The sequence below is a fragment of the Camelus bactrianus genome, chromosome 5 (genome assembly GCF_048773025.1).
Source record: "Camelus bactrianus isolate YW-2024 breed Bactrian camel chromosome 5, ASM4877302v1, whole genome shotgun sequence".
In the NCBI taxonomy this organism is placed as follows: domain Eukaryota; kingdom Metazoa; phylum Chordata; class Mammalia; order Artiodactyla; family Camelidae; genus Camelus; species Camelus bactrianus.
The window spans coordinates 9,485,362-9,980,946 of record NC_133543.1 but is presented as its reverse complement, the minus strand read 5'-3'; the positions used below and the strand labels follow the sequence as shown (position 1 = coordinate 9,980,946).

At 43.7% G+C, this 495,585-nt stretch overlaps 2 protein-coding genes, 1 non-coding gene and 1 pseudogene across 14 annotated transcripts; 2 read left to right on the top strand and 2 right to left on the bottom strand.

Moving 5' to 3' along the window:
* Positions 1-25,818: 25,818 nt before the first annotated feature.
* On the top strand, positions 25,819-202,224 carry HERC2 (HECT and RLD domain containing E3 ubiquitin protein ligase 2). 7 transcript variants are annotated; one of them, XM_074363390.1, is made up of 93 exons: positions 25,820-26,082; positions 26,525-26,627; positions 37,599-37,713; positions 52,980-53,117; positions 62,293-62,512; positions 66,191-66,291; positions 66,785-66,941; positions 68,226-68,336; positions 68,891-69,062; positions 70,691-70,864; positions 72,533-72,721; positions 73,299-73,450; positions 75,445-75,602; positions 75,692-75,805; positions 76,865-77,116; positions 81,372-81,565; positions 86,369-86,569; positions 90,560-90,788; positions 90,915-91,039; positions 94,706-94,884; positions 97,437-97,621; positions 99,820-99,975; positions 100,655-100,840; positions 104,650-104,820; positions 105,211-105,314; positions 106,443-106,593; positions 108,694-108,908; positions 109,187-109,319; positions 109,418-109,545; positions 109,633-109,828; positions 111,962-112,095; positions 112,700-112,873; positions 112,954-113,090; positions 113,210-113,361; positions 114,029-114,220; positions 119,363-119,550; positions 120,719-120,911; positions 122,198-122,380; positions 123,770-123,951; positions 124,490-124,637; positions 124,721-124,917; positions 125,325-125,555; positions 126,354-126,492; positions 128,638-128,781; positions 130,991-131,133; positions 133,932-134,199; positions 134,343-134,479; positions 135,152-135,250; positions 139,008-139,176; positions 139,267-139,392; positions 140,635-140,743; positions 140,862-141,001; positions 145,344-145,534; positions 146,263-146,368; positions 146,457-146,548; positions 147,614-147,789; positions 150,786-150,897; positions 152,343-152,424; positions 152,529-152,672; positions 154,150-154,240; positions 154,552-154,729; positions 154,915-154,996; positions 155,084-155,255; positions 155,994-156,138; positions 156,785-157,010; positions 162,992-163,163; positions 164,008-164,197; positions 164,897-165,037; positions 168,853-169,044; positions 171,576-171,729; positions 174,635-174,742; positions 176,167-176,298; positions 176,815-176,973; positions 177,057-177,175; positions 177,692-177,817; positions 178,232-178,387; positions 178,980-179,095; positions 179,179-179,377; positions 183,231-183,445; positions 185,864-186,041; positions 186,667-186,828; positions 188,889-188,980; positions 189,195-189,334; positions 189,999-190,186; positions 190,677-190,874; positions 193,388-193,471; positions 197,021-197,162; positions 197,270-197,464; positions 198,107-198,219; positions 198,781-198,971; positions 199,822-199,927; positions 200,223-200,435; positions 201,573-202,224. In XM_074363390.1, exons 2-93 carry the CDS (start codon positions 26,556-26,558, stop codon positions 201,843-201,845), a joined length of 14,514 nt encoding a protein of 4,837 aa, XP_074219491.1. In that variant the 5' UTR covers positions 25,820-26,082; positions 26,525-26,555; the 3' UTR covers positions 201,846-202,224. The 7 variants fall into 7 exon arrangements, with proteins under 7 accessions (XP_074219496.1, XP_074219491.1, XP_074219494.1 ...); XM_074363393.1 differs by having other exon boundaries at positions 25,820-26,159; positions 104,665-104,820; XM_074363392.1 differs by having other exon boundaries at positions 25,820-26,159; positions 122,201-122,380.
* TRNAG-GCC (transfer RNA glycine (anticodon GCC)) lies at positions 178,712-178,783 on the bottom strand. The gene has a single exon. It is a non-coding gene; the product is annotated as a tRNA-Gly (tRNA).
* A 6,740-nt stretch (positions 202,225-208,964) lies between the features above and the next one.
* OCA2 (OCA2 melanosomal transmembrane protein) lies at positions 208,965-486,993 on the top strand. 6 transcript variants are annotated; one of them, XM_074363382.1, is made up of 35 exons: positions 208,967-209,124; positions 225,326-225,619; positions 242,796-242,894; positions 243,875-244,054; positions 246,884-246,941; positions 248,843-248,915; positions 254,760-254,920; positions 256,616-256,698; positions 257,388-257,541; positions 278,368-278,439; positions 279,689-279,754; positions 282,724-282,780; positions 283,866-283,990; positions 287,110-287,248; positions 292,416-292,548; positions 296,654-296,801; positions 299,645-299,702; positions 302,681-302,789; positions 329,205-329,332; positions 359,109-359,168; positions 359,797-359,901; positions 365,977-366,070; positions 375,329-375,392; positions 384,745-384,855; positions 408,750-408,836; positions 440,285-440,413; positions 464,472-464,554; positions 469,877-470,006; positions 471,164-471,297; positions 472,504-472,640; positions 476,988-477,274; positions 477,951-478,065; positions 478,228-478,401; positions 484,648-484,754; positions 486,056-486,993. In XM_074363382.1, exons 2-24 carry the CDS (start codon positions 225,372-225,374, stop codon positions 384,827-384,829), a joined length of 2,499 nt encoding a protein of 832 aa, XP_074219483.1. In that variant the 5' UTR covers positions 208,967-209,124; positions 225,326-225,371; the 3' UTR covers positions 384,830-384,855; positions 408,750-408,836; positions 440,285-440,413; positions 464,472-464,554; positions 469,877-470,006; positions 471,164-471,297; positions 472,504-472,640; positions 476,988-477,274; positions 477,951-478,065; positions 478,228-478,401; positions 484,648-484,754; positions 486,056-486,993. The 6 variants fall into 6 exon arrangements, with proteins under 6 accessions (XP_074219485.1, XP_074219483.1, XP_074219484.1 ...); XM_074363381.1 differs by having other exon boundaries at positions 208,969-209,124; positions 225,350-225,619; positions 375,329-375,422; XM_074363380.1 differs by having other exon boundaries at positions 208,969-209,124; positions 375,329-375,422.
* LOC105081103 (small ribosomal subunit protein uS12-like) lies at positions 347,716-348,194 on the bottom strand (annotated as a pseudogene).
* Positions 486,994-495,585: the final 8,592 nt, after the last annotated feature.

Here is a 495,585-nt window from a genome sequence, read left to right as displayed (position 1 = left end):
AATATATCAAAAATACAGAAAACATGGGGAAGTATTTTGAAATTAGTTAATCCCACAAGCCTAGGCTAATAGTTATTATTTTAAGTGTTTTCTCACCTAAAGTACAATTCCAATTACAATATACAAAGTATCCTTTTAATTTAGTATATCATAATCATTTTTTACGTTGCTACGTAACGATAATTTAATGACGATATAATTTACTATGAAGTTAATTACCATAATTTGTCTAACTGTTCAGCTGCTGTTGGTGGTTAGGTTGCTACCAGTTTTTTTTCTATTATAAATGATGCCATAATAAATGTCTTCGTAAATTTTCAAACTTCTAAAGAGCATAAACCAATACCTATACACAGCACTATTAGTTTATGAAGCAATATGAAATCATATACTATTTCTGTATGAAAACTTTTATACGGGAATGAATCCAGTCCGTTGCTTATTTTTTTGTTGCTGTTATGGTAACATATATATAGAACATGAAACTTGCCATTTTAACCATTTTCTAATGTACAGTTCAGTGGCATTAATTACATTAACAATGTTGTGCAAACTCACTACTATGTATTTCCAAAATTTTTTCATCACTCCAAACAGAAACTCTAACCATAAGCAGTCATCTCCCATTTCTCTTTCCCCCTAGTCCCTGCTAACTTCTAATCTAATCTACTTTCTGTCTCTAGATATTTCATGTAAGTGGAATCACACAACATCTGTTCTTTTGTGACTGCCTTAGTTCACTTAGTATAATGGTTTCAAGGTCCATCTGTGTTATAGCATGTGTCATTGCTTATTATGGCTGAGTAATATTCCATTGTATGTATATATGGTAGTTCCCCTTATGCAAAGTTTCACTTTCGTTGGTTTCAGTTACCTGAAGTCAGCCGGGGTCCAAAAATGTTACATAGAAAATTCTAGAAATAAACAATTCATAAACTTTAAATTGCACGCCATTCCAAGTAGTGTGATGAAATCTTATGCCTCCTGCGTGGCACGAGAATCGTCCTTTTGCCCAGTGTATCTCATCCACTTACTCCAAGCGTCTTGGTTATCATATCGTCTACTAGGTGTCACAGTGCTTTTGCTCAAGTAACCCTTATTTTACTTAAATTGGCCCCAAAGTGCAGGAGTAGTGATGCAGGCAATTTGAATATGCCAAAGGGAAGCTGTGAAGTGCTTCCTTAAAGTGAAAAGGTGAAAGTTCTTGATTTAATAAGGAAAGAAAACAAAAATCATATTCTGAGGTCAGTAAGATCTACGGTTAGAAGGAATCTTCTATCCATGAAATTATGAAGGAGAAGGAAAAAGAAATTGATGCTAGTTTTGCTGTCACACTTCAAACTGCAACAGTTATGGCCACAGTGCATCTGAAGTGCTTGATTAAGATGAAAAAGGCATTAAATTTGTGCAATAGGATATTCTGAGAGAGAGACCGTATTCACTTTTATTCCAGTATATTGTTATAATTGGTTTACTTTATTATTGTTGTTGTAAATCTCTTACTGTGCCTAATTTACAAATTAAACTTTATCATAGTTATGTATATATGTATGTATAGGAAAAAACAGTCTATCTAGAGTTCAGTACTATCTGAGGTTCCAGGCATCTGGGGGTTTGGAGCGTATCACCTACAGGTAAAGGGGGATTACTGTACAACAACATTTTATCTCTTCATCAAAGTGTTGATGGACACTTGGGTTGTTTCCACCTTTTGGCTGTTGTGACATTGCAATTACCATTGGCGTGAAAGTATCTCTTTGACTCTCTGACTTAAATTCTTTGGGGTATATATCTAAGGGTGGATATATATCTAAGTGGAATTGCTGAGTCATACGGTAAATTCTGTGTTAGCTTTTTGAGAAACTGCCAAAATTTCCATAGCCACTGCTGTATTTTATGTTCCCACCAGTAATACACAAGGTTTCCAATTTCTCCACATTCTCACCAATACTTACTGTTTTCCCATTTCTGGTTTTTTTTCTTAAATCCTGGTGGGTATGAAACGCTGTCTGCCAGGAAAGCTTGCCTGATCCTAGGAGGCCAGAGGTTTTATATGTGGTCAGTCACACACCAAAAATTTAAGGAAATCAAGTGTTTGGCATAAACCATGTTGTTTGTACAATTTAGACACAATGAACCACTGATTTTTTAAACACCTTTATTGTGATATGATTCTTGCATAGTAAACTACACCTATTTCAGATGTACAATTTGATGAATTTTGATAGATGTATATACCCATGAAACTACCACCGCAATCAAGATAGCTGACATTTCCATCAGTCCCCAAGAGGGGCAAATTTCGAATTTCCAGTTTATCCCTTCCCACCTGCTTTACCCCTGGTAAACGTAAGTTTGTTCTCTATGTCTGTGAGTCTGTTTCTGTTTTGCAGATAAGTTCTTTTCTGTCCTTTTTTTAGATTCCACATATAAGCGATATCATATGGTATTTTTCTTTCTCTTTCTGGCTTGTTTCACTTAAAGTGACGATCTCCAGGTCCATCCAAGTTGCTGCAGATGGCATTATTTTATTCTTTTTTATGGCTGAGTAGCATTCATATATATATGAATGTATATATTCTTCTTTATCCAGTCTCTATCCATGGGCATTTGGGTTGTTTCCATGTCTTGGCTGTTGTAAATAGTGCTGCTATGAACATTGGGGTGCATGTGTCTTTTCAAATTATATTTTTCTCCAGATATATGCCCAAGAGTGGGACTGCTGGATCATATGGTAAGTTTATTTTTAGTTTTTTAAGGACCCTCCATACTGTCCTCCGTAGCGGCTGCATCAATTTACATTCCTACCAAGAGTATAGGAGAGTTCCCTTTTCTCCACACCCTTTCCAGCATTTCTTGTTTGTGGACTTTTAAATGATGGCCATTCTGACTGGTATGAGGTGACACCTCTTTGTAGTTTTGATTTGCATTTCTCTAATGAAACTCTCTTATCAGTTAGGGAAATAGATAATGATGGAGTTGTGGGAGGCCTAACTAAATCCACGTCCCAGACACCAGCCAGTGGAAAACTTTGCAAGCAGACCTCTCTCAGGACAGTAGTCTCAGTCCTTCTATGCTAGCTCTTCTGAGCAGCATCTTACAGTAAAATTCTTATCATGGAGTTTTCTCTTGTTCACTGGGTAACATTACCTTCCAGACTGGTTTCTTTATCTATCTATCTATCTATCTATCCATCTATCTATCCATCTATCTTCTGTATCTATCTATGTATCTATGTATCTATGTATCTGTCTATCTATCTATCTACATCTGTCTTTTTCTTTTCTTTGTTTTTCCCTTTTTGCTGTTGTATGTTTGCAATAATCACCTCCTCTATACCAGAAATCAACTAAAGACAGGGAAGTATGCTCAAAAAAGTTATTAGACTAGATAAACTAGAGATTACAAAGCCAACAGACTTATTCTATTCATTTTAAAAGCAGGAGAAATTCAATTCTCACTCAGAAATACTACTTTTATTTTACACACAGAACTAGCAAGCTGTAAATTTGATCAGAACTGCCTAAAGTATTGTCTGGTGGAAAATGTTATTAGATAGGCTATGAACAACTGGGTGACCATACAGAAAACATTAGCTTGGATCTATTTCTTATAATTTATAGCCAAATAAATTCCAAGTAGATGAGTTTTTTTTAATGCTGAAGAGTCTCAGTCCACATCTTGATTTCAGCCTTGTGAGACCCTAAGCAAAGGATTCAATTAAGCCACACAGAGTCCTTACCCACAGACGCTGGGATAATAAATACTTTTTAAGCCTCTCAATTTGTTGTCATTTGTTTTAACTAATGTGGTCTGCTAGCTTCTTTGTGGTATAATTTTATTTTTTTACTCTATCTTCCATATTACCTATAAACTGGATGCTACTTCTACATATCTGATTAGACTCCAGTTCTACTTTTTAATATGAAAAATAGGACATAGATGGTGCTAGTGGTTTTATTTCTATGGCACCAAATCTGGAGGCACCCATGTGTGTATAGACTATTCCATTAAGTGAATACAACATGATTTATCCATTCCCTTATTGATGGACATTTAGGTTGTATCCACTTGGAGACTATTATGAATAAAAATGGCTATGCACATTCTTACACGAGTCTCGTTGTGGACATGTGCATTCATTTCTCTTGTGTACACCCCTAGGAGTGGAGTTCTGGAGAGAAGGCGTATGCTTAGCTTTAGTAGAAACTGCAAAACAGCTTTCCAATGTGATTGTAGCGCTCTGTACTCCCACCATGGTTTGACATTTCTGGTACCACATCTTTACCAACACTTGGTATAACACAGCATTTAACTTTTTTTTTAACAGCAACCTTATTTATAATTGCCAAGTTATGGAAGCATCCTAAGTGCACATCAATAGTTGAATAGATAGTGGAGATGCAGCATGTATATATATATATATATATGTAATGGAATACAGCCCACCCATAAAAAAGAAGGATATTTTGCCATTTGCAGCCCTTCATTCACTTTTTTTTTCACTTCAAAAACCAGAATTGTATAACTGGCAGGGACATTTCCATTACATCAAAAACAACAAAATACCTAGAAATAAACTTAACCAAGGAGGTTTCCTAAACTTTGAAAACCAAAATGACACAAAGGAATGGAAAGATTTCTTGTGCTCTTGGATTGGAAGAATCAACACTATCAAAATGGTCACATTACCCAAAGCAACCCACAGATCCAACACAAACCCTATCAAAGTACTCATGACATTCCTCACAGAACTAGAACAAACAATTCCAAAATTTATAAGGAGCCACAAAAGACCCCAAACAGCCTAAGCAGTCTTTTGCAGGTCTCTCTCTTTTTTTCTCTTTCTTCTTCTTGTTCTCTTTTCTTATGGTTTGATGACTAGAGAAGGTCCTTTAACATTAGTTGTAAAGACATAGCATTTAACTTTTAACAGATATTAAACAGTGGAAAGATCCAAGGTGGTATGCCTGTTCCCGAGGAATACCCAGTGAAGTACCAATTTTGTTCATCTAATTCTTGTACTAAAAAGCACGATGCAGGCAAGTTGGAGAAGGAAGCCTGGCAGAACCATCCCAGTGAGACACATGTCCCATACACTCAAGTCCCAGAAGGAAGAGAAGTTGAAGGGGTTCCTTCTGGGCACGCTGGTCTCTTGTGGCCTTTCTTGCTTGGAGGCGGTGGGGGGAGTGGGTGACCAGAAAGCAGTGTCTCCTGCCCCACCCTCCACTGAGGGGCCAGCGCCTTGACTTCTCTTTCAGGATTTATGAAATCCATAGGTCCTTGGTATTTATTCATTATTGGTATTTATTCATTAAACATGGTTGAAAGCAAGGTCTTCCCAGCTCTGTTGGGTGATAGGTCCCCATGAAAAGAGCTGGGGCTGACAAGGGGTCCTTTCCTGGAGGAGGCAGCCCTCTGGTCAGAGTCTTTGGGCCTCCAGGTCTGGTGACCGAGGTGAGGCTCCCAATGGAAAGCCTTCTTGCCTGGGAGAGGGAGCCTGTCAGGGTGACCCCAGCAGGCCCCAGGGCCTGTCATGGGGCCAAGTGGCCTTGAGAAGTCAGTGTTTGGCCCCATCGTAAAGGGCACCCAGGCTTTGAGGGTATGTAACTCTAGGCCAAGTCAGGCAGCTCTGAGCAGGGCTGAGGCAAGTAGAGGGAGGCCTGATGGCTCTGACCTTGAAAGAGGCAGAGGCCTCCCAGGCACAGGTCTAGGCAAGTCTTGGGCACCTGCTGTATGATATCTAACCACACCCAGGAATACTGACCCCCACACCAGTAATAGGTTTCTAGAGCTGAAAGGGTCACCTATTCTAAATCAACCCACCCATTTTATACAAACTGGAGGCACCGTGGGGTCAGCAGCAGCCTGTTGGGAGCCATGGCAAATGGACTGGATTTCACTAAGTGCAGTGGTAGTCTCTGAGGAAAGCTTTGGTTTTGGAAAAGAGAGGATAAATATATTTTAAGGTGATATGGGTAGTTCAAAATGAGGTTTCGAGCTAGACCCACTAAAATGTTTTTATGTGTGAAGAATTTCCCACCTCCAAAACTCTCCCAGCATTTCTACTGAGGTTAACTACCCAGGTAAAGAGAAGGAAGAATCCTTTGTGGGGAGTGAAATTTATTATTTTATTTAAAAAAAACACTTTTATTATATGATTCCTGTATAGTAAACTACACGTATTTCAGATGTACAATTTGATGAATTTTGATAAATGTGTACACCCATGAAACCACCAGCACAATCAAGATAGCTGACACTTCCACCGGGGAGTGAAATTTAAATGCCTTTGATTGTACATAGCGATCTGTCCTTTTTGTTTTTGTGGTTTATTTATTGTGAAATGTAACACATATAGAAAAGTACCTTGAACAAATGCACAGTGAATTAAAGTATTATCAAGTCAGTTCCCAGCTAACCACCTCCCAGACCAAGACCTAGATTGTTGGCAGCAGCCCAGAAGCACCTGCCTCCTTCCGCTTCAGAGCCACCTCCTCCCAGGCTGGAGGGGACTACTCTCCCGCTTTTCTCTAGGGTTTATATCCTAAGGGTAGTGCAGGGCTCAGAAAAGTATGGCCTCTGGACCCAGCTGGTTTTAATATATAGTCAGCTCTCGGTATCCACGGGTTCCACATCTGTGTCTCTGATGCGGGAAAACAGATGTGGGGCGTGAGGAGGGCCATGTTCCAGGTCTTGGTGGAGCCCCTGGGACAGGCCCCGCCAAGGGTGGGTCCTTGGCTTCGCGCAGGAAAGAATTCAAGAGCGAGCCACAGTTGAGTGAAGGTAGATTTATTCAGAGAGATACATTGAAATGCAAGAGAAAGGCCACGAGGTGTGGGGGTTGGGTGCTCAGATTAAAAGTAGGTACACACTCCACAGACAGAGTGTGGGCTGTCTCTGAAGGGGGAGGGAGGACAGCCGCGAGGCGCCGTGTTGCTGGTTTTTATGGGCTTGGTGGCATCATATGCTAATAAGTGGAAGGACCAGTCTAAGGGGGAAGGGCTTGGATTTCCAGGAAGTTGGCCATTTCCCACCCTTTGACCTTTTGTGGCTAGCCTTGGGACTGCCAAGGTGCCTGTGGGCATGTTATTCACCAGGTTAATATATTACAATGAGCGTGTAATGACGCTCAAGATCTACTAGAAGTTAAATCTCTCACCATCCTGAGCCTCAAGGCCTACTAGGGGTTGAATCTTTCACCATTTTGATGTTAATTGCTGTGGCCTTCCTTGAATAGCTGTGCCCTGCCCCCTTCCATCCTGTCTCAGATTCAATCAACCATAGATAGGAAATATTTGGGGAAAAAATTCCAGAAAGTTCCAAAGAGCAAAACAATTTTGGCTCACTGGCAACTATTTACAAAGCATTTATATTGTATTTACAACTATTTACATAGCATTTACCTTGTATTAGGTATTATAAGTAATCTAGAGATGATGTAAAGGGCACAGAGGAGAATGAGCCTAGGTTCTATGCAAATACTATGTCATTTTATATAAGAGACTTGAGCATCTGTGGATTTTGGTATTGAAATGGGTCATGGTGAGGGACAACTGTAGAGTTTCAGTGGAATACAATCACACCCATTTCTTTAAGTACTGTCTATGGCTACTTCCATGCCACGAGAGCAGAGTTGAGTGGTTGCTATAGAGACCTGGGTGGCTTGCTAAGCCTAAAATATTTCCTGTCTGGTTCTTTTCAGAAACAAAAAAGCTGCCCCCTTGTGTAGTATGTAATCTACCAGGCTGGTAGTTTGCTTCCCCCTGGTGGAGTGAATGCTCTACCAAGCTGCTGGGAGGACTGGCTGCTGTGGGCTCTCACTTCTCTGGCAATTTCTCTTGGTTGTACAGGGAAAACCTAGCCAGAGGGTCCCTTGGTGCAACCCACAGTCCATTGATGCTATTACAAACGAATGTCAAAAAAAAAAAAAAGGAATTATCCTTTAATTTCATTCTTGAATTTGTTGATAGCTAATCTATAGAAATAGATTTTTAAATCTTGCTTGCTGAACACATTTATTAGCTCTAAGAGATATTTAGTAGGCTCTTCAAGATTTTCTATATAAAGCTTATGTCATCTGAAAATAATTTTACTGCTTCCTTTCCAATCAGGTTGCCTTTTATTTCTTTTTCATGCTTAATTGCTTCTGCTTGTTAAATAGGAGTAGCAAGAGCAGACATCATTGTCTTACCCCTGAACTGAAGGGGAAAGCTTTCGGTCTTTCAACATTAACTATGATGTTGGTTGTGAGGCTTGTGTTTGTTTGTTTTTCATTTTGTTTTGTCTGTAGATGCCCTTTGTCAGATTGAAGAAGTTTCCTCTTATTTCTAGTCTGTTGAGAAATTAAAAAAAAATCATGAATGGATGTTAGATTTTGTCAAATGATTTTTCTGACTTTACTGAGATGGTCATGTGTTTCCTTCTTTTCCTATTAATCTGGTGTTTTACATTGATTGGTTTTCATATGTTGAAACAACTTTGCATAGCTGGATAAATCCCACTTGATCACTGTGTATGAACTTTTTTATATGCAGCTGGACTTCATTTGCTGACATTTTGTTGATATTTTTGCTTCTGCATTCATAAGGGATAGGTTTGTAGGTTTTTTGTGATGTCTTTGCTAGTTTTGGTATCAGAATAATACTAGATTCAGAATGGGTTGGTAAGTGTTCCCTCCTCTTCTATTTTTTTGAAAGACTTTGTGAAGGATTGGTGTTAATTCTTCTTTAAATGCTGGTAGAATTCACCAATGAAGCCATCTGGTCCTGAACTTTTCTCTGTGGGAAGTTTTTTGAATACTAAATCATACTTTTTACTTTCTATAGGTCTATTCAGATTTTCCATTTCTTCTTAAGTCAGTTTCAGTTTTCATGTCTTTCTAGGAAGTTCTCCATTCCATCTAGGTTATCTAATTTTTGTTCATGTATATATTTTTATTGAAGTATAGTCAGTTTACAATGTTGTGTCAATTTCTGGTGTACAGCACAATAGTTCAGTCATATAGGAACATACATGTATTTGTTTTCATATTCCCTTTCACCATAAGTTACTACAAGATATTGAATATAGTTCCCTGTGCTATACAGTATAAACTTATGTTTTGTGAGAATCTTCCTGTATTTTGAAACGAGAGACACTCTGCCAGAGTTCAGCAGGTGTTCTGTGCGATTCAGTGAGTTTGTAGATGTAATTCTTGGTGTATTTCCAGGAGAGGGCAAGCTGTGAGTCTCTCTACTCTGCCATCTTGGCTCAACCTCCTAATTTGTTGATATATGATTTTTCATAGATTTCCCTTATAATTCCTTTTATTTCTGTGAGGTTGATAGTAATGTCCCCTCTTTCATTCCTGATTTTAGTAAGTCGTGTTGTCTTTTTTTCTCTTGGTCAGTCTAGAAAAGACTTGCCAATCTTGTTGGTCCTTTCAAAGACCGAACTTTTGGTTTTGTGAGTTTTCTGCTGTTTTTCTAGTGTCTGTTTCATATTTCCTCTCTAATCTTTATTATTCAATCCTTCTGTTTGCTTCGGGTTTATTGTGGTCTTCTTTAGTTAGCTCTTTTTCTAGTTTCTAAGTTGGAAGCTTAGATTATTTTTCTGAGAGCCTTCTTTTTAAATATAGGCATTCACAACTCTAAATTTCTCTCTAAGCATTGGTTTTTCTTAATGCCATAAACTTTGGTACTTTGTGTTTTCATTTTCATTAATCTTGAAAGTGTATTATAATCTCTCTTTTGATTTCTTCTTTGGTCTGTTTATTGAGTATGTTTTTAAATTTTCACATATTTGAGAAGTTACCAAATTTCCTTCTATTATTGATTTACAGTTTCAATGGCATTAAAATTTATTTGTTTAATCTCAATCCTTTTCAATTTATCTCTCTTTTTTTGGGGGGGGGTAATTAGGTTTATTTATTTATTTATTCTTAGAAGTACTGGGGATTGAACCCGGGACCTCTTGCATGCTAAGAACCATTCTACTGCTTGAGTTATATCCTCCCCTCAACAATCCTTTCAACTTATCAATGCTTGTTTTATGACCTAACATACGGATTACCCTGAGAAATGGGCCATGTGTGCTTAGGAAGAATATGTGTTCTGCTGTTGTTGGGTGAATTGTTCTACAGATGTCTGGTAAGTCTGTTTGGCTATGATCCTATTAAAATCACAGATTTCTTTGTTGAACTTCTGCCTAGTTCTATCTATTATTGAAAATGAGGTATCAAAGTCTCCAACTACTACTTTAAATTGTCTATTCTCCCTTCAATTTTGTCAGTTTCTGCTTCATGTATTTTGATGGTCTGTTATTAGGAATATATAATGTCCTTCTTTATCTCTTAGAAAAGTTTTATTTGAAGTTTATTATGTCTGATATTAGTATAGCCACTTTGACTCTTTTTGGTTACTGTTTGCAGGTTTATCTTCTTGCATCCTTTTACTTTCAACCGATTTTTGTCTTAGAATCTGAAGTGCGTCTCTTACTGATAGCATATTGCTGGATCATGTTTTCTTTTTTCCTTTTTGAATCCATTCAGTCACTCTCCACCTTTAGATTGGAGAGTTCAATGCATTTCTATTTCATGTAAATACTGGTAAGTAAGAGCTATGTCTTTGATTTTGCTCTTTTTCAATATGTCATGTCCTTTTTGTTATCCTGTTCCTCAGTTACTGTCATTTTATGCTCAGTGAATATTGCCTAGTGTACTGTCATGAATTCCTTTCCATTTTTTGAACTACATAATTTTCAGTTGTTTCCTTAATTAATACCCTGGTGGTCATAGTTAACATTTTAATTTACAGCAATATAATTTGGATTAATACCAACATAATTTCAATATTATGCAAAAAAGCTTTGCTTCTATACAGCCCTGTTCCTCCCTACTCTTGTGCACCATTGTCATTTACATTCTTACACTTTGTTTGCCCATCGACATACATGCATAACGACTACTTTATGCAGTTGTCTTTCAAATTAGATGGGGAAATAAAGGTACAAAATATATATTTTACTTTCTTTTATATTTACTTACGTAGTTATCTTAATAAGTGTTCTTTATTTCTTCATTTAACTCCACCTACTGTCTAGTGTGATTTTATTTCAGCCTGAGAGATTCCTATCAGTATTTCTTATAAGGTAGGTCTATTACTCACACATTCTCTCAGTTTTTGTTTATCTAGAAATGTTTTAATGTCTTATTCATTTTTGAAGGATAGTTTTACTGGATACAGACTCTTGGCTGACTATTTTTCTCTTAGTGCTTTAAATACATCAGCCTTCTTGCCTCCATGATTTCTAATGAGAAAAGAGCTGTTAGTCTAAATAAGGATGTGTTGTATGTGATAAGCTGTTTCTCTCTTCTTATTGCTTTCAAAATTTTTTCTTTGTGTTTTGGTTTTAAGAATTTAGCTGTAATGTATCTTGGTGTGGATCTCTTCATTTCTCCTCTTGAGAGTTCGTTGAGCTTCATTGATGTATGTCTTCATGCCTTTCCTCAGATTTGGGAAGTTTTTGGCCTTTATTCAAATATTTTTCAGCCCCTTTCTCTCTCTCCTCTTCTGTAACTCCCATTATGTGAATATTTGTACACTTGATTTGTACAGATCTCTGAGACTTTGTTCATTTTTCCCTTTGTTCTTTTTTCATTTTTTCCTCAGACTAGATAATTTCAATTGACCTGCCTTCAAGTTCCTGATATTTTTTTCTTTTTCCTGCTTGAATCTGCTGTTCTGCCCCTCCAGTGAAATCTTCATTTCAGTTATTACACTTTTCAACACCAGAATTTCTATTTGGCTCATTTTTATAATTTGTGTCTCTTAACTAATGTTCTCTATTTGATAAGATACTGTTCTTAACGTTTCCTGTAAACATGGTATTCTTTAGGTCTTTGAATATATTAAAATAGCTGATTTTACATATTTGTCTAATGGAAGCAACCTAAATGTCTATTGACAGATGACTGGATACAGCAGATGTGGCATATTTATACAGTGTAATACTATTCAGCCATAAAAAATGACAACATAACGCCATTTGCAGCAATGTGGATGTCCCTGGAGAATGTCATTCTAAGTGAAGCAAGCCAGAAAGAGAAAGAAAAATACCATATATGCAATCTAAAAAAGAAAAGAAAAGAAAAGACAAATGAACATAAATACAAAACAGAAACAGATTCATAGACATAGAATACAAACTCGTGGTTGCCAGGGGTGAGGCGGGTGGGAAGGGACAGACTGAGAGTTCGAAATTTGTAGATACTTACAGGTATATATAGAATACAAAAACAAGATTATACTGTATAGCACAGGGAAATACATACAAGATCTTGCGGTAGCTCACAGTGAAAAAAATGTGACAGTGAATATATGTATGTTTGTGTATAACTGAAAAATTGTGCTCTACGCTGGAAATTGACACAACATTGTAAACTGACTATAACTCCATAAAATAAAATAAGTAGTTGTGGTATATTTATACAATGGAATACTAGTCAGTCATAAAAAAGAATAAAATAATGTAATTTGCAGCAACGTGATTGACCTAGAGATTGTCATTCTAAGTAAAGTAAGCCAGAAGGAGAAAAAAAATACCATATGATATCACTCATATGTGGAATCTAAAAAAAAGGAAAAAAGAGGATGCTAATGAACTCATCTATAAAACAGAAACATACTCACAGACATAGTAAACAATCTTACCATTACCAGGGGAAAGGGGGTGGGAATGGATAAATGTAGGAGTTTGAGATTTGCAAATGTTAGCCACTATATATAAAAACAGATTTAAAAAACAAGTTTCTTTTGTATAGCACAGGGAAGAACTATATTTAATATCTTATAATAACCTTTAATAAAAAAGAATATGAAAATGGATATATGTATGTATATACATGTCTGGGACATTGTGCTGTACACCAGAAATTGACAGATTGTAACTGACTGTACGTCAATTAAAAAAAAAATAAAATCATGGAAAAAATCTTTGTCTAGTAAGTCCAACATCTGGGCTTCCTTGGGGATAGTTTCTATTGACTGCCTCCTGCTGCCTGGTTTATAGGCCATGTTTCTTTAAATGTCTCATATTTTTTGCTGAAAAGTAGACATTTGAAATAATATAAGAGGCAACTCTATAAACCAAATTCTTTCCCTTCTCCAGGGTTGCTGCTACTTGTTTTTGTCTAGTGAACTTCCCAAACTAATTCTATAAAGTGTATATTCTTTGTCATGTGTGGCCACTGAAGTCTCTGTTCTGCTCACTTAGTACTCAGTTAATGATTGAACAGAGATTTCCTTAGATGCCTGGAACCAAAACCTCTTCCAATCTTTGCCAAGGAACTCTGTGTGCAAGCTAGGGCATGCTTTCAACACTAAGGCAGTTGACAGTTCTGCTTTAGCCTTCACTTCCTGCTTGCACAGAGCCTCATGGTCATCCACAGGTGAAATGTTAGGTCCTCCTCTGGTATTTTCTGAGCATGCACACAGCCTGCACATGCATGTGGCCTTCTAGATTCCTAGGGATATATTGGAACTTTTCAAAGCCCCTATGGACATCTCCTTTTTGACGTGTTAAATTTTTTTGTCTATTGTTTGCCCCAAATGTTAATTCACTGCCTCAGGCAGCTGCAAAGTTAAATATTTGCCTGTAATTTTTAAAAATGAACACCTTCAGGGAGAAAACTTTTTGCCCTGGAAGAGGTACAAATCATTTCAAATACACCCTTGCAAATGGAGTCTTTGAGTGAATCACCAGACAGGTAAAATAGTGACAGTTCTTTGGAAATGAAACTTTGAAAGAGCTCCAGCCCCACTGTTCCGCCAGTGCCTGCCAAACTGCTTGATCGCACATTTAAACAAAAATTTTTAGTGGAGGTACTGGGGATTGAACCCAGGACCTCATGCATGCTAAGCATGGGCTCTATCACTGAGCTATACCCCCTCCCCACAAAAATTGCTTTTTAAAAGTTTCCTGATGTTTGTTACTGAGGTGCATCTTGCAATCATAATGACAGCTACAAGGGCTGCTCCAGCCACGACACTGGCCCCCATCCTCATCATCAGGGAAATATCCACAGGGATGCCACAACCAGTGTGGGCTCCGGTGAGTGCCCTAGGCATTCCCAGCTAATAGCATCACTACAGGTATGCTGAGACCGACAAAATAAGATGTCAAAGTTTCAAGTATGAGTGCCTATACTTACTGGACCCAAAGTCTCCAGGTTCAAAAGATAGAGAACTGCTCACTGGGTGTCCAGGGCTGACCTCCTCTTATTGGCATCAAAGTCTAGGTCCACAGTAGAGGGACAAACCAGAATACACAAAAGTTGGGCACCTCTGCTTGTGGGCTCTCATGCCTCTAGGTTACAAGTATTGGCAACTATTCTGAGACTAAGGACTTGTTTGTTCTTCTTGGGAAGCAGGACTTTAGGTTCCTAATATGGGCTACTTCTCTCAGCTCAGCAAAGCCCATTCTGTTCTGCTTGTTGATCTCTGGTGTCTGGGAACCAGCTATGAGCAACAAGCCCTTGTGTCCTCTGTCAACACAGAGATTCAGTATCTTAGGGCTCTACTCAAGTTTGGAAGAATAATCCCAAAGCAGCAAGACCTGGTCAAATCCCCGTGTTAAAATGAGCCTCTAGTTTCTGAGTATGATCCACTACTCCTCAAGCATCAAAATTTCTTTTCTTTCTTTTTTTAAACACCTTTATTGTGGTGTGGTTCCTGTACAGTAAACTACACATATTTCAGATGCACAATTTAATGAATTTTGATAGATGTATACAGCCACGAAACCACCGCCACAATCAAGATAGCTAACATCTCCATCAGTCCCCAAGAGGTTCAATTTTCAAATCCCCAATTTAATAACAGAAACGGACTCATCACAGACACAGAGAACAAACTTATGGTTACCTGGGGTTAAAGTGAGTGGGAAGAGATAAGTTGGAAAAACTTTTTCTGCTTGTGGAATCCAAAATCTCTAGGGTTTGAGTAAGACAATCGACTTCCAAAGCACTGTTTTCTTCCGCTTCTTGAATCTCAGGTCTCAAGTTCTTGATTTGGGCAGCTGCTGTAAGGACACCATATCTTGTCTCCTCACCTTACTACATCCCAGGTAACTACGTTCTGAGTATCACAACTACACTCAGGGCATCCGTGTCTCATCCCATTTGTTGGATAGATCCCAGATCTCCATGTTCTGAGTATGGGCACATAACTTCGGGGTCACCAAGACCACATCTCTTCTATTTGTTGGATCTCATATCTTTAAGTTCTGAATATGGGTAAATCATCTCCAGACACAGAAGCACAGGCTCCCCTCCTAGTTGGGATCCAGGTCTCTAAGTTCTGGGAATGAGCCTCAACTCTCTGGGCAACAAGGCCACTATTCCTTTCCTTCCTATCCTGGTAGATCCCAGACTTCTAAGTTCTGAACATGGATAATTTCCCTAGAGTAAACAGCCTCATCTCCCCTGCTTGTTGGTCCCAGACTCAGAGCCCAGTATGAACACTTACTCCTGGGAATTTAAGCCTTGTCTCTCAGACTTGGGATCCCCAGGTGTCTAGGTTCCAAGTATGGGCAACTACTTTCATGTCACAGGGCTTTCTCACTCTATCATTGCTTTAGCTCTCAGTTTCTATTTGCATTTGACCCTAGAGATAGTCTTGAAGTTTTTTAACTTGCTTATATTTAGACTGTAATGTTGCAGGAGAATAGGGGGAGAGAGAGGATGGTCATGTCCCAGGTCTTGAGGGAGTCCCTGGGATGCATCACCAACTGAGGGTCCTTGGCTTCAAGCATGAAAGCATTCAAGAGCGAGCCATGGAAAGTTGAAAGTGAGCTTAGTTAGAGAGGTACACGTTCCACAGGCAGAGAAGAATGTGGACCGTCTCAGAAGGTGAAAGCGGCCACAGGGTACAAGGGTGGTCAGTTTTATGGGTGGGGTAATTTCATAGGCCAACAGGTGGGAGGATTATTCCAATTATTTTGGGGAAGGGGGCAGGAATTTCCAGGAATTGGGCCACTGCTCACTTTTTGGCCTTTTATGACCAGCCTCAGAACTGTCATGGTAACTGTGGGTGTGTCATTTAGCAGCTAATATATTGCAATGAGCCTACAATGAGGCCCAAGGTCTACTGGAAGTTGAACCTTCTGCCATCTTGGGCCTAGTTGGTTCTAACCAGCATTTGTCCTACCTTCAATGGCTGTGTTATTCTTTTAATGGTTGTGCCCTGTCTCCTTCCTTCCTGCTCAGTGATACCATTTCCAATATATCTAGGTGTTTTTAAGTGGCAGGGTTCTTTTTTTTTTCCCAGAAAATCTACTCTATTACTCCACACAAAAACTAATAGAGCTGATAAATGAATTCAACAAGGTTGCAAGGTACAAGATTAACATACAGAAATCTGTTGCATTTCTTTACACTAACAATGAAATATCAGAAAAGGAAAGTAAAGAATTAATACCTTTTAAAATCACATAAAAAATACTTAAGAATAAACCTAATCAAGGAGGTGAAAGACTTACATGTGAAGAACTACAAACATTGATTAATGAAATTAAAGATGATTTAAAGAAATAGGAAGATATCCCATGATCTTGAATTGGAAGAATTAATATTGTTAAAATGACCATACTACTCAAAGCAATCTACAGATTTAATGCAATCCCTATCAAATTACCCAGAATATTTTTTTCACAGAACTGAAACAAATAAGCCTAAAATTTATATGGAATCACAAAAGACCCAGAATTGCCAAAACAATACTGAAGAAAAAGAATGAAGCAGGAGGCATAACCCTCCTTGACTTCAAACAATACTGCAGAGCTACAGGAATCAAAATAGTATAGTACACACCTATATCAATTAATGATCAACAAAGGAGGCAGGAATATACAATGGAGAAAACACAGTCTTTTCGACAAGTGGTGTTGGGAAAGCTGGACAGCTGTATTTACATCAATGAAGTTAGAACACTCCCTCACACCATACACAAAAGTAAACTTGACAGGGCTTAAAGATTTAAACATAAGACAAGACACCATTAGCCTCCTAGAAGAGAACACAGGCAAAACATTCTCTGATATAAATTGTAGCAATGTTCTCCTAGGGCAGTCTACCAAGGCAATAGAAATAAAAGCAAAAATAAACAAATGGAACCTAATTGAACTTATAAGCTTTTGCACAGCAAAGGAAACTATAAGCAAAGTGAAAAGACAACCTATGGAATGGAAGAACATTTTTGCAAATAATGCAACTGACAATGGCTTAATTTCCAAAATATACAAACAGCTCATACAGCTCAATAACAAAAAAACAAACAATCCAATCCAAATATGGGCAGAAGACCTAAACGAGCATTTCTCCAATTAAGACATACAAATGGCCAATAGGCACATGAACAAACGCTCAGTATTGCTAGTTATCAGAGAAATGCAAATCAAAACTACAATGAGGTATCACCTCACACCAGTCAGAATGGCCATCTTTCAAAAGTCCACAAGCAATAAATGCTGGAGAGGGTGTGGAGAAAAGGGAACCCTCCTACACTGTTGGTGGAGAAATGTAGTTTGGTGGAGCCATTATGGAAAATAGTATGGAGATACATTAAAAAACTAAAAATAGACTTACCACATGATCCAGCAATCCCACTCCTGGGCATAATCTGGAGGGAACTCTAACTCAAAAAGATACGTGCACCCCAATGTTCATAGCAGCACTATTTACAACAGCCAAGACATGGAAACAACCTAAATGTCCATCGACAGATGATTAGATATAGAAGCTGTGGTATATAGACACAATGAAATACTGCTCAACCATATGAAAGAATGAAATAATGCCACTTGCAGCAAAATCAATGGATCTGGAGATCGTCATACTAAGTGAAGTAAGCTAGAAAGAGAAAGAAAAATATCATATGATTTCATGTATATGTGGAATCTAAAAAAATGACACAAATGAGTTTATGTACAAAACAGAAACAGACTCACAGACACAGAAAACAAGCTTATGGTCACCCGTGGGGAGTGGGGTTGGGAAGGGATAATTTGGGAGTTCAGGATTTGCGGATAGTAACCACTATATATAAAACTGATTAAAAAAAACCCAAGGTCCTACTTTATAGTACAGGGAATAATATTCAATACTTTATAATAGCCTATAATGAAAAAGAATATGCAAAGGGATATATATATATATGTATGTACAACTGAATCACTATGCTGTACACCAGAAAGTCACACAACATTATAAATCAACTCTACTTCAATTAAAAAAAAGAAAATCTATTCTATCATATTTCCAGAAATCAAAATTTGCTAAATTTTTAACTAAATGTTTACACTTCACTTTTTTGTAGTAAAGTCTTATTTATTTTTAAGAATATAATTTAATCTTAATATGCTTAAAAAATTAGAACATACAGATGAGCATAACTAAGTAAATAATAAAAAATTTTCCCACTGTCCAAAGTTTATCTGTATTAACCCCTTACAACATACATTTGCAGACCTTTTTCTATGTGTGCACACACACATACACGTAGTTTTGCTAAAACGTTTCTGTCCTGTACTTGCTTTCAACTTGTTTTTTCCTTACCAATGATATCTACCTTTTAAATATCAGTATAAAGTCACATAATTTAAAACCCAACTCTTACTCAGATTTTTTTCTACTTTCCTCCAAATGGTTTTTAAATGGAAATTGTCAAAAGTATACAACCCAGGACTCTGCATTTATATTTGGTCTCTTAAGTCCCTTATGTGTCTCTTAATTCTCTTTTTGTCTAATTCAGACTCTTTCACACCATTGACTTGTTGATGAGACTAGGTCGGATTATTTTCTTGTGATGAGTTTAGCTTGTTCCTCTAATTCCTATGTTTCTTATAATTCAAAACATATGAGCCTAAAGACTTGATAGATTTAACGAAAACACTAAAAAAATACTAGAATGTGTCATGGGTAATATTGTGCATTTCATACTGTGTCAGAAGACTCAAAATATCTAGTTGACCTTTCAGAAGTGGCATTAAGAGTGGCCACTGGGTTAGGATGATGTTAGTTGAGATAATTAAGGTTTTCCCCTTGTGACTAGAAAGCCATCTGGTTAGTGTTGCTGTAGGAATGCCCAGTTCCCCATCAACCACTGAATTCATCATGAGTTGCCTGAGTCAATGTCATTAGGAATTGCAAAACAATCCTTCCCTATAAGGCATTACTTTTACATTTACTATCTGGCTTATTCTTAAAAGAGTATCATCAGAATAGGTGGAGATATGCTGCAGAAACAACTGGTGAATCCCAATGACTAAAAAAACCCACAAAAGTTTGTTTCTTGGTCAAGCTACATGTCATACATGTGTTGATGGTGGGACCTCTGGTTTCACAATCACTTAACGGACTCAGACTGATGGAGGTTCAAATTCAACACCTGCTCCTACAATTGTCATGCAGAGAAAAAGAATGCTAGAGGGTCTCCCATCAGCAACTTAATGTTCTAGTCTGGAAGTGACACACGCCACTACTACCCATGACTCACTGACATGACACTGCCTCACTTCAAGAGGAAATATGATCTTTCCCTGTGCCTGGCAAGGAAGAGGAATTGTTGCTGGTGCTACTGCTAGTTGCTGAGCACTTACGAGTTGCCTGACATCTCATATACATTGTCTCCCACTGGCTGAACATTCCAAGAGGTGGGTAGTGATACCCCCACACCAGAGATAAAGAAACTGAGGTAAAAGAATTTCTGCAAGATCATATAGAAGGTAGCTAACTCAGAACTCAAGGCCAGGTCTCTCTGACTCTACAGCACACAGAGGAACCTTTTAGTGGGATGAAAGTGTCTTTCTGTTTTCTTCGTCTTTTCTTTAGGGATGAGTGTTTGGCCTTTGGGGTCTCCTTGGGCTCTGGATAACTAATCGGAGCTAGAGTGAGGCCAAGGGGAATGAGAATGATGCTGACGATGGCTAACAAAAGTTAAGATCTTACTTGGCACTCCACCAAGTGCATTGCATCAATTACCTCAGTCCTCAAAGTAACTCTATGAGATGAATACTTCATTATCCTCATTTTAGAATGAGACTAAATAACTCACAAAAAGTCAGATAGCTAGTAAGTGGCAGAAACAAGATTTGACACAGGCAGTCTGACTGCAAAGCCCTTCCCCTAAATCATTGCAAACCTGACTAATCAGAGAGGTAAAGACATTGTTAAGAGACATGTTACAAGCGCTTACCCAACTCATGCATCTTATCTGAAAATGCAGGAACCTATAGTTTCTGCTGAAGGACTGGGTCTGAGTAGGTGTTTTGTACTTCATGACTCTCCTCCTGGCTCAGATGATTGACCCAAGTGTGGACATCTGCTTCCAGAGAGAGAGACCCTCTCTGTGGCCTGGGAATAGTCAAGGGGTGTCCTCTCTTGGAAATTGGGAGTTGGGATGAGGGGTCAGACAGATATTGGTGGGTCTTTGAGCCATGTATAAACAGATGAAACCCAGACAAATTTCTGAGGAAAGATCTTTACAAGCAGAGAAGATAGCAAGTGCAAAGGCCCTGGCGCAGAAACATGTTTGGCATGTTGGAGAAATAGCAAGAAGACCATTGTACTTGGAGTGAAGTGGGTAAAGAGGAAAGTGGAAGAAAGAAGGGACAGAGGAGTCAGGAATAAATCAAGTATGGCTTATAGGCATTATAATGATCTTGGATTTTACTCAAAGTATGATGAGAAGCCATTGGAGGGTTTTGGTCAGGGAGAGAGGTAATCTAAAGCGTATTTGAAAAGCATCACATGTTTGCTAGGTGGAGATCAGATGACGGGACACAAAAATGGAAGCAGGGGAGCAGTTAGGAGGCTCTCGCATAGATCCAGGTGAGAGATGGAAGTGTTCTGGGTCACATTATTGTGGAGGTGATGGGAAGTGGTCTGATTCAAGACAGAGCCAATTGGATTTCTTCTTGGATTGGATGTTGGGCGTGAGAGAAAGAGAGAACTTGTGGATGATTCCAAAAGTTTTGGCCTAAGCAACTGGGGTGATGGTGGTCTATTTACTTAGAGGAATAGGAGTTGGGGAGGGGAGATCCTATGTTCATCTTTGGACATGTTATAGTTGTGATACATATTATTTTGCAAGTGGGTCACTGGATGTAGGACTATGGAATTTAGAACCGGATATCTATACATCTTAATTCCTCAGTTCTGAGGTACACATTTGCCATAGATTAATATCCCTGAAATCAGGATACATCCTGTTATCAATGGCTGTCATATAAGCAGAAGTTGTGACTTGGTTATGACATCTTCTTGGACACCTTTTAGTAAGATCAAGAAAATAATGGCATTGATGTATCTCAGATTTAATGAAAGATGTCACACCTGGGAGTTATTAGCATATTGAAAGCCACAGGAATAGATCACATTTAAAGCAGAGAGCTAGGGAATAAGCTTGGGTCATTCCAACATAGCAAGGACAGGACAAGAGGAGCCTGATAAGGAAGTTCCAGTCACATAGGAAGAAACCTAGGAAAATGTTAAGAAAAGGTTTCTATGATGAAGACATGAGCAACGGTGAACATACTCCTGGGAACTCACATATGGTGAGGACTGATGACTGCCATGCGACCTGGCCAAATGAAGGTCTTTGGTAACCTCTTCAAGAGTGTTCTGGTGAAGTGGTGGGAATAAAGCCTGCTTGGTGTGGTTCATGGTGGGATGGAGAAGTCAAGGTGGAAAGTAGAGACCACTTGAAAAAGATTTGCTATTAGAAAAAAAAAAGAGAGAGCGAGAAATGAAGTAGCTTCTGGAGGGATATGTGCTGTTCAAAGGAAGGTCTTTAAAGCTAGGATCCTGGGCATATTTATAAGTTGAATGAACAGATGCAGCAGGGAGGGAAGGATGGAGGAGAGGCAAGGAAAGGACTAATGACCTGAGTGGAGTCATGGATAGGTGAGCGGGTGGATCCAGAGCACTAGGAGGGGGACTGTCTACCTGTGAGATATGGGAAGCTTTATCCACAGTAATAGAGAAGAGAAAGAAACCACAATAGGCATGGTTATGATGGTACTTTTCATGGTGAGAAATTTCATTAGTTAGGGTGCTTCTGGCAGCACTAATATCTGGTTGTTAATTACTTCTAACCTCAGTAAGTCTTGGGGTGAATTGGCTCAAGACTGGGTGAGGGGTACATCTCCTATCTTCCATCCCTCCGCTCTGCTGCCCCCAGCTGGCTGGCTTTTCTTCCGCAGGCCTGTTGTACCCTGGGTAACAGGTAATCATGAAGGACTGGAGAATGGAAAGAGTTAAGAAGCAGATGTTCAACAGTGTGCCTCTAGGAGTTCAGCTACATTCCAAGTGAGTGGAGTGGACTCACCTAGGGTTAGGTTTGCCAGGTAAGTACAAGTAAGGAGGGAGAGAGGAACAAGCGATCAGAGATAATGGGCAAGCAATATGGTAGGCCGAAAAATCTAACTTGGCAAAAGAGACAAGTGAGGATGTAAGTCAGGACTCCTAGAGGGGTTGAAGACCATTGGCATAGTTACTAGAGGTTACTAGAGGAAGTGAACTAGAAAAATAAGATGTGGTAACTGAAGAGTCAGAAGCTGACGATGGTGATCTTCAAGGTGATTTGGTGAATGGAACTCATCAGGGTGGTAAGTGGCTCAGGTGGAGCAGGAAGCAGAATGTTTAAAAGTGAAGCCCTAGGCAGGAGAGTTAGAGCACATGCTCAGCAAGCACGAGGGCCTGGGCTCAATCCCCGGTACTGCCATTAAAAAAAAAAAAGAATAAATAAACCTAATTACTTCCCTCCCAAGGAGGGAAAAAGCGATTTCCTGATGAACTGAGAGGTGAGGGCACCGGGTGGGCGACTCTTGTGCTAGGAAAGCCCTTGAGAATGGATCCAATGGTAGTAGTGGGAAAAAGGTCATGAGCTGAGTGCTTAACTCTTTAGTGAACATGAGCAAAGAAGTGAGGAAAAGAAGTGTGGATTATTGCAATCAGGGGCAGAGGGTGGTATAATATGATAGCGTGTGTTTCAAAGAAGTTCAGTTTTGTGTTTTGTTTTGTTTTCTTAACTGAAGCGGGAGGAATAATGGTGTAAGTAGCAGGGAATCACGTCATGCTCTAAGATGTACGGATGTGGGATAATAAAAAGCCATTGTTGTCCACAGGAAACAACAGGTTTTTCATTAGAATAGCAATATGCTGAGAATATTACAAAATAAATTAAAGATGCTGCTGAAGACAGTCTGTAAGTCCCACAGTGTTTAGGGGTAGAGATGGGGGAAATAGATGAGAAGTAGGAACCTAAATAAGATTAGGGAAATACAAACTTTAAATTTATTCAACTTCCCTATTTTTGTTATTGTAGTTGCCTGTGCTTTTGGTGTTATGTTTAAAAAATCATTACTAAGTCCAATGTCATGAACTGAAGCGTTCCCCCATGTGTTCTTCTAAGAGTTTTATAGTTTTAGTTCTTATTTTTAGGTTTGATGAGTTAATTTTTATATATGGTGTAAGGTAAGGGTCCAGTGTCTTTCTTTTGCATATGGATATCCAGTTTTCCCAGAACCATTTATTGAAAAAGCTCTCCTTTCATCACTGAATGATCTTGGCACCCTTGTCGGAAGTCAATTGATCAGATATAGGAGCATTTATTCTGGGTTCTGTATTCTATTTCATTGATCTATATGTTTATCCTTTTGGAATTATCACACTGTTTTGTTTACTGTGGTTTTGTAGTAAATTTTCTTATCAGGAAGTGTGAGTCCTCCAACTTTGTTCTTTCAAGACTGTTTTGGCTTGTAATGTAGGTTTTCATAAATGCCCATTACCAGGTTGAGGAGTTCTCTTCTCTTTCCAGTTTGTTGATAGTTTTTATGATGAGATGTTGGATTTTGTCAAAAGCATTATCTGTATCTGTTGAGATGATCTCATGGTGAATTATGCTTAGCTTTGAATGTTATATCAATCTTGAATTCTTGGGATGAACAGTTATCATGTATTATTCTTTCTGTATATTGTTGGAATCTACTTGCAAAAAGTTGACTAAAATTTTTTACATCTATGTTTATGAGGTATATTGGTCTTAAGTTTTCCTGTAATGTCTGTTCTTGGTTTTGTTATCAGGGTGATGCAGGGCTTACAGAATGAAAATGTTCACTCCTCTTCAATTTTCTGGAAGAGTTGTATATAATTGCTGTTTCTGGGCCTGGAAATTTCTTTCTTTGGAAGGTTGTTAACTATGAATTTAATTTCTTTAATAGGTATAGTCCTGTTCTATTTCTTTTTGAGTGCGTTTTGGCAGTGTGCAACTTTTATGGAATCAGTCTGATATAAATTGTCAAATCTGTATGCATAGAATTGTTCCTAGTACAGGTGTCCCTTGCTTTTCACAAGTTCACTTTAAGCCATTTTGCTTTTATGAAAAGATCTACATTACTACCTGCTTTCGCTAACCAAAAGAAATCCCAAAAGAATTTTTGTTTTTATGAAAAAAGGCAAAAAATGAAAATAGTGTTCAGTGTTTGTTTTGCAGCGAGCTGTTGTAGAGGTAGCCTGCACCCCCAGAAGTGAGAGTGGCACCACGAAGCTCCTTCCCTAGGAACTACCCGCAGCATCTCAGCATCAAGCCACCATAACTTTGAACTGTGTCTGTGATTGAGATTTATCTCGATTTATTTTGTGCATCCCTTGGCAAGATGTGTCCCTAAGGCAAATGTTTCTTTGCTTTATGCCATTTCTGCTGCCAAGGTTTCATAGGAATTTTCTACTTTCAGATAGTGAAGGAAACCTGTATTTCGCTGTCTTTTTGAAGTCTTTAGTGATAACTTTTCTTGCATTCCTGATACTGGTAACTTGTGTTTTCTTTTTTTGGCGGGCCTATCATATCTTACTATCTTTTCAAAGGTCCGGCTTTTATTTTCACTAATTTTCTCTATAGTTTTTCTGGTTTTCAATTTCATTTCTTTCTGCTCCTCTATCATTTTCTGTCTTTTGTTTTAGGGTATGTTGCTCTTCTTTTTCTGGTTTCTTAAAACGTAAGCTTAGATTGTTTACTTAGGGCCTTTCTTATTTTCTAAAATATGCAGTTAATGTTATATATTTCACTTTAGTGAGTACTTTAGTTGCATACCACAAATTCTTGTTTTAACTTTTGTTCAATTCAAAATAGTACTGTTTCCTTTGAGATTTCTTTAACCCACGGATTATCTAGCGGTGTACTGTTCAATGTCCAAGTGTTTGGAGATTGTCCTTAACTCTTACTCATTTGAAGTTAATTCTATTATGACCAGAGAACATACTTTGTATGACTTCAATCGTTTAAAATTTCTTAAGAATTGTTCTATGGGTACTGGTTCAGTGGAACTAAAAGCTCTCATTTCCTCCTCCGATCCCCCGCTACCAGCTCCTCCACGCATTCCGCTCAGGGTTGCAGTTAACATTCAGTGAGACAGACAAGAGGAGGCTCTAGCAGCCCGCCGCCAGCCACACCTCTAGCGCCAGCGCCCACCCACGCCGCCCAGCCCTGCAGCACTAGGGTCTTGGACTCGTGGAGCACCAGCGCGCCGGCCGCCGTGCGAAGTCCAGGAGCGGAGCGTGTGCGTGCGTGCGTGCGTGCGTGCGGCGGAAATCCCGCCTCCTGGCGTCTGCGGCTGGCCCTGACCGAAAGGGGGGAGCTCAAGGAAAAAGAGTAGCGGGATTGAAGGAAACAGGAGATTTGGGAGGAGGGGCGATAAATCTTCTCTTTCCCATTGGCTGGGCCCGGGGAGACGCCTCGCTGCGATTGGCTGAGCAGCGGGGGCGGTAGCCCACTTCGGCCCGCCCCTCCGGCCGCGGGAGGCGCCGGGATCGCGAGCGCCGGGGGAGCCAGCATCGGCTGGGGCTGTGTCCTCACGCGCCGGAGCCAGGCGGCCGGGCCTCTGCCGTCGGGTCTTCGTCCCCGGAGGACGGCGAGGGTGGCCGGCCGCGGGGGCGGTGCGGGCCGTGGCCGGGCCGAGCCAGGGAAGGCGGGCGTTGGCGCATCCGAGGGACCAGGGCCTGCGCCGACCGCCCGCGGCGCGCGTCCTGGGCTGTCTTTTCATTTCCAAGTGATTATTGTTTTAGATTTTTTTCTGCAGTCGTGAATTTTGATTAATTTACTTCACGCAGCAGCCGCTAGTTTGAGGTAAAGCGGCGTTGCATGCCGGTGTCATTTGTCGTTGAGATGTGGGCTCCCCGCAGCCTGTGTGTTTACCTTTTGGATTTAAGGGAAGGGGATGACATTGTGATTTGGTCTCTGCTCGTCCATTCTCAAGGTCTCGCCGACACGGCACAGAACCGGGTGAATCCCCGTGAGACTCTTACATGGACTGGAAATAGCCCTTTTCCTTCCTCGCTCCATCTTTCTCTTTCCGTCTCTCCTTTCACTCCCTTCCCCCAGCGCTTCTCTCCTTCCTTCTGTTCTGTCTTTTGCCGCATTAAAGCTTGCGGGAGGGTCTTTGTAACATTCTGAAAAGCTTTAGATCTTCAACATTTCTGTTTTCCTCGCAGGTTTGACGACCGCTAGGAAACCGGAGGAAAGATGCCTTCTGATTCTTTCTGTTTGGCTGCCCAGGCTCGACTTGACTCCAAATGGTTGAAAACAGATATACAGGTGAGGTTTTGACATACCTTTTTCTTGGTGTTTTCCTGCGTCTATAGTTAAATTTCTGGTTAAGGCTTTCTTTATGATATGTAAGGGGTTGCAAATTGGATCTTGCCATGTTAGAGAAGCAGGTTTACTTTCTATAACTTAAAATGTACCTTTATTGTACCAGTTTTTATTGCTGTTTTTATAGAGTGTGTGGCTACATTTTAATAGTGTGAGGAACTTGAGATATAGTTATGCAAAAATTTTTCTTAACTATTATTTTTAAGAAGTCTGTTTCATTCTTAGCCATATCTTGGTGACTGTTTAGTGATACTTTTTGAGATGTTCAGTTAATTATACTGGGGAGAAGTGACGTACAGTTTTATCATGTCCTGCAGAAACTCACTTGTTTTTACGGAATTCTATGTTTGTGTTTCTGGAGAGAGAGTCCAGTTGAGCAGTTTTGTATTTGTGAGTGGTCTTATTGAGAGGAGTGCTCGGATATTCGCATTGGAAACAAAATGCTGGTGTTAGACTCTCGGTAATTGCAGGGTTTTCCAAAAATTATCAAATAAATAATAACGGTAATATTTCAGTAGACTAGTCTTTACCCCAAGTTAGTTTTGTTGCAGATGGTTTGGAAAAACTGCTTTTGTGACTCTCTATTACCTTCAGAAAGAAGTGTCTGAAATTCTTTGTGATAAATATGTGTTGTTTTTCTCTTCCCTGAGGTTAACCATTTAAAGTATTTCTCAGGTAATCTTACCTTTTTAAAGTACAGTCTGACGTACTGCATGGAGGTTTATCAAGTCATGTATTCTGTAAGCAGTTGGTCATAGCTACTTGTAGTGCAGCATTATTGCCTTTCCTAAATTTTTTTTTTTTTTTTAACAGTCTTGAGTCCAGGTTGGTATGAGAGCCACCTGTTAGGAACTGTGCTGTGGATGATGGGATTGTTGTTCATGGTGTGATGTTAGATAAGAAAAACAGGAAGAATTAGGTCCAGAACCTGGCATAGTAGTGACTCTTGGTTTGTTTTTGTTTCAACATTGCCTTTTATGTAGCAATTCCTCTCTGTTTACCTTTGTCTTTTTTTTTTTAAGCTGTGTTGGGGGAGGTGAGAAATGAATAATTTCTTATTTCTGAAATCTTGAGATTCAGGCAAACCAATTTTAAGAATTGTTTTTAAAACGACAGTTTCTTTTTATTTATTTATTAAGGGGGAGGGTAATTAGGCTTATTTATTTATTTATTTTAATAGAGGGACTGGGGATTGAACCCAGCAGCTTGTGCATGCTAAGCAGGTACTCTACCACTGAGCTATACCCTCCCCACCGAAGAATTATTTTATATTCATGTTTATGTGTTATGGTATTTGTTGAAGTAAATGACTTAATGAAGTTTTTTTCCCTTAGTAATCATAATTGAATAACTGCTAAATACGAGTTTTGGCATCTTGATCTAAAGCCAGTTTAATGCTGAACTGAGGGCTAATGATGAGTCCGACAGATACACATAAAAGTGAAACACCACTTAAATGCCTTAGGGTGCTTACCATTTTACTTTTGACTTATTTAATGTAGTGCATAGTGCTTTACCCTTCTAGATATTTGAATATCATTCAGAACCCTTCCGGACTCCCGGGAATGAGTGAAGAGACCTTTTTGGGTAGTGCATCCGGGGAAAAAATGTAGTGTGGATGTTGAAGCTGTGAAAAAAGTGATTGCTGACCTGGGCTTTGTACAACTGCTCCAGCATTGCTTGTTAAATGTGAGGAATGAACGTTGTTTCACCCTGAGGAATGACTTAGATGTTGTTTGACTTGTTGGAATCCTTCCTGAAGGCACCTGTCATGGGTGCAGGCCTTACACTGACAAGTTTTCTCCTTACCTTGTGAGGCATGTCTCTCTGTCTGGAGTAGGAAGTGTCCCATCCCTCGGTTGGGGCTTTTGTTTTGGGAATAGGATTGACACCTGCTTAATAAACAGTATATAGGGTAGAAACACATTTCTTAACCATAGGATTTAGCTAATCTATTTTCTATGGCTCTTTTTGTTTGAAATGCCCTTACAGTTTTTAGTGACATTAGAAAGGAACAAATTTTGGAGATTGTGAAAAGTTTTATTATATGCGTATTTTAAAAAATATAGACGCTAATCCTAGACTTTCTTGACTGGAGACATTTAGATGCCTCAGGCCTGGGACCTTGCAACTAACTACCTCTAATGGGGTGTCCATTATGTGGCAGGCATATATCTGGTAATATGTCTGGTTTTTTACATATGTAATGCTTTTTACCTCTTCTGTACTCTTTGCTGATTGTTGCATGGAGTCTCTCAAATCCCCAGGTTCTCCTTCACAACTTTATTGAAGATGCAATAAAATACAGAGCTAAGAAGTGTTACCTACATAGTCATCACCATTACTGTTTTTATTTACAGTAAAAGTCCTTCTGTTTGATGTTATTGGTGGTTTTTCCTAATGAACCAAAAAGTTAGTTAATCAAAGGAACTAGAAAACATAGTACATGATACCTTAAAAGCTTTTTATTCTTTAGACATATATGCATACTTGTTTGCTAGTTTTGATGTAAAGCTAAAGGTGTCTGAGCATGGGTCCAGGAATGGCGTTTTCCTGTTCTTCTTTGCATAAGCTGTACTCAGATGAATCTCCTACAGTTTCTATTTTTGGGTTCTTTGAAGTGGAACATGAAATTAGATATGTATGAAGCAATTTTTTAAACTTTTTATTTTTAAATAATAATAGACTCACAGGAAGTTGCAGAGAAAGTAGAGAGGTCACTGTGTACTCTTCACCCAGACTCCCCCTGGGTTACGTCTTATGTAACTGTAGTGCAATAGTAAAACCAGGAAATTGACATCAGTATGGTGTGTGCATAGTTCTATGTTGTGTTACCAGACTTGTCTATCCATGTACCCACCACCGCAGTTAAGATCCAGAACTGTTCCAAATGCCAAATGACATCTTTTATATGAGGAACCTAAAAAATAACAACAGTAATAATAAGGGCACAAATGAACTAATTATTATTTTGATTTCTTGAATATGTGTAAGCACATCTGACTGTCCTTTATGATTGGATTACTGCATTCTGTTGATTCTTGTTTTGCAGTTGGCTTTATTCCTTTGATAACTATGTAAGTTTAAAAAGCTAAAGATCTAATCTGTTCTTAGAAACAATAATTAGTACATATATACAAACTTAAAAAAATTGCAGTATAGTGTATATACGTATTTACATGCAATATAACGTGTATGTGCAGTCAAACTGTAATAATTCTACATTCTACCTAATAAAACTGAAAAAGGAAAAATTTTAAATACCGAAAGATTAAAATACATAAATAAATTAAAAAATAAAAGGGAGAGTCAGTCTGAATAAATAAAGAAGACCCAACTATTAAAAAAAAAATCCAGAACTGTTCCATCGCCACAAAGATCCCTCTCCTGCTGTCCTTCTGTGGTCACAGTCTCCTTCCTCTGTGTCTCTGACCCCTGGTAATCACTAATCTGTCCTCCAGCTCTATAATTTTGCCTTTTTGAGACTGTCATCTGGTATGTGACCTTTTAAAATTGGCTTTGTTCACTTGGCATAATGCCTTTGCCCATCGAAGTTGTTGAGTATGTCAGTAATTCAACTCGGATTGAGTTCGTCTCCTTCTGATCATTGATTTGAGATGATTAAGCATAAAAGTGAGCTTTTAAACTTAAAGTTGTTAAATGTATATATTGTCACTTTATACTTAGAAATATCAATAGATTAAAAAATGTAAACATGAACTTAGTAAGTTCTATTCTTGGGTTTTTCCAGTTGGTAGGTGATTCATAGAAATAAAAGAATTTTGTAAATAGAGGTAACTTACTTGATTTTCATAATGACTTCTTGTGATTACTTTTTTGTCTGTGGAATAGGTAACATTGCTCACTTTTATTCATGATTTTGGTTATTTGTATCTTCTCTATATTTTGTATCTGTCTTGTCAGGGGTTTATATATTTTGTTAGTCTTTTTTTTTAACAGAGGTACTGGGGTTTGATCCCAGGACGTCATGCATGCTAGGCGTGCACTCTACCCCTGTTAGTCTTTTGAAGAACTTCTAGCTTTGATTCTTGGAAAAGACTAATAATAGTTATAAGGGAAAGAAAATGAGTTTACCATCAGACTTTGACAACAAGGGCTTACGTAGAAGAAAACTGAGTAACGTATTTAAGGCACTCAAGAAAATAAAATACGAGCCAAGGATTTTATGTTCTAAGAAAACTGACTTTTCAGGTAAAAAGGATACAAACTTATCAATGAGCAGGAACTCAGAAAATACTGTTTCCATGAGCCCTTCCTGAGGAATTGAGCAGAGAAAGGTCTTCAGATGACTGAATGACTGTAGATTGACGTGAAGACTGGCGGTGGGCATTAAACCTGTAGTTATGGGTAGACCGCAAAGTAAACGAGTTTTAAAAGGGAGAGAGCAAAGCACGTTACAGCCGTAACTGCTCCGCAGTGTCTCATCTGGTAATCCTGTGCGTTAAAAGTTTTCACTTTAGATGTTGTATTTTTCATCTCTAGAGGGTCTCTTCCAGTCTTTTTTGTATCTTCCGTTTCATTTGTCACCATGTTCATATCGTTCTCTCTGTGAGTATATAGAGCATGCCTATAATAGAGTTTTTAATGTTCTTCGTTGCTAATTCCATCATCTCCATCATTTCTGGTTTTATATCAGTCAATTGATTCTATCATTTCTATTGATTTATTGCTGTGGTTATGGGGCATGTTTGCATGCCTGGTCATTTTTTATTGGATGTTGGACATTGTAAATAGTAATGTTATTCTGTGCTGTATTTTGTTTTATTCCTTCAAAGAGCGTTAGTTTTGTCTGGCTTGCATGTCAGTTACTTGGGATTAATTTGGCCTTTTTAAAGCTTGCTCCTAGGTTTGTTTGGGCTGACCTAGTACAGCCTTTAATCTTGGGCTAATTTATCTGCCTTATTAAGGCAGTCTCCTCCTTAGGGCTCTGTCTAATGCTTGATGTTTTGGGAGGTCCTTCTCTTCTGGTTGGTAGAAACACAAGCTTTCCCTAGACTGAATCATGGGAGTTCCACCTGCTCCTTTTCAGTGCTGCTTTCCCCAGCTTTGGTGGTTTTCTCAACCCATGCCCTGTACCCAGCCAGAGTCTCAAGGGGTCCCCTCTGCCCATCTCCAGAGATCACTCTCTCTGTAGCTAATCTCTGCTGGATTCTTGCCATTTTCACCTACTTACAGCCTATCTGTCTCCTCAATTCAGCAAGACCTCTGGGCTCTATTTGGGTTCCCTTTTCCTGTGTTACAGCCTGGAAGCTGCTTCTAGGCATTACATGTGGGCAGTTTGTAGCCCTTACTTCATTAATTGCCCTTTTCAGGGGTCACAGTTCTGGGTTGTCTGTTTGAAAACAGCTGTTTGATACATTCTGTCTGATTTTCTACCAGGGAGGTAATTGCTAAAGAAATTAATCCTTCGCAGGTGAAAACACAGGCCTTCCCAGTCTGCTTTCAGTCTCATTCATTGAGTTCTTAATTTTAGATATTGTCCTTTTTGGTTTGAGAATTTCCACAATTTTATTTGAATGAATTTTATTGAAGTATATTTAGTAAAATGCTTCTACTTTTAATGTTTAGTTTGAGGTGTTTTGGGGCAGTTTGCTTAACTTGCCACAGTAGGTACATTTCTGTAGTTTCTGTTGAAATTTTCAATCTGATCTTTTAATTGCTTGAACATCAAACCTTGTGCAGCCTTTTTAATTCCTCGACTGTGTCTCCCCTTCCCTTCGGGTTGATGTCCCAGCATGCTTGTGGGCCGCCCTTCTACTTCCTGGTCTTGGATGTAATGCCACGCAGGAAGGCTATTTTAAGATTATGGCCTCCCAACCGCCTACCATGGAATTGTAGGTGACATAGTCTGGAAGTTGCGGGGAGAGCAGGAGCTAGGTTTCCATGGGGTGAACTTTACCATTTGGCAAGGAGAGATAAAGGAACTGGGTATTTTGCCCCCGCCTTTGGACTATTCTGTGGTTTCTTCTTGCAGACTCTGTGGAAGAGCCCCACAGGCCTAGTGAGATGACCTGCTGTATCTGCAGCCCAGGAGTGGGGGCCAGTGCAGTAACGCGGGAGTCAGGATAGTAAATACTTCTGTGGGCAGTATGTTCTCTGTGGCGACTGCTCACCTCTGCTGTGCTCATGTGAAAGCAGCCACAGATGGTACAGAAAACAAGCATGTGTTGCTGGGTTCCAGTAAATGTTACGGATACTAAAGTTTGAATGTCATAGTTTGCATAGATCATGAAATATCTTCCTTCTCTTGACTATTTTTCAACCACTGAAAAATATAAAAATCACCCTTAGATTGTGGGCCATATAAAATCGGATCATGGGCCAGATTTGGCCCCTGGGCGGGGACTTAATTTGCTGACCCCTGTAGTAACTTGCTGTGCCCCGGGCTTCCTGTGCTGCTTTGTCCTGCCTGCCCCTCTGCCCTTCCCTCACTGCCCTGTGCTGGCATCTGCTAGGGAAAGTGTCACTCAGCACTTTAATCAGTTGCTCGGAGTTGCCTTTTTAGGGCGAAGTCTCTGTGTCTTTGTTTGTTTCCTGGATCTACTCTCGGTCTGTTTATGCTGTCTTCCATTTTTTTCATTTTTCAATCATGTGGTCTTATCTTACGTATTATTTTTGTTTTGAGTTCAAGGCGTTGCATATGAAAAATCTGAGTAAGGGTATTCTCCAGAGAGGGTCTTCCAGACTGGTAGCATGGTGCGCAGGGTCACTGCAGAGCAGTGGGGAACTGGGATGACTCAGACCTGGGTCCTACTGCCCAGCTTGCACCTCACCTGTATTTCTGGGGTGTGGCCCATCGAGGTTCTGCTTGAAGCATGGCTTGTTGACCAGGCCTGTCCCCTGTGAGACCAGCCTCTCTCTCCACAGCTCCACTGAGCTCTGCTTGGTCTCAGCCCTCAGGTGCTTCTCAGGGAGGCAGCTTTCAGCTCTTCTGCGCTGTTTTTTGTTTGTTTGTTTTTTTAAATACTTCTTTCTTTCTTTCGTTTGTTTGAGGGGGGAGATAATTAGATTTCTTTACTTACTTATTTATTCCAGTGGAGGCACTGGGGATTGAACCCAGGATCTCGTGCATGCTGAGCATGCGCTCTACCCCTGAGCTACACCCTCCCCCCTTGAACAAGTGCTCTCAAACTGACAAGTTGAAGTGGTTTTTGTTGCTTGTGCAGGCTGTTCTTCCAGGGCCTTGATTATTTCCCAGTTTTCCCAGCTGCTTTCTCCTTGGGATCCTGGGCTTCCATCCCAGTGCCTTGGAAACTGCTCTCCCCAGGGCTTCATCTCTGCTTTCCACAGACTTGATCTTTTACCCCCTCCTCCCAGGGAAGCTTGCTTTGCTGCCTTAGCAGTGTTCGTCCTTCCTCGAATCCTTTCAGATGCCCGAAATGTTGCAGTGTGAGTGGTGGTTACTCAAGTCCCCATATGCAGTGATTATTTCCCAGTTTTCCCAACGTGACCCAAGTGATGAAAGCATGGGCGGTAGCAATAGTTTGTTTCCACGTCAGCTGGGCTGCTTCCTTGGCTTCTTCTTTTTTTTAAAAAAATGTATTTATTTATTACAGTATTATTTTAATTCTTTTTTTGGGGGGGAGGAGGTAATTAGATTTATTTATTTTTGGAGGGGGTACTGGGGATTGAACCCAGGACCTTGTGCATGCTAAGCATGCACTCTACCACTTGAGCTATACCCTCCCCCGCTCCTTGGCTTATTCTTTGTAAATATTTCATCCCCAACCTCCCTGGGGCTATCCTGGTGAGCAGTCGGGGCTGAGGATGTTGGTCCACCTTTTTTCCTTGGGTGTGGGCATCTCCTCTGGTCTATGGCCTCTTTGCTGATACCTCGTAGATTTAAACCTCTAGCCCCGAACACTCTACTAAGATCTGAATTTGTATTTGCAGTATGTGTCTGTGTGAGCGTGTGAAGGTGTGTACCTGTGGGTGTGCGCCCATGGGGAGACGGTCTCCACGTTGATGTTCAGTAGTTGGTGCAAATCTCAGTGGTTAAAACTGAGCTAGTTCACTCTCATTCTGATTCTGTTCCCTCACTCTCTTTTCCCCCTTTCACATCTGATCTGTCCCCTTTGATCTAAAACGTCTTAGATACTCTTCTTCCCTTGTCTCTTCTTAGGCTGTCATCCTTTTTTGGGGAACTCTTGGTAAAGGCCTCCTTTTCTCTGTTTCTAGTTTCTTCCTCTGTCTCCGTACACTGCAGTGACACTGAGTTATGACTTGCGGCATGACCATTTAGTCTCTGGTGCCCCTAAAGGTGGCGTGGGACTGCTGGAACATGGCCCACAAAGGGCTATTTAGTCTGGGCACTGTTTGCCCCCTAGGCCTTGTGGGGCCGTGTGGAGACTGGACTGAACCCAGCGGCAGGTCTTAGCTGCCCTCTTACCTGAATCAGCAGGTAGGCCAAGGCTTTCCATTCCCTCATTAAAACCTCAGAGGCCCTGAATGTGCATGGCTCACTTTTTAGAAAGGAATTACTTCTTCCTCTACAAGTTAATACTTTGGCCAATAGTCATATGTTTTGGTCTCAAGTATATTTATGGCAGTTACCTTATTAGTGATGTGAACAGATGAATTATGTGTGCTGAAAGAAAGTTGTGGCTACCATGAAAACTGAGTTGGTTGCCGAATTGGTTTTCTGTTGCTATGTTGTTACAAGTCACTGACTGCAAATTGAGCAGCTTTAAGCAACTCACGTGTACTCTCTCCCCCTTTCTGTGAGTCCATAGTCTGGCCATGGCTTAACTGGGTCTGCTTCAGGACTCACAGGCTGCACTCAGGGTGCTGGCCACTCTGACTCCTCATCTGGAGTCTCATTGAGGTCCTTGTTGGCAGAATTCAGTTGTTAGGGTTGTGGGACTGAGTCGTGGGCCCCCAGGAGATGCCCCTCTCCACAGGCAGCTCATGGCACTTCGCTCTTCTGGCTGGGGAGAGTGTCTTTTCTGGAGGGCCCCCTCCTCTTAAGGGCTGTCACCTGACAGGACCCTGGGACAATCTTCCTCTTGACTAACTAGAAATCAGCTGATGTGAGACCTCAGTTATATATGAGAAATTCCTTCACCTTTTGCCACAGAAGGAAACAAAACCTCATCACGGGTGTGATGTCCCAGCCTATTCACAGGTCCCGCCTACACTCAGAGAAGGGATTCCACAGCGTGTGTGTGCACTGGGGGCAAGGATCTTGAGGGCCGTCTTATATGTGCCTACTACACATTGCTTGGATAAAAGTGAGATGCTAAAAAAAATGCCTTGTACAGGTTAGGTAAGAGAGAACTGTGAAGGACGGGGTGGGGGGAAGTCTTGAAAGTCTAGGAGAATTCCGTACTAAGACTGCTCACCAAGTGCCCTTCAGTCTTGCTCCATTTAAAGAAACAGACTGGAGGTAGTGGATGCTTCATGAGAGTGGTGAATGCTGGAATGGTGACAAGGCATGGAGTAGTGGACTTGTGAACAAAGAAAAGGCCCTGGCCTTCCATTAAAAGATGGGCAAACAGATGTGTCTGTTTTAGTGTCAAGTGTCTTGTCTGTCTGATCGGAGGGCTGCTGTTGCACCTGCAGTTTTCAGAAGGGCCGCCTGCTCTGGGTGTGCACCACGCCCCCGCCCTTCACCTGCTGCCTGCTCTGGGAACCTTTTCTGACTCCCTAAAACTGACAACCAACAAGAGCATTTTTGTTTTGTTGTTGAGTATCACTGTGGACTTGTGTTTTTATTTGCTTTTTTAAGTTCAGTATAGTTGTTACGTATTTTGATGTTCAGTTTTGTCCTAAATTTGCCCAGTGGAGTCCCCTTCAGGCTTTGAGCAGCCTTTTTGGTGCAAACCTAAGATATTCTAGGCTCATCTTTCTGCCTTGGCCCTTAATTCAGCCTTTTTTTCCCCCAGAGTCTGGGTTTCACTCAGTGGGAAGTGGTACTTGGAAACCAGTATCTTAGTGCTTGGTACACTCATTGCTGCCAGAGTGCCATTGATTTTACGTCTTTTCCAAACAGAGCAAGCAGATATACAAACGTAAATTCATAGTGAGGTTTCCAGTTCAAATTGTTCATAAAAATTTCCTTGATTTTATCTTCTAGTAATTCTAACATACTTTACTATAAACATACATTGTATGACATTAACATTGCTTTATCATACAATATACATGAAGTAGTTTTAAAATTTAATGTCATTATCATGATTATGAATAAGATCAATTAGTAAAGTTTAAGTTCTTTTTCCTTTAAAGTGTATGCAACTAAAGATGTATAGTTCAGAAGGCCCTTGATACACAGTTGACCCTGAACAACGCAGGTTTGGACTGCGTGGATCCACTTTTCCGCGGGTGTTTTGCAGTTGGTTGAGTCTATGGGTGTGGAGGGCCGATGGATACGGAGGGCCGACTGTAAGTTCTGTTTGGGTTAACCCCCGAGTTGTTCAAGGGTCACCTGTACCCTTCTTTTTATAGAAGCACAGGTTAATTTGCTTGTTACCAGCTCTCAGTTTTGCTTTTTTATGATTTAATTGTAATTTTTGAAGATGAAAACCATTTCTATGTTTTAGAAGTAAATATAAGGTATTTTCTCAGACTCGGAACCTTACTTTGATTCGCCTCTGCTACCTTCCATCCATACCCCTCTTCCCATCTCCCCGTAGGTAATCATGTTGTGTCTGGTTTACCTTTCCAGAGCACGTGTGCACGTGTATCTTTTTCCTTCTATCTTCAGCAAAACTTAGCATAGTATATAAACTGTTATGCACTGTCCCTTTTTCACTTAGTTATATTTCTTGGGATGATTTTCATTAAATGTTGAATGATTGAATACTAAGTGGGAATGAAATTTTTTTCATGTTATTGCTTAAAAATTGCATTGTACGATCACTTTGTTAAGTTTGTTTTATTTTTCATTGCCAGCTTGCATTCACAAGAGATGGGCTCTGTGGTCTGTGGAATGAAATGGTTAAAGATGGAGAAATTGTGTATACTGGGACAGAATTAACACAGAATGGAGAGCTTCCTCCTAGAAAAGGTAAGGGCCTTTTACTAGTATTTTTCAGTTTGTGAAGACCTTTATGAATTGCATTTCATACAGATTTTAGAATGTGGTGTAGGAATAGGAGCGTATCTGATCTTAACTCTTAAGTTCTGTTTCACGTGATGTCTAAATGATAGTTAATATTACGAGCTGCCTGGATTTCATTGTTCTCTGTGAATTAAAGGCTTTTTTTTTTTGTAAAACCACCTTTCTGTGGTGTCCTTCTCTGATGTCTTGTTGGCAGCTTATACGAACTCCAGTTAATGTTTTAAAATGTTGGCTAACTCTAAATCGTGGTTATTATAAGGTTGAGTGGAAATAATTAGTATTCCTGAAATTTTTCCCAAATGCTTCTCCTGTGGGAGTGTATAAAACACTCTTTGGAAGTCTTTGGCCTGTGGACTGGACTTGGCTCTTTCATTTTATTGTACATTGTTGTCTATGCAGGGAAATACCAGTGAACATTCTTACTTAGGCCTGTAGCTCAACGAATTCTGTCATTTAGTTGTTCTTGACTTTGTGAATCAGAATCATTGTTCGGGCTTTAAAAAGGAATGGATGCCTGTCCTCACCTCAAACCTATAGAATCTGAAAGGCCCCACTTGAGACTCACTGCTGAAGTTTTAGTCCTGCTGTTTGAAAATCATCAAAACGGATAAAAGTACTGTTTTAGAAGGTAGTTATTTTTCTCTTTGGGGAATGAATTGGGATAGCGTCCACTTGAAAATACATCGGAAAGACATTGATATGTCTTTTCAGTTACAATGTCTAGCAGAATTAGCTTTGTTTTGTTGCTATTTGATTGTGAAAATTTCCACACACCTGGAACAATGAAAGGTCTACGCAGCGAGCAGCCGCACATTCTTGCCCCGTATCCTGCCAGTCTCCATCCTCCTGTCCATTGGTGCGTCTCACCTGGCTCCCTCAGACACCACATGCGTGTTATTAGCTAGGTCAAGTTCAGTGTAGCCTTTTGTCTTTAAGGTAAAACGTTTGCATAATGAAATACATATGTTTTAAGTTTACTGTACCACCAGTTTTGACAGCTATAATCTGTGTAATCTAAACCCCAACATTATGCTCACTTAGAAAGTTCTCTCTCCCCCCACCCCGGCTCAGAGGCAACTGCTCGTCTGATCTTTCTCTGACATGGATTAGTTTTGCCTTTTCCAGACCTTCATGTACATAAAATTGTGTAATCATGTGTGCTATTTTGTGTCTGGCTTCTTTCACTCTGTAATGTTTTAGTAGTTTAGTAGTTTCTGTATATATTCAAAAAATATTTTATTTATTATTGTATTATTTTATTTTGGCAGGGGGAGGTAATTAGATTTATTTATTTTTAGAGGAGGTGCTGTGGACCGAACCCAGGACCTCGTACATGCTAAGCATGCGCTCTCCCACTTTATACCCTCCCCGTTTCTGTATATTTTTGAAGATTTCGTAGCTCTTCTTTCCCAGCCCTCCAGTATTGGTTAGTGTATGAAAACAGTGTTTCCCAAAGTGTTTTTTTTGTGAAATATCAGTTCTAAAAGATGCTCTGAGAAAAACTACTTACATGGAAAAATTCAGAGTGTGTTTCTTACTCATTACAGTCAATGAATATTTTTTGTTCTTTGTTCTTTTAAAAGTCACATGGTTAGAAAGCAAAGCATAATTGTTCTTTATGTGGGTCCCAACTGAATAGTTTTTCCGCGTTCAGTAAAAATTTCTATTTTGAATATGGCATGGTATGTGCTTTTTAGTATCAGAAAATCCTTTTTTCACAGATAGGCTTAGATGTGCCAGATTTCACCTTTAAGACTATGTACACTACCTGTGGTTGTATTGTAGTTGATTGTAAGGAGAATAGAGACTAGAGGAGAAGTTCCGTCAACACTCAGATTTCTTTGCTGTTTTCCCTGGGGATCTATGACTTTCTTCCGCACACACCCATCCTGGGTTGGGCTCTTAACTATTGTCAAGCTTGATCATGGTTTATTTCTGTGAAGTAGTGGCTTCTAATGACTTGCACTTCCCTTGGGGTAAAATTACCTTTCTTTCTTTCACAGTCACTTCTAGAACTTTCTGGTTCTACTGATGAGGACAGAAAGCTACCTCCCAGGTAGCAGTAAGCTTTGAATACAGAAGCTTACTTCCGGGGGGGCCTGCCCTACAAAAGATAGGCTAGATGGCTTACGCTTTTTTTTCAAGTGAACATTTCTTATTGACATCCTATTTAGGATGGTTTGTGTTTATTATTTTGAAGGAAAGTAGAGGATGGAATAGAATGTAAAGAAAGGAAAGCTAGGAGGATACTAAAAGATGTGCTAAAAGTATTTTTTAATTTTTGTCTGGCGCTGGCCTTGTGAAGAACTTAAGTATCAGGAATTGCTTCCTTTATTGTAAACCTTTCTCATTATTCCATTGAGTCCTTGGCTCTGCCAAGAAATGGAGGCCACAGTTGGCACAAATAACAGGGCGAAGCTAGAAACTGAAGCCAGACCCTCTTGAAAGAGTTTCATTGCTCTTTCTGTTATGCTACAAATGTAATTTATTGACATCAGGACTACCTTTCTGTAGTTCCATGGAACTGCAAAATTATTTTTGTTTTTTTCTGGCTTCATATTGTACATAGGTGTGTTAATTGTTTTGAGGATTTAAAAAAATTTTTTTTCTTGGTCTAGTCAGTACTCTTTCGGTATGTGTTCCAATTTTAAGAGCTTAGAGATGAGTTTTTGATTGACTGATTTATTTTTTAGACCGTGAACAACTTTTCTGCTGATTTGAATAGTTTTTCTGTGGAGGAGGTAACAAAAAAACATTAAATGTGGCCTTTCCCCCCAGATAACTCATGAGTATTTGGGCCAAAAAGACATTGACATACCAAAGTATGTAACAAGATGGTGAAGACACCATGATGCCACCCACACCCGGGGCTGGGGGAGGTCTGGGGTGGAGTGTTTCCTGCGGGTTAGTCAGGGAGACCTGGCCTGGGTTCAAGGATGGTGGTGTGTGGGGTCCCCAGGGAGAAGGGAGCACAGGCCTCCAGGTGGAGGACTGAACAGCGGGGGTGAGGAGGACCGGGAGCAGTAGAAGTGGGTGGGCCAGGCCGGAGGGAAGTGGACTTTTTTGAGTGCCTAGCTGCATCTAAATCCAGGAGGGCACACCTGCTGATGCAGTGGCCATGCTTCCTGGGGGACACATTTATACACTGAAGTTTAGAAGCCACCGTGCAAAGGGCCATGAGTGTTAGGAAGTGTAGTCAGGACCTGTCCTCCTAGCAGTGGGGGCTCAGAGAATCCTGATTCCATAGCCCAAGGGTTCTCAAGCTTTGTGGTTAATCAGGATCACCTTGAGGGCTGGGGCAGACCCCCAGGGCTAGCCCCACCCTTAGAGTTTCTGATTCCCTGGAGTTGGGATGGTGTCTGGGAGTTTGCGATTCTAGCATGTTTCCAGGTCCCACTTATGATGCTTGAAAGAGCTTCCTCGTGTACTCCTTATAAAAGAGATTAAACAATAACAGCAAATGACCACAGTTAGGTTTCCCTCGTCAATTTATTCTGTCCTTCATAATGAATTCTTATTGCTTTGAAGCTTGGGTCCTTTATGGAAAGCTTACCCCACTCCTGGGAGCCTGCCTGGTGTCTACTGGAAGCAGTGATGTCAGCTCCTGCTGGAGTCTGTTCCCTACGGGGTTGGTGCTATTGTTTTTGTGTGTTGAGGACCCAGTTTCCGGTCTTTAGCTTTGGAAAGAAGCAGATATGAGACTTGAGGCTCTGGTTGACAGATCATGCTTAGCAACACTGTCAGAATAGACAGGAGTACCATCCTTCGCAGGGTGGGTTTCATGGCTGTTGTGTGAGGATTTGGTCCTTGTCCACCCTGGGGGTTAGAACACAGCAAAAGTAGCGAGGCATGGAAAGCATCCCTAGGGCCTCCCACCCTCCTGGGAACTGCATTGTGTTTGTTTAAGTAACCTTCTGCTTGTCCAAGGTTAATCAAGGGAACAGTAGTTTTCTCCTTTTGATTTGTCAACTCTCCCCATACTGTGGCCCTGAAGCACAGGGATGCTCTAATGATAGCAGCGAGCGCATGGGGAAATAAGGAGCATCCCAGCTCTACCTGACTTTATTCCCAGCCTTCCCCTGCATGTGACTGTTGCATCATGAACTCCGTGACGTGGAAGCCAGCGTTTGTTACGCTGGTCACCTAGGAAGAGCCTGAGGCCATCTGGTTGTAAAAACACCTCTACAGTTTTATAGTTCAGAATTTAGGCTATGATCCTGGGAAGATGGCACCAAACAGCTTTGGGAGGAGGCTGGTCTGGGCTCGAGAGAGGACGGCTGTGCTGTGGTCACAGAGAGGAAGCCTAGGACTCATACCTTTGTTCATTGATCACCTTTGTCAATCCTGATGTATTTTTGTGGGTTTTGTTAACTAAGGCAGTTAAAATTCGCTTTCCCTCAATCTTCTGCAATTTACTATATCTGCTCAATTATCTCTTAGCATCTCCTTTCCTGTTCTGGCTTAACTGGACATTTTCCTTTAAGACAGAAGTTACTGTCTTTCTTCCTTGATAGAAACATTTATCATCTTGCATATATATTTCCATTTCTGTGCCACCATTCTTTCTAGTTTAATCTCAGCCATCAATATTAACTACAAATTTTATCCAAGTTAAACAGCTTCTAATTCAGATAGTGGTTTCACACCAATTCTGTGATTCTCCAGCACCAGCTGGGTGTCTAATAATTCAGTCCAGTTCTGACACTTAACTACTGGACTTACCTCAGGCCCTGCAGATTAACGGCTCAGTCCGATAAGACTGCCTCCACTTAAGATGCCAGTCACAAATGGAGTTCCCAGAGTGCTCCCACTTCTGCCTGGCTGACTACAAATTTGGAAGTTTCCATGACTGCCTCAGGTTCAAGAATTCACCAGAATGACTCAGAATGCAGGAAAACTCTTTGTTTTTTGGTTTAGTCAGTCTGTCTGTCTGTCTATCTATCTATCATGTATTTTTTTATTGAAGGATAGTCAGTTATAGTGTGTCGATCTCTTGTACACAGCATAATGTCCCAGTCATACATATACATACATATATTCATTTTCATACTCTTTTTCATAAAAGGTTATTACAAGATATTGAATATGGTTCCCTGTTACTGGTTTATTTTAAAGAGTACAACTCAGAAGCAGCCAAATGGAAGAGATGCAGAGGGCAAGGTGTGGGGCAGGAGCTTGGAGCTCCCATGGAGCGCCCATGCCTTCTCGTGACCCTCTACCCTCCTGGCACATCTACGTTTTCACCAGCCTGGAGTCTCCCCAGTCTCGTTGTTCAAGAGATTGAATAATTTAATCTCCAGCTCCCCTCTCTCTGGAGATCGGTGGATGGGGCTGATAGTTCTCACCCTCTGATCACTATTTATTTTTTTGGTGTCAAGCCCACACCATAAAACATTCTAGAGGCCCCGCCCTGCACTAGCTCATTAGCATGAGCCCAGGTGTAGTGAAAAGGGGCTGGTGATGAACAGCAAAAGACACTCCTATCCTCAGTAAGTTCGAAGGGTTTTAGGAGCTCTGTGCCAGGAGCCTGGGGCAAAGACCAAATGTATATTTTTATTATACTACAGATAAAAAAAATGGGAAGTAGGTGTTAGAGCATTTTAGCAGAGCTCTGGAGTCCACATCATAAGAGCCCCATTTTGCATGTTCAGTGAGCACGAAGAATGTGCTCAAGTTAGAGCTGCAAAGGTGTTTTTGCATCCTGCCATTGCAGTAGCAATAAGAGGCAAAGGATGTGTGCATTTTTGTTTTGTTTGTTTTAAATTTATTGATAGTTTCTATTTATTTTTCTATTTTTTAGTTTGTATTGAGGCACAGTCAGTTTACAGTGTTGTGTCAACTTCTGGTGTACAGCACAGTGCCCCAGCCACACATGAACATACATATATTTATTTTCACATCTTGCATTTATTTATTAACCTTTGTTTGGTGACTTCTAGCTTTTGTGTAGAGGTTCACACATTAGCTGTTGATGAAATCAATTCAATCTTGGGCCAGCATCTTTAAGTTGATGAAAGACTTGAACATTCCTTTTAAGTGAATACACTACGGGACAGTGCTTTTTTTTTTATTGATATAAAAATTTTTGTCAGAATTTTAGAATTAGAGTGAGTCTTATATTTTCACAATCTTACATGTGGAAGTCATGTCAACTTCCTGATGAATAAAACTCAAGTAGGAAGTCAGAAAATTCAGAAGAACTAGGCTCTCTTTGTGTGAACAAGCCCAAGGCTAAGAAAACGTGCACTGTGTCGTAATCCACACTGTTGGCGCATCAGGGAAGGGACATAGAGGCGTTTTAAACCAGTTATCAAGTCAGTCTGCTTTATCCAAGGGTTCACCTAGATAATGTGAATTTAGATTCTAAATGTAAAAGTGCTCCTGAGTTAGAGGTTTCTGAGAAATGTTTCTTCCTCCAGCACTGTTGAGCTGTAATTGACATGTAATATCTTGTGTCAGTTGAAGGTATATAGCGTGATGATTTGATATGCGTATCAAATGAAAAGATTACCACTATAGGGTTAGTTAATACTTCCGTCACTTCATATAATTACCACTTTCTGGAGTGTGGTAAGAATATTTTAAGATTTACTGTCAGCAACTTTCAAGTATACAAGACACTGTTGTTAAGTACAGTGACCACATTGGATGGACCCTAGCTCCCAAGAACTTACTTTTCTCATCTCCTCATTGCTGACATCTCCCCATTCCCCCTCCCCCACAGCCCCTGGCACCCACCAGTCTACTCTCTATGATTCGGCTTTTTTAGATTCCACATGTAAGTGAGTCATATCATGTGTCCGACTTTAGTAACGTCCTAATCACCCATGGTGTTGTAAATGACAGGATTTTCTTCTTTTTTTAATGACCAAATAATATTCTTGTGTGTGTGCGTGGTTGCGCGTGTATATGTGTGCGTTTTCTTTATCCATTCATCTCTTGATGGGTACGTAGGGTGTTTCCACGTCTCAGCTATTGTGAATAATACTGCACCGAATGTGGGAATATAGATATCTATTTGAGATAGTGATTTCATTTTCTTTGGATGTTTATCCAGGAGTGGGATTGCTGAATCATATGGTAGGTCTGTTTTTAATTTTTTTTGAGGAGCCTCCATTCTGTTTTCCACAGGGTCTGTGCCAACTTGCATTCCCACCAACAGTACACCAGAGTTCCATTTCTGAGAGACGTTTCCCCACCTCCCCCCAAAAGGCTGACCACTCTTTAAAGTATCAGAAGCTGCTTCTTTTTCTGGGGATTCTTGATTTCCATTTCTTTGGGTTATGTGTTTTATTCTCTGTAAACTAATCAGAGTAGCAATACCACTAGATTTAATAGACTTCGAAGTTAACAATTCGTTGCAGAGGTAAGGAAATACACATATGCAGTGAAGGGTACTTCCAGTGGTACTGGATATCACGGACCTGCTGGCTAAGTAAGGTTTTCTGTTGAATGAATCTGAATTATTTTTAATCACCCAAATTTCCACCATAGTCTTCTCCACCCCAAAACAAGTCTGGTCCGCATTTTGGTATCTGGTCTTGCACTTGGCTATGGGATAGTAAGGTTCACAGACCCTGGGGCCACAGAGGGGTAGCTCTCCTTACCAGCCCAAGACTCGGTGAAATAAACACTCCGAGTGCTATCTGGGTGGTAAGAAATGCATTTCAGCAAGACTGAGATGCCTTAGTAGTAAGATGTGCTATTATTTATCACCAGGAGAGTCTGCGCTGCCCGTGAATATGATGCATCTCAATTTGACATGCTGAAATTTGCAGAAGGTGCATCTCTGGACTGATGAAACACTTACTTCATGGGGTTACTGGATTGATTAATGAGTAGAGTATGATTTATGACATGTGCAGACTAGTACCTGGCTCCCAGTCTGTGCTATTTAAGGGTTTGTGGTTCTCACAGCGGTGGTTTAAGTGCAGGCAGAAGTGTCAGTGTCCCGTCCCGATGAGTCCCCGGTGCTGAGCACAGTGCCTGGCACATAGGAGATGCCAGTCCTGGGATGAATGATGTTCGTGTTCCTGTGTTAAATCATCTTGTGATGGGACATGCCTGCCTGAGCGACTGGAATGCCTGGTTTTGATTAGAGGAGCTGCAGCAGAGATAAATTCAAATCTTTTATATCACACACTTATTTTAAAATTCAGTGTTAGAACTTTTTAATAATTTTACCTCATTAAAAAGTACTTATATTGCATGTCCAGGTTATAGCATTAAGAGCTAATGCAGTTTTCAGTAAAAAGTGAGTTCCTTCCAAATCCTGTTCTCCAGATACCTTTCTTTCCTTCTCAGGAGTATTACTAGGTTTAGTTTCTTTTGCAGGGGTAATATACGGGCATGTAAGTATATGTATGAAACACGCACTTTATTTTAAATAAAAATTAAAGCCCTCTATGATGTGAGGTACACCAGAATTTAGGAGAAGTATATAAAAAGGTGTAACAGTACAACATTTAGACTTTGACCCTCAGCCTCTGGCTGGACTTTATCCTTCTTTGAAATCAGTAAATTGACCCCTCCTGGGCCCAACTGCACTGAGTTAAAGAGAGACCAGTTGACCTCTCCTGGGCCCAGCTGCCTTGAGTCAAGGAGAGACCAGTGAGTGCGTGGGAAGCACGGCCCAGACTGCAGCTTCCCTGCAGACTGCAGGTGGGCTGCTTGGGGCCATGGGTCATTATGGGCTGTACCACGAAATCAGAGCTTCCTCCTTGCTCCCCGTATCAGCCCTTCCAGATCCTTCTCCACACTGTGGTCCCAGGGACTTCTCTGAAATGCACTCTTCCCTAGGGGGACTCAGTGAATTGTGCAGTGTGTGGGTTATTCCTTCATTCACTCTTTGGTTCACGGACTCTTCTGGCTGTTGGTGAGATTGGTTGTAAGCACTGGGATGTGGTGGTGAATGAGCCAGGCATTGCCCCAGCTTTCCTGGTGCTTACATCCTGACTAAGACAACTGGTAAAAAACAGATAAATTGGCAGTGGGAAGAAAACAGGTACGAAGAAAACAACAGGTTGGTGATGCAAGAAGCTGCCAGGGAGGGCCCCTGAGATGAGGAGCCAAGGCCCCCTGAATTCACACTCAACGCTCTTCACCCTGCCTGTAAGGACTCTGTATCTGCCCTGACTTGTGAGGGCAGGCTCTGTCCTTTTCACCCTGGTACCCACGGCACCTGGCAGAGAACTGGCACACAGGAGGGATACAGTCAGAATTTGTCATGAGTTAGTGAGTTGTCTCTTGACTTGTCATGGCTTTACGCTAGGGCTGTACCAGTTCCCCAGAGGAGGAGGGGGCACTGAAGATGAGTGCCTCTTTCTGTGTCACTCAAGTGGCTACTTTGAACTTTTTTGCTCTGTTCACGCCTGCTGAGTAGTCTTCCTTAACTTTGTCTATCTTTTAAAATCCCATTATTGATTTGATGGATCACTTTTATTTTTCATATGAGAATTAAATTTTCCTGTTAAGTGAAATAGGCATCTTCTTTCCTTAACCTGCTCATAAAATCTTTGAATTGTTTGTGAGGTTGCCATGTAATCAGTACTATATTTGTAATAAAATGAGCTAGACGTTGTAAATATTGCACTGTATCTTTATCATGCAGTGGAGACAAGGGAAATTTGAATGTTTACTTCTGAGTTTGTGTTCCATTAGAAAGTTTTCACACCTAAAATCTCTGAAAATTGTTCTTGTGCTTTGTAAATAGAAAAAAATATTTCAATGTCATACAAAAACATATACTGTATCTCTTTTTAGCCCATCTTTAATTATTTGGTACCTTAACTAAGCCGTGGTGCCCAGATATTTATTTGGTCAAATACTATTCTGGATGTGCCTGTGCAGGTGATTTTTAGACGAGATTCACATTTAAATCCATGGATTTTGAGTAAAGCAGATTACTCTTCGTAATACAGGTGGGCCGCATCCAATCAGTTGAAGAGCCTGACTAGAGAAAAGACTGACCTCCCTCTAACAAGAAGGAATTCTGCCTCCAGATTGCCTTTGGACTCAAACTATAACATCAGCTATTCTCTGGGTCTCCAGCCTGCTGGCTTGCCCTGCAAATTTTGGACTTGAATGTCCACAGTTGTGGAAGCCAGTTCCTTAAACTATATCAGTCTTTCTCCCTCTCACAGTGCACCCCTCCCACTCCCACCAGCACACCCACACCTGTTGTTTCGGTTTTTGTGGAGAACCCTCACTAAGACACTTAGTATTTTATCACTTTAATTGGAATGTAGAAACCTTACCTTGTCCCCCTTTGTCAGGGTTCTATTATATGTTACATCCACATGCTTTGAGAACCTTATTAGACAATGTTTGCATTTTTACTTTCAATCATCAAACTTAAAGAAGCCAAGAGAAGTGGAATTTATTATATTTACTCAGGTGTATGCCATTGCTGTTGCTCATTCTTCATTCTGGCTGTTCCAGATTTCCTTCTGGTATCGTTTCCCTTGTTTTTAAGATCTTCCTTCAGTAATTATATTAAAACAGGTCTACTGACTACAAATTCTAATTTTCTTCATTTAAGACTGATGCATATTTTTTGCTAAATATAGAATTCTAGTTGATAGTTGTTACGTTTCAGTACTAAATTTAAAAAAAAAGTAGAACCTTACTCTCAGGCCTTGTACCACAGTTGGCCTTTTGATGCCATGACATCAGTTTCAGCCTTGGTGATGACTGTGACTTTTCGGGAGTAGGAGACTTGCCCCCTAGGAAGTGAGACAAGGATAAGGCAGTTGAGGCCTCGTGTTGTGCCCTTAGTGTATGTAGAGACATATCGCCTTGAGTTATATTTTGGTATATATAAATTTGGTATTTATATTTCTATTTGGCTATATTACAGTTTGGTAGATTCCTAGGGTCCTTTAGCCCAAAAAGAGCAACTCTAAGGTTTTGGCCAAGGGTTTGTAGAAATACGCACATGGGGCCATTTGTTGGCCAGGACATCCAGTGCTAAGACAACTGCTTGAAATGAAGTTTGGCCATTTGTGGGTTCCATCCTTATTGGGGACACCCTGGCTAAGGGCTGGAGGCAGCAGCAGCCCACTGTGTTCTACCACATATGGTGGCGGTGATGCTGTGTGTCAGTGTGTGGACTCCCTGCACTGTTCAGTCAGTTGATCTCACGGGCTCTGCCAGTAGCTCTGAAGTCTGGAGAAGGGTGACTTCCAGCACTGTGGCATCTGGCAAGGGACTGAGGACAGGGAAGACCACCCATCCTGCAGGCGCAGTATGCTGGGGCCCCGGGTTTGGTTTGATGCTGTAACTGAGCTGAGCTTGTGGAGTGCTGCTTCCATGACCCAAAGCACAGTGGGGAGCTGGGTGTGAAGGGCCACGGACTCAGGGCCGTTGGGAGCCTCAGCATATGGCTGGCAGTTTCCACGCTAGTGAGGTGTATATATGGTGTCGGGCTGAGAAGGGCTGGTTCTTGCATCTGAAGCCTCAGGCCAACATGTAGTCATCATATGTGGTCCAGAGACGCCAGGGAGTGTGAGAGGAGGCTGCTGAAGCCTTTTCTGTGAAGGGGTGTCTGACAACACTAAGGGAGAGTGTCTGTTAATTTCCTGGGGCTGCTGTGACACAGTACCACTGCCTGGTGGTGTAAACAACAGAACTGTATTGTCTCACAGCTTTGGAAGCTGCAAGTTGAAATCAAGGTGCTGGCAGGGTTATTTCCTTCGGAGGATGGTGAGAGAAATCTCTGTCCCAGGTCCTTTTCCTTGGCTTGTAGGTGGTCATGTTCTCCCTGTGTGTTTATATTGTCGTTCCTCTGTGCATGTCTGTCTGTGTTCAGATTTCCTCTTTTGGTAAGGACACCAGGCATGTTGTATTAGAGCCCACCTCGTGACCTCATCTTAATTTGATTATCTGCAAAGACCCTATTAACAAATACGGCCACATTCACACATACTGGAGGCTAGGACTTAAACATCTTTGCGGGGGAACCCAGTTCAGCCCATAGCAGGCCCCATATATGTCAAGCCAATTTGTAATTGCTTAAACACTTGGTTTAATTTTAATTTATTACTCGTTGTGTCAGAGTGTCCATGCCCGCTATGGGATATTTTGGGGCAGTGGGTTCTGTGACCATGGGGAATTTCGGCAAAGCCCTGGGCTTACATTGGGCTTGAATTAACCCCTTTACTGGGCCCACTGCTACCCTGGGTGTTTTCCCCACAACCTTGGGGATCAGGAGCTTTGTTTTGACAGAGCCGTGGGCAGCGGAGTGGTGCTGTGGGAGGGTGCTGGGCTCCCAACCCAGAGGTGGATGCATGGAAACCATCCCCGGCTGCAGCCTCGCCTTTCCCCACAGTGCACGCCCCCTTCTCCCTGCCCCTCCTCACACTCTACGTTTCCCTAGTAGTTTAGATTTCAAGCTGAGTAAACCTGGGCTGTGGGTTCCTGTCTCTGTACATTCACTGGTAGTGAGGATCTTCTGTGTGGTTATGGGGAAGATTTGGGGTCCTGGGGACCTGTCTCTTCTTCTTGGGAGAGCCCCCGGGGTTGGGATCCACATCCAATAAGGTCATTTTTTTCTTTACCCTGATGAGGGTCAAATGGAGGAATGCAGGAGCTGGCCCCACGTCCCCCACACAGATGCAGGTACTCCCCTGTCACAGAGCGGGCTGGAGGTGGGCTTCTGAGCTTTTACTGAGGATGGAACCAAAGCTGAGAGACGGTAACTGACCTCAAGCCTTGTTGCTTGTACAGATTAAATTCCAACAATCAGGTTTCCAGTCCAGGGTGCTTCTCTCACACTTGGGAAAAAACCAAAAATGAACAAATCTCTGTCCTTAATCACAAAGTCAGTAATGACTATTTCATTTTTCAATTTTTAGTGAAAAGTAGTATGTGAAAAACACAAGTGCCAAAGTTATTTGGCCTTTCTCTCTCTTGTCTTATTTTTTAAAAAGTTTTAATTCTGCACGGCCTTAATTTGTTACAGTGACAGTGGCTGTGGTATCTAAAATAACCATTGTTGTTTGGTCAGTTGCATTTGCGTTGCCCTATTGTAAAAGTTTTGCCTTCTAGCCAGTGTTTTTCAGTCTTGACTGAATATTAGAAACACTCGGGAACTTAAAAATGCTGGTTCTCAGGCCATACTCCAGATTACCTGAATCAGAATCTCAGGTGATGGGACTCAGGCTTGACGTGTGTACGTGTGCACATGTGAGCGCGTGCGTGTGTGTGTGTGTCTGTCTGTGTATCCCCCTCACCCCCTGCTTCTGATGTACCGTAAGAGTTGAGAACCTGATTCCAAGCCTGACTTTTACTAATGACTGAAGCAAATCTGTTGTGCTTAATTTAGAGGTTCTATGTGGTTTTATATTTGTAATGAATAAAACTGTACACATTACCAAAAATCTGTATTTAATGCCCAAGAGGTTGTTGGATATTTCTAAATAGATAAGAGAGGTACTGTTAACCGTAACTGTGGCAGGAGGTTGAAAGAAAGACATTTGAAGTGTACTAGTGACAAGGGCCCTTTCTTGGGCCTCAGGGGCAGAGGGTTGAGTTAATGACACTCTTCAGTTCCTGGAACAACATTTCTAAGTCCGTATTTTTAAACGTTTTTCTGTTGAATCTGTTTGTTTTTATGCCATTATAAGACACTCTGGTGTCTAATGTGCATGCATTGTAAATTTGTGTAAATGAACTATGTGGTTCCTTGGCCTGGGTTTGTTCCCTTTGCCAGGCCAGTTGTGTCTGGGGAGCAGTGGCCGCTGCGGGTCTTCACCCTCCACATCCTCCTGACCACCGGTCGGGGTGAGAGCTCTGTGGGCATAGCCCTTGGGGGACCTGGAGGACCTTCCATGTAACTCAGCCACCCTAGAGTGCTCTGCAGGCTGACTGCGGGGTCCGCCCTCCCTCCAGCTGCGTGTGAAGATTTGTGCCTCTGGACCCAGAGTTCTGCTGACACGTGGCATTATTTCGTTATTGAACTTAGCATTGAGGGCTTACTCCCTGGTATGCATTGTAAGCACTTGGGGTCTAGCAGAGAGCAAAACCAGATGAAAAAGGAAAAAAAAAAAATTCTACCTTGGAGTTTATATTTTGACTTTCTAACAAGTGCCAATTTGTTGAGTGTAAAGTAATATTTCATTGTTTTAATTTTTTTTCTAAATATGAATTTGAGTATCTCTTAATAGCATTAGCTAGTTGGGGTTCCTTCTATTGGATATCTGATATTTTTCTTACAGAATGTGGGAGTTTCTTGACTATTTGCCCCTTGTTGGTTTTATATATTTTTAGATACTCCTCACTGTTTGGGATATGATATACCCTCTTTTACAGATTTAGATGTAGAGTTGACCCCAACAACACAGGTTTGAACTACGTGGGTCCACTTATAAGCAGATTTTTTTTCAGTAGTTAATTCTGCGGCGCTGCATGATCCTTGATGGCTTGAATTGTTGGATATGATAGAACTGTGGATATGGAGGGCCAACTGTAAGTTACATGCAGATTTTTGACTGCATATGTTGTTCAAAGATCAACCGTATATTTCTAATTATGTCATATAGCAAGTAGTTCATTTAGGAAGGGCCTTCTAGGATAGGACACATTTACACCTCAAGGTTAAGATTAGTTCTCTCTTAACATGCTGTGTAAGGAGTTTCCATGACGTTTGTTCTTGACTAAAACTTGTCATTAGCCTCAAGTCAGGGTTCTCAGTTTTCTCCTGTGTGCCAGTGCTCTTGAATTATGCTCGTGTCAGAAGTCATGGCCCTGTGTAGCCCTGGTTCTCCGTTGGTGGTAGCCAGGAAATGTATAGAGTTGAAAATAATTTTAAAATCATATTCCCATTCTCCATCCTCCCTTCCCGTGGACACACAGCATCTGGAAATCACTGGATAAAAGCAATTAATGTACACATCAAAGATTAAGTTTCTTAGTTGTGAAATGTGGTAAGAAATTGATGGCATATTTTGGAGGACATGCTTCAAAGAAGAATTTGAGTGATACATTGATTTCTTTATTAAAAAGGTCACTGGACCATTTATTACTTCATAAATCACCCTGTAGCTGATGAGTCATGTAATTTTTTTCCCCCCAATCACCAAGTGGTCAGCTAGTGATGTGTGTTGTTACCTAACCTTTTCATTTCTGGGGCGACCTTTGCAAAGAGACGGGCAAGTGGATGATAACGTTTTAAAAGGCAAGTTATACACTTAAATTTTTTTTTAATTTTCCAGATGATGGTATTGATACTCAGATTGGAACCAAGAAAGAAGATCTGAATGACAAAGAGAAAAAAGATGAGGAGGAAACTCCTGCACCTGCATATAGGGCCAAGTCAATCCTAGAGAGCTGGGTATGGGGCAAGCAACCAGGTATTATGATCTGAGATGCTGGTATTTTGAAAGCTTGATCTGGTACTCATTTTCTAGATACTGTAGATGGGGTGGGGTTTTTTTTTGTTTGTTTGTTTGTTTGTTTGTTTTTTTGGCTCAGGAAATTTTATTTAACTGAACTAGAGTTGATTTGTAATGTTATGTTAGTTTTTGCTGCATGATGTTAGTAATTCAGTTTATATACATATGTGCCTTTTCATATTCTTTTTCATTGTAGTTTATTAAAAGATGTTGAATATAGTTCCCTGTGCTATACAGTAGGACCTTGTTATTTGTCTGTTTTATATATAGTAGTTAGTATCTGCAAATCCCAAACTCCCAATTTATCCTTCCCCACACCCTTTCCCCTCTGGTAACCATTAGTTTGTTTTCTGTGTCTGTGAGTCTGTTTTGTAAATAAGTTCACTTGTGTCATTTTTGTTAAGATTCCACATATAAGTGATATCATATGGTATTTTTCTTTCTCTTTCTGGCTTCGCTTAGTATGACCATCTCCAGGTCCATCCATGTTGCTGCAAATGGCATTACTTTATTCTTTTTTACGGCTAAGTAGTGTTCCATTGTGTAAATATACCACAACTTCTTTATCCAGTTATCTGTCAGTAGACATTGAGGTTGCTTCCATGTCTTGTCTGTTGTAAATAGTGCTGCTGTGAACATTGGGGTATGTGTATCTTTTCGAATTAGAATTTCCCCAGATATATACCCAGGGGTGTGATTGCTGGATTGTATGGTAAGTCTGTTTTTAGTTTTTTAAGGAATCTCCATACTGTTCTCTATAATGGCTGCACCAAACTACATTCCCACCAGCAGTGTAGGAGGGTTCTCTTTTCTCCACAACTTCTCCAGCATTTATTGTTTATGGACTTTTGAATGATGGCCATTCTGACTGATGTGAATTGAAGCCCTTTTGTAGTTTTGATTTGCATTTCTCTGATAATTAGTGATACTGAGCACTTTTTTCATATGCCTATTGGCCATTTGTAAATCTTGATTGGAGAAATATTTGTTTAGGTCTTCTGCCCATTTTTTGATTGGATGTTTGTTATTTTTTGCTGTTGAGTTGTATGAGCTGTTTGCATATGGGTCATGGAATTTTAAAAAATTGAACTTAAAATTTTTTTATATTGTGGTGGACCATACATAACATATACATTTTACCATTTCAGTCAGTTTTAAACGTACAGTTCAGGGACATTAAATACATAACATACTGTTGTGCAGTTAACGACCACCATCCATTGCCAGAGCCTCTTCATCTTCCTAAACTGAAACTTTTGTTCTTTTGTACTTAAATGATAGCTCCCTTTTCTTCCCTACCCCCAGCCCCTGGAAACCACTGTTCTACTTCATGTTTTCAGTGTTTTGACTAGTCTAGTTACTTTGTATAAGTAGAATTATATAATATTTGTCCATTTATATCTGGCTTGTTACTTTATTTAGCATAATGTCTTCAAGATTCATCCATGTTGTAGCATGTGTCAGAATCTCCTTCCTCTTTAGGGCTGAACAGTAGTCTGTTGTATGTATATACCACATTTTGTTCATCCATGGATGGGCATTTGGATTGCTTCTACCTTTTGGCTGTTGTGAATAGTGCTGCTAGAAACATAAGTGTACACAAGTTTCAGTGTCTGCTTTCAATTCATTGTGTTCATACCTAGGGTCATGTGGAAATGCTGGATTGTGTGGTAATTCTGTTTAGCTTTTTCTTCCTTCCAGTTTTATTGAGAGTGATTGACATACAGCACTGTATAAGTTTAAGGTGTACAGTATCAATGATTTGACATATATGTATGTGTCATGAAATGATGACCACAGAAAGTTTAGTGAACCCCATCATCTTATATGGATACAAAATTGAAGAAATGGGAAAAAAATTTTCCTTGTGATGAGAAATCTTAGGGTTTACTCTCTCAACAACTTTCCTACATAATAGACAGCACTGTTAATTAACATTTATCATGTTTCACGTTACATCCCTGGTACTCATTTATCCTATAGCTAGAAATTTGTACCTTTTGACCTTCCTCATCCCATTCTCACACATCTCCACCCCCTGCCTCTGATAACCACAAATCTGATCTCTTTTCCTATGGGTTTGTGTTTGAAGTATAACTTACTTTACTATGTTAGTCCGTGTTACACAACCTGATATTTCTGTACATTTCAAAATGATCACCACAGTGAATCTAGTTACGATGTTACCTAATTAATGACTGTATTCCCTACCCTGTACATTTCACACCCGTGACTCATTTCTTTTGCAGCTAGTTATCTGTACGTCCTAATCTCCCTCACCTATCTCTCCACCCATCCCCAACTCCTCTCCCTTCTGGCAACTACCTGTTTGTTCTCTGTATCTGTGACTGTTCATGTCTAGTTATGTTTATTTACTTGTTTTACTCTTTAGATTCCACATGTAAGTGAAATCATATAGTATTTGTCTTTCTCTGACTTACTTCATTTGGCATAATACCTTCTAGGTCCATCTGTGTTGTCACAAATGGCAAGATTTCATTCTTTTTTATTGCTAAGTAATATTCTGTGTGTGTGCATGTCTACATCTCTATCTGTATCTATCACATCTTCTTTATCCATTCATTTATTGATGGGCATTTAGGTTGCTTCCATATCTTGGCAACTGTAAATAATGCTCCTATGAACATAGGAGAACTTAAATCTTTTTTAATTAGTGTTTTTGTTCTCTTCGTATAAATACCCAGAAGTGGAATTGCTGGATCATGTGGTAGTTCTGTTTTTAATTGTTTTGAGACATCTCTGTACTATTTTCCATAGTGGCTGTACCAGTTCACAGTCCTACCAGGGTTCCCTTTTTTCCAGTTCCTCGCCATTTTAGGCCAGTGTTTCCTTATTGGTTTCCTCTATGGATGATCTGTCCATTGATGTAAGTGAGGTGTTTAAGCCCCCTACTGTTACTCTGTTACTGTTAATTTCTTCCTTTATGGTTGCTGTTATTTGCTTTATGTATGAGGTGGTCCTATGTTGGGTGCATATATATTTACAATTGTTATGTCTTCTTAGATTGATCCTTTGATCATTACATAATGTCCTTCTTTTTCTCTTGTAATAGTGTTTGTCTATTTTGTCTGGTATAAGTATTGCTACCCTATCTTTTATTTTCAGCTGGAGTAGCATAGAATACCATTTTCCATCCTCTCACTTTCAGTCTGTGTATGTTTATAGATCTGAAGTGAGTCTCTTGTAGGCAGCTTATTTATGGGGTTTGTCTTTTTTGTCTATATTCAGCCACTCTATATCTTGTGAATGGAACATTTAGTCTTTTTACATTTAAAGTAATTATTGACAAATGTATATTTATGCCATTTTGTTAATTGTTCTGGGGTTGTTTTTGTAGTCCTGTGCTGTTCCTGTCATCATCTTCTACTCTCTTGCCTTGTGACTTGTTGACTGTCTTTGGTATTATGTTTGATTTACCTATTCTTTTTGTGTGTGTGTGTGTGTATTTATCACAGATTTTTGGTTCGTACTTACCATGTGGTTTGTATATGGTAATTATTTTCAGTTACTGACTTCTTAAGATGAAATGCAAATCTAAACAAGGGCCTTGCTGGGTAGAGAATTCTTGATTGTAGGTTTTCCTCTTTCATCGCTTTAAATATATTGTCCATTCCCATCCGGCCTGCAGAGTTTCTGCCGAAAAGTCGGCTGTTAGCCTTGTGGGAATTTACTTGTACACACTTGCTGCTTTTCCCTTGTTGTTTTTAATATTCTCTTTAACTTTAATTTTCGCCATTTTAATTGCGGTGTATCTTGGCATGTCCTCTTCGGGTTCATCCTGTGTGGAAGTCTCTTTGTTTCCAGGATCTTGACGTCTGTTTCCTTCCCCAGGTTAGGGGAGTTTTTAACAACTATGTATTCAAGTAAGTTCTCTGCCCTTTATCTCTCTCTTTTCGGAGACCCTTATAATGCAAATATTTGAACATTTGATGTTGTCCCAGAGGCCTATTAAACTGTCCACATTTTCAAAAATTATTTTTTCTGCTCAGCTCAATTGATTTCCAGTACTCTGTCTTCCTGTTTGCCTATCCTTTCCTCTTCGTTAAAATTCTCACTGTGTTTATCCATTCTTCTCCCAAGTTACTTGAACATCTTTTTGATCATAACTTGAGCTCTTTATTGGGTAGATTGGTAATCTCCAATTCACTTAGTTCTTCTGGGGATTTATCTTGTTCCTTCCTGTTAGGAACATGTTCCTCTGTCACTTCATTTTGCCTAATTCACTGTTTTTATTTGAATTTGATAGGTTCATTTCCTGATCTTGGAGAAAGTGGCCTTTTGCAGGGCACATCCAGTGCATCTCAGAAGCATATTCCCTTCTTGTCACTAGAGCTATATGCTGGGGTGCCCCTTATGTGTGTTGTGTAGGACCTTCGATTTTAGTGGGCTGGGCTTGGTCTGGTAGGCAGGCCCAGATCCCGGCACGGCTGACTGAGAGACGTCCCAAGATGTTCTGGAGCTGGTGTTGGCCCACTGGTGGGTGTAATGGTGCCCAGGGAGTCCCTGGATTGGTGCTGGCCTGCTGAAGGCAAGGCCAGGGCCTGGAGCTAGTGCTGGCTCACTGCTGGAGGTAGGGTCTTTGTTCGCAGAGCCTGGGGTTCCCAGAGCTGGTGTCTGCCACCTGGTGGGTGAGGCTGGTTCCAGAACTAGTACTGGCTCACTGGTGTGTGGAGCTGGGTCTTAGGATCTCTTGCTATAGGGACCTAAGGTCCAGAATTGGTGTTGGCTCGCATATGAGTGGGCTGCATCCTGGGCTCTCTGGTGGACGTGGTTGTATCTAGGGCAACTGGGGTTCAGGGGATCCAAGACAGTTGGCCAGTTGATCAGTGGGTCTGTGTCCTCGTCCAGTTAGTTGCTTGATCTGGGGAGTCCAGTACTGGTGTTGACAGGCTGGTTGACGGAGCTGGATCCTGGCACTCATGAGCTAGAAGGAGGATTTCAAGATGGTGTTTGCCAGCTCCAGTGTCCTCGTGGTAGAAAAAGCTCTGAAAAATGGCTCTGCCAGCGTCTGTGTCCCCAGGGTGAGCTCCACTTGCCTCTTGTCTTCCCAGGAGACTCTTAAGATCAGCAAATGGGTCTGAGCGAGACTCTTTTCAAATTACTGCTTCTGCCCTGGGTCTCAGAGTGTGTGAGATTTTTGTGTGCATCCTTTAAGATGGAGTCTCTTATTTCCCACAGCCCTCTGGGTCTCTCAAAAGTGAGCCCTGCTGGCTTTCAAAGCCAAACATTCTGGGGGCTCGTATTCCCAGTATATCACCCCCCCCCCCGCCATGCTGGGGTGCCTGATGTAGGGCTCAGACCTCTCTCTCCTTGGGGAGAGCTTTTGCAATTGTGATTAACCTCCCATTTGTGGGTCGCCCACCTGAGGGTATGGGTCTTGACTGTACCGCATCTCCATCCTTCCTCCTCATCTTGGGGTTCCTTCTTTATATCTTTATGTGTAGAAGATCTTTTTTGCCAGTCTGCAGGTTTTTCTCATCAATATATGTTCTGAAATTGTTGTAATTTTGATGTGCCCTTGGGAGGAGGTGAGCTCAGTTTCTTCCTACTCCACCATCTTGGCCACTCCCTCCTGTGGGAATGCTTTTAAAAATATTTGGTAGCATTCTCCAGTGAAGCCATCTGGGCTGTTAAGATCTGCTGCATATTTAGTCACTCCTACGCTGGGTGCATAAGTATTTACAAATGTTATATCCTCTTGTTGGACTCACATCTTTGCCATTATGTAATGCTCTTCTTTGTCTTTTATTACAGTTTTGTTTTAAAATCTGTTTATCTGATACAAGTATAGGTACCCTAGCTTTCCTTTAGTTTTCGTTTGCTTGGAATATCTTTTTCCACCCCTTCACTTTCAGTCTGTGTGTTGTGTCCTTATGCCTGAAGTGAGTCTCTTGTAGGAGTCTTTTTTTTTTTTTTTTAATTTTTATCGAGATGTAGTTGATTTACATACTCTGTGTCTTTTTATTGGCAGATTTACTCCATTTACATTTAGAGTATTATTGGCATGTTTGTTTTTATTGCCATTATGCCAATTGTTTTGTTAAGTTTCTCTTCCTCTGTGATTTTATGGCTCTCTTTAATGGCATTCTCATTATCTTTTGTGTATCTAGTACAGTTTTTTGTTTTGTGGCTACCTTGCGGCATACGTGTGACAGCTTGTTATTGCAGTCTACTTATAACAACCTAATTTTGAGCACATTTTAAGCTTTACATTTTTATCCTCCCTCCCATGTTTTATGTATTTGATGTCATAATTTACAACTTTGTATCTTGTGTGTCCCTTAAGTATTTTAGTTGCAGTTATTTTTACTGCTTTTGTCTTGTAGCTTTTATACTCAGCTTATAAATTATTAATCAACTATTTTATTATGTGTTTACTTTTACCAGTGAGACTTATACCTTCAATTGTTTTCTTGTTACTAACTAATCCCTTTTCTTTTCAGCTTAAAAGACTCTTTTTACCATTTCTAAAAAGGCTGCTTTAATTATAATGTGTTTTGTCGTGGGTGTCTTTAGGTTCCTGTTTTTTGGAACTCTCTGGACTTCCTGTATCTCAATGTTCGTTTCCTTCCCCAAGTTAGGGAATTTTTCAGTTATATTACTTCAGATAGATTTTCTGCCCCTTCCTCTGCCTTGTCTCCTTCTGGGATCCTGATAGTGGACTCTTAGTCCACTTGATACTGTATTGTATATCCCTTAAGCTATTTTCACATTTTTAAACTGTTTTTTCTTTTTGTTGCTCCAAGTGGGTGAATTGCAGTGCTTTGTCTTGGAGTTCGCTGATCCTGCTGCTTCACGTAGTGTGCTGTTGAACCCCTCTAGTGTATTTTTCAGTTCCACGCAGTTTTATTTTGCAAGGGTATTTTCTCTCTTTATTCAGATTAGGCAACTTCTGTCTTCTAATTTAGTGATTTATCTTTTTTTCTCATTGTACTGTTGAGTCTGTTCACCAGATTTATAATTTTGGTTATTAAAATTTTCATTTCCAATTTTCCATTTGGTTCTTTTTTTTTTAATAATAAATCTCCTTTTTTTTGGTCTTAGGTTTTCTATTTTTTCATGTTTCAAGCATGTTTACTGTTGCTTTTTGAAGCATTTTTATCGTGGCCACTTTAAAATCTTTGTCAGAATATTCTAACATCTCTGTCATCTTGGTATTTCCATCCGTTGATAGTCTTTTTTTTTTTTTTAAATCTTTTTAATTTTGAGATAACCAAGATTTAGATACAGCTATTAAAAAAAAACAGAGATACTGATTGTCTTTTTAAAATTCATTGTGAGATTTTCCTGGGTCTTGGTGTGATGAGTGAGTTTCTGTTGAAACATGGACCTCTTCATGTAATGTTCTGAGCCTCTGTTTTGTTGGCTTTCTGTGATGGTGTTCTGGCTGGGCAAGAGTGTGATGTACCTTGTTACTGCCAGGTGGGGGTGGCAGTTCTACTGGCTCCCCACATGGTCCCATGATTTGTTTGTTTCTTTCTTTATTCACCCACTTGTTTCAAAGTGTCCTACGATGAATGACTGGCTGGCTAGGCATTCAGGCTTGGGCAAGGCAGACACAGGTCAGACACCAGGGAGAGGAGCGTGCAGGTGCTCAAAGGCCTGAGTGCTCACTTTGAGCTTCATGGTTGTTTCTGGGCTTTGCAGCTAAAGAGAGGAGAGTCATGTTATTATTTAAAAGTAGAAAAACAAACAAATAAAAAAAAAAAGAAAAGGAAAAAACGAAGAGAAAGAAATAAAAAGGAAGAAAAATTTTTTAAAGTAGGAAACTGACTATTGAGAAAGGTGAAGCTTTTTCTAGAGCTGATTTCTGGAAGAAATTCTGCACAGGGGATGTGTAGATGACCTGTCCTTGCAGGGCTGTCTCAGTGAAGCCCCACATGTGTCTGCAGGAACCCAGGCAGCTCTCCGTGCTCCGTGTGAAGGGTAGGGATGGTACCTCATGTGTAAATCTTTCTGCTGCTTCATCTTGAGCCCGATGTGGAATTTAAAGTGTTTTTTTTTTTTTTTTCATCTAGTTTTCTGTTAAGTGCTAACTTTCTTAAGTAGTGGAGCTTTCCAGACCTAGCATCCAACCCCTGGTGTCTGGATGTGCATTTCTGTGCCAGAGCGACTGGGTAGAGAGAGAAGCTTTGTCCTGGTGGCCTCCCTAGAGAGTGGTGAGGTGTGTCCATTCGATGCCTGCTGTGATCTCCTTTCCCATAGGAAATACATGTTCAGGTCATGGGTAGGCAAAAAACCAGCGTCTTCCATATAGGAGTCTTTAGGGGTGTGATTGTTGTCTTGTAGAATATGAGACTGCCAGACTGATGACTGTTTTTGCTTCATGGCTGATAAATGTCAGAGACAGAAGACAAGCACAGGACACATCCCCTGCTGTCACCACCACTGGGTGCTCTACTGGTGTAGGGAGTTGGCGGAATGCAACTTAATTTACAGTTTAACTTAAGGCAGCTTTGTGGTTAATTGCAAGACTAGACTCTGAATTATTTTCATTTATGTAATTTTCTTCTAGGGACTTAAAAATAAGTCCTTAATTGTAGAAGTTTTCAAACATACACAGTAGAGAGAATAGTATAATGAAATACCACTTACCAGTAGTACATTCTAACAAGTTATTTTATTGTCCTTTGAAATAATCCCCTAAATGTTACCTTTCATGAGCCAAGTATGCTGGGAAATTTGTTGAAATTTTGTTTTTATTTTGCATTTTGTTTCATAACATGAAAATGGTGTAGAGTTTTCCTCTCTGTCTCGGAAATGTGTTGCTTGGTAAGTATTGACTTTGTAATTTTGTGTTAAAAAATTTTATACCGTGTTAACAGGAGGCAGTATACTATGGTGGATGAGAGTGGTCTGTCCCGTGTGCCATGCCCACCTGGGTGACCTTGGGCAAGCTCTCTAGGCCTCAGTCTCTCCTCCATGGAATGCATGCACGCTGCTACCTCTCGATGGTGCCTGTGAGGGTTACCTAATGTGTGTAAAGTGCTCAATACCGCTTGCCGCACGTGTCAAGCACTGAAGTGTTACCCGTTATTGTTACCCATTTGATCAGCATTGCAGTAAACTGCCCATGACGTTGAGAGGTTGGATGTTTTCTCTCGTTTTCTAGATGTGAATGAACTGAAGGAATGTCTTTCTGTGTTGGTCAAAGAGCAGCAAGCTCTGGCCGTGCAGTCAGCCACCACCACCCTTTCAGCCCTGAGACTCAAGCAGAGGCTTGTCATTTTGGAACGCTATTTCATTGCCTTGAATAGAACTGTTTTCCAGGAGAATGTCAAAGTTAAATGGAAAAGCAGCAGCGCTTCTTTGCCTCCTGTGGACAAAAAAAGGTAATAATATAATGAAGAAAGAATCCTGATACCAGCTAAATATAAAACTCAGACTGTTTTATTTGGGAAAGTTTAATTAATGCTCTCAGCGTAGCCTCTTCTTTCATGTCATCCTTGCGTTCCCTTTTTTCATGTTCCGTATAATCTGAAGAATGATTTTCCTGTTTGCTCATAAAGCAACAGGGTATGAGCAGTGCTATCTGTACCATCATTTTAAAATAGAAGACCCTTTTCTATCAGTAACTGTAGAAGCCAGTCAGAAGTTTAAACCAGCATGTCCAGATTCGAAAATGGGATCTGAGTAGTACATCCTTTTTATTTTGACTTGTTTGGGTGCTGGGTAGGAAGTTGTCAGACTGCCGTGGTGCTCAGCTGGTCTAGCTGGGGCATTCTCTTCTTAAAGAGATGCTTTCAGGCACATGACCTTCAATATATTGGCATACATCAGCAGGTCTCCTTTGAAGCATTAACTAGTAGCCACTAGAATGCTCAAGATTTGTGTAAAATTGTACTTTTCCAAAATACAGCAGTCTACCAGACTTTTGTTCCCCGAAGTCTAGACTAGATTTCCAGATAGAACTCATTTTATGTAGTTAAGTGAGTTGATGTTCTTTGATTGTAATACTGACTTTCACTCGCTATAAAGTGCATGGGAAGTACAGGAGGTGGAAAGAAACAGGTGGAAAAAACCGTATTTTTCCATCCAGAGACATAAAGTGCTATGGGTAGCACGTTTCCTTGGTTTTTTCCTTGAATCTGGTTGAATTCACATTACGTGTCATGTATTTGATCGTAGTTTTAAGATAAACCAGGTGACAGAGGGTTCCTGCCCGTGTGGTGATAGCCAGTGGCACAGTTCTTTCGTTCCTTCTTTTTTTTTTTTTAGTGTTTTTTTCTTTTAATGAGGGGAGATAATTTGGTTTATTTATGTATTTGTTTTTGTAATGGAGGTTCTGGGACCTGGGGCCTCATGCATGCTAGGCATGCACTCTACTACTGAGCTATACCCCTCCCCTCCTCTTCGTTCCTTCTTGAGTGGAAGGTGGGCAGCCGCCTGCGATGGTGATGCCCAGGGAGGGTCTGTGTATGTGGGGGGTGGTTTCTAAGAGTCTCTGAGCACTTCCGTTGAGTCAGCCTGCACTTCCTAAGATGCAGGAGTGGCTGAAAGCCCAGCTGACTCCCTCTGTGCTCTTTCCTTTGTGGTGATGTAAGAGCTGATGGATTTGTCGAACTCTTTCTTTCATTAAATGGAGGAAATTTCTACAATTAAAAAACTTTTTTTTTATTTTGACATAATTTGTGAATTCACATGCAGTTGTAAGAAATAATACAAAGAGATTCCTTACACCTTTCACCCAGTTTCCGCAGTGGTAGCCACTTGCAAAATTAGTACAAAATCATCATAACTAGGATATCAACTTTGATACATTTTACCTGTCTTCCTCTGATTTCCCATTTTATGTGCCCTCAATTCTGTGTGTGTGCATGTTTCCATGTGGTTTTATCACAGGTGTAGATTTCTGTCAGCACTGCCACAGGCAGGGTACGGGACAAGGATTCTTTTTTATAGCTGCACCCATTAAAGCTGTTCTCCATATCTATTTGTAACCTTTGAGGTTGACTCTTCCACTCGGCATTATTCCCTTAAGATTCTGTCCATTAGGAGGTGCACGTGTCGTCACTGGGGAGCAGGATTCCATGGATGGAGGTCCCACAGCTTGACCCCTCACACGCTCACTTATTTATAATTTTTGAGTATTATGAGTCAAGCTCCTATGAATATTTGTGCACAGGTGTTTGTGGGAGCCCAAGTTCATCTCTCTGGAATAAATGCCTTAGGGTGCAGTTGCTGGGCCTACGTTTAGGTTTGTGAGACATTGCCATTCTGTTTCCAGAGTAGCCGTGCCATTTCACAGTCTCACCAGCCATGTCTGAGAGGTCCAGTTGCTCCATACCCTCATCAGCACTTGGTGTTATCAGTTACTTACTTTAGCCACTGTCGTAGATGTGTAGTGTTATCTCCTAAATTTGTATGGCTTTCTTTCCCTGATTTCTCCACTTGTTGGGTAGTAGTGGGTTTTACCTTTTTTGTGGAACTAGCTATGGATTGGATAGTTGATTGGTGTGGATGGGGGTGGGTCCAAGCTATTTCTATTTGTTTTCTTAAGTATCTATAAAAGAGAGAGCCGCTTGTTGAAGATTTAGCAATTTTTATACTGTCCAGATTTAGGACTGTTGGGCTCTTTCTTCAGGGACAGGGTCATGGTTGGTGAGGGGGCTGCAGCTTCATGCTTCTCCTGGGGTGGCTTTCTCAGAGGGAGCCCTGTGCCGACTGCTCCTCCCACCTCTGAATTGACTCAGCTTGTGTACTTCCTGGATTTAGACCACATATGTTATTGTACGTCAGTGTCTTGTAAAGCTTGTAATTCTCATTCAGTCTAAGCTTCTTTATTCCTTTAAGATAAAAGATACTCCTTTAAGATAATTGTTTTAAGATTTTCCTGTCTCCCAGGCACCCAGTCCCCTTGTAGGAGGCAGCGACTGGGTAGTTTCTTGTGTTTCCTGATAGAACTCGCCAAGCACACACCCTACGCTATTCAGCATTCACAGACGTAGCATTCCAGCTGCCTCTGTTGGGTCCACGTTCCATACTGCTAGTTTGACTTGATATTGTGTCTTGAGGAGATCATTCCATATCAGTACCCATCTTTTTTTTTTTTAATTAAGGTGTAGTCAGTTTACAATATTGTGTCAATTTCTGGTATACAGCACAGAGCTTCAGTCATACATGGATATACTCAGTACCCATCTCTAATAGCCTTTGCCCCAAAAGCAAATTATAATAAACTCGAGGAATAGAGTATATTGTAGAAATACTCAGCAGTACAGAGTTGAAAATAAAATCGCTTATGACCATGCATGATTGAGTTTCCATTGTCCACACATTTTTGTATTCTAGTTTTTTTTTTTAAGATGATTTTTATGGTATACCATTATATAACTTCTTAAAACATGCAAAATGAAACCATCTTGTTAAATTAACATATATAAGTAGTAAAAAGCCTAAAAAGGTACCTGAGAATGATCAGCACTAAATTCAGGAGAGGATAACCTCAGCAAGGGGCGGGGGCGGGGGCGGGGGCCGGGTGAAGGAAAACAGCACAAAAAAGGGGCCTGCAAGCCAGGCGGTCACAGAGGCCTGAACAGGGGGAGAAGCGGCGCAGATCCCACAGGCCTGGGTGTGAGTCTCGGGCACTTATCCTGTTGTGCTTGGGGTGCTCCCCACCCCTCATCTGCTTTTTCTTTACTTCATGAGGTATGAGGTTTAACCCCCCCTTTTATGCATTTATCTGTTTATTTTCTGTTTACCATCTCTCTCTCCTCAACTACTAATATTAGCTAGCTTCCTGAGATTTTTTCATGACCATTCTCACAAGTCATTTAACATTCTTTGTAAATACCTTTTTTTTCCCCTCTCAAAGAGAAAACTTTTTGTTTACAAAGGATGTTTGATAACAGTTTTTAAAGCGTGAAACTTGAAGTCATTTGTGATCCTATCTCATGAAACCCATTGATCAGATTTTGGGAGAAAGCCTTCCGTATTATTTATTGTATTTTAGTAATTGCACATGCCTCTGACTGACCAGTTCTCACAGTCCACGTGTATGTTGTCCGCAGTTCCCGGCCCACGGGCAAAGGTGTGGAAGGCCTCGCGAGAGTTGGATCCCGAGCCGCTCTCTCCTTTGCCTTTGCGTTCTTGCGCAGAGCCTGGCGGTCAGGTACGTGTGCCAGTGTGTTCTGTTTTCTGCCACATCAGTATTTGTGGGTTCTCTTCTCACTTCTGCCACCACATGCCCCTGGGTTGATCCCAGGTGCTCTCTGTGCCTCATTTTCCTTTGTAAAATGAGAGGCTTCAAAGCCTGTTTGACTTTTCAGGTCTGTGTTACTTGAACAAAAAAAAAAGTAGGGGTGGTTTGTATGCACACATATCCCAGGTAAACCACTGCAGTGCCTTAGTGCAGATTTATTTTCTAGGAGAGCCAGAAATTAGCATTGCTCACAGGAGAGTCATAAAAGAAAGAATTGACCTTGAGATAACTGTTATATTTTGGTCTCTGAGTTCTTGGAGTAGCCAAGAGGAAAATGAGATTGAAAATGTGGCAGTGGCATTCTCTCCCTCTGGGGGAAGGAGATCCGCCTTGGGGAGTGGGGCGAGCCCTGCCCATGTTGCTACTGGGGATGGGCGGCCTCATCTGCCGTGTGTGTGCCCAGGGGAGGACGCAGACCTCTGCAGCGAGCTGTTGCAGGAGTCCCTGGATGCCCTGAGAGCCCTGCCCGAGGCCTCGCTCTTCGATGAGAGCACAGTGTCTTCCGTGTGGCTGGAGGTGGTAGAAAGAGCAACCCGGTTCCTTCGGTCTGTTGTGACGGGGTAAGTCACATCTCACTGTGTGAATGGTTCTGGCATGTTTCAGCTTGTCTCACCTTCTCCTTAGAGCTAAGAAACCTAGTAGGTTGGTTCCTGGTGTGTGTTTGCAGCACATCCTCAGCAGTAGGATTCCAGGTCTTGGTTCTCAGCTTTTTGAACGTGTGCCTCTCGATATTCTGATTGGATCTAGCAATCTGTCACATTGAATGGGATGGGAAATGGAGAATGCTTTTGCGATTTATTTTTCTCAGATGTTTTATGATAATGAGCTCCTGCTGTGTCCCCCTTAGCGCACGTGCAGGTGCCGCCATTTTGAGTGGCAGATGTTGTCTCAGGACAATATGGGGTTAAACAGTTGCTCAAATTCGAAATCTTCAAACCTGCAGCCAGTCTTCTTAGTGTAAAAAAATTTGAATGTGGATCGTTTTTCTGTAAGGAAAACCATGAACTCTGGTTTTGGGTGCTATGTATTTTGGTTAAAGGTTTTTAAGTTTGAAGAAAATGTATATACTCAGTACAGAATTCAGCAACAAAGAGGAAAAGGGAGTCTTCTCATTCCCTTCACCAGATGCCACTGCTGTGTCCCTTCCAGCAAGCGGGGACATCAGTGGTCTCTGTGCGTTGGCTGTGACTTTGGCTCCCTGGAGTGCTTTCGTGAAGGCATTGCCATGGGGTTTGGGGGTGAGTTCCCTGAAAAAGGCTTGGAATTGATTTTAAAAATTCAGCTGTAATAGTGGTTTTGGAAGAGCCTCCCTCCTCCTTCTTGGGTTAAGAAGACTTATTATTTATTACTGGGGAACAAGGCACAGTTAAAATTATTTCTTTGATCAGAGATAAAAATAAGCATAGATGTTTTATCTGGAATCTTAGATGGTTTTAGAAATTGATTCTTCTCCAGTTCTACAGAAGAATGTTGATACTCTAATAGCCTCACATGTCACTGAAACTAGAAACATGTCTAAACATTTTTCCACTTGTGTTTTGGATGATGTTATAGGTAGTCTTATGCTGCAGCAACTTGGAGTATGTCTTTTAACATAATCATCTTATAGTATCTGAATTAACACTTCTAATAAAAGCATATCCTTACAAGTTAGTCGCACACTTTAGAATCTCTGATTAAATTTGAGTAAGCAAGTCTTGGAGACTTGATTCTAAATATTAAAAATGTATTTCTCCATGGAAGAGTGAATATAATTAATTTAACATTAATGACATGCTCATTTTAACATGCTGTCTTTAAGCTCTGTTGTTCCTTTGGCCCTGCATCCTCCGCTGTCATTTCAGGGATGTTCATGGAACGCCTGGTACCAAAGGGCCGGGAAGCATACCCCTGCAGGACCAGCACCTGGCCCTGGCCATCCTGTTAGAGCTGGCTGTGCAGAGAGGCACACTGAGGTGAGGGGAGCCACAGGCCCGGAGTACTGTAGGGAGACGCCCTGTGTCTGAGCAGCTGTTGCATTTTATCTGCATTTCATATTTGTGATTGTAACAAATGTGTGATGTTGTGTGATCAGAGAAACGTGTCCTAGGAAGGGCCCCCTTCTTCCAGACCTGGGCACACTTAAAGTTTTCTTCACTTCTTTTTTTATGTTCAACTTTCTAGTAGTCAAAGAACTGTCCTTTTTTTGTTTGTTTCTTAATTTTCTTTAAATAGTTATTTGTATTCTATTAATTTAAGGTCCTAGAAATTCCCTGTTAGAAAGTGCTATTTGAGCTTCTTAACTGATTGTACATTTCTTATCCACAGAAGATGGGTGTCTTGTGCTAAAATCTTGGCATTTGTTTATAGTGATTTTAATGCCAAGAATTGTTTTCATGGCTTTGTTTTAGTTTCCCGTCAAATCTAAAGTATTTCTTCAATTTCATTTAGCCGTCTGCTTTTACTTTTGACAGACTGTGGGAAAAAAGTTACTCTTTTTTCTAGAGAGTAAAGATATTTTCTCTCTTAGCCAAATGTTATCTGCCATACTGTTGCTGCTCCAGTTGTGGGACAGTGGGACTCAGGAAACTGACAATGAGCGGTCTGCCCAGGGCACCAGCGCCCCCCTCCTCCCTCTGCTGCAGAGGTTCCAGAGCATCACCTGCAGTAAAGACGCCCCTCATACAGAGGCTGACGCTCACGTAGGTGTCATCGCGAGACTCGGCGCTTACGTAACTTTCTTTGTTTCAGTTACGTTGTAAAGGAGTTAGTCTTTTACAAACAAGACCGGATCACACGTCTGTGGTGTAGTTGCCCCAGGGGGAGTGTGTATTTGGCAGTTGCAACAGCGAGTCAGGTGTGGAGCAGGTGTGGGAGGTCACGGGGCAGAACATCCCAGGAGCACAGTCAGATTCTGTGCAGCAGCTGAGGGGTGGCCACAGCCAGCTGCGTCCTGCAGACCCCAGGCCCTCTGTTTGTTCTGGAGTGTGTGTTTAGCAGGAGGAGTGTGTCTCTTATCACACAGCAACTTATGCTTTCAGGGAGACCCACCTGCTGCCTTGCTGGCCACGCAGTCTGTGCGGGACTGGAGTCGTCGAGCCCTTTGTGTTTGTGGGTTTGGTGCTTGTTTGCTCCCAGCAGCCACATGCATTGTCCTCTGGCTGTGATGGGGCTGTGGAAGACAAAAGAAGGCACTCTCCCCTCCACGTGGGAGCAAGTTAGTAGAGGCAGGAAGATGGGTAAAAATCCTGACAGTATTTCAGGAACAAAGCGTGAAAGTCAAGTGCGTCCTTAGGGGACTTGCAGTGATGACCTGGGGAGGCGGCGCGGGTAGGGGAGGGGAGGCCGTGGTGGGGAGGTGCATGTGTCTGGTCCAGGGGTGGTGCTCCACCATGAGGCCTCACTCTGTCTGCGCTGAGAGTGCACACGGGTCGCCTGCTGGTTACTTCGGATTGATTTTGTCCTGGCCTGAGGAGCCAGAGAAGTCTTCTATTCCCTCTCCACACCCCTCCGTGTGCCATTTCCGGGGAGCACCTCCAATCAGCGAGCAGCAGCTCTACTGGTGTCACAGAGCCGAGTCTGGAGTGCACACTTAAAAACAAGTATTAGAAAAAGAGCATTGGAAGTAGTGGCTCACCATGACGGCCCTTCCTGGGCGCAGGGCACCACAGGAGGTGTGTTATCGAAGCCATCACTGTGTTTAGTCCCAGGATGTTGAGGCTGGTGGCCGAGCAGGGCCTACCTGGGCCTAAACCCCTGAGACCGCTGCTTTTTAGAGGTACAGGTTTGATCTTGCAGGTCTTTTCTGGAAAGACTTAGCCATCCTGTTTCAGCCTAATTATTCTATTACTTTGCAGTCATTGATGGTGATAAGGCTCTTCTGCCTTTAGAAGAAGTAGAATTAGTCCTTCATGTGCAAATAAACTTAGGTTTTCTGATGAGCAGGCAGCATGTAGATTAAAGTAAGTGGGTTTTGTTTGCAGTTTTCAAAGCTATGTTGAGGTACAGGGCTGTGTTCCCAGGAAGCTTGCTCTGTGTTCTTTGAAGGGCCCTAGGGGTGGGGAGCCTGCAGGGTGGCTGGGATGTGTCCCTTAGCTGTGTGAAGTCAGCGCACAGGGGACGGATGTGTAGACATGGGGGCGGTGCCAGGTGCAGTAGGTGTATAGATGTCAGCGCATCGGCTGCACTTTTTATTTGAGAGTCAGAAAGCAGCAGATTTATAAAGAATGTCTAACTGTGAATACCCAGGAGTGGTTAAAGGCTAATGGTGGTACTTAAATTTTCTCCACCGTTTCGTTTCTGAAGATGCTTCTTTACATTTCTTCTCTAGCTTCTATCTGGCCCTCTGAGCCCCAATGAGAGTTTCCTGAGGTACCTTACTCTTCCTCAAGACAACGAGCTTGCCATAGACTTACGACAAACTGCCGTGGTTGTCATGGCCCACTTGGACCGCCTGGCCACCCCCTGCATGCCGCCTCTGTGCAGCTCCCCGACATCTCACAAGGTATGTGTGGAAGCCGTGTTGATTCCCTGTGCTTGTGCTCCTGAGTTCTCATTCTGTACCTGGGTCTGGAACTGGGGTGGAGCTGGCTTTCAGCTCATAAACATGTGCACACTTAAAGGTGTTGCTAGTGATGAGCGATGAGCAGGCCGAGGCGCACAGGGTCCCCCCGGGACCCAGGTTCCAGATGCAGGTGGCGCAGCCCCAGAACCCCCTGTGTTCACACAGCCACGTGCTGTGCTGCCTTCCTCTGATGTGTCTGACACTAATCTACGTGGGGGGGGGGGGCGCCTGCCACAACCACCGAGTGTCGCACACGGTCACATCTGGTCATCACGCCACCGCCCCGTTGTGCGGAGAAGGAGGCTGCCATTGGGAGTGGGGGTGAGCTTTACCAGGGTCACACAGAAGAATCCTGGCTTTGAAACCAGGTTTTTCAAGTTTTAGTTTTTAATATGAAGAGTATTTATTGCATTTTGCTGTTACTTATTTTTTCCAAATAAGTAATACATTCACGTGGTTCCAAAATAAAAACTAAATGCAAAACCACAGTCAGTTCCTCCCCCCCACCTCCCTTCACCCAAGTTTCCGTCTGTGGCTTCTCACCTTTCCCATCTCTTACGCATCCCGTCAGCCTTCTCCGGAATGACTGTCAGTGCCAGCACGCTGCATCACTTCTGTGGCTGGTTTTCTCACTGAGCAGTGATACTGAGGAGCTCTCTGTAAGCAGGGCTTCTCTGTTTATCTTTAAAAGCAGCCCGGTGGCCCATGAGTGACTGTATCGTGACTTTAAGATCAGCCTCCTATCGGTGGACGCTTGTGTTACTGGAGGTTTGCTGCTCAGCTGCTGCTGTGATGGCTGCCCCGCACCTCTGCTCCCCTGTGTGCGCGTGCGCAGCGCCGACACACCTGCTGTGCCGGACACGTGAGCTGAGTGTCCCCACATTGCTCTGCTGTGGCTTGATCCCTCTCAGCTCCACCAGCAGCGGGACACTTGTCTCCCAGGCTGTGCTTAGGCCTTCGGGTCCCTGCCTGTAATAGTACAGAATGGTAACCTGATGTGGTTTGAGCATTTCAAAATATGTTTAAGGTCTCCTTGTTCTCCTTTTTACTGGACTCTGTTGAAGTGAAATGCTGTGGAAACATTTTCGATCACTTCATCTTACACTAACTTGAGGCAGTGTGTAATGATCTGAGTTATTTCGATTTTTAAAAAAAATATTTTTATTGAAGTATAGTCATTTTACAATGTTGCATCAGTTTCTGGTGTCCAGAACAACACTTCAGTCATATAAGAACATACGTATATTAGTTTTCATATTCTTTTTTACCATAAGTTACTACAAGATAATGACTATAGTTTCCTGTGTTATACAGTAGAAGCTTGTTTTTATCTATTGTATATATAGTGGTTAGTATCTGCAAACCTCGAAGTCCCAGTTTATCTCTCCCCACCTGCTTCCCCCACCGACCGCCCCGGTAACCATAAGTTTGTTTTCTATGTCTGTGAGTCTGTATTTTGATATTTTGAATCAGCTTCTTTCTTTTCTTGCTTTGTTTTGATCTTACTGTATCTCAGTGTTACTCCTTGCACAAATTATTCTTTCTTTTGACTCAGAAAGAACTTTTCTGGCTGCCGTAAAGAAAATATTTTCTTACTTTATCTGACAGGGATCATTGCAGGAAGTCATAGGATGGGGGTTAATTGGATGGAAATACTATGCCAACGTGATTGGTCCAATTCAGTGCGAAGGCCTTGCCAGCCTGGGGGTCACGCAGATCGCCTGTGCGGAGAAGCGCTTCCTGATCTTGTCCAGGAATGGCCGGGTGTACACGCAGACCTACAACAGTGACACGCTGGTGGGTGCTGGGCTCACTTCCCCTGGGGGTCTCTCTGCTATGGATGCTGCAGAGTTCTTGTCTTTCTTTATGCCGATTGATTTCTGAAGATTTATAAGCAAAATCATTATATATTATTAGTCGTGTTTAAAAATCTTAATCGCAATCATTATTGTCAGGATTTGGGGGCAGAGTTTCTTAGTTGTTAGGCTCCGAAACTCCTTCTGGTGCCAATTATAGCCAGCCATTGTTCTCGTTAGACTGTGGGGGCCAGGAAGTGACAGTAAGGACCCATGGGGACAGTGGCAGATTGGGACGTGTGTCCAGCTAAAGGAGGGTGCCCTTCACCTCTGGCTGCAAAGTTCCCTCCTGCGGGGGCGGCTCACTCCTGCTGCCGAGCACGTGCAGGCCGCCTGGCCCCTGTCGTTCTGTTGGTGCTGGGCAGGGCGGCTGGACAACCGACTGGCAATGACCCGAGGTTCATGTTTTTCAGTTCAGGAGGGGTTTGTTCAAGTAAGGTACCTAGTTGAGGCGAGTCGTGCTGTTTCCTTTGACCTGGGAGTGCTTACTAATTTTCTTCCTGTTTTTACCCTTTCAGGCCCCACAGCTGGTCCAGGGTCTTGCCTCCAGAAACATTGTAAAAATTGCTGCCCATTCCGATGGTCACCACTACCTGGCCTTGGCAGCCACTGGAGAGGTGTACTCCTGGGGCTGTGGGGACGGTGGACGGCTGGGCCACGGGGACACTGTGTACGTATGGCTGGTTCCTGTAACCAACACTCTATCCTTTTGTGTTGCCGTATCCAAAGGGGTGGCACAGAAAAGTGTGTGAGGTGTTTTCCATCTGCTTGGACATGTAGGGCCAGGATGGAGAGACTGCCAGGATGGATCAGCCCCCCGGCGACATGGTGGGAGTCCTGCCCTCAGTACCGAGGGTGACTTCACTCGGCCTTTGTGCCCCTCCCCCCAGCTTTGGCTACACCAGTTTTAGCCACATCTGCCACACCGCCACGGTGGAGTTTTCTAAAGCGAACCCCACATTCCTCCTCCTTCATTCACGGCTTGAGCATATCTCTATCAGAGGAGGTCCCCTCTCCTTAAGCCATACTGTCATTTTCACAGCTACAAAAATCAGCAGTTTCTTAATATCTTATTTTGTGGAAACTTTCGATTATTGTAAGGGACCAGAAATAAAACAAAAGGGTTGTTCTAAATGCAAGGCTGTGAAAATAGAATTCCAGTGGCTGCCTGAGAATCACAGGGACCCTTTCATACGTTGTTGTGACTGGAGCCTGTTGGAGAAGACACTGGCCTGAGGCTGAAATCGAAGGTGCAGCCCCACCTCCAGCGGGGCAGAGCCATGAGCAGGGGGTGGGCAGCAGCAGAGTCAAGAGGAGACTGTGGAGTGAAGACGGGCGTCCACCAGGAAGGATTCCAAACTGTGAAAAGAGCAGAGTCACGCGTCCTGGGAGCTAGCATTCAGCAGACCTTATATGCCAAACCTGACTATGTAGGGGATTCAGACAGATGTGGTAAAAAGAGAGTGGAAAAGAAGGAGTGATAAGCACAGAACTTAGAATATTGTGACTCTCAGGTTGGCAGTGGGATGGGATCAGCATAGGGTGCACAGGGCTCGAAAGGCTTGAGATGCAGGATGGAGGCATGAGTCTCCTCACTTCCCTTATGTTGTTTATCATTTAGGATGCATAAAATATTTTGTAATAGAATAGTACCCAGTTGAGGTTAAGTACTCAGTTGAGTATCTTGTCCTTTGCTCAAGGAGTTGAGGAAAGGAAAGGCGATCAGTGCCAGTGGTACACGTTGCAGAGAAACTTTGGGGCGGTTGAAACTTGAGCTGAACGGAAGAAAGGGAGATGGTTTTGGAGTAGAGTCACATGTCTCCCTCTCTGCATGTGCCCCCGCCTGTGTGCATTTATTTTGCAGGAAAATGGGTCACAGACAGTAAAGCGTGTCTTTGGAGAGGCTGGAGGAGATGTTTCCAGTCACAAAAGGCATATTCCAGGTTATAAGCATAGGACGCTTTACTAATTTTGAAAGTGAGGAATCAACTAGTGAGACTTTTCTACCCAATTAATCCTTACTTTTCATTTGTAAAGTCTGGATTGAAGTGTGATTAGCAAACCTTGCTCCATCATTCCTTTTTCATTTAACAGATATGTGTAAATTTCAACCATCTTTACAAGGTTTACAGGTTTATCAGTTTTCCGTGTACAGTTTGGTAGGCTTCTCAGATGCATGCAGTCAGGAACCACCATAACCGAGATACAGAGTGTTTCCATTACACACACCACCAACCCCCCCAGCCCAGCTTTATTTGGACCCTTTTGCTGCCAACCCCTGCTCCCTACATCCAGCTCCTGGTGACCCCTGACCTGCCCTCTACCCCTTGGGGGCATTCTGTTTCTGGCTCTGTCACTTGGCACAATTCCCGAACTTCATCTTCCCCTGCTGCTGAGCGCTGTCTGTGGGTAGGCCACCGTTCAGACCACCGTGACCAATGCTGCTGTGGACGTGACCACCCGCATCTGTGGCAGACACCTTTGTGGTATTTCTGCTGGATGCCACGCTTGGCACTGGGTGCCCTCTTAATGCGGAGGTGTTAGGTGTTTGAATTCTATATTCTTTAATTATTTCATAAGACACCTGAAAGGTGACACTGTCGTGATGCTCTGAGAGTTTATTCCTGGGAGTGTCACTAATAGGAAAGGCTTTTCTCTCCACAGGCCTCTTGAGGAGCCCAAGGTGATCTCCGCTTTCTCGGGGAAGCAGGCGGGGAAGCACGTGGTGCACATCGCTTGTGGAAGCACGTACAGCGCGGCCATCACTGCCGAGGGGGAGCTGTACACCTGGGGCCGGGGGAACTACGGCCGGCTGGGCCACGGTATGTCTGCTCGGAGCCCGCGGGGGTGTGCAGCGTGAGGCTGTCTCTCCTGAGGGACTTGTAGTAATGTTAGTTCTCACTTCTTGAAGGCTCCAGTGAAGATGAAGCCATCCCGATGCTGGTAGCTGGGCTCAAAGGACTGAAGGTCATCGACGTGGCATGTGGGAGTGGGGATGCTCAAACCCTGGCCGTGACGGAGAACGGTACGTGGGGCTCGTGCTGGCCTAGGCAGGCTCTCCGGCGGAGCAGGGCCGCTTTCACAGAGTGGGAGAGCGTCAGAATCTTTACATGGGCCTTGCTGGGTGTCCTCAGCAGAGGGACAGGACTTGCAGGACGTGTGACTTTCATTGCCCAGGGCGAGAGCTGCCATCCTTCCTACTTGGGTGTTTTATTTGCTAACAAAAAATGAAAGTTAAAATGGAATAACTGACGTTCTAAATCATTTCTGGTTATTACGATTCCATTTCTTAACGTTCAGCCACCCTCTATTGATTCCCTGCGGTACGTCCTGCTCAGTCTTTGTGTGTTCTGCAGAGTGATGCTGTATTGTCTGCAGTTTTTAATTTCAGTTTTATTTTTGTGTTCATAGTGAGATTGTACTCACTGAACACTTTTTAAGGGCGTATTTATCAGTTTTTATGATTAGAATCCTGTTAATTTTTTAAACTGTATTTTTCCATCAGTATTATAGGGAGTCTGTCCTTAGAATTGTGGGATCTGTCAGGATCAACCTGGAAACTCTGAGACTTGCTCTGCCACAGAGAGCAATTTTATTTTGTCCCTTTATGTAACCTTTAATTAAATGACACTAACCAGTTTTGTTGGGAATAAATACAATCACGCGGGTGACTCGAGGTAAGCATGGGAAGAACTGCGTGCAGGCGGACCCGAGAGTGCTGTGCCGTGTGCCGTGTGCCGCGGGCCCAGCGACGGTGCTTTCTGGAGGCCTTGGAGCTTATGATCTCTGTTCAGCACTTAGCTGAAGCAGCAGCTTTGAGCCCAGGCTAATAAGGGTTAGGATTTTATTATGCATTTTGTTAAAACAAAAAGGAGAAGCTTTCCATTTCTTAATTGCTTTTATATCAACCTGAATTAAAAACTACATTTCATTTGGTCAGTAACCACCTGTGTAGGTAATGTCAACTGTATACATTCGTGGTCTAGGTTTTTGTGTGTTATAGGTGATACTGATTCTTTTTAGCCATTTACAAGTTCTCTTAAGATGTGCAGTCATGTTTACTCAAATACTTTGTGCTTTTTAGGTCAAGTGTGGTCTTGGGGAGATGGTGACTATGGGAAATTGGGTAGAGGTGGTAGTGATGGCTGCAAAACACCAAAGCTGATTGAAAAGCTTCAAGACTTGGATGTTGTCAAAGTCCGATGCGGAAGTCAGTTTTCTATTGCTTTGACGAAAGATGGCCAAGTTTACTCATGGGGCAAAGGGGACAATCAGAGACTCGGACATGGAACAGAGGAGCATGTTCGTTACCCCAAGCTCTTGGAAGGCTTGCAAGGTGAGTACACATGTAAACTTTTAAGACCATTTGAGGCAGTTTTCTTTAGTAGTCTTTCAAAGTTTGCAGATATTTCTTTACCTCACATTCCATGAATGACCCATCATTAGAAGCTTCTGCCCACATTTTGATAGTATCTATCAATACAGATAATAAATGGAAAGTGACTTAGAATTATTCTCACTAAATTTAATTTGAAACACATTGAATTTTACTAATATTGGCGAGTTCTTTATGTGGCAAGCAGCCATTCATTACTCATTAAGATCTCAGTGAGATTAACTTCTGTTTGGTGAGATCACCTGTAATTATGCTATAGACTTTTTCTTTTTTTTTTTAGTTGAAGATACTGGGGATTGAACCCGGGACCTTGTACATGCTAAGCATGTGCTCTACCCCTGAGCTATACCCGCTTCCTGTAGACCTGCTAAGACTCTGGATATGCAGGGTGTTATGGGAGTACAGAGGGAGATAAGGTTGGGTCTGCCTAGAGTGGTCTCATTTGGACTTATCCTTGATGGATGAATCCTCTTGTTTGGTTTCAAGGGTGTGCAGCATGCATTCTCCATAGAGGAGATGCATGGGAGCCACGCTATGTAGCTGTGCTTTGCAGGTGCCTTCTGATATGTGGAGAGGTTGGTGATAAGTGTATCAGGTGGGCCCTGTTAGTGTCTTCTCTCTGCACTACAGGGGGTGGGCAGCATTTTTTTTCTATAGGGCCGGGCTCTGAGTATTCTTAGATTTGAGGACCTTAAACTGCCCGTCCTGACTACTCAGTTCTGCTGTTGTAGCCCCAAAGCAGCCACAGACAATATGAAACCAATGGGCCTATGTTCTAATACATCTCTATTCACAGAAACAGGCCATGGGATGCATTTGGCACAAAGAATGATGTTTGTTGGATCGCTGAGCCTGGATTCTCTTTTTGTTTTTGCTTTTTTGTCAAAGGAGTTTGGAAGTGAGAAACTTTTAAGTGGGACTTGCCAGTTTTTTTCCCTTCATTTTCATTTCAAAGCATGTTATTTGATGTTTAGAAGTTTCGTGTGCTTGTATGGTGTTTCTTATTTTGTAAGCTGCTGAGACAAGTTCTAGAGTAATACAGTTGGTTGTATGTTATAGAGCTGTATTTGAACTTCATTTGCCTTCTTGTTTATAGTCCCTTCAGTTAGTAAAGGAACTCAGCTTCCTCAGCTACATTAATTAGATGGAGATAGCTTACTGTGAGAGTATTTAAGTGATTGTTGAGATCATCATTTTGGTGGTTGTTCTTAACTTATATAGGCTCTTAGGATAGAGTTGTGCCTTTTACTATAGTAAAGTTTTTGCAGCTGAATTATTTTATATGTTGACATGTCTGAAAACACCTCTTGTGTTGTTATGTTAGATATACTAATGAGCAAAAATGTAATACTTTGCTAACACTATTTAAATAGAAAATTTTTTTTTATTTATATCATGTGACTTTGGAGAAAAGTAGATATTGTTTTAGAAAACTTTCTCAATGAAGAGAATCCTTTAATGTTCACCAAGAATAGGCCACATGATCTGATTAAAAAATGGGCAGAGGATCTGAATAGTCCTTTTTCCAAAGACATACAGATGGCCAATGTAAAAAGATCTTCAGCATCGCTAGTCATTAGTAAAATACATACCAAAACATATATGAGATAACACTTCATACCTCTTAGAATGTCTGTTATCAAAAAGACAAGAAATAACAAGAGTTTGTAAGGATGTGGAGAAAAGGGAACTTGTGTGCACTTTGGTGGGAATGTAAATTGGTGGAGCCACTCTGGAAAACAGTATGGAGGTTCCACAAGAAATAAAAATAGAACTACCATGTGATCCAGAGATTACATTTCTGGGTATCTAAAACACTAACTGGAAAAAATATATGTATCCTACAAGTTCATTCACAATAACCAAGAGACGGAAACAACCATTGTGTCAATGGACACATTAGTGTATAAAGAAAATATATATATTTAGTTATTTAGACATGTATGAGAGGCTGGTTCAACATTAAAAAAAATCAGTTAATGTAATCCATGAAATCAACAGACGGAAGAAGAAAAATCACATAATCATATTAATAGATACAGAAAAAAATTTTTTTTGACGAAACCTAACACCTATTCATGATTAAAAACTCTCAGTAAACTAGGAATAGAGGAAATTTTTTCTCAACTTGAATATGTACAAAAAAAATCTACAAAAATCCTACAGCAAACATGGTTTTCAATGGTGGGAAACTCAAAGCCTTACCACTAAGATCGGGTATAAGGAAAGGATTTCTCATCTCATGAGTCCTTTTCCAAGTTATACTGAAAGTCCTAACTAATGCAATAAAATAAGAAAAGGAAATAAAAGGTATACAGATTTAGAAGGAAGAAATAAACTGTCTTTGTTCACATATGACGTGATTGTCTATGTATAACCTGAAAGAATTGACCAAAAAACTAGTAAGTGATTATAGCAAGGTTGCAGGATACAAGGTTAATGTGCCAAAGTTAATTGCTTTCTTATATACAAGCAACAAACAAGTGACATTTGAAATTAAATGCATGATACCATTTGCATTAGCATCCAAAGTATGAAATACACAGGTATAAATCTAACAAAGTATAAGATCTCTATGAGGAAAACTACAAAACTGATGAATGAAATCAAAGAACTATATAAATGGAAAGATATTCTATGTTCATGGACAGGAAGACTGAATATTGTCAAGATTTCACTTCTTTCCAACTCAATCTGTAGATTCAGTGCAATCCCAGCAAGTTATTTTATGGGTACCAACATTTGACTCTAAAGTTTGTGTGAAGAGGCAAAGGACCCAGAATAGCCAACACAATAGTAAAGGAGAAGACTGAGTTGAAAGACTGAGACTGCCCAACTTAAAGATAAATGCTGGAGAGAGTGTGGAGAAAAGGGAAACCTCCTACACTGCTGGTGGGAATGCAAACAGTTTGGAGAGTCCTCAGAAGACTAAACATGGACTTAGCATATGACCCAGCAATCCCACTCCTGGGCATATATCCAGAGGGAACCTTAATTCAAAGACACATGGACCCATGTTCATAGCAGCACTGTTTACAGTAGCTGAGACATGGAAGCAACCTAAATGTCCATCAGCAGATGACTGGATAAAGAAGTTGTGATATATTTATACAATGAAATACTGCTTAGCCATAAAAAAGAATAAAATACCATTTGCAGTAACATGGATGGACCTGAAGAATGTCATTCTAAGTGAAGTAAGCCAGAAAGAGGAAGAAAAATACTAAGATCACTTATAGGTAGAATCTAAAAAAAAAAAAAAAGACAAACTTATTTACAGAACAGAAACAGACTCACAGACAGAGAAAACAAACATGGTTACTAGTGGGGGAAGGGAGTGGGAAGGGATAAATTGGGAGTTCTAGATTTGCAGATACTAATATACGTGAAGTAGATAAACAACAAGTTTATACTGTACAGCACAGGGAAATATATTCAATATCTTGTAGTAACTTATGAAGAAGAATATGAAAACAAATATATGTATGTTCCTATATGACTGAAGTATTGTGATGTATGCCAGAAATTGACGCAACATTGTAAACTGACTACAATAAAAATACATATTAAAAAAACAATACAAATCTACAGTGATCAAGACAGTATGTTATTGGCTAAAATACAGACAGATGATTGGAATAGAAGAGAGGTCAGAAATAGACCCACATAAATACAGTTAACTGATCTTTGACAGAGGAGTAAGGCTGTACAGTGGAGTAAAGATTGTCATTTCAGCAAGTGATGTTGGAACAGCTGGACATCTGTGTGTAAAAAGTGAACAGCTGACAGTGGCAGGAAGCTAAGCATGTGTTGGGGTAGGGAGTATATGGGGAATCTCTGTGCCTTCTCAGTTTTGCTGTGAGCCTAAAACTGCTCTAAAATGTTGAAGTTTTTTGAAAAAAGTGTATTTTGCATGATTATACATTGAGACAGGAGAATACGAATAGTTAATTGAACATAAACGTCTTTTTCTGAATGAAAATCTGAGTAATGAACAGACCTTTTCATACCCTAGAACTGTTCTGTTTGCGGGCTGTGGGTCTCAATACATTGTAGCTAGTAAAACACAGCAGGGGTTTTAGTAACCCCAAGTTGACGTTGAATGCCTTCTGACCCGAGTGGCCTAGAGTGAATGTTTCTGTTGCACCAGAAGTCACAGCCGTGAAGCTGTATCTGCATCTCTCTGTCCTCCTAGGGAAGAAAGTGATTGACGTGGCCGCAGGCTCCACCCACTGCCTGGCCCTGACTGAGGACAGTGAGGTCCACAGCTGGGGGAGCAATGACCAGTGCCAGCACTTTGACACCTTGCGTGTGACCAAGCCAGAACCCACTGCGCTGCCAGGGCTGGATACCAAGCACATAGTCGGGATTGCCTGCGGACCTGCCCAGGTACTGAGCAGACAGCTTGGTTGGGTATCTTGTAGAGTTTTGGTTTCCCATCGTCATTCATTGCTAGTGTGTAGAAATACCATTGACTTGTGTGTGTGTTCCTTGTATCCTGTAGTGGTACTAACCTCACTTATTAGTTCTAAGAGCTTCATTATGATTCCTTGGGATTTTCTTCAGAAACAGTTCTGCTGTCTGTATATAGAGAGTTTCATTTCTTATTTTCCAATATGTATGTGTTTTATTTCTTTCCCTTGCCTTATTACACTGGCTAGGGCTTCAGTATGATACTGAGTGAGAGTGGGGAGAGGGTGCATCCTTGCCTTGTTCTTGATCCTGGGCAGAAAGCATTCATCTTTCGTCATTAACTATGATGTTAACTATCGGTTTGTTTGTTTGTTTTTGGTAGATGCCTTATTAAATTAAGGAAGTTTCCTTTAACTCCTACTTTTTAGAGCGTTTTTTTTTTTTTTTAATCCTGAATGACTTAAGACTTGGTCAAATGCTTTTTCTTCTCTAATGGTATGATTGTTTTTCTTCTTTAGTCTGTTTATATAGTGGAATAATACAATGATTGGTTTTCACATATTGACCAAACCTTGCTTTACTGTGATAACCCCCACTTGGCCATGGTGTATTATTCTTTTTATACATTACTGGATTTATTTGCTAATACATTGGTGAAGATTTTTCTGTCATTGCTCTTCAGAGATATTAGTTTGTGGGTTTTTAAATACTGCCCTGTCTGACTTTTTTTTATCAGGGTAAAACTGGCCTCATAAAAAGTTTTGGGAAGTTGTTTCTTCCTCTTCTGTTTTCTAGAAGGGGTTGTATAGAATTAGTGTCATTTCTTCCATAAATGTTCTTCTGTGAATCCACTTGAGCCTGGAGATTCTCAAAAGTTTTTTAACCACAAATTCAGTTTCTTTAATATAGAATCATTCAGAGTATTTCTTCTTGGGGTGAGGGGGTGTCCTGATATGTGGCACTCAAGAAATTATTCCATTTCTTCTAAGTTGTCTAATTTTTGTGTATGAAGTTTTCCTTATTGGTGCTCTCTTGCTGACTTTTTGAAGTCTTTGTGTCTGCAGTGATACCCTTCCTCTCATTCCTGAAATTGGTAATTTGTGTCTTTTTTTCTTTCCCAGTTTTACTAGAGGTTTGTTGATCTTTTCAGAGAACTAGCTTTTAGTTCCATTAATTTTCCCCTTGTTCTTTTGCTTTCAATTTCACATGTTTCTCTTGTCTGTTTTTTTTTCCCCCTCCCCTGCAACTTCCTTTGGGTTCACTTTATTCTTTTCTTAGTTTCTTCAGGAGGAAGCTTCGGTTGTTGATTTTAGACATTTCTTCTTTTGTAATATATAAGCCCTTGATGCTATAAATTTTTCTCTAATGAGTGCTTTAATTGCATCCACAAATCTCGATATGTTTTCATTTTTGTTCAGTTCAAAATATTTTCTAATTTCTAATTTCTCTTGACAATTACTCTTTGACTTACGAATTGTTAAGTGTTTAATTTGAAAGTGTTTGGAGATCATTCTGTTACATTTCTGTTACTAATTTCTAGTTTAATTTCATTGTGGTTAGAGAATGAACTGTATATGGTTTCAGTTCTCATAGATTTGATAAATATGTTTTATGTCTCGTGATGCGTTTGTTCTTAGCGTTCTGTGTATGTGCTTAAAAAGAGTATGTATTTTTCTGTTGATATATTTTGCCATTGTTGAGTGATGTGTGCTATAAATGTTACTTAGATCTAGTTCACTGATGGTATTATTCAGTTGTTCTAGATCCTTGCTGATTTTCTGTCTTTTGCTTCTATCTTTGTACTGAAATTGCTGGATCATTGTGTTTTAATCTTTAACGTTTAAATCTTTGAGGGACCGCCTTAACTGTTTTTTCCTTAATAACTGCTTGATTTTTACATTTCCACCAGATAAGCACAAGGGTTTAAAATTCTCCACATTCTTGTCAACATTTATTATTCCCCCTCCACTTTTTTTTAAAGCCATACAACTGAGTGTGAAGTGGTATCACATTGTGGTTTTTATTTGCTCTTCTGTAATGGAAAGATGATGAACATCTTTTAATGTGCTTATTGACCATTTGTATTTCTTCTTTGGAGAAATGTATTCAAGTCCTTTGCCCATTTTTGAATTAGATTTTTTTTTTTTAAATCAGGTATATGATTTACAAATGTTTTCCCCCATTCTCTGGTCTTCTTTTCATTCTGTTCATAGTATTCTTTGATGCACAAAAGTTTCCATTTTTCTTCTGTTATCTCTGCTTTTGGTGTTATACATATTCAAGAAATCCATCATCATGTAGTAGATTTCCCACAGTCTTGTCTTCTAATAGTTTTATAGTTTTAGCTCTTAGGTTTAGGTCTTTGATCCATTTTGAATTAATTGTTATATATGTTATAAGGTAAGGGTCCAACTTGATTCTTCTGCCGTTTTTCCAGCACTGTTTATAGAAAGGTTGTTCTTTCCCTATTGGATGGTTTTGGCACTTGTCGAAAATCATTTGACCATAAAGACAAGTGTTTATTTCTGGGCCATCTGTTCTATTTCATTGGTCTATAAGTTTGTCTTTATGCCAGTACCATACTGTTTTGATTTCTATAGCTTTGTAGTATGTTTTGAAGTAAGGATTGTGAGTCTTCCAACCTTGTTCTTCCTTTCCAAGATTACTTTGATTATTTGGGGTATTTTGAGTTTCCATATGAATTTTAGGATGGGTCTGTCAATTTTTTGTTTTATGTATTTTGAAGCTCTTTTGTTAAGAGCATACACATTTTGGACCCTCCAGTTGTTATTCAGTGTCCCCCTTTATCCTTGTTTTTCCTTGCTCTGAATCTCTTTTGTCTGATTTTAACGCAGGTACTTGTTTTATTTTCATTTAATTAATACTTGCATACTATAACTTTTCCATCCTTTTACTTGAAAAAATTGTAAGAATTCTATTATCTTGTCCTTTGGACTTTTCATTAAAATTTAGAATAATCTTGTCTACATTTGCAAAAATATCTTGTGTGGACTTTGATATGAATTATGTTCAATCTGTTATCAGTTTGTGGAGAATTGACATTTTTGCTATATCAAGTCTTCTAATCCATGAAAATGGTTTGTCTAAACATTTATTTGCATCTTCTTTGATTTCATTTATCAGTGTTTTTTCATCATACAAGTCTTGTCCATGTTTTGTTAAATTTATGTCTTTAACTTTTATCTTGCCTGTCTCATGTATAATGAGTTTTTTGGATGTTATGTATAGTAGCGTCTTTATTTTTTTTTAAATCCTTGTCAAATCTGTGTTTTAATTGGTATATTTAGGTCATTACACTTACTGTAATTATTAACATGTATAGATTTAGGTCTTCCATTTTAGTATTTGGCTTTTGTCTGTTTTCTGTTGTTTGTTTTTCTGTTTTCTTTCTCTTGTGTTTTTGGGGGATATATGAACTCTTTTTTTAGTATTCCATTCAACTTTATGTATTTGCTGTAGGAGTTATCCTATACTCCCGATCTTTGCAGTCTATTTAGAATCATATTGAATTTATTGAAGTAGAGCTGATTTACACTGTTTCAGGTGTATAGCAAAATGATTCAGTTATACATATATATGTTTATTTTTTTTCAGATTCTTTCCCATTATAGGTTATTACAAGATCCTGAATAAAGTTCCCTGTGCTGTACAGTAGGTCCTTGTTAGAATCAATATTTTACTACCTGAAATATTGGAATATAGAAACCTGTTGTTTAATTTCCAGGTGCTTGGAGATATTTCCAGTTTTTTACATTTACTTTTGTTTTTATTGATTTCTAGTTTCTGTTATTGGTTTCTAACTTAATTTTATTATGTTCTGAGAACATTACATGACTTCAAGTATTTTAAATAGTTAAGAATTATTTTATGACTCAGAATATGGTTTATCATGGTGAATGTTCTTGCAGCCTTGAAAATAATGTGTATTCTGCTGTTTGGGTGAAGTGTTCTGTAAATGTCAACTTGATCTTGTTCGTTGAGGGTTTTGTTCATTTCTTTTAAATCTTCATTTTTGTCTACTATTCTGTTATTAGGAGGGTAGTTTTGATATTTTCAACTATGTTTGTAGATTTATCTGTTTCTCTTTTATTTCTATCATGTTTTACTTCCATGTGTTTTGTAGTTCTGTTGTTAGGGGCATTGATTATTCTGCTTTCTTTGTGAATTGACACTTTCATCATTATATGATGTCCCTTTTTAGACCTGGTAATGTCCTTCTTCCGAAGTCTACTTTGTCCAATATTAATATATCCACTTTCCATCCTTTACTAAGCCTTTTTTTTACGTTTATATTTAAGGTAGATTTCTTGTAGATAGTATATAATTAAGTTCTGTTTTTCTTGCGTTCTAGTGACCTCTGTCTATGTTATGTTTAGGCCCATTTAAATGTAATGTCTACCATTGTTTTTTGCTTGCTCTCTTCCTTTATTGTTTCCTAACTTTGGGTTTATTTGGATAGTTTTTAGTATTCCATTTTAACTTACTGAATTGTTTAATTTTGATAGTGAAAAGATTTTTAAATAACTTTTTACCTATTGGTGGCAAAACGAGATGGGGTAGTGAAATAAGAGAGAAAATCAAAAGCGGTTAGTATGCGAGTTAGATCACTGTGAAAGTGCTTGTGCATTTGGGACAATTAGAGGTGAATAAGTAGTAATTCAAGGCATCTTTGTCCTTCATAATGGTGACTCTCTCCTGTGGAACAGACTGATAGCTGGATGTGTAGATTCATTTTAGGTTTTTATGTTTCTCCCGTAGAGTTTTGCTTGGTCTTCTTGTTCTGAGTGGTCCATTGGCCTCCGTGTGCCTTTCGTGGTGGACATATGCTCGATGACTTTTGAGCAGTTGGACCTCCTGCTGCGGCAAGTGAGTGAGGGGATGGATGGCACTGCCGACTGGCCCCCACCCCAAGAGAAAGAGTGTATGGCTGTGGCAACGCTGAATCTTCTACGACTTCAGGTATTGATGTTTCCCTTTCTCTCCTTATAAGTGTCTTAGGTATTTGTAATCATGTTTATGCATATTAAAGGGTACGAGTTTTAGCCTGTTGAAATGAACTGCTAATGAAAAATTTAAAGTAAGATTATAATGAAATGTAATGTGTCGGAGGCTTAAAAAAAATCAATCTAATTATCTTCTGTTAATCCTGGGAGTCAGTCTCTGCATGCAGGTAAGTGTGTGTATGGATTGTGTTATTACTGCTATAATCAGTTTGTTGGCATTCATCAGGGAGTCAGTCTTGAATTTACTGTCACTGTGTGTGAAGTGACTGGGTGAGACAGTAGGTGACGGAGAGACCAGCTAGATGTGGTAGTCAGTCTCTCCTCTGGACTGAGAGGACAGCTTCACTCAGGAAACTCCACTTCCTCGCAGGAAAGGTTAAGGTTAAAGGTCAAAGAAAAGCTGCAACATTGTTTTCCTTTTCCTTTTTTTTTTTTAAATAAAACTGTAGCAGAAATCTTTGATCATCATGTTTTTCTTTATGATAAAACCCTATGATTTAATGTCAAGAGAACAGTTTTTCTCAGCAAGGTCATTTTCCCCCTTTATAATGCAAGGGTTTCTGTGTGACCCATCATGTCCTCCTTTTTGGCCTTGGCTTCCAAAAAGCGCAGAGCTCAATGTAATGTTCATTTGCAAAATGAAACTGGCAGAAGTTTGGAGAGTCCCTCCCTTCCCCAGAGGTTTTCTGCAGGAGCTCATTCAACAGGACACAGGGGTGTAGTGTCCGTGCCATGGGTCCGCTCAGCTGTTTGTCGCTTCCCGTGGCTTTGTAGAGACATTGCTGTTGGGCTTGGTGCTGTGGGGACCTTGTGTATGTCCTAGGCTCCATTCCATCCGGTCCATATTTGTCTGATGCTGTATGTTTTTCCGTTGCTTTATTCTGTCTTCCTAGGTCTCTGTTTTAGTTGTGTCTTTCAGTTTTCTGTAAAGCTCAATTCTTAAAAAGAATCCAATCTGAGAGTCTTTATTCTGTATGTGAATTTAATCTTTTACAATTATTGTGACTACTAATATATTTGAATTTAGTTTTAAGTTTGTTCATTATTTTATTTGTTTCTCTTTTAATCAAGTTTCTAGTTTTTTTTCCTTTCAAGTCCCTTTAATTATTCTTAAATTTTAAAGTGTAATTTCTGGACATAAATCATGTCATAAAAAATTAAATTTGTTAATTCCACGAAGTGTTAAGTTAATTAGTACTTCTCTTCCTGAAAAATATAAGGGTTATAGGATGTATTAAACTTTTAACTCCCCTTTCACCTTCAGTGCTTTAATTATTCAGTAGGCTTATTACATTAGATCCAAGGCACTCTATTTTTTGGTGTGTGTCTTTTTAAAAGAAAAATGCTACCAATTGCAATGTATGTGATACATCCTGATTTTGGAGTTAAGACATGAAAAAATGCCTCTTAGGATTGGTAAAATATATTAATAATTTTCAAACTTTCCTTCAGTTAATTATTATCATAATCATTATTTCTTAAGAGACCATACTCACTCAGATACATAGTCTTTTTTTTTTTTTTTTTTTTTTTTTTATTAAACCAGTTTGTTTTGTCATTGCTACTTATATCCCCTCCCTCCTGGGTACCTCCTTCAGTAAGTTTCTTCGTTAAGACCTGTGAGTTTCATCTGGAAACTCTGTTTGCTTCAACACTACTTAAGATAATTTAATGGACTTAGCTTTTTAGGGTAAATGTTATTTATTTATTTATTTTTTTATTGAGGTACGGTTAGTTTACAATGTTGTGTCAGTTTCTGGTGTGCAGCACAATTCTTCAGTCATACATGAATATACATAAATTTATTTTCGTATTCTTTTTCACCATAAGCTACTACAGGATCTTGTATATATTTCCCTGTGCTATACAGTATAAACTTGTTTATCTATTTTATATAAATCAGTCAGTATCTGCAAGGGTACATGTTACTTTATCAGCACTTTGTCTACAGACAGATGTTCTGTTGTCTTCTGACCTTTATTGTTGACAATGAGAAATATTAGTGCAATTATGTTTCTTTATAGCTAATTTGTCTTTCTCTTTGGTAGCCTTTCAGATTTTTGTCTTTGTTTTATAATTTTCATTCATTACGTCTAGCTCAGGATTTACTTTTGTATGAATAACTTGAGATTATGACCCTCACTCAATCTGAGATTACGTGTCTGTTTTGAAAAATCTTCATTATTCACCATTCAGATTGCTCTCTCCTTTTCTTTCTACTTTTCCCCTTGGAAAAGTCCTACTAAATGTATGTTGAACTTTCTCATTTTATTTTCCCAAATATCACAACTTACTTGGTATTTTAAAATCTCTTTATCTTTTTTACTGCTCATTTTTTTTATTCTTTCTGTTCTGCCTTCTGGGTGGATGACTCAGTGCTCTCCTCAATTCACAAATCCTTCCTTTAGCTAAATGTTCCATGTTTTTGAATTGTCCATTTAACACACTTCTGTGATCACTGCTTCACACATACTGACTCATCAGATCCCTGGACCAGCCCTCTGGGGGCGGAGCTTCCATCATACTGCACAGATGAGGGCACAGAGTTTAGAAACATCACCCAGGTCGGGTGCCAAGTACCCAGGGTTTAGGGCTGGAACTTGGGGCCCAGGCTCTTCACACCTCTGCCTTGAGGTTTTTATTCCTGTAGTTGTTTTTTTTCATTGTCAGAATTTATGTTTTTGGTGTTTTCCAAGGCTTTCATTTTGCTCATTATAGTCTTATCTTTTGGGTTTTTTCCTTGATCTCTAAGAACGTTTACTTATTTTGTGGGTTCATTCCAAGTTTTTTTATTGCGGACATCTTTTGGGGCATGTGTTTTGCCTCTTAATCTGTCTGGACCTCTTCCACGTGGTGACCTAGTGTGGCTTGTTCTGACCATGAGGCCACTTTCAGGAGAAGGTTTGTGGAATATCCTTTTGCTCTTGACTGTGGAGATGTCCTTAGAGGGCAGTTTATATTTGTGTCCCTGAGGTTCCATGAGTACCTTGGCCTCTAGATGAGTTTTATTGTTCAGTTCTTTTTCTTTTTTTAACTTTAAAAAAATTTTAGTTTATTGAGTTATAGTCAGTTTACAATGTTGTGTCAATTTCCAGTGTACAATTTTTCAGGTACACATGAACATAACACATATTCATTGTTGCATTCTTCTTCACCGTGATATTGTTCAGCTCTTGACTTGTGATATCCATACCTGGATGATTGGTATACTTTTTTTTTTTTAACTGGAGGTACTGGGGAGTGACCCAGGACCTTGCACTCCACCACCCCACCCCCCTAGGTGGTATAAATTTGATTTCACACCTGCTCACAAGGCAGGCCGGGTCTCTGATTTCCTGTGGGGTCTCTTTGTGCCCAGAGCCTTGTGTGGGCAGTGGTGTTGGCCTCAGGCCTGGTGGCTGACAGGCAGGTGGCCTCCCCGCCTTCTGCAGGACGCTCAGGTTCAGTGGGCTGTCTTGGCATTTTGTGTCCCAAAAGGCTTTCATCTGCTCTCAGAGCCCAGAACCCCTGGGCTCCCGCTGTGTGGGTGAGCTCTGGTCTGGCCTTTGAGGCATTTCCTTGTGTACCCTCAGCCTGGCTATATAATTTTAAAGCAGCTCTTTGGTTACATTGTAGTCACTGTTTCTGTGTTTGGTGCAGATGGTTGGGGGGCGGGTGGAGGTTGCTGTTTCCACGTGGTTTAACGTCTTTGTTGATCTTGGAGCTTTTCCATGTGTGTACTTATTGTTGGGTTTACAAAATCCCTCTTACAAAATACCTTACCATGGATTCTTAATTACTGTGGGTAAACATGTTTTAATCTAGTTAAAAATAATACATATTCTAGGAGTTCTTTTCCCTTATTATTTGAATAAAACTCAATTTGAGGTACTATTTCATCTTTAGTAAGATTTGCAAAGCACTGGTTTTTAGGGCTTCTAAGTGAAAACTGTTTTTCTCCTTTCAGTTGCATGCTGCCATTAGTCACCAGGTTGACCCGGAATTCCTTGGTTTAGGTCTGGGCAGCGTCCTCCTCAACAGCCTGAAGCAGACGGTGGTGGCCCTGGCCAGCAGTGCGGGTGTACTGGCCACTGTGCAGGCGGCTGCCCAGGCTGTGCTGCAGAGCGGCTGGTCGGTGCTGCTACCCACCGCCGAGGAGCGGGCCCGGGCGCTCTCTGCCCTGCTGCCCTGCGCAGGTGGGCTTGGGCTTGGAGCAGGGGCATGGTGGGCTGGGCTGGGCTGGAAAGGTGGGCACAGGAGGGGCTACCAGGGAGGGGAGGGGGCTTACCTCACATTGGCAAACATCACTTTCCGTTTTCCAGTATCTGGCAATGAAGTTAACATCAGTCCAGGGCGGCGATTCATGATCGATCTTCTCGTGGGCAGCCTGATGGCTGATGGAGGCTTAGAGTCTGCCTTAAATGCAGCCATCACTGCAGAAATCCAGGTACGTGAGCCGACGGAGGTGATCTTACCTGCCAGTGAGCTGAGATGGAGACACTGTGCGCTGTATTCGTACTCGTGAAGAAATAACAGCCTTTTGCCAGAATTATTAAAAACTGAAACACCAGCAAGACTTTTAGTAACATCCAAATATTCCTGTAATTAAAACTCTTTTATCTTAAATGGCTTCAAAAATATTGTTACTAATTTGAAAAAATGCACCCACTTCAACTGTCTGTTTAAATGAATTTGATAGATACCCTAAGCGTAATATGAGCTCTTTCGGGTCTCCCCAGAAAGTGCCTTTGTGCCCCCTTGCGTTTGAAACCAGGACACTGTCCTGCCTCCCTCAGTTGGTGTCAGTTTTGCCAGTTCCGAATGTCATGTAAATGCAATCATACAGTATATACTCGTTCATGTCAACTTTATTTTGCCTTGATAATGACTTTCAGATTCATCTATGTTGGGTGTATTGGTTCTGCGGCTGAGCAGTGTTCCACTGTATGGTTATAGCACTGCTGGTCTGTCCATTCTCCTGCTGATAGACATTTGATGATTTTGACTCCGTGAAATTGCTAATGATCATGCTGTGTATTTTGCATATGCAAGTTTTTCTATTGGGTAAATACTTTGAATTAGAACTTGCCGGATCCTAGGGTGAGCATGTGGTTACAGTTTCCCAAAGTGGTTGTGCCGTTTACATTGGAACCAGCCTTTGTGAGCGTTCCAGCCCTCGACCTCATCAACATTAGGCATCTTCTTAGCTTTAGCTACTCCGGGGCCAGGGTGGCGTGTTAGTTTGTATTTGCATGTGCTAATTGGCCACCATAGCTTCTTTTGTTACTCTGCGTGTTGTAATAGTTTTCGATTTAAAACCTTACACTGCTAAAATTAGATGGAGTGAGTATATTAGAAATATTTTTGAAAATATACTTTGATTAAATTGAAAAACAATCAGAGGAAATCATATACGTAATGATGTTGGTAGCAACAGTCATTCTTTGTGCACCTTGTTATTTTCAGGGACCTGTGCTGGGTACTTTACTTTTTTTCTCTTCTAACCTAGTCCACTGTGTCGAGTGGGAAAAGCTGTCTTAAAATTCCATTTTGTAGATGTGGACAGGAGCACCACAGATTTGCTGAGGTGTCCTGACTAGTGAGTGGCAGGTTTGCTGACTCCAAGCCTCTGCCATCTCCCTGTGCCCCACATGGCTCTGTGTGACAGCTCGCCTGATGGGGCAGTGACTGCAAACGGGCAGAGGCGGTCCACACGTGGGCCGGATGGTAACCTTGACATGACCCAAGCAGTATTTTTAGAACCTGTTAATTTAGTTAGCACTTATGTTTATTCTGTGCTTCCTGCTGGAGAGCGGGACTCGGGAGCGGGAGGAAGGCTATAGAGATATGTGATCCCTCTGATCATAATAAAGGTGCCTAAAAAATAGCCAAAAGGCCATTTACTTGAAACTGAACATGTTTGGAAGCTACAGAAAGGCATAAACACAACCCCTCATCATTTAGGAATAATCATTGTTAATATTTTTGGTGTACCGTCTTCCAGACTTTCAAAAGTGCAGATGTTTGCTAATGATACTGCCTGTGGTGCCAGAGCTGGTCCCAGTGACCTGCATCCTTTTCACCCATCAGGTTGCCGTGTCTTGTATGTTGAATATTCTACTGCTATGTCCATTTGTTCTGTTGCTTTGGGGAAGTCTGTCGTATGGAAAGGGAGCCACTTTTTAAAAAAAAATAATTTTCTATTGATCATTTAGGTTTTAGATATTTTTACTACCATAAATTTTAACTGTATTCATGTAGATTATAACTCATTGAGTATAAGAATGATTATTAGGAAAAAGTTCTAGAAATGAAATTGGGTCAAAAGCACACGCATTTTAAAACTGTGATCCGTGTTGCCTTTTTATCCTTTAGAGTGGGTGGCACAGTTCCAGTCCTGGAATCAGTCACGGTCTGCATGCCCATGCCCCTCAGGGTGGGGAGGGCTGTCTGTATTTAGACAGTTCTGACTTGTTGTTGAAGTATAGTCGGCTTACAGTGTTGTGTCAATTTCTGGTGTCCAGCACAATGCTTCAGTCATACATGAACATACATAGATTTGTTTTCATATTCTTTTCACCATAGGTTACTGTAAGATATTGAATATAGTTCCCAGTGCTATATACAGCATGAACTTGTTGTTTATCTATTTTATGCATAGTAGTTACTATCTGCAAATCTCCAACTCCCAATTTATCCCTTCCCACCCCCTTCTCCCTCTGGTAGCCATAAATTTGTTTTCTATCAAACTGTTCTGGCTTTTGCCATTAGGAAATAAAGCCCAGAAGGAAAGAACTTGTTTGCTTTTTCAGAGTAAATTTTATAACTAGAACAATACTTGGTAGGTCCTCAGGAATATTGATTGCATTGATTGGCAACAGATACCTCCTTTACATTTTTAAAAAAACAATAGCTTTATCAAGATATAATTCACCTACTATAAAGTTCTGTCTTTTAAAGTGTATGAGTTAGTGATTTCTTTATATAGTCACAAAGTCATGTAACCATCATCACCACTGTCTAATTTCAGAATGTTTTCATCACTCCTAAAAGAAACTCTGTGCCCTTTAACAGTCAATCCCCATTCCCACTCCTCCAAGCCACTGGCAACCACCAGTCTACTTTCTCCCTGTTCTGGACATTTCATATAAGTGGATTTGTACTGTATGTGGCCCTTTGTGTTTTCAAAGTTCGGCCAGGTTGTAGCATCCGTGTTGTACTTCATTTTGTTAAAATTCCTAAGCAATGTTCCATTGTATGGATATAGCACTTTTGTTATCCATTCATCAGCTGATGGACATGTGGGCTGGTCCCTCTTTTGTTATGAATAATGCAGCTGTGAACATTCAGGTACAGGTTTTTGTGTGGATGTATGTTTTTATTTCTTATGGGCATATGCCTAGGAGTGGAGTTGCCGAGTTTTATGGTGACTCTATGTTTAACATTTCGAGGAATGGCCAGACTGTTTTCTTAAGTGGCTGTACCATTTCACATTCCCAGTAGCATTGTGTGAGGGTTCCAGCTTCTCTGCATCCTTGCCAATGCTTGCTGCTGTTCATCTGTTTTTTAATGATAGCTGTCCTAGCAGACGTGGTTTCCTTGATGACTAGTGGTGTTTAGCATCTCTTCGTGTGCTTGTTAGCCATTTGCATGTCTTCTTTGATGATATATCTATTCAAGTTTTTTTTTGCTTGTTTTTAAATTGGGTTATTTTACCTTTCAGTTGTCAAGTTGTAAGAATTCTTTCTGTATTTTGGACGTCTTGTATCAGATACCTGGCTTAGGCATATATCCCCTTATTTTGAGGGTTATTGCTTCATGTTTACAAAACAGATAGACCCTGCCTAGGTGATCACAGCAGGGGTAAAGAGTTAAGGAACTTCACTGAAGGAGGCTGGAGACCATCAGCACTGGCCGCTTGGACACTGGGTTCGTAGGACAAATTGTTTAGAAACTGAGCAGTGTGATTTCTGACAGGTGGATGTGGGCCAGTGTCACCAGTGGTGGGAGTCAGAGCACAAGCAGGCTGTGGGATTAGGGCTCAGTGCAGGATTCACACCTGCTGCTGAGATAACTGGTAACCAGTTTCTGTTTTCTGTTTCACGAATTACAGGATATTGAAGCCAAAAAAGAAGCGCAGAAGGAAAAAGAAATTGATGAACAGGAAGCGAATGCCTCGACATTTCACAGAAGTAGGACTCCACTGGATAAAGATCTTATTAATACGGGGATCTATGAATCTTCTGGAAAACAGTGTTTGCCTCTGGTTCAACTCATACAACAGCTTCTTAGGTAAATAGCAGGAGGTACATTTTAATGGGAGGATGATTGGTTTTCATATTAAGGTAGATGTAATGCTGGGATCTTCTCAAAAATGTGTGTGGTTGTTGAGAAAATACTCTAAAAGTTACCTAGGGTAGGCTTTAGGGGAGAGAGCAGGCTCCTAAATACAGGTGAGAGCGGAGGTTAGCGTATGTGAGGTAGAACTGGAGGTTCTGAAGGTTTTCACACCAGAGAAAAGTGTGTGGTAAACAGAGAAGGATTCCTGCCCTCATTAGTAAGCATATAGATAGAAATGGAAATCACCATGGTAAGTTCATTTTGTTTTAAACTGGTCACGTCATTGCCTCATTCTGTAGATCATAGATATATATTTGTAAGACAGCTTTTACAAGTGGAAGTAAACAAAAGAATGGTGAGGGTTATTTTTGAAGGGACTGATCAGGAGGAGGTAAGCGTCCCAGTCAAGAGTGTAAACAGACGCCGACCTAGACAAGGGCTGAAGTGGTCAGACCTCGTCCACAAAGAGTGAAAATGCAAGGTGGTTTCCGAGAGGCATTTGTTAGACACTGAAAAATGATTGCTCCTTTGTGTAACACAGCTCTGCTGTTTGTGAACTTGGCTCCTGGTTTATTTTTCACACAGGGAGGAAAGAGAGCCCTGGAGGGTTGGCTCAGACACCCAAGTCCAGAGCAGTGGCGAGTAATATACTGGCATGGGGCAGCCTGCCCCCCACAACTGGGGACAGTAGAATCTACTGGGCACACAGTGAATTTTTAAAAGAGGAAGCTTTAGAGCTAGTTCCTTGCGTAGCTTTTTAGTACATGCTGATTTAAAAAGCCCTTTTTCCTATTTTTTCCCCTCTAATCTGATGATGATTGGGTTTTTTTGATTGATAATCACACATTCTGATCTTCAGTATAATGATTTGAAATAAAGTGAATTAATTCAGTGCAGTTGGTGGTAGTGAAGAGAGCTTGGGAATTGCTTCTAGACAATGTCAGTTGTGACCGTTTGTATAAAGCCGGCAGCTGAAACTCTGCCCAGTTTGGCAACTGGGAGTAGTAACAAGCAGTGTTCATGTTGCAGAGTTAATTAAGGATCAAGTGAAAAAATGGACATTGAGTGCTTTGGAATTGAAAGGTAAAAGTTCTAAAGCAAAAAAAGCATGTATTTCAAAGAAGTGCTTTCCTGAGGTCAGCTGCCCCTTCTTTCTCCAAGGAGGCAGTGTCCAGGCCCTCTGGCATCACTGGCAGAGAGAGAATGCTGGGTTCCCTGTCCTTGGTTCTGTAACAAGTTACTGTTCTCATGAGGGGCCAGCTCTCCTGCTCCTCTGCTTATTCTGTTCCCTGGGTGTGTAGAGACATCTGATCATCTTACCTGCCCGCACCTGGAAACCACTTGCCACGTTGGCCTGATGAACACTTGAAATGTGTCTAGTGTAGCTGAGACACTGAGTTTTTACTTCGAGTAGTTAAAATTCAGATTTGAAAACTGGGACCTAATTCAGCTATTAGAAAACTTACATGTTGGAAGAAGTTGGCCATATGAATTTACCTTTTCAGCTCTGCCTTTTTTATGAGTCTTGAGTGTACATCACGTTACTTTCAGTGAAAATTTAGTTGCCCAAATTGAGTTGTGCTATCTGTACGAAACGACAGTGGCTTTTGAAGACTGTGTATGGGAAGACTAATATAAACACTTAAGTACTTTTTAAATTGGTTTTATGTTGAAGTGATAATATTTTCACTACACTGGAGTAAATACAATATTAGTACTGATTTTTTCATGTTCTTTTCATCTTAATGTATGTGACTGGTCGAACATTTTAAATTACACAGGTGACTCCCTGGCAGCACTTTCCTGTTGGACAGCACTCTCTAGACCCGCCTCACACACTGTCTTCTGAACTTTCCTCTTTACTTTCGGTCCCTCTGGCCCACAGGGAGGAGCTGGCTCCAAAGCAGGTGTATAATGAAGATGTACTTCTTTGGAAAACACAAAACAAAAACTGAAATATGGAGGGACACAGCACCTTAAACACTTTTGGAAAATAGAGAACACGTCCGCAGCTTTCTGACTAACAGGATGCTATGATCCAGGCGCTTTTCATAGTGTAGATAATGTGCCCCATCCTTTGGTCAGCTTTACCATTTACTCCTTACCTTAAGGGTTTGTGGCTGAAGGAGACTCAGTGTGTTGACTTAGCTGATGCAGTTGTTGAAAAATAGTCTAAAGATGTAAGAGATTTTGGAGACATTTCGTGTACTCTATTCATTGGGAAATCAGGTTGGAGAAACTGCAGCTCTTAGAAGCACATTTGTAGAGCAGAGGGTATCCTCCTGTCTTTTGTGTCTTCTGAGCTCCACTGCTTAGTTTTGGCTGAGGTGTGCTCATTGCAGGCACACCTGGCACACGTTTGGAGAGGGAAGCCAGCTGTAGGTCACCTGGGTGTATGAGCTTTATTTCTGATTTGAGTTTATGTTGTGATTTTTAAATACCCTCCCCCTTTTTTTAAACAGACATAACTTGTTTAACTTTGCATTCCTCTCTCCCCTGCATAGAAACATTGCTTCTCAGACAGTCGCCAGATTGAAAGATGTTGCCCGTCGGATATCCTCATGTCTAGACTTTGAGCAGCACAGTCGTGAAAGGTCTGCGTCACTGGATTTGCTGCTGCGTTTTCAGCGCTTACTTATCAGTAAACTTTATCCGGGAGGAAGTGTTGGTCAGACTTCAGATATTTCTAGTAAGTTACTTAAGTTTTCTTTTTTCTTTCTTTTTTTGGGGAGGGGCTAGCGTAATTAGGTTTATTTATTTGATGGCGGTCCTGGGGATTGAACCCAGGACCATGTGCATGCTAAGCATGCCTTCTACCACTGAGCTATATAGCCTCCCCTCTCGTGAGTTACTTAAAATGTTAAAGTGTCTTGTGTGTATTTCTGGCTTTTTCATTTAGGCTTTTTGACATGCCTGTTCTGCATGGCCCAGATGTGTAGTTCTTAACACTGTTAGATGCACCAATTTTGGGAGACTTCATTTTGCATCCACTTTTTTTTGGACAAACGTTCCTGTATTAGATGCATTAATATTTTTTATTTTATTGTGTTAACATTTAAATTCTTTATTTTTTTATGGGGGGATAATTAGGTTTACTTACTTTTTTCATTTAATGGAGGTACTGGGGATTGAACCCATGACCTCATGCATGCTAAGCATGCACTCTACCTCTGAGCTACACCCTCCCCCCAGCATTTAAATTCTTTAACCATCACAGACAGCAACTTGTATGTTCAAGTTGGTCTTATAGAAGATTTATCAAACTTATTCCAGATGTTAGTTAGGGACTGTTGGAGGTGGACATAATGTGATAATGAAATAGTGACAGACTATTTGTATGTCACCCTGGGAAGCTAGCTGAGTGTAGCAGGAGGAAGGCATCACCGCTGGAGGAAGGCATCACCTCTGGAGGAAGACTGAGTGAATCTCAGATACAGCCCTGGTTTATTAGCTGCTGGACACAGGGCTGAGTCTTCTGGGGGCTGTAGGCAGCTCACCTGTGGAGCTGGGATGATACCTGATGGTGCCTGCGGGGATTCACATAGGATGATGTGCAAGTGCTCAGTTCTGGGTGTGAAGGGGAGGGTACTTCCCACAAGCCCTGAAGGTGGTGGCTGGCTCTCTCTGTCAGGGATGGAGAGGTCTGCTGCTCTTAGTATTTTTGTAGCTGGTCTATTCTAAAACAACTTAGTTACTTCCTGAAAATAGTTAGGTACTTGTAGCTGATGGAAAATTTCAGGTTGAAATAGGTAAACTTACAGTCTAAAAGAGAGGACCATCTCAGAGCCGTAAAGTCACAAGGACTAAACAGCTATTAAGAGCCATGTAGGGGGAAAAGTTGTAGATTTTATGAGACTGAAAAATGCCTAACTTTGTTCACTGGAAGTAATTTACAGGCATTAAGACATGGACTTAGAAAACATTTGTATGTGGCTATAAGGTATTAAAACTTTTTTTTATTGAGGTATGGTCAGTTTACAATGTTGTGTCCATTTCTGGTGTACAGCAGAATTCTTCAGTCATGCATGAATATACATATATTCATTTTCATATTCTTTTTCACTGTAAGCTACTACAAGTTACTGAATATATTTCCCTGCTATATATTGCTATACAGTAGAAACTTGTTTATCTATTTTAAATATACCAGTCAGTATCTGCAAATCTTGAACTCCTAGTTTATCGCTTCCCACCCCCTGCCCCCCTGGCAACCACAAGTCTGTATTCTACCTCTGTGAGTCTATTTCTGTTTTATGTATGTTCATTTGTCTTTTTTTTTCCCCTAAGATTCCACATATGAATGATATCATACGGTATTTTTCTTTCTCTTTCTGGCTTACTTCACTTAGAATGACATTTTCCAGGGACATCCATGTTGCTGCAAATGGCATTCTTTTGTCATTTTTATGGCTGAGTAATATTCCATTGTATAAATATACCACAACTTCTTTATCCAGTCATCTATTGGTGGACATTTGTGTTGTTTCCATGTCTTGGCTATTGTAAATAGTGCTGCTATGAACATTGGGGTGCAGGTGTCTTTTTGAATTAGGGTTCCCTCTGGATATATGCCCAGGAGTGGGATTACTGGGTCATATGGTAGGTCTGTTAAAACTCTTAAGTTATGACTTCAGTGTGGTATTGTTACCCAAAGTTTTTAGGTGCTATGTAGTGCTGTGTATGAAAATCAACATAACCAAATTCACTGTTTCTCAAATTATGTAATATAGAAGGAGTCAAAGACCAAGTAAGGGTTAATAGCTTCTGTTCGAGGAAATTGTCATGGGCAAAAGATGTATAGATGAAAGCAGAACAGCAGAACAGTTAAGTCTGTCTACAAAGTAATTTCAACAGTGAGAATGAAATTGTCTCAACTCTTTCCTCAAGGTCCTGAACTAATGGGGGTCGGTTCCTTGCTGAAGAAGTACACAGCCCTTTTGTGCACACACATCGGCGATATACTGCCCGTGGCAGCCAGCATTGCTTCCACCAGCTGGCGGCACTTCGCAGAGGTGGCCTGCATTGTGGAAGGGGACTTCACGGGTACCTATCTTGTTTCCTGCCTGTGGACATGTATTTACTCTTAGAGGTTGATGTGATGTAAAATTTATCATCTCCTGATAAAACTGCATGCCTTTACTCCATGCATTGTCTAGTCCTGTTGCCCTTCCTCCTTCGGTTTAGTTACTGACAGTTCTGTAGTTAAGCAGCCTAGTATGGGAGTCATATCAGTGTAAATACAGTTAATGATTTAGAGTCATACCACCATTATTAACCCTTGAATAGTGAGGTTAATGGTAATATTTTATTTCAGCAGCATAAGAATTATTTGCAGCTTTTAGGACCTTAATAAACCCCCAATGTTTTTTCAAGTTAATTCTGTGACAGTAGAATATTATTATTGAGTGCTTTTATCTGATAAATGTAGTTGAAAATGGTTTTCTGAATTGAAGACTAGCTAATACTTTTGTATTGAAACACAGTGTTTTTGAAAAGTATTCTTGTAACTCAAGTGGTTCTGTTTGATACCTATATTTGTTTCCTTCAAAATGAAAGATAAAATAACCCTGTAGAAATACCAAAGGACAAGCATTTCTTATTTTGTGATTGATCAGAATTTAAATGTAGCACAAGCTTATAAAGTGGTTCTATAGAATAGACACTTTTGTTTGAGTCTTAAAATGTTTTTTGTTTTGTTTTGTTTTTTTCTTTTTAAATGTAGGTATTCTCCTTCCAGAACTAGTAGTTTCTATAGTGCTTCTGCTAAGTAAAAATGCTGGTCTCATGCAGGAGGCTGGAGCGGTCCCTCTGCTTGGTGGCCTGTTGGAACACCTGGATCGGTTCAACCACCTGGCACCAGGAAAGGAAAGGGACGACCACGAAGAGCTGGCCTGGCCCGGCATCATGGGTATGGCATCTTAAAGGACTTTCACTGAGGAAAACTTTGTCCTAGTCTAACTTCTTCTTGCCTTTCCATTTGTAAGAATATTTGGCAAAAGAAGACCAGTTACTTGCCATTTTTCACTGATGGCCGTGTAAGTGGAAACTGAAGATAATCCAAATCAGAAGAGATTTGGGTTATATTTAAGGAAATTTTTTCTTTTAGTAATACTGGTTGTTACATCCCAAATTGGATTATTTTAGAAAGTTCTGGAAAACTTTCTTGAGAGGTGTCTCCCAGAAGGTACTGTGGAGGTGGTTAGATATGGTCCACCTCTGGAGGCAGACAGTGGTGTGGGAGGACTTTGTGAACTCACTGGCGTTTGTCACAGTAATGAGCTATGGAATCCCCACAGTCAGCTGAGCACTTCCCACCCGCATTGCCAGTAGTGCTTACCAAATGGGAATGAACCTTGTCTTCTCAAAGTTCTGAACTTTGAATCTAAGTAACCATGCTCTGTATGTGTGGTTATGACTTCTTTGGCTCACAGAATTAATTGAAGTTGTGGTTCAACTCTCATTTTGTAGGAAAGCTCTAGCAAGGTGGACTTCTTCTTTTACCATTTTTTATGACATAGGAGCTTAAAACAAGAAGTGGCAGTTGTCCTGAGGAAAATAACCTTAAGATATTGAGCATAGTTTTTTTTAAAAATCTTTTAGTACAGCTAATATTTTCAGCATCATTCATCTACTTCTGAGAACTTAAATGATCATTTGTTACTTTGGTCTGTACACTATATATATGTTTGAGGGCATATAACTCGATCAGCAGTTCAGATGTACTCACTGTAAAACGTTTTTCGTTGTGAAGTGTAACACATTTGCAGAAGTACTGAAAGCTACTCTGTGACCCATCACAGGGGAAACCGTTCAAGCAGAGTCCTCCCGAACACCGTCTCTTGTGTCCCTGCAAGGTTCCCTTCTCCAGGCTTGTGTGTTTGCCATGCTTCTCGGATAGTCACGTGCCCCACGACAACTTCATCATCCTAAACCGTCTCATGTCTGTTTCCTGGTGGTCTGTAGGGCATGCTTCCCTACAGAAGGCCAGGTTTGCACAGTGACGGCACTGGTCTCCATCTCCACAGACAGGTCTCACTGTTCCACCTTCAAGGCCAAGAGGTCACATGCCATTATTTTTCACTTTTTGTCCCTTTGGGTTCAAGGGCTGTCTTGGTCTCCCGTCTGGAGTGCCAGCTTTGTCTCAGTCAGGTGGCTCCCGTTGCCTGCATCTGTTTCCACCTTTTGGCTGTTGTGACAACTGCTGCTGTGAACATGGCTGTGTAGATAGCTGAGTCCCAGCTTGCACTTCTTTTGGGTACATAGCCAAAAGTGGGATTGCTGGGTCAGGTGATAATCCCATGCTTAATTTCTTAGGGAATTGCCAAACTGTTCTTCACAGCAGGTGTGCCATTTTATATTCCTGTAGGCAAGGCACAAGGAAGGGTTTTAATTTCTCCATCTGCTTGGCAACACTCGTTTTTTTTGTTTCTGTTTTTGTAATAGCTGTCCTGTTAGGATGAAGTGGTGTTATACTGTAGTTTTGATTTGATTTTTCCCTAGTGGTTAGTGATGCTGTGCATCTCCATATGTGCTTATTGGGCATTTGCATATCCTTGAAGAAAAGTCTTTTTAAGTCTTTTTCCTATTTTTGAATTAGGTTTTTTGTTGTTATTGTTGAGTTGTAGGAGATTATTATGTATTCTGGATATATATAATATGCAAATATTTTTTTCCCCTTCTGTGGGTTGCCTTGTCACTCTGTTGATAGTGTCCTTTGATGTTTATTTTTGACAAAGTCCAACCCATCTGTTTTCCTTATTTTTGCCTGTGCTTTTGTTGTATTGTCCAAGAAATGATTGCCAAATCCAATGTCATGAAGCTTTCTCCCATGTTTTCTTCTAGGAGTTTTATGCTGCATAGTTTTAGCTCTTACCTTTAGGTCTTTGATCTATTTTGAGTGAATTTTTGTATATGGTGAAAGGTAAGGGTCCAACTTGATTCATCTACAATTGAATATTCAGTTTTCCCAGCACCATTTGTTGGAAAGACTGTCTTTTCTCTATTGAATGTTCTTGGCACTCTTATCAAAAATCATGTGATAAATATTTTGAGGATGTTTCTGAGCTTTCTGTTCTATTCTGTTGCTCTAAATGTCTGTCATTCTGCTGGTCCCATTCTGTTATTTATTTTTTCTTTTCTTTTTTTGGGTTTAATCGGATATTTTTTAAACTCTTTGAGATAAGATGCTTGTTAGTATACTTATATTTTTGTAGTATGTTTATTGTGAAAAATTTCTAACAAACATAAAAGTAGAGAGAATAATACAATGAACGTGGATTAACAAGTATTCACATTCTCCAAGTGCTCCCACATTTTTCTCTCTGATTGATTGAATTATTTTGAAGCATATTTCTGTCTTTAAAACATCTTAGCACACTTTACCTATTAATGATAAGAACTCTTTTGGGGGAATCAAGCCACAATATCATTATCCTGTCTAAGATTATCAGTGATTTCTTAAACTAACAGATAGTTCATGTTCAATTTTCCATGATAATCTAAAAATTCATTTTTATTAGTCGTTACTTTGAATCAGGTTCTAAACAAGTTCTGCATGTTGTAGTTGGGTGATTAATGCTTCTAGTCTCGTTTTCTCCCCTAACAACATCTCTCTAGGCTGTCCTCTCCCTTTCTTTGGTTGTCCTGTTTATTTTTCAAAGAAGTAGGACGTTTATTTTGGAGAATTTCACATTTTTTGAACTTGGTTAATTGCATTCTCTTCTTCTAGTCTTAACGTCTTGTGTTAGTTACATTTTCTCTAAACTGCTGATTATATGTATAGGCTTGACGAGACTTGGGTTCACTTTTGGTGGGTCAGAGTGTGTCCAGGGTCGTGCTGGGTGCTTTCTGTTTCATCATCTCAGAGGCCTGTGATGCTGGTGATCCCACCTTCAGCTCTGTTCAGATGGACCGCAGAGTTCATGTATAGTGTAGCCTCTGTACAGTCCCCCAGCCACCTTGCCCTCAGCTGTTGGGTAGCACAAGGTACAGTTTGCACAGGAGGGATATGATCCTAGCTTGCTTCGTACCCCCACCCCTACTTCAACCATTTTTCATAATGTTGAGTTTGTGTCTTACTACTTCCAAAGCTGATTAATGAGGTTTTCTTTTTTTGAGTATCCTAAGAAACTCATTGCACTTTATTGATTTTTATATTTATTAACTTTTTTTTAGCTTTTTTCCCTAATACGTACATTTTAAAGTATATGCCCTCAAACATACACTGAGCTTTGTGTCACAAGTGTTTATATGTAGTGTTTTCAGTATTATTCATTTCATTGGATTTTCTAATTTCCATAGTCATTTTTCTCTGGGAATTTGGGGTGACTTATAAATATATTTCATGATTTTCAAATATGTAGAGATTTTTATTTTATATTTTTTGTTACCTATTTCTAATTTAACTACATTGTAGTCAGCGTACATGTTCTATAACTTAACTTTGAAATTTTTGAGGTTTGCTGTAATGCTTGGTATACGGCCAGACTCATTGTTCATGCTGCTTGTGTGGTGTTTTTGTTTTTGTTTTTGTTTTTAAATCATTCAGTACCCTTGCTGATTGCTCGTTTGTGGTGTTAGTTACAGTAAGAGGCATGTTAATTTCCCATTGTGATCGTGGATTTGTCTGTTTCCCCCCGTAGTTCTTTCACATGATTTGTTCTAGTCATTTTATCTATTGATCTATTGATTCATTGATTTTGATTTCTCTATACACAGAGTCATTTTTTACAGGTCAAAACTGTAGAAATAATGAGGAAGTGACACTTATACGCAAAGCTGATTTGGAGAACCACAATAAAGATGGAGGCTTCTGGACTGTGATCGATGGGAAAGTGTATGACATAAAGGACTTCCAGACCCAGTCATTGACAGGAAATAGTATTCTTGGTAAGGCCTCGCTTTTTACTTAATGGTTAGAAGTTGTAGCATGTGTCATTTCAAGCACAGCATTTGGCTTTTAAATGAGCAGTACAGCACTGCTCCAGCCCACATACCTTTTAATCTGTCTGTGACCTTGGTGTCTGTCCCATCACACCAAATTCAGGCACATTTGAAGAATTTCTCACCATTGTGCATTTCTTGTTCCAACACTGATTGGAACTCGTCCCAAGTTCTGAGTTGGCCCAGGGATCCCTGGGAGAGGGGGAGAGATTGTTTTAGTTTGGTAACCCTCACTTTGAAGTTAATTTGACTAGTCTGTTTCCTACTTACCATTTCTACAATTAATGAGTAGGGAAATGTACTGAAGTCATGTCGCTTCTGTCTCTTTTGTTTCAGCTCAGTTTGTAGGGGAAGACCCAGTGGTAGCTTTGGAAGCTGCCCTGCAGTTTGAAGACACACGGGAGTCAATGCATGCCTTCTGTGTTGGCCAGTATCTGGAGGTGAGGCCATGTGCAGTGAGCACCAAGGTGGCCATCAGTGGAGACCCTCTCTGGAAATTTGTGATAAATGGTTTTCACCCTGAACTGTTGTTAGCTGGGCCTTTGCAGGAGAGTCATTAAGTGATAAATAGGAAGATATTTTAGAGGTTTTTCCAAAAGTCAGTTTACATTTATCGTGCTAAGATTTATGATGTGCTGGCCTTGAAATTTTTATTTTTAAATTGGAGGTACTAGGGATTGAACCTAAGACTTTGTGCATGCTAAGTATGTGCTTTACCACTGAGCTACCCACCCCCTGAAAAATTATTTAAAAATTTTTAATTTGTAAGAGATGTAGACTGTTTCCCACTCACACACACACACACACTGAGGTTAACCTTTTGTCTTTATGATTTTATTGCAATCTTGTGTAGAAATTTGGAAGAGCTTACCATCTTGGGATGTTTATTGTGGGGGAACAACTTGAGATGTTTATTGTGTAATTTTCTAGAATAGCAATATGTCCTTCCTACATATTCATGAGCATTGGGATTTATATATTGGTGTTGGCTTTCCAGATACGAATACAGAGGTAATAAAACTTAAGAAATTCCACAAAGGTCAGGCTTAAAGCATTTTATGAAGAGAGGAATTTGCCAGTCGCATTAGACAATTTATAAGTAAAATTTAAGATTATTTTCATTTGAACTCTGTTTTCTAACTGGGCTTACTCTTTGTTTGAATACATTTATTTCTTCCACATGTGTGGTCACAGTGTGCTGACTCACAGCAGTACTTGTCATCTCATACTTTTTGTTTCTTTTTGGTTTCTTATACCTGTAACAATTGAGTGTATTTTCTGTAGCATTGTATACAATTACTCTGGAAATTTCTGTTTAATTCCTAAGGAATTTTCTAGCTAGGTCATTTATCCATGCTTTGGATTTTCTGCCAATAGACCTGTGCCTTCACTGACTACTTTGCAGGGTGTGTGTGGTTCATATATTTTGTTATTTTGGTGGCAGCCTGAGCTGTTACAGGATATAGTCTTTATTGTGGCAGAATGTCTTGTTTAGGATAAACACCATTGTTTTATATTTTTAATTAGCCCTGTTTTCTCATACTGATGATGAAATTTATGTTCCCCAGCCTGACCAAGAAGTCGTTACCATACCAGATTTGGGAAGTCTGTCCTCACCTCTGATAGACACTGAACGGAACCTGGGCCTGCTCCTTGGGCTGCATGCGTCCTATTTAGCTATGAGCACGCCGCTGTCTCCTGTGGAGGTCGAGTGCGCCAGTAAGGAAAATTCTGTTCCCTGCTGAAAGATGGGCAGGTTATATCAGCTGAGCCACAAGTGCCATTAAGAGCAGAAGAGGAAGAATCAAAACAGTTGTTGATGAGGGAAAACAAGGACAGAGAGACGACACTGGTCAGTTAGAAGCAGCTGGGAGCGGCTCGTGCTCGTGCCTGTGGCAGCAGAGGGAGCTGACGGGCGCGCAGACAGGCCGGTCCTGCGCGTGGTCTCACTTTCACGTCCTGTAACAGATGGGCTCGTCTCCCTGCGTGCCCAGAAATCCACGTGACGTGGCTCGGCTGTTCTTCTTGGCAACAGTGGTCTATTTGCGGGATTGTGTTTTTACCAGACTCAAATCAAATACATTGGGGGACGGCAGCCTTTGTAATCACCTAGAGTATTAAAATTTCTCTGTATTACATAAGATAGGTTTAAATATTTCTTTACATATTTGTACATCTCTCCGTTTGTCGTCCCGCTGACCATCCCACAAGCATCTGTGGACTAATTACTCGTGTGGCTTATGGTGTCTGGCACTCAGGATGTAGTAGGCACAGAATTAGACACACCCCTGCCCTCAAGTGATCCTTGGGTGGTGATGAGCCAGACATGAAGCAGGTCAGGCTGCACGGTGGTAGAGGATAAAATGCAGATGTTCATAAGTGTTTTGGGAGGTAGGGCAGGGGTGGTGGAGAGAAAGCCTTGATGGAGGTGGAGCCACCCTGAGACTGGAGTCCCAGTAGACTGGGTGTGTGAGGACACTACTGAGAAAGCCAGTTTCACGCTGCTCGTGTCCCTGTGTGGAGGGTCAGGGGGTAGGTCTAGTGGGCAGTGGTGGCCGTGGTGCTGGTCAGCCAGCCTTCCAAAGCGAACCCTTGGTGTGTGTGCGGGGTGCCCCGCTCCTGCAGAGTCTCTGCGAGGGTGGGCTGTCCTCTTCTTCCAAGGACCTGTAGACTCTCAGCTTGCAGGTAGGCTTCCTCGTCAGCAAGAGCCTGGGAAGTGTCAGAGCAGAGGGGAGCGGAAGATGCTGTGGGCCCCCGCATGTGGGGGTCTGTCCCCTCTGGGACAGATAGAGCCACTAGAGATAGAGGGAGTCCTAAATGGAGAGAGCCAGGGAGCGTCTGATCACATTTGTGTTTTAGAGGAATTAACGTGGCACTTTGGAGAATGCACGTGGGTGCTCTAAAATCTAAATTGCCAGTGAAAGCACATTGAGTGCATCCCAGATTTGATAGCTTGGGTTTTGGAGGAATATTCTGATAGCCCAAATTATTGGGAAAAAAATCTCTAGTTACATACAAACTGATGCTTTGTTTTTTGGTGACTCCACTCCAGTTATCACCGCAGTGATGATGAGTATCCGCACGTGCCCTGATGGGTGGTGTGTTCTCGTGGAGCCTGGCCTGTTCCTCACACAGGCCTCCTCTGTGGTCTGTTGGGCGTCAGGTCTCCAAGTACCCAGCCCTGATTTAAGATCCTGTGTAGTATGTTGAGTAGTTCTCATTATTCTTCCTTGATTAATGCTCTAGGGGATGTGGCTTCCCTGAGCATGTTTTTCTTCCTAGAACCCTTCACACGTGCTGCTCCTCACCCTGGATGCTCAGTGTGTTTGTCTTCACCCAGATCGCAGCAAGTTCCTTACCGTCCCTCCCAATAGTGGGGAGCTTGCTGCTGCAGACTCATACTTCCTGTAGTTCTTTGCAGCATGTGGTTTTCCCATCTGAGATTGAGTGATCACTCGTGTGAATGGGGCCTCAGTGCTATTCTCCCTGTTAGAAGGCAAAGTCCCCGTCTTCAAGTGGTACCTGTGGATCCAGGCAGCTCCATGCTTGAGCAGGTATCCAGTAAATGTTGGACTGCAACTATTATACTGGGTTCTGATACCGTACTTAAGATTGAATAACCAGAAAATGTCACCTTTTTTCACACTCATAGAGGAATTATAAGCAAGTCATTAGATGCGGCTTTCATATGAATGATGCTGAATTTCACCTCCTAAATCAAGCACTTAGTTCTTTATCTTTTTTGTGTGTGTTTATATTTATTTCTGAATGGTGCACTCAGGTTTCTTATTGTGTAATGTTTGCATATGCACTTTGCAGAGTGGCTTCAGTCTTCCATCTTCTCCGGGGGCCTGCAGACCAGCCAAATCCACTACAGCTACAACGAGGAGAAAGACGAAGACCACTGTAGCTCTCCCGGCGGCACCCCTGCCAGCAAATCCCGGCTCTGCTCCCACAGACGGGCCCTGGGCGACCACTCCCAGGCCTTCCTGCAAGCAATTGCCGACAATAACATTCAGGATCACAATGTGAAGGTGGGCGAGGCCTTCCCACACTCAGGGTCCCTCAGTTTACCTTCGGACTTTGGTGTGTGAACATCTTCATGCTCTTTGGTTAGCTTAGCACGGACTTTGTTTACATATTATTTAGAGGGCTGGTTTTGAGGTGAGAGGCTGGTTCAGTTCAATATGCCAGGGAGGTTTCAGAAGGATCACAGATCGCAGGTGCATCAGAAGCTGTGGCACCTGCTTTGGAATTCCTGGCAATGTTGCGAGGGTGGCTCTGAAGTCACCTCCAGCTGTTTCTGTTGCAGGACTTTCTGTGTCAGATAGAAAGGTACTGTCGGCAGTGCCACTTGACCACACCGATCACCTTTCCCCCCGAGCATCCCGTGGAGGAGGTCGGCCGCTTGCTGTTATGTTGCCTCTTAAAGCATGAAGATTTAGGTATGAAGCCCACTGTTTTAGCTGTACTATAGATCTTTCAGTTGACGTGTAATGCACGTTCGTTCCTACCCTCCCTTTCTTCTCAATGTCTTTTACAGGTCACGTGGCATTATCTTTAGTTCACGCAGGCACGCTTGGCATTGAGCAAGGAAAGCACAGAGCATTGCCTAAGTCAGTAGTGGATGTGTGTAGAGTTGTCTACCAAGCAAAGTGCTCGCTCATTAAGGTAAGTAGGTTGGGATCCTCCCTGTTCTGTGCCTTGTGGCCGGCTGGTAGGGTTATTTGTTAAGGTTTTTTGTATTTAACTTTGTAGACACATCAAGAACAGGGCCGTTCTTACAAGGAAGTGTGTGCCCCAGTCATTGAACGTTTGAGGTTCCTCTTCAATGAACTGAGACCTGCAGTTTGTAATGACCTCTCTATCATGTCCAAATTTAAACTGTTAAGTTCTTTGCCCCGTTGGAGGAGGATAGCTCAGAAGATAATTCGAGAACGAAGGAAGAAGAGAGGTAAGAAGGGAAAAAGCAGGAAGATGCTGTCAGCCTGTGTCCCCACGTGGCTGGCTGTGGTTTGAGTGAAGCTGTTGGCTGCTGCTCACCTCACGTGGCATTTTCAGAACCACCACAGTGCTTGTTACTGTGTATTTATGGTCAAGTGTACAAATCCTGCTTATTTTTCCAAGACAATCAGGTAATGATGCAGCTTTGGGATTGAGTGTGTTATGATTTAGTAACTGATACATTGATCCTGAATATATTATAAACTTTATTAAATTGATGGGAGAAAGGAAGTGTTCTTTTAAATCACTTGTCCTGGTAATAAGATATGTGGAAATGTTTGATTGTTCAATTAATCTTAACCATTCTTGTGAAGAAATGTTTTTCTTGGGAAATGCTGAGTATCCTGATACATGGAAGATAGTTGTAAAAGAAATCAGAGGAGTTACTACCATCTTCAGACAGCAGCTCTGTAGGGATATGGAGAAGAATGTTTTGTATTAATCAAAATTTGAGTGAAAATACATAAAATACTTTGTAATTTGATCACTTGTGATTTTAAACAAGTCTACAGAAATTTCTGATTATATTCTTATGAATTATTCCCAGGTCAGCTTATTCAGCAATATTAATTACTGAGGTTTTAATGGACATTACAAACAATAATGTCAAGAAAGACTAACTTGTTTTGGAAGCCACCCTGAATTGGTTGTTTCTGGGCAAACCGTTAAACCGCAGCTTATCTGAATCCTGGAGATGCTCTGGCTCAGGAAATGTGGCAAGAACACCTCCAAGATCCCTTTAGCCCAGGCAGCCGTGAAACCCGGGAGATGGGCATCGCAGCTGGAGGGAGGACGGTCCCCTTCCCAGCTGGCCACAGCCTCCCTGGACTCTGAGCTCACATCGTCACCTAAAAGCTTCTTGTTGTGGGTTTATATATTTAATTGTAACGTGTAAATAATTACTATTTATTACTGGTGCTGTGTTAAATATGATGACTTGGTAGGGCTCCACAAGATTCAGAAGAGCTGTTACACTCATGGTCACCATTTATTACAGTGAAAGGGTACAGAGTAAAATTAGCAAAAGGAAAGGCGCATGGAGGGAATTCCAGTGGAGACCAGGCCTGGGCTTCCAGTGTTCCCTCCAGTGAGTCACACAGAATCATGCTTGGTTTTCTCAGCAGTGACATGTAACATGTGAGGAGGGTTGCTCACCTGAGCCCTGGTGTCCAGGGTGGTTGTTGGGGGTCAGTCATGTGGCCATGCATGGCCAGCATGATTGCTCTCAGCTACCCAGGCTCTTCCCAGAGCAGAAAGAGCCAGTCACTATAAGTCACACTGTTAGCATGAACTGCCTGGTCACACTGGCCAGTGTGATCCTGCACCCCAGGCACAGAGAAACACTCTTCTCAGGCAGGGCATGCCAGGGGCTCGGAGCTCAGTTCTCCAGAGCTGGCCAAGGGCAGTGCTGATGGGATATCATCATGTCATATCACTTCACAAATTTAATAGAAATTTCCCTAATTAAAAAGGCTAACATAGCAAAAACCATCCAGTTGACTCACTGGCACACTGGTGACAGAACCACTGCACTAGTCTGGGGGGGACAAGCTGAGGTCTGGGGACAAATGCCACCTGCCACTTGCTATGTCCTGCCCATGAGCTTAGACTGGGCTTTGCATTTTTTAATTATTAACAAAAATCAAAAGAGGAATAATTGTTTGACACATGAACATTGTATAAAGTTTAAATTGCAGCAGCCATAAATAAAGTGAGCTACTTTTCATGCAGCAGACCAAACGGCGTGCAAAGACTAAAATATTCACTGTCTGGCCCTTTGTGAAAAGGTTTGCCGACCCCTGGGCTCCCCCTTTAGGGCTTCTTAGGGCTTCTCCCCCTCATAGCACTGTCACTGTCTTTCAGTCCCTGACATGGAGTGGCAGAGTGGTATCACTGGATGTCACTGGGGAATAATTACGATAGTTTTTTACTTTTGTAGTTTGAGCATTTGACAATAATATTTATGTTTCTTGAAGTAAAATATTCATATCCTTTACCTTCATGCATATTTAAATGTTTCTTATTTTAAATTATATTTAATGATTTTTTTTTTTTTTACAACGAATGATGTTTTTAAACATAGTTCCTAAGAAGCCAGAATCTACCGATGATGAAGAAAAAATTGGAAATGGAGAGAGTGATTTAGAAGAAGCTTGCATTTTGCCTCACAGTCCTATAAATGTGGACAAAAGACCCATTGCAATTAAATCACCCAAGGTGAAGTTACGTATTGTGATTCTAAGACTGAATAGAAACACAACACATTGAAAAGGAATCCACGTGTATTGTCCCTTTGTTCTTGAACATCTGCAGAGAGTATGGTGGGTCATTAGAAGCAGGAGTGACTGCTGCAGTGACGCTTAATGATGCTTAATGCACTTGACTTACGCTGCCCTGGTCGACCCATAGCCATAGAAGTGTTTCCTTCTACTGTTAGTAGTACATTGTGTCATTACTTGTTCACCATTCATTCATTCATTTATTCACTCATTCATTGAATGTATTTTTAGCTTCAGAAACTGTCTTTGTCCCTGAAACTATTAAAATGGATGATAATTTAACTGTAAGCCAGGTTAGCCTGTTCCAATATAAAAGTATATATATGTATTAGCCTGTTTTATGTAAGTATAGAGATCATAAATTCACTTATAAGCCTATTTATGACATAGTTATTTTTACCATAAATTAGTTATTAAATTTAAAATATTTTACCGGTTTAAACCTACTGGCATGCATTTATCTTTCACTTGAGTAATTGTTTTAGAGCAGACGTTAATGTAAATAGGGTTAACTAATGGTGACGGTGGTTTTCCTCTGTCAGGATAAGTGGCAGCCACTGCTGAGTACTGTCACCGGTGTTCACAAATACAAATGGTTGAAGCAGAACGTTCAGGGTCTGTATCCGCAGTCCGCACTCCTCAGCACAATCGCTGAATTTGCCCTCAAAGAAGAGCCAGTGGATGTGGAAAAAATGCGAAAGTGCCTACTAAAGCAGGTAAATTTGCTAAGAACATTCTTCCCTGCATTGGATAATACGTACCACACCTAATGGTGGCATGCATTGATGTTTTGCAGTTGGAGAGAGCAGAGGTTCGCCTGGAAGGGATAGATACAATTTTAAAACTGGCAGCCAAAAATTTCTTACTTCCATCTGTGCAATATGCTATGTTCTGTGGATGGCAAAGACTTATTCCTGAGGGGATTGATATAGGGTAAAACTTTATAACATTTTTTTCTTGATTAAAGGGAGCTGTGGCAACAAAGCATTGTTCTATTTTAAGTTGAAAATCTGGCAGTATTCTAAGTAAAATTCTTCATCTTTATTTGAAAGGGAACCCCTTACTGATTGTTTAAAGGATGTTGATTTGATCCCACCTTTTAATCGGATGCTGCTTGAAGTAACTTTTGGCAAGCTGTATGCTTGGGCTGTTCAGAATATTCGAAATGTTTTGATGGATGCAAATGCCAAATTTAAAGAGCTTGGTGAGTTAAAAATCTGATGGTTAAAAGGCTATATTAAAATTGCTTTTGGAGCAATGTCTGCGATCACATCATCATTGTTCATAGTTTGGCTCTTAATTATATGTTCTGGAAACTTGCAAGTGCTGATTTTTGCTTTGAAGACTTTAACAACTTTGGATATTAGAATGATCATCTAAACTGCTTTAAGCTTTTTCAAATTCTAAACAAAACCTTCCAAAATTTGGCAGAAGATGCAATCTTGTAGTACCCTAATACAAAGCATTTACATTTTAACATTTTTGTCTGTATTACTTACACCATATATCCTAAAACGTGTATCCTGTATTAATACTTAATTTCCTGGACAGTTGGAGCATCTACAGAGAAGTGGTAGGATTGGTTTTGTGGAAGAGAAGTGAAATTTATCTCTTATATTGGACATGAAATGAGTAAGGCACCAGGGCTGTTTGGAGGAGCAGTGTGAGTTTTGTAGGCAGATGGAGACAGATGTATGTTGGAGTGATGGTGGTACAATTATCACAAAGCACTGCAGAGCGGCCCGATGTCCACACTCTATGGAAATCCACTGAAAAAGACAGAATTTTTTAAAAATTGCTAATACTTTCTGCATCATGTATGTTCTTATATCCACGCATAAGAAATTTATGTAGGTACCAATGCTTTTTAGGTATCCAGCCTGTCCCCCTGCAAACCATTACCCATGAGAACCCATCAGGACCAAGCCTGGGAACCACCCCGCAAGCTCGCTTTCTCCTGGTGATGCTCAGCATGCTCACCCTGCGGCACGGCGCCCACAACCTGAGCCTCCTGCTGAACTCCGGCATGCTCGCCCTCACTCAGACCGCGCTCCGGCTCATCGGTGGGTTGGCAATCCCTAAGTCCTTCTTGGAAACGCTAAGGTTTTGCCTCAATGTCTTTCTTTTTTTTTAATAAACTTTTAAAAAATTGTGGTAAAACACAAATAACATGAATTTACCATTTTAGCCACTTGAAGTTTATAGTTTGTTGTCAGTAAGCACATCCACAGCCTGGTGCAAGCATTACTGCTGTCTGGTTTTGTTACTTTCTCATCACCTGAGATGCAAACCCTTATCCGTCTAGCAGTGACTCCTGAGTTCCCACTCCCCCAGCTGTTGGCAACAACAAACCTGCTTTGTGTCTCTGTGGACTTGCCTGTTCTGTCCGTATCGATGAAATCGTAAGGTTTTAGCCTTTTGTATCATACTGGCTTACTTCATTTAGCGTGTATCAGTATTTCATTTCTTTTGATGGCTAAAAAATATTTTATTGTATGAATATACTACATCTTATTTATCCATTCATCCACTGATGGACATTTGGCTTTTATCTGCCTCTTGGCCATGGTGGGTAGTGTTGCTAGGAACACTTATGTACAAGTTTTTGCTTGCACACCTGTGTCCAGTTCTTTCATTACATACCTAAGCCTGGAGTTGCAGGCTCACGTGGTGATGTGTTCGGCTTGCTGAGGAACAGCCAGACTGTGCCACAGCCCTGCAGCACGTCACATTCCTGCCGGGAGTGGACCAGGGCGTCTAGCTTTCCTGTGTCCTTGCCGACACTAGTTACTACCTGTCTTGTTTTGGTTTGGGGTTAAGGCCACCCTAGTTGGTGTGAAGTGTACTTCAGTGTGGTTTGTTCCGCACTCGCTGATGCTGAGCGATGCTGAGCCTCTTTACACATGCTCGTTGGCCATTTGTATGTCTGTCTATTCAAGTCCTTTGCCCATTTTTAAATTGGGTTGTTTGTGTTGCTGAGTTATAGGGACCTTTTACATATTCTGGACACTAGACTGTTACCAGTTGTATGATTTGAAGATATTTTCTCCCACTCTGGGTTTCATTTTACTTTGATCCATAGAAGGTTTAAATTTTGATTAAGTCCAATTTATCTATTTTTCTTTGTTTTTGGGGGGTGTATTATTTTTATTTTTTATTTAATAGAGGTACTGGGGATTGAACCCATGACCTCGTGCATGCTAAGCATGTGCTCCACCGCTGAGCTGTGTACCCTCCCCCACTATGTCTTTCTTTTGTTGCTAGTGCTTTTGATGCCATGTCCAAGAAACCATTGCCAAATCCAAGGTCTTGAGGATTACCCATAATGTTTTCTCCTTTAAGTCTTAAATTCATGTCTTTGATCCCTTTTAAGGAAAAGTTTTTTTAATATGGTGTGAGATAAGGGTTCCCTTTATTTCTTTTGGCTATCCAGTTGTTCCAATACCATTTGTTGAAAAGCCTCTTATTTTCTCAAGTTCTTAACACCTTTGTCAAAAAATCATTTGACTGTAGATGTTTAAGTTTATTTCTGGACTCTCAGTTCTGTTCTCTTGGTCTGTGTGTCTGTCATTATGCCAGTACCACATTGTTTTGAACACTGTTGCTTTGTGGTGAGTTTTGAAATCAGTAAGTGAATCCTTCAACTTTGTTTCTCTTTCTCAAGATTATTTCGGTTATTTTGGGTCCCTTACATTTCCATATGAATTTCAGGGCTGGTTCTCACATGTCTGCAAAAAAGGCTACTGGGATTTTCTAGGGATTGTGTTCAATCTATAGATCATGTTGGGGAATATTGCCGTTTTAACAATATTGTCTTTCATTCCATGAACATGGGATAGCTTTATAACTGTTTAGGTCTTCTTTCATTTCTTTGAGCAGTGTTATACAGTTTTATTGTTATCAAGGTAATGCAGGCCTCATGGAGTGAGTTAGGAAGTTGTTCCCTCATGTCTTTGGAAAAGTTAGAGAATTGGTGTTAATTCTTCTTTAAATGTTGGGTAGAATTCACCAGTTAAGCCATCTGGTCCTGGGGAGGGGTGGTGGTGGTGGTGGTGGTGGTGGTGGTTGTTGTTGTTGTTGAGGGTTTTTTGATTGCTGATTCAGTCTTTTTACTTAAAGGTCTATTCACATTTTCTCTGTTCTTGAGTCAGTTCAGGTAATTTGTGTGTTTCTAGGAATTTATCCGTTTCATCCGGGTTAGCTAATTTGTTGGTGTTCATAGTGCTCTCATAATTCTTTTTTTTTTCCTATAGAACCAGTAGCAGTGTCTCCAGTTTTCATTTCTGGTTTTAGTTATTTGCATCTTTTTTCTTAGTTAATCTACCTAAAAGTTTGTCAATTTTGCTGATATTTTTCAAAGACCAACTTTTGGTTTTATTGATTCTATTTTTCTATTTTCTATTTATCTCTGCTCTAATTGTTATGTCCTTCTTTCTGCTAACTTGGGTTTACTTTTTTCTTACTTTTCTAGTTCTTCCAGGTGTAAAGTTTCTGATTTGAGATCTTCTTTTTTTAATGTACACTTCTGTAGATAGAAATTTCCCCCTTAGCACTGCTTTTGCTGCATCTCATGAGTTTGAGTATGTTGTGTTTTTGTTTTCATTTGTCTCAAAGTATTCATTTCTCTTGTGATTTTTCTTTCTTTAGCTGATTGTGTGTGGGGTTAATTTCCACATACTGTGAATTTTCCAGTTTTCCTTCTGTTATTAATTTCTAGTTTCATTTCACTGTGATTGGAGAAGATAATTTGTATGATCTTATTCTGTGTGATTTATTGAGACTTGTTTTGTGGCCCAGCATACAGTCTTTCCTAGAGAGTGTTCCCTGTGTCTTTGAGAAGAGTGGGTGTTCTCTTTTTGCATAGTGTGTCTCTACATGTCTGTTAGATCTGATTGGTTTATAATGTTGTTCTTTGCCTGAAATTTTGAGGTACTGCAGGGCCAGCGTTCCAAGTCCAAATCAGAGAGCAAGACTTTCCTAAGCGCTTCAATTTTATCAGTCTTTGTGCCCACATGACCCCTTCAGAAATATGCATCAGCCTCTGTGAGTTAGCAACTAAACTCATTAGCAACTAAAAATGGCTTTAAAAAGTCTTAAAAGTATATTTCCTTCTAGGAAATGAGTTTCTTTTTATGTTGTCTCTCTTTTTTCCAGAGGCTCCAATAGGTAGAAATTATAGCACACATCATTGATTATGGGGGCTTCCTCTGTTAATGGTACTCAAGAGTTTAAATTCCAACCCGCCTACTGGCTGCAAAAAGCAAGAGAGTTGTGTCCAGTGAATACATGTATTTGTCATTTTCCCTGATATACAAAAGAGATATCATCTCTTTTGTATAAGAGATGATAAGCACATAATATTTTATATTGATTTTTATGTATACATCCACATATAATAGCCACAAAATACAAAGCCACTTAAATAAAGGATCCTTCTTTTTTCTTATTGTAGAATGTGTTCAAACCCTTAGCAGGAGACTCAGCAGTTTCAGGGTTAACAGTACAGCTGCCACCCATCCCTGTCCTGGGGCCTCACAGGGACACTGCCAGGCTGAAGAAAAGATTGTTTTCCTCCAGTTTATCTAAAGCTTTACTCCAGCCCTGGGATTTTTTAAAATGTAATTTGTTTACTTTTTAATGGAGGTACTGGGGATTGAACCCAGGACCTCCTGCACACGCTCTACCACTGAGCTGTACCCTCCCCCGCCAGCCCTGGGAATTGAATAACCTTTTTTTCTCCCTCTTGGAGGAGAGAGGAACACAAACTTTTTACATTTCTGACCCACCCAGGTCCATCTTTGGGAATGTTGGGGCGCTTTTCCTCCCACCTGGTGGGAGAAGGAAGACCACGGGGTCACCAGGGATGGGCTTTCCCCTCACTTAGGCCAGCAGGCCAACTCATGGGGTTGAATTTACTGCTTTCAAATATATTGGCAAATTTTACTTCTCACAACTGACAGCTTAGCTTCCGTTTTACACTGTGGGTGTTGCGTGGCCACCAGGGACCAGATTCATCATGTCCCATCCCTTCATTCTTCCTTTTGCTGAACAATGCTTTTGCGATACTTGACTGAGTCAGGGCTATTCTAGAGAACCCGAGCGCTGCCCTCCCTGTTCCTGAGAGCGCTCCCAGGTCCAGTGATCTGCTAACAACTCTCACAGTCATCCTCAGAGCTAAGATTTATTACAGTGAATGAAGACAGGAAAATCAGCAAAGTGCAAAGGCTTGGGGAAGCCAGATGGAAGTCCTCTCCCAGTGGAGACATACAGGATGCCCTTTGTTCCCCCAGCAAGGTGCTGTGAGCACACATGTGAAGTGTTGTCTTCACATGCAAAGTGTGGAGACTCGGTGCCCTGGGCTTTCCCTGAGGCAAGTCATGTAGGTACGTCTGCCTGGCACTCAGGTAAGTTCCAGGCCCCGGAAGGAAGCAGGTTTCAGCAGACACCATGTGGTCTGTGCAGACAGTCGAGGCCCAGGGACGCATTCTTGGTGGTTAGGGGATGGTGGGAGCCCTGGCAAAATCCAGGTTCTCAGAGGCCAACCGAGGGCAGCCTTGCAAGCAGGCCTTTCTGAGGACAGCAGCCTCGGGCCTGCTCTGTTAGCTTGTCTGTTTCCAATACTATAATTAAAGCTGGTTCATGTCTCACCGTTTGACAGCTAGATGGTTATCTTTTGTTTTTTCTATTGTAATAAAAATATGTGATGCATGTTTTTCTTTTTTTTAATATTTATGTGTGTATTTATTTATTATTTTTTGCAAGGAGGAGGTAATTAGGTTTATTTATTTCTTTATTTTAATGGAGGTACCAGGGGTTGAGCCCATTACCTCCTGTTCGCTAAGTGCACACTCTGCCACTGAGCTACACCCTCCCCTCTAATGCATGCGTTTCTAATTTAAATCATTTTGCTTTTTGGAGCAGGGCATAATCCCTAGAAGAGAGTAAATGCTTTTCTGAGTATTTTTATATCTTTTACATCTTCTGATAATGTATTTAGATATTTAGGTATTTTGTCCTCCCCTTGCCTTTTCCAAAATTCTGATCATCAGTTTTTTATAGTATTTGTTGTACTGATTTAAAAAATACACTATGGATTCTTTAAAGTTATTATCTTCATTAATACTTAATAATTACTTAAAAATATATTAAGAGTAGGAAACTGTGACTCCTGATTGGCTCACCTGCTGTGTTTCGTGCTCCGATAGGCCCCAGCTGTGATAATGTTGAAGAAGCGATGAATGCGTCTGCCCGAGGGGCTTCCGCTACAGTACTGGAAGAGACTCGGAAGGAAACAGCCCCGGTGCAGCTCCCAGTTTCCGGCCCGGAGCTGGCTGCTATGATGAAGATCGGAACCAGGGTCATGAGAGGCGTGGACTGGAAATGGGGCGATCAGGTGCTTAGAGATTTGACCTAAACACATTAGCCGCACATTAGTCACATTCTGTGCATCCTGGCTGGGTGGAACCTGGGTCAGTACCTACCTTCTCTCAGGACACGTGTGACTGACCCATGACAAAGTACCGATTCCCAGGCAGGTGACTAGAGGCTCAAAACAAGGAGGGAGTAGCAGCGGCCGGTTGTGGGGCCCCGATCAGGATCAGGTCTGTGAGGGGTGGGGACTGTTTTCAGAAGACTCCTGGCGTGGGCTCAACTAGGGTTGAAGCCTGAAACGGGAGAGTGAACAGGAGAGAGTACACTTCATCTGAATAATGGGGTCGAGAGAGCTCTGGCGCGGTCTCTGCGAGCTGATGGCCACGTGCCTGTTAGCATTCTGACCCGGCAGCCGCAGGCCCACCTTTTGTCTTCTCCCCCGAGCTCCTTCCTCCTGCGACTCTGTGGAGTTTCCCCGGGTGGAGGTCAGGGGCCGGGCCCTGCACCACTGCCCTGGCCACTGGCTCAGGACCGCGTTCACCCTCCTGTGATGTGGAGCCACCTTCTCATGTCCTGGTGTTCTCAGCCTCACTCTTAAGCACACACCTACTGAGAATCATCTCAAAATCAGTGTCCAGAACAGGCAGGAGCATCCTAAAAACAGCTCTTACTCATAGAAATAGGAGGTGGAGGTTCACTCTAGGGTCAGAGAAAACCTGAAGAATGAGCAGGAATGAGGCAGTTCTGGTGCTTGTTTGAGGTTCTGACCTCGTGAAGCCCCAGGAGGGATCGAGGGGCCAAGGAGCAGGGTGGCAGGACCAGGCTGGAAAGTCTCATCTCTGCATTGGCTTAGAGAGGATGCCGACTGAGGTGACACCCTCCCCAGCTACCTCTTCGGTAAAGGAGCGCGGGCGGGTTAGCCCCGGTGTTCACTGTGTGGTGATGGTGTGAGCTGTGTGGTGATGGCGTGAGCTGCGTGGTGACGGCGTTCACTGTGCGGTGACGGTGTTCGCTGTGCAGTGATTGTGTGAGCTGCACGGTGACGGCAAGAGCCGTGCATGTTGTAGCGGGTCTGGAGCCCTCTGTAGACGTGCAGCCTGTGCCTGGTGCTGCAGCCACCCTTACAGCTCGTGTTCATGTGACAGACCGGCCCGCACCCTCTTAACCAGTCTCTGTTTCGGCTTCCCCAGGACGGACCTCCTCCTGGCCTCGGCCGTGTGATCGGTGAACTTGGAGAGGACGGGTGGATCAGGGTCCAGTGGGACACGGGCAGCACCAACTCGTACAGGATGGGGAAGGAGGGGAAGTATGACCTGAAGCTGGCGGAGCTGCCGGCCTCCACGCAGCCCTCCGCAGAGGACTCGGACACAGAGGACGACTCCGGTGGGTGCCGGGGGGCTGGCCTGGCAAGCTGTGGGCACATGTTGGCTGGCCATCCTTTCATCTGGGAGTGAGAGCAGCTGTGTAGGCCAGGCTTCCCCGGAAGGTCAGGTTTAAACAGGCCCCAGGTGATTCTGCTGGACTTGACCCCTGTTTTCCTTGGAGACAGTGCGGTGGGAAAGAGAGGGCAGGGCTGGCTGGGTCCTCGCCACTGGTGGGCTTTCTCGGGGCCCTGAGCTGGTGTCTGAAGTAGTGAGCCGGTGCCTGGAGGAGTGGGTGTTACCTTGCCATGCCAGAGCACTGTTGCTTCCTTCTGTCACCTTCCCCCCGATGTCCTGCTCTCAGGCACGTAGTGTGGAGTAGTTAGTCTGTACTTTGCTGCCTTAGGGAAAGCGGAGGTGGGAATTCAGAGTGACCTCAGAAGGTTAAGGAGATGCAGGTTGTGGGAGGAGGGCTTCATGACTTTTTCAGACCTTGGGATGTTGAGATCTTGGTGAGACCGTCCAGGAGGGCAACAGTTTTTCTTGGGGCTCCAGTGTCAGCTGTATGCACAGCACAGGCAGGTTTCTGGAATCACTTTTATCATTAGGAGAGGAAACCCAAGAGGCTGAGCTCATCAGAGAAAGAGTGGTGTGGAAGGTGTCAGAGGCAGTGCTCCGTGCCCGCCCCATGTGCGTGTTACTCCACGCATCAGATGTACACGGATGACGTCTGCCTGGGGCGGGTTAGGAGTAGTGTGTGCGACGCCACGTGGCCCCGCCTGGGTGGTCAGTGCTGGTTATGTTATCATTGCATCTGACAGTGTCCTGGTCAAGTGCGCCTCCTCCCAGCTCTGCCAGGGAGCTTCACTCAGGAAGTCAGGGCCTGAGCAGGGCTGGAAGGTGGCCTGCACATGTGCGCCCCTAGCTCCCCGTCCACGGAGGCAGCCACTTTATCTTCGTCCAGTGCACAGCCAGCTCGTTAGCAACCAGCTTTCAACATTTGATAAGTTGTTTTTCTGAGAGGTGAGTCTTTGTAATCATTTTAGTTCTTTGAGCTGTATGCTGAGATTGCTTTTAAAAAAAAACACTTAACATAATTTAAAAGGCTTGTTTCCTTTGAAGAAGGTAGGGATGGAGCTGATTAGGGTGTTTATTTAGTGGGCCTTGAATTCCATCTTTAAATGTAAAGAGCTGCTTCCCTGTCCAAAGTAAGAACAGAAGAATGTGATATTAAATCCCGTAAGTTACACGTGGAGACACTCCCATTTATTTGGGAGTATAGTTTCTAATTCTGATTGTTCTTTTCAGAAGCTGAACAAATTGAAAGGAATATTCACCCCACTGCAATGATGCTCACCAGCACTGTTAATTTACTGCAAACTCTCTGTCTGTCTGCTGGAGTCCATGCTGAAGTCATGCAGAGTGAAGCCACCAAGACTCTGTGCGGACTGCTGCGCATGTTGGTGGAGAGTGGAACGACAGACAAGACATGTATGCGGGGAGTACTGTGGGCCACTGAGTCAGAACCAGGCTGTGAGGCTGTCATGTGTGAGTGGGTGCGTGTGTCCGTGTCCTCCCAGGCTTCCCTGGCTTGTGACCACAGCATTCCAGTCTCTGCCTCATCTTTGCTTGGATTCCTCCTCTGTCCTTTTCTGCCTCTTCTAAGGGCTTTCATTGGATTTAGGGTTCATCCTAATGCAGTATAATGTCATCTCAGTCCTTACCTTCGTTATACATGTGAAGAGTTCATTTCCAAAAAAGGTCACAGCTGAGGTTCTGGGTGAACATGACTTTTGGGGGGATACAGTTCAACCCACTAAAGTGTTTGAGTATGTGGATATGAGGGTGATAAGCGTGGAGAGGTTGAAGTGAGGGCAGCGAGTGTGTGTGTATGTATGTGTGCAGGCTTGAGGGCATGTGTGAGTTTGTGCACGTGAGTGTGAGTTTGTGAGAGTGAGACTGCGTATGGGTGTGTGAAGTGAACAAGTGAATGTGAATGAGCAGGTATATTTGTGATTGTGCTGGGGTGTGAGTGTCCCCAGCACGTGAGGGTTAGAGTGAGCATGGGTCTGAAGGGCAGTGTCCCTGGAAGTCAGGAGAGCAGGAGGGCTGTTCCCTGGGAGCTGGGGAAGAGGAGCTGGTCCAGGGGTCTGAGCAGGTCATGGGATGCCGCCCCGCTGCAGGGCTGCTGCCAGCCAGGAGAGAGCAGAAGCCCCAGGTACCCGAGTGGGGACCCAGGAGGAGCAGACAGGGTCATGGTCAGGTCAGAGTCAAATTGGATAAACCTCATGAAAACCTCTTACTCTCATTCTGCTATTGCAGACTTCTTAAACTTGGGCTGGGAATTTAGGACATAGATTAAATATAAATGAGCTCATGGTGGGTGTTTAAAATATGTGAGATTTAAAAAAAAAATAGGCTGTTCCCTCACAGAGAGCTGCTGTTGGAATTGTGAGTTGTTTTCCTACTGCCCAGGGAGGGTGAGTGGATGAAATTCCTTAAGGAGTTTGAGTTGCTACACATGCTTTAGATTTTTAACATGTAAAGTGTCCCTTGAGTGGGGAGGGTATAGCTCAGTGGTAGAGTGGGTGCCTAGCATGCACAAAGTTCTGGGTTCAATCCCCAGTACCTCCATTAAAAAATATATATGTAAATAAATCAACATAATTACTTCCTTTCACCAAAAAGAGAAGACAAGAAAAGTCCCTTGAGCTAACTCGACAGTCTCCTGTTCCTCTCCCACTGAGTCAGTGAAATTGTAATGTATCTGTGAAGTAGTTTCTCCTTGGTAACGTGATGGAGGTCAATTAAAAGTAAAGGTTGTACCGAGTGCTTCTTTATAGAAAGTGGGTGCCAAGCGGCTCTGTCTGGCTCCGGCAGGCTCCCCCAGCAGGCTGGTGTGCCGGGAGCAGCACCGGAGCTGGTGCACCCTGGGCTTCGTGCGCAGCATCGCGCTCACCCCGCACATGTGCGCCGCCCTCAGCTCCCCGCCCTGGATCGCGCTGCTCACCAAGGTCGTGGAGGGACACGCGCCTTTCACTGCCGCCTCGCTGCAGCGGCAGGTAACCGTGCTCACCCCTGCTCCGTGTGCGTGTGCGGGCCCCGGGTCGCTGTAAGAGGTGGTGGCAAGTCCCCCATAGTAATTCGGTGCTTGCGTTCAGCTAGGAGTGCAGAGAACTACACAGACCAGCTTCTCCAGAGGCCAGAGGCTGTGTGCCTTGATGATGTTATACTGATATAGTAGTTAAACTTTAGTTGACTTGCGTTTCTGTGAAGTAAGTTCTGCCATCTGCTCTGATCTGCTTCACAGGAGTTGTAGGATAATTGTCTTAAGAATGAAACTAAAAGGAATTAGTTTTAACTGAATGGGTAACTGCCTGTGTAATGTAGGTATTTTTAACCTACATTTTTTTTTGTTTTTAACCTCTGATAATCCATGTTATTCATCAAATTGGATATAATTATCTGGCTGTAAAATAAAGAATATTAGAATGATTAATTGCATTACAGGGACAGCAACAACAAAAATACAGAGAAAAATAGATCTTTTCTCTCTCAATCTCTGAGGTTATGATTTTCTTTAACACTCGCCTCAATCAGATCTTAGCTGTCCGGTTACTGCAAGCGGTCCTCCCGTCGTGGGACAGGACGGAGAGGGCAAGGGACATGGAGTGCCTGGTGGAGAAGCTGTTTGGTTTCCTGGGCAGCTTGCTCACTACCTGCTCTTCGGACGTCCCGTTCCTCAGAGGTGGGCGGCCCTCCCCCTCACCCACATCCGGGGGTCAGCGAGCTGGGCGCCACGCGGCTCCTCCTTTGTGTCTTTCCCCACAGAGTCCACCCTGCGGAGGCGGAGGGCCCGGCCGCAGGCCTCGCTGACGGCCACGCATAGCAGCACGCTGGCGGAGGAGGTGGTGGCGCTGCTGCGCACGCTGCACTCCCTGGGCCAGTGGACTGGCCTCGTCAACAAGTACATCAACTCGCAGCTCCACGCCGTGTCCCACCGCTGCACTGGGAAGCCAGCCGAAGGGGTGGGTGTCGCGTGCCTTTGCTCCTCTGCTTGGGTTTTTCTGTAGGATGTTGATCTCCCTTTGAAATTCCCTTTTTAAAGGTTCTGCATTTTAATTTTTTGCAGTGGGGAGGTAATTAGATTTAGTTAGTTAGTTAGTTAGTTAGTTAGTTAGTTAGTTTTCCAGTGGAAGTACTGGGGATTGAACCCAGGACCTTGTGCACGCTAAGCATGTGCTCTACTACTTGAGCTGTACCCTCCCCCCTTAAACGCTGTGCATTTTATTCAAAGATCTAGTTTTAAATACTTTGTTCCTGGAAAAAAAGACTGAAGAAATTAACCTAGAAATGAATTCAGCTTAATTGTAAGTGTAAGAAATGGGCGGCACCCTGGACTCCGCTCCCCAAGTTTGCTGTCTGTCTGCGCTAGGCCCTGTTGGAGGACTACTTTCCTGACTCCGAGAACCCAGAGGTAGGGGGCCTCATGGCGGTCCTGGCTGTGATCGGAGGCATTGATGGTCGGTTGCGCCTGGGAGGACAAGTCATGCACGAGGAGTTTGGAGAAGGCACTGTGACTCGCATCACCCCGAAGGGCAAGATCACCGTGCAGCTCTGTGATATGCGCGCCTGTCGTGTGTGCCCCCTGAATCAGCTGAAGCCAGTAGGTGAACTTGTGTTCAGTTCCTGGGTGAAGTGGGAAGAACTTGATTCTGGCCGTATGTCTGCCTTCTAGGACGCTATCCAAATTCAGGAAGCCCGTCTGCCTTTCTTCCTTTGCATCCTGAAGTCCTGTGGTGAATATGACCTATCTCACAGGATTACATAGATTAGCTCATGTGTCTTATTTCATGAAATAAGGGCATTAGCAACTTAGAAGGTACTGGGAAAATATAAGTTAGTTTTAATTATTTTTAAACTGAATTTATGAAATTTATTTTTATCGAACAGCTCAACTTTAAAAAAAAAGGCCTAAAAATGATTCCCTTGAAAAATGATCTTTCTTCATGTACAAAATCCATAATAATTGTATTGAGTGACATGATTTATGTGGCAGCTAATTTCATCTTGAACCTGTGAATTAGGGATACATAGAGAAAGTGATTTATATTACTTTGACATAACCCAAGTGTGATCTGACTATATCTTTCAATAAAATACTGTTTTTGATTATTATAGGAATATATGCATGTTGTAGAAAATTTGAAATGTGTAGAAATGTGTGATGTCATGATTGCTGACATGTTGGTAAAGAAAAAATTCACTTAGTTTCTATTTACTATACGTGTAAGTCTTTATCTTGCCTCCAGTGTCATCTTTTAAAATTATTTTCAGATGTAAAAAGACTTAACAGATATGTGTGGTATTTCAGAATTAAGACTCATAGTTAAGGTAGCTTTCAGAACATTCATTTGCTCTTCTCACTGGACACACGTTGAAGGTTTCTGTGCTCCCTCTTCAGCTCCCCGCCATGGCGTTCAGCGTCACCAACTTGCCCTTCACGGAGCCCATGCTCTCCGTCTGGGCTCAGCTGGTGAACCTCGCTGGCAGCAAATTGGAAAAGCACAAAATAAAGAAATCACCTAAGCAGGGTTTTGCAGGTCAGTACACGCCACGCGCTTCTTGATGAAAGAGCTGCATCTTAACTAGTATTATTTGAACAACGTCTTGTTTTGTCAGAGCAGGTCTGTCACTGCCGAAGTCTTTGGGTTCAGATGGACTGACCACTGGTTGAGTGACAGCGGGCGTGGTGATGAGTGTGTGTGACACCAAGAATGATGCCATGGTGGGGGTGGCACCCAGAGAACCCCCAGGCCTCCCCACCTCCCAGTGCCAGCGTTTATTCTGAACACGCTTTTTGAAGAAGTCTGTGTTCTCTCCCTGCACATTGACCCCCCAGCCGAGGCCCCCCAGCCTAGTTGCCCTTCGGGAGCTTTGCTCCAGGTCTCATCACAGCCAGACCCGGCAGGGCCTGTGCTTCTGGACCTGCCTCGCTTTGTGTCTGTGGACCATGGCTGCCTGTCCGAGGCCGAGGCCGGCCCTGCTCCGGCCCCGCCTTTGGTCTGGGGCGCTGCTCTCCAGTTCCCTGACGTTGCCCCTCACGTGTCCTTTCAGAATTCTTCTCCCTGACTGTTGTTTGCATGTTAGAAATCCTTGTGGTTGCGTCCGTAACTTCTGGCTCATTCTGCCCACTCTTCTTGAGTTTTCTCACCCATTTCTCCCCAATCCTGTAATTCCTGCTGCAGCATTTTACAATGGATCTCTAGTTCACATCTCTGGCTGGAGGGCCAGGTACATGTAAACCACAGCATGTCCACAGTTCAACTAGCCTTGTCCCTTAGCCAGCATTTCCTGTCACGTTGAATAAACCTGTCTGCTGGGTGTTTGAGCTCAGTGCCCCAGAGGCACCTCTGGCTCCTCCCATGCCCTCCCGTCCTCATGTCCCCATGTCCCCACGTCCCCATGTCCCCATGCTGCCTTCTGTGGCCTCCAACATGTCCTGCTTTGGAATGCTGCTGCTGTGGCTAGTCTGGCTCTCCTAGTGGTCTGGCTGCATCTTTGTGGCGGCTTCCCTAGTCTGTTCCTCCGTTGGCCTGTGGACATCACCGCAGTCATTTGATTAGATAAGATCCTGTTGCCAGTAGATGTAACTGGTGTTCAGGTTCTTGAACCATCCCAGAGAGAATTCAGGTGAGACACGGAGGTTAAAGAAAGTACAGTGAGGATTTATTCAGGCATAGATAGGGCACTCTCAGGGGAAGAGCGGGCAGGCTCAGGTGAGCGGCTGTGCTGAGTTTCTTTGGCAAGTTGGTTACATAGAGTGTAAAAATGAATGGGCAGAATATTCATTAGCAAGTGAATATTCATTAGAAACGGGCAGAATATTCATTAGGAAGTATATCCTGGTTTTCATCCCAGCTTCACCTTCCAGAGGGGGAGGAGGGTTTTTGTCCTTATTTAGTCTGGATCGAAAATGTCATGGCCTCGATGCATGATGGGTACTTCTAATCTGCAAGGCTAATTTTGTTGAAGTGAGCGTATAATGAGTAAAAGGTTATATTGGGACACTGGGGATTCCTGCCTTTTCCCACCTTTCTTTGTCAGCCTCCAGGGCACTTGTCACCCCAAAATGTGTGATCACTTATCAGCCCAGAGGTTCCTGCCTTTCTTTTCTACCCAGGGACTCCTGGTGCTTACATGATGTAGGGTTTCCTGCATTTGGCCCCATGCCCCTCATTTCTGCTCAGTTCCTGCCATTTGGCCTGTGTCCCCCTTTCTCTGCTCATGTCTAGCTGTGTGCCTGCTCTAACAATCCTACAGAGTGCCATGATCTTTATGAGTTAGAGAACTGTATGTTGTGAGTATCTGACAAAATTATGTTGTAGGAGTCTTGGCAAGAAAAGGTGAAAGTATTTTATTTATGACGTAGGGATCTGGTTGAAATTTCAGCAACTTGGGAAACATTTAATTATACTAGCAGTAGCTAACATGGCCCTAATTGTGCTAAACCATTGCATCCTCACCCCGACCCGAGGCAGCACATGGGGAGCAGGGAAAGGGGAGACCTCAGGGCGGAGGAGGATGCTCACCCACAGCCCGGGGGAAGCCAAGCCCTTCGTCACTGCCAGGCTTTGGCAAGGTCAGATGGGTCCCTCAGGGCAGCGCCCTCCCCAAGGCTGGACTGCTACTAAGGGTGAGAGCCCAAGCAGCCCGCGCCCTTCCTGCTGAGGCCTTTTCTCCCCCAGGACAAGTAGACCTGGACCTGCTAAGGTGCCAGCAGCTGAAGCTGTACATCCTGAAGGCGGGCCGCGCGCTGCTTTCCCACCAGGACCAGCTCAGGCAGATCCTGTCTCAGCCAGCTGTTCAGGACGCGGCAGCTGCTCACGCAGGTGACTTTCTAGGAGCCTTATAGACCTGTAAGAAAGGCAGGCAAGGAACATGTACGGGTTGCCCATAAAAGGGGGACTACAGATGGCTTCTGCGTGCACAAGGAAGATGTGCCACCAGGCCAGTAACTGATGAAACACAGACCACGAGTGAGAAAGACAAAGCCCGAGGGGAGGGAGGGAAACAGTGCTCTGCTGCCTCGATGGTCAAAGTGCGGCCCCAGGACCAGCAGTGACGGTGGCACATAGGAGCTTGTTAGAGGTGTGGGCCCTCGGGCCGCATCCCAGACCTAAGAAGTCAGGATCCGCATTTTTAATAAGGCTCTCGGTGCACGTGAAGTGGGGCTCCTCTGACACTTTGCTGGGGGGGTTAAGTTGGTACAGCCGTCTGCTGGGCATCTGAGGACATGCTAGACTTTAAAATGCATGTGCACACGTATCTATATCTGTACATCCACTGATCAGCAGGTCGTCTTGTGGGAATTGATCACATGGAAAGGCACGAAGAAATGTGTTTATAGATGCTCATTGTGGCTTTTTTGGTCGGTCTTGTGTTTATGCTGAAAACTGGAGACGCCTCAATGCCCATCATTAGGTGGTGTACCGGAACGGTAGTACACCGAGGTGCTATTCACAGTGATGGTACCTGTGTATGCCCCTTACCATCGAAATATGAAAATGATTTTAAAAAACACATTGCTGTGTATGTATATCTGTTTGTAGATTTTCCATAGAGAGTGACAGTAGAATTTCAGCTGACTTTATTTTCTTAGTACTTTTCTGTGTGGCTTTAGTGTTCTAAAATGAGCTCATATCATTTTGAATAGGAAAAAACCCAAAGCTATGAAAAAATTTTGGACTATCTACTGTTGAAAGACATTGTGCTAAATATTACGGGCAACCAGACAGTCCTCGTTTATGGTTTTTTTTTTACTCTTTGGAGTCAGGGTTGGGAGAGAAAATGAAGGCAGGTAGCTCTATCCAAGGTACATGCTCGTGTGCTGTGAGATGTCTGAACACAGTTCCACACATGTCCCAGTGATGCTGGCGGCGGAGGGCTGGGCGCCTTTGAGGGGTGAGGCAGGCCCTGGTTGTAGGGTGATGAGGAGTCCCTGTCCTGGGGGAGGAGACGGCAGGAGCACAGGCATGATCAGTGAGTATTTAGGTACTGAGCTTGGCAAGGAGCTCAGGGTTTATCAGTGGTCATAGGGCTAAAGCTGGAGAGGTCAGTTAAGTCATGCCCAGGGATTGGGTTGGCTGTTCTGTGGTCACCCTGGTGAGTAGCTGTGGCAGCGTTGAGTCAGGGTTACCATCCCATACTCAGGGCAGAGCGGGAGCTCCAGATGTAGCTGTCCAGCACAGGGCTTGACAGACGACCACAGCCACCTGTTTTATCAAGCTTTATAGAAACACAGCCATCCCTTCCTGTTTACATGTCAGCTCTGGCCACTTTCACACTTCAGTGGCCGAGTTGGAGTGGCTGTGACAGACCCTGTGGTCAGTAAGCCTACACTGTTTACTCTCTCGTGCTTCAAAAAGATTTACAACCCCTGGTCTAGAGGGTTAGTTGAAATTGTATCATTTGGGCCCAGGGCAAAGGAGAAGTGCCAGACACCTCACCCAGAGCTGCTCAGATGAAGACAGTAGACATCACTCTGAGCACATGACACATTCGGAATTGATGTCAGTTTATGGTGTGAACAAGGGAAAAGAGAACAGTCCCTGGGGCCATGGTGCAAACTTGGGAGTGTTCAGAAGCAGTGAGTGCTCACCAAGGCAGAGAAGAGACCAGAATTGGACCAAGGGCTGAAGTCTGGGAGATCGCTTTGGTTGGCTCTAAAGAGACAGACAGAAGAACTAAAGAAGGACAGAGGCCAGAAAGCAGGGAGTGGAAAAAGCCTTGAAGATTTTGGTTGGTGAAGTAGAAATCATATCTGGTTTAACATTCTCAATGCAGTGTTTAAAAAAAAAAAACGGATTTCTTCTGTATAACACAGGGAGCTATATTCAATATCTCGTAATAACCTTTAATGAAGAAGAATGTGAAAACGAATGTATGTATTGATACACATGACTGGGACGTTGTGCTGTACACCAGAAATTGACAAATTGTAACTGACTATACTTCAATTTAAAAAAAAAAAGATAAAATAGTAAAGAGGTGTTTGTGGTTGAAAATGGAGTGTCATTCGTATTTTGTTTTTAAATTCAGATGATGGAGCAGCTGCGTCCCCTGACCTTGGTGACATGTCTCCTGAAGGCCCGCAGCCCCCAATGATCCTCTTACAGCAGTTACTGGCCTCAGCCACCCAGCCGTCTCCGGTGAAGGCCATATTTGACAAACAGGAGCTTGAGGTACAGTCAGTAGTAGCCTTGGCAGTTTTTATCCAGCACACTAGATTGTCAGCATTTTTTTTTTTGGTAGATGTGTAGGTAGATTTCCTTAAGGATATAGTCTGAATTTTAAATGATACGTCAAAATAATTCTTATGACTAGGTAGGTTTTAAGCATGTTTGTCATAGAACGTTACAATACTGGTTAAAGAATGAGTTAAAGATTAATCTGATTTTGAATTTCTGTGAATTATTTGAAAAAATCAGCTGGATTCAGCATGCGTTCATTGCTCACGTGTTCTCGGAGGAATCTCTTCCCAGGAAACAGTGTCGTTGAAAGAGCCCCGTGAAGCCTAGGAAGATGGCTCTTGCTGGTTTGTCTCACTCACACCAGAGCCTTTCCCGAGCGTGCTCTGTTGAAGCCAGGCTCTCCGTCTACACCCTGTTTCCAAGCACATGGTGCACTGTGTACTCGGGGGTGGACTTGGGCATCTTCCCGCTGAAGAGAGGACATCTGACCAGGTCTAAGCATGATGGGGACTTCCATGGCCCACCACATGGAGGACTAGATTTTTTTTTTTAAATCCTTCTTGCTGGGCAGTCCATCAGAAATTCTGGACAAAGTATCAAAGACAAAAATAAAACCTTGAGAGCTCAATTTGGCAGGCAGAAAACACCCTAGTAGAGATCCACAGAGACCAAGACCCTGCATGGAGCCAGGATCCAGAGCGAGGAAGCGACGGGTGCAGAGGGAGAAGGCGGGAAATGTTGGGCACAGGGGCAGCTGGGGAGGAGGGTGCAGGGCCTTCTGTGACCCCCACCGAGTGCCAGCTGCTCCTTAGGTCTGAACACCTGAGGTGAGAGGCCAGGTTAAAGTCGCCCAAGCCCCTGCCAGGTGTTTTTTCCTGTCCTGCCCTCTTGTTCTTTTCTGAGGCTGCTGCTGTCATCTGGGGATTCCTAGTGAGTTTCTATTTGAGTCTCTTGGCTCACTGTACGGAACTGTTTTAAAGGTCAGGTGTGCAGCTTCACTGGGTCTGATCTGCTGTAAACCGTCCAGGAAATCCTTTACACTTTCAGATCTCATGTTTCCATATGTTTCTTGTGTTACAGTTTTTCAGGTCTCCTGACAGTTCTCATCTCTTCACCATTTCTATCTGTCACTTAAAACACATTTCACCCTTGATACCGGTACATTTGAAAACATATTTCTGATTATTACATTAAATTTCTTACTTGCTAATTCTGACACTTGGGCCACTCATCGGTCTGCTACTAATCGGTTTCCCCTCCTGGTTATAGTCAGTTACTGGTTCTACGTCTCCACATGTCTGAACAATGTTACTGTGTCCTGCATGGTTTGGATGTTACGCTGTGTGGACTCTAGTTCTGTCACCGTCCTCTGAAGAATGTGTAATGTTATTTTTGCAGACAGTTCAGTGCCTGGCAGTTTTCCTCAGTCCTTTGGAGGCTTGATTCTAGACTTTCTAGTGACACTTTATTTTTGTTTTGCCCTCAGTCCTGGTTCCTGGTCTCTAATTCCACGGGATTTACAATGTCTTCTGAGGTTTCAGTGGAAACCTCTACATCATGACCACTGCGCTCAAACGTGGTTGGACTGGGACCTCGTGCCGTCTCCCTAGCCCTGGGCCTGCCCGCAGTTCCTTTGTGCTGGGCTCAGCTTTGCGGTCAGCCAAGGAGTCGCGGGTAGTCTGCGTGTGCACTTTGTGGTCCTCCCGCACCCTGCTTGCTCCAGCAGGCCCCTGGCTGCGGTCCAGGAGCACCGCCCCTGTCACGGCTTGCCCCGCGCCTCCCTGTGGTCAGGGTCACACTGTCCCTGTTTTCTCCAGGGCCTGCCTTCAAATGTTTTTTAAAAATACTCTGTTGGGAATTCACAATTATTATCAGCAGAGGCTTAGTCTAGTCCACTTCTTACTACCAGATCCAGAACTCCTAGCTCAATCTGGTTCTGAATTACAAGCTTTTAGGATGAAGCCTGTCACTTCTGAGTTGTTCAGACTTCACAGCAAAACCCTAGGATTTTGATACTGCCTAAGCCCTGGAAGGCTCACTGGTGTCTTCTGTTTCTTCCTAATTCCTTCCTCACGTGGTCAGTTTAAAACAAACAGCGAGTCTCAGCTCCATGAGAAGAGGAGCAGATGAGCAGGGAGTTTCACGTGGTTCAGGGAGGGGCGAGGCGTCCAGAGGCAGGCAGTCCCCAGCTGCAGGCCCCAGTGATGCGTGGATTCATCGACTCATTGCAATTTGCTTCCCAGTATTCTTTAGTCCCCTTATTTTTTTGTACTATGTTTAACCCCCAGAGAGGTTCTGTTACTCCTCAGTAGTTGGGGGTTGATTTGGGGGCACATGGGATGGCTCTGTGCTGTCTGTGGCCTGTCCTACAGATGGAAGAGAGCGGGAGACTGTGGGCACAGCCTGGTCACGGGGAAGGGAGGGGTCCCTTTCTCCTGCCTCCTCAAGCCCCTCACTCTGCATTCACTCCCTCAGCTTGTTGCCACTCGAGCTCAGATTTCAGGGCTGTGAAATTTCCTTAACGGACTTCGATATTTGGCTAATTCACTAGGTAGGTTCTGTGTGTGCCGAAGCTTTTTAACCATCACATTTTTCCTCTGCATTAAATTAGGAGAGTTGGTTCTATCCTTGTTAACATGTTTTATCCATACATTTAAGAATACCCAGTAGGCCTGGGTAAAGAAATATACTTTGCATTGCAGTTCAGAGTGGTCGTCTGTAATTTCCGTTTTCCTAGACTCCCTGCTCCCCCTGACTGATGGCTCCCGGCTCCGCTCTCGTTTGCCCAGGCCGCTGCGCTGGCTGTGTGTCAGTGTTTGGCTGTGGAGTCCACGCACCCAGCGAGCCCCGTGTTTGAAGACTGCAGCTCCAGTGGGGCCACCACGCCTGTCCCCGTGCCGCACGTCCGCCCCATCAGAGCGAAGAAGCACAAGCCGTCGCCTGGTCCTGCTCTGCCCATTGTGGTCCAGCTCATGGAAATGGGATTCCCTAGAAGGAACATAGAGTTTGCACTCAAGTCACTCACGGGCGCCTCTGGGAATGCTGCGGGCTTGCCAGGTACTGCGTTTTCCTCGGGGGTGTTCGACTTCACGTGCCCACCCATTTGTTCGTAGGCCTCCTGGAAAATGCGGCCGTCAGAGGCCCGTGCGCAGCTGGGCGTGTGGTCCTCACCGCGGGGCGCCGTGTGTGCTTGCTCCTAGGTGTGGAGGCCTTGGTTGGGTGGCTGCTGGACCACGCTGACGTGCAGGTCACGGATCTCTCAGATGCAGACACGGGGTCTGAAGAGTGTTCAGACGAGGAGGTGGTGGAGGACGTGGATGACACGGGCTACGCTGTGGTCAGTGCCTCCCTCGTGCCATCTGTCCTGAGCTCTGGTTTCCTCTGCGCCGCCCCACGGGGCCCTTCTGGTTCTGCCAGGCACATGGGGAGGCTCCTAATTGGTACCTGGGTTTTCTGTGCCTTTATTACTTTTAGCTTTGAAACAGACCCTTGTTCTAACATCAAATGATGGGTAGCCATGAGAGGAGATGTTATTAAAAAAAATTTTTTTTTTAAATAGAGGTACTGGGGATTGAACCCAGGACCTTGTACATGCTAAGCACACACTCTACCTCTGAGCTATACCCTCCCCCTTGAAAAAAATCATTATTTATATGACACATTGACTTCTGACTTGAGTAAGTTGTTTCACAGGATTCATTTGGAAATGCCTCAGAAATTTTTTGTACTTTGAGCTTTTGAGGTTATGTCTGCTTACTATGCTGTTGCTATTAATCTTTTTTTACTATGCTGTTGCTATTAATCTTTTTTTTTAGCCTTTTTTATTGAGTTGTAGTCATTTTACAATGTTGTGTCAAATTGCTATTATCTTTTTAAAATGAAGACTTTTACAGTGAAAACATAGCATAATATTTCACACTTTCTTTTTTAATATTAGAGGTTTCACACACTTCTTTTTAAGTAGTTTTAGCTGGTTCACCATTTTAAAAAATGTGTTTCTCTTTTGTAGTCGACTGGTGCTGTTGTAACCGAGAGCCAGACTTACAAAAAACGAGCTGATTTCCTGAGTAACGATGATTATGCAGTGTATGTGAGAGAGAATATTCAGGTGAGTAATTGCCTCAGGCTGGAGCCTGGCTTAGGTTTTCATTCAACAAGTGTGTGAGCATCTCAGAAAGTCCAAGACCTGGCAGCGGAGGGCATGGCAGCCAGCAGGAGGCCTCTGTGGCTGGGGAGAGGACAGAGGAGCAGCAGATGAGCAGGGGGGGTGGCCAGCGCCACAGAACGAAAGGGGGCTTGTCCGCAGTGACGTGGGACAGAGACCTGTGCTTCTCGGTCATCCCCTTTTGTACACCTTTACAGCCTATTTTTGCTTTTTTGAGGGAAGGGGAGAGGGAGGTAATTAGGTTTATTTATTTATTTTATTTAATGGAGACACTGGGATTGAACCCAGGACCTTGTGCATGTTAAGCACACACTCTACCACTGAGCTATACCTTCCCCGTCTTTTGTAAAACATCATTCTGCCATCTAATTTTAAAAGTTTAGTTATGTTTTTTCAACCTTAAATCCTTCCTTTTCCTACTTTAATTCTTTTGTTCTGGTTGGTATAGTTCAGAGAAAATCCCAGAAATCATCTCATTTTACCTGTAAATATGTCAATATGTATCCCATATAGATAAGGATTTTGTTTTTAACATAATTACCTTAAACAGGTACCTAACGTTCCTGACAAAGTAAACAGTGATTCCTCACTATCATCTCGTAACTAATGCTTGCTCAGATTTTCCCAGTGTTCTCAGAAAATGGCTTTTTACAGTAATTCCTTTGAATTTAGCTACTAACAAGATCATATACCTTACATTTGAGTGATAGGTCCCTGGTGTGTTTTTTAACCTAGCGCATTTCCCCCTCCTTTTTTCCTTTTCATGTCATTCATTTGTGCTAAAACTACGTTGGCCCACGGTCTTCCTCCCTCTCCTCGGCATCTTCTGTACAGTCGGAGTGAGGGCTGCAGGGTGGTAGGGCTCAGGCTGCCCCTTAGCAGGAATGTATCATAGGGACCAGCACACAGCGTCACTGGTCGTCGCTGTCTGTTCTCTGTTAATGTCATTCTTGTCGCCTTCTAGACCTGTCACAAACTTTGTCATCCCTCCCAGATTTATTAGCTGGAGTTGTGTTCTTTAAAGAAAACTTTCTTATGAACTCTGGTCACTATAATACAGTTCATATAGGAAAGGCAGAATAGATGGCTGTTTTTTGTTTGCTTGTTTGCTTGCGTTACCAATTTTCAGAATGATGAATTGGTGCCCTTGTACTTAGAAAGGTGACCTAGAACCTTTGTTTTGTCTATTATCATTATTATGAATTTATTGGCCATTATGGATTCGATGTATTTTAGCCATTTTTCCTCTTGGTCATGTTACAGGAAACCACTGATCTTTTTTTTTCTTTTTTAATTGAAGTATAGTTAGTTTACAGTGCTGTGCATTGGTGTACAGCACAATGCTTCAGTCATCCATGTACTTGCATATATTCCTTTTCATATTCTTTTCCTTAATAGGTTAGTACAATATATTGAATATAGTTCCCTGAGCTATACAGTAGGACCTTGTTTATCTATTTTATGTATATTAGTTAGTATCTGGAAACCTTGACTCCCAGTTTATCCCACCCCACCCCCCCTTGCTCCTCTGGTAACCAATAAGTTTGTTTTCTATGTTTGTTGAGTCTGTTTTGAAAATAAGTTCATTAGTGTCTTTTTTTTTTTTTTAAGATTCCACATATAAGTTGTATATGATCTTTTTCTTGCTCTTCTGGCTTACTTCTCTTAGTATGACCTACTCCAGATCCATCCATGTTGCTGCAAATGGCATTATTTTATTCTTTTTTATGGCTGAGTAGTATTCCATTATAGAAATATACTACAACTTCTTTATCCAGTCATCTGTCGATGGACATGTAGATTGTTTCCATGTCTCGCTGTTGTAAATAGTGCTGCTGTGAACATTAGGGTGTGTGTTTCTTTTCAAATTAGAGCTTTCTCCATATATATGCCCAGGATTGGGATTGCTGGATCATAGGGTAAGTCTATTTTTAGTTTTTTGAAGAATCTCCATACTGTTTTCCACAGTAGCTGCACCAAACTACATTCCCACCAGCAGTGTAGGAGGGTTCCCTTTTCTCCACAGCCTCTCCAGCATTTATTGTCTGTGGACTTTTTAATAATGGCCATTCTGACTGGTACGAGGTGATACCTTATTGTAGTTTTTTTTTTTTTAATTTTTTATGTTGTTGAGTTATAGTCAGTTTACAATGTTGTGTCAATTTCCAGTGTAGAGCACAATTTTTCAGTTATACATGAACATACATCCATTGTCACATTCTTTTTCACTGTGAGCTACCACAAGATCTTGTATATATTTCCTTATTGTAATTTTGATTTGCATTTCTCTAATAATTAGTGATATTGAGCATTTTTTCACGTGCCTATTGGCCATTTGTATGTCTTCATTGGAGAAATGCGTGTTTAGGTCTTCTGCCCATTTTTGGATTGGGTTGTTTGGTTTTTTTGTTATTAAGTCATATGAGCTGTTTGTATATTCTAGAAATTAAGCCCTTGTCAGGTGCATCATTTGCAGGAATTTTCTCCCATTCCATAGGTTGTCTTTTTGTCTTCTTTATAGTTTACTTAATGTACAAAAGCTTATAAGTTTGATTAGGTTCCATTTGTTTATATTTGCTTTTATTTGTATTGCTTTGGGAGACTGACATAGCAAAACGTTGCTACAGTTTACATCAGACAATGTTTTACCTATATTCTCTTCTAGGAGTTTTATGGTGTCATGTCTTATATTTAAGTCTTGAAGCCATTTTGAGTTTATTTTTGTCTATGGTGTGAGGGAGTGTCTAACTTCATTGATTTACATGCTGCTGTCCAGTTTTCCTAACATCACTTGCTGAAGAGACTGTCTTTTCTCCATTGTGTATTCTTGCTTCCTTTGTCAAAGATGAATTGACTGTAGGTCTGTTGATTCATTTCTGGGCTCTCTGTTCTGTTCCATTGATCCATGTCTGTTTCTGTACCAATACCATGCTGTTTTGATTGTAGCTCTGTAGTGTCTGAAGTCTGGGAGGGTTATCCTGCAACTTCGTTCTTTTTCTTCAGTATTGCCTTGGCAATTCTGGGTCTTTTGTGATTCCATATAAAATTTAGGATTATTTGTTCTAGATCTGTGAAAAATGTCCTGGGTAATTTCATAGGGATCACATTAAATCTGTAGATTGCTTTGGGTAGTATGGCCATTTTAACAATATTAATTCGTCCAAGCCAAGAGCATAGGATATCTTTCCATATCTTTAAATCATCTTTAATTGCCTAAATCAATGTGTTGTAGTTCTCCGTGTGTAAGTCTTTCACCTCCTTGGTCAGGTTTATTCCTAAGTTTTTTTTGTTTTTGTTTTTGATGTGATTTTTAAAGGGATTTTTAAATTTTACTTTCCTTTTCTGGTATTTCATTGTTAGTATAAAGAAATGCAACTGGTTTCTATATGTTAATCTTGCATCCTGCTACCTTGCCAAATTCATTTATCAGCTCTAGTAGTTTTTGTGTGGAGCCATTAGTTTTTGAGTGCTCCCTTGCTTTATGGCACATGTTGACCTAGGTTCAGCTTACGTATTTCCTGCCCCAGACATCAAGACAGGCAATTTTCTAAAGAGCCCTGGTTGCATTTATTGTGAAATGATTTTGAGATCATACTGGGTGCTAGAGGAAATCTTTTCTTAGGAATAGAATAATGCTACTTAAAATTGATCTCTCATCTATATACTGAACTGGACTTTTTAAATTTAATTTGAATTTTAGGTGGGAATGATGGTTAGATGCTGTCGAACATATGAAGAAGTTTGTGAAGGAGATGTGGGCAAAGTTATCAAGTTGGATAGAGATGGATTACATGACCTCAATGTGCAGTGTGATTGGCAGCAGAAAGGAGGCACTTACTGGGTTAGGTACATTCATGTGGAACTTATAGGTAAGAAAATTCTTCATTTGCCTCTTAATTAGATTTAGAATTCCCAGAAATGAATGCTAATTGTAGTTCATTTTTTATTGGAATCTCTAGGCTATCCTCCACCAAGTTCTCCTTCTCACATCAAGATTGGTGATAAAGTTCGTGTCAAAGCCTCAGTCACAACACCGAAATACAAGTGGGGGTCCGTGACTCATCAAAGTGTGGGGGTTGTGAAAGGTAATGTTACCTAGGCAGGAAAGCTCTGGGTGTTGGCTTTTCATCAACTAATGTAAGTAAAGTAGGGCAAGAAAACAAGTATAAAGCAAACTTTACGATATAAAAATAGTGTCCTTCTGCTTGTCAGTGCCCTCACGACCAGGAGCACACCTGCTGTTGTACAGAGTCAGGTGTATTAACTCCCTGCAACTTGGAAGAATGAATACCGTGGAGAATGTGTGGCAAAGTCTGATGGGTTTGCATTGGGTATTTTGGGGAGAGTTCAAGGAGTTGGGGTAATTCTAAGAATGAATGTGTTAATAAACATTACCTAGAAGGCAGAAATATTGGAGTCAGGATGAGGTCATGATTGGCAGGGAAGCAGTCATTCATACCGCCAGGAGGGGATTGTGGTTTGGATTCAGTTGGATGTGACCAGATGTGTTAGAGTGGTTTTGTTTTTATCTCGATCTGTCACAGTCTCAGGCTGCCCTTGTTTCATGTTGGGGTTCTTGTTCCATCAGTCCTTCTGCCAAATGGCCAAATGGTGGCTGCACCATTTAACATTTCTTTCAGCAATATATGAGGGTTCCAGTTTCTCCACACCTTCAGCAACATTTGTTTCTTTTCTTTTCTCTTTTTTCTTTTCTTTCTTCCCTCCCTTCCTCCCTTTCTCTCTTCCCTCTCTCTCTCTCTCGGTGTTTTTCTCTCTTTTTATTAAATCTGTATAAAAATGTAGGACTGAATTTAAGAAATGGAAATGTGGAAATGATGGGTGTTAAGAACTGGAAACGCAAAATTCTCAGTTTATGTTTAATGTGATACTGTTGAGATTTCAAGTCACATGGCATACTATGCCCATTTTAACAGTTGCATGAAAAATAATTAAATATATGCGTAGTTTTATTTTGTCTTTGAATTCTTTCAGTGCCATTTTTGCTTTATTTTGTTTCAGCCTTGTGGAAAGCCATCTTTCTGCCAGATAGCTTAGATTAGAAATGGCCGCAGTGGTGGGGCTTCCCCAGTGGGCAGGGATGTTAGAGTTTCTTAAGTTACTTAAGAACAGATGGCTTATTTAACATTTTATTTTGGTTTGGCATTTTTCTTCACTTATGAGATTCTTAAAAGCTTTACAAATCAAAACAAAGATAAATTTCAAAAATAACTGTAATATAATATCACATGGTTAGGTATAGTTTTAATTTTAATTTTCAGTTTTTATTGGTGAAAGAGATGTTCCAGGCAATTTCTGTTGTGTCCTAGCTTTCAGTGCCAACGGGAAAGACGTTATTGTCGACTTCCCTCAGCAGTCTCACTGGACTGGGCTCTTATCAGAAATGGAGTTGGTACCCAGTGTCCATCCTGGCGTCACGTGAGTTTTTATTTTTGTATTGCTAGATTCTTTTGGGAGGAATGACTTTCTTTGGAATCAAGTTTAACAAATGACCTCATCTTTTTCTTATCAACTCAATGGCTTATTTTAAAAATAGGTGTGATGGCTGTCAGATGTTTCCTATCAATGGATCTCGATTCAAATGCAGAAACTGTGATGACTTTGATTTTTGTGAAACGTGTTTCAAAACCAGGAAACACAACACCAGGCATACATTTGGCAGAATAAATGAACCAGGTATGGTAGAATGGTAACGTTCTCTTTCCTCAAAATTTATTAGTGAGATAATTACTGTGGAAACAAAGGTACTTAATTTTGATCTTTAAAGCTCACACTTACATGGTGAGCACTGTACTATGTGCACAGTGAAACAGGAAAGATGGTCCTACCCATCTGTGAATTGCTATTTTTTTTCCAAGCAACGAGGGGGTCACTGGAACTAGAGGAACAGAGTTTGTTTGCTTGTATTTCCATAAAAAACCGTAAAAGGATCTCAAGAAACTAATAAATGTTTTGTTGGATGGGATGTGGAATTGGAGAGGTGGAGGGTGAGTCTTTTTATTTGTATGTCTTTTATTACATATTTCTTCACTATGTCAGAATATATACAACATAAAACTTGCCAGTTTAATCACTTTGAAGTGTACAATTAAGGGAATTTGCACACTAACCACACTATTTCTAAACCTTTTTCACCACTCCAAATTAGGAAGGTATCCATTAAGGAATAACTCTCCATTCTTCCCTCTTAACAACCCCTGGCAACCTCTCATCTGCTTTCCGTCTCTGTGAATTTGACAACACTAGGTACCTCTTATAAGTGAAACCACAAAATATGATTTTCTGTGTGTCTGACTTATTTCCCTTTGCATTGTGTTTCCAGGGTTCATCCATGTTGTAGCATGTGTCAGAACTTCATTTCTTTTTGTGGTTGAGTAATAGTTCATTGTATGTATATACCACGTTCTGTTTATCCAGTCATCTGTTACGGACATTTGGGTGGTTTGTACCTTTCCACTCTTGTGAATAACGTTGCTGTCAACACTGATGTACAAACCTGTTTGAGTCCCTGTCTTCAAAACTAGGAGAGGAATTGCAGGGTCATTAGGTAGTTCTTTAAGTTTAGGGAGGACTGCTAATGTGTTTTTTATAGTGGCTGCACCATTTAACATTTCTTTCAGCAATATATGAGGGTTCCAGTTTCTCCACACCTTCAGCAACATTTGTTTCTTTTCTTTTCTCTTTTTTCTTTTCTTTCTTCCATCCCTTCCTCCCTTTCTCTCTTCCCTCTCTCTCTCTCTCCTTCCCTCTTTTTTCCTTCCCTCCCTCCCTCAATGACATCAAGCCTTTTTTCTTGTGCTTTCTGCCATTTGTATCTCTTTTTTGAGGACATGTCAATTTGCCCATTTGCCCAAGTCCTTTGCCCATTTTAAAACTGTTAATACTGAGTTATAGGATGTCTTTATGTATTGTAGACAGTAAACTTTTATCAGGTATGTGACTTGCAAATATTTTATCCTATTCTGTGGGTTGTCTTTTCGCTTTCTTGTTAGGATTCTGTGATGCATAAAAGTTTTAAATTTTAATGAAGTTTAATTTATGTATTGTTTCTTTTGTTGTTTGTGCATTTGGTGTCATACCTACTTCTGGTAAGAAACTATTACTAAGTCCAGAGTCATGAAGATAAGACCCTATGTTTCTTTCTAAGAGGTTTATAGTTTTAACTCTTCAGTTTAGGTCTTTGAATGACTTTGAGTTAATTTCTGTACACGGTATAATGTGAGGAAAAATGTATAATTTCATTCTTTTACATGTGTACCCAGTTTTCCCAACACTCTTTATTGAAAAGATTGTCCTTTCACCATTGAATGGTCTTGGCACCTTTTTTGAAAATCAACTGACCGTAAATGGAAGAGCTTTTCTCCTGGGCTTTCCTTTCCATCCTGTTGGTCACCTGCCTGTCTGTACGCCAGCACCTCACCACACACTGTGATTATGATAGCTTTTGTAGGGGACCATGTGACTCCTCCAGAGTCACTCTTTTTCACGGTTGTTTTGACTGTTTGTTGTCTGTTGGAAGCAAATATGAATTTTGGGATGAGTTTTTCTACTTCTGTAGAAACAGTATTTTGACAGGAATTGCATTGAATCTGTATATCACTAAAATTGTCAAGGGATGGCTTTCCATTTACTTAGATCTTTAATTTCTTTCAGCAGTTTTTTGTGATTTTCAGTGTATAAGTCTTGTGCCTTCTTGGTTAAATTTATCCCTAAGTGTCTATTTTTCATGCTTTATTAAATTAAATTATTTAAAAAATTTTCTTTTTGGAATGTTTGTTGCTAGTGTGTAGGAATATACACTGTATATATACACTATGTATTTTCAGCACATTTTGTGTGTAGAATTTGTATCCAGCAACTTTGCTAAATTATTTAACTAGCTCTGACAGGTTTTCTTTTGGTGGAGTCTTTAGGGTTTTCTCCATGTAGGATCATTTGTCTGTGAACTGAGAGTTTTACTTCTTCCTTTCCACTTGGATGCCTTACATTTCTTTTTCCTGCCTTACTGCTTCAGCTAGGTCTCCCAGCACTAGGGTGAACATAAGTGGCAAAGGTGGTCGTCCTTGTCTTGTTCCTAAATTTAGGAGGGAAGCTTTCAGCCTTTCAAGCATTGAGTATAATGTTAGCTGTGGGTTTTCGTAGATAGCCTTCATCATTTTGAGGACATTCTTTTCTAGTCCTAATTCGTAATATTCTCTTATCTCATGTAGGAGATCTGTGGGATCTGCAGAGCTCTCTCCTTTTCTGGGCTAACACCTTTAACACCTGTACTTTATATTTTTTGATCAGCCTGCCATGGGTTTATCAATTTTTTCAGTCTTTTCAACCTACCAGCTTTTGGTTCTGAATTGCTGTCTCTCGTATCATTATCCATTCCTTTCTTTTTCTAATGGAATTTAGATCTAGATCGACCCTCTCACCCTCCTCCCCCCCTTGAATTATTGTTAGTTCATTAATGTCTCACTTTTAGCTTTTCTAACATATGAACTTAAATTTTTAAATTTATCTACAAGCAAAGCTTAAGCTGTATCCTGCAATACTGATATGTGGTGGTATCTCATTATCGTGCATTTGAAAGTATTTTAGAAATTCCAGTGGTATTATTTTCTTGCATTCATTCATTTTTAAGTTTTCAGAGTTGTCGGCATTTTCTACCTATCTTTTTACTGGTTTCTGCATTGCATTCAGATTATGTACCCTGACTGATCCTTGACTTTTTTTTTTTGAAACTTGTGTATGACTAAGACTCAGCGTATGATGGGGTTTTATACGTGTTGTATGCGTGTCTAAAAGAATGCCTCCTGCAGTTCTGTGGCAAAGTTAGTGTGCTTATTGTATCTTTTCCTAGCCTTTTACCCTCACTCTTTCTGTAATCTTGTATTTTAGTTACATTTCTGCTGGGAGGTTGTAAATAGTTTTGTTTTGTTTTTTTAATTCCAGTGTGATGATCTTTGTCTTTTATTTGGATCTTTTAGATATTTACATTTAAGGTAATTTCTGAAATATTTTAATTTAAATTGATCAACTTCTCAGTAATCTATTTTCTGTTCTCCCTTCTCTAGTCCATCTTCCTTTGAACTGATAAGTTCATCATTATCTAGCAGCCCCTCACGTCACACACTTACTGGCTTAGAAGTCACACATTTTTAGTGTATGTTTATACACTGTATGAGTAGTGTATGTTATATACATTTTTAGTGTTGTTGGTCAAGATACTATATTATCCATTTTTGACATATCAAAATCTAATATTACTTAGTATTTTTATCCTCCTAAGCAATGTAAGGATGTTAGATCCTCTTAACATCATTTATCCTGATTCTGATTATCATGTTTAAAAATTTTACAGACATGTTTTTAACAATACAAGTGATTGCTATTTTATGTAATCAGTATTTGTTTAGATTTTTTTCACATCCTTAATATTGTAGTTTTTCTCTGTTCCTTTCTCTATCTTTCACTTCTCATCTCTCATCATTTTTCTCCTGCCCAAAGAACAGCTCTTAATATTTTCTTTAATGTGTCTCTATGGTTATGAATTCTGATTTTGTGTGTCTTCATTTCTGAAAAATATTTTTGCTGGACCTTTTTCTCAGCACTTGAAAAATACTATACTGTGCCATTGTAATTCGGCTTATGTTGTTTTTGCTGAAGTCAGCTGGACGTGTGCTTATTGTTCCATTAGCTCTTCAGTCTTTGTGTTTCCCCTCAGTCTGCTTTTGAGCTATTCTTTTGTTTTATCTTATACGCATTTCATATGCATAAATATGTTTCCTTACATTTATCTTTCTTGGGGTTATTAGAGCTTTTAATTAATTAATTTTCCAGCTTTTTTTGAGGTGTAATTGACACATGATATTATGTAAGTTTAAGTGATGTGATGCTTGAAAAGTGGTGTGATTATTTGTTACACGTATAATTGCAAAATGATTGTCACAGTAAGGTTAATATTCTTTATTTCTTGGTTGTAAAGATTCTGTCCCACACCTATTAACACGGTTTGACCACCATTTAATAGGACAATCTGCAATATTCTGTGGCCGCTCTGGAAAACAGTTGAAGCGTTGTCACAACAGTCAGCCAGGGATGCTGCTGGACAGCTGGTCGCGGATGGTGAAGAGCCTAAACGTGTCGTCATCTGTGAACCAGGCTTCTCGTCTTATTGACCTCAGGGAGCCCTGCTGGCAGTCCTCCGGCTCACAAGGAAAGGTGCGTGCCCTGAGGCCCTTCTACACACACTCTGATTTGGATGACTTTACCTTTTAGAGTTTCAACATGAACTTTGAAGAACTAAGTTATACTCTGATGGTACCTGTCAGTTCTCACTTAATATTTTAGTTCATAATTATTTTAAAGTTACAGAGCAATATGCCCTCCAGTTTTTATTGTTAGAAATTTTAAACAATACAGATAAGGAATTTTATCTAATTGGCAAGTGATAGAGGGTATAATAGAGTGTTTTGTTTTATATTGTTTCACTCCTCCATGTGAAATGTACAAGTTCAGATTTGGCTTCTGTTTAGAAGTTTTTCTAATATACCCTGACAAATGTGTGATGATCTTTGGAAGGCTGTCGGAATTGCATTTACTTATGGGTGTACGTCATCCAGACACGCAGGGTGGACTTGGGGAAAGGGGCTTTTTCTCCACCATGACTCTCCTGTTTTCTATAACCCACTCTTTGATGGGTATAAAGGAACCACGGTAGATCAGGAGTCTGTAAACACGTCATTTCTGGGGCTTAGAGGGAAACTTCCTTCTAATGAGCAAGTAATGGAATAGAGTACTCTTGTTTCTGCCAGCTTAAAGGCAGAGTCTTAAGTCTCAAGCCAAATGATGTATTTTAAAAATCTTACTTAGATTTAAGCTTTAGTGATACTATCTTGTTAGCTAAAATATAGCTGAATTTTACTGAGAATGCTTTTTTTTTTTTTAAGCATTGGATTCGTTTGGAGATTTTCCCCGACGTTCTTGTTCATAGATTAAAAATGATAGTAGATCCTGCTGACAGTAGCTACATGCCTTCTCTGGTGGTTGTGTCAGGTAATTGAATTAGCTTACCCAAAAAGTATCTTCTAGCCTATAATAAAAACCCCTTTGTCTGATTCCTTTGTCCTCCCTTTTTTTCTAGGTGGAAATTCCCTAAATAACCTAATTGAATTAAAGACAATCAACATTAACCCCTCCGACACCACAGTGTCCCTCCTGAACGACTGCACAGAGGTAGGTATGTTAGATAGCGTTCCTGTCTAACGTTAGATGGTTTGCAAGTGACAGTGGAGACGACTTGTTCTTTTTAGTTGAGGTATAGTGAGTTTACAATGTTGTGTCAGTTTCTGGTGCACAGCACAATCCTTCAGTCATACATGAATATACATATATTCGTTTTCATATTCTTTTTCACTGTAAGCTACTACAAGATAGAGACGACTTTCTTTGATCATTTCTATACTAACATCGAGCCCGTTTTCCCCTGTAATTAAATAATTGTATTTATTTTAAAATTTGACAGGTACACAACTTGAATTTACTGCTTATCAGATCGGCTTGAAAAGAAAACAAAACAAATTTCTTCCTCACTATCTTTAGTAAGAAGCGGGGGTAAAAATTTCATGGCAAAAGTCATTCCACGGTCAGAAAATTTGATCATTGCTAGCAGTTAGATGATATAAAAAATAATTGTTTTAAAAAATAATAATTGTTTCAGCTATCATAACGGTACTGTGGGCATATTTTTTAAGTGCCCATATTTCAGTGATAATATGCTGAAAGTTTGAGACAACATGTTGCCTGGAAGTTTCTTAGGACAATCCATATGTGAGCAATATGGGTCATACGTTGATAGTTGTCGAACTAGTTGACGGGGTTATGGGACCCTTTGTACTATTTTCCCTGATTTGTCTGTAATCAGATATTTTTATTATGTTTTATTATGTATGAAGGCTCTGTGGCTACCTGACATCTAATCTCTTTCTTAATACATCTTGGTTTAAGAAACCTTTGAGAAAGGTTTGCGGTCATTCAGTAAGGCTGTCACACTGTTTCACATTAGTAAGAGAATCACCGCGAGTCCCATGCCTTGGAGGGACATCCTTGGTGAATCAGTGACTTCTTTTGGAGGCAGACCCCACTCACATGGCTGCATCAACCCTGCTTAGGATTTCCAGCACTTAAGAAAAGGAGCTCTAACTTACCGCACGTTCCGTGTCTCACACGTCCTGCTCTCCAGCTTAGGCATCTGGTGTTTGTTGCTCTGAAAAGCCTGCAGCTCACTCCGTTTGTGTCTAGTATCACAGGTATATTGAAATTGCGATAAAGCAGTGCAGGAGCTCAGGAATTGATTGTAAAATCCATGGCCTCATCCTGCTGGGACGGATCCGTGCAGAGGAGGAAGATTTGGCTGCCGTTCCTTTCTTAGCTTCAGATAATGAAGAGGAAGAAGACGAAAAAGGCAGCAGTGGGAGGTGAGAGCTGTTGCTGTTGGTGATGCCAGGCCAGAGCTCTTCCTTTCAAAAGCCAGTGTTGAATTAGCTTGTATCTCATAATGAGAATAGATTTATGCCCACAGGACTATTTGGTAAATATTGAGGGTTCAAAATTTATAACTTAATTTAGGAAAATATTTAATGTAGAAGCACATTGTATTCAGAAAAATATCATTTAAAAGGAAGAATAAAGATGTTTAATTTTTCTATCTGTAATGTCACTGTTAGTATTTTGATATACATCCTTGTACTTTACATTTGTCCCTAATTGTGTTTTCCTATGGAGGTGGTATGGTATGTATTTTACAGTCTTTTGTGCTAAGTATTTATTATTGGTTTTTAAACAAAAAATTTTCATTGTAATAAAATATACATAAAATTTACCATCATGACCATTTTTATGAGTGTAGTTCAATGGCGTTAAGTATGTTTACATCATTGTGCAATTTTGGCCAACACCCGTCTTCAGAATGCCCGTACCATCAGTCTTCTGTTGTATAATTTTACTGAGTGCCGGATTTCATCTTATGATTATGTTCTTGTCTACTCATTCAGGTCCTTAGTTTGTATGAGGCCTGTGGTGACAGCTGTTCCTGAATTTACCCACCATGTATCTAGTGAAGGCTGATTGTAGGCTGAGCTCTGTTCTCTGTCCTGCAGATGCTGTCATGATCATGCAGGATAAAATTAGCCAAGCCCACAAACATCAGAGAGGCCTCTTGGCTGTGGGAAGTGCACGGGGGAGACGTGCCTGGTGCTCTGAGAGGCTTCAGAGGCGCCCTAAGCTGTCAGGAGAATAAGGAGGGCTCTCCTCCTCAAGGCAGAGTGGGCAGGGAAGAGTGTTGGCAGGGGAGCAGCACGTACCACGGGTGAAGTCGGGTCTGCCAGGTCTGCACACATTTGCTGCTTATTCCCAGACCCTGCGGTTGGGTCCTTGCAGGTGTGCACCAGAGGTAGGTCCCAGTGCTGGTCACTGCCCTGAGCACTGATTGCTTTCTAGGGTGTAACGTCAGGGATCTGTCTCTTTGACACAAAGGCGCTTGTCCCTGCAGTGCTATGAAGCACGTACTCTTAGTTGTGAATGGGTGGCCACTGCGGTCATTCCAGCTCAGTCCAGGTATCTTAGGTTTGGATCGTGTCTTGTTTTATTTTGGAAGCTTTGCAAAGAAGTTGAAAGGAAAATAGTATTTATAACACTGCCTTATCTAGAATATACGTTATATCACGTTATAGTTCAAACCGATAGTGTCTTCATGCATTAATTTAATTACTGAGACCTCCAGTTCATGTCAATAAGTCATAGGGATTTTTAAGAGAAAGGATTACAGATTCACATTTTTTTATTCAGTAGCAACTAAGATGAACTGGGCAAGTAAAATTAATACATATGTGTATGGAAAATAACCAGAAAAGTTTGAGTTTACTCATAGATGAAATTTTTATGTGGTTGAGTAGATTCACAGAAGAAATTCTGGATATTTGAGTGTAATTTTCCTTTCCCTGTCAGGTATCAGTAATCAGCTAATAACCACTGAGTGGCCAGGCAGCCTCCACAGGGCAGGCCCCCAGCCGGGGGGGGGGGCCCACACGGACCCCCGCAGGCCCTCCTTCCCACGGCTCATGCGTACGTGGTACCAGTCGTCACACGTCTTGACACTGGTGGTGTCCCCTGCATATTTTTGACTAACACTGTTAAAAAGTATTTCAAGTCGTTACGAAGTATTTCAAATAGGTCTTCTGTGTCTGATATCAACGAGAGAGTTTTCCTATATTTTTATCCCCAAGCCATGAAATTTTGATCCTTTATTCATTAGGATACAACATGTTAAAAAAAATCTTACCTCATCTCTGGAGTCTTCGGTTGTCCATCCTAGCTTATAAAAATAGAACAAAAGCAGACGAAAAGCCAAAACCTCAAACACACAGCAAGCAGCAGCTTCTTACCACCTCAGCCAAGAACACTTAACCCTGTTCCAGGCACTTGGTGGTCTCATCAGGTTCAGTAACCAGAGCATCTTGTTGATCAGACTTACAGCCCGTCAAGGGCAGGTCAGGAGATAGGATGACGGAGGTGGCAGGAGCCAGCTGCCAGAACCTCGGGGTGCAGGCAGGTCTCCCAGGTTGGGTGGAGGTGGGGACTCCTGCCCAGCTGGCCGGCAGAGTGGGTGGAGGGTGTAAAAGAAGGAAATCTCATTTGGCCTTGGAGCTTGTGTCTGTCAGAGCACCTCAGAGCTCACAGGCCTGCGTCTATTTTATTTTTTTTTCCAAATTAAAAATATTTTTGTTGGTTACTTTTTCATATTCTTTGTTTTCTTGAAGTCTTTCTTTAAAATTTACTTATTTTTGATTTTTTGGGGAGGGGAAGTAATTAGGTTTATTTGTTTATTTTCAGTGGAGGTACTGGGGGTTGATCCCACGACCTCCTGCATGCTAGGCACGCACTCTACCTGAGTTATACCCTCGTGCCCCCCCCCCATTTTATTATTTCTTTTGAGGAAGAATATGACCAGACAGATAACTGGGTTTAGGGACATGGCATGGCCACAAAGCCAGCCCCAGTGGTGACTCTTGGGGCCATTTAACCAGTGTTCTCTCCAGCTACATCTGTAGTAGCTGTGTGTTGAGGTGATGGGCAGAATTGCTCTGAGTCAGTAAAAGCTGTCACGTTCAACTTGGTATATAGGAAGAAAACTGTGGTCTTACAGGAAGATCAGCACCAAATGAAAAAGCTAAAACTAAATTTTAGTTTTAAAAAGTTGCATGCTGGTATCTAGAAATGTGACCCTCTGGAATACTAACCCCTGTGTGTACTTCAGGAGATTACATTTTGAATTTTTTTGTTGAATTAAAACTTTAAGAGTTTCTGATAGTAACCAGCAAACTGTGTGTGCTTGAGGTTGCTTTCCTTTTTATGAAAAAAAAATACTGTTTTTCATTCTGAATCACCTCTATCTCTGTATTTTTCCTTTGGTTAGCCTCATAAGAAAGAAGGCTGCGGGTCTGGAGTCGGCAGCTACGATAAGAACCAAAGTGTTTGTGTGGGGCCTGAACGACAAGGACCAGTTGGGCGGCCTCAAGGGCTCCAAGGTACCCCCACCCGCCGCCCCGGCCCACGCCCCGCCCTCGCCCCGCCCCACCCCGCCAGCCCACGCGGGCCCAGCCACTGCCAGGCCTCCTGTGATGCTTGTACCTTCTCCATGTGGTTCTTCAAAATTGACTTTTCTAAAGTCCTTCCTGACATGAATCACAGACATTCTCAAGTTTAGTTTCCGAGAAGCCTCTGTCCTTGGAAAACAGTGCAGTTTAGATATGGTTGCGTTATTGCTGTTTTGTAAACTAAAGAGTATACTTTTGAAAAGATTTGACAAGCACGGGGTGAAAATCGTCGAGGATAGTTGTATCTATCTTGCCTTCAATACAGTAAACGTTTCTGCTTACCATGAATAAAATAATGTGTAAAAAAGTGCCGTAGTCTTAGTACAGGATGAGCGAGATGTGATTTGAAGAGTAGATACAACAAATGATGCATCTGAACTGGAGTTGATTCAGTGTGGCTCCCAACTGAGAGGCTGCAGAACAGATTTCTCCCAGGGTTCGTGCCTGGAAACAGTTTCTTCTCAGATGAGCATCTCTGCTGCTTTGTGTTCTGGCAGACTTGGCCCATTATCAGATCCCTTAGTACCTGCATTGTTGAGAAGCTGAAAAGGAAAGTTAGACCTCATTCATTTTAAGTCTTTCTGTTCTAGTGCAACAAAAGTTATCTTATGCAGTTCAGCAGCCATGAATTATATTTGATTTTGAGGTCCCTGCACCGCATTTGGAGGGGCATGGGGGCCAGAAGCTCTGGGAGCCTCGGTCAGGAGGGTGCAGGCTGTCAAGGGGGTCCTGAGGGCATGTGGTCCTTGTGGGGTTTGCATGTGAAGGTGGGTTGGCTCTTCGGGGTTGTGATACACATCCTTTCTCCCACGCTGGTGGTGACTGATAGTTTCTGATGCATGGAAATCATAAAGGGTTTCTTAGATGGGGGCTTTAATAATTTTACACTAAATCACACCCATCTCCAATGGGAAATTTAAGCGTATAACTTCTTAGAAAAGACAGAATCAACAGGAATGAGCAGGGCATGACCTGAAATAAAATGTAGTACACCAAATGTTTATGTCCTTACATTATGTGTATTTTATTTTTCACCTTTTATTATGAGATGTTCAGGTGTACCCAGGTAGGAAGAATAGGGACCCGAGTCCTCTGGTTCCTGTACCAGCTTCAGCAGTTACCGGTAGATGGTGTCATTTCTGTCTTTATTTTCTATACCCCCTGACCCCTATTTATTTTAAAGTAAATCTTACTATATCCTTTCATGCTTAAAGTACTTTACTTTGTATCTCTAAGAGAAAAAAACATTTTTGGTTAATAGAACCATGTAAATTAATAGCAATTCTTTGTACCTTCTAATAAGATTACTTGTAATTTTAAAAGTGTATAAAATTATCTTTTTTTCTCTTTTGTTTTTTTAAAAAATCCCATTTTAGATAAAAGTTCCTTCATTCTCTGAGACACTGTCTGCTTTGAATGTAGTACAGGTGGCTGGTGGTTCTAAAAGTTTATTTGCAGGTATGACTTTTCTAATGTTAAACATTTTTAAAAATTATGCTTGGCACTGAAAGCATAGTTTTGTTGTAAAAACTGAATGCTCTGCTCACTCTTGTTCCTGGCAGTGACCGTGGAAGGGAAGGTGTATGCCTGTGGGGAAGCCACCAACGGCCGGCTGGGGCTGGGCCTCTCCAGCGGGACTGTGCCCATCCCTCGGCAGATCACAGCCCTCAGCAGTTACGTGGTCAAGAAGGTGGCCGTTCACTCAGGTACAGGGCCAGGGTTGGCACTTGTGTGCAGACAAGCCTGTTGCTCATGCTCTGTAATTAACTCAAGTCCTTAAGTAATTTTCCCTAAAGTACCACTACATTCTTTTTCAAGTTTTACTTAATTATTAGGAATAAAAATGGAATAATGTACAGCTCCAGGTGGTGCAGAGTTGAATTACTGTTGCTCCACAAGGCTTTTGGGGACCAGTGGTTGTTGGAATCCCAGGCATGTGGGACGTACCCCTCCAAGGAGGGGGTTTTCAGTCTTGGAGCTGTGGCCTCGGGTTTATAGAATCTTTGAAATCATCGCCTTCAGTGCTTAAATATGTCTTATTTTTCTGGGGAAAGAGCCTGTAACTTTCACGAGATTCCCAGTGTCTGTGAATCCTGGTGATGAGAAAGAACCATTTAAAAAAGTCATACCCCTTCAGTTCAGGAAACTTACTATTCTTTCCAAGCATGATGTGAGGCCTCTGAGGAACGGAGCTGAATTAGATACAACAAACTCAGTTCGTTTCTGTACTGAATAGGGTTAGATTTCACCCCTTATAACAGAAAAATCCAAACAGTAGCAACTTGAGCAAGATAGCATTTAACTCTGGGCTGCTGTAAAAGCCTGGAGGTGGGGTCCGGAGCCAGGGCGGCAGCTCAAGTGCCCCTGGGGAGCGCTGGCCTGCTGTCCGCCCTCGTTGAGAGACGTCCCTGCAGCTGCAGGTGAGCACATGAGACAGACGCTTCCTCAGGCCCACTTGGCCTGTCCGAGAGCTTTTCTGGAAGCCTCACTCACTTCTGTTGCGTCTCTGTCACTGTGCTCTCTGGGCAGGGGAGCCCGGGAAGCGTGAGTTTTAGCAGAGTACATGGCCCTCGATCACGTGGGCTCTGGCGGTGGTGGGATGAGTGTTGGGAGCTGGGAACCTAGGAGCTGGCAGTCACTACTCACAGAGGGAACAGTCCTCAGTCCTGAGCGGGGTGGATGGCCTGGGAGGTGGATGGCCTGGGAGGACGGTCCATGCTGGGGGAGGAGCGTGAGCAGGTTGCTTTGGGGAGAGTGAGCGTAGTGCCTTAATTGCAATCAATGGTACTTTTGCTTAAATAATCCCACTGTGGAGGTGCGTTTCCTGAAAAGCCTAATTGCCTCTGCATTTGACAATTTGTCTGATCCCGAAGGTACTTATTTTTACTTTTTCCATCGGAATTTTGATTTTTTTCTGTATTTAACATAGCAGCAACTCTGTCAATAAATAACATTATTTTGCTGCTTCTTTGCAAGTAAAATTCTTTCTGGGGTTTCCAATTTGTAGTTTAATAATCATTCACTTAGTTTATGTATTTGTCGCCCTGAAATGGTGATGCTCTTTACTCATTTATTCAGCACAGATTCGTTGAGTCCGTACTGGCTGCCAGGCACAGTGGGTAGTTATGCCATTAACTTATGGTAAACCAGCTCGGGCAGCCCCTGTCTGTGTAAATGTTGCAGGTGGACGGCATGCTACGGCCTTAACCGTCGATGGGAAAGTGTTTTCTTGGGGTGAAGGTGATGATGGCAAACTTGGACACTTCAGCAGAATGTAAGAATATTTTCTTATCTTTACGTGCTAATAAGAAACTGTTACTGATAATGAGAGTGAAGGCCCTTCGAAAGTTATTTTGTAGAAAATTGAATAGAAGAGGTTACTTATGAAAACAGAACTGAAAAATACATTTAAAAAATCTCCATGAATGTGATTTGGCCTCATGTGTTCTGTTTTAAGGTTTGATAGTTCAGCTAATCCATGGCTGTTGTTTTGACTAAATGTGGGTCCATGTAGATGTCCTTTTTTTTTAAGTTCTTTCCAGAAGGCTGAATTGATTATAGGAGTATTACTCGATCTTGCTCTAGGAACTGTGACAAGCCCCGGCTGATAGAGGCCCTGAAAACCAAGCGGATCCGGGACATTGCCTGCGGGAGCTCGCACAGCGCAGCCCTGACGTCCAGCGGTGAACTGTACACCTGGGGCCTGGGAGAGTATGGCCGCTTGGGACACGGGGACAATACAACACAGCTGAAACCCAAGATGGTGATTATACACATTTTTGTTGCTTTCAGAAAGCTTCCCATCTGCTGATTTCCAGAGGAGATGAGCTCCGAGTCTCGAGCAGGTCATAACGACCTGTGCGGTATTGGCTCTCAGTCTGTAGGAAAGAATCCCCTGCTGTCTCAGTGCCTGTGCTTGACTCTGTTTTTACGTTTGTACTTGAGTAGGTGAAAGTCCTTCTTGGTCACAGAGTGATCCAGGTGGCGTGTGGAAGCAGAGATGCCCAGACCCTGGCTCTGACCGATGAAGGTGAGTCCTGTCCTGACCCCACTTTGCCAGGGGGGTTGGGGGCCCCATAATGAGGCACTGGACTAAAGTGTATATTTTTAAACCTAGGTTTGGTATTTTCCTGGGGTGATGGTGACTTTGGCAAATTGGGCCGGGGAGGAAGTGAAGGCTGTAACATCCCCCAGAACATTGAGAGGCTGAACGGGCAGGGGGTGTGTCAGATCGAGTGCGGAGCGCAGTTCTCCCTGGCCCTCACCAAGTCAGGAGTGGTGTGGACGTGGTACGTAAACGCCTGTCTCCCGCCGGCATGTCTGCGCGGGGGGCCTCCAGGGAGGGGGAAACCTTCAAGTTCTTACCCATCCAGGCATCTCTGTCCTTTTATTTATGTCGAGTTGGGGTTAGCGACAATATTATCAGAAGAAATTTCCTGTTACAACTGGGGCATTTACGGAAGAACGCTGGAGAAATGTAGCTTGTCTTTCTTGTTCAGGTGAGGTGTGTGTAAAGGGTTTCTCCTGCTTTCTTGCCATGCAAGAAGCTTAGTGGTCAAATGTGCGGGAGACAGATTTCTGATTTCTTTGATCCCTGAAAGAGTTCAGGTTTGTTTTGAGTAAAGGGTTATTTTATTAAGTCAGAAAGGAGTGGACTGTCCAGCTGACTGTGGGCAGTGTAATGACCTTAGCTTGAGTGTCGTGAGCCAGAAGCAGGTCGAGAAAGAATTAGAGCAGAGAGGTGTTTTAAGAGCCGTTTGAGGCTGAACGTCATATTTTCAATCTGTTTGTGTGAAACCTCCATCAGGAGCTTCAATATTGTGAAACACACATTCAGGATCTTGCTAGCAGAATTAATGAACTAATCTCAATGAATGGTATCCTATTTTGTACTGTGATTTCAAAGACCTTGGGTATTGTATGTGACGTTGTCAGTAAGCTGGCTCCAGCACTGTAGCAATGAGTGTCTTCTGGTGGTGCATCACCAGACCACAGCCATCTATTAAAATCTGTTGACCTCCTTGCAGGGGGAAGGGGGATTACTTCAGGCTGGGCCACGGCTCTGATGTGCACGTGAGGAAGCCGCAGGTGGTGGAAGGGCTGAGGGGAAAGAAGATCGTGCATGTGGCCGTCGGGGCCCTGCACTGCCTGGCGGTCACTGATGCAGGGCAGGTAAGTGAAATCTTGGCAAGTCTTTGTTGTTTCAGAAGTGCAGCTTGTGAGGAAAGGAGGTGAGTCCTGGTCCTTGAAGAACCAGGAGGGTGGGCTTGGCCCATTGTGTTCCTGTGCGTATCTGCCCAGGAGCCAGCGTGAGTGGGGCACCCGGGAAGGAGGTGCTGACTGACGCAGGTCCCACTCGAGTGTCTGATGGGGAGATGTATGTACTTCATTTCAGAAGTAAAGTTATCCCCAACAGGTGTTCCTCATTCTTCCGCCATGGGAGGCTGTCAGCTGACAGGCTTATAGGTGATACACTCTGGAATTCATTTCTGACAACGAATCAGCACACTGTGCTTCAGTCAGAATGAATTAAAAATGAATATACTTTCTAATTCTGTAAAGCCAAGAGGTACATTACTTGAAAAGTGAGCATATTGTTTTTGATCATTTTTCTTTGCAAAATAAAGGAAAAAATAAGTTACTGCATTTAGTTGAAGAGGAAAACCTCCCTACTTCCTGTAACAGAATGAAATAGATGAATGAGTTCAGTGGGTTGATATTAAGTAAATACTCATCTGTAGTTATTTGCAAGAATTTTGAAATAAATTTAAAGAAAATGTTCTGAAATGTTGAAAATTTCTGTCCCCCTCCCCAACAGGTATATGCTTGGGGTGACAATGACCATGGCCAACAGGGCAATGGTACGACCACGGTTAATAGAAAGCCCACACTCGTGCAAGGCTTAGAAGGCCAGAAGATCACACGAGTGGCCTGCGGGTCTTCGCACAGCGTGGCGTGGACGACAGTCGATGTGGCAACACCCTCAGTCCACGAGCCCGTCCTCTTCCAGACTGCGAGGGACCCCCTAGGTGCTTCCTATTTAGGTAACACAGACCTGTGTTTTATATGAGACCCTTCCATACGCGGCACCAGCATCACAGAACATTTAACAGCACTCCTGGGTTAGAGGCTTCAGCGCTGTGTGAGCTGCACGCTGAACCAAAGCCTCGGACTTGTCAGGGTGCACTGTGCTGGGACTCCGGCTGGGATGTAAACTCGAGAAGGAGCTAGAATGCGGGTTCTTGTGTTATGATCAGGCCGGCTGTGGCCATGCTGTGCATGTTGGGCAGCAGAGGAGCCTTTACAATAACCCCTTGGTGCAGGCACCGTGCTGGGCTGCGTGGTGTTTTCAGCAGCTCTGTTCAGGTATAATCAACACGCAATAAACCACACTTATTGAAAGTGTCAATTGCCACCAGCTGTGACACGTGTGCACCTGTGAGGGCGGCGCCACGGTCAAGATGATGAACAGACACACACGCTACCTTGAGCTTCCTTGTGCGGCTTCAGGCCCATTCCTGCCTCCCACAGCCACTGACTGCCTTCCTGTCACTATAGATCAACCGGCCTTTTTAGAATTGTACGTAAATGGAATTATACAGTGTGTACTTTTTTCTTTTTTTTTTAACATTTTTTATTGAGTTATAGTCATTTTACAGTGTGCTCTTTTTCTTAATCTCACCTTTTTCAGTCACTGTAAGTATTTTGAGGTTTATCCACATTGCATCAAAATTCCATTCTTTTCAGTTGTTGAATACTATTTATTTATGGGTGCACTGCGGTCTGTTCCCCCATTTGCCAGTTGGCGGACTCTTGGGTTGTTCCCAATTTGGGGGCTGTACAAACAAAATTGCTGGGAACGTTTGTGCACAGGTCTTACAGGGACCTGCACTTGCGCTCCTCTAGGGTAAGGGCCTGGAGAGGAATGCCTGGATCACATGGTAGATGCATGTTTACCTTCTTAAGACACCTACAAACTGCTTTGCAAAGGGCTTGTTCCAAAGCTCCTCCATATTTTCATCTGTACTTGGTATGGCCAATCTTTAATTTTAGCCATTCTTGTGGATATGTAGTGGTATCTCATTGTGGTTTTACTTTGCATTTCCCTCATGACTAATGAAGCTGAGCATCTTGTTTATTTACCATCCAAATACGTTTTCTGTTGAAGTGTCTGTTCATATCTTTTGCCTGTATTTAAACCTATGTTGTTTTATTATTACTGAGTTTTGAACATTCTTTATGTATTCTGGGTACAAGTCTTTCATCAGATATATGATTTGCACGTATTTTCTCCCAGTGTGGCTTGTCTTTTCATTCTCTGAGGTGAATTTTAAAGGGCAGAAAATTTTAATTTTGGTGCAATCCAATTGATCCATTTTTATCTTTTATGGATCATACTTTGGGTGTTGTGTCTAACAACCTTTGCCTAACTCAAGATCATAAAGACACTTTTCCTGTGTTTTCCTATGAAAGTTCTATAATTTTTTATATTTAGGCATATGCTTGAACTTGAGTTAAATTTCATACATGGTGTGAGGTATGGGTTGAATTTTATTTATTTATTTTTGGTGTAGGGATATTCAGTTGTTTCAGTTGCATTTGCTGACCAAAATCATTGCTTCTCTATTGAAAGAATTTGCACTTTTGTCAAAAATCAGTTGTCATGTATGTGTGGATCTGTTTCTGGATTCTCAGTTCTGTTCCACTGATTTATTTTTGTATTTTGGTGCCAATACCACAGGGTCTTGATTACTGCAGCTTTATAAAAGACTGAATTCGGGCTTTGCTAATTCTTTAGCTTTGTTCTTTTTAAAATATGTTTTGGGTATTCTAGGCCCTTAGCATTTTGCATATAACTTTTAGAATCAGCTTGTCAATTTTTATAAAGTAGCCTACTTGGGATTTTGATTGCATTGAATATAGATCAGTTTGGGACAACTTCACAGTATTGAATCTTCAAACCCATGAAAGTAGTGTTTCTTCCCATTTGTTGAAATCTTTACTGTTTCTCAGTAGTATTTTGCAGTGTCAGGGTACAAATCTTGCATATCTTTTGTTATATTTATTCCTAAGTATTTCACATTGTTTATCCTGTTATAAATGATATTTTAAAAATTTATTCTTTTCTATTATCTAGAAATATTCAAGTTGCTCCTAACTAATGTGTAGAAATAGAATTGCTATTTTTAAGGACATTTAGATTATTTCTAGTTTTTGGCTACTACAAATAAAACCTGCTATGGATATTCATGTACAGCATTTTGAGTCAGTCTTCCATATTTTGAATAAATCCCACTTGGTTATGCTGCTTTTTGTTTCTTTGATTTTTCTGTTGTTTATCTGTTTTCAGTTTATTGGTTTATAGTCTCATCTTTATCCTTGCTTTATGTTTATTTCCTATTCTTTTTCTAGTTTTTTGAGGTGAGAGTTTCGGTCATTGATCTGAGACCTATTTTCTAACAGAAACATTCAGTACTAAGAATTTCCCTCTCACCACTGCTTTAGCTACATGTCTCCAATTTTGGTATATTGTATTTTCTTTTTCATTCAGTTTTATGTATTTTTAAAATTTCTTTTCAGACTTTAATTTTGACCTATGGGTTATTGTTTTGTACATTGTATTCAGTTTGCTAAAAAAAAAATTAGGTTAAGAACTTTTACCTCTTTGTTCATGATAGGTATTAGTCTGTAACTTCCTATTAATATTCTCTGGCTGGCCTCATAGAATAAAGTGGTGAATGTTCCCTTTTCAGTTTTCCTTTTTAATTTGTATAGAATTGGTGTTATTTCAGTAGAATTCACCAGTGAAGCCATCTGGGACTAGAGATTTCTTTTTATGGTTTTGTTTTTTTTTTTTAAACCACAAATTTAATTCCTTTAAATAGCTTCAGGGTTATCTGTTTCTTTTCTATTAAGTTATTTCTTTGATAAATGTTGAAGTTATTAGCATCAGGTTAGCCTCAATATTTGCTTATTTTTCTTTTAACATTTGCAGACTGTAGTAATGTCAGCACTCATTCTTTACATTGGTAATTGTGTCTTCTCTTCCCAGTTTGTCTAGAGGTTGATCAATTTTATTAAATTTTTTCAAAGAACAAGCGTATGGTTTCTGTGATTTTCTCCATTGTTTTTCTGTTTTCTATCTCACTGATCTCTGCTCTAATCTTTATTAATTTTTTGTTTCTAAAAGCTTAGGTCATTGGCTTAGGCTCTTCCTACTTTTCTAAGTATACATTTACTTTTATTTTCTTGATTAATTAACTGCTGTCATTATGACAGATAATCCTCTTTATCCTGATACTGCTTTGAAATTTTTTGCTTTAAAATCAGATCTGTTTGATATTAATGTAGATAATATGATATAATAACTTTTCTTTTGATCAATGCTATATAGTATTTAAACCATGTTATTCCATATACCATGATGAACTATGGTACGTCTTTTCTATTCTTTTACTTTGAACCTATTTGTCTCTTTACATTAAAAGAAGCTTCCTTGTAGCCAACATATAGTTGGATTTTGGTTTTTAATTTTTTTCTCTGACAGTCTCTAATTGGGGTTTTTATTCCACTTACATTTAATATGGTTATTGATGTATTTGTTTTCTATCAATATCCTGCTCTTTGTTTTCTATTAGTTCTAGCTGTTCATTGTTCTCTTCCGTCTCTTTTTCTGCCTTTCGTTGAATTAATTGTTCTTTATGATTTTATTTTTTCTTCTTTGTTTTCTTTGAGCTCTAACTAATGTTATTTTAGTGATTGCTTTAGGATGTGTATCATGCGCATGTAACTTATCATAGTCTACCTTCAGGTGATATTACACTATTTCATGTGTAGTAAATGAGTCATACATTAGTATATTTCTATTTCTTCTCTTCCTGCCTTTGTGCTATTGTTATAAATTTCTGTGTATGTTGTAAACTTGGTAGTATTTTTTATTAATTTTTTTACACATTAGGTTATCTCTTTAAATGGAGTAAATAATAAGAATGTCTCTGTATTTGCTCATGTGGTTACTTTTTCCAGTGCTCTTCATTCCTCTGTGGAGACCCAGGCTTCCATCTGGCACCATTTTCCCTCTCCCTGAAGGACTTCCTTTATTATGTCTTGTAGCTCGGATCTGGGGTTCATCCTTTCAGCTTTTTATGTCTGAACTCGTCATTGTTTTGCTGTGTTCACAGTATATTTTAGCTGGGTGTGAAATTGGGGGTTGACATTGTTTTCACTGAGAATTTGCTGTCATTCTTATCTTTGCTCTTCTGTACCTAACACGTCTTTTATCTCAGACTACTTTCAGGATTTTCTCTTGATTTTCCTGGTTTTTATCTTCATGGTTTGTGTACCTGTAGTTCAGTGTGCTTCTTGGATCTTTGGGTTTATAATTTTCATCAAATTTGGAAAATTTTCAGTCATTGCTTCTTCAAAAAATTTTTGCTGTACCTTTCTCTCTCCTCTTTTTTGGGAGGTCTAGTTTCACGTATATTAGGTCTCTTGAAGTTATCCCACAGATAACTGACACTTTGTTCATTTTTTAACTTTTTTTTCTGTATTTCATTTTGGATAGTTTCTATGCTATATCTTCAAATAAACTAATCTTTTCTTCATTTTCTAGTATGCTGTTAATGTTACCAAACTATTTTGATCTTAGACCTTGTAGCTTCCTCTCTAGAATTATTTTTTTAAGAAACTCAGTCACCTATTAACTCTTTGTTTTAATTGAAGTTTAGTCAAAAATTATTATTTTTAAAGTGTGTTTTTTTTTTATTTTTATTCTTTACAGTGAAGGTACTGGGAATTGAACCTGGGACCCCATGCCTGCTAAGCATGCACTCTACCACAAGCTACACCCACCCACCCCCCCATCCTCCCTTAGAAATTTGATTTGGGTATTTTTCTATCTTCCATGTCTCTGGTTCTCTTCTTGAACATATGTAATACAGATATAGTAAGTGTTTTAACTTTCCTGCTGAGTGTAACATCTGTGTCAGTTCTGGATTGTTCAGATCTATTGATTTTTCTTCTTTCTGAATCACAGATATTTTCTTGCCTTTCTGCCCACCTGGTAACTTTTAGTTAAATGCTGAACATTGTAAATTTTACTCTGAATGTTTCTGGAGATCTTTGTATGTCTATAAACTTTCTTGAGCTTAGACATAATTAAGTTACTCTGAAGTAGTTTGATCCCTTTGGGTCTTGGCTTTGGATTTGTTAAGTGAATTCAGACCTGATGTTAGTCTCAGGCTAGTTGTTCCGCACCACTGGGTGTTCTGCTCAGTGCCTGGTGAACGGTGAGGTCTTCCCGCCTGGCTGATGGGAGCAGGCACCATGCCGGGCCCTCTGTGCCCTCCCAGCCGGCGTGCCCCAGCACAGTCCTTTTCTGCAGTTCTTTTCTGGCTTTGGGCAGTGCCCTCTCATGTAGGCGCCCATCAGCTTCTGCTGCATCCTCAGGTGGGTTGGGGAGGGGGGCACCTGCACGTCTCCAGGGGGCTCTGTGGGCAGCTCTCTCCTCTTGCATCCAGTCCTGTGAGCTTTGGCCACATTGGACTCCCTGGCTCTGAGCTCTGCCTCCTGTGCCCTGAGAGACCACTGGGCTCCACCTGGTTCCTTCCCTCTGCTGAGGTCTGGGAACCCTGAGGGCAGTGAGCTGAAACATGTGCCCAAGACTGCATATTGTGAAATCATGTCTTTTCACTATTGTTTTGGATTATTTTTTGTCTTGCATTTCAATGACGGTAAACACGCAGAGTTACTGTAGCAGTGTTTTCATAGCTGACGTATGTACAGCTAAATTGCTGTAAGTGCATTCTGCAGGATTTACATCTTTTTGCAATTGTAGTGAACCTTTGCTGAAAGTAGAGAAGTATAATTTTTTCAAACTCTGAAAGACAATAATGAACCTGATACTTAATCTGTGAAAAAGGAAAATGCATACTGCAGTGCATTTTACAAATTACAGGTCGAATTACAGAAATAGAGCAAACTGTAATCTTAAGAATTGAACCCAAACTTTATTTTTCTTTTTCAGGTGTGCCTTCAGATGCTGATTCTTCTGCTGCCAGTAATAAAATCAGTGGTGCAAATAATTCTAAAGCAAATCGCCCTTCTCTTGCCAAGATTCTCCTCTCATTAGATGGAAATCTGGCCAAACAGCAGGCTTTGTCTCATATACTGACGGCCCTGCAAATCATGTATGCCAGGTAGGCTGACTTTTGAAATCACACAATTATGTAAGCATTGGGTTTTTGTAATTTTTTGATTGATCAAATGTCTAGGAGATTGTTAGGTTATCATCTCTAAATATTGTGAATTTTAGGTCATATACCCTTTGGTGAATGATGGTATCTTTGTGCTTTCTTGAATGAAGTTGAAATGTGAATTAAAAAATCAAGTTAAAGAACATTTTCATTATTCCTTATGGCCAGTAACCTCTAAACACATTTGGGGGTGTGGTGAGAGGAAGAATCAGTTGATACTAGTACTCAGTAAGGTTTCAGGCCCTTGTCCTCCCCTTCAGTCTTGATGGGGCAGAGTTTGGCCAGTGTTACCTTTTCCGTCCTTCCTCTCCTGTTTTCTCACAGCCTGAGGAAGTGGCCCACCTGTCCGTGCATCCTGGTTACGGGCCTGATGAATAGAAAGAAAGACTTGCACAGGAGCTTGACTCAGTCACTGAGAGGACGCTAGTCCTTGCTGCCTCGCATGAGGCACCCTTGGTGGTCAGCTTTCACTAAACACAAAATTACCCTCAACCTCCACCAACCCAGGGAGATTTCACAGGGACAGTCAGAGGCTTTTCCTGCTTGGGTTTTTATGTTGGCAGTTTCTCCCCTGTCATCACTGTGGCCATTTAATAAGTAACATCAGGACTGAATATTTTAGCTTTTAGCCAGGGAATACATACTAATAACATTCAGGTTTTTTCTAAAACTCTTTTATACTTATCCTATAAATTGAGTGCTCTGTTGAGTGCTTGTCCTGCCCCGACCCTGCTGCCCCGCGGTGGTGACGGGCAGCTTCCCCAGGCCTGGCTTTCTCTCCTGACAGAGACGCCGTGGTCGGGGCCCTGATGCCGGCCGGCATGGTCGCCCCGGTGGAGTGTCCCTCGTTCTCTTCCTCGGCACCCCCTTCCGATGTGTCTGCCATGGCCAGTCCCATGAATGGAGAGGAATGTGTGCTGGCTGTGGATATTGAAGACAGGCTGAGTCCAAATCCATGGCAGGAAAAGAGAGGAGAGGTAAAAGTGCACGGGAGAGCGGTGACGCAGCCTTAGGTCAGGACGGAGGAGGCCGCTGCTTCACGTCTAGTGACGTGTACTTTGTTCTCTCCCTTAATTCAGAGTGTTTTTCTGCCTGCTGCTATGATTTTTGGCTTGAATGAGAAAATACTCTATTTAAAAAGGAGGCTTTTTTAGTGCTTAAATAGAAATAGATTATTCTTTAAAAAAGCTGCTAAATGCTAAGTCCACAGCCCTTTTTTTTTAAATGTATTTTGGGGGGGGGATTAGGTAATTAGGTTTATTTGTTTATTTTTAACGAACACTGAAGCCAGGACCTCGTGCGTGCTAAGCATGCGCTCTGCCACTTGAGCTATACCCTCCCCTCAAGTCCACAGTCCTTTATCTGGAGCTCTGAACCCTGAAAGCTCTGAAAGCTAAAAGTTTTTGTAACTTAGTTTGGAGGAAGAGATGTGAGCTCATTTTAGTCATCTTCATGTGACCTGTTTTGAATATTAATAGGTTTTCCTGATACATGAATGTGCTTGGCTTTGCAGAGCTGTCCCAGATCTCATTGAAGGTGGTGGACTGGTGGTGTAAATGCCTTGTTAAGTCTGTAAAGTCTGGAATATGCCAGCTGGCCCTTTTAGAAAAGGCTTTTGGAGGTGGGTGGGAAGTGTGCCGTGCTGCTGAGTCTCTCCTCTTCTGTTTCTGAACTAGATTGTCTCTTCTGAGGATGCTGTGACCCCCTCTGCAGTGACCCCGTCTGCTTCCTCAGCTTCTTCTCGGCCATTTATCCCGGTGACAGATGACCCAGGAGCTGCCAGCATCATTGCAGAAACCATGACCAAAACCAAAGAGGTCAAAGGGCTTTCTTCTTTACCATTTTATTTTGAAATAATTTTAAATGTACTCACAAGTTGTAGAAGTAGGGTGTAGAAATAGAGCACCGTACACTCCTGTGTGCCGTCCACCTACGTTCTCTAACTGTACTCAGGTTTTGCTCGCTGTCCCATTAGCATCCTTTATCAGTAGGACCCAGCCCAGGGCTGAGTGTGGTCTCTTTGGTCTTCAGTATGCAACACTTTTTCAGTCCTTCCTTTTATCAGAAACACCACAGGAATGATGCAGAGTGCTTTCCGCTGCATCCCAGTGGGTGTGTGATGTGCTGCGTAACTTGGGGTGTGAAGTCTTACCACTTGGTCAGGAGTATCTGCCAGGTGTCCCCGCTGGAAGTTAGGAGAAGAGTGGTAATAAGTATTCATGGGGAAGCACTTTGAGCCTGTGCGGATATCTTGTCCCTCATCGTATTTTCATCTACCAGTTTGTAGTACCTGTGATGATTCTAGCCGAGTCCATTATCGCTCTGGTGGTTGTTCTGTGGTCGTTGTTCAGAGTTCATAGTTCTTTTTGGACTGTCGTTGTTCCTCTGTAAGGGAGAGCTTTCCCTTCTCGTCTCCTCTGTCTACGTTGGTAAAGATTCATGGGATCCTGTTTTACTCAAATAATGACATGCATCGCTCTCATCATTTGACACCCAAATTGTCCCAGACTTGGCCGTTGGGAGCCCGTTTCTGCTGCTTTGTCCTTCTGACGTCTCCCCATAATTCTTTGAGCATTTCGTTACTTTCTGGCACAATAGTGTGTTCCAGACTCATCTTTCACCTGCCCTGGCCTTGCCCCAGAATCAACCATTTCTCCAAGGAGCCCTGGTTCCTTTTGGTTGATCATAGAATTTAGAAACAAGATCTGGAAGCTTGGTAAGCTGATTCCTCCTGGGTGTCCTGGGTTTAGGCCCTCTCAGCAAACAGACACACATGCACGCCCGCTTATGCCAAGTCTCTCCCTTGACATCACCTATATAGTGAAAAGCATGAGTGGTTCAAACCAGTACTTTCAATTTCAGTCCAACGCCACAGGATTTATCCTTGCTCTCTCCCTTTCTGTATTTTAGGTGTATAATCCTGTTATATGTTGCTGGGTTGCTTTGCTGTTTTGCTGGTTTTTGTGCCTGTGTTCATAAGGCTCACTGAGCTGCAGTTTTCTTATGATGTCTTTGCCTGGTTTGGGTAACAGTGTAACTAACACTGGTCTTCTAGAGTGAGTTAGGCAGTGTTCCTTCTTCTTCTGTTTTTTAGAAGAGTTTGTGAAGGATTGATGTTAATACTTTTTAAAATATTTGGTAGAATTTTATATGTTCTTTTAACATGTTCCCATCACTCTTTTATTTCTTTGTTTCCTGGCACAACACAAAATTCTAGGTTCAACAAGATGTTTTATGCTCCAGCACAGAAATTAGATGTTCCTCCAAGAAGTCTTGGTTGTTTTTAGTGGGGAGTGGTATTTAGAAGCCAAGATCTGGGCCTTCACGTGCTCATTGCTGTTGGGAGGTTGCTGGGCACAACTCTCTTAGTAGATAGAGCTAGGGTGTGTGTGTGTGCGTGCGCATGCGCGCGTGCATGAGTGTACCCACACAGTAAGTTAGTGGGTTATATTAATACTTGTTTTGTTATATATCTACATATATTGAAAACCATTGGTTCCCAGCAGTCCAATCAATTCTAGTAACTGTAAGGAATCATTCTAGTTTCCCACTTTTCTGTATATATAACTCTTTTCTCTGAAAATGAGAAGCCTGGCCCCTTACGGACAGTTCCATAGCTCCCCCTTAGGTAGCCTGCCTCCCTCTCCCACATGGGCACCTCCTTCTCCTGCACAGCTTCTGGCACTCAAAACCAGTCTGCCCTCTGCAGGGATGACCTCTCACCTGCTTGACCTGTGACCTCCCCCACCCTACCGCCCAGGCCAGCTGGCCCAAAGCAGGGACACCTTCCACTTGGCTTGGCTCTGTCACACCAGCCACCCTCCCAGGCGGGCGCCCTCCCAGGCCTGTTGAGGTGCTTCCTGTGCCAGGCCCCCTCTCCCTGCCCATGCTGTCTCCCCTCCAGCACATCCAGCTGGGGAACAAGCACACATTATTTTCAATTACATTTGGAACTCTTGATTTATTGTGGTGTTGCTGCTGACAAAATTATGTCCTATGGGAATTATTCATAACCATCTGTGGTAATAAGAAATTTGCTATTTATAAATTAGGTGTCTGAACTCAGCTTCTGATACTTGGCAATCTTCTAGGATGAGGGTTTAATGCAGAAATTATTCTGAATTGTGGGAAATTTTTGCTTTTAGGGAGAAGAGGGATGGTATCATTTCTTTCCCACCAATTCATGAGATACAGACATTACCCAGGTTATACCCCTAAGTTCCTACCATTGCAGTTTTGATTTGATACATAAATTATGGCAGAGGAATTTTAATGTTAGCTTTGGGTGATAATTCATATTCAAGGATATGTAGCTAGTGATACTTTTTAGCAATTCCCTGGGACTTGTTCTCTCTCTCTCTCTCTTTTTTTTTTTTTTCCTCAAGTACCCCCACCAAAAAAATGCTGGGACTGTTTCTTGTTGTATACAATTTATATATTTCACCAAATGGTTTTGCTGCTCTTCAGCAAGTGAGATTCTGATGAGTTTCACGTACTGATTCCCTGGGTCTTCACTCAGAGGTGGGAGCAGGATCTGTTTCTTTATAGGAAGAAGCAGTGCTCCCACCTCAGAGAGCGCTGGTTTCTAGGGCCACCTTGGGCACTGATGGCACTTGCATATCGGATGGGTCCCATTCCGCTTAAGGTTCCTGGTGGGACTTGTGCTTCCCCCAGCTCAGTTGTGTTTGGCAGGCAGGTTTCACCGAGATCCCAGAAGCAAGGGAGGAGAGAAGGTGGCATCTCCACCATCTTGTTTTTCCTCTGGTGAGCTGGACTCTGCCTGTGGGACTGAAAGGAACCAGGTCCTCCCCTGATCAGCACGGGGTCTCAGTGATTCCCACTCCTGAGCTCAAAAGCTACGGGATTTCCCAGCTCTGACGGCTCCCTGTTCCTTTCTGTAGGCCAAGTCCCACTGCCAGCGTCCAAGAGGCTCTTGTGTGGTGGGCAGCAGGCTGGGGGACGGCTGTCCCGGGTGGGGCACCCTCAGGAGGTGGGGTGGAGGAGAGGGCAGAGATGCAGACGGGCGGCCCCTTTCCTCTGCTGATGTGGAGGAGAGCTCAGTGACCTCAGGTGTGGTGTGTTTTAACTGACACACTGAATAGGAAGTAAAAGGGGACGTTTTCTTTCTCAAAGAGCCTTGGGAACAAGAGATTATGGGCAATGTGTTACACACCAGTGCGTCCGTTAAATAAGATCCTGGGAAGGAATTATGAAGAAGGTCTAGGAGAAAAATGTAAAAGTACCATGTACAAATTTAGTTGATAGAAAACTCCCAATCATCCCCTATGGATGGGGGCAGGGGATAGATTTTAAGTGGTGTGACTTCATTCCAAGCCTCCCCTTATAAAGAACACCTGTGCTGTGAACTTGATCACAGTGTAAATTGTCATTCCTTCTGACAGCTGCTGTGGGTAATTCATAAAATAGTTACTTGGTCCTGAAAGTGTAGTATGTGGTGGTGGAGATTTTAGGGGCCTGTAATCTCTTATTTCACGGTATTTCATGGTCTTAAATGCCTCATCAGTCCCTTATTCCTTGAGTGGTCATCTTGTATCCTTGGAGTTTATGGGTTAACTGGTGACTGTTTATCTCTGGACACATTGTTCCTCATTTTATTTGTTGGACTTCTTAGGATGTTGAAAGCCAAAATAAAGCATCAGGCCCAGAACCTCAGTCCTTGGATGAGTTCACCAGTCTGCTGGTCGCGGACGACACGCGTGTCTTGGTGGACCTGCTCAAGCTGTCTGTGTGCAGCCGGGCGGGGGACAAGGGCAAGGACGTGCTTTCAGCCGTGCTGTCCGGCATGGGCACCGCCTACCCCCAGGTGAGCTGCGGGCGGGCAGGTGGGAGGTGCTGCCCCCGTCCTGAACTTGAAGGGCTTCCAGGAAAAATGAGTCCCCTCTCTGTCTCCTGTGCTGCAGTGGCTTCTCACTTTACATTTTGAAATTGCTTTGATATTTTAGAATTTAGAAATGTCTAAGTTTTACGAAGTCGGATCTACCAGTTTTTTTCATTTATGACTTCCGGATTTTGTGTTATGCTGAAAATATGCTACCAACAGATATTGTTTAAAGATTTCTCCTTGGTTGCTTCTAATTGTTTTTATGATTCAATTTGTTATTATATTTACCTTTTTGAGAGGTAAAGTAGGGATTCAACTCTTTTTTTCCTAGATGGTAAACATCTTGCCCCAGCATCATTTATTGAATTATCCATCTTTTCCCCAGTGATTTGAAGACCACTTTTATCATATTCTAAATTTCTGTATGTTTTTGGGTCCCTTTACGGACTCTTCTCTGTTCCATTAATCTAATTTTTTTATGCTCCAATACCGTAGTATTTTAACTATTAACTATTTAAAATATGTTTTAATACTTGCTAACACTGGGTTCTGTGGACTTCTGGCTGTGGTGCTGTTCTGTACCTGGTAGCCACCAGCCACATAGGCTGTTAAGCACTTGAAATGTAGCTAGTGCACCTGAGGCACTGAAGTTCTCATTTTATTTAACTGTTTAATGAATTTAAATTTCAGTAGCTGCATGTGGCTAGTCTAGGGTGTACGGTCAGAACTTATCAATATCTCTTAGAAACCGAGCTGAGCGGTCCTGACACCGTTAGGCTTCCTGAAGGGCTCTTGCTTAGCAGTGGCCTTGTTCTCTGCCTTTCCAGAGCTGGCCGTGTCAGGGAGGCCAGTGCCATGTGCTCTGTGCAGGTGTGTCGTCAGTGTTCCTCTGAGCTCTGTATCACCACCACCACCACCATAACCATAAAGTACTTGGTATGGCCGAGTGGTCTTGAGATCATAGTTATGGTTTGGGAGCTATTTTAGGGGCATATTATTTTTTAATTGCATTCAGGAGGAACTAAAAAGTTACAGGTTTCCTACTTTCTAATTTTTTGAGGCGAGTTGATTGGCTGATTGTCAGAGATTACATCAAGGTGAATTGCCATAAGCAAAATGTTGTTTTCACAAGTTTGCTGCATTTGTGAGAGGAAAGGATGAATGAGAAGATCTTGGATTTAAAGTAGTGATGCCCAGCATTTGTCTATACACACCTACGAGGCTTGGTTCTCGGTGCCTTCACTCAGCATGGAACACAGGTGTTCCCTTTGTTTACAGATAAGGAAACTGAGGCTCTCAGAGGTCATTAAGTGCCTCAAAGGCACTCAGGTTGCTGATGGGTGGGAGAAATGATGTTGAATCCTGCACGCTCTTAGGGCAGAACCGCATCTGTGACCCCTCTGTCACCCTCTCCTCAGAGCTTATTTGTCTCTCCTAGGGGACTGACTGGCTTTGCAGAGGAAGTTTCTAAACCCCAGAAGAGCCCTGGTGGGCTGTGCATTCAGCTTTGATGATGTCAGTGTCTCAGATTCAGGGGGAGACAGAAACAAAGATGGGACTGTCTTCAGACTTGCCTGTCCAGTGGCAAGACGCTACTCCTGTGTCCTACCCTCACCTAATATTTGGGACTTTTTTTAAAAAGAGAGGAAACATTCGAATTTATAATGATAATGCCTAGATGGCAGTGATCTTAGTTTGTCATTAATAAAATTACTTACTAGGCTAATCTATTTGTTACCTAATATGATATGAGGAAAAAGTAGGTACAAATTATCATTTATTTCTGAAAAGTACAGAATAGAAAATAGTTTTTTTTTTTCTAAATTAAAAAGTTTGGAGTTTACTGTGTTACTACTATAATAACATTCTCATTTGTTTTAAAAATAGCAATCAGGGAGTTTATAGTCAGCAGTATTAACCATTGAAATAGTGTGAATCACTAAAATTTTAAAATGCAATCAGAACATTATGGATTGTTGGGAGAATGTGGTACTGGGGGCTGGCCCTCAATGTCTCTGGTCAAGAGACACCCCCAGGTGTGCTCGTCTTTGTAGCCCTCATTTCAGAGAGTCCACCGCTGTTCGACCTGGGCGGCTTGGTCATTCCTCTCCATGCCTGCCCCCTCCTGCTTGACCCCAGTGCCTTCTAGGATCTGGGTCATTTTTGTCACCGTTCTGCTCCTTCGCTTGATAGTTTTATTCTTGAGGGAGACTTTCCTCACGAGGTTGTGTATGAGGAGAAACTTGTAATTAGAGGCCTTTTGTTTCATCAGTTGGTACGTGTTGGGTGTTTTGTGTGTGTCAGGTGCCGCCTGGCTTCTTGTACCTAGGGTCTCTCCAAGCATCTCTGAGCTGTGGGCTGTCTTGATTTTATAGGTAAGGAAACCGAGCCCTGATTTAAAGTAAATTTCTCAGACTCCCAAATCTTCCACTCTGCCTCGTCCCTGCAGAAAGATCTGGATCAGAGCGGGCATCCTGATGTCTTCCTGCTTTGTCACCCACTTCCTCCCACAGGTGGCTGATATGTTGTTGGAGCTCTGTGTCACTGAGTTGGAGGACGTAGCCACAGACTCACAGAGTGGTCGCCTGTCCTCCCAGCCCGTGGTGGTGGAGAGCAGCCATCCCTACACAGATGACACATCCTCCAGCGGCACAGTGAAGATACCAGGTACTCGGGGCTGGTCCCAGGGAGGAAATGGGGGGGCCCTGCCTGTAGAACAGCTTCATTTCTGCCATGGCATCAACAGAATCCACTATCATAGTTTTATAGAAAAGCTATGGAATTGCACAACTCCTTCCTTGGGTTCAATTAACTTGCTAGAGCATCTCCCAGAACTCAGAGAAACCTTTACTTATGTTTACTGGTTTATTGTAAAGTATGTGAAAAAGGGTACAGATGAATAGTCAGATGAAGAAGTACACAGGAGGGTGTTCTGTAAACGTCTGTGAGGTCAAGGTGGTGGGTGGTCTTGCTGAAATCGTCTGTATCTTTACTGATTTTCTGTCTACTTATTCTATCAGCTGTTGAAAGTTGGGGTTTGAGGTCCCCAGCTGTCATTGTGGATTTGTCTCCTTTTGACATTTCTGTCAGTTCTTCCTTCATGTGTTTTGGGTCTTTGTTACCAAGTGTGCATATCTTTGTAATTGTTATATATTCCTGATGTTTGACCCATTTTTCACTGTGAAATGTCCCTCTTTGTCTCTATTAACATGTCTTAAAGTCTATTTTGTGTAATGTTAGTATAGCCACTCCAGCTGTCCTAATGGGTATTGTTTGCATGGTAGATATTTTTCTATCCTTTTATTTCCAACCTTTTATGTCTTTGAGTCTAAAGTTTGTCTCTTGTTATGCACCTTTTAGTTAGATCTTGCTTTTTTTAATCCAACCTGGTAGTCTTTGTCTTTTGGTTGAGATGCTTAGGCCATTCACACTTAATGTAATTATAGTTATGGTTGGATTTACGTTTCTTAGTATGCATATATTTGGGAATGTTTTTATTTTGCCTTCATTTTTGAAGGATAGTTTTGCTGGATATAGAATTCTTAGTTGATAGAAATTTTTTCCTTTTATCACTTTAAATTTGTCACCCTCCTGGTTTCTTGTGTTCATTATTTCTCAGGAGAAGTCATAATCATGTTTTGTGAATTTTTTTTCCCCTCTTGTGGCTTTCATGCTTTTCTCCTTGTCTTTGGTTTTCAACAGCTTCAGTCTAATGTGTGTGGGGTGTGGATCTCTGTGCTTATCCTACTTGGGATTGATTAGTTTTTGGAGCTGCAGATTAATGTTTTTCATCAAATTTGGGGTTCGGAGCTATATCTGTTCAAGCACTTTTTGCCCTTTTTTCTCTTCCCTCTTTTTTTGTGGGGGAGATGCAGAATTCCCATTATGCGTATGTTTGTATACTTAATGTTGTCTCCCAGGTATTTGAGACTTTATTTTTATTCAGTCTTTTTTCTCCTGTTCTTCAGATAGACAGTGATAGAAATTGTGTAGGCTTCAAGTTGTATGGTGATTCGTTTTCTCTGCCACTTCAGAGCTGCTGTTTCATCCAGCTTGTCAATTTTTCTTTTTGGTCTTTGTACTTTCCACCCTCAAAACTTCCTTTTAGTGTTTTTTTTTCGTTGAATCATTGTTCTCACATTTTCCTTGGTTATCATGCTTTCTCTGGTTTTTCACAAACCCTTGGAACATATTTATCACAGCTGCTGTGAAGGTGGTGTCCGCCAGACCCAGCCCCTGGCCCCTCAGAGTCAGTTTCTGTTCACTGATTGTCTTCCTGAGTACAGCTCACACTTCCCAGTGTTTTTGTGCAGCTCATAATTTTTTATTGAAAACTGGACATTTTAGATTGTGTTGTGTCATCTGGATTCTGATTTTTTTTTTAAAGATTTGTAAATGTTGCTATAGTTCTTGGACTGTTTTATAACATGCCTGGAATTAGTCTTTGAAATCTCCCCACTGATGTCACATAGCTGCTGATGTCATGGCTTTACTTTTTGATTTTCATTTTTGTTTTCTAGCCTGACCTCTAGGATTTGCTCCATATCTGCTTGGCGTAGTGCCCAAGCCTGCTGAATTTTCCCTTCTGTGGATGGATCTCTGCATGGGTGGGGCAGGGAGGGCGTGGAAGTCAGTGTTTGGGCAGTTTTCCTGTGTGTGTACCCGACTCTTCCCGCTTTCCTGAATTCATGTGCCCTGGGTCACCCAGGCCACCATGATGTCCTCACTGCACCCTTCTCTGCTCCCTGACTTCCAGGATCTTCCTGTTAGATCTCTGGCTAGGTCTCAGGTCTGGACCTGCCTAGTCCCACCAGTCCTCGGGCCAGCAGAGAGGCAGGCTCTCCCGCGTATTCTCCATAACCCTGGCGCCCTCTGACTCCCAGGATCTCTGCCAGGCGCTGCCCCTGCTCTGCACCAGCGAGCATCCCTGGAGGCAGGGCCCCTCCTGGCCGGGCTGTGCTCCAGCTCGTGTAGACCAGCCCCAGGCGGGAACGCCCCAGGCTCCCCCGTCCCTGCCTGAGTGCAGCAGTTTTTCTCATTTTGTTGTTGGCCCTTAATTGATTTGAAGAGCCCTGGAATCACTTTTTCACATTTCCCAGTGGTTTTATAGTTCTGTGGGGAGAGGATTTGCCAACTTCTTCCCTCCACCATAGCCCAGATCTGGCCCTTCATTGATGCTTTTGTAGCCTAACTTGTCCCGCAGAAGACTCTAGACCTGGTGCTAAGTGCTTGAGGGGTGTGATCTCACACAGCTCTGTAAGAGGAGGGGACAGGATATAAAGCTTCGTCTTGCATCTGGGGCTGCAGCATGAGAACTTGCCCGGAAGTGAGACCACCAGACCAGCTGGCCCAGTGAGAGTGTCTTCTGTGGGGGGCAGCGCAGGAGGAGCAGGAGTCAATCTTAAGTTGTTATTTTTTGAGGTTAGTTCTTCCTGACTTTCTGCTCTGCGTTAGCTGTCAGGCATCCTGTTAGTCTCACTGCTTCTGCGTGGTATGTCATGACTTTGGGCCTGGCCTGTGCTGTGCCGGTTGGGAGCGGTCACTCTGTGTGTCCTACTCATTCGTCCTCCAGGCGCAGAAGGCCTCAGGGTGGAGTTTGACCGGCAGTGCTCAACAGAACGGCGCCACGACCCTCTCACAGTCATGGACGGCGTCAACCGGATTGTCTCCGTGCGGTCAGGTGGGAGGGGAGGTTGAGATGCTTCTGTAGAACAGAACAGTGACCATTACTGAACAGAGTGTTACCGCTTCATTCTCACGTGAGATTTCAGGAAGGGATAATACGTGATTACCCACAAAATATAGCAGATTTTATCTGCCAGTACTTTCAGTAAGATCATTATCCAAGTGATGTTTGTACCTCACTCACCCCTGATGGGTGGGACTCCTGTGTGACCGGTGTGAGAGTGGGTCCTTGTTGGGGGCACAGGCCGTCCAGGAGGCTGGCCTTACCCAGACAGCGGAGATAGTGCTGGAAAGAGCGTGGGAGGGCCAGGCTCGTGCTACAGAGCTTCATAAGGGGATTTGTTTTTTAATTGATGCTGTGAGGGCTTGGGCTCCACGTGGAGTGTGTGCTCTGTGCGTGGGGAGGCCAGAACGCTGGAGCAGACGGGAACGGTCACCTGCAGGCCTCTCGCTGCTCTGCTGACGGGCTCCCCGAGGCTGAGCAGGGGTGAGTCCTTCTGTACCAGGGCTTGTTAAATGCTCTCCCACAGGGCTTTTTAGAATCATCAGTGCAGCTATTTGTATGTACTCGGGAACTCTTCAGACTATTTTTATCCTTTGTCTGGAGCAAGTGTCCGCTAACATTTCCTGGCATAACTGCTCCCCTCTGCCTTTGTAGCAGAGGCAGCCACAGCCTGAGTGTAAATGATCGGCCTGGCTGTGTCCCAGTGAAATTTCCTCACAAGACATTACTTCGGATGAAGGATGTGGTCACAGATGAGCATGGCTTTCTTTCTGGCATTTTGACAAATGTTGATGTAGTTTTAGTCATGTTGGAGATGTGCCCAGTTTCTCTGCTTCCAGTCAGATCCCTTCTGAGCCACTCCCCTCCCGCTGCCTGGTGGCCCTTCTAAGTAGAAGCCTGGTTGGGGTGGCGCACTGCAGCCCTGTCTCTCCAGCTGCTTCCCGTGGCTTACGGGCTCTGGTGGGGCTGCTCCCTTCCCCCGAGAGTGGCCATTCCATGTTGAGTTGCCCCTGTGGCTCAGGGGTGCCCCTGTGCCTTTGCATATGTGCCCCCTCTTTGGGGAAGGCTGGGACTTTGTCTTCTGTTGCCTGGGAACCACTGTCATGTCACACCTTTTCCAGGAAACCTCCCCATGGCCCCTGACCTGGGTGTGGGTAGAGGCTGGCTCTGCAGGCCCCTCACAGCATCACGGTTGCATGTGAGCATCTCCCTTCGGGTGTTGCCTGCCCGCCCTCTGCTTCCCCACTGTTTGGTATAGGGTGTGTTGAGGGCACAGTGTGAACGCACGTGAGGAGTGGGCTGGAGGAGCCGGCTGTGCTCCAGACTGGGCGCAAATGACTCTGCTTTGTGTTTAAAGAAGTCAGTGTTGATGTGATGATGGGTGAACCCAACACCAGTGTTCTTCACTCTACCAGGTCGGGAGTGGTCCGACTGGTCCAGCGAGCTGCGCATCCCGGGGGACGAGCTGAAGTGGAAGTTCATCAGCGATGGGTCTGTGAACGGGTGGGGCTGGCGCTTCACCGTCTACCCCATCACACCAGCCGCGGGTAAGGAGGGGCCTGGCCTCCAGCCACCAGGGCTTGACCCAAGCAAGGCGCCTTGTGGGCTGCCTTCTCCTGTTGTTTGGGGAGCCAGCGTTGCCCAGGGCCCCACCACGGCGAGGGTCAGAGCTGCAGTGAGCCACCTCTGCTGTCCAGCTGCCTGGGTATCTGTCCCCCTCTCCACCCAGTGTTCCCCTGCTCTTGCTGGTTGCCATTCTTAAGCCATTTGACTTTTCGAGTAAAATGTCAGTGTACAGAACGTACTTACGTGACCTAGACAGTGACAGGCCCCTGGACCCCTCTCTAACCACATGGGTCCACCCCTTGTTGGTTGGACTGAGCAAGTCTTCTTGTTGGGGAGCCTTCGCCCAGCCCAGCGGGGGGACGTTTATCGTGTTCTTTTTTCTTTTTTGTTTTTTTTTCTTTTTTTTTTTTTTTTGTATATGTATATTTTTATTGAAGTGTAGTCAGTTTACAATGTTGTGTCAATTTTTGGTGTACAGCATAATGTTCTTTCTACAGGCCCTAAAGACCTCCTTTCTGATCGCTGCGTCCTCTCCTGTCCATCCATGGACTTGGTGACGTGTCTGTTGGACTTTCGGCTCAACCTTGCCTCAAACAGAAGCATCGTCCCCCGCCTGGCGGCATCTCTGGCGGCCTGTGCACAGCTGAGCGCCTTAGGTAACGGCACGTGTGCTTCCAGGTCTGTCCTGCTCCGAGGGAACCGTGGTCATCCTCTGACCCTGTCTGTCTGCTCATTTCAGCTGCTAGTCACAGGATGTGGGCCCTTCAAAGACTGAGGAAGCTGCTTACAACCGAATTTGGGCAGTCAATTAACATAAACAGGCTACTTGGAGACAACGACGGGGAAACGAGAGCTTTGGTATGAAACATTACGTTACAGTTTCCAGACAGCTGACCCTTCGGGACTAAAATGTTGGCTTTAGTAATTTAAACTCCTAAATAACTGAGAGGAGTTGGAGAATTTTTCACAAGAATGAGACCGCCTCTGGCATCCAGGCCCCCTGTCACTGCCCCTGTGCTGAGGGCAGGCTGGGCTTCAGTGGCTGTGAGAACGGGATTCTGTCTGTTGGACTTTCTGAGTCTGAATCAGCACATCCCCTTTGTTTGGCTGCATGAGGTGGTTACTGTTCAAAGAATGTTTCATTCTCACCATCCCAGGGGTTGGGGGGGGGTTGTAGGCCAGAAAGGAACTGGTTCCCGGGAGTGGCTGTCGTGAAATTGAGACCAAACATTCTAAGGTGGATTTTCATGCTGTTCTTTTTTATTTTAGTGTTCATCACATCCTTTTAGATTTTTTTTCCTACTTGAAAATATTGATCACATTGATTGTAATTTTGTTGTACAATTATGATTATAATCTTGCTGTTTCCTTCAGAGTTTTTCAGGCAGTGCTCTTGCCGCCCTGGTGAAAGGCCTTCCAGAGGCTCTGCAGAGGCAGTTTGAGTATGAAGACCCTGTTGTACGAGGGGGCAAGCAGCTGCTTCACAGCCCGTTCTTTAAGGTGACACACGACTTGTTTTGAAGCGATGGGAGAGCCACACACACGGCTGTCAAGGGCCATGAGTTAAATATCGGGCATCCCTGGGGACGGGGAGGTGCCGCTGGAGTTGAGCATGAGAACCTCCAGGGGTGACCAAGTGATCTGAGGAGTAGGGGACTTTCAGATGCCCTGACGGAGGCAGCAGGGGTGGTAGCAGTTGTTGGCGCCAAGGTCCTGCGGTCCGGTGCATCCCTAGGAGCTGGGTGGGAACAGTCCCCATCCCTGGTGATTCTCAAACCCTTGCTGGGCGCGCGGCAGTCAGCCTGAAGCAGGAGTTCTGAGGGGGGACCCTCAGAGCCTGTGCTGGGGCTGTCTTTGATGAATGTTGGCCGTGTTGCTGAGTGGCCCTGTGTCGTTAATTTTCGATGACCACAGGTGCTGGTAGCTCTTGCTTGTGACCTGGAACTAGACACTCTCCCTTGCTGTGCGGAGACGCACAAGTGGGCCTGGTTCCGAAGGTACTGCATGGCCTCCCGCGTCGCTGTGGCCCTGGACCGGAGAACGCTGCTGCCCCGCCTGTTTCTCGACGAGGTACTGCACATTGTTTGGGAATGACTTTTGGAATGCAAACCACTTTCTTTATTCAGCCACAGTGTAAAAAGATACCAGTATTATGAGACACAGTAACATTCCTCTTGCCAAGAAATACTGCCAAGGAGAAAAACCACGTAGGTGAAAATGAATAAACTGACACTGCGAATTTCAGTTTATTTTTAGTAAGATAAACTGAAGATGTAATGATACTGCCTAGGCATTTTATTTTATTTTTTTTTTATTTATTTTATTTTATTTTATTTTATTTTATTTTATTTTATTTTATTTTATTTTTTTATTACTTTTTCTTTTTCCCCTTATTGGAGGCACTGGGGATTGAACCCAGGATCTTGTGCAGGGCAAGCACAAGCTCTACCACTGAGCTATATTCCCCACCCTCTGCCTAGACATCTTGAAATATCTTCAGTGGGGTATAATCAGATTGGTTTTGCTTATTAACCGTAAAATCACAATGCTGGCATTTCCTCATATTCTCGGGTGGGAATTCCTTCTATCTTCTTCCCTTAATATTAGTTGTTTTATTCTTGAGAGAGAAGTGTTTGATTTGTAATCTCATAATATTGTCTAGGTGGCTAAGAAAATCCGCGAGTTAATGGCAGACGGTGAAAACATGGATGTCCTCCATGAGAGGCACGACGTTTTTAAAAGAGAGCAAGATGAGCAGCTTGTGCAGTGGATGAACAGGTGATTATGTCAGAAACAGGAAGTAATGCTGTCTGTGAGCGAACTGTGTTTCACATGCAGTTGTTCATTTCATGCTCTTACAGGCGACCGGATGACTGGACTCTTTCTGCTGGAGGCAGTGGGACAATTTATGGATGGGGTCATAACCATAGAGGTCAGCTTGGGGGCATCGAAGGTGCCAAAGTGAAAGTCCCCACTCCGTGTGAAGCCCTTGCAGCTCTCAGACCCGTGCAGCTCATTGGAGGAGAGCAGACGCTCTTTGCAGTGACAGCTGACGGGAAGGTAAGGCTGCGTGTTCTGTGCCCTCCTGACAGTGGACTGAGAGACAGCTGTGGCCGGTGTGCGTCTGTGTGGTTCACAGGATGTACGAAGATTCTGTGCTGAAACATTGTTCCAAGATTAACGGTACTTAGCGGTGTCCTGGAAGCAGAGGGTTTCTGTATGATCTTTAGTGTGTTGTTTGGCCACACAATTTTTTAGTTTGAAATGCAGCACACATACAAAAGTGTATTATAATTGTTTGTGTATTGATAATTTGTTAGAAGTACATGTTCCTTTTTTGTTGCTGTCATAGTGCTGTCTTTGAGGAAAGCAGTGCTGCCTGTGTGTGGAGATGGTTGATGTTTACGTATTGGCTTTATATCTAGTGACCTTATTACACTCTTTTCCTTCTTAGTCTCTCAGAATGTTTTCTGTCTTTATAAAGCCGTGATCTGTAAATGAATTTTGTTCCTTCCTTTCCGGTTCACCTGTCTTTTTTTTTTACTTTTCTCCTTCTGTGTGGGAGGAGGGAGCTCGTTGTGCAGGGTGGGAGTTGCAGTCCAGTGGTGAACAGGGATGGGGGTAGTGGGTCTGTTCTCGGCTTGATGCAGGCTGCAAAGGAAGCGCTGTGGCTGAACCCTCCACATGCTTACTGGGGGGGTTGGTAGACACTTTTGTCAAAGTAAGGAAGTTCTCTTCTGTTTCTGCTTATGAATGGATATTGACTTTTGTCAAATGCTCTTCCTACAGTTAAAAAATACTACAGATGCCTTCTCCTTCAGTGGGTTAATGGAGTGAATTGGATTGTTTTTCTTGTATCAAACAGTCTTGCCTTCTTTGGAGACACTCAGCTTGGTCAGGATATGTTTTATATTTTTTTTTGCTTTGTGTTTGGGATCTTGGGGAGATGGAGATCATGAATGTGATCATCATAATGTTCCTGTCTTATGCACTCTGTGTCTGGTTATGGCACTGCGGCCGTTATCCGTGTAACTTACAACAATTAACACAATACACATGGATCACCTCAGTTTCTCTGGGGGCCTCCAGCCCAGAACCTCTCATGAGGCTGCAGGTGCTGCAGGGCTGTCCTGAGGAAGCCTCGGCTCCCCAGGGCCCCTGGCTGAGGCTGCCCTCCGTTCTCCACCATCTCACATGGCAGCTGGCCCTGTGAGAGTGAGCATGGTGAGGGCGAGGGAGGGTGCGAGCAGGACACAGGTCACAGTCTTCTGTGACCTAATCCAGAAGTGACACCCCGTCCCCGTTGCTGTATTGTCTATTAGAGTCAATAGGTCAGCGCACATGCTTGGAGAAGGGGTTACATAGGGGTGGGAACCCCTGGCTGTGGGGACCCCGGGAATAGCATCGGAGGTTGCCCGACAGGAACATCAGGGTCGTGCTAACCTCATGAGAAGGGTTGAAGTGAGCCCTCTTTTTCTGTTTTCGGGAGAATTCTGTCTTTTAGTTGTCTCCTGGCTACTTTAACGTGTGTATTTAAAATTGAGAGTGAATTAGTATTTCTGCCATCCTCCCAAGTAAAGGCTGATCCTTTGTCGTCTTGTGTTTCGGCACTCGCCTCTGCCCGCAATGATAGGCAGGGTTATTATTGTTGTTTTATATAGACCATGTATTTTCTGGATTTACCCAAATGTCACACACATCTTTGCTCACCATTATTTCTTATGTTTCAGACCTTATATCTGCATTCATTTTTCTTCTACTTTAAGCATATATTTTCAGTTTCCTGTAGTGACAGTCTGTTGTTGGTTAATTTTCTGATTTTTTTTTTTTTGTTTGTTTTTTTAAATATCTTCATTTTGTTCTTTTTCTAGGCAAGGGTTGCAAACATTTTCTGTAAAGGGCACGCTAGTATTTTTGGCTGTGGGTGTCCTGTAGTCTGGTCTCTGTTGCAGCTGTGAAGGCAGCCTGTGGGGAAATGGTACAGGAATGGGTGTGGCTGTGCGCTAATAAAACTTTATTTACAAAGACAGGTGGTGGGCCTGTAGGCTGTCCTTTGCCAACCCCTGTGCTAGGGTATATAATTTTAAGTTCACTGTTATTTTCAGTCAGCCTGTTAAAAGTTTTATTCTTCTGGTCTTTGGCCTTCATTGTCGCTAATAGGATGTCAGCAGTCAGATTAATTTTTACCCAAGTGAAGGTAATAAATCTTTCCTTTGTAGCTGCTTTCAAGGTATTTCTTTAGTGGTCCACAGTTTCACTCTGCTATATTAGATATCTGCTTTTTTTGTTTGTTTTGTTTTTAATTTTTCCTGCCCTTTTTTGTATTCCTTTTTTTTTTTTTTTTTTTTTTGCCAGGTGATGAGGGTTAAGGGGTAGGCTTCCTGGCTCTGAGAAGTGTTCTCTTAACAATTCTGGTAAATTCTCAGACATGATTTTTTCAAATATTGCCTCTCTCGTATTCTCTGTGTGCTGTCTACCTACAGCTGGGTTCTGAGTGGTGTTCAGGTGAGGAGGTCTTACCCCAAATGACCTCTAACCTTTCCTTCCTGTTTCCTCTTCTCTCTGTGCTTCGGGGCCACGTGTTGGGTAATTCCTTCAGATCCATCTCCTAGTAGTCTAGTCTGTGGTCATCTGCGTATAATCTGCTGTTTACTACATCTGAGTTTTCATTTCCATTGTTTTTTAATTTATGGAAGTTCTGCTTTGGGTTCTTCTCTTACAGTCTCTTATTCCTTGGGGATACTTTTAAGCTTTCATTTCTTTAAACATAATATTGGACTTTCTTCTAATTCTTTCTCATGGTGCCTTCTTTCCTTTTAATGTGAATCTTTAAAACTACAGGCTGACCATTTTCCTTGGAAACTTTCATGCAGAAATTCTTTGAGGCCTAGCTTGAAGTCACTCATCAAAAGAGAATTTAGAACTGTGGTGTGCTACCAACCTGAGCCATTGTAAATGAAATTCTCTCCCTAAGGAATTTAGATCGTAGGTTAGCATTAATTCAGACTGAGAATCATCTCAGCGACCAGCTTCTGTGGCTGTGAATCCTCAGGAGAGGTTTCCCCTTCCCCCTCAGCCCTGAGTTTGAGAAGAGCTACTTTCTTTGTTCTCTCCTTAGTTCTCACTCACAGTCTGAGTGAGAGGAAGCCCTTGGAGCCTCACCTTCCCCCACAGAGTCTTCTTTTCGGCTTAGCCTCACCCCCGACACCCTGTGCAGTCAGGATCCTCAAGACCTTCCTGGGGAAGCTGACTTTGGGGTCATTTCCTGTCTGAGTTCTTGGTTTCACTCCCTGTTTTGTCCTTGAGGTTTCCTTCCTATTAGGTCGGTGCAGCAGCGCATCTGACACAGTACGAATCAGCATGTAAGTTTTTATAGGAGGGAATGTTTGATATGCATTTGGAAGTGGCAGTCCTGATTTTTTTTTTTTTTTGATGATAAAGATGTTTTATGTCCCAAATCAATTATTTGAGTGAAAGAAAAACAATATATTCTACTGTGTGATTTATATGCTGCCTTGCTGAAATAGTGAATATATTTGTAATTTTTCTGTGGGTGTTTCTGTGGGTATTATTTACCTGGAATTTACATAAAGTAGATAATGAAATCTTTTGTTTTTCTTGGTATTAATCATGGTTGGTATTCTGAACAAAAATAGTAGGAATGCTTCTAGGGAAAAGACCATGATTTCGAAATATATTTTCTGATTGTATTTGGGATTTCTATCAGTTAAATTTTTTCTTCCATCTTCAGAGATTTGATAAAGCAAAAATGAAGTCTTAAACATTCCTGTGATTTTTAATGTTAACTTTTCTCTACAGTAACGTTTAGAGCATTGATTGGATTTATTAATCACTAATATATATGGATACTTAGATAAAAATCTGATGTTTATATTACTTTTTCTCATCTTAGCTTTATGCCACTGGCTACGGTGCAGGTGGCAGACTAGGAATTGGAGGGACCGAGTCAGTATCCACCCCGACGTTACTTGAATCCATTCAGCATGTATTTATTAAGAAAGTAGCTGTGAACTCAGGAGGAAAACACTGTCTTGCCCTCTCTTCAGAAGGAGAAGTTTACTCCTGGGGTGAGGCAGAAGATGGGAAGTTGGGCCATGGCAACAGAAGGTACTGTGTGAAGACATCATTTTCACTGTTACATTTCCTTTTCTTGTTTGTTTTAATGCTTATGTGGTGCATTGGCACTCTGTGTTTCAGAACAGTGTTTGCAGTTACCTACTCAAACTTAATGACTCACTCATCAGAAATTAAGTTCATGCGGCAGTGTCTGGGCTTGCCTACGTGACCCCTCTGTTGAGGGGAAATCAGTTCTGAGTTTTGGTTTCTGAGCACTAAGTTTGCTTCGCTTCATTTTGTCCTGTTTCCCCACGTCCCCTGAGTCACCCACTGCATCACAGCAGGCATTTTGTTACATGAGGACGGTAAAGCTTTAAATACAGCGGAGCAGAGGGAATGGCAGGAGTGAGGGGAAACGGACACACAGGTTGACTTAGTTTTTTTAAAAAAGCAATCAAACCCACCAGTTTTTAAAAGGTGATTGGAACCACCTGCCAAGTTGGAATGACAGGGACCTTGGTGTTTGAAATAACTAAAGCGTCAGACAGAATGAACAGCAGCCCCAAAGACATTGGATAATAGGCAGTAAAGTGCATCCAGTGATCTACAGGGGTGAGCACTGACAGCCGCGTGTGTGAGGAGGCTATTTGAGAGGCCAAAAAACAAACCACCGAAGGGCTAGGAGCTCACAGAGAGCAGAGGGGAGCGCCTGCTCCCCAGCCCTCGTAAGTCCCAGGGCACTGAGGAGAGGACTGAGAACGGTGCTATGCAGAAGTGGGGGGAATGAACCGTAGGCTAACTGTTGCTGGGATCACACCAACGAAGCTAAAGAGCAAGACTTGAAAGGATTAAACTGTTTACAAGTAGCTTAACCATGTTGTAGAGATCAAAGCTCAAGAATATTTTTGTGGAAACAAACATATCAAGCACACAGTAAGATAAACTTGGCAGTCTTCTTCACCCAGACAGAGCTTATCAGGCCTGTGTTTCTTCAGTAGTGTTGGGAAAGTTGGATATTCAAACGCAAAAGAATGAAGTTGGACCCCTGTCTTAACACCACTCTCAAAATTTAACTCAGAATAGATTAAAAGACTTAACTGTAAAACTCAAAACCATAAAACTCCTAGAAGAAAACCAGGAAAAAGCACAAGCAACAAAAGAAGAAATAAGCAGACGGGACTCCATCAAACTAAAGACTTCTGCACAGCAAAGGAGGCAGTCAACAAAATGAGCGGAGAGCCTAGGGAATGAGAGAAGATATTTGCAAATTATGTAAATGATCAGAGGTTGTTATTCTGCAAAATATATAAGAAACTCATACAAATTAATAGCAAAGAAAAACCAAATAACCCAGTTAACAAATGGACAAAGGACCTGAATAGGCATTTTTCCAAAGAAGACACACAAATGGCCACCAGACACATGAAAAGTCCTCAAGATCACTAATCATCAGGAAAATGCAAATCAAAACCCCAGTGAGATACCACCTCACACCTTGTGAGGCTGTGGAGAGGAGGGAGCCCTCCTACACTGTTGGTGGGAATGGAAATTGGTGTAGCCCCTATGGAGTGTGCTCAAAAACTTTTAAATTGACTTATCACATGATCCAGCCACCTCACTTCTGGGCATATATCTGAAGGATATATAAGGATTGAGTTCTTATCTTGCACCATGTCCAAAAGTAATTCAAAATGACTCATAGTCATAGATCTAAAACCTAAAACTAAAAACCTCTAGAAGAAAACACAAGAGAAAACTTTTGTGACCTTAGGTCAAAGATTTTTAGATAAAACTTGGAAAGCATGTTCCAGTAAAGAAAAACAGGACAAAATGGACTTTATAAAAGGCACTGTTAAGAGGTGGAAAGGACACACTGCAGATTGGGAAAGCGTATTTGCCATCGTGTATCTGACGACAGTCTTATATCCAAAGTCATTAAAAAGAGCTTTCAAAACTCAATCATAAGAAAAGTTTGTTGTCAGTGCTTGCCACATTATATACAGTAAAACTCCTTAAATGAAATGTTGATTTATAGCAAGTATGGACAACCTGTTTCTGTAAAAGGCCAGACAATAATAAATATTTTAGGCCAGCCGCATGCAGTCTGTTGTATATGCTGCTTTCATGAGTTTCTTTGACAACCCTTTAAAAATGTTAAAACCCATTCTCAGCTCACTGGCCTTTCCCAGGCCGGACTCAGCCTACCTGAAGTCTCCAGCCCCTGATTCAGACAGAACACTTCCTCTCTGGCATTAGGGCAGCTTGGATAAAAGGAGACAGGGAGTGATGTGATTTCAAATCCAGGCCTGAATGCTGCTTGTTGATTGCTTTGACAGCTGACTTGAGGGCTGTAGGCCGAGAAGTGTGCAGTGAGTAAGTGGGCAGCAGAGCCAGAAGCCTGACATTGAATAATTTTAAGATATTACAAAAGTAAACTGTTTCACTTATACTTGGTGACCTTTTCTGCAGTCCGTGTGACCGTCCTCGTGTCATTGAGTCCCTGAGAGGAATTGAGGTGGTGGATGTTGCTGCCGGTGGAGCCCACAGTGCCTGTGTCACCGCAGCCGGGGACCTCTACACGTGGGGCAAAGGCCGGTACGGCCGCCTGGGCCACAGCGACAGTGAGGACCAGTTAAAGCCAAAGCTGGTGAGAAGGAGCTGTGCTTGGGGGGCCGGGAGGGGCAGCTTGCCGTGGGCATTATTCTTTCTAAAGGTCAAAAGTATTTCCTGTTCCAGATTCTTTTTTTTTTTTTTTTTTTTATTAATTGAGGTATAGTCAGTTTACAGTGTTGTGTCAGTTTCTGGTGTACAGCACAACTGTTCCAGATTCCTTTAATTTCAGAGTTAAGTTTTGTTTTTGAGGGAATAGAAACCATCTCTGTATGTATTCAGTGATCATTTAAACAGGATAGCATTTGAGATACTCTTTCATCTACACTGGCAAATCTTACTTGGTGTCTGGCCAGATGCTTTGTCTTCTGAAGGCCCGCTGTGTGTTGGGTGAGGCAGCGGAATGAGAGGACAGCCTTCCTAGTGTGGCAGACGGACACAGGACACTGAGACCTGCCTCCTACATCTGAGATGCTTGTAGTTTAAATAGTTGAGGACGTTTTCTGTATTGTCTTACAGAATTGTTAAGATTACCTGTTCTTTGTAAAGATCTAAACCAGGCACCCCTCCCCAACACACAAGTCCCCCGCGCTGCTGCCTCCCCTGGGGAGAGCCTCCTTTCTGTGGTGGTGAGATAACCTCAGCGTCTCTTTTCCCTGCAGGTGGAGGCGCTACAGGGGCACCGCGTGGTTGACGTCGCCTGTGGCAGCGGAGATGCCCAGACCCTCTGCCTCACCGATGATGACACTGTCTGGTCCTGGGGGGACGGGGACTACGGCAAGCTGGGCAGAGGAGGCAGCGATGGCTGCAAAGTGCCCATGAAGGTGCCCTGGGGTGTGGGGTCTCTCGGGGCTCAGGCTGTTCACAGGCTCTGTCCCCAGTGCTCGTGCCCCGCCCACTCTGCGTGCCTCTCAGGAGTGGCCTCCCTTCATCTTTAACATCTCTGCAGAAAATATAATGGGTACTTGGCTGCAAAGGGAGTGAAAGGCCCAGAGGTGCAGAGAGGTTTTAGGTGCTGTTGGTGCTTTGGTGGTTTAGTGTGTGGACCTGCTGGAGGGAAGGAGCACAAATCCTTCCCCCTCTGCGGTTGACAGAGGTCTGCAGCCGTGCGCTGGGCTAGCAGGTGCCGAGAGGCTGCGTCCAGCTCAGCCCGAGCCTGTTAGATGGGCATCCTGGGAGCTGCCAGGAGAAGGGGCCGCAGGCCTGGGGTGGGGGCCAGGCCGCTTTGCTCCACTCGAGTTGAGCGGCTCTGGGCAGTTTACTGACGTGATCATGACTGTGCTTTGCCTTTGTGAATGGCTGGTGGCAGAGGGTAGGTTCACTGGTGTATTTAGGTCCCTTGCTGACTGCTTAGCGGCCTGCAGGTCGAGAACGTGACCAGGCCATTCATCTGGGTGATTTGCTGCGGCCTTGGGAGCGGAGGTGCTGTGCGAGGAAACTAGAAGGCATCTCCGCATGACATTCTCTCTTCAGGGCCCTGAGACTGCCCTGTGGAACTGAGGCCCGTGCAGTGCACAGGTAGCCCCCCCAGGCCGGGGGCAGCCGCCAGAGGCCCCCTCAGACCCGGAGCTCGAGCTGGGACTGCCTAACTGTTCCTCCCACAGCTGTGCTGCCTAGGGCAGCAGCTGCTGGCCACACGTAACTAGTTTAAACCTAAATCAGTTAAGAGTAAGTAAAATTACAGTTCACCCCCTCACTTGTCCTGCCCACATTTCATGTGCCCAGGTGCGGCAAATGCTGCTGGCGTCCGGGGTGGGCAATGTGGACACAGCATGCTTCCGTCACCATGGGGAGTGGTATTGGTGGCCGCTGGCGGGAGCCAGAGCCTGGTGAAGATGATGTCACTTGGAGGCACCTGGGCCCTGGGGCTGCAGCTACAAGGAGATACCCCGCTTCTTCTGGGCCTCCTTGCCAGCTGCTCCTGCAAAGGCTGGGCTTGGGGCTGCCTCCTTATCCTTACTACCGCTTGCTGCTTTCCCTTAGAGTGGATGGTATTTTACCCACATTACAGGTTACTTAGGGTTTCCACGTGTCTGGAAAAATTGTTGTGGGCCTTCTTATACTAAGAAGGCTTTAGACAAAGGCTTTGCACCTTCCAGGATTGTACTGTCAGGCACTGGGGGCTGGTAGGGATGGAGGCCATTATTGGTATCACTGTGATGATATAAATACAAGGAGAAAACGAATTAAGAGAATTAGGTGATAATTCACTTACATTTAAAATTAAATGTGAGCACTTAAGTCTAGAAACAGTTACAGGTAATAAGGATGCAGTTTGCTAGGTGGGAAGAGATACTAAGTGGGTGAGTGAGCCAAGCGGGACCCCTTGGGTGCTGGCTGTGAAGGATTTCGCCCCCGAGCATGCAGGGCTGCAGATGGCTTCTAGCACTGGCTTGACCAATGACATGTTTAATTGAATTAACCTGGGAAGAAGGGTAGGGAGTGTCTCTAGGCCAGAATCACAGTCCTCTTGGCCATCCTTCTCCCCGGTACCTGCTGCTCCCTCTGAGAGGGCTGGAGGGCAGATGCCAAGTGCAGGCTTGCTGGAGAACGGGGCCACCACATCACGAAGAGATACGGTGTTGGGAGACTGAATTCTGGGGAAAACGATTGCAGACTTTCAGCCCTGGTGTGTCCATTTCCAGGGATGCGTGTTGACACTTGTGGGCAGCGGAGTGGGCACATGGCCATCTGCAGCAGGCGTGCCCTCACAGCCAGGTGTTCCTGCTCCTTCTGAGAGCGCCTGGTTAAGTGGAGAAGTTGTAGTTAACGTTTGACACAGGAGTGAGGGTGTTCAGAGTAGATTTAGTTCAGTCCTTCTTTGGGCGCAGGAGTCAGCAACAGCCTTGATTGAATCAGTCTGATTGAGCCTTTTCCCTTCTAGATCGACTCTCTGACGGGCCTTGGAGTGGTTAAAGTGGAATGTGGATCCCAGTTTTCTGTCGCCCTGACCAAATCTGGCACTGTTTATACTTGGTAGGAAAGAGACTATTCGTTTAATCCCACCAAAATCAGACTGTTCATTTGAAGTTACATTAACCGTCCTTTTGTAGTAACTTGAAATGTCACTCATGCAGGAGGCTGTGATTTGTGTCCTGCAGCCCAGTGCCTGCACCAGGAGGGCGGGGCAGGGTGCTAAGTCGGATGGCCTTGCCTAGATGTGGGGTGTCCCACGTTTCCTTGTGTTCAGGGGCAAAGGTGATTACCACAGGCTGGGCCACGGGTCCGACGACCATGTTCGAAGACCTCGGCAGGTCCAAGGACTGCAGGGAAAGAAGGTCATTGCCATTGCCACCGGCTCCCTGCACTGTGTGTGCTGCACCGAGGACGGTAGGTGGGAGGCCAGCATTGTAATTTGAACGGCCTTAGACCTGAGTCCACTCAGGGGTGATGCGCAGAGCTCTGAGGTCGGTGCGGGAGTGAGGAGCAGTTATACTGTGTTCTGAAAATACACCTGTGGTTCTTCAGCCCCTGTACTAATGCCTGTGAACATGGTGTGTTTCATGGCTGTGCAGAGACGAGCAAACAGCAGGCCTCATACGGCTGGTTTTAGAAGGGCCCGCTTACAAGGTTGGCCCTTAGCTGATTTCTGAGAACCTGGATTCCAGGAGGGCTCCCACCATAAGTAACTAATGAGGATTTGGGAGGATATTTGAAACTATGTAACTGTTCCTTTTTCATTGAACATTTTATTTATTCTCATCAAATATTTAAATTTTTCTATTTTCATCTGTGCTGGACTCATGGTTTCCTAATTCAATGAGTTGTGGTTAAGCTCTTGCTCGTACTTAACCTTGATACTCACACACTGCACCCCGTTCGACTGCTTAAGCTCCTAAAGTGTCCCCATCATTCCTTGAGTGCTTCCTTGCTTTCTGGCACAGATGACGCCAACTCCCAGTGGGAGTGAGGACTGTATGCAGAGGAAGGCGGTGGAGGCTGTGCATTCGTTGTTCCTAGTATCCAAGTCCTTGTTCTGAATTTACTGTGTTAGGTGAAGTTTATACGTGGGGCGACAATGATGAGGGACAACTGGGAGATGGGACAACGAACGCCATCCAGAGGCCTCGGTTGGTGGCTGCCCTTCAGGGTAAGAAGGTCAACCGTGTGGCCTGTGGCTCAGCACACACTCTCGCCTGGTCAACCAGCAAGCCTGCCAGCGCCGGGAAGCTCCCTGCACAGGTCAGCACTGGCTGGGCCCCCTGGGCTAGAAGGCGTGCAGGTGGTGCCAGAGTTCCCATCTGTGTATTGAATTACACATGTACAAGTGCACGCACACTTCATTTTCACTTACATATTTACAGAGGTATTCCATTGAAAGTAGTTGAGGTTAATCATGGTAAGAACACAGAGTATTAGAATTAATATTTGTACCAACCATCATCCTGTGTGTCAGTGTGTCACCTGTATTCAAAATCTTAACTACACAGAACTATTCTGATAGTACAGGCTGCACATTTTCCTTAGTAAATATATTTCTATAAGCCAGTATTTTTTTAGCATTCTCCTCAGTTTATGTTTCTTGGCCCTGGCAAACGGCCAGAATATTATTCTAAAACAAGATTTTTCAAACCAAAGTCAGAAGTCACACTGCTTCTCTGTTTTCAAAAGCAGTATTTTCAAGTCCGCCCCTTGGACGGCGGCTCACCTGTGCCCTTGGCGTCTGTTTTAGGTCCCCATGGAGTACAACCACCTGCAGGAGATCCCCATCATCGCCCTGCGGAACCGCCTGCTGCTGCTGCACCACATCTCGGAGCTTTTCTGCCCCTGCATCCCCATGTTCGACCTGGAGGGTGCACTCGATGAAGCCGGACTCGGGCCTTCCGTGGGGTTTGACGCTCTACGAGGAATTCTGATTTCCCAGGGAAAGGTACTCCGGTCACAGGTTTTACCATAGGCGACACTGGTATCGTCGGTACATTGTAATCCAACAGAAATCCCTAAACTAGGAATATACTGAATACAGCTCATTTGGCAAATGGTCATTGAGCACCTGCTTTGTGCCAGGCTCTGTTCTGGGTACTTAGAATGCACTGGTGACAAACAGTCAAAAAGCTCCTCCTTTTGGAGCTTATATAAAAAAATGAATAGCGTGGTACTGCATGTCCCCCTGTAATCTCTGTCTTCCTCCTCCCAGAAGGGGAGACGCAAGGTTTGCAAAACTAAGCCTCCATTCTTGCAGTGTTCTCTGCTGGCCTGGCCTTGAGACTTTATGGCAAGTCCCCACTGGCAGCAAGGGGGAAACATAATGAGAGGATTTCTTCCCCAGGGATACCCAGCAGAGGGGCCCGGAGGTGACGGACTGCTTAGATAGCGGTTCTGTACCAGGATATGTTAGAAATTCCTGCGGGCTCTGAAAAGGACCACGAATGAGGGCTTCTAAAAGTCACCAGAAAATTTTTGACCCATTGATGTTTGTAATAATTTGAACTTTCTAGAAACGGAGTACCTGATTTTGGAGTAGGAGGTGTCCCATTATTGGAAAGCATCAAGTTTCTGGCCAGCAGCTTGACAGGATGTTCTGGAAGTGGCTCAGTCATTGTGTGATTATGATGGGGTGTTTGTGTAGAGAAAAGTCATAGAGGTCAGAGTGAGGGATCTTGATCCTGAAGGGTCCAAGATTATGGCCTGTTTTTTTTTTTTAATTTTTCTTATTGAGGTATAGTCAGTATACAATGTTGTGTCAGTTTCTGGTGTACAGCACAGTACTCCAGTCATATATGAACGTACAATTACAGCCTATTCTTAATAAAATTTAGATGTTTTGGAGTACTGTCCAAATAGATTTTTTTTCAGGATTGGCTTTATATCCTACACACCTAGTGGAAGGAGCCAGGGGCACACTTTTTATGTCTGTGCGTGGCTCAGAGGCAGGTGTGTAGACAGTGATGAGGTTGCGGTAACGGTAAGGTCTCTGATGATGAGCAGGAAAAAATTGTGGCCAAGTAAAATGGATGTGAAACTTAACTTCAACTATTTTTCAATAATAAAAAGTGACAGGTTTGATTACTTTCACCATCTCTTTTAATCGCTCAAAGTGAAGGTGATGATAAGACAAGGAATGAAAAGGGAAAACCCCCTCCTGGTAGGGAGAAACCAGAGCGAGAGGCAGCCCATGTCCCACATTGACTGTGTGAGTGTCTCGCGGGCTGTGCGGTGGGGGCGGGGCGCCCTCCGCAGCGGGGGTGTCGGCCTCTCTTCTGGTCCTGGTGGGAAAGGATCGCCTCTGCTGGTGACGGTGCAGAGTCATTACCAGCATGTGCTTCAGAGCCCAGAAGAGAGAGAACCATAGGAGGGCTGGGGGTGCTCCAGGGGGAAGGGGCCGCATGCCCAGTGCAGGGGGCACTAGCTTAGCTGGGGGCTGGGCAGTGGGGAGAGCAGAGGTCAGGTAGGTGGAAGGCGGGAGGAGCTACAGGTGTGCAGGAGTGTGTGGGGATGAGCCCACCTCTGCAGGCCCCTTTGTGCTGGGGGGCCATCTGCAGGTCCCCCTGTGTTGACAGGAGCACCCCTGCCCTTCCTGCCTTCAGGGCTTGGCAGTCTCAGGCTCTGACCCGGAACTGGTGTTCAGGCCCTGCAGTGGGTCCCCTGTGCCCTGCCCTCTACCTCCCCTCCAGCCACCCTGTCTCCAGAGGAGGGCACAGTCATCCACTTGGCAAGGCCCTGGGGCTCCCACCCATTCTGCCTCCATTGAGTGTCTCTGGGGTCTCCTCTCCTCACGCACACACGACCACATGCTCCCCGCACCTGGGTCCATGTGGGCACAGCCGGCCTGCCTCTCCCTGGGTGACTCTGGGACCTGCTCCTTTTCTTTGCCGTCTTCACCGTGGGTGTTGCAGGTTCCTTTCAGTGCGTGGTGCTGACACGCTCCCTCCCCCACTGTTCTCCCGACCCCACCCCAGCCCTGACCCTCTCCCCAAGGCTCCCCGGCCCTGCTGCTGCTTTGTGGCTGGTACCTCTGTCGGGACAGCAGTACTGACATCAGTGCCTCCATCCTGCCACTAACAGACTTGCAGTTTGGCTGGGAAGCCTTGGTTTTCTAGTCAGCCCTCAGAGCCTCGCCTAAGACCCGAGTCAGAGTAGGTGCTCCCTGGGCCCGGGCCCTCCTCCCTCTGTGTCCAGTGCTGGGCCTCCTGCCTCCAGGCGATCAGCTGCCTCCAAGCACTGGCCCCGCCGGCCGCTGAGCCTCTGCGTGGGCCTGGGTGCCGGTGCCGGTGCCAGGCTGCTTCCTGGGCCACCTCACCACTTGCAAAGGGGTTCTTGTTCTTGAGAAAATACAATTTTTCACAATAGATTTTAAACCAAAATATGATGTGAATGTGAATTATCTATGGGTAAGACTTTCTATATCACATTCCAAATTTTGTCTTGTCTGTCGTGTTTTAGGAGGCGGCTTTCCGGAAAGTAGTACAAGCGACCATGGTGCGGGATCGCCAGCACGGCCCCGTGGTGGAGTTGAACCGGATTCAGGTAACAGTCTCTGTTCTTAGGCGTGATGGTTTTGTGGTTGTGAGTCCTGTCCCTACAGCCAGGGGGGAGCACTCACAGCAAACCTCCTCTCATGCCCTTGCCTTACAGAGCAAGGTGCCGTGTGTGTGGGTGTCCTGTGGTGCCGAGGCTGCCAGGTGGGAGTGTTAAGTTGTTTTTAACAGAAAGACGACTTATTTCAGATAACCTGGAAGCACAAATCCAGATGAGCAAAGAGGGAAAAGTAAAAATGACCCGTATTTCTACCACATAGTGAGGACCGCTGCTAACATCTGGGGTGGGGGGCAGGGGGTGTGTGTGTGTGGGTGTGATAACCTCAACTGGAGAGCTCTCCTCTGTAACTTCCTGTCTGTTCCCCTTAACGCATTACAAGCACCCCTCTGTCCCGTGCAGTGGGGCTGTGGGATTGTTTATGTTTACCAGCTGCCTTTGCTGATTCTCTGCTGGAGTTGGAAGGCCATGCCTGCTTTTCTGGGATATGGAAGGACCAGTATGTGTGGCTCCAGCTCAGTGTGTCCTCAGTCACCTCCTTGGGTTAAGTTCTGGGATGCAGTGCAGGTCAGAGCCTTCGACGCCTGCATTGAATTGTAGGTGGGGGCTGTCCCTGCACCCGCCAGCCTCACAGCGCCCCCGGCTCGGGTGGCTTACCTTGCTAACTTAATAGGCCAGAATCACTCATACTGGTGCTGTCTCAGGGTAGTAATGAAAGAAACGAAAAGTGGACCATCTCTGAATGTATACTGCTGCCAAGTGTAGACAAGCTGAGAGTCAACAGAATTAAAACAAGAGGAACTCTAGCCCTGATGATGACATTGTGTGCACTTGACATTTACCTCACCAAAGAAACTGGCCCCACCTCCGGGAAGAGAAACAGAGCCACGAAGAACAAAGGCTTTGTTCCCGAACTTTAATACTAAACACGTGATTTTTACACTGCTGTTGGTGATGTGATAGAAATTTTCCAGAGTTGTTCTTGGGGGCATTTTTAACGAAGACATCAGTCTCTTGTCCTTTGTTGGATAACATGTGACCACACTGATGGAAGTGGTTTCTTCACCCACGTCATAGTGTTAAATGTGAAGCCGGAGGTCAGTCAGCCCCGTCCACAAACAAATGGGCTGTTTAATTAGGTTCATAAAAAAGCCTTTATTCCTCCCACCTTGGGGGTCATACTGGTTTTCTCTACATTATGAGATCTTAAGTACTCAAGTTCCTAAGTGAGGAAAGCCATCTGGTTCAGACAGTTGGGCATTCCTGGATGGTAAGCCTGCCTTGGGGGGCCAGTGGCCCTACGTGGGTGTGCGAGCCCGGCGGCCTTGGGCATCCGGGGACCGGGGTGACCTGGAAACTGCACAGGCACTGTTCTCAGTCACTGTGTGCTGATGCCTCTTTCCATCTCATCTTGACGTGTCCAGCACAGTGCCTGGAGTCATGCTGATGTTCAGTGTGGGCTTGAAAGAACAGAACAGTAGAGGACAAACAAATTTATATCAGGCATTGTTTGAAGGCATACAAACAACCTTCAACGCAGCGTGCGATGCGAGTTGACGTTGGAGGGGCCTCTCCGGGTGCCAGCGCCAGGTTTCCTTTGTTCAGAGTTTCATGCCCCGCTCTTGAAGTTAGGACGATCTCCACAAAGATGGAAATAAACGGAGGATGGGGGAGGGGGGCACTCCATGAATCCAGGTTGAACCAGACACCAGCAGTGACCTGGAAAGGTGGTTGGTGTAGGCGGCCTCCTCCCGGTCCATCCCCGGCCTCCAGTCTCCTCTTGTGGGGCCGCCGTCGGAGACATTCTCCTGCCGTCTGTGGACAGTGCTCTAGAGACACTAAAAGTGGCCCACGTTGTTGGGGGGTTTTTCTTTGTTTGAACTTGACTTAGTTTTAGAACAGGATCTGAAACTCAGCGGACTTAAAAAACCTTATATGTATTATAGATAATGCATGCTCGTTTCTGAAATTTTAGACAATTCAGATTAAATACAGTGAAAACCACCTATGTTCTTACTGTCTAGAGGTGGCCACCATCAGGTACACGGGCTCCTGTCCTTGCAGTGTCCCGGCTGTGGTCACACAGGCACGTTCCTTCATCGCAGCCAAGAGCACCAGTCTGTGTTAAATGGCACCATAAATGGAGGTGAAGGGTCGTTCTGAGTGAGAAGTGGGTCTGAGTCTTATCCCTCACGTGGGGACATGTCCCTTCTCCTTTCTGTGACTCACTCTTCCCGAGGTATTTTGCACCTTAGGAAACTGCCTCAAGGTGAAATGAAACAGCATTTGAGAACGTGCAGTTGGATGTGTGGAGTGCGGGAAACTCACTCCCCAGGCAGCTATTACTATTGTTCCCATTGTTCTTATGTTCTTAGTCTTCAGAATGATACTTTACTGCAGTGAGGAGAATCAGGTGTTAAACTGAAGCTAGAACTCACTCAGGAAGAAGTTAAGGGAAGTTAAGGATGGTCAGATTTTAGCCAGAAGAGTCGGCACGAAAGTACCTTCTCGCGATCGTTTTTCCCTTAACTTCACATTTCAGACAGAGCTTCCCTGATGATGATTTTTTAATTTTTTTTCCTTCATCCCTCCCCTCCTGTGTGATTCGGAAACACAGCCTAGGCTTCAAGCTGCGGCTTCCTGAGTCCACACTGAATGAGGGCTTGAGGGCTGTCGGCCTGGTTTGTTGGGAAATCTTAGCTTACAATGAGAAATACAGGTGGGAAAAGTGATGGTACTTGGGGGAGACACAGTGACCCCAAAGGCTGAGCAGCATCCGAGCTGGTGAGGAAAGGAGGGGAGAAGGAATGTTCTGTTCTGGCCCAGGGAGCACATCTGGGTTTGGTCTCAGCCGCTTGGCTGACCCTCCCAGTGCTGGGGGGCTACTGGGGAGGGCACTTCAGGACTCCTGGCCTCCTCTTCCTAGAGACCGTGGTTAAGGTCCCAAAGTGTAAGGCTTCACCAGGTTGCGGTTACTGCCCACCCAGAGGGCCCCGGCCCTCCCCGTGGTCTGTGATTTCCAGAGGGTGTGTTTGCTCAGCCACCACCCGACCTGACGTGCTACACCGGCCCTTACCCCCTGGACACAGCTGTCCAGCAGGCAGGCAGTCTGGTTGAGGGAGGGAGGGAGAGGAGCTCCAGGCCGGTGTTTGGGGTCCTCAGCAGGGGTGGGTGAGGAGGCGAGGATGGGAGTCATTCCTGGGAGGAGGAGTGAGGTGCGGCTTGGCCCAGCAGCCCTCCACGCGTGCACAGGCCTGCTCAGGGGATCGTCCTTGGGTTTGCTGGGTGCTCACAGTGGCCTGAGGTTATCTGGGTGATGCCAGACATCTGAGTGCTGCTGCTTGTCAGTGGGTACAACCCCAAGCTCCCTGCTCCTGTCCCCTGTGACCAGGTCAGGACACGTGAGGGTAATTGGAGGGGCAAGCAGCCAAGGGGCCCGGGTTGGCTGCAGGCACCCCAGGGCTGCTCAGCTGCTGGAGACGGCGCCTGCGTTCTTTTCCGCTGTGGCCCCTGTTCTGTATCTTCTCTCTCTCTCTCCAGGTCAAGCGTTCAAGGAGTAAGGGCGGCCTCGCAGGCCCAGACGGGACCAAGTCTGTCTTCGGGCAGATGTGCGCTAAGATGAGCTCGTTCAGTCCCGACAGCCTCCTCCTCCCGCATCGCGTCTGGAAGGTCAAGTTTGTGGGTGAGAGCTTGCGGGTGCTGAGGGGCAGTGCGAGGAGAATGGGGGGGGGGGCACCGCACGGCACTCTGGTGCAGTGACGGCGAGCTGCTGACCCTCCTTCCCCCTAGGTGAATCTGTGGATGACTGTGGTGGGGGCTACAGTGAGTCCATCGCCGAGATCTGTGAGGAGCTGCAGAACGGACTCACCCCGCTTCTGATTGTGACGCCCAACGGCAGGGACGAGTCGGGGGCCAACCGTGACTGCTACCTGTTCAGCCCAGCCGCCAGGGCGCCCGTGCACACCAACATGTTCCGCTTCCTGGGTGGGCCTCGCGTGGGTGCCCAGCCGCAGTCCTGGGGCTGTGTCTCCACTGTTAGCTTAATGGGGGTGAGGGAGGTGGGGGATATTTGAAATATCTGCTTTTAGCTTTTTTAGTGTGTAGCTGCAGAATCGTGTAGATTTGGACTGTTAGCAGCTGTGTGCTGAGGACCGGAAGGTGCCTTTGACACTCGGAGGATCTGAGATACCATGTTCCTGCATCTTAAATGGACCTGAAACTTGGGAGCAGATCTTTGGGGTCTTGGTATTTGGCCAGCCCCTCCCCTATGTTCCACGAGTCTGTGCCCATCACTCCTGGCACTGCCTGCACCTCCCCAGGCCCTGCACCCACCTTCCTTGGGAAGGTCCAGATGTTTGCTCTGCCATCAAAGGAACGTGGGTTGGCCAGTGTGTGGAAGGAGCAGAGGAGTTAACAGACCTGGCCCATGGGAACAGAAAGCAGCGATGGATTTGGAGTGGGACAGAAGGTTTTAAGGACAGACTTAAGTCCCTGTGAATTTGGGTAGTGTTGGTCTGAGGGCACTGAGGCCCCAGCGAAGAGCTGGTCTCCACTGTGTTGTTGATGAACAAGAGGTTTAATCACTGGTTCCAAGTGTCTCCTGTCTCTTGTGCTTTGAATGAGCAGGTGTGTTGCTGGGCATCGCCATCCGGACGGGCAGTCCCCTGAGCCTGAACCTTGCCGAGCCTGTGTGGAAGCAGCTGGCTGGGATGAGCCTCACCATTGCAGACCTCAGCGAGGTACCCTCCGGAGCAGAGGGAGGCGGGAAATGTGACACCTTGTGTGCCCAGCACGGAGCGTGGTGGGGGTACCCAGGGGTCTGGGTAGGAGGTACAGCCTGTTCTGAGGCCCCGACTTCCTCACGGGTGGTCAGGCTGCTGGCTGTGGGCTGCCATCCAGTAGGAGAGAGGGGGTGTGGACACAAGGCCAGTCTGCTTCTAGAACTTGGTAGACCACCTGCTTTATGTGCCACTAATGCAGTCTCGCGAGATAAGAAAGCTCGCTGTCTTCCCCATGGGCATCTGAGGGGCAGCTGGCGGGCAGCTCGGGCCATGAGTGCAGGCAGGACTCGCCTCCGACCAGTGCCTGTTGCTCTGTCAGCGGATGGTTTTAAGGACTCCTCGTTACTTCTGGGATGCAGGGCTTCCCCCCCCGCGCTCCTCTCTTATTTCCCGGCACATGCACTTGCAGCCTTGCTGTGCACCCCGGGCAGACCGAGGCCCCGCGTGGCTGCCCATCGGGAGCTTGGGGTGCGGGGACAACCCTGACTCAGCACACAGACCGCCTTCCCCCCTTGAAAGGTCGATAAAGATTTCATCCCCGGGCTTATGTACATCCGTGACAACGAAGCCACCTCGGACGAGTTTGAGGCCATGAGCCTGCCCTTCACAGTGCCGAGCGCCAGCGGCCAGGACATCCAGCTGAGCTCCAAGTACACACACATCACCCTGGACAACCGCGCAGAGTACGTCCGGCTCGCCATAAACTACAGGTGCGTGGCCGTCTGCTCTCCCAGGTGTCCACTCAGTAAACAGCAGGAAGAGCAGGAAATGGCTTGCTTTGGTGGCTGCTTTTTCTCACGAGTCAAATTTAATGGTCTTGGCTTCCAAAATTGCTTCCTTCGTGATCAGCATCAGAGTACTTGTGATTCTCGCTGAAGTTCTGGGCTCTGACTAGAATACCAAGGTGACAGACTTCCCCTGTTGGGGGACTGTCCCAGTGGCGGTCACAGGGCCTTTGCGTGGCGCCTCTGCTGGGGCAGGGTCATGGCTGGGTCATCTCCGCCCTTCAGGCCAGCATTCAGGTGTGGACGCTGCGTGGCAGGCCAGCCGCGCCCCCTGTGATCTCTGCCCCCACGTCCCCCGTCCGCTCAGCGTGGTCCTGGGGGCCTTGTCCTCCAGAAGCACCTGGCCGGGTGTCAGGATGAGGCCCCGCGTCGGATGGGCTTGGCTTGCTGAGCTCTGGCTGAGGGCGGTCCTGGCAGTCGGCCTGTGCCCGTTTCCGGCTGGTGCTCTGACTCGCCAGTCACAAGGGCCCTGGACACAGCATCTGCTTTCATGGGGTTCTCACTGCAGCCATCATGGAGCCTGGCTCTCTGTGTGTCTAATTCTGGCTCCTTCTTGGGAAGGAGAGAAGGCTGAGAACTGTGTCTTGAACTTGGACAGCTGTGGCTAGTTTGAGGCTCTCTTCTGTGTGCCAGTCTGCTGAGCTCTGTCTGTGAGCAGCTCTGGGACGCCGCATCTGTAAAGCAGACCCCCCTGCTGGTCTGCGTGGTGAGGCTTGGCATGAGGAGAACTAGGTCACCCTCACCAAAGATAGAAATGCAAAGTGTTTTCTTTCAGACTCCATGAATTTGACGAGCAGGTGGCTGCTGTTCGAGAGGGGATGGCCCGAGTCGTGCCGGTCCCCCTTCTTTCTCTGTTCACTGGATACGAGTTGGAGACGATGGTACGCCGACCCCTGTGGGCTGCCGCCCTGGAACTGCCCGTTTGGTGGTGATGAATCAGGGCCGCTAGTTAACCTCTCAGTTAAATCATGTGCTTGGAGGGCTGAGAGATGCTTGTGCCTGTTGAGTGAAGTAAGACGTGCTGGGAAAGCCAGTGTCCCCTGCCTCCCCATCACCGCCCCGCCCCACGCAGGGCGGGCGCGGGGCCTGTCCCCCCACCTGCCCCTCCCCAGACAGGCCCTGGTGGGAGTGAGGAGTGCTGGACCCCGTGCTGACGTGAAAGGTGTCCCTCTGCAGGTGTGCGGCAGCCCGGACATCCCTCTGCACCTTTTAAAGTCGGTGGCAACGTACAAGGGCGTGGAGCCTTCAGCGCCCCTGATCCAGTGGTTCTGGGAGGTGATGGAGTCCTTCTCCAACACGGAGCGCTCGCTCTTCCTTCGCTTCGTGTGGGGCCGCACCAGGCTGCCCAGGACCATCGCCGACTTCCGGGGCAGAGACTTTGTCATCCAGGTGCAGCTCCTGCTGGTCCCTTGGGCTCAGCCGAGGGGTAGGCCCCTCGAGCCCAGCCCTGCGGCAGACGGGAAGATGCACGGGTCTCTCCTGTCACTTGGGTTTCTTTCCGGCTGGAAACAAAAATGGAAAACACTTAACTTCTTTGACTCGATAGCTCAAAATTTTATAACTGCAGGTCTTGGGTACCACTACTTTAAAAAAAAATCTTTATCTGGCCACCGACAGAGTATTCTGTTATATTATGTCAGCGTATTCTAGGTTTTGAACACACGTCATTTAAAGCATTTGTTTCACTGTCTGGTTGAATTAGACGAATCACTAAGTAATGCTGCCTATTGAGAAGAATCAGCGCTCATCAGATTGAGAACAGTTTAGCTTTGAGTTCTGATTTTGTGGTCTATGGTCAGAAACAGGCTATGTTTACCTGGTGGCCCTGGGGTGAAATGACCTGAGCCCTCCCCACCCCGACCCTCAGCTGACTTTCCTGTAGCAGCACTGGGGGCGGGGGGCTCCCACACAGGGCAGATGGGGTGGGGAGTCCACTCTCCTGCACGCTTGAAGGGGTTCCCGGCCAGCTCCTTCCTGGGGGTGTCTGGCCAGGGTTACAAAAGGAGTCATCTCACAGGGAGATCTTTGAGAGCAAGTGTAGTTTTTCTCTTAAAAGGTAGGTAATTTCTGGGTTTTAGCCACAATTCTTGTTGGCTTCCTAGTATCTTAATCTGTTGTGGTTAAAAGCAGGCTGATGGATTCAAGGAAAGCTTTCCCACGTGGGTGAGCTCTAAGCCCTGCGTGCAGCCCCCTGCTCCAGGCCCCGTGCCAGCCGTCTGGGGTCCTGTCTTGTTGACGGGGCTGGGTGGAGCCATCTGACCCTCTTCACAGCATTGATTTGGAAACAGTAATTGTCACAGTAACCAGTGGCTATTTTTTACTAAGTGTCCCAGGAATTAATGAGTTGCTCCTTTTTATTTCTAAAATTGGCTAGATTATGTTTTCTGACATTTTGTTATTCTTAGCCAAACATAATGATGCTTTATGTAAATGAGAGTCAAGAGTCTAATGGACATGATGCAACAGATTGCACATTTACCTGCCCTTGGACGTCGTCTCTGATTATTTCACACTTTTCATCAACAGGTATTGGATAAATACAACCCTCCTGACCACTTCCTTCCCGAGTCCTACACCTGCTTCTTTTTGTTGAAGTTGCCCAGGTATTCCTGCAAGCAGGTGCTGGAGGAGAAGCTGAAATACGCCATCCACTTCTGCAAGTCGATCGACACCGACGATTACGCTCGCATAGCCCTCACGGGAGAGCCGGCCGCCGACGACAGCAGTGATGACTCGGAGAACGAGGACGTGGATTCCTTCGCTTCAGACTCGACACAGGATTATTTGACAGGACACTGAGGCAGAGGGATGCCATCCATCACAGACACGAGACTGAGCGAGGAGGCAGCGCGCTGCAGTCAGTGCAGGGGCCGGTGTGCCAGGGAGGGCGGTCCTCCGACGCCTCAGACAGTGATGGGAAAGCCAGCCTCGCACGTGGAGACCCGCAGGGGTCTCCTCACCCATAATGCTGCATTACACGTAGGACTTATGTGTTTACTACAGTGTGTAAATGTTTCTATAAATACTGACTTGCAGCGTCCGTCCCAAAAAATGAATAAAAAGCCTTTTTACGTGTGGGTGCAATAGGTCTTTTTCCTTCCTTTTAAGTGTCGTGCGTTGTCTTGATTGTACATTGGAAATACTGTGTAACAATTAAATCATATTATAAATATTTCAATTGATTTTACTCGGAATTTGTTTATAAAAAGTTTTTTGAACATAAATGATCAGTATTACTTGAATGCAACCAGAGGTTATTTGAAGCAAAACCCAAAGGAAAGGCCCCTCGGACTCCCTCTTCTCCCCAGGTGCACATTTAGCACACGCGGTCTATAACTTGAATCGAGGCCTTTCTGTGAGCTGTATCATAACTTCTATCATGGAAAGTAGTATATAATGTTTGTGTTATGTATATGCCGAAATTTTAATTCCCTATAAATAAAACATCTGTCACAAGGTTGTAAGCTGACCTTTCTTACCTGGTTAGACTAGCCCCCGAGGCTGTACCACCACCAAAAAATGAAGTATTGTTGGATACAGCTTCAGTTAAAGCCATTCCAGTCTAGATGGACTTTTTTGGTTACAAATACCAAATTCACCCCAGTGACACAGGGAGTGGTCATCAGAGACTGGGAAGGTTCAGGGGAGACATGGGTCAGGATCCAGGCACCAGGAGCCTTCAGGGTCCTCCCCTGTCCTCCACCCTGCCTGCCTTTGCCATCTTGGTTCTTGTCCCATTGGCCTGGTGGCAGGGGAGTGTTTCTGGTCCAGCCGGCTGTAGGACAGGATTTGAGCTGCTAGTTCCAGAGCTCTGTGTGTGGTAGGCTCTGCCCAGGGGAGGACTGAGACTAGCAGAGAAATTGGCCAACAGACCCAGTGCACTAGAACTCAGGTAAACAGTACCAGATGGAGACGAAAGTTAGGTCGTTAATGTTGGGAGACTGTTTCTTTCCTTGGGGATTCAATGCTTTGCATTAGAAGGTCCAAAGAGAAATTTTTTCCTGGCAAATTTCTCATGACCAAATTGGTGAATGCCCAGATCAGCCCTTTTTTTTCAACTTCTCAAAATTTCCATAAGTTGAGAGGTGTTTTTTAAATCATTGTCCTTTTTGTGGTCAGTCAGCTTTGGCTGCGTAACAAATGAGCCCCAGAATTGGCACACAAGAAGTGTTGATTTCTCTCATGCATCCCTGTTGCTCAGTGTTGGCTGAGTGGCTCAGGACTGTAGGTGGGGCAGGATTCTGCTTCACATGCCCTTCTGACGACCCAGTGCAGGAGAGCAAGTGAGGACGGGTGTGGCCTGCCACTTAAACTGCACGCCACCTCCCCCCTCAGAACCAGCGGCTGGCCAGTGTGCTTCACCTCTACAACAATGTGCCCAAAGTCTGGTCCCTTTAGCGGGTCTACGAAGTCCTCCTTGTAGTCTGGCTACATATCTGCACAAGGCCAAATTTTCTTGATTTTTTTCAGTCAAAACAATAAATGATTGTCCCTTGGTATGTACAGGGGACTGGTTCTAGGACCCCCGAGGATACCAAAATATGTGGACGCTCAAGTCCCTTATGTAAAATAGGGTAGTGTTTGCATATAACCTACACACATCCTCCCATATACTTTATTTATTTAGTTTTTTAAAATTTGGGGGCTGGGGGAAGGTAATTAGGTTTACTTATTTTTTAGAAGAGGTACTGGGGCTTGAACCTAGGACCTCATGCATGCTAAGCACACACTCTACCACTTGAGCTATACCCTCCCCTGATCCTCCCATATACTTTAAATCATTTCTGGATTACTTACAATACCTAATACCCCATAAATACTAAGTAAATAGATGTAAATACAATGCAAATACCATGTAAATGGTTGTCACCAAATTCAAGTTTGGGGAACTTCCTGGAATATTTTCCCTGAATATTTTTGATCCAAGTTTGGTTGAATCCATGATGTGGAACCTGTGGATACAGAGGGTTGCTGGCTATTGCAATTTGTGGACTGCAGAGGACACAGCCCAGGATACAGTCTCTCAGCTCTGAGACGGGTCCATGGAGGCAGGGGAGGAGCCCGGACACAGGAGGTTTTGCAGCAAAGAGCAGGTAGGCGGCACATCAAAAGATTACTGTAAATTAAAGAAAACCGGACATCTCAGGTTAATGAATTTAGCACTTTTCTATGTATGGGAAGGTGCAAAAGTCTAGGTTCATTGAAATCACTCCTTTGATGTGCACCTTAGCTGTCTAGGGCCAGTATCATTTTCCCATCCCGAGTTCCCTCTGGGTGCACCATTGTGGGTGGCAGCAGAGCTGGGCTGCCTGCTTGTCTGTATCTCGAGTTCCCTCTGCTCACGTTCGGGGGTGACCTGATGGCTACAGCATCCTTTGTTCATTGATACAGCAGCCAATATTTTTCATTCATACATTTTTTAAAAAGTGGACTATTACAGCAATTTTAGATTCACAGCAAAATTGAGCAGAAGGTACAGAGAATTCATACACCCCTAACTCCCGCACACATAGCCTCCCCCACTATCAGCCTCCCCACTGGAGCAGTACGTCTGTTACAATTAATGAGCCTACCTTGACTCACCGCTATCACCCCAAGTCTGCAGTTCACATTAGGGCTCACTCCTGGTGGTGTTGCATTCTGTCGGTTTACACAAATATATAATGAAGTGTATTTATCACACAGAATAGTGTCACTGCCCTAGAGGTCCTCTGCTGTGTTTATTCATCCCTCCCTCCCCTCAACCTCTTACAGTTTTATTATCTTCAGAGTTTTGTCTTTTCCAGAACTTCATATAGTTGAAATCACAGTTCGTAGCCTTTTCAGATTGGCTTCTTTGTCTTAGTGGTATATATTTAAGTTTCCTCCCTGTCTTTCCACGGTTTGATGGCTTATTTCTTATTAGTACGGAAAAAGATTCCATTGTCTGGGTGTACCACAAGTTTATCCATTCACCTATAGAAGGACATCTGAGTTGCTTCCAAGTTTTGGCCATTATGAATAAAAGCTGCCATAAACATTCATGCACAGGTTTTTGTGTGAATGTGTTTTGAAAGCCTGTGGATAAATGCCAGGGAGCACAACTGCTGAGTGATACATGGTAAGGGTTTATTTCACTTTGTAAGAAATTGCCAAATTGTCTTCCAAAGTGGCTGCCTGGTTTTGCATCCCCACCAGCAATGAATGAGAGTTTCTGCTGCTCCACAGCCTGTTACATTTTAAAATGCCTTCAAAGTGTAGCATTTAAGCCCAGAATTCCTCCCATCACTTGCATCAAGCCTTCATTGTTCAGTTGCTGCATCCTTGGCTAAAGGGCAGTCTATGGCAATTTAAAGCATGACTCTAATGTTTTGTGACATTCCTCCCACTAAGAACTGGAGGCTGTGCCCTTCCACTTGGACCTGGCCTCTGTGACCATTAGGTTAATGGAAAATGGCAGAGGTGACCCCTGCCAGTCCTGGGTCAGGTCTCCTGGAACTGGTGGCTTCCACTTCCTGGCTCTTGGGCCCCAGCTGCCATGCTGGGAGGAAGCCCAGGAGTCAGGGGCAGAGACTAGGTGGGAGGCAGCAGGACCCCCGCCCCCCCAAAGGTAAGCCAGCGCCCCTCCTGATGCTCCAGCCCCCAGATTCAAGTTGCTTCCTGCTTTGGTCCCATTCTGACTGTCTTGGGGGCAGAGATGAGCTGTTTACACTCTGCAGGTTTGAATTCCAGACCCACAGAATCTACGGGCATGACAACTGGTCACTATTCTTGTTACTAAACTTGGAGTGGCTTGTTACAGCAGTAGCTAAAGACCCGTGTGAGTCTGCATTTGACTTTTCCTCTTCCTGAGGTTACTCTCCACCCTGGCGAAGAGGCAGAAGGAAGCTGCCCTGGCCAGCTGCCCCCAGCGTCCCCTCCTCTCCTGTATCTACTAAGGGTCAGTGCACACGCTGGGCTGAGCCAAACCACCTGTGGGCACCAGCGGATGCGCAGGACCACATGGGCTGTGCCGTGAGAGCAGGCAAAGTCTGGGGACTGCAGAGGCCTGCCGAGCGGGAGGCACAGGGACCCCTGGGGGGGTGGGGTTCATACAGAGAAGCTGCAGGCAGCTTTCCACTGCAGTGGGGGTGGCGGGCTGGGATGGGAATCAATGAGTCACACCTGTCAGTTGAGGATGTGAGGCCACTGGCACCTTCGCTGGATCACCTGCGAACACATAAAACAGGCATGTACACACACTCACACTTCATACAATGTAAGCTAAGGGACTGTATTATGGATATGCTGGAATTCATACATGAAAGTGCAGTGGACCCTTGACCAGTGCGGTGGTTAGGATTGCCCACCCTCTGCACAGTTGAAAATCCACTTGTAAATGGACCCACACAGTTCAAACCTGTGTAGTTCCAGAGTCAACTGTACCGTGTACTTCAAAAGAGCCACCTTTGGCCTTCATGTCTGATTCCAGTGATGCTGCTCTTTGCTGAGAACCTTCAGGGAGCCTGTATTTTGGAATTTCCTGAGCCACCCAGGAAAAGTGCATCTCTGTGGTCAGATCTTGGTCAAATCACCAAGCCATTTCTGAGACTGGCCTCAATCACTTCTGACTGAAGAAATCCTGTCCCCCTTCTGGGACAGTGGGGCCACCCTGACTTCTGCTGCAGGCTCGTAGGGCGGCTGCTGTGTCCAGCCCTCAGTTCCAGATTGGGCCCGGCTTCAACAGCCAAGAGGGTGTGCTGGCAACCCAGCACTGCAGAGTTTTTGGTTTGGTCTCAGAGACCTGCTCTGAGGGGCTTCACTGCCATGTGGGTTTGGACACGGAGGATGCCAGTTCCCTGCAGCATGAGATTTCCTCCATGATTCAGGCCACACAAGCCCATCTCTGGAGCAGGTATAGGGTATATCCCACTACAAACATTTAGCAGTTACACAAGGGACGTGGGGTCACCACATGGCCACTGGGGACATGGGTGTTCAGCACAGAGAGCCATGTGGTGGCCACGATTGCCCTGCTGGTGCGTCATGACCCTACTGCAGACAGGTCAGCCCCCACCCCAAGGTTCCCAATGTATGGAGGCCATTCTGTAACCTAGAACCTTCTGTCTGCCCTGAGTGCCTATGTCACCAAAGGCAAATTCCTGTGTCAGACACACCATGAAGCCAAACGGAAACATCGGAGTTTGGAGCAGAGAAAGGTTTATTGCAGGGCTGAGCAAGGAAGACGGGGGTGGCTCACGCCCAAGAAAACCCCGAATTCCCAGAAGGTTTAAGCAAAGCCTATTTAAAGGCCAGATGAGGGAGGCAGCGGGGGTTTATGTTGAGATAACGGGGGGGGGGGGGTCAACACTATCAACCCCCAGGCGCCAGAAGGTCTGGGGCCATATGCTTTCGATCATCAAGTAGTTAATTTCTTCCCTTTGGTGCTGGTTTTTAACATCTAAAACACTCAAAAATATACCTGAGATGCTATTATCTGGGTCCTTCAGAGAGGAGCTGCAGCAGAGGATATGGGGGAGGGGTCTGGCTGGGAAGGCCCCCCAGGGTCCTGCTCCATTACACCTGTACATTAATGCTTTGGGGTCCCCTTGCCACTTTCTGCCCTGTACCGGTGTCCTCGAGGCACTGGAGGACGACTCGGCTATTGATGAGCACAGATGTGCTGTTGTTCCAGGGTGGCCACTGGCTCTGTGGGGGCCCCACTCCCCATGGGTGGGGTTTTTCGGTGTCCACACGGGCTCCCTGTGACAGTCTGAATCAAACGTGGCACTGGGCCTCCTCTTAGAAAGCTTGGGCTCTCCTGCTGGCATGCCAGCGCGGGAACTGTGCTGAGGTGGTGCCACCGTCATGCTCTGGGAGGCTCCGTGGCCCTGTGTCCTTGGTCCTTGCTCCTGGGCAGCCCCCAACGCACCCTGTCCTGTACAACATGTTTGTTATGAAGTCTGTGCCTCCAACCACCTAGCACAGCGGGGCTCCAGGAATAAACGGTTCTCCCAGAGAGGTCTCTAGTGGAACCTCCCATAAGGACACCTCTTTGGGTTCTGCCTGTTACACTGTAAACGAGCCAAGAGTCTTGGACTTCCTGCCAGTCCCTGAGCAATGCCTGGCGGGGCTACACAGTCCACTGCGGACCTGTGTGTCTGTGTCTGTGTGTATCTGTGCATGCTTGTATGTTGGAGTGTGTTTAGTTATGTGTCCCTCTGTGTGCCTGTTCATATTTCTATGTGTTTCTGCATCTGTGTGTCTCTAGTGTCTGTGGTGCATGTGTGTCTGTGTGTGTTTTTGTGCCTGTGTTTGTGATGTGTGCATCTGTATGTGGGCATGTCTGTGTGTAGTCTACGTGTCTGTATGTGTGTCTGTGTGTGTGATGAGATAGTACTTTCCACGAGTGTCACCTCGGCCAGTGCCCTAGGCCGGAGGCAGAACAAGGCAACGAGAAAATAAGAGGAACAAAAACAAGTTCATACTGTACAGCACAGGGAACTAAATTCAGTATCTTGTAGCAACTTAAGGTGAAAAATAATATGAAAAAGAATATATGTATGTTCCTATATGAGTAAAATATTGTGCTGTACACCAGAAACTGACACAACATTGTAAACTGACTATATTTCAATAAAAATATTTTTTAAAAAGAGGAACGCTGTTCGGTTTATCAGCTCTAGCAGAGAATTCTTAAAACGCAGAACAGGAACAAGCAGGCAAAATCTTCACTCGGTTTGCATTTTCTCGATTCTTGTTCACAGGGAAAAAAGCCTGTTGCACGTACTTGGCTAGCTCCTCTCAAGCGGAGCTTGACGCGCGCACAGCCAGCAGAGGCTGCCCCGGCTCTCAGGGAGGGCTCTGGCCCCTGACCGGGCGTCTCCTGCCTGCCTTTCCTGACTGGCACCTGCGGCTCTGGGGGTGAGGAGCCCCCTCCCAGTCCGGCCGGCCCCGCCCACGTCGGGGGAGGGGCGCCTGCGGGGGCGTGGCGGCGTGGCCAGGCGGCCGGCGGAGCGCGCTCCCGGCTCCAGGCGCTGCCTCCCTCCCCTCGCCGCTCTCAGCCCCGACGGTAAACTCACCCCGGGAGGAAGAGCCAGGCTTCGCTGGGAGAGAGGAGGTGAGGAGCTCACCGAGTGTGGGGAGCGGGCAGGGTGCCGAGTCGTTGCTTTAAAAAAGCAAGGAAAGTTCCTCTGAGGGAAAATGGGCAAAGTGCAAGGCTGAGGAGCTGGTGCGAGCACACGGGCTCCCCACCATGCCAGGCATTTTCAGGGTTTAATGGGGAGCCGCTCCCCGGGAGGCAGGCTCCCCGGCACAGAGGGCGCCCGCAGCAGCCCGGGTGGGCCAAGGGGAGGAGGAGGAGGAGAATCTGGAAGTATTCAGACAGTGAGTGTTCTGCCTGAACTGCCCGGCGGCATCTGCTCCCGCCGCTGGCTTAATCCACGTGAGCACCAGTCAGGCGTCCCTGTGGAATGGAATGCGCCAGGGCCAAAACCTTAAATCCCTCCGCGCTGCTTCCCTGCACTCTGGCCACACACAGTGGGATAGATGGATTTAATGCCGCCAGCTCTTTCCTTAACAAGGATGTTAAGCACAGGCGTCCCTGGGTGTGGACGCGCTTATGTTTACCAGGGTGGGTACCCAGGGCTCCCACCACACAGGTCTGGCTGCTGGGGAAGCGCCCCAGGTGGCTGGCTGTGCACTGACTTGGGAGATGTGATAACTACAACGTGTAGTGATGCAGAGGAAAAGCCAGCGGGAGGCTGTGAGCAGGTGGGCGGCTGCTCCCTCCTGAGTACGGGCAGTCCACTGTAACGGAAATCATCTGGGGACTGCCATCCCTGGGTGGGCACGGCGTCTGCTGTGCAGGCCCCTGGGGCAAGGCTTGCCAGGGCTTAGGGGGCCTGGGAGCTTGACTGCATCTGGGGATATCAACTCTCACATCATTGCTAATAAGGATTAAATCTCTTTAGAAACAACCGTGGTGAAAGCTCTAGGTAAACTGTAAAGGACTGCACAAAAACTGCTTGTACAAATGTGGTTACAAACACTTGAGTGTAGTTGTTCAAATCAGGTGTAACGTAGAGGCTTAGGAACCAAAGTTCCTGAGGTTTTATTACACTGATGAAAAGCAAATGCCGATACCGTTCTTGTTTTTTGAGAAGCCACAACCCCCTTGGGGGTTAGCTGAGGGCTTAGGACCTCAGGAATCGTGGGCGCAGGGGAGGAGGCCCTGGCTGCTGCTGGAGACCCAGCCCGTCCACACCTGGGGCACCTGGGAAAGGTCTTACGCCTAAGTCCACGTGGTCACGTGCGTTTTGGAAAGATGGCTGTGGTGAGGTGGTGGGGAGCAGTTAGAGGGCTTGAGAAAGCCACTGCTGAGTCCTGCTGGCTGAGAGGTGGCTGCACAGCCAGGGAAGAGGGCCACTTCCTAGGTGAGGGGTCTGCAGGGTCAGAGGGAGATGTCAGAAGCACTCTGGGTTTGTGATGGGTGCAGCGGAATGATCACAGGGCCCAGGGGTGGGGGAGAGTTGGGGGTTGAAGGGCCAGGCCTAAGGACTTCCAGGGCTGTTCTGGCGCCTTCAAGACACAGGGAGGCAAGAAGGCAGCTGGACACAGTGGTCTGCGCTGCAGAGGGGACCTGGGGACTCACCTGTCCACGGGTGAGAACTTCGCTGCTCACTGGTTAGATTTTACAGAGTTTTGATTCTGGATTTTGTCCTTGTTTCCAGTTGTGCTGCCTGGCGGGGCGGGGCGTTGAGGCACTTCCTTGCTCCTCAGCCGGTGGCTGGGCTGGGCAGGTGGCCCGCGTGCTGGGCACCGGCACCCCCTGAGCGCCCAGGGGCAAGAGGACTTGGGCCCCAGCGCAGGTCTCTTTTTGGGGAGCAGGATGAGTGAGCCAACAGAAATAAGTGAGACAGCCCTAAATGCAGGCAGCAGGGGCTGGCGAAGGGGCGGGGGTCGTGCTCCAAGTCTGGGGGCCTCGTGGGACACCCTGTCCTGACTGCAGCCGGCTGGCAAAGCCCATCCCAACTTCCCATCCCAACTACCCTGGGCACCGCAGCGGAAGGGCGACTCTTCGGGCCGCCCTGCTCTGCTCCAGGCTCGGAGGAAGACCAGTGTTCTGTCGCCTGGAAGAAAAATGCTCCACCTGGAGCTGAGATTTAGGTTTTATTTGGTGGACTTAGGGCTTAGGCAGGGGATGCAGCCTCTCAGATCATTCTGAGGGACTGGTCCCAAAAGGCAGAGGAGGAGCCTGGATGTACAGGGGTTTTTGCAACAAAAACCAGGTAATCAGAACATCAAAAGACAACTGTTAATTAGGAGGGGAGGGTACAGCTCAGTGGTAGAGCACGTGCTTAGCATACAGAGGTCCTGGGTTCAATCCCCAGTACTTCCATTAAAGTAAATAAACCTAATTACCTACCCCCCCCCCCAAAAAAGCTTTAAAAAAGATTACTGTTAAAGAAACCTGGACATCATGTTAATGAACTTAGCGCTTTTCTATATATGGGAAGATGCCAGGTCTGGGCTCATTGAAACCCTTCCTTTGATGTGTACCTAGCTGTCAAGGGCCAGTGTCTTGTTCTTTCCCATCCTGAGTCCCCTCGGGGTGCACACTGGGGGCGGCTGCAGTGGCTGATGGCTTGATGGCCACAACATCCTTTGTTCTACTGAGATGGCAGGTGGCAGTCTTCGCCCACGCTTTAAAAGGAGAAAGATCTCATAAAGGGATCACAAACGACTCTGTGTGGAACATCCTACAGGCTTTTAACCAAGTTCATTCATTGCAAGACCCATCTGAAGGGATTAAGAATCAGACTCCGAGGTCTGTGGCCCAGCCTGGAGTGGGATGGGATGAAGGCAAAGCCCGCAGCGCTGCCCTCTCCGGGAAGCAGCTGTCTCTGTGTGCAGGGCGGGCTCAGAGGAGGCCGAGCCCCGGCACCTCCCCTCGGCCCCAGCACCTGGAAGGAGTGCAGCAAATGCAGCGGGCGCAGCCGCGTGGGCAGTTCTCCTGCACACTGTGTTTCGTGGAGAGGAGCATTCCATGACCGGGGTGTTTTCTCAGGACGTAGATGTTGTCCACAGGAGGAAGGGATTGGCTGTGGAGTGATTTCTTTTTAATAATAAACTTCTCACAGCAGCCCTTATACTTTTTTTCTTTCTTCTCTTTTCATTATTGTGTTATGTCATATGATGGAAGAACTTGGAGAAAAGTGTTCTTAAAATTTACGAAGGCACTGTTTGCCACATGACATGTATTGCTGCAGCTGAGGTCCACACTGCTGTATAACCACCAGGCTGGCATGGCACTCAGTAATTCGCCTCATGTACTTGGCACACGTGTGCAGGAGAGGGCACTGTGTTTGCAGGACGGCCGGAACAGCAGCCCCACAGGTGCAGCGCGCCAAGGAGATAACTTGATTAGGTGCAGATTTGCTGGGCTGAGGGCCACCGAGGCCAGGCTCCCAGGACCTCTCGCCCTTCTGCTTCTCAGGCCTCCGCCAGTTCAGATGTACCAGACCTGGTCTCTGATCCGTAAATGCTCAGAAACCCTACCATGCCCACGAGCCCCCGGCCAGGGCTGCGGGTGTCCAGGCCCGGCTGGAGCATGGGGAGCACAGCTTTGTTGATCCCCCTTTCCTAACACCTCCACTGTGGAGTCCTCCCCTCAGGCCCAGCGCAGCCAACAGCAGCTGCTGGGCCAGGTGGGGAGGGCGCAGAGGCAGAACTCTGTTTCCTGAGCAGGGGGCGACCAGTGCCCCGCCCTTGTGCACTGTCCCCCGGCCACCCTTGCACCCCGTGCTGTCGTCCCAGTGAGCCCTTAACCACCCTGGGCAAATCGTCCTGGGTAGCGCGGCCTGGAGCAGGGTTGGTAGGCGCCAGCAGTGGAGGGCTTGGGACAGACTGAGCAGCGGGAGGGGCCCGAGGCCAGTGGGGAGCGCGGCTACCAGGCTGGTGGGGAGGGCGGCAGAGCTGGCGGCGGAGATGGATGTATGTAAGGCCAGGTGTGAAGACTGGGACGTTCCATTAGGTCTGAAGCATCAGCCACGACCATCCATTTTATTCTAAAAACTGGTGGGAACTTGGTCATTTTGGTGTGAGTCTTGCTTAGAAGGAGGGGCCTGGAAGCCTGGCTGGATGGAGGGCTCCTGATCCTGACAGCTGCGCCCAGGGTGCCAGGGATGGCCCCTCTCCTGCTGACCGTAGGGGTCTGTGCCAGCCTGAGCTCAGCCTGGTAGGTTAGTCACATGGGGCTCAGCTGGGCGAGGCCAGACTGAGGCTCTGGGTCCCAGGGACGCTCAGCAGGGGCTGGCGTGCTGGGGGTGGTCCCAGAACACAGGCTGTGTGGGCTGGGGTGTCCTGGTCACTGCATGGGAGGTGATGACCAGTTGCGAGCAGGAGGATTTGGAATGTGTTTGGAAGAATGGGATGAGGAAGATAAGAGGAAGGAAGGGCCCCTGGGTGAGTGGAGCCCTCGGTCACCCCAAGAAGGTGGCCAGGAAGTGGGCTGAGCAAGAAGAGCAGGGTCATCTGGCCGTGCTGAGTGGGGCTGCAGGAGAGGCGGCCGGGAGAGGCCGGCACTGGGCAGGTTGGGTCAGGAGTCAGATGTCTTCAGAGAGTGGCCGGTGTTTAAAGCCCTAAGACTGAGATCTAGAGAGGGAGGGCCTAAAATGGACATTGGGAAGCGGGGAGGGAGTCAGCAAAGGCGAATAAGAACCAGAGGCTCCATAATCCCCCAAAAGGGGGTGCTGCAGGGAAGGTTGCTGGGAACTCCAGAAAGGGCCGGGGCATGGAGGTTACCCATGACCCTAAGATTGTTTTCCATCAACTTGGGGGAAATAAGCTTAGGTGAAGTGGGTTCAATAAAGAAGTGAATGCAGTCTGGAGAAGTTGTGCTGTAAAGGAGCTGGGTGATGGCTGAAGGACTCTGGGAAGACACGGAGATTAAATTTTTAATTTTGAGGTAATTGTAGATTTATGTGCAGTTGTAACAGGAGATCCTCTGTGCGCATAAATTTATTCAGTTTCCTCCAATGGCAAACCTCTTGCAAAACTATTGTACATCACTGCCAGGAAATTCAAGATACAGGACATTCCCAAAACCACAGGGACCCCCTCACGATGCCCTTTTAGCCACGCCCACATTCCCTCTGCCCCCACCCCCTACTGAACCCTGGGGGAAACTGCTGATCTGTTCCCCATTTCCGTTATTTTGTCATTTCAAGAATGCTACACACACAGAATCATACAGTATAAAACCTTTTGTGATTAGCTTTTTAAATTTTTCACTCTGAAAGTACATTCACACAAGTTGTGGCATGTATTAGTAGTTTGTGCCATTTTATTGCTGAGTAGGATTCCATGGTATGGATATAACAGGTTGTTTAACCACTCATACGGGTTTTTTTTCCCACTTTCTTTTTTCCCCCAGCTTTATTAAGGTATAATTGACAAATAGAAATTAAATATATTTAAGGCAGAGAACTTGATGTTTTGCTAGCACTCATTTCTTTTCTTTTTTTTCCAGCAAATGCCATTTATTGTTATTAATAACGTTTTCTCTTTTCTTTCTTTTATTTATTGAAGTATAGTTGACTTACAATATTTTATTTGTTTTATGTGTACTACATAGTGCTTCGGTATTTTTATAGGTCTTATATATAAAATTATTCTGAAATATTGGCTCTATTCCCTGTGCTGTAAATTATATCCTTGTGTCTTAGTTATTTATAACTTACAGTTTGTACCTCTCAGTCCCCTTCCCCCATCTCGCCCCTCCCCCATTCCTTTTCCCACTGGAAACCACTAGTTTGTTCTCTTTATCTGTAATTCTATTTTGTTATATTCATTTGTTTTATTTGTTTTAGACTCCACATAAGTAAAAACATACAGTATTTGTCTTTCTCTGTCTGACTTATCTCACTGAGCATAATACCCTCCAGGTCATCATCCATGTTGTTGAAAATGGTAGTGTATCATTCTTTTTATTGGCTGAGTAATATTCGATTCTATATGTACATATGAATATATATATGTATATCACATCTTCTTTATCCATTCATCTCTTGATGGACACTTAGGTTCTTCCATATTTTGACTGTTGTAAATACAACACTGCTACTGACTTTGGGGTGCATATATTTTTTCAAATTAGTGTCTTCATTTTCTTCAGATATATATCTAGGGGTGGAAATTCTGAGTCTTCTGGTAGTTCTATTTTTAATTTTTTGAGGACCCACCATACTGTTTTTCATAGTGGCTGCACTGATTTACATTCTGACCAATAATATACAAGGTCCCCTTTCTCCACATCCTCCCCAACACTTGTTATTTCTTGTTTTTTTTTATAATAGCCGTTCTGACAGGTGTGAGGTGATCTCTCATTGTGATTTTGACTTACATTTCCCTGATGATTAGTGATGTTGAGCATCTTTTCATGTGCCTGTTGGCCATATGTATGTTTTCCTCGGGAAAAAAATGTCTGTTCAGGTCTTCTGCCCATTTTAAAATCAGGTGGTTTGTATTTTTGATGTTGAGTTGTATGAATTCTTTGTATTATTTGGACATTAACCCCTTATAAGACATACCATTGGCAAATATCTTCCATTCAGTAGGTTTCCTTTTTGTTTTGTTGATAGATTCCTTCACTGTGCAAAAAGCTGATTAGTTTGATGTAGTCCCATTTGTTAATTTTTGCCTTTGTTTCCCTTGTCTGAGGAGCCAAAAAAAAAAAAAATTGCTAAGACTGATGTCAAAGAGCATGCTGTCTATGTTTTCTTTTAGAAGTTTTATAGTTTCAGGTCTTACTTGTAGGTCTTTAATCCAGTGAGTTTATTTTTATATATGGTGGTATATATACATTTTCTATGTTCTAATTTCATTCTTCTTACATGTAGTTGTCTAGTTTTCCCAGCACCAGTCATTGAAGAGACTGTCTTTTCTCCATTGTATATTCTTCCCTCCTTGGTCATAGATTAATTGAACATTGGTCCTATGTGTCTGTTTATGTACCAGTACCATAATGTTTTAATTACTATAGCTTTGTAGTATAGTGTGAAGTCAGGCAGTGTGATACCTCCAGCTTTGTTCTTTTTCCTCAAGATTGCTTTGGCTACTTGGGGTCTTTTATGGTTCCATATAAATGTTAAGATTGTTCTAGTTCTATGAAAAATGTGATGGATATTTTGATAGGGATTGCATGAAATCTAGATTGTTTTAGGTAGTATGTCTGTGTAAACGATATTAATTCTTCCAATCCGTGAACATGGGCTATCTTTTCAATTATTTGTATCATCTTCAGTCACTCTCATCGGTATTTCATAGTTTTCAGCATATAGGTCCTCCACCTCCTTGGTCAAGTTTATTCCTAAGTATTTTGTTCTTTTGATTAGATTTTAAATGGAATTATTTTCCTGCTTTCTATTTCTGATAGCTCATCTATTTTTCCCATTTTTCTTCCTATATTTGCTTTCCAGTTTCATACTGTTGTGGTCAGAAAAAATGCTTGATATAATTTCTGTCCTCTTAAATGTGTTGAGTCTTGTTTGTGGCCTACCATGTGAGCTATCCTGGAGAACATTCCTTGTGCACTTGAAAAGAATGTGTATTTTTGGATAGAATGTCCTTTAGATATCCATCTATAAATTCAGCTGGTCTAATGTCATCTGAGACCACTGTTTCCATATTGATTTCTGTCTAGATGTTTTGTCCACTGATGTAGGAGGGGTGGTAAACTCTCCTACTATTTTGTATTATGATCAATTTCTTCTTTACATCTGTTAGTATTTGCTTTATATATTTAGGTGCTCCTTTATTAGGTGCATATATGTTAAGGAATGTTATATCCTCTTCTTGTATGGATCCCTTTACCATTATATACTCTCATGTCTTTTGTTATAGACTTTGTTTTTAAAGTCTTAAATACTCTGATATGAATATTGCTACCCCAGGTTTCTTTTCATTTCCTTTTGGATAGAATCTTTTTTCATCTCATCACTTTCAATCTGTGTGTCTTTAGCTCTGAAGTGAGTCTCTTGTAGGCAGCATATAGATGGATCTTTAAAAAAATTGAATTAACCACCCTATATCTTTTATTTTGATTGGAGTATTTAGTCTATGGAAATTTTAAGTTATTATTGGCAGGTATGTACTTATTACCATTTTGTTACTTGTTTTCTGGTTGTTTTCATAGTTCTCTGTTTTTCCTTTTTTAGTTTCTACCCTTATGGTGTGGTGATTTTCTTTAGTGGTATGCTTGTATTTTCTTTCTAGTTTTTGTGTATCTATTGCAGGTTTTTGATTTGTGGTTACCATGGGGTTCATGTATGTTGACCTATAACTATATCTACTTACTGTAAACTGATAATCACTTAAGTTCAAATGCATTCTAAAAGATCTACTTTTTTACTCCTCTCCTCCATGTTTTGCGTTTTTGATGTTATAATTTACATCTTCATGTTTACCCCTCAACTGTTTTTGTGTAATTATAGTTGATTTTATAATTTTTTTAGAACAAACAATTCCAAAATTTATATGAAACCATAAAAGACCCTGAATTACCAAAGCAATCTTTTGTAGGTCTTTTTTTTTTTTTTTCTCTCGTTCTTCTTTTTGTTCTCTTTTCTTATGGTTTGATGTCTAGAGAAGTTCCTTTAACATTTGTTGTAAAGCTGGTTTGGTGGTGTTGAATTCTTTTAGCTTTTATTTATCTGTGAAGGTTTTGATTTCTCCATCAAATCTGAACGAGAGCCTTGCTGGATGGAGCATTCTTGGTTGTAAGTTTTTTCCTTTTATCACTTTAAATATATCACGTCACTCCCTTCTGGCCTGTAGAGTTTCTGCTGAAAAATCAGCTGATAACCTGATGGGAGTTCCCTTGTGTGTTATCTGTTGCTTTTCTCTTGCTAATTTTAATATTTTCTCCTTATCTTTAATTTTTGTCAATTTGATTACTGTGTGCCTTGGTGTGTTCCTCTTTGGGTTGATCCTGTGTGGAACTCTGTGCTTCCTGGGCTTGAGTGACTGTTTCCTTTCCCAAGTTGGGGAAGTTTTCAGTTATTATGATTTTATAATTTTTGTCTTGTAATCTTCATACTAGCTTATTTAAGTGGTTGATCCACAGCCTTTACCATATATTTGCTCATACTAGTGAGATTTTTCCTTTCCTATAAATTCTTACTTCTTATTGTAGCCTTTTCTTTTCCACTTAGAGAAGACCCTTTAACTCTTTCTTTGCAGTCAGTTTAATATTGATGAACTCTTAGTTTTTGCTTGTCTGAAAAATTCTTTTTTTTTGTAAAGCTCTTTATCTCTCCTTCAGTTCTGAGCAATAACCTTGCTGGGTAGAGTATCCTAGATTGTAGGCTTTTCCTTTTCAGCACTTTAAACTTGTCATGCCACTACTTTGTGGCCTGCAAGTTTTCTGCAGAAAAATCAGCTGATAGCCTTATGGTGGTTCCTTTGTATGTGACTCGATTTTTTTCCTCTTGCTGCTTTTAAAATTCTCTGTCTTTAACTTTTGCCATTTTAGTTATGGTGTATTTTGGTGTGGCTCTCTTTGGGTTCATCTTGTTTGGGACTCTCTGCTTCCAGTACATGGATATCTGTCTCCTTCCTTATATTTGGAAAGTTTTCATCCATTGTTTTCATCAAATACATTTTCTATCCCTTTCTTTCTCTATGTTCCTTCTGAGACTCCTATAATGTGAATGTCCCTTTCTGGATATGTGATTGGCAAACATTTTCTCCCAGCCTGTAGTTTATCTTTTCATCCTCCTAACAAGTTTTCAGAGGGCAAACATTTTTAATTTTTGGTGAATTTCAATTTATTAGGTGTTTATTTTTTATGGATTGTGCTTTTGGTATCAAGTTTAAGGCTCTTTGCCAAGTCCTAGATCATGAAGATTTTTTTCTTTGTTTACTTCTGTAGCTTATAGTTTTACATTTTACATTTAAGTCTGTGATCCATTTTGGATTAACTTTCATATAGGATGTAAGATAAAGCTAAAGTTCCTTCCTTCCTTCCTCCCTCCTTTCTTCTTCCCTCCCTCCTTCCCTTCCTTCCTTCTTTGCTTGTGAATGTCCAATTTTTCAAACATTGTTTGTTGAACAGGCTCTATTTCTTGCATTGAATTGCTTTTGCACCTTTGTCAAAATCCATTGGGCACATTGGTGTGAGCCTATTTCTGGGTCCTCTGTTCTGTTGCATTGATCCATGTGTGTATGTCTCTGCCCACACCATAAACTCTTTGTTACTGTAGCTGTGGAGTAAAACTGGCAATCGAATAGATTGTTTTCTCCCATTTTAATCTTCTTTTTCCAGACTGTTTTAGTTATTCTCAATCATTTGCTTTTCCATATAAATTTTAGAATAATATTGTTTATATCTGCAAAAAGTCTTGCTGGAATTTTGATAGACATTGCATTAAATCTGTCTATCAATTTTGGGAACATTAACATCTTGTCTGTGTTCAGTCATCCAATCCATGAACTTGATTTATCTCTCCATTTATTTAGATCTTCTTTGATTTTTCATCAGCATCGCATAGTTTCCAGGATGTGAGTCAGTATATGTTTTATTAGATGTATACCTAACTTTTTAGTAATTGCAAATGGTATTGTGTTTTTAATTTTGATGTCAGTATGTTCACTGATAGTATATGGAAGTATTAGATTTTGAAATATTTATCTTGTATTCTATGACCTGAACTCACTTATTAGTTCTATGAGGTTTTTTGTTTTTTTTTTGGTACTTTTTTATATAGGAAATCATATCTGCAAATTGGGACAGCTTTATCTCTTAGTTTTCTTTTATCTAAGAATGTGTTGATTTCCCCTACATTCCTGAAGGATATTTTCACTAGATAGAGGATTCTGGGTTGACAGTTCTTTCCTTCCGTTACTTGAAAAATGTGGTGCTACTTCTGGCCTCCATGGTTTCTGTCATTTGAAGTTTTTTTCCCTTATAGGTACATCGTCATTCTTCTCTTGCTGGTTTTAAGATTTTTTTCTTTGTCTTCAGTTTTCAAAAGTTTGACTACAGTATACCTTGGCGTAGATTTCTTTGTGTTTATCTTCTTTAGGGTTCACTAAACTTCTTTGATCTGTAGGTATACGTTTTTGTCAAGTTTTGGGAGTTTTCAGACATTAGTTCTTCAAATACTTTTTCAGCTATATAATATTCCTCTTCTACTCTTAGGATTCTTTTTTTTTTTTAATTGATTTATAATCATTTTACAATGTTGTGTCAAATTCCAGTGTTCAGCACAATTTTTCTTATTTTCTTATTCTTATTCAATCCCCTTATGGGATTCTTATTATATGAACATTATACCTTTTATTATAGCCCCACAGGTCCCTGAGGGTCTGTTAATTTTTTTCTCTGTTGTTCGTGTTAGGTAATTTCAATTGTTCTATCTTCCAATTTGTTGATTCTTTTCTCTGTTTCCTCCATTTACCGTTGAGCTCATCTATTGAATTTTTAATTTTACTAGTGTGTTTTTCAGTTCCATTTGGCTCTTCTTTGCTGAGGCTTTCTATTTCTTCACTAAGACTTTCTACTTTTTTTATTTGTTTCACTTGTTATTACTTGTTCAAGCATTTTCATTTTTCAGGTGCCTTAAAAATCTTTGTCAGATAATTTTAGCATCTGTGTCATTTTGTGTTGTCATCTCCTTTTTTTCAAGTTGAGATTTTTCTTGGTTATCACTGTGACAGGTAATTTTGACTGAAACTTGCGCATTTCAAGTCTTATGAGGCTCTAATTCCTATTTAAGCTTTCTTTTTAGCTGGTTTCCTCTGACACCACTCCAGCAGATGGGACTGTTTCCTGCCTCATTGCTGTCAGGCGGGATCAGAAATCCAAGTTCCCCACTTGACCTCAGTTGATATCAAGGTAGGGAAGGGCTTCTTACTTCTGGGTGGAGGTGTGGGAGCTCTGGCTTCCTACTGGGCCTCTGCTCATACCACCCTGGCTGGGAGGGATTGGGGAGCTGGGGGACCTCACTACGGCTCCTCGTGTGGCCTCTAGGGACACAGTTGGGTGGTGGCCTCACTACTGCTGCACAGTGGTGAAAGTTCTGATTCTCCTCTGACATCTCAGCAAGCAGGGCAAGGGGTCTCTCTTACTGCAGGGTAGGGATGAGGTTCAGGTTTCCCACTTGCGGTCTCCACCTACATGGGGGGAACATGCATAGGAAGGAGGGGGCCCTAGCACCCAGCAGAGATGAATGTCCCAGCTCCCTGTCCACTTTCTCTGACACCACCCGAGTGGGGATGGGGGACTGGGCCCCTTATTACAGCCTGATGAAGGTGGGGTCTAGGCTCACCACCTGGCCTTTGCTGTCTGGGTGGATGTGGGTCTGCGCCGTTTGGCTGCAGTAGACTAGTTACCATCCAAAAGCTTTCTATCCCGCTAGGCTGCCGCACTCCTGTTCCTCTGGCTAGAGAGGGCAGACTTTTCCTGGGGGGCATTTTTGGTCTGCGTCTTTCGGTGTTTCCAGATTGCTCACTTCTTCAGCTCCGCGTCTGGGTGAGACGTGAGACATCATAAACACCCAAGGACCTCCCTGCTGTGTCATTTCTTGGGTCCCTAACTTGTTTGCCTTCTGCCTGCCTTTCAGAGTCATCTCACAGTTATTTTATATAAAATGTTAGGTTTTTTCATTGTACTACGCTATGTTGCTGGGAGCACAGGTCCTGAGATGTATCTTTTTAGTGGTGATAATATGTTTGTGTGCTGGCCTACAGGATTCAGGACAGGAGCGGAACTGTAACAAAGCAGTCTGAGCAGGTGACAGTGGGCGGACTCCAGTGTGCCCCAGGGCTGCAGGCAGGCATGTCCTTGGGAGGCTGGGCACTGTATCCTCATGGCCTCATTTTGTCCGTGTGCCAGTCCTGGGACTTTTTGCCCTTGGAGACATTCCTTGCCCTCGCTGCCCTCTGCTCTGAATCTCAGTGTCTGGGTCCGGCTCTGGCTCCTGGGTCAGAAGCTTCCTGCTGAGTTTGGCCGGCAGGCGTCTCTGCCTGGGGACTGAGGAAGGAAGAGGCCAGTGCTTGGCGCTGTTTTACCCTGCTTTACGGAGCATCTCTTCTGGGGCCCCAGCCTCTCTCAGAAAGGCCCACCATGGTTTCTGCACTCACCTTCTTCCCGGTGGGTCGAGGTTTCCTGCTGCTGCTAGTCTCCGGCCACTAGTAAGCTTCTCAGCACGTCCACCTCCCATGTCACATGTTTGTTTGATTATGTACTCAGAGCAGCTTCCATTTCCTTCTGGGACCCTGGCTGATTCCATCAGTGAAGGAGGGAAGAGGCAAAGTCAGTGGGTGAGATAGAAAAGGAGGGAAAGGAGTGGGAAGGAAATAGGTCAGTGGTAGAGCACATGCTTAGCATGCACAAGGTCCTGGGTTCAATCCTTAGTACCTCCCTTAAAGGGAAAAAAAAAGCTTAAAAAATTAATTAAAAAGAGAAAAGGAGGGAAGATATATAAAGGAGGTGGAGGAGAGCATGAATGAAAATTGTCTTGGGAGATGCAGTAGGATTTCTGGGCGGTGCTGGGGCCCCCTGGGAACCCAAATGTGGAGGCAAGGTGAGACCGTGAGCAGCACCCAGGGTTCTGCATGGCCACATCCAGCCACTTAAGGGGCAAGCCAGGCTTGGGGTCTTGCCACAGGCAGCAGATAGACTCCAGGGGGTGCCCGTGATCCCTACTGCCTGGTGTTCATGCTTTTCTGTGATGATCCCCTGTCCTTGGGTGAGGATGCTTCCAACCGATAGAAGATGGCAAAGGTGATGGACAGGATGTTACACTGTGACTGTGTTACAGTCTATGAAGCTCTTCCTTGCTGATTGTCTCTCACTGAGATGCTCACTGTTGCTTGATAAAGTGAGCAGACATATGGGGGCCCACATAAGCAGGGGCTGCAGGAAGCCTGTGGGAAGTGAGGGTGGCCTCCAGCCGACAGCTGACGGGAAGCTGGCCCTCAGTCCTGCAGCCACCAGGAAGTGAATTCTGCCAACACCGAGTGATCTTGGAAGTGGATTCTTTCCCAGCCCTGGCAGAAGACTCAGTTAAGCCTGCCCCAGTGGCCCTGACCCACTGACGCTCTGGGTTATAAATGTGTGTTGTGTTAAGCTATTGATTTTGTGATAATTTGTTATGCAGCAATAGAGAACTCATGTATCAGGTGACCTTGACAGAATGCAAGAGGAGGCAAGTAAAAGGAGAGTGTCTGCTGGACCACAGAGTCTCACCTGGGAAAGGGGAGTGAGGATGTGGTGGTGGTGGCTGACGTGGGAGCAGGTCAGCTTCCTGCCTGTGCGACACTCACATAACTGAGGGCCCAGGGTGTAGATGCTGAAGCCAAAGAATGACAGGTATAGTAGTGGAGGGAGGGGGAGAGAGACAGACAGAGACAGACAGAGAGACAGACACCACAGACTAGGGCTTGGCTCTGCAGAGAATGATGGGACATGGCCAGGAAGACAGCCATCAGAGTACTAAGGGGTGGGTGGTGTATTCCAATGCCAAGCCCTAAAGCAGCTGGAGCGCTTTAGGGAGGGGAATTGATGACAGTGGAGAGCTAAGAGGAGACCTCTGTAAACTCACTGAAGGGGGGAGAGGGGGACCCTAGTGCAAAATTAGTGTAACCCAATGGAAAATGAAAATGGGGGGCCCCTTGTTCAAAATGCAGGAAAAAAATGCTGTGAACAGTACTAAAATATAAGTTTTCCTTTTCCCCACAGTCTCTCGTGTTTTGTCATGGTGTTTTAAGTTGCTGTTCAATATTGTTATAATTATTATTATTATTACTTTATTGAAGTATAGTCAATTACAATGTGTCAATTTCTGGTGTACAGCATAATGTCCCAGTTCCCAGTCATCCATATATATACATATATTCGTTTTCATATTCTTTTTCATTAAAGATTATTACAATATATTTAATCAATATTATTTTTCTAAGTAAAGAAAAATTTAAATTATTATCATATATTTTATTGTTCATCTTTATGCTTCGCAACATCAGTTTAAACTGCAAAATGAGAGCATTTAACTTGTAGGTGGAATCATAGATATCACACAATTTGTATTTTGTAGCTCAGATGTGCATATGGATTTTGTTCCTACCAGACAACGGACACACTGCGTGAAAACTAACTCGATAATATTTTTATTTCACCTTTTGATACAAGCACATTCTATCGGCCCTTTCTGTCTTCTGCTTACTGATGAGTAAGTCATTAAGTTACCTTTTCAACAGAAGGAGTGGGTTAAAGCAGGGAAATCACAGTAATAAGGAAATACTAAGACTTCCTTGGTCACATCTGTGTTTTCTTCAAAAGCTGTTGCCTTTCCAAATTTGAAGTAAACTGTGATTCCACCAGAAACTGTGGTCTCTTGGGCTGTCAGCGCCACCACTCACTCAGTTGTAGACATAACACACTTACCTTGCGCTTGCTTGGAACTCCTACATGTCGTCCAGAATCTGTGATCACGGGGCATTGCGAGTCTCTGTGAACTGAGTGGCGAGGAATGGTGGACCACGAACTACACTCCTTCCACCCCACAGACACGTACATTGCTTCTCAATGCTGCAAATCCTTCTCAAAATTAGCTCACGATGATTTGGGCTTCATAGCAACTCTTGATAGCAAACCGTTGCTGCTGGTCACTGTGGGGTTGTGGGATGCTGCCAGCTGCGCACAAGTAAGTGGCAGTGGGTGGAGACATAATCCCCAAAGTAGAACACCATAGCCTTGCAAGTGTAGTCATTTTTCTCATATTTATAATAGGTATTATTATTTTCTCACTGCAAAGGTACTTGTTTACTAGATACAAAAATCATTAATCAGAGACAGAGACAAAGACAAAGGAGAATGCCCCAGTCATCTGTAACTCCGCCACCCAGAGACAGCCATGATTTGGAGGCTGTGTTTTTCGGTTTTCTATTCTATGTATATACTAGGTGCATATTTATTTCAAGAAATATATCCTAGTGTATCAATGGTGTTTATCATGTTTTAAGTGGTTCCTAATATCAGTATGTCTCTAGAGAGCATGTTTCATGTTTGCATAGTGTTTCCTACTGTGTATATGTCACAATTTGCTTAATACTGTGTTGTTGAGTAGTTAGGTCACTGCTGGTGTGAAATGTGCTAAAACACACCCTTAGAGATGCGTAGCCACGGTTTTCCCTATGATGTTAGAAGGCTGAAACACAGGAAGGGCCTCGGTGTAAGAGGTGTTTCTGCTGTACCATTCAGGAGTATGAATCCCTCAAGGTGCAAATGATATTCCCAGTTTGCTTTTTATCAACAGTGGTTTCTCCCTGGCTGACCCTAGTGAGAAGAGGGCCAGCAGAAGCATGCGTCTAGAGAGTAAAGACGGCCAGCTGGCCTCCGGCGTGCTGGAGATGGAGATACATCAGACGTCTGCCCCCGCGAGTGCTGGCCGGGGCGGGCCGGGGCTGGTGGGGCCCGACACCAGCAACCGCAGGCCACAGCGGGGAGTCCGCCAGGCAGACCCCCTGGGCCCCCACCCCTGGGGGGCAGCCGGGCGGAGCTGCTGGGCTGCCGTGGACCCGGATTTGGGCTCGTTCCTCACGGAGCAGAGGTAAGTTTGAAACCATTTTATCTTGGAGGTGTGGATTTCCACATTTTCCCACAATAGTTCACCGATTTTGGCTTTCCGTGAGCATAGTTCCCCCAGGTTTTTTGGTGGGAAAAACTTTTAGATGTTATGGGTGAATCTTTCCAGCGTTAGATCAATTTCCTGGCCTATTTTGAATGAATGCTATTTTCTAAAATGTGGCTAAGGTAAATCCGAAAGATATTAAAAAACAGAAAAGCAAATTTTTGACACGAAGGCTTGGCATTTAGTGTATTATTTAAGGCATTAAAAGTATTACATGAAGCTTTGAAGCATATTTATATATATTTGAACATGTTTTATTCCTATAAATATATTAAGTGAATCAACTGAATGTTGTTTTTCATATCAAAAAATTCTGGATTTACTTGAAAAAGAAAACTTTGATAAACATTTAAGTATTTACCGACGTGAAGAGAGCAAATACGTATAAAAGCAGCGTCCTATGAGTAGGTGTCTGTGGTGCCCGTGTAGGGCATACTGAGTACCCAGTCCTAAAAGGATGCAAGGCTAATGGGATTCTGAATTCCAGAAAAAGACTTTGCAGTGAGATGAGAGTCTGGAAAATCAGGAGAGGAAGTATTTTCCAAGTTCTTTCTCCTTACTTACTCCTTCAGTGCACCAGAGGTGACCTGAGGACACCCACCATGCGATTTATGGGTGGGAGGTCCTGACTCTGGGCAGAGTCGAGGGGAGGCGGTGGGGCACACTGGGGGCTGGGGAGGCAGCTGGGCTGCACCAGCAGTCGTCTGAGGATGGCAGGAAAGCTGGGGGGCAAGAGAAGGCCTTTTGTGCAGCTTGCTTATCCCTCTGTGTCCCCATATTGTGAGGACAGAGCCCAGAAGTTTTCACCTTCCCCAAGAGCAGAATAGAAAGTAGGTACAGGGCCTGGGGAGCTAACCTGGAAATCTCAGCAGGGCAAAGGCCCAGCCCTCAGGGGTGCGGCGCTGAGAGTTGATGCAGCCAAGAGGCAATGGCTGTGGAAGGGGACCCCACCGCAGATGAGGCCGGTGAGGACCCAGGGCTGCAGAGGTGAGCACTCTTGAGACACACCTCCCCCTGGTGAACTGCCAGGAGAGGGAGAAAGAGCAACCAGCACACGGCCAGAGGCAGCTTACAACAGCCCCTTCAGAGTAGCCGTGGTTAGTCCTGCAGTGTGGACAGTGTGAATGAAAAATACTGCCAGCCATGTCAGTAAAATAAAGGATGCTGTGGCCATCAAGCCATCAGCCACTCCCACCACCCCCTGACAGTGAGCAGAGGGAACTCAGAATGCAGACAAGCAGGCAGCCCGGCCTCTGCAGCCACCCTAGCGGTGCCCCCTGAGGGAACTCAGGATGGGAAAGAACAGGACGCTGGCCCTAGACAGCTGGGTGCCCATCGAAGGAGCGATTTCAGTGAGCCCAGACCTTTGCACCTTCCTATGCATAGAAAAGCACTAAATTCCTTAACTTGAGGTATCTGGTTTTCTTTAATTAACAGTAACCTTTTGGTGCTCTGGCGACCTGATCTTTGCTGCAAAAACTCATATATCTTGGCTTTTACCTTGCCACTTTGGAACAGTCTTTTAGAGCGATCTGAGAGGCTGTCATCTGGGGCTTAAGTCCTCAGAAATGTATGCCGAATAAAACATAGCTCTCAGCTTTTCAGTTGTGCATTTTATTTCAGTCAACAGCACCTAGGAAAAGGACCAGCTCTGTGTGAGTGTCTGCAAGTGTGGAGGACATAGTGCCACCCCACAGGTGCACTTAGCTGAGCTCATGAGATGACATGCAGCTCCTGGGCCCTCAGGTGCGGTGTTACCTGGTGGTCCCCAAAGCGTCTCTGTCTAAAGGTTGCTTCAAGGATTCCTTACATTTTGTCCTTCTTGTTTCATGAAGATAAGTGGAAAGTGAAAAGAACAAGTGTTCTTACGGGTGATAAGATGTGCAGATCTTTTAAACCTAACAGGTGAAGGAAGATGGAAGCCATTAGGTTGGCAACAACACCAACTCTGTAACATCAGTGGATTTAAAAATTTTAAACTATTACAGGTTTGTGAAGAGAATGAGTAAAACTAAAGAATGCTATGAGAGGCCAAGAATAGATTACTTTACCTTGTGCTGAAAAGATGATTTGGGATTTCATACTTTTTAACTCTGTGAGAACAGTCTCCTTACAACCTGTTTATCTGCTGCTAGTTTTGAGCAGCAGGGAAGTGGGCCAGGGTTTGTGGCCTGTTGTGCCGCCTTGTCTTTTTGCTGACAGGAGCCCAGAGGCAATTTCTCAGATCAGTTACACCACTTGTGTACAAACTGGTTAGTAAGTGTTTTCTTAGAACTATTAAAATCAGGGTATCGGTACACAGGAAGCAGGAAGGAAGAGAGTGTTAGTTATCTACTGCCGTGTAACAAAGTACTCCACAATTTAACATCTTAAAACAACACAATTGTTTTCTGACAGTTTTGTGAGTCATGAATCTGCGCCTGGCTTAGCTGGGTCCTCAGCTCAGGTTCTTTCATGGGTGGGGTGAGAACACGTGGTCAGCAGGGCCTGCAGCATCTCAAGGTTCAAGTGGGCAGGGTCTGTCCAGTTTTCCCAGCACCTCTTGTGGAAGAACTGTCTTTTCTCCATTGTATAGTCTTGCCTCCTTTGTCATAGATTAATTGCCCATGTAAATGTGGGTTTATTTCTGGGCTCTCTCTTTTGTTCTACTGAGCTATGTGTCTTTTTATTTTTTATTATTGTTACTGTTATTATTATTATTATTATTATTATTATTATTATTATTAGTGCCAGTCCCATGCTGTTTTGATTGCTACAGCTTTGTGTATAGTTTGAAATCAGTAAGCTTGATGCATTCCATTTTGCTCTTTTTAAAGATTTTTGGGACTGGGGGGTACTGTTTGGTGTCTTTTGTGTTTCCATACAAATTTTAGAATTATTTCTTCAAGTTCTATAAAAAATGCCATTGGTATTTTGATAAGGATTGCATTGAATCTATAGATTTCCTTGAGTAGTATGATCATTTTAACAATATTAATTCTGATCCACGAGCACAGTTTATCTTTCCATTTGTTGGTGTCATGCATTTAGGATGGTGATCTTTCATCAACATCGTATAGTTTTCCAAGTGTAGGTGTTTTATCTTCTTGTTTAGAGTTATTACTAGGTATTTTATTCTTTTTGATGCAATTGTAAATGGGATTATTTTCTTGCTTTGTCTTTCTGATAGCTCATTGTTAGTACAGAAACAGATTGCTGTATATTAATTATATATCCTGCAAGTTCATTGATGAGTTCTAATAGTTTCTTGGTGGCATATTTAGGATTTTCTTTTTCTTTTTCTTTTTTTAACATTTTTTATTGATTTATAATCATTTTACAATGTTGTGTCAAATTCCAGTGTTGAGCACAATTTTTCAGTCATACATGTACATATACACATTCATTGTCACATTTTTTTCTCTGTGAGCTACCATAAGATTTTGTGTATATTTCCCTGTGCTATACAGTATAATCTTGTTTATCTATTCTACAATTTTGAAATCCCAGTCTATCCCTTCCCATCCTTTGCCCCCTTGGCAACCACAAGTCTGTATTCTATGTCTGAGTCTATTTCTGTCCTGTATTTATGCTTTGTTTTTTGTTTGTTTGTTTTTGTTTTTGTTTTTTAGATTCCACATATGAGCAATCTCATATGGTATTTTTCTTTCTCTTTCTGACTTACTTCACTTAGAATGACATTCTCCAGGAGCATCCATGTTGCTGCAAATGGCATTATGTTGTCGATTTTTATGGCTGAGTAGTATTCCATTGTATAAATATACCACCTCTTCTTTATCCAGTCATCTGTTGATGGACATTTAGGCTGTTTCCATGCCTTGGCTATTGTAAATAGTGCTGCTGTGAACATTGGGGTGCAGGTGTCATCCTGAAGTAGGGTTCCTTCTGGATACAAGCCCGGGAGTGGGATTCCTGGGTCATATGGTAAGTCTATTCCTAGTCTTTTGAGGAATCTCCACACTGTTTTCCATAGTGGCTGCACCAAACTGCATTCCCACCAGAAGTGTAGGAGGGTTCCCCTTTCTCCACAGCCTCTCCAGCATTTGTCATTTGTGGATTTTTGAATGACAGCCATTCTGACTGGTGTGAGGTGATACCTCATTGTAGTTTTGATTTGCATTTCCCTGATAATTAGTGATATTGAGCATTTTTTCATGTGCCTTTTGATCATTTGTATGTCTTCCTTGGAGAATTGCTTGTTTAGGTCTTCTGCCCATTTTTGGATTGGGTTGTTTATTTTTTTCTTACTGAGTCGTATGAGCTGCTTATATATTCTGGAGATCAAGCCTTTGTTGGTTTCATTTGCAAAAATTTTCTCCCATTCCGTAGGTTGTCTTTTTGTTTTACTTATGGCTTCCTTTGCTGTGCAGAAGCTTGTAAGTTTCATTAGGTCCCATTTGTTTATTCTTGCTTTTATTTCTTCTAGGAGAAAATTTTTGAGATGTATGTCAGATAATGTTTTGCCTATGTTTTCCTCTAGGAGTTTTATTGTATCTTGTCTTATGTTTAAGTTTTTGATCCATTTTGAGTTGATTTTTGTATATGGTGTAAGGGAGGGTTCTAGCTTGATTGCTTTACATGCTGCTGTCCAGTTTTCCCAACACCATTTGCTGAAGAGACTGTCTTTATTCCATTGTATATTCTTGCCTCCTTTGTCAAAGATGAGTTGACCAAAAGTTTGTGGGTTCATTTCTGGGCTCTCTATTCTGTTCCATTGGTCTATATGTCTGTTTTTGTACCAATACCATGCTGTTTTGATGACTGTAGCTCTATAGTATTGTCTGAAGTCTGGGAGAGTTATTCCTCCAGCCTCTTTCTTTCTCTTCAGTAATGCTTTGGCAATTCTAGGTCTTTGATGGTTCCATATAAATTTTATTATGATTTGTCCTAGTTCTGTGAAATATGTCCTGGGCAATTTGATAGGGATTGCATTAAATCTGTAGATTGCCTTGGGCAGTGTGACCATTTTAACAATATTGATTCTTCCAATCCAAGAGCATGGGATATCGTTCCATTTTTTAAAGTCTTTTTTAATTTCCTTCATCAATGGTTTATAGTTTTCTGTGTATAATTCTTTCACCTCCTTGGTTAGATTTATTCCCAGATATTTTATTACTCTGGGTGCTATTTTAAAGGGGATTGTTTCTTTACTTTCTTTTTCTGTTGATTCATCGTTAGTGTAAAGAAATGCAACTGATTTTTGAATGTTAATTTTGTAACCTGCTACCTTGCTGAATTCTTCAATTAGCTCTAGTAGCTTTTGTGTGGACCTTTTAGGGTTTTCTATATATAGTAACATGTCATCAGCATATAATGACACTTTTACCTCTTCTTTTCCAATTTGGATCCCTTTTATTTCTTTCTCTTGCCTGACTGCTGTGGCCAGGACTTCCAGGACTATGTTGAATAGGAGTGGTGATAGTGGGCATCCTTGTCTTGTCCCAGATTTTAGTGGGAAGCTTTTGAATTTTTTTACCATTGAGTACTGTGCTGGCTGTAGGTTTGTCATATATAGCTTTTATTATGTTGAGATATGTTCCCTCTATACCCACTTTGGCAAGAGTTTTTATCATAAATGGGTGTTGAATTTTATCAAATGCTTTTTCTGCATCGATTGAGATGATCATGTGGTTTTTGTCCTTTCTCTTGTTGATGTGATGTATTACACTGATTGATTTGCGTATGTTGAACCAGCCTTGTGTCCCTGGGAATGAACCCCACTTGGTCATAATGTATAATCTTTTTTATGTGTTGTTGGATTCTATTTGCTAATATTTTGGTGAGGATTTTGGCGTCTATGTTCATCAGTGATATTGGCCTATAATTCTCTTTTTTTGTAGTGTCTTTGCCTGGTTTTGGTGTCAGGGTGATGGTGGCTTCATAGAATGAGTTTGGGAGTATTCCCTCCTTTTCAATCGTCTGGAAGATTTTGAGAAGGACTGGTATGAGTTCTTCTTTGTATGTTTGGTAGAATTCCCCGGTGAAGCCATCCGGTCCTGGACTTTTATTTGTAGGAAGGTTTTTAATTGCTATTTTTGTTTCCTTTCTAGTGATTGGATTGTTCAAGTGGTCAGTTTCTTCTTGATTCAGTTTCGGTGGATAGTATGTTTCCAGAAACTTGTTCATCTCCTCTAGGTTGTCCAGTTTGGTTCCATATAGTTTTTTGTAATATTCTTGTATGATATTCTGTATTTCTATGTTATTTGTTGTAATTTCTCCATTTTCCTTTCTTATTTTGCTAATTTGTGCTCTCTCTTTTTTCTTCTTTGTGAGTTTGGCCAGAGGTTTGTTGATTTTATCTACTTTTTCAAAAAACCAGCTTTTGGTTTGGTTGATTTTTTCTATGGTCTTGTTAATCTCTATTGTATTTATTCCCTCCCTGATCTTTATAATTTCCTTCCTTCTTCTGCCTTTTGGGGCTTTTTGTTCTTCTTTTTCTAATTCATTCAGCTGGTGGGTTAAATTGTTTATTTGAGATTGTTCTTCTTTTTTGAGGAAGGCCTGTATTGCTATAAACTTCCCTCTTAGCACTGCCTTTGTTGTGTCCTATAGATTTTGAGTGGTTGTGCTTTCATTGTCATTTGTCTCAAGGTATTTTTTAATTTCAGCTTTGATTTCCTCATTGACCCATTGTTTTTTAAATAACATATTGTTTAATCTCCATGCTTTCCTTTTTTTCTCCTTTGTTTCTCTGTTGTTGATTTCTAGTTTCATGGCACTGTGGTCAGTAAAGATGCTTGAGATAATTTCTATCTTCTTAAAATTGTTGAGGTTTCTTTTTGCCCAAGTACATGATCAATCCTGGAAAATGTTCCATGTGCACATGAAAAGAATGTATATCCTATTTGGGGGGGGGGGTGTAATGCTCTGAAAATATCCACCAAATCTAGTTTTTCTATTGTATTATTTAATTTCTCTGTTGCCTTATTTATTTTCTGTCTGGAAGATCTGTCTAGTGATGTTAATGCAGTGTTAAAATCTCCAACTATGATTGTATTCCCATCAATATCCCCCTTAATCTCTGTTAGTAATTGTTCTATGTACTTAGGTGCTCCTATATTGGGTGCATATATATTAACGAGTGTAATATCCTCATCTTGTATCACTCCTTTAATCATTATAAAATGTCCTTCTTTATCTTTCTTTATGGACTTCGTTTTAAAGTCTATTTTGTCTGAAATCAGTACTGCAACACCTGCTTTTTTGGCTTTTCCATTTGCATGGAATATCCTTTTCCATCCTTTCACTCTCAATCTATATGTGCCCTTCTCCCTAAAGTGTGTCTCTTGTATGCAGCATATTGAAGGTTCTTGCTTTATTATCCAGTCTGCCACTCTATGTCTTTTGACTGGAGCATTTAGTCCATTAACATTTACAGTAATTAATGATAGATGTGTGTTTATTGCCATTTTGAACTTCTCTTTGCAGTTGATTTGGTATTTCCTCTTTGTTCCTTTCTTCTTCCTTTTGTGGTTTGGTAATTTTCCTTTGTATTATCATGGATTTTATTTAATTTTTGTGACTCCCTTGTAAGTTTTTGGCTTGTGGTTACCCTTTTTCGTAAATCTATTAGCCCATTACTGTAACTGTTTAGTATCACATTAACTGCAAACAGTGACAGGTTTCCTTCTTTTCCACTTTGGATTTCTTTTATTTCTTTTTCTTGTCGGATGCTGTGGCTATGACTTCCAATATTGTGTTGAATAAAGAAGGTGAGAGTGGACATTCCTGTCTTGTTCCTCATCTTAGAGGAAATGCTCTCAGATTTTCACTATTGATATGATGTTAGCTGTGAGCTTGTCATACATGGCCTTTGTTATGTTGAGGTATGTTCCCTCTATACTCACTTTGTTCAGAGTTTTTATCATGAATAAATGTTGAATTCTGTGAAAAACTTTTTCTTCATCTATTGAAGTGGTCATACGATTTTTATTCTTCAGTTTGTTAATGTGGTGAATCACATTGATTGATTTGTGGATATTGAGCCATCCTTGCACCTGTGGGATAAATCTCACTTATCATCATGTAAGATCCTTTTATGTATTGTTGAATTTGATTTGCTAATATTCTGTTGAGGATTTTTGCATGTGTTCATCAGTGACATTGACTTGTAATTTTCTTTTTTAGATTCCACATATAAGTAATATAGTATTTGTATTTCTCTCTCTGAGTTGCATAGTCTCTAGGTCCACCCACACTGTTGCAAATGACAATATTTTATTCTTTATTATGGCCGAGTAATATTCCATCGTGTGTGTGTGTGTGTGTGTGTGTGTGTGTGTGTGTGTGTGTGTAGGGGGGCGCACATCTTCTTTATCCACTCATCTGCTGTTGGGTACTTGGGTTGATATCATGTCTTGGCTATTGTAAATATGTTGCTCTGAACATTGGGGTGCATGTATCTTTTTGAATTAGTATTTTCATTTTTCTGAATGTATTCCCAGGAGTGGAAATGCTGCATCATATGGTAGTTCTATTTTCAGTTTTTAAGGAATCTCCATACTGTTTTCCACAGTAGCAGCACCATTTTACATTCCCACCAACAGTGTATGAGGGTTCCTTTTTCTCCACCTCCTTGTCAAATTTGTTATTTGTAGATTTTCGTTGATAGTTATTCTGATAGGTGTGAGGTGATAATCTCATTGTGGTTTTGAATTGCATTTCTCTAATAATTAGCAATATTGAGCATCTCTTACATACCTGTTGGCCATATGTTTGTCTTCTTTGGGGAAATGTCTATATAAGTCTTAAATTGATTGTTTAAATTGTATTGTTTGTTTTTTGATTTTGAGTTATATAAGCTATTTGTGTATTTTGGATATTAACCCCTTGTTGGTTGGATTGTTTGCAATATTTTCTCCCGTTCTGTAGGTTGTCTTTTTGTTTTGTTGATGGCTTCCTTTGCTGTGCAAAAGCTCTTAAGTTGGTTAGGTTCCCCCTCCTTTTTTTTTTTTTTTTTTTTTTTTTGCTGTGGGAAACTGATCTCAGAAAATATTGCTAAGATTTATATCCAAAAATGTTTTGCCTCTGTTCTCTTCTAGGAGCTTTATTGTGTCATGTCTTACATTTAGTTCTTTAAACCATTCTGAGTTTATTTTTGTGTATGGTGTGAGGGAGTGTTCTAATTTGTTTTACATGTGGCTGTCCAGCACCAATTATTGAAGAGACTGCCTTTTCTCTACTGTATATTCTTGCCTCCTTTGTTATAGATTAATTGACCATGGATGCATAGGTTTATTTCTGGACTGTCTATTCTGTCTGCTGATCTGTGAGTCTGTTTTTGCACCAGTATCTTGCTGTTTTGATGACTGTAGCTTTGTAGTATAGTTTGTAATCTGAAAGTTTTATACCTCTAGTTTTGTTCTTTTTTCCTCAGGATTGTTTTGGCAACTTGGGGTCTTTTGTGATTCCATATAAATTTTAGGATTATTTATTCTAGTTCTGTAAAAATGTCATGGACATTTTGATAGGGATTGCATTAACTCTGTAAATTGCTGTGTGTAGTATGGCCATTTTAATAATAAATTAATTCTTCCAAAAGAGCACAGGGTATTTTTCCATTTCTTTGAATCTCTTTAAAATGTTCATCAATGTTTTATAGTTTTCAATGTACAGGCCTTTCACCTCCTTAGTTAAGTTTATTCCTAGGGTTTTTGTTTTTGTTTTTGTTTTTGTTTTTGATGCGACTTTTAACAGGATTGTTTTTTTTACTTTATCTTTCTGATATTTCATTATTAGTGTATAAAAACACAACACATTTCTGTACATTAATCTTGTATCCTGCAATCCTGCTGAATTTATTTATTAGTTTTAATAGTTTTTGAGTGGGGACTTCAGGGATCCCTAAATAGAGTATCAGGTCTTCTGCAAACAGTGACAATTTTACCTCTTCCCTTCCAATTTGGATATCTATTATTTCTTTTTCTGGTCTGATTGCTATTGGTAGGACTTCCAATACTATGTTAAATAGAAGCATCTTTATCTTTTTCCTGAATTTCACAGGAAGGCATTCAGCTTTTCACCGTTGAGTATTAGGTTGGCTGTGGGTTTGTTGTAAGTGGCCTTAATCATGTTGCGATACATTCCCTCTGTACCTACTCTGATGAGAATTTTTATCATGAATAGATGTTGAATTTTGTCAAATGCAATTTTTGTATCTGTTGATCCTGTGGCTTTTGTTTTTCCTTTTGTTAATGTGGTGTATCCCATTTATTGATTTGAGTTTATTGAACCATCCTGTGACCTTGGGATAAAACCAATTTGATCATGTTGTACAATCCTTTTTATGTATTGTTGGGTTTGTTTGCTAGTGTTTTGTTGAAGGATTTTGTGCCTATATTCATCAAAGATACTGGCCTGTAATTTTCATTTTTATAGTTTTGGTATCAGGGTAATGGTGGCTTGTAGAACAAACTTGAGAGTGTTCCTTCCTCTTCAATTTTATGGAATAGTTTGAGAAAGATAGGTCTAAATTCTTCTTCATAGGTTTGGTAGAATTTCCCAGTGAAGCTATCCAGTCCTGGACTTTTGTTCACAGGGAGTTTTAAAAAAATTATTACTACAGATTCTGTTTCACTTCCAGTGATAAGTCCATTCAAGTTTTCTGTTTTTTTCTTGACCAAGTCTTAGCAGTCTATATGTTCCCAGAAATTTGTCCATTTCTTCTAGGTTGTCCAGTTTGTTGGCATATAACTGTTCATCGTATTGTCTTATGATTTTTTTAAAGTCTCTGTGGCATTGGTTGTTATTTCTCCTCTTTCATTCTTTATTTTATTTATTTGGGCCCTCTCTCTTTTCTTCTTGGTGAGCTTGGCTAAAGGTTTATAAATTTTGTTTATCTTTCCAAAAATAACCATTACTTTTTTTTTTTTTTAATCTGTATTTTATTTCCTCTCTGATCTTTCTTATTTCCTTCCTTTTGCTGACTTTGGGCTTTGTTTGTTCTTCTTTTTCTAATTCTTTTAGGTGGTAGGTTTTTCATTTGAGATTTTCCTTTTACCTTCAGGAAGGCCCATTTCACTATGAACTTCCCTTTTAGAACTGCTTTTGTTGCATTCCATAGACTTTGGAAAGTTGTGTTTTCATTTTCATTTGTCTCAAGGTATTTTCTGATTTCTCCTCTGATTTTATCTTTGACCCATTATTTTTTCAGTGGCATGTTTGTTTAGTCTCCACGTGTTTGTTCTTTTCCTGTTTTTCTTTCTATTTTTGATTTCTAGTTCTGTACTGTTGTGGTCAACAAAGATGCTTGATATAATTTCTGTACTCTTAAATGAGTTGAGTATTGTTTTGTAACCTAGTATGTAGTCTATCCTAGAAAACAATCCATGCATGTTTGGAAAAAATGTGTATTCTGATTTTTTTTGGATGTAGTGACCTGTAAATATCAATGAAGTTCAACTGGTCTGTTCTGTCATTTAGGGCCTCTGTTGCTTTATTGATTTTCTGTCTGGATGATCTGTCCATCATTGTCAGTGGGGTGTTAAAAGTCTTCTCTTATTTTTTTGTTATTTTCAAGTTCTCCCTTTTTGTTTGTTAGTATTTGTTTTATATATTTAGGTGCTGCAAGATGGATGTATATATGTTAATGAGTATAATATCTTTTTCTTGTATTGATTCCCTTATCATTATATAATGCCCTTCTTTGTCTTTCATTATAGCCTTTGTTTTAAATTCTATTTGGTCTGATAAGCATATTGCTACCCCTACTGTCTCGTCATTTCCGCTTGCATGAAATATGTTTTTCCATCCTTTTACTTTCAGCCTGACTGTATTTTGCCCTGAAGTGAGCCTCCTGTAGGCAGCATATTGAAAAGTCTAGCTTTGCTATTCAATCAGCCACCCTATATCCTTTGATTAGAGTATTTAGTTCATTTACATTTAGTATTTATTGATAGATATGTACTTATTTCCTGTTTTCCACTTGTTTCTTTGTAGTTTTCTTTGTTCATTTCTTCTGGCAGAATAGGCCTTCAGGTAGACATTTTCAGGAGAAGATTTTGACATTTACTGGACAACTGCCAGCTTCTGCAACAAGCTGGCTAAGAACAGCCATGCAGTCATGTATGTTTGGCTTTATTGCTAGTATGTCTACTTCATATGCCCAGCTGGGCTCAGTCACCACCTGACCACCCCAAAAATCTGTCTTTTTAAATTATAAACTTGAATTATAAACTTCAAAAATCACACTGTTAGGTTACTAGCTATTTGAGCTTTTTTCCTTAGAGAGAAGAACAATTCAAATTAGACTTCAAATACATTTGATTTTCTTACATTCAAGTAAATCCTAAAATTGTTTCTGTAAATCTCAGTAAAGATCCAAGCTTTTGGATATACCTTTAGACTTCTTTTTTGTGATTAGTAATGAGACAGGAAGGAAGGGAGCAGGACACAGCCATTATTAAAAGAATGACACAGCCATTAGCACCAAGATGGTGGAAGATTCACCTCCCAGTAGACCTTGAGCTTTAATATACACTCATTGAAATACAATCACTGCTTAATGTCACTCCCACAGGTGCCAGGGCAGTTTCAAGGCTGATTATGATCAGATCAAAGGTCAAAAGGTGGGTGATGGCCCATTTCCTGGAAATTCCAGCCCTTTCCCCAAAGTAGTTGGCATAATCCTCCCCCTTGTTAGATATGAAATCACCTAGCCCAAGGGCTCAACTTGTGGCCTTCCGGTTTTGTCAGTTCACGTGGTGGGGGTGTTAGGCTGAAGAATCAGGAACCTGCGCTCATGTTTCCGCTTCTTTGCTGACAAATGAATACGGATGCAGCCTCTGAGTAGCCGGGGCTGTGGGCTCTTCTTTCTGTGCTTAATTAAACCGAAAAGACTGGCTCTGCTCACACAGAACCATGACAAACTCTCAGGTGAGGAATTACAATCTCCCAGGCCTTCTGAAAAATTGCACATGAGTGGGCGGCAGCTTCCCTGCTCACTTTCCTTCCTCAGTCTGCTTTCTGTCAGTGACGACACACTTTGTTGTTTCGTATGATCACTTTTGAGGCAAACCTAACTTTTCCTCTGCCTGCTACTTTGCTTTTTTCCTTCTGGAAAGATAGGTTGGGCCAGTGAAGCCAGTATGAAAATTGGCCACAAATGATAGATGGATAGATGGATGGATAGACAGATAGACAGATAGAAATAGAATGGCACTTTGCATTCCTTGCTATTGGCCCTGGGCCCCTTGCCAAGCAGAGCTGACCACTGTGTCTTCACTGGCGGTGTCTACATGACATAGGGCTGGAGAAAGACAGGGAACAAACTTCTTTCTCCACCACTGATACCCAAATCACCACCTCCCCAGAGTGTCCTTTGCAATAACCGTTGTCTCTTTTCTGGTCTTTAGAAATGTAAATCCTCTCAGAAGAGTACCTAATATATTAGGTACTCAATATTTTCAACTTTCTCAGAGCCTTTTTTCCCTTAATAAAATGGCAAAAGCATCATAGGACTGTCAAGTGTTTGAATCTAAAAAGACCTAGGGAGGGGTGGGAGGGGTGGCCAACACACTGTGTCCGTCCTGCAGGTTGGTACAGATGGCTCTTGCTAATAACCATGGCAGTGGAATTTCTTGACAATGGTGGACTTGAATCAATTCTGGCTGTTTATAATTTACAGCTTGAGGATTTAAAATGTGACTAATACCTAGGGCTGCGGGGACAAGGATTTGTTCCCTCCCCTAACTGCACCATAATGAGGTCAGGTGCTCTGTGGACTGTGGGCACCAAGACACTTCCTGACCCAGTGACTCCACTTCTAAGACTCTGTCCTAAGGAACTATCAGAAGCAAACATAGAGACTTATCTACCAGGAATCTCATAACCGTTGTTACTTATCTTCATGACAAACTAGAAATTCCCTAAATTTCCAACAACAGATGGATGGTAAAGCAAATGTGTTGATCCATGTAATGGAATATGATGCCAACATTAAAACTACTTGTAGATGAATATCTAATAGCACAGGAAATGCTAATGACATGGCTAAGTTGAATAATCAAAGGACAAAGCAATTTCTGTATGTAAATTATGTCTACTCATGCATATATTTGAACTTGACTTAATATTTATTTATATATAGGAAAAAAGACTGAAAGGAAGTTCTTTAAATGTTAACAGTGGGCATCTCTGAGTTATAGAATTATATACAATTGTTATGTTATTTGTTATCCTCTTCCATAGTTTCCAAGTTATTAAAAATAAATATTTCCCTCTTAGAAATTTGTAGGCACATATGAATTTTGCAAATATATATAGAGTTACTGAGACATGGGGAAAAATACATGCTGTTGAAATTTGTGAATTTTGAAAGCACCCTGGCTTAGATGTGAAGTTAGAGAACTGTTGATGTGATTTCTTTTTTTTTTTTTAATGGAGTTACTGGGGATTGAACCTGGGACCTTATGCATGCTAAGCAGGCGCTCTACCACTAAACTGTACCTTCCCCCCGACTTCTTTTTTTTCAGAAGGAGAAAGGGTCAGGAATAATACAGATGTTATAAATATTTTCTACCTTAAGTCAGAAAGAAAAATGCTAGGATTTCAGTTCTGTGGACTGTCATTTTTGTCTTTTTTTTTTTAATTTAAGTATAGTCAGTTACAATGTGTCAATTTCTGGTGTACAGCATAATGTTTCAGTCATACATATACATACATATGTTCATTTTCATATTTTTTCATTATAGGTTATTACAAGATATTGAATATAGTTCCCTGTGCTATACAGAAGAAATTTTGTTAATCTATTTTATATGTAGTTGTTAGTATTTGCAAATCTCAAACTCCCAATTTATCCTTTCCCACCCCCTTTACCCCTTGGTAACCATAAGTTTGTTTACCATGGTGGACTGCCATTTTTATTCCTAGGCTCTTGGAACAATGGAAAATAATATCTGGACAGTGTCAAATTAAGTTTAAATTTGGAACAGCCTGAAGTCTCTTGGGGATATTTCCTAGTGAAATTCATTTTATTTTTGGTGTCTTAAAGGCATAACTAAATATAAAAAAGCTTAGAAACTATTCCCTACACTTAATCATGACTATTAAATACTTTGTGTGCACAAAATGCAACAGAAATGTTAAATAATGAGATCAGGTGGGCATGGCCACCTCAGAGAAAACACAACATACTCTTGACTTTTCCCATTTCTGATTTTCCTTTTTCATGGCAACAAGTCGAATTGTCCTCATTGTGTAAAGTGATTGTGCTGTGAGCTGTTCTGAGACCCTGTGAGGTTGTGCTTTCTGAGGAGAAATAGCACCTCTGCTCTCTTGAACAGTCTCCCCTCTTCAGAGGGCCAGTGGTGATTACAAGCATATTGTTGATTTAATGGTTTAGAAAACTTTTATTTTAGTCAAAAAGCCAATCTTATGATGCAAATAAGCTATGATTGCTGGAGTTCAACTCATTCATTATCAAGTATTTGTTAAGAATTTGCACTGACCTGGGTACCACTTAAGGTACCAGATAAAACAAGATGGAAAACATGGCAGTCATTCATAAGGAGCTTACGGTCTAATAGAAATAATTGAATCAATAGCCAAACTCTCTTTTTCTGCTTTCCATTTACATCTCCTTATTTAATGCAACAAAACTGAGTTATTTCCTTTTAATCTACATTATACAGCTGAGAAAATGAAGCTCAGGGTGGTTAAATAATGTGAATGATGTCATGATAACAGTCAGCTTTCCCAGATGCTGTGTAACAAACCAGCCCAGGGAGTGACAGAAAACACCTGGATATTAATAGACTTACTGGGACATTTAGCTAAATGCACCTGAGGCCCTTCTGGATTTGCAGTTATGAGAGGTGAAAATTTAAAAACCCAGCTAATTGAACAGATAAAAGAAGGTGTACTAACTATAAAATCCCTCAGGCAGAATTCCATTTCCACCTCTCCACTCTAATCTGTGCTCATCAAGGCATCGATGCCAGGCTCATTCCCTGCCAGGCTCTCCTCCACTGGTGTTAAAGCCCCTGAAGTCCTCAGTCATCTGTGTTCCCCACTGTAAGTGCCTAGGGCTGCTCAGAGGTGGTGCCCAGAGGACACCAGCTGGCTGGAGACAGACTCCTTCCCTGACTGGAGTGCGACATGATGGGTGTTGTTAGATCCGGTCCGGGACCCTCGGTTTCACTCATCAGCGAGACCAGTCGTCTTGCCTGTGTCACAGGTGCATGCTTGAGTGAGAAAGAGAAAACGGGTGGAAACAGTTTCCTTTGCTTTGCACTTATGATCTGAAGTTATTTCCCCAGGTGAGTGTTTCACAGCATCCACAGAAGCTCCACATGGCCTCGGCACCTTTAGGAAAGGCAATGTACTAGGATATAAAATGACATATTCCCAACAATTAGGAATGAAAACGATTTCCACAAGTGTTCATGAAAAACTAGCTGCTTTTAAACATCGAATGTCCCTTAATGAGGGTGACCATATATCCAGGGGCTGGGGGGCTCTGTCGTGTCTGTGCCATTATTTCCCTCTTAAAAGTCTCCTGGTTTGGACGCTAAGTTTATGAACAGGCCAAAGCCCAGTGGAAGGGGTTCAGGTGCAGTGTGAACCTTTGCTTTGCTTCAGTTGTGGCTTCTGACCCGCTGAGGGCCCCCTCCCTGCCATCCTGTTTATCATCTTATTATAACTCCATTGGCCAGACTGTTGCTGCTTGATCTCTCAAGGGAAGTTGAAGCTATTAGGATATTTTAAATGTGGGATATGGAAATATTCCGATATTAGGAAACAGAATTTTCTGGATAGAAATTTCTTAATATAAAAGCGCCCATCATATTCTGAATGGTTTTCTCAATGAAAAACTGCACGGAACAGCAAAGGTGGCTGGAATCTATTTTAATACTAAAGCGAGCCTAAATGTATGGACCCCATAGCATCTGGTCTCCTGTGTGAATTTCTGCATTGCATTTCCATCCTGGTGTATGCGGGGGAGGAGGGCTGTTTTTTAATGGTCTCTCCTAGAAGTCCAGCTTTTCACAATTCAGATAGAACATGTGAAATTTCCCACTGACTCTTGGGCTCGTTCTTGAGCACCACTGTCATTTTTGTGTTGATGATCCCTTTCCTTCTCTGTGTCTTTCAGGTCTCGCTCTCCTTTACCCCCGTTCTTCAGCACCAGGTCTAAAGACCCCTGCTTTACAGAAAACACTCCTTTGCTGAGGAATTTCTCACAAGAGAAAGGGTGAGTTTTTTTTTTCCCCTTCCTTATAAAATGAAGACATCTCTGAGAATTACCCTTGGCGCTTATGCTGAAGAACTTCTTCTTGAGATGAACTTTTACCTGAAATGTTTGGTCTCTGCCAGATCCTTGTCAATTCAAGGTGTGTTCCTGTGTCTGGCAGTTGTATTCTGTGGCTGCTGAATTTCCAAGTAACTTTAAACAGCACATGTACACAGTCACACATGCACACAGCTCTGACAGGCCATCTCGCCAGGCCAGGGCTTCTCAACTGGAGGTGGCACTGGCACTGTCTGGAGATATTTATTGTTGTCACAGATGGGGGAGGGGCACTACTGGCATTTAAGGGCAGAGGCCAGGGATGCGCTAAACATCCTGCAATGCACAGGGCACTGCCCTACAAGAAAGACGTATCCAGCTGAAATGTCAATAGTTATGGGGTTGAAAATGTATAATTAAAAAAAAACTCCACTTCCTATATGTTTGAAGGTCCTTTGGGGGATAAACCCAGGTGGTCCTCGAACTGCTGAGCAGAGCTGATCTGTACAGACTGTCTCCCTTGGGATGAAGGGGCAAACTCAGGCCTCCAGCCTCATCTCCTCTCCCCCCTGCAGACAGACTCCTGGAAGCCTGAGCCACCTGTTCATTGTCCCCTGACTCCCCACACATTACAAACTTGGTGACGTTGTGAGCTGGATGGAGCTGGCCTGAGAAAGGCTGGAAAGGTCCAAACTCAGAACAAGCAGATGTTTTTTGAAGGTCCACAATTTATTTTGAAGATTGAGTGACCCTGGATGATGTCCGTTGAGCCAAGGTTCTGTGATGTCAAGAAAGACCCATTCCCACTAGTTGGACAGTCCTACAATATCTGTGGTCCTTTTAAGAACCAGGATTGCTTCCACATTTCACACTCACAACTGAGATGAAGTGTTTTGGAGGTGCCACTATTTCCGTGAAAATAACCACAAAGCCTCAATTTCCAGGCCACGGCGCATGCCCGTTTGCCATCCGGAGTCCATCACTGCTGAAGAATCTTGGGAGAGCAGCTCGGCTGAGTGGGAGGGAGAATCCCTGCTGGCAGGTTCTTCTGGATCTGCCTCCCCAGAGAAGGGAGAGTTTCTGGACAGCACTCCCATCAGGTTCCGCCGTCTTTCCAAGCTGAGGTAGGAACACTTGGAGTGTCAGTGTCACTGGCACAGGGCTATGGTCGCCCGGCGCGTCCTCCTCGCCTGGGGCAGGGCTGGGGGCTCTTGTCCTCACGGCATCCTCCTGGTGACAGGGTGGATGGAGGTGAGGAAGAAGGCTAGGCGGCACTTTCCCGGAAGGTTAGCTACGTTTTCTCCAGGCCCTGGCGGACAGCGAACCAGCGTGCAGCCCTCGAGGCTACGGGAAAGCCCAGTTACAGACCTGAATGGCCCCTACACCCCTGGCCTTCCTGTGTGTGACCGGGGCCTTCACACCCCGGAGGTCTGCGGCCCGCGGATGGAACGGACGCGCTTCAGCAGTCCCCGCCTGTTTGAGAAGCGCATGTCATCATTCGCAGTTAGTGACGGAGCACGTTGTTAGCAGGGTTGGCGCTAAGCGCCACGCCCTGCCGGAGGGGAACTGCACATGGGGGAGAAAGCGTTTTCGGGGCGGCGGGGGTGCGGGTGGGGCCGCGGAGGCGGGGTCGCGCGTGCGTGGGAGGGCGGGGGCGGCGCAGGCGCGGGGACCCAGGGTGCTTTGGCGGGACCACCCGCGCAGGCGGGGGCAGGAGCGCGCTCTCCCGGCTTTGTCCGCTGGGGCTTCCGTGCCAACAGTTGCAGGGAGGCTTCTATTGAGAGCAGCACGTTTGAAAGTGGCATTTCCAGGGATAGAATAAGGCTTGAGGACCAGGACCATCAAGGTCCTCATTCTGTACCTGCTCCGAGGTAGCTGAGGAACCAGCGGGGCCAGGTATGCCCGTGCAACTGTCTCTTTGTCGCCTGGTGTCCCCCTCGTGCCATAGCGTTCAGTGAGCTTCCACTAAGACGGTCTGTGCAAAAGCCCGGAAATAGACGAGAAGAGACCACGCAACTATCAAATATTATTATTTCTCTACATTAGAGGAGCTGTCTTTTCTGAAGCTGTTTGAAGGGCGGATTGGAGGTGTATGTACCTACATCCCAAAGGGCATCTGTCTGTACCCAGAAAGACCCACTCTTCATTGTCCTGTTGATCTTTCAGGCAATCCTGGGAGGTAGATGTAGGAAGGTACCTCAGGGAGGTTAGGAATTTCGTCTGAGATCATGCAGGTTGTGCAGCGAGCTTAGGGGGAGGAATGTGACCCCAGGCCCCCCACCAGTGCTTGACCTTGGAGATGTCTTTTCCCACCCAGCCATGTGTAGTTTCTTTGCCATGACTAGTCTTAGCTCTTGTAGGTGTGACAAATATTTGGCGGGTGAATCTGCTGTAAAATTATTTTAATCACGTGAAGACGTGAACAAGGATCTGGCCCCGTGGGTCTCCAGGATGGTGAGCTCTGACACTCTCAACACCCTTCCCCAGCTGGCTGGCTCACAGCTCCAGAGGGCGCCAGGTTCCTCAAATATCCCATACCATGGAAAACAGAATGAAATACATTTGAGACTTTACATTCAATGGTTGTTTTATCTTCTACTATTCACGGAACAGCTGCCTCACACTTGCCACTTAACTGAAAGACTTAATCCTTTTTAACACGTCTAGAAAGTACTACGCAGGATTATTGAAGAAACTTATGAAGAACATTTAGGATTGTCAGCTTTGCTGAATATGTCAGTTATATGGAAAGAAATTTGTGTTTAGGATAGTTGAATTAAGGCTTCATGCTTTAAAAAAAAGTGTTATTTTGATTCCCATTTTAATAGGAGCTGTGGGTCATAATTTGGAAGTGTAAAATGATGATTCATCAGATTTATTAACTCTAAGAGAATGCAAAACAAGATTTTACCATTTTAAAGGATCAGAAAACTTTTGAAAAAGATGTCCCAGTGTAGACTTTCTTCCTTCGTTCTACAAACAGGTGTCAAGCATAGACTGCGTACCTGCTTCCTTGTGCAGGGGCAGAGCACAGATACTCTGGGCTTTCCCTCGAGGAGTGGCCAGTGAGAGAGCACCCCCTCCCCCAGACCTGGGCAGTGATAGTGTCTTCCAGGAGGTGGGATTTGGAGGGCTCTGGGGAGGTGACATGAGCAGAGAGAAGCCTGGAGGGGCCGAAAAGGATGGGCCAGGCCCATGTTCACCAAGGGCCTAAGGGCCACAGTTAAGAAGTCTGGTGGCTGGGCCAGGGCCCCATTAGGAGCCCTCAGAGGGTACCAAGCACATGGCCTGATTGTCTATAAAATTATCTCCTGGGGGTGGGTGTTGTAACTCAGTGGTAGAGCTGGTGCTTGGCGTGCATAAGGTCCTGGGTTCAATCCCCAGTACCTCCGATAAGGGCAAAAATTTAAAATAAAAATAAGTAAATCATTATCTTCTAAGGAATTCTTAGCAGACTTTGCTGGTACAAGTGGTTATAGCACAGCAATGTCTTTTTTGAATTGTTTGGTTATGTCTCAGTCAATGTTTATTTGGTGATCAAATCTGTATTCCCATCTTTCAGAAAACTTAGGGGCAAATTATTGGCAAATATGAATCTGAGAGCCAAGACAAGGCTTGTTTCCAGGAAACTAGTCTTTAAAAGGCTAGTGAAGAGGCCCAAGTCTTGAATTTAAGGGTCTCTGGCCAGAAGCCACGTTCAAACACTTGGGGTTAATTTGGTTCCCCTCTGTAACCTCCACCAAGCTGCATTTCATGAAGCTGTATGCTTACAGCAGGTCAGCGGTGTCCTCAGCGGTGTCCTCCTTCAGCCCATATTATGGAGAGGGTTCCACACATATGCTTTGAGGTGGACATGTCCCAGGATTTCAGCACGTGTCTGAGGTTTGGCGGTTCTGGGCCCAGGAAAACGGGGCTCCCGGGGGTGTGACTCGGGCCTGCCTTTCCTCTTGCAGGTGCTGTGTGCGGTGGCTGAAAGTCTCAGGCTTGTTTGTCTTTGTGGTGCTGTGCACTGTGAGTACCATGGCGCCCCCAACTCTGCTGCAGAGCCTGCACGGGCCTCGGGCCCAGTGGCAGGGCACCCGGGGTGTGGGGCTCACACATTTCTTTGCAGGAGATGCTGAGGGGTGGCAGTCTGGGGGAGGCCTGCTGTTGTCCCCAGTCACACGGGAGAAGGAGTTAACCTGTCCCCCTGGGTCTCAATTCTCACCTTACATGGCTTGCCAAATTCTCTTTTCAACCACACGCAGTAAACATTCTTTATTTGTGTTGTCAAATTAGCATTCATGGGTGGCCCCAGGAATGCCTCAGTGCCCCTTTGAGATGGTGCCCAGCTGGACCACCCTGTTTTGGGGGAGTGAAGTTCTGTGTTTGCCTCTTCTCTGGAGGCTGCCCTGATTCAACTTGCCTGTACATCCCCAGGGAGGGCTGAAGGGCTGGAGGTGACCTGAGTGTGCCGTCTGACTTGAGGGGTCACGAGTTTCACTGCCAGCATCAGGGTGCTGTGTGCTCTGGTGTGGCCCCAGCTGGGATCACTCTGCTGGCACTCAAAATTTATTTACAGAATGAATGGGTGTGAGGCCCCCGTGTCTGGCTGTGTGTCTGTGTGAGGTATCTGTACCTGGCTATGTTTCTGTGTATGTGCATGCCTGTATGGGACATGTGGGTCATTGGTGGTCTGTGACCATTCTGAGATTTGTGTGTGTGCCCAGGGAATTATTTTGTGTTTGTACCTGGTTTTAGCAATGGCATAAGACAGTTTGTGTGGGCTGTTTTGGGAGACCCCAGTAGGTGGTTGGTGTGTGCTGCTGTGACAGGGTGTGAGATTGTGAATGAGGAAGGGATGGGTGATTACCTGTGCCCTGTGGACTCCGGGACTTGGGTGGCTGTGGCTCTTGTCTGTAGGTGGCTCGTGATGACAGTTGTGCTGGGTGCCCTGGGTGACTGGAAGCTGTGTGCGTGACCACATGCAACTGTGAATACATGGTCCTCATTTTCTGTGTGTGGGAGCATGAGGATGGGGGCCACACGTGCAAGATTGAGTTCCTCTTCTCAGTGTGATGTGTAGAGAACAGTGTTGCAACTCACAACACTGCAAAGGTACGTGAAGTCAGTACTGGCCGCAATGAATTGAGTATAGCCAACTCTTTAAGAACCCACAAAGGAGGGGAGTAGTGACCCAGAGAAAGGAAATCTATGCGTCAAAAAAAACCCCAATTACACGGAATGCTGAAAACTTCATGAATTTACTTTTTTGGCTACCAGTTTGCTTCCCTATTTCCTACTCACAGAATTGTGTGGTTCTGAAGCCCGTGCTGCTTAGCACAGCCTGGGAGCTAGGTGCACTGGGGTTTCCAAGGAGGAGGTCAGGGTGAGCCAAGTCCTCTCTGATTCCCCCGAGAGCTGCCCTGAGCTCTGTGGCTGGTCCTCTGACTTCTTCTGGGAGTTGAAATGTCAGTGATTTGTAGGGACAGCCAAAATAGAATTTGAGGAGTTTGTTTGGAACTTCTGTAATCTGTTATCTCATCATCACTTTAATTTACTTTGTGATGGTGCGTAAGATGCTTTGCAAATTCCCCAAGCATGTGCTCCCTCTGTCAGTGGGTTGGAGTCCCTGCTCTCCATTATGGGAAAACCACATTTACCCACCTCCGATGATTTGATTTTATGGCTCGGTATTTAATCTTTAAAATTGGCAACTATCAATATTCAAGGTCTATTGTAGCATAAAATAGTATAATGAATCAGAATTTTCACTTTCTAATATCTCAGAGGAGCTACTTAGAGTAAGCTGGTGAATTGGGGCTACAGCAAGCAACACCGTCTTCATACCCCCGTTTTCAGCTGTCATCGCAGTTACTTACATCTGACTGCTCTCATAACCACAAGCCTATCGTAAAATGTTTCTGTTACAGGTTTTATTTAGCCTGTATCCAGATCAAGGGAAGTCCTGGCAGTTGTTGGCGGTGTCACCACTGGAAAGCTACTGTATCCAAACCTACTCTGAGATGGACAGTCGCCCGTGGTTGACGCACAAAGTGAAGAGATTGGAGAACTAGAACTATTGTAACTGCTGCTCCAGGTCCCAGCACGGGCGATCGCTGTTCCTCCCCACCCGAATTTTGGTTCTCCAAGATGTTTGATGAATGATGAGGCCGCGGAACAGAAGGGGAGGGGCACTAGCGAGACTACAGTTGGTGGGTGGTGGTGGTGAGGTTTTCCATGGAAGGGTGACAGCAGCCAGAAGGTGCACTCTGGTTAAGGCCCGGCTTCCTAGGGCTCTTGGACCTTGGTCTGTGCCCCCTTCCCCTCCTCCTGTGTGTTTCAGCTTGATCGATTCCTAAGTTCGTTGGTTCTTTCCTTGGCTATGTCATCGAGTCTGATGATTGCTTGGTCTCTCACGCTGTGTGCTCTTGCCTTTTTGTAGGACTCCTAATTTGTCGTTAAAAGTCAGGCATGTTCTATAGGATAATAGATACTGAGTGTGTTGTTGGCTCGGGCTGCCATCACAGAAGACCACAGCCTGGGTGGCTTACACAAGACATTTATTGCTCACAGTTCTGGAGGCTGGACATCTCAGGTCAGTGTGTGGGCCTCTTTCTGGCTTTTAGATGGCTGCCTTCCTTCCTGCTGTGTCCTCACAGGGCCTCTCTTCTGTGTGTGTGTGTCTGTCTGTCTGTTGCATAGAGAGTGAGCTGGCTCTCTGGTGTCTCTTCTTATAAGGAACTAATCCTCTCAGATCAAGGCCTCACACTGGAGGTCAGGGCTTCAACATATGAATATGCGGTATGTGGCACTGAGGGAAACAGCTTTAAGCTCGGAGATGAGCACACCTGAGCTTCTTGTGGTGTTAGTTGGGGAGGTTGGTGTAAATTTAGACAGAGGTTGGCCCTGTTGTAGTCTGTAGTTGCCTTGGTAACCCTTAGTGCCTCAGTCCCTTGGAGTTCTTGGTCTCTCACTATCTGTCTGCCAGACCCTGCGCTGTTCCTACCCCCTACCTTAGGGGTAGAATGATCTTTCCCTCTCACCTGCCCTCTGCTGCTGGGGTTCCACTGCACCCTCAGGCTACCTACCAGATTTGCTGTGCTCCCCCTGCAAACTCAGGCTTTGTCAGGGGTCCCCCCATTCTGCCCATCTTCCCTGAGTAGCTGCTGGGATTCATGGAGAAGAGCCTATAAGAAGAGGTTAACAGCTCTATTCTGTAGCTCCCAGGGGCTCCCCACTCTCATACTAGCCCACATCTGACCTTGAACAACTTAAACATTTTCTGATTTAATCTCGCCTGCTTCTGTGTGTGGTGGTGGCACCCGTCGCAGAGCAGCCTTGCTCAGCCCTGTCCCTCCCTGCCAGCAGGGGCCTGTCTCACTCTAGAATCCAGCTTAGGTGTTTGTGGTGCATCCTCAGTCTTGATGGAATAAGACATTAACTTATATCTGTCTGTCTTTCTCTAGTTGTAAGTGTGGGAGGGGTGGGTTTCCAGCTGTCTGCATTGGGATATGTGCCCTGACACTACAAGTCTAGAGCCCGGAGCCCCTTAGAATGGACATTTAGATCAGAACCTCTAAAGCTCTCAGTCCAGCTCAGAGCATAGAGTCAGTGGCGGGTCCTGGGAGGAGGAGGCTGGGAGATGAGGCAGGTGGAAGGGGAGGAGGCCCACGAGGAGGAGGAGGAGGCAGCTGTGGCCAGTTCCAGTATTTCTTTTTTTTTTCAATCTTTTTTTTAAATTGAAGTGTAGTTAATTTACAATGTCGTGTTAGTTTCTAGTGTACAGCTAAGTGATCCAGTTATACACATATATATGTTCTTTTTCAGATTCTTTTCAACTATAGTTTATTATGAGATACTGAATATTGTTCCCTGTGCTATACAGTAGGACCTTGTTTTTTATCTGTTGTATATATAGTAGTTTGTATCTGCTAATCCCAAACTCCTGATTGATCCCTACCCCACCCCCAACCCTTCCCCTTTGGTAACAGAGCTCCTTGGTTCTTTTATTTCTTTATTTCTTTGTTTTTTAATTGAAGTATAGTAGATTTACACTGTTGTGTTAGTTTCTGGTGTACAGTACAGTGGTGTTCAGTTATACATATATACATCCTTGTCCATACTTTTTTATTATAGGTTACTATAAGATACTGATATAAGACATTGATACTGTAAGATATAAGCGTATACAGTAGGCTCTTGTTTCTCTACTTTATATGTAGTAGTTAGTGTCTGCAAATCGCAAACTCTCAATTCGCCCCTTCCCATCCCCTTTCCCCCCTGATAACCATAAGCTTGTTTTCTGTGTCTGTGAATCTGTTTCTGTTTCGTAAATAAGTTATTTGTGTCATTTTTTTGATTCCACATATAAATGATAGCTTAGGGTATTTTTCTTTCCGGGTGAGAGGCCTGGATGGCAGATACCAGGGCTGTGTGTTTGGGTTGGAAGTGCTTTGGGAGAAAGCTCCACTCTCCTTTAGCTGGAGAATAACAAAGCTGCCTTCTGCTGTGAACTTTTATGTCTCTTTTGTAACCATCTGGCTTTGTCAACTCAGTAATTACAAGGTTTATTTGAGAAGCTTTGTGAAACAGGAAGTGGCGTGACTGCAGGCACCTGAATTTCTTTATCCCTCAGGTGCTGTCTGAGCTTGTTATAGGGGAGGCCTGTCCAAGGCTCCTAGGTTTTTGGACAGATGTCTGTGAGTCTGTTTCTGTTTTCTAAATAAGTTTATTTGTCTTTTTTTTAAGATTCCACATGTGAGCGATTTCATATGGTATTTATCTTTCTCTTTTTGGCTTACTTCACTTAGAATGACATTCTCCAGGGACATCTATGTTTCTGCAAATAGCATAATTTTATCATTTTTTATGGCCGAGTAGTATTCCATTGTACAAATATACCACAACTTCTTTTTTTTTTTTAACATTTTTTTATTGAGTAATAGTCAATTTACAATGTTATGTCAAATTCCAGTGTAGAGCACAATTTTTCAGTTATACATGAACATACATATATTCATTGTCACATTTTTTTTTTTTGCTGTGAGCTACCGCAAGATCTTGCATATATTTCCCTGTGCTATACAGTATAATCTTGTTTAATCTATTCTACATTTTAAAATCCCAGTCTGTCCTTTCCCATCCCCCCGCCCCCTTGGCAACCACAAGTTTGTATTCTATGTCTATGAGTCTGTTTCTGTTTTGTATTTTTGTATTTATGGGTTTTTTTTTTTTAGATTCCACATATGAGTGATCTCATATGGTATTTTTCTTTCTCCCTGTGGCTTACTTCACCTAGAATGACATTCTCCAGGAGCATCATGTTGCTGCAAATGGCGTTATGTTGTCATTTTCTGTGGCTGGTAGTATTCCATTGTACAAACATACCACATCTTCTTTATCCAGTCATCTGTTGATGGACATTAAGGCTGTTTCCATGTCTTGGCTATTGTAAATAGTGCTGCTATGAACATTGGGGTGCAGGTGTCATTTTGAAGTAGTGTTCCTTCTGGATATATGCCCAGGAGCAGGATTCCTGGGTCATATGGTAAGTCTGTTCCTAGTCTTTTGAGGAATCTCCATACTGTATTCCACAGTGGCTTTCCTTGCTTCCCTCTCCCACTCTTAATGATTTAGATGTCTTCTTTTACAATTTTGTGTTTATTCTATTTGTAATTCATGGTAGTTATCACCTTTCTAGTTACGAGTTTCTCATTCTTGTAGCATCCTGCTTCTTTTCTATTTAGAGTAGACCTGTCAATATTTCTTTTAGCATGGGTTTAGTGTTGCTAAACTCTGAGTTTTTGCTTGTCTGTGAAGTTCTTTCTCTCTCCTTCTATTCTAAAGGATAGCCTAGCTGGATAGAGTATCCTAGGTGGCATCTTTTTTTCATTCAGGACTTTGAGTATATTTTGCCACTCCCTTCTGGCCTGTAGTGTTTGTGTAGAGAAATCAGCTGAGAACCTTATGGGGGTTCCCTTGTAACTCACTCTTTGTTTTTCTCTTGCTGCCTTTAGGATCATTTCTTTATCCTTGACTCTGGCCATCTTGAATGTGGTATATCTTGGTGTGGGTCTGTTTTGGTTCTTCCTGTTTGGGACCCTCTGAGCCTGCTGTACTTGGATATCTGATTCCTTCTTTAGGTTTGGGAAGTTTTCAGTCATGATTTCTTCAAATACCTTTTCAATCCCCTTTGTTCTATCTTCCCCTTCTGGAACCCCTATTATGTGTAGAATGGCAAGCTTTAGATTATCCCATAGGTCCCTTGTATTGTTTTAATTGTTTTTTGTTTGTTTTTCTCTCAGCTATTCTGATTGGGTGCTTTCTGTTGTCCTGTCTTCTATCACTTATTCGTTCCTCTGCATCATCTAGCCTGCTTTGTACAGACTTTAGGTCAGCTCTCATCTCAGCAAATGAGTTTACTAATTCTACTTGGTTCTTCTTTATAGTTTTTATTTCATTTTTGACATATTTTATATCTCTAAACACTATTTCTTTTAGTTCCTTCAGTACTTTGATCCCTTGTTTTTTTGAAATTTTGATCTAGTAGGCCATCAATGTCTATTTCCTTGATCATGCTTTCAGGGGATTTCTCTTGATCTTTTAATTGGGAGTGGTTGCTCTGCTTCTTCATATTGCGCATATCTCTCTGACACTGTGGCTTAAGGAGTATCAGTTATCTAGTTCTCCTGGAGACTGTGCTCTTAATGATTTTATTGAGAGGTCTTTGTGTCTTCGCCCTGTTTTGTGAACTCAGCTCGCTGTTCCCAGAGGCCCTCCGTTGGCGTCTGTGCTGCTTCCAGTGGCTGTCGGCAAGCAGATTGCACCCCCTCCTGTACCACAACTTATTTATCTAGTCATCTGTCGATGGACATTTAGGTTTTTCCATGACTTGTCTATTGTAAATAGTGCTGCTGTGAACATTGGGGTGCATGTATCTTTTTGAATTAAAGTTCCCTCTAGATATATGCCCAGGAGTGGGATTGCTGGGTCATGTGGTTAGTCTATTCCTAGTCTTTGGCAGAATCTTCATACTATTTCCCATAACAGCTGCACAAACTACATTCCCACCAACAGTGAAGAGCACAGATCATTTTGATTCATTTTTCTACCTCCACCAGCTTTCTCTGCTGGATCAACATGACTGGGCGCTGCTGTGTAGAATCCACAGCCTCCAGATCTCGTGAGAGTCAGCCTGGCACAGAGAGAAGAAGCCTGAGTAGTGCAGACATCTGGGCAACACACCAACCCCGGATGTAGGAGTGGAGGGGCCGGGGTGTGGTGGGGGCATAGGTACCGTGGCAGCTGCACTTTGAGGGGAAGGAGCCTCTTGTCCTGATAACTCTTCCCTAACCAAGAGCCTTCACATGCTTTGAAGGGATTTCTCTTCTCACTGCAGTGGACGTCACTGATTTAGCTGATTTTGGATTTTTTAGCTCAATTCTCTTCGTGATTTCTCATTGGGTGCCTTAGGGTTTGGGCATGGATGCAAATTAGATCATCTGTTCGTTCACGCAGCTCTGCTGTCTGCTGCTCACCATGGCTCCAGGAATTGGGGCAGGAGTCTTCTGCTGGCAGCTAAGAGCGGAAGCAGGGATGATAACAGAGTGGGAGGCACCACCTAGACGTTAAGTCAGAGGATTTGGAACACGATTAAGCAAAGTGAAACCACTTGAGCAGGTCAGGGGTGAGGGGCTGACGAAGCCGGGAGCCATCAGGACGGCGGTGCGGGTGGAGGGCATATTTCCTTGTGCACCTTCGGAGGAGGGTGCTCCTGGGGAGGGTGGGGGTGGGGGGCACTCCAGGCCTCTCCGCCTTGCTTTGTGGTTCACCTTGACGCCGCCCCAGCCGTGAACCTCAGCAGCCACGCAGACTCCACGTTGCTCCAGGTGGACCTGGCAGGGGCCCTGGTGGCCAGCAGCCCAACTCATCTCGAGAGAGAAGAGCACCTGGCGGTGGAGGTGACCCAGGCCAACGCGCCAGGCTCCCGGCGGCGGTGGCCCCAGCAGGTTACACTTACAAGTTAACTTGAAAGGGATTGTAAAAACTCGTTTCATTTCCATAGAGTTTCCTTTTGAATGAATTGGATGGGAGCAGTATGGTAATGACACCACTGTTAGGCAAACCTTTGTCTTTGAGATTCTCTTGTCTCTAAGTGGATTATAAAACTGTCACCATTTCAGTAAAGTCAAGCTTTTGAGTTTTTTTTTTTTTTGTTAATTCAGAGTGATTTTACTGGGCAATTCAGGGACATTATTTGAAAGTGTAGTTAAACCGGGGCCTTACCTCGGGGTGCAGAAGATACTCCAACCCCACAGTTCTTGGACACGTGGCTGAGACGGCCTGTTTTTCCCTTATAGAGCTTCTACTTCCACAGCAATGGGACCTGTGCTCAGCATCCAAGCAAAAGCCATGAGTGCACATCCTGCAAAGGTTCGGAGAGCCAGCAGTGGTATTGTCACTGTGTCCCGGAGCCCAGACAAGGCCCGGCTCCTCTCTGTGCATCCTGTTTTGTCTCCCAAGTCTTGGCCTCGGTGACGCCCCTAGTTCCTGGGTTTTCCCTATTACAGCTAAGAGAAGGCAACCCGGCTGGTACACAAGGCTGTGTCATCCAAAATGCAGTGTCTGATGGGTTCCCACACCCATCGCATTTTTCTGCCATGCACAGCAGGGTCACCAGTGCCAAAGTCTCATTATGAACAAAGCTGCAGTTTCATGGATGACGGCGGATACAGCACAGACATTCTAAACCGGTTGTTCTGGCCGTGGTCTTAGGACATAAACTTACCGTCCCCGCCTGCAGCGCACGGCACCCTGGCAAGGGCTCCCTGGTAAAGACGGGGTGGGCACACTTCTGTCTGCTCCGTTGGTGACCTTGCGTGGAGGATGGCATGGCCCTTGCAGCCTGCTGACACAGTTGCCTGCCCTTGGGTGTGTGTCGGACGTCCTTGCTCTGGAAACACGAAGAACACAAGAGATCTTTAGGGAAGGATTTTTTACTGATACCCTGTTTCTAGCACAGAAGTGTTCAAGAGAGCTTTTGTTCTCTCATTCAGGCTTTGACCGATTTCATAGTTCCTATTTCAGTTTCTTTTATGATTTGTGGGTGACAGGACTCCTGTCCACCCATTGAAAGTTCCCTGGCCCCCCAGCCCAGCTGCCTGCCTCTGCCCGGCCAGCCCCTGCCTCCCTGCAGACATCTGGCCCCTCTCAGCTGGCTTCTCCGCTCCCCTGCTCCCGACCAGAGCGTGCGGGCCTGCAGCAGAGAAAGTGCAGCCTGCAGCCCGCCCTCCCACGGGCGCCTGTGACGTGGAGAGGTTCCTGCCTCCAGTTTGCAAACAGGAAGCAGTCCTAAGCGAGCCTTTCTCATCAGTTGCTTCCAAGGGCTCAGAAGAAGCCAAGTCTCCAGTAATATGTAGTGATTTCCTTTTAACAAGTCGTATTTACTTCTATACCTATACTGCTATACATGGATGCTGTATTTCTACTTTGGTGTGCTTTTTCTTCAACAAAGCCCCGTAGATGGTGGAAATGCCAGCTCCACACCCCCTGGCCATTTCTGATGTCTCTGTGTGAAAAGGCCTTGTGCTCCTCTCTTTCTCCTTGTCTTGTTCTAAACAAGTACCTACACTGAGCAGCGCTGGATCCCAGGGGACGGCTCAGGTTCAAAGCCTTACTAGGATTTTACGCTTTGACTTTGATAGGTCACTCACAACTGGACGGTATTTTTAAATCTGAGAAGAAGTGAGCGCGTGGTGGTCAGCAGGACCTTTGAAGTTCTGAGCAGGTGGGTCTTGGTAACTGGGGGTTCGGGGAAGCTCCTCTGGGACGTGCTCACCTGGAGATGTGGGCCCCATGGGACCCTGTTGTTGGGTGAATTGCCAGATCAGTTACGGACTTGGATGAGATGTTCTTGGGTAGACAGTGAACGTGAGGTGGTGGCCGGGTGTCAGAACCACACGTGCTGGGAAGCAAGAGGACTGACTGCAGGGTCTGTTTTGAAGCAAATTGTATTTTACAGCTGATGCTTTAAATTCACTGATATCTGCAATGGGGAATTCTAGGAAATTCTAGGATTCTTCTTTTCTTTAATGCCACTCCAAGTTAATCTGTGCTCTTGGTTACCGTATGAGTTTGCGAGGCTTGCTGTAACAAACACCACAGCCTGGGTGGCTTTGACAGCAGAAACTTATTTCCTCGAGTTGTTGGCAGGGTCAGCCCCTGACGGGGGCTGAGGAGCTCCATCAGATGGGCCTGGCCCCAGGGAGGCTGCACCAGCATCTCCCACAGCTCGCCTGTGCTCAGGGCTCCTCATCTGCCATGTCGGGCACTGTGATGAGTCACTCTGCGATCAGTTCAGGCCAAGGTTCCGGCCATGGACGACTGGAATTGGGAAGGACACAGAGGGAGCAAGCACTATAGTTGATGTCCAGTCTGTTTCCTTCACCGTGGTAAGACCTTTGCTCCATTCTGCAGGGAACCTGTTTTCATCAGCGTTCGAGTGTCCCTCCAGCAGACCCAGATGGTTCCTCTTTTGATGGCCCATCAGTACCTCCGCGCAAGCGTGGAAGCACAAGTGACCATCGCTGCGGTCATCCTCACCGCGGTCTACGTGCTGATTATATTTGAGGTAATTTGCGTGTCTGCTCTCCGGGCTTTATCTGTGCCCACAAGTAAGTGTATTTCGAACATGGTGGGCACTTTGGATGGGCTCAGTTTTGCTTCTTAATCAAATTGAATTCGCCTTTCCTAAAAAGTACCTTCATTCTAGGTGGAAAATTGCTCTGTGCTGGAATAGTTGCTGAATCTTAGCAATTGACATATGCAAGATGAGTTTTGGCAGGGAACCAGTTTTACTGAGAAAATTAAATATGTACACGATTTTCTCACCTTCACTCTGCTGCTCACACCAAGTCTGACCCTGAGGGGACAAGTGTTGAACCTCTCTGAGACTCAGGGTCTTTTTCTTTCTGTAAGATGGGCATGTTAAGATGCCCCTACCTGCTTCATAGGCTTGTGTACAAGATGGGAACCTAGGAGACCTTGGGCCACATGTGGAGAAGAATTATTATTATTTATCGACTCAGCTAATGAGCCTTTTCACAAATGATCTCATGTCCCATAAATTCGATGTTCCTGGGCAACTCTAAGTGTGGCTATACCTTCAATAGTATGAGGCAAAGCACAGATGCTGCCTGGGCTGGGCAGGTCCACTGTTGGCTTAATTGTGAAACCAGACTGACAGAAACACATTGACGGGAGTGTTGGCTCCAGCGGGTTGAGCCTAAAGGGTCAGGAGAGCATGTGACTGTGAGGTGTGTTTCTTCTCGAGCTCGGGGCAGGGATGAGAAATGCTCTGGAGCGTGAAGGAGATGGCCTGAGGGAGGAATGGCCGGGAGGGTTCCCCAGGATTCCCGCAGTTGTCTGGTCTGCCTGTGAGGAATGTTGGCTCCAGAAAGTTGAGCCCCAGTTGTCCAACAAGGTGCACTCGTTGGCTTAGTTGCCATGTCTCTTATGTTTCTTTTATTCTAGGGCAGCTCTGTTCTCTCTCTTCTTCTGTTTTCCTTTCAATCAGTATTACCATTGTTTCAAAGCTCCCATGACCACAAACACCCTCTGATTTTCTAGAGGGACTCAGAGACTCAGAGGGAGCTGCGCTCAGGTCTGGGGTTTGTTACCAGGACCAGCAGTGGGGAAGGACCTGTCAGGCAGAGTCTGGAGGAGTCCAGGAGCAGGCTTCTGAACGATCTCCTCTCCAAGGGGCTCCCAAGAACATGCTCCTTCCTCCAGCGGGGGTGTTTCTGCCCAGGGCAGACTCCTTGAGACTCAGAACCCAAGGTTTTTGTTGGGGGTTTGTCACAAGGGCATCCTCAGCCCACCAAAGTCCCAGCCTCCCAGAAGGAAGGCAGATGTTAACCATAAATCACCTTTCTATACCAACAGTCTTGGCACCCTGGTGCAGCACAGCGCGGTGCTCCAGGCCCACAGAACAACCTTATCACTTGTTAACACAGGGAACAGCTCAAAAGCCAAGTCCCCAAATGTCAGCCAAGGGCTAACCCTAGAGCAGGCTCTTCTAAAGGCCCTTCTGATGATGACAACCTCAGGCCTGCCAGGTCTTTGCTGCGCCACCAGCTAGCTGAACAATCTGATTCTGTTGTTCTGCAGGATATCCCGCACCCCGTGTTGCCTGAGGGCTTCCTTAGGGGATTAAGTTTTTGCTCTATTTCCTACGGACTACAATTTGGATCTGAAGCCCTCAGGTTCAGTTTTGGGGCCCACAGATTCCACAGGTGTGCTGGGACTCAGGGAGGAGGAGAGTGATGTTTGGGTGTCCCCCTTTCAGGAGCGCTGAGATTGCTCAGTGAGTTTAGGTGGTGGCAGCCCAGGCTGTTCATTGTCACCCTCCCTGCTACCTTTGCTCCTAATGGTTTTAACGTCCCCCAGGGATCATTGCCTGATTCAGTTGTTTCATTCGCATTTATGATAAACTTTCTGTCATTCCATCTCGTGAGTCGTTCTGTATTGAAGAACTTTCTTCCACCCAGTTTCATTAATGTGAAACACACTTCCTGCCAGAGACATAAGATAAATTATTTTTAATTATTGATTTTCATAGTAATGAGCCACTTCCAGTGCTTTCAGTGGTATCCACTGAGTTATTTTGTGTCTTAGATTTTTCTGTCATTTTGGATTTAATATATTCAATGTGCTGTAATCAGTTACAATCACTAGTAATTTGAAAAATACAGCCCAATGCCAATTTATTTTTGAAAAGACATTCTGTTATTCTAAGGCTTTTTTGGTCTGTTTTTAATAATTGTACAACCTTTGAAAATTACATAATTTATAAATGTTTATTAATTTTTCATTAAATGACAGCCATTATTAATAGCAATTCAGAAAAACCCCTTTCCTTCCCTGCTAAAACCATCCTGAGGTTATTAAAGTCCTGTCAAGAGGCCAACTCAACATGGCTTATACCCTGACAGAAACAGTGGATACGTGAGAAGAAACTAGATATATTGTTTCATCAATTATAGCTCATGAGGGCACCCTTGGACTCATTGTAAGTCAGGTGAACTGGTGCCCCTCAGGATAAGGCAGTGCCACCCCCACCCCTCCCCCTTCTACTGCTGCTCTATTTTAAGGTACTGGCTATATTATCTATTTTAAAACCTTTTTTTTGTTTTGAAATAATTAGATTCACAGGAGGTTGCAAAGAAATGTACAGGGAAGTCCTGTGCTCCCTTCCCCAGCCTCCCTCAATGTTAACATGTTACACAGCTACGGTTCAATAGCAAAACCAAGAAATTGACATTCGTACAATCCATAGAGTTTATTCAGATGTGTTCCCTCTGAAAGCCCTGTGAAGCAACATCCATCCCTTTTCTCACCATCCCTAAGGCCTGGAAACTGCTAATTTTTCTTCTCTATAATTATGTTATTTCACCAATGCTTTATTGTGGACTATTGAAATGTATATCTTTTAAGATTGGTTTTTTTTTTCACTTATCATTATTTCCTGGAGGTTTACCCAAATTGTTGCATATATCAATAGTTTGTTCTTTTTGATTACTGAATAACATTTCATATGGTTGGAATGGTTTGTTTAAGCATCTATCCTTTGAAGGGCTAAAAAAATCTCTGTGTGTGTGTGTGTGTGTTGAGCTATTATAAATACAGCTGCTGTGAACATTTAAGACTCAACATTAAAAAACATGAAAATGTGTTTTAAAAACATTTTAAAGTGTTCTTTGTATATTCTAGATGTAAGAACTGTTAAATATGTGGTTTGTAAATATTTTCTCTCAGTCTAATTGATAAACTTTTCCTTTTGTAGATTGTGCTTTTGGCGTCAAGTTTAAGAACTGTTTACCTAGACCTAGATCCCAAAGATTTTTTCCTATGTTCTTTCCTAAAATTTTAATTGTTTTACTTTTTACATTTAAGTCCATGATACGTTTATTTTAAGTTAGTTTTTTCTAAGGTGTGAAGTTTAGGGGGAGATTCATTTTTTAACTTACGAATGTCCAGTTGCTCCAGCACTATTTATTGAAAAGGCTATCCCTTTTGAATTGCTTTTGCTCTTTTGCTAAAAATTCATTGTGCATATTCATGTGGATATATTTCTGAGTTTCCACTGATCTATGTGTCTGTTTCTTCCACCAGTACAACACTATCTTGATTACTACTTGATTATCATAAGTCTTGACAATGTTAAGGGTGATTTCTCCCACTTAAAAAAATTGTTTTGGCTATTCTATAGCCCGTTTCTTTTCATATACATTTTAGAATGGCCTTCCACTTCATGAACATGGTATATCTCTCCATTTAATTAGGTCTTTGATGTTTTAAAAATATTTTTAATCACACAGATCATGTATGTATTTTGCTAAATTTATAACTGTGTTTCCTTTTCTTTGGGACAATTATAAACGATGTTGTCAATGAAAAATCAATTAATAATCAAGTTGAAAGAAAAAAGATAATTTTATTTGAGCCAAACTGAGGATTAGAACCCGAGAGATGAACTCTCAGAAGCTCTGAGAACTGTTCCACCTGTGGAAGGCACAGTCATATATGTTTTTGAAACAGAGGATCCTACATCAGAATGACATGCTGACATTTTATATAAAGTTCACCACAGATGTGTAGTGCAGCTAAGCACATTCAAAGTGAGCAGTAAGTCACTATGGCCCCCTACAGAGTTAGGGAAGAATGCTAGTCTTTTCAGAAGTTACATTGCTAGCACCAGAAGAAAGGGAGAAAAATTGGTCTTTAGAGTTGAGCAGGCACTGCCATCTTCGAGGGACTCTGGGTAATGTGTAACGCAGACGCACACGGCCCCTTAGAGAGGGACGGAGGAGGCCCAAAGGGAAACAGAGAGAGAGGATTTTATGTTTAAATTTTCTTGTCTTGCCTTAACATGTAAATTTTATTTGATCAATTTCTCCTTTTTTTTTTTATCATTAATCTTCCAATAGAAAGTATTAAGTGAGCAAATATTTGGTCCCCCAGTGCCAGAGTGATTGCTTACCTACCCTGGATCCGTCGTGTCTCTTGCTGCCGGGTCTTAGCAGCTTGGTTCTTTCCTTCCTTTTAGGAAGTTAGGCTCGTAGAATAGGACTGATCGTAACTCTGGGTGGCCCATAGGACATGCCAATTTTACCCTGTATGTGCATCGTGCATGCCCATTATCTTATCTAGAACTGTAGATATGATCAGTAGTTTCAAGTCATTTAGACATCATTATTTTAGTTGGGGTTTGGATATGAACCAAGATGCCCAAGAGATTATTATTCTGGAAATTATATAGAACACAATCAGTATAGCTAATAAAGTCATAAGCGAGATTTAAGCCATCCCAGAGCTGAACCTTTTACCTAAGATTTCACCTAGGCTGGGAAAGGGATCTTTCAATGCAGAAATTTGATTTTCCATGTGTGTCATTATATGAGTCATACTAGAGAGCTCATCTGGTATGAAAATACAATATTCGGTTTATATTATAGCGTAAGTTCCCCTTGCAAAGTGGTTTTAAAAATCAAGAGCCATTTGGTTTTGCAAAATTACTTTCCTATCATAGGAACCTCAGAATTAAGTAAATTAATCAAATGTAGTAAGCAAACATAGAGATACATGTGGATGGGGAAACATTTTATAGTCAATACATTTTATAAGGCAACCCTAGTATCTAATATTACTTGGGTTAGAGATTTAGGGATGATCTGTTGTGTTACAATGGTTCTGCAGTCTCTTCAGCCTTTTGACCAATGAAGACTGATAGATTTCTGAGTATATCTCTGTTAACATATATACTCCTGCATTAGGCACCAGGATTCCCAAAGGATTTTGCCACCTGGCATCTTGGTATCCTGTTCACATGGATCTCCTGACTCTGTAATTGGGAGAGAAAGGAGGTGCCTCTATCTCTTTGTATGTAGATGTCCCAGTAAACATAGACCTTCTACCTTCCAGCTATTAAGAAATTTATGTGCTCACCCTTGGGTCAATTCCATACGAGACAAAACCTGGTGGAGTGCAAGTGATCCCTCCCAGAGTGCTCTCATGGATAACTTTATCAATTGGAAGTTTGTTAACATAGTATTAAATCTTAAACCTTGATCACTTCTCCTGTAGGCTTTCCAAAAGCCATCTGTATGGTATTTGACATAGGGGAGTTGCTGGCACAAGGTACTCGTGTTTTTCTCTTGAAGACATTTGTTAAGTAAGGGACAGAGTTAGTGGGAAGATCCTAGAGTGGGTTGTGTCAGTTCTCAGGACCAAGGATAGTGTTAATTAAGGCATGAACACATTTATACATTGGAGAATTTGGACCTGAAAGGTTAGACCAGAGGGAGGTCTGTCTAAGTATGAGGGGGCTGTATCAGTCTTGTATTAGCCAAGGAATTTGATGACAGATCCAACAGTTGATTAAATATAGCTACCTCCAGTAGCTATACTTGTAACAACTTTACTAAAGAATTTTCCTTCCATCTTTAGCATTGGGGCAAAAGTATAGCTAGAAGTAAAACAGTAACTTTCCATTTTGGCAGAGAGATAGACATTTGGTAAACAGTGCAATTGACCAGTGGGTTGGGTCTTACAGGCTTGGTCCAGATTCTGGGGTCAGGTGTCCGCTACTGCTGTCATCTTCTCATCTTAGCTTGGGGATGCTTGTCTTAGCTGAAGTCAGGTGTTAGAAACAGAGGTCAATGTCCATTGACAGATGACTGGATAAAGAAGTTGTGGTATATTTATACAAAGGAATACTACTCAGCCATAAAAATAATATAATAATGCCATTTGCAGCAACATGGATGGACCTGGAGATCATCATTCTAAGTGAAGTAATCCAGAAAGAGAAAGAAAAATATCGTATGATGTCACTTATATGTGGAATCTTAAAAAAAAGACGAATGTTATTTACAAAACAGAAACAGACCCACAGACATAGAAAACAAACTTATGGTTATCAGCAGGGGAAGGGAGTGGGAAGGGATAAATTGGGAGTTCAAGATTTGCGGATACTAACTGCTATATGTAAAGTAGATAAATAACAAGTTTCTACTGTATAGCACAAAGAACTATATTCAATATCTTGCAGTAACCTATAATGAAGAAGAATATGAAAATTAATATATGTGTTTATATGTGTATGACTGAACTATTTATTATGCTGTATACCAGAAATTGACACAAGATTGTAAACTGGCTATACTTCAATAAAAAAAATTGGAGAACCCCCCTCCAAAAAAAAAGCAAAGAAAAAAGAAACAAGGGTCAAAGCCCATTCAAGGTGGAAGGGCCTTTATAAAATGAGAGATGTGAATCTATGAATTTATGTCTTTCAGTTTGGCTGCACATGGATTAGTTAATAATACCTAAGATCCTTTCCATCATTGCTGCAAATAATCTTTTGTTTGATTTCCTTTCCAACAAACAAAATTTCTAGGTTGTAATCCGTGAGTCTTAAAGTTTTTGTTCCCTGGGATCTTGCTGTAAAAGCAGATTGATACTATAAGAAAACTTTGTCCTTTTAACAGAGAGAAAAACCCGTATTTTAGTTTTGTGTCATTTTACCTTTAATATTAAAATTCACTTATTTAATTAAATTTGATCTAATCTTAGTCAGTCCTGACCATGCATAAATTCATTTTTCAGGGTTTCTTTAAAAAAAATAATTTCTGGACATGTGTCACTTCATAGTAAATCTTTCAATAAGGCCCAAAATAGATGTATTCATAGTCTTAAAACATATCTAGTGTCTCTGTAATAAGAGGTCAAAAGTAGATCAACATAGACTATGTTAGTAAGTAATGTTTCAGTATTTTATCTTATTAAAAATGATCTGGAAAAAGACACTATGAACCATCTACAAAACAGAAACAGACTTGCAGACGCAGTAAACAATCTTATGGTTACCAGGGGAAAGGGGGTAGGAAAGGATAAATTTGGGAGTTTGAGATTTGCAAATGTTAGCCACTGTATATAAAGACAGATTTAAAAAGTTTCTTCTGTATAGCAGAGGGAACTATATTCAATATCTTGTAATAACCTTTAATGAAAAAGAGTATGAAAATATATGCTTGTCTATGCATGACCGGGACATTGTGCTGTACACCCGAAATCGACACATTGTAACTGATGGTACTTCAATTTAAAAAGTGATCTAGACATTCAATGAATTTCCATCATTCAATTTAGTGGAATTCTGAAGTTTTAAGTTACCAAAATCTGGAGAAACTGTTTTTAGGTAGATATACCATAAAACATAATTATTCTTAAAGAGTTCAGCCAAAAACTTTTATCTTATTTATCTCTATTTTAATTGCTTATGAAAATATTATCATATTAAGTTAATTTTGTTTCTGACACATTTTGTAACACAGATAACGTGAGCTTATTGACTTTCAGTAAAACCCAGGTACAATAAAAGTATTACACCTAATGTTGATGACTCTATAGACATGTTTATATTAATTAAACCATCAGCTTGAACTTGTTTTATTCATTGAAGATTAGTCATAGATCACGTGCTCCGTTAAAATTCGGGGCTGCCATGAGTGCTCAGAGCACAAGGTGATCTTTATATTGTGCATCCCTGGCAAGCAGACTTTACTTCGTGGTTGTAGTGGGATCCCCTGTAGGCTTGCTGCATGTCACGAGGATTGATCCTCAGACACTTACAAGCTCGGTTCTCATTGACTGAGAATACCTTGTGGATAGAAGGAACAAGTGCCCCTCTTCTTCGGAGCGGAGCAGGTTCAGTCTCTCATTTTGCCATCAAGCAGTTTGTTTAGATCATATATCCACAATCTTCCTAATTTAAGCCAAATTAAAAAAAAAAAAAAAAACAAAAACGGTCAGCCAACCCAGTTCACTCCAGAGCTCCCCCTAGTTCCTGCCTAGGAATTTCTCCCCAGATCTCTTGCTAGGAAATGTACTAGTACCCCTTTAGGACTCCAAGTCCCAAGAAAAACCGCTCGAATAAAATTCAGGACATCATTTAAAACAATATCTTGATACCAGGAGAGCTCACCAAAGCACCTGAGGAATACTGAGACTGGTGGGACTCTAAGCACCAGTTCAGGGGACTCCAGGTGTCTTCTGCTGGTTGCCTCTGATATCCTGCCAAACACGCCAAACAAATGTCGATGGAAATTCAGTTATCAAATTAAGATGAAAAAAGAGAATTTTATTTCAGCCAGACTGAAGATTATAACCCGATAGACAGACTCTCAGAAACTTGAGAACTGTTCCGCCTGTTGAAGGCACAGTCATACACATTTGCATTTCAGAAAATGAATATTCATCTTGGAGACAAAGGCTCCTACATTGAATTGACATGCTGACATTGTATATAAAGTTCACCACAGATGTGCAGTCCAGCTAAGCACATTCAAAGTGAGCAGTAAGTCACCGTGACCCCCTACAGGGTTAGGAAAGAATGCTGATCTTTTAAGAAATTACATCAGAAGAAAGGAAGGAAAGTCCATCTTTACAGTTGAGCCGGCAAAGCCGTCTCTGAGGGGCCCTGGGTAATGTGTGATGCAGACAGGGAGGGAGGGAGGAGGCCCCAAGGGAAACAGAGAGAATTTTATGTTTAAATTTTCTTGTCCTGCCTTAAAATATAAATTTTATCTCATCAGCACTGGGCTTGTATTTTGGTTTCCATTTTTCTTATTGTTGGTGTATGTAAATGCATTTTGTGTATGTTTGCATGTTGATCTTATATCCTGTTACTACTTTATCATTAGTAACAATACTAGTAATATTTTTACTTATTAGTTCTTGGAATTTTGGGGGTAGTAGATTCTGTGGGGTTTTCTTTGTATACAATCATGTCATTTGCAATAAAAACAGCTTTCTTTTTAAATCTGATGTTTTTAATTTTCTCTTCTTGCATTTTTTGCAGTGGCTAAAATAAAGAGTGGATATCTTTGCCTGTTTTTGATCTTAAAGGGGAAGCCTTCAGTCTTCACCATTAAGTATGGCGTTAGCTGTAGATTGTGTAGGTTTTCTTTATGAGATTGAGCAAACCCCTTTCTTTTCCTAGCGTACGGAGAGTTTTTACCATAATTGGGTGTTGAATTTTGTCGGTGACTTTTTTTGCATCAATTAATTTTCTTCATTAGTTGTTTGATATGGTGCTGATATGATTTATTTTAGAACACTGGACCAGCCTTGCATACCTGGAACAAATCTCTTTTCTAATGTGAATATTTACTACTATAACTTTCCCTCTCAGCACTTCTTTAGCTGCATCCTACAGCTTTTGATTCGTTGTGCTTTCAGTTTTATTTAGTTTCGTTTTTTAAATCTCCCTTGAGACTTCCTCTCCTAGATAATTTAGAAGTGTGTTTTTAAATTTCTAAATGTTTAGGGATTTCCTTGTCTTTCTTTATTGAATTGTGGTTTGACTAACTTATGGTCAGAGAACTTATTTTGTATGACTTCACTTTAAATTTTTTTTAACATTTTTTATTGAGTTATAGTCATTTTACAAAGTTGTGTCAAATTCCAGTGTAGAGCACAATTTTTCAGTTATACATGGACATACATATATTCATTGTCACATTTTATTTTTTTCACTGTGAGCTACCACAAGATCTTGTATATATTTCCCTGTGCTATACAGTATAATCTTGTTTATCTATTCTACATTTTGAAATCCCAGTCTATCCCTTCCCACCCCCTGCCCCCTTGGCAACCACAAGTTTGTATTCTGTGTCTATGAGTCTGTTTCTGTTTTGTATTTATGTTTTGTTTGTTTGTTTTGTTTTGTTTTGTTTTGTTTTGTTTTGTTAGAGTCCACATATGAGCTATCTCATATGGTATTTTTTTTCTCTTTCTGGCTTACTTCACTTAGAATGACATTCTCCAGGAACATCCATGTTGCTGCAAATGGCATTATGTGTTGGTTTTTATGGCTGAATAGTATTCCATTGTATAAATATACCACATCTTCTTTATCCAGTCATCTGATTTTTTTATGTTATACCTCAGCTTTATAGCCTATCTTAGTGAATATTCCATGAGCTTAAAGTAACATGATTTTTTCCTGTATTATAACACTAACGTAACATGAAAATAGAAACTACAAAATTAGGCCAAGCAATAACCTGTGAAACCCCAAGACTGCCCTTTTGTTGTGCTTATAGTTACAGATGGTGGAGGGTGTCACAGAGGTGTTAAAAGACGGGTATGTTCAACCATGTGTTCTGAAACTCCTATGCTTCCAGAATCCCCTTGGTGCACCCCACCTGGGGTGGGTCCACTATGAGGGGAGGGATGGATGCATACCCCAGCCCTTTCCACAGAGTCAGCATTGCAGCGTTCCTAAGATGCACTCTGGGAATCTATTCTAGGGGTAGAATTTGCCTTAGGTGCGGACTCAGAAGTTGTCTTGGGCCAACCTGAAGTCTCTATCTTCTGTGGGCAGGTGCCCTCAGGCTGTGTTGCCACCTGAACCCCACTTCACTCTAGGAGAGTGAGTCTTGGGGTTGCCTGCAGACCCGCCCACCTGCCCTTCTCTCTGCTATTTCCAGCTGCTCTCCATACGTGCTCCCTGATCCCTGTTGACCTGCTCTGTGATAAGTGTCACACATCACTTTCTAGTGTGCCATCCAGTTCACATTTAGTGGATCAACTACTGGTGTTCAGTGTTGATTCCTGGTGCCTTTGACATTACCTGAAACAGGTTAATAAGTATTTATTACGTAAAAAAGTTTCTAGAGCTCCTTTAAGTATTTGACCGGGGGCTGAGGTCCTGCTCTGGGTCTGGTCTAACCTGGCTCCTGGGAGTGGGAGCACCATTGCCTCTACCCATGAGTGGCTGCCGTGGTTCAGTTTGACCTTTTAATAGCTTGATGGGATGAGATCATTTCAGGAAATGCCTTGGCGTATGTAAACTTCTGGCCCTGCAGATAATCCTCATTGGCACTTTTATTTTTAACCTGAGGATTTGGTGCTGTATTCTTCATCCTTGTAAAATAACTCTTGTTGAAAGCCCCAAGAATAAAATTGGACTGATCTTCCTAATTCTTGAACTTTGCATCCCTAATAGGGCTTCAAGAGATTTCCAAACACGATATCCTAAAAATCCCGTTATCACAGCTAGGCTTTTGTGCTCATACTGTATTATAAAGTCGTATCAAAACAGTTTGACACCGTCTTAATGAAAAATATTTCACAACATAAAGGATATAGTACTTTTTCCCCATGTGCCTTTCATCCAACCCCTGTAATTAGTTTGAAGAAGGATTGCCTTTCTGCTCCTTGCTGCTGGAAACACAGTTTTTTCGTGCCCTTTTGTTCACCTTATCTAATTGAAGCAAAATGATGCGGCCTTTGTGTGAGATTGTGTGTCTCATTGTTGGACCCTTTCATATTTAATCTAGGATCTCACGTAGCATTTGGTTCAAAAATTAACTGTGGAGTGAAATTCAAGAAACATGCGTAGAGAACATTTTTAGTCGTCCAGGGGATCTCTACTTTAATTTACAGAAATGGGAAGTGTGTTTGGAGAGAGGGGAGATGCCATATTTCAGAGTACAGTGCACATATCACAATGCTGTTTTTCAGTGGAAACTTCCACGTTCGGTTTTCCTGATTTTTGTCCTTGTATTTTGCATGGCTGAATTTAAATTACAGCCATGGCTAATGGTTCTGCTCTCCAATTCATTTCCTTCTATCTGCAAGTCTCTTCTTAATGTTGAGACTGTTTATACACCCAGTATTGTGACTCACAGAACAGATTGCTTCCAGCAGCATCTGGCAAACTTTCTCTAGCAGACTCCATTACCTTGTTCCAGAGGTACCTTTCCTGTTTTTTTTTTTTCCCCTCAAATCAAACACTTCAGAACTGAAGGAGAGCTCATGGGTTATGTAACACAAGCCCTTAACAGACAAAATATGCTGAATTGAACAGATGTGTTTGCAACTGAAACAGTTGATATGGGGCATAGGTCTTCCAACCATGCCAGTTTCTCCTGACAAGTTCACTGTCTGATATTTCAAGGTTTCTCAAAGTGCTTCTTTAGTAAAGCTTCCGGTATTTTGCAGACTTGTCTTGAAGAAAGTGTTCCAGCACCCTCAGCTTTTCTGAACATGCAGTCAGTCACCTGGATCAGCTTGTTTGCAGCCAGATCAAATAAGAGGGGGGCGTGGGTAGGGGGAAGGGACACAAAGGAAGCCAGAGCACAAGGAGCCACAGTAAGACCTGAGGGCTTTGACTTCAAAGAAAATGATGATGTTGGTATTCAGCCGGGCTACCGTGTGTGGGTGGAGGGGGGACGTCCAGTTCTGAGAATTCTGTGTGTGTGAATAGGACCCCCACTGCAACCCCATTTTATAAGTGAGGAAATGGAAGCACAGAGAAGTCAAATCACTTGTCCAAGTCCTTGAGGTGGTAAAGATGGAGAGAGGGCTGGATCCCTGGTGGTCTGCCTTGGGAGCTCAGGCTTCCCAGCAGGCTGCATAGCTTCTCAAGGAATAAGGAAGTGTCTGTAGCCAGAGTGGGGAGAGCAACGTGAGGGGTGAGCAAATATCTGTTATGCACATGCCATAGCCTGGCTTTGTATTTGACATAGAATAATATGTTCCATTATCCAATTCTAAAAATATCAGAAATAAAGATGAATAATGACTCCTCTCCCTGCCCTCAACCCAAGACATCCACTTCCTAGTCTCCAGAACCTGCTTGTGACCTTATAAGGCAACAGGGACTTTGCAGATGTGATTAAATTAAGTACTTTGGGAGATTATTCTATCCAGGTGGGTCCATTTCCCTGAAAGTGGAGAAACTTACTGTGGTCAGGAGGGAGATGCACCTTTGGAATCAGGGTCATAGAGAGGTTTGGGGTTTCGTTTGTTTGTTTTTGGTGGAGGGAGGTAATTAGGTTTACTTATATTACTTATTCTTAGAGGAAGTACTGGGGATTGAACCGGGGACCTCATGCATGCTAAGCACGCACTCTACCACTTGAGCTATACCCTCCCCCCACTAAGTCTGTGTTGTTTTAAGCCACCTGGTTTGTGACGGCAGCCCTAGGAAATGAACACAGGAGCCTCCCATGAGGGAGATGTGACACTCCTGTTTCAAGGTGGAGAAGCTTCAAGGGGCCCGGAGGGGGTAACTCCATGCAGGTCCCAACCGTGGTAAGTGGGAAAGGTGGGACTGAGCTCAGTTTCAGCCACGTCTAGGCGCCTTCTCTGAAGGGGAGGGTGGAGGAGCCAGCGGATGCCTCGTGGTTACTGGGCTGCAGGGACAGCTGAGAGAAGGTATCCCAGCCTGGCCTCCCCAGCCTCCTGACCCCAGTGTCCCTTGCACGTGCAGTGAAGTGACGACTTGCTGCTGTATGCAAGAGGAAATCTGAGGTTCGGAGGGGGCTTGCTTCACCCCCGAGTCTGATGATCAGTCAAGGCCTTATCTGTAATTGGAAATAAACTGAGAATTCGAAAATCGCATTTCTTGGGGAGTGATGGAGGTGTTAGCTATCTTGATTGTGGTGGTGGTTTCCGGTGTTACACATCTATCAAAATTCGTCAAATTGTACACCTGAAATATGTGTAGTTTACTGTACAGGAACCACATCACAATAAAGGTGTTTAAGGAAAAGAAGATCTGGCTGCTGTGAGCTGGAGGGGACCTACTGGAAGGACATTTGGGCTGGTGTGTGTGAGACTGTCTTGCTGCTCTTTTTCATTCTTTCTTTTTTGTCCTCCTCTGATTGGGTTGTTTCAGAGTTCCTGTCCTCCAGGCCACTTACTTTATCTTACATTTGATCTACTCTGCTGTTGATGCTCTGTTGCATTTTCCTTCCTAGTCATTGGATCCTGTAGCTCCAGAATTTCTGTTTGGTTCTCTTTTATGATTTTTATCCTTTTGTGAATTTTCTCATTTTATTCCTGTGTTGTTTTCCTGATTTCATTGAGTTGTCTTTCTGTGTTTCCTTGTAGCTTGTTGAGTATCCTCAGTACAGCTATTTCCAATTCTTTATCAACTGCACACAAAATTCTGTGCCTTTCAGTTCAGTTATTGGAAGACTGCTCTCTATTGGGGATGACATATTTCCTAGATTTTTTGTGTTCCCTGTAGTTTTGCTTTGCTCTTTTCTCACTGGAAGTAGCAGACACTTTCTCAAATCTTTACTAGTTATATTCAGGTGGGATATACTGTTTGTTGGTCCTGTTATTTATACAGGAGGCTTTCTCTGATCTGGTATGGACACACCTGCTGCTCTCATCTTTATTATCTTTATTTTTATTGAAGTATAGTTGATCTGCAGTGTTGTATTAATTTCAGGTATGCAGCAAAGTGATTCAGATACACACACACACTTTTTCAGATTCTTTTCCATTTTAGGGTCTTATTACAAGATATGGAGTATAGTGCCCTGTGTAATACAGTAGGTCCTTGTCATTTATCTATTTTGTGTATAGTAGTGTGTATATGTTAATCCCAAACTCCTAGTTTATCCGTCCCCCCTCCTTTCCCCCTTTGGTAACCATAGTTTATTTTCTATGTCTGGCGGGTCTGTTTCTGGCTTGTAGATAAGTAATAGATTCCACATATGATATTTGTCTTTCTCTGTCTGACTTATTAGTTCACTTATGATCATCTCTAGGTCCATCCATGTTGCTGCAAATGGCATTATTTCATTCTTTTCTATGGCTGAGTAATATTCCATTGTATATATTCATGTTATATCTTTTTCTACCCTTTTACTTTCAAACTATTTGTGTCTTTGTTTCTAAAGAGTGTCTCATATAGTATATTCTTGCATTATTTATTTTAACCTTTCTGCCATTTTTTGCCTTTTGATTGGAGTGTTTAATTCATGTACATTTAATGTAATTGCTGATGAGGTAGGGTTTATCTGTCATTTTGGTATTTATTTTCTTTGTGTCTTGGCTGTTGTAAATAGTTCTACACTCTTCTTACTCCTTCTTGCTGCAATTTTGTAACCTTTTATGGCTTCTCTGGTCCTTACAACTCACCAGGCTGGCTGCTGGAAACCTCTCTTTTGTTTTCCGGAAGGTGGTACCACTGCTCCGTTTGTGGCTCTCCCTGGCCCACAGACCTGGTCTGTTTTCTGATGGCACTTCATTTACCATTGACAGGGAGTGCTCGCACTACCCCCCCCCACACACACACGGGGTGGCTGCAGAGGCAGGGGAGGGGTGTCACAGGCACCTGTGGGCCTGGGGGGCATCGGAGGGTGAATTTCTCCCAAAGGTTTCTGGTGAGACTTCCTGCTGAAGTGCTGAGTGCAGGAACTGTGTTCCTTAGTGCCCTTTGATGTTATTTGACCCCTTCCTCTCTCCCTCCCCAGTCATGGAGGCCCTGCCTGAGCGCTCTGGTGCTGGTGGGGAGAAGAGGCTGTCGGTGGAGCACGGGTGCATCGCTGTCCTCCCCCATCAGCTGGTTCGGCCCCGTGTGGGGTGGCCTGGGGGAGGGGCAGTGCTGGCCAAGTTCCTCTCACCCTCTCCAGTGTCTCCTAACCCGTGTTTTTTCTCCAATGATGTGCTGAAATCTCCTCCCAAGAAGGCTGGACTTCTCCAAATTCTCTCTTGCCTGAGGGTGTCTGCCCAGGTCAGCACTCTCCAGGTTTTCCCTGACCGGCCAAGGCGGGTTGGGGCGGCACTGCTGGCTTCTGCTGGCTTTGCAGCCTTGGCCAAGGTCTGTCTGCTTATTACTGGACGCAGAGGTGAGCGAGCCTCCTCCCAGGCCCCTTGGCATATGTGCTGGACCCTGCTGCTCCTACAGAGACACTTTTCTTCATGGACAGATGCCTAGTTAGCTGTCAAAAACGGGGGACAAAACGGAGGGACATCTCATGCTGCCGTGATGCTGGCGTCACCTCCCAGTTTGCTTTTAAATGTTCAGAACCTGAGATGGGTAACTAATGTTCTTCCTTGAGCCTCTTTGGTAAATGGAAGGATAAAAGAAGTGCTGGGAGACCCATCAGAATAAGAATGAGGTGCCTAAGTGTCTGCAGACACACGGTACCCCACGGCTCCCATTTCTGCCTTGTGATGTGGTGGCTGCTGGACACTGTCCCCAAGCCTGTGCGTGCTATGCATGTGTGCCTTGGGCTCGACAGACCCCACATGAGGTGGGAAGGGAAGTCTGAGAGCCTTTACTTTGTTTCATTTCAAGTAAACTCTTTGCCGGCCTGGGGAGAAATGGGCATCAGGGGCCCCTCTGTTTGGGGAGGGGCTGCTCACGCAGGGCGGTGCCTGTGTCTTCTTGAGCCCCTTCCCTCCCAGTGCCCTGGGGCAATGGCAGGAGCCAGCTGGTCCGTAGTGACGGGGCCGGCAGTGAGGGTGGCTCTCCTGGACGTTCCTCAGCTCTGAGCCCTGTGTTTCTAGACACCCCGGAGAGTGTACAAGTGGTACGGTTCTGGGTCTTGAACTTGATGGCACACGGCCCTGTGTATCACAGGCATTTCGGCACCCCCAGGCTGCATCCAGTTGAAAGCCGTGTACCAGTCACTTCTCACTGCCGTGACGTGGTGGGGTGAATGTGGGCTTTGTGATACTAAGTAAATCTCAGTACTTCTCTGCATTTCACTTTCTTCATCTGCAAAACTTAGAGAGCTCTTCAGTTTGTTGTGGGAGACAAACAGGGCGGTGTGGGCGGGGCATGGACTGGCTGTCCCTGGAGGTGCCACCCTGGCCCGCCATGTCCAGCTGTGGGACCTGGGCCAGCTCCTGTTTTCCTGCACTGGGTCCTTTTGGACCACAGGTTAGTAACAGGGCTCTACTCCCTGCACTGCCTGCCAGGTCGGTCCTCGTTCTACCCTCCCTTGTCTCCTAGGAAGAGGGTGTTCTGGCCCCTTTGCAGGTGATGGGCCTTTGTCCCTCTGCCTTCCTTGTGAATGCAGCCTGGTCCTTTGGTTCTTGGTGGACCGCGCGCCCTCCCCTTGTTGCTGCAAAACTGGCCTCTGCACCCCGAAAGCCAGATTGAGACTTGGAGACAGAGTGTTGGGAGAAAAAGGACAAACAGCTTTATTGCTTTGCCAGGCAAAGGGGAGTGACAGCAGGCTCTTGCCTTAGAGACTGAGTCCATCTTGGGGTTGGAGCCTTGAGGTTTTATAGAAAAACTGGATGGAACCAAAAAGTGATAACGATCAGGGCGGTTTACAGGGCGGTGCACTCCTCTTAACCCCAGTGGATCTTCCTTCATGGAGGAGTTTCGGAGGGTCTGTCCTTCTTCTGAGATTATCAGCCCATTATCTCCTTTCTGGTTAAAGCTATTGAATGTTTGGGAGTTGTTTAGCATAAAAAGCAGTAAGGGAGAGAAAGCAAATTACAGCATTTCTTACTCAGAAAGAATCTGCATCAGGGAGGGCAGTTTGTTTCCTATTCCTTCACCCTATGAGGTCAGGCGTGGTTGTTCCCCATGCCCTGGATGTAGGGATGTGAGCAGAGCGCCCCCCTTCTTCTTGCCTCTGTGGCAGCATGTGCGAGGCAGCCTGGGTCTCGCAGAGCCCTGCCCACCGCCCGTGCTGTGGCTCTGCAGGTGCTGCGCGGCCGGCTGAAAGTGGAGGGCAGCCAGAGCCCCACAGGGAGGGGTGGTGCTGTTGCTGGGAGATGGAACCAGTGTCCAGGTTCTTGTCCCATCCCAGGAAGACTTCAGAGCCAGGATGCGGAGGTTAAGAAATTAAAGTGAGGATTTATTAAGGGGTAGACAATACACTCTCAAGGGGAGAGCGGGCAGACTCAGGTGAGCAGCTGCCCTGAGTTTCTTTGGCAAGTTGGTTAAATAAGGTGTGAAAATGAATGAGCAGAATATTCATTGGGGAGGGAAGGGTTTTGGGGTTTCACCCCAGCTCCACCTTCCCAAAGGGAAGAGGGATTTTTGTCCTTATTTAGCCTGGATTGGAAGTGTCATGGTTTTGGTGCATGATGGGTGCTTCTAATCTGCAAGGCTAATTTTACTGAAATGAGGGCATAATGAGCAAAAGGTTGCATTTGGACACTAGAGACTCTTACCTTTTCCCTTCAGGCCACTTGTCACCCCAAAATGTGTAATTTCTTATCAGTCCAGAGGTTCCTGCTTTTCTTTCTCTGCCCAGGGAGCCCTTGGTGCTTACATGATGTAGAGTTTTTTGCATTTGGTCCGTGCCCCTCTTTTTTTGCCCAGTTCCTGCATTTGGCCTGCATCCCCTTTCTCTGCTTGTATCTAGCTGTCTGCCTGCCCTAACACATACCATAGCAGCAGTCATCACCACAGTACAGTTTTGGATCTTCCATCCCCCCATCAAGATCCCTAGGGCCTCTTTGCCTTCAGTCCTTTTTGCTGTCTCCAGCCTTCGGCAACCCTGATCTTTTTGTCTCTGTAAATTACCTTTTCTGGACAGTTCATGTAGGTGGGATGTTACAATATACAGTCTTCTGTGTCTGACTTCTTTCACTTAGCCTGATGTGTTTTGGGTCCATCCATTACACAGCATCTATTGGTAGTTGCATGTTGCAGCATGTACTGCATTTTGTTTTATCAACTCACCATGGGTGACATTTGGAATGTTTCCTTTTTTTTTTTTTGCCTATTTTGAATGTTTCTATGAACATACATGCTTTATATGGACTATTAAAAGAGAAACTGAGGTATATTAAATTTTTAAGAGTTTATTTGTGCAAAAATGGATTCAAATTGGGCCTCACCAAACCAGAAGCAGTTAGGAGACTCCACCAACAGGAGCTGGGAGAAAGTTTTATTGAGAAAAGCCAGAAGCAAAGCAGGGAAATGATCTGAGTAGCTATAGCGTAAGCATTTGCCTTGTTTGGGAAAGGCTTGTTAGCTGTTTATAATCAACTGTCCTTAGGGTTTGATTTCTTATCTTTGAGGTATTATAGGCTTAGCTTTTTGTTTTCTTACATAGGCTGCTAAAGCATTAGTGTTACTGAACTCAGGTTCAGTGGTTCACCACTCAGAAGCCAATAATTGAGAGGCAAGTGTTGGTAGAAGGAAAAGTTGCTTTATTCAGAAAAGCTGTCAATCTCGGGAGAAGGTGGACTCATGTCTTGAGACCACCTCCAAAGATCCTGCTCAGCCATGACAATTTTTAAAGGGAAAAGGGGTTAATAATTCCAGTTCATCATTAAGGTTAGAGATCAGATTCTTTGTCATTTTCCCACTGTGTGCAGACCTGCTGACTTCTGGTCTTTCTCTGGATGCTGTCTTGCCTGCATGGTCCACTTGCAGTTAGATACTCTCTTGCCCATGGGGTCTGCCTGCAAATTTATTAAGGGGAAGGTAGGGGTAGAAAGCCGTCATTCTTTAACTAGTGAATTCTTCATTCTTACTATTTTTAATCCAGGAAAGGAATCGACAGCTTAGGCAAGGCATTGTGTACATTCAGTAAAGCAAAAATCAGGAGTTAGGTTAAATGTTACATAGTGATTTCATTTTTATGATTAAGGCTTGAGGGAAACAGAGATGAACAGACAGAAAAGGAACAAAAGAGCTGCTTAGATTAGAGCCACCTCAGTATCTCTTGTTTATTTTAACAGGACATGTGCTTTTCTTTCTCTTGGGTAGGTTTGTAGGAGTGGAATTTGCTGGTCATATGGTAAATTTATTATTTCACTTTGTAAGAAACTGCCAAACTTTTTCACAATGGCTGCACCATTTTACATTCCCACCAGCAACGTTTGAGTGTTCCAATTCCTCTGCATCCTTGCCTTTCTTTATATTTTGTCTTAGAAATTCCATGTCCATTTGAATTATAATTAAATAGAAAAAGTACTTTTGTGGTTCAGTGATAACACTGAAGTCTCAATTAGATTAAGCATTTGGCTGGATACTTCTGGTTTAATAACAGTCTAAGTAATTGGGCAGAATTGATTTATGTTGTGGAACTAATGGTCCAGTTGCCTAGAAATTAAATGATAGATAATTAATGACAATTTACTGCAGGCTTCCTTATAGAACATACTTTATCCAGCCTTCTGCTTCTACTTCATGGTCATCTGATTATGCAGGAAATGAAAGCAGCTTTCTTTATTTTTCCTTTTTTCTTTCTTTTTTTTTTTTTAGTTGAAGTATAGTCAATTACAGTGTGTCAGTTTCTGGGGTGCAGCGTAATGTCCCAGTCATGCATACATGTGTATGTGTGTGTGTGTGTGTGTGTGTATTCATTTTCATACTCTATTTCATTAAAGGTTATTACAAGATATTGAGTATAGTTCCTGGTGCTATACAGAAGAAATTCATTTTTTTATCTAGAAAGCAGCTTTCTTTAGAAGGCAGACTGGTGGTGGTTATGTCTGTCTCTAGGGCGTCCACACTATAAAACAGACAAACCCATGATTTGTTTATTGTCCCAGTAGAGATGTTATAGGATGGCCAGTCTTGACAGATACTTATACCAAAACCGGCTTCTGTGTGTTTTGAACCCCTGTGGATTAGGATGCAGTAATTTTCTGTGTTTCTTTCCAGATCGTTCACAGAACCCTGGCAGCTATGTTGGGTTCCCTTGCGGCGTTAGCAGCCCTGGCTGTGATTGGTGACGTAAGTTTTGATGCTTTGAGTCGAAGGCTTAGCCCTCAATAGAGCACCAGATTCAAAGACAGTCCAAGAATTAGGTGTTAGCTGGTGCTTTTAATATTCATGTACTGTTTTCACGTTTCCCCTGGGAACCATGCTAGAGGCATGGACAGACTTCACAGCGCAGACAAGTAATTAACATTGACTTTGTCATGCATCCCAGCAGCATTATCCTTCATCCTAGCTGAGGAAAGGCTCATGGTGGTCACGCCTTTGCCCAGGCCGTGTAGCTGAGCCACGTTAGAGCTGGCCCTGCATGCTGTCGGCCCTTGGTACCTGGAGGAGGCCATCCTGGCTGGAGCAGAGCGGTGGGATAGATAGTGAGGCGGTGGGGGGGGGGGGGGACGGTTCTGTCCCAGGCAGAAATCAGGGCGTCCCTGGAGGTGCATGTGTGGGCGGTGATGGCACCCCCTCAGGCTCTGAGCATGTCTGTCCAGCGGGGACATAAGGATGAATGCAGGGAGGCAGGAGAGGCCGAGTGCCTGCCGAGGTTGGAGGCCAGAGTTGCTTGAGAAGGAATGCTGGGACGTGGCAACACACAGAACCTGGAGTGAAAACAACTCTGTGGGAGTCCACGGATTGTTCTGAAAACTGCTACTAAAGGCTGTTCAGTCAGCCAAAGAATACTAACTGGTTTAAAAATCTGTGTGGGGCTATGTTCAGTTAGTTATTGTTTTTTTTTTCTTTTTCTTGGTTAGAGTTGGTGTAAACAAACACTAACCTTGAGGGTAAAATGTCCCAGAATCCTAACACTGACACATAAATCACTGTTATTTTTAATAATTATTAAGAAATAGTGTAGTGGTAGTTACTTAATTTTAGAAATCATTGATGTGGCTCGAGGGACGTGCTGCGGGAAGCTACCTGGACCATCACGCGGTCCTTTTCCAACAACCGGGCTGTCCAAGTGCCCTCGCTTCATGAAAGTCTGTGCTTCCCAGTTCCCCATGACCCGGCCTTCCCTACAGGGACAGGGGCCAGGTTTAAGAAATCTGCTTTTCTTAGTACTAAGTGCATAGGTTTGACATTATAATGCTTTCATTAAGAGTATTTTTCATTGATGACATAATCTGACTTCAAAAGCAAGTGGATGGTGTGATTTTTGACTCTGTCCCAACGAGTGGGTTTGATGTGAAAGGCCGTGCGTGTCTGAAGCTTATCACTGGGAGGCTGATGTCCAGGACTAACTGGCGAGTTTGTGCTTTGATTGCAGAGGCCCAGCCTGACCCACGTGGTGGAGTGGATTGATTTCGAGACCCTGGCTCTGCTGTTTGGAATGGTAATGGCAGCCTCCCAGCGGGACAGGGCTCCAAGCCTGCGGCAACCTGCGACTTCTCTTTTGCTGCTGCTGCAGCTAATTCCTTGTTGTTGTTTTGTTTGTTTGGGGGGAGGTAATTAGGTTTGTTTATTTACTTACTCATTTTAGTGGAGGCACTGGGGAGGGATTGAACCCAGGACCTCGTGCGCGCTAAGCCCGCGCTGTACCACTGAGCTACGCCGCCCCTCCTCTTCTGCAACTGATTCTCAAAGACACTGTGCCGCATGATAGTTAGGGCTTGACTGAGAAGGTTTGTGCGGTCTAGCTAATTTCTCCTGCGGAGGAATGGAATGATTAGTGCTCTGGTGGGTTAGCTGGAAAATTTTAGTCTAAAGCCTGTCTGATAGTGAAATCATGGTCATTTAGCAAATTAAGCAAAGTTTTGAGTTACTGTCCTTAAAATTTAAAATGGGATGTCCTAAGCAAATGAACCATACAAGGTTTTCAGTGATTGGAAAAGTACCTTTAATTATATGGATAAAGGAAGAAATGAAGAAGTCATCCCTTATTTATCATTATCAGGGGGCCGTTGTGTCCTGTGTGCTGTGAGGTGTCACCGAATCCACCTGTAGGAAGGGAACTTTAAGACGCACTAGCGGGCGAGTGTGGAACATGAATCATATATAGGTGCAGCTTTGAGTACGTGAGTTTGACAAGGGCCTGAACAGCAGTGGGAATGGCTCATGTGCTGTTTATTTTTTTTCTTGGTTGGGAGGGTAATCAGGTTTGTTTATTACTATTATTTTTTTAATGACGATACGGGGGATTGAACCCAGAACCTCATGCCTGCTAGGCATGCACTCTACCACGGAGCTGTACTCTGTCCCCACCCCCCCAGTTCATGCATTCTTGAACAGACCCCACAGCTGTGTGATCTGAAGGAGGGTCTTACCCTCTCTTGACTCGAGGACTCACCCTGTGTGAAGCAGGTCGTCATGTATCCTCATTTCCCTGCTAACAGTCTCTCCACCCCAGCACCCTGGCTTTAGTGGACCCAGACTGGCTGCCTCCCCTGTGGGTGTAGTGTGGGAGGCAGGTCGATGCTCTGAACTTAGGCTTCTACAGAGGAGCTAACAGTTGTGTTGGGTCCTGAAAAGGCTGTGGGGTTTGGGCATATGGGAGGAAGGAGGAAGGTGTATCAGATGTTCTATAAAATGAGGTGTTTTTTTTTTAAACTTCAGCGATTGGCGTTAGTTTGCTGGGGTGCCGTAACACAGCACCACAGACTGGGTGACACAAACAGCAGACGTGCGTTTCCTCCCAGTTCTGCAGGCTAGAGGTCCAGGGTCAGGGTGCCAGCAGGGCTGGTTTCTTCTGAGGCTTCTGTCCTCTTCTTATAAGGACACCAGTCATACTGGACGAGGGCCTCATTGTAATTTAATTACCTCCTTAATGTGGTCACCACACTTGGAGCTGTTGGGGGGTTAGGATTTCAACATGTGAGTGGTTTAATTTTTTTCAATTGGAATCAGCTCATTAAGGTTCTGTGATGCTAGGACTTTGGGTGCAAAGACAGCCTATAAAGCCAGGCCCTTCCGTTTCCATCCTATTTCATGCCAGTCCGTCACCCATGGGGCCACTTGCCCAGGCCCTGAGTTCCAGGCTCTCTTGGGGGTTCTGGCAGCAGTCGTGGGAAACAGCTTCCTCACGACAGTGGAAGACCACGCAGGACCTGCCCATCCACGTGGCCATTTGGGTTAGGATGAACGTGGTGGTCACTTTAGACAACGCAGGTGTTGGTACTGGGCTAAATTAATTTTGGGACGTGTTCTGTTTTGCATGTTTCTTTGAAAGACAGTACTGGGCCCACTATTTTCTAAGTACTTTAATTTACATAATTCTATTGAATTTTCACAACCATCTTATAAGGAACAGACATTCAGAGGTGAGGCGAGAAAACTAAAGTGCAGAGACTTAAACACATTTTTTTTCCTGAAGATTAAACGTCTCCTGAGGGGCAGGCTTGGCATTTGAACCTGCATCTTCTCACTGCAAGTTCAACACATGGTGCATCACCATCTAAGGGGGTGGAATAGACAATCTTCCAGAAAGTTCAGGCTGGTTGAGGTGTCTGGTTGATTAGACTTAGAATAAATGGGACGTTCCTCTTTGTTACTGACTATGATAGCTATTCTCACCAACTCAGTGTCATCACTGGAAACATGCACGCCAGTAAGCCTCTGGGTTCGTACAGAACCCAGGGAATAATCATTTCAGTGTAACTACTCTTACTTGCTTGTCTTAATCAAATCAGTGACAAAAATCTGTTACATTATTTTAGGAAACAAAATTTAACCCAGTATAAAAGTCTTAAAATGTTTTTTAAAAATCTTTAATGTATTTATTCATTTTTTGTTTTTGTTTTTGTTTTTTTTTGGAGGGGAGGTAATTAGTTTTATTTATTTACTTGCTTATTTTAATGGAGGTCCTGGGGATTGAACCCAGGACCTTGCATGCCAAGCAGGCACTCTACCCCTGAGCTATATGCTCTTCCCCATGAAAATGTTTAATTGTTGCTTGTGTGGACATTTAGGAACAGAAGGCCACATGCTGGCCCACTTCCTTCCCTGCTTCTAGCTTTGTGACTGTAAGTCACCTCCCATCTCTGCTCGTCGGTTTCCTGGTCTATGAGACAGAGAGTAATAATAACACCGATGTTCCCTGTGAAGATCGGGTGGAATGATAATGTACCTTGGGCACATGCCCCTGGACAAATATACAAGTGCAAACCCACAAGCAAGGGGCTCGGGGCCTCCACTCAGCGATTTAGTCAGCGGACCACGCTCAGCAGGAGAGTGAGAGGCTTGATGAGGTGGTAGCTTTCAGGAAGCCAGAACTCAGATTTGTAAGTGACCCCTCTGGTGTCGTTTCAGGATGCTACTCTGCTGAAACATTCTCCTTGCCTCTTTTTTTCTTCTTTTCCCCCACAGATGATCTTAGTAGCCATATTTTCAGAAACTGGATTTTTTGATTACTGCGCTGTAAAGGTAGGTTTGATGTAGCACTTAATGGTTATGTATGAATTGATTGACGTATTTCTTACGTGTTTATTTTTCTACTGGTACATATGTAGTGAAGAAAACTGCTATTTAAAGAAAGTATTTAAAAATTCTATCTTCTTTTTCAAAATCACTGCTGCAAGTCTGGGTAGAGTTGCCGTCCTGTGTCAGGTGGCTCTGAGCAGTGCTTTCAGCTTCTCAGCAGTCCTGGAGGAAGGGGACCAGGGAGAAGTCTGCTCCAGCTGAGTGTTTGTCCGACATTCTTTAAATTGGCAGGTTGAGAGCTATGCACTAAACCTGTTTTGCTCTCTGAGCATCCAAAGATTTCAAGGCATCAGCTTCTGATTACTTTGCTTTTTGGTGAAATCGTTTCAATGATTGCTTTCTAAACCTTGAACCTATAAACATTCACTTTTATCACTGGAACCCTGGGAAACCCACCAGCAACTTCCAACTGTCAGAATCTGTCCTGGTCCTGTCTCTCAGGGTAGGCAGGACGAGAGCTTTGCTAATGCAAAGGCTAATTCTGGGCTTGAATTTTTGGTTTTTTGGAAACTGAAAAGTTCTTTTAAAAAATTAAGTCCTCAACAAAGCGCTTTGCAAACTCTGAATGACAGAACCGTGCTGTGATTTTTGCCGTCTTTGTGAACCATCTTGCACCTTGCCAGGAGCTACCTGGCCTCCTCCTCCCAATGCCTTGGTACTAAAAGTACCCCCCAGATCGCCAAAGATCAGCAGACTCTAGGGTCAGGTGGCTCCAACGTCACAGCCCAGGCTGTCCAGCCAGAAGGAGTGTGTGAAAGACTGGAGGTTATACCGGTGGTGGGCCACCTCCTTGTGGCAACTGGACCATCACGGGGCGGCGTGAAGGAGAATCGGATGGAAGGAATGCAGGCCAGGGTGGATTTAGAACGTCCAACTCCAGCCATCCCTGCCCCACTGCTTCCTTGGGTCTAAGTTTTAATTTCACCGTGTGATGTTTATTTAGACCCCCAGTTCTTAGAGACCCTAATGAAAAGTCACATCAGTTCTTTGGCCCCGCTGATCCTGGCTTATTCTTTTTCGTGTCCCAGGCGTACCGACTGTCCCGGGGCCGGGTGTGGGCCATGATCATCATGCTGTGTCTCATCGCCGCCGTCCTTTCTGCCTTCCTGGACAACGTCACCACTGCCCTCCTCTTCACTCCCGTGACCATAAGGTATGCGGAGGGACCGCCGTGGGCGTCAGGAGTGTGTGGGCTCCTGACCTTGCCCTCCGCCCGTGTGCCCAGGCCAGCCTGCATGCCTGCTGGGACCGTGGCTCAGCCTGCATGGCTGTGACAGCAGCAGAGGTGGCAGCAGAAATGCCTGCAGGAGTCTGCAGACGCGGGCCTCTGTGTCCTGCGGGACAGACCGTCAGGGACCAGGAGGTCTAGCCCACGTGCTCCGTGGGGGCGATCAGCCAGAAGGTGGGAAGTGGGGCCACTGTCCTGCTCTGGCAGGCTCCTCACTGGAGGCTCCCAGGACCTGGCCTGCCAAGGCCTTGCCAGGTAACTTTGGGAAAGGAAAATTCCGTTTCATTCCAATTTGCTGCTTTTAATTCCACCTACTTCATTCATTTGACGTTCACTGAGCACAGGAGGCCAACTGCCTGGAGCCTCCTGGGGCTTGGGCTCCAGCCTGGTCATCGTGTGGCTCCCTCCAAGGCCGTGGACACCTGTCTCTACACTTCATGTTTGTTATTTTAAGGATGGTTCCCAGCTTATCACGCACGGTCTTGCCTTCCTTAGACCCATCGTGTGCTGGTCCTGGGGAAACTGAGGGGACACGGGACACGCCCGGTGGTTTCTGGGAAGCTAGGTAGTGAGGGCCTTTAGACAAGTCTCTTCAACTGCACAGATCTGGGTTGTACCATCAAAGGGGTTAATCCAAACTCGTGTTCTGAGGATTCTGCCAGACGAGAGAGTCCCCTGCGCATGTGAATGTCACCAGCAAAGGGGCTGCCTCCAGGGCTCCGTGCTCATTCTGGGCCACGCCTCTGGTGCTGGAGGAGTGGTGACCCTCTGAGGAGGAGTGGGCTGGAGTGTGGGATGGGGAGAGGAGGAGGAAGCGTGGAGCGAGCAGCACCCTGGCATGTGGCCTGCAGTGTCCGGGGTCTGTCTGCTGCCCAGGCTTCCGCAAGCGTGGCCACATTATCCTGGTCCATATGCAGGCATGAATTTGGGGTGAGGAATGCTGGACTCAGCCTTCCTGCACAGGGGGTGTGGCACCTCCCAGTACCCAGGGTTCTTCTGAGGGTAAATGCGGGATGGAGGGTGTTGTACACTGAAGCACATGCTACACCCAACTCTGCGCCTAGGATCCCTCAAGGGACAAGAGGCCATCCACACCGACCCCCTCCAACTAGGGGTGGCTGCTGCCGACGCTGGTTTGACAACCACACACGATGCAGCAGACCTCAGCATGTTACTCTGCTCTCTGACGCTGTGACCCACATTCCCAGCGTCCTTGTGCAGCCTGGACAGCCCAGGGTCGTCTCTGCCTTGCTGGGATTTGTTTGCATCCTCTCTGTTCCAGGAACGGGCTTTGTGATTTTATGTGAGAGTGGCAATTCCATTTATTAGTTTAAAAATTACATCTTTCAAGACTGAGGAGTTAGCGTGCCTTAGGCTCACTGTTTATACCACCGTATTCTTCATGACTCTTTAAGCTGTCTCGTCTAACCTGAGCGACATAGACTTTACGGTTAGACAGCCAGGTCCTGCATTGTTGGTGGACACACACTAGTCCTTTTCTTACTAGAAGCAGCTCCTGGGGCCTCCTCAGCTGAGAGCCGCTGCTGCTGCTGCTCAGAGTCTGATCCTTTCTTTCTGGACTCATGTCCCTGGTCCCCGTACATCGCTCCCTTCTCAGCTCTCACTCTGCTCTGTAGGCTGGTCCCCCTCAGGCGAGCTGCTGGCTGTGCTCTGAGCGTGGAGATGGTGGGAAGGACCCTTGAGTGCAGCAGGGCCCCCTGCCCCCGAGATTGAGACCCAGGGCCCAGTTTCTGCATGGAAGTGGGCGCTGTGATGGGCTGGTGCAGGAGACACCTTGATGTGTTTCTGATACAGGAAAAATGAGGGGCAAGAGGATGGCCGTGTCTCAGGTCTCGGGTGAGTCCCTGGGATGCGCCCCACCAAGTGTGGGTCCTTGGCTTTGTGCCAGAAAGAATTCAGGAGCGAGCCACAGTAGAGTAAAAGTAGATTCATTTAGAGGGATACACACTCCACAGACAGAGTGCGGGCTGTCCCAGAAGGCCAGAGAAAGGCCACGAGGTGCCGGGTTGTTAGTTTTTATGGGCTCAGTAACTTCATATGCTAACAAGTGGCAGGATTATTCCAATTACTTTGGGGAAGAAGCTGGGATTCCCAGGACCTGAGCCATCATCCACTTTTTGATCTTTTATGATCAGCCTTTAAAACGGTCCTGGCACCTGTGGGAGTGACACTGAGGAGCTATTGGGTTACAATGAGTGTGCATCGAAGCTCAAGGTCTACTGGGAGTTGGACCTTCCACCATCTTGGTGCTAATGGCTGTGTCATTCTTGTAATGGCTGTGCCCTGCCCCCTTCCCTCCTGTCTCATTTCCTAAACTTTCTTTACTCAACTGTGTGCTCACTGGACACCCCCTGGGGAGCTGTAAACGCTGCTGCCCTGGCCTGCCCCCAGGGATTGGTCTGTCGTGAGCTTGGGCCCCAGGTTCAGGGTTCCCAGACAAACCTAGCTTGTAGCCAAGTGGAGAGCCACTGCTGTAAAGTGTGTGCTGCTTAAGGAAGAAGTCTGCAGGCAGTAGTTAAAGGGAAGGGGCCAGGGGACAGCTCAGGGCCTCAGCATTTAGAAGGGAAGGTGGGTAAGTCACTAGGCTGGCGGGCGTGGTGTGAGCCGCTGGGCAGTGGTGCCTTCTGCTCTGTCTCCATCCTGACTTGCAGGGGCCCGGTGGCCAGCGTGAGTTCACCTGTGCTCGCGCCTGCCCTGCACTGAGGACCTGCACCCCGAGTGCTCCCTCCAGACCTGTGCACGGTGGGGCAGGAGGACATCTTCACCTGGATGGCTCAGATGGGTTGCCAGTTAACTTTCAGAGAAATGTGATTCGGAGAGTCCGCTGTATCCCGTAACTCTCTAGCATTCTTGTCATTGTTTATCCCTCAGCATTGCCCTTCTCACTGGAGGGGGTGTGTTTGTGTGCACGCGTGCACACCCTGCCCTTGTACAAGCAAGTGCTTTAAAAATACTTAGTTCGCACATGGGCCTTTCACAATGTGAATAGTGGGTCTGTTTTCTTCCCCCACAACTCACGACAGATTGTGTGAGGTGCTCAACCTTGATCCAAGACAAGTCCTGATTGCAGAAGTGATCTTCACGAACATTGGAGGGGCTGCTACTGCCATTGGGGACCCGCCAAATGTCATTATTGTTTCCAACCAGGAGCTGAGGAAGATGGTATGTATCAGTATAACGGTGTGGCTTCCAATAAATGCAGACTCCAACTTACTTGCACAGTTAGTAACATCCTCCCCAACGTGGATGTCACCTCTTCAGAGTGCTCCGGTCACCTGGAGCGTGGGAGTTCAGGTGACTGAGCTGCAGTGTACAGGGAAGTGGTCCTAATTGGTTTCATTGCCATTCTGATAACTATTTAAGAAAATGATTGAATAACATGATCTATTTAGTATATTATATTAAACATAGTAGATTACATTATATTAAACATAGTATATTATATTATTCTATAGTCTCCAAGTGGGAACTGAGGTTTCTTCCAACTAATATTAAGAATAAAATGACCTCACTTTTCAACTGAGGTGGATAAATTCACTGATGAAGAACTTAAGTTTTTTTTTAAAGGGTCAGAAAATGAAGGGATTTTTTAGGGATTTTTTTTTGAAAGTGCTTATAAACATTAATATATAATTTATTTGTCCACTAAAATAAAAAGTATTAAAAAAAAGAGTGCAAATGGTATTTTACACATCTTAGAGTTAAAATTAAATTATATAACTAATTTTCATTTGCTGTTCTTTGGACATGAATTTTCTGTCTCTCTTCTCTGAAGTATCAGTAAAAATGCTTCTGAATTGGAGTCATTTATTATAGATGAGACGTTTATGCGTGTGTGTCCGTGCAGTGTGTCAGTATGTTTTTATATGTACATGCTGTCTTTCATAAAAATACGTGAGCCTTTGAGAGTTCATGGGCGTAAGGTGTCAATGGTCATTTTGTGGGCCCAACATGTTCTAGAGATTCAAAGTATAACTTAGATACTTTGGCTAACCTTTAATACTGGTTGCTCTGAGAAACTGCCTGCAACACCTCACCAGTCTTGGGGGGAGAGCGTAGCTCAGTGGGAGAGTGGGTGCTTGCAGTCATGTCACCCTGCGGCATATCAAAAGGTAGTAGAGCCCTGTGCTCTGTCTTAGGGGCACCCGTCACCCAGGATTGCCTGCATCCACGTGGGAGAGAACTATTTTTAGAGAAAAATACTGTTTTATTATTTTTATTCTACAGTAATCCATTTATTTTTAGAAAATAGAAATAGCACGCACACAAATAAAAAATTGTCATAACCCCCCCTCCCAGAGATAAATCCGCTTAATATTTTGCTGCATGTAGTCTCCAAGAATGTTTGCATGTGAACATGCATGGATTAAAAAGATAATTTCTGCTCTGACCAAGATGGAGTAAGAGGGACTGGACCTACTCTCCTGCTTGAGACATCCAAAAAGATAAATAAACCAAAATCCAAAAAACAAAACAAATCAGATTCAGACAATGGTAATCAAGATACTGGATATCAGGCAAAAAGGATAGTGATCCCTGAGAAATGGGAAACAAAGCATAGGTGAGCCTGTGCGTGCTCCAGCTCACTTACTTGAGAGATCTTCCAGGATGCAGTGCAGGGAGAGGGAACCCATGGGAGTCCCCACGGCTCCCTGAGTTTGAGGGGCTAGAACTGAGTCTGGAGACACCAGGGCGACTACAATTTGAAAGACAGAGCCCCAGAGAGGAGAGAACTGCATAGAGAGAGAAGCCCAGAAGATTTGCAGAGGGAGACTACCTGTGACCAGGGAAAGAACAACCCAAAACGATTGGAAGGAACGGTGCTTGGTACACACAGGGCCGGGAGCAATGCCTGTTCCTGCCAGGAGGACTGGAAACCTCTGAATTCCTGAGGCATCGGGTAGAGTGCTCTGGGGGGTCTTACCTGACTTTGGCGAGTAATTATCTCTAGACTGAACAATGCCTTGGTCCCACCTAATAAATCTTAAGGACCCGAAATAATCAGCTTGTTTCTAAGTAGTCTAACTGCATCGAAGAACAAACCTAAAGAATATTTATAGCAACACAAAAATATACGACAACACACAGAGTAAAATTCACAATGTATGGCATCCAGTCAAAGATTACCAGGCACACAAAGAAGCAAGAAAATATGACCCATCACAAGGAGAATATGAACCATTTGAAGTCAAGCCAGAATAGACCTAGGCGTTAGAATTTGTAACAAACAAGGGCATTACAACTGTTATTAAAACTGTATTTGAGATGTTCATTACGTTAAGCAGAAACAGGAAAGGTATATTAAAAAAAAAAGGCCTAAATGAAACTTCTAGAAATAAAAACTATATTGTATGAGATAAAAATCTCCTGTTAGGATTAACAGCAAATTAGGAATTGCAGAAGAAAAGATTAGTGAGCTGGCAGACATGGATCCAAAATAAAACAGTGAAAAGATAATAAGTAACAAAAAGCATTAATGAGCTAAGGGGAGAACTTCAGGTGGCCTAATGTATCTGTAGAGTTAGTCCCTGAAGGAGAGAGGGGGACAGAAAACCACATTTGAAGAAAATATGGTTTAAAATTTCAATTTTTTTTTTTAAGTGAAAGCAAATTTATTTAGAGAGATACACACTCCACAGAGTGCAGTCTGTCTTACTCAGAAGGCCGACTGGGAGTTGAATCTTCCACCATTTTGGTGTTAATTGCTGTCGTTTCTTGAATGGCTGTGCCCTGGCCCCTTCCCTCCTGTCTCAGTTTCATTTCTAAAGGGAGCCTGACAATAGAAGCTCTGCCAGGGACCGCAGTGTCCCCGACAGTGGGGTTCGCTGGGGTGGGTGGGAGGCCTCCTTTGGCTTGGGACTGAGGCAGGCTCCCGTGGCCAAGAGCAGGCATTTTTCTTGGTGGGTGCCGTCCCCATTAAAGGTCTCTGAATTGGACTATTGTCTGGAATTTAGTCCCTTCCCAACAAGGGGACAGGGCACACAGGCATGAGCAGAGACTCATGTGCAGAGGTAAAATTTTCTAGCAGGCAGCTAAGGGGAGAGGGGTGGTGAATCGGTTGGTGTGGGGCCTTCTGTACATCCCCATTATTGTACAGGATTGGGAGGACAAGGGTCCAGGGAAAGCAGTCTGCGCAGAGTAGGTGGCCTCCATATCTAGTAAGAAAACACTTTCCTACCTGCCACGCCAGGGGTTACCCTAGAGTCCTCCGGAGAAATGACCAGTGTCCTTTGGGAGCCAGGGAGGGTCCTGGGCCTGTCAGTCTTCGGTCCTCTTGGCCTTCATTGATTTGGGAGCCCCAAGCCCCCTTTGGGACTAGGGGCAGGCCTGCTTCCAGTAGCCTCTCATTTGCATATCAGGCAGGGTCCTGGTGGACTTTCCCCTACATGGGGCATTCGTTGTTCCAGTGGCCCTCCTGGCTGGACTTAAAACAGGTCCCTTCTTGGTGACACAGTGTCTCTAATCCAGAAGCCCTTCAGGGAGTTCAGGGTTTTCTTAGGCATAAGCCACCCTGTCCTCCTTGCTTGGCCCTGCAATAAACCTTTCTCTGCTCCAAACTCCAATCTTTCCGTTTGTTTGGCCTCACGGGGCATCAGGCACACGAACTTGCCTCTGGTCACACCGTGAGTCCTACCTTTGGGAGCTCTCGCTGCTGTCTGTGTACGAGTCCCCTCACAGAGCTCCATCCGTTATTCAGCTGCTGTTTTCAAGGGCAGCCACTGGATGTGCAGGTAGCTGTGAGAGATAAGAGCTTCAGGTCATTGCACACTGGCAAGCCTAAATTTTGACGCAGCTTACTAATAATGGCTTCTAAGTTATATTGTATCTTTAGCAATATTATAAATGGTTTCAGATCTTTTCTGGAACTGAGGGAGCCAAATAAGCACATTTTAATAAAAACAATTAATATAATTTAAATCACTCCTTCCAACTCAGTCCTATAGAAGGTGGGCTTTCTGACTGTTGACTTGGGCGTGGTCTCTCAAAGTCATCACTAACATCCCCTGGGACCTACACTCCGTACCCTCATGTGTGCCCCCAAAGGTCCCCAAGTGCAGAGCCAGAATGCCTGGGTTCTGTTGGACCACACTGGCCTCATCCCCATGGTCCTTCCTGCCTGGGGGTCCCCCAGTGTTTTGTCATTGCCCCCGACCCTCTTTTGTGGCATCAGCGGTCCATGAACACAGTAGGAAAGACCTGGAGTTCTCACCAGTGAGAAGTTGGTTCTCACGGCCGCTTCCTGGGGACAGCAGCCTTGTCTGTCCTGCTAGAGGTTCAGGGGCACCCACCCATATTTGCGGAAGGTTTAAGCACAGATTGAAAGAAAGGACAAAACTGACCAGTGATACTGCTGACCTATTCCCTGACAAATTAACCCAGTGGGGACTCCATCCATCCACAAAGATGTTCTCAGCGGCTGACCAAGGCAGGTAGCTCACAGGCAGGCCAAGGAAGTGTAAGGGAAGGGAGGAGGCACCTGCCTGGGACCCCAAGGCCGGTTGGGAAACCCTGAGGGGGCCTGAGTCCCGATGGCCACTGGGTGGCCTGCGGAGGGCTGTGCTCTCCGGGCACGGGGTGCTCTTTCAGATTGATGGCAGCGACTTCAATGAAATATTTATAAAACCCAGTTTACTTTAAATGGGTGGATACTGCCTCATAGGTTTACGTTTTGTCCCCCTCAGTCCTGCCACCGGATCGTGGGGGGACGTGTCAGCCCAGTGGTGACAGGTAGATCCGGCTGAGGTTGGGATTAGGTGTGACGTTGTTTCTTCCTCAGGTTGCCTGTCATTCAGGTAAGAATTGGCCTTTCAATATGAAAGAAACAAATCCTGAATGTTTTCAAAATCACAGTGAAGGGGAGGGTAGATAGCTCAGTGGTGGTGCACATGCTTAGCATGCACGAGGTCCGGGTTCAATCCCCAGTTGCTCCATTAAAAAAAAAAATGGACTTCTCCAAAAACAAGTGAAAATAGATTCCTCAGGTGACCAACGGAAAAACAAAACAAAACACTATTTGGGGGGAAGGGTATAGCGCAGTGGTAGAGCGTGTGCCTAGCATGCACGAGATCCTAGGGTCCATCCCCAGTAACACCATTAAGAAATCAATCAATCAATCAATCTAATTGCCTTCCTCCAACCCCTCCCCCCCCAAAAAAACATGGTGAAGAGTGCCTGTTGTTCAGTGGGCTCCGTGCTGGGTACACAGCCCCCCAGCTGAAGCCTGCCACGCGGTGGGCCTGGCGCTCAGCCCTCCCAGGATCCCCGACCCTTGATGCCCGCACCTCGGGAAGGGCCATCTGTGGTTTCATTTCTCCTCTGCCGTTTCTAGGGCCTGGACTTCGCCGGATTCACAGCACACATGTTCGCTGGGATTTGCTTCGTTCTCTTGTTCTCCTTTCCGCTCCTCAGGCTCCTCTACTGGAACAAAAAGCTTTATAACAAGGAGCCCAGTGAAATTGTTGGTGAGTGGAAGTGCCTCCTCCCATAGCCTCAGAGTTTACTGCCACAATATACATATATATATATTTCCCCCCACCCCAGGGGGAGTTGCCACAGAAAGGCATGAGGTTAATCACACATACGACCTCAGGGAAGTGTCGGTCGCTGGGACACCATGCACTCAGTGTGCCCCCCATATGCCTCTGGCATGCAGGGAGCTTTCAGGGGCTTTAAACCTGTGAGCCGTGCCCCTCTGGTGTTCTAGAGCGTGCAGTGTGGGAAGCAGTGGCCACCACTCAGTTTGCACGTCGTGACACGTTAAACCACGTGTACACACCACAAACCGCGTGGCTTGTAGACAGACCGCAGTGTTCTAGTATGTCGTGGTTTGAGTCCAAATGTGATTACACAAATGGCAACACAGTCCAGCACAGGGGATAAAACACCGTGTTCATCAAGGTCGTTTTGATGACACTGTGCTGGACACCAGAAATTGACACGTTGTAACTGACTATACTTCAATTTAAAAAAAAGAGATCATTTTGGTGTGACAGTGACCAGGAGGGAGAGGGCTCGTGGCCATCTCATGGTTTTACATTTTCTTCACTTTAAAGTTTTAGTACATGTTTTATTGAGAACATTGCTGATCAGCATATATTAAAAGCAGTAGGTTACTTGGGAAGCAGCCAGCCGCTGCTCAGCCGGGCCCTGCACAGGTTGCCCAGGTAACGAGGCACACTGGGGTCCAGGAGCGCAGTGATGAGGGTGGGAACCTCTCCCTCACGTGGTTCGTGGTGACCTCACAGAGCTTATAGGTTGTGTGTTCACCTCCCTCATCCTATGTTACTCTTCTGACCTCTGACTTCAGTCTTCCTGATCTTTATTCATTTCCATATAAATAGCTGGGAATCTGTGTGTTCCCACCAGCCCTCCTGCTCATCAGATGGAGACGACACAAGGCAGATCTGCCTTTCTTTTCTGCGAGACTTTTGTATTCAGAATTTGACTTTCTTTGTTCTAGTTACGAAAATGTCATGTATACCTTCTCAAGAGTCGTCTATGTTAAACAAGCTTATTCTTAACAGAATTTAGTCACCCATCTCTACCAAAGAAACAGGATGATAAGCAGAAATTTCTCTTTCAGGCAATATGTATTGATTGCACACACACACACACACACACACACACACACAAAAACTGGAGTGTTCCTGTGGGTTTAAAAATGGTTCTTTACATGCAGTCAGGCGACAAGAAATTCCTTGGTGGCCACTTGGCCCAGCTCTGAGTGAAGGAGATGTAGGTGCAAGACAAGCCGGCAGCTTCCTGTGCACGGCTGCTCAAGGGGAGAGTGGGCATAGCCTCACCAAACGGGCTCTGAACTGTGGGGGGTGAGCCCAGTGCTGGGGGCTGGAGGGAACGGGGGACACAGACACAGGTGCTGGGGGCCGAACAGGACAGTCCTTTCGGCAGCAGAGCCACGGAAGCTTCCTGCCATGTAGCATAGTTTACTTTATTTAGGAAGAATGTGTTTTCTTGACAGCATTGATAATTCTTCATCCTAGTGGTCTACAGAGCAGGTTACATGGATTTCTTGAGAAAAAAGACTCCTAGATCTTCTTACAGCTTTATAATGGAGGGGACACCTTCAAATAATCCCATTATTTCTCTGTTTTGAAGAAGATTTTAATCAATGTTTGTTTAAAATAATAGTTCTTGCAGTGAGATATCTTGATCCACTTTTGTCATTGCCCAGTGTATTAGTTTGTGCTAGCTGCTGTAACGAAGTACCGCAGACTGGGTGGCTTAATTGACAGATGGCTTATTTCCGTACATGTTAACGTGTCTTAATAAGCCACCATAGGTGGCCTATTTTCTCACAGTTCTGGAGGCTGGAAATCCAAAGTCATGGATTGGTTGGCTGTGAGGAAGGATGTGTTCCAGGCCTCTCTGCTTGGCTTCTAGTTGACCATATTCCTATTCACGTGGCGCTTGCTCATGTGTGTGTCCGTGTCCACATTTCCCCCATTTATAAGGACACCAGTCATTTTGGATTTGGGGCCATACTAATGACTTCCTCTTAACTAACTACATCTGCAGTGACCTCATTTTCAAATCACGTCACATTCTGAGGTCCTGGGGGCTAGGACTTCAACATATGAATTTTGGAGAGACAGAATTCAACCCACAGCAACCAGTTAGAGGTGTTCAAGATGTTTTATCATCAATTAGTATATATAAAGTGAGATAACTGAATACTTGGAGAGCTAGGAATGGAGAGCTAGGAATACTGCTCCATCGCACTCGCTAATCTGTCTCTTAAAGCTTGTGTGGGCACAGCAGCATCTCTCCCCAGCCTCCCCCAACCTCCCTGGTGATCAGAGTGACCCAGGAATACTTGTTAAATATGCAGATGATGAGGCCCACCCCTGGGAATTCTGTGCTGTGAATAAGCTCTTCTGGAGAGTTATCTTGAGATGAGTTTGGATATACAGAAAACAAATCTGCATAGTAGACTCCTTTGCTCTTCCTGAGTAAGGAGGTGAGAAAAGCTTTGAGTGATGTGGGAGGGGATGGTTGGGACCTGGATAATGCTGAAACCCTCCAGCAACGCCAAGACAGGCTGTAAGTCAGCACAGAGGGAGCAGTGCAGAGGCAGGGAAATTACTCTGGGCCACTGTTGGGTATAGGGGTCTCCAATTTGGGGATGCTTGATGTAACTACACATTCCCAAGCCCTACTCCAAACCCTATCCCTACTCCAAACCTATCCCAGAGATTTGGTTTCAAAAGGTCTGTGGTGGCATCCAGAGTGTTAGAATAGGCTTGGTTACCCTGCAGTTAAATAAGTAGCTCTGAAATCTCAGTGGCCTCGTGCCCACTGTGGGCTGGCAGCACCCTGCTCATCAGCAGTTCTCAGAGCCCTGAGCTGCTGGTCGTCATGCAGAGACGACCACGTGTTCCACGCCACCACTGACTGATGCAGCTCGTCACCACTGTCACCAGGCCCCCAGTGGCAGGGTCCAGGATGGGTCAGCCTGCCAAGTGTTAAGAACAGGAGAGATTTTGGTTTATTTTTTTGAAAAGCACAAATAATCACGAGAGTCTGCCCCTCTGTTCACCAAATATCAGCTCATCTGCTTCTTGCTACTGTTTTGCACAGAATTTTTGTATGTGCACATTAGGGATATTGATCTGTAGTTTCCTCTCTTGAAATGTCTTTTCTTTGTTGTCCTGAAAGGATGAGTATAGAAATATATTCTTCTCTTTAATTTTTTGGAAGAAATGGTGTAAAATTGCTACTACATTTTCTACTCTCTGTTTCTTCTTTTCTTCCTTTCTTCCTTCCTTCCTCCCAAGTGATTTTTTTATTAATTTTTTTTTATTTTGTGGGGAGGAAGTAATTAGGTTTATTTATTTTTACAGGAGGTACTGGGGATTGAACCCAGGACCTCATGCATGCTAAGCATGTGCTCTACCACTTGAGCTACACCCTCTCTCCCCAAAGAGGTTTTTAACTACACATTCAAACTCCTTATAGATATAGGGCTATTAATGTTATCTATTTCTTTTTGAGTGATCACTGGTGGCTTAAGTCTCAAGGAATTTGTCCATTTTATCTCAGTTTTTGAAATAATTATTCTAAAGTCATTCATAGTAGTTTCTCATTATCCTTTTAATGGTTACAGAATTTTTTACATTGAAGTATAGTTGATTTACAATATTGTTAGTTTCAAGTGTACAGCAAAGTGATTCAGTTATATATATATTTCAGATTATTTTCATTATAGGTTATTATAAGATACTGAATATAGTTCCCTGTGTTATATAGTAAATCCTTGTTTCTTACCTGTTTTATATAAAGTATTTTGTATCTGTTAATCTTGCACTCCTAACTTACCCTCCCTTCTCCCGCTACGGTAACCATACATTTGTTTTCTTTGTCTGAGTCTGTTTCTGTTTTGCACATAGATTTATTTGTATTATTTTTCAAATTCCACATGTAAATGACACCTAATGTTTGTCTTTCTCTATCTGAGTTACTTCACTTAGTATGATAATGTCTAGGTTCATCTGTGCTACTGCAGTGTCAATATTTCATTCTGTTTTACGCCTGAGTAATATTCCACAGAACTGAAGCACGAGATTCATGTCTGGCGCCTGACCGCACAGCGCATCAGCCCCGCCAGCCGTGAGGAGACCGCGGTTCGAGGCTTGCTCCTGGAGAAGGTGCTGTCGCTGGAGCGCCTGCTGGCCCGGAGGCTGCACAGCTTCCACAGGTACCGCACTGGGCCCTGCTCACACCACTCTTGGTTTAGCAGCAGTTCTCATCTTTACTAGGAGCCCCAGTTTAAGGATGAGAAAACTGAGGCTTAGAGAATTTGAGCAGTTTGCCCAGGGTTATACATCTGGGAAAGTGTGATGTCAGGGTAAGTACTGCCCACCACGCCTCCACACCTAACACTTATTGCACAACAAGAATCCAAAACAATTAATATAACAAATAAATCTAACAAAATACTCTCTAAGTAGGTGATTTCCAGGGAGCTCAAAATGTTACTGAAGTCAAATTCCTGTGGCTGATGCCCCATGAGGCCAAACAAACCAAAACATCGGAGTTTTGAGCAGGGGAAGGTTTATTGCAGGGCCGATCAAGGAGGACGGGATGGCTCATACCCAGAAAAACCCACAACTCCTCAAAGGGTTTCAGCAAAGCATTTTTAAAGGCCAGGGAGGGAGGGGCGTCCTAGGGTAGGTGATCAGCTCCTGCACAATTCTCTGATTGGGTGATGGTGAGGTAAAAGGGCGTCAACCCTATGGTGCCCTCAGCACCAGGAGGTCTGGGGGCCACATTCTCTCCATTAGCAAGTAGTTAATTGCTTCCCTTTGGTGGTGGTTTTTAGCATCTGAAACACTCAGGAAATATACATGAGATACTAATCAGGGAGGAGCTGCAGCAGAGGACATGGGGGAGGGGTCTGTCCCTGGAAGGCCCCCCAGGGTCCTGCTCAGTTACTAAAGAATACCTAAGTCCTATTCAATTCATTTCTGGGCATTTGTTTTTAATCAAAGTTGAGATGTAAAGGTTAACAATAAGAGTCCTTCCTTGGATGAGGTGCTGAGTTCCAACCTGTCTTCACTCTGGAAGCACTAACAGGAAAAGCAAGAGCTGTTGCGGTTTGATGAAACCAACCCTGTGTTCCCAGAGAGCTGGCAAACAGACTGAGGATGGGAGCTGGGCACAGAACCGGCACCAACCCCAAGGGTCGTCCAGTGAGGCTGCAGTCTGCTCTGATCCTGGGGAGAGAAGGCCACGGGCGAGTGTATGGGACTCGCTCTGTCCAGACACGCAGCCCAGGACAAAGCCCTGCCTCGCATCCTCGGCTCCATCCCAGCCCAGGCCCTGCCTCTACCCTGTGATGCTGGAGAAGCAGGACCTGTTACCCTCAGGCTACAGGAAGGCCCTGAGTTGCAGGCTGGGGACAGAGTGACCACCTTCAACAATAGGAATAGGTCCCAAAAAGAAAAGCTTTGTAACTTGAAGATGCAGGAGGAAATTGCAATGAATGTATTTACTCTACTGACTCAAGTTTCGGGGAGCTCTGTCTGGCATGGATGTAGTCAGTGTATCTCACGGTTACAAATGGGGAGAAAGCTGTGGGCTCGGAGATGCGCCATGTTTCCATCAGCTCATCCTGTGTTGATAACAGAAAGGGAAACTGAGGCCTGCAGAGGGTAGTGGCTTTGTAAGGCCACTCAGTCACTGAGGAGCAGAATGGACTGAGGGCGATCTAAAGCAAGTGCTCTGCAGGTCTTGTTTCTACATTTTATTCTGAAAAGCTGTCCTGGGAACCACTCATTTGGGTCTGCTGTGATTTCCTGTAGGGTCTGCACTGGCTGCCTGGTCAACCTCCTTTGATACTTACGACTTGTGAGTGTTCATTAAAGCTAAATTCTCCGACATGCAGCTGCTTTTCCCTAATTGGTCACGGAGAAAATAAAGCAGAGAAAGAAGATGTGCTGATAGGGAAGATTAAAAAGGAAAGGGAGGTTGGAACAAATAGATGTGACTGAAATGGAAACTGAGATGGGTGGGCGCCATGACCAGAGCTGGAAGGAAGCTGATTTCCAAATGAAAAAAAAAATCACCACTAAAGCAAGTAGCATTCCTGTTCCTGTTTTTTCCCTTTAGATAAATTATAAATGTAACATGCCCTCATTTTGAAAAAAAAAAATGTAGAGAAGTAGAAAGTGAAGAGATGAAAACCAAGCTGGCTTCCTGTCATCCCCCTGTTCCCATTTTGGCCAATGTGCTTCTGACATTTCTGCAGTGCCAGCAGGTGTTGCTGCGGCCTGGGCTCCTCCCTGCCCTCCAGACTTCCAGCCCTTGGGCGTCTGCCTGCTCCTCTTCCGGAGGTAAACTCCTGATGGGTGTCTGCTCGGCAGGATGAACAGCCCTGGGAAACGGCTAGTCTCTCTGTGGCTCAGGCTGACCTGTCTCAGCCCGCGGCTCCTCCTTGTCAGTCACACATCCCACTGTCTTGCTTGTGCCAGCCTGTCGCCATCTTACTGGAGTCGTAAATCCATGATCCTCCATGTACCAAAGCCCCCTGCCTCACTGACAGCCAACCAAACATCTGTTCCCCCGTCCCTTTGTGTTCACAGTCCCTTCCTCAATAAAAGACCCTGAGCGTTCATCCCAGTGGACACGCGGGCACCTCTTGTCTGTGTGGCCCGCTGTTGCCAGTAGCAGCGAACCTATTAAACTTTTCCTTTGTTCTTAAACGTCTCTTGGTTTCTGGTAAATTTTTTTGCCACCTGCGATGCCGGCCTGCCACATGTCCCCCAACAGTTTCCTGTGCTGAGTTCACATATTCCTCCTTAAGCATTCCCGTCATTTCTGGTATTCTTTTCCTTTGGGAAGGTAGAGTGAGCATCCTTCCCAGTCCACGAACACAGCTCCATCAGGCACCTTGCACAGCAAGACCTGCACTGCTCCCTGGCCGCACCTGCATCACATGATGGATGGTACCCTGGCCGGGTCCCCTGCCAACTGCCACCCTGCTGACCTTCCTGCTCGATGTCACCAGGAAAATGATGAGTCTGCCCTTTTGTCTTTCAGACAGATCTCACAGGAAGATAAAAATTGGGAGACCAATATCCAGGAGCTACAAAAAAAGGTATCGTGGTTTCTTTTCTTGGAGATTTCTGACCTGCCTCTTTAAGAACTGGGTAGATTCTTTTTCTTTGCTTCATATGAAGTTGCAATAGAAAGTCATCTCCCTTTTTCCTCCTGTAGTTGTACACAAGACGTAAGTTATTTAGAGTTAATGGGGGGGGTGCATTTTCCAGACATGGTAGGCTTATTTTGTCCAGAAATTGAGAAGTTAAACTTTTTATGTTCCCTTTAAGACAGGGCAGCCCTTTCTGTGGTAATGTGGCATCAGGGAAGGCTGGCGGATGCCTGAGGTTCTCACCCCTCCCTGACCCGGAAAGGCAGGCCCTGTGGTTCCTATAGTGCAGGTGAGGGGAGGCAGGCTGAGACAGGAGAGGTGTGCTGCTGGGGATGGGACGCCTTTTGGGGCAGAGATGGGGTGAGTGTGTTCTGTCGTGTGGCTCTGACTTTGAGGGGGCAAAGCTGATTTGGAGTTATTTTGTTCATTTTCCTGCCTTGGTGGAATTTCTCAACCCATGTGAGGACACACAGTGTCCCTCTCCCAGCCAAGACAGCTCTGCTCAAGATCTGCCAGAAGTCATTTGTATCTTTGGGAAATTTCATATCCAGGTAGTTTATTTCCTAGGGAGAGACTGTGACCAAAGGCAGGTTCGTGTGCCCGCTGCACCATGAGGCCAAATAAACTGTAACATAAGTTTGGAGCAGAGAAAGGTTTATTGCAGGACCAAGAAAGGAAAACCCTGAACTCCCCAGAGGGTTTCAACAAAGCATATTTAAAGGCCAGGTGAAGGGAGGGGAGGTCACAGGTATGTGGTCAGCTTGTGCACAATTCTCTGACTGGTTAATGTCGAGGGAACAGGGTGGTCAATGCTCTGATCCCCTAGGTGCCAGGAGGTCTGGGGGCCATATGCTTTCAATCATCAAGCAGTTAATGTCTTCCCTTTGGTGCTGATTTTAAGCATCTGAAACACTCAGGAAACATACATGAGATACTGTTACCTGGGTGCTTCAGAGAGGAGCTGCAGCAGAGGATACGGGGGAGGGGTCTGCCCAGGGAGGCCCCACAGGGTCCTGCTCAGTTACAAGACCGCTTACCCACTCTCTATGATGGGAATGTTTTGCCCTTCGCTAAAGGAAATTTAGACACTGGGGGTCCTAGTAGGTAACAGGTTCATTGTGTCCCTCCTCTCAATCTCTGTCCCACTCAGATGGTTAAAGTTAGGGAAGATGGGTATGGCTCTGACATTTGTCTGGGTCTCAGGTTTAGACAGACCCTGCCCACCCTTCTAGACCATAGTTTGGGCTGTGAGTTAGGGAAGAGGCTGCATACTTCTCTGGGTACTCAGTGGACAAGGGTCGGGGAGAGGCGGAAACAAGAAGCAAGGATCTGACTTCTCACTGTGATGGCCCCTGGTAACCAAAGGAGAAAAATCTGACAGACACCCAAAAATACTAATAAGACAAACTTTGGATCATCTGATACCAGCTGAGCAACACTGGAATATTCCTTGTCCTGCCTGCCCTCCACTTCCAGTCCTGGAGGGGTCCGTGGTCATGCCCAGTTTCTGTGGTTAACCTGGCTGCAGGGAAGGCTTGCAGTGCCTCCCCTCACCCCCAGTGAGGTGCCCTGCGCCTTTCCTCCTAATTCTCCGTCACAGATTCATCTGCCAAAATTGGCCTTCGTTGGAAGGTGGGCGGGGGAAGGGGAAGATGAGTGGGGGCTGGCCAAGCCACAAGCCTTGGTAGTGGGTGGGGTAGGGGGACAGGTGCTCAGGAGGCAGCCCCACGTCCTGTGAGCAGGGGACCAGGGGCTGCAGCCAGAGCCTCTGTGACCCAGAACGATATGCTTGTGGTTTTTATGGAAGCAGCTTTAACTGTGTGACCGGAGAAACCAGGAGAGAAAGTCTGTCCTTATCTCTGTCAGTCTGTATGTATACCCACACCCAGGCTCGTGTCCCTGTCTGTGTCTTACCCATCTCTGTGTCTCTGTCTCTGTTTCTACATCTCTATCTTCATCTATACCCATATCTTACCCATATCTCTGTGTCTGTCAATATCTACCTATACCCATTTCTTTAGCTAGATCTCTATTTATAGCTTTATCTATCTAGTCACGTAGACCTAGATATCTTAGACATAGACCGACAGACAAATGTGCTGGTGGGACCACACTTAAGAAAGGACACAGTGCACATGGCGAGCGTGACTCGCACAGGGTCCTGGTTAGTGGGGCAGGACGACCCTGTGCCCAGTGTACGTGCGTGTTGGGTCCTCCCTCCCTCCCTGCCCCAGCCCCACACAGCTGTGGCCTTCAGAGCACAGCACCTTTTGGGGACCTTGCCCTGTCTTGCCCTGTGGCTCAGGTCCCCTAGAAGGAGGTCTGTGACTCTGAGGTGAATGGAGATGCTGCAGAGCGCCTCCCCTTGGCTCCTGTATGCCTGGGGCAGGATCCCATGGGTGTCAGCTGGTAATCAGGGGGCTGCTAAGTGCCTTCAACGGGAGTCATATTGCAAGGATATTTTAACCTCAGTGCTAGATAAGCAGGGACTTGCATAATAGAGGGAAAGGTGAACTAAAAGGCAGTGAGCACACAGGACCTGTGGAAATACATGTGTCTTAAAGGGCCAGGTCCCTGGAGCTTATGTGTTGCCTCCACAGTGGCTTTGCCGGTATCTCATCTAATGCTGGCAGCAGGGCTGGGAACAGCTTGGCATCTCTGTGTCACGCTGAAAATCTCTTTAGTCAGGTGTCTTACAAAAGGATTGTGCTACTGTATCATTGTGTTTATTTTTCATGAAGATTTTGAATGCTGTGATCTTGAATCTTTGTTTCCCTTGTAACGCATTGTCTTACCTTCTTTCAAGTTCAAGGTGCTATACTTTGTACCATAAGGAGGAATTTGTAGTGATTCAAGTCATGGAGGCTGGTGGGCCCACTGCAGGAATCAGGCCGCGCTGACTGAGCTGTTTTCCTCTCTCACAGCACGGAATATCAGACAGGACTCTGCTCGCCAAATGCCTGACGGTGTTGGGACTTGTTATTTGCATGTGCTTTCTGAACTCATTTGTCCCTGGTGTTCATCTCGATCTCGGTGAGTCTGATTTTTTGAATTAGCTTTTCATGATAGGCTATCACAGTCTGGAAGGGAAGGTTTCAAAGCTTGTTCCCAAACACCGGCAAGGAGGGCTGAGATGGAGCTTGGCCAGCCTTTGAGGGAAGGTTTTCGGGAGGAGAGGGAGAGGGGAGGGGTTGGGGGGAGACAGATGAACCCCAGGACCATGCACCCTCGGCCCCTCCACAGTCTGACATTAGAAGGGATGGAGAACAGGGTGCGTAGTATCAGCTCAGTATCACGTATAGACCGGTGTACCTGAGCATCGGAGCTTCAGACTGGTGCCTGAGAAGTGCCCCCAGAAGAGGCAGGAGGTCGTATCAGCAGGGCCATAGTCCTGCAGGTTTTGCAGCCCGACCCGACAGTTAGATGAGAGACTACCAGTGAGAGGGCCGGAGAGACCGGTAGTGGTCTCTCTCCCTGCCCAGCGGTTTCCATTTTTCCCAGACAGCAGAACGCTGTTCTCCCACCTGCTCCTGTGGGTTTCCCCTCTCTTGCTCTCACTGGGCTGCGGCTTTCCCTTTGTACTTCCTCAAGGTCTAGGTTGCATGGCTCGTCTGCACCTGAGACATCACCATCTTGCAGAATGAGCTCACTAGGTATCTTATAAACCCCGGGACTTTTCAGTTCTCTATCAATTTTCACGTTTCTCAGATCTTTCTTATTGATGTAATATTTCTCTTAATTGGTGTCATTACTTTAAACTAAATAAAACCACTTCCAAAACCCACCTCAGTTTAAAGTATAGATTTATGAGAAAGTTAAATTGGGGGTGGTGTCAAAGAGTGTTTTCTGTGACCAAAATCTTTACTTATGATTTTCCTTCAAAATGAGCTCTGCTAAGATGTTTTAAATATCTTCTAATAAAAATTTGCTTTCCTACAACATTTGAAGAATAGAACTTCTGTAGAAAACAAAGCCTCTTTGTAAAATAGATGGGTGATGTGGGCAGGCTTTAGTTATTCGAACCACAGCACTGCTCCTTTGGTTCTTGGCTGCCGCTATAAATCTTTAGAGTTCTAAAGATTAAACAAATACAACAGAATGGGTGTTCTGTGGGCAGAGGGGTTTCATCAGCTAATTCTTTAGGGTGTTCACACATTGTTTGGTTTCTAATCTGAGATTCCACTTTAAAAGGACAAATCATGCATTTAAAAATTTTTTTAGTTTTACAGTAAAAAATATATAGGAGTTTGCATGCAATTTTGTTAGCACTTGGCAGTGGTCTTAGTATAAATAACAATACTTTCAAAATTTAAAGTCACATCTTTAACCATATGGACTTTTAAAAATCTTGATTACTATGAAATTTTAAATTTTAGCCTAAGAATTCTTTGCTTTTTACTAAGATGTTACATCCCTTTTGTGTGGTTGCTGTGTCTGGGATTGAGGAGTGTATTTCATTGCTGCTTTTAAATCTTGTGTTTTCAGTTAGTATTGTGTACAAATGATTTTATATGGGGATTCTGGAATACATAATCTTTATATTTGCATTTTCACCATGATGGGAAAGAATTAGGTTATAAAGGAGAAAAATTTGATTAGCGTATCTTTAATGGGTTCTCGTCAAATTCACAGTGCTGTGAATTTTAACAAAGATGTAGAGTTACGTAACTGCCACTACAATCAAAATACAGAATAGTTCCATCATGTCGCCCCAAATTTCTTTTGTGTTACTCTTTTGTAATCAACTTCTGCCTTAATCCTGTGACTCCAATCTGTTCTCCATCATTATAGTTTTGTCCTTTGGAGAATGTCATAGCCACAGAATCAGACTGTCTGCAGCCTTTGGGACTGGCTTCTCTTGCTCAGCATAATGCCTTTCAGATTCATCTGAGTTGTCGTGTGTATCAGTAGTTCATTCTTTTTGTTGCTGAGTAGTCTTCCGTGGTTCGCGGCGTGTACCACAGTTTGTTTATCCATTCACCCACTGAAGGACGTTTTGGGTAGTTTCTGTTTTTGGTGGTTGTATGTTACCAAATCCAAACTCGTTCTGCTGGCTGCAAGACAGGCCAATAAATCAGGAGACCAGGTGTTGGGGCAAGGAATAGCGACTTTATTCGGAAAGCTGGCAGACCGAGAGGATGGCAGACTAATTAACATCTTGGAGAACCATCCTCCCCCAATAAGAATACAGGCTCCTTTTATATTAAAAAGGGGGGGGGTGGTTTTGCAAACTTCTTGGTGTAGCAATTCTTTGTTCTTGCAGCTGTGCACGAGGGCCAGGTCATGGAGCTCCTGCAAAACCTCCAACAAAAAATGTTACTCTCTATTCTGCAACTTGTTATCTTTACGTAAGTGCAGAGCTAGCAAGACCAAGCTTAAGAAACAGGGCACAGGGTTAAAGCCAAAGGAACAGATCTAATACGGAGTCAGATTTGTTCTTTTCTATTACAACTTGAGCTACTCCAAACATTCATGTGCAGGGTTTTGTATAAACCTCAGTTTTTGTTCTCCTTGGGTAATTACCTAAGAGTGGGACTGCTGGGTCATATGCAGAGTGTATGTTTAGCTTTAAAAGAATTTGCTGCACTGTTTTCCAGAGTGACTGTAGCACTTTGCACTTCCACAGTAGGTAGGGAGTTCCAGCAGCTCCTCGGCCTCGCCAGCACTTGGCATGATTAGACTATACCTTTTTTTTTTTTTAAATTCCAAGTTTTTTTTTTAATTGAAGTATAGTCAGTTTACAATGTTGCGTCAATTTCTGGTATACAGCATAGTGACTCAGTTTAAATATACATACACACACACACACACACACATTCCTTTTCATACTCTTTTATTATAGGCTATTACAAGGTATTGAATATAGCTCCCTGTGCTATATAGTAGGACCTCGTTGTTTACCTGTTTTTTATATAGTAGTTAGTATCTGCAAATCCCAATCTCCCAGTTTATCCCTCCTCCCTCCCCCTCCCCCTTTGGTTACCACAAGTTTCTTTTTTATGTCTGTGAGTCTGTTCCTGTTTTGTAAGTAAGTTCATTTGTCTCATTTTTTAAAGATTCCCCGTGTAAATGATGTGGTATTTTTCTTTCTCTTTCTGGCTCATTTCACTTAGTATGATGATCCCAGGTACATCCATGTTGCCACAAATGGCATTATTCTTTTTTTATGTATGAGTAATATTTCATTGTATAAATATACCACAGCTTCTTTGTCCAGTCATCTGTCCATGGACCTTTAGGCTGCTTCCATCTTGGCTATTGTAAATAGTGCTGCTGTGAACATCAGGGTGCATGTATCTTTTCAAATTAGAGTTTCCTCTGGATTTATGCCCAGGATAGGGATTGCTGGATCATATGGTAAGTCTAATTTTAGTTTTTTAAGGAATCTCCATACTGTTTTTCATAATGGCTGCACCAAACTACATTCCCACTGATAATGCAGAAGCGTTCCCTTTTCTCCATCCCCTCTCCAGCAGTTATTATTTGTGGACTTTAAAATGATGGCCATTCTGAGTGATGTGAGGTGATACTTCATTGTAGTTTTGATTTGCATTTCTTTAATAGTGATATTGAGCATTTGTTCATGTGCCTATTTGGCCATTTGTATGTCATCGTTGGAGGAATGTTTTAGGTCTTCTGCCCATTTTTTCATTGGATTCTTTATTTTTTTGTCTTTGAGTTATGTGAGCTGTTTGTATATTCTGGAAATTAAGCCCTTGTCAGTCTCATCATTTGCAAATATTTTTTTCCCATTCTGTAGATTATCTTTTCATTTTGTATATGGTTTTCTTTGCTGTGCAAAAGCTTATAAGTTTAATTAGGTCCCATTTGTTTTTTATTTTTGCTTCTATTTCTATTGCCTGGGTAGACTGCTCTAGGAGAGCATTGCTAAGACTTACGTTAGAGAATGTTTTGCCTATGTTTTCTTCTAGTAGGTGGACTATGCTTAAATGTAGAACTCACATGTTCATATAGTCACTTGTTTACCTCTCTGCCCTGGTATGCTACCCTGCCCAGTTAGATTCACACATGATCCTAGTCTTCTAAGCTTTTCTCTACTCAGTTCCTTGTGTTAACACCTGACCCATTAGTAGATACAAGATACAGGTTTACAGAATACATAAACAAGCTTCTTATTGATTCTTTTTAAAATTGTACAGTCAGTTACAATGTGTCAATTTCTGGTGTACAGCACAATGTCCCAGTCATGCATATACATACACATATTCTTTTTCATTAAAAGTTATTAGAAGATATTGAACATAGTTGCCTGTGTTATACAGAAGAAAATTGTTTTTTAGTCTATCTTTATATTTAGTGGCTAACATTTGAAAATCTCAAACTCCTAAATTTATCCTTTCCCACATCCTTTCCCTGCTAACCATAAGATATTTTACTATGTCTGCAAGTCTATTTCAGTTTTGTAGATGAGTTCATAGTGACTTTTTTTTTTTAGATTCCACATGTGAATGATATCATATGGTATTTTTCTTTCTTCTTATGCCTTACTTCACTTAGAATGACATTCTCCAGGAACATCCATGTTGCTGCAAGTGGCATTATGTTGTCGTTTTTTATGTCTGAGTAGTATTCCATTGTATAAATATACCACATCTTCTTTATCCAGCCATCTATTGATGGACATTTAGGCTGTTTCCATGTCTTGGCTATTGTGAATAGTGCTGCTATGAACATTGGGGTGCAGGTGTCTTTTTTAAGTAGGATTCCTTCTGGATATATGCCCAGGAGTGGGATTACTGGGTCATATGGTAGGTATATTCTTAGTCTTTTGAGGAATCTCCATGCTGTTTTCCACAGTGGCTGCACCAACCTGCATTCCCACCAGCAGTGTAGGAGGGTTCCCCTTTCTCCACAGCCTCTCCAGCATTTGTCATTTGTGGACTTTTGAATGATGGTCATTCTGACTGGTGTGAGGTGATACCTCATGGTAGTTTTGATTTGCATTTCTCTGATAATTAGTGATATTGAGCATTTTTTCATGTGCCTACTGATCATTTGTATTTCTTCCTTGGAGAATTGCTTGTTTAGGTCTTCCGCCCATTTTTGGATGAGGTTGTTTGTTTTTTTCTTGTTAAGTCATATGAGCTGCTTATATATTCTGGAGATCAAGCCTTTGTCAGTTTCATCATTTGCAAAAATTTTCTCCAATTCTGTATGTTGTCGTTTTGTTTTTCTTATGGTTTCCTTTGCTGTGCAGAAGCTTGTAAGTTTCATTAGGTCCCATTTGTTTATTCTTGCTTTTATTTCTATTGCTTGGGTAGAGTGCCCTAGGAGAACATTTTTGAGATGTATGTCAGATAATGTTTTGCCTTTATTTTCTTCTAGGAGGTTTATTGTATCTTATCTTATGTTTAAGTCTTTGATCCATTTTGAGTTTATTTTTGTGTATGGTGTAAGGGAGTGTTCTAGCTTCATTGATTTACATGCTTCTGTCCAGTTTTCCCAACACCATTAGCTTTATCCAGTCATCTGTCAATGGACATTTAGGTTACTTCCATGTCTTGGCTATTGTAAATAGTGCTGCTGTGAACATCAGGGTGCATGTATCTTTTCAAATTAGAGTTTCCTCTGGATATATGCCCAGGATAGGGATTGCTGGATCACATAGTAAATCTAATTTTATTTTTTTAAGGAATCTCCATATTGTTTTTCATAATGGCTGCACCAAACTACATTCCCACCGATAATGTAGAAGTGTTCCCTTTTCTCCATCCTCTCTCCAGCAGTTATTATTTGTGGACTTTAAAATGATGGCCATTCTGAGTGATGTGAGGTGATACTTCATTGCAGTTTTGATTTGCATTTCTCTAATAGTGCTATTGAGCATTTTTTCATGTGCCTATTGGCCATTTGTATGTCATCAATGGAGAACTGCTTGTTTAGATCTTCTGCCCATTTTTGGACTGGGTTGTTGTTTTTTTGTTATTAAGTTCAGTGAACTTTTATATCTTCTGGAAATTAAACCTTTGTCAGTCTCATCATTTGCAAATATTTTCTCCCATTACATAGGTTACCATTTTGTTCTGTTTATAGTTTCCTTTGTTGTGCAAAGCTTATAAGTTTAATTAGGTCCCATTTGTTAATTTTTGCTTTTATTTCTATTGCCTGGATAGACTGCCCTAGGAGAACATTGCTAAGATTTTCATTATTGTGAGAATTTGGTATATTACTGATTCAGCCTGGATTGTCTAGAGAGTGAAGCTTGAAGCAAAGGCTTGTAGGGGTTCTTCACTGGGGAGTGTTATCCTAGGGAAGAGAAGTTGGAGACAGAGAGGCAGAATGGTGAGGCAGTGAGTCAAAACAAGGCTGAATCATCATCTAGCCACCATTATGAGCCACTGGTCACTCCATCCCATAGAACTATCTGAGAAGAAATAGGGAATGTGTCTCTGGACTGTCCATGAGGCTGCGTGGGAGAAGGAGCGAGCGTTCACGCACTGGCACCCATCGCCCATTGGTCCAAGCTCCTCCCCCTGGAATGCCAACTTGCATGTGCATCCAGCTGCTAAATACGAAGGCCACACAACAGAGGAGCCCCAACTGGAAGCAGTGTTGGTGCATGGGTTCAAAGGCAGACTTGGTCAGGGTGCACCTGTAGGAGGGCACGTTTACACAGAGCTGGCCACTGCCACTGACTTCTGATGAGTGACAGGAGGACCCCAAGGGACACCCAAAGGTGCAAGAGGTGGAACAGCAGTGAAGAAAGAAAGTCAGTAAGGGCCATGGTCAAGTTCATGTGCATCTGGGAAAGTGATAGTACTCCAGTGTGCAAGGATCTTTATCTGAAACATACATTGGAATTAAGTCCCAGATTGCCCAGCTGTTATGTACAGACAGGTCTGTAGTCCCCACATGAGATTCTTGGTGCCAGATATGTTTCAAAATTCAGACTTTTTGTTTGTATTTTACAAAGAGAATTAAGTGAACACACTGAATTGTATATAATGTAACACCCCTGGGGTGTTTGGGACCAACATCCTGGCCTTCAAACATTAATATTTCTGCAGTGAAACATGAATATTTACACAAAGTGGGATAAATTGTGATGACAAATAGCCTTATTTTAGCTCAGATCAGGTTTTGTTGAATTTTGACATAGAACTTGTAAAAAAATTTTGCTTTTCCAAACTTTATGATTTTAGAATTGCAGACAACTGATCTCTAAGAATCAGTGAACTGGCTTTAAAATGTCTCTGGCTTTGACATTTATAACCTTGGTTAGCAACTTTCTAGCTCTCCTTCTTTGATAATTAGTTCAGAACGTCCCCCTAGGTTCTCTCACAGTGTGTTTGATTAGATTTCAGTTCTGGAGATACTTCTCTAATTATTTCCCTGATACCGTTTCAAAACTGCAGGTATTGTCAATGTCTTTTGGTGTCCTCTGTTGAGAAATTTTACTGTCTTTGTTAAAGTATTTTTAGCTACCAATAAAGCAATCTACATCATCAGTCTGAAGCAGCAGAGGGGATTATTAGAATGATACTGGGCTAACTGGCAGATTCCAAGGGACAGTGGGCTCCGGGCGGTGGGGCGGGGGGGCAGCCGACTTAGGAAGTGGAAAGCATCCAGCGAGAAGGCGTGTGTGCTCCAGCCCCCAAACACCTTACTTCTCTTCCAATAGCCTCATACTTCTCCATGGACCATTTTCTTGTCTTTTTTCTGCTCATGGCTGAATAGAAATGGTCTCATTAGTTTCCTGATTTATAGGCGCTCAGTTTCAGCCACACAGAGAGAAAAGGCTATTTTGAATTCCAGATTCCCCGGTGAGGAGTTTGATTGGCCCAGGTTGGATTAGCTTTTTTTCCTAATCTAGAAAATTATGACCAGGATAATGGGGGCCACATGTTAAAATATGACCAATAAATTTAAAAGGGAAGTTAACTAAAATATAAAAAGAATACCTATAAATCAGTAAGAGAAAGGCAGAGCATCCAATAGAAAATGGACAGGAATCCTGAATGGACACTTCACACAAAAAAATAATAAAATGACTGAAATTACCAATAAGCATATGAAAAGGTGCTTAACCTCCTAAGTCATCAGTAAAATGTGATTCTAAACCACAGCTTGACACCACTACATCCACACGTAAATGGCTAAAATTAAAGGCTGGCAACACCAAATATTAGAGAATGTAGAGCAGGGGGAAGTGTCGTACAGTGTCATACAGGTTGTAAATTTTGTACAGAGTCTTTTGAAAATGACTTTGCTGCAACTGCTGAAGTTCAGGACAATGCATATCTACTGCCCAGAAAATTTGTCTTTAATTATATGCCCAACAGAAATGTACACATATGCATACAAAAGACACGTCTTAAAATCCTCATATTTATGATATTAAGATATTTTAAATTATATTAATTATAATATTTATTTATAATAATAGCCCCAAGCTGGAAGCCATTCACATACATATCCACCCTAGAACTGATCAGTAAATCGTGGGATAACCGTAGAGTGGAACACTGTACAGAAATAAAAAGAAATGGATTATTGAAACTGAAACAGCGTGACTGAATCTCACAAACATGTTGAACAACAACAAAAAAAGTCTGATACAAAAGAGTGCATACTGTATGATTCTGTGTATGAATGAAGACTCAGGAACAGGCAAGTCTACTTTATCGTGTTAGGAGTCAAGGGCTGAAGGGAAAGTGTGAGGAATGGAAGGAGATTTAATTGGGCTTTTAGAACATCACTAATGTTCTGTTTCTCTCCCTGGGAGGAGGTTACATGAATGTATTTCCTTTAAATTTTTCCTTACAGATTTTTTATTGCGATATAGTTGACATAAAGCATGGAATACAGTATTTTTGGTGGGGGGTGGTGTAATTAGGTTATTTATTTATTTATTCAAATAGCAGCACTGGGGATTGAACCCAGGACCTTGTGCTTGCTAGCAAGCACTCTACCACTGAGCTATACCCTCCCCCTGTATTTCCTTTATAATTGAGCTATATGGTTTATTTGAAATCAATGCCCTTTTCTGGATGTATGCCATAGTTCAAGCAAAATGTTGATTAAATAATTTAATGAATACATTCACTGTATCATTCAGAGCCCTCCCAGAAAACAGACTGCATATACTCACACTTGGTAATTTGAATAGAATTTACCAGTGGGCAAGACAGAGGAACCATGAAGGGTAGAGTGGTGTCCCCGAGGCTGTGTGTGTGTATGACAGAGAAAGAGGTTCCTAGGAACTAAAAGGATGCGATGACAAGGCCACCTTGACAAGAGCTGTGAGACCTTCAGTGAAAAGTCCCTGTAGGGAGGGGTCCAAAATAACCCATGCTGTGAGCCCTCTCACCCTCACTCCACCTCCCGCTGGGGCTCCCCTTGGCACAGCCCAGCTGGAATCCTGGGCCCGAGAGCCTCCTGATGTGTGGTCCGCAGGGCGGAGAGCAGGAGGGGCTGGAGGGATGTGGAGCGGAAGGGGCAGCTCAGCGGGGTCCTGCCCACCCACATTCCCCATCACTACTGGTGGGAAACTTTAGTTGCAGCAAAACAATAGGATCACTATTTTAAGATCACCTTTATTCTTTCAATTTCACCTCTTTAAAACAGCTGACTTGTAATTGCGATGTTTCCTGAGCCTGATTGGAAGCCACATGTTGCGTTTCTTAAACCTGACTGGAAGCTGCCAGGTGTTGAAATGGAGCCGTGAGCTTTACTCCGAGCTTTGACGTCAAAGCTGCTGCTGGAAGTTTGCAGCCGCGTCCTTGAATCGAGCAGGGAGAAGGCAGATAGGAGGCCAGATTGCTCTGGCCCTAAGCACAGCTGCAGTCTTCAGTGGCCTGATGCCCGTGGGCGCCTGCAGTGCGCCTCAGTGGCCGCTGTGAGGAGGCTGTGAGGACCGAGTCACCTCGTTCGGCCAGAGGTCTCAGAAACAGCACCTGGAGCAAGGCTGAGTGCCACGTTGAAAGGACCGTGCTTAGGCAGGCTGCTGAGCCGCTCAGGAAAACACGAGATGATGAAAATGGCCTTGCTTTTGCTGGATTTTAAAGGGGAACTAGAAAGAATAGGACTTTTCTCACGATAGGGCACCGCACAGATAATATAGTAATCGTGCAGGTAATGAGATGCTCCCTCCTCTTGGTCCGAGGCCTTTGCCCTGCGTGTGGTTAGTAGAACTTAACCCCTTGGTGACTCCGCTCTTTGTCACCTTCTGATCCCACTCCTTCGATGCTGCCTGTCCTACTTGCCCACCCAGCTGTGGACTGGGAGCTCCCCAAGAGCAAGCTTAGGCTTGTGCCCCGGGAGCTCAATGCTTGGGTGAATGACTGATTCAGCGGTAGATTTAAAACTACCCCATGGACAACATAGTGTTTTTCTGCAACTGAAAGTCCTGAATTATTTGTGGTAAATTTCATGTGGCCAGTTTTAGGCAGTTGATGGCCAGTACACATGAGATGCCTCACCAAAGGGAGGCAGACAGCGTGGCTTGTACTCTATCTAGTATGCACAAACTATTTGTGAGTTTTTCTGGTTTGAAGGATGAATATGAGGTGTATAACTTTTGAGACATTCTCTGGAGATTCCTCTTGTGTGGCTTAAAACATATAAGTTATGATACCACTCATATGTGGAATCTAAAAAGAAAAAAAGAGGACACTAATGAACTCATCTACAAAACAAAAACAGACTTGCAGACATAGTAAACAATTTTATGGTTACTAGGGGGAAGGAGGTGGGAAGGGATAAATTTGGGGGGTTGAGATTTGCAAATGTTAACCACTGTATATAAAAACTGAAAACAAATTTCTTCTGTATAGCAAAGGGAACTATATTCAATATCTTGTAATACCCTTTAATGAAAAAGAATATGAAAACAAACATATGTATGTATCTGCATGACTGGGACATTGTGCTGCACACCAGAAACTGACACATTGTAACTGACTGTACTTGAATAACGTATTTAAGTTATTTCATCTTAACTTTAGGTAGTGGATTCTTCAGGACAGTATTGTTCAAAGGCACCTGCAAAATGTCCAGAGCCGGACCGGGTACAATATGTTCCTTTTTTTTTCCATTTGGGAGAAAAGATATTATTAATTTTGTTTTTTTTTGTGTATATATATATATATTTTATTGAAGTATTGTCAGTTTACAATGTCGTATAATATGTTCTTTATAAAAGACACTGCAGGGTTTCAGGTAGAACACAGTCAAGTTGCATCTCTGAGCGCAGGAGACACATTGCCTTTGAGGGGGGAGGTTTCACACGTGGAGTTACCAGGTGTGTTTTAGGTGATGAAAGCATCCCATTTGAAGACTGAGCACATGAGAGGGGTCCACCCTGGTGCGATGGAAAGGTATCCTCACAGACTGGGGGTTGAATCTTGGTTTTGCCCCCCAGAAAGTCACTGAAACTGAAGGAAACTAGTTAATCATCGAGAGCCTCAGGGTTTCCTCATGGGTGGGGTTGCTGTGGGGTGACCAGCAGGGCTGTGCCAGGAGGCTGCTCAGCCAGTGGTGGGGGCCCTTGTTCTGCCTTCCTCTGAAACTTATTTAGGAATGGGGGTAAAGGGACCCCCATTAGCTCTCTGTTTTGCATTGAAACCTGGCCCCTGCTGGAGGCTTGAGTGAGAACGTACAGAGCCTCGTAGAGATTTTGCTGTAAGGAACAGCAAAGCTCTTGGTGAGAGATTAAGGCTCAAGGAAGGGATTGATAGATGCTCCATGGGATAAAGGCGGCTCCAGCTCAGGTAAATGTTGCTTTTACCACTCCATCCTTTATTGTTGGCTGTGGTTGAGGCGCCAGTGCTGAGTGAGAGCAGAATGGAACATTACTGGCAGGGGCCTGGGGCACCCCTCAAGTGCCACTTGGACTCTTCAGTGAAGGCACCAGACGTGCTTGCGTCCAGGCAGTTTGATTGGCACTGCTGGTTCTGCGGGCAGTGCAATTAAAATTAAGGAAGAAATTGAGGTTTTGTAGGGACAAGGGAGACTTCCTTCCACTGTATGTTATTATAGGGAATTTTTCTGACACAGTAAAACTCCGTGAATACATACCCTCTTCTAAAGTCGGATTCATGAGTGCTACGATAGGGGTTCTGGCCGGAAGGACATCCAGCCCTCCTCAAACGATGAGGAAAAGTAGTCTTAGAGGAGCGTCCATCTTCCTGACTGAAATTTCTCTTAGGATCATGGAAAATACCTTGTGTCTTTACTGATTTTGGAGAGATTCTTATTGTCATAGAGCAGAGCAAACAACGGGATGCCGCTTATGGTTGTAGAAAAGCATCACCTGGGGAAAGGGCAATTGGTCCATTTTTTTCTTACTGAGAATTTAAAGAAAAGATCTGATGAGCTGTCAAGGCATCTTTAGAGGAGAAATCAAGGAATCAACCATCAGGTGTGATGGATCAGGGAAGCAACTGTTTGTCCTCAGTACTGCGGTGGGTGCTCTGGAGCATTCAGAGAAAATTGATAAAGTCTAGGTAGGCAGATGGAAAAGCCTGGCACTCCAGCTCCTTTGCTTAGAAAACTTCAGTGACTTCTCTCTGTCTACAGAACGAGGTCCCCAAACCTTTGCATGCTATATAAGGCCTTCTGATCAACCTCACACAAGCAAGGTGACAATGCACTTCCCAAGCAGGACATCTTTCTTCTTTTATTTTTTATTGTGGTAAAAATATACATGTGATATATCACAGAACATTTGTCATTTTATCAGTTTTAAGTGTACAGTTCAGTGAGTGTTAATTACATTCACAATGTTTTATAACCATTATCAGAGGTTCAAAAGTTTTCATCACCCCAGACACTTTATAACCATTAAGCAGTAATTCCTCATTCTCTTCCTCTCTTCCTTCAGCTCCTGGTAACCGCCAATCTACTTACTCTTTTAATGAATTTGTTTATTTTAGATATTTAATATAAGTGGAATTGTATATTTGCCCTTTTGTGTCTGGTCTTTTTCAGTTAGAATAATGTTTCCATGGTTCATCTGTGTTATGGCATATCTCAGAACTTCATTCTTTTTCATGAAAATAAAATATGAAAAATATTCTGTTGTATTTATATGCTACATATTGTTTTATACATTCATCTGTCGATGGACACTTGGGTTGTTTCCACCTTTTGGCTGTTGTGAAAAATGATGCCATGAACATGGGTATACAATTAGCTGTTTGAGTCCCTGATTTCAGTTGTTCTGAGTATATGCCTGGGGGTGGAATTGCTGGGTCATATGGTGATTCTGTGTTTGGCTTTTTGAGTACCTGGCAAACTATTTTCCACAGCAGTTTCACTATTACACATTCCCACCTGAAATATGTAAGGGTTCCAATTTCTCTGCCTCCTCTCCAACATTTGCTATTTTCTGTTTTTTTGCCCTAATTATAACCATCCTAGTAGGTGAGAAATGGTATCTTACTGTGGCTCCGATTTGCATTTTCCTAATGACTAACAGTGGTATCTTTTTGTATGCTTTATTGGCTGTTTGTATATCTTTAAAGAAATGCCTATTCAAGTTCTTCACCCATTTTAAAATTGGGTTGTTTGTCTTTTTGTTGTTGAGTTTTATATATATTTTATATTCTTCGTAGTAAACCATTATCAGATACATGATTTGCAAATATTGTCTCCTATTCTGCAGGTTGTCTTCTCACTTTCTTGGTAATGTCTTTTGATGCACCAAAGTTTTTAATTTTGATGAAGTCAATTTATCTATTTTCTTTATATGTTGATTGTACTTTTAGTGTCATATCTAAGAATCCATTGCCAAGTCCAAGGTCATGAAGATTTACCTTTATCTTTTCTTCTAAGAGTTTTATGGTTTTAGCTCTTATATTAAGTCATTGATTCATTCAGAGTTAATTTTTGTATATGGTGTGAGGTAGAGGTCTAACATTATTCTGTCACATGTAGAAATCCCGTTGTTTGTTGAAGAGATGATTCTTTGTCTATTGAATGGCTGCGGTGGCCTTGTCAAAAATCAACTGGTCACAGATATATGCATCTACTTATGGACTCTAAATTCTATCCCATTGTCTGTCCTTATGCCAGTACTGCACTGTTTTGATTACTATAGCTTTGTTGTTAGTTTGGAACTTGGAAAGTATGAGTTCTCTGACTTAGTTCTTTTTCAAGATCGTTTTGGTTTTTTGGGACTCCTTGTAATTCCATGTGACTTTGAGACTTGGATTTTCCATTTATGTCAGAAAGGCACTACACTTAATCTGTAGATCTCTTTGGTAAGTATTGACACGTTAGGAATATTAAGTCTCTACTCGAGAAGATGAGATTGTGTTTTCAATTATTTAAGTCTTTGTTAACTTCTTTCAGCAGTATTTTGTAACTTTCAGTGTATAAGTCTCCTTATTGGTTTATTTATTCCCAGGTATTCTATATTTTAGATGCTATTGATGTGGAATTGCTTTCTTAATTTTTTTCAGATTATTTATTGCAAGTATATAGAAACACAACCTAAATTTGTGAGTTGAACTCATACACTGCAAATATCTGTAGTTTTCTTCTGGATTCTTTGAGATTTTTTTCTTCTGGATCATGTCACCCATTAATAGTTTTACTTCTTCCTTGGTTTCCAAATCAGGTGTTTTTTCTTTCATTTTCTTGCCTAATTGCTCTGCATTGAACTTCCAGGTCAGTTTTGAATAGAAGTGGTAAAAGTGGGCATACTTGTCTTGATCCTGATCTTAAGGAAAAAGCTTTCATCCTTTGACCAGTGAGTATGATGTTAGCCATGGGTTTTTTGTAAAGTTCCTTTATCATGTTGACAAAGTAATTTCTCTTCTCTTCTTAGTTTTCTGAGTATTTTTTAATCATAAAGGGATGTTGGATTTTGTCAAATACCTTTTCTGTATCAGTTGAGATAATTGTGTTCTTTTTTCCCCTTTATTTATTAATGTGGTGTATGACATTGAGTTTTTCCATGTTGAACCACCCATGCACTCTTGGGATAAATCCTTTTAATATGCTGTTGGATTCTGTTTGCTAGCATTTTTTGAGGATTTTTGTGTCTATATTCATAAAGGATAATGATCTGTAACGTTCTTTTCTTTTACTGCCTTTATTTGGGCTGGTATTAGGGTGATGCTGGCCTCTTAGAATGAATTAGGAAGTATTCTTCCTCTTCTGCTTTTGGAAGCATTTGAGGAGATTTGGTTTAACTCTTCTTTAAATTTTTGGTAGAATTCTCCAGTGAAGCCACTACTGCGCTACTCTCTCTTATTGGGAGCTTTCTGATTAGCAATTCAATCTCTTTACTTGTTTTAGGCCTGTTGAGATTTATATTTCTGAGTCACTTTAGGTAATTTCTGTGTTTTTATAAATTTGTTCATTTCATCTAAGTTATCTAATTTGTTGGTGTACAATTATTAATAGTATTCTCTTAAAATTTTTTTAAAAAATTAAAAAATTTCTGTAAGGTCAGTAGTAATGTCCTCACTTTCATTTTTTTTTAACTGAAGTATAGTTGATTTACAATGTTGTGTTAGTCTCTGGTGTACAGCATGGTGATTCAGTTACACACACACACACACACACACACATACATTCTTTTTCATTATAGGTTACTTACAAGATACTGAATATAGTCCCCTGTGCTATACAGTAGGACCTTGTTGTTTATCTATTTTATATATAGCAGTTAGTATCTGCAAATCTCAAATTCCCAATTTATCCCTCCCCCAAGGTAACCATCTTTGTTTTCTATGTTTGTGAGTCTGTTTCTGTTTTGTAGAAAAGTTCATTTATATTATTTTTTAAGATTCCACATATAAGTGATATCATGATATTTTTCTTTCTGTCTGACTTACTTCACTTAGTATGATAATCTATGGTTCCACCCATGTTGCTGCAAATGGCATTATTTCATTCTTTCTCATGGCTGTGTAATATTCCAGTGTGTGTGTGTGTGTGTGTGTGTGTGTGTGTGTGTGTGTATACCACATCTTCTTACAGCAGTCATCTGTTGATGAGTGTTTGGGTTGTTTCCTTGTCTTGACTATTATAAATAGTGCTGCTATGAATATTGGATGCATGAATCTTTTGAATGAGAGTTTCCATCTTTTCTAGATATATGCCTAGGAGAGTGATTGTTGGATCATATGGTAGCTCTATTTTCAGTTTTTAAAGGAACCTCCATACTGCTTTCCATAGTGGCTGCACCAATTCCATTTTCACCAACACTGTATGAAGGTTCCTTTTGCTTCACACCCTCACCACCATTTGTTATTTGTAGTCTTTTTGATCCTAGTCATTCTGACAGGTGTGAAGTAATATCTCATTGTGTTTTTTAAAATATTTTGTGAGCAATAAAAATACCATCTTTTTTAAGTCAGAATTTTTTTAACTGAATTATAGTTGATGTACAGTATTATATACATTCCAAGTGTATAATATAGTGATTCACAGTTTTTAAAGATTATGCTCCATTTATAGTTATAAAATATTGGCTATATTCCCTGTGTCATACAATATAGCCTTGTAGCTTATTTTATACATAAGAGTTTGTACCTCTTAATCCACCAACCCTATATTGCCCCTCTCTCCTTCCCTCTACCCACTGGTAACCACTAATTTGTTCTCTATATATCTGTGAGGCTGCTTCTTTTTTGTTATATTCACTAGTTTGTTGTATTTTTTAGATTTCACATGTAAGTTATATCATACAGTATTTGTCTTTCTCTGTCTGACTTATTTCACTTGGCATAATACTCACCAAATTCATCCATGATGTTCCAAATGGCAAAATTTCATTCCTTTTCATGGCTGAGTAGTATTCCATTGTGTATATATGTGTGTGTGTGTGTATACACACACACCATCTTCTTTATCATTTTATCTGTTGATAGAAATTTAGGTTGCTTTCATATCTTAGCTATTGTCATTAATGCTCCTATGAACATTAAAAATTAGTATTTTTGTGTTTTTCAGATGCATACCCAGGAGTGGAACTGTTGAGTCATACGGTGGTTCTATTTTTAGTTTTTTGAGAAACCCCCATACGTTTTTCCATGGTGGCTGCACCAATTTCCATTTTCGTCAACAGTGTACAATGGCTCCCTTTTCTCCACATCCTCGCCAACATTTGTTATCTGTGTTCTTTTTCATGATAACCATTCTGACAGGTGTGAGGTGATATACTTCATTGTCATTTTGATTTGCATTTCCCTGATAATTGGCAATGTTGAATATTGAATGTCTTTGTGCCTTTTGGCCAGCTGCATATCCTCTTTGGAAAAATGTCTATTTAGGTCTTCTGTCCATTGTTTTGATTGGGTTGTTTGTTTTTTTGTAATTGAGGTGTATGAGCTGTTTGTATATTTTGGAAATTAAGCCCTTGTTGCATCATTTGCAATTTTTTTTCCCCATTCTATAGGTTGTCTTTTCGTTTTGATGATGGTTTCCTTGGCTGTGCAAAAGCTTATAAGTCTGATTAAGTCCTATTTATTTATCTTTGCTTTTTTTATTTTGCCTTGGGAGACTGACCTAAGAAACCATTGCTATGATTTTTGTCCAATGTTCTGTTCTAAGAGTTTTATGGTGTCATGTTTAATATTTAGGATTTAAACCATTTTGAGTTCATTTTTGCATACGGTGTGAGGAGCATTCTAGTTTCACTGATTTACATGTAACTGTCCAACTTTCCCAGCACCACTTGTTGAAGAGACCATCTTTTCTCCATTGTATATTCTTGCCTCCTTTATCATAGATTAATTGACCATAGGTATATGGGTTTAATTCTGGGCTCTCTAATCTGTTCCTCTGCTCTATGTGTCAGTTTTTGTGGTGATACCACACTATTTTGATTACTGTAGCTTTGGAGTATAAAGTCAAGTCTGGAAGGGTTATACCTTCAGCTTTGTCCTTTTTCCTCAGGATTGCTTTGACAATTCAGAGTCTTTTATGATTCTATATAAATTTTAGGATTATTTGTTTTAGTTCTGTGAAAAATGTCCTGGATATTTTGATAGAGATTGCATAGTAGATTGCTTTCAGTTGTACGGCCATTTTAACAATATTAATTTTTCTAATCCAAGAGCTTGGCATATCTTTCCATTTTCTTTAATTCATCTTTAGTTCCCTTTATCAATGTTCTATAGTTTTCAGTGTAGAGGACTTTCACCTCTTTGGTTAAGTTTATTCCTAGGTTTGTTTTTTTTTTTTGACACAGTTTAAATGGGATTTTTAAAAAACTTTCTGGTATTTCATTGTTAGTATAAAGAAATGCAACAGATTTCTGTGTATTAAATCTTTGCTAATGGTGCTGGGAAAACTGGACAGCTACCTGTAAAAGACTGAAATTAGAGCATTCTCTAACACCATATGCAAAAGTAAACTCAAAATGGATTAAAGACTTAAATTTAAGACCAGATACTATAAAACTCATAGAGGAAAACATAGGCAGAACACTGTTGGACATAAATCACAGCAACATATTTTTTGAACCAGCTCCTGCAGTAATGGAAATAAAAGCAAAAATAAACAATTGGGATCTAATTGAACTTAAAAGCTTTTGCACAGCTAAGGATACCATCAACGAAATGAAAAGACAACCTACAGAATGGGAGAAAACATTTGCAAATGATGCAACTGACAAGGGACTAATTTCCAAAATATACAAACAGCTCATACACCTTAATATAAAAAAAAAACAAGCAACCCAATAAAAAAAATGGGCAAAAGATCTAAATAGATATCTCTCCAAAGAAGACATACAGGTGGCCAACAAACACATGAAAAGATGCTTAACATCACTAATTGTTAGAGAAATGCAAATCAAAACTACAATGAGATCTCATCTTACACCGACCAGAATGACCATTATTAAAAAGTCTACAAATGATAAATGCTAGAGAGGGTGTGGAGAAAAAGGGAAAGGAACCCTCCTACACTGTTGGTGCAAATGTAAATTGGTGCAGCCATTATGGAGGACAGTATGGAGGCTCCTTAAAAAACTAAAAATAGACTTACCATATGATCCAGCAAGCCCACTCCTGGGCATATACCCAGAGAAAAATATAATTCAAATAGACAATGTACCCCAATATTAAAAGCAGCACTATTTACAAGAGCCAAGACATGGAAACACCCCAAATGTTCATCAACAGATGACTGGATAAAGAATATGTGGTAATTTTTAAAATGGAATACTACTCAGCCATAAAAAATGCCATTTGCAGCAACATGGATGGACCTGGAGACCATCATTCTAAGTGAAGTAAGTCAGAAAGAGAAAGAACAATGCCATATGATATCGGTTATAAGTGGAATCTAAGAAAAAAAGGACACAAATGAACTACTTATTATTTATAACTTAGATGATTGATTGGTATCTTGAATATGTGTAAGCACATTTGACCGTCTTTTATGATTGGATTACTTCATTCTGTTAAGTCTTACTTTGTGGTTGGTTTTATTCCTTTGATAACTATGTAAGTTTTAAAAGCTAAAGCTCTAAATTGTTCTTAGAAACAATGAACAGTACATATGTGTATATTTTAAAATGGTTTTATCTCTCAATGAGTTACTCTTCCTAGAATAAACTTTGTTTAGCCTCTCAAAAAAAGAATATCCCCCAAAAATCTTTGCTGAATTAATTTATTCTAATAGTTCTGGGTGAACACTATTGTTTTCAGTATAAAGTATCGTGTCATCTGCAAATAGTGACACTTTTATTTCTTCCCTTCCAATTTAGATCTGTTTTATTTCTTTTTTCTTGCCTCACTGCTGTGGCTAGGACTTCCAGTACCATGGCGCATAATAGTGGTGAGATTGGGCATCCTTGTCTTGTTCCTGAGTTTAGTGGGAAGGCGTTCAGCTTGTCACCGTTGAGTAGTATGTTGGCTGTGGGTCTCTCATAAATGGCTTTTATTACATTTGAGATATGTTCTATCTAAACCAATTTTGGTGAGAGTTTTTATCATGAGTGGATGTTGAATTTTTTCAAATGCTTTTTCTGCATCTGTTGAGATAATCATGTGGTCTTTTTGTCTTTCCTTTTGTTAATATGATGTATCACATTTATTGATTTGTGTATGTTGAACCATCCTTGTGACCCTGGAATGAATCCAACTTGATCATGGTGGATTTGATACAGGTGCAAACTATGTCTTTCTTCAGGATGTGCTGGTTGTTATCCCTTTGATAGGCGGTATGGTTGGTGTTGGTGAATCTAAATTCCGTGCAGGATGTGAGACAGGACTTCCTCTCTGCCCCATGCCTGTTGCCGCCCTGTCAGGGGTGGGGTCTGCTCCCTAGTTGTTGGAGTAGAAGCCCTGACGCTCAGGCTCTGCCAGGTTCCAGTGCATTTGAGTGTGTCCCACTGGAGGTGAATGCTGAAGCAAGTGAGGCCCACGCAGTGGCAGAGTGCATAAGTGCCACCTGTGTCGGCATCTGTGACTCTGCTCAGAAACAGCCCAAGTTTGCATCCTTTTCCCTGTTATGTTTATCCCAGATCTAGTGCAAGGCTGTGGTGTGGACTGGGCTGCGGCTGGGGGTCCAGAGGTTGCGGCTGCAGGAACTGAGGTGGCTGCACTGCTGCCTGAGATCTGGGCTGCCTCCATGACAGTCTTCTCCCAGGACCTGTCTGCCCCAGATCTGGCGCTGAGCAGAGGTGTGGGTTGGGCAGAGCCAGGATGCTCTTGGTGGAAGATGAATCTCTGGGTGCTCCTATAGCGCCCCTTGAGTTGCTCATTTTGTTGTATACCTTGTGATGCTGTTGTTGAAAAAGGAACGTTTGCTTGTTAAAATGTTGTACCTCTGTAAACCAGGATCTCTCCTTTACCCAGCGTTTTTTCTTTTTATTTTGAGTCACTGAAGGCTGTAGCAGTTCATTTGTTTTGTGACTTTCCCAAACTATTTTTGCATAGACTATATTTCTTGTCATGCATGGTCACTCAAAATCTGTGTGCCTTTGTGGGTTCAACTAGTGTTTTGACAGATTTCCTTGATAGCCAGGAGCTAAAAACCAACAGCAAATAAACAAAGAAACATGACAATCCCAGTCTGAATGGTGGATGGCTCTGGAGAACTCCTTTAGATGAGAACAGACAGACGTGATACTTTATGCATCAGGTCTGCTCTTCTCCTTTTGAACTAGGGACCAGGGTCTTACTCTGGAACACAGGCTGTCATCACTTCAAGATCACTGAAGTGTTGCAGGGGGAGGGGGGCAAGGGCAAGTGAAAATGCCGCAGAGCTTTCCTACCATTTTTTTTTCACTGAAGTATAGTCAGTTTACAATGTTGTGTCAATTTCCAGTTTTCCTTCCATTTTGAAATTACCTTTTTCTTGATTTATTATTTGCTTGGTTGCTGTAAACATTTGACTCTTTTCTAGAGTTCTGACAAAGTTTGATTTCAACAGTCTGTGTGTGTGGTTTTTTTTTTTTTTTAATATATTTCTACATAGGGCAGGAGTGTGGAACTGCCTGTCCACCCTTTTGCTGATGTCACTCTGACGTCTTCCTTCTTAATGCTCTGTGATGTGCTTTTATCTTTGTCTTGGGTGCCCTTCCCTCTCTCCCTGGAAAGTCTATATTCATCCTCTGAGATCTTGCCTGAATACCCCTTCTTTATGAAAGCTTCCTTCAGACACTGTATTTTGTTAGTCTCTTTCTGTCTGCTCCCTCATTGTTTGTGTGTATACACACTATTACATTCAGTATAACTGTTTACTTACAGTTGGGTGTTCTCCACCAGATGGTAACCCTTTTGAAATTCATGTGGCATTCTGCTTACGTTTTCAGCCATAACCCTTAAGCTCAGAGCCTGGCACAGAGTGGGCCTCCAAACGTGGCACATAGAAGAGTTCAGATTAAAGGGGACACTCAGTGAGGACCAGGTGGATAGGAGCATCCTCTGACATGGTGAGAAGGCTGGTCTTGCAAGAGTATGGAAGAGGGTACACTTTAGAAAAGAGAAATTAGGGTGGATGGTAGTAGATGAGGGGTAGTTTGGATATGTGTCTTCAAATTCTACAGGTCATATGCAGTAACTGTCATTTCCATAAAATAATCTATATGTACGCCCTCAAAGGTAGAATAAGCGTAATGGAAAAAATTGGAATCAGCACGTACAAAATTGTAATGTTAGTTTAAATGGAAGGTGGAGGATTGTCAAGAATTGTTGGTTGACAGGATATTTGATTCACCCAAATAATTCTTATTCAAGAGATCTTTCTTCTCAAGGATGATAAACAATTGAGGTCTCAACACCTTTCTGTTTTTTAATGAACACTTCTCTGCTTCTCCTGGTTACAAACTGGCCTAATCCACTTTGGTCTTGGAGGACCCCTCTGTCCTTCTGGTGGACAACAGCAGCCTCTAGCTCTTGAAGGTGGGAGAAGGCTGCCTGTGTGTTGGTTTAATGAAAGCCACATACATAAATATCCATCAAATACACATTTGGTTACAAGCAAGCATAAATCAGTTTGTGCAGCTGTTTCCTTAATCTGATGATAACGCGAGTTCTTCGACTTTTAGTTTACTTTGCAAGAAACATTTACAATGAACAAAAAGATGGCAGAAATATTCTGATAAAGTTCAGTGAGCTTTAGAGTTGGCATCAGACACTGCACGTTTAGGGGTGAAGTGTCGAGCCCTCTCCCGGATGAAGAGCAGAGCTCAGGCGTCACACCAAAGGTTTCCTCGGGCCTCTTTGAAATCCCTCCTTCCTGACTTTTCCCGGCACCTCTGTCCACAGGCAGTCTTTGATTTGTTCTCTGTGGCTGTAGACCAGAGGTTGGCATGCTTTTTGTAAAGGACCAGAGATCATACATATTTGAGGCTTTGTAGGCTGTTGTGGGGTTCAGCTGGCCGGTGCACCGGCGGTAAAAGAATTTACCAAAGACAAAGGATGCAACTAGAAAGGGAGTGCGTTAGGTACACGCCAGAGACAGTAGCAGGCCACACAGATGAGAGGGGCTGTGCGAGCACTGAGGTTGGTTGCTGAGGTCTTTCACAAGGGAGGGTAACCTTTAACTCCCTGTGCTTACGTGACATCAGGCAGAGAGCGGGGCTGCGGGGGCGCATGATCAGCTCATGCACAATTCTCTGCTTGGTTAATGTTGATGTAGCAGGGAAGGGAGGGGTCGTGAAAGGGTGGGGCTGGGGGTTGTGGTCAGGGGCTGTGGCCGCTCCTGGTGGTCAGGCTTCCGGGGATCGTACGGATGATCCTTACCTCAGCTAAGGCAGGGCTGTGCTGGGACAGGACTGTTCTTTGCTATCTTTAGAGGGCAGCAGCCCGGTGCCTGAGGGGCCTTGGAGTAGGAACCTGCCAGATGTCTGTGGACCCCACAAAGGCCATACACTTTCTGTTACAAATACTAAATACTGCTGTAGTGGCGCTAAAGCAGCCACAGAAATTGTGTAAATGAGTGGTTGTGATGTGTTCCCATAAAAATTGATTAATAAAAAACGGACAGCAGGTCAGATTTGACCCATAAGCTGCAGTTTGTCAAAGCTTGCTACTTACGTTTTCTAGAGGTTAATAGAAAAGAGTTGTATATATAATATTTTTTCATCTGGCATCTTTTAATTAGCATAATTCGATTAATGAGTGTCAACCATGTGGTAGCATACATCAGTAATTTGTTCCTTTTTGTTGCTGAGTAGTATTCAGTGGTTTGAATATGCCTAATTTGTACATCCATTAACCTATTGATGGACATTTGGATTGTTTCAGTTTTTTGATTATGACAATGAAACTGCGGTGATCATCTGTGTTCAATTGCTCGTATCATCATGGACTTTAATTTCTCTTGGGATAATACCGAAAAGTGAAATTGTTGGATCATTTAGTGGATTTATGAATGAGTTCTTGAAAACTGCGAAACTGTTTTCCAAAGTGGTTAATACTGTTTTACAATTCCAGCAGCAGTATGTGAGATTTCTAGTCCTTCCTTATCCTTGTCGACACTTAGTTTGGTTGGTTTTTTTGACATTATATATTCTAAAGTACATAGTGAAATGTCATTGTGGTTTAACTTCACATTTCCCTGATTGGTAGTGATATTTAGCAACTCTTCCAGTGTTTGTTTGCTATTCTTGTATCTTCAGTGAGGCGTCTCTTCAAGATAGTCACCATTTAAATTGGGTTGTTTATTTATTTTTGAGTTTTGAGAATTAAAAAAAAAGTATCCTGGTTATGAGTCCTTTATCAGATAGATGATTTACAGATGTTTTCTTCTAGTCTGTGACTTGTCTTTGCTTTTTCTTAACAGTGACTTTTGAAAATATGATTCAATAAACAGATGAAAGTTAAAAAATGTGTTTGCATGTGGATCTCCAATTGTTGCAGCACCATTTATGGAAAAAAATATTCTTTCTTCACTAAACTGTCATTGAACCTTTGTTGAAGATCAATTGACCTTTAACTTGTGGGTGTATTTCTGGACTCTCCATTGATCAGTTTGACTATATTGATGTAATACTGAACTGCTTTGATTCACATAGCTTTATAATAAGTCTTGAAGTGAGGTAATATATGTTCTCCAATTTTATTCTTTTTCAAGGTTGTGTTGGCTATTCTAGGTCCTTTGCATTCCCCTATGAAGTCTGGGATTTTTACAAAGCATTCTAAGGAAAAACTAAAGGAGATCTAAATAAATGGAGATATATACCATGTTCATAGATTAAGAAGACTCTATATTGTTAAAATGATAATTCTTCCCAAATTAATCTATATATGGTATCTCTGAGGTGTCCAAACTCCTAACTCCTGATGTTAATACCTGTGCATGTTATGTTACATGGCAAAAGGGACTTTGCAGGTAGAATTAAGGTTCCAAACCTTAATATAGGGAGATTTTCCTGGATTATCCGGATGGACCTAGTGTAAAGACATAGGCTTTTAAAAGTGGAAGTGGAAGAGAGGAGAGTCAGTTAGAGAGATGCAGCGGAAGAAGTGGCAGGGGAAATTGGAACTGTGAGAGCAACCTGACCCCCTATTACTGGCTTTGAAGACAGAGGAAGGAGGTCATGAGCTAGGGAATGTGGGTGAGCTCTAGAAACTGAGAACAACGCCTGGGTGACAGCCAGGAAGGGAGTGGGGATATCAGTTTTACACATGCAAGGAATTGAATTATGTCTTCATTCCAAATGAGCAAGGCAACAGATTTTCTTCTGGTGCCCCCAGAAAAGACTGCAGCTCTGCCAACACCTTGAGTTTAAGATCAGGGACCCAGGTGCGCTCACCAGACTTCTGACCTATGACAACTGTGATGTAATAAGTAGGTGGTATTTTCAGCCACTCCATTTGTGGTAATTTATTATGGCAGCTATGCAAAACTAGTATCCTTTTTATGCTTGTATAATCTATAGCCATATCACTGATCTTATTCTTAATATTGGCATTTTCCCCCTTTCCAGTTTTTTTCCAATTCAGATTGGCTAGGTTTTATCAATCTTCTTGATCTTCTCAAAGAACCAAGTTTTGGTATCATTGTTTTTCTCTCATATTTTTCTAATTTCTATTTCATTGGTTTCTGATCCAGCAGATTTTTCTCCTACTTATTTTGGGGTTTATTTGCTCTAATCAGAAACAAATGAGCAGACTCTTTGAACACAGACTTCAAAGATATACGGATGGCACATAAGTACATGAAAAGATGCTCAACATCATTGGTCATTAGAGAAATGCAACTTGCAACCACAATGAGATACCATTTCACACCCTTTGGAATGTCAAAAATCAAAAGAGCAAAGTGTTGAAAATGCGGACGAACTGGAATTCTCATATACTGCTGATGGGACTGTAAAATGTTACAATCATTTTGGAAAACAGTTTCAGAGTTTCTTAAAACATAAGTATTCCATAATACTAACGTATCATATGATCTAACCATTCCAGTCCCAGGTATTTACCCAAGGGAACTGAAAGCGTAATGTACATATAGGTAATTGTATATGAAAGTTCATAGCACATTAATTTGTAATAGGCAAACTTTGGAAGTAATGCAAATGTCCGTCAGTGGTGAATGGGTGTGTATATTGTGGCAAACCATACTGTGGCATACTACTAAACAATAACAAAGAATGAACTATTGGTCCACACATCAACACTGAAGAATCTTAAAATAATTGTGCTGAACGGAAGCAGTCAGACAAAAAAATGCATGCTGTATGATTGCGTTTATAGAAAATGTAAATTCATCTATAATGAAAGAAAAAAGATGAATGGTTTCCTGGGGGTGAGGTGGGGTGGCCAGAGGAGGGAGAAGGAGACAAGAACATGGACGTGAGTAAACTGCCGGGAATGGTGGATATGTCCATTATCTGGATCATTGTGTTTGGTACTTGGATGTCTACACTGGCAAAATATGACTTGTACATTTTAAAGTATGTTCAGTTTATAGAATATCAATTATACTCAATAAAAAAGCAATTTTAAGATAAAAATTAGTGTGTTAACCACTAAAGTACATCCATAACTCCATTTATTTGTTTTTCAGGGTGGATAGCTGTTCTGGGGGCCATCTGGTTGCTAATTTTAGCTGATATCCATGATTTTGAGATAATTCTACACCGAGTAGAATGGGCAACCCTTCTATTCTTTGCAGCACTCTTTGTTCTGATGGAGGTAAGACTTTTGTAGAACTTTTACAATATGAACTTTTACTTGATTTTTAGATTTATATTTCATTAGTGTGTGAAGAAAGCCCAAAGTCTGTAAGTCTTTTTTTAATTCTTTTTATTGAAGTATAGTCGGTTTACAATGTTGTGTTGATTACTGGTGTACAGCATAATAGTTCAGTCATACATATACATGCATATATTTGTTTTCATATTCTTTTTCATTTTAGGTTACTACAAGATATTGAATATAGTTCCCTGTGCTCTACAGTAGAAACTTGTTGTTTCTCTATTTTACATATAGTAGTTAGTACCTGCAAATCTCGAACTCCCAATTTATCCCTTCCGACCCCCTTCCCTCCAGTAACCATAAGTTTGTTTTCTATATCTGTGAGTCGATTTCTGTTTTGTAAATGAGTGCATTTGTCTTTTTTTTTTTTTTCCAGATTCCACATTTAAGTGATATTATATGTTATTTCTCTTTCTCTTTCATTCTCTTTCTGGCTTATTTCACTGAGAATGACAATTTCCAGGTCCATTGATGTTGCTGCAAATGGCATTTTTCATTCCATTGTGTGTGTGTGTGTGTGTGTGTGTATACACATACCACAGCTTCTTAATTCAGTCATCTGTCAGTTTAGGTTGTTTCTATGTCTTGACCATTGTAAATAGTGCTGCTGTTGGGGTGCATGTATCTTTTTGAATTAAAGTTCCCTCTAGATATATGCCCAGGAGTGGGATTGCTGGATCATATGGTAAGTCTATTTTTAGTTTCTTGAGGAATCTCCATACTGTTTTCCATAATGGCTGCACCAACCTGCATTCCCACCAGCAGTGTAGGAGGGTTCCCTTTTCTCCACAGCCTCTCCAACATTTGTTATTTGTGGACTTTTGAATGATGGCCATTCTTACTGGTGTGAGGTGATACCTCATTGTAGTTTTGATTTGCATTTCTCTGATAATTAGTGATATTGAGCATTTTTTCACACGCCTATTGACCATTTTTATGTCTTAATTGGAGAATTGCTTGTTTAGGTCTTCTGCCCATTTTTGGATTGGATTGTTTCTTTCTTACTAAGTTGTATGAGCTGTTTATATAGTCTGGAAATTAAACCTTTGTCAGTCGCATCATTTGCAAATATTTTCTCCCATTCTGTAGGTTGTCAATTTGTTTGTTTAGGTTTTCTTTGCTATGCAAAACCTTGTAAGTTTAATTAGGTCCCATTTGTTTATTTTTGCTTTTATTTCTGTTGTCTGGGTTGACTGCCCTAGGAAAATATTGCTAAGATATTTGCCTATGTTTTCTTCTAAGAGGTTTATAGTGTCTTGTCTTACGTTTAAGTCTTTAAGCCATTTTTAGTTTATTTTTGTGTATGGTGTGAGGGAGCATTCTAACTTCATTGATTTCCATGCAGCTGTCCAGTTTTCCCTACACCATTTGCTGAAGAGGCTGTCTTTACTCTGTTTTATGTTCTTGCCTCCTTTGTCAAAGATTAATTGACCCAAAGTCTGTGGGTTCATTTCTGGGCTCTCTATTCTGTTCCATTGATCGATATGTCTGTTTGTTTTTTTTAGACCAATACCATGCTGTTTTGATGACCATAGCTCTGTAGTGTTGTCTGAAGTCTGGAAGGGTTATTCCTCCAGCTTCCTTATTTTTCTTCAGTATTGCTTTGACAATTCTGGGTCTTTTGTGATTCTTTATACATTTAACTCTTTCCACATATTCACTAAGTGGAAAATGATGGGGGTTGTAATTAGACTATTTTAATTAAACCATATTTTATCGCAGGCACCTAAATATTATCTGATAAGATTATTTATCTGGTTGCTTTTGTTTTTTTTAACTACCTTTGTGGTTTGTAAACTTGTTCTAATTTCATTTACTACAGAGTAAAATTTGCTCTAAGTTGGGTTTGGAGCAAAATGACTTGTTACAGAAAATTTACAGGGTAATATTAATTTGATGATCTATTCTATGTAACATTTAAGTAAATATTCTGTTATGGAAAAGACTATATGAAAGAAAATAAGGAATAATATATGTTATTTAAATTACAATTGTTATAAAATTATTCACAATACTTTTCAGTCTTGAGACTTGATTTATAAACCTGTGTCCTTCTCAAATACAAAGCTTTGCTCATGGAGAAAAAATACTATTCCTCAAAGGACCCCTTCAAGCATACCTAATGTCTTGTGTAATTACCTTAACTTGCTGATGGAAGACTCATCTAATATTCATCCTTCTCTCTGTTAAAACTCTGACACTTTTTTTTTCTAATTATTTTTTGAAGGAGTCTCTTGAATCACTGAAGTCTATGTCTTTAACTCATAATGAATTGTGTTGATGTAATCAAGTGACTCAGGTAGACCCTCCAGATCTGTCAGGGAGTCATGACTTATATTCTGCTTCCTCACTTCCCTACTGAAAAAGTTCACCCTTTCTCTTCTGGGTCTCTTTCCACACTGAACACACAGAATATGGAGGGGAAAAGTCTGGCTGCTGTTTCATGATTGGGCTTTGAAAGTCCCTCCTTCAACTCATGTTTGTTCCAGGTGTAAATTGGTATTCATTTGGCATTTTTGTTCTCAGTTTTTTACTTCTCTTTGTCTTGGTGGGGTAAACATTGGAATCTTTAGAGCTGCTCATTGAAATATAACTTACATATCATAAAGTGCACTCATTTAAAGTGTACAATCCAATATTTTGTAGTAAATTTCAAATGTTTTCATCCCTATGCCCCTCATGCCTATTTATAGGCAGTTCTAGCTCCCAACTCTGGCTCCAGGCAATCACTCATCTTTTTCTTCTATCTATTGATTTGCTTTTCCTGTACATTTCATCCAAAAGGACTCATATACTGTGTTGTTTTTTCTGTCTGGTTTCTTTAGATCAGAATAATGATGTTGAGGTTCATCCATGTTCTAGTATATATCTTAGGTTAATTTGTTTTATTGCTGAATAGTATTACACTGTATGGGTATACCATATTTTATTTGCCTATTATCCAAAAATTTGTGTGTATTTGTGTATCAGTCTTTGTGTGAGCATATGTTGTAATTTCTTTTGGGTAGATGCTAAGTCTTATCATAAGTTTAGCTTCTTAAGAAATTACCAGAGTGGTTTCCATAGTGACTATATCATTTTACATTCCCACCAGCAATGTAGCAGGATTTATTTCTCTACATCCTTACTATCGCATGTTATCTTTCATTTTGATAGTAGACATTCTAGCAGGTGTGAAATGGTATTGAATTGGGATACTCAGCATCTTTTCATGTTATTAGCCATCTCCATTCAAATCTTTTCTCCATTTTCCTCTTGGATTGTTTCCTTTTTATTAAGTCATAAGAGTCCTTTATATGATCTGGATACAAATCCTTCATAAAATACGTGATTTACAAATATTTTCTCCCAGTCTTTGGCTTTCTTTTAATTTCCTTAATGGTGCATTTTGAAGGGCAATTAAAAATTTTGTTACAAGTTTTGTATTTCTCTTGTAAAATTTATAACTGTCTGTTATATTCTTTTTGATGCTATTTTGAATGCAGTTGTTCTTTTAATTTTATATTTCAATTATATGTTATCATTATATAAAAATACGATTGATCCTTTAATATTGACATGTATCCTATGACCTTGCTGAACCTACTTATTAGTCTAGTAGCTGTTTGGATCCCTTAGAGTTTTATTTCATGTATCTGCAAATAAAGACATTTTAATTTCTTTTCTGATCTGAATGCATTTAACTAGTTCACTCTTTCCCTCTCTCCCCCAGCTACCCTCCTTTTTCCTTCTCTTTTTCCTTCCTGTCTTGTTGGCTAGAACCTCTAAGTTCAATGTCATGACCATTGACATCCCTACCTTATTTCTAACCTTCGGGGACAAGTATTCAGTTTTCACTATTATGCATAATGTTAGTTGTAGGGGTTTTTTTTTTTGGTAGACATTCTTTACTAGGTTGAGAAAGTTAGTATATAGTCCTAGTTTGTTGTGAATTTTTATCAGAAATATATATTGGAGTTTTTCCAAATATTTTGTCTATATCTATTAAGATGATTGTATTATTTTTAACCTTGAATCTATAAATTTGAATCTATTAATATGGTATACTACATGAACTGATTTTCATATATTAAGTCTGCTTTGCATTCCTGAAATAAATCTCCCTTGGTCATGGTGTATATTAAGTAGTTGAGTTCAATTTACTTTTATTTTGTTGAGGATTTTTGCATCTATATTCATGAGGGATATTGATCTGTGTTATTATTTTCATGGGATGTTTTGTATTTGGTATTAGCATAACATTGAATGAGTATAACAGAATGAGTTGAGAAGTATTCTCTGTAGAAGAGTTTGTGAAGGATAGGTTTGAAATACTCAATAAAAGTTTCTAGTGAAACCATCTGGGCTTGGAATTTAATTTGTGGAAAGAATTGTGTGTTTGTTTGTTTTCACTAATTCAATTTCTTTTGGTCAGTGGAGATTTTTTTCTTTATGAGTAAATTTTAGTAATTTTTGTCTTCTATGAATTTGACTATTTCATCTAAGTTGTCTAATTTTTGGCATAAGTTGTTTATAATATTGCCTTATAGTAAGTTTTTATTTCTGTAAATTCATTAGTGATAGCTCCTTTTTCATTTCTGATTTTGGTGATTTGTGTCTTCTCTTTTTTTTTCTTGATCTGTCTAAGCAAAGTATGACAATTTTGTTGATCTTTTGTAAAAATGGAAATTTTAATTTCATTGATTTTCTTTTTTTTTCCATATTAAATCATTGGATAATCTCTTCAATTGGAAACATATTATGTTTTATTTTTCTTAGCTGGGAAGCCTTTATAGACCTTACTTTCTAAGCTTTAGCTTGTAGTACATTTCATCCAAAAATGTCTATTCTCTCATGGACAAAGACATTTTATATTTTCATGAACTTCCTCTTTTTCGGTTATAGATATGTATGTCCTTAAAATTCTCAGCCTGAGAAAAACTTCCTCAGACTCCTGAATTAGCCAGAAAGAAAATCCATTTCCAACAAGTTTCTTTTCAGCCAACTCTCAGTTCCTGGTTTCCTCTTGCTGCCTTTGCCACCTGGAGCTTCTCATTTGAGTGGTCCTCTGGATAGATCCAGGTGCCTAGAGGCAGGCCAGTGAGGTTTCTGGGCCTGCTGCCTTGGAGGTCAGATTAATTTCATAGATTTTCTTTGTACATTTTTTTTGTTTTCTATTTCATTGATTTCTGCTCTTTTTATTACAGTTTGACACTACATACACATTATATTGCATGTAAATACATACATAGAGGATACTGCACCTTTTTTTAGTTTACATATATGTACCGATTATTGTTTCTAAGAACAGATTAGATCTTTAGCTTTTTAAACTTACATAGGTATCAAAGGAATAAAGCCAATTACAAAATAAGAATCAACAGAATGTGGTAATCCTAAAGGACAGTCAGATGTGCTCACACATATTGGCTCTAATATTCTTTCATTTCTGTTGGTGGACATGGAGGGCTGGTATTCAGGTGGTAAAGACCAAGAGTGAAAATAGGAAAGGAATTTATTAGGTACACTGTCATGGACACCAGTGACCACACAGACGAGAGGTGCCTGTGTGAGCCCAGACTGTGAAGGTGCAGGGTCTTTTATTGAGGAAGAGGCTGTGAACACAAAGGGATGGGGAATAGATTTCTGACTGGCTGTAAGTGATGCAAGGGGCTTTGGTATACGGGAGGATAGTGGATTTATGACTCCAGTAAGATGGAGATATGGGCTGACACCAGCAGGATGGTGGGGTTTTTGACTCAGATAAAGAGGAAGTGTGGGCTGGGACAAGTCAGCGAGAGCTATGATGAGGTGAGCCATTTCCCAGGGCTGTTAAGGCAAACACATGTCAGGAAAGGATGTACTTTGTCTTCCAGAGAGGAGCAGGCAGATGTCTAAGGGCTGGAAGTTTGGGAGTCAAAGGGCCTTGGCAGGCAACAGTTGGCACCACAGTTTATTCTACTTGCTCTTGATTTAGTGTTCTCTTTTTTCCGCCATTTGTTCTTAGGGTAGAAACTTAGGTTATTAACTTGAGAGCTTTTTTATATTTTTGTATAAGCATTTAAGCTATACATTTCCCCTAATCACCATTTCTCTACGTCCCTTTAAATTACGTGGATTTTCATTTTCAATTGGTTCAAAGTATGTTCTAATTTTTCTTGTAATTTCTTTTTTGATGCATGGGTTATTGGGATGTCTTTTTTTAAATCACGAGTATTTGAGGATTGCCTATATTTATTTGTTTTTGACTTGTAATTTAATTCAGTTGTGGTCATAGAACATATTTTGCATCAGTTCAGTTGTTTAAATTTTATTGAGACATGTTTTATGGCCTTGCATTTTGTCTTTCCTAGAGAATACTGCACTTGTTCTTGAAAAGTGTATGTATCCTGCTGTTTGGTGGCAGGTTCTATACATGTCAGGTACGTCATGCTTGTAAATAGTTTTAAGTCTCATACATGACCTGTACTCTGTGTAGTTGTTCTATCAATTATTTAGAGTAGGTTGTTGACATCTTCAACTCTTGCTGTTGAATTGATGATTTTTTTCCCCAGGTGTATCAATTTTTGCTTCATATAGCTCGAGGATCTGTTGTGAAGCACATGTATTTTATAATTACTATATCATCCAAATGAATCGAACTTTTATCATTATTAAATATTCCTCTTTTTCTTTAGTAATATTTTTGTGTTAGAGTCTATTTTGACTGACAATGATATAGCCACTTCAGCCCTCGTTGGTGGTTGCTTGCATGAGCTATGATCAAAAAAAAAATCCAGTCTGTCAGTTTCTCTCTGATTTGAATTTGATGTGAATCTATTCTCATTTAATAAAATTATTCATATGGTTGGGTTTATGTCTGACATTTTCCTATGTCTCATTTCTTTTGTGCCCCTCTCTTCTCTTTTACTGCTTTCTTTGTGCTAAATATTTTATTAGGTACCATTTAAATATTTTTCTTTGTTTATTTTTTGCACCATATTTTTGAATTATTTTCTTATTGGTTATGTAGGGATTAACCCCTATAACATGCATCTGAATTTATTACAGTTACTTCAGATTAATAGTAAGTTAATTCCAGTAAAATATATAAATCTTCCTCCAGCATAGCTCCAGTTTTTTCTCTCTCCTTTGTGCTTTTATTATCACATATATCTTTGTTATATGCCTAATGTAGTTTCATGATCATTGTTAGTATTTTATGATATTTTTAAATAAAGAGAATATAAAAATGTATTCACACAATATTATTTATATATATGTGTATATACATGTATATGTATATGTGTATATATATGTGTGTGTGTGTGTATGTAATTACCTTTCCATGGCTCTTAATTTCTTTGTATGGACTTGAGTTGCCATATGGTGTCAGTCTGAAGAAAGTCCTTTAGTATATCTTGTAGAACAGGTCTGTTAGCCGCACATTCTCTTAGTTTTTGTACATGAATGCCTTTATTTTTGCCTTCGTTTCCAAGGGGTAATTTTGCTGGATCAATATAGAATTCTTGGTTGAAAGGGTTTTTTTCTTTCAGCACTCTAGATCTGTCATCTACTGCCCTCTGGTTTCCATTACTTCTTATAAGACGTAAGCTGTTAATCATTATTTTTTCCCTATGCATATACAGTCATTTTTTGTTGCTGCTTTTGAGACCTTTTTGTCTGTCTTTTAATAGTTTGACTATGATGCATCTAAGTGTGGATCTCTTTGTGTTTGTCCTACTTGTATTTCTTTGAATTTTTCAGATTTGTAGATTATTTTTTTTAAAAATTCAAATGAGTATTTGGGTTGTTTTTGGTTAATATTCCAAGACATTATTCTCCCTTCTTTTTTCCCTTTAAAATACTGTATTTGTCTCTCTTTCTGGGACTGCCACTAGTTATGTTGGTTCACTTGTTCGTATTCCACAGTTCTTGATCATTTTTTTTCATATTTCTTCATTTTTTTTCTTTTTGTTCTTCAGATTGGATAATTTCTGTTGATATATTTTCATTTTCAGTGAGTCTTTTTATATCACCTGAAATATGTTGCTGACCTCCTCTGGTAAAGTTTTCATTTCACTCCTATTTTTCAGTTTATGGAATTTCCATTGTATTCTCTTTAAAAATAATCTTTACGATATTCTCTACCTAATGCATCACTGTCATCATTTTTCGGTTCTTTAAGCATGGGTTCCTTTAGTTCTCCGAACATATTTAAAATTCTGCTTGGAAGTCTTTTCTAAGCTTGACACCTGTGCCCGCCTTACAGATAGTTCTATTCACTGTTTTTCCCCCTAGAATATAGATTGTATTTTCCTGTTGTTGCTGAAAACTGGAAACCTTAGCTAATGTATTTTAGCAACTCTGGCTGCTGATTCATCCCCCTAGGGGGGTTGCTGTGGATTTTATTTATATGAAACCATTATAAATGTCATTCTTTGTCTCTTGAAACAATTTTTATCTTAAAATCAATTTTGTCTGGAATTAGTATAGCCATGCCTACTCTTTTTTGTTTTTCTTTTAATACGGTATATATTTTTTCATAATTTTACTTTCAACATATTTGGGTCTTTGAATCTAAAATGAACTGCTTGTGGATAGCATATAGTTGGATCATATTAAAAATCAGTTCAGCCAATATCTGCCTTTTAATTGGTGCATTTATTCCACTTACATTTAATGTAAATACTGAGAAGGTAGTATTTATGTATACCATTTTCCATTTGTTTTTATATGTCTCTTTAACTATCTCTTTTCCTGATCTTTCTATTAAGATTTTTACCTCTGTTATCATACATAGCTGTTAGGCTCCACTAATTCCCAAATTATTGCTCTAGTATTTTTTTTACAATGCCCTGGATCATAAATTTCTCCACAGAGTGGTCCCGTTAAATTTGCTTCCCTTTGCTGGGATAGTTTTTGAGGCTAATCTTTGAGGTTTGTTCAGACCCCAGAAGGGTTATTCTTAGCTCTTTCCTTGGTTCCCTCTGGTAAACTAGATGGCCTATAGTTTATCTTGTTACTCTCAAGGAGATAAGAGCTTCCTCTTAATTGCTTACCATCAAATCTCCATTGTTTCTGAGAGCATCCTAAGGCTTGAACTTCCCAACACCCTGTTTTAAATAAAATCAGTTCCTTTGGGGAGAGTTCCAGAGCTCTCTTTTCTTTCCTGCCTCTCCTCCTGGGCAAAATCTCTGAGCCACTGCTAAATAGCTAGGAGCAGGGGCAGTGGCCTCTTTCTCTTGGAGTGACACATCTGCTTTATGATGAAAGCACTGGGTGGGGTCAGAAGTGTCTGGTCTTCTAGGCTTGCCTCTCCTGCTGTGAAATTTCCACCCTAAAATTGAACAGAGTGGAGGCAATTGGGGTCCCAGTGTTCTTGTTCTGATGCACCTCAGGTAGAATTTTCACATGAATGGCAACTGGGTGGTGGAAGAGAACCCCGATTTCTTGGCCAGGCTCTCCTGCAATTACACTCTGCAACAGAGAGCTGGAGAGATAAGGAAAGCTAGTATCTGCTCCTCCCAGGAAGAGATTGTAGTTCTTGAGTGTGAGTTGAGGGAAAGGGAGCCCTGTGTTCTTGAACATCCCCAGAGAGTCGCCATCATTCTGAGTCCAGGGTGAGGAGTGGATCATAATTCAAGTGCCACTGACCCTTGTTCTTATCAAGATTTTCTTGAATAAGTGTCCCTTCACTGGCTATATGCCCTTAGGACAAATTCCAGAGACTTTCATAAAATTTTTTTTCACCACTTACAGCTATTTTGCTGGTGAGTGGGCCTGCAGGACTCTTCATCTGGCCATTGGCCATTGCATGGTTAAACTCCTCCCACATTCCTTTTTATTTGTTTCTTTGTTTTTTAATTTTTTTGAGTTCAATAATTGATGATTTCTAAAGTTATTAATATTTCCAAAACATGAATTATACTAGCAACTGAGTTTTCTTTGAGGAGTATTTCAAACTATATTTATCTCACTATAACAAAACAAATCGGTCTTCAGCAAAATAAAACCAATTAACATGGTCTTTAAAATTGACCTGGAATATTTCACAAATGCAATGATGTTTCTAACAGGTTTTTTTTTTCTGTTTGTTTAGATATATTAGCGAGGGAATATTTGGGAATATTTTGCAGTGTTCATTTTATTTTCCTATTTCTTCTTTGAGGCCAGAGTGATAATTATAACATACAGGGCACTCCCAGGGACTGATGGAAGCTGCAGAACCACACCCTCCCCTAGCCTACATTCCATTCTGAATCTATTAGGACCATGCTTGTGTTTCCTTACTCCCCTATACGTTGGACCACCTCATATAATTGTATCAGAGTAATAATGGTTCTTTGAAAAGAGCCATATCATATTTACTTTCTTGGATATTTAATTTATTTGTAGACCACTTGGGACTTTTTAATCTTTTATTATTTCTTATATCTTCTTTACAGCTCCTTTTATTCCCTCTAACTGACTCTAGTTTTTCTTGGGCAATTAGGGGAGCCACACTGGGCATCTTGACTTAGTCACCTTGACACTGGGAAAGGCTCTTACATCTGTTTCTTCTCATTATGTTCATTGTTCTGCAGCAAGGCGGAGTTTGTCTCGCTGTTGCCTGTAAAATTTGTATCCTGATCATTCAGATACTTAAAAGCATTGATTATATTCATCTTAATAAGTCAGTATCATTTTATAAAATTTACTTATATTGATTTTTAAAAATTTTATAGCAACTATAGATATATAATAGATTTTCACCTAGAAAAAATAAAGGGATTTCATTTGTGTCTGAACTTAGTGTCAACAAAACCAACCCAAGAAAGTTGCCGCTTTCTAATAATTAAGGAAAATTCTGAAATAGACATTGGTTCAGGTATTAATTCAAACAGGTGATTTTGGTGCTGAAACCAACAGGGAGGGTTTCTGATTTCAGCTAATGGATACACCCATGCCTTAGTTTCCAACCTCCATGTTTCGATGTAAGTCTTAAACAGAGTAATTCTTTAAATTTTCCTGATACCATACCGTCGATCTAGAAAGTCAACAGGGGAATGAAATATTGATTATTGCATTTTAAATTTTGTTCAAAGTATTGTACAAATTGTAGTTTTTCAGGAAGTTCAATGATTATTCAACTTGAGTAGTCTAAAGTGTGGGGAGTTTAGGATCAACTAAATCTCCGAGTATAACCTTCACGAGGCCAGTTCAGATGCATACCTTCCTCAGCTCTGTGTTGTTGTGGGGCAGCCTAGTGCTCATTCTGACAGGGCCTAAACCCAGAGGGGACAACAATCAACTGGGCAACTGGGCAAGATCCTCTATCATTTTTCGAAACAGAAAAATCACTTGTAGGACTCACTTTAAGATCCAGATGCTGTCAACTCTGCTATTTCATCCCCAGATACTCTAGTCCATTGTGCTCCCCCTCATCCTTACTCAGCAGAGCCTCACTCTGCCCCTCCTCTCCATGACCACTCTCAACAACTTCATCAGCCTCAACCAGAGTTGTATGGCAGCTGGATCTAGCCTCTGACATGATGGGAAATAGGTGGATTGGAAGCTCTTGCCGATGCCATGAGTACCCCAGGACCATGAGAGCACTACAGAGGGCACACTTGGGGTGGCCTGTGGACCAACCCCAAGTCCAGGAAGCCTCATCCAGTTCAGGTTAACAGCTTAGCACAATGTTTAAGAACACAAACTTAGCATCAGAGTGATCCATGTTTAGATCCCAGCTTTGCCACCTCCTAGCTGCAAAATTTTATGCAAGTTACTTGGGACCTCTAAGCTTCAATTTCCTTGTCTTTTGAATAGATTAATACTAATCTTGCAGCTGTTTGTGAAGAACCAGTAAGATCATATATTTAAAGTACTGAGCCTTGTGTTGAGCTCATCACAGACGGTACTCAAAAATGCTTTCTCTTATTTTTTATTATTCATTTTAATTAAAAGCTAGTTCAGCCTATTCATGAATTAAACCAATGTCAGCCCAGAAAAGTATGAAGTATTGTACACAGAGGTTCTAAAAAAACTCTTAACCACGCAGTCATAGATACCTGGGTCCCTGCCCCAGGGGCCATTCCCTTCAGACTGGTTTGCCCTCATCGTCCTGTCATAGCCCTAAAGCCCTGGTTTCATAACTGATGTATAATATCTACCTTTGATCTCTTTCAGATTTTGAGGGTTTCTTGATCCTTTTCCCTGCCATTTTGGACCTGAGCTCCCTAGCATACATTTTGGGTCTAATATTGTTACCAAGTCCAAGCTCATACTACTTGCCACATGGCAGGCCAGTAAATCAAGAGGTGAGGTGCTGGGGCAAGAAATAGCGACTTTATTTGAAAAACCAGCAGGCTGAGAAGATGACGGAGCAGGGTCCCAAAGAACCATTGTACCCGAGGTAGAATTCAGGCTTCTGTAATACTAAAAGGGCAAGGGGTGTGGCTGGTTGCTGCAGACCTCTTAGTGCCCAAATCGTTTCTTCTTGAAGCTGTCCACATAGGACTGGTCACAATATTCCTTTAAACTTCCAACAAGACAATCGTTATTTCCTGTTCTGCAACTTTCTAATCTATATGAAGGAAAAGTGTTTAAAGACTTTAAAGGTCAAGGCTGGGAGGCTGGGCCTTGAGAAAGGGCTGTCATGTATGTATCAGGCTCTAGGCAACATTGTTTTACAAAAGGTGCAGATCCAGTGGGACTAAGCACAGGCAAGGAACACAAAAGGTTAGAGCTAAAGGAATAGATCCAATATGGAGTCAGGTTTGTTCTTCTCTGTCACAATGTCTCATTTCATGTGGCTACTGGCTCTGTAACGTGCCCCACTTGGAAATAGACAATGAGTCAGCACTGTTCTGTTTTTGGAAAGCAGTGAAACACTTGGGCCCATTAAGCCATGTTGCAGTGACTTTTGTTACCAAGGTCAGACTGTCTTCTAGAAAATTTGGTCAAATCATTGAGGAGTTGGTACAAAGAAAGCTATAGGCATTTTGAGTCTTTGTAAATTTGAGAAATGGAAATCCTTAGATCTTGCAGTTTTTAAAGTTAATCAATGAAATAGTCTCTGCTAAGGAATATTATCTGACTATCCTTTTTATAGGGATTTGGATGTTAAGTGGCCTTTAAAGCTATGTTTATGATTGTCTGGATGACTCTTGGAGGCAGAGCATATATAAACAAGTTCAAAATAGAAGTATTTACCCTTAGAAGAAAATCTTGAATGAAACTGTCTTGGATCTGAACTGATGGACACATTAAATATTTAAAGATTTTCATTGCAGAGTTTTGGCCCCACTTTTTCCCAGATTGTAGTAGTCTCTTCTTAAAATTTTAATACGTTAGGGGAAACCTCCATTCAATATTCCCACAGATAGCACTCTACAAATGTGAGCTCACAGTTTAAAATTGCAAAATACATGGGGAAACAAATCATCATGAGTGAGAGTGAGCAAGACATTCTTAGGTTGTAATATTTTAAGAATGATGAGTAAAATGATTAAGATTTTATATATGCAGCTTTTCCCTTCTTTTGAGAAAACAGCAAGGAAATAGATTTTTATGTATTACTGCCTCAAATCAGGTAACTTTTTGGCTACTGAGAACAGGAAATAATGACAATGCATGGATATTTCAGCAAAATGCTTTTCTGACCTTTTGGAGATAGTATAATATTTTTAAACCGCTACTTTTAAATAATTTTAGATTTATTAAAATGTCTCAAAAATGAGAATTCCCTTCTCAGTGCATCATGTTGGTACAGATACTGGCATGTCTTATTGCTGATTTTAACATTGGTCACTTGGTTAATGTGGTATCTGCCACTTTCCTCTACTATAAAGTGAAACACTGGTAAATTATCTTGTGGGGAGCTACTTTGGGACTATATTGATATTATGTTTTTTATCAAACATTTCTTCACTGATTTTAGCATTTATCAATAGCTCTTTGCCACCAACAATAACTTTCAGTGTTTGCCTAGTATTGACTTTGTTTATCCTTGTTTTTTACACATTTGTTAACTAAATGTTACTGAGTCCAAACTGGTTCTGCTCACCACATGACAGGCCAATAAATCGGGAGATGAGGTGTTGAGGCAGGAATAGTGACTTTTTTCAAAAAGCTGGCAGACCAAGAGGATGGCAGACTAATATCTACCAAGTCAGAATTCAGGCTCCTTTTACACTAAAAAGGGGAGGGGGTGTGGTTGGTTGTTGCAAACTTCTTGGTGCAGGAATTCTTTGTTATTGCAGCTGTCCATGTGGGTCAGGGCATGGTGTCCCTATAAAACCTCTAACAAAACAAGTGTTATTTTCTATTCTGCTGCTTGTTATCTTTATACAAGTGCAAGAGTGTTAATATCCTTAAAGGTCAGAGCCTTGAGAACAGGCTCTCCTTTCTATTTCAGGCTAAAGGCAACATTGTTTTACAAAAGGTGCAGAAACAGCAGGACTAAGCCTAGGAAACAGGGCACAGGGTTAAAGCCAAAGGAACAGATCTAATATGGAGTCAGATTTGTTCTTTTCTGTTACATAAAGACTATCTGTAAAGAAGAACAATCTTTCTCCTTTATTTATTTAAATATGTATTTGCATGAGTAAAATCTCATGGATATTTATTTTGTTCTATAGGTTATCACTCAATACTATCATTGTTTATTTTCTTGCTCAAATTGTTCCAATGTTGGCCATTAGGAGGAGCTTCATGTTAGCTCTTGTATTTTTTGGACTCACCTGCATTCATTTTGAAGCATTTCCTAATTTTCTGGCATCATAAAATGTTCCTAATTTACTTTGTATTTTACATGCCCTAGTCCTGGCTTCTCCAAAAAAAACACTCTCATCCCTTTTACTGGAGAAGGGTATTTAGAAACCAAGATCTGGGTGCTAGATATGCTTGCTGCAACTTTAGGTGTCCCTGATTTTAGCCTTTCTCAGGAAACAGCTGGGCATACATGTATGTGTGTTAACACACAAACACACACACATCTACACATCCATGTCTGTTTCTGTCAATGTTTGTTTATATATTAAACTAAGTGAGTTTATGTTGATACCTTGGATCCCCATCCAGCACTACAAGTTTATCACCCTTTGCTCTCCTTACCTATGGGATGTGGCTCAACAATCCATACCTGCTTTAGGAAGGTGTATAAAGAACTGAACAGATGCATGTGGAGTGGGGGTGGGGATGGTTCACAATGTAGTCTAGAGGAGATAAACATCTGTGGGGTAAGAACCCAGTGATGACAGGAAAATGCAACTCATTTTTATTCTTTTTCATCCTGACTAACTTGAAGTTCCCTAATGATGAAACACTAGATTGCACTATGACCTCTAGGAGTGACGTGCAGCTTGGTTCCCCTCTTGGTTTTTGGTTTCTTTTTAATATACCGATATGAGTGTGCAATCTCTGTGTTTGCATAGGCAAACAAAATGAATTTAAGTACATTTTCTAAGATCTTTCTATTGAAATGAATTACTTAGAAATAAGCTTTCTTTTATAATTATATAAATATATATTACAATTATATAAATATGTAATTTATATAAATATATACAAATAATAATTCCAATAATCTGGAATAAATTATAGAGCTTGGGACTATCTGGTCTTTGAATGTTCAGTGTAATTCCTCTGTGAAACCATCTGTGTCTGATTTATTTTGGGGGGAGGCAGACTAGTCATTTCTTTAGTAACTTTCTCTGTTTCCTTGGAAGTAGGTCTAAGCTTCTTAAATCAAATGAAGTTAGTGTTGGTAATTTTTATTTCTTTAAGAAACTGTACATTTCATCTCAATTTGAAAATTTATTGTCACAGAGATCTCCAAGTTAGTCATTCATGATTTTTAAAAAAATTCCTCCTCTTTCAGTAGTTATTTCCTTTTTTATATTTTCTTATTTTGAATATTTGTGCTTTATCCTCTCTCTCACCCCCCACAATCAAGTTCACCTGTGGTTTGTCTATTTTGTTAACTTAAAAGAAAAAAATCCAGGATTTGGCTTATTAATGAGAGCTACTATTTCTCTGTTCTCTATGTCCTTAATTTTGGCTTTAACTTTATAATTCCCCTCCTTTATTGTGGTTTACTTTGTTCTTTTTCTAGTTTTTATATTGAGAAAATAATTGATTTGTTTCATTTTTATTGATAAATATGTTTTGTGAAATGATTTTCGTCTGACCACTGCTTTAAAATGTATCCTTAGACATAGGAAGTGCTTCATTGTTTCCTTTTAAAAATTATACTTTCTTTGTATTTCTCCTTTTACCAAAAAGTTGTTTGAAAAGGTTTTTAACTTTGCATATAGAAAGCCTTGTTGTTGTTTTTGTTGTTAGTAATTTCTGATTTTATTACATTAGAAATGTTTAAAAAATATTTCTACTTTATGGAAGTTACTGGCATTTTCTTTCTAATCTTTGTATATTGCATCAACAACTTTGTGAATGTGCCATGAGCATCAGAAGAAAATTTGTATTCTCTGTCTTCAGGGTGTAGTGTTCATATAAATCCATAGTATCTTTCCTATAGATTGTGTTGTTTAAATATTTTGTCTCTGTAGTTTTTGTCCATGTCTTATACTGAATGTGGTGCATTTATGTCTTCAATTACTGTGTTTCAGTCTTTGCAACTCTTGTAGTTTGGCTTCATACAGGCTGTTTCTCTGTTACTTAATTTATAAGTATTCATGAATGTTATACTTGCATTATTATCTGCCAAAATTGTGGCTTTACCATTAAAAAATGTCCTTCTCTGTTATGTTTCCTTTGTCTGATATCAAGATTACTATACCTGCTTTTTTGTTTGTGTGTTTCTGTTACCTGGTGTTATCTTTCCCTACTCCTTTATTTTAAACCTTTTGAAATTCATATTTACTGATATGACTGTTAATTTTAATCTCTACTCTGATATAATATTTTTATTATGTGTGTTTTCTTGTAATAGTAGTTATATTCATTTCTCTATAAGGTGTGTATGCATTGTTCATTGATAATTTATTTTGACATTTGGAAATATTAGTGTTTTTATTCTAGTGGTTACTTTTATGCTTAAGTCTTTTTTAATGCTTTTAGTACCTAATGCACTTTTTAACCTTTATTATCTGGATTTTCAGGTTTTTTCAATATCTTTATGACTACCTGTTGCTTGTACAACAATGAGATTTTTCTGTTTTTGTCTCTCTCCCATTTACTAACAGGTTAATAGCTGCATTATTTTTACTTTATCATATAACATAATGATTTTCTAATAGTCTTTCACTTAATCTATATATTTATTTATATTTATATATTTATATCTGTATCTTAGATGTACATGTCAGTATTTTAAAATGCTGGCTTAGTTCTTTTGTTGAAGTTTTCCCAGTAATGATTGAGGAAACTCATTCTCTAGTACAAGGGTCAGCAAACTATGACCTGTGGACCAAATCTGGCTGCTGCTAGATTTTGCATATAAAATTTTATTGGCATACAGTCCCATTGATTGATTTATTGCTAATAGCTGCTTCTGTATTACATTTGCAGAGTTTTGTAGTTGCAATAGAGATCTTAGGACACACAGAGTATAAAACATTCACTCTCTGGCCCATTTTAAAAAATGTACACCTGCTTTAAAAGAGTCTTCAGAAAGGGCTAATGGGCGCTGAAATTCCTAAGTTCTTGTATGTTGAATATCATTTTTCTACAGCCTGGATGTTTGAAAGACAGCTTGGCTGGATTTAAATCCTTGCTTTACCTTTTCTCTCATTGATTTTTTCAAAAAATGCTCTTCCATTGTTGCTTTGTTTTATATTGTTGATTTTGAAAGGTCTAATGTCAGTCTAATTCTGTTTTTGCCTATGGGCCTTGATGGTATTATATTCTTCCATGAAATCTAAAAGTTTTATTAGAATGTGTATCAGAGATTTTAGGGTTTTTTTTCTTAAATAAGCTAAGAAGAATGAGTTGAGGTACGGTGGCTTTTGATCCTTTCAAAAAGGCATTATTACAATTTGTTAGCAGAATTATGGCAAAGATACATTGGGAACTAGGAAAAATTATTACCTGTGAGGAGGTGTCAAATGCAGAAAGAGGTGCAAATTATATTTCTCAATATACAGTTTATATTCAGTTTTTTCTTCGGTTTTATTGCGATATAATTGCTATACAGCACTGCATATATTTAAGGCATACAGTATCATGGTTTGACTTACATGCATCATTAAGTGATTATCACATTATGTTTAATAAAAATCCAACATCTCATACAAATGCATAAAGAAAGTAATAGAAAAATTTTTTTCCTTGTGGTGAGAACTCTCAGGATTTATTCTTTTTTTGCTTATTTTTGGACACATGAAAATCTATTATTATTGTGCTTTCACCATCAAAACTCACGACCTTGGCCTTTCCTTCCTGCCTCTGTACAAGGCCAAAGGAGAGACGCTGGCTGCTCTGACCGCCTTAAAGCATACTCCAGGAATGTCGCTGACAGCATGACCTTTGCAGCCAGATCCAGCCACCCAGAACGTCATCATTTTCCTCAGTAAAATTCAAACAACCATCATTGGGAACAAAGGTTGTGATAAATATAAATATAATATATATATATTTATATATATATTTATATTTATATATATAATATTAACTTATTTATTTTGCCATTCTTGATTAGCTGAACCCTGACACACTTCCTGATGGCAGAATTTGGCTATTTGGCTTCAACCCCTACTTTTCCAAGCACAAGTAATTCCTTTTGCATGAGAAGTGCTGTGCCCAATTGGGCTTTCTTGTACTATTTATCATGCCACTTCTGGTCTCATTGGTGGCTGTGGAACTTCTTGGCAGTACAAAGACTGTGACATTTGCCCATCCTGCTGATGCCACAGGCCTGAGCAAAAGAGCAGGATTTACTCTTTTAACCATTTTCATATATAATATGTGTCAGTGATAATTATACTGGGCATGTTGTACATTACATCCCTAGTATTTATCTTAGAACTATTTCCCTTCCCTCTATCCCCACCTCTGGTAACCACAAATCTGATCTCCACTGCACCTGAAAGAATAAATCAAACTAAGGGGGTAAAAGACCTGTACTCAGAAATCTATAAGACATTGATGAAAAAAACTGAAAATGACACAAACAGATGTAAAGATATATAGCATTCATGGATTTGAAGAATTAATATTATTAAAATGCCCGTACTACCCAAGGTAATCTATAGATTCAGTGCACTCCCTATGTAAATATCAATGTCATTTTTCAAAGAACTAGAACAAATAACTCTCAAATTTGTATGGAAAACTTAAAGACCCTGAATAGCCAAAACTATCTTGAGAAAGAATAACAAAGCTGAAGTTATCATGCTCTCTGATTTCAAACTGTATTACAAAACTACTGTGATCAAAACAGTATGGTACTGGAACAAAAAAGGACACACAGATCAATGGAACAGAATAGAAAGCCCAGAAATGAACCCACACTTATAGAGACAATTAATCTAAAACAAAGGAGGCAAGAACATATGATGGGAAATGACGCCTCTTCAACAAATGGTGTTGGGAAAACTAGACAGCTACATGCAAAGAATCAAACTGGATTACTCTCTCAAACTATGCACAAAAATAAACTTAGAATGGATTAAAGACTTAAATATGAGACTTGAAACCATAAACTAGAAGAAAACAGAAGCAAGGTGCTCTTTGATATCATTCTTCATAATATATTCTTGGATATATCTCCCTGGGCAGGGGAAATTAAAGCAAAAATAATAAAATGGGACTACGTCGAACTAAAAAGCTTTTGCATAGCAAAAGAAACTATCAATGAAATGAAAAGGCCACCTAATAGGAGAAGGTATTTGCAAATGATATATTCAGTATAGGGTTAATATCCAAAATATATGAAGAAGTCATACAACTCAACGTCAAAAAAGCCAAATTAAAAAGTGTGTAGAGGTTCTGAATAGACTTTTCCAGGGAAGACATACAGATGGCCAACAGGCACATGAAAAGATGCTCTATTAATCATCAGAGAATCTCTAATCAGAGAAATGCAAATCAAAATCACAAAGAGCTATCACCTCACACCTGTCAGAATGGCTATTACAAAAAGACAAATACTAGTGTTGATGAGGATATGGAGAAAGGGAGCCCTCGTGTACTATTGGTGGGAGTGTAAATTGGTGCAGCCTTTATGGAAAACAATTTGGAGATTCCTCAAAAAACTAAAAATAATTTTTTACTAACATATGATCCAGCAATACCACTCCTGCATAGTAGTTTGAAGAAATCAAATCAAACCAAAACAAAACAACCCTCCCAAAACCCACTATTAGAAAAGATGTATGCACTTCTATGTTCATTGCAGCATTATTTACAATAGTCAAGATACGGGAGCAACCTAAGTGCCCATCAATAAATGAATTGGTAAAGGAGATGTATGTGCACGTGTGCGCGCATTAACACACACACACAGGACTATTATGCGGGCATAAAAAAGAATAAAATACTGACATTTGCAACAACATGGATGTACCTAGAGGATATTATGCTAAGTGAAATAGACAGAGAAAGATAAATACCATATGATTTCACTTACACATGGAATCTGAAAAACAAAACAAAACAAATGAACAAAAATAACAAAACATAAACAGAGTAATAGGTACAGAGAACAAACAGGTGGTTGCCAAAGGGGAGGTGGGTAGGGAAAGAAAATAAATAGGTGAGAGAAATTAAGAAGTACAGACTTCCTGTTAGAAAATAAATGAGTCATGGGTACTGAATGTACAGTGTGGGGATATGGTCAATAACTAAGTAATATCTTTGTATGGTGACAAATCATTACTAGATTTACTGTGGTGATCAGTTTGAAATGTATAGAAATATTGAATCATTATGTTGTGTAACAGGAACTAACATAGTTTCGTAGGTCAATTTTATTTCAAAAACAAACAAAAAACTCATTAAAAAAAGAGATCGGATTTGTGGTTACCAGAGGCAGTGGTTTGGGGCGGGGGGTAATTGGCTGAAGGTGGTCAAAAGGTACAAACTTCTAGTTATACGGTAAATAACTACCAGAGATGTATTATACAATGTGATCAGTATAATTAACATTGCTTTATGTCATATGTGAAAGTTGTTAAGAGAGAATTCTGAGTTCTCATCACAAGAAAAATATTTTTAAAAATTTTACCTGAATGTGATGATGGATGTTTACTAATCTAATTGTGATAATCACTTCGTACTGTATTAAATCAAATCATTATGCTGTATACCTTAAACTTATACACTACTGTATGTCAATTATAGCTCAATAAACCTAGAAGAAAAAAAACCAAAGGGAACAAACAAAATATATTATAAATTTGCTGACCTGAATGCAACTGTATTTATAATTACATTAAGTGCAAACAGTCCAATTAGAAGGAATTTTTGAGAGAGTGGATGTAGAAGACTCTAACATGTGATACCTACAAGAGACATAATTTTGATGTAAAAACACAGATGGTTTGAAAGTAAGTGAATGGAAAAATATATAGTATGCAAACAGCAAGCATTAAAGGCTAAAGTGACATAAAGTAGACTTCAAGACAATGTTAAAAGAGATAATGAAGGACATTTAATAATGATTACTAGAACATCTTATTAGGAAGACATAACAACTAGAAATGTTCTTAATGAAGCCTTAAAAAAGTGATTGTCATTAAATTAAAACAGAAGAGACAATTCCATAATCATAGAACATTTTATGACCCTTCTCTCACAATTGGTAGAACATCTAATCAAGGAAGTCATGAAAGCCATAAAAGATATGAAAAAATTGTCAAACCATTTTACTCTAATTGACATTTGTAGAACACTGCATCTGACTGTGCACTAAGATTACAGCATTACAGTGTAAGGACTGTATATTCTGACCACAGCAAATTTAAGTGAGAAATAAATAACAATCAGATCTCTGAGAAAACTCCAATGTTTTCGAATTCAACACTTTCAATCAAATCATGAGTCACAAGAAATCACTAGGGAAAAACAAAATATTTTAAAATATTACCAGTACTGTCATGTTGCAAGATTGTTTCCTAAGAATTAGATTCTAAGTATGATAATTATATTCTCAGTATTATATTCTAGGTGAAACATATATATCTTTTGAAAATATGGTTTCTGAAATTAGCTTTTGTAGACCAATTCTTTAGTGCAAAATGCAACCTGTTTTTGCTCATTATGTGGCAAAATTCTAACTGTCAGGACCAAAGGTTAATCTCATAATTGCATACAGCCCCATAGAGATTGTCTTCTCATTGTTTTATTAGTCCTGAAAAATAACATGGAAAAACTAAGAGTGAAGAAATAAATAAAGTGCTCTAATGATGAAAAAATAAAATAAAATAAATGTCAGTGAAAATACACCACATCAAAAAGTTTTGGATGATACTAAAGTTGCCTGAGTGGGGAACTTACAGATTAAATACTCGTAAAAGGAGAAAGACCTAAACCCAATTATCTAACATCTCATATTAAGTAAATGGAGTGGAAAAAAAAGCAAAATAAAATTCAAGTTAAGTATAAAGAAGTTAAAGGTAAGATCAGAATCAACAAATTAGGAAACAAGCAGATAATATAAAAAACAAACTAAGCCAAATCTGGTTTTAAAAAAGATCAACACCATTGACAAACTTTTAGCTAGATAGATCAAGAAATAAAAGAACACAAACCACCAATATCAGCAATAAAAAGGGGTTATCAACATAGGGAATACAAAAATTAAAATAATAATAAGGTTACTGTTAATAACTTTATATCAACAAACTCAATGACTTATGTAAAAGGAAGCATATTCTTGAAGAATATGTGATCAGAAAAAGTGCTTGATATGATTTCTATCTTCTTAAGTTTATTGAGACTTTTTTTCTGTGGCCTAGCATGTGCTCTATCCTGGATGATAGATAGATAGAATGTTCCATGTGAACTTGAAAAGAATGTATATCCTGTTGGTTTCATATGGAGTTTTTAATACATGTAGTATTTGATAATGTGTTACTTAAGACCAGTGTTTCCTGATTGATTTTCTGTCTGGGTGATCTGTCCACTGATGTAAGTGGGGTGTTAAAATGTCCTACTATTATTGTGTTACTGTTAATTTCTTCCTTTGTGTCTATTAATATTTGTTTGATATATTTAGGTGCTTCTGTGTTGAGTGCAGATATATTTAAAATTGTTGTATCTTCTTGGATTGATTCCTTGATCATTACATAATGTCCGTCATTGTCTCTTGCTACAGTCTTTGTTTTAAAGTCCATTTTGTCTAATACAAGTATTGTTACTTTTTCATTTCTATTTTCATGGAATATCTTTTTCCATCCTCTCATTTTCAGTCTGTGTGTGTCTTTACATATGTAGTGAGTCTCTTGGAGACAGCATATAAATGGGTCTTGTGTTATTGGTTTTTTTTTTTTAATCCATTCAGCCACTCTGTGTCTTTTGCTTGGATATTTAGTCCAGTTACATTTAAAGTAATTACTGATAGATTTGTGCTTATTGCCATTTTGTTAATTGTTTTCTGGTTGTTTTTGTAGTTCTTTTTGTTCCTTTCTTTTCTTTTGCTCTTTTGCTCTATTTCCTTGTGATTTGATAACTATGTTTAGTTTTATGTTTGGATTCCTTTCTTTCTCTCTCTTTTTTTTTTTTTGTATGTATCTATTGTAGGGTTTTGGCTTGTGGTTACCATAAGTTTCATGTAGAATAACATACATATATATCATAAATGTCATCTTTATGATTATTTAAGTTGATGATCTCTTCAGTTTGAACACATTCTAGCAGACTTGTAGTTTTACTCCTCCTCACTCATGTTTTATATCTTTGACCATGTGTTTTACAGCTTTGGTCTTGTGTACCCCTTAGTGACTTACTGTGGATATGGGTGATTTCACTACTTTTGTCTTTTATCTTTTGCGCCAGCTTTGTAAGTAGTTGATCTACTACCTTTACTGTCTGTTTACCATCTCCAATGAGGTTTTTCCTTTCATAATTTTTATATTTCTAGTTGGGGTCTTTTCTTTTCCACTTATAATAGTGCCTTTAACATTTCCCGTAAAGTCAGTTTAGTGGTACTGAACTCTTTTACCTTTTGCTTGTCTATAAACTCCTTCCCATACGAATGATATATTTGCTGGGTAGAATATTCCTGGTTGTTGGTTTTTTCCTTTCATCACTTTGAATGTATTGTGTCACTTGCTTCTTGCCTGCAGGGTTTCTGCTAAAAAGTCAACTGATATTCCTATAGGAGTCCCATTGTATGTACCTAGCTGCTTTACCCTTGCTGCTTCTAAGATTCTCTCTTTAACTTTTGCCATTTTAATTACAGTGTATCTTGGTGTGGATCTCTTTGGGTTGATCTTGTTTGATACTCTCTGTGATTCCTGGACCTGGTTTCTTATCCCTGGTTAGGAAAGTTTTCAACTATATGTCTTCAAATATGTTCTCTGGCCCTTTCTCTCTTTCTTCTCCTTCTGGGACCCTTGTAATGCAAATGTTAGTATGGTTAAACTATCTCTTAAACTGTCATTTTTTTTAAATTCTTTTTTTCTTTTTTCCATTCAGCTTGTGATTTATACTACTCTGACTTCTAGTTCACTGATGTTTCTTTGTATCATTTAATCTACTGTTTATTCCTTCTAGTGTTTTTTTTTTTTATTTCATTTTTTTTTTCCTTTGGCTCTGTTGTTCTTTATATTTTCTCTTTGTTAAACTTCCCAGTGTGTTCAGTCTTCTCATTTATTTTATTATCTTTATGAACATTACCTTGAACTCTTTATTAGGTAGATAGTTTATCTTTGCTTCACTTAGTTATTCTGAGGTTTTATCTTATCTCTTTATTTAAAAAATTCTTATGTCTTCTCATGTTGCCTAATTCTCTGTTAATTTCTATGTATTAAGTAGGTCAGTTACATTTCCTGATCTTAGAGAAGCACCTTATGTAGGAGACATCCTATGGTGCCCTGCAGCATACTCCCCTCTGGTCACTAGAGCTATATGCTCTAAGGGTACCCCAGTGTAGGCTGTGTGGGCCCTTCTGTTCTGATGAGGCCAACTACTGCGGGCATGCTGGTAGGTGGGACTGACTTCTGGCTGGTTGGCTACCAGGTCCTGCCTTGTGAGGTGGCTGCTGGTCCACTGGTGGATTGGGCTTGGTCCAGGGGGCCCTGGGGCTAGTTCTGGCCCACTGGTGGGCAGGGCCATGTCCTAGTGCAGCTGGCTGCAGGGCCAGTGGGGCCTGGAGCTGGTGCCTGCCTGCTAGTGGGTGAGTAAGCCCCTGGCACTAACAGACTAGAAAGAGAACTCCAAGTGGTAGCTGCCATCACCAGTGTCCTCATGGTAGAACAAGTACCCAAGAATGGCTGCTGCCAGCATCGTGTCCCCATGGGGAGTTCCCATTGCCTCCTGCCTCTCCAGGAAGTTCTCTCAGATCAGTAAGTGGGTCTGACCCAGGATCCTTTCAAATCACTGCCTCTTCAGTGGGACTCAGAATATGTCAGATTTTGTGTGTGCCTTTTAAGATTGGAGTGTCTCTTTGCTACAGCCCTTTGGCTCCCCTAAATGCAAGCCCCACTGGACTTCAATGCCAGATAATTTGGGAGCTTGTCTTTCCGGTATGGGAGTCCTGGGCTGGGGAGCCCACTGTCAGGCTCAGATCCCTTGTGTCTTGGGGACAACCTCTCTAATTGTGATTGTCCCCCAGCTTTTGAGTTGCCCATCCAGGGGTGTGGGTCTTTACTGTACCCTTCTACCTGTCTCATGGTTCCTTCTTTATATCTTTAGTTGTAGGAAATATTTGCTATTAGTCTTCAGGTTGCTCTCATAGATAGTTGCTCTGTGCGGAGTTGGTCATATCGGTGTGCTAGTGGGAGGGGTGAGCTCAGGGTCTTCCCACGCTGCCATCTTGGACAAATGTCATTTGTGATCAACTGATTTTAAGTGAAAGTGCCAAAGCAATTCAATAGGGAAAGGAACATGTTTTCAACAAATGATGCTGGATCAACTGGATATATGTATGGAAAATGAAAAGAGTGCTACGGTGGATTTTACTATTTTGTATTTTCACTCCTTTATCAGTTTAGTAATCTCTTTAGTGAAGTTCTCCTTTTCATTGCTAAACTGGGGACTTGTGACTTTTATTCTATCATCCTCTTTCTTCCTATTTATTATTCTCCATTAGCATGTAAATTTTGTCATTCCTTTCCCTCAATTGAATGTTTGTTTTCTATTTTATTATTTTCTGCTCTTACAAGTATTATTTTCTTCTTTTTATCCTTCGGGTTAAATTTGTTTTTCTTTAACTTCTGAAAATGGATGCTTAGCTTTTTGATTTTCATGCTTTATTTTTTCCAATATGGTATTTAAATTTCCATTTGGCATAGATTTAGCTATATCCTGCAAGTTTGGATATGTATTTTGATTGTATTTATTTTTTACTCATTCTGGCTTATTTTTAATTTTTATTGTGATTTCTTGAATCATGTTTATTTTTTCTTAATTAGCCAATTTCTCAAAATGGTTGTGGATGTGTCTTATTGTCCTTGTGGTTCTATTTATGCTTATTTATTTTGAGACTGTGTTATTGGGCATATATAAATTTAGAATTGTTAACTCTTAATGAGGAACAGAAAGTTAGAAAACTTTCATTTATTTTTCTATCCTTTAACTTTCAGATTTTCTCACCTTATGTTTTAGATGTGTCTTTTGCAAATAAGTGTGTATTTGGGCATAAAATTCAAATTTTTAGTCCAGTATGACAATCTTCATCTTTTTAGTAATATATTTATTCTATTTAAATCTGATGACATTACTGATACATTTGGGTTTAAATCTGCCATCTTTTTGTCTGACCTTGTATATTTTTATTTTCAATCTTTTTTCTTCCTTTATTTGAGTTGATTGAGGATTATGTAAAATTCGATTTCTTGATTTTTGGCAGTTATATCCTCTTTTAGTGGTTTACTCTAGAGATGACAACTTAACATCCTTAACTCATCAAGGGTCAGTGTTAATTGTTAGTTTTACACTCTTCAACTCTAATTTCTTCAAACAAAATTCCTCTACTATATCCTGGACCTGCGGATTCTCATTCCTGCATGTTTGGGGGTGTGTCTAATCTGTTTTGGTTGTTTGTGCCCTCATTCATGTTGCTTGTCTTCTTGTGTTCTTTTTTTTTTTAATTTTGAAAGTATTATTATTTTTTATTTTGGGGGGCGTAATTAGGTTTATTTATGTACTTATTTTAATGGAGGTACTGGAGATTGAACCCAAGACCTCGTGCATGCTAAGCACATACTCTACCACTGAACTGTACCCTCCCCACTTCTTGTATTCTTGATGATGCTAGATTATAATTTTGTTACTTGATTTTAACCTGTGGGACCCTTGAGAGGCTACATTTGAAGTGTGTTCTTCCAGAAACTGCCTGTAACTGCTTCTGCTGCATACCAGGGGATAATTTTTTCAGCCTGTTTCAAGGCTCAGTGTGAGTGTACTTGCTTCAGCTTCCAACCTTACTGCCACTCACACCTCAGTGCTCTGACTTCACTGCTTGGTTGTCATCAAGTTCAAGGCAGTTCCACCTTTCTTTGCACCCAAGTCTGTAGCTCCCAGCTGCAGGAAACCTTTTACATGAGAAGGAGGATTCCTTGGAAAACATTACAATGTCTTGCTAATCCAGTAATGCCCTTAAAGTGTATTCTATCCAGGATCTGTTTATTTGTCTGCAGAAGGGACCTTAAGACCTCCTAGTCCATCTTTTTGGAAGGACTAGTAGCACTGATTTATTGCATTTGCCTAATTTCAGTGGGGCAGGGATGTCAGATCAGCCATAGCAGCGTTTTGAAACCTGCCCCTGCAAGAGGATAATGGTGTTTCATACTGTGAGTTACATCATGTTACACAATCATCTTTTCACTGTATAAACTGAGGAGGAGACAAGTAATGTGCATAATCCTCAACTATACATACATTGTAGTTTGCTCAAGTGTAAAATATATATTGTATGTTTACAACTTGAGGCTTGACTGAATTAGGTGTTGCATAGTTACTTCACTTGCCATTTTATAAAGGAGGGCTTACTAGCTATTTGCATTTTCCTCATATTTTGGCTTTTTTTCCAATTATGAGGTCAGCTTTTTTGAACTGAGTTAGTAGATGCAATGTCCCAGTATTTTGAAGATTTTCTTTCATTTTGTCTTACACTGAATGCCACAGACCATGATTTTTGGGGTAATTATATGACACTAAGTCTATAAATAAATAGTTATCTTTAGGCACACAAAGTGTGCACAGAATACTGTGTGTGTATGTTTGTATGAATGTGTGTGTGTGTGTGTGTAAATATACTCACATGTATAGCCATCTCTATTTGATATCTAGCAAAAAGTTTTGATCTTGTTTAGACCTCTGACTTTTCTTTCAATCAATATATATAACAAAAAATACATATAATATATATAACAAAATATATAACAATTTTTGCCTTACATTCAATGTTTTTTGCAAATTAAAAATTTTTATTGTAGTAAAATTTGGATTACTATAAATCAGTGATTCTTAACACTGATTTACAGTGATTTTGTAGTGATACTGGCACTGTCTGGAGACATTTTGGTTGTCACACTGGGTTAAAGGGAGATGCCACTGGCATCTGGTGTGTAGAGGCCAGGGATGCTGCTGGACATTCCACAATGCACCAGACAGCTCCCCAAACAAAGAATGATCCAGTTCCGTCTGCAGTGCTGAGATTGAGAAACTGCTCTAAATAGATTTATATTTATGATTCAGTTGATTTAATAGCAACCTTGATTGGTAACTGTGATTGAAGACCCAGCGTGTGGGCGCCATAGGTTTTAAATGAAAGCTAACAAATAGCTCTGGGGAAGTTGTAAGCTTACGCTTAAACATAGTCAGGCTGATGTTTCCAGTATTTACAGTCATCAGCAAGATGACATCACAGCGAAAAGGCCACCGCTGAGAGGTGCTCGGCAGCTACGTCACCCCCACGTCTGGTTCCCTGTTGGTGCTTCCTGCCCAGGATCCGTCGTGGACGGCAGAGCATCTCCTGAGCAGAACAGCTCCTGCACTTTTATCTCCTCCGTCTTACCTTCTTTCCTGTCTTTCCCTGGACACGATTTTCTAAATCTGTCTAGTATTATGAAAATAGTTGCATGCTTCAGTTAAATAGACCTTCCCTTCCTTTCTTTGGAAGTTATAAAAACCATACATTTTCCCTTTCTTTCTCTCTCTTACCTCCCCCCTCTTCCTTCCTTCCTTCCTTTCTTTTCCTGTGGGCCCAGAGTGCACCATTTACATTTCATTTTTATTTTTCTTAAACTCTGTGAAGTTTCACCTTAAAAAGAAACTTGAAATGCAACTTATTTGAAAGACATTCTACATGGAGAGGGATTTTGCTGTGTACCGGGGAAGAGTTCTCCTAGACACCGATCTTAAAATAAAGAGATGGCCTTCCATTCAAATGTACATTTAATATGGACGTTCACATAAATTAATGAGAAGCTCCTGCCTCTGCTACTGTCTTCTCCACGAATCTTCAATGTGTGTATATGATAGCAAAGTATTTATAGACTGTGTGTTTGACTCAGATCTTTTATAAGAAATGAGAGCCTGGGCCTACCTGTGTTCACTTATTTTCATTGTAAAGATGTGGTTTTTTTTTAAATGTGCATATATTCTTGGTTTTGAACTAATGCTCTTCCTACACCCCTTCTTCTAGGCGTTGGCACATCTCCACTTAATTGAATATGTCGGCGAACAGACTGCTTTGCTAATAAAGGTACACTAAATGCTGCGATATAATGTGCTCCAGCCACTGTTTCTTTGATTTTTATTTTAAAAACATTGGGGCAAGAAGAGATCACATTAATTATGTAAAAAAGTATAGCAAGGGACCTGTTTCAGCCTGCGTCGCCTAGAGATGAAAGGAGATTTTTTTCAAAGAATGTATGATTGGGGGAAAGCCTGCAATTTTACTATTAGCTTTTAGTTAGAACCTTTCTAGGAAGGAGAGCAATGGAGAGAGCAGTCTCAGTAAGTGATGCACAGAGGTCCCAGCCCTGGCGCTCTGGCAGGAGCTGAGGTCAGTGTGACCAGTGTGTCACCTGGTGTCCCATCAGGAACAGGGCCACCCCTCTGCCTGCTCCCTCCCAGGAGCTGGTTGGCTGGAGCATGGCTGGGATTCGCTCCTCTCAGTGACCTGCAGACCCTAGCCCAGGCTTCTGGTAGGGGTTGGGAAAGCCCAGGCTGGTCCTGTTTGCATACCTGGGTCTGCCTTATGTGGAAGAGGAAGGAGCGAGAACCCCAAGTCCCTTCCGAGTCTCACCCGTTCTAGCATCAGATTGTCAGTGTGTGTGATCTAGCAATGTGCTAGGATACACAGCCCTGCTCTTATCTGCTCCTTCCAGATGGTCCCAGAAGATCAGCGCCTCGCAGCTGCCATCATCTTGGTGGTCTGGGTCTCGGCCATTGCTTCGTCCCTGATTGACAACATCCCCTTCACCGCTACCATGGTGAGTCCTGGTCTCCTCCGGGTGACGAGGGTCCAGCTTTCACCTGGACACAACCTGGGCTCACCCTTCCTTCCAGAGGAAGCAGAGAGCGAGTCCTGTCCCTTTGCTCACTCACAGGTCTAGGGGACAGCTGCAGGGGAGCCCAGACAGCAGCTGGGAGCGAAGGGCCTACAGCTGTGGTGGGCAGTGAATTTGGGGTGGCTGGTTGTTTCAGGGTCAGTCTGACTGGGAGCTGCTGCCTCTCACAAAAAAGATAGTCTTTCATTTTTTTTAAAAAAGAAAATTGGAAGATGCCAAAGACAGAGGCTGGCTGAATGTGTTCATCTCTTATTCCCTACAAATGCAAAAGCTGTTCTAGCTGGCGTGTGTACCGGTGAAGAGTGTGTGGCTTCTGGTGCTTGGCTGGGTAGGACTTTGAATTTTCTGTGTGGTCTTGACCCAAGCTGAGAACAGAGGTCCAGCTAGAGGCCTTTTACAGGGCTGCTGACCCTTGTTCCTTCTGTGTCTTCTGACATCACGGATTGCTCAGCTGAGGGCAGAATTGTGAATCCCAGGTGGGAACAGGAACCTGGGGTCCTGTCACAGCACCTGAGGTCTCCCATGTGCTGAGCATGCGTGAACACCTCTCCCGACTGGATTCTGGACAGAGCAGTCTTCTTTCTTGTTCTTGTGAACTTCTGGGCCACTCCTCTCCCATAGGACCTTCGGGTGACTTGGACTCTGTGTCACCACACATTGCCCCGAGTCACAGCACCCGCTGGGTTGACACTCCAGTTTCCTAGCCATTGTTCTTCTGTGGTCTGGATTTGGTAATTCTGGGTTAATTCTGTGGCTGTGATTATTTCTGCATGAAATCCAGAGTTAGAGAAGTCACCTGGCTGTCGTTGAATGTACTGGTTTCAGCTCAGTGGACACTATCATTACTGTTGCCCTGCAGAGGGCCACGGGCAGAAGACCTCTCAGACAGGCTAAAACAGCAGGGTCCTGGGCTTCTGGGATGCCAGGTCAGCTTGTGTGTGAATCGCTTTCTCAGTTGAAATGGACTCTAGAGAAGACCCTGTGCATCTGAACCCAGTGTGACCGCAGCCCATAGGGTTCCAGCAGCAAATCTTCATCTGAGCTCCCTCAGGGCCCCGTGAGCTCACAGCAGATACACACTCTGTCTTCTGCGGGGCTTTTAGGTTTCAGGACCCACACCCTCTTGTGGACTGAATGAGGTGGTCCCTGTTGTTGAAAATTCAGTTTCCTCTATTTAAAAAAAAAAAAAAATGGCAGTTTTGATATTTTTATTCCCCCAATTGTAATATTTACTTAAAATTTAAATCAAAAAAATACATCAGGGTAAAGAAGATGTGGTATATTTATTCAATGGAATGGTAGTCAGCCATAAAAAATGACAACATAGTGCCATTTGCAGCAACATGGATGCTCCTGGAGAATGTCATTCTAAGTAAGCCAGAAAGAGAAAGGAAAATACCATATGAGATCGCTCATATGTGGAATCTAAAAAAATAAAAAGAAAGAAAGAAAAGAAAAAGACACATGAACATAAATACAAAACAGAAACAGACTCACAGACACAGAATACAAACCTGTGCTTGCTAGGGGGGAGGAGGGTGGGAAGGGACAGGCTGGGAGTTTGAAATTTGTAGATACTGACAGGTATGTATAGAATAGATAAACAAGATTACACTGCACAGGGAAATGTATTCAAGATCTGTGGTAGCTCACAGTGAAAAAGAACGTGACAATGAATATATGTATGCTCATGTATAACTGAAAAATTGTGCTCTACACTGGAATTTGACACAACATTGTAAACTGACTATAACTCAATAAAATAAAAATTTAAAAAATACCTCAAGGGCATCATAGAGGAAAAGTGTAACAAATATCTCTATACTTACCACCCAGAATGAGGAAAATCAAACATTTTATTCCCTTTGCCTCAGGTTTTCTTGTTTGTTTTGTTTTAAGAAATAAAACATCATAGATGGTTTTACATTCTGTGCTCCTTCCCTCAGCCCCAGCACCATTCCATCCTTCTGTCTCCTGAGGGAACTACCCTCATAAATCTGGGGCAGGTTCTTCCTTTTCTGGTAAGTGGCCTGAGATCACCTCTAAAAATGGCTCACTATTCACCTGACCCAGAAAACCCCATAAAATCATGCCAATCAAGAGATTCAGATCTTCCTGTTCACTTTAAGAACACTCATGAGACTACCCAGGCCATTAAGGGTATACATATCTGAAAAGCCACTAAGTATCCGAAGGCTGTCACTTTACAGAAGCAACATGGGCCAGTCTGTTGTTACACTGGTGGGGTTGGCAGGTGCGCCCAGGCCAAACAGTGGGGCTGGACGCAGGGTCAACGGCCCAAAAAGAGTGCTGAATTTTTACTGCATGTGCTCAAAAATGAAAAGAGTGATGCTGAACTTAAGGGCTTAGATGTAGATTCTCTGGTCACTGAGCACATCCAGGTAAACAAAGCTCCCAGGATGCGGCGCAGGACTTACAGAGCTCCTGGTTGGATCAGCCCTTACACTAGCTCTCCCTGCCGCATTGAGATGATCCTCGCTGAAAAAGAGCAGATTGTTCCTACACCAGAAGAGGAGGTTGCACAGAAGAAAAAGATATCCCTGAAGAGACAAAAACTTACGGCCTGGGAATAAGTTCAGAAAAAGTAAAAGCAAATAAAAGTAAAGAAAAAAAATCTGGGGCACATCATGATGCAAGGGACTAAGAGAAGGATCTTGCTTTATGTGGGTCAACAGGGGATGAAAACCACATCCTGAGAGGCCAAAGCAGCAGCTGCACGCAGCCCACCGGTCTCTGCCGCCTGACTTCACCACGTCGGCGCGTGGTGTGCATGTGCGTCAGAGGAGAGCGTAGACGTTTCTGCCTTATTCTGGAAGTGGCACCCAAACTGGCCCGTCACGGTCCTTGGGTGGGAAGTGGGCACGTGGCCCTGCCCCAGTGCAGTGGACTGGGACGTGTGCGGGGCAGAGCTGGGTGGGCACTGAGGTCTGTGCCACCATCCCTCGCTCTCTCCTCCCTCCTTTTCACTGGGCTTGTCTTTTCACCACTTCTTTCTCATTTAATTGGGGTCATCAGGGGATGTGGGCTGTAGGGTTTCATACTCAAGACACCCCCGAAGCGCCCTTTGACCCAGCACACGGCCACTCTGCCCCGCATGCGAGTGGAGTTCTGCACGTGCCCACGGGCACAAGCACAGGCACCGTGTTGTCAGAACCTCATGTAAACTCACTCGCATCAGTCAGTCCTGCTGGAGCAGATCGCTTTACAGATTTGTGCATTTCAACCCAGAGTTGAGCCCACTTTTGCTGACACTCTGCTGGAGGATTAGGCTGCGTCTCTTCTGCATGGCGGTTTTGTAAGATCTCTCTTCATTCTGCTCTGAGCCTCTTGCCTTGTTTATCTTTTCCCAATCCTTTATTTTCAGTCTTTTTGAAGTTTGTTTTTGAAATCCCGTTTTAGCTGGCTTTTAGTTTTAAAAGCCGTATGCAAGATAGATTTTTAAAATTCCAAGCAGACCATCTGTTTTTTTAAGAGAATCATTTAGCATGTTTAAATGTATTGTGTTGACTGAGGGGCTTGAGTTTATTTCTACTGTTTTATTGTGCTTTTGCATTGATTATGCTTTTTCTTTGCTGATCCCTTTTTTCCCCCTGTCATTTCCCGATTTCTCTTGCATTGATTAACTGGTGTGGAAATATTTCAACATTTTAACAAAATTTCCATTTAGGGAAATCACTTTGATGTCTGCCCACCTCTCCTTCTTTTCTCTTCTTCCATCTGCAGTTGACTGGGAGCTGTGGGAGTGTTACCGAGTCCAAACTCGTTCTGCTCGCTGCACGACAAGCCAATAAATCGGGAGACAAAGTGTTGGGACAAGGAATAGCAACTTTATTCGGAAAGCCAGCAGACGGAGAGGATGGCAGACTAATGTCTTTGAGAGCCATCCTGCTCCAGTCAGAATACAGGCCCCTTGTATACAAAAACAAAAACAGAAACGAAAGAAACAGGGGAGGGGGTGTGGTTGGTTGTTGCAAACTTCTTGGTGTAGGAATTCTTTGTTCCTGCAGCTGTCCACGTGGTCATGGTGCTCCTGGGAAACCTCCAACAAAACAACTGTTATTTACTCTCTGTTCTGCAACTTTGTTATCACTAAGCCTAGAAAACGGGGCACAGTGGTTAAAGCCAAAGGAACAGATTTAATAGGGAGTCAGATTTGTTCTCTTCTATTACACAAGGAGCAGCAGTACTTCCTGGGACTTACTCTTGTCACAGCTAAACCTGCAGCCCCAGAGCGGCTTGCAGTAACGTGGGGGTGCTTCTGTTTAGTTCACCCACCTTCCACTGGTCAAGCAAGCCACTGGCCAAGCCCAGAGTCAACGGGGTGGATGGTGGCGAAGTGCATCTGTCTGTTTCACCTGGGGCCACTGCAGAGGGCACGCAAGTGAAGTCCTGTTGCAGGAATAAAGGGCTGGGGTGTCATCTAATCTTCCCAAATGAGCTTTTGTGACATCAGGAGACCTGGTGTCCAGCAGAGTGTGGCTCTTTGTTTCCTAATTCTGTCCAGCAAATGAAATCACATCACATGTCATTTACATAACTCCATATCGTTTTTAGCTTTCTGTCTGCAATCTGCGATGGTCCTTTACATGTGGGTTACTCTTGAAGCCCTCCTCCCCCTGATTTTTAAAGAGGTTCACACAAGGCAAGTGCCTGGAGGCAGCAAGTCCAGGGGGTCCCTCCTTAACCTCTCATGGGTTGCCCTGAGATGCCTAGCAGTGATCACATGGCGGAAGCATGCTGGAAGCAGGCCCAGTACCTATGGCCTCTTCTGTTCCTCATTGGCAACAGGAGCTACAAGGGGGCCCGTTTTTGGAACACAAATTTCTTGCAGAAACGTCATGACTGCTAGGTGTTTTATTGATTACTACAATGTGAAATTTATCTCTGTCAGAATGATGCACTGAATGGTGTCATGATTTATGAGAGAATACTACTTTTTTATTTTATTTTATTTTATTTTATTGAGTTATAGTCAATTTACAATTTTGTGTCAATTTCCAATGTAGAGCACAATTTTTCAGTTATACATGAACATACATATATTCATTGTCGCATTCTTTTTCACCATGAGCTACTACAAGATCTTGTATATATTTCCCTGTTTTATGCAGTATAATCTTGTTTATCTGTTCTACATTTTGAAATCCCAGTCTGTCCCTTCCCACCCCTTGCCCCCTTGGCAACCACAAGTTTGTATTCTGTGTCTGTGAGTCTGTTTCTGTTTGGTGTTTATGTTCATCTGTCTTTTTCTTTTCTATTCTTTCTTTCTTTCTTTCTTTATAGATTCCGCATATGAGTGATCTTGTATGGTATTCTTCTTTCTCTTTTTGCCTTACGTCACTTAGGAGAATGCTACTTCTTAGTTGTTGAATCTGATGCCTGTCGCATCTCAAACATCAGCAGATGTGGGATGACGACACAGAGGGCAGTGGTGAGAAATGGCTTAGCATCAGTTTACCTGCATGCAGTTTGGAATCAGAACCATGTTCAAGTCTGGCTTGGCCACATACAAGACCTATGTCTCTCCATGCATCCATGTCCTCATCTGTCAGTTGAGGGGTAACAAACACACCTGCAGGATGTTTGAGGATTACATAACATGATGTATGCATGGAGTTAGCGTAGGACTTGGTCCACTGCAGGGCTGATAAATGTGGGTTAGATATTTATTTATGGTCCCAGGCACTATGTGAGATTCTATGTGACTTCACCCCATTTAGGATCCACAGCAGCAGCCAGGGGCAGCTGAAGAGAGTGAGACCCAGTTGGTCATGTGATTGGAAACAAAGACTTACTGATGGGCTCAGACTCAAGGTCTTGTGGTTTCCAAAGTTCACTTTGGTTTCCCTTTGAGCATCCTATGCTCCATACAGTTGGACTGCTGAAAAAGTGGTTTGGATTTTGCAAGTTGGTCAGAGAATGGGCAGCTCCCCTGGGCTTTCATGGACATGATGTCAGTGTCCTTTTCCTCCACAGATTCCTGTGCTCCTGAACTTGAGCCAAGACCCCGAGGTCAGCCTGCCTGCACCACCGCTCATGTATGCCCTGGCCCTTGGCGCCTGCCTAGGAGGTAAGGGGGTGCTAATGCCCTGAGGGAGGACCCCCTGACACTCTGGTGAGCCTTAAGTGATGACTAATCGCACGTCAAATTGAAAGAGAGTAAAAATAGTCCAGATGATTTCCTGAGTGGAAACACATCTTCACCTTTGAGTGGAGCAGCTAACAATTTCTACTCAGTTGCTCTGTAAAGCCTGTCACTTCCCACGCTCTGCAGAACTGCCCGACATTCTAAACCCACAGCCAGAGGATGATCATTCTTGACGTCTCCAAGTTAACGTGCTCCCACACTGCGTGCGGTGGTGGCTTATACTTCAAAAGAGATTTTGAATCAGAAGCCATCCTCTGGGGCACTTTCTTACTCCCTTTTTAAGGAGTGTCTTTTGGGGGAGGTGGTGTGAAGTGATGAATGGGTGAGCTAAAAAATAGAGACTCTAGCCTAGAGTAAGAAGAAAGATAAAAAAAAAAAAATGGTTTTTTTGACAAGGGGAGTGTATTGTCTTTGGGAGACATTGAAAAGTTAGCCAGAGAAATTGTCAGGAGAGACTAACTTCTGGTGAATAAACACAACGGCTTTGGATGTGATTGTCTTTGGAGGGAGCTGCGTTAGAGTCCTTCTCACTTAAGGGGGCCTAATAACCTTTGGGAACACAAGAGGGTTGTGAAGAATCTTAGATAAACACACTAGATACCAATTTTTTTCATTAAAAAAACTTTTTTAATGGAGGTACTGGTGCTTGAACCCAGGATCTCATGCATGTTAATTAAGCATGTGCTCTACTGCTGAGCTTCTTCCCTCCCCACTGCGAGCTGCCTTTAAAGGTTTTATTTTTACATCCAGGTGTGCTTAGATAATCTAGCTTTCTTTGTTCTTTGTTTGATCTCTGACTATTAAATCAGTAAGTTTCTTTGTAGCTTATCTTTGTAAAGGGAGAGATTAATGTCAATCAGTGAAGTTGCTATGATTTCTGGAGACAGTTAATTCACCTAACTCAGCAGCTGAGGCCTCAAGTTCTGAGTGCGGACTTGTTAAAATGGCTCCCGTCTAAGACCACCCCCAGGAAAAGCAATAATTGTGTTCACAGCCACATTTAACATCAGTGGTGGAAACAGAATCCAAAGACATCTGGAAGTGTGTCCTCTGTGTGGAGTTTTGTTCATTAAACCTTGCTGAGCATCTTCTGTACCCTGACATTGTCTTCCCGAGTAAGGAGATAATCACTTAAGATTAGAACATAAATGGATGCTCTCATGGCCATGTGCACCGAATGCGCAGGGAACACTGGTGAGACTGGAGGAAAGTCAGGAATGGCTCTCCAGAGAGGTAATTTCTGAGCTGGGTCGCAAAGGATAAGAAGCCTCCTGGGCTAGTTCTGATTCCCCTAGAACACGGAGAATAAATGTGGAGGGGATTATCAAGGAGAGAAGTTAACATGGACTATTTACATAACCGAAACTAGGATTAAACATTTGTTACCTGAGCCCCTTTTGGAAGCAGGAGTGTAGCTGTAACAAGCAATGAAGGTGTTAATCTGTGGGATCTTTTTAACCCACTAGCCCTGGTCATTGAGTGGTACCTTTTCCTGGTATGGCAGATGCTCAATTCTGCTGGTTATTAACTATACATTTATTCTGTTGGAGGATCTTCTCTCATTAACTCAGAGTTTGACATTTTAAAAAATTGTGGTAAAATATACATAGTATAGAGTTTACGATTTTAAACTCATGTACAGTACAGTGACCTCAAGTGCATTCATATTATGCCGTCATCACCACTATCATCTCCAGAACTTACTCATCATCCTTAACTGAACCTTTATACCCATTAAACTGTACCTACCCATTCCCACTGGGTTTAGCATTTTGAAGATCAACTTTTTTAAACTGAAGTATAGTCAGTTATAATGTGTCAATTTCTGGTGTACAGCATGTTTCACTTCACTTTGAAGTGAAGTTTTCATTTCGCTTGAGAAACGTCATTTGTTCTATAAATTGGTGTGATTCACTAAACAGTTTGAAAGTAAGTCTTTCCTAGTCGCATCTCAATATCTTTTGGCTGCTCTTTTTACTAAGAGCTAAGAACTATTCAAATAAGTCTTCAGAAAAACCTGCCTTAGCCTGGGTTTCCTAGAAAGCAGAAGTTGAGGCAAGTTTGTGAGCTGAAGCTTTACTGGGATGTGCAAGCCTAGGACAGGAAGACTGAGGGAGGAAGCGAGGTCAGGCGGTGAAGGAGAGAAAGCGAACACATGGTGCACTACTGAGCTAGGAACAGCTTCAAAAGAAATCCAAGCCAGTTTTTAGTTATGTGGTACATTTTCTAGGCGGTTCCCATAGGACATTATGCCTTGGAAGAGGAGGAGGAAAGAGAGGTTTGCCTGTCAGTTCCACACTGTCCTCTGCCATCGGTCAAAGTTTGCTTTAGGTGACTTCTGAATCTGTGAGGAAATGTAAAGTTGCAGGAGACCATTGCTCCCAGCACAAGGGAGAACAAACAACATGAGCTACAAAATTACAATTTTCAAAAGCCATCAGAATGCTGAAGATGCAAAGGAAGTAAATTCCAGAGAGTGATAAGCCCTTCATAAGGGAGAGGAGAACACGGGCGCTGTCCTCTCTGGCTGACGGTGCCAGGAGGCCGAGTGAGACCTCTCAGTGTCTGTCCTGAGTGTGCAGTGAAGCTGGGGACGCGGAGGCAGCCATGAAGCTTCGGAGACATGCTGGGCCTTTGCAGACCCCATGTAGTCAGCGGGACAGACAGCCAGGACAGAACTTCAGAACACAGAGACTCCTCCACAATCAACAGGTCGTAAACCTGTTAGAAAATCGATGACTTGGCTCGATAGCCAGAGACCCAGAATCTTCCTGTGCTCAGTATCTCTGTTTCAGAGAACTCTTCATCCCGCTCTCGGACCATCTGCAGCTAATGGCAAATTGAATCCAACTCTAAGGGTACCCAAGCCAGGTCCAGCTCAGCAACAGATCAGATTGGCCTCATGCCCTGTGCGGACAGCCTGGCCCAAGTGAGGACGCCCTTTTCAGCACGTGCATGTGTCTGCGCGTATGTGTCAATATCCTGTTTCAGTCTCTGCAGTTCCTCGCGTAAAACGTCCGACATCCCATTACCTTGATAAAGGGCAGCTGCAGAATCCTACAGCCGACATCAGCCTCACTGCTGAAAGGCTGAATGTTTGTCCCGTGAGATTGGGAACAAGGCGAGGATGTTTGTTCTCATGTCTCTTATTCACCATAGTTCTAGAGCAGTCAGAGGGGAAAGGAAATGAAAGGTATACAGATTAGAAAGGAAGAAATAAAACTGTTCCCAGGAATGTTGATATATCCTCCATTTGTATATTTTAAAATACTCTTGTATATATACCAAACAAATCTTACTATGATTTTGGTAGAAATTGCATTAAACTTAAATATTCATTTGGGGACAGTTGACATCTTTACTGTGTGGAGTCTTCCAATGCATGAACATGGTATGTCTTTCCATTTATTTGGATCTTTGGATTTATTTGTATCAAACAAACAGATGACATGATTGTCTTTGTAGATCCCAAGTAATCTATAAAAAAAAAAACCCCACAGAAAACCATATAACTAATTTGTGAGGTCAGCAAGGTCACAGGATATATGCTAGACATTTTAAAAATCAATTTTAGCAGTGAACACATGGATACTACAATTAAACATACAATACTGTTTATAATTACTCAACAAATTACACACTGAAGTTGAAAATTAAAACATGCTGATGAAAGCAAGCAGTGAAGCTCTCTGTACTCCCTGTACCTGGATATCTGTTTCCTTCATTAAGTTTGGACATTTTCAGCCATAACTTCTTCAGATACATTTCGATTCCCTTACTCTTTCCTCTCCTTCCGGAGCCCTTATTATGTGTAAGTTGGCACACTTTATATTACCCCATAACTCTCTTACGTTTCTTTCATATTTTTAATTTGTCTTTCTGTCTGCTGTTCTGATGGAGTGACTTCCATTATTCTTTCTTCCAGATCACTGATTTGTTCTTCTACATTATTTACTCTGCTATTGATTGCCTGTAGCTTGGCTTTTATCTTGGCAACTGAGTTACTTAATTTTGAATAGTTAGTCTTTATAGTTTCTACTTCCTTGTTAACAGTGACCTACATTTCAATCAATACTCTTTCTTAATTCAGTTAGCACTTTATTACCAACATTTTGAACTCAGTATCTGGTAGACAATTATCTCTGTTTCATTATTCATTTTTCCAGGGTAATTTCTCTTCCTCTTCCAATTGGGAGATCATCTGCATTTTCATTTTAACTTAACTTTTTCTGTCTCCATGAATTTAGGTGAAACAGTTCTCTATTGTGGTCTTGAAGCGGTTTTTTTTTTTTTCTGAGTTATAGTCAGTTTACAGTGTATCAATTTCTGGTGTGCAGCACAATTCTTCAGTCATACATAAATATACATATATTCATTTTCATATTCTCTTTCACTGTGAGCTACTACAAGATCTTGAATATATTTCCCTGCGCTATGCAGTATAAACTTGTTTTATCTATTTTATACATACCTGTCAGTATTTGCAAATGTGGGTGTATCCCTCTGTAGACCCTAGAAGTCCAATATTTTTGGTGCGAGGCCTGTTTTTGGTATGGATGCTTGCCTCATCTTTCCACAGAGTTTGCTGGTTCTTATCCCCTTGATAGGGCTTGTGATTGGTGTGGGGGTGACCAGGCCCTGTGCTGTACTGGGCCGCCACTGGCTGTCACCGCCCTGTTGGGGGGCAGGGCCTGCTCCTCAGTTTGGAGTAGTGGCTATGAGGGTTGGGTTCAATAAGGCCTTGTTACCCTTAAGTGTGTGCTCTGTCCTCAAGGAGGTGAGCACCGAAGCAAGGAGGCCTGCGTGGTCACGGTGAACCTACGTGCCACCTGTTCGACATCCACGGTTCTGCCCAGAAGCAGCTCAGGGTCTCACCCCTTTCTCCATTGTGTATGTCCCAGACCTAGTGCCAGACTGTCGCTGGGGGCAGCGGGGTGTTTTGGCTGCAGGAACTGACATGGTCGTGCTGCCGCCCGGGACCGAGGCCGCCCCTGTGGCAGGGCTCCTCCAGCTCCTCTGCCCCAGATCCGGCCCCAGGCTGCGCTGTGAGGCAGCCGGCGCTAGGGCACGCCCACTGGGAAAGGGCTGGCTGTGGCGCTAGGGCACGCCCACTGGGAAAGGGCTGGCTGTGTCCTCCTCCCCGGGGGCTGTCCACTGGAGATGAGAGATTCTAGGTCACCACCCATCATCTCGGGTGTGTGGCAGCAATGTCTGCTGGTGCCAGGCCCATGCTTGCACCCGCCTCTGCCATGGGCAAGCTCACAAAGCCTGCCGCCACCAGAGCCTTGCCCTGCTGGCAGCCACACTGAGGACGGTGCTCCTTTGGGGACCTATGCGCGCTGATAATGGGGCTCCTATGGCAGACCTGTGCCCAACTCTGCATCCACTAATGATGGGCTCTGGGCTACACTCTAGGCCCTCTGTGCTGTCCTCATGCAGCTAGACCATGTCCTCTCCCAGAACCTACCCACCGAAGCCCGAGTTTCAGTGACTGGCTCCTGCCTATTAGCAGCCCTGCCCCCAGTGCCGGTTTCTGGCTTGGAAGTGCAGTGAGGCGGGATTTGTCAGCACTGGTCTCTCTCTGCCCTGATTGTTAGCAACCTCCTTGCAAGGAGAGTTCAGGCCCCTCCAGTCCCTCTGTGTGTGCTGGCAGCCCTCTCTCAGAAGGCACGCGGAGCTCCCAGGGCAAGGGGCCACCCATGTGGACCTCCCTCTTCACAGCGCCCTCCCAGGGTGCTAGTCCCCTCCCAGTACCTTGTTTTTTTTTTGGTCCTACTGGAGTACATGGGACCTTACCTCTTTGCTTGTATAATAAATCTTCTGCCAGCTTTCAGCTGATTTTCTGTAAGAATTGTTCCACGTGTAGATGTATTTTTGATGTGTTTTTGAAGGGCAAGGGAGCTCCACATCTTCCTACTCCGGAATCTTGATTGGTAGCCGAAAGGAGTGTTTTTCCAGTCATTAATCCCTGATAGGAGGGAAGGAGGGGGTTGCCTTTTTAGAGCTCACATGTGAACGTGACCCTGGATCACGTGTGAAGGCCTCTCTTGTCCAGAAGCAGAGCTCTCCATGTTAAGTCTTGTAAACCTGTTAGAAAAATCGGGGTGGCAGAGCAGGCCCGGCCCGACTGCTGAAGTGTGTGTTCTGCGGTGGAGGCCAGCGGGGCAGGGTCCTCTGAGGAGCGTGGCCTTCCTGTACTAACAGACTCATCAGGCCCTGGGAAATAACCCCCAGGCAGGATGGTTCTGCAAGAGTGTAGACTCTTGCCTAGAGCAAGGGTCAGCTGGCTGGCAGGGTGATGGGATGGGGCATCGGTGTGTCAGCTCCTAGCTGGGGCCAGCATCGCCACCTGCTTGGGGGCCCCCAGACGCTCCGCACAACTGCCTACAGGATGGCTTCAGGCTTGCATCATGAAGCCCGAGTCCCGCCCTCTCTGATCTTCCTCTGGAGTCACAGTGTCTGGCTGGCGTCCTGGCCCCACCACTTCCCAACCCCGACAACTCAGCATGTTACCTCTCTGTTCCTCAGTTTCTTCGTGGGGACACTGGGGGCCTCGAGAGTCATGGCAAAGATGAGATGATAAAGGCCCTTCAGGTCCTTAGATGCTTCTGGCCCCAAGGGGATACTAGCAGACATCTGGTCTTTTCCTTTTCAACTCCTTCTCCAGGAGAACTCACCCCTCACCCAGGCCTGTGCGTTCCTTCATCTCATTCTCCTTGGAGACTCCTAAGTCACTTTGTCACCCATGGCTTCCTTGGGGCTGCCCTGCCTGGCCACAGCCCCGATGAGCCAGCCCCCTGAGCACTTGCCCTCTGCCTCTCTGATCTCATGCCCACTGCATGTCTCCCACCTGGTGTCACATCCTGTCTCCCCACTAACAGGCTCCCTGGGAAACCCGGGGGGATGTGAGCTGATTTCCGTGGAGAGTGGCTTCTTGGGGTGGGAGGGAGAGCCTGCTGAGGGTTGGGAAGTTAGAAAGAAGCTAATGGAAATCTGGGTGTCGGGGAGCAGGTGGGATAAAGGCCAGTCTCCGAACTGAGATGGAAATCCAAGTCAGTGCTGGCCATAACGAATAGACAAGCTTAGGGGATTTGTTATCTTACAAGTTCTTGCCTTCCGGGTAAGGGTGGTTCAGGTGGGTCCTGCTTAGGGTCTCGCGAGGCCGTGATCGAAATGTCTGCAAGCTACGCCCCTCCTGGTAGCTCTGGGGATGTCTGCTCCCAGGCTAACTCAGGTGTTGGCAGAATCCAGCTCCTTGCAGCCCCCAGCTGGCTGTCAGCTGAGGCCGCCCTCAGCTCCTTAGAGGCCTGTCTGGTACATCTCAAACCAGCACTAGTGTGTGGAATCCTGCTCATGGCGGGATGACCCCCGGACCCCTCCAGCCTGCCTCCGCGGGGTCTCTCCCACCTGCCCTTTGCTGCAGCCCCAGGGGTCCCCCAGGATCCCTCCTGCTCTCCCTCTGAGGCTTCTGTTCTGCTTCCAGAACTGGAGACAGTTCTCTACTTTTAAGGGTTCATGTGATTCCATTGGGTCCCCTCAGATAAGTCAGGGTAGTGCCCACCTCAAGGTCTGTAGCCTGAACGACCTGTATGTAGTCCTTTTGGCCGTACGTGGTAGCATAATGACACAGCACGGCTCCTGAGGACCAAGGTGCGGCCTCTCTGTGGGGTAGGAGGTGCGCATCCATCATCCTACCACCTGGAGCAGCCAGTATCATCTATAGCCTGGTCTGTCCCCCAGCCAGGGTCTGTGCTTCCGTTGTCACCGCCCTGAAGTCTGTCATACACAGCAACTCGTGTGTTGGCCTGTCACGCACCCCCCCCCCCGGTATGGGGCAGCTGTCCTTCTGCCCTTGGTGATGGGGTTGCTCCCTCTGCCCTCCCACTGCCCTCCCACCTCCATCGCACCCTTCCTAAAACGCTGGGTGGGGCCGTGCACTTGAACTACAGTGAGGAACAGGGGTGTTGTCACAGAATGGGACACCAGGAGCACAGTGACCACAGGCAGATCGGGGCTGACCTCGAGGAGGCAGGTTCTGCCCAAGGTGTGGGCTCGGTGGTCTTCGGTGGTCTGGAGAGACCCTGTAGGTTTTTTATTGCACTCTTAAGATCCAAAATCTTATACTTTGGACACATCAAATATATTTCATCCTTAGAGCAAGTGTATAAATGGGCTATGTCAAAGGTTTTCACTGACAGCCCGGTCTAACCCTTACATGGAGTAAAGGTGGAGGGGGTGAGATGAGGCTCTTTGCGAGCCTTCGCGCTGGCAGCCTGGCCGTGTTTCAGGACAGTGGGAGGGCGATGTGGGGGCAGCTGCATTTCACCGGCTTCCTTGGTCCTCCTCCGCCTGCTCTGGTGTCCAGTCTCAGAAAGGCCACTCCCTCGGGCCCCTCCGTTGTCAGCAGCTCCAGACTTGTGCCTCCCAGTTCACAGTCCCCAGCGATTCACGCACAACTGTCAGAACTGAACTAACTGGGCTGAGCCGGAGTTGTGCACCCAGCCCTGAGCATGGACCTCTGCCACTGGGGACAGGCGATGCGGATGGCTCGACCAAGTAAATTCACCCTTCCCTGAGCTGGTCACTGTGTCGGGCGCTGGGCTTGGCCCCCATCCCTCAATGTGAGGCCACCCTCGTGTACACACTCTCCCTGCAGATCCTGCCTGCTGTCACAAAGGCCCACCCAGAAAGGCATTTTATAGCCTTGTTTACATCCATCGTTCCACCCACACTAAGGGTTTCCTGGTATGTGTCCAGGTCCAGAGTCCCAAGCAAGGTGGTTCTCGTCTGAGATTCCATTGCTTTGAAGATGAACGTTCTCTCCTGTGGATGTTGGCCCGACTTGCGTTTTCCTTTAAAAGATGTATGCCACCACGTCCCACGGTGATTTGCCAATTCTCCTTACCATTTCCTCTTTCCTATCCCATACGACAGCAGCAGCCCTATCCGTAAATAAATTTACTATATTTGCAAGCGGTGAATTAATTTTTTGGTTGCCAGTGGGTTTTTGTTTGTTTGTTTTCTGCAGATATTTGCATAGCAATCACTTTGGCAGTGCCTGTAAAGTAATCATCAAATCAAAAGCACGTAATGAGCCAGATATTTTAGAACAAAAGAGAACAGAAGCCTACCACCAAGATACACTGAGATTTTGCTCTACTTTTTGAATTTTGATTCCAGGCAACGGGACACTGATCGGAGCATCAGCCAACGTGGTTTGTGCCGGAATTGCAGAGCAGCATGGGTATGGATTCTCTTTCATGGAATTTTTCAGGTACTTTGAAAACTCATTGAAAATTTCTGTTTATGTCCCTAAGTTTACTTAATTAAAGAAACCCAACAATACATGCTGTTAAGCACTAAGATGAGAAAATGTTTTCATAATTAGAGAGTAATTAGGTTTTTTTAAAATAGACTTTGTTCTTTTAGAGCAGTTTCAGGTTCACAGCAGAATTGAGCAGAGAATACAGAGTTCGCACATATAGCCCTCCCCACCCACACACGTGTACTCCCCTCCCCTCAACACCCCTCATCAGTGTGGCGTATTTGGTACAATCGATGAACCAACATGGGAACATTATTATCAACCAAAGTCCATAGTTTACATTAGGGCTCACTCTTGATGTTGTATATTCTGTGGGTTTTGACAGACGCATGACATGTAGCCAATACTACAGTATATCATACAGAGTAATTTCATTGCCCTAGAAATCCCCTGTGCTCCATCCCTCCCTCCCTCCCTCTCCCCAAACCCCTGGAAACCACGACCTTTTTATTTTTTCTGTAGCTGTGCCTTTTCCAGAAGGTCATTTGGTTGGAATTATTGAGTTTGCAGCCTGTTCAGACTGGCTTCTTTCATTCAGTAATAGGTCTTTTAAGTTTCTTCTGTGTCTTTCATGGCTTGATAGATCTTTTTTTTTTTTACTGCACATATATTTTTAAATTTACATATATGTACTGTTCATTATTTACAAGAATGCTTAGAGCTTTAGCTTTTTAAACTTAAGTAGTTCTCAAAGGAATAAAGAGAGTGATTAGATTTTATGTTGTTCTCTCGAAAATTCCAATGGGGACCTGTGCCTTGATGGCCCGTGATAAGGGTGCATAATGAGAGTCTGACATCCTCCTGCTGATTGCCCAGGGAAAAAGCTCAGGATTGAAGGGACCCAGGAATATTGCAGCCTGGGAGCGGGCATCTCTCAGGAGACAGCACAGAGAGGAGGCCCTGGAGGGGGAATGCAGCTGACGGCAGCTCCCGCCAAGGAGGACCGCTTTGGGGTCCTGGCCCCTGCGTGCTGGTTTTCATATGTACCACTGCACTTTGGAGGCAGGGAGTGGGCAGAATGGACATTGGTGGTTCCTGTAAAATGGCACTGCCAAAATGAACTGACCTTCATTTGGCATTAAGCAAGATTTCTGTTGAAGTTCTCGGACTGTAAATTCAAGTCTGGCACACGCATGGAGACAGTTCTCAGAACCAGCCCCGCTGAAGATCTGCAGCAGCAGCTCTGGCTGAGTGGCAGTCATCTGCAGGTCGTGGTCCCTGCCCTGGGACCTGTGCCTCTGCGGCGTACTGCTTGGCTGGGCTGAGCTTGGGGACGGAGCCTTGACCATCATACCCAGGGGAGGAAACATCCATACCTCCGTATAGTAGGATGCTGGCTTTTGGCGGACTTACCGTACTGGCCATGCCCCTCCATGAATGACTAGCAATACTTGGCAGTTTTGCCAAGACATTAATTTAAATGACACTTTTGGGAGACACGGGTGTGGGGAGGAGGCGCTCGGCTGGAGACTGAGCCACGGGGCCACTGCACTTGCAGCCCTCAGCTGGACTCTGGGTACCCTGTGGACCCTGCTGCTGAGGGGTAGGATCTGAAACTTAGCACTTGACTGACGTCTTCTGTTTAGATTCTTATCTGCCTCTTCTGAATATAAAAGAAACAGTCTTATCACTTAAGCAAGATCCTTTCAATGAGAAACAGAACCAGTGCTCTGAGGGCGGCTGCAGTGGGAGATGCAGACTGGGGCCCGGCAGCTGTAGGGCTCCCTCATTTGGACCAGGTTGCTAATTCCTGCACTGCTGGAAACTCTTTACTCTTTTCAGCCAAGCATGCAGTGCCTGGGCCCCCTACCTGCTGGCGACCACAGCGGGGCTCCAGACAACAGGGACCTTAGGGCCGTTAGCAACACTGGTTGGTCTCACAGGTAGACAGGGGAGGCCCAGTATTAATATCATGAAAAATTAGAGGGGTTTAGGGCAACAGTACACCTGATCTGACAGTTTCTCCAGTGGAACTTTGGAAAAATAACCAGGACACTTGCCTGACTGAAGGAGTCCACCAGGACTTGCAGACATTTGGGGTTCAGCTCCAGTGGGTGACACATGTGCACTCTATAAACTTTTCAAGTAGGCCTTGTGTTTCTTTTTTCCTTTTATTACTTTTCTTTCTTTATTATTAAATATATATACACTTTGGGGGGAGGGAGGTAATTAGATTTATTTACCTATTTAATGGAGGCACTGGGGATTGAACCCGGGACCTTGTGCATGCTAGGCACATGCTCCACCACTGACCTGTGCCCTCCCCCAGAGCCAGCATTGTCTGATGTTGGAGGCTGAGGGTGGTGATCATACATCAGGCCAACTTTGGCCTTCAGTCACTGCTCAGCGAGGGAAGTTGCAATCTCCTAGGCATAGTTATAAACACCAATGCATAATTAAGGTCAAACTCCAAATGTGGCAATGTGGGAGAAGGTGCCAGGCAGTTTTAGAAGAGGTACTGGACAGAACTTTTTAGGGAGGGTATCCGTATCATTCCGGCATCTACAGGACTGTGTGACTCTCCATTTTTTCTCAGTGGGGAATCTCAGCACGTAAAGGGGCTTTGCCAACATGGGGTTGAGTTTAAGGAAGCAAGAGGCTGGCTGACTGCAGGTCTGTTGAGGGGAGAGAGGAGAGTCCAGCCCTACATGTGGCTGAGAACGTGGGTGTTGGTCAGGAGATGGGGTGCAGAGCGAGCTGGCTGAGGGGGCTGCAGAGTGTGCAACGAAAACGCCTTTCCTGAGAAAGAACAAGCCCAAGACATGACTTTCTTCATTTTTTTGTCTTTTATTTGCTCAAGATGGTGGATACCTTTCATAAGGTTGAATGCGTGGAAAGGAAACCACCCAAACTGGAGTCTATTCCGATGGAACAAAAGCACATTTTTAGAATTGTATCCTCAGATGCCTCTTCCTTCCCAAGCTTTGCCCCTTCACCTCGCACTGCTCCTTGCTGTGATTTCTGCCGTTTGCCTGACATCGTCCCCAGGCCTCGCCCCGAGGACACTGGGGCTGGCAGCCGGCCACTAGCTGCAGTGTGACGGGGAGCGGGCTGCAGGTGGCAGAGGCCTTCTCCCCACTTGAATGTGCCTTCTCTGCTTCAGCACGCCCTGTGGTTACCCATCTTCTCCCCCGCCTGGACCCCGTCTCTCTGTGGGAAGTACGACAATGGGGCTTTATTTCTGTGAGGTAGGAAGCTTCTTTTTCCGTGAAGTTTAGCTAGGCATCACCCCGGGAGACCCAGGAGATGCGGCCGTTCAAGTCTCCAAGGGGGCTGACGAGGAGACAGGGCCCCCTGTCCTGGGGCCCCGAGCAGCCCGAGGACAGGCAAGGGGCTGAAGAGCATGGAAGGCGGCAGGCTGTGGGAGCTGGTGTGCGCCTGTGTGCCACCTCCAAGGGCCTGCAGAAACAGAAGCTGTTGTTCTGCTCAGAGCATGCTTTATCTTCGTAGAAAGGAAAGAGTGAAATGGTTTTCTGATTAAGAACTGGAAACGGTGTCTTACAAAGCCTTTTGGGAAGGAAAAGTAGCAGGAATGGTTTCAGTCTAAAACGGAAGTAGGAGACTTCATTAGTAAACATTCTTTTTGGGAAACCAGGTCTCTTTCCGCGTGAGGGGCTCAGCTCTCAGCGTCATGTCTGGCCTCCATGCATGCAGTCTGGAAGCTCCTGTGTGTCGCCACAGGCACGGTTTTTATTTTTTTATTGAAGTAGAGTCAGTTTACAATGTTGTGTCAGTTTCCGGTGTACAGCACATGCTTCAGTCACACATACACATCCACATATTCCCTTTCATATTCTTTTTCATTCTAGGTTACTACAAATATTGGCTGTAGTTCCCTGTGGTGTTTATTTATTTTATATGTAGTAATTAGTATCTGCAAATCTGAAAGTCCCAGTTTATCCCTTCCCACCCCCTCCCCACCTCCCCGGGTAACCGTAAGAATCACAGGCATGTTTTTAACCTAAAACTGGATACATCTAACGTAGGATTTGTCAGGGCATCTTTGTGACATCTTGCATCTTGATTTGTGCTTTTGACAGTCGAGTGTTTTGGTCCTTGGTGACAGAATTTGATGTTTAGAGCCAGGATGGATTGAAAATAATCCCCGAGGGGAATGAACGCATAATGTGAGCTGGACGGTGTGCAAACACGCTTTTCCTAGGCCTTTGGTGAAGGTATTGTTTTTCTGAGAGACTTGGGGAGTAAGACAAATGAATCTTTTGGGAAATGTAGAGGCTCCTGGCAAAGTGGAGCATAATGTGTGTGTCTGACGTCCTGCTGGCAGCCACAGGAAGTCATGACTGTCTTCTCCCCAAATAAGCCTCCTTCTAGCAGACTTTTCATCGGGCAGAGAGTGAAGCACTGAAACACCAATCAAGCTAAACTGCACCCCCACAGAAAAAAGCAGCGGGGGCTCAGCCCAGGAAGGGGGGCCACTGGAGAGAGCTGCCCGCATCCTTGTCTTGACCCATCAAATGCTCAGGCAGGTAGTGTTACTGAGCAGTTTGCTGGCAGTGCCCAGCTTCATTGCTAGCTCTGACCCTCACATTAGAGGGTTCTTTTTGTGTTCAGAGGCTTCCGTTTGCTGTCTCCTCTCTAAAAAGGGGCAGCTTACCTCAATGAATAATTTTTTGGATTGTAAAAGCACATTTTCCATCCGTGGAGTCCCAGCTGTGTGTATCTTTATGGGTTAAGGGCTCTTTCAGGGGTTTTATGGCACATGCGAGTATCTCTGTACTATTCTCTATTTGCAGGTCGTAACCCAACTAACAGATAAAGCAGCTGGAATCTAAAGTGCTAAAGCTTACAGTTGACATAACCCCTTTTCTCCCTTCTGTCTATCTCTCAGCCTCTCTCTCTCTCCTTCCCCCGACCCGTTCTCTTCCATTCATACATTAGAACTTATATCTGCTATTTTATTTTTTTCCTGTTGATTACCTCTAAAAGTTTCTCTGTTTCTTTTTTATGCCTTCCTGTGGAGGTGCCGGCTCTCCCCGGGCCGTCGCCCGAGGGGGCGGGGCGGGGGCTGGTGGGCTGCAGTGTTGCTTCCCCGGTGGTACTTGACTGCAATAAGGCAGTTTTGTGTAAAAGTTTCCTGTCTTGCTGTGCTGTTCCTTTTCTGGTCCTTTGGCTAGAGAGAGCAGACTTCTCTTGTTTTGTTTTGGTTTTTGTCTTCTAGCTGTTAACGCTTCCCAGCTTCTTAGTCTGGGATAAATGAGGAAACAAGAAGGGAACTCATCGCTATGTCATTCCTCACAATCCCAAAGCCCCCAGCTGGACCGCTTTCCTCTCTTCATCTGCAGTCTCCTTGTATGTGTTTTATATGTAATGCCCAGGCGTGTAAGCTGTGATCAGAGGGACAGGAGGAAGTGCAGCTCCATACTGCTTCAGAGCCAAAAGCCTGACATATAGTTTGTTTGTAAAGCAACTATATTCTCTTCTCTAAGAATCCTGTGTGTGTGTGTGTGTGTGTGTGTGTAGGCATGTTACGGAGTCCAAACTCATTCTGCTCACAGCACAACAGGCCAATAAATCAGAAGATGAGGTGTTGGGGCAAAGAATAGTGACTATTTGGAAAATCGGCAGACTGAGAGGATAGCAGACTAATGTCTTGGAGAACCATCTTACTCAAGTCAGAATTCAGGCTCCTAAAAAGGGGAGGGAGTGTGCTCGGTTGTTGCAGATTTCTTGGTGTAGGAATTCTTTTGTTCTTGCAGCTGTCCATGTGGGTCAGGGCATGGTGCCCCTGTGAAATCTCTAACAAGACAAATGTTATTTTCTATTCTGCAACTTGTCAGCTTTATATAAGTGAGGAAGTGTTAATATCCTTAAAGCTCAGAGCCTTGGGAACAGGCTGTCCTGTCTATTTCTGGCTAAAGGCAACATTGTTTTACAAAAGGTGCACAGCGAGCAAGTCGGAGCCTAGTAAACAGGGCACAGGGTTAAAGTCAAAGGAGCTGATCTAATATGGAGTCAGATTTGTTCTTTTCAGTTACAGGCACTCCGTGCTTTATCCTTTGATTTTGTGCACTTTCTAATCCAGTCAGCGTGCACTCCGGGTAGGCGCCCCACTTTGAGGAGCAGCGGCCTGTGGCTGACATCTGCTGAGGGCTCATTATATGAGCACACACTGGTTGGAGAGATTAAACTCAAGGTCTAAGGGAGTAAACTCATGCAATCCTCATAATAACCTTAGTAAGTAGATACTGTTGTACCTACTTACCATTTTATAGATGAAGAAGTTGGGTCAGGCAGATGTTTAATATTTTCCCAAGGTCGTGCAGCTGGACAGGAGCAGAGGCCTGAACCGGCATCCTGTGGTCCCTATCTCATGGGAAAATGCATGTGGGTTTTGAAGCCAGAAAATCATCTCTGCCTCTTAGCAGTGGCAAACTTTGTCAAATTCCTTAATATAGCCAAGCTTCAGTTTCTTCTTCTATAAAATAGAGGTAAAATGGTCTGCCTTATTGTGTTTAGAAAATGATAAATAACATCTACGTGGTCCTTAGTGAACAGCAGACGTTCAGTAAGTTACTTCTGAGGGCGTATCTGCATTGTGCGGTTTACCTGTACCCGCAGAGGCTCAGTAGTGATTAAGAGTATGCAGTCTATAGAGCTAGACGGATGGAATTTAGATTTTTGCACCATAACAAATGTTGCCAAGTGACCTGAGCAAATCCGCTTCCTTCTCCATACCTCATCTATGCAGTGGGTATGATGACACCAATCTCAGAAGGTGGTGTGAGCAGTTGACGAGGTCGCTGTGTGAGGACCTTCACGGTGTCTAGACACTCAGTGAACAGTTGTGTTTCTGAGAGTCTAAATGCACCAGTCCCTAGACGAGGCCCCGTCTCTGGGTTGGTGCCATCCCTGAGACACCAGCAGCTCTCACTTGGGAGTGTCAATGAAAAATATTGACAGCTGTGGCAGTAAACAAAGGATGCTGTGGCCGTCAAGTCATCAGACATGACTGCCACCCCTCCCCTGACAGCAGAGGGAACTCAGGATGCAGACAAGCAGGCAGCCTGGCCTCTGCAGACACCCCTGGTTGTGCCCCTGGAGGGAACTCAGCATGTGGAAGTATAAGACGCTGGCCCTAGACAGCTAGGTGCACATCAAAGGAGTGATTTCAGTGAGCCCAGACCTTTGCACCTTCCCATACTTAGAAAAGGGCTAAATTCCTTAACTGGAGATGGCTGGTTTTCTTTAGCGGTTGTCTTTTGATGTTCTGACTACCTGGTCTTTGTTAGAAAAAACTCCTACGTACCCTGCCTTCTCCCTTGCCTGGGTGGAACAGTCTCTTAGAACTATCCGAGAGGCGGGGTCCAGGGCTTGAGTCCCCAGGACGTCCACCAAATAGCTCTCAACTTTTAGGTTGTGCATTTTATCAGTTGACAGGAGCCTGGCAGGGCCGTCCCACAAGGAACTTCCTCTGGGCTAGGGTTCCCTCAAAGCAAGGTCTACTCTTCATGGGATCCATCCCTTGGCAAGGCAGACTTGCTTCTGAAATACGGCCAGGTGCCCCAGCGCCCGGGCTGACGTACTCCGCATCTTACCCGACACTGGCTCACTCTGTACAATCTGTCACAGCGGAAGGAAGGTTTTGTGATGGCTTTGACGCTGAGCACTGACCCAATACTGTCCCTGGATTTTATTTTTCCAGAATTCAATAATTAGGATAAATTGCAGACATTATTTTCTGAGAGACTACTCCCCACATCCCCACAGGGAAAGGAAGAATGTCATAATCTTTATTATTATTAGCACACACTAGACTCCTGCCACTGAATTTTGAAGCCTTTTGGAACAAAAATTGTAACCGTTACAAGGGACCTCCCCCAGTGACAGTGCAGCGTTAAGCGATGGCTTCAAAACATGGATTCCAAACGCCAAGTGAGGACCTATTGGGATTTCTTAGTCAGGATGGGAATTTGTGGAAATACAGGTACATTGTGGGACACGTATAATGAGGGAAACTTTCATCTTCTAGTGACTTACTTTTGTTTTGGGGCATGCCTACACGTACACCTTGCACCTCACAGAATACGGAAGAAAATCCTGTTCTCCCCTCTTCCCTTCTTTAGACAAGTGATTATTTTTCAATCCTATCTCTCAAGCTACCCCTAGCTTTCAGCATGAGGAATTTCAGGGGTCTATGGAAATGTGACATTTCTGGGGTTAAATCAGCTCTCTTACAAGGACAATACTTGTAGTAGCTGACGGTGAAAAAGAATATGAAAACGAATATATGTGTATTCATGTATGACTGAAGCATTGGGCTTTACACCAGAAACTGACACAGCATTGTAAACTGACTATATGTCAATAACAAAAAATAAATAAATAAAACTTAGTCAGCAACATGAATGGACCTGGAGATCATTCTAAGTGAAGTAAGTCAGAAAGAGAAAGAAAAATACCATATGATATCACTCATGTAGATTCTTAGAAGAAAAGAAAAAAAAAGAATTTCTCTAAAAACCAAGTTGTTCTATTTGATTAGTTAAGTTCAACACTGATCACAAGATTATCACACAGATAGTTTGACTCATTTATTTAAAATATTTTTGATTATAATAATATGTATGAAAAAATCTATGGAACTGTGTATTATTCAACAAAATTAATATGGTCTATGCTAGGTGCCATACTCAGTGTTGGCAATACAAAGGTAACAGAAATAAAACATCCAACTTCACTGGAAAAAAAAAGATGATGCAGGCACAGAACATCAGAAATTTAAATCATGGCTCAGTTACATGACATTGGCAGTTGTGAGTAAGTGTTATCATCAAAACCAACCCTCTAATGAACAAATCGAGGCTCTAAATTACAAATTTGGGGGGAGGGTATAGCTTAAGTGGTAGAGTGAGTGCTTAGCATGCACGACGTCCTGGGTTCAATCCCCAGTACTTCCACTAAAAATATGTATCTGTATATAAATAAATAAAATAAATAAATTACCTCTCCCAAGTAAATAAATAAAAATTGGACATGTTAAGAAAAAAGATGAGCTTAAAAAAAAATGTGCAAGCTAAAAGCAAGTCTCAAATAAAATGGCACACAATGGGGGCCATCTAATGAAGGCATGCATTCAGATCATCTAGGCTGAGCCCAACTTTTTGATTTCTAGAAATAAGAGGTAATTACCTTGGTGGAAACAGGAATCTCCTAAGGCTGCATTCGTTTGCAATAACATCATAAAATAATCTAGGTCTCACAGTACTCTCCAGACACCAGACACCAGAATTCACTTTTCTTTGTGTTTCAGGTTGGGCTTCCCAATGATGGTCGTCTCCTGCACGGTTGGGATGTGCTACCTCCTAATCACCCACGTCGTGATGGGCTGGAATTGATAGCTCTCCAGTGTGTGAAGACTAAGGTAAACTTGATCCATCACCAACATCAGTGAAAACTGCCCCACTGGGGGTGCTCTGGAATGGAGACTTTGGCACAAACACTTTTACTTGGGTGCATGCTGGCAAATACAAAAATATATTTTGCTTTGCTCTGTAGGAAAAGCCACAAATGCTAGAATCCACTCCAAATGGCTCATGTTGTTTAAATGTCACTTTTCCTGAGGCTTTCAGTAGTTTTCTTCATGTAATCACTTTTCATGTTAAAATAATCTACATTCAAATTGTACACCCTCTGAATACATACTCTTCTTTGGAAAGGCAGACAGTTTATAAAGAAACTTTATATGTGTTAAAAAAAATATATTATCCCTTGACAAAAAGTCTTAGAATTTGTTAGTCTCTTAATTTTTTTAAAGTAGTTTATAGCATGTAAAATTGCATTTTCTCCATTTATGTTTTTCTCTGAAGTTTTTAAGTCATCAATTCAAAGTCTAGAAACTTGACTTGCAGAAGTGCTTTTTTAAAAAATGACATTTTAAATATTTACCAACCTGCAACGAGCATCTTCAGTTTTGAAGGTGAGGCACGCTATTTCCATCAGTTACACCAAAGTGTGGTCAATACAGTCAGCTCTGTGCACCCACAGGGCTCCAGTGGTCTGGTCTGTGCTTACCAAATGCTCTTCTTTTGTGGAACGTGACATGTGAGGCAAAGACAATGAAAGCAAAAAGCAGGAGGGAGCTGGGCTTCAGCTGAGGTCTTGTCTGCTGTGCTTGGTCAGTTCTATGGCTGTGCCCCAGGCAACAGGCCTCTTCAATTTCCATCTACTGTGTGGGTGATACTTTGAGATGAGAGGAAACTATTTACTGGGGACTCTGCTCAGGAGCAATAGTTGTGTAAGTGTCTGAATTCAGAAGGTTTCAGATCCACAGGGCACCAAGAACTGGAACGCTGGAGACCCCATTTCTGTCCTCGGCACCCTCTGACTGGGCACTTTTGAAACGTGAACCTGTGCATGGGGGTGGAGGGAGGGGAATGAGAGAACTGCAAGCAGGTCAGAGGAGCTGCACCCAGGGGTTTCACCACTCGGGGGGGTTTCCTCCCCTGTGATATAATCTGCATCTCCTACAGTTCCCAGCTGGACCCCTGAACAGCAGAAGGTGCTCCATTCAGAGCTACGGTTACGTGCTGAGCTTTCAGGGACAGAGGCTGGGTTGGAGCCTAAATGCACAGACTGGGAGAGAAAAGGATTTCAACTACTCTGACCACTTCCTGCTGAATGAAACATAGCGGCCAAGCCTTCATGTTTTAAAAGTGCCCAGTTGGTGAGGAGACCCACCGCAGGGCAGGAGAAGGGAAGGAACCTCCTTAACCCAGGCCCCAGATGAGCAGACAGCCCAGTGACACTCACTCAGCCCAGAGGGCCCTCAGCCTGAATGTGAACGTGGGGAACCCAGGCAGAAGTGGGCGCCAGGCCTCCCCTCACCTGCGCAACGTGGCGGCGGCTCTCAGCACCTGCCTCAGCACCCACCTGTCCAGCCTTCCTCACTGAGTCATAAGGGAACTGGGTGGGAAGGATTTCAGCCTCATGTGTTTGGCCCTGCATGGGGCTGGGACTCCCCCTCCATCCGAGTGGAGGGCAGTGATGTCCCCGGAATCGGGTGTGTCTGGAACCAGCTGCTCCAAGTGCGCTGTGGGGGTGTTTCCTGGCACCACAATCTGGAGAGGAGGACCTGACCGATTCTAACAACCCAAATGCTTACTGACTCTTATTAGCATAATAATGTTTATAGTAAAGGCCTGAGTCTTAGTGTATTCCATTTTCTAAGTAAATTAATAACACAGCAGAAGTTACTAATTTGAGTAGGAAGAGTGTCAGAACACCTGAGGGAAAGTAAATTTACGAGACTTTACAAAAAGAAGCAGGGACCATGAACAAAGATAAACAAATGTTGAGCCTGTCCGAGTGTTGATTTGCACCCTTGTGTGCGGCAGGACGTGCTCAGACAGCACTGCCCTTATCCATCGCAAGGAGTAGCTCCATTTTAATAGAAAAACCTCTCCCTGAGAAGTGTCTCTAACATTCGGGCTACTTACTCCTCTGCACAAAGCTGTGAATTCCAACACTTCAAAAGTAAGCTAATAATTGAGTTACAATCCGTATCTCTGCCCTCACTGTGCTAGAGGTTTGCCCCATCACTTTAAAAAAATGCCCAGGTCTGCAAATATTGCCGGCGGGGGGAAGGGGTTGGTAGTGGAAATTGCTTTCATCTGAACATTTAAAATCAGCAGGCCTTTGTTTAGGACTTAGAATTTTCTAGATGCTGGCAGAGCACGCCTGGATCCATTAGGCCCTCTGGTGGACCCTGCCCTTTGAATGAGGTGACCAGGTGGGGAGCACCGAAATACGGCTCAGTTTAGTCTCACACTGTGTTTTCAAAGTGCAGCGGGGATGTTCTCCCCCAATTGCTAGAAGAAAACTAGTGCTCCCGTGGGTTTTTGGTGAATTTTGAGGGAATATGATGTCCTAGAGTATGTGTCACAAACACCTTCCTGACCCAACAGCTAAAGCTGTCCCTGCTACTGAGCACCCCCACCCCCCACGTCCCGCTGTGCTGGCCGGGGAGGGGGCTGGGTCTGCCTCCTCGGGGCATTACCACCCCTCCCAAGCTCCCCTCCCGACCCCCTAGGCTGGTGGGAAAAAACCCAGGTGTCAGGAAAATTGCTGAAGCTGGACTGTCCTGGGATGGTCTCCCACCCTCTGGTGGGGAGGGGCTGGTGTCTCCCTCATGGATTTCAGCCTCTCCTCAAACACACTTATTACCGCCCTCTCCCCCCAGAAAGTCTTCATGCCAAATCTTCCCTTCCCAACTCCACCAGAAACCTGAATTATACACTCAAAGAGGGCAGCGCGTTCTCCAGCCACGAGGCCGACTCCTGTAGTTTTGTGAAACTCTCCATTTCTCTTTCCCAGTGTCTCACTTTGCGTGATAGTCTGTCTGTCAAACCCCTCTCTTCACACCCTCTTACTCATGATCACTCAGAGCAGGGCTAACTCTTAGAGCAGCTCCAGAAGCCTTCTAAGTCAAGCACCGAAGGTGTAAAGGAGAGAGAGTCCCCACAGAAACTGGCAGCTTCCCAGGCCCGGAGGGGGTAGACTTGGGGTGGGCAGAGCGGAGGTAAGAGAGGGAGGCAGGTGCAGGAGCATGCCGGCTGGGAGCCACATCCGGAGGGAGAGACAGAGGCACGTGCGTTCCTCTCCGGTCCACAGCCTTCTGCTGGCGCTCTCCTTTGCGGGAAAGCATCCTTCTGCTGGGGCTGGAGGTGCAGAGCGCACAGGGGGCCCGGCGGCGAGGACCCCGAGGGGCAGGTGTGGTGACCAGGTGTCTGCTGCCCAGTGTCCCCTGCTCCCCGCGTGGCAGCGTCCGCTACGTCTCTGTTCCCTTTTCCGAGCTCCCGCTTTAGCTCTCAGAAGGGTCTTCCTGCCCACTAAGTGACAACCCTCTTTGTCTCATTTCTCATCTAAATACACGCTCCGAACAATGGTGTTTTGAACGAATGAGTAGAAATTAGGAAAGTTGTTACGAAGCTGGAGGCTGAAAGCCCACAAGGTGCAGGTGCAGACAGCGCAGGATGGTCTTCGGGTCCAGAATCATCTAAGGATTCAGCATACGGGACGGACAAGGCTTCACGAACTTCCTGCATCGTGAACCTTGTGGTTTCTTTCCTTTGGTTCCACAGGGTTAGTAGAGTCGGTTTTTAAAGTAGAGCCTTGGCTATTGAACTGCATTAAGCGGAGTGAAGGAAAGGAGTTCCTCCCCATGTAGAGAGCCGCAGGAGGGACGTCCCTGGCTACCTGGGGCCGCTGGGCTGAGGGAGGCAGTCAGGGGATGATCTGGCCGCCCTGGGGTGTGGCCACGCAGGGTTTTGTGACATCACCGTCAGTGCAGACCCTAGGCACAGAGAGAGCGGGGTGAGGGTCAGCTGGGGACAGGGCCAGGCCGGGGTCTTGCCTGCCGTCAGCGCGGGCAGGGCTCTGCAGGGGGAGCAAGTAATCCGGATACCCGGGCCTTAGAAGGATGAACAAAGGTGGGTCTTGCTTTTCCCATATGCCAGGCTCTGCTCGCTGTGGGGATCCAGGCTAGGGGAGCAGCCGTATCTCAAAGGTGGCCTTTGCCACACACGCAGGGAAGTGCCTTCCTTCCCCCCAGGTCCTACTCGCACCCAGGACTGGCTGTGTTCCCGGACCCCAGGCAGAATCCCTTGTGGCCCCGCCCAGCCACCAGGGGAGCAGACCCAGGACCCTAATACCTGCCAGGTGGGAGGTGGGGGGGCTGCAGGACTGGGGACCCCTGGGACAATGAGTGGGAGACTCCCCACCCTATATGGCTATGTGCGCGCTAGGTGGCCCTGGGTTCCTGGACGTCTCTCTTCCTGGCGGCCCCTCCCCGGGATCCTGGATGTTGAGATACATCTATTGCGTTCTTGCTCTATGTTCTCTTCAAGGCTCTGGGTCTGCAAGGGGGACCAGGGCAAGCAGTCCCCACCCCCGGAAGCCCCAGTCGGGTGGAAGTCCACAGGGTTTCGATTGCTTTGTGTTCACTTGACCACTGGGGCCGGAGGGGCTCCTGCGGCCAAGGGTAAATGCGGCAGATACACAGAGACCAGGACAACTCGCAGCAGAGATAACAGGGCTCAGCCTCAGGGGTGCACCATGGGTGTAGACGAGGTTTTGGCAATTGTGGGCATTGGAAACACAGTGGGAAAAGACGCAGACCCTCAGGGCTGAGGTGTCCCGGTCAGCGGAAGGTGGGATTGGCAGCCCCGGCAGGTGACTGTGTCACTGGTGGCGTCCTTGTCCTCCAGGTGCTCAGAGCCCGGATGAGAGGATCCGGACGCTAAACTGGTTGACCTCACTGCCCCCACTACCGACAATAGCACGTCTGCCATCAGTGCACACCTGGTGATGGGGGTCCTCATGCGGCCACTTCATGAAAGGGCAGATCACGTGTGACGCCCAGCACCTTCCTCCCGGGACCCCAGCCCCTGACGGTGGCACGTAGGCAGCTGGCTCCCGGGGCTGCAGCACCAACACCACTGTAGACACCAAGTGTGCACCTGGCAGGTGTAAACACACCCCACCCTCCAAAGCTTCTATTTGGAAGCAAACCCTTTAAGAAACACGGCTCACCTAACAGCGTTCAATACACATTGCTCCAAAACACAGCCAAGCTGGTGGGTGTCCTGCCGCCCAGACCAGCAGAAGAGCTTCTCCTTATTTGTTTTCCAGAGTGAAAAATTCACTAAACCCTTGGTTTCCTCTCATTGCCTCCTGGATTTAAAAAGCTTAGGAATAATCTAAGGTCTAAATGATGGCCTTTCAGGAAAAAAGTGTCTTTCCCTTTGGCAATGCACACAATGAAGGTATAATGCCACGCAGAGGAGATTGCTCCTGACGCAGCTTGAGTAGCTCATGTTTTGAATTTGTCTTTTCCAAATCTCTTATGATAGAAAATGACAGTATTTCTCTCATGGCTGTCCCTATAAAAATACAAGAATAAAAACTGATGTTTAAGTGACTTCAAGTATGTCTGTATAATTGCCCGGCATGGGCTCCTACATCACAGGTGCCCATCAGTTAAGTAGATTCAGTATCGTGCAGCAAAGGTCAGCGAGTGAGTCTATTAATTCTCATAATAAAATGAGAGAACCACGAACCTTACTTACGCCCCACCCCGCCGCGGGCCTCTGACGGAGTCCTCGTGAGCAGTGGCCGTTTTATTTAGCGCTGAGGCTATGACAGAACCTGCGCAGCGCTATGCATTATACACTCCCTGTCTAGCCATGGAGCAAACGGCTTGGTACTTTCTGCTTCCACTTACAAGCGCAGCCAGTAATTGGAGCAGCTTTTCCACGCGGCTCCTCTGCTGTCAGGCGTGTCAGTAGCCTGGCTTCCCCGGAGCCTGGACGTGCGGTGGGAGGGGCCCTGGGGAAAGATTTTGTTGTTCTTTACAGTCAATAGTTTCCCTGCCTTTATCCCCTGTGTTTGCTTTCCTCCCCTCTCCACAAGGTTATTAGCTTCTTTTTGAGAAAGTGGTTATTTGAGAAGAAAATTTGAATTAAAAAACAGTTACCTGTTTAAATATTGGACCACTGTGTTATATTGTTGTCAAAATCCAAGGAGATCTGACCTTATGGTAGTTGGAGCACAGTGAAAGTACATTTCGGTTTCCTTGGGGGGCAATATTTGTTTGTACATACCTGAGAGACTGGCAGCATGTCCCCCAAAATGGAACTCCCCAGAGTCCACCGACAGGTGAGTGGGTAGACAAAGGGGGCGTGTCCACACAGTGGGATACTGGCCGCCACGAAGAGGGATGCAGAATGACACGGGCTTCAACCTGGATGAGCACATGCTGAGCGGAAGAGGCCAGTCACAGACGACCACACGTCCCATGATGGCACTTACGGGAAAAGTGCAGAGAGGGGAACTCTGCAGAGATAGGCTAGAGCAGTGGTTAACTGGGCTGGAGTAACTCCCACCTGCACCCAGGATGCACAGCAGAGCCACAGAGCTCAGCCAACCCACAGCCAAGTGCATTGTTCCGAACCACTGCACTGGGGGTTTTTGTTCTGCAGCACAACTTGCTAAGAGCTCACTGATGCACAATTGATGTCACAGCCAACCTCAGGTCTTCTGGTCCAAGACTTGACCTGTCCTCCCTGCTGTCAGTCCCTCTGTTTCTTGTAATACCATCAACCACTCATCTGCCGTTAACCGAGAATTGAGCACGTTCACTGGTCTGCACAAAGGCTGGGCTGCACTTGGCACGGATGTTGAGACTGCTGGTCCTCAGTGCAAAGTGTGGCCGGAGGAGGCCCCAGTCACTGAGCTGCAGAATGGGACCAGGGGTGAAGCCCACACACGCTACAGGCCAGGCTGTGCCTTCTCATCACATGTGGCCGCACGCCGTCTCTGTGCCCGAGACAGAGGCGACACCTCCTTCGGCTGCGTCCCAGACCCTTCCCTCCCCAAAGGGAATCAAGACAAGACTGCAAGTTTATAAATAATTTTTTTCATTTTTTTCAATGTATGGATTTTTTAAAATTTTTGTTTTGTATTGAAATATAGTTGATATACAATGTCGTGACTTCAATTTATTTTTGCTTCAAGCATTCCACCATGTGGGGAGGGGTGTTAGGACGAGAGGAAGTCACACCTCAGTTCACAGGAAACAGCGTCCCCTTCTGAAGGATGGCTCATTGGGCCACTGACTTCAGTCTTCTCTGAAGGCTCCTCAGAGCCGCCCGGTGTCCGTCGGGGCTGGGCTGCTGCCACGTCAGGGCTCTGACTTCCGCACCGGGACCCGGATGGGCTCGTGAATACTTCCCCCTCTCCCATCTCTGAATCTCCACGGAAGGGCACCCACCGAAGCCCTGGGCAGTGTGAGCTGGTTCCAGGAGAGGTCGCAGGGAAGAGGCCAGCGCTGTGTCCAGGACATGGCACCTGCTGGAGAGAGAACCAAGCACCAGCTCCGTCTGCAGGGGGACTAGAGGGGCTGTGGGATGGACAAGTGTGAAAGTGACTGTCTCATGCTTGGGAGGTTATGCTCTGAACACGGGCACGTTTGGGGCAGGCACCCCCTCCATGGCGCCAGCACAGACTCGCCCTCTGTGTGTCTGCAGGGTCTGGATGCGGCTGTGGGCAGTCAGGACACTGAAGTGTGGCTGGCTGGCACCTGCCCGGGATGGGACCTCAGTGTCATCTGTGTGGGGAAGACACCTGCTCACCACGTCCCTCCCATCAGATACCAGTGTTGAAACTGTGCGGCTGACACACCCAGCTGGCTGCAGGGCAATCCAGATGGCAGAGGCCGAGGGACGGCCGTGCCAAGACTCCTGGAGGAGACCCCTGCTCCTGCTAATGGGACAGCTACCTGGCACTCCCCTGGGTGCCCTGTCCGCTCCGTAGAGGGAAGAGGCAGGACCTTCAGGCGGGCTGTGCTTTACCACGTGGCCAGTAACCGGACAGGCATCCTCTAACATGCATGAACCTGTGTATACATATCTGTGCAGGAGGCTGTTACACGTACAACTTAATTTTTTGTGTTTCACTATGGTAGGTTGATGGATGTCACAATTTAAAAGACAACAGCAAGGAGCTGGACTTGGTTCCAAGATAATTTGAAGAGAGAGATGTAGTAAAAAAAATTAAAAAAAAAAAAAAGAGAAAAATGCAGCCAAGTCTTTTCTAATGTTTTATAAACCCTGACTCCCTTTCGGAAACCTGAGATGACCTACGCCCTCCTGCAGACCCTAAGTGTGATTTGGGAAGAGATGCTGAAGAGCCTGCCTCAATGACAAGATGCCAAGTGCTCTTTACGCACAGACCTTGTCACAGTCCCTCTAGGCTGGTCGCCTCTGGCTCAGCCGCCGCCGGGATATTGGGGGTAAGCCGGTGGCATCAAACTGCCAGGACAGTGGGTGCCTTTTCGGCTTCTTTCTGTAAACTCACCTGTACCCGGCATGTCTCACGGGGGCAAGGGGCCGTGGCTCCTACATCCTTATCTTCCAGGCTGCCGGTGCGGGGAAGCAGCTGCCGGACATGGGCTCCCTCTGAAACACATGCGCTCCCTGTGGACGGTCCCTCCCTCCCCCGGGGACTGGTCAGCGCTGTGACCCGGCCGTGCAGTCCAGGGCAGAGACACATTCTGATGCAGCGCGTTAGAGGTGCCCTCACCTGGACATTGAAGCTGTTGTCTGCATCCCACCTGACTTAGAAATTCCGGTTTACCCCTTTCACAGGTCGGTGAAATTTCTCCTTTCTTTCACAATGGCCCCAGATCTGGGGGGCAGGGCTGCGCAGATTAAATGTGGATTTGTTTCCTATGCAATTGAGAAACCCTGTGCAAACATCCTCAGTGTGGACTGCTTCTAAGTCTTGTTTGAGAACTCAGCTTGCCTCCGCGCCCCCTTCTCCTGGGCAGAATGAACCCTGGGGGCACGCCAGGACCCCGGTGGGTGAAGGTGCAGCGGCAGATCCGGGGCACAGTCAGGGAGGGCGGCAGCCTTCCGGCGCCTGCTCACTCCCGTGCACGGGGAGAGTAAGGGAACCCTGAGTATTTCTGCCGCGGACAGACACGCTCACACACCGAAGCCCCTCATCCCCACCTGACTGTCAAGTTCTCTTCAACGTGGTGTCAGTTCTTAATCCTACAACATACGCGGATGGAGGGCGTGGGGAAGAGAGCAATGCAAGCTTTGCTGAGTGAAAATCAAGAGGGTTTCCTGTAACCTCATCTGGTGATTTGGTGATAAAACTTCTTTTGAAGTCAGCACATGGCTTCCCCTCCACGACTGGACCTAAGGCTCCGAGCCATCACCCAGCACTTCACACAGGTGGCAGCGTCCCTGGGACCAGTCACCCAGCACCACACAGGTGGCAGCGTCCCTGGGACCAGTCACCCAGCACTTCACACAGGTGGCAGCGTCCCTGGGACCAGTCACCCAGCACCACACAGGTGGCAGCGTCCCTGGGACCAGTCACCCAGCACTTCACACAGGTGGCAGCGTCCCTGGGACCAGTCACCCAGCACCACACAGGTGGCAGCGTCCTTGGGACCAGTCACCCAGCACTTCACACAGGTGGCAGCGTCCCTGGGACCAGTCACCCAGCACCACACAGGTGGCAGCGTCCCTGGGACCAGTCACCCAGCACCACACAGGTGGCAGCGTCCCTGGGACCAGTCACCCAGCACCACACCGGTGGCAGCGTCCCTGGGACCAGTCACCCAGCACTTCACACAGGTGGCAGCGTCCCTGGGACCAGTCACCCAGCACCACACAGGTGGCAGCGTCCCTGGGACCAGTCACCCAGCACCACACCGGTGGCAGCGTCCCTGGGACCAGTCACCCAGCACCACACCGGTGGCAGCGTCCCTGGGACCAGTCACCCAGCACTTCACACAGGTGGCAGCGTCCCTGGGACCAGTCACCCAGCACTTCACACAGGTGGCAGCGTCCCTGGGACCAGTCACCCAGCACCACACAGGTGGCAGCGTCCCTGGGACCAGTCACCCAGCACCACACAGGTGGCAGCATCCTTGGGACTGGCGGAGGGCTGGGTGGCTCGATGGTGTGGGCCGACCACTTGCTTATTCCAGAGTTTCTTCCACCACATTTCTTTAAAAGCTCACTTGAAAGAGGACTAGAACTGGGAAGCCTTCAAATTCAATTAAAGCTTTCAGTGCTAAACTTTATTTGGACATTTGAAGTGGACGCTCTCCCTCCCTTCAAGAGGCTGCAAAATTTGTTTGTTTTGAGTATAGGATGTGAGGCAGGAAGGATCTCTCTCTGCTTTAGCATTTATAACTTTTAGATACTTATTTTTTTCAGTCATACTGGAGGGACTCTTCACCATATCAAGTGTCTGCCTTTTGAAGAAGTTAGTTTAAGGTAAATACACCATTTGATCATTGGAAATTGAAAGCAATTTCGATCTCGAGAGGATGGAGGCAGTGGTTTGGAAAGAAGAATCACTATATTGTAAAAATTTTCATATAAAACATTAGGAAGGAAATAAGAACATTTAGACCTAATGTTGGTTTTTAAGAAGCTTCCACATTCTCTTTTTTTCTTACTACTCTTTCTTTTTCCATTCATGGTTAACCAGTTAGTATCGATAGAACAGATACGAACTTATATTTTAAGTACGTATCATTAGTACTCATCTAAGGTACTAACAGGATTTACCAAGGAAACATACAGCCCTGTGTTGAATGTTAAGAGAGAGAAATTGACTGCAAGACAGAAGTGCCCTCCCTTTGCACCAGGACAGGATGCAAAGAGGCTACGGTGAAGAGACCTATTTCCATCTGGGGGCTGCGTCATCTCAGGACGACCGTGAGGGATGCTCCAGATCCATCCAGGGACTGTGTCATCTCAGGACAACCGTGACAGATGCTCTAGATGGGAGGAAACTGCGGCTCCAGGAGGCTTGAGAAATGTGCCTCTACAGACCTCGTTCTGGGCGAATTTGTTTATGCCAGATTGTGGCACAAAACGGCAAAGTGGACCAGTGTGGGGTAAAGACAGACGTGGCAGAGGAGAGAACGAGGAAGATCGCCTTCTCCTAGTCACCGCAGTGTGCTGTCCCCTAATCTCTGGTCATCACAGCTCCAATGTTATGAATCATTACTTACTGATCGGCCTAAGTGCCCTTCTTGTCCTGTGATAGTGGAGCGTGATGCTATCTGATTTCCCACCTCATCGCTTCTCGGCCTCTGGCTAAGATCAAGTGCTTTCCCACCTCATCTCTGCATGACGACCATGCAAAAAGCTATCTTTGTTTTCGAGATTAGATGGAACACCACAGAAGGCATTGTGTATATGAGCAGAAATATTATACCATCGATGTGGTCTCAGCTTCCCATATAAACAGAGCACATGTCAAGTTTTCCCAGGTCACGAAACCATTAGCACTGACGGCTTCTGAAAGGCCGTCATTAGTCATTAGTACTCACGCTTGGTGCACGTGCGCCGTTTGGAAATGAAGTATCCTTCATTGATGTGATGTGCCACAAGTTTCAATGGTTTTAAGCAGAGGGGACATATAATTCCACTGTAATTTAAGTATGATATTTCAGTCGGTTAATTGGGTTTTCTTGAATGGATGCACAAGAGGGCTTTTTTTTAAACTGAAGTATAGTCAGTGTACAATACTGTGTCACTCTCTGGTGTAGAGCATCATTTTTCATTGTACATACATATATTCCACAAGAATTTTTGATGCGAACAGGCCATCCGCATTCTATGTAAGAATAAAAATGCTTGAAACACACTATGAAGTACCAGCCCCGTCATAGGAGGAAGCTTATAGTAAGATGACCACTTGCTCTCAACAAGTGGGTTCAACGTTTAATGGCATACACTTGTAGGCAAAAACAAAGTGAATATGGAAGCACACGCACAGCACACACACACAGCCCAGACACACTTACAAGGAGTATCCATGTGCATTAGTATGTAAGATGTGATGTCGGAGGCTGGCCTGCAGACACTGAGGTCCCAGCTGATGAGGGGAAGGGCACTGGGAAGTCTTCTCCAGTTTGCTCTCGCTGGTTCCAAAAGACGTCATTTTCATCCAGTCAACTCTTTACTTCACATGGAATTTAAATGAAAGCTCATTAATCACTGGCACATTGACCTCTTCCCAGTATCTTTCCTTTCTGTCTTCTCTGCCCCAAAGAACATGGCGAAACTGGTTTGGCAGAAAGAAGAGAGATGTACATTTCAGCGAGTAACGGGAAGAGATCAGGGAGCTGGAAGACGTGGCTTTAATAATTTACGGAATTGGGGACGATACAAGCGATTGGCTGAGATGAGAAGGTGGCTGCTCCTTGTAGACGACTGTGGCCAAGAAGTCACTTAATTGGCAAGACAATCGGGAAAGGAGATGGTGGGTCTCAAGACGATGCTTGCTGCTGTTCCTCCTGAAGATGCTGACAAGGAAACATCCCAGGTGCAGAGCAGGTAGGATGCCCACTTTCTTTACGGCTGGAAGACAGAACTGTGGTGGAAACTAGGGCCTCTCAGCTGAGAGTGGACGCTGGTTGCCAAGATCTTCTTCTGGTTCAGAAGGTCTGGGGTGGGACCTGAGATTCTGCTCGTCTAACTGACCCCCAAGGTGGATGGATGCTCATGACCCCAGGACAACAGTTTGAGTAGAAAGGCCTATCTGAAAAATGGAGAAAATGCAGGTCTTAAATATTAATGTTTAAGGACACATATAGATAAAAGCACATTCTAGATAAAGATGATGAATGACAATGCGTCACTGAACTCACTGCAGAAGTTTCGGGTCACCCACTACAGTTATGTACGTTTAAAGATCCAAACATTTAACTAGCACCATTTTCTTTATTTTTATCTCCCTTTGCCTCAAGGGCAAAACTTAACTAAGAACAAAATGAATTAGTAACGGGGAGGTCATCCTCAGCCTGTCATTTCTGATAAATAGTAAAATGAGAATTTCTTTTGTGTTATGAATGCCTTACGAGAGTATTTCATGAGGTAGACACTGCATTTTCAAGTGTACCTGTTTATGGAGTTCGAGGCATATTTCTTGGTTTCAAAGATGACTCCCTGCAGAATATTTGGTCACAAAATTAGGAAAGAAACCAAGCTTCAGACATCGTGGTAATTAAAAACCAGTAGCTATGATTTGGGGAGAATTATTGACACACAAATTACCTGATGTGATCTGTAAACGATCAGAAGTGGTGCTGACTTTTGTTGTGAAGGCTCAGGACATCTGGAGGAGTGATCTAGAATGCCTCTTCCTTCTTAAACAGTGAAGAACCCTATTTCTCATTCTCTCTCCCTTGACGTACAGTTGACCCTGGAGTAAGGCAGGGATTGGGGCACTGACCCCAACGTAACTGCAAATTCATGTTTACCGTTTGACTCCCCAGAAACATGACCACTAATGGTCCACTGTTGACCAGAGCCTCACTGATAACATAAACAGTCTGTTAACACATCTTTTGTATATGTGTTATACTCTGTATCCTCCCAGTCAAGTAAGCTAGAGAAAAGCAAATGGTATTAAGCAAACCAGAAGGAAGAGAAAATACATTTACAGCACGTATGTGAATCTATGAAGAAGAACCCATGTCTAAGTGGACCCACGCATTTCAAACCCGTGTGGTTCAAGGGTCAACCGTAAGTATTCATGGAGGAAACTTGGCACTGAAGCATCTGCCCGGGGCACTCGGAGGACGTGCGGCTCAGATGGGAACTGAGCACAGACACATGAACTAGATCTTCTCTTGACCCCTTTCCCGTCGTCTTCTCCCACACTGACTTCTGAGAGTCTCTGGTGTCCAGGGGTCCTTGTGGCCCACATGGTGGTTCGGAGCACTGTGGGTGACTGCAGCGTGGTCCTGAGATGCTCCTGTAGAAAACTGCACCATGCGTCCCAACACCCCGTGGCTGAGACCTGCGTGCCCATCACACCATCGGAGCCCGTGCGAGGGAGGGACATGGGTTTTGACAGACACGGGTGCGTGAGCTGTGCAGGCAGCTCGGTAGGAACACAGCCACGTAGAAAGGGCTCCGTGCCTCATGAAATTGGCACAGATCATCTAGACTTGTCTCGGGGAAGGCGGCGAGGAGGGACGTGAGTGGGCAAACCAGGATCGCGGCCCCGCGGGTGTCACTGGAGCCCAGTCAGGACAGATGAGCTTCTCCAGATGTGGCTCCGCCTCGCTGGGCCCAATTTCGCTGAACAGCGGAGCTCTGGTGAGAAAGTTAGTGGAGCAACGAGGCAGCTGGATGGAGAAACAGAGACAAACAGGTCGAGCGCCTCGCAAACCGACTGGGACTTAGGATCCCACTGGCCTGGTCGGAGGCTGGTCCTGAAATACAGGAACAGAATCACTTGCTGGCCAAACACAGCACGTGGTGCCCAAGGAGAGAGGACCAGGATGGCACCCCCAGGCCGGGGGCTCCTGTCTCCGTGTCCCCACAAGCCTCCCCTCAAGACTCCTACTGTTTTAACCAATAACAACCTTATTCTCATCTCTGCCTCCCCTCTCTGCTCTGATTCTCTCTTCTTTGCAATCAGACAACCTCTTAAAGTGCATTAATAATGACACAGTGCTAACGGTCTGGGGACCCCAGGTGCACTGAGGTTGAGGATGAGTCCAAGGTGATCAGCACCAGGGGCCCCCCAGGGGCCACCTGGCGAAGCATGGGGGTGGTGAAGCCAGGCTTGGAACCTTGAGCCTTGGGTGGAGGGTTCTCACTTCTTTCATTAGAAAGCTGTTGGATCTCCATTCCGTATGCACAGATCTCTGGGAAGTTAACTGCACTATCAGCGGTAATTTAGGACTTCTCATGAGCAAAATTACTTTTGGCTTTTCCCAGAAACTCCCTCAGAGCTCGTCTGTGGGGCGTGCAGACCTCAAGGCTACAGTGCGACCTGCGACGGCTCCCGGCCTGGGCATCCTGTCCTCAGGGTCCCCAGGCAGACGCACAGCAGCCCTGGGCCTGGCTGTCAGTTGTGGAAGTTGCTCTAACCTGGTGATGCGGGTCCCGGGGGGGCAGAGGCCTGGGGATTGCAGCCAAAGGCTGTGGGCGGTTTTCATCCTCTGCCTCGTTTTAGTTTTAAAATTTTTTTTTTCAGTTTTATTGAGATAAAACTGCCATATAACATTGTATAAGTTTAAGGGGCACAACATGGTGACTTGATACAAATGTGTACTGCGAAATGGTCACCACAAGGTGGTGTAGTGGACATCCGGCCATTCACATCGTTATGTATTTGTTTTTCTTGTGATGAAAATGTTTAGGATCGGCTCTCAGCAGATTTCAGAAACACAGTAGCACGTTGTTAACTGTGGTCACCGAGCCGCGAGTACGTCCCCGGAGCTGACTCACCTTATAACTGGGCGTTCATACCCTCCGACCACCTTCAGCCACGTCCTCTCTTCTGAATCCGTGTAATTGCACCCCAAGTGGGTGTTTGGGTCCCCATGTCATGAATGGAAAATGGGGTCTTGGCTGGAATTGGTGTTGGCCTTGGAGTACTACAAGCAGTGACCCTAAAAACACAGGGCAAAGCAGGCCTGTCCCACCCTCTGTGCTGGGGGACCACAGTGGGGACAGGGGGGACCGTGACAAAGACTAAAATCTGAGGAGGGGCATATACCACTGAGGTCATTGTCCTTAGTGTGTCCTTCCCACACAGGACACGCCACACACCCCTGTGCACACACATGTAAGTACACATGCCACACATGACCACAGTAGCAGAGAACGGCCCTCAACAGAAAAATCAATCAGAACCTGTTTCATCACAAAGAAATCCTCACGAATGACTGGCCATGAAAACAATAAAACAAAAGTGTTGGAAGATGCTGGTTCTTTAAAAGGTGGACCTTTGCCGACTGCATCCAGCCTGGTAAAAACGCAGATGGGGAGCCTCGCTAACTCCCTGCTACGCCCCGCTTCCTCGCTGGTCTGCAAAGTCTGCTTCCAAGAGCGGCAAGACAGAGTGGGGGGAAGTAGGGACCCCACAATCAGAAGTCACAGCATAAAACAGGGGTCCAATTTACTGTTTATGAGGGTGAAAAGTGAACAGTATCTTTTGTAAGATGTTCATGTGTTTTTGAGATCCAGTTGAATGGATACAGAGGAAGCACTTGAAATGCCTTTTGGATTAGGGTTTCAATCCTCGAAGCAACACCCTGAAATTTCATTTTTAACACCCTGGAGCGACCACCATTAGAAATTCATTGCCTTCAGTTAAGGGATGGCTCCTATTACGGCGCAAAACTCCTAAGAAGACTCCCGCATTAAGTACTTATCAGTAACCAACACCTCCTCATGAATTGGTTTGTCCGATCTTCTTTGTTGAAGACCAGAGTCCCTGTTGACCCAGGGGCAGAAACTTCCAGAGGGCAGCGCTGGCGGGGCCCCTTTCAATGCAGGGCACCGCCTGGGTGGGAACAGGCATTTCGGAATGAACGCCTTGTCCTGGAATCTGCCTGCCTCCGCGGGCCTTTGGACGTCTTGTCCTGGGGCCGAGCGACCTGCGGGAGGGCTGGGCCATCCCACTCTTGGCCCCGAATTGGGCTCCTGTGACTTTCTGGAGGCCGGCATCCGAGCCAGAGGTGCGCCTGTTTACTGGACTGTGATTCTGCACAGACTGCGAGGGATACTTGCTCGTGGGCCGTGAAGTGTTGTTTTCGTGGTTTTAATCAGCGTGTAGGATGGGGATCGGACTGAGCGCAGCAGATGAAGTGCCGTTCAGGCGTGCAAGCAGCTTCCCTGGGAGATGAGACCCTGCCCTTGGCCCCACCTGACCCCTCACTCAAGTGGTCACCTGCAAGGATCCTTTGTGGTTTTGAACTTGCCTCCTTCCAAAAGCCACTTTTTCCTATAAACAATTGTATTTGGGAGTGAGAAGAGTGTGTCATCACTCAAGAATAGCCGGTGACATTGACAGGAAGGATATGACAACAAGTTAGTAGCTTTGGTGAAAACTTCACAAGTATTAAGCTATTCAACATTAAGATTTGTAAGATTCTTAGGAAACGTAATAAATGCGTAACATAAAATTTTTTAGCAGAAAAGATACATCTAAGAACGAATTGGGCGTGTGTGCATACTCACCTGAGCGCCCGTGTGCGTGTGAGCTTAGGTGGGCAGTGAACACTCCTGGCTCAGCAGTGCTTTATCAGAGCGCTTTTAGTTTGTTTTAAACCTAAAACATGATTTAAAAAAAATCACTTTAGAGGGACAGTCTACCTTCCTTTTTTCCCTAAAAAAATTATAGTAGTCAAAATAAAGGGAGTAAAAGAAGACTTGCTGTGTTTTTGGGAAGGCCTTGTGCGTCTATCCTAAATTTGTGAGATTCTGATCTTGCAGATTTTGAACTCAATTCAGTCATGGAGAAAGGACCAGTTCCAGGCCTGAGTGATGACAGAACAGAAGGGAACCTAACAGCACTAGTATTTCTTTACATCTGTTAAATGAAGGGTTTACTCTATGGGAGTATCCAAGATTTTATTTTCATAAAATCGTTTAACCTTGAATGTGTGTTCACAAGAAAGGGCACGGTCGGAGTAAAGAATTCAATTGGATTTGATCACTTTAGGGCATGGGTAATTGACAGTATTAACTTTAAACACAGAAGATAAAAGAGGATGGGTGGGACCTTGAGCACATTTCCTTCTTTGAAACTCAGTTTTCTCATCTATAAAATGGAGGTAATACTGCCCACCAGGGAGGTTTATCTCACAAATAAGATGACGCATTCCTTTATTCAGCTAAGATTTACAGAGCACCTACTGTGTGTCAGGCAATCTCAGAGATGTCAACTTTTCAATGGTGGAAAAACCTGACAAGGCCCCTTCCAATGAGGGGATTCCTCTCTAGTGGGGACACAGACCACTGGCAGGCAAAGCAAGGACCCGCAGAGGATGCCAGGCAGGACCAAACGCTCTGAGAGATGGAGGCTGGCAGAGGGCGCTGAGTCCAACATCCCGGTCCCAGATGCCGAGCATCAGTTACACAGCAGGTGTGGCCATGCCCATGGAGGGTGAGCCATGTCCACCCGTGACCCCTGTCTCATGGAAGACTCAATGGTAATAGTAAAGGGAAACCGATTTCTCAATCCCCACCGTTCATCTCGTGTGAAAATAAGTTACATAAGCAGTGTTACTTCAGTGGAACATAATCACTCCTTTGAGTGAAATAATTAAGAGTTCTGCCATCTGGGCGCCCTGTTTCTTGAAGGAGTCAGCTTCGCAGGGACCCCCTGGCGTGAGCACTCAGCCCCACTTACAGTCCGCCCGACCCACCCCCGCCCAGTCCTGGGGCCTGGCTTTCCACCGGCCTGGAGTCTGCGCGGCCACTGGCACTGCCATCCACCTGGCCCTCCTTGGCCAGCGCCTTAATCAGACAATTCCTTGCTTCTGCTGGAGCCCTCTGTGGGCCCAGTCTACAGGGCGCTTAAGCGATGCCGGCGATAAACATGGTTTCATACAGTTGCTGCTCTCGGGTTCACTGAGCAGGGACACGCTTTATTTTTGAGGACGGAAAATGGCGTTAAACTGGTTTATTTCTATGGGGTTGCGGCCAGCATAGAGGACACTCCTTAGACCAGCTCCACTTTAGAGACGGCGAACAGAATGAGGCAATCGATAGTCTACATGGGGGATCGACGTTCTGCAAAATGTCACAATTTTCAGATGACTTTTTCAAATTTCAGACACTTATTTTAAGATAAAGGAGGAAAAAAAAATCCCGTGCTGTTGCAAATTAGAACGCTGCTTTGTCCAACTCGAACGAAACACACCTGGTGAAGACACACAACTCTATATACACACACCTCCATAGACACACACACCTTGCACCGTGGGGCCTTACGGCTGGCGCCGGCGCACTGGGCGCCCCGGGAGGCACCGCGCACGGGGGCGGCGGGCACGCAGTGGCATCCTCCGGCTCCCGGAGACCCCCGCTTTACCCGCCTTACTCGCCGTTCCCCACGCAACAGTTGGTGGGCCGTGAGGTGCGCGCGCTCCCCAGTCGTGCCTGCCAAGCGGCGAGGGTGAACGTGCCTGCGGGGGTAACGGATGCGAGGCCTGGCGCTCCCGCAGGCGCGAGCCCCGCCCCTCTGCAGATGTCTCCCGCGGCCTCCCCCACTGTGCTCCGTGGGCGGTGCCTCTCCGGGCGCCCAGTGCGCAGGCGCCAGTCGATAAGCCCAGTGGTGCAAAGAGCCCCAGTGGGTCAGAGCGGCGGCGGCGGCGAGGATCCCTGGGCTGGCTGACTGAGGTGCGGTCGGGCCATGTCCCCAGGCACCTGCTGAACTGGAGTGCCCGAGGATGTCTACGCTGAGGAAGGTGCGAGCCGCTGAGCCAAAGCCGCGAGGGGACCCAGCGCGGGTCGCGGGAGCCTTTGGGGGTTGGGGGTGGGGCGAGGGCTGCGCGGCGAGAAGGACAGCTGGGGCTCCGCGAGGGCGGCTGGGTGGGGGGCGGGGACCCCGGGGCAGCCTTGCGCGGGGCCCCGGCACCCGAGGCTCCCACGGGTGCGGGAGCGAGCAGCGAACGGGGCTTCGCGGAGAGGTGATTCTTTTTTCTTGGCCCCGCTAGCTTGGGGACCCGAGGAAACCTGGGAGGGGGCGCCGGCCGCCCAGGGGCTGCGCTCCCCGCTCAGGCTAGGCAGCACGAGGGGATGGGGGCGGCAGCAAACTGCACCCCCTCTCCCTGCCTAGCGCGGGCAGGTAGGCCGACCACTCCTGGGAATGGATGGAAGGCGCTGGGAGCCTGGGCTGCGTGCACGGGGCGTGGGCTGCGGCTGGGAGGCGGGAGGAGTCAATCATACCGGGTGCTAGGACCCGGCTGGCTGCGCGAGGCGCGGGCAGGAGGGCGCCGCAGCGGCGGGGTTGGGGTAGAAGGCGCCTGGAATCCCGGGGCAGCGCGGGGGTCGCGGGCGGGCGGCGGGCCGGGCTGGCTGCAGAAGTCTCCCGAGTGGTGCAGCGCGATTGGGGACCAGGGGAGGTGGGCGAGCTGGGAACTGGCGGGGCTTCTTGGGGGAGGGTTTGGCGGTCAGGAAAGCAGCCCCTAGCGCTCCCTCCTCGGTGGGAGGAGTGGGCATTTTAGGCAGGAAGGAGGGAGGCACTGGTCGACTATTTATAGTTGTCTTATACATTGAAACGAACTGTATCCTTCTTTTAGGATTAAAAAGTTACTTGTTCATGTATAGTTTATTTATTTATTAAATTGTAATTAATTTTTATTGATGTACACTTGATTTATATCATTAGCTTAGGTGATGTACAATTCCTTTATGGGTTTTTTTTTTTTTTAAAAATCTTGTGACTGCATTTGTGTATTTGCTTTTATAAACTTGGAATCAGAATGGAATACACAATCATGAGTGGAATTTCTTAGCTATTTTGAAGTGGTTCTATTTAATGTGTTAACTATGATTTAGAATGGACAGATAGAAATACGAGAATTTGGGAAAAGTAATAGTAGGCCGCACATTTTCTTGTTGATCTTGGAAAAGGAAATTAACAGTGTCTGTTACAGTAGAGTGTATTGATTTAAGGGTTACAGTAGAAAATAATTTAAGGAATTAGGAAGATAAAGCGTCTTGGTCCATGATGATTTTGTATCCTAGACTATTTTAAAATACTTGATAAATGTGTAACTTTATTTTCTCCACTGGATTTCTTTGATAGTGATATCCAAAACAAATTTGAAGTTATTTCCTGTTAGTTTGACATTTGTTATCCTTGCTTCCTAAATTATCTAATTTAATCTCATTCTCATTTCACCAATGACAGAAGTCAGATTAACTAGTTTGTTTTCAGTGACCTGCAGTGAGTTGTAGAGGCAAGACACATTTTTATGTTAGTGGATTGGGAAGAAAAACTCATGAAATCTCACAGACTTTGTGTTGTGGATGACTGAAAATAAACTTTTACAAATTAAAATAAATAATTTTGTTCACTAAATAATTATAAATGTAATTAAATTTTTGCTAAGTCTTTTTGTGAGGTAAGTAAGCAAGCAAAATAATTAGATAAGAATTAGTATGTTTTCTTGTCTTTTTTTTTCCCTTTCTCCCAATAGGACCAGGCATATTATCAGTCATTTCAGGTTTCAGAATATAGTTAAAAGTTTTTCAACTTACTTTGAAGGAAAACATATTTATTACTTTCCATACAAATAAGGGAAATTTCTAAGAGATGTATTATTTAAAGTAAAAAACTCCAGTAAAAGTAAAATCCTGGTGTTTCTTAAAGGTCTAAACGTTTTTCTTTGTAAAAGTGAAAGTTACAAAAGTTCATTATGTCTAGGAAAAAGATCACCTATAGTCTCATTATGCTAGTGTTTTTTCTTATGCACAATTATTCTCTTTTTCTACTTTGTTGTGATTATAACGTATTTAAAGTTTTAAAAAAATGTTTTTAAAGCATAAACTCAGTTATTTCCCATGTTTTTCATTTGGTCGGCACTGGTAAGTCCTCTTCTGCAGGTGCCAGATTCATAGTATCGTAGTTGGAAACATGTAGATGTAAATAGTGCGTGACCCAACTATTTTGTTGCATGGAGAAAAAGGAAGATGGGTGCAGAAGGCATAGGAGCCCAGTATTAGTTGTACTTTGAATAGCTGTTTTGAGGTTATACACGAGCTTTTGTGTCTAAATTCTGTTACTTTTTGAGATGGTGTCTCATTCAGGCAGTAAAAATTCTGGAAAATCGTTGGCTTAAACTTTGTGGCACAAGGGCCGCACATCTCATACGGCATCGTCACAGCTGTCTCATGATCAACTGAAACAGGGATCAGCAAGGTTTTTTTCTTCGTACGTTTCCTGTAATAGTATTTTATGCTCTGTGGGCCATAGGCCTCTGTCATCAGTGCTCAGCTTTGCCATTGCAGCACGAGGCAGCCACAGACAGCATGCATGTGAAAGTGGCTGTGATTCGGTGCGGTTTTATTTATGGACATGGAAGTTTGAATTGCATATAATTTTCACATGTCATGAAATATTCTTCTTTTGATTTTTTCCAGCCAGTTAGAAATGCAGTAACCATTCTTGGCTCATGCTGGTCACCATTTATGGACCCCTGGTCTGAAACTGTGTTGTCCAATTCAGGGATCATTCACCACGTGTGGCTATTGGCTATTGGCTATTGAGTGCTTGAAATGTGACTAGTCCAAATGGAGATGTCCTCTAAGCTTGTAAAATACAGAATTTTGAAGACACTTTTAAGAAAGAAAAATAACTCATTAATAATAATTATTTATATTGATTACTTGTCAAAATGATAATACTGTGAATGTATGGTGTTAAGTAAAATACTACAAAAATTAATTTCATTTTTCTTTCCACTTTTGAAATGTGGCTAGTAGAAATTTAAAACTATACCACACAGCTCACATTTTGGGTTGTTTTTGGACAACCCTGATCTACAGGAATAAATTAGAGATGGCCAAGGTTCTAATAGGCTCTTTTCATTTCACGTAAAGGTGGTGCTGGTGGTTGTATGTTGTTGAATGGGGTGTAGTGGAGGAGGGGAAGTGATTGCCTACACGTGATGTTTGGAGAGGAGACATAATTTTCTTGTTCTAAGGAAGTTCCACCCCTGAGTGGTCCCTAGCTTCTGTGCTGGTGGAGGTCCTTGGAGGAGATCAGAGTTGACTCAGGTGGTGTTTTTGGCCCTTCAGTCCTAGACTGGTCTAGGGCCTAGGAGTGTCTTGGCGCATAAAGGGTCTTTTTCCTGGAGCTGGAGGTCAACCCTGTCTTCTGACTCGCTGGTCTTCTTGATATTTCTCTAGTGTTAATTGAAGGGTCAGATGCCTAGTTACGGGACAGATCTGTTTCAGTGGTTAGTGAAGTTAAAGAAGAAGATGTCTATAGATTGGAAGGGAACAAAATTTTTTAGTGAAGTGCTTTATGTTAAATAACATTAATATTTATAAAATATTTCCTATCTTAGTTTTATGAAGCTGATCAAAGTAGGAGTGTCTCCTTTTGGGATTGCTTTCAGGAACCACTACCTGCTGCACAAGAAGAGCAACGTTCTTTTGTAGCCACATCTTAGTTATTACTCAAAGTCCAACCACACAACTTCCTCTTCATAGCAATTCATTGTGTTAGATTGTCACCAGATTGACCTTTCATAGTCTCATATTTGTTGCCATACAGAAGAAGGAGAGTTTGGGGGGGGCCTTAGGATGTGCTTTTAGTAATCAAATTGGAGAAAAGTCCTAGAGAGGGGGCTGCCAGAATCAGCTCTTTACCAAGCGATGTGGAAGTATTTTAACAAGCAGTACGTCCACACTAATGGGTGATAATTGAAACTTGTGGTTACCAGAGGTAAAGTGGGTGGGAAGGGATAAATAAGGAATTCGACACTTGTACATCTTGGGGGGAGATGAAAATGTTAGCTATCTTGATTGTGGTTTCATTGGTGTATACATTTATTAAAATTTTTCAAATTGTACATCTGAAATATGTGTAGTTTACTGTACAAAATCATACCATAATAAAGGTGTTTTTAAAAAAAGCCTTGTTTTTCAGCACTCAGATGGCTTTGCATCTAGAATTATGGGTACAGTTTAGGTTCTGTCGGTGGGAAGCTTCCACTGACAACGAATGTCCATAGCAACTGGCCCCCGCTGTTACTGCCTAGTCACCAGCCTTGTAGGGGTTTTGATTTTAAGTGGGATAAAGTGCTTCAAAGTCTGTATGTTAACTTGTATTTGGAGCCTAATAAATCTAAGTGCGAACAGTAGCAATTATAAACTGCTTTAGAGCAATTCTAGCCTCTAGTTTGTTAAGCTGAAAATGATAGAAAAATAGATTGTTTAAAATACCCTTGCTTTTCTTTCCTAGAGTTATGAAAATTTGAAGTTGCTTTGGAGACACCATTATATTGTTCTTTAAATTCTGTGAGTTGATAAACGGTACCATCCCAGCAAAGTAAGTATCATATTTCTTTTTATGACTATAAACTATTACGAAACTGTATGACAAGGCTCATTATGTCTTGTTTCACTTTTTAAAATACCCCGATGGATGGAAAACAAATATTATAATAAATAATTAAGCAGGTCTTTGCACCCATTTCTCTGCTCCCAAGCTGCTCCAGTCCTAAAAGGCTAGTGTGTTTCCAAGCGTCGCCAAAGGATTTACAGTATATACAGTATAGATGTCAGATTAAAAAGAAAGTTGTATCTTTATTCCTCATTCAGCTGACGTGGATTAAGGCGATTTACTTCTTAGATGCTAGTTTTTTCTCTGTCAATATGGAGGTTGAATCTTCGGGGAGGAGTGTTGTTGCTTTATTGCAGGTAGCTGAGGAGTAAATAATCCATTTCAGCACACGTACACAATGGCCTCCAGCCCACCCCTGTAACAGATTTCATGATTTTGATCCATTGGCTCGAACAGCAGAGCGTTTTGTTTTGCTGAGGTGAAAAGCACCCTTACAGTTCCAGACCAGTGGTTCTCCAAAGTGTAGACTGGAGTTGCCCTCAAATAATTCCAGGACTGATTTCTTTTAATATTTAAAAAAAATTATTATTTTGCCCCTCCCCATTGTTTGGGGTTTGGAAGGACCTGGCTGGGGCAACACTTAAGACTCAAGCCCATCCTGGCATACCTGTTAGTGAGCCAGAGTTGGCCTGGGCAGCTAAGCTTCCTTAGGAGAGCAGCCTGTGGGCTGGGGGCGGACCCAGTTCTCTGAGGAGACCTTTCCCTGTTCAGCTGGCCCTCCCCTTCTTCCAGACCAGGGAAGGTCTTGCCCTGGGCCCCATAGATCTCACCAAGCTCTCTGGTGCCCTCCACAGCCCTTTGGGAGAGGTGCTTGCTTTTCCCTCCCAAGGTAGGGTATATACCTTGCAGCATTTATTTACTTATTTATTTTTAACTGAAGTATAGGCAGTTATAATGTGTCAATTTCTGGTGTATAGCCTAATGTCCCAGTCATGCATATATATACATATATTTATTTTCATGTTCTTTTTCATTAAAGGTTATTACAAAATATTGAATATAGTTCTGTATGCTATACAGAAGAAATTTGTTTTTTAATCTATTTTTCAAATTTATTTATTTAAAAAGTTTTTTTTGTTGGGGCGGTAATTAGATTTGCTTATTTGTTTTAGTTTTGGAGGAGGTGCTGCAGATTGAACCCAGGACCTTGTGTATGCTAAGCATGTGCTCTACCCCATTTTTTAATCTATTTTTATATATGGTGGTTAACATTTGCAAATCTCAAACTCCCGAATTTATCCCTTTGCACCCCCTCTCCCCGGTAACCGTAAGATTGTTTACTACATCTGCAAGTCTGTTTCTGTTTTGTAGATGAGCTCATTAGTGCTCTCTTTTTTCTTTCTTGCTCATCTTCTTTTTTTTAGATTCTACATATAAGTGATATTATATGGTATTTTTCTTTCTCTTTCTGGCTTACTTCACTGAGAATGATGATCCCCAGACAGATCCATGTTGCTGCACCTGGCGTTATTTTATTCATTTTTATCACTGAGTAATATTTCATTGTATAAGTATACCACAACTTCTTTAGTCATCTGTCAGTGGACATTTAGGGTGCCTCCATGTCTTGGCTATTGTATGTAGTGCGACTTTTTTTGTGTGTCGATACCTGCTTTGGTTTCTGAAATTTATTTAGTTTCAGACTTTATTTGTAAAGTTAAAGACTTTGATTAGTGTTTAAGTGATTAGGGACTTCAGCTTAGTGAAATTGACATATCAGAAAGACCATCTTAGTGTTTGGTTTGTCTGCTGTAGTTTCCGTGTTGTCACTTAAAGTTCTCAGATCTGCCTAGTTACTGATAATGCAAGCTACCTTGGAGATCGTTCGTTGAGTTTCAGACCATCCATGTAAAGCAAATGTTGTAATAAAGTAAGTCACATGAGGTTTTGGTTTCCCAGGGCATATAGAAATTATGTTTATACTGTACTGTAGTCTATTCAGTGTGTGGTGGCATTATGTCTAAAAAAATACCTATGTTCCTCTTTGATTAAAAAACACTTTATTACTAAAAAATGCTACCATCATTTGCGCATTTAGTGAGTCATAATTTTTTTTTGCAATAGCAACAACCAAAGATTGCTGATCACAAATCACTATAACGGATGTAATAATAATGAAAAAGCTTGAAATACTGTGGCAGTTACCAGAATGTATCACAAAGACACAAAGTGAGCAGATGCTGTTGGAAAAAAATGGTGCTGATAGACTTCTCCCTTGCAGGGTTGCCACAGATCTTCAATTGATAAAAAAATAGAAGTGTCTGTGAAGCACAATAAAGCAAAGCGCAGTAGAACGAGGTCGGCCTGTAGTCCATTCTGGGTACTTCCTTCCTATTAAAGCTCCTTCCTTCAGGCTTCAGTTGCCCAGGGATAAAGTCTGCTGTGGTGGCAAAGTGAGGTGATTCTGTCCCAGGGCAGCGAGATCTTGTGTGTGAATTTAGATGAGTCACTCCTGACCCCGCACAGTGGAGGACTTTTCCCCAGAGGCCTGTGGAAAACATTCCTCCTCCACCCCAGCTTTCATGAGTTCTGAGCCTACCAGTAAGTTTCAGGAGGGTCTGCTTTTATTGCAGGTGTAATGAACAACTTTGCAACAGGTTCAGGGAATGTTTTGACAGGCAAGGTCTTTTATCAGCTTCTGGGAATCGGCACAGACCTATTCTGTAAATCCTGCGTCCTGGGAAGATGGAGGTGATGCTGCTGACAGTGGCTGTCGCTGCCTTGTGTCTGTCTAAGGAAAGCACATCTACCTCCGCTCCCATCAGGCTGATCCTTCCACTTTGGTCTTGGCTTCAGTCTTGTCTGGAGACTCCTAGTCCCACTTGCCCTCTCGCCTGTGTCTCGACTGCTTCTGTTTGGTATTTTTAACCTTCTGCTCTTTGAGGGCAGCTTCACTCTGTTTCAACATTTCTGTCACTAAAGGAAGCAGCCCTCCCTTGACCTTCATGCCTGCTTCCATTGCTGCCCTGTCTCTCCCCTCCTCCCAGGGTTGGAGCTGCATTTTCCATTTCTTCACATCTCTTGTGTCTTTAGCCCCCTCCATTCTGCCTTTTCCCCTCAAAATGCCATTGAAACAAAACCACTTTCCAGCCAAATTTTCCAGCTGTAAGCTGCCATGATAAGTAGAAATGATCCTAAGAGGGGCCACAGAGATGAGGGGTATGACGGGCAAGAAAGTGCTCAGACCAGGTCTGCAGTGCTAGGGAGAGGGGAACTAACCATGCCAGTTTCCCCAGGACTGTCTTGGTTTTATCACTGATAGTCCTGTGTCCCAGGAATCCCCCTGGGCAAACCCGGGAGCCCATTTGGGACACATTACTATGCCCCAGCAGCTGTCCTGGATCCACTTCTGTGTCTGTACTATGACCATGTTGCCCACAACTGCTCCTAGCCACTGATTAGCACAGTAGGGGCACAGTACAAGCCCATTTCTGGAAGACATGGGATTTCTTTATTGCGCAACTTAGGCTCTGGGTCTCCCCTTTGGCCTGGCCAGAAACAGAATTATTCTGCAGTTTCAGACGTTCTCCTCAATCCTCTTTGTTCCCCTGTTCCTTCTGTGTTTGCATTTTACTTGATTTTTTTTCATCTGCTTGCTGTTCTTCAGTATTACATCTGGTGAAATCTACACCAGCCAGTTTGTGCCTTCCTTAAGTACTGCCAGAAACTGTCTGCTCTTTCTCCTGTTACAAACTTACAGCCTAAGAAAATCTCTTCACTCCTGCTATCAAAAAAAAAAATACACAGATATCCAAACATTTTGCCGCCAATATAACTTAAGCCACAACTCTCATGTTGTGTGACTATTTCAGGCGACAACAGGAATAAACTGAGGGATTAGATTTAGAGAATTTTAGGGGGGAGCTCTCTGGGGAATGAGGCCTTCAGCATCCTGAAGCTCCACGCCACTCTGTGCCCAGTTGCATGCAAACATGTCTTTCTCAGGGGTGAGTCTAAATTCTGCAAATGTCCTGAACCATCCAGTCAACTAGCACCAACATTTGAAAGGAATCCAGTGTGGCCCAAAAGCAGTGGCAGACATTTGAGACGCCTGGGGCTCGCACGTGCGGGCAGGGCATGCTGGGCCACAGGGCCTCTGCGCGCGGGGCAGTGGCTCGGGGTTCCGAGGCGCACGGGCACTGTGATGAGCGGCGTTGCTAGGCCATGATTACTGTGTACTGATAGAGTCCAGCGGACACAGCTTCCCAGCCAGACCCCAGTGGTGGCGGAAAGCCTAGTGGTAGAAATGTGTTGAGCCCATAGGCCCAAAAATGAGTAGGTTTTTTTGTTTTTGCTGTCAGAACTGTGAGCCACCTGTGGGCTCTTCTTCCATTAGCCCTCAGAGAGACCGCAGGAACTCCCAGCCTGGATATCGCATCTGAACAAAAGATATGAAAAAGATCCACGTAGCTGCCAGCTTAGGAAACATCTGAAAGACCCAGCATATTCTCTTGCTAAGAAAAAAACGGCCTGGGCGAACCAGATAAAAAGAACAGGCTACAGGCGTTGGGGACAGGGCGGGGCGGGCCTGGGAGGAGCTGGGGGCCCAGCCACCTGGCAGCTTCCCTCTGGGGCTGCTGGAAACCAACGTGGGGTCCAGTGTCCAGCCGACTTTATAGGCAACTAAAGCTTTAACTGGTTTTGGACCCGCTCATAGTTCCCCTTAGCACTTTCCTGACAGTTTTTAAGTGATTTAACTGCATATCAGTAATAACAGAAACCAAATTAAACATAAACATAAAATGGCATCTTATTTTGAATGTACACTTTTATATATAGGAAAGTGTGTAATGAGAAAAATAATTCCCGTGATAGATGAGCCTCTGGGATAAAAATTCTTGGGATAAAATTCAATATCCGTTTTAAATCAGTGTACACGTTTGTACATGTGTTCTTTACTGAAGGGCCTTAGAGGACAACTTTCAAGTGGGGAGATGGCTGTGTTCTTGAATAGGTGGACTCATTTTTTAAAAATGTGTGGTCTTCCCATGTTTATTCAGTTTTACATAAACCAAGTAAACATTATCATGGTTTTTAAAAATTTTGAGTTACACATGCTGTTTTTAATTCTTGTGATAAAATTCAAATTTCTGTGTAGTAGACAAAGACAGAGCTTTGCCCTTCTAGATATCAGAATGTGCTCTAAATTTCCACAAATTATTCATTTACCAACAACTGAAAAAACAGATAAATGAACGGAACAGAAAATGCCCAAACACCCAAGTATATGTAGGACTTTAGAACTTGTCACTGATGAAATTTCATATAAGGATAAGTTATTCATAAATGGTGGAAAAATAATCTATTTAGAGAAAAGTAGCCAGATTTTTACCTCACAAAAATAATTTTCTGATGTATAGATTAAAATTTTTAAATATACAAAGTGAGAGAAGTACCAGAAGAAAACATAAAACTCCTATTTATACATTTTTTATGCTGACAAAGACATTCCAAAGAAGGACTTGAAAAGCAAGAATCTGGAGGTTGACTTAACAACATAAAAAAATTAAAACCCTGTAGATCAGAAAATAAGATTAACAAAATAAAAGACAGTGTTTTAAAAGATTTACAATGTGTATCAGACAAAAGAAATCTTCATTTTTACTGACAAGTCTTTGAAAGCAACAAGCAAAACTTCTAATTTGAAGTTGGGCAGAGTACTTTTTTTCGTATCTGTAAGTGACCAATGGATATAGGGAAAAATATTTAGCATCTCTGGTCAGAAAAGGAACTTAAATGAAATACCATTTTCCCTTCACAAAATTCGTCAGGATGAAGAGCAATGGTACGTGTATTGTTGATTCAAGTTTAAGTTGCTTTTGAGTTTTCAGAGAGATGATTTGCTGATAAGTACCACATTAAAAAGTGTGTATTCCCTTTATACGTCAATGCTGTTTATACTATTTAGAGGTAAATAATTAGAGATAAATTAGAGATAAGTAACATACAATTTGTTTTTCTAAAGACTACCTAAAACAGCAATGTATAAAGGAAAACTCACAAAGGATTTTTTTGGTATGGAGTGATATTTGACCATTGAAGGTGGCATAGATAATAGATGTATGTTGACCTGCAGAGATGTCCTTTTGAAGATCATTGAAAAAAAGAAAAAATCAGTTTTATTACATACAAACACAAGAAGGCTATGGTCTTAGCCAAAAATATGTACACAGATGTGATGAAAATTTAGTTCTGGGCATTTGCATTACATGTGAAGATTTTTCTTTTAAAAAAAATCTGTGATTCTACAATGAATATGTACAAAAATTATAGTAAATGTTTGTTATTAATGAAATACTCCTGGGAAAGAGCAAGAATATGAATCTTGCACAGATAAAAATAATTTCTAGTCCCAGCAAGGAGGGGTTGGGGCACAGTCCACCTTCTTAGCCGTTTGGTTTCCTTGGTAAGTGGGGCACCTGTCCAGGAGGGCATGATCTGTGAACTGGGACCCCGGGTGGGCCTCCATGGCAGCAGGGCAGGTAGGGAACCCTGCAGACACTTGGGAGGGGAGCCCCCATTTGAAGGAAGTGCAGGATGTTAAGGGAGGCTGGGGCCTTAGCCAGGGCTGGGAGGGCAGCAGGGGCCAGTCTGGGCTGGGCTTTCCTGCCAGCAGGTCATCACGGGACCAGGTGATGTGGTCCAGGGCCCTTGGCCTCTCCTGAGCCAGTGGCACTCATGGATCCCACAGAATAGCATCTGTAGAGGCACAGAATAAGCTAAGTGAAGTTACAAAGGAGGTTGGTTATCCTGGACCTGTTTGTATTCACGGCCCCAGTCCGAGTACCCTAGGTGAGAAACATGTTGAACCAGCGTGGTGCTGGAGAGGATCAGAAAAGGAGAAAAGAGGTGGCCAAAACCCCAGGAAGAGGGTGCAAGTGTGGCATCCAGGAAACATCAGAAAATCTCAATCTTGCATCCGTGTATCAGGGTCCCCAGCACTGGGGTGGGAGGCCTGAGGGCAGATCTTCGGGCTGGGCAAGGTGGAGGTCACTGCCACCTTGGCTGGGGCAGCTTTTCTCCTTCCTTCAGGGTGGAGTGTGTACAACGGGTGTGTGTGCATGTGTTCAGTGCATGGGGCACGTGTGTGCACATGATCATGCCTGCCCCCTTCCAGCATGTCAGTAGGTACGTGTGTGCATTGCGTTCTTTTGTGCTTGTGTGTGAGCGTGGGAGGTACTCGCATCCACCGTGTGTGAGTGTGTGTGTAGGCCGCTTTCAGCAGTTGTGACAAAGCGCGTGTTGAGGCTGTGTGGCAGGGCTGGGGGCCTTGGGGGAAGATGGCTTGCAGGGCCTGTGGGCTGGGGCTGCCACGATGTAAAGTGGGGAGCTCGGCTGCAGGACAGGACACAGTCACTTGGCCCAGAGGCAGCTCAGACCCCATGTGAGTGCCCGGGACTCCGAAGGCCTTGATGCTCTGAGACCTTGAAGTAAAGATCTTGGTGGTGGTGACAGCAGCCACATCTGAGTGTCTCCTTTGTGCAGGAAGCACCGCCTGTCAACCAGTTTACTCCTCCAGCAGCCTGGGGATGTCTCCTCAGCGAGGCGGCCCCTTGCGCAGGGCCTTTGCACAGGCTATTCCCTGGGCTGGAACACTTACCCGCACACCCACAGGGCCCCTTCCCTCAGCTTGTCGTGCCTTGGCCATCCTGACCCCCTGACCGTGCTGCTTCAAGTGGCAACAGCCCCAGCCACGCTCTCACTGCACCCTGTCTCTTTCTCCTCCCACATGGCATCGCCTGTGAACACTGGGTAATTCCTGTGCCCTTATTCTCTATCCTGCCACGATGTAGCCCCCAACAAGGCAGAGGAGTTTGCCCTGCTGGCTGATGAAACCTGGCACGCAGGAGGCCCTGGATTAATGCTTATGTAGTGGAATGAGGCACAGAGACGTTAAGGCAGCAGCCAGGGTCACACAGCTTGTAAAGGGGAGACAGAGGGCAGAACCAGCTCTTGTCCCCGGGTTGTCCCGCCCGTGGTGTCTCCTGCACTGCACTTTACTGGTAGGAGGAGTGTGTGTGTGCACATGTACATCATGCAGGGTGGGGTGGCACGCAGACTAAAGAGGTCCAGCAGTCATTCAGAAGACACGTAGCTGAGCCAGGCAGGTGCCCGGCCCCAGTTCTTGCTGGCTGAGCCTGTGCTAGGGAGCTTCGCCCCTCACCCTGGTTAGGGGAGGCTGGGTCACATGAGTCCCTCCATCTGTAGCCCAGCTGGGAGCCAGCAGGAGGCCCAGGCCAACACTTGGCCCTTTTTCAGGCCTGCCCCCACCTGGCCTGTCCAAATGTGACATGGCTACATCACGCATCTGGCTGGGAAGTGTTTCTTGGGCCAGAGCAATTGTCCTCTGTCCTCCACCTCTGTCTCTGCCTGGTGGCATCTCTGCAGCTACCCTCCCGCTCCCCTGGCCTCTCAGCTCCATGCTTCTCTCTCTCTTATGGTAGTCTTTTGTGCATTTTCCTACCCCTGGCCAGATGGGCCAAGTCAGGACCCATGGGTGCTGGGGTAGGGGGTACTGGGGACTGTGTGGGGGAATTCAGAGAGAGGTCCTGTCCCCTGTGGTCCTCATTTGCACATCCATGCAGGGGGCTGAGGAGGAGTCCCTTTGCCCCAGGACAGGCCCTAACTTCAGAGGCTCTGGACCACGCCCTGGATGCCTGGGGAACCAGCCTGGTAGGCGAGAGCAGGGTAGGAATGGACAGGGGCTGACCCATTGCCTCTGCTGCCCCACCTGCTGGGCTGAGGAGAGCTCTGCCCAGGAAGCAGGAAGGCCTAGCAGGATGCAGGCCTCTCGCAGGGCCCTCATCCCGGCTGACTGGGGCCACGGGCCAGGGAGGCCACAGCCTCCAGGCTGGGCCATCAGGGTGGGAAGGAGGCTGGGAGCCCCCTCACCATGTGCCCTCTCTCCTAGGTGGCCAAGGCTACCTGGCCACCATTAATTGGCTCTGTTAATCCAGTAGTGAGACAGAAACGAGGCTTACAGACAGAGGGGGCATTGAGCCAGGGAAGAATGGCTGCTTCTGTCTGGGCCTGGAGGGGCAGCCCAACCCCCAGCCTTGCCCACTCCTCTGCTGCCCCCTAATAGCCCACCCAGCCCAGGAGCCCTGTGGCCACCCAGCAAAGGGGGTCTTGAGAGCCTCGCCCAGCACTGCGGACCTCAGGAGTCCTTGTGGACAGTCCCCCATTGTGGATGCAGTAGTCTGAATAACATTTGTCAAGTGTCAGCTGTGAGTGGGACACACGTTAAAGATGTAACAATGACAACAAAACTAGCAGCCACCACTTGCTGAGTGTCCCTCCGTGATGGGAGCACGGCCAAGGTCGTGGGCAGTCTGTTTCTGGGATCAGGGCTCCATATGTGATGCAGAGCATCCACCAGTAGTTGAGTGTCCCTCTGTGGTGGAAGTGCGGCCAAGGTTGGGGGGTGGTCTGTGACCAGGATCAGGGCTTGTGTGTTATTGGGGCCAAGCACCCTGTGTCTAGGATCAGAAGTCAGTCTGTGATGAAGATCAAGGCTCAGTGTGTGACCAGGGTCATGTCTAGGCTTGGGGGGGCAGTCTGTCCTGTGAGCCACTGGCCCCTTGCCTGGCCTATCCTGATCTGACCCCTCCTCTCCGCCCCCTCCTCCCACCACATCCTCACCACCTGAGTTACCAAGGTAACCAGCCCCAAAATAATGGGTGTTTTAGCAGCTGAGGCCTAACCTGAGTCTATCCTGAAAGACTGAGTGCTGCAGCAGTTGCCTTGGAACCAAGGGGCATCCTCTCTCTCCCACTCATTGTCAGTTTCCTCGTCACTCAGGCTACCAGTTGGGACCTGGGCTGGGACAGCAAAAGGGGGATGGGCAGGACGTGCCCACCCTGGCCATGCTTCCAGTCCTGTCTCCTGGATCCCAGGCTTCTGTCCCTTTATCTCAGTGTGATGGGGTGGGATGGCTCAGCAGGGAGACCACTGAGGTGTAGAGTGCCAGGCGGGGGGCCCTGTGGTCGGCTTTGGCAGGCAGCCTTAGTCTGGGGGCCAGTGAGCAGAGCACTTGGAATCTGATCCTGGGTTTGATCCCAGCTCCTCTCCTTGTCAGCCTGGTGGATAACTTGGCGCCTCTGTCTGCATCTCCCAAATAGGCGTGGTCATAGGCTGTTGAGGTCCCCCCGAGCGAAGTGGCAGTGATGAAGGCCTGATGTCTGGGTAGCCTCGGCTCTCATACCTTCAGAGCCGCTCCCCTACCCTGTCCCGAGGGCATGGAGGCAGTCCTGGGGCTCCCTGCCTTCCTCCAGGCCCTGGTCTGTTCCCCTTCTCCTGCCCCTGGCCCCCAGGGTCCTTCCACAACATTCCCAGTTCAGGGTGAAGTCTTGTTTGTGCAGTATCCTTGAGACCTTGGCTTCACCTGTCTTCTGAGACTTGGGCCTCCACGCCGTCTCCAGGGCAGACCCTCCTGGCTGTCTGGACCACGTTTCTTTGAGCCTCAGTTGTCTCTGCTGTACGTGGAGTGAACATTTGGTTCCTGGATGGTCTGAGACTCAAGGCTTCTGTGTACTGCGGTGACCAGCACGGAGCAGGGGCAGGGGGGAGGCAGGACTCCCTTACCCAGGTTGCTCCCCAGAGAGCCAACCTTGGTGGGAGCAACCTTCTTTGAAGAGTGTGGAGCCCCATCCCTCTAGGCCCCGTCCTCAATGGGGGAGGCAGGGCATTGATTCGCGTGGACAGGCTCACATCTCCCCATCTGAACAATGAGAGCAGAGAGGCCTCCCTTGTGGGATCACAAGGCATCGTGCCCAGACCCAGGAAGGGGCTCGGAACCAGGCCCTCGGCCCCCCAGAGTCAGGGTCCATGCAGAGCTCAGCCCTGCCCCCGCCCGCAGCCCTCCCTGGCAAGTCCTCCTTGGGCCTCTGCTGCACAGCTGGGAGCTCAGGGTTCAAGCACGGTGCACACCCACCCCAGTAAGGTTGGAGCCACCCCTTCTACCCGTCCCTTGTCTGGCAGAGGGGCTCTGCCTCTGGGTTCAGGGGAAAGTGGGACCCGTGGGAGGGTGGGCTCTGTGAGAGGAGAGGAGAAGTTTCTGCAAGGGCGTGGGGGGGTGTGGAGTTCTCGGTTGCCACATAACTCAGCAGGGAGAAGGAGCCCCGCCTTCCAAATTGGGGGAGTTAGGGGTGTCCCTTCTTAGTGACCAGTTCATTCATCAGGCCCCCCTTGATGGTCAGTTCCCAGCACAGGCATGGGGACCGCTGGGAGGGGACTCTGCACCTGTCCAGCAGACCTCTCCAGAGGAGAGCACCTGGACACTGCACCTGCTGGCCATCAAAGTGTGTTCCCTGGGATCAGCTCTGATCCCAGCAGCGTGCCCGCATCTGTCATTCCCACCATTTCAGGCATCAGTCCGTCCTCAGATGACGGGTGTGAGGCTGGGATGGGATGTACTTGACGGGCCCATGATGGTGGGTGGCGGGGCCACCATGTGAACCTGGCCCTTTGGCTTCAGAGCCCACCCTCTGGGATCTGTGCCATCCTCATTCTCACCCCAGGAGGTGGGTCTGCTCCCCAGGGCCACAGAGAAGCCAGGCTCCAAGTGGCATCAGGGACCCTCTTGCCAGGCCAGGTGTGACCTGCCCTCAGGCAGCCCGGCTCCCCTGCTCCAGTCCCAGTGGGGTAGGTGGCATGGGGCAGTGGCCGAGGTGTAGCTTGAGTCCTAGAGCTGGGCCTTGGCAGTGCCGTCTCCTTGGTTCCTGGTACGTGGGTGCCATGTCAGCATATGCTGGGTGCCTGGCCCGGCCTGAACCTGGCCCACAGTAGGTGCTTGGTGAGGCTGCGTGCCCTTGTTGAGTTCACCCTAACCCTGCTTTGCTGGTAGGGCAGAGGCCTCAGGGCGATTCTGAGAATAAATAGGATAATGGCACCAGGGTCCCTTGAAGAGGGAGTGATCTGGGAACCTTAAGTGTGGCCTTCGGAGAGAAAGCCTGGGTGAAGCAGCCTCTTCCCGAGCCCATCAGCATGGCCTGGAGTGCTGGCCCCAGATGTGAGGCCTCTCCACTCCTCACTCCTCAATGGCTCCCCAGTGTTTAGAAGCTGTCCCTCATCGTGTCCCCCGTGGCACTGGGGCTACTAAGGGGCTCAGGTCTTTGGGGGCATGAAGTCATGACTGCTGAGGGGAGAGGGCCAGGATGGAGAAGACCCAGGAGAGGGTTGAAGGAGGGTGGCCAGAGGGGCCTGGAGGCCCTCAGCAGCCAGTCTGCTGGGTGTCGGGGAGGCTCGGCCTGGTGCTCAGCCAGCAGCTGTGAGACCTTGATCACTCGTGCTGTCCCTGGGGGGCGTGGGAGAACGAGCACACAGGTCTTGGCTGGGGCAGGAGTGGGATGAGGAGACTGATGCTCAGAGGAAACTGGACCGAGGACCACAGGGAGGGGGCAGCAGGGTGCGAGGACCTGTGCCCAGGAAACAGAGCCCGAGCACCATCCTCATCCCCATCTCCCCATCACCCTGTTGTGTAAGGCAGCACTGGGATGGGTGGGGTGTCTTTCCTTCATTCATTCATTCACTCCTTAGACCTAGCTGGGGCCTCCAGCTCTGTTTCCAGCCCCCACACTGGGGACCTGGACGCAAAGCCAGTGGAGACCCTGGCCCAGCTGCCTGTAGACAGTGCTGGAGGGCACCGAGCCTCCAGGGGGAAGTGGGGTGGGCACCGGACCCCAACTTCCCCGGCACCTCTGCCCCTCCCTGCCCAGCTGGCCTCTGCGTCACACCCCACTGCTAATCCCATCGAGGCCCACACTCGCCTCCTGACCGCCGGGCTGCTCTGTCCCAGATCCGTGCTTGGGAGGGGTCCTCCCCTGAAGGACAAGTCGGAGCCCGTGCTCCACCAGGTGCTCCCCGGGTGGCAGCAGGGCACACGGGAGTACAGTGGGCCTTCGTACAGGGCACCAAGTGCAAGGGCCACTGGGTGGAAACTTGAGACTGCTTCCTGCAGCAGTGCCCACGGCAGGGCTGTGCCGAGGGACATGTGGGTGGGGGACCTGTTGGGCATGATACACGAGGCAGGGGCAAGACCGCGTGGCATCTCATTGTGGGACCTTGCAGTGTCCCTGGGGATGCTGGGGCCAGGGGGGTGATGGTGAGGGATCATGTGCATGTGAAGCATTTGTTTTTTCCTGTATCGAGCTGAGCTTGGCTTCCACTCTCAGGGTCTCAGTTTCTTCTCATGGCTTCCTGCCCCTTTGTCCCTGTGTCAGCATCCCTGTGGCTCCAGTACCTGCATCCTCGTCCTCTATGCATGGTGGCATCCTGCGGTGGATGGAAGTGGCACCCTGGGCGTCGAGGAGCAGATGCAGTGTCACGTGGTGGTGGCACACAGCAGGGGGAGTGTGCCTGATTGGGGCCCTTCTTCGGGGTAGCAGCCAGCCAGAGCCCCCAAGATGAGCACCAGCAATGCAGCACCCGGTGGTGTCCCAGTGAGTGTCCCCCCACCCCATTGCTGGCCTCTGGGGAGGGGCTTCCTGAGAGACCGGGTGGGCTTGGGGCTCAGCTCTCCTGGGAAATGACTCCCCCTTGTGACGATGGATTTCCTGGAGGGGTCTTGGCCTTCCTGGCCCTGCTGCCAGCTCTCCACCCCTCTTCCTGTCCCCACCCCCACTCACGTCCCGGCCTCTTGGCAGAGCCCTGTGAGATCTGTGACGAGGACAGCTTCGGTGCTGTGCTCTGGAAGGAGATCCTGGCCAGAGAGGTGGCCGCAGTCTGGTGTCCTCACAGTGCCGCAGGTGAGGACTGAGGGGTGGGTGTCGTGGGGGACTCCTGTCCTTGAGATGCTAGCCCACGGAGCTGTCAGCACAGGTCACATGGCCATACCATGCCCAGGAAGCCCGGGCCCTGAAGCCGGGGCTGTACAGGTGGGGTGGGGCGGAGGCTCAGGACCACCGTGTCCTGAGAGTTCACCAGGAGCCAGCGCCTTCATTAAGTCCTTTAGTGCAATGTCCCATGGAGCCACCCATTGACACGTGGGAAACTGAGGCACAGAGACGTTAACACAGTAGCCGTGGGCTTGTAGGACCACTAAATGGGAAGTCGGCTGTGAACGTGGTGGTCTTAATCCCCGTGCAGCCCTGTGGAGTGATGGGAGGTGTGGAAAAGGGTGGGCTCCCAGAAGGGGCTTGGCACATCAGTGCGTTGATGTCCTTTGCCCCTCATATTTGAAGAGTGCAAGCAGGTTTGGAGTTGTTTTTGCTGTGCAACATTCAGGAATCGACCCTCCCTGAGCCTCTGTTTACTTTCTGTAAAACAGTGTGTTGTGGGTTCCTTGTCCCCCCAGGGATCCTCCTCCTAGGGGGACGGTGTGTTCCCAGCTGTGGTTGCAACCCCCCCCACCGTGTTTTGTTTATAGAACAATATGTGTCTGGGTAGTGTATTGCAAATCCACAGAAGTAAAGTGAAGAAAATCCAGGTCGTGGGATGGTGTGACTTGTCTGGCCTTTTGTCTGCGTGTACGACCATATTTTCCCTCGTTTTGATTGTGCACCATGCACTAGAGCAGGGTCCTATCCTGCCCTGTGGCTTCTGTTGGGTGACAGGGTTGTGGCCGTCCCCTAGGGTCATCGCCGCCGTGTGTGTGCGCGCAAGTGTGCCTGGTTCCCTGGGAGTAAGTTTTGGGTCACAGCCTGTACCCGTGTTTAAGGCAGTGGACACCTGACGTCAGTCGGCCCCAAGGCTGCCCGGTGCCTGCTGCGGCACACCCAGGCCATCGGGTCCCCTGCCCCCATGGGTGGAGCTGAGCAGGGCCTGCCCGGCTGTTGGTTTTCCCTGGGGCTCTGGATAGTAAAGGTCTCTGCCCCCACGCAGGTGGGGTCCCTGAAGGTGTGGCTCTTGCCATGTCCCAGGACCTGGTGCAGTGTGTGATGTGAAGCATTTGCTCAGAAATGGTTTAAATGAAAGACACCTAGGGAGGCCTGTCCCCTGTGCTGGGTCATTTGTAATGTGGCCATGGGCAAGTTTCTGCTTCTGGTGCTAAGGGTTCCAACTGGAAGGGCTTGTTCCTGGGAGCCATGGGTGGGACTCCTGTGCTTGAGGTGGGCACCCATCTGCGAATCGGGAGACAGAGCTGACCCGCCGTCTCCCCAGGCCTCATCCTGTGATGCTGTGAGCTGGACGAGGAAGGTATCACCTACTAGGAGCCCCCACCTACGTCCACTGTGTCTCTGTCGATTACCCAAATATCCAGATAATGGTCAGGCTGGGCCAGGGGTCCCCTGCCCAGCCCAGCCCATCTCCCCAGGGTCCTCCTCTGCCCTCTGTACGCTGACAATCCTGTGTCCCCAGTGGCACACTATGCGGACGTAAGTCAGCCATGGCCATGACTGGGGACTGCAGAGGACTTTCTTGGTGTGGGAAGTCCTTGGTACCTGTAAGTGATGGCACGCACCCCTTCTATCTTCCAGGCCCAGGAGCAATTGGCAAAGGCTTGGTGTGGACTGCCCGGGGAGGCAGTCTTTGATGTCATCCAGATGCTGGAGTGGCCACCAGGGCATATAGAACTGGGCTTTAGTTCCTGCTCCCCATTTGGGCTCAGAGAGGGGACAGGAGCTGTCCAAGGCCACAAAGCAAGGCTTAGATGCCTGAGCCAGTCCCTTCCCCATTCTGGGTCTCGGTTCCTCCCCCTCAAACTCTTACTCTGTGGGAAGAGGGTAGGCAGAGTGCCGGGCACAGGGTGGGCCCTGCAGTGATGGTTGGGTGGGGCCCGTGGGGCCGGCAGGTGGCCTGAAAGCTCTCCTTCCCTTCCAGGACACCACCAACCAGACTTGTAGTCCGTGGCCAGAAACTGATCTGTAAGTTCATCTGCGCTTTGTGTCCTTGGGGCCTCGGGCCTCGGGGGGAGGCCAGCCTAGCAGGGGAGGGGTGCAGACTTCAGGTTTGGGGGCCACTGACTCCCCCACTCCATCTGTCCTGCACGGTCTCTCTGCCCCGGTGAGGGTCTAAGGCGGCAGGGTCCCACCCAGCTGGCTTCCACCCCTCCCAGGGAAGTCCACAGTTGGGGATCCAGAGGGGTGTGGTGGTCCCCCCAACACCGGCCAGGTTACATGCAGGTGGTATAGCTTTGCAAGAGCACCGCCAAGAACTGGCGCAGCAGGGTGAGGCCCCGAGGGATCAGATGGGAAGCAGACGGGGGTGCTCCTTGGGGTTCTGGGCTAGTTCCTTGTCAGGCGGTAGCACCAGCCCAGGCCAGGTGCTGCAGCAGCGGGAACCAGGGGGTCAGGGCACTGGGCTGGACTGACCAGGCAGTGATTTAGAGTTACAGGGCCCTGCGTGGGTGCCCAGAGCCAGGTGTCCTCCCAGACACAAGGAAGCAAAGAGACAGGTGGAGAGCTATGTAGTAACAGGGAAGAGTTTTTGTGCAAAAGCCCTGTAATGGGGGCAGCATCCAGAAGTGAGGAGGGTCAGAATTTGTGGTGACAGGGTGGGAGAGAACTTAGTGACCAGGTCCCAATGGGCCAGATCACCCTGGTGGTGGCTGGGCCTCCTCCCTAGAGGTTTGGTGTCCATTGGGGTGGGTCTGTATGAGCTGCATGTCATTGTCACCAGCTGCCTCTCTCATCCCTGGTTCCACCAGTCCCCAGGCCAACCTGTGGGCCAGGGTGTACGTGTGGCAAGTCCCTACTGCTGGGCGCGGTGCAGTGACGGAGGTGTGTAAGTGAGGTCAGGGAGGCTCCCACAGTGGCTGGCCCTAGAGGAGTCTGTGTTTTTCTGTCAGAGAACAGGAGGAAGCTCTTTAGGCAGAAACACACTTTGAGCAAAGGTGTGGAAGTTAGAGGGTACAGGAGGAATGCGAGGCCAGGACGAGTAGGCGACTGGAGAGGAGGATGGATGGGCGCCGGGGGGGAGGCTGCACGGGGGGGAGGCTGCAAGGGGCGTGGGGCCAGTTTGTAGGGCTGCGTGTCAGCAACTATGGAAGTTATCAGGGAGGGATGTGACTATCATCCATCCATCCTTCATCCACCTGTCCATCTGCTCAGGTATCCACCCACCCACCTTCTATCCTTCTACTCGCTTGGCTATCCACCCACCTACCTATCCACCCATTCACTCACTCATCCACCCATCCAGTCCCCCAATCCATTCATCCATCCATCCACCCACCCATCCATCCACCCATCGACATATCCACGTATCCTCCCATCCACCCACCCATCCGGTCTAAAGCGATTACTGATCACTGACAAGGCACTGCTCTAGGAGGACTGCCTTGTCAGTGGTCAGTAATCACTCCAGACCTCAGCCTCCTCTGATCCCCAGCGAGGAGAGACAGGAAAGTGGGAACGTATAGTTCCCTTTGAAACTGTCAGGTCATGGCACAGGCCAAAAAGTGGAGCCAGTGTACCGAGTGGCAGGTGGGGTGAGGTGCCTTTCAGGGCAGGTTCACGGAAGCCTGTCTCAGGTGGTGCTCCAGCAGAGGCCTGACAGCACTGTGTACCGGGTGTCTGGGGACAAACATTTTGGCAGAAGGAACAGGCAGTGCAAAGGCCCTGTGGTGGAGGTACCTAGGGCCATCTGGCAGACTCCACTGCCCTTTCCAACTCTGGGTCTGGGATTGTGAGGATGGGCTGGGGCAGGGGCCTGGGCTTGGGGAGAGCAGGGGCAGACCCCATAGCCTTGGGAAACTGGCTCTCTGGCTTTGGTTGCTGTCAATTGCTTTTCTCTGGGTTTTGCACGTGGTGCAAGCTCTTTGTTCAAAGTGGAGTATCAAAAAAGTTGAAAAAAGAAAAAGGAAGAAAGAGGGCCCACGTGCTCTCAGGGCCCAGGCTGGCCATCGTGGGAGGTTACACTGTGGCTGCAGGTCCGTTTAATGTGGCCCCTTGATGTCATTACAAGCCCCTCTCCAGTGGCTGTTCGAAGGCTGCCTGCAGTGCACTGGGGATGCCCATTCACCCAGTGGCCCAGCACCCTCGCTAAGACAGCTGTGCTCACATTTCTGATTGTTCCCTAGGCCTTGAGTCCCCTGGACAGTTTCAAGATCTTGGTGGTAAATTGCTTTCCAGAGATGTGGACCCAGCCCCTTGGCCCCCAGGGCAGCAGGCTGTGCACAGTCTGGCCAGCCCAGTGAGTGTGAAGTTTGCAGTCCCCAAGACTGTGGGACCTGGGGCAGATTCCACCTTCTAGGAGCCTCAGCCTCCCATCCTCGGGACCAGAGTCAGCCTGCTTGCGGGTGGGGGCAGAGAGGTGATGGGGAGTGGGCTGCAGCCAGGTCCATGGGGTGCTTACCACTGGCCATGGCCTCCACCTCAGGTGTGGGGGGCCCACCCACTGCCCACCCCTGGTCATCTCTGAGTGGATGACACTGTTAGGGTCTCTGTGCCTGGGCCCAGGGCTCTGAGGCCAGCTGGAAGTTGCCCCAGGTTTTGTCCACACATTTTGCCCACAAGCTCCCTGTTCAGTCCTGGGCACGGCCTTAGGAGACTGGCTAACTATGCCTGTTACGTGTGGAGAAGCTGAGGCTTAGGACCGTGGTCCAGGTCAGGATGAGGGCTGCGATATCTGATCCAGAACTGGACAGCCTGGGGCCAAAGGCCAGGGCTGGGCAGGGGAGGGAGGGAGGGGGCTGTCGCTTCCCCTCCCCCACTGTTTCTCCTTTGCCCTGCTCTTTGCTGGACAGAAACTCTGTCCATTCCCAAGTGGGGCCACTCCTCACATTACGGGCTCAGAGGAATCAAGCGTTTCATGAAGTGGGGACCAGGGACAGGACCCCAGGTCTGCTTCCACCAGTGAGTTCAGAGATTGGGTCTGTGCTGTCATGGGCCTGTGTTTGTGTGTTTGGATGAGAAGGGTTCTCACGTGTCTCCAGAATTTTGTGTGTGTGGAGGACCACTGGGGGCTGAGTGCCGTCAGTGATGTGACCGTCATCTGAGTAGTACTTGATGTTTTGATCCATGATCGTGATCCATGATTCTGTCCCTGGTCACTGATGGAGCCTAGATTCCAGACTCAGATTGAGTCCTGGTCAGTGGTCACACTCTGAGTCTTTACCCTGGTCACACATTGAGCCATGATCCCGTGTCTCATCTGGAGTCATTTGTGCACGTTCGTATGTAATTATGCACGTGTCATATGCTTGGAGGGCAGCCCCCTGTTCCAGCCACGTGCAACTGTCAGCCATGTGACATGCTTGTCTTGGAAAGTCTGAGTCAGAGGTTTCCACCCACAGCACAAAAGTGTCTCACAAAAGTGAGACAGAGCCTGTCACCCTCCGTTATATACACACTTGACAAATGTTGCTTGACATGTACACATGAGGTGATTTCTCCCAACAGGACTCACGGCCCCATCCCCACAACACTCCTACACCAACCTGGTCGATGGCAGTGAGGGCCTTGGGAGCAGGGCCATTAGGGAGGGAAAGGGGATCTTTGCAGAATTCCCAGATGTTTGGGTGGGTGGAGGACGGGCCCTGGAAGGATAGACTGGTGCCGGGGTTAAGGAGGGCCAGGAGCACATCCAGGGAGCTCAGTCCTGTGGTTCTGCTCGGACAGCTCGCTGGGTCTTTCACTCGTGGCGGCTGCATGGGTTTTGCAGTTCCTATTTTAAAAAAGAATAACCCAGAGTTACATTGAACACAGAAGTGAGAGCTGGCAGGATCCTTCGAAATCACCTGCTGTACCATCACTTGAAAACAGTGGAGGTGAGGCCTAGCGTAGGGACGTCATACAGGCCAGGCCTGGGCCAGACACCCTCCACGTGCTCATCCTGCTATGCCAGCGTTTCAGGAGGTGTTCTGCCTGACACTGATCCCACGTGGGCTCCAGGAAGGGCAGAGTTCATACCCACCGTGTCTTGTTCTCCTGGGTCCACGTGCCTGGCAACCATAAAGGCTCTCAGAAGTCCCGTAAGCGGCTCCTGTTCCATTGGGTTGTAGTTTCCCTAATTAGTGGGCACTTGGCACCCTCACTGAGCTGGCAGAGCAGACACTAAGACTGGCTGGTGGAGGGTGTGACCTTCCCGCACAGTCTGGTGGGTCCTTTCTCAAAACCTGACCCCACTCCAGGCACCTTTAGAGCCGGCTGGCTGAGGAGACCGGGGCACGGAGTGCCATTGCCAGGCCCAGGGTGGCCCCATGGGTCATGCCAGTCTGTGCTCTCTCCCTGCCTGGGCAGACCCCAGCCCTGCCGGATGCAGCTGTCCTGGGGGACGCTCAGGACCCAGGCCCATCTCCCTGCCTGGGGTCCTCACCCAAGTGCATGTCCTGGGCCCTTTAACACCCTTGCCCCATCCCTGTCCCTGGTTTCCTTAGGGCAGTGAAGGGGCAGGCCAAGGGGGACAAGAGGAAGGGTGTCCAGCTCACTGTCAGAGTCAGCCAGTTCCCAACCCGATTTCTCTCACGCTAGCTGAAGGGCACTGTTGGGTGCTGCAGGGCCAGTGGTGGCCCTGGTGTCTAGGGGGCTGGGGCGGGGTCCTGTGTGCTGGGACCATCACAGACATGTGCTTGAGGGTCGGGATACACTGGTGTGGCTGGGTTAGGGGGCATCTTGGCGTGGGGAGCTTTCTCGGGTGGAGTTCAGGGCACAGGATTCTCCTGCGGGGCTGCGTCTGGCTGCATCTGGTCCCTTTGTTTTCCGACCCCTGCGGGCCCGGTGTGTGTCGGTGGGGGCATGCAGTCCTATGAGTGGGGTGTTCACAAGTGACGAGTGTCAGGGGTGAGGCCTGACAGGGTAAGCAGCGAGTGTGGGCAGCTCTGAGCTCACGGGATCTGCTGGACAGGCTGGGGAACAGTGCAGGGCAGTTCTGGGAGGATGCCTGCCCTGGTGTGGGGTGCTCAGGGCAGCTGCAGGGCACTGGCAGTGGTAATGGTTGTGGTGGTGTTGATGGTGGTGAGGTGGTAATGCTGGTGGCACTGGCAATGGTAATAATGATGGTGGTTGATGATGGCACTGGTGGTGGTTTCAGTGGGAGCCGTGAGGGTGGAGGCTGTGGTGACAGTTAAGATGGTGTTGGGGATGGTCTGAGCAGTTTGGGGGAAATTGTTACTGAGTCCAGACTCCTGCTTGCCGCACGACAGGCCAATAAATCGGGAGACGAGTTGTTGGGGTAAGGAATAGCGACTTTATTTTGGAAAGCCAGCAGACTGAGAGGATGGCAGATCAATTTCTTAAAGAACCATCTTGCTCCAGTCAGAGCACAGGCTCCTTTTATACAAAAAAGAGAGAGAGAGAGAGTGGGTGGGGTTCGTTGTTGCAAACTTCTTGCTGTAGGAATGCTTTGTTCTTGCAGCCATCCATGTGGGTCAGGCCATGGTGTTCCTGTAAACCTCCAACAAAAGCAAAGGTTATTCTGTTTTGCAACTTGCCATCTCTGCCTAAGTGCAGAAGTGCTGACATCCTTAAAGGTCAGAGCTGGGGAGTAGGCTCTCCTTTCTATTTCTAGAGAGGCTAAAGGCAACATTGTTTCCTAAAAGGTGCAGAGCTGGCAAGGCTAAGACTGGAAAACAGGGCACAGTGGTCAAAACTAAAGGAGCAGATCCAATGTGGAGGCAGATTTGTTCTCCTCTGTTACAATTTGAAGCCCCCCTTGTTACAATTTGAAGCCCCCCTCCTCGTGGAAACCAGGACACACCCCGGGCAGTTAATGAGGCTGAGTAGGTGAGGGGGCTGGGTGGGAGGGCAGAGCAGAGTGCTCATGGGGCCACGTAGTCTGGGAAGGTGTCTTGGAGGAGACAGAGCTGAGCTGGCAGGGGTAGGGAGGTTTGGGATCTACTGGCGCCATTGCAGGTGCCCAGAACCCAGCACGCAGCCTGACCAGGCCGGCCAGGGACGAATTTGCTGAGTGAGTGACCTATCGGCTTGAGGTCGAGCTGCGCCAGTGGTTGGAGCGTGATGGGGTGTGGGTGTTGAAGCCCCACGGTTGGCATGAGTAGGTGGCAGGCCTGACAGAGGTGGGCCAGACGTGCACCAGGTGAAGGTCTGAGTGAGGGCAAAGGGCTCAGGAAGGGGTGCAGACCTCTGAGCTGGGCGGGGTCAGCAGATGCCCTGGGGTTGTCGAGACGCTGGCTCCCCCAGTGTGGCACACTTCCTTGCAGGGCTGGGGAGCTGAGGGGCCCCCCTTCTGCAGGGCCTCTGTGACCCTGTCCAAGTGGGTGGGGTGGGTCAGGTGAAGAGCCACCAGACCCCAAGGATGGCCAGGTTTCCAGCCTTGGGGCAGGCCTGCGGCTGGAAGCTCTGACTCAGCATGGCCGACACCAGGTGGGAGCCAGGAGTTTGGCATCCTGGGCTATGTGAGAAGCCTTTGAGGCCCTGGTCACAGACCCGTGGATGCTAAGTGAGCCTTAGACATCGTCAGTGCCTGGAGAGCCCGCCCCCCATGGGTAGGGACACAGGCCTGAGGGTGCATGGTTCTCACCCAGCAGCTCACTCAGCCAAGACCGAAGTCAGGCCGATCTCCATCCCCCAGGGTCCCCTCAGGTCACAAGCATTGCCCCTATCCCTCAACAGAGAGGACATGGTACTGATCTGGGGAAGCAGGTGTGGGCCTCTCTGGGGAGGGGGGTTTTCACAGGCTAGTGGTCAGAGGGGAGCTGGGCACAGAGTGGGAGGTTGAGGAGGCTTCCAGGAGATGACAGTGCCTCGGGAGAGCCCTGAAGGAAGAAGCTGAGTCAGCCAGGGGACAGGAGGGGATGTGGTCAGAGGGGACGGCCAAGGTGAAGGCCTGGAGGCAGGAGAGGGCGCTGTGTTGTGAGTCCCCAGCAGCTCCATCCCAGCTGGCATGTGTGGGTGGGGCCGCCCGCAGGGTTGGGGGGACCTGCGAGCCCTGATGAGCTCCAGCTGCTTGGGGGAGGTGGGACCCGGGCAGGGAGCCCCAGCCCAGCAGCCGGGTAGGACCTGTAGGAAGAGCCAGGTGCAGTGCTCAGGAGCTTCCAGCTTATCCAGGTGGGTTCCCTGGAGGAGGCAACCCAGCACAAGCCTTGGTCTGTGGGTCAGAAGGCAATAGAGGTGGGAGGTTGGCACTCTGGATGTGTGAAGTGTGATTCAGCAGCACTTGTACCTGGCATTGGTGCTTTCGGGAGCCCAAAGGCCCAGCTGAGGGGTTTTGAGGGGCTCCTAGAAGCCTCTGCCTACAGAGACACCTTGCCCACTCCCTGTTCCTTCACTGGGGCTAGCTGCACCCACCCTGGCTTCTTTGTGCTGTGTGGGAGGACAGATATGAGGCCTTCCCACTGCTGTGTGAATTAGCCCACGAAACCCCAGGGGACCCTGATGCCCACAGTCCTATAATAACACCTGCTTCGCAGGCCTGCGTGAGGCATCCAGAATGCCGAGAAGGCCCAGGCTCAGTGGGAGGGCACGTAGGCTGTGCTCTCCACGCACAGTCTTTGTTACTGTCCCTTGACCTCCCATGAGGCCTGTATCCCTGTTGTCTCTCTGAACAGCACGCGGGTTGAAGATGTGTGCCTACTTCACAGTGGAGGCACTTTGGCCCTATGTGGCCAGCAGTGGCCTCGGCTGTCCAGTTCGCCCTCGTGGGGCTGGGCTGGACCAGCAGGGAGCTCTGCAGGGAGCAGGACGGCAGGGGAGCCGCAGGCTGAGCCTCCTCCCAGGCTCTGACACACTGGGGCCCCAGGGGTGGTCCCCTGGGGGACGTTGTGAGTTGGGTGGGGGCCAGGCTACTCCCCTCTGGCAGCTGGTGACAGGAGCCAGGCTGCCTTCTCTTAGTGACCACCCAGGACACCAGGATAAGGCTGTGGCCCCACACAGGGTCTGAAGTCGGAATGAGGCAGCTCTCAGAGGGCGGGGTTGCAGGGAGCTGGAGTTCCCCGTCTGAGTGTGGCTGGATGGGGGAACTCAAGGGGGGCAGTGGGGAGGGTCAGAGAAGGTGGTGGGCCAGTCCCTGGGGCCTGTGGGGTCCCTGAGGGCAGCATGGCCTTTTTGTCTGAGTGAGGAGGGAGCAGCAGGAAAGTTTTGAGCAGAGCATGTGTCCTGGCATATTTCCAATGATGGCACTGTGCTGGGGACAGGCAGAGGCAGGCAGGGTGGAGGCCGGCAGTGGGTCCCACCAGGGTGGTGACCACGGAATGGAAAACAGCAGTGAGAGTCTCGGTGCATTTTGACATGAAGGCTGGTTGCTGATGGGTGTGTGGGTATGAGAGGGAGGGAGGCGGGAGGGGTCCTGAGGTTGCTGCCAGCTTGGAGGGGCAGAGAGGGTCCATGCTGCCCGGCCACGGGGCTTCACTTGTCCCCGCATAGCAAGTGTTGGCTGGGCAGTCTGCCCTTACTGGGGTGCAGGCAGCGGGGTGAGCAAGCCAGATCCCGGTCCCGCCCTCCCAGAGGAGGATGCCAGCAGGATCATAAGGCCATCACGTGGTGGGAGGACCCACGGGTGGTATGCAGCTGGTGGCTGTGCAGGCCTCGAACAGCCACCGGAGGGGCAGCTTACCATGGCAGTGACTGGCCTAACACACTGTGAAGGACAACTTGGCATTGGGGGGATGTGGGATCGGGAGGCCAGCTGTCCAGGGAGCAAGGTGGGTGGATGTGGGTGGCATGGGGGTGGAAGGAGGTTGCTGGCTGTATTCTTGATTGACCAAGGGATCCAAGGGCTGGGGAGCAGCAGAGGAAACTCAGGTCCCAGCTCAGGGTCAGGCCCTGGGGTGCTGACTGAGGGCAGAAGAGGAGCTCAGAAGTGGAGTGAAAGGGACAGGTGGTTGTCCCTGGGGTTTGGTGACATGTTGTCTTTGGGCAGAGCAGGCTGGGTGGAGCCTGTGGTGAGGAACTGGAGGCTTGCAGAGGAGTGGGCAGTGGCTGGGCCTTCCTGGAGACCCTGGTCTGATGGGGGAGGCACAGCCTCTTTTCTGGGAGTTCTGATTTGAGGGGCCTGGGGCCGCCTACAACCTCCCCTCAACTCGGGCAGCTCCCCGCTCCTGGTGCTGGGAGGGGCCCCTGCCCCAGCTCCTTCTGTCACCCTGGACCTGGGGAGTGGGGAGGAGCAGATGTCACTGACCTAGATTCCTCAGGTTTGAGCCCAAGAGTGGGGGCCTGGATCCATGACCCAGGTATTCCAAGTTTCTGAAGTTCAGATAAGAGGCAGCAAATGGTCTCCCACATGTGGGAGCGGTCACTGTGTGCTCAAGGAAGGAAGGACCTGCTTGTGTTGCAGAGATGGTAACAGGTGTCCCCTGCAGCAGGAAGGATTTCAGTCAGACATGGGGAAGACATGGGGAAGAACTTCCAGATGTTGTGGGTGTATGAGGATGTATCCTAGAGGTGTAATTGAAAGAAGGAGGGCCAAGGATCCCCTGACGTTTGCCAGGTCAGGGTGTGCCTAAGATGCAAGAGAGGGTCCTCCGGTCAGAGACCACAACCCACATGTCCTGCTTGGGGCCAGTCCTTGGCTGATGTGCAGGGCAGCCTGGAAAGCTCTGCAGATGGCCCAGGAAACCTCCGTTGATGGGGCTCTGCCCTGGTGTTGAATGGGCCTTAGGGAGGCCCCCCTCCACCTGGTCTGGGTGTTAGACCATCCTTGAGGGTCCCTTTCAGGTCTGTGATTTCCAGTCCTGATTGCACAGCTCAGGTGTTGTAGGCTTTGCGAGGTGGAGGGGATGTAAGGTGGTGAGGCAAACAAAAACTGGAATCCTGGCCCTCCTGTGTTTTACTGTGTGGCGTCCGGCAATCCTCCCACCTCTCTGAGCCTCAGTTTCTTCACAGAGCTGAGCTGTGAATTATTGCCAAGATTAAATGAGAAAATGGACAGGAAGCTGTTAATATTGAGATGGGGGAGGGGGCAAGGAGAAGCTTCCTGTCCCTGTGCTGGAGGTCAGGAGCCCGTGCATGCTTCCCTGATCGTCTCCACCAGAGACTGCAGAGCCAGGGGACACTTGATGGGGGAGAGGCCGAGGCCAAAGAGCCCGCGTTGCAATCCTCCAAGTTCTGAGTGAGCCCAGCAGGTGCCCGCCTCCTGGGCTGCCAGCCTGAGTAGCTGGTTCTCTGGAGGGGCCAGGGCTGCAGGCTGCGGGACCACGGGAGACAGTGGTGCAGACCTAGCCCCTCGGAAGGCAAGGAGGCCACAAACCCTCGGGGACCAGAGCCCCTGGGGACCCCCGTTCGTGGGGACCACAGCCCATAGGGGGAAGGGTGGTATCCTGCAGTAAGGTGCAGGCAGGATGGAAATCCAGGGCAGCCACCCCGAGCCTGGGAAGTGGTCAACAGGTGCAAGTGCAAGTGCAAGGTCACTTCTGTGCTGCCGTGGGTCCGGGCTAGGAGCGGTCCTTGCTGGGGTCGGCCATTCAAACGTCTAAACGAGTGAGAGTGGAGGTCGGGATAGGACGGCGCCTTCTCCACTGCTGGACGGGGACCAGTGTTCGTGTCTGGGACGTGCCTTAGTGCGGGTGGGGAAGGGGCACCTGTGAGAAGGCATTACTGCTGCCCCCACCTGCTCCCTTCACAGCTGCTAACGCCCAGGATGATGTCAACCATGTGCAGGCACTTGCCTCCCTAAGGACTCGGAGCTGAATGTCCCCTAAGCATAGGGTGAACTGTGGCCTGATTGCAGGGGACTAGGTCGAATGTGACAGCAGTGTGGCCAGGAGGGGTGTTCCCAGGAGAGGAGGTGCCGGCTCTGTGCGTCCTGCAGCTCAGCCTCTCCTGACACATAACCTTTGCCATCGCAGTCTCGGGGCCTGTCCTACCACCTGCAGGTCACCCCTCTGCAAGGACCTGCTCTCCGGCCCTCTGCCCAGCGTCCATCAGCCCCAGCTCTTACATGGTTTGGAAATGTGTGTTACTCAGTTGTCCTTGTCCCAGTGGCCTCCATGAAGGATCCCAGGCACCATTTGTTGGGTGGGTGGGCTAGCGGCAGGTGGAGGGGCAGCCAGGGGTCAGGGTGCTGTGCTTGTATGAGAGGTAACCGGGCTGGGAGTCGGGACTGTGGTATCAAGTGGGTAGGGCAGGGGTTCGGTGGGGAGCAAGGGGCCTCAGAGAGCTAGGGCAGCAGACCTCGAAGGAGTGTGCACGTCCTCTGTTCCAATTTCCACTGAACTCGCCCCCTGTCCACATTGCTGACCCTCCATCTCTACAGGGTCCAGTCCTACTTGATGAGGGGGCATCTTCCCAGGGCCACGCAGCCCCTTGCCTCACCTTCCCCTGGGGTCTCCTGGGCTGGGCGCCAGAAGCCTATGGAGCCCCAGGGCCCCACTGCTGAGTCTGTTTAGGGACTGTCGACTAAAATAAAACCACACAATGTGAGAGTTGTGGGCTAAGTCTTACTGGGGGCAAAATGAGGACTATAGTCTAGGAGACAGCGTCCCAGAGAGCTGTGAGAAGCTGTTCTGAGGAGGCAGGGGAGAGCTCAGTGTTACATGTGGTTTCAGTGAAGAGGGGGGTGTGCGCGCAGTCAAGCACACACTTAGGCAGAGTCTAGCTGCTCGTCAGGGGGAGCGGTTGTCTCTGTTGACAAATTTAGTGTTTTTCCAGTTCGGAGGAGACACAAGAATTTGGGCTCATAAAATCTCCTGAAAATATCTAACTATCTGAAGGCCTGCTCTACCAGTTTTCCCAGAGCAGAGAGCGCCTCATTCCTGATCTCCATCCTGAACGCCTTCCAGGTGTGTTGGAGGTCAGAGGCTGCAGTGGCTCACAGTTGAATCCAAGCCGAGTTAGATGGTAGGTGGCAACGTGATCCAGTCCTTGTAGAGGCAGATGGCGAGTGCCAGTGTTTAGTTAGCAGGACGGTCTGTCCATCAGCAAGCCTGGGGCTGCCCCTCCCAAATCTCCCCAGAACCTGGCCCCTTTGCCCTTCTCCACTCTACCCAAGGTGTGCAGGCAGGTGAGGCCTCAGCTCCTTTGAAGCCCTCGCAGGTGCCCTTCCAGCAGAGGAAACCTCGAAGCCCTCAGCGTCTGCTGCCAGTGTCTGTGCCTTCAACACAGCCAGCGTCGAGGGGACCTGGCCTTGAGATCCGTGCCTTCCCTGTCCCCACTGCAGTGTTAAGCCTTGTCCTGATGGCTTCAAGGATGGTGTGTCACTCCTCAAATGTCTGTCTGTTCCTAAGTCCCCGGGCTCTGCCCTCTCACTGAACCCTGAGTTAGACTCCTTTGTTCCCCAGACTGACCCCAGCCACCCCCCACCTCCCCACAGGCCCTCCCCCTGCCCAGGGGCAGGTCCACCTGCAGTCACGCTGGCCCCCCCCCCCCCCCCCCCCCCCGCTGAGCTCAGTGGCTTTGATTGAAGGAATGAGCAGGCGAGGGAACAGCAGGTGTGGAGGGGGCTGCGCCGGGGTGGGTGGTGAGGACCCTGGTTGCTGATCCCCCCGGGGGCTGACCTCGTGGCCGGGCCGGATCGGGCTGGTGCTGACGCCTCCCACCCCCGCCCCCGAACTAGTTTTATTCCTTTACGTTTTGGAAAAACTCCCATTCTCACAAAGTATTTTCTTTTTCCATTTTAGGGAATTACATCTCTCTTTTGATAATTTTGTTTACTAGTGTTTCTTTCACGTGACAAAGGAATGGTTTTTTGTTCTTTGTAAAGGCTAAGCCAACCGAATGAATACTGACATTTAGGTCTAGGGCTGAAGAGAAATCACTTTCTTCCTACCACCAATTATGCTGCGGGCATGAAAAGCATAAAAGTGAAAAATAGAGTCGCCATTCATTACAGATCTTTAGATTCCGTAGTGGCTCATTTGGCCAGAATAGGAGGAGTTACAGAGAAATAGGAAAGAAATTGCCTAATGTTTTCTGGAAAAAGACGGCTTTTTGTACAACTACATACTCTATCCCCCAAAATCTTACATGTTGCTTTTATGGAATAAAAAGTTGAGTGTGTAAACATATATAAATTTATGTATAATATATATTTTATAACATATAAATATATTCAGTGGAATATATATACACATATTTATATATGCCGTTCAGCATATCACAGTAATTAATGACCGAGAAAATCAGTTTTCTCAAATAAAGATAGCCTATCAATAGCTTTCTTTTTGGAATACAATTTTGAAAATGTTTAACCTTAACTACACCACTAAGTACAGGTTGACGGATGATTACACAGATCTTAAGCGCAGTGATAAAGACCACTATCAGTATCAGAAAACCTAATTGCCTTATCTTCATTCTAGATTAGACAGTTTGGTCGTTTTACAGTTTATCAGTGTGTAGCATCTTTCATAAAGTTAGTAAATTGACTTTTTCAAGGATGTATTGTGCTTGAGTATCCTGAAGGTGAAACAAAGATTTATTAAGTATTTTCCCATGGCAAGAATATCCTGTAGGAGTTGCATTGGACCAATTAGTTGAATTTCAGCTTTTCTTTACCTACTGTGATTTCTGTCTCCTTTTCATATTTGAGGGACTTTTGCATATCTTTCTTGGCTCAACAAATGACAAGTGTATTGTCCAGCCATGTTTTTTTTGTCCCTTTAATTATGGAATTGTTGCTGTTTAAAAGAAATTTCACAGACACATGCAATTCTTCCCAAATACATCGCACCAATACCACATTTTTTACATGATGAATAGACATAGTACGTCCTAGGACTTGTGAATAGTGAACACTGTGACGTGCTCTCTAACAAACTAATTTAGTTAAACTGATGTCTTACTGCCACCCACTGAAGTCCCATGTGTGCTGTGTTCTGCATCTTTAGTTTTAAAATTTGCAGTCATTCCCAATGTATATAAAGTTTCTACTCCCAGAAAAGTGCACATGTTCATTCAGTTTTAGGGGTAGGCATTTAGCCAGCCACTGAAAGTAATATAAAACTAACGCAAAATACAATCATTTACCACAGGAGTTTGGATTTGTTGAATGATGTGTAAACATACTGGCATCATTGCTGCCGGGGCAAAGCACCACAGAAGCCGACTTGTAACAGGGTGACGTGCTCGTGTGTTACCGAAGAACAGCTAATTTGAGCTGGAACGGTCAGGGTCAGCTCTGTGACATTTCTGGGAGAGTAGAACCCAAATAGCCGCCTACTTTGTGGGTGTGTAGAGACCACGGGGAGTTGAGAATTATACTTAGCAACACAAATGTATCTTGTCAGGAGAGTGAAGAGTGTGACGTAACTGAAGGAAAGGAGCCACACAGGGAAACAGTGACAACTGATGACTAGGGCAGGTTGCATTGCAGAGGCTCTTAAAAAAGAAATGTTTCTGAAAACCAAATCTAAAGATCCATTGAAACTCAGTGAAGGTTTTTTGAGTAGGTGAGTGAAAGAGTAAAATTATGACTTAAGATAAATTGAGAGCAATGCTTACTAATATGTCTTCCCAGGATCGTTGATCAACAGTTTCTCCAAAAGGCTCTCCCAGGTCAAACCAATGGGGAAGTACCGGGTGTCTTTACTCTGGGTTTTCTCTAAGACATTAATATGTTAATGGGCACTTTGATGTCCTAAAGGAAAAGACAGCATTTCCCAAACGTATTTGACCACGGAACACTGTTTAGGAAAACAATGCGGGGACCACGTATCCCATATACTACTGCCAGTGTGTCTACGACCTGATTTATGTAAGATGGGGACTGATGTATAATTTTAAATCACTCACTTGATTTGCAGCTTAATTCTTTGTTCCCAAATTGGTGGCAATGCAAGACCTCTCCATTTTCTCCATGAGTGTATGTGTGTTTCGGAGTCTTCTACTGCCAAGAAGTTAGGAGGTGGTGGGGTGTGGAATGACGCTTCCCTGGCCCTCTGTGTCGTCTGAGTACCCTGGGTGCCTGCTGAGCTGTCCTAGTTGCTGCCTGGTCCTGGGGAGCCGGCCTGCGCACTGTTGCTGAGAGCTGTCTCATCACATCCAGTGACGTTACTCCTTCCCTTCCATTGTGAGACTGATGGGAACGGTTTTCCCTGATCTGTTCCGTGTTGAGGTGCAGGAAGTTCTGTGTGACTCTACCAGGCTCGGTCTCAGAGATGCGAGTTCGCTGTTCTGTGAGGGCTTCCTGATTCCTCTTGTTTTCTGTGGAGGAGGTGGTGCCCATGTCGTGTACACCTCATTGCTCTGGGCTTTCCCCATGAGATTCCCACCTAAATCTTCATGAATTGTTTTTGTTTCTTACGAAACTGAATGTTAAAACTCATAGGCGACGAACAGCTCTGTTATTCCTCATATTCTTGTGTAACTTCTGTTCTCTGAGGAATGATCTGTCTCTTTAAGACAGGTTAAGACGGAGTAATATAGAGGCAAGAAATACGTGAGGGGAAAAATCAATGATTATTTTATAGATACTCCCTACCAGATTTCTTAATACCCTGTGGAAAATGCTGGTCTAAAGAACAGAGGGTTAACAACTCATGAAGAAGAGTAGGTGCATGGTAGGAATGCTGTCTCGAGTCTTGAGAATCGTGTGTGGTCGATGACAGTCACAGCCCTCAGTGAGTGATGAGTAACTCGTTGTCTTTGTGGTCCTTCGTGCAGCCCTCCCCGACATGGACTCATGTAAAGCGTCTTGCTGTTGGGAAGTCTTCCTCCCCCCTATGAAGAAGGCCGGGCTCGCTTGCTGAAGAGATGGGGATCCGCCTAGAGCCAGCGCCAAGCAACAGACACGTGAGTCAGCCCCAGCTGCGCCGCCCGCTGGCTGCAGGTGCAGAAGTGACCTTAGTTGAGATGCAGACTGCCCCGATGCGCCTCCACCAAAGGGGTTAATATGGGCCATAAGCAGATAAAGTGGTTATCTAACCCATTTTTATTAAATGAATATAAACATGGAGAATAGAGGAGGAAGAAAAGTGAGACAATATGTGAGGAATAAAGATAGAAGAGAGGAAGGGTCAAAGGTGATCATGGCCATTTCTGCTCTTCAGGGACTTCGAGAGTCGTGGACAGGCATGTGCGCAGACCCGTGGTAGATGGGCACTTGGCCTCGTACTGTCCTTGTGGGTTTGTGTAAATGACTGCCGCTGTCATTCGCGTTGATTCCAGGAGTTGTTCTGTTGTCACTGATGAATTCAGAAACAGTTATCTGGACTCCTCCCCCAGCCACAGCATCCTCACAGCAACTGCCCAGAATCCTCCCCTCCTTCCTGCACTTCTCACTCACAGTCAACCGCTTTTCCCGCTCCCTTCCTGCCACCTTCTTTCTTCCTTCCAGGAGTTTCTAAAGTCAGTCACCTTTGTTCCTTCTATTCCAGCATTCTCCGGTTACGCTGCACCAGTCCCATACAAGACCCTCCCTCTCTGCCCCCTCTCTCTCCCCCATCTCTCTCTTAGATGCAGAGTCTTCACCTTGGAGTGTAGAGTGACTTGCCCAAGGCCACAGACCCAGTAAGAGGTGGAGTTGCCACCCAGCTCCTAGGAGAGCACAGCCTCTGGGTGGGATGCCCCATTGCAGATTCCAGGCAGCCGGGTCAGAAGAGAGAGCTCAGCCCTCCTTCCACATTAATGGGGGAGCTGGACAGATTCTTTCCATTACCTTCATGATCTGTAAAATCTGAAACCATTTCCTGTTTTTGGCTTGAATCTCAGACCATCGGTGCTATCTGAGAGAGAGTATAGAGAACATTGGGGGACACCCTCCTCCCTGCCCCCTTCTCCCTGGTAATGAAGTGCTTGATTCAGTAGGTGGCACTGTGGTGCATGCGCTGAGCTTGAGGGATGAGGAAAATGCCCTCTCTCCTCCATTCTAGTGTTTTCCTTCACTAATAAGTTAGGAGACCTTGGGTGAATCTTTGAACCCCTGGGTGCTTTCAGCTTCCTTTTGTGTAAAACAGAGATAAGCATATCTGCCTTTCTGGCTCTGCAGGATTCTGTTAAGGATCAAATTGTGTAACACACACGATGATGCTCTGGAGTACCCAGAAGCTCTTCATTTTGTATTTCTAGGTATATTTATATTCATTAGGTTTAAAAACTAAAATGAATAAATTCCTCTAAGGGCACAGAAGAAGGACTCTTTGTGTCTTAGCTGACTGTGTTTATCCTTAAGGATAACCATTTATTTGTTTCAAGGAAAAGACCTGGCTCTCAGGAAAGATGTTCATGCCTTTTCAGGACATGAAATGTGCTTTGGATGTGCTTTGTTTAAATTTCACCCCAGGGAACCCAGCTCAGTAAACACTTTCTATGTGTAGGCCGGCAGCACCCGTAATCAAGGCAGTGAGACTTAACCTAACCTTCAGAATGAAAGTATACATAGAACCCTGATTAAATAAGTGTTATTTCCCTGCTGAGAATCTTGGTTGGGGCTCAGTTCTTACTGTAACGTGTTATGCAAATACTATAGAGAGCATGGGTGAGTCTCCTCTATAGCAAACCACGTCTTTGATTATAGCAACACAGGGCTGGGAATCAAAGATTTGGGTTCTAGTCACTGTTCTGCCAGGGACTCACAGTGCAACCTTGAGAGAGTCACTCAATCTTCCAGAGCCTCAAAGTCTTCATCTTGTATGAGGGACATGAAGGGCTTGCCCCCTTTGGCTGCCCCTCCCCCACCACGGAGTCTAGATTTTGGAAAACATCTACTAATCTGCATTTATTCCCTGATAATTAATTCATTTCCCCAAGTCTAAAAATCAAAGACATTTGTAACTGGTAGCCAGAGATTCTGACCAGACTTACATAATCAGAGTTAACACACTGAGCTGAGATCATTTCAGCTGGAAGCAGAGGAGTGTGACGTTTAGTTTGTCATGAAGCTTCATGATGGGTGGGGGTGGATGTGTTGGGCTTTTTGCAATACTGACAATAACTCACCAAGTCCTGTCACTGCCTGTGCCCAACCCCGAAGTTCTGTATAAATGGTGGGAATCACCCAAGTGCCCACTCACTCCAGGTTTTCATCCAGCTCTAGGAATCTCAGATGCGTTTATCCTGGGGATTTAGGAAAGCACACCACCTCCAGTGTCCCTGGCCTCAGGACTCTTCCATTCTAGTGAAAGGGGAGACAGACAAAAAACACCCCAAAATAATAGGTGACCCATAAGGTATCTTAGAAGGTGATAAGTGCTTCAGAAAGAAACACAGCAGAGGAAGGGGGTGAGGAGTGGTGGGGCAAGGCTGCAGGTGATGGTCAGGGTAACATCTGAACAAAGGCTCGAAGGAGGTGAGAAAGCAAGGCACACATGACTAGAAGGGAAACAGCATTTCAAGCTGAGACAACAGTAGATGCAAAGGCCCTGGGGTGGAACATGCCTATCATGCTCAGAGACCAGCAAGAATGCCAGAGAGGCGGGAGCAGAGTGAACCTGGCAGGTAGTCAGAGATAAGCTCAGCAAGGTGAGGAGAGCCGCTCTTGTAGGACTATGGGCCAGTGTGAGAGCTTGGCTGTTACTCTGAGTCATGCAGGAGCCATGGAAGTGTAATAGGGAAGAACATCTGATTCCATGTTGGGTCTTTTTCTTTTACTTTAACCTTTCAAAAATACTGTACGATATGCATACAAATTTGAGAAATAGAAAGCTGAACAAGATGAATTGGTTTTCTTTACTTCTGAGAGTATGTAATATGCGGACGCTAATGCTTCCAATAGGGTGAGTTTAACGTGCAGAGTTTGCTAAACATCTGGGGCATGGAGCCCTATTCATCCCCTAGAGTAACACCTCTCCTTGAGAAACCTCGATCCAGACCGCAGGAACAGTCTTAGGACTACAACGCCATAATTATCATTAAAAGCAGGAATATTTTCTATCCAAAATGGATTGTTTGCTGTTCTTGCCTGGAGACAGATGAATAGATGAGATAGTATTACTACTTTTAGACACCAGTTTAATGGTTCTTTCCATTTAGATTAAATTCAATCAATGAGTTTCTGAGCTACAACTATGTTGCAGACCCAACTGTCTGGTTTAGATACCATTTGCATCTTCAGGAAGTTCTCAGAATTCCAAGCAGGAGACAAAACACGTGGGAACCCTTATTTGCCATAAGTTTTGATAAACGCATTTCCCAATGTATCTACAAAGATGATAGGAGAGGAAAGTTTGGGGAAAGAAAATAGCAGAGAAGATGGAAATAGGGCAGATCTTAGAGCCAGCAAACGTGGGTTTGCGTTTTACTTTGCCATTGCAGATGTGCGACATCTGGGGAGGTTGTATAGCTACTCCAAGCTCATAATGTGGATTAAATATCACTGCAACTCAGGGTTGCTTGGGAGGGTTAAAGGTCAAAAATGCATGCCCAAGCTGGCTTGTTGTAGGTGCTTAGTCAGTGGTGGCTTAACCAATTCTGTTGATGGCAATAACAAATGAACACAGCTATGCCAGTGACGCTCCTGCCTGGAGAATATAATAAGGTTGGTTTCAGAAAACTTATTGAGAGGTATTGATATTTAATTTGTTCCCAAAATAATGGCTATGAAGATAAATAAGATCAATTCAGAGGACAAGGGAAGGAAATCGCACTGGGGCTTTCGGCATGAGTTAATGCCCAGCTAGGTTGTGAAGACTCTTACGCAGAAAGATAAGAAGGTGAAATAGCTGATGCACACTTTGGGGGTCCCACTGATGGTTTTGAAAGTTGTGGCATAGTCAAGTTCTATAAAGATGCACCGGGACGACCCTCTCTTGCTGAGGTGTAGACTGAGCTCTCCACACCTGCTGACCACTCAAGAGCTGGTGATGAGTCTCGCTGCCTTGTGTACGGCCCACTGAGCTTTAAATTTGTCTAGAGCCCACATTTGGTGATTCTGGGCCCAGATCCACTCCAGCTGCCTCCCTATACTTTAGAAAAAGTGTTTTCACATTGTGCTGTCCAGAATTTCAAAGTTCATTGGAGACCATTAATTCAAGAGTTCCACATCAATTCTCATCTCTTGCCATTTAAAAATATTTATTCTGATCAACTTGCAATAAACACACATACACACACACAAGCACGCACATACACATGATTCAGATGTTTTCTGTGCCGAGTGATAATAGTCAAGGTCCCGCCAGCAATGTCAAGGTGGGCTGCTAGATGAACACGTTCTTAAGCAGGTCTCAGATTAAAGCTTCTCCCACAGGCTTTGGGAAGTATCTTAAATTCTTATTGCTAGATCAGTGATTAGTACAGCGACAGCTCAACGCCGTTTCTTGTTTTGTATTTTATTTCTTTAAATTTTATTTTACTTCAGTACAGAGCTTCATATATTTGTTCAAGTGAAATTGTTTGAGCAAGTATGCTGCTATTTATCCACTTGGATTAGGATTTCCCTGATAATTCACAGCCGACACAAAATGTAGAAATTGAATCCTGATGTGCATATGACCACACCTGTCATCCATAATCCTGATTTAAAATTTTTGTGTTTTTCAAAACGTTCACATTGGGTTGAATTTATGACGTGAAAAATAAAAATTTAAGTCCATAAATAGGTATAATCTGTTTTACGTGTTAGGATTCCACATTAAATTTTAGTTGGAAAGAAAGGAAATTTTCTGATTTAAAAGGAAAGTAGAGAAAACCATTGCCCTAGACCATACTTCTTTTCTGATACCTGTGACTAAAAGTTTCCCACTGTGGAAAAAGCAGGGAGGGAGAGGTGATGATGGCCGAGTCTGTGCATAACAGCGCAGACTCCACACGTGAAGGAGGAGGAAGTCAAAGGGTCAGTTACTTCGCTGTCGAATCCCTGAATGCGTGACGATTTGTTCTCTGTGTACTGAAGGAGAGAATTTGATTTCTCCTATTGTTGCTGCCCTAAACCTTATGACTCTGTATTTTACCAGTGACACTAATCAAGAGAAGAGGAAGATGTGCCTAGTTGTTTATTTAACACACACCCACACACTCACACACATGCACCCACACAACTTCAGATCAAAAGCAGCCTAAATGTGCTTTTATGCGATAGGACCACGGATGCACTGAGAGGACCACACGGGCAGGCACAGTTGTCTTGGTTCATGCACGATGCACATCAGAAGTAAATAATACTGCAGCAAGCTGTTTCCTCCTGAAAAGTGACATTCACAGGTCTCAGTAGGTGAGGGTTTCTTCCTGGCTTCATGCAGCTTGGATGAATGAAGGCTGGCTTTCCAGGGTCCAGCCAATGGTATTTATGACAAAGCTAAGATAACGATGCTTGAGAGATTTTTCAAGCACTATCACCATTTTAGAGCCAAGTTGAAAAAATATCCAAGTTATTCTTCCCATTATACAGATGAAGAAGAGAAGTTGTGCAGACCTCAGTGATGACTGCTTGTCTGCAGTGGCACAGGAGTGGAAAGACGGATAGAAAATCAATTTTCAGGTCTGCACCCATTAGTGATTGCTTTTGAATGAGTTATTAACCCCACTGAGCTTTAATTTCTTTATCTGAAACATGGGGTTGAAATACCTGGTGACTGATGATCACCTAGAAAGACAGCAAGTGCAATGACAATGATTGAACTCTCTACAGAGAGTCAAGGGCACAGGTGGAATTAGAAAAACATGCACTTCCTTCCCGATATCCTCCCCTTTCTCATATTTCCAGGCTGAAAAAGATCACGAGTGCGCAGTGTTGTCTGTGAGGATTAAAGGATATAAATTCCTCTGTAAGCTGGCAAGTGGTAGATACTTAATAAATGGTGGTCAATGATGTTCTACTGGTGGAAATATATGAACAAAGCAACCCCAACGCTATTTCTTACTATCTGGTACAGGCCTGTGAGGGATACCATGTAATGTGACATCTCATTCCTTCACCAGATAGGAAGCTCCTTGCTGGATGCTAGGTGTGAAGTTCTGGGGTAGAACAGGGTTCAGTGTTAAACCTCCTTCTCAAGACTGGGCGGGAATGTCCAAAGCTTGTGACAAAGTTGGTTCTGAGCCAGACTTTGAGGGAGAGGAGAGAGTAGGGTGAACAGCAGGAAAGGAGAAGACACTTTGGGGAAATGATGGATCCCTGGAGATAAAGAGATGACTTTGTGACGGGGCATAGGAAGATTCTGAAGTGGCCACAGAGAAGGGAAGTGCCCAGGAGAAGAGGACAAGGGGGGATGTCCCAGCACATGTGGAGAGCCCTTAGAACCCAGCTGGGGATTTAGGCTTCATTTTATAGGAAGCAGGGGACCCCAAGATGATTCCTGAGCAGAGAATTGTCATGATGGAAAAGAGTCTGGTAGACAGTAGAGAGAAAGCATTCTGGATGGCTTGGAGAATAGAGACTAAAACCAGAGAGGCTAGCGAGTGAGTAGTTGCATTTCAGGAACATGGTGATGGGGACATGGACCAGAGCACCTGCAGCTACTGTAAGGAGGAACAAGAGACGTAGATGCTGTGGGAAGGAAAGTGAGAGTTTCAAACACTGTGCAGTGGAAGGGATGTCTCGTGTAATGAGGTCATGTCTTTTGTTGGTCCAGGAACATGGCACAGAGGAAAGGAAGCTGGAAATGCCATCAGAATTGCAATCAATTGATTTATGCAAATGTTTAATTTCCCCTTTGTCTTCCCAAAAGGGAAGACTTATAATTTGCACAAAGGTGTTATTAATATCTAGAGCTTGGGAAAACAAAAGCAATGTTTAAACTTCAGGCCTTTAAGTCTTCCAGTTTGCACTGCTCTCTGCCTTACTAAATTCACCGCACTGGGGACTGATGATCACAAGCCCCTCTCTCCACTCACTTTTCCTCTTGATAAAACATTAAATCGGTGCATTTCCCACCCCACCACTACCCCTCCCTTTTCCTGTCTATAAAGAGTTTTTTCTGGTAACTGAAATTCTGTTTAAATATGATAGAGTTCTCAAGGGAGCAATGGCTGCAGTTATGGTATTTCAGATCGTTAGATTTTGAGGCTTTTAAGTGGTTAAATAGGTGCCTGTTAGAGTTTATAATTCAAAATGCTTTCATCGTGTGGGCATGGGGCAGAGGCAGACCTAGGGCAGGTTCACTGAGGGGTGAGGAGGGCTTAGTCTGGGCTCTCGCTGGAGGCTGCACTGGCGGCTCCAGTTAAATCTTAAATGCGCATCTAGGAACTTGCGAATGGCAAGTGTGTTTGCTGCTTACTCATCCGAGCCATATTTTGTATTTTTGGCCCCCTTTGCTGGTGCTGTTGGAATGGTTAGTGTGTGAGTACGCGTGTGGGAAGACGGGCTATGTATGGGAATTACAGGGGCATGGGGACTACATTTGGACAAGAATATTCCAGGTCAGTGTTTCTCAAACTTCTTTTTTCACCATCAACCCCCATCTCCCATCCCTTGAGGCCTCTTCAACATTTTTTTCCTAATTTCCCCCTATTACTAAATTTCAGTATCAAAGACATGCAGTATATTAGTTTATGTACTTAGTGTATATCTGTACTTTAGCCATAAAAAGGGTAATCATTTCTGCTTTCCCAACCAGTTTTCTCCCCCTAGGAGAGAGATCTTCCCTGTAGAGAGTGTATGTTTCATTGGAGTAGAAACTGTTACGTGTCTCCCTCACGTGCTGTATTGATGGTAACTACAAAGAGATGAATAAACTCAAAGGAGGGGCAGTGGGTTGAATAGTGTCCCCAGAAGGATATGCCTCCGTTCTCATCCCAGAACCATTGACTGTTACCGTATTACCAAAGGTTGTCTTTTTTACCAAACACCAATTCTTAACCAAAGTACATTTGCTAGTAAAATTAAACTAAGACTCCAGGGATAAGATCATCCTGGGTGGTCAGTGTTGGCCCTAAATCCAACTGTCCTAATAACAGACACAGGGAGGAAAGACACAGACACAAGGGAGAAAGGCCCTGGAAAGATGGAGGCAGAGACTGGAGGGACGCTGCTGCAAGCCGAGGGGTGCTTGGGGCCTCTAGAAGGGATGTGTCAGGCTACTGGGAAACCTCCCCTCCGGGTTTTAGAAGGAGCCCCATCCTGCTGACACCTGGATTTCAGGCTTCTGGTCTCCAGGACTAAGAGGGAGGACATTTCTGTTGTTTTAAGCTACTCAATTGGTGGTAATTTGTTACAGTGGTCCCAGGACCGCTGTAACAAATTATATAGGGGAGCATGGTCAACTGTCCATCAGAGAGTATGAGGAAATCTCTAGAGGACATGGCTTTGAGCTGGATCTAGACGAGTAGGAGTTTGGCAGGTAACGAAGAGGAAGAGGATTTAGCAGAAAGAACAGGACATGGAAATAGATGAAAGGCAATGAGGACGTGGAGGTACTCACTTCCCGCTTCAGTTCTCCCTGACCTACACAGACATTTGAAAGACCTGCAGAGTTTAGTGCTGGACCCTTTTTAGTGTCTGTTTATTGTATCCACTGAAGTGAGGTCATCCTTTTCACAGAATCTTTCTACATGTTGGTGACTCCCAAATGTTTATCTTCAGACCTGCCCTGCCCCCGCAGTGGAGACTCATACCCAACTGCCACCTGACGTCTGAATGATCTTGGTTACTGACCTCTAATATAGACCCACTAGTACTCTGAAATCTGGGTAGACAGCAGCTTATACATGTGTCCCCGCCCTGAGCGCGCAGCCCCGCCCACATGCCACGAGAGCCAATCCGCGCGCACTGCCCAACCCCGCCCCTGCGCCCTCCTCTGCCGCGCCCCTCCCTCCGCCCACCCAATGGTCACTTCATCAGGTGCGCAGGCGGCAGTTGGTCGAGCGGGTGGTGGCTCTGCGGGTCTCCCCGGGGGCGCCGGTCCTGCTCCCACCCGCCAGCGGCGGCAGCCTGGTCCCTCCGCAAGGCGCGGCGTGGGCCGAGCGGCGGCCGCGGAGCTACGTGTCCGGCATGGTGGCGGCGGGCGCGGGCCCCGAGGCGGTCCGCGGGCAGGTGCTCGACATGGGCCGCGCTCCAGCAACCTGCTCCCACGGCGTGCTGTGGTGAGTGTCCGCCCCCGCCTGGCCTCGGCGGACGCAGCTGCGCCGTCGGGCCCGGCCCCGAGACCCCAATCCCGAGCCCGGCCCCGACCCCAGCTGGGCTGCCCCGCCGTCCGTGCGCCGCGGGTGTTGGGGGGAGGGGTAGGGGCCGGGCCGCTTGGCGCTGCTCGCGGCGCTTCCCTGGCTGCCCTGGCGGCACTCGCTGGGCGCTGGGAGGGGGGTGGGGTGGAGGCTGGGAGCCCGGCACCCAGGGACCCCCCCCCCCAGAACGGGAACAAGGCTCCCCAGCCCCGTGTGCTGGCCTCGCGGCCTAACCCTTGACGTCCCACTGTGAAGCCGCGAAGTCCTTCAGATGCTTTGCAGCGGCAGCCGCAGTCTGGAAAGCGGTTGGCAGGGGCGTGTGTGCGCAGCCCTGAAATCATTGTCTTGTCTGCCCCCGTCGCCTGCGTTCTCCGCGAACGGCTTTGGTTCAGCACCTTCCCTGGAGCCAGTGGAAATTGCCCATCACGTCCGGGCCCTTAGAAGAAATTAATGCTTAAACGTGTACTGAGAAAAGTCCTTAGTTTCATGACATGTCAGTTGAGAAGTTTTTTGTTCTTGGTTTTTTTTAATCTGTTAACAATTTTTCCTAGCCTGAAGTTAATTTAGATCTGATAACTTTCTATCACGGCTGTCAACTTACGTGACATGTTTCTCTTAGATGAAATGTCAAGTCTTCTTAGTGTAATTTTTTTCCCCTTTCTTAAGTAAGATCTAAGTACAAATAATGGATTGGAATCCTGGGTCCAGATGATAGCTTTTAATCTTCAGGTTGATGATATTTAATATAAGCTTAATCTATGTTATGCTTTATTAGTATTTAGTAAATGTTGGTTAACAGTGCTGGGTTTATAAAGGATTTCTTGATTATTAATGATATTTAAATAACTGATATATTTACTTATTTAATTTTTCTAATTGAGATGTAGTTACAATGTGTCAATTTCTGGTATACATCATAGTTTGTCATACATATATGTACATACACGTATATTTGGCTTCATATTCTTTTTCGCTAAAGGTTACTATAAGATACTGAGTATAGTTCCCTGTGCTATAGAGAAGAAATTTGTTTTTTGTCTATTTTTATTTTATTTTATCTTCTTGATTTCTTGATTGAAATGTTAATAATATTTGAGTCACTGATATTTTTTAAAGCTTGATGTTTCCAGAAGGACTTAAAGATTTTGAGGAAGAAAATTTTTTTTTCATTTTCTGGATCTGTTCAGTAGGAATTTTGCCTTTTCTGTACAAAGTTCTTTCCTAATCATTATGTAGAGGATATAAAGAGTGGAGTCTGAACTGAGCCCTTCCGAGTGGGTGTGGTTTTGATAGGAAGACAATAAGTGCAAGTGACAATCTAAGCTGTGGAATCCAGTCCTGGAAAAGGACGTAGGTGGCAAATTGTGGAGGACTCTGTAGGCAGAACGGAGTTTGCTTTTATATCTGTGCGATGGAGAAGCATCAGAGTTTTTGAGAAGAAGCAGGCACATGATCAGTTTTGAGATTTTTGGAGAACCTACATGAACACTGGTGGAAACGACAGGAGAAAACTGAGGTGGAGAATCAGGCTATGTGACCTTCTGGAGGTGAAGTGATGTAGTGGCATGGAAGATGGAGACATTAGAGTCAACGGGCTCTTGTCAGAGGAGTAGTGGACTTTTCATCATGGCAGGTATGGGATGAATCAAAGGATGATGAGGTCTTACAGGGTAAGATGCTAAAGAGGAATTTGGATTTGGGAGAGATTCTAAGACAGGACCTGGTGATGTGGTATGGGGAAGGCTGTTAATTCCAAGGCTTCTAGCTTAGGGGCATGGTGGTTCCTTTCTGTAACATTCCTTGTTAGAGGAGGAATGCTGTAGGCAGAGGAGGTTTTTTAAGGAGAAATAGTGAGTTCTGGTTTGGACTCGTTAAGTTTAGGATGCTGTTGGCCCTTTAGGCTATATCCAGAAGGTATCCTGAAAATAGGAGGGACGTAGAATCTGGAGATGAAAATTTGTGTAAGTGGTAGTCTGGTGTGGATGAACACAGATTCTTATTTGAGATCATAGGTTAGGTGAAATTGCATGCATATATTATGCGTGTTTATGTCTTTAGCAGAGAATCTGTAGCGTTCAGTACATTTTCAAAGTGTTCATTATCCCAGAGAGATTAAGAAGCAGTGAGACAGAACAAAAGAGCGAAGAAGGAACCTTGGCAAGCAAGTAGTTTTAAGAGGTGGGAAAAGGAAGAGGAAGCTGAGGACTGGTGAGATGTGTAAGACTTGGGGAAAAGGGAAAAATGGTATGAAAGAGAGAAGTTCAAGTTGTATGTTTCATCATCTAATTAAGTATCTATGTTGGATAAATTCAGCTTGAAACATGTTCTGAATGTGACTGAGAGGTTGTGAGGTCATCTCCATAGAGATCGTAATTGAAGCCTTGAGAAGGGACAAGATGAGAAAAAACGTGTGAGCTGAGCTGAAGGAATGCCTGACTTTAGGTGTCCAGAGCGGGCAAGCTACAGAGGAGGAGGAGGAGGTGTGGTCAGAGACCAGAGACCTGGGAGTCAACACTGTCAGCGGAGCTGGGGGACACAGTGGTCACTAGGGATCGGTAGTGAGGACTGTAGAGAGCACGGTTCAGCGGGAGGACAAACTGTTGGGTTTGTTGACGTTCAGCTCTCCTAAAAACATAGTTTTAACCAAAATTCCATTGTGCTGACATTCCTGATGATACAGTGTCTCGTCCTGTTAAGGTGTCTGTGACTCTGGCAGGCCAGTCAGAACTGCCATTTAGTCAGCACTTTCTGTTACTTTTGTTTTATTTTAAGCAGATATTAATCAGTCCTCTTACCCACACTGCAGGGGTGATTCTTTTCAGTAAGTGGAAATTTGAGACCCAGCGAGGTTACTTAATTTGCCCACAGATACCCAACTAGGAAGTGGTAGAGCATCTCTGGTTCCTAAGTGATACTCAACCAAAGATCAGAGTTTAGAAAATACATGCTTTCAATAGTAGAAAATATCTATTGTCTGCTTTCTGTGTGATTTGCTTTTTTAGCTTTTTACAAAAACCTTTCATGCAAGGTCTTTCACTTAGAATTCACTGAGCACCAGTTCCCTGCGAGGACTCAAGGGGCGCCTGCCCTTCAGTAGCTCCTGCTGCAGACAGCGGGATGCAGTTGGGCGGGACCACGGAAGGCCCGTGGGGAGGGCTGTGAGGGCAGAAGGCCGAGGTGGCGTGGGGCTGCCTGTGTCTGGTTTCACAAACCTTGATGCTGGGTGTGGATGTACGACCGGGAGTTTGCCTTGAGACGTGCTCTCCAGGTAGAGCAGAATGCACATGCCAAGGCACAGAGGTCTGAGCGCGGCACATCCTGTCAGGGAAACCAGGAGTTGTCCGGGAAGGGAGGGTGTGGGTGGGCGCCTTGGGGAGAGGGCTGGAGGGGAGGCAGCTGGGATGGGAAGGGCTGAGTTCTGAAGGTCTTTGTTTTCTAAGGAGCTGGGACTTGAGTTGGTAGGTGAAAGCCACTGAAGGATGCCCTTTTCCTGCTGGCTCCTCATCAAATTTTGTGTTTCCCTTGTTGTCTCTCTTTGACTTCCTACTCTCTGTGCTTGTTCTCTCTTCTTTCTGGTTACGTAGGGGTACTCAGTGGGTGTGATTTTCCCCCCGTCTCCAGGGGCATTTTGACATGTATGTGGATTTTGGTTTGCTTTTTGTTGTTACGTTGATTGGAGGTGTTATTGGCCTTCGGTGTGCACGTGGTAGAGGTGGACGTGCCCAATGATCCACATGCAGTGCGCACGCGGCAGTCAGTCCCTGCACCGGAGGAGCGTCCTGTTAAGATGCCAGTGGTGTTCCCCTCCAGCCCATCCCCAAGAACCGATGGGCCCTGGGCAGGTCCTGCCTCCCTCTGAGATTCATCTCCTTCACGACCTTTCCCTTGTTACTCTCTGCTCTAGCCCTCCCCCAATCCCACCCCGGAACTTTGCTGGGTTTTGGTACCACCTGTTTGAAAGGGAGGACCAGCAGTAGTATAAATCCTCTACAGACGCTCCGGACCAGATTCCTAGTTATGCTGGTTTAACTGTTAATGTAACTTTTAATAAAAAAAATGTCTCTTGTATGGTTTTTGGAGCTCAAAGATGTGAGGAGACCATCTCACATGAGCAATGGAACATCCAGAGTTTCTGAACAGTTTTGAGTGCAAGTAAAATGCAGACAGAATTCATTTTGGTGTCAGTAACATCCCTAATAGTGCGCTCCTGTTGGTGGCTGTAATTGGCTATAATATGTATGCCATTCTGCTGAATTTAATTTGTATGTTCTCAGTTCTCAAGCATAAGTAAAAAGGTGTTTTTGAAAGGCATCCAAGTTGAGTTTTCCGGGAACTCTGTATAGTTTATTCCTCACCTCGCGGTAAGGTACCTGCTAAGTAGAAAACAACCAAATTCCCCGACAGACATCTCCAGCTACCCGACCCCACGTCCAGCCTGCTCTGCCCGCCCCCCTGCCTGACCCTGAGATGCTCTTTCTTCCTCTTTGCTTTTGTTTCCTCTTTCACTTCTTAGGGCTCCCATACATTGGAAAGCCAACAGCATAGATGTTCTCCAAGTTCTCTCTCAGGTGCACAGTCTTAGGGCAGGCTCTGGGCTCTGAAGCCGGCCGTGGCTGGGGGGAGCTGGGGGTGGGGTGTAGGGGTGAGATCTGCGTGGACTTCACCGTGACCAGCTGACTAGCGTTAGTTGCAAGCTTGCCTTAGGTGCTATGGTTTCAAACTCATTTTCATATTCACCTTTGAGGTTTTTTTTTTTTTTTCTTTTTTTTTTTTAGGTTACAGATAAGGAAACTGGGTCTCAGGTAACTTGTCTAGGGTTCAGAGCCAGTAAATGTACAGCAGAACTGAGATTTGTTTAGACCTCAAAACGAGTAATGTCTTTTTCCCTGAACTACTATAGACTTTCCTGTGTTAGAGCGAGTTACCTGGAAACGTGCTTCCTGCAGCCTGGGTTCCTGAGTTTGTTGGCACCAAGGTATAAAAAGATGATTGTCATGACCAGCTTGGGCCTGTTGTGGAGATGCAAGAGGGAGGAACCAGAAACTTGGAAGGGGTGAGGGAGGTAGGGTCAAAGCAGCTTCACTTTTCTCAGAAGGGTGTTTACCTGTGTTTATCCTTCTCACTCCTCTGTCCTCCATCAGTTTCTTGATTTTCATTCATTTAGTAACGTTATTGATTGTGTTCCTGGCTTGTGTGCTAAGCAATAGGATTGAAGTAGTTTTTACACTTTGGTGTTTACAGCCTAACAGGAAAGTAATCCCATTTACTGAATATGGTGAGGTGCAGAGTGCTCCCTTTTCTACCCATAAAAAGTGGAGCAAAGTTTTTGTGGAGTAGTCCGGGAGGATTTCCTGGAGGAAGGGCTCTTTAAGCTGGGACCTGGAGAATGACGTGGAGCTAGCTGAGGGAAAGGTGGGGAAGGGTGCTAAAGCGTTTGAGGCACGGCTTGTAGAAAATGGGCTGTAGAAATTGGGGAGTTTGTGATTCAGATCCAGGGCTGTTTCTGATGATGTTGCAGGGACAAGAAGAGCAGTTAGTTTCAGGTATGGACGTAACCAGGAACTAAAAACTAGACCAAGGCAGCTACTCCCCTCCCTCTTTACATTTACAAAATCTTGTTGCAGCCTGCATCTCTGCACAGCTGTTTTGTTGTTGTTGGTTTTTGTTTTTTTCTGTGTTCACTTTTACCACATCCCCATGCACTTGGCAGAAGAGAGCTGACCCTAGCTGCCCAGAGGTGTGTGTCTTCAGAGCACTCTGACTCCTGAGGGAGAGGATCTGATCCAGCTTGGGCCAGTGTCCACCACTGGTCGTTTCAGCAGGAGAGGGGCTTTGGGTGGCTTTCAGGGCTCTTCTGCCTTCCTGTCTCTGGCGGTGTGGAGGTGTCAGTCAAGCTGGGCGGCTTTCTTTACAATCTCTGTAATACTGGATACATGTATAACATGAGTCCTGCAGCCTAACAGTAAACACCCAGGAACCCACTACCGACTGACTGACTTCAGAACAGGTTATCTGGGCCCATGTTCTGATCCGTGGCTGGGCATCTGTACAATAGAGCAGGTGAGAGTCTGGGCTCTGGACACCTGTCTGTGACCTGAGCTTGTTTTTCTGTCCTGTGGAGAGGGGGTAGCGATACCCACCTCAGGGCTGGGAGGATTGGGTGAAACACACAGGTGAGCGCTGAGCCCTAGGCCTCGGGTTAGTGCTCTGGTCATCACTCCCTGGGAGTGAGCGGCCCTGGCGGGGCCGGGGTCCATCACCTCAGTCTCTTGGACATCGTCCTGGAGTGCAAAGCAGAGTCCGCGGAAATGAGACTGTCAGGCTTGGGTCCCACAGCGGTGTGGGCTAGGGCAGCCCCCTCTCCCGGTGAGATTTGTCAGTTAAAGCATCTTCTCTGCCAGGCCCTGGTCCCGTTCCCGGCCTCCCTGAGGGATGCTGCAGGTCCTGTTGGAGACAGACTGATAAGGAAATGGGTTACTGTGTCACTCTGTAGAGTGACACACTAATATAAGATCACTCAGGATAGAGCCGCTGACTCCACCTGGGCTTCCCAGTTACTAATTAATTCAGCAAGTGGTGTGTGTCTGCACTGGCACACAGACTAGCCATTCAGCTACTTCAGTGAACAAAGCACCAGGTCCCCAGGCAGCTCGTGGTCGGTGGATGGCTGGCTTGGAGAGAGGATTAAAAAGGCTTGTTCAGGCCTTGGCTTTAGGTTCCTTCTAAAGAGTTTCTTTTCATTTCTCTTTTTTATTGCACTTAACACAGACACAGGTCTAAGATACTCTTTTTTTTTTTCTTGAGTTTATTGATAAATCATTTGATTTTAAGTGACCCTCCCCATGTTTGTGCATCTGGAAAACTGAAAAAGGTGGCTTATGCACAAACCTGTTTTTAAAGTGGGTTATTCTTTTTATCGTAATTAAATGAAGATAAACCACCTCTGAGCAGTTCCTGCAGTTAGCAGATACTTTTCTTTTGTCTTACATATGCCCCCTAAAATAATTTTAGAGACTTTGAAGCCGTAACATGATTATCCCCCCTATTTAAGAATTATATAATGTGTTGTAAGACATAAAACTATGGTTGAGAAATGAAAAATGGGTGGCACATCCTAACCCAGAAGGTGAAGTTTCTTTTTTGCCCAGAGTCTTCTACACACATTCAAACTTTGTCGCTGTAGTTTGCATTTTGTGCTGGCACTGATGGGTTTGTGGTTTCCAAGCCCAGGCACTCCCAGAGCCTCCTGCCCGGGTGCTGGGGGGGGTGCTGGTGGTGGTGTCCAGTGGAGACTCTGAGAGTTCCCTTTGAGGCAGCCTGGAGGCGCCGGGCACAGGGGAAGAGTGTGAGACTGCCACTGCTGCTGACTGTCCGGGTCCCACATCTGCAGTTTGGACTTTATTACTTCAGGTTAACGAGCTCCCTTCAGTTGCTCATCCCTGTCTTTATACCATCCTGGTTTTCTTTTAAATTGACCAAACAGCAAGCAGAAGGAGGCTGTCCCTTGTTCTCTGCTTTTCATTTTAAAACAGCTATATCAACATAGTATAAAACTCATAAAATTCAAATGTTCAGTTCACTGCATATTTACAGTTGTGCAGTCATCACCAAAGCCATTTTAGAACATTTTCATCATTCCAAAAAGCTTTTTATCTGGTGTTTTCCTCACCTATAATATTTTGAGATTCATCCATGTTATTGCCAGGACAAGTAGTTCTGTAGCTTTTTGTCATCAAACAGTAATTAACTGGATGGCTTCAGTAGAGTATGGACATTTGGAATGTGTCCAGTTTTTGTCTGTTGTGAATAATTGTGCAATGAACATTCATCTCTAAGTTCTTATGTGGACATACATTTTCACTTCTTTTGGGTACACAGGGTTAGAGTTGCTGTGAGCAAGTGATGTGTGTGTGTGTTTTGGGGGGAGGGGATGGTAAATGATTTTATTTTAAAGCATAATAAGACTGCAGGTTAACTTATCAAACAAACACGAATACCCTGTGCACTGGCCAGTGTGCGGGCACTGGAGCTGGGTGGAGACCAGACCTGGTCCCAGCACTTGCAGGAATTTACTCTCAGAGGGGGAGGCGGACTATCCTGCACACATGATGCTTCAGCCACTGCTAGGTGCTGTGAAGAAAACCAGGACGTATTAAAAGAGTAGAGAGTGGAAAGAGGAGGCCATAATTTTTTTTTCTATAATAAAGATGTTTTAAATGCTGTGTATTTAACAAATTTTTTCAGCAATCTTAAATGTATAGAAATAGTGTAAAGAGAGTATAAAGAAGGTTTCTCTCTGTGTCATGAGAGTGAGTTCCTGGTACAGTGCTCCGTCTCCCCAGCACACCCCACGCGGCACCCCTGTGGGACCGTAACACAGCCGTGCGCGTCGGGCAGGGCGCGCCAGCCGGGACTGCTTCCTGCCCTTCCGCCCCTGCTTGGCGGGCACATGGTGCACGTAGCCCCTGTCTCCTTGGTCCCCTTCAGGCCAGAGCAGTTCCTCACACTTCCTTTGGCTTTAGTGCCTTGATACTTTGTCAGATTGATATGTTTTTAATTTTTAAAGAAACCACCAAACCATTTTCCAGAGTACCATTTTACCCTCTGTCAGCAGATATCAGGTGTTTCAGTTCTTCATCTCCTTCCCAACACCTCATTTTGATTCTGTCCCGTCTGGAGAGGGTGTGAGTGGTACTACATGTGGTCTCGCTCCGCCTCTCCCTCATGACTATGACAGTAGTGTCTCTTTATGTGCTTACTGACCAGTTGTGTATCTGGTTTGGTGACATGTCCTCTCATGTCTTTCACCCGTTTAAAAATCCTCATCTCTAATTTGACTACAGAGATGCAACCAATGAAGGAACTATTAATAACTGGCAAATCGATTCATGTTTAAAAGCCCAAAATTAAACCCTTGAGAAAAATGACTATTTTCTATGCTGTACAGATAAAGTTGGGACTTCCTAATACTGCTGTAGCAGAGGACTAGTTTACCTCGACGGATTGGATAATTTACACGTATTTGACTGAAGAGATTTTAAGCCAGTGGCTGGAATGAATGCTCCTGCTGCCATGTTGTCATTGGGAACAAATGTATAATGAGAGAATGTGGCGTTTCAGAGAGAGGGAAATTCTTAAATAGAACTGATGAAAAGTAATCCTGGAAGAAAACAAAGTTTAGTGCAGTCTTATTTATAGAACAAGTAGTGTTAACTGAACAGCTAAAGAAAATAAACAAAAATACATTTCTCCAGTTAATACCTAAATTGCCACCAATCACAGGTCAGGCTTGCAAAATAGAGAATAAAACCTGCAGGATTCACCTGGGTCACAAGGATTTATCCTGAGTCAGTGACTGAGGTCAGGGGACTGCTATTATTGATTGTTTCAGTAGATATGGGAGAGTGCTGAGTTTGGGGCTTGTTCGAAATTTCCTTCCCTTTTCAGTCTGTCAGTGCTGAAGCCATCCTGAAGCTTGTATGTCCCTATTGCATCATCTTTCTCTCTGTTCCGTGGTCGAAGAAGATGCTTTTTTTCTTTTTAAAGGATCAATATACTGCTTTCCCGGGTGTTAATTGTTACAGGAGGACCATATAGGCCTATAAAAATACCCGATGTTATGTTTCAGACCAGTGGCACACCGTTTGAAAGTAGTGCTAGGTAACGTTTTCCAGCTGTTTCCAGGAATGTCCACCTCTTATTGAGCCATTCCACCTGTTTTGTATTTTGCTAATGTTTTCAAGCATCCTTTCAGGACAGCTCTGATCCCGTAATATTCAAATGATGATAAAGGTGATATTCCTTAGGGGTGTTATCAATTCTTTTTTTAGTCCAAAGTGAGCTGGAAGAAAAAGACGTCCGTGAGTCTCTGTCCGCTCTGATGTACCTGCTAGAAAGAGCCATTTATTTCCTGCTACTAGGAAAGTCTAATAAGACAAATTAATCAGGAGAGTGCAGCCAGGCGGGCGGAGCAGGAGCCATGGCGGCTGCGAGAACCTAGTGAGCATGAGGCAGCCACGGCAGGGCGTGGCTCCCAGGGCGGGCCGGGCCTCAGGGGCCTCTCACAGTGACATGGAAGAGGAGGGCAAGAAGGGCAAGAAGAGGGAGGGCTAACATCTGACTGTATTTTTCAACAAGATCGGAAGTGAACAGAAGGGAATGCACAGTAACTGTTGGCAGAAGGGGAGGAACCAGAATTCCCCCAAGGAATACCTCCTCAGACTTTCCAACGGGCCGGGAATTGAGTCACCACTTAAATGAGTATTCCTAAAAGGTGAAAAGAGTAGAGACAAGAAAGCCCATGAGAAGATGACAGAGAAGTGCCCTCTGCACACTGTGGTGCTGTCCCTGCCTGAGCGCGTGGAGCCCAGCAGACTGCTGAGCGACTGTACTGAGAAGGAGGTGAGGTACTTAGGGCAGTTAATGTCCGTAGCAGGATAGCTGAATCCCTCCGGTAGGACCGAAATCCTGCGTTTCATAGACAGTGCAGAGAGAGCCCACCAGCTCCAGACCGAGGAGCATGATGCTGTGATCAGCCTGTCTGCGTGCAACGTCAAGCTGGCCTGAAGGGATGGGGAGGACACCATCTTCAGGGTCCCCATCCATGACATCACTGCCGTGTCCTGTGTGCAGGATGACACCTCACACCTGGTGATCCTGAAGACAGCCTGGGCCCCGGCATCTCCCCCAGCCAGAGTGTGTGTGCAGAAAGTTCCAGAGGCCTCGCCACAGACTCCCTGTCGGAGAGCGGAGTGGGGCCCATGGAGGCGTGCTGCCTGGTGTCCTGGCCGCAGAGAGCAAGGTCGCTGCAGAAGAGTCTTCCAGACTGTGTACCCAGAGTCCACCATCGACTCCCTGGACAGAGCCGTATTTGATGGGGCCTCGACCCCCACCCACCACCTGTCTCTTCACAGTGATGACTCTCCCACAAAGGTGGACATGAAGGAGCCCTATGACACAGAAGCCAGCACCTTCTCCTTCCCTGGGTGTGTGCACATGGAGGACGTCTCGCCCTTGTCCTTCTGCATACAGATGGCACCGCATGCCAGGACAGTCAGCTGGAGCGAGCTGAGCTGCTGCAGGACTACACGCTCACGCTGCACACCAAGCTGCCATCGCAGAGACCCAGCAGTTTGCCTCCCTGCTGCACGAGCATCGCGCCAGGGCCTCGGTGCACGAGTTCTCCGTCAACCTGCGGCAGCTCCACGGGGACGGCCACCAGTTCCTGCTGCTCAGTCTGCGGCCCTTCATCCCTGAGGAGGACAGCCAGCACTTCGAGAACTTCCTGGAGACCACTGGGTGTATCAGTTCCTAGCTTATCTTCTCAGGATTTCTGCTGCCATTCATAGAATTGGTAAGTTCTTTTTTTCTAGGGAAAAAAAGGCAGCAAATGTTAGGCTCCTGGATTATAGCTAAAAATGTCCTTCTTTATTAGTTCTCTGATGCTTTACAACAGACTAAAAGTTTTTGCATCATTTTTATAGTAGTTCTGTGTGTTTATTGTTTAAAATTACCTGCTTCACCATTCCTAGAAGTTGAATTCATGACTTCCGTGTTCACTTTTGAAAATAGTATCTTTGGATGAATAACTGCATTAAAATTTTGTTACAAACCCAAGTCTTCAGTCTTTTCCTTTTTTCATGGTCTGTGGTTTGGAGTGAAGGCCTGGAAATTATTTGATCAGTTCCCCAAGTTGAGTGAAATGCACAGCCAGTGTTTAAAACCCCTAGCATAACCATTCTTTTGCCAAATTATCTTCAGTGTCACCTTGGTCATACAAATTTCCACACGATTGTAATTTTGTTCCTTATCTTTTATCCTCTTCTGTTATCCCACCCCTCTCTCTGCTACATTATTACCTCTCTCTTCCCTATTGTAGGATAAATACTTAAGTTTCTCTGTAGTTGTCACTGTCATTGCTGGAGAGGAGAGTCATTTAAATAAAATATAAACTTATTTTATTAAATGTTGAAGGGAAGTAGCTCTGTGACTAGGCGGCCAGAATCCATTCCACTTTCTTCTGCTTTTTTCTGGTCTACTCATGAATTCCTTCCTCTGCCCAAGGAAATAGAGAAATTCCCATGAAAGTGTCCCTGACACAACAGAAGAAAAACTGGAAAATTCACATATACGTCGACAGTAACAACACAACCAACCAATGGACCAAAAAAAAAAAAAAAAAAATCAAGAGAAATTAGAAAATACCTTAAAACAAATGAAAACAAAAAACATAAACATGCTGTACCCAAACTTACGTGATGCAATGAAGTATATACTCAGAGAAATGTATAGTTTTAAATGCCCATGTTAAAAATAAATATCTCAAATCAATTAATCAAGAAGAATAAACTAAACACAAAATGAGTAGAAGGAAGGAAATAGTCAAGATTATAGTGGAGATAGAGAATAGAAAAACAAGAGAGAAAATAAATGGACCAAAATCATTTAAAAGGGCAACAAAATTGACAAAACCTTAGCTAGAGTGATCAGAAAAAAAAAAAAGCCTCAAATCACTAAAATCAGAAATGAAAGTAAGGAAATTACTACAGACCTTAGTTCCAAAGATAGCACAGAATTGTACTCTTAAAAATAGTTAAAATGATGAATTTTATGTTATGTAATTTTACCTCAGTAGAAAAGCCTGTATTGGATTCATGAACTGTCTGGTTCCATTGATCTGTATGTCTTTCCGTTCATCAGTACCATATTATCTTGAGTGTTGTAACTGTCACTTTATAGTAAGTCTTAAAATAAGATTTTCTTCTTTTCAAAAACATTTTTGCTATTCTAATTATTATCACTTTCTGTATAGAGTTTAAAATTAATGTGTCAATATACACAATAGGTAATACTGGGGTTTTTATTGAAATTGCATTAAATATATAGATTTTTTTGTTTTAAAGAATTGATATTTTAACTCTATGGAGTCTTTCAATCCATGAGCATGATCTATCTTTCCATTTACTTAGACTTTCAGACATCCTTTGTTTTCTTTCGTTAGCTTTTTTTAGTTTTAAGTATACAGCGCCTGAATGTATTTCTTAGATTTGTATCAAAGTATTTCCTTTTTTAAAAAAAGAAGCTATTTAAATGGTATTTTAAAAAAGAGTTGGCTTCTTATTTTTCATTAATATTCTATACATTACAATTTAATTTTTGTACGTTGACCTTTTATTGTGCAACTTTGCTAAATTCACTTACTAATTCCAACTTTTTATAGATTCTGGAGATTTCTGCTTTCATGATCATGTCATCCTTTCCAATTTCTATGCTTTTTCCCCCTTGCTTTATTGTACTGACTAGTCAATGTAGGATGTTGAATAGGAGTGGTAAAAGTTTTATATCCTTGCTTTGTTCTTGATTCTGGGATAAAACGTTAAATCTTTTACTATTATGTATGAAGTTAGCTGTAGATTTTTTCTGTAGATGCCCTTCATCAGATTAAGGAAGTCCCCTTGTATTCCTAATTGGCTAGAGTTTTTAATGATGGATATATTTTGAAAGTTTCAGGTTTCTTTTCTGCATCGGCTGATATAATCATATGGTTTTGATTTTTTCTTAGTCCGGGGATCAGCATACTGTGACCCACAGACCGAATCCTGCCCACTGGCTGTTTGTGTAGAGGCAGCAAGCTAAAACACATCTTTTACATTTTTTAACGGATTGTAAAAAGAAGAATAATATTCTGTAAAAAGTGTATGTCACCCACAAAGCTTAAAATATTTGCTGTTTGGTCCTTTACTGAAAAAAATTGCTGCATCATCCTTTAGTCAGTTAATATAATGGGTTATATCAGTGATGTCTCTTTAACTAGGTTTGCATCACGAGAAACCGCCCCACCACCACTTGTTTGTGATGTAGTATTCCTTTTATAAATTTCTGGATTTAATTTGCTATAATTTTACTAGAAAACTGTATGTCTATTTTCATAAGATACTGATTTGTAATTTTCTTACAAGGTCTTTTAAGGCTAATACTAGCCTCAAAAACGAGTAGGGGATTGTCCCTTTTTTCTATTTTTTATTTAAAAATGTTTTCTTAAGAGGCTGTGTTTATTTTATGTTTATTTTATGTTCATAGCAAAATTGAGCAGAAAATACAGAAGTTACCCCTTGCTCCCAGACATGCACAACCTCCCCCACTACCAACGCTTGTACCAGAGAGTACATTTGTATGTTATTGGATAATCAATCTAAATTGATACATCATTGATACACTACACCAAAAGTCCATTAGGGTTCACTCTGTGGGTTTTGACAAATGTATAGTGACATGTATCACTATTACACTACCATATGGAATAGTTAACACGGCCCTAAAAGTCCTCTGTGCTCCACAGAGTTATTTCCTCCTCCCTCTTTCTGAACTCCTGGAAATCACTGATCTTTTTACTGTCTGCGTAACTGTACCTGATCTAGAATTTCATATATTGGAATCATACAGTATGCAGCCATTGTCTTATTTCATTTAGTAATGGGCGTTTAAGTTTCTTCCATGTCTTTCCATGGCTTGAGAGCTCATTTCCTTTTAGTGCAGAATAATGTTACATTGCCTGGATGTACGATGGTTTACTTATTAATTCACCAAATGAAGGACAAGTTGGTTGCTTCCAAGTTTTTGAAATTGTGAATAAAGCTGTTACAAACTTCCATGTGCAGGTTTTTGTATCCATGTGCAGGTACACAAGCTTTTAATTCCTTTGGGTAAATACTGAGGGGTACAATTGCTGGATCGTGTGGTAGGAGTATGTTTAGTTTTGTAAGAAACTGTCCAGCTGTCTCCCAAAGTGACTGTTCCATGTTTGCATTCCCACCAGGAAAAGATGAGAGTTCTTGTTGCTCCACATCCTTGTCAGCATTTGGTGTTCTCAGTGTTACAGATGTCTGGCCATTTTGATAGGTACGTAGTGGTATCTTACCGTTTTAATTTACAACTTTCTAACGGTATATAATATTGAGCATTTCTTCATATGTTAATTTCACATGTTTATCCTCTTCAGTGAGGTATCTGTTCAGGTCTTTTGCCCATTTTTAAATCAGGTTTTTATTTAATTTTAAGTGTTCTTTGTATATTGTGAATAACAGTCCTTTATTGAATAAATCTTTTGCAAATATTTTCTCTCAGTTTGTGCCTTGTTTTCTCATTCTCTTGCCAGTGTCTTTCACAGAGAAGAACTTTGTTGTTGTTGTTATGAGTGCACCTTATCAATTCTTTCTTTCATGGACCGTGCCTTTGGTGTTATATCTCAAAAGTCATCACCATACCGAGCACCATCTAGAATTTTTTCTATGTTACCTCCTAGGAATTTTATAATTTTGCATTTTACATTAAGGTCTATCATCCATTTTAAGTTACTTCTTTTTGAAAGGCATAAGGTCTGTCTCTAGACTCTTAGGTTTTTTAATATGTGGATGTCTGGTTGTTCCACTGCCATTTGTTGAAGAGATTATCTTTTCTCCATTGTCGTACCTTTGTGATTCATCAAGATCAGTTCACTGTAGCTATTCTTTATCAAGTTGAGGGAGTTCCCCTCTATTCCTAACTTGCTGAGAGTTTTTTTTATCAAGAATGAATGTTGAACTTTGTCAAAGATTTTTTTCTGTATGCATTGATATAATCGTGGGTTTTTTTCTTCTTTAGCTGCTGATGTAATGGATTGCATTAATGGATATCCAAATGTTAACCAACCTTGCATAACTGGGATTAATCTCACATAGTCTTGGTGTATAATTCTTTTCATATATTGTTGGTTTTGATTTGCTAGTATTTTGTTGATGATTGTTGCATTTGTGTTCATGAGAGATAGTGGTCTGTAGTTTTCTTGTAAAGACTATCTGGTTTTGGTAATGCTGGCCTCATAGAATGAATTAGGAGGTTTCCCTTATTTCAGTATCTTCTGTGTTTTCATAGAAATTTTTGAATGATTTGTTGCAATTTTGTGAAAAGTGCCATTGGTATTTTGATAGGTGTTGCATTGAGTCTGCAGATTTCCTTTGATTGTACGGTCATTTCAACAATATTAATTCTTCCAATATATGAACACAGTATACTTTCCCACACAAAAGACCTAAATAGCCAAACAGTCTTGATAAAGAAGAACAAAGCTGGAGGTATCATGCTCCCTGACTTCAAACTATGCTACAAAGCTACACTCATCAAAACAGTATGGTAAAGGCTAACCTTTTCAACAAACGGTGCTGGGTCAGTTGAATATCTATATGAAAGAAATAATGTGACTTGATCCTTAACTTAATACCATACGTGAAAACTGACTCCATATGGATTGCATACCTAAATGTGAAGAAAAAACAACTTGACTTCTAGGCTAAAACATGAGAATCACTTCATGATACACACCTGATAGTTGAAATCTAAAAGATGGAAACAGCAAGTGTTGGCATGAATGTGGAGCAATAGCAAATCTCACACACTCTTGATGGGAGGGAGCATAAATTGGTCCAACCACTTTGGAACGTTGTTTGGCGGAGTGTACTTAAACCAAACCCGTGCATACCCTGTGACCCAGCAATCCTACTCCTGGGTCTATACCTATCACCAATAAGCACATATGTTTATTGAAAGACATGTACTAGGATATTCATAGCATTAATTATAATAGTCCCAAGCTGGAAACTGTAAATATCTGTCAACAGTGGTGTGGGTAAACAAATTGAGACACACTAAACTACTATGCAGCAATGAGAATCAGATACCTATAACTGCATGTGATATGGATGAATCTGACAAAGACAACATGAAGGAAAATAAAACTACAGTTGATCCTTGAACAACACAGGGGTTAACCTGTGTGTAACTTACAGTCGGCCCTCTGTATCCATGGTTACTCTGCTTGTGTAGATTGAACCAGCCACAGACTATGTAGTCCTGTACTATTTACTGTTGAAATATATCCACATATAAGTGGACCCACAGTCCAAGCCAGTGCGTTCTAGAGTCAGCTGTGTGTAGTATACCACATAACACACGATCTGATTCCATGCATGCAAAGTACAAAACAAAGCAACACTAATCTGTGCTCTCAGATGTCAGGACAGTGGCTACCCTGAGAGGTTCAGGCTAGAGGGAAGTTGAGAGGGCTTTGGGGGTCCCAGTATGTTCTCTTTCTTGATAAGAATGCTGACTTCATAAGTCTGACCGGATTGTGATATTTTGGGGGGCTTTTAGACATGCAATATTGCATTTTTCTGTATGTACAGTATTTTTCAGTAGAATGTTTAAAAATGTTTCCACAGCACAGATGTGTCATAATTTATTCAAACTTCTCTGTATTTATTGGTCATTCAATTGGTTTCAGCTTTTTACTTCTACAAATATTGTGAAGTAAAGATCTCCATACATATTTGATTCATGGTGGTCCCCTTTAAGAATTAAATCATTCATATGTTAAGTGGCTGAAGTCTTCACGCTAAAAAAAATTGTGATATTTCTTCCCCCCAAAACGGGAAACTCAGATTTTCATTTTCACTAGCAAGGTTTGTATTTTTCCTCTTACAGTCTCATGAGAATGTCTTGTCTTTTTCATTGTGTTTCATTTCATTTCCTCATTTATAATAGATTCAATCATTTTGCTTTCATAGATGTTGCAGATACTTTCCCTAATACAGCTGCTCCACATTGAATTTGTTTATAGTCGACTTTCTATAAAACTTATGGTGATTTTAAGTACACAGATACTTTCATACCATCCCTCTGAAGAAGAGGTAAATTCCTGTCTTTCAGCATGGACTGGGCTTTAATGACTTCCTTTTAATGAATAGTATGTGATAAAGTGACAGCCCTATGGAGAGGCTTACATGGAAAGGAGCTGAGGCCTCCAGCCAACAGACATGTGTGAACTTTCATAGAAGTGGCTCTTTCAGCCCTAGTCAAGCCTTCTATGACCACAGCCCTGGCCGATGACTTGACACCAAAGCAAAGCCACCCGCCTAAGACACTCCCTAAAGCCTTGCCTTCAGAAATGTGTGAGATAATAAGTATTTGCTCATTTAAACTGTTAAATTTTGTGATCAATTTCTATACAACAGATAAGTAATATACAATTTTTAAACTTTTTATTTTGAAACACAGTGTATGTGCAAAGAAGTAAATGAAACATAGATATACAATTTAGCAAATTATTTTAATGCAAACGCGAATGCAATGGTTATGAAATAGAAAATTGCAGGTCCCCAGAAAGAATGTGCGTGTTCTTTCAAGTTCAAAACATCTTACTCCAGTTTGTATGCAATCATACTCTTGAATTTCATGGTAATCATTTATTTGCTTTGCCTTATGGTCATATCTCCTATGTTTACACCTCTGAGCAATACAATTTAGTTTTGCTTATTTTTGAGTTGTATATTAATAGGACCTATAGAATCATAGGTTTATTTTGTTATACCTTATTTCTTCTGTTCAACCTTCTGTAAGAGTCACCAGTGTTGCCCGTAGCTCTAGCTTGTTTGTCTGCATTACTGTAGAGTATTTCTGTTGTTTGATTCCACCGCAGCATATTTTTCCATTTTACCTGTTAAATATTTTCTAATTTGGGATGACTCTGCTTGCTTTTACAGTCCTGTTCATATTGTAATGGTTCACGTGTGCAAGAGCTTCTCAGTGATATATATCCCTAGGAGTGGTGATATCTTAAGATCTTGATTTCATTTTCCTCAAATCTATATCCCCAAATGGCTTAGTAATTGTATCTTTAATTTTTTTAAGGAAACTCCATACTGTTTTCCATAGTGGTTGCACCAGTTTATAGTCCCACCAATAGTGCGCAAATGTTCCCTGTTCTCCACATTTTCACCAACACTTGCTATTTCTTGTCTTTTTGTTGTTGTTGTTGTTGTTCTTTGTTTTCATTGAACTCAAAATAGCTAGTAACAAAAACATCTAAAAATATCTCCAACATTTAATTCTTCAGTTATTTTTGGTTGATGACATTTGATTATTTAGTTCCTGCTTGTTTCCATCATGGAGTAACAAGTCTATCAAAATATATCTGAGAGTTTGCAGCAAGCTTTAAACCTGTATACTTAGATCCTAACCCAAAACCATGATTTAGTTGTTAGTTTTAAATCTAAATTTTTTCTGCCACACAGAAGCTTATTAAACTAATAATCATAAATAAGCTAGCTATTAATTAGTTTTCAAGAAAATGCCCAAATACAGCACATACATACAGGTCACATATATCCTTTCGTCGTTTACTACTCATATAATATGAGTGTAAAATGTACAGTGGAGTTACATCATAAACACATTTAATTTACATTAATTCAATATGTCATGTCAGTGAAAAGGAAATAATGAGGAGTAAGGAAAATAACAATAAAGCCATGGCTAGAAGAAGCTGAAACAAGTTTCAGAGGCACAGTCAAGGAAATCAATACCTACTAAATGAACCCAGACTCTCTGACATACCGCTCTCTCGCGAGTGGTGAAATTCACAGCCCCAGTTTATTTCTTGTCTTTTCAATAATAGCCATTCTGACAGGTGGAGGTGATATGTCATTGTGGTTTTGATTTGCATTTTCCTGATGATTAGTGATGCCAATTATCTGTTAGTCATTTGTACGTCTTCTTGGGAAAAATATCTACTGAGGTTTTCTGTACAATTTTAAAATCAGATTGCTTTTATTTTGCTCTTGAATTGTATGAGTTCCTTATTTAATTTGATATTAACCCCTTATCTGATAGATGGTTTGCAAAGATATCCTTCCATTCCATAGGTTGCCTTTTCATTTTGTTGATTGTATCTTTTTTTTAACATTTTTTATTGATTTATAATCATTTTACAATGTTGTGTCAAATTCCAGTGTTCACAATTTTTCAGTCATTCATGGACATATACACACCCATTGTCACATTTTTTCCTCTGTGAGTTATAACATTTATTGTATCTTTTGTTGTGCATCATTCTTTTAGTCTATTGTAGCCCCACTTATTATTATTTTGCTTTTGGATGGAATTTCGCAGTTTTGGCCTCTTGACAGTTGAAATATCTTTTTAAGATCAGTACTTTAAGGCTTAAAATCCTTTTTATGATTTAAGGGGTCTCATTTACATTTAAAACGATACTCTAGGATACATTTTAAACTTTCACAGCGGGGCGTGTTTCCAGATCTTGGCAAAGGCCTCAAACAGAGAAAGAGCTTTTCCTAACAGATGAGTGAGCTGGAGAGAGCAAAGCTGACACTTATCCCTGTTTTACTCCAGACCAGGATAGGTGGACAGCAGAACAGTGTGGTCCTGCAGAAGCTGAAGCCTGACACTCCTTACACCATCACCCTGTTCTCCCTGTGTTGTGATGTGGAAGGAGGTCGGGTGACAGGAAGAGGCAAGACCAGTAAGTGAGCCTGGACTCCTGTGGCTGTTTTAGTAACCGTCATGGGGGTGGAATCTCATCTTCCACTGGAAACACTGGGGTGACACAGAGGTTTGCTAAACTTTTAAAATGCGTGTTAATAATGCTCTTTTTCTTTCTTTCTTTCTTTCTTTCTTTTTTTTTTTTTGTCTCTGTTGGGGGTGGGAGTAATTAGGTTTTATTTATTTTTTAGTGGAGGTACTGGGGATTGAACCCAGGACCTCGTGCACACACTAAGCATACACTGTAGCCCTGAGCTATACCCTCCCCCCAAAGATCTAAATTGCTTTTAATATCCTTACTGGAGTTATTTGTCTCTGGTCTTGGAGAATGGTGTTTATTACCTTCTAGGATAACACAGACAAATGAACAAACTATGCTCTGAGGCCAAGATACCTTGTGGAGGGATGAGATGTGTACCTGATGATCACATTTTTTTCCTTTATTCACTACTTCAGCAGGTATTTGTGGGTGCCTACTAAAGGGATCCTGTGTTCTAGGGTTCCCGGGACCCATCAATAAACCTGGGCTTCATGTGTGCTGGGTTGTTAGGGTTATGCGTGGTGTGCTTTCTGTGCATTTCTGAACCTTTGAATACCATGAGAAACCTCGATGTACGACCCTTCCACCAGCACTTTGAATGTTCGCTGGGAGCACACAGAGCAAAATCCTCATCAGTACAAGCTCTCCTATGCACCCACAGCAGGTGGTCTGGAGGAACTGGTCACTATTTCCTGTAGGGAAAAGTGTGTGTTAGTTTCAGCTGTAGATTGCAAAGTGAAGATCAAGCGTTAACTAGTGTACCATAGCGCCGAAGGAGTTCATGTTCCTTCTGTAGAACTTGACGGAGGGTAGTCGGTTGGGGCCTCAGTGCCTGGGTGATGGGGGCTTTTGGGGGACTGGGGCTGGGGGATCAGATCATTCCAGGGGCTTTTCAAGAAGGAGCTGGGCGTGTGCAGAGAGGCCTTCATCAACTCTTAGAACAGTTTGTATGGGGGCACATCCTTAGGTTCCAATAGTACAGAACCTGCTTCTTGACTTGGTTGTCAGTTAGTATTTTGAGTGTTTGGTTGTTCAAAGTATTATTTCTTATACAAGGTTTTCAAATCAAGTACTTTACATTTTATTAAAATCTTTAGGTGCCAATCCCTGGGAATACCAATGATGCTGTTCTTAGGAATCTGCAGCCAGATGTCCCAGACACCGTTACAGTGGTTCCCCTTTATCCTGAGGGCGATGGAGGGCGTACACCAGACACTGGAAGGACATGGAAGTAAGAAGGCAGACAAATTCAGCGTTTTCATGATGCATTTTGCTTTTTAGTATAGTGTAAAGTTTAAAGTAGAAAGAAAATTTGGGAAGTACATAATGATGGAATAAAAATGTAACAATTACACATAGTTTACCTTCCAACCCCCACCAGTTGTTAATATTTTAGTGTATGAAGTAAAAGTCACATTCTTCTTAAGTGGTAACTTAAGGATTTCTAAATGTGTTTACAGTTATCGGTGTTCTCTGTCACTGACAAAAGTTCATGAGCTTTGCTTTGTGCTCAATAAATTTGTACGAAGCAGTGTTTTGTCACTAGCTTTCAGTGTTGGTTGTTGAAATCTGCTGGTCGTGTTACTTGATAGCACGTTTCTCTGCTGATGAAGTGCTTTTTGGCATTGGAAATCTCTGTGCTTTCATTTGCTACTAACATGTTGAGAAACCAGTTTATAGTGGTTTTACAATTCTTTGTAGTATTGTTTAAAGGCTTCGGTGCATACCTCTAAATATTTTTTTTGGCTTAAAAATATACGTGCTGATGGCTCAAAGAAAGCAAGTATGGATGACATCTTTTGGCAAAAGATTAGTGGTCTAGAAAAATGATGTTATTGCTAAAGTGGAGTTTGGAGCTAATACATGGATTTAATTTGCATGTTTTTCTAAGTCCCTATTGGGGCAGTTAATTGAGAACTGAGTGTATCTTTGATTTCTCCCTGTGTTTGCCTTTTCTTTGAATCACAGAAGACGTTCAGTGTCTGTTGAATGAGAAGAAATGAATGATTGAAACCAGCTAATCTAGCTGCCCGGATTAGATGGGCGTCCTCCGTGTTGTCAGTTCTCATTTAGAGGCAGAGATGATAGAATCCTCTTGTCTCTCTTTCCATGACCTGTGCTGGAAAACTGAAGCTGCTTTTCCAGTTTCTCGCTCTTGCCCCTTGTCCCTTGTCCTTTTGTGGCCAACCCAGTATTACTACTTTTACTCCCTTGTTTTTATTGACAACAACTTAAGCTTCTGTAGAGACCAAGGCCCTAGCTGGCTGAGTTTGGCTAAATGTGGATTTGGAGAGTTTTCATGTGCTTTTGTGTGTAGATAATTCAAAGTTTAAGGAAGTCAGTATTTCTCCTACTACAGAGCAGAAGTTCAGGGTAAGTGATAGCTTGCCATGTGTAAACAGGCGTAAGAAATATGTGTTGCCTTTTCTTTTCTCAGTGGTGAGAGGACTGGCCAGAAACGTCCAAGTGTACAATCCACCGAACAGCGGGGACGTTGGCTGGACCCTGCCCCTGGCTGGTGCAGCAGCGCCACGTGTGTGTGCTCCCCTGGCTGGCATGAGGCCCCCGGAACCTGTAAGTACTGTTGTCAGCTCAGAGCTGGCAGAAGAATTTCGTAGATTTTACGGCGCCTCCTGCTGTGGTTGCTGGTGCAGGGCAGTAGATGAGTTGGTGTGGCCCTGGGTCACGTGCACACTCATTTCCTGATGAACTTAGCCTCATGTTTGTGTCATGCTTGGCAGCCTGTGAGAACGCAGGCCACAAACATGCCTGCGTACAGTGCTTAAGTGATTGCTTTTGATGAATTAAATCGTAAGGGTATCAACTGTAGGGTTAGTAAGCAAAAATGAATTTGGGGAAAATGCAAATTAGCTATATATGAGTTAAAAAACCCCAGTAGTAAATGCAAATCATTCATAGACCCTGTCAATATGGGCTTTCATTGTAACAGACACGTCTTTGTTAGGAACCTACCTGAAAGTTTGCCTTCATTGGCTCGTAACAGATTGCCAATCTGTCTTAGTACTATTCCATTTTCTAAGTAGATTAATAATACAGAGAGCAGAAATTACTAATTTGAGTAAGAAGAATATCAGAACATCTGAGAGAAAGTAAACTTACAAGACTTTACAAAAAGAAGCAGGGACCATGAACAAAGATAAACACAACTTGAGCCTGTCCGAATGTTGACTTGCATCCTGTGTGTGGCAGGACGTGTTCAGACAACACTGCTCTTATCCACTACCTGGAGTAGCTGTTTTAATAGAGAGATCTCTCCCCGAGAAGTGTATCTTAGGTGTACATGTCTCTAACATTTGGGATGCTTTGGGGTCACTATCATAAGCCCTGGATGTTGTATGTGAGAACCTTCCCCAGGAACCTAAATGGGAGGTTGTTGAAGTAGCTAAGGGTCAAGTGTGAGCTCACATTTAATGGAGAGGGAATTTATGAGAGTAAATTACATCCAGTGCTGTGGCCTGGGCAGGTCTCATGAGGTAGCGCAGAGGTTGACTTCTGCTGTGTCTGGGCTCAGCCCTTATTACAACTATAAACGTTATAATGGTGACTAATAAAAGACTCGGTAAGCATTTGGATTGTCGTCAGACAGAATTTGTCAGGTCCTCCCCTCTAGATTGTGGTGCCAGGAAACACACACACACGGGGCACTTGGAGCAGCTGATTCCAGACACACCCTATTCTGGGAACATCATTGCTCTCCACTCAGATGGAAGGGGAATCCCAGCCCCGCCCAGGGCCAAACACATGAGGCTGAAATCCTTTCCACCCAGTTCCCTTGTGACTCAGTGAGGAAGGCTGGACAGGTGGGTGGTGAGGGGGGTGCTGAAAGCTGCCTCCACCTTGCGCAGGTGAGGGAAGGGCTCACGCCTACTTCTGCCCGGTTTCCCCACGTTCACATTCAGGCTGAAGGCCCTGTGGGCTGAGTGTCACTGGGCCGTTTTCTTATCTGGGACCTTTGTTAAGGAGGTTCCTTCCCTTCTGCCCTGCAGTGGGTCTTCTCACCAACTGGGCACTTTTGAAATGGGAGGGCTTGGCCTCTCTGTTTCATTCAACAGGAATTGGTCAGAATAGTTGAAATCCCTTTCTCTCCCGGTCTGTACATTTAGGTTCCAACCTAGTCTCTGTCCCTAAAAGATCAGCATGTAACCATGGGTCTGAATGGAGCACTTTTTTTTTTTTAACATTTTTTTTATTGACTTATAGTTAGTTTACAATGTTGTGTCAATTTCCAGTGTTGAGCACAATTTTTCAGTTAATACATACACATACATATATTCATTGTCACATTTTTTTTCCTTGTGAGCTACCATAAGACCTTGTATGTATTTCCCTGTGCTATACAGTATAATCTTGTTTATCTATTCTACATGTGCCTGTCAGTATCTACAAATTTTGAACTCCCAGTCTGTCCTTTCCCACCCTCACCCCCTTGGCAACCACAAGTTTGTATTCTATGTCTATGAGTTACTGTTTTGTATTTATATTTTGGTTTTTTTTTTAGATTCCATATGTGAGTGATCTCATATGGTATTTTTCTTTCTCTTTCTGGCTTACTTCCCCAGGAGAGAGAGGGCAAGACCAGGAGAAGGCAGGCCCAGGTGTGGGCAGGCCAGGAGAGGGCAGGCCCAGGTGAGGGCAGGTCCAGGAGAGGGCAGTCCTAGTGGTGGGCAGACAAACCCGAGGGCAGACCCACGTGAGAGCAGCCTGAAGAGTCGGCAGACCCAGGAGAAGGCAGGCCCAGGAGAGGGAAGCCCCTGGAGATAGTGGGCAGGTCCAGGCAAGGGCAGGCCCAGGTGAGAGCAGGCACAGGAGAGGGCAGTTCAGGAGAGGGTAGGACCAGATGAGGGCAGGCAAAGGACAGGGCAGGCCCAGGTGAGGGGAAGCCCAGAAGATAGTGGGAAGGACCAGGAGCGAGCAGGCCAAGGAAAGGGCAGGCCCGGGAGAGGGCAGGACCAGCTTAGGTCAGGAACAGGAGAGGCTAAGCACAGGTGGGGGCAAGCCCAGAAGGCTGGTCCAAGTGAGGGTAGGTCCATGAGAGGGCAGGCCCAGGAGAGGGCAGGAACAGGAGAGGTCAGGCCCAAGTGACAGCATGTCCAGGTAAGGTCACAGCCAGGTCATGGCAGGCCTAGGAGAGGGCAGGTCCAGGAGAGGGTACAATCAGGAAAGGTCAGGTCCAGGAGAGGGCAGGCCCAGGGGAGGGCCGGCCCAGGAGAAGTCCTATTAAACTTCCAAGAGATGACGTTGAGAGGCAATGGGTATTTGAGTCTGGAATACAGGAGGGAGGTCTGGATTGGAAATAGCAGTTTGGAAGTTACCAACTTGTAGATAATACATAAAGCCCTAAGGCTGATGTGGGCGGCAGCAGAAAGTAGTAGAGGCCAGAAGACTGAGCCTCAGGGGTGCTGTGTGCCAGCATTCAGGAGCTGGGACTGAGAAGACCGGCCAGGGCCATGGGAGGAAACCGGAGTAGCCTGAGACCCGGGAAGCCCCGTGAAGAAAGGGCTTCAGGAAGTCAGGGAGAGCAGCGGTGGGAAGTGTGGCTGCCAGGCCGTGCGAGGAGAGGACTGAGAGCTCCCCGTGGAGTCAGCACCTGGTGGGTGGTGGGTGACCCTGTCGTGAGCACTTGCAGCGAGTGGACACACTTGGCTTGGATGGAAAATGAGAGGAATCAGAGGCAGCGAATGGGAACAGCTCCTTTGCAGGGGCAGGAGGCATGTGTGCTGGAGAACAGAGAAATGGGGCCGCAGCTGGAGGGTGAACGCATCTTTTTTTAATAAGATGAGGGCAATAACAGTGTATGCTAATAGAAAAGGTAGATTAAATGGGGAAGTTTGTAACACCACATTCCCTTAGGTCACGGGAGTTGCAGGTGAGGGCAGGTGGGGGGCACAGAAATGCCCCTGAGAGTCAGCTTCAAAACACTTGCCAGGTCCAGTGCACTCAAGACCAGCTCCCAGGAGTGTCAGCCACTTAGGAACTCTACCGCCCCCTGCAGTTTTGATCCTGGCAGGGCCAGAAGCCATGATTAGCCAGCTGGGGGAGGAAGGATGGAGTTAGGCAGGAAGAAGAGGCCTGCCCTGCCTTCCCCCCGTCCTGCAAGTGGTCAGCCAGCAGCATGGCCTCGCTGAGTAACTGACGTGGTGTTTTCATAGTTACGTGGTTAAAAAGTTCTCAAATGTTATACCATGCTCCCACATAAATCTTGGATTGATTGAAGATTTAATTGGTGGAAACAAAAGCAAAAAATAAAGTGAAGAAAGCGTGTAAACATAAGGCAGAGCCACAGAGCAGGGTCAGCAGACATGAGGAAACACATTTTCATTTCATCTGGAGAGCGTGTATTGGTTTCTCAAGTTTGTACTTAATGATGCATATTGCCACAATCTCTGAAACCATGAAAACAGCTTTCTGCTGTTTGCATCTGCTAAATTCCCTGGAGACTGGCTGGGGCCCAGAGGGATGGGGAAAGGAATAAACAGGGATAAGGAGGTACAGAGACTTTTGTTGGGGAGCTCTCTGGGGGACTAGGCCTTCAGCATCCTGTGGTTCCACCCCACTCTAACCACAGTTGCATACAAACATGGCTTTCTCAGGGTCAAGCCTCACTTCTGGAAATGTCCCAAAACACTCAGCCACCTAGCACCAACATTTGAAAGGAATCCAAAATGGCCCATAAGCAATTGCAGAGATTTGAAATGCCTTAGGCTCCCAAGTGCACACCAGGCACACTGGGCCTCTGGGTCTCTGTGCACACTCACAGGGACACTGGCTCTGGAGGGACAGTTGAGGGACAGTTGAGGGTCAGTGCTGTTGCTAGGCTACGACTGTTCCGGACCAAACATTCCGAGCCGTTGAGCTTTTCAGCCAAGGTGTGGCAGCGAGACCTCTGTGGCTCTTCTGCAGCGCCAGCGCTGAGATTGGGAGGTGGCAAGAGACCAGGAGGGAAGTGAGCGGTGTCGGAAGGCGATAAGCCAGATGAAGAAGAGACTCACTGAGTTCGCGAGCTGTGTGGGCTTCAGCATCCATCAGAGAGAGCGCAGGAATCATGAGAACCCCGTGCCTGGGTATCATGTCCGTAAGCGCGAACTAACTCCGTTCCACAAAGCCGCATATTTTGGTCACCTGGACACAGCGGAGGTGTTGCTGTTATATAACGAAAATGTTGTAGACAGCAGAGACAGGAAGAACAGGTAACAGCGGCGGGGCGGGGCGGGGCAGGCCTGGGACAAGCTGCCAACTATGGTTTTAAGACATGAATTTTAAATTGCCTTCCCATGTCAGAGATGTTGAAGAGTGAGAAAATGAGCATGTTAGAATCATTGAAGTACAGTGTTCTCTCTCATCCTTGCAGCAGCAAAGTAGATACATTATCACTTTACTTAATTGAAATGTTGTTTTTGTAAAATAGTAACGGTAACAATTATAACATTATCTAACAATTATTGAGCTGTTATTTTGTGCAAGGAACTGCCAGACACTTTGCATAGCTTTTCATTTAAGCATCACAGCGGCGTCCTGTAAGATAACTACTACTTCATGCTCATTTTGTTGATGAGGAAATTGAGGCACAGACAGGCTAAGTGAGAGCTAATAAGGGACAGTGTTAAAGTAGAAGTCAGACCCAAGGTGAGCTGAATCTCAACGGCATGCCCTTTCTATTCAAACAGGTGGTTCTTCCATTAATGTGGTGAGTAATAAGAGCTAATAAATATTGTTCTTTCCCCATAGAAAGAACTAAGATAAGAAGACTAAATGTCAGTTTTAAAGGGGTAGGAATAGCATGCTGTTGAATGTTTACAATTACACGAGTAACTGTACCTTTGAACTAGTACGCTCTAATTTCCTAAAAAGTCCTCATGTTCGCAGGACTGCCCTACACTTGGCCTGCACCACCGGCCAGTCATCAGTGGTGGCTCTCCTCATACATTGGGATTGTAATCTGAATGCTCGTGACAAGGAAGGCAAGACAGCTCTCATCAAGGTGTGTAGCAGCCAACCATGTCCACGTGAGATGGATTCGATGTAATTACTTAGAATAAAAGTGAATTTATCTGTTTTAAATATAACGAACTAATGGAACTTGAGGAATGTTAACTTGGAATGCCTAGCACTTACAGTCTGTTTCTTGGCGTGATACCAACAGGCTGTACAATGCCAGAAAGAAGTATGTGTCACTGTCCTGCTGGAATACAGAGCTGACCCAAATCTTGAGGACAACTGTCAAAACACTGCTCTGCATTACGCCGTCTTGGCTGGAGATATATCAATTGCAGCAAAGCTGCTCCGCTATAATGCAAATATCGAGGCGACAGACAAGGTATAGCTCAACTGACTTTATTTACAAGATATTTGAAATACAGGGTCTTTTCTAGCTACAGGTGTTTTATTTATAGTAATATGTATACTGAATACAGTACATCAAGCCCTGTTATCATGGAAACAACTCCAAAGCCAAGGCCAGAGGCTAGAGGTAGTGCCCACAGAAAGGGCAGAGCTCTGTCTCCCAGCCGCACTTGTACCCCAGAAGGAACAACGTCCCATTAGGAAGTGCCTGGGAGTGGGTGGTAGGCTCAGAGCCTAGAGAAGATGAAGGCTTGCGGGGAGTGAAGTGATGGCAAGGGCTGGGTGCCTGCCTGGGGGTGGGTGGGAGGAGGAAGGAGCCCAGTACCCGGCAGGGGGAGCTGGGTGACTGCACCTGGGCAGGGGAGGCGGCAAACTGCAGGCCCTGAGCACCCCAGGATCCCAGGTTCTAGAATCTGGGCAAGTGAGGTCAGGTCATGTTTGACAGCCAGCAGGGGCATTCACCTGTGCTGGCGGCCACATGGCCCTCCACGTACACCTTCACCTTGGGGTCTTCCATGCTCAGCCGGGTGCAGCTCCCCTGCGGGGCTGTGGCTGTAGGTGGGGAGCAAGTGATGGCGCAGCTGGTCCTCCTGCTTTTCCTCCTGGCTCTCCCCTGAAGATTTGGATTGAATAAGTCTACTCAGGTCTGGACACAGTATTTAGAAATACTTCCCTGAGATTCTGATACAACCCTTGGTTAAGGACTATTGAATGGATACATGTAATACATGTAAATTCACAGATCTCAAAAATAAGACATCTCTGGAAGATCGGGAGTTTGATAGATGCTGCTTCTTTCAGTGCTCTCCTTTCCAGCTGTGTTAGCCTGACTTACCCGTCTCTTCCTCTGTGATTGAGGAGTTTATTGGTAATATTACTGGCAGTATCTGTTGCCTTGAAGAATAGCTCCTTTTCCCTTCTAACCACTGATCATTCAGTGGCACTCAGACAGTCTTAGAAACTTAGTTGTGGTGAGTGATTCAGTAAGTAGAGTCGGACCCTTTAAAGATTTTGCACCTTTTGTTCCCATCCAGGTCATTAGGTCAGTAGGTTTTTTTTTTTTTTTAACATTTTTTATTGATTTATGATCATTTTACAATGTTGTGTCAAATTCCAGTGTTCAGCACAATTTTTCAGTCATTCATGGACATGTACACACTCACTGTCACATTTTTTTCTCTGTGAGTTATCATAACATTTTGTGTATATTTCCCTGTGCTATACAGTGTAATCTTGTTTATCTATTCTACAATTTTGAAATCCCAGTCTATCCTTTCCCACCCTCCACCCCCCTGGCAACCACAAGTCTGTATTCTCTGTCTATGAGTCTGTTTCTGTCCTGTATTTACACTTTGTTCTTGTTTGTTTGTTTTTGTTTTTGTTTTTTAGATTCCACATATGAGCGATCTCATACGGTATTTTTCTTTCTCTTTCTGGCTTATTTCACTTAGAATGACATTCTCCAGGAGCATCCAAGTTGCTGTAAATGGCATTATGTTGTCGGTTTTTATGGCTGAGTAGTATTCCATTGTATAAATATACCACATCTTCTTTATCCAGTAACCTGTTGATGGACGTTTAGGCTGTTTCCATGTTTTGGTTATTGTAAATAGTGCTGCTATGAACATTGGGGTGCAGGTGTCATCCTGAAGTAGGGTTCTTTCTGGATACAAGCCCAGGAGTGGGATTCCTGGGTCATATGGTAAGTCTATTCCTAGTCTTTTGAGGAATCTCCACACTGTTTTCCATAGTGGCTGCACCAAACTGCATTCCCACCAGCAGTGTAGGAAGGTTCCCCTTTCTCCACAGCCTCTCCAGCATTTGTCATTTGTGGATTTTTGAATGACGGCCATTCTGACTGGTGTGAGGTGATACCTCATTGTAGTTTTGATTGGCATTTCTCTGATAATTAGTGATATTGAGCATTTTTTCATGTGCCTTTTGATCATTTGTATGTCTTCCTTGGAGAATTGCTTGTTTAGGTCTTCTGCCCATTTTTGGATTGGGTTGTTTATTTTTTTCTTATTGAGTCGTATGAGCTGCTTATATATTCTGGAAATCAAGCCTTTGTCGGTTTCATTGGCAAAAATTTTCTCCCATTCCGTAGGTTGTCTTCTTGTTTTGCTTCTGGTTTCCTTTGCTGTGCAGAAGCTTGTAAGTTTCATTAGGTCCCATTTGTTTATTCTTGCTTTTATTTCTTCTAGGAGAAAATTTTTGAAATGTATGTCAGATAATGTTTTGCCTATGTTTTCCTCTAGGAGGTTTATTGTATCTTGTCTTATGTTTAAGTCTTTGATCCATTTTGAGTTGATTTTTGTATATGGTGTAAGGGAGTGTTCTAGCTTCACTGTTTTACATGCTGCTGTCCAGTTTTCCCAACACCATTTGCTGAAGAGACTGTCTTTATTCCATTGTATATTCTTGCCTCCTTTGTCGAAGATTAGTTGACCAAAAGCTTGTGGGTTCATTTCTGGGCTCTCTATTCTGTTCCATTGGTCTATATGTCTGTTTTGGTACCAATACCATGCTGTCTTGATGACTGTAGCTCTATAGTATTGTCTGAAGTCTGGGAGAGTTATTTCTCCAGCCTCTTTCTTTCTCTTCAGTAATGCTTTGGCAATTCTAGGTCTTTGATGGTTCCATATAAATTTTATTATGATTTGTTCTAGTTCTGTGAAATATGTCCTGGGTAATTGGATAGGGATTGCATTAAATCTGTAGATTGCCTTGGGCAGTGTGACCATTTTAACAATATTGATTCTTCCAATCCAAGAGCATGGAATATCTTTCCATTTTTTAAAGTCTTTAATTTCCTTCATCAATGGTTTATAGTTTTCTGTGTATAATTCTTTCACCTCCTTGGTTAGATTTATTCCCAGATATTTTATTACTGTGGGTGCTATTTTAAAGGGGATTGTTTCTTTACTTTTGTTTTTCTGTTGATTCATCATTAGTGTAAAGAAATGCAACTGATTTTTGAACGTTAATTTTGTAACCTACCTTGCTGAATTCTTCAATTAGCTCTAGTAGCTTTTGTGTGGACCTTTTAGGGTTTTCTATATATAGTAACATGTCGTCAGCATATAGTGACACTTTTACCTCTTCTTTTCCAATTTGGATCCCTTTTATTTCTTTCTCTTGCCTGACTGCTGTGGCTAGGACTTCCAGGACTGTGTTGAATAGGAGTGGTGATAGTGGGCATCCTTGTCTTGTCCCAGATTTTAGTGGGAAGCTTTTGAATTTTTTTACCATTGAGTACTATGCTGGCTGTAGGTTTGTCATATATAGCTTTTATTATGTTGATATATGTTCCCTCTATACACACTTTGGCGAGAATTTTTATCATAAATGTTGAATTTTATCAAATGCTTTTTCTGCATCGATTGAGATGATCATGTGGTTTTTGTCCTTTCTCTTGTTGATGTGATGTATTACATTGATTGACTTGCGTATGTTGAACCAGCCTTGTGTCCCTGGGATGAACCCCACTTGGTCATGATCTATAATCTTTTTTATGTGTTGTTGGATTCTATTTGCTAAAATTTTGGTGAGGATTTTGGCGTCTATGTTCATCAGTGATATTGGCCTATAATTCTCTTTTTTTGTAGTGTCTTTGCCTGGTTTTGGTATCAGGGTGATGGTGGCTTCATAGAATGAGTTTGGGAGTATTCCCTCCTTTTCAATCGTCTGGAAGAGTTTGAGAAGGACTGGTATGAGTTCTTCTTTGTATGTTTGGTAGAATTCCCCAGTGAAGCCGTCTGGTCCTGGACTTTTATTTGTAGGGAGGTTTTTAATTGCTATTTCTATTTCCTTTCTAGTGATCGGATTGTTCAAGTGTTCAGATTCTTCTTGATTCAGTCTTGGTGGACAGTATGTTTCCAGAAACTTGTCCATCTCCTCTAGGTTATCCAGTTTGGTTCCATATAGTTTTTCATAATATTCTCGTATGATATTCTGTATTTCTATTTTGTTTGTTGTAATTTCTCCATTTTCCTTTCTTATTTTGCTAATTTGTGCTCTCTCTTTTCTTCTTTGTGAGTTTGGCCAGAGGTTTGTTGATTTTATCTACTTTTTCAAAAAACCAGCTTTTGGTTTGGTTGATTTTTTTCTATGGTCTTGTTAATCTCTATTGTATTTAATTCCTCTCTGATCTTTATTCCTTCTGCTGCTTTTTGGGGCTTTTTGTTCTTCTTTTTCTAATTCATTCAGGTGGTGGGTTAAATTGTTTATTTGAGATTGTTCTTTTTTGAGGAAGGCCTGTATCGTTATACAGTAGGGTTTTTCTGATTGCAGTAATAGGAAGTCATGAGCCTTCTTTTGGTTAAAGCTGTGTGACAGACTCTTGCAATATATCTGTTAGATTCATTGAGCCCTAGCATAACCAAGATGACAGTTTTTTTTTAAATTAAAGTCTAATTGATTTACAGTGTTGTGATTGTTTCTGGTGTACAGCAAAGTGATTCAGTTACATATATATATATTCTTAATTCAGTTATATATATTCTTATTCAGTTATATATATTCTTATTCAGTTATATGTATATACATATATATATATTCATATTCTTTTCCATTATGGTTTATTACAGGATATTGAGTATAGTTCCCTGTAGTATATACAGTAGGACCTTGTTGTTCATCTATTTTATATACAGTAATTTGTATCTGCTAGTCCAAAACTGCTAATTTATTCCTCTCCCACCCCCTTTCCCCTTTGGTAACGATCAGTTTGTTTTCTATGTCTGTGAGTCTATTTCTGTTTTGTAAATAAGTTCATTTGTATCATATTTTAGAATCCACATATTAAGTGATATCCTATGGGATTTGTCTTTCACTGTCTGACTTACCTCACTCAGTATGATAATCTCTAGGTCCTTCCATGTTGCTGCAAATGGCATTATTTCATTCTTTTTTATGGCTAAGTCGTATTCCATTATATATAAATATACCATGCAAGATGGCAGTTTTAAACATCAAGACCCATGACATTAGTAACAAATTGGAATTGTTTTAATAATTTAGTTTCGGCCATCTTATGAACTAATAATCCATTTGATTAACAATTGGGGAGAATTAGATACAGGTAGATTGTAGTTTTAGTAGGCATTGGAAAAATTCTTGTGAGTCTTAATCACAATTTTTATTACATGTTGGGGCCCAGTGTTTTTGTGTGTAAGATGTATGATTCTAAAGAAAGGCAAGGTTTTACACACAAATACTTGATTTATACCCTACTGTTTGGAAACACCTCAAACATAAAAACACAAGTGGGCTATAGACTAAACATGGCCCTGGATATGTTCAGTTTGTCTCCACACATTGAGTCAACATTTAAAATATAGGAGACTTGTGCAGAAATCTACACTTTAGAACTTCTCCTAAAGAATCAAATCTGGTCCCCCTTGAGCCCAGGCTCCTATGTGGTCTGCTCTGCAGAGGTGGCCCCTTCTCGGTGGGGCGTGTGTTCTCCAGTTTGCTGTCCTCACTTGTGATTTTCACTTGGGCCACCTATGTTGCCTCTGTAAGCATTTGAATTTACAATTCCTGTTTGTATATTTTGATAAATATTTCAAGATTTTAAAGACAATCTATATTAATTTATAGTTTATTTCATATTTTGTAATAATCCCTTAAGAGTAGTTGATTTCATATTTTGTAATAATCCCTTAAGAGTGGGATGGAATTTTTCAAATTAGAATGTATAAGTTGGTTTAAGAAAAACTTTTTCTTTACGTGCAAATAATCATATTCCCATTGGAATGTCTCCAAGCTTTATGAGATTAGTCATAGTTGTAATTGGATAGGTTATACATGCTGCAGACAGTATGGTATCTTTCTCCTCAGCGTGGCTCCTTAAAAATGTAGTTGATTCAGCAGCTAAATGGTTCTCTCTGGAGCAGTGTTTAGAGTGTCAGGAGTAGTAGTTGAGCAGTAAGGTAACTAGAGAATGCCTGACACATGCTGCGATAGAAGCGAAGGTTCTTGGAACCAGCTAATGTCTGAAGTGAGTTTCAGAGAATGACTTCCCAGGGAAACTTTTGAGGAGGTCAAGGAGGAACCTTTTAAAGAGAAGGGGCATAGAGGGGCGAGGAAGAAGGGGCTGCTTGTTATTTACTTTATAGTGTATGTTTAAGTTCTTTAAGAGACTTAAGTTTTTAAATTCAGTTTTGAAATTTATATGTAATTTTACACATTATCAACTGTTTTTACTGTTTTACAGTATAACTTCACACCACTTTTACTCGCCATCAGGGAGAACAAAGAAGAAATGGTCAAATTTTTGATTGAGAACGGGGCAAATGTACATGCAGTTGACAAGCTGCAAAGGTACAATAGTTTGTTCTCTCTCCCTCTTTTTTTTTTTTTTTGTTTAAGCTTAATGTTGTTCTAGAGTAGTAACAGCCAATCAGAAAGATTAACTTAATAAGAAGAGGATTAACTTGGAATCAACACATCATCAGTCAGGTAGAAAAGCAATTATTCTGCCTGGTGTCACGAAGAACGGTATGCAGCAGGATTCATCTTCCTTTATGGTAGTGACTGCTGTCATTTGCAACCTGATTTTTTTGGTCATGTGATCTTACCATAGTTCAGGGATTTCATTTTAGTTTTATTAGTATGGACTCTAATTTTAATTTACCTTATGAGACAGTGTTGAATTTCTTCATTCTTTTATAACTTTTTAACCTCTTCTTGGTACTTTTTTTTCTTAAAAAATGCATATTAAACAAAGAGGAGTTTGTTTTGTCTTTTGGATGACTCTGCTTTAAATTACTTTCTTTGAAGGATACTGATGTTATTAGGTTATCACTGAGTATCACTAAAAGAGTAACTATGACCAGATACTGTGGGCTCATCAGTTTTTATCCTTTTTCATTTCTAGTACATTTTGTTTTTATTTTTAATTGATAATAGTAGAAGGAAGAAAAATAGCTTTAAATATTGAATAAACATTCCCTTTAAAGAAGACAGGTCATTGGTGGATGATAAAGAGGAAAGAGCTGGGCTTTAGAGTCAGACGAGGTTGAATTCCCAGCTCTCCTGCTGGTCAGGTGTGTTACCTGGGGGACATGACTTACCACCAACCAGTATGTTTCCTGTCACGTAAAGGAGGGTCGTCGTACATCCTTCAAGGGGGGTTGTGCCTAAGAAAGACCATACGTAGACTGTTCAGGTTAGTGCCAGCCACATGCTTCTCAGCGTGTTAACTGCAGCCGTGACTATTTTTGTTGCCGTTTTTATTCATATTACTGTTTTCAGCCTGCAAACAGCTTCTCCTTACCTGATCTCTAGCTGATTTTAAAGTATTATATTTCAGACTAGGGAAGAAATGGGGAATCCTTTAAATCTTTACCTACTTCAGATAAGTGACCTCAGCATCCTTTCTTGTCCATCAGAGGACTTTAAATTAGCCACTTCTACTGTGTGTTACCCAAGTAGGACAGGAGGCTTCTTTTTTGTCCCTCCATTTTGGCCTTGGAGGGGATTTGCAAAGATGAGCACTTGAGCATGTAAGTGGTCAGTTCTCCAGGGGTGGGCAGGATATTAACTTGGTAAACTAGACCAAATTAACTGCTTGAGTTACGCTAACTAAGTTCCTAAGGGTGAAGTTGTCTCTTTTATTTTAGATCAGCGCTCACGCTTGCTGTGTTTCATGACTCACCGGACATAGTCAAGCTGCTGCTTCAGAAGCATGTTAATGCCAGTTCTCGAGATTTACAGGGATGGTGTCCTGAACAATACGCTCGTTTTCACGGTTTTAAACAGTAAGTGTTTCCATTAAAGTGCCAGTTATCTCTAAACTGAGGTTGGAAGTGACCTAACTGTTACTTGTTACGTGACAGGTGAGAGTTCCTAGTTGGGAGCAGGCACTTTGGGGATGGCAGTGAGACCCTCCCCATCACCAGCTGGAAACCAGCAAAAGGCCAGACTAGTGAGATGGAGCAGTGGGCACGGGGTTCTTTATCTCAGGATTTGTAAGACATTTATCCTTAGGGTCCTGTTGTTCTCCATTTCATTCCAGTGTAACACCTATGCGTGGGGTACAAATAATGTCACATACCTGATTTTTCTAACTAGTTGTTTGGGTCTTGAAATGTTTAGTAGAGCAGAAAATCCTGTATTTTCCTTTGGGGACTTTCTTCTATAATCTTCCTCTTGAATTTTCCAGGAACCTAAGGGATTCCCTAAGGCCACAGTGACAGTCCTCTCCCACAAGGCATTGGGGCAGGGCGAGGGCACTCTAATCGTTCTCTTGTTTCCTTTGATTCTGTTGCTGCAGCGTTGGTACTAAAACTAGTTTTAACAGGATCTCCTTGGCAGCTGAGTCTGGAGTCTGGATGTTGCTCTCTAAAGACCTTTAATAAAACTTTAAAAGAAGAAAAGGAAAAAGAAACTGTTCCTGCAGTCGGGTCATTGACCTCTGCTCCCAGGATGCCTGTGCTGATCCAGTTTCCGTGGTCTTCATGGTGATCGACACGTAAACTTCAGCGTGACAGCTTGTTTAGTTCTCATACATATGCTTGTATGAGGTCATATATTTATAAATAAATGTAGCTACAAATTATGTAGTAGCTGAGGTGTCCTGAATTATAAACCATGAGGAACACCTAATCACCGTAATTTGTAACATTTTCTGAAAACTGCCACATTTAAATGTTACACCTGGGAAAGAAAACACACATTGGGTTTTATTTGGAATTCTCAAATAGTTCCAGCATTTAAGTTCAGGAAGAAATTATTCCATTCTTCCACTATTTCTCTGAGCATCTGGGGGATACATTATCTCATTAAATCTTCGTAATACTCTTATGAGTATTAATAACTAACTGCCTGACAGTAAGATCCCAGTTTTATGAAGGAAGACTTTGAGCTGATGAGAAGCAACTTTTCCAGGAACAAATAGTTGTTGGTTATAGAGCTGGGACTTCTGAGTTCGAGATACCTTCCATATGTCAGGCTCGCTTTAGTTAACTTGCTGAGCTGTACTGCCCTCAGCTCATGACAACTTCACCTTTTTTCTTTTTTAGTTGTACATGCTAAATTTAAAAGTTTGTAGATTGTACAAATTTGAAGTATATGGGACAATTTGAAGGTTTGCTATTACCTCTGATATTGTCTGAAATAATCTAAGAATTTAATATTTTTGTTAATTGTTTTTATATTAGTATTCAAGTAGTAATATTTATTTATCACTGTTTTTATACGTAGCATTTACCAACTGATTGTCGACTACAGAGACGAAAAGATACCAACTACTCCCCCTGAAAATAGCGACCTAGGACAGAGTTCGGGTAGTAAGTTACTCTTGTTGGGCCCATCATAGATACGGAAGTAAGAGTGAGGAACTTTTGATAATGAAAGAGCAGTGAAAAGAGCCAGTGTGTAAATTTCATGCATGTTTTTATTTTTTTCATTTTTTCTTAATGGTCTAGTATTCAGAATTACTTAAGAAGTTAATTGTAGGTAATTTAAAATCTGAGACAATATTGTCTGAAAAGAAATTCATTTATTTAATCATGGCCCCTGAAATCCCATATTATATTTTTGTGTAAATAAGAAAAACAGGTTTTTAACTTTGTTGTACATTTCCCCTAACATTATAACAAGTTGGCCTTGTTACAGAACTGGATCTTTAGTTTTTACAGCAAATGGATTACATTGGGTAAATGAATGCTAGTTATTGCACAGTGATTAGCCTCAATAAAAAGTGATTGTCTTTAAAACTGGGAGCTCAGCAATACCTTCCTGGTGCTATAAACAAATGGCCAACAATTAGAACTGCACAGCTGGGCCAGTGTGTAGCATACTAATAAGAGATTGTTTTTTAAAGATACCTAGTGATAGTGCAGAAGTCAGGAAAGCAGTGCCTTATTGAGAAGCACTGGTTACTTTTCGCATCATTACATCAACAGTCTCAGTCTCACCGATTGCATTCCTCAGAAGTGCAAACAGAATGCGACATGTTGCCTTTGTGAGAATCAGATGTTTTCTTCTCTTTTTTGGGATACTTGTCATGAAAGTATAATTTTGTTAGAACAAGATTTTCTGTTGCCATTAGTTAAAGGATTGTCATAATAATTACTCAAATAGCACAACTCAGGACTTAACAAATTGTAATAAAAGCACAGAAGTACTTCACATAAAAAAAAAAAAAAGACTGTGTTGCCTAGGTGTGACCCCTAGCGTGCTGTTCAGTCTGAACTGTATGAGGGCACCTTTAACTTGGTAGGCCTGGATCAAGCAAAGAACTATTGTAGGAAATACAAAGATGGAATAGACAGAGTTTTGGTTTTCAAGGTGCTCATAACACAACAGAGTTGTCCCTGGTTAATGTCTGTATGTTTTTTAAACAGGACTTCCAAAGAAAACATTCTTATCTGTTAATTGATCCACTTAACAGATGACTATCGAGTGTCGTTTAGGTACTAAGCACCACTCTGACGTTACAGCATGCAAACAGGTCAAAAGCACAGTTCCTGGCCTCCTGGAGCTTGTTACTGTCATCCTCATTTTTATGATTTGCTTTACTTTATTCTGTGCTTACTGTGTCCCAGAGCCCACGAGGACTTTGTAACTGTATTTATATATATTTTTATGGGTATTTAATATGTGCCAAATACTTTAAGTCCATGGTGAGGAAAGAAGTTTTTGAAAAGTGGGTAGGATGTCAGGTAAGCCATGCAGAGCGAGTAGAAGTTTGCCAGGGAAGGATGCAGAAGGGCAGTGTTTGGTGGGCGGAACATCTTTGAAGATTACATTTGGCAGAAAGGACAGCGGTGCAAAGGCTAAGATGTGCCAGTGAACTTTGCAGGATCTATGAGTTTCGTTTTGTTGGTGCAGGAAGGATGCTGTAGGAATGGTTGGGAACGAGGTGACTACGTAGCTCAGGCACGCTTCTGAAAGCCTTTCTAGTAGTATAGAAAGGAGGAGGTCTGCTGTAGACCTTGGGAGATGTGTCAGAGTGCTTTTAGCCACAAATAATGATAGGAGGCCTAAGTAACAGTGGCTACAGCAGCAGGAGTCAGGATTGTTTAGAAGGTTTGGTGATGTCATCAGGATCCCAGACGCTGTCCCTCCTTCAGCTGTGAGGCTGCTGGTGTTTGATGTCGCCTTTCCTGGTCTGCTGATTAGCGGCAGCTCCAAGCATCATATTCTCGCATGGCAGTATCCGCAGGCGAGGAGGGCTGCTTCTCTCTGCATGTTTTCTGTTAACTAGGAAGAAAACAGAGAAGCTTCCGGTAGACTTCCCCTAGCATCTTATTGGCTGGGTTACATCACGTACTCATTTCCTAAACCAGCCACTGGGGAAGGAGATGTTACTGTGATGACTGTAGAATAATCATTTCTCTTTTTGCAGCTAAGGAGAGTTTACCTTCTTCACATACTGGAGCAGAGAATATCCAAGAAAAGTTGCAATTGTCCGGCAAGGATGACGAAGAAGAAATGGTTGTCGAGTTGGGAACCAGCAATGGCAGCTGCACGGATTCACCAAAGAATGTTGAGCAGAAGAGTAAGAAGATTCAATTTGAGTCTTGGGGTTTCCTGTTATGACATAAAGCAGGGATGCACAAGCTTTTTCTATAAAGGGCCAGAGAGTCAATATTTTAGGCCATGTGGTGTCTGTCACATCTACTCATGTCGCCATTGCAGTGTGAAGGCAGCCCTAGACCGTATGTGAGCAAATAGGGATGAATGTGCCCAGATAACATGAGGCTGACAAAGCCAAATGGCGGGGTGGGTTAGTCCCATGGGTGTCATCCAGAAACACCACGCTGTGTGAGCTTGATGTCAGTTTATGATGCTGATTCTACTAACGATTACCATGTTTTGTGAGTCTCATAAAGTTTGGTTGGGATTTTGGTCCTTGTAAACAGTTCACTTTAAGATATCAAATTTGGATAAACACCCTTTTTTTTGATAAATATAAAGGAGGGGAAGTGGTTTTTATGCATTAATTACCTACCAGGAGTATACTCAATATTCACTGAAGTGTGTAGTCTCCAGGTGTGGTCCCAAAGGAATGCTTTTTAACAAAACATTGGTCTTACACTTTTAATATTCTGTGTTTTTCTATTGCTGATATAGAATCTTTTTTACTTTTTTCTTTAATAGCGGATTTAGTGGTTGAGGTTTCACCGAGGTTTGAAGACATCTCTGTCACCAGGTAGGATTTTATGGATTTTTAAAAATTACATGTTGACTAAGGGAACACAGAGAAAAGAAACAAGGCTTGTTGAGTGTCCTACTCTGGGTTAGACACCGTGCTGTGTACTTGACATTTGTTACCTCGTACAGTCACCACAACAGCTTTGCAGAGAAGCTGTGCTGTTACAGCTTACTATTAGTTAGTTAGGCAGCTGTGGTTTAAGGAGGTTGACTAGTTGACCCATGATTCCATGGTTAACAAGTAGTTGACCTGTGACTTAACCATCAAGCAGCCTGGCTCCCAAATCTGCTTTCTTATCCCTCAGCATAGACTTTTGTCACTTTTGTTTGTTTAAAGAAATGAACTCACTCATTTTTGATGTGTATTTTTGCTCCAAAGTATTTCACCCAAACATGATGTTGATGATTCAAGGCCTCCATCAGATGGTGACTTAGATCTTGCTCCCAAGGTAAAGTGTTTTCTTGAGAAATTAATTTTTCTGCTCTGAATTTAGTTTTGCATAGTATTTACTCCTAAAATTTAGCAGTGGTCTGCCTATCATTGTTTTATGTTTGTGTTAGAAAGTTGGTCAGAGTAAACCATTTTATAAAAATATGACAGGTTGAATTTTTTTCTTTTTTTTACTTTGGTAAATACTGAAGATGAGGCTGAAGCAGAATGGACTAGAAAATAGATTGTGACAGGAAAACTGTATTGTGAAAAGCTTTCCCACAACAGAGGAAGTGTGAAGCTTGGCCAAGGATAAAGATTCTTTGACTTTTAAACCACACTGACGGGACTTGTATAATACTTGTGCCTCAGGGACATCTTCAGTGCACAACAGCTACTTACTGTGATCATCATGGCATCTTCCTGGGGCCTTTCAGTTCCAAAACTACGTAGCATGTATCTTTTTTTTTTTTCCCCTTGGACACTTTTTGTTTTGGTATCAGAGAGTTGTGAGGAAAGAGGGTTTTTTTTTTTCCCCCTTTATTTCTATCTCTGGTTCTGCATTAAGACTAATAGTTGAAATTATAGAAATTTTGAAATTAAAATTCTGTTTCTCAAAATCCACGTTATAAAGAGATTCCTCTGTGTTTTCTAAATTACCTCATTACGAGTATATTCAAAACTCTTCATCTAATTGAAGAGTACATGTTTTCCCTAAAATAACAGCCAGCTCTCAAAGTAGACTCCTAATAACCATATGATAAAACCTACTTCAGAATTCTTTTGTATTATAGTTTTAAAAAGTAGGTGCAGTCCTCGTGTCCCATTCTAAAACTTCAAGTTTCAGATATTTTGTAGTATAGTTATTTACATACTCATTTTATAGCCCCTGCATCAGCATACACCGCTAGAGATTAGGGAACGTAATTGTGCATTTCCTGGAGCACCGAGAATAAGGTCTTAAATGTAAGAAGCATTTTATTATTTTTGAATGTGAATGCATGAAGAGACATGGAATTCTGCATAATGCTACAGGTACTATAACATGCACACACTGTCATAATGAAATCTATTTGATGGTACTATGCATACTATGTCATAGTGAAATCTATTCAAATTCTAAAAATATGACTTAAATTTCTATTCCCTTTGTTTAGGCTGTAAGAGTTCAGTTGTTATGAGAGGAAGTATGTCATAAATGCCAAGGAAATAGATAAGAAGTATATGAGAAATAGGAAAAGGTTACAGTCTGTTTTTCAGTGTCCACCAACTGTGAGCTTAGAATTTGAGATGAAAACTTTTTAACCTTCTTTTAGCCCTCTCTCATGTTCCATTCAATATATCTTTTCAAGCTATATAATATCCTTAGAATCCTGACCACCAGTTCTTTCTCTAGGTGGAAAGCTGATATGTTAGGAACTTTTAAAATCTGTTTTTCTCTCTCTCTAGTAATAATTTGCAGTGTTCCTAGTAATAATTTGCAGTGTTCAGGTAGGGAGAGATGACCATGTTCAACTGAGTGACTTGGAGTGACAAAATTTAACTCTCACTTATAGTAGTATTTACAAACAAACAGTTGTAGAGTAATACAGGTCAGCATTATTGGGGATACACTATGAACAAAGGCCTTTGTTTTATATATATGTTTCATATATCATGTATTTTGATATTTTTATAATACTTGCTGAAGAATAATATATATACTTTCATATATAATTTATACATTTTTACATATATAATAAAAAGGTAAAACAGAGGCTTTCACTCATAGTATATATATCCCTAACAATACTGATACAGCCCTTATCTATTATATATAGATGCTGAAATATATATATTTCTCCACATGCCTTGTTATACTTACATTTTCCTTTTTTTCTTGCCTGAAGTTTGTACTTGACTAGTCATGTCTCACTTTTTCTTTTCTTCCTCCTCCCCACTTTTTTTTTTAATGGTTTGTCCCAAACCTAATATTTCTTTGCAGAAAACACTTCTTCAGTGTCTGTTCTTTCAGTCCATCTCACTCTGCCTCTGTGAACATGTTTAGTTACAGCTTTCTGTTCACTATGTGTGTGGCTTTCACTCATGAGTCATTGCCCTTCAGAATTACTTTTTTTATTCCTCTTTCTTAGAAGTAGCTGAATTTGAACAATCATTTGTCTTTAGCTTTTTGGCGAATGGGATAGAAGTAGCTTATACTGTTTGCTGTTCTAACTCATCCAAATAAGATACTGCTAAAAAGTAAACTCTCGTATTTCCCCCATGAGAGAGAATTCACACATATATAAATCATGCAAGCACATTTCAAAATATAACAATTACTTTAAATTTCTTAATGTTAGTTTTTTCAATAGGACTCTAAACAATAGAACTCCAAACTATCAGGGATAAGTTTTTGTTCTAGATCATTTTGGTCAAGAAAGTCATCTAATGGATACCATAATGTTTGTATAATAATCAATGAAGGGTAAAGAAAGTAACATTTTAGGACCCCTGAGGTCATCTCTCATAATCCTCACCCCATGAGAAGATGTAGGTTGGTAAATGACAGACCCAGAACTTGAATCCATATCTGAATGACTCCAAAGCCAGCGCTCTTTGTGTTAGATCATCTAGGAATGGGGAATGTTGTAATTACTTTGTTCAATTTCATATTTGTTGTTCTTAAAGCTGTTATTTTCTTCTCTAGAAAGTCCGGCATCCAAGATTTGCAAAGCCAGTTCAGGCCTGGCAAGAACCCATGATAAACAGTAAGTTATTTGAAGACTGTCATTTTGCGTTTTCACTGATGAGAAATTATAGATAATTTCATCTACCATACCTTGTTTTCACTACAGCAGAGGCAAAAGATGGTGTTTTGAAACCAGGAACTAGCACCTTCTTTGAGGACAATAATTCTAATAATGAAAATGAAGATGCGGTTACAACCTTTTCCCAACCATCAACCAAAGTTCCAGGCTTTTCTCATCCTGCCTTCCCAGCACCGGAACCTCTCATGTCTTCAGCAGTCCTTGGTGTTACAGAGGTAAGTCGTTTTGTTTTTAACTTTTCCTTCCTGTGCTTTTTCACTTATCATCCCCCTGATTCTCATGGGGATGAAAAGGATCCTACACAGAAATGGAAGTCCTCAAGATCACAATAGAAAACAGTGTGATAACAAGAGAGGTACATGTGCAGGACTGAGATTTGTAAAGGTTGGTGGCAATAAACAGTTCTCAAATATGCCATTAAGAAAAGAAAGAATAAGGAAGCAACTGGAAAGAACAGCTGGATGAATATGAAGATGGGCAGGGGTACAAAGGGGAAGGATTCATCTAATAAGGACAAGATGAATATAAAGATAAACGAGTGTCAAAATGAGAGAGATTATTATACAAACACAGCAGAAATAGTGGGGTTAAGTGAGAGCAGGAACTCCATAGTACACATTATGAGAGAAATCATCTCAAATTCAAATTAAGAGAAGGAAAAGTCAGCTCATGGAAAAAAGTGCTCAGACTCTTCTGAAGGACATATAGCTGATTTTATGAACAACAGAAAGAAAATTTGATCCTCACCTTTTTTCTTTTTGGTTATAGAAGTTTTTTTTTTTTTTAATTCAGATGTAATTGATGTACAGTATTATATGAGTTACAGGTGTGCAGTAAAGTGATTTGGTTACACATATATATGTACATATCTAATTCTTTTTCTTTCTTTTCCATTATAGTTTTTTATGAGATATTGAATATAGTTCCCTATGGAAGTTAGTTTTAACTTGAAGTTATTTCTTTTTTTAGCACATTTAAATTAATGAAGTGATGTCTTATATTTAATCTAGCAAATTTTGTCTCTCCATTCCGTCCCCGTAACTGAGTTCTAGTTTTCCATGTGACTTCTCATGCTGTTTCACACCTCGACCTTTGGCTCCGGCTGCCCTTTTTAGAATCCCCTTCACATCTGCTCTTTGCACTGGGTCTGTCTTTTAAGACACAGTCTGGTCTTCCCAGCATTCCCTGAGCTATTGACACGCAGCAAGTCTCTTCTCTCCGTTGTGCCCTTACTGTATCTGTTCACTTCAGGTGTAGAGCTGTTGAATGATACTTGTCTGTGTTGATTCATTTTCATGTGTGTCTGCCTCCCCTAGAATATAGAGCAGAATCTGTCTTTTATATATATTGCCAGCTTCTCCCAGGATAATGCCTATGATCTGATGGATACAGTAAATATATGCTGTCTTCCTGACTGATTGAATGACCAAGTGTGGGAATATGATGTCTTCTGAAGTTGGGTTTTTGTTACATTTTGTTTTGTTTTTATAGGAGGAAGCAAGAAAGCCGAAAACTGGGGGAAAAGAGACCGGCACTCGGACTATTAACAGTGTTCTAAAGGAGCAAGCAGATCATAGCAAATTGATTTCTTCTGATGGAGCACACAAAATTGACAGAGGTGGTAAGTCAGTGAGCATCTATGGATTTTCTTCTCTGCTTAAAAGCTAGTATGGTTGGAGGGGGGAGGGTACAGCTCAGTGGGAGAGCGCATGCCTAGCATGCACGAGGTCCTGGGTTCAATTCCCGGTAC

Coding starts and splice junctions, on each gene's coding strand:
- HERC2 (XM_074363390.1), top strand. CDS start 26,556: ATGCCTTCTGATTCTTTCTGTTTGGCTGCCCAGGCTCGACTTGACTCC. Junction 108,909..109,186: donor TTCAGGATCACAATGTGAAG/GTGGGCGAGGCC, acceptor TTTCTGTTGCAG/GACTTTCTGTGTCAGATAGA. Junction 157,011..162,991: donor CCTAGGTGCTTCCTATTTAG/GTAACACAGACC, acceptor TTTCTTTTTCAG/GTGTGCCTTCAGATGCTGAT.
- OCA2 (XM_074363381.1), top strand. CDS start 225,372: ATGCGTCTAGAGAGTAAAGACGGCCAGCTGGCCTCCGGCGTGCTGGAG. Junction 282,781..283,865: donor TTGATTACTGCGCTGTAAAG/GTAGGTTTGATG, acceptor TTCGTGTCCCAG/GCGTACCGACTGTCCCGGGG. Junction 292,549..296,653: donor GGAGCCCAGTGAAATTGTTG/GTGAGTGGAAGT, acceptor AATATTCCACAG/AACTGAAGCACGAGATTCAT.